The sequence below is a fragment of the Strix uralensis genome, chromosome 9 (assembly GCF_047716275.1).
Source record: "Strix uralensis isolate ZFMK-TIS-50842 chromosome 9, bStrUra1, whole genome shotgun sequence".
Taxonomy (NCBI): Eukaryota; Metazoa; Chordata; class Aves; order Strigiformes; family Strigidae; genus Strix; species Strix uralensis.
Window position 1 is genome coordinate 8,996,558 of NC_133980.1, and position 576,716 is coordinate 9,573,273.

The 576,716-nt window shown below is 39.1% G+C and overlaps 12 protein-coding genes and 3 long non-coding RNA genes across 37 annotated transcripts; 8 read left to right on the forward strand and 7 right to left on the reverse strand.

The window, feature by feature from the left end:
* Window positions 1-16,608: 16,608 nt before the first annotated feature.
* On the reverse strand, window positions 16,609-31,240 carry ZMAT3 (zinc finger matrin-type 3). 3 transcript variants are annotated; one of them, XM_074878531.1, is made up of 8 exons: window positions 31,110-31,240; window positions 30,674-30,765; window positions 27,718-27,842; window positions 26,763-27,088; window positions 25,083-25,202; window positions 23,140-23,306; window positions 22,928-23,028; window positions 16,609-21,915 (listed from the first exon to the last, which is right to left on the reverse strand). In XM_074878531.1, the coding sequence occupies exons 4-8, from the start codon at window positions 27,030-27,032 to the stop codon at window positions 21,704-21,706; spliced, it is 870 nt and encodes a 289-aa protein (XP_074734632.1). In that variant the 5' UTR covers window positions 27,033-27,088; window positions 27,718-27,842; window positions 30,674-30,765; window positions 31,110-31,240; the 3' UTR covers window positions 16,609-21,703. The 3 variants fall into 3 exon arrangements, with proteins under 3 accessions (XP_074734632.1, XP_074734631.1, XP_074734633.1); XM_074878530.1 differs by lacking the exon at window positions 27,718-27,842; XM_074878532.1 differs by lacking the exons at window positions 27,718-27,842; window positions 30,674-30,765.
* Window positions 31,241-33,342: 2,102 nt separating this feature from the next.
* Window positions 33,343-80,570, forward strand: PIK3CA (phosphatidylinositol-4,5-bisphosphate 3-kinase catalytic subunit alpha). 8 transcript variants are annotated; one of them, XR_012630116.1, is made up of 22 exons: window positions 33,343-33,495; window positions 50,919-51,332; window positions 52,842-53,051; window positions 53,719-53,969; window positions 55,605-55,850; window positions 56,721-56,806; window positions 58,670-58,775; window positions 59,866-60,018; window positions 60,118-60,252; window positions 63,984-64,108; window positions 64,492-64,573; window positions 64,966-65,130; window positions 65,689-65,792; window positions 66,926-67,097; window positions 67,420-67,526; window positions 68,025-68,146; window positions 68,686-68,764; window positions 71,137-71,307; window positions 71,874-71,991; window positions 72,151-72,302; window positions 73,499-74,604; window positions 74,729-80,570. XR_012630116.1 is itself a non-coding variant. In XM_074878539.1 (22 exons), exons 3-22 carry the CDS (start codon window positions 50,981-50,983, stop codon window positions 73,767-73,769), a joined length of 3,207 nt encoding a protein of 1,068 aa, XP_074734640.1. In that variant the 5' UTR covers window positions 33,345-33,495; window positions 33,821-33,999; window positions 50,919-50,980; the 3' UTR covers window positions 73,770-80,570. The 8 variants fall into 8 exon arrangements, 7 of the variants coding, with proteins under 7 accessions (XP_074734635.1, XP_074734640.1, XP_074734636.1 ...); XM_074878539.1 differs by adding an exon at window positions 33,821-33,999 and having other exon boundaries at window positions 33,345-33,495; window positions 73,499-80,570; XM_074878534.1 differs by having other exon boundaries at window positions 73,499-80,570.
* Window positions 60,910-84,340, reverse strand: LOC141947430 (uncharacterized). Its single transcript, XR_012630117.1, has 4 exons — window positions 84,143-84,340; window positions 66,811-66,927; window positions 63,574-63,652; window positions 60,910-63,006 (listed from the first exon to the last, which is right to left on the reverse strand). It is a non-coding gene; the product is annotated as an uncharacterized LOC141947430 (long non-coding RNA).
* ZNF639 (zinc finger protein 639) lies at window positions 80,677-88,930 on the forward strand. 4 transcript variants are annotated; one of them, XM_074878541.1, is made up of 6 exons: window positions 80,677-83,618; window positions 85,175-85,278; window positions 85,683-85,750; window positions 86,308-86,415; window positions 87,286-87,429; window positions 87,695-88,930. In XM_074878541.1, exons 3-6 carry the CDS (start codon window positions 85,693-85,695, stop codon window positions 88,840-88,842), a joined length of 1,458 nt encoding a protein of 485 aa, XP_074734642.1. In that variant the 5' UTR covers window positions 80,677-83,618; window positions 85,175-85,278; window positions 85,683-85,692; the 3' UTR covers window positions 88,843-88,930. The 4 variants fall into 4 exon arrangements, with proteins under 4 accessions (XP_074734642.1, XP_074734646.1, XP_074734643.1 ...); XM_074878545.1 differs by having other exon boundaries at window positions 87,286-87,423; XM_074878542.1 differs by lacking the exon at window positions 80,677-83,618 and adding an exon at window positions 83,798-83,887.
* Window positions 88,931-92,418: 3,488 nt separating this feature from the next.
* On the forward strand, window positions 92,419-118,350 carry MFN1 (mitofusin 1). 6 transcript variants are annotated; one of them, XM_074878546.1, is made up of 18 exons: window positions 92,419-92,537; window positions 93,077-93,198; window positions 94,036-94,171; window positions 97,012-97,174; window positions 97,808-97,932; window positions 99,561-99,669; window positions 102,819-102,926; window positions 103,657-103,810; window positions 103,940-104,007; window positions 108,677-108,798; window positions 110,336-110,462; window positions 110,742-110,846; window positions 111,835-111,937; window positions 112,863-113,092; window positions 113,606-113,761; window positions 114,282-114,478; window positions 115,737-115,871; window positions 116,701-118,350. In XM_074878546.1, the coding sequence occupies exons 2-18, from the start codon at window positions 93,084-93,086 to the stop codon at window positions 116,768-116,770; spliced, it is 2,223 nt and encodes a 740-aa protein (XP_074734647.1). In that variant the 5' UTR covers window positions 92,419-92,537; window positions 93,077-93,083; the 3' UTR covers window positions 116,771-118,350. The 6 variants fall into 6 exon arrangements, with proteins under 6 accessions (XP_074734647.1, XP_074734648.1, XP_074734652.1 ...); XM_074878547.1 differs by lacking the exon at window positions 92,419-92,537 and adding an exon at window positions 92,734-92,907; XM_074878551.1 differs by lacking the exon at window positions 92,419-92,537 and adding an exon at window positions 95,150-95,295 and having other exon boundaries at window positions 93,076-93,198; window positions 93,356-94,171.
* A 539-nt stretch (window positions 118,351-118,889) lies between these two features.
* Window positions 118,890-151,453, reverse strand: GNB4 (G protein subunit beta 4). The gene is made up of 10 exons (XM_074878553.1): window positions 151,347-151,453; window positions 134,304-134,403; window positions 129,938-129,976; window positions 129,099-129,205; window positions 128,161-128,224; window positions 127,168-127,330; window positions 126,902-126,968; window positions 126,545-126,746; window positions 125,094-125,310; window positions 118,890-123,844 (listed from the first exon to the last, which is right to left on the reverse strand). Exons 2-10 carry the CDS (start codon window positions 134,358-134,360, stop codon window positions 123,738-123,740), a joined length of 1,023 nt encoding a protein of 340 aa, XP_074734654.1. The 5' UTR covers window positions 134,361-134,403; window positions 151,347-151,453; the 3' UTR covers window positions 118,890-123,737.
* Window positions 151,454-162,146: 10,693 nt separating this feature from the next.
* Window positions 162,147-198,062, reverse strand: LOC141947433 (uncharacterized). The gene is made up of 3 exons (XR_012630118.1): window positions 198,027-198,062; window positions 195,941-196,101; window positions 162,147-162,476 (listed from the first exon to the last, which is right to left on the reverse strand). It is a non-coding gene; the product is annotated as an uncharacterized LOC141947433 (long non-coding RNA).
* Window positions 198,063-198,228: 166 nt separating this feature from the next.
* ACTL6A (actin like 6A) lies at window positions 198,229-208,287 on the forward strand. Of its 2 annotated transcripts, XM_074878554.1 has the most exons (14): window positions 198,230-198,420; window positions 199,373-199,449; window positions 199,642-199,816; window positions 200,172-200,272; window positions 201,575-201,672; window positions 202,374-202,468; window positions 202,705-202,811; window positions 202,897-202,986; window positions 203,170-203,231; window positions 203,555-203,669; window positions 204,027-204,107; window positions 205,078-205,173; window positions 206,285-206,371; window positions 206,973-208,287. In XM_074878554.1, exons 1-14 carry the CDS (start codon window positions 198,396-198,398, stop codon window positions 207,051-207,053), a joined length of 1,290 nt encoding a protein of 429 aa, XP_074734655.1. In that variant the 5' UTR covers window positions 198,230-198,395; the 3' UTR covers window positions 207,054-208,287. The 2 variants fall into 2 exon arrangements, with proteins under 2 accessions (XP_074734656.1, XP_074734655.1); XM_074878555.1 differs by lacking the exon at window positions 199,373-199,449 and having other exon boundaries at window positions 198,229-198,420.
* Window positions 208,288-209,516: 1,229 nt separating this feature from the next.
* On the reverse strand, window positions 209,517-216,474 carry MRPL47 (mitochondrial ribosomal protein L47). The gene is made up of 7 exons (XM_074878556.1): window positions 216,352-216,474; window positions 214,812-214,957; window positions 214,176-214,236; window positions 213,551-213,647; window positions 211,784-211,914; window positions 210,270-210,365; window positions 209,517-209,829 (listed from the first exon to the last, which is right to left on the reverse strand). The coding sequence occupies exons 1-7, from the start codon at window positions 216,450-216,452 to the stop codon at window positions 209,712-209,714; spliced, it is 750 nt and encodes a 249-aa protein (XP_074734657.1). The 5' UTR covers window positions 216,453-216,474; the 3' UTR covers window positions 209,517-209,711.
* A 103-nt stretch (window positions 216,475-216,577) lies between these two features.
* NDUFB5 (NADH:ubiquinone oxidoreductase subunit B5) lies at window positions 216,578-221,793 on the forward strand. The gene is made up of 6 exons (XM_074878557.1): window positions 216,578-216,730; window positions 217,475-217,563; window positions 218,485-218,551; window positions 219,325-219,386; window positions 220,581-220,687; window positions 221,560-221,793. Exons 1-6 carry the CDS (start codon window positions 216,616-216,618, stop codon window positions 221,678-221,680), a joined length of 561 nt encoding a protein of 186 aa, XP_074734658.1. The 5' UTR covers window positions 216,578-216,615; the 3' UTR covers window positions 221,681-221,793.
* A 3,821-nt stretch (window positions 221,794-225,614) lies between these two features.
* USP13 (ubiquitin specific peptidase 13) lies at window positions 225,615-282,280 on the forward strand. The gene is made up of 21 exons (XM_074878561.1): window positions 225,615-225,965; window positions 237,164-237,289; window positions 241,433-241,493; window positions 250,451-250,572; window positions 250,992-251,134; window positions 251,332-251,516; window positions 255,928-256,022; window positions 257,648-257,835; window positions 259,452-259,523; window positions 259,789-259,882; window positions 264,456-264,581; window positions 265,905-266,058; window positions 267,802-267,976; window positions 270,067-270,155; window positions 270,530-270,652; window positions 272,824-272,850; window positions 273,595-273,738; window positions 274,735-274,901; window positions 275,442-275,604; window positions 277,248-277,332; window positions 278,193-282,280. Exons 1-21 carry the CDS (start codon window positions 225,813-225,815, stop codon window positions 278,284-278,286), a joined length of 2,586 nt encoding a protein of 861 aa, XP_074734662.1. The 5' UTR covers window positions 225,615-225,812; the 3' UTR covers window positions 278,287-282,280.
* Window positions 282,281-284,548: 2,268 nt separating this feature from the next.
* PEX5L (peroxisomal biogenesis factor 5 like) lies at window positions 284,549-401,507 on the reverse strand. 4 transcript variants are annotated; one of them, XM_074878570.1, is made up of 16 exons: window positions 401,096-401,507; window positions 331,847-331,912; window positions 329,995-330,099; window positions 328,504-328,542; window positions 314,556-314,667; window positions 312,523-312,732; window positions 311,258-311,384; window positions 309,993-310,089; window positions 303,789-303,884; window positions 297,984-298,100; window positions 296,903-297,046; window positions 295,972-296,042; window positions 294,575-294,772; window positions 292,689-292,854; window positions 292,157-292,314; window positions 284,549-291,421 (listed from the first exon to the last, which is right to left on the reverse strand). In XM_074878570.1, the coding sequence occupies exons 1-16, from the start codon at window positions 401,114-401,116 to the stop codon at window positions 291,217-291,219; spliced, it is 1,932 nt and encodes a 643-aa protein (XP_074734671.1). In that variant the 5' UTR covers window positions 401,117-401,507; the 3' UTR covers window positions 284,549-291,216. The 4 variants fall into 4 exon arrangements, with proteins under 4 accessions (XP_074734671.1, XP_074734672.1, XP_074734673.1 ...); XM_074878571.1 differs by lacking the exon at window positions 328,504-328,542; XM_074878572.1 differs by lacking the exon at window positions 312,523-312,732.
* Window positions 401,508-508,635: 107,128 nt separating this feature from the next.
* On the forward strand, window positions 508,636-518,101 carry TTC14 (tetratricopeptide repeat domain 14). Of its 2 annotated transcripts, XM_074878558.1 has the most exons (12): window positions 508,637-508,854; window positions 508,941-509,062; window positions 509,313-509,512; window positions 509,903-509,987; window positions 510,077-510,206; window positions 510,809-510,961; window positions 511,620-511,691; window positions 512,944-513,063; window positions 513,146-513,268; window positions 513,959-514,076; window positions 516,076-516,185; window positions 516,659-518,101. In XM_074878558.1, exons 1-12 carry the CDS (start codon window positions 508,691-508,693, stop codon window positions 517,623-517,625), a joined length of 2,364 nt encoding a protein of 787 aa, XP_074734659.1. In that variant the 5' UTR covers window positions 508,637-508,690; the 3' UTR covers window positions 517,626-518,101. The 2 variants fall into 2 exon arrangements, with proteins under 2 accessions (XP_074734660.1, XP_074734659.1); XM_074878559.1 differs by lacking the exons at window positions 516,076-516,185; window positions 516,659-518,101 and adding an exon at window positions 514,209-515,698 and having other exon boundaries at window positions 508,636-508,854.
* A 901-nt stretch (window positions 518,102-519,002) lies between these two features.
* CCDC39 (coiled-coil domain 39 molecular ruler complex subunit) lies at window positions 519,003-542,241 on the reverse strand. The gene is made up of 20 exons (XM_074878181.1): window positions 542,131-542,241; window positions 541,523-541,642; window positions 540,235-540,381; window positions 539,027-539,185; window positions 538,002-538,094; window positions 537,788-537,916; window positions 535,897-536,088; window positions 534,121-534,224; window positions 533,650-533,782; window positions 530,210-530,404; window positions 529,322-529,486; window positions 527,874-528,011; window positions 526,345-526,553; window positions 524,963-525,086; window positions 523,565-523,724; window positions 521,939-522,045; window positions 520,486-520,626; window positions 520,163-520,342; window positions 519,840-519,928; window positions 519,003-519,227 (listed from the first exon to the last, which is right to left on the reverse strand). The coding sequence occupies exons 1-20, from the start codon at window positions 542,239-542,241 to the stop codon at window positions 519,065-519,067; spliced, it is 2,859 nt and encodes a 952-aa protein (XP_074734282.1). The 3' UTR covers window positions 519,003-519,064.
* On the forward strand, window positions 534,778-545,574 carry LOC141947232 (uncharacterized). The gene is made up of 3 exons (XR_012630056.1): window positions 534,778-534,863; window positions 541,285-541,608; window positions 545,519-545,574. It is a non-coding gene; the product is annotated as an uncharacterized LOC141947232 (long non-coding RNA).
* The last annotated feature ends 31,142 nt before the right edge of the window (window positions 545,575-576,716 follow it).

Sequence of the window (576,716 nt, forward strand, 5' to 3'; positions counted from 1 at the left end):
AGAAGTTTCTACTCCTTAAGGCACAGGGGTATTTACAGACTTGGAGGGACTTTAGTGGGGAGTGGGGGGAAATCACAAAGCTGAAGCTCATCATTGTAAGTGAAGGATGACAGCTTTTTTTATTGTTGTCAATTGGGGGGTGGGGATGTCTGTGAACGTCCTTATTGCCTGTATTGCAGTATCAGTTCCAGATGCTGTATTCCCCACCAGTATGACCAATATATATTTGGTATAGCTGAATTGGGAAGATTGGCCAGCCCAGTCCAGCCTGTGGTCACCAGACCCTGCTGAGCATGCCTGCAACACCCTGATTTTGATACATTCACTAAGTTTTGAGGCCTCTGTGGGCCCAGCAGACCTAGTCATTGAAGTGCTGGTTCAAGTCCTGAGGCAACAAACTCAATAAGGGTCCTGGGAGCAGAATAATCCACTTGGTCTCTCTTGCTTAAATATTTTGCTTTGATTAGGCAAAGAAAAGAGGCCCCAACAGTTTCCACAGCATCTGTCACAACAGCACTGGGCAACATGTCTGTTGTTGTTCAAGATCTAAGCATGAGTCAACAGCGCTCTGGGAGGTGGGGTGGTTAGCAGCAGAAAGCAGAAGGCTCTGCCAGCTTCTTTTTATCCATTTTAAGGACTATCTTGGCTCAACCATAGTTATTAGCTAGCAGAGTGGATGGTTTTCATCGTTAGGCAGCTGTAAGCAGGTGGTTGTGCTCACCTGGAAATGAGATAAGGCACGAAATGCGTGTTTCTGGCGTTTATATGAAGCTGCTCATTTCCCTGTACGTACCACAAGTGTGGCTTCTTGTAAAGGGCTGTGCTATATGAAGGTGCAGAACAACTGTACACTGAGATAATGATTTTCTATGGGTGGTAGGCTATCTCTCTAAGACAAGGGAGGAAAATAGCGAAAGTACTCAACAGAGTCTTTGCTTGTAGTGAGCCTGACATTATCACATGTCTGTGTACAGAGTGAATGGAAAATGTCATGTAAATGCAAAAGCACCTGTATATTCACTTCATCCAGTTTCAAATGATGACACATGAACCAGATGCAGGCAAGAACAGCAGTGTGCTTTGCAGAGACTGGCTCTTCTGAAAATGCTTTCATTTTTTTCAAAGAAAGTCACAAATAACTCCAGTTTGAATAGATATTTGGAGAGAATATTTTGCTTCATTTTTTGAGATTTTCTTGACTAGAAACACCCCCCCCACCACCCCAGTATTTAAAAAAAAAACAAACCACCACTTAACTTTGATATAGCATTTTTCATTCTCATTTTTTGGTGTTAGGGAGGAAATCAGAAGAAAACCACAAAGCAGCAAATGATTTCCCAAGATGATTTGCAAACCTGACAGAAAAGCTAAATTTATAACTCAGACCACTCAAGTCCCTGTCTATGTGAAAGTCAGCTGTCCACAATATAAAGCATGTAACTAATTAAACATTTTTCCTCAGCTGTTTTAAATGAAGTTATAATTATTTTTTTAGTAAGAAGTGCCTTATATCTGTTAGGTAAAACTGTCTCTGGGGTAGGTGAGGACAGATATCTCAGATTAATTATCAGCCAACTCACAGATTAATGTGAGAAAGTGTCTACACTAGCCTTAAAAATGTGAGTACTTTACATTAATTGGCAGTCAATTAAATTGTGGTAAAAAGTGCCCAGAGTGGACACACTCAGAGGAAAAGAATTCACTCTGCGTGCTGTATATGTTAATTTAAAATCACTGTAACAGTCATTTCAAAGCTAAGTGTTTCCCAGTGTGACCAAGGATTAATCTTCATTTGCATTCTAAGGGGGATAAATATATTGCTGTAAAACAAAGCCATTTTTCAGTTTTCCAGGCTAAAAAAATAAAAATACTTATGACCTTTTTGTCAGAATATGTATCACAATTTTGGTTTTTAAGTGACCACTCTTTGAAATTCTCCTCTGGAGACTCCCCCCCAGACCTTGCAATGTAATTGGCTAACCCTGTTCAGGTGAGGGTTTCCCCTCTCCCACCCCTTTCCTGCGAAAGGCGGGCATATTACCCAAGGTTAGAGAGGAAACTTCTTCTCTTCAATGAGATTGCTACTGCTCCTGAGCACTGAGCACCAAGATTTCATTTTTCTCATCTTGCTCAGAAAATTGAAAAGCTCAGCAGATAAAAAGTGTGAAATAAGAATTAACAGCCAAAGAAGGAACTGTATATATTTTATTGCAAGAACTTTCATTGGGACATTAAGGGTATTTGCTTCACTGCAAATTGTTATTATGTATGGATTATATATGGATTTCTTTTAGACCCTTTTCTTCATACTTTACCTCAAAAAAAGACAAGTGTTAACAATGCTCCCAGCTATTAGGGAATCACTTCATGGTGTCTGAAATTAATGTAAATTGAAATCAGCACTTCAGGTACTGAAGTGAAGTTTTGAAGTTTTCTATGATGTGAAGCAAAGAAAGAGCTGAAAAAGCACGAAGATACTCATCAAAACAGTCCATTTTATCTGTACAGCTTTTCTATTTTCAAAAGGCAGCAGAGGTAAGATTATCACAGCAGTTAAGAGAAGAAACTGAAGTTTCATTGAGCTGGCACATCTAGATAAATTAAACCCAGTTGTGAGATGTAAATGAATAAAGAAGACAGCAGAGAGCTGGAGATGGCAGCAGGGGCTGTTCCCCCTTCTGCCCCCAAATCCCCACCTCCTGCTTCAGTCCTGGCTCAATGTCCAGGTGAAGTGGTGCCTGGGCACCATGCTAGTATTTTGTGGCAGTTGATGTTCTCCATCCTGTGGAAAAAGTCCTGGTTCTGTCAGTATTTACTGATGTTGTCCACACTGGACAGTGCTGGGGTGACTGGGGCTTGTCCTTCAATGTGCAGCAAAGAGGTTAATAAGTAAGAATGAGGGTCCTCTCCAGGACCAACACAGGCACCCTCCATCTCCTTTAGATACTTCTGTCTCTAAATTAATGCTAATAGTTTCATTCTGGTCCAAAGTCGCGTGTCTTACCTCCATGGACCAGCTGCTGGCAGTCCCTGAAGATCCTCTAGCCATGTGGCACTAGCTGCACTCCTTCTTCCAGATGTTTACTGCATCCAAACAAAATATATAGATTAAAAAGTAACTTTTTCACATGGACAACTGCTGTTCTTGCGAGGAGGGTCTCTCACTGACTTAGATAAGGGAAAGGGAGAGAGAGGGCGAAGTATGAAGGTGTGGGATCCAAGTGGAAATAGACCTCGTTCCCACATTAATCTAGGGGACCCAGAGCAAAGCACAGGTTTTTTCTGCCTTGGTTTCCCATGTACAGAATTAATTCAAATGTACCACGTGTCTGTGAAACACCATAGTCTAAAAAAAGTTTACGTAGTGTAAACGTAACATAGGTTCTGGAGTCAGAGAAAAATAGGTGGCAGCCTGAGTTTTCACAGATAAAACCAGACATTTGCAGAGGATAATCTGTTAGATTGGGAAGGGATATTATGAGAAAATTGCCAGTGCTAGGCAATATTCAATTCTAAGGCATATGAGGTTTATAACAGCTCCATGTGCTTTGGTTTAGATCATTTAGTCTGTTTTGCTAGTAAATATCACCATGTGCTGATAAGCTAAATTTCAGTAAACCTTGGTACAGTCAGCAGGGAGCCAGGTCTGTTCTGTGGTTTAACTTCATCAAAACACATTCTTTCTTTCCTTTTTTCTTTTTTTTTTTAATATTTTGACTGAAGTACTGCAAATACTTCTGATCTCAATCTGAATAAATAATCTTACACAGCAAACACAAGCTGCAGTCCCCGGTACCTGCATTGCACCGTCCTGCGTCCCACTTGTCGGGTACTTTGGAGGAGTCATGATGACACATCAATCATTGCAAACTCCCTTTGTAACTCCTCAACATCTACATCAATTCCTTGATGTAATGCGCTCGGAGCAGAGTAAACCCGGTGCTATTACGCACCAGCTTTCCAAGCTGCAGTATCCGAGCCAGTTATCATTCACTGCCTTGTGCTGTAATTGGCCTTAGAAACCTGCACGACTTAATTTCTGGGCCCCAGCCCAGCTCTTGGTGAAAGTTCACTGCATGCCAAGGTCACTACAGCCCTCGGCGATCCAGCACAGAGGAAAAAGGAGGAAAGGCTCCATTTTCTGTGAATACAATTAAATTTCTGACACTTTCAAGTTATTCATTGGATTGGAACTGGGCAATTAAACCAGCTGTGATGGGTCCGTTTTTTCAGCAGAGCCTCCTCCTCCTCCTCCTCCAGCAGCATTTCAGAGAGCCTGTGATCATCACTGGATGCAACCCAAATCCCTGGGGTCTGGCTCTTGCTCAGGATCCCACCCGGCCTCTGCAGACCTGGATCACCTTGAAGAATTCAAACAAACAACAGAGCATGGCCATGCTGCACCTAATTGATAGTAATGTTAAGAGACTGATCGTTATTTCAATGATAATTAAGGAAGGTAGTTATTGACTTTAATGGGAAACAGACCAGGCTCTTGCACATCTACTAAATAATGAGAAAGTACTGAGGGTGCTGTCAGTGCTGGGGAAATAATCACAATAATAATGTGCTGAGAAAAATGCAGCTTCCTCTTGGTAAACCTTTAACAGCAGCGAGACCTGCACTAAAGGAGAAAGGACTTTCTGTTCACAGTCCCAGGAGGTTAACTAGTTTCTTTCTGTATAATTTACTGTTGTTATAATAGCACTTACAAACCCCAGTAAATGACAAATATGGATTTGTTAGGAGGCCACCTACCACTAAATTATATGGGTAACTGGCACTTTTAAGATGTTCACGTAAAATGCCATTCTCCCCCCACTTGCAGCACCCAAAATTCTTTACTATTAGTAAAAAATTCTTTACTTTTAGTAGCTTTAGTGTGAGCTGGGATCAGGCCTCCGCTGATAGTACTACCTAATGCTTCAACACCCAGCAAAATAAAAAGGAAAAGACTGAGCTTCCATGAAGTGAAAGCATAGGGTTCCCTTTTCCTCCCATCTCTTGGGGGGATAGGGACCACCATGGCAGGTGCTGTGCAAATATAATATAAAAGAAGGTCACAGCCCGGTGAACTTGGACTCAACACGGGACATGAAACTACTATTAGATGTAGCAAAAAAAGAAGAAAGAGGGAAGCAAGTGAAAAGAGTATGAATATGTATTTATTCACAGAACCCATGTACAGATATAGAGACATGATTTTGGGACAGTTCAACCCAAGCACCAGCCAGCCCAATGGCTTGGCAGCGCTCCTCCCTTGATGAGAGGAGCAGAGTGATGAGAGATGGAAGAGCAGTGTCTCTCCCTCGGAAACTAGTTTTGTAATTTGGGGCTGGAGGCAGCCAGCATGTTGACGAGGATGTAATGTGCAGAGCAGCTCACTGGTCCTGGGAGGGGCATCACCACCCCTCTCTGCTCTGGGTGGGCTGAACACATGGGTCTGCAGCACGTATTTCTGACAGCATGGGAAGTTTGTTCTCTTTAAGCATGGTTGAGAGCATTCACAGTCAGTATGTGGTCCTTGATTTCAGGAAGTGTAGAGAGAATGTTATTTGACAGTGATATCTGGAATTAAGTATTGGGTTTACAAATATCCTTTCCCAAAATTTAATGCCTTAAGATTTCTCTTGACTGTCATTTTTACTTCTATCGATTCATCTTTGATCTATTGCTCCCTTTCTTAATAGCAGAAGGGAAGGGGAGGAGGAAAGGGGTGTTCAAATTCCACTCTATCAAGGTCCTCACAATGTAGTAAGAGCTCAAAAATCCATAAAATTTGCCATAATCTTTCAGCTGCAAAATCAACATCACATGCCAAGTATTACCACAACAATAAAAACTTCTCCATCTTTATTGCCACAGAGCATATTGATTCATTACAATGTTTCCCCGGAACGTTTGTATTTATGCACATGACTCTGTGAACATTGACCAGATAGGGTGGAAAATCTCCAAGCCACCTCTTTGGCTGAATTAGATTTTTAAGCTGAATCATTGAGACTATACTTCAATTTTCAACGGCATTTTTATAATAGCGGCTTTGGCTTATTAACAGAGCATAGTGAAACCAGCTTGTTGTTTTTCTCCTCCTTTTCTTCACTCTGTTATACCAAGGGACATTTATTACTTTTTGATAGAAGATGCACACCCCTCCCTTATGAGAGGGGCACTGAAGCAGAACAAGATGGCTCCTGCCTTTGTGAACCGTCTCCAGAGTAACTGGGGAAGGGCAGGAATTGGCGTGTAATCATTCAATAAAGCAACAAAATACAGGACTGAAGGAAAAAAGCTTAGATTAAATAATTCTTCGATGTCGCTTATGTCTTCATCTATTTCTCAAAAGGCATTATGTGCAAAGAAGAAAATGGTATTACTTTTTGTATTAAAAGAAAAGATGAATCCTCTAACAGTTGGAACTAATATCAAGGTCCAAGGTTTCACAGCTGGCTGTAAAAGAGACAGAAAAAAAGTCACACAGAGCAGAAGTTGTTCACATTTTGGGGAAGATCCACGTTCAGCCCCTCAGTCTGTGACTTCCTCCTATCTCTAACTAGTAGTTGGAAATCAAAGCTCTCCCTTTAAAGCCTTCAAACTTAATTCTTGTTTTCCTGAGCCCTAAACAGCCAGTCAGGCATTTTCAGGATATGCAAGGAGGGCAGTGTGAGCTTGCTGCCATGTAGCCAAACTCCAAAAACCCAATACAACCTTTGTAAGGATGATGACAGGGTTCTTCTGGGTGTCTAGAGCATCTCATCAGGCCAGCAGCAATCTCGTGGCACCTCTACAAAGGTGGCAAAGAGGCAGGTTGCGTGCCAAGGGTGCAGCCCACCAGCACAGTGCGTGCCGGGGGCTGGCCATCTGCTCCATGGTGCAGAGGACACCTTCCACAGCCCATGGGGACCCAGGAACCTGGCAGGGTCTCCAAGCACCTCTGTGAGCCTTGGAGGAAGCCTGGGGTGAAAGGCAGCTCTGGAGCAAGGCATGAGTAGGTCCACTGCTGATATCAAATCGCTTTTCCAAAGCTCTGCAATTTTTGGGATGCTCACTCAGGAGTATGGGTGGATTAAAGACTGAGGTGGCTCCTCCCTACGAATCATTCTTCTCCCACATGTCCTAGAGGCTGCCTGGCCTCCACCTCCATCCCTTGCATCACTGATACCTGAATAACCACGTGAAGCAGCACCGAATTGTTGGTACCAGTTTGTCCTAATGAATTAGACTATAAAGCACAGTGAACCAGAAGCTGTTTCATGTGCGGTTTGGCTGTTTCTGCTCCAGAGGTGGCAACCTAGGTACAAACTGCTGCAGCCATCTGCGCTTAATCCACCTGCATACCAGTCAGCTTTTCTGGGAAAAGCCTGGATGCAAGCCTGCCAGTCCAGGACATTATGACTAATCATGAGAGGGGAAATAGAGGGAACGGCACGCATGAGGGGTATGAGTAGTATGGTCTCCAGAGCAAGAGGAATTAATTGCTTGCATCCTAATTCTTTGCAAGGTGTGGAAGTCAATGTGAGGGAAGGATGCCCACGTCTTGCAGAATGAAGGTGCGTAAAGCCAGGGTCACCTTTCACAGCAAAACTTCATAGAAATTAGATGACAGCCCATCCGTGCTAAGAGTTTCTCCACATCAGAGGTTTTGAATTGCATCAGGATAATTCCAGCATCTGTAATTAGCACTTCCATTAAATTCTCGTTGCTCTCATATTAATTTCAGGAGTTTGGAACTGTCAGAAGTGTTATTAAGGGATGCTATCCTTGTCAGGAGCTGCAAATAAAAGTTGAGCTCCTGATTAAAAGTTTAGGGCAGCCCTTATTATTTTCTGCATCAGAAGAGTAGTCTTTTTGGGTTACCCTTTCAGTCAGTACTATTTCATTACAGCAGGTCTGTTTCTGCCTCAGAGCTATTTTAAAAAAAAAGACAACTTGCTTTTCACATGCTCCTCATTGAAGCCAAATACAAAAATTTCCATTTGTTTTCAGATCCAGAAAGGCACGGTGATGCTGGGAAGGTGCTGGAAGGTGTGACTGTTGAGTTTGCCAAATTACCTACCACCTGGACCAGCAAAGGCACTGGGAGGTGTAAGTCCCACAGGGCCTTTTTTGACTTCAGCAGCTATCTGCACCATCTCTCTTGCTTGCCACTTTGCTCTGCTAGCAGAGGTAGCACCAGCCAGGACCCCCCCGCCCCCGCTCCATCCAGGTGTGGTTTAGTCCCGCAGGGAATGGGGATTAACTGTCCCCCTCATTAAGAACTGCATACAGGGATATATGTTTCCATGTGAACCAGTATGACTATTTTGGCTTTAAAAATATACCCAGGTTCCTGACTCTGGATCTAGCCCTGCCCCCAGCACAGCCCCAGCCATGGGGACCAGGGGATTGTTAGTTTTGGACAAGGAGCAGGCATCATGTGGCAAATCACTTAGGGGAAATTTCTTTTGCAAAAACTGGTCACCTTGTACTACAAGGCTACACTGCCTACATGCAGTCTGCACACACTGAAAAATATGTATACAGGTTTAGACAAGGAGTCAGGGTGGTGCTGCTGCCTGAGTGTGGCGGCTCTGTGGCTAAAATCAGGGCTCAGGGCTGCTCACCAGAGCAGCTACATGGTTTTCAGCTAATTTCCCAGTAAATAAAAATTTGGATGGACTTAACCTCATGCTAAACTCCTGTCAAACTTGTGTAATTGTTTTCATTGGAAACTGAGCTTGAAAAATTAAGAAGCTTGAAAAAATGCCTTAGTTTGGATTATAAAGATTTCACACCCGAAGGATGTTTTGTTTTGGAATTTATGCATTCGTTGTTAAATACAAACTGAAAACATCTTTCAATTAAAAAAAATACAATCAGAGGGTTGAATAACATTTTACTAAATTTGATTTTTCCATATTTTTCTATGCATAAAAAGTGACAATTCACAGCAATTTTTTTTTCCTGTTTGGGCAGTAAACAAAGAAACTGGCTATTCCTCCAGTGAGCTGCCGAATGCTTTTTATTCTGTCTGATGCTGAACACCTCTGAAGACTGAGTTCTTTATTCCCTTGGTTACTTTTTAATTACATTGCAATAAAATTGCAAGGAATCTAATTTTGCCAGATGAAGCCCAGGGACTCTGTGGAAGGTGATGGGGGTCCAGCTATTTTATACACTAATTACAGTAGCATGAGCCCTGGAATACTGTGCTATTTTATTCATTCATGAAAAAAAAAAAAAAAAAAAGCGCCATTTCGTCTAGATCTGAGTGACTGCTATTTCATTCTCAAAAATAGTCAATGCACTCACTCTTCATTTCTCAAAAAACAGCTGCCCTCTTCTGTTTCCAGGAGATATTACCACTTTTCAAAATCCTAGTGGGTGCGCTGTTGAAATCAAAATAAAATACCGTCACTTCGTCTGCCTCAAAACAACAAACCAGTATCAATAAAGCACTGCCACCTTCTTAAAACCTCTGAAAATGGGGCAATATTAAATAAGAGCCTGAAATATAGGTCTAAGGAGGGAGTTGTTTGGGATTTCTAAAAATATGTCTGCAGTGCCATCAGGAGGTGTGATCACGGCATAGGAAAGCTTGCCTGAGCTGAGGCTGAGCCTGCTTGGTTAGGCAGTACAGCCATCAGGACAGACTGACACCGCTGCATGGGTGTGGGCACAGGCATCCCGCACACATCTTTCAAGGGACAACTGCATCTTGATAGCTCCAGGCACCTGTGACAGCCACCACAAGGTACGGCCACCTCTGCAACCACCCCTCCGGCTGCAGCCAGGACTTCAGAGCCTTGACCTGGCTGAAGACTGATGGGATTTCTGCATCCAGAAGGCTCAAACACATGAAAATTTGTAGTCTTCCAAGGGGCTAAAAATACTTTTGAAAATTTCACTCTTGATTTTTTGGTAGCCAATTAGGAAGCCACAGCCTGAATCTGCAATGAGTGTGAGGCTGGTTGTTGCTTCCCAAGCAGCACATCACAGCCCACAGCAAAGCTGCTGGACCAACAGGTAGGTGGGAAAAATGGAGACCGGGGAGGTGGACATCAACTAATATGAGTTATTTTGGAATGATGAATTACTGTGACCCATTTCCTCCAAAACTGGCTGCAGTTCTGTATTGTTCTCGATTTTTCAGTTACTAAAGCCATTCCTCCAGGGAATAAAGTTGAAACACTTGTTAGAGCATTTCAGGAGAGTGATTTGTGATCTCACAACATGATTGCTCACTTGTATCCTCTGCCCCATAAAATGCATCAGAAAAATGCCTGAACTACCCAGTAAAAGCCCTTAGAAGGATCAAGTGCATCACTGCATTTACATGAACACTCAGCACAGTCAGATTTGCCATTCTTGTATTATACCTTGTATATTACTTATATCCTTATGAAATAGCAATGAATCCAGTCGCTCACACTTGCTCTTTCCCCAGAGTGACAGACAAGATTCCCCTGAGACGGAGAAACATCACAGCTTCACCAAGGTCCTATTAAAGAAAAAGCAGCGGCTCAAATAGGTGAAGACAGAGCAAAGAGCTGCTCCCCATTCACTGCTCCAGATGAAGGCTGGGCAGGAGGATGCTGATTAAAACTGGCCTCTTGCTGTGTACGTGGAAATATTTTCCAAGTAATAGAGCCTTCCTGGACTCAGGGCACCTGGCTTTGCACATGTGCTGCAATAAACAAGACTGCCCCCCCCCCCCCCCAATACTACATTTCATCACCAGTTTAACTTCATAACAAGAACCTCCACTGCAGTTGGTGATGTGGGTTTGAAAAAGGCAATAACATAAAGGTAGAAAAAAAGAGGAATGAAGCCAGGTGAATATATCCCTCCTCAGCTGGGCTCTGGACCAGCACAGCCCTAGCATCTCACAGCTCCTGTTTTGCTTTTCCTTCCACAGGCTTTCCATGTGCACCACTTGACTTTCTACATTTCCCTGCGTGTTCAGCAAAAGATTTCCATGCTTTGAGGGAGTAAAAGTGAAACTATTTGGAAACAGCCTCAAAGCACACAAAGCAGATGAAGAGCTAACACACATTTAGCCCTTCAAAGGCTTAATTTCTGCAAGGTGACAGTTTGCTTTGGTCATAGAGCAACTTCACAGAAGCAAAACACTCCAGCCATGATTTTTCCACAGTGCTGTAGGTGGCACCAGCTGTATTGGGTTGAAGGCAGCACTTCCAACATAGATAAGTCATTTCTAATAAACAGAAATTGGAAAAGCCTCCAGCATCAAAACAATATTAAAGATAGAATCCTTCTGGGAAAGACACGTGGTGTTTGTCTGGTAAAATTGCTGCCAGCCATCCAACACTATAATTGTAGAACATTAAGTTTTATCCCAAATGCCAAACGTAAGTGATGCTCCTGTGTGATGTGACACAGCTTCATTTCCTTCTAGAGGATATCTAGACCAACTTCAGCAGCACCTGCTGAGCACAGGGTGACCTCAGCCAGTCTCCAGGAAGACATTCAAATATTCATAATTTGACTGTGGCACTGCCGTATCGAGATGATGGGTTTCTATATGAAACATGTAGCTTGAGACTGATAACCAGTGCTGCACCCTAGGGTGGGGGTCCAAGGGACTGCAGTCTTTAATTTTGATGTAGGCAGTTAGGCCACCCCAGCTCTGTGCAGGGAGTTGTCCTGGATAACTCCAGCCTAGGCTCAAAGGCTACAACCGCAGCCACTGCAGTTGCACAACCACAGGCTAATAACTCTCCTTGTAGGGGTAAATTTTGTAAAAGACTAACTCACTTGGGTTTTAAGCCTTGTTTTCAAAGAAGACTTGCAATCAGATTTACAAAAACGCTACAGCAATTGAAAATGTCTGCCGAGATCTATGAAAACACCCAAGCAGATTAAGGTGCCAAATGTTTTTAAATGCTACCCATGCCCTATGCCAGTGTTGAGTCCAAGGGTTGGCAGGATCACTCAAGGCAACTTCAAATTTTCTGTTTCTTTGTTTCTGTTTTCATTTCTTCCACCTATTATGACTTTTCCCTCTGGGACATGTACCTTATATTCTCTTTTAAAGTATTACAGCCTATGATCTGGACCCAAGGTGTATCTTTGGGTCCTGCTATTTTAGGGAAGCATGTCCTGATTTGGAAGAGCTGTGCTGTATTCACTGTGGGAATATTATGTTGTATGCCAATGACAATAAACGCTGGCTGGCATTTTGTAACCTCAAAGCTCTCATGAACCATTTCAGAGAGCTTGGCTGCTCATCCGTTTACCATGCAGTTTGTTAAGAGGGCAGCCTGACAGTCACAGCAACACAGCTTCACTTTCTCACAATAGCCTTAGGACACCCTTTCTTAAATCAAGACAACCAATGCCTTTGAAGTTAGTGAGAGGAGAAGGCAATGCTGGCTTTGTTACTGCAATCAGAAATGCAAGTATGCATGATAATTGTCAAGACTGTTGCCATATAATTAGCATATACAGTCTGTACCCAAATTAAGAAGAACTCCCTTGGAAGCTTATTATGTGCTAATATATACCCAGTGCATATATACATATAGCTGTGGTCTGATCCATCCTTGCATTTCTTAGCAGCTGTGAGCAGCTGTGTGAAGATCAATGCTAATCTAGGTTAACAATGTGTCTTCAGAAATCTGCCCTGCGTATTAGACACGAGGCAATGCATGAAAGAACTCCGGGCTGAGGTAACCATCTCTCTCTCTCTCAAAACCTGTTAAGAGGAGTGATATTGCTCCACGTGTCCACATCCACCTTGAACTTCTAGTGCCTCTCTTCGTGCTTTGTTCACACGCAGCCTCCAACGCTTCCTTCAAAGCTTCAGGTACGTGGCTACATCTTACGTTTTAACAATTGTTGTCCTGTCTTCTGTGCTGATATCAGGCTAACACTCAGCACACCCTAACCACAGGGGCTTAACCCAGCCCTGCTGCATTTTGCCTTTGTGGGAAGAGAGTGCAAGGGAAGGCACAGCCTGTTCGGCCGTGCGTAACGATCCCTGAGCCTTCTGCATCCTGCCTGTTGTCTGGGACTGCAGCAGATCAGCCTCAAGGGTCGGCTAGTACAAACGGTCAGCGGCACATCTTAGATTTTATCAGACATTATTTCAAGGGTATAATTATAAATATGGCAGCTGAACATCCAGCATGTGTCTTGGGACTGTGGGATCAGCAAAAGACAGACTGGTATTATCCGCTGCTCCCTCCCATTTCTACCTCCTCAGTTTTGTGTGCCTGGGGTCACTGCAACCTTGAAGCATCTGTCTTATTTTTATTTATATTCTTCTGTTACCACTTTTCTTTGTACTTTTCAATAACATTCATTAGAAATTACTTAGGTTTTGCATAATAAAAATCTGTGCTTCACACAAGTAAACAAACCCTAAATCAAAGTCATTAAACAAACATTATAAAAGCTCTCCTGTTAATTACATTCCTGTGACTGTGTGACAAGGTAAACCAAAGATAGACTAGTCAAAAACGGACCTTCAAAGACATAGTCACTGAGACCAGTCATATGAGGCATGAGAAGCATCCAGCTCTCGTGCCTGCGTACCTTGGTGCCAGCTACCAGACAGACCAGCAGAATGCACAGCCCCCCATAAGCCCACCTGACATAAATAAATGCAATATCCTGAAGATGAATTGCATTGTTCCTCTATCTGAATTTGGACCTGCTAATCGAAATATGCTCTGAGTATCACTGTTACACAGGTAGCAGGTGCTCACCACCTTTTACAAACAGAAGCTACTTGCCTAAGATTCCCACATATTTGGTAGTTTGGCCATTTCCTAACTAAGCCCGAAATGCTGCTGCCAAGATACCGCAAACAGTATTAGAGGTACCTACAATAAGGAGCTACTGCAAAATTATCCAATATAAATAGTGGATAATACCAAGGAGGAAGAGTCCTTACAGAGACTGCTTCACATGCATGCACACACACAGATGGCAGGTCAAAGCAGAGGAGGATGAATCCCTCAAGGCTGCTGAGACTACAGCCAGCCCTGCCTCACACAGGAGCTTCCACTCTTTGCTGAAGCAATCCCCACCCATACAAGTTCACACAGAGCAAAAATGAGCCATTGTCATAAATGACATCTCAGTTAGCTCCCAAACTCTCTAGTCAGTGGCAATCAAAGATTTCTGGCATTGTGCTGTTGTTTTTACAAGTCTCGTAAGTCTGAAGTATTCTTTACAGACTCTCCAAAATACCAGGTGTTAACCCATACGTCATCATCTCTTCTGGTGCATGGGGATCTTGCCATTTGACTTTTCACAGGTTTAATACCTACATTTCATCTTTTAAAACCCAGGGCAATACACAGGCTCATGTAGTGTTTCTCACACTGTTGGTCTTACTGCATTTAGTTCATAGTCTGGCTTCTCCAGGTAAATACTGCATTCCTGCACAAAATTCACAGACACACCAAATTTAGTTTGTCATGCAACCGTGTTCATTTCTTCTTATAACCCTACACCTTGTTCTTTCATACACCTCTTTGTACCTTGATCTTGAGAAACAAGCCTTAGATTAATACTTTTTTAACATCTTTTATATGTACAGCAAACACCTGTCAAAGACACTCTCTAGTCTCAGATAATACACTGCGGATAATCTTCCTATCTCTCTTTACACTTGTGTAATTCCACCGACTTTAAATACATCTGCTCTTGTTTCACGCAGGTAGAGAGGTGAAGCAAGCCCAGTGGAACAAGGCCAATTGCAAGTGTGTTGTTCACTGAAGGATTAGGCCAATGAATTCTAGGTATTATCTGTTACAGCAGCTCATTACTACTCCAAAACAGACAAGCAGCATTCAATCCAAATGCTTCAGGAGAACTAGAAGGAATAAAGAGAATTTATGTGAAGTGGACATAAATGAATACAGAAGAGCCTCCAGAACCTGCACTTTGCAAACACTCACCCTCTACAATCCTCCTAAAAGCTGTTGTTTTTTCCACCTCTCCACTAAGATTTAATGGCAGAAGCAATATTGAGAGATCTCTGCCAAGCTTCATTAGTTTTAAACCATGTGCTAGAGTCCATTTCCTAAAGCACTGTAAAGCCATTATATAAACAATGAAAAATCCAAAGATTATTAATCAAATTGTTTTTAAGATCCAGACATTTTCATCAGCCTGTGAACAGGGAGGCTGAATGGAGATGTGGCAGGGTCAGCAGCCTGGTATTTAAAGGCTTGGGTTCAGTCTTCCTTTTCAGCCATAGACTTTCTGGGCAAATCACATATTTTCTTCCCAAACTTTACTTCCTCAGCTGTAAAATGTTGCAAGACAATTAAGTAAGATCCTTAGACACCAGGGTAACTGGAGAAACAGAAGGAGGGCTATTTATGCTTTCAAATCATACAATTAGTCTTAGATTTTCATCTATCTTTTATACTATTTTATTTGCTGCCTAATTTAACAAATGCCTGTGACTCTGAATTAGGTTGCCCAGGTATCTGCGTGTTGCTATGGTTTGGCTGTACCAAATTGCTATAGAATTAATATAGAAAATACAATTACCACATGTAAATGTTAAAAAGGCAACGCTTTAACATCTGATAACAAGGACACCTCTGTAGAGGTTTGCTCCTCTCTGGTTCCTAGGATGACTGAAAGTAACATAGTCTGCATGGACATAAGACAGCGAAGGGCTTGGGTGAGATTTAACATTAAGCTACAAGTTTTTATGACTCTATTTACTATAATGAGAACACATAAAGCCTCCTGCATTTCACTGTTAGCACTGAAGTCACCTAAGCACTGAGGCAGCTCTCAGCCCAACAAAATGGTAAATCAGGATAATTCCACCATGGTGTCACTATTCTCTATAATGGTCCAATGCCTTGAATAACAGAGGACAGGGGAGTGCAGGGACACATTCCTGTTCACGGTTGCTTATGCACTCAGAGCTGTGCCTCAGCAGCAGTCACACATCCCGAATGTTTGACGTGTGCCACCAGGACACTGCCCTCGAGGTCAGCAGCTCACCGCGTTAACAGCATGGCTGCAGCACCAAGGAAGGGCAACGTTTTTCTCTTACCTGAATTGAACACAGCAAACCCCAATTTTCTGATTCCAAGGCTCCAGTTCACAATGCCCTTTCTGTTTGGAAAGTCATTTACGGTGCATAAACATATGCTCTTCTGGAGCCGTCAAGTAATGAAAGAGGTAAACAGCACACTGGCAAAAAATGTGCAAGTGTGAGTATCAGGCTCAGCTTGTCCCCACCTTTTTTAGAGTTGAAAGTCAGTCCGTGGTTCAGCCTGGGGCTGTTGCAGAGCTTGTGATGTCTACGCCAGGGGAAAGCACAGTCAGGAACAGAGCCCTTGCCCGTACCTTCTGGTTCCCATCCTGTCAGGTGCTGAGTACTCCCAACACCTCCTGAAGCCAAGACAGCTCAGAGGGAGAATTCAGCTGGCTTTCCATAATAGTTGAAAGTACACTGACCCCCCTCCAGAGTAACAAATTGTACACTGGACTATACTCCTTTATCAGTGTAATAAAACATATTACTCATGTAGTCGTACTCAATGCTAGGCTAAAATCAATTCAGTCATGCATAGTCCAGCCATATCATGAGCAGCAGCAATACCAAACACTAAGGCTGTACAATGATAAGAGCAAGATGATTTATTATATACTGAAGAAGAAAAATAGAAAAAGAAAAAAATAATAATTTCATCAACCATTCCCTCATGGGGGTCAGAACAATATAAAGAAAATAAGGACAAACGTACAAAACCAACCTGACAAGAAGGCTCTAGATGAAACACATTCAAAGCACTTGCAAATGATGTTGCTGGACACATGCAGAAGAAAATTAAATCAAATAATTTTTTCCCTGCAAAACACAAGACTGAAAAACTGATTTTCTTTTTAAAAATCCAGTCCTGCCTTTACCCACAGAAATTTGAGATAAAAAGATACAGTTTTAGTTGTGATACATCTTTTTAAAGGAGAGATTCCCAGAACTAGTTTGATGACATTTATTTGAAAGTGGATTTTATTTTCACTTCCAACTTTATGCAGATGGCAGAGAAGCCAGCCCAGCTCAAAACAACAGGAGCTTAGCCACTAACTTCAAAGAAACCAGGTCCATACTTCTCCATTATCTGTTAATCCTTTGGCAACCATGGCATTTGTTTTTCAATAATCGGCAACAGATGTCCATCTCATCCAGAGCATCCTTGTATAATGGTTGTAAAATTTAAAAAAAAAACCCAAACAAACACAAAACAAAACACACATATATAAGAAAACATCAGCAGTATGAAATTCCTGAAGGGTTTCAAGGCTTGATCCTACTCAACTAAAGTCAACGTACTTCAAACTATTTTAGCCAGAGCAGGACCAAATCCTTACAGAACCAGATACACATTCCTCAAAAGGCAAAACCTTATGAGTGTTGTAACCCAAACATAGGAGTAAAAGACAAATTTTTGCAATGTACCTTGCCTGGTCCTAGCCAACATAATATATTTAGCTAGGGTATTTCATTTACTCCTGACTTGGGCAAGATTCCCATTGGTTATGGTATTACTTAAGTAACACAGCAAAAGGACATCATGCATTAGTAAGCTAAAATATGAATCCATGCCTACGGCAATAGCTTTCCCTTCTAATGCCCTATAATGGGCATCTAGAAAAGAGGCAAGAAGCTTTACAGAAAAAAATCTGCATTTTGTTACATTGATGACCATCCTAAGCAACTCCACAGAAGTTTTCAGGGTTCCTTTTGATGTACATGAAGAAAGCAAAAAGTCAAAAATAGACCAATGTTAGGCAAGATTATAACACATTTACTCATTAGCGCAGAATGCAAAATAACAGCTGATGCTTAATACAAACAAAATTGTATCATTTTCATACTCCTCACAAATACATGGATTCCACATAGTTTACTTCCTTGCCTTTAAAGAAATGCTTAAATGTAGTATGAACTTCATGTGTCTCTAAAAATATCACCTCAAGTTACCAAAGGAACTATTAGAGGGAAGAAAAAAAATAATTAGAAAAGGACATTTTAAAGCAAGTTGCAAGGAAATCCCCATTTGGTATGGCATGAAAAGAAACGAAGATCTACTGGTTGGATTTGGGGGTTTTTGGGGGTTTGGGGTACGTTTTGTTGTTTGGGTTCCTTTCTTTGCCTCAAGGGAAAGAAAACAACACATATGTGGGAGGGAAAACATTTTCACAAATAGAATAAATACCTGTTCTGATCCAAAAGCAAAGTGCGATGTAGAGTTCTTTATTTAAACAAAACCAACCTACAGAATAATGCCTTAAATATTAACAAATCAATTAGTGGTTAGCACAGTAAAATAAATATGAACACATTGATTTATATTTTGTTTCTAGCAGCAAAGGTCATTAACCTACTGGCCAATGTGACAGCTTCACAGAAGTCCTGTTTCTTGGGTTTGGTACTTCATTTAACATGAGAGAAAGGTTCATTGGGTCTGGAAAATGGTACTACAGCTGTACTGTATTCTCCCTGGCCCATCTATGTCAAATAGCTTTTGGCCAGGACATGTTTTCAGTATGTGTTTTGAACACTGATTTGGAGAACAGCTTTCACAAAAAAAAGATCAGGATCCACAGTTTCTCGTGCTGACAAGTATGAGTTTGGATTGGCCTGAACCCTAATGATATTAGTGAGGTGGAGTGTTTACTCTTTGCAGTCAACGATTTTCTATGCTGGAGGGAGAGTGGGAAAATCACAAACTGTTAAGCAATGCTGAAGAGAGAGAGGAAAGCTTTGGTCACTTGTAGGGAAGTGCCACAACAGAGCACTGGGGCAAAGCAAGTCTCAGCTGCTTCTCCCAGCAAGAAATATCTTTCCTCCCCTGTAGGAAACCTGTCCTACTCTTGTCGCTTGTGTCCCACTGTCTGGTTTATACCTGCAACCCACCACTTTGAAGTTCTGAGGATGGTAACATTCACTTGTTGTACTCCCCTGAACAAAACAGAGCAGATACAGACCTCCCTGTTCAGGGCAGACTCAAGCCATTCCTCAAAACCAGACAGCCCCACGCAGAGAGGAACCCGCAAGAACAGCCCCCGGCACCTCCCTCCCTAACACACTAGCACACTGGTGTGCTGTAGCACGCTTGCACCAGCTGTTACCAGGAGGCAACAGCACATGGAGCAGAGTTTTGACACCTCCAGCAGTCACTGGAAATGCCAAATGAGGAGCAGATCGCTGGGCTGGGAGCAGGAGCAACAACCAAAGCAAAAGCAGTGAACAGTTGATTTTTGGGACACATGAAAGCAGACTAAAATGCCTTCTTGGCCCCAGCAATAAGCTAGAAAACACCAGTACTTACAGCTCCTCCAGCTCATATTTCACAATGTGTTGTTTTTCTGCTACTAATTGCAGCCTGTGGGAAATGCCACACTTTAATTTACAGCAAGAGAGATGTTTAACCGTAATGCAGGGACCATTCTGGTGAAGCACATTGTGGTAAGGCTCATCCAACTCCCTCTGTCCCTGCACATTGGTGTCAGACTAGCAAAACAAAAGACAAAACACAAAGAGAAAACCAGAGCCCTTCTTTGACTGCAAAAGGTAAGGGGAAAAGGCTGCCAAGAGATTTTTGCAAGGGGAATGTTCTTCAAGGCTGCACAGAGGGTGAGCCAGGGGCAGGAAAACACAGAAGAAACACACTTACAGGCTGTCAAAACTGCTCAGTTAGTGCTTTGCAACCTGGGCACCTGTCCTACTCTCTAACCTGCTCCAGTGCACAAACCCTGCTTAAGTGGGCTTTGCATGAAGGAGGGAAGGGAATCCCATTCAAGAGGATATCCATTGCTCTGCCTGTATCTGCAGGGCAAGGATCGGCATGGAATGATGTGGAGAGTTGCTTTCGACTACTGTGCAAGAGCTCACCTTTCCTGAATTTAGGAAGGTTTCATTACGGTTGTATAGCTACCTGATGCTCAGGTAGCTAAAGATAACAATACTCAATTTCTGAGAAGCAGCCAAGTGCAACAAACCTTTCCGAGGTGGACTAGAAAGTTGAATAAAAACTATCTGGATTTTTTGTTAGTTTACTCATTTTTCATTTTTTAAGGCAAGCAGAAAGTCCTTCTGGAATGCAAGAGGCAGGATCAGAATGGCAAAAAAAGGGGATGGGGGAGCTACCTTCAACATTATGCACTAGGTAAAATTTATCCCTGGTAAAATGCTACTGAAACCAATGGAGCTGCATCTAATTCAACGTACTGCCTAAAAAGGAGTGAGAGACAAGCCATGATGCTTCCTTTACCCCCTTTCTGCACCTGCCACTGAAGTCAATGAAGCTATACCAGCGTACAGCTGTAGCAGCACAGTGGCAAATCAGGTCCAACGGAGGTTACAAGTGTTTTAGAAACACTGTGAACTGTATTCCAATCACAGCTCCTCACATCTACCCAAATGTGCAGAAGAATAAATGTCAGCCCTACTTCTGCTCTTTAGCCCCTTTCCACTTTTGTAAGGAAAACCAAAACAGATACACACCCTTCGGGTTCATCTACACTTACAAAGTTGCTTAACAAGTTTCACAAATATTTCTGCATGGCCAAAAAGCTGTTACTCAGTCATCGCTGCCGACATTTACATTGTACCTAACTGGATTTTTAATGGTCCCTAAAACAGTGAAGTTCACATCAAGGAATGGAATTAAAACCCATCCTGAGATGGGAACAGAAAGAGGGGAAAAAACTCATCCAATATTGGTAGCTCTAGTTCAAAGGAGCATTTCAGCTCTCCTCTATAACACCCACCGGGCTTTGTCCAGGGAATGGCATGGAAGTGGGACACACTGCTATCAGCTCCCCAAGGTCCAGGCAGCCCTGCTCTCTCAGAGCAATAGAGCTGCAGGCCAGAGACCAACACTTACTCTCTTCTACATCAGTATGCAAAGAAATTACAGCTGACAGCTCCTTCCAACCTATTCTCAACCCTACTCAGTCTAAGGCAGAATCAGAGCAGAGCACATCTCATCTGAGCAGGTCTGCTTTCCAATTCACTTCATTAAGCCCCTCAGACTCTCTTCAGGGAGATGAGCTACACCCATGGTGCATTAAGGTGCCCAGCCAACAACACTGAGAATCTTTTTTCATTGTTAGCTGGTAGAAGAGAATATTTCTGAATACACAAGACCCTCCAAGAAGGAGATGTATGCACAGCCATTCTACAAGGATGTGGAAAGAACCTACTCTGGGCCACAAGCAGCAATTTGTGGACAAGCACACCACCAAATTCACACATTTGCAGGCCCCATTCCTGCCCCACTTCTACAAGCTGCCCAGAGATTCAGCCTGCTGTAGGGAGGCATTCTGGAGCACTGCTCTGTGGCGTGCAAAGAGGGGAGTGGGCTTTGCACATGGTCCACCTGTGTGGTAGAACCACTGAAGTTCCCAGCACTTCTTGGGATTTGCATATTCATGCAGAAGGCTGAGGAGAAGACAGTCCTCCCCGCCACTCAATACAATGAAGAGCCTTAGATAATTAGCAAACAAACATCAAAAACACTTCATGTCCTGCATAGCGTCATCCTGCCAACTATGATAGAAAAAAAATCTAACCATACCATTAAGGTTGCAGGTGTTACATGTATAGCTCGAGAGCATACTCCTATCAAATGGAGCACAAAGCAGGGCATGTGGCAAACAGCAGGCGAGAGACAAGCTGCTCTATTTGCAAACTACTACCAAGGGTGGTGCGTCATTGTACATAGCCTAGGTTCTCCATCTCATTCCTATATCGCTGTTCGGACACCTTGCTTTTATGCTGTTTGCTTTCTAAGTGCTGTCTGAACTCCATCTCCTCGCTGGCCCCGGCGTTGCACATGGAGCAGTAGAACTGGCCACTGGGGGTGACGCACATGGCCAGATCCCGAGGAATCCTCTGGCGTGAGCGGGGATTGAAGTAGGGACCTGAGGAGTCAACAGAAAAGCCTGTTTTATCTGTAAGAAAGAAAAGCTTAAGGCAGCTCAGTGACAACTTCTAATTCTGATGAATGATTAAAAAGCAGCCAAAGTTTAGCTTCTTTAACTGATTAGAGTCTGAACCTTATTTTCCCACATGACTTCTCTGCTGACATCCAGATTTACAGAGGTGTAGCACACAGGGGAGCAGTACTTGCTGGTATTTTCTAAAACAATAGAGTGGGCTTAGTGTCCCAGTCTTATTAAGAGTCAACAGGGCTTTGAAAATTAGGAGTCTAACCATTTAAAGTGATGAATCAATTCTTTTTTTGTCTTAACTTTCCAATTCCAGAATTAGAACAGTCTTTTGATTAGAATAAGCTGCCTCAGTTTAAAATTATCACAAAATTATATTTAATAGAACTTTAAAGATCTATCTTTTCCACATGACAGTGGTTAGAATGACACAGTTAAACCAAGCTTCACCAGGAATCAGGGTTTCAGCTAATATATGCTCATAACACAACTTAAAAATGAAAAAAGAGAAACAGATGTTGGGCTGGACACTATAAAATGCATTTTAAATCATAGTAAAGATACGAAGTTAGTATCTAACACCTGAGGAAGGACTCTAGGAACAGATGGTCTTAGAGGGAGGCTAACATGCTCTCTCATTCCGGTCATGGAAGTGCAAGTACAGGTTGATGTGCTACAGTAGGAGTCAAAGCACCTGGCCACTTGCCAAGAAAATAAAGCAGGAATACTGTCACCACTTAAAGCAGCCTTAGAGACAGACAGATGGTAAATTAAGTTACAAACTGAGAAACCGAACTAACAAGCGGGCTGACAAAACAAAGCAACTTTAGCAGCTGGGAAAAACATGCAGACACAAAGGATCAGCAGAGCTAGGACCAGCTTCTTTCACAACCTGTCTCTGCTAAAACAGACCTCAAACAGAAGAAAAACAAGTCTGTTTATTATTATTATTCCAACTATAGAACAGATGCAAGCTCCCAGTTACCTGTGTTGTTTTGAACTGTATACATATTTCTTCTGTTCTGCATCATCTTATATTCATTCCCTTCTTTCCTTGTCCTTCGTTTGCCTAGTTCTGATGCATCCCTGAAGATTAAACAAATATGAACAGCTGCAATTCATAGTTTTCCAAGAAAAAGGCTGCCAGAGACACTGCCACATGCTTTCAGCCTGAGCATGAAGTTGAACAATACCTACGAGAATGAGTTATTCTGTGCTTCTGCAAGACGCAGCCGTTTGGCATGATTTTTCCCTTGGTAGTGAGCCTGTGCCACAGCTGGAGAACTAAACGAGGCATCACAAAGCTTGCAGTAATCATTCTCTGTGGCCAAGATCACTCGGCCACCTGGTTTACTGGATCCCATCTAGCAGCAAAGGGAGAGACAGCATGTGAAACAGAAGGAGGTTAAATCGTTGAAATATTTGAATCACAGGGAGTGAGACCAGCGTCACTTTCATCAGGCAACAAGGGAGCTGGAATTAGTGTATATGGATTAGGACACTCTCAAGTGCTCCCCAAACTGTTCTTACAAGAACTTTATTTTCCCTGCCTCAGCCTCCAAGAGAATCTGCAAATTCCTCAAGATCTAGGCAACCCCCCGGCCTCAGAGGAAAGCAATCTGAAGAAACACTCTGTACCACTGCAATAGCTACAGAGGCTTGTTTACTTCACAGCAATGATTTAACTTCTCTACTCCTGACTGCTGGGAGCTGATGAACAGTGACTTTCACACTGAGGAAGACCCACCAAAAGGTAAAGGTGCTCCTCTCTCCTATTTACAGAGCACCTAATCTCTCCACAGTACCCTGTTCCTACACAGCTCCCTGACCATGCTAAGAGATAAAAAAACAATAGCAGAGCTGCCAAACCTCTGATCCTTGCCCTTCAGGTAGGAGGACACCTGGATCAAGACTTCAAAGGAAGGACCCAGCCTCACATGAGTAGCTCCTGCCATATGAAGGATACCTTGCCTGTTTAGTCAGACTACACGCTGATCAGGGCACCAACCATGTCTCCTCAGTGTGTATTATCCAGAGAAAAGTGCTTTGTAAACAGTGCAGCAGCAGTGATTCATACAGCCATGTCACTGCGGCACTTGTAGAGTTTCTTTCACATCTCCTTTGACACTGCTCAAGCTTATAAATGCACACACACAGTTCTGACTTCTATGTTACAACATGAATCCTCACATGGCCCCAGAGTGGTCTTTTTATTGTCATGGATCATTTTGTCCATTAAAAAACCGCAACAGATACCCTAGCAGGCACAGCACCCACGTTCCACTACCTAGCACCAGACCCCATGCCCTCTCGATTCAGTTCTGTCAGCCACAAAGTTATTTTACATGGGACTGAGTCTCCCTCTGCCGGCTCCGACAGCAGGTATGACAGTTTGCCACTTACGGCAAATGCTCTTTGCTTTTCTATAGACAACAGAGGCTTATGCTTTTTGGAAATGACAGGCGCAGCTTCGATCCCTGCAGCCCAGCTGTGGCTCCCTGCACAGTCACATGCAAAAGCCAGGCTAGCTGTTAAGTCCCATGACAATCAGAAGTGATGAATTCTAGAAGAAGAAAGCAAAAATCATCTCTTTTGCCTCTAACGTGCCCGAGACAGAATTAATCTGGATCACTGAGGGAACAATCCATTCATCCTACACACAGGAATGAGCACTTCAAAAGGAGCAACAAAAGAGGAATTAGCCAACAGCCCTGGGCAATGGGTGTAGGAGCACCTAAGCACTTTTTCCATGTAGGCTTCCCTCACACAATGGAGGGATGATTGTGCAGAGCAGATGCCACACCCTCGCGTCCAAATCCAGCTCCAACAATGCTGTTTTATACCTGCCCTTAAATAACCATAATCAGCAGCACATCGGACTTACCTAGGAATCAAAGTATTTGCCATGCAGAAATAGAACATTTCAAGTCCAATATTCTGCTGCAAGGGCAGATCAGTATCTGTGCCTTCAAAGGAAAGCAAACAGCTCCCAACAGGCCATTTCCACCATCCTGTGCCATCACAAGGAAAATTCTTTCCCAACTCCTGCAGCAATCCTCAAAGTGTGAGATCTAGTTATCCTTATTGGGGGTTAGGTGACAAGTAAGCGCCATGATCTCAGTCACCTTCCCATGCCTTACCTGAGCTGGAAGGGAGACAACCTGAGGTGGGGCAGGCTCAACCGAATTACTCATTCTGGTAGGTGCTGGACAGCTATTGGCAGCATAGTAATTTCGGAGTTTCTTACTGTGGTTTTTACCCTGGAAAGAGAACCCAAATTAATCACTGTCCTAATTTTATACTGAAAGAACAAGGATCCAGCAACAGAAATGAGAAAGGGGCCGTGAAGACAGCACCTCAGGTAAAGGAGCTGTCACTCAGAAAATAACAGCTCTGGACTTGATTGATGCTGACATCCCCCCTTTCTCTAAAATGCTCATCACCTAGCATGATTGGCCCTCATTTTCAATTGATCTTCTCAAATCAGTAAGTTTACAATTAGTTCCTCAATCTGTTTCCATTTCACTTAAAACTAGTATTTTGTACTTTTAAACACAAAACTTTTACTGCTTTGCATAGCTTTTTGATAAGCCTGAAAACACACACACACTTCTTTTCATGAGGTTGCAAGCATGAGCTAAAACATTACTTTGAATCTAAAAAACCCTGCTTCATATTTTATATTCTCTTGGAAAACATGCTATAGTTCTTTTTGGTGTTTTGAAAACCTGAAAGAGCTAGGTAAGAGTATGTATATGCACTGTGGATATATAGTAAGACATATGCATAAATGCAAGTTAGGTATTATAAATGCACTTCTGTCTCCTCACGGCAGAAATACTGCCGAAATCAGACGTTGAAGCGTAACACTAATTCAACCTTCCCCTTTACTGCCATGATACCACTTTTTCAGGGCCAACAGCAAATCTGGGCCTGATGTCCTGCAGATATGGACAAACACTCTTCTGGATTTGCTGGTGGCAAAAGTGACTATCTCCACATCTCACACAAATATAACACTAGTAAGATAGGGTACTAGTAAAACAGGGCAACATAAGACTACAACATATTTGATCTCTCAGCAAAGAATCATATGCAAATAGTCAACCTATTTCAGACAAGTCAACCAGACCAGCTTGAACAAAATTAATTTGGTCTGAGTCGGCCCAGCTGATGCAGTCCAAAGCAGATGGTAAGTTTGCATAAAATGGCCCCACCAGCAGATGAGGAAGGAGGCAGTGGTGAGCACATGACAGCAGCTCCCTTTCCTAAGTGCAGTTGGATCCAGCAAAAAACATCTGTCCAGACCTTACAAAATCACAACTGTGGAACGGGAAGTTCTATGTTATTGGATGAGTGTACAGGTGGAAAACAGATCACATCAAACAAAGGAAAATTATGAGTGTCTGCCTCTTCACCCATGTCATCTCGGTATTACTTCTCTGTCCCGGTGGACAAAGTTTTCAAAACATGCCCCAGTGATGACACCTTAAATGAAAGCACTGCAGCATGTCTGGATGAACAGCAAATTCAAGCAGGGTGAAGATATGTCTACAGAGCAGTTCTAGCCACAGCTTCCAGTCCATTAGATGGTGTAGAGGTAGCTTCAGATGAGCTAATTCAAATGCTGCTGCTGGGGTATAACGACCTCAAGAAAACATTCAGAACTCCCTTGAGAAGCTAAGTTAGTCCTGGTGCATTGGCCCACACTTAGCTCTGTGCTCCCACGCTCCTGGCAGTGCAGGCACTGGCATGGGTATGTCTACACAAGCTGCAGACGCAGCAGCCCTGAAAGCTGTGCCTCCTGCTACTCTCCTTACCTGGTAATGAGCCTGGGCTTGCTGTGCTGAATTCAGAGTGACATTGCAAAGCTTACAGCACAGAGGCTTACATAGTTCTTCCAGCATAGGGTCCTGCTCCACCACCTTTGCAAGCTCTTCTTCTTGTGTGTGATGAAAGGAAGGCCCCAGTCCGAGAGATTTTGGTGGGGACAGTGGTGAGCTGGCTCTTGGCCTTGTAGCCACTGACATAGGAAGAGATGAAGGCTTCTCAGAATGAGGAAGAAGTCCTGCTTGCTGTAGAAGAATCATTGGCCAGGAAGACTGTGAGCATGCTACTTCTGAAGGATGAGGAGTCTTCTTCAGATCTAGACCAGAGACACACAAATGCTGAAATAAGCAGCACTAACAGCAACACTGACAATCCAGGGCACAACTTCTGTAAGTTCTTTGCCTCTACTTTATGCCTTTTCACAAAGCCAAGCAGGATGAAGTCAGTTTATAACACTTTACCCCATAGGAACAGCAGCATCCCAGACAGCCAGGGCCAGATTAAAAGATACGAACATAAGAAGTGGAATGAAGTCTGAAATGGAGTTGTTAGTATCCCATGGCACCCTCCTGGACAGGTGAGGATTCCTAACCACTCATAGTACCTGCCCCACAGCACGCCTGCCCCACTGCTCCACGACACAGAACACGCATGGCACATAGAGCTGTGTTAATGGGAATGGGAGGGGTACAACCGTTAGCCCCATCCTCTTCTGACAGCCTAAGAACAAGCTCACACTCCAAGACCTAAACAAATATTACAAAGTATTACCGCTACTGATGACTTAAAAAGAACCCAAACACTTTTTATATATAGGTAGATATAATATACACACACACACGGACAAATAAATCCCTCAAATGTTCATAAGGACCTTCCTGAGGAAAGGAACTTTTCTCAAATAAATCAACAAAAAGCAAAGAGTGAGAACCAATGTGAGCACACCTTGTTGTAAGCAGTCAGCTCCCAAGGGTTCTCTTCCATGGTCTTGTTGAATGACCTTGAGCTATTTCTCATGTTTCCTTTACTAATTACAACTGATGCAACACTTAAAGCTGTTTCTTCTTCTTCTGCAAAATGGAGAACTTATCCTGTATTAACCTTTATTCAATTATTTCTCAGTTAATTCAAGTTTTTAGAACTAACCCTAGATTTCCAGCATGGGGTTCCAAGAGGCTTATTTAATTAAAGTTTATAAATCACATCTAAAGCCCGGGATGAATATTCCTAGAATAATGCAGAGCTGTGATATTATGAATCAAGGCTACTGTTGTTAATTTCTTATTAGCTTCTTATCATGACAAATCCTGTTCATTGCTGCACTGGGATTGAAACAAGCATTATCTTGGCCTTTGCAGATCACTTCCAGCTAAGGCTGCATTGGTAGCAACCATGTTTATGCTATGGGCTTTGTTCGTTTGCGTAAGCAAATAGTGAGCCACATCGACATTTTAAAATAACACTTCTGGAAAATTAAGGAAAGGTAAATTAAACACCACATAGGAACTTTGTTCCTAGGTCACTTTTGAAAACAGAACTTGACTTCAAAGGCATTTAGGAACCTGGAGAAGCAGATAGCGTTTATCTGAGATAACTTCTGGGATTTTCAACCTGCTAAAATTAGCAGGAGATAAATACCTTGCTACATTCAAGCTCTGGAAAATCCCAGCTGATGCCTGCATTTTTAGGTACTGTATTACCTTTGAAAGTCTCACCCCAGAGAGGTCTATGATCTTTTAGGAAAAATAAAAAATAATTAGAAAAAAAAAAAAAAAAGAAAATCAGTGGGACTAAAGCGCTCAAGTGACACAAGCATTTCTGGAATGTTTACCTCTAAAACCAGACTTTCAAATAATACAAGATTGGAGACAGCTCAGTTATTACTAGTAACTAAAGCTAAGGAAAAAAAAGAAAAGAAAAAAAAAGCAGCATGCATTGCCTTGGGGGCAAGTTTTTAAGACAGTAATAGAGCCACCAGGAGTTTTCATGTTTTTAAATGACCCTCCACCACCAAGGCTCTGTGAAATTCCAGGAGAACTAACACGGTGTCACCATAAAAACAAAATCAAAACCAGTATCATGAAAACTAACTGAAACGAGATAAAATGGAATCTACCACAAAGAAAGATGAGGAAACACATGAACGGCATGGCACAAATCATCCATCAGCAGTGTAAATTCTGTAGTGTTACCTCACTTCTCTCCAACTTTCAGCATACGTGTTCCTGGTTAAACAGAACCATGGAAAAAGATTTTGCTATCTTTAGTTTCCTCAAGTAGTGCTCTGTAGACAGTCTAATGAATTTCAGTGGGGTTACAGATGGAACAACTTCGTATCCATGATGGTTAAATATATCATAACGCATACCTATCAAGGCAGTTTAAATTCACTATGCAAGCAGTTAAGTATGCCATCCACTTTCACCACCACAACAGGCCTTTTACTTTAAAATGGGAGTAAATTATAGCTAAATTCTTCACAGAGCAATATAAAGAGATTTACAGTAAATGGCAGTCGGGATCTATTTACTTAATTTTGCATGAGTGCTTGTTGTATCAAGTCTTCCACACGCAACTGTCATGGATGGGATCTGTCATATACAAGATAGGACACAGTGCTCACAGGTTCTGCATTCACACGGGAAAAGGTATAACATAATATTCTTAGAAAATCTTTAATTGTAAGGTCTTTTACTGTTTCTAAAAGTAAACAGTAGTCTGAACATAAACTTAAGGCCGCATGGGCAATTTTAAAATTAGAACTTCTCAAGCTGGCATATGCAACACTGATTTTCTTCTGGTGGTGATCTTTCATCATTGAAATTGATCAAATTACACTGCTTTCTTTCTTACAGATATTATTTAAAAGAAAAAAAAAAAGAATCTCTCAACTTCAGCTTATTTACATGTCCCTTTAACCTTCCAGTGCTGGTTGCTACAAATACCCTGTCCAGGAGAAGGTAACAGGACATCTTTGACGACTTCTTTCCCTTCACATGAGAAGCTGCAAAATCTTTACACTACAAACAGCAAAGGAATGAGGAATCTCCGTCACCAAGGACCTGTAACAGTATGGCCCATAGCAGGGTAAGGACCTGCATCTCTCCAGGGTGAGCTGAAGAGACATTCTGCCTCAAGACAGCATCTCTCAGATCTCAGCCATGCCACCTTCTACATGCCGTATGGGCTAGGACATACTTCCACTCTGTGCCAGTTGTCCTCAGGTGGATGCAAGGGAGCCAGGCATGCAGCGTTCCTCACCGCTCGCAGGTTGGGGCATCCTAAGGGCAGCACTGAAGGAAGAGACACAGCCTCCATGCCTCGAGTACCACAGCCTGGTATACCCAGGCACTGCTGGTGGCACAGACAAGAGGGAGCAACTCCCCCCAGCTGTCAACAGCATGGTTCTGGGAAAGGAGCTGGTGTGGCCTCAAATCTGAGCACCATTTGATGGGGAAGGCACATACACAATGTGACCTTCCTTGGCCATAAGTGCAAACCTCAGTGAGAAATCTATGTGCTACATGTTCCCTCCAGAACTGTTTTTTAAATGCAGTTGAGGCAACTAGTAACAGTGACAGAAATCTATACAAATGATGAACAAGGTGTGGGCTTTGTTTTTCTTTCCAAAACAGGAAGCATTTCTTCTCAAATCCACTTGTAATCTCAAAACATTGACATCACTTAACCTAACTTTGCCAGAAAGTTTACCTTTGTCCATAGCCTAGGCCCCCCAGAACCCACCCTGAAAGGCAGGGTCATTTTATAACACTGCAGGGATTGAAGACAACACACTAAAACATGCATCATACAGAATTCCACCTTAAGATGCAGGGCCCACTAACCCTCTGCTGCTGCATATTTGGTAACCGAGAAACTGAGGGCATTTATTATCTCTTACATCAAGGGGGTATCAGAAACCACGATGTCAGTCCTCACATCCTAGCAGACATTTCTGCAAAGTTGCATGCCTTGCAGTCTTGGTGATGGAGTCTAAGAAAAACAAACAAACAAACAACAAAAACAACTGGTACCTACTACGTTGGAATAACTGCAACCTGAACAAGAATTCAAGGCACCGATACAATTTTGGAAACGCAGAAATAAAAGCAGCATAAAGGAGAGGCAGATACAGACACCCGCACCGCTGAAGTACCTTAAGCACCCCTGAACACGGCAAAAAAATTACAAACACACCCCCCCCCCCGGTAATACCATAACGAGGGGCAAAGCCTGCCCCCACCCCCACCAAACACCTGGTGCCGCCCCCACCCACCGGGGCCGGGGCCGCGTCCCCACCGCGCCCACCCCCCAGCAAGCACTCCCGCGGCACCTACCGCGGCCAGCGGGGGCTGCGAGCAACAGACCCGGCCCCCCCCCGAGCCGCTGCCGCTGCTGTCCCCCCTCACAACTTCGGCCGGTGCCCGAGGCCGCGGGAGGGCCGGAGCCGGCAGGCACAGCCGGGACCAGCTGCAGGAAGTGACCGCAGCGCGGCGCGGCGGGGCGGGGCCTGCGGCGGGGCGGGGGCCCGGGGGCGGGGCCTGCGGCGGGGCGGGGCCTGGGGGCGGGGCCTGCGGCGGCAGCGCGGCGCGGGGCATCCCGGGGCAGCGGGCGCCGGTGTCAGAGCCCGCCGGTCCCTCAGTAGCACTGCTGGGAGGATTTACTGCCCCGTGCCTCGCCGTTTACCGCCTGGAAGAGCGCTCCCGTGAAACCAGCGACTGCCCCGCTCGCGTTACAGCCCTGCAGCGCTTGCAGTGGGGATTTGAGCTTACCGGTGACCCAGGCACACCGCCGGCCACTCCCGTTTTTCCCTCCGGTCCCAGCTAGCTGCTGGCTCTTCAGATCTGGCTTCTGAAATAATCTCACAGAAACGTGCAGTCACTGAAACACGCTTTTTGGCGTTGCAGGCTAAAACATTGTTGAAAAGTTGCTCCAGATGTTGAACCGCTCAGTGAAATCCCAAGTTGTTGTTTTACACAAGGTCATATAATTTATTTTTTGCTTCTCTGGCACCTTCTGTTTTTGACAGCAGAAATTGCAATTAACCTGTATTTGCATATATAAACATCTCCAGTTTATTCCTGCTGTTCACAGCCAAAGTGAGTTAATTACTCCTCAAGCCACCAAGGACAGCAGTGCAGGCCTCGCCTTATGGTTGGGCCGCTCTGTTTCAAAGCATATAGAGCTTCTGTTGATTTTCTCCCATTTTGTTGGAACAAGAAAGCACTGAGGTCACAACAAGCTGACACTATCACCACGACTCCATGGTAGCGATCAGCCAACCCACCTGGGAGTCCATCAGTTAGCCCCACTCATTACTGATTTTTGTGAGATCTTAAAAAAAAATCCCGTTTATCAGATACATCGCTGCAGGTCAGAATCACAAACCGCGGTGACGTGTAGCAGAAGCAGCAAATGGGCAGTTTACAGCCAGGTGTGTTAACGGGAACCACTGCTGCTGCGTGTTTGCTGGGGCTCGTTTTGCCATGACCTGCGAGGTCGGTGCCACCTGCGGCAGCTCGGCCCCGCCCCGCCTGGGGTTCGGTCCGGTGCTGGGCCCTGGGGCAGCGTTTCAAGGATGTGAATTCACTGACTGATGCCCCCACGGTGTTCACACCTGGCTCCAAAACTTGCTTTATGCCGTCTGTCCTGTTGAGAGGGTAAATATCCCTTTAAAAACAGTGATTAACCAAGAAGCCTTCCTGATTAATGCCCCAGGTTATCCCTGTCACCTCCGTCCTGTCACCACTTCAAGAGGATCCTTGATCCTCGCTTGTTGTGTCCTGTTGGCTCTCACCAAGCTAAATTAGCCCAGACCCCTCATTTCAGACCCTGAAACCCCAAACACCAGGGATTGTACATTTAAAATGTTCTATCTCTTCATTAATTTGTGTATTTACTTGGTAGGCCGCTCTTTTAACAAAATACTGGATTCATGTACAGTGACTCGATCCCAGCAGCAGCTCAAATGTTAAAGAAAACTTTAATGATTGGTGATCCAGTGGGGAGAAGGGCCAAGAGCGCCCTGGACTCGGTCAGACCCCTTGTCCTGCGTGTGCCGTGGCTGCGGACACCGAGGAGGGTTAACGGGTTTATGGTGATAAACGGGACAGAGGCACCGTCCGTCGGGCCCGCGCCGCGGCGCGGCCTGCACCCCCCGCCCGCCTGGGGTAGGACGGGCCCGTTATTCTTCCGACCCCTCGCTGGCGGTCCGGTGGCCTCGTGGACCCCGGCGCTGTCCCCGCGGGCCCCGCACGCCTCGCGCTAAGTCGGCGGCAGGACACCGAAGCGGCGGCTCCGCGGGAGCGGCCCCGGGCTGACGGGACGGCGCGGTGACGTCACACCGCGCCCCTCCGCCGGCGCGCCCCGTGCAGCCCCCGACGCCTCCACCCTCCCCCTCCTCCCGCGCGCCGCGGTTCCACTTCCGGCGGGCGGCGCCATCCCCATCCGGGGTCAGGGCCCCGCTCCCTTCCTGTTATTGCCCGGGCGGGAGGCGGCTCCGGCAGCGCTGTGGGGGTTGTGGACGCTGCTTCCGCCAGCGCCCGGGGAGGGGCGGGGGGGGGGGGGGAGGGGAGCGGAACGGTTGCCTGCCGAGGGGGTGCGGTGGTGGCTGTGGGGCGGCTCAAGGAGTTGCGAGCGCTGCGGGGCGCTGCCCGGCCCTGCCCTGCCCGTCGGGGCGGCGGCTGCGGGCCGGCTCGCAGGAGGGGAGGCCGCGCCTGTGAGGTGAGTGAGGCGAGGGTCGGTGCTGGGGCCGCCTGGCTCTCCCGCGGAACGGTAGCGCTCTCTGGGGCGTCCCGCGGCGGTGGTCGGGGGCTTCCCGGCACTCCGGGCGGGCGGTGGCGGGGAGGGGCGCCGCTTTCTCTAGACTGTGGGGCGTCTGGTTCGCCTTCAGCAGCCGGAGGGGGAAGCACGACCCTCGGGTGGTTGAGGGGGGGGTCGGAGCGCGGCTGCGTCCTCCCGGAGGAGCGCTGCGGTGGGGCTTCCCTCGGCTGGGAGAGCTCCAAGGCGTTCCTCCGCCAGATCCTGGTTTGTGGGTCTCTCCTCGTAGGGACGTGACCTGGGAGAAGGAAAAACCGTAGGGGCTTGTCGCTTTCGAGTGTGGCTCCCCCCACGCCCGACATATGGCTGTTTTGTATGAAGATGTTTCAGAAGTTCTTGCAATGGAGTGTGTGTAGGCTCACGGTTGGGCCAGTTAATGATACTGGGAACAGAGCCTCTTCAGACTGGGTGTGCGTATGAATTGGTGGCGTACAAATCTCCTGTTTCCAGCTGCAGTCCACTTGCAGTAGCCGTGTCACATCAATGCTACCTGTAAAAACGTCTTATTTCATGCTATCCAGAGATCTCTTTTTATTGATGTTATTTAAGAAACTGCTGTTTCTTACCAGTACTTGTGTATTTTTTAGTAGACCGAATGTTAACAAAACTTCTATCAAACTGATACAAGCTGCACGTTTGTTGTTCTTGGGGGGTTTTGCTGCTGTTTTTAGCATTCCTGAAATTATTAATGTATCAGACCTCTTATTTTTGTTACTAATACTCCTATGTCTCTGTCATCTTCTTCCTCTGTAACTCTTTCCTTGTTGACTTTAAAGATGTGATTGAACAGAAGTTACTTTATAAACAGTGCATCTTCAAGCACAAGGAAAGCATATGTTTAAAATAGACAGTATGCTTGGGTTAATTGACAGCTTTGCTTGAGTTAATTTTGCAGTTATGAGCGTTCTGCAGCAGACTTGTAAAGGAGTGGTAAACTAGATGCTGAATCTGGATTTTGTAGTACTTGAAAGAAGGAATCTGGACTCTGTTCTGTTAGTTACTTGTACCCTCACATCCCTGCCTTGAGCTTTAGCAGGCTTTCAAATTCATCACATTGGTTAAAGTTAGAAACTTTCTCATCACGATCTGAATCATTCTTTTATTTCTTCCACCTCACAATTAATTTTCAGGGATGTTCTCATAGTTGTGCTTCAGCTGATTCCATGCTGCAATTCTATAATGCAGTAATAATCAAAGTCTATCTCTTGTGTGTAAAGATGGTTAGTTCCTAGGAGTATTTCACTACTCAAGATGATGGGGTTTAATGGTTTGTCTACTGTGGGGCACTGATTGGATAAGCTTTTCTGAAGTAAAACCCCGTGTGAACTTAAAGTTTCACAATAAATAACTTTATTCTCAAACAATAACATTGGCAAACTTTTCCATAATGGTTAGTTGAAAGCATATTTTAGCCAGTGTTGTCACATTGACAAACCACACATCAACCAAGCTTGTAGTGCTCACAGAGGAATTTATGAAGCCGCACAATTCCTTATGTGATCCATGAAACATTCTGCTTTTTTCATTAAGACAATAAATACAGCAACTTCAGAGCTGCAGTTGAAATTTGACTGGAACAGATGCCCTGCATTTCATAGGTGTTAACTCGATGCCATTCTTAGCAACCTGGAAACAGTGTTTTCGTATTTTTTCAGAGCACACTAAGCCCAGCCTACAAATCCATGCTAAGGCGTTTTAGTTGTTTGACTGCTTCAAATTGTCCTTCTGTGTTAATAGCAAATTTGTTTTGCTTCTTGTTGTATGTAATTTACTTTCATGCATAATGACATTGAGCGTTTTGTTTTTCTGGAGTATTCTTTGGGAAAGGTGGTGTAACTGAGCTGTTTACAAAGCAGCTGTGCTTTACTGGAAGTCATAAAGTAGTTAAATACTTAGTTAACTGTTTCTCTGACAATCAGGCTATTACTGCTTTCTGGAAGCAAGTAGGGGCTACTCCTTCCTGGATAACTCACTTTTTTAAAGTTGCTGGAAGCTTTAGAATAGAAATGTCTGCAACAATTACCGTCATGCCATCTCACAAGACCGAGTATGTCATGAGAGCTTTCCAGTTGTTGGAAGAAAATAACACCTTTAAAAAGTGTTATTGCGTGAAGAATGGACTTCCTGATGACAGTTGTTCCTCAGATTCAAATGTGTAGCATGCTTTTTAATGGCTTGGTCATGGGTAATAGCTTTGAACAACCTTTTTAATTCAGAAAGAAATTGAAGTTTTTTATAAATGGCTAGACAACAAGCCTAAGGCTGACATTTCATATGCAAAAACTGATTTCTTAAAAATGATGTACATGAAATGTCAATTCATTATGTAGTCTTCTAGACTTATGGTGCAGATGCTCTGCGTACCAGGAATACCTGGTTATCTGAACACCTTGCAAATACCAGTCACTTCCAAATAGGAGACTGTTGTTATTGCTTTTCTTGCCTGTTTTGGGGGAAAGAAAACTGGGATGATGATACATTAATTGCAAATCATTCAAGAAATACTAGGATCTCTTAGATGGGTATTATATGTATGTTTGCCTAGTTGTGTACATTAATGAAGGTTAACAAAGGCTGTAGTTAATAGGGCATTTGAAAAATGTGGTATTTGGGTGAGGGGAAGCTAAAATTTTTTTAAACTTTGATACTGCTGAGGAAACTGATTTTTATGATTTATAACTGGAGCAGGAATACTGCAAAATTAGTCTTTCCAGTTTAATCTCAAAATACCTTTGTAAAACTAAATTTTGTCTTAATACTTACTGTTCTGTAATTACTGAAAAATGTGTGAGATCTAGTAAATCTCCCAGATGAGGAAAAATGGGCCATATGTGCATTTTTTGTGTGTGTGATTGAGTTGGAGGGGGAGCATTAGGGAAAGAATAAGAGTTTGTCCTTTGGCTGACTGAAGAAACAGACTTGTGGCTTGTGGTGTAAGCTAAGGTAGGGTTTGTTGGGGTTTTTGCAGCTTTTTATGCATTGCATTCTATGCTTGTGGGAGTTTTGTCTCATCCTTTTAAAAAGCCAGACATCCAGCTGCTCCAAGTGATGATGCCTGTCTGATACTGTAGCTATGGCTAGAAGAGGCCACAAAAATATTTATGCTAAAACTGGATGGGAATTTTCTTTTGCCCTTTAAGTTGAATGTGTCATGGCAAAGAATTCTGTTACAAGTTTCTCTTTGTAGTATCCTAATCCAAATGTGAGCAGTGGAGAGAGAAAATGGATTTGTTTCTCTTGATATTTATTTGGACACCAAACATATGTGAGTTGTTTTCAGTACAGGGTTGGTCCAGATAACCTCCAGTGGTTCCCTCTAACTGAATTTATTCTATAAATCTATTTCTGAATGGCTAATGGGAGTGTTAAGTGAACCAGAAATAGTACTCTGAACTATTAACTGTTTTTTTTCCTGCACCACTGCCATAGTATTAACTTGAAAAAAACAACAACTACGAACAAAAAAACCTAACCAAAAAAGAAACCCCACAAAATCAAACCCAACTGGGGGGTAGAGAGAATTAAACTGTTTTGAAAAAATAAAAAGTTGTTTTTATAAATCCTGTAAGTTAACTTGTGGTCAAAGGGAAATGCAGCAGACAGTATAGTTTATGTAGTTCTGAATCTGTCTTAGTCTAAGCAGTACTTAATGGTTTTGCAGCCAGTATGTTTGCTTTTATATAGCATGCATTTACACTTCAATTCTAGAAAAGTATTTTTCTAGATGCAGATTTTTGTGAAAGGCAGTTTGAGAAGCCTGTGTATTTCAAACAAGAAATGTGAGAGACAGTGGACATCATCGCTTGTTCTCTATTAAGAGCATTCTTTTCTTAAAGCCAGTAAAGTGGAGAATAAAAGCCCTTTGTCAATTATGGCTGCTAAGTACACTCCCTGGGAATGTTTATAGTCTGTTTTTGAAAAACTGTACTCAAATACCCAAACTCTAGAAATATAAAAATGAAATTCAAGGAAGCCAGCTTACCTTTATGAAATTGAAGGGGGGAGAATGATGGAGTACTGTTGAAGCTTTTGCCTCTCTGGCATGTTGCTAACTTGCAGCAATAGAAATAAATGACTACTTCAGTCTAGTTTAGGAACAGTTGGGCTAAACATAGAACTGGAGGTTCAGCCATCTCTTGTTTCATGCCCCGTTGCTTTTTACCAATAGAAGGTTAGATGTACCTCAAAGAGATTGGGTTTTGTTTGGTGTTTTTTTTGTCTAGCATTAACGTATTTCCTTAAATTAACTGATCATTGTGGATTTTTATGTAGGATAACTTTGGCCATTTTGCTTACAGCTTCTGCTTAATGAAAAGCTTGCAAATTAGCTTTTGAGCATTGTAACCACAAAGCATATTTGTCGAATACAGGAGACTTATTGAATTGACTAAGACTTACTGTAAAGCTCCCTGAAATTTTGAGACAGCTGAGTCACATTTGCTGTACATTATGACCTTCTTCTAAGGCAAAGATATGTAGAGAAAAATCCCTTGGGTGTTTTCTCTTGAAGTCCAAACAAAAAAGAAAACTGGAAGGTTGCCCCTTAGATTGAACATGTCAAAAAACTTACTGTTTTTGCTATTTCCATACTTCTTAGTCCATCTTTTGCCATTACTTAATGTGGCAGTTAGTGGTGATGAATGACTCTTGCCCAATGTGTTCCAAGACTTCCTAATTTTTAACTCTTGCTGTTAACTTGGGTAACAGTCCTTCCAGAAATGGATTTTCTGCTGAGATTGCATTTGTTGTCTTGGAAAAGTGTCTTAAACTATTATCTGTTTAGCTGTGGGTATTACAGAGGATGCTGAATCTGTGAGCAAAAATTTACTCCTTGTTGGAACCTTATTCCTTCTTTTAGCTATTAGCAGTCAACAAGTTCTTGAACATCCTCAAAAACCAAGAAACCTTGAACATTACTGACAAGAAAATATTCAAGATTCAGCATTTCATCTGAGAGTAATCAACCATAAGTAGAAATACTTGCCTGTTCTGTGATCTGAATCTAATAGAACAAAATTTTCTGTACCTTGGGAGTTTGACATCTGACTTAATAGAAAAGTGAGGTGACTGATCTTTGCAAAGGTGTAGGCAAGCTAAGCACTGAACACTTGAAAATACAAGTACAAAAAAAAAGTAAGAATGAGCAGAGGGTAAAGAATGGCTTTCCAAGGAAGCAGATTGGAGATGAACTGTTCTTTCTCAAACTCAACAAATATGCTTTGTGTGATGTGGTATGTTATTATCCAACTTCAGTGTTTGTGCCATTTAGTTACTTTTCATTAAAGCTGGAAAACACTAACTTGACTCTTGACTACAGGCATAGTGTAAAAGATTAATGTTAGCACTGTGAACTTAATAGTGCTAACATAAGGAGAAGTTTCTCGGTAGAGCTAGCTTCCTTTGGGAAAAGGGAAGTAAAAACTTCCACTCCAATTACTCTAAAATATGCTTGTTGTGGTCATTAAACTGCTTAGATTATAAAACATACCACTTACTCTTCATTTTTGTATTTATGTTTCCAGCTCTTAAGAGAATAATCAGCAAATGTTGTGGCTAGATTATAAAAGTGGAAGTCATACTAATAAAACTGAAAATTGCTCTTCTGTCTTCTGAAAAGTTTATATGGATGTTGAGCAACCAGTTCCACTTACCAGTTTATCAAGGCAGTCTCCACTGGTGGGAGGAAGGTGATTAATATATTGTATTTTATCTGCTTGCAATTTCATGCTGTCACCTCTGAAATCTCCTTCAATTTCGATGTTAAGTACTGTAGAAGAGCACTTGTCCCAAGAAAACCTCTAGTGTCTAAGTGAAAGAGCTAATTTTCAAGCAACATCTAGACATCTTGAATAGCCTTGATTGTGGCCGTATAATTGAGGATGTGTCCGAACAGGGTGCCTGTGAGTACCACTTTTAGACTAGCAAGTTCGTTATACAAAGATTGATTTATAATAAGCTATGTTTGTGTTGCAGTGTAAAATAGTAATGTGTGAAATTGAAATGCTGTCATTGTAGATGATAAAAGTTAACCAGTTATGTGAATTTTTTGTAAGTAGTTGCTAGCTAAAATGCTTAAAGTTGATTTTAACATTTTAATAGAGAAGGTAAAGTTTAACTGTGTTTCTCATGTTTAATTGTTTACCAGGGTTGTGGTTAGCAAAATTCTAATAACTAGTCTTCCTCTTCAAGTTTCTCTGAAATGGAGGATAAAGCACTGATGTCGTTATCACTGCTCAGCAGCACTCCCTTGATCTTAGATACCTCCAACTTGGAATGTTTTGACATGTAGGGGAAGATGGCATAACTACCACCAAGAGATAAAAGGATGAAAACGGAAGCCAACAAGCAACAAAACAGCAGAGTTGATACATGAAGAAAAGGATAGTAAAACCTATTCCTGACTGTGGAAACTCTCCTTAAATGTGTTGTCAAATTACTTTGCAATCCGGCTCTTCAACTCTTTTATCGCCACTTTTCCAAGCCTTTCATTGTACATCAGCAGATAGGATAGTATCAGAAGCAACTTCAAGGTTATAAGAGAAACGTAACCATTATTATGGCTTCTAATCTCTTGCTGTCCTGGTATGTGAGCAGGTTATTTATTTCAACAACAACAAAGATTATTTGCGATAGTCACCCTTCCCTAATTGGTGTTTTTTATGGGTTGAAATTAAATCCAAAACACTTAGGTTTTTGTGTTTTTTCTGTTCTATCCCAGGGTTAAATTTCACCAGGCTGAAAACTGCGTGCAGTCTTTTTGAATATACACACCTACAAAAACATTAACGAAATGTTTCCAAAGAATGATGTATTAAAGATACTTCCTTGTTTGTGCAGATGTGTACAGTTCTCTTAATAGCAATGGCTGACTACTGCCAGCACCTTTTTGGCTTTTTTAAAAAAAGTTTTACTTTTTAACACATCCCTTACAGAGTTCTGAGTGTAGTAGTAGGCAGCATGTGCCTTAGTCTCAAAGTATTTCATCTGGATGTGAAAGTCACTTACCAAGCTGGGAAATTGAGAAATCTTTAAACTATTATGGAGATGTTGCTGGTATTCACTGTTCAAATATCTATGAGCTTATGTCACTTTCTTCTTTGGAAAGTTCATGTTAATTGCAATCACTATCTATTTAGGCAAATATTAGCCATTTCTTTTGGATGTAGTAAACACAAACTGCTGGTACCCTGACCTTGTTAGAAAAACAATTTGGGTAACAGCTTGAAGTATAGGAAAGAGATGCACTAACTACAAGCTTAATATCTCAGTAGCCCCGTGCTTGAAATCATGCTTTCATGTTTGCACAGTATAGGGTTTGCAAAGCAGATGCTTCTAACAGATATGTACAGAAATGATAAACATTTGATTAAACATGCTGAAGAACCATTTGTCACAGTTTAGCATGGCTGTTTTTATACTTCAGGCTGAAGCATGCAGGACCTAATGACATACATAGTCACAATGAATCATGTTTGTTTGCACTTCTTGAGCACAAATGCCAATATGTTAGTGTCTCAAGAATCATGAATGTTGCTTTGGCATTCAACCTGTAAATGCAGAGAAAAGTCCTATTCAGAGTCAACAGCTAGAAGAATAAACCTAAACTCCTTAAGGTTTTGGAGAAACTTTGGTTTCTTTGTGACATATAAACCAGTCAAATACACTTACAAAATCAGTAATTCAGTCAACAGTATTGTTTCACGTAGAAGGCTCAGTTTTCTGATGCGCTTAGGTGCTGTATGCCAAACTAATCTGTGACCTTTAGGGAGATGAAGCCTGGGGGGAGCACACAGTGGTACTAAACGCCTTGCTGCTGAATAGTATCACACTGTCCCTCTCACACACTTGGTGTGGGGGGTAGGCAGGACAGGCTTGGTCTGCTGCTGGAGTAAATAAAGGTCTGTTGATAATGTTTTATGGAAAACTGTTGGTGCTTATCTTTCAGCAGGGTTATCATCTACTGCTAAATAAATATTTAGTTAATCACCATTGACTCTGTATCACAAACAGGCCTACTAGGGAGTAGTACTTCATTATTTCTGACTCTTGAAAAGCCATGGTATTTTCCTGTTGTGATTATAGCTTGTGTAGAGGTAGGCAGCTACTACTACAGGGCAGGGTTTGCAAGGAACTGGATTTGTTTCCCTGCTGTCTTGTTCCATGTGTCTTTGTATAGGACAATTTGCGAAGAACTGTATTAATTTCAGCTGTTTATAGGACAAGAGTATTTAGTTGCAGAATTGAAATTTTTCATGATGGTGACTGTGCCTTTGTGTTAATTCTGCCACAAACTTCCTTCTCTCAATAAACGGTTTTAAAGAGGGAGTTAAGAAATACCTCAATGGAGAATGTATTGTTTTGTTTTTTGAGTTTAGGAGCTTAAACAAAAAAACCTACTTCCATGCTTTTGCTGAGGCATGTGGTTCCTTTCAAATGCTCTATCAAAAGTGAAGTTGCAGCCCATCCTCTGTTTGCCAGTAAATAAAAGATAATGATTTTTGCTAATGGAATTCAGTAAGTCCATGCGGACTAAACCCATAGTTCTATAAATGCTGTTTGGCTACAGAAGTCAGTTAAGATAGAATAAATGGAAAACTAACTTATATTCAGACTATGAAACAAACTGCCATCTTCCAGTTTGCTGTTCTGTGCTTAGTATTAGAAATCTGCAAAGTTGCAGTATTGCTATCCACTGCCACTCAAATTATTTTTTACACATTAGTTGCTTTCAGGGTCTGGAGTAATTTAGTGCAGAATAAACCCTTTATCTCAATTTAAAGTTGCTGTCTGACTCCATCCTAAGAAATATTATGTGGGAAGTACACAATATGCTCTAAGTCAGTCTGAGTTTGATGTCTTTTTCGGCTACTTCTTAGTAAAGGAAGGGCTCACAGAGGGGATCTTCAGAGTAAAGATGGATATAAATTAATAAACAGAAGTGGGCCAAATTTTCTTTGGAACACATGTTTCTTTCTGTGCCTTCCATCCAGAGAAGCTGCTCAGGTGGATGTTGTCAATTGAACCCTCTGGATATGTTGTTTGTGGTAGAGAGGGAAGTGTAGTGGTGTGAGGACTGGCAGTACCTCCAGTGTCTTATTTCAGATCTTTCCCTGCCCTTCTAGGTATGGACAGTGGGAGAGGAAATCTTTCCTCTTTGTCAATGCAACTGGAGGTTTGTCTTGCTGCAGCAGGGAGTTCTAAAAGCCAAGGTGATGTGTCTGGGGGAGATCAGCACCAGGAAGGGCCCAGTATCTGAGTTACAGCTCTGCTACACAGCTGCTCATGTTAGGTGAAGATTCAGACTAGACCGGAGTGGAGAACACCTGGATTCACTCTGCTCCGGTTCCTTGTCCTTGTCTGTGTGCCAGCGCTTCCTGTTTTTAAAGATCATGTTTACTGTCTGGGTTCCAAATATCCCAGGAAGGTGGGAGGATGGGAAGAAACATGGGAAGAAAAGTAAACAGCACTATTTAAGGTGGAGTTTTATATTTTTATATATATATTTTTAGCATTTATTACCTATCTAGTTTGATGAATGATGTTCTAGAGTAATCGTTTGTTTACATCAGTTTGCACTAATTTCCAAAAGCAGAACACTTCTGCATGTGAAAACTAACATTGAAACCCTTAGTATTTGTAGCAAGGAGCAGAATAGGGATTGTGGTGTGCTTTTACTTCATGTTCTTTCTGATGTTTACATAAAAAATGTTTGTCACCCACATAAAATAGACTATTAAAGAAAAATATGTAAACAGAGAAAAAACTTACTTCTATTGGTACAAAATGGCATGTTGCTCTGATTTTGTTGCTGAACTTTAAGGCTTTTGATTTAAAGAGCTTGAAGGAATTTGAGTGCTGCTCACTGAGCTTCAGAGTGCACACCTAGCTCTGGAGGAACAGCTCCAACCAGTACAGAGCCAGATGGGAGAGTAATTCTCCTCCTGCTACATAGCTGACCAAGCTAATGGTTGAAATAATGAGTAAGCAGATATGTGAAGTGTAAAGAGAAGATGCGCTGTTTTTCTAATTTTTTATTGTGCTTTATGACTACTAGTTTTCTATAAATAACAAAATCCTTTCCTTTGAGGTAAAGCTAGAAATGGAATTACTGAATGATTTCAGACTAAAAAGGAAGATTTAATTCCAGGCTTTCCTTTGTTTAACAAAGAGGAAAAAAATCTGCCTTTAACTGGAAGAAAATGTTCTAGGACAGAGATTCTGCTCTTGGTATGTCATGGGATCCCTAGGGAAAAAGCACAATCATAGTGGGAGTTGTAGAGGTCACCAGCAACTTTCAAATGTTTCTTTCTCGTGATCCTGTTTTCATGGCTCCTAGATAGTGAAGCTAGAAACGATATGCCTGCATGGATGGGGGAGGGTGAGCAAGGGGATTTGAAAATAAGAATTTCCAAAGGTCTTTTGGTTTTCTTGGGGGGGGGGGGGGGAAGACTTCAGCAATAGTAAGTATTTTTAAACTGTTCATCTTGTTTTCGTTTCAGCTGTTTGATATTTTTTCAGTTACAGTTAACATACATATGTATTACCTCTTGGGCAATACTTTATAGTGTGTTAGGTTGTTTTTTTCAGGATGACCTCACCATTGATTTTATTCCTTGTATCTGAAAGTCACTACAACCAGAATCCAACAATATTATATTCTGAAACAAAATAAAAATCTGCATGTAAGATAACTTTAAAGAGCTTTGAAATGTAGTCAACCCATGTTCTCATATCTAACTAAACTGCAACCTCTTTTCACTAATTTCCAGTGAGATTTTACATGCCCAGGAAAGAATGATCTTGTATTTCTATTGTACTGTAATTCTACAGATGCTACCAATAACATTAGGGTTTTTTAGCTCTGTAGAACAAGGCAAAGGTATTCAGCACTGTTGTTTGCAGGGAAGAAGTAGGTAACTACAAATAAAATTGGTAGTGTTTGGAAATACTTGCCTGTTTCAGAAGGAAGCTAAATGTTAGGAAGATGTGTTTTCCACAGTGTTAAATCTTTCTGTTTGTTTCCCTTGAGCTGCTGTTTGTGATCAGATAAGGAATTCTGCGTATTTGCCTCTTTCTGTGAAATAATGATGAAAGTAATACGTAAGAAATAAGAAGGCATAACTGCAATACAACAGTTTCCTGCTTTCTATTCTAAACAAAGCAGTATTTCTTTCTACTGTTTAAATCTGTGTGTAATAATGTTTTCATAGAGGACAGTTTCAGACATCTTTGTACTAGTCTTCCTGGGTTTTGGAAAAATGCCAGCTTGGCAAGCAGGAAGAACAAAAGGACAGTACTGAAAATATCTAGTCTGGGGCAGTCTTAACGCAGCAGGTTTGGACAGCAGCAAAATTAGACAGGCAACTCTGCCTAGTTTTCTTCATGGTGAGTTTTTGGAGTGCCTGATGTGTCTGAAGAGGAGACTAAAACATTTGATCTTTAGAAAAGTTGAAATGTCTTGCATTCTGAAAAGTGTTACTCTTGCCCCAGGGATTTTTTTATTCCCCTCCAATTTTTGTTTTGGGAATTCCACAGAGGTTTAAAATAGCTTGTTTGGGGACATACCTGTAGTTGATACTTCTGTCAGTTTGACAGGGGATTGGGAAAATCATACAAATTACACACGAGTGCACAGTAAATCAATCTATAAATATAGTTGGATTGTTTAATGACTGGAAGACTCTTTTCATAAGGCAATGCGAAGAGTCTAGAGGAAAATACTACCTGGAGAAGAAATCAAATCTAGACACAAACCCTAATGAGTAGCTCTTTGATAGCAAAGATACTGCAAATTATTATAAAACATTGCTACGTCCTGTCTATGAAAGCAATGTAATGGGATTTGTCTTGTGACTGGAAAAACTAATGGACTTCAATTAAAGTGTAGTAGTTTACTGAATGACTAATTCAGTTTCAAGTATGGACTGATAAAATTGCATTGAGTGTTTAGTCTATGCTTTTGAATTGATTTTGAAACACTAGCTGATGTTTACAGCAATGCAAAATTATTCAGTTCTCGGTCATTGAAATGTGTTCCTCTTTGCATAAACATCCCATACTTTATGCATTTAATACAGTATTACAGCACAGTACACTTCTGCTTCTTGCTTCCTTCTATACTTGCTGGTTGGTACATCATAGATGGAAGAATTGCTTTCTTGCAGAGCCTGAAGAGTAACTGTAGGTGGTCGTGCTGATGACAACCTTAACAAGTCTCTTGAGGTGAAAAAAATTTTTTTCCCCTCTAGAATGACCCACAGACTTGCACCATGGGTCTTCACCTGTTTTCCAAGACATATGGAAAAGACATATAGGTGGAGCTCCTCTGTTTGGAGAACATGCCCACAGATAACTTACAAAACAGGGAAAAACACCTTATCAGTTAACTGTGGGGTTTTTTTGTTTTATATCTCTCTCTCTCTCTCAATTGCCAAATATTGATAGCTATGTGGAGCTGGTATAATGTTTGTGAGTAATCTCTAGACAGTGAAAATCAATTCAGTTAATCTAATCTGTAAACAGATAATCTGTAAAAATGAGTGTTCTCTTAACAAGGAAGGGTTCTCCATGCTTTCTGATAGAAGAGCTCATGAAAAGTCATTTCTTGTTTGCTTGTTTTTGTAATGTAGATTTTGTCTGTACTGAAGGGTAACAGTCCTTCCTTTTAGCAAGACACATAAAACTTAGATCAGTAACACTCCTGTTTGAGATTCTTCTGGCAAAATGTTAACGTACAAAAACCACTTACAGTGTTAAAAATACTGCCAGGGTGTCCTGCTGAGCTGTAGATGCACAGGGCTTTTATGTGTAAAAGTGTGGTGAAAACAGCTGCAGAGGCCTCAGATGTAGCCTCACATGTCTTTAGGGGAAAATATATGTGGGTTTTTGACTCAAGTTAATTTGTCTCAAGCTTAGCTTGCTTAAATTATGAACATAGGAAGTACTTCTTTGGGTACTAACGTTAGGAACCAATATTAACTCTCCTGCAGTACAATTCTTACTGAATTTCCCCCACTGAGCTCCATTCCTCAAGGGGGAAGACTTCCTTTCAGAAGAAGTAGCAGCAAACTTTATGATGGTTTTACGTAAATCTTGTCAGAATTAACATATTTGTACGTCTTCAAGAAGGCGTTAGGAAAATAATTGTAGGCTGTAACTTGTAATAAAATATTCAATAGACTGAAATTGAGTTAGCCATGCTGCTTTATGTAGTTCTGCACAGTTCAGTGCTGTGAGGTGATAAAACTGTCAGTTTACCAAAACCAAGTTTTCTAAACTTGGAATCTCTTATTCTAAATAAGGGATTATATCAGCTGTATCAGACTATAGCTGATTTCTGTCCTATGAGAAAATAGATTATATATATTAGCAAGTAGGAATCATTATTTGGGAAGGTATGTTGTTTAACTTCCTTCTTTCTTCCTCCATGGGTATTTACTTTTTTTGAATGCAGTTTCAAAATTTGATCACTTATAGTCTGGGTGCTCAGCAAGGTTAGTGATGGAGAATGTGCTGAATGGATCAGGAAGGCTGTAATGAGTTGAAAAGGATACAATTTGATTGGCTGGTGTCGTTGAGTTTGGCCTTTGTGACCATCTGTTGTATCCCAAAGCTTTTGGCAGGGGAAAAAGTTTAAGGTGTTTTTGGAAGGTCAGGGATTGCAGGTGTGATGTAGTGTTCATTTGAAGTGTTTGCTTGTACCCTTAGTTGCATTTAAATAACATCTCTCTAGAATTCTCTTAAAATTATAGTCCTTTTACTGTCGAAGAACATAATTGATTCTATTTATTCCAGGCAGCGTTCCAGATTTGAAAGTGTACACAGAAACACAAGCTGCCAACTATACTTCAAAACTGTTTCTGTTTATATTTCTGCTTTCCAAATCCAAACCCTGGAGGCGTGCTTACATGTGCAAGTAAAATGAATATGCACACAGAATGACTATGCGCCCTGTTCCAGCACATGTCTGTATCCCAGTTTAAAACAAAAGCTGCTGTTTTCGTGCAGTTGCTCTAAAAAGAGTGTAGACTTTGGGGTGTCCCTTTTGGACTGTTTGCAAGTCTTTAAAGAAATGGTATTGAGCTGTCTTTTAACACTTTAAATTTTTAAAAAGCCATGGTTGACATCTATTTTGAGAAGATACTTGTCTAAAAGGATTTAATGTGTACGTGTGTCCCCCAGCCCTGCCTCTGTTTCTTTGTTAGCAGTTATTGGTGGGGAGGGAGGAAAAACTTGCAGTGGAATCAACCACAATTCTTGAAGGTGAACTAGCTCCACACTGTTGCAGTCATGCTCACTCCCCTGTGTAGACCCTGATGTTCATCTGACTCCATGGTAGTCTTGATAAGGCAGGTAGAACAGCAGAAACTAACCCAAGAAACACCTCGGGCAGGGAGAAGACAGGCTCTTAAAACCATCAGTTCAGAGGAGCCTCAACAGTATTGTGGAACTGAACTTAAAAGACTGCTGGTATAAACTCAGTCTGTGTTGTGAATATTTAATTGGATTGTGGTCCCTCTATATTATCATTGTTTGTATGTGTGGATAGAAAAGTTCTTATGACTGCATGTTCTTGTTTTGATTTTTTTATGTTGGTATATGCCTTAATAGTAATGTGTTTCAGCCTATGCTTGTAATTAAGAAACATAAATAAGCATGTGATTCACTGGGATGGAGAGGGAGTCTTGTTCATGCTTTGCCTGATCAAAAAGATGCTATTTAACCTTTTGTGTATTTCTTTTCATCTGTAAACTGAGGATAGTTACTGGTAATTCAGAATTCTCCAAGTTACTCTAAACGGTGTTATTTGGGTTCATTTGTAATGTTTTGTAATTGCTGAGCTTTCCGAGTTTGGCTCTTTAAATGCACTGTGAGTGTGATCAGAACTTTCCATTTCAGCATCTGCTCACTGAGACTATTACAACAATGAGGAAAATAAAATAGCTTCTTTAAGCTCTTCTTAAAAAAGTCAGTTGCAAAGCCCTTCTAAATATGCATGAGGTGTTAGTGGAAAAGCATTTTTCTAAACCTGCAGTGGCACTTCAGTACTTTTGTTGATATTTTTAAAACCCCAAACTACAACTACAAAGGAGGGTTTAAAAAAGACAACCCTATTGCTACTCAGAGTTGCTTAGGAAGCTGTGGATTTGCAAAAACATCATTTTCATTCTAATGCTTCTTTTTAAGATCTGAAGTGTGGTAAAAGCAGGTACTGGATGTACTTGGAAGAAAACGTTTCAGAAAATAAGTACCAAGGCATAGAAGTGCAGAAATGAGGATCATGGTTTTATTTTTTTACATATATCATTTAAAATATATTTATAATTCTGTGTATATTTTAATACACATAATATATATTTATATATAAATATATATTTTTAAAAATTGCTGAGCAAAGGGCAAGCATAGCATTCATTGTGTTTCCATGGTGAGAGCTTTCAGAAAGCTGCTGAAACAGAAGAGATGTGAAGCTGTTGGTTTGGGTTTTTCTATTCTTTCTGCTACTAAGGAAAGAAACTTAAGGTAGAGGGGCAGTCCTAAGAAGGTTCTTGACTTAAAAGGTGACTAAGAATGGCTTTAGAATAGTAGCCTGGTAGTTGTCCTAGCCCTGCGCTTTCAGGACTCTTGGTTAATGGCCCAGTGGACAACGGACTGCTCTAGATGTCTGTTGATACTGCCCACTCTCATAATGTATGTGCTGAAGTTAATGAAATTGTGGGCTAAGTGTAAGTAATGCACTGTTAGAGATTTGCATAATGTATGGTGGCCTTTGAGGTAACCTACTATTCTGCAATGAAAGCTTAGGTCTATGGTATGTAGTTCAGTGAAAATGCTTTGCTGCTCAGTGACAGTTAGAAACCCAATTTATTAGGAAAGCGATAAAAAATATTATGTCACTATGAAGACGTGTGCTCAGTTTGGACCTTGCATGTGGTGTGCAAATATGGCTGTTCCCCTTCTACCTTGTGAAAAGGATATGGTAAAGGTGGAAGAGATACAGAGAAGGTGACGTGGATTAAAAATACAGAATTACTTTTGGGCAGAGGACTAAATAATCTGGGACTATTATGGAAAAGGAGGGATGACTTGGTGGATCCCTAAGACTGAGCAATGAATGCAAAGATAAGGAACTTTGTTTCATTACAAGAAGTCTGGGATATCGGGTGAAAGTAGCAGGCTTCAGAGCAAAGAAAAGCAAATATTTTGTAACACGGAATGTTCTTCACTCTTGTCATAGGATGCGAACAGTTTGTGCGTGAAAACTTCCTGGACAAACTCAGTAGTTCTTGATGGATTTCTTTCATAAATATGTAAAGATTGCTTCTGGTTTAGGAGATTAAAAATAGGTAGCGATTGCAAGAGTTTATTGATGAAAAATCCGTGCATGTCTGCCTAGTTCTTATGTTCTTTCTTTGGCATCTGTTCTTGGACACTGGGCTGTAAGACATCTCTACTCTGTCCAGATACATTTTATTTTTTTTCTTGTACCTGCTCTTAGCTGGCATAAGGCAGTGCTGCTAGAAGGTCAGACATGTGTTCCCTTCCTTTCCTTTGGCTTGGCAGAGGCGTTCATGTGGCTGCCAGAGGGAACTGGAACAGGGATTTGATCTGAAATAAAACAAGCCCAACTAAAAAGTATTAATGGAGCTCAGTTCTTCTGTCTCATTCATGAAAAAAGGGTTTGTTGCTGGTGTAAGAGGCTTATACTGATCTAAAAAAAGCTAAGGCCATGTTTTGTGTGTACATGGATTCTTAAAATCAGGTTTAGAGGTTTTACTAAATACTTGCAACTATTATGTTAGTGGTGGTTGAATACTTAAAAGGTTTGGGGTGAGAAAAAGTTTTAAAAAAAAAAAAAGATGGAAGCATTGGTTTGACTAAACTGAGCAGAGCTGATGGTTTGTATCTCATCCAAATGATGATAAATGTTTCTCTTTCCAAATTAAAAATGTGAAGAGCTGGGTTTGAGATTTGCTTTAAAATTGCTGTAATAATAATTTGAATATTAGATATTTTCATCCCTCATGCTATTTAAATGTTCTAATAATAAAATATAAACTTCAGGTAAAAAAAATCGTCTATTTTTTAAGACTGTAGGCGTATTGGCATTTCTTTCCAAACTAATGTGATTCTGTATTAAGTGTTTTATTTGAGTAGATACTTACACCAAATACAAGTTCCTTAGACATCAGTTTTATAAAGTTCATGTGAAATATAGCCATGAATATTCATCTGTAATTATAAGCGGTATTTGAATGATTTTATCTGAAATTCCTTGTGATGTTCTTATTTTAAATTTAATATTTAAATTTTTGATTTTTACTTAGGTTTGCTCGCACAAATCACTGCTTGAAAAACTTCCAGTACAAAGCTATCTAAAGACTTAAAAATGCCTCCACGGCCATCATCTGGTGAACTATGGGGCATCCACTTGATGCCACCGAGGATCCTTGTGGAGTGTCTTCTCCCAAATGGAATGATAGTGACTCTAGAATGCCTCCGTGAGGCTACTTTACTAACTATTAAACATGAACTCTTTAAAGAAGCGAGAAAATACCCTCTCTATCAGCTCCTTCAAGATGAATCTTCTTACATTTTTGTAAGTGTTACACAAGAAGCAGAAAGAGAAGAATTTTTTGATGAAACACGGAGACTTTGTGACCTGCGACTATTTCAGCCTTTTCTAAAAGTCATTGAACCAGTAGGTAACAGAGAAGAAAAGATTCTTAATAGAGAAATAGGTGAGATTATCTTTATTTAAACATAGCTAATCTGTTTAACTGGCTTCTCTTCAAAATACAAAATAGAGAGTTGCGATGGATTGTTTGCTACCTGTACCTGTCAAAGTTTGCATTTCGTAACTGTCAGGTGTTGCATCAAATGTCCAAAGATGTTGATCATTCATAAACTGTGACTTAAGCTTCTTTTTGCTGTTATGTTTCATTCACAGGTAAAGTGTTTGCTTTGTACGTATTTATGTGGGTTAGAGGGTATTTTTTGCTGTCTACTATTAACAGGATTTCATATTATTACAGAGCAAAGTGTGTTCTGTTGTTTGGGAACTCAGTCTTAATTTGTCTTGAAGTTTACAGAACTGTAAATTATGGATTTAATTACAAATCTTAAATCACATTCACTCTAGAAGATGTTTTAATACTGCTCTGTCTTTCTTAGGAAGTAAAATTTCAGAAAGGAGGTGGTTTGACCCCCCCCCCTTTCCTAGAAAAAGAGCATGGAGGGTGGAGGGAAACAAAACTACCTGCATTTGGAGGGGCAGAGGGGAGACAAATTGTAATGTTTTGAATCATCTCTGGAGTAACGTATAATTCTCCAATATCCATTGAGAAAGCACAGGGAGACTAGTGTATATTTCAGCATCTAGGTTAAGTATCTAAATTCAGGCAGTACAAGCACACCTACTCTCGTTGCTAACGAATGTACATTGCAGTGGTAGAGACTCGTCAACTGGAAGTACTTGTTCTGGGGTGCTCCTAATTGTTAAATTATTTAATTGTTATGAGTGCATCATTGGTAAACTACTACTGTTTTGTAAAGCTTAACCTGTTTAAGACTTGGGAGAACAGTGGTTAGCTAATCATGCAACAGGACAATTGAAAGTTTTCACTTGAACATTCATGCATAAATAATTATTTATGCAAGTAATCTCATTAAAGTAAATGGAATTACATCTGAGACAGAGGACCTGAGAGAAATGGACTCTTACGATGCGCTCTATGCCAAAGAACTAAGTTCAATATCTCTTGCGAGTGCTTGTCACATTTTTAAATAGTGTAGTTCATCGGAAGAATTGAATAGCTGTCATTCAGTTATAAGCAAAGTTGATTATGTCCGTGATAGCTACCAACAATCCTGCCAGGGTTTTAGAAAAAATCGGACATCAGAGCTCCTCTGGTACACTTAGGAGACTTTGTGCTAACTTCAAAGGAAGTTTATTACTGGTCCTTTTCCTCCAGGAGGAGTGTTAGCTGTGAGTGGTGATTTAAGGCTTCCAGGATCTTCAGTGAATGTACACCTGTCTTAACCTTTTTTGTAACTGCTGAGCGCACTTAAGAACTGAGTTGTTCTTGAATGAAATAAAACAATTGCATATACAAGTAGAAACCAGTAGTTAACACACATATTTTAGCTTGTGTTTTGCTTAAAGCGTTCTTTTTCTGTCACTAATACAAGGAGTCGTTAGCTTTAATGATCAGTTACAATTATTTCCTCATGCTTCTTCACTGCTGTAGGTTTTGCTATTGGCATGCCTGTCTGTGAATTTGACATGGTTAAGGATCCCGAAGTACAAGACTTCAGAAGAAATATTCTTAATGTTTGTAAAGAAGCAGTGGATCTTCGAGATGCCAACGCACCACATAGTAGAGCATTATATGTCTGTCCTCCAAATGTAGAGTCTTCACCTGAGCTACCCAAACACATATACAATAAACTAGATAAAGGTAAGATAAATATTTACAATAGAAACATAATTTTTTTTCAGTGATTGAAATCAGAGTACAGCTGGTGACTTAGGGAAATCACTGTTTTATGTGCTGTATTTAGCAATAGCTTACACCTTAAGTTATTCAGAATAACTTTCTTGATAGAGTGTAGATTCAAAAGGAAGACAACAACACTTAAAATTACATATTTTGCAATAACTAAATCTTGAAATATAACTTGGTAAATAGAGGTGATTTTTATTTTTAACAGGCAGAAGCAGCTTGTTGGCTTTGCATTTTTCCTTGACATTCATAAATCTGGAATTAAATGTTGCTGAATCACTTGAGTTATCTTGCAGTCCTCAAATATGAAAGTTACTGCTGTTTTCCTGAAGGCTAAATAAATAAATAAATTCACTTTAGAAAATACTCTTAATGTCAAGGGGTAAAAGTTTTACACTAGAGTCAAAAATAAACCGAGCACAGGTATTTCCACGTAAAATTTACAAACCCTCTGTCAGTTTAGGCTATGAATCTTGTCTACATCTTCTTTCAGTAGTACACAGTGTCTGTGTGGTGGCGCAGGGAGTGGGAGTTGTTTGTTGGGGTTTTTTTGGATTTGTGTTTTTTGTTTTGAAATTGTGTTGAAAATGGTAGGCCTAACATTACTTTACATTTATTCTAGGGCAAATTATAGTGGTGATATGGGTAATAGTCTCGCCAAACAATGATAAGCAGAAATACACCTTAAAAATCAATCATGACTGTGTGCCTGAGCAAGTTATTGCTGAAGCAATTAGGAAGAAAACGCGAAGTATGTTGCTGTCATCTGAACAACTTAAACTTTGTGTCTTGGAGTACCAGGGCAAATACATTTTAAAAGTGTGTGGCTGTGATGAATACTTGCTAGAAAAATATCCACTGAGCCAGTATAAGGTGAGTAACATAATGGGTTTATTTTGCAATACACTAAAATAATCCAAATTTTTGAGGGAGAAAAGTGATCAATTTTATGACTGGCTTGCTTTTTCATTACATTAATCCAGAACATAGGAAGTAAAAGTGTATGTGTCTTTAAACTAATGGGCTAATGCATGTGTGTAGTGTGCATATTTGCAGTCTGTGCTTCAGAAGAGAGGGGAGGAGAAAAGATAACTTAAACTAGAATTTATATCACTAGTGTAATTTTTCTTCTGTGAGTGAAGTAGTTTGCCTCTAACACCAGTGATATATCAGTGGTAGGTACTTTCAGAAATATCCTAGATTTCTGATGGCAAGAGGTGAGTTATGCTTGAATGGGGTTGATGTAATACAAAAGGAAATTCAATCAGATGTTAAATTGAGGCAACCCTTGCTACTATGAATCTTGTCCCTTCCCCCTTTAGGGGTGGAAAAAATCTAAACAAACTCCTTGTTTTCCTGTTATTTACATCTTTAAATTTTTTGATCTTATTAAAGGAGTGATAAACTTCCAGCACTACATAAACCATTGTTAAATCTTCCTTGTGGCTGGCTGTCCTTCATTGACTGCATTTTGTTAGTGCTGTGAGGCAGAACTGCTGACAGCAGAGCATCTGAACAGCCCTCTCTGGAGCAGACAACAATGTTACCCTGTAGATTTCCTGACAGACTGCTGCTGCTTCCTCTTTGAGGAATGTATTGTTGCAATAAACAGCTTCCATTCCTTCATTTAAAATGGTGGTTGATCTGCTCTCCAGAGCAGTGGAGGAGAGAAGGGGGCTGGGGCATCCTGAGTAATGGGAAAAGCAGCTCTGCTCTATGGGAGCTGTGGAACAAGTGCAGGCATACATGAATAATTTTGCACAGTCATCTTGAGATCAAACACTAGACCTATTTGATCTAGCGTGGTTTCTTCAGAAGTATCTGCTATGCCTTTACTGTGTCACAAAAGAGCTTCCTAATTACACTCCAGGGCTGGACCTGTCTTAACAGTACCACAAAATACAATGCGTTGCTAGACTAAAGGCTCTCAGCGCTCAGTCCTGAATGGACACCATAGTCTTACAGCTAGAGTCTGTCAGGATCAGTGCTGAGCGTAAGGTAATAAGCACAACCGAACCCAAAATGAGTGTGTCTGCCATTTGTCTTGTGCTCTCTGCCTGTGACTAGGAGTATCAGTCTCACCTGTGCTAGGTCGGCAGAGCAGACTAGTTAAGCAACATGCTATGCAAAAGCAGCTCAACTGCTTCCAGGAACTGCTCTAATCTGGAAGCAGTCTGTGTTGTTTGTGCTGCGCTGCCCTGGAGCCAAGGAGCACTATAAGAAACCTGACTTGTCATTTTGTCAGTTCTGTTCTCTATCTCCAGTTCAACCTTCCACTGTTCTAGACGTTATTCATCTCTCAAAATCTGTATGAAGCACTACTGTGCGATCCTACCCAACAACATATTTATACCACTGAAGGAACTATAAACACTAAAGGGTGTACATACAGGAACAATGATAAGCTCTTTAAATACACTTTTATATTTTCCTGAATTTTTTTAGGTACAGATTACCAAGAGCATGCACCTTGAAAGCATACTGAATTTTGGTTTTGTTTTCTTGCAGTATATAAGAAGCTGTATAATGCTTGGTCGCATGCCCAATCTGATGCTGATGGCTAAGGAAAGCTTATATACCCAGCTACCACTGGACACCTTTACAATGCCATCTTATTCCAGACGTATCTCTACAGCCACACCCTACATGAATGGAGAGGCTACAGCCAAATCCCTCTGGACTATAAATAGTGCTCTCAGAATAAGGATCCTCTGTGCAACCTATGTAAATGTGAACATCAGGGACATAGACAAGGTAAGGCAAATGCTGTATGGCATTGTATATGGTTTTCAGCCACTCATTGTTTCCCTCCTGAGTTTTCTGTTCTGTGTTTACACTGGAAAAGAGGTGTTACTTAACATATTAGAAAACTAAACCACTTTGTTATTTAAAGTTAAGCATTCAATTCTAAAAAATGCAGCCATTTTTTAGCATCTGAAAACTTTTGTGTACTACTTAAAAAGCATGAGTTGTGGTATTTAGCTAAATATTCTACCTGATAGGAGCAGAACTCAGTTTGTATAGCTCACTTCAGCTGAGAGTGTAATGGATAGAAGAACAAAACCCATGTTACTTACATTCTAAATAATGATTATGTCTAAGAATGTATTACAGTAGTTGGGAATACTTTTGATGAGGCGATGCTGGATAGTGCGCTGCTATCTTCAATTTTAAAAAGGGAGGTATGGGAAGATCAAGGAGAAAAGGCAAGTAGGGTTCAGTCCCATTGAAGTCATACTACAAGCTTGGCACTCTAACTTCCTCAGAATTTGTTTGGTCTCTTCTTTCACTATAGGCACAGGAGGAATTAAAAATAAATTCTAGGTGTTTTTAGAGCTCATTTCAAGTTTACTATCGTATTTTTAAGAACTGGTTTTGCAATTAATGAGGAAAAAGACCAAAGCATTTTTTCTGGAAGGGTATGCTTATATATACCTTGCTTCACACCTTGCAGAGCATGAATGATTTTGGGTTGGGAGGTGCTGGGGCTGTTTGGTTTTCAGTTTTGTGTTTTACTTGATGGAAATTAGTGGGTAATATGTTGTAGTCATATGTTGATAGCAGTGAAAAAAATGGTTTATAGTAACGTTTCAAAGATAGTACTAATATTAACATTGTTTTCAGATCTATGTTAGAACAGGTATCTACCATGGAGGGGAACCTTTGTGTGATAATGTGAATACTCAAAGGGTGCCTTGTTCTAATCCCAGGTAAGCTGAGTACTTGAATGTCTATAGAGAACCTGACTTCCAGGGCATCATAAATGATAGCTCTGAAGGAGTAAAGGCTTGACTTGGCCATTATTCAGGTGGAGCTCCTTGCTGGGAATTCCCTGCCTTAAGTTTTGCAAGAATGTTTTTACCTAACCCTATATTTATAAATAGAATTAATTTAATTCAACGGTAAGTATTTTGTCTCATTGCATATAATAGTATATTTTCTTTACTGAACAGATTTGTTTTACACAAGCATTTGCAGTTGCCTCTGAAACTGCAATATAATTACTCATTAATACTGTGAAATCAGCATAGCTCTGGGTGGCTGATCTCTGTTTTTGACTGTGGATCAATAGCAGGTATTCCAGTTGCAGGTTCAGATTTCACCTTCAGCATGAGGCAATGTGATTGTATAGGGTGTACTAAAGCAGAAGCACTGCGTGTGGGGAGATAGGTATCATTTGCTAACATGGAAGTCACTGCCAGCTCTGGGCTGATTATTTTCAGGAAATTTCACCTACCATGAATATTATCTGGAAAAATAAATCACATGAACTTAAAAGTGCCATTAGTGTGCAAAAAGAAGCTTTATATGAGCATATATAAACATATTGAGAAAAGATATCTGAAAGATGTTGAATTTCTGCTTGTAACATTGACTAATGAGGAGGTGTGAAATTTCAGCATCTGCTGGGATAAGATGTAAAGTATGTGTTCAGATTTAATTCTTGACTTGCGTCTTCTATCTGACTTCATATTTTTGAAAGTTTAAAAAAATATAAATACTTTTGTACATTTTTCTATTAATATGATTAAGTGTTATAATTAGAGGGCCTAATAATCAGTTACTGAAGAATAGCCTCTCCCTCTGAGTTTCCCCAAAGATAGCTATACTTGAACTGATAGTTTAAGTTTTAGATAGAAAATCTTGGAAAGGTGGTGATGGATGTGACTTGAAAACATGGATATAATCACACAAATCTGCATTATATGAAATGAACACATAAGAAAAGTGAATTAAAGTTTATCTGCCAGTTTCTTTCTTCGTAGAGAAGGGCTTGGACAGTTACTTCTTTGTAAAGCTCTGCTTTTAGTAGCTACAGACATGATGAAAAATTAATGCTGTCCTTGGAAACGGTTGCTTCTTCCAGCTGAGAAAATTCAGCACAGCAATCCGCTTAGGAAAATAAACTGTATTCAGAAGTTCCTCTTCAAAAGCACAGTTCTGCCAATTGAGAGATAAAGGAGATAAAGCCTACTTAGAGAAGTTCAAGAAAACAAAATGTGTATTCCTGTAGAACCAATCTGTGCTCTTATTACTGTCAGGAATATTGTATTTGATTGCTATGTTATATTTGTGTTATTCCCATCTTGCAGTTACCTTTTTTTTTTCTAGCAGTTCAAATTTAGTTGAGTTCTGAAAGCTAGGCCACATTTTTTTTCCCACTTGCTTTTTTTTTTTTCCCCTGAAGTGAAAAATATTTCACAAGCTAAACCTTACACATACGCAAATCCATTATCTTTAGGTTATACTTACACTGACAGTTGCAGTCAGTAGGTTTGCAAGAGTGAAAGTGAGTGAACTTGTTACTCGGTTTGCAGGAATTGAACCCAGCATGACTTTTTAAATGGCGCTGGTGCTGGAAGGCTAATTGGGGAAGTTTCCATTCCCAAAAGGAGTAGACATGGTCAAATGTATGTAGGAGGACCCTTTTTCAGTAAGAAGGTGTACTCTTTATGCACATACACAGTTTAGGTGGGAATATAACAGATGCTTTTTAGTATTAGTAGTTCATTGATTGCAGTTGTCTCCATGCTCTTTTAACCTAGTTTTATTCTGCTTTTTAAATCTCGCAGATGGAATGAATGGCTATCATATGATATGTACATTCCTGATCTTCCACGTGCTGCTCGGCTCTGCCTTTCTATCTGTTCTGTTAAAGGCCGAAAGGGTGCTAAAGAGGTAAAATACTTCATGGCTTTAATACACTAACAAACAAAAGCTACTTAAGTCAAGTTTAGGAAGATGTTTGGTAAATGCTGTCCTGGCAATGAGTCTTAGTGCAATTTTTGATTTGAATCTGATTAAAATAAGGGTTTTTCTTTTCTTGTATCTAATTCAGATTACCTTTTTTTTAGTCAGAAATTAAGCAACATGGAAAAGTTTAGCCATTCAATGTTGTAAATAGTGTCTATACTGTAGTGCCAGACACAAAGATCAGTGTCAGTCTTCTGAGGTGCAAGTGCTTTTAAATTCAAGTTTCTAAACCCATAAGTAACTTACCTATTTATTAAAAAAAGTAATATTTATACTTGAGTTTAGAGCTGATTTTTTTTTTAAAGTAAAGAAATCTTATGCTGTTTTAGCATTTGATGCAAGATCCTAAATAGCCATTTTTAAGAATCTTCATATGGCCATCTAATTCTAGCCACCAGCATCATTAAATTCTGGGTTTGGGTGTGCGTCATAGGTGCTATATATTACTTTGTCTACAACCAGGTTTATGACTCACAGAATCATAGAGTGGTTTGGGTTGGAAGGGACCTTCTAAAGATAATCTAGTTTCAACCGCCCTGCCATGGGCAGGGACACCTTCCACTAGACCAGGTTGCTCAAAGCCCCATCCAGCCTGGCCTTGAACCCTTCCAGGGAGGGGGCAGCCACAGCTTCTCTGGGCAACTTGTGCCAGTGTCTCACCAGCCTCACAGTAAAAAAAAAAATAACTTGTTCAATCTAAACCCATTCTCTTTCAGTTTAAAACTGTTCACCTTTGTCCTGTCACTACAGGCCTTGATAAACTTTCTCTTCACCAGCTTGAGTTATTTTGATGTGGGGAAAATATTAGCATGTGTTTGTAAGTGTTTTGATACCATTCTGCAAAATGACTGCCATGACAGTCATTCATAGAAAAATACGGTGCAGCTTCCACAACCTGCTTTCAGCTAATCTGGGGATGTAACAGCTTGCTCTGGGGTGAAAATGTTATTTCTCCTGGCTCACTCTGCAGTAATTAATAGATGACACTGAAAAATCATCTTTTAATCTCTTTAAGGAGCACTGCCCATTGGCCTGGGGAAATATAAACATGTTTGATTACACAGACACTCTTGTATCTGGGAAAATGGCTTTGAATCTTTGGGCAGTGCCTCATGGGCTGGAGGATTTGTTGAATCCTATTGGTGTTACTGGATCAAATCCAAATAAGGTAAGTATTTGTATGCCAGTTTCATCTTTAGGAGTGCATTTTCAAAATATGCTGTGTTACAATTCAACAGAGAAAGTAATTTAAATTCCCTTTATATAGGAAACTCCATGTTTGGAGCTGGAATTTGATTGGTTTAGCAATCCTGTAAAGTTTCCAGATATGACAGTCATTGAAGAACATGCCAATTGGACTATATCACGTGAACTGGGGTTTAACTACAGCTATGCGGGGCTGGTAAGACGAACTCCCCTTTCAAGATTAACTTCTAAAATACAAAAGTATAATTTGTTTTACTCAGTATATTTGTGATAAAACTTTTTTCGTGTATCCTGATTTATTGTGAAAGGAAGAAATCCATTTTTTGTTTTGTTTTTAGCCAAGTGAGTAATATATTCTCATTTCTTTATATTACCAGTAAACTGACCAACCAGAACACTTTAAAGAGAAACTGTCTTACTGTGCAAACTGTTAGGGTCTTTTTGGTGTTTTTTATATTGCTAATTCAGATGTCTAAACTACTTAGTTTAACTTGTCAAAAGTTGTAATTCTCCTTCCATGATACTCTTCTATTTTGTTGCAGTTTTATGTCTACAGGTGTCTTTCATAACCTAAAGGTGCTTATAACTCTTTACTGGCTATTTAATGGGCTAGTTATGACCATAAGTGCAGGGAATTCTAAAGTAATTGATTGGCATACACTTGAGTGTGGTCCTTATCTCCTCTCTTCCATGAAGAAAATCTCTGTGTTGACAGTTGAGTTTTTGGTGAGGTTTGGAGCTCTCTTAAAAGCACATTTTGGATGATTAAAAGGAGAAGAAAAGAAAAGCAGTAAAGCTGAAAATGCTACGTGTTTAAAGACAAGGCTGTGAAATTAGTTGGTGTGTTTTACACTTTCTTCTGGAGGCTAGTTCAAAGACTTGAAGGTTTCCCCAAGAGAGCTTTGTGGTCTGTGTGAAGAAGAGTCTCAGGGTGGAAGGTTTCGCTGTGCCAAAAAATGTGTAGGTGTTAGCAAGCTTCCAGTTTGGTAATTCTGGTGATATTTATAACAGTGCCACCTCAACATATCTTGAAGAAAGGGTTGTAGGCATTTGATTTCTCTCGATACTCTGCAAGAAGTCCATCGTAGAGTGGTGTATCTGTTTATGATATGTATTGTGACTGAGCAGTGCTGCAGGGTTCTTAAGTGTTTTAAGGACAGCTGACTTCTTGGTAAATAAACATTCCTTTGCTATGACACAAGCCATTACCTGGGCGCTTATGTCCTCAACTTGTTTTGTTCCATCTGTAGGTGAAAATAAAGTGGTGAGGATAGTAAGCTCTTACTTCACTGATGAAGTAATGACCAACTTAAACTTCACAATTTAAAAAAAAAAAAATCTGAGGTAAAATAAAGTCTCAAATTATCGTCTTTTTTGTGATAATCCTTACAATACCATAGGAGGAGGTCATAGTGGTTAAATACGGAGACAGCCTATTTACATCAATGACTTAAGTCGACAGGGAAACAAACTGTGTATCACTGCTTTGGTCTCTCTCATTATTCATGCCGCTTTTCTTTCAACTCTCCTTGTTGTCTGCTAAAATCCTCTTATTACTGATCCTTTCCTAAATCATATTTCATTAAATAAATTAAATTACAAGTTTGAACATCACTATTATCTCTTAGCACTGTATTTGTGTCCTTTATGTTTTAATGTGTGGTATCTTGAGACCTGAAGCCAAACTTTCGATATTCAGGTACTGTGCATATTTATAGCTGTTTGTAATATTAACTATATTTAGGGAGTCAAAAGGCAATGTGTTGTTACTCATTCAAAAATCAGATACTAGATTACTGTGTAGCATTGGCCATATCTGAAAGAGGTAAAAAATGCTTGTCTGAAATGGTCAAAATCAGCAAAGCAGTCACTGAGGTATGATTTCTAATGTCTTTGTTATGATGCAAAGAGCATAACTTTTTTTGTTTAACTTTGAAATGCATTACACTGCATTTAAAATCAATACATACTAATAAGAGATCACTTACAGGTCCATTACTATCTCGAATATGAACAAATTTTCAAATATTAAATCTAATTTACTGTCCCACAATTCATAGAATTTCAAGTTTTTGGTGTTGATGCAACAGGATAAATGCATTTTCCTTCTGGGCTTGACCTAAACTATGATCTTTCTGACCCACTATGCAGGTACATTTTATACTTTTTTGACTTTCACGTATTCTTTAGGATGACTCTTTTGGAATCAAGATGAATATGTACAATTTAATCACTTGTTCAGTATCAACTATTTGATCTTATGTAGGGTGATTATAAAGTCATTTATCCATTAACTCCTTTACAGAATGACTCTGGCTTTGCTACTTGCACTGTATCCGTTCCCATAATATTTAAGAATGTGTTCTGGAAATTTTCCTGTGCCACATAAAGAGTAGTCCTGAATAATTTCTCCCCACACTTAAGTCCAGTCCATGTGCTTCAGAATGGTAATAAAAAAAAAAAATGTTGGTATGCTAAGATCTCGCACTATCACTAACAGGGCAAGGTACTAAAAATCCTGTGAATTGGTTGATTCATACCTTAATATTGGTAGATGTAAGCTTGAAGGCCAGAATACTCTTGTCCCATGTAGTAATAATGAACCTCACATGAGAACACATAATTTATTTAATTAAAGGTAAATGTAGAGAACTTCCAGTCTAAAGTAGATATCATGTGATATAACCTGACAACTGTTTCGATATTTGTACGTATTCTTAGAAATAACACCACTTCACCTTTTAAAGGGTGCCTTGATCTCCTACCTGGAAATTTCAGATTGTTCTTCAGCTTTTTTTTTTTAAGCTAGATGCATTTATGTGAAACACATGTAGGTACTTCTGTTTCAAGTACTAGTTCAACCAGTTGAAAATTTCCGTCAACAAAACTGTCAGACAAGCTCAGTTCGTTCTTGCTTATTATCTTGTTTAATGTGCTCAGTAGAAATTGCCTAGGGAAAGAGCAGAACAAGAGGTTCTACAGTTTAAACAATTCAAACCTGGAAAGGTTGATTTTCCTCTTTTGTAGTAGTAGGTATCGTACAGGTGTGAAAAATGTGAGTTCACTGTAAAAACACTGTTCAACTCTTCTAGAATTTTTGGGATAGCTTCATCTTAAGTGTCAAACTTGTTTATTACAGTTGTATTTTATACTAAAGGCAATAATATAAGCTGCTTAAGACTTCTCTTTTTTGCAGTGCAATTTATTCTGTAGTCGAAACCTCAAACTGCATTTCATATGTTGCTTTGTGAAAAACACATTAACTAAGAAATGGAAACTATAGGAGAACAATTGAACTTGGCACATGAGCTGTGAAAAATCAAGCAGTAGTAGTTTCAATACCTCTGTCATTGGTCTAAGCTGGTTCTCATAAATGAAGTCTTAGGTAAAATTAATTTCAGTGTGTACCAGTTCTGTCTTCTGTGCTCTCTGGGGAATATCTTATACTAATTCTAGATAATGTTTTCCAGTCTTCCTGTCACTCAGGCTTTCCTACAGTGTTCTACCTCTTACTTACCTAGGTTCATCCCCCATATTCTGCTTCTTCAGTTTTGATTCTTTTTCACTCCTTTCAGCAGCTCCCAGCAATCTCTAAACTGGAGACAGAAATGACCGGTTTAATTTTGTACTGTATTATATTGTTCATCAGATGTCAACTGCTACTGTTTCACCACACAGCTGATCTAGTTGAAATGTACCTCTTCTTGTCCCAGTAGTGACTAAAAGCAGTTATAGAAATCAAAGGCCTTGTCTTTCATCTCTATATTTTTAAATTCGAAGTCCTCAGTTATAACAAAAGAAAGCAAGATAGTATTTGCATGACATAAGCTATAGGTGTTGCTATGCTGTTAAAATGCTTCACTTCATGTATGTTCTATGACAACAAGGGAATGTATGAAGGGTTAATGGACCACTTTCTCTCTGCAGAGTAACAGAATAGCTAGAGATAATGAATTAAGAGAAAGTGACAAGGAGCAACTTCGAGCCATATGTACACGAGATCCTTTGTCTGAAATCACTGAGCAAGAGAAGGACTTCCTTTGGAGCCACAGGTATTTAAAAACAAAAACCAAATCAAAGAACCTTGTCACAGTCAAGCTTCACCCCATTCACTTCAAATTTGTCATGATTGTCTTGGGTTTTGCTTCCTTTTCTTTATTCTGTGTTGTTGGAGTTAGTGTTTTAGAAAAGGCTTTTAAGCATCTGCATTGTATGTCTTGGTGCATAAGCCCGTGGAGAGAAGTTGTTGAATTTAGTTTACGTTTCCTCCATGACTGCAGTATTACCTTCATGCATGGATCCTGACACCACCTTATGGTATTGATCAGATTCTGCTGACAAAGGAAGAAAAAGGTGCAAGACTGAGGGAACATAATAGATGGTTATCAAAGCAAAAATTATGTTTTGTACATACAACTTTTTTTTTCTTTTGCAGACACTATTGTGTGAATACTCCAGAAATTCTGCCCAAATTACTTTTATCTGTTAAATGGAATTCTAGAGATGAAGTGGCCCAGGTAACATAGTACTGAATTGATTTTTAAGTATCGAAGAAGCTTTAAAATATGCTATTTCAAAGAAACTTCTGGAAGTTAAAAATGTGTTATGTGTGCATGATACATTGAATGAAAACTTAGATGATCAAATTGCTGCTATAATTGACTTGTTAGGTTGTTGATTTGTCAATTACAGTTAAATATGAGGTTTTGTTTTCATTCTTTTTATAGTGGATAAAATAACAAAGTCAGCTGGCAACTAATACCAAATTGTTTGTTGAGAGAGGACTGACGAGTAAACAGCTTCTACTCAGATACAGTTTGTGTCTGTCTGATGATACCTTCTAACAGCTGTGTATTACAACTTCTTAATCAATGGCAATGTGTGATGTGCTTGGACTTCTTGTCCACAGATGTACTGTTTGGTAAAAGATTGGCCTCCAATCAAGCCAGAGCAAGCAATGGAGCTTTTGGACTGTAATTATCCAGATCCAATGGTGCGAGCTTTTGCAGTTCGGTGTCTAGAGAAGTACTTGACAGATGACAAACTGTCTCAGTACTTAATCCAGCTAGTACAGGTATATAGCATATTTTGGTATACTTATGTCTTGTGTATATTTGATCATAGAGGGTTAAAGTACATCAAAAGTTAACATGATGTGAAAAAGAGGTCATCAAAAGTATCTGTTTGCATTGCAGATTATTTGGTAGGAGGAGATGAAACATAGTTCATGTTCTGTAGTGCTGTGGTTTTGCTTGTTGATATTAAATGCCAAAATTTTGCAGAGATGCAAAACTGTTCTACCAACTGGAACAGGCAGCTATTTCAGCTGTCCTAACATATGGGGAAAGGATAAGCAGAAGCATCTTCTCAAAATTTTGAGCAAGTTGAGGCTAAAATATTTGGTAACATTAAAGGAAGCATCAGATGGTAAGTTCCTGAAATAGAGGCAGCCAAAGCACTGTTAGCAGATATTGTTCAAATCCTAACACATGCAAGTATTAATACCGAGATCAGTCATTCTACAAAATTTAATGTAAAACATAGATTGCTTTTTATTTAACTGCCTTTAATCTGTATATTGTTCATAGAAATAACTGCAGCTGATATTTTTTTTCTCTTTATCCTTAACTAGGTTCTGAAATATGAACAGTATTTAGATAATCAGCTTGTGAGATTTTTACTCAAGAAGGCACTGACCAATCAAAGGATAGGACATTTCTTCTTTTGGCATTTAAAGTAAGCTTAATATCATGTTAAGGGGTGGTGGGATTTCTATTAGCTGTAAACAATTAGTTGTTTTTAAGGCATGGCACACTAAATGTCCTTTTTACAGAAAATATTACCACTTGAAATCTTGTTCTATATTGTTTAAGAGTTTGAATGCATAGTTTAGTAATAAGTCATCCCTTGCAGTTTCAAAAACTAGCTAATAATACTTGATGATTATTCTAAAAGCAGGGCAGTCTAAGGAAGTCTCCCATATTGTTAGCTGTTTACAACTTTCACAGATTTCTGCTGTTTGAACGTTATTTTGTATGCCAGATCCCCCCACCAGTCTTTCTTCCAGAAAATTTTTACAAATGGTTGAGACCTAAAGAAAGCAACCCAATTTGACCAGATAAGGCTTTGAAAAATAACTGTTCATACAGGTTTATTAACATCTTTATAGAGCTTGATGATAACCAAAATATCTCAGTGGTCTTTTTTACTAAGTATAACATGGGCTTTTGTAATTCCTGGTGTTGAGGAGGCTGAGCATAAATCGGCCGACAGCATACTGGAGTGTAGCTAGGTCGTTCCTATAAATGCTGTTCTAAGATAGTATGATCAGACACAGAAATAGGATCAAGGAGTCTTTTGTTGTGCTTTCAGTTTTCTACTTTCCTTGGTAAACATCAGGCATAAGAGATTAACTTGTTTGAGGGGATGTATTTTATGACTCTGTGAAGACTGAGAGTAGGTAAGAACAAGGAAACTAGAGGGGCCACAGCCTGGGATTGGCTAAATGAGACAAGGAGAAAATGAAACGGGTTAGCTTGACTCCCAGCAAAGGAATCTGGAACTTGAATTGAAAGCTTGAGGTTTACTATAGAGTTTCTGGAAGCATGGATTTTTGAATAAAGGCCAAGGGGTAGAAAAGGACAGGATGGAGCAAGAAGGAATGGAGAGAAAAGCCTATAAACCCTGTGCTGAATTAGTTGCAAAGTCCAGTCAATCTGAGATGAGTTTTGGGAGGTCAATACAAGTTATTTACCTGAAAAGAGGGATCCATAAGCAGCCTTCAGGAAGATGGTAAAGGTGTAGCTTCATTTTTGGCACCTCTGTGTAGTCTTGTCTTTAAGCTATAACTGTTCTTCCTCTCTGTGTAGGTCTGAAATGCACAATAAAACTGTAAGTCAGAGGTTTGGTTTACTTCTGGAGTCCTATTGTCGAGCGTGTGGAATGTACCTAAAGCATCTGAGCAGGCAGGTGGAAGCTATGGAGAAGTTAATTAACCTCACAGATATTCTCAAGCAGGAAAAAAAAGATGAGACCCAGAAGGTATTATAAGCTGTCCACATACCAAAACTGTTGCTGTTGAGTCACAGGAATTACTTAGAACTGTGTTTAATTTTATTAACTAGAAAAGTATTAATGCTAACTTCAGTAGAAGCTGTAATATTTTGTGTGCGTTGCCATTGTCTGCCTCTTAAGGCAACAGAACTAACATTAAGGGTTTCAAGTTGTGTAATATGTGACTAAGCGGAGTTGGCTATGTTGGAACTGTGTAAAACCATGCTTTAAAACCAAAGCTAAAATCTGATACTTGCTTTTAGTTACATGTAACTAGTGTTCTCAAAACCTGAATGTGATTATTTATCAGGTACAGATGAAGTTTCTTGTTGAACAAATGAGACGGCCAGATTTTATGGATGCTTTACAAGGTTTTATCTCTCCTCTTAATCCTGCGCATCAACTGGGAAATCTTCGGTATCGTTTTCAGTTTTGAAGTTTGTCTGGATATTTAAGCAATGCTTAGTAATGTTAACAATGTTAAGATTAAATGTTAACATACTAAATGTTAGTATCTTCAAAGATACATGAATAAAATCTGTAGAAGAGTAATTCATAAAGAGTGAAGTAGTTTCTATGTACGGTTTAACAAATTAGGGACCAACATGACAGCTGTTCCTTTAAGGTGACAGGAACTGCAGTCCCTTTTCCATTTGTAAGGAACACACCCTGCCAAAGGAAAATTTACAATATAGCCATCTTTTCTGTTGTGCTTAGCAAATGGTTAACATTACACTTATTAATTTAAATTTGGAGCTGAAAGTAAAAGTGGTTGATTGTTGGTTACCCATGCATCTTTAATTTGATACTAGTTCAAAGAGTTTGAATAAAACAGGGAAAGCTGAGTAGCATTATAGAAACATGGTGTGAGAATCAAATTATGCCTATTTCATAGAAACCTTATCTCTTTTATAGGCTTGAGGAGTGCAGGATAATGTCATCTGCAAAAAGACCCCTGTGGTTGAACTGGGAAAACCCAGATATTATGTCTGAATTGTTATTTCAGAACAATGAGATAATCTTTAAAAATGGAGACGGTAAGGAAAAATAAGTGTAATACAAAAGCTATGTATCTCTTTATTTTCCGAACCAACTGTTCAGTATTTTTTTCAAGGTATTTAAAATACATATATTGAAAAAACCTTAAAAAGACATCTGAGTAAAGCAATTTTCTTTTCCAGAAAAATTAAGCATGCACAAACATTTATCTCAGTCACGTACAAATTTTGTAAGTTCCAAGATGCTCAGTCCGTTGAGGTGGAACATGATACCATCTAATTCTTCGGGTGTTTTCCTTGAAAATGTCTTTAAGATATTATAGATGTGTAATCTGTAATTCCATTGTCATGGTTTTAGTATATATTTTTAAACAGCTCTGAAATCACCACCACAAATTTATATTCATTGTCAACTACTTAAAATATGCTTTTCTCTATTGAGAGAACAAAACATACACTAAACGATGCAAGCCTCATTTCCTTTAGACATACTTTTTTTGGGGAAAAAATAAAATAAGATGTAACAAAGTGTTCTGGTGTTATGAAATTTGCAATCTTTATGTATTTGACTATTCCAGACTTGCGTCAGGACATGCTGACACTTCAGATAATTAGAATTATGGAAAACATCTGGCAAAATCAGGGTCTTGATCTTCGGTAAGCATTAGAGGTCATTCTCAAGCAATACTGTTCTTAATGGGTTTTGCATTGGTTTGTTGCCAGAGATTGCTTCTGTTCTCCCAAGGGTAATAAAATGAAATGCTATAAATAGGCCTGTTTGTACATGTTAGAGTGACTTTTTTTTTCTTAATTTATTTTTTTAATAGCCTTCAGTTAGCTAAACTACTAGCTTCTGTAAAGATAAGATTGTATTTGAAAAATACTTCAGTCTCATTCAAGTGGGTATGAGGGATCTACATACCAGGAATGGCTACAAGAGCTAACACACAGTAGCCACGCTACCAATGGCGTCTGTAGGATTTGCTTTGAACAAGTTGCCAAACTTGCAGCCCTGTTGAGCCATGACTCTTTGTAGTTGGTATCTTCATTTCAGTACACAAAGTAGGTATTACCCAGTCTGATGTGCATGCAGCTTCTCCACCTCTGAATAGTCTGTGGGGTACAGTAGTTTCTGTGGAATGCCATTCAGTATAAACTGTTCTGCTTCTGGAAGACTGATGGTAGACAGGTTGCGCTTCCAAATACGTGTTTGCTGTACGGTAGATTTTTAGGTTGTGGTGTAACAGAGCTGTCTCTGCACTGTCAAACCAAGTATGTTCTTTGCACGCCCAGTTCTCACTTCCTCATCACCTAGACAAAAGGACCTATTGGTCTACATTTCCCATGCACCTGGGCAACTATTTTGTTTCTAGTACTGTGATGAGTGACAGAATTATGGCTTTGTCCAAGAAGTTACACTTCACAGTGCTCATGTCTTCCAAGAGTAGCCAGCTATGGAAATCTGCAAAAACATGTCCTCTCCCGCATCTTGCCACCATTCTCTTAAAGATGCAGCACGGAGCTTGAGAAGTTGAATAGGTATGGTGTAAGTGATAGGCTGATTTTTTTTAATCAAAACAACTCCCAGCTGTCCATCTGCTGTACTGAAAGACTGAAATGAGCATGCAAGATGAGGCAGCTGATGGACTCTGAATCTTGACCAAGGTACAGATTACACTAGTGGACAAAAAGAAAATCTCTCAAGGCTCTAGAAATTGCAACTTGTCTGACTAAGGCCCCTAAACTGCATGTGTCTATGGTACAGAAAGTCTAACACTCCAAAATTCATGCCACATCCCTAAGAAAATAGATGGATTTCACTGTTTCATTTTAACCTTCAAATTAGACTTTTATCTAACAATGCAAGTGTAGACAGATACAAATACACTTCTAGTACCTGCAAATAAAGCATTCTTAATCCAAAGAGAAGCCCACCTCCTCAGCAGCACCAGCAGTCAGCTCTGCCACTGGCTACACATTGCAGTGGTGTTCCACAGGTTCTTAGATTGCTTTTTTCTGTTTTTTTTACCATGGCATCACAGAAAAACTCTTGATACTCCACTGTTCCTAGAAGGCTGTTTTTACTCTATAGGTGTGACACTTTCACTCCAAAAAGGAAACTTTGGGAGAGAAAAGGTCTGCTTTTAGGTACATGACCCCCTTTCCCAAATCTCTTAACAGAGGATGTTAAACATGGTAATGGCCATGTTTCTTTCAGTCTTTAAATAAAAGATTGGTTTTGACTTGGTTTTCTCAGATAAAGTGTTTTGAATATAACAAGAAGTATAGACTTTGGGGGAGGGCAAGGAAAGAGACTGGTGAAAGGAAAGGGGAGCAGAAGAATTAATTTTGTCCACTTGTAAAGAGAAAAATGGGCTACTGAGATTATCCTTTGAGTTTCACTTACAGATTACAAAAAGCAATTTATGATGTTCTTTTTAAAGAGTCCATGAATAAACACCTGTTTACAGTTAGTCCATTTAACATCTGGATAAATTGTAATGTTGCTGACTGTAGATTCCAGTTACAATTTTGTAATATGTTCAGGTACTATTTGGAAACCAGTTTTGAAGGTCCCGTGCTGGTTTTATATACAAAGTGTTACGTGCTACTTGTTTACGGTAACCCATGAAATCCTAACATCGTTTTCTGAATGCTTAGATTCTGTCTCTAGAACTTCACTTTGAATGTAGTTGAATAGATCTTGTTAAATCATGCTTAAGAGTTTTTCCAGTGTATTCTCCAAGGCCTCCAAGAACATGTTAGTAAAACTTTGCCTTAACCTTTTGTCCCGATACAAAATTGAAGAATGACATTGGTGGATACAGTGCCTGGCATGTTACTGTACTAGTATCTGGTGTGTTTTTTCCACAAGACTAATGATTATACACCTATAAAACATTAAAACAGATTTTCATATCCTAACGAAACAGATGACATCTGATAAGGGTTATCAAACATGCTTGTTGCTTGCTGTCTTAAAACTTAACTCTGTAAAAACAAAACCAAATCAACTCTTCATCTTACAGGATGTTGCCTTATGGTTGTTTGTCTATTGGTGACTGTGTGGGACTCATCGAGGTAGTGAGGAGCTCTCATACGATCATGCAGATTCAGTGTAAAGGAGGCTTAAAAGGAGCATTGCAGTTCAACAGCCATACGTTGCATCAGTGGCTCAAGGACAAGAACAAAGGAGAAATGTGAGACTTCCTGTTGTTTGTTTTGCTTGTTCATGTTCTCTTTTTGATGGAGACTTCAAGAGAACTAAAGTTTATCAAGTGGGAAACTATATCCCATCTGTTTTGGTGGTTTTGTTGTGTGTTTTTTTTTTTTTCTTTTCTCCTGCCCTTGTTTGCCTAGTATTGCTGCTTGTAGCTCTTCTAATGAGTTTGGGTGGTTGGTTGTGTGACTTCTCAACAGCAAAGTGTAAGTTGGAGGTATAACTGAAGATATGGCTTAAGTCTGTATTTTAACAGTAGCTCATCAAAATGAAAACTGCCGAACTTCAAAAGAGGGACAGTCACTTTAATAGATGGTTTACTGTTCCATGATTTAACTGCAGGTACTACTGTTTTCAGAGTATGCTGAATTTCTTCCTTACTTTAATAAAGTGATAAAGTTGAGGAACTCTGCTTCACTGAGAGGAGATAGTAGAAGTTGGGCCTTCCTTAATGGGGAGGGGAAAAAAACAGAAAAAGAAGAAAATCTACACTTTCATATTATTAGAATATCTGGAGGAAATTGTCTCCTTTTTTGTTTTCAATAGGTATGATGCAGCTATTGACTTGTTCACACGTTCTTGTGCTGGCTACTGTGTTGCTACCTTTATACTGGGCATTGGTGATCGCCACAATAGTAACATCATGGTAAAAGACGATGGACAAGTAAGATATGTTTTTCTAAAACTGTCATCTCTCACCTTGATACGAGTTTGTTTTAAAAAAAAAAAAATCCATCTGAAGTATAAGTAAATTATCAGTTATACTGTAACATCATTTAAACAAGGAATTACTAATCTTAAAATACCTTTCTGTCTTTCCAAGCTGTTTCACATTGACTTTGGGCACTTCCTCGATCACAAGAAGAAAAAATTTGGTTATAAAAGAGAGCGTGTGCCATTTGTCTTAACACAAGACTTTTTAATAGTGATTAGTAAAGGAGCCCAAGAATGTACCAAAACAAGGGAGTTTGAAAGGTGAGCCTTTTTTTAAGCATTTAACTTACAGAGTATCTTGTACCTGAAATGCACTTTACTACTGGTGACCTTTAATAATCAGACCTTTTAACTGAAAAGTAGTGTTTTAATTGGCTTGCAGTGGGTATGTTTTAATTCTTTAGTTGAAGATCAGCCATCCATTTGTAAATCAGTAGGGGATCTTAGCACTTACATGGCCTTCAGTTCATGAAACCTCGCTTTAGCTTTGCAGGGTCAGCACACGTGCGAATAAAGATAAATTTTTAAACATCTGATTTTTTTTTTTAATTTAATACTTAAAGTCCTCTTGGGATTGCATAACTGCAAAACTGGAGAGTTCTTAAATGTCAAACTGAGATTTCTTAAATGTCAGGTGTAATGCACATTCAGAGCCTTGCTGGTCACTCAGCAATGCTTAGCTCTCCTATAGCTGCTGTGATATAAGCTCTTCAGTTGGCCTGTGTAGCTTGTGACACTCTGCAGAACCTGCTAAGAAAGGAGAACTTTAAAATAGTAATAAATAAAAAAAACCTTGTTGCTGTAGTCATTCTTAGTATCTGTTTTTCCAGAGATTCAGTCTTTGAGAGGTTTCAATTTTAATCCTAATTTCATTATGTTGGGGGGAGAACAGATTTTAAGTTAGTGTTGTCTGAATGCTGTTGTGGAGCTTTTTCGAATATTTTTTTTCTTAACCTGACTTAAATGACTGATTTCAGCATAAACAGACACTTCTCACCCAATGTTGTGATATAGCAAATGCCCTTGTCTTCCATGCATTCACCAGAGTATCTAAGGAGCAACAGCTACTGCCATCATAAAACTACAGGAGAGAAGTGCATCTCTGATAACCAGGAAAGCACTGTTTGCAGCAGTATATCAGGAAATGTGCTTTGAAATCTGAAATGTCAGTAGCAATGACTAAAATGGCTCTGAACTGTCATAAACTTGTGCTGAATGCTTGCATGAATTGCAAATGAGGTTTTAAGGCTAGAAAGCCTGTCTTCAGTTTGGCTATTGTGTTAGTCTGACCACTACTAATTCTTACAGAAATTAAGATGAGTATATTTTATCAGCAACACTATGGTGTTCTTATTAGACTAAGACTGTCTACTTTTTAGTAGAAAACTGTTTTGGAGGTGAAGTAATGTGCATCTAATAAGGACATATGTTGAGGTTTTTCTCCCTCTCTCTTCCAGGTTTCAGGAGATGTGTTATAAGGCTTATCTAGCAATTCGGCAGCATGCCAATCTCTTCATAAATCTGTTCTCCATGATGCTTGGCTCAGGAATGCCAGAACTGCAGTCCTTTGACGATATTGCATACATTCGAAAGACCCTTGCATTGGACAAAACCGAGCAGGAAGCTCTTGAGTACTTCATGAAGCAAATGAATGATGCTCACCATGGTGGCTGGACAACAAAAATGGACTGGATCTTCCACACAATAAAGCAACATGCTTTGAACTGAAATGAAAGCAAAGAAAACAAGAACTGATGGCCCGCTTTGTGGGTACTGCACTGTTAATACCTGTTAGCAGCAAAGACTGGTTGCATAGGAATTGCACAAACCACGAACAACATTAGAATTTATGGCAAGAAAAGAGATGAACTGTTCAGACAACTGTTGAAAAATGTAAAACAGGGTTTCAGATAGCACTACAATTGTACACTTCAAAAATTAAGCTTTAGTATGATGTGTGACTTCATGTTATGCCTTAAGCCCAAAAAGGTGAACTTGGAAGAATGTTTCCTTTTTTCATTTGATAGGATAAATTAGAAGGAAAAAGAAAATAGTGCTAGCATGAACATAGAGTCCATCACACATTACCTTAGATCTGGTACAGCAGGTAGAGACTATGCTGGATTGAGAAGAGTGGAAAGAGAATTCAAGTGATAGCAAGTATTTAAAAGCAGCATAGTTTGAAGGGAAGGAGTTTTAAGCTCAAAGATCAAAAAACAATAGTGAGAGGACAGTGCCTTTTAAATGTGTTCAGAGGCATTAACACTTATGGGGTTTAGATGACCCTTTGATTTCTGGGTCTGTCATCTGCACAGTTTCTGAAAGCAGTAGGAAATAGGCCCATTCAGTATGGTGTTTCTTCTGCTCAGTATTTCTAGGGGTGCAATTCATACTGTCACAAAGAAACTCCCCATCATCCCCAAAAACTGACTAACCTGGAAATTGAATGGTCAGAATTGGGTTTAGTGCAACAGAGAGTTGTAGTGTTCATCTTAGGTTTGCTTTAATCTAACTTGAACTGAATAGATTTTTTTCATACATGTTTTCCAGTACCTAAAGAAAGGTGAGTTATTAAAATTATTGAAAGATTATTTTTTTATAAAGGCTATTTATATAATAGGAACTATTATTAATATATATTCTTTATTTACATGATTTGTCCAATATTCACTCTTTTAATTTTGCAGCCCAGTTCTATCTGTCCAAGACTCCCGTTTCCATTAACGTCACTGAAGGTGACCAGATATACTCCTAGGACCAAATTCAGCCCTGGTGAAAGAGGACACAAGTACCATTGAAGTAGTGGCAGATACACCCACTAATGCCAGAGGTGAACTTGGCCTAAGTCTCTTCAAAAATTTTTGGGCATCGCTCTTCACATTACTGAAGTGATATGCTGGCTATTCAAGGAACGTACATTTAAACCCTCAGTCTTTGGGTCCACCATTTCTCCTCTTTCTTCCTCATTTGGAAGTGGTTGTTTAATCCAGTAACAGACACATCAGAAATAGCAATTTAGATTTTCAACATGATCAATAATAAGCAGTTCAACATACAGCAGATACCTTGGCTAGCTCAAAGCATGTGGAGTTACCAAACATTTTATAGCTTTGTCTGTTTTGTGTGTGTGTGTAATATGTATTTGTAAATCTAGTTGTTGTCCTCTAACACAATTACAATGTGTGCAATCAATTAAATTGGCACCACTTTTTGAAACTGTTCGGAGTACCAAGGATTTCAGATTGCCCTTATGCACAACTTCAGGTAGGACTGTTTTTCTAATTATTAAACAGGTTTCTTTAATCAGTGAAGCCCATGATTCTGTGGGTGATGTTCACCCTAACATTTTAAACTCGCTAGATTGGCAGCACTTGGAGTGAATTCCAAAGGTTTGGGGCTTTCGGGGGTTCAGCTTATTCACTTGCAAACACGCACCAAGGTGCCACTCAGAAAGTGCAATACCACATGTAATATAAAATATGCTGACAGCTGGTGTTAGATTAGAATATAAGTATATAAATAAACTGTACTTTGTGCAGGCTGTACTGATGAGGTAATGAGTGGTTGGCTTTGTTTAGCAAATTGTAATATATTTAAAAATGTGCAATCAATTACATTATGAAAGACTTTGGGGATTGTAAAGCCAGGACTTTGGTCTTTCAAGACACTTTCATAGTCAAGATCCTGCAGTTGATTACTGCATGTGTGGATACTTGATCTTGTGGCGGGAAACCTGTTTTTGTGAAGACTACAGAAGTTCCAAGAATAGTATGGGGAATGTGAAGTTTTATTTCCTTAGTTCTACTAAATATTTTGGAGTAGTCAAATAGACTTCCCCTTACTCTCTTCATTGACTGTTACATATTCCTTTTTGTTCATATGAATATTTTAACTCCTGCTAACCTTGGTCATACTTTCCAGAGCAAAATTACCTTTGTATGTATTACTTTGCAGTCAACACACTCTAATGGTTTAGCGCTCTTAAAACTTGGCTTAGTTTCAACTTAAATTTAGTTCACAAAATCTGAAACCCTGTTGGCTGTAACTCTTTATTTAACTGAGTAAAACCGTTGCACAAATGCCACATTAGGTGCTATATTATCCTTACTTATCTGGTATTGAAACAATGCTTTACCTCGTTTATCTAAGATGGTCAGCCTTTTCCAGCCTGGATGAAAAGATCAACTCAAATTTGTTGGATGTTATGAGCCCAACTTCTTTTGTACTTTGCCCCTTCCTAGCCATTTACTTCTGTAAATATGAATATAAATGTCTTTCAGTTCAAGCATACAGTGTTCTGCACCCTTTTTGTACAAACAGAAAGGTATGAGGAATCAGGCTCTGTTTCCAGAAGTTACTGCAACTAAATGCTGTGCACAGCTGTAGAAGTTATTATGAATATCAAATAATAAAAGAAAGGAAACTTCATAGTGATACAGACATAATACAATTTGGGATAATTACAGCCTTTAAATAAAACTTTTAAAAAGTAGGAGAAGCTCATGGGCTTTAAGCAGTTGTTCTTACTATAACCAGGATGGGCATTTGAAAAACATTGTGCCAGTGTTTCAGGAAAAAAAATCCTTTTTTCAGCTTCAGAGTGTTCAACCCTAATTAGCTTATCCTGTTATGCCAGTTTTGTGCTGATGTAACTTCACTGGAGATAGTGGAGGTATTTACTTAGGTTGGTGTAAATGAGTGGATGTCACCTGTTCTCAGTATCAGAAATAAGATCTGCTTACAGACTCTGAAAGCACGTGTAACTGAGCTCTGGATTTTTACAGAGATTGCTTGGAATTTGGAGATTCAAAAATGTTCCCTTTATTCTGAGAATCAGTTGCATAAAACACTAAGTAGCTTACTTTGAGCTTGAATTGAATCCGAACACCTTGTTCCTGCAATACGTTGTAGTAGGACTACCAGAGCAAGGAGCCCAGGATTGGGCCATGTTTTATTACAAAGCATTAGAAAATGGTGATTTAGTGAAATATAAATTTAAAAACAGTAACTTTTTCAACTGTGAAACTGTTTGATTTTGACAGAACAGGATGCTGCTGATTAGTTCTTATTAAAAAATGTATTCCTAAAGGTAGCAGAAAAAGCGCCTGTACTGACACATATGCACACTTCTCTGTTCTGAAAGGGTGCATTAGTAGTTTTTTCATAGATGAAACAGACTTTCAGTATAATTTTTAAAGTAAGAAAAATTTAAATAAAACCAAAACTGTTAGTGGTTTGGTATCTTGTGGAGAGGATATAAACCTGCATATTAAGGGCAATATAGAAAATACCAAGCTTGTAGAGAACTTTGTATGTGATGATCCTGCTGTTGATGGTTTGGAGGGTTGTTTTTGTCTTTTTTTCCAACTTTTCCTTTTTATGTAAAATAATAAATGCCCTTCAGTGGTCGGTAGCCCATGTTTGTTGACAACTTGAAGGTATTTTCTTTGCTTTGTCATTTTATAACTGGCATGTTCCAACATCTGTTCTTAATAATAATTGTGAATTTCTCCTGTTTTGCATGTCTGTACAGGTTGCAGACCTGGGCTGGACCCATTCAAAAAACAAATATCAAAAAAGCCACTTGAAATTACTATTTTGTTGATGTCTTTGACATCTTGAAAATGATTCAAGTTAATGAAAATGGTGTGGTATTACAGAAAGAATTGTAACTTGCTGCTTCTAAGACTTTTTTAAAAAAAAACTTCTTTCTCTTGTTTTAGTTTTACTTGAATCGAAAAAGAACCACACATGTTTTTTTAAATACTATATAGCTGTGGATGTTGTTGCAGATTGTTGAATCCCAGTTTAATTTTGCAATACATGTTTCATACAAATAATGAATTTGTATCTTTTTTTTGTGCTGAAAGTTGTCTCAGTTTAGGTAAGGCTCTATCTGTCCAAAATGATGTGTAGCTCACCACCCCTGCAGCTGATGTGGGCTTTCTGGGTTGTTTTTTTGGTTTATTTTTTACATCTGTGTTAATAAAGGGAAGCCAACTGGAAACGGGATATAGGCGTTCTGTATCTCCATACACTAACCAAATCTGTAGGTTCTGGTCTTTGAGAAATTCTGATTTCACTTTATCCTGATATAACACTGACTTCATCAGAATCACTGGATTCACAACAGCCTATGAAATCAGAATTAGACTATATATATATTAAAGTTCCAGATTACTTACATGATTCAGCAGGAGATGTTCTCTTAATGAGAAGAATGCTTACTAGCAGCCCAGTTAAACACTTGACAATTTTACTTTGAAATAATCTTTATTAACTAGTCTTTTTAGCTCTCTGATTCGTAACTATTATAATCTTGTCTATAGTTCCTTTCATTCTTGAGACTTCCAGGATTTTTATTGCTTACTAGCTTAAATGTTTCTTCTTCCTACACCTTATAAAGACTTGTTGAATCCACTCTCAAGAAAAATAGTTGTTCTTAATTTACAGTACAATATTCTTGACTTATGAGCTTTATGGGATAGACTCTTCAAAGTATGAGGTCTTACTGTCTTGGCACTCCTGACTCTAAACCAGAGGTGTATCTCTCTGCCCCCATCTCTTCCTCTCCAACACCCCTCTCCAACACCCTCATAAGAGCAACATAAAATATTTGTAAGAGGAGATCAATTGAAGCAATGTTGTGCCTGTACTTTGAAGCTAGCATCTCCACTGGTTTGTATAAATGTGTCTTATGGCTAAGTGTCCTTACTGTCACTTCTGTATGTGATGCAATATTCCTTTGGCATAAAAAAGGCTAAAAATACACTATCTTGACTCTTTCTGAAGAGTGCCAGATCCCCGGTAGCTATTAAACTGGCTTAGGAACCATTTAGTTCAATGTAACTGCATCAGTTTTGTTAGGAACCTGTTCCAGTAATAAAATTAATCACAGTTAAATCTGACTTAATTGTGCTGCTGAAGTTACAGAAAGCCTAATTCAAGCAGAAGCTGTTTCTCTTAAGAACCTTATGTCTGTTGTAGTTTAGTTAATCATTGAGAGCCAAAACATGGATATTCATAGCTGCAATCTCATTCTGCCTTGTTTCTTTGGTTTAACTACTTTTAACCTATTTCCAGGTTTTATTGTTCTATATTCTGGATCATCAACTGCCCCAGGCTGTCCAGAGTTGTCTTACTGTTTCATTTGGGGCAGGGGAAAGAAAGGAAAAGGTGAGGAGATGAATCCTCTTCTTGTCTTACAGCTGCTGTGGTCCAAATTCTTCATTTTCTCTTGTGAAGATAAATGTGTAATTCATCATCTGGGAGTATCATCCTTTCCTCTCGCACCTCTGCAAGTTTTAACTGTAAATATCCACATATGCTATCAAAATCCACTTCCCTGGTAGAGAAAAGGATTTAAAGTATGTATGTCTGCAGTCTGATGTCCTGGATTCTCAGGCTTGAAATTTTGAAAGTATTGTCACTGCAACTGGCACCACAACTGCAAGAATTTTCACAGAATCATTGAGGTTGGCAGAAACCTTTGCAGATCATCTAGTCCAGCCACCCTGTTTGAAGCAAGGTCAGCTAGATCAGGTTGCCCAGGACACCATCCAGTGGGTTTAGAGTCTGTCCAAGAAAGAAGAGTCCACAGAAGAAGTTTTTTCTTAATGTTTATATGAAATTTCTTCTATTTCATTGCCTAATGGCCTTTCACTGGGCAGCACTGAGAAAAGCCTTGCGTGTTGGCTTTACTCCTCTCCGTCAGGTATTTATATACATTGACAGGATACCCCTTGAGCTTTCTCTTCACCAGGCTGAACAGTCCCAGCTCTCAGCCTCCTCTCCTATCCATCATCTCCATTGCCCTTTGCTGGACCTGTTCCAGTATGTCCATGTCTGGCTTGTACTGGGGAGCCCAGCACTGGACCCAGCACTCCAGGTGTGGCCTCACCAGTGCTGAGCAGAGGGGCAGGATGAACGCTCACCTCCTTTGACCTGCTGGCAATGCTCTTCCGAAGGCAGGCCTTAGGATCCTTTTGGCATTTTGGATAAATAGAGCCCAGGAGGGTGTATTCTCTTGATGCTGGTATGTAACTTTGAAGCTGGTAGCAGTTACATGTCTGCATCAAAAGGGGAGTATGAACACCCACCAGTGCTTGAAATATCTCTTAGAAATGAGACTTTTTTGAAATAACCACTACTGGGGGGTTAGGGGGGGAGGGACTGTTGCCATGTGTATGTCATTCTGTGATAAAGGTCCTGTGGTAAAATAGTTAGCAAGACATTTTTAGTAATAATGGGCCAAAAAAAGTATTTAAGATGCAGCAAGATGCATGTGTTGTCATACTGAGAATAGTCTTGCAGTACTTTTAAACAAAAAACAAACAAACCCCCCCCAAAAAAACCCACAACCCCTTTTTTCCCTTTCTGCTGTGCTATTCAAGTTAACAAACGTTTGGCCTATGATACTTATTGTAGTTCATGTTCATGGGAAACTGTAATAAGTCTGCTTTTTATTTATCTTCGCGGTCTGTATCACATGCTGTTTATTAAAACTACTTTTGTTTGGTTTTTATCACACTTGGAGTGTTAATGTATATACTAACAACTAAATTAAAATAATTTGGTTGGTACACTTGTGAATTCCGAAGTGAGAATTTAAGGAATCATCAGTCTTGGAGGTATGACTTGGTGTTGCAGCTCTGATTTCAAAAAAGGCTAGAAGAAAGGGGATAGAAATGGTGTACATCAGTTAATTTGGAGGGGAACAGGAAATAGGATTTGCATTATTTATGGATGGGAAGTCCTAGGTGCACATGGCATTTGTTCTTGTACACATTGATCCTCAAAATAAGTAACTTATTTTAGATGTGGGATGTAAAAGTTGTGATAGGAGAGCAGTTACTACTGGAGTGTTTCAGCTGGATGGTTTTAAAGCCCCTGCTAAATCAAATCTGTTTTCTTTTTGAAAAATATCTTTCAGGCTTTCATTACTGAAACTATATTTTTAAAAAACAAACTAGGTTGTATTTTTATATGCAATACTAATTTTGAAAGAGTGAGAAACATCTGGGAAATTACGGGCACGTATAAGAGCATGGATCTGCAATGGAATTGCTTCTGTGGACATGTTGGTCTACTTTGGACTTCAGTTGCTAACAGGTATTGTGGCAGGGATTTGAGCTCTCTTGCTGAGAATTTCACTTTTTTTGAGGGATCGGGGAAGTGTCAGTGTTTGATCAGGTCACTTCTACACATTTTTGTCCCCAATAAGCTTTAAACTTTGTACGCTGCTCAGTTCTGTTTCAGATCACCACTGCCTGGCTTTGAAAAGGGCTGTTCCAGCAGGTGCTCAGTCTGCACTGGATCAAAGTCTGTAATAAAAGGTGGACTTCGTTATTCTTACATTTATTTTGAAGCTCAAGCTGAGCTCTAGTCTGGAGAGACTGAATCAAAGTATGGCTAGTGATTTTGAAGTAGCTAGTTCAGTAACCTGAACTAACAGATTAAACTTCTGTTTATTATAGTGTGAGTTTTTCTAGTAACTATGAAATTGGTATGAGTGGTTACTACTTTGTTTTAAATGCACAGGATGGTTCAGGGAAAGGGGATCATCAGTTCTTGTTCAAATGCAAGTTTTAGACTTTACTGCCATTACCATGGTGGTAGTTCTAAGTCTTGATCCCTAAAGCATCAAAAAATTATGGAAAACTTGCAAAATGATGCTGGTGAAACAGAAGAATGATTTGCAATGTGGGTAGTTTGCTTTAGCACAGCAATCTCAATGAGCCTTCCTGATTTTATGCTCGGAAATCAGTCTGGTGCCCCACCTGCATTGCAGAGACTTGATCCAAAGTCTGAATCCATGCAACAAGAGAGCAAGAAAAGTGATGCTAGACAAAATACCTCAGATAACCTCCTATATGTCCTTTTACACATGAATTACCTTTAGTAAAGGTTATTATCATGAGCTACGCTTACTGCTTTCATTGAAGAAAAGGTTTACTCCATTCTTATTTTGGTAAGAATACATCCCAGCTAATTGAAATGAGCATCATCTGTGTTGCCCATTTAAACAGTAAGGTGAATATCACGTAGGCTTTTCTGTATTTCCAGTTGGAATGGGTTCTGAGTGATTAAAACCAGACCTGGAGCTGTCTGAACATCCCAAGCACATGGTGGTTTAGAAAATGAGACTCATTTAGACTTTTGTGTCTAAAGCTTTGATATCACTGTTTGATGCCCATGACTTTGAACTGGATCTATGGCTTCAAAGAGGATCCTCCTCAGATGTTTTTCTTTTGCTCAGTCTTTTTATCTGACGTAGGTGTTGTTGGGTGGTGTTGCTTTGTGAGGAGAAGAAATCAATCAAAAGGTACAGAATATGCATTGTGCTTTGGTTAGCCTGAGTTCATCTTGCCAAGCAGGACTGAATTCAAAGCAAAGGGTTGGTTTTGGGGTTTTTTCCTTTTCCCATGGCAAATTACGGATTTTAAGTTCTCATTACTGCCCTCCGCTGGGAACCGGGGAAAGTGCTTTTTTGGAATATTTACATGGAAAACATTTTGGTGAATAGAGGGAGAAACGTGCGCATCCACCCATTTGGGTGGCTATAGCCAGTTCATGAGAACTTTAACAGAAGCTGTCCTGGAGACACCTGAGCTCGTATGGCAAGGGTAAACAGCAGAGAACAAACTGAACTGGGATGGCAGGATGTTGTTCAATTGGTAATTCCAACTCAGGAGAGAAGAGATACATGGTGCATATTTAATTTCTGAAGGCTCAGCAGGCGTTCAAAAGGATAGTTTTACTTATATTCATGCTGCTTACCATCAAAACTTCTGTGTGATCATATGATGAAGCTCTTTCTATGTTGCTCTAACCAAATCACATCACCCTAAAGACATGTTTCTAACTTTCAGGACAAAGGCTAAAGGTAGGATTTGATAAACACAGTAAATCCAATCTCAACTTCCAGCTAAGAATAAAAGTGAGGCCAGAAGCAGGTATAATATTTTTTTTTTTTTTTTACTAATCAGTGGAGCAACAACACTAGGAATGTTGTGGATTCTCTGCTAATTGAAAGCTGGATCTTAAAATTAGCTAACTTCAGGCTAAGCTAGAGCAGAATAGCTCAATAAATGAAAAGCTTGGTTAAAATTCCGTGATCTGTTTTAAGTCATGAAACTAAGTGACTGTAATGGTCTCCCTTGTGTCTTAAAAATAAGTTACTTATTTTGCAAAATAGCAAAATGCTGTTTGAAATATTCTGCTTTGTGGAGAAATAGAACTTACTGCTATATCCTGTGGCATAAAAAAAAAAAAAAGTAAAGATGAAGTGAGCAAAAGGGGGGGTTCTCTTGTGGTTATAAACTCAGAAGATTTTGGAAAGGGGAAAGTTCCCTATTTTAGTTTTGCAACCCTTTATAGTGATTCTCCTATACAGCAGATTTCAGCAACAGCTTCTACATTGATACAAAAAGCAAACTGGTGCTTTATGAGGTTCAGCCTCTGACATCAACGTCTCTTGTGTAAAACAGGAACATTTACATGGCGATGGCACCCACGCTCCCTCTCTCACAGGAGAGTCCGTGCTACCTGACGCTTTACAAGCCCTGGACGAATCCTGTATGTGAAAATGTGCTGGTAAACTTCCCCGAGCATTGAGTTTGCCGCGGTGGGATGTACAAACTAAAAGACAAATGAAAGCTTTATTTTGCCACCTCTACACCCCCCACCCCCCCCCCCCCGGTTGCTATGGCGACGGGCGGGGGTCAGGAGGCGCGGCCGCGGCCGCCAGGGGGCGCCCGGCCGCCCGCCGCCGCCCCACCCCTTCCCCCGCGGGGAGCGCCGGGTCCGGAGGCGGCCGCGGCCCGTCGCGGGGCGCGGAGCGGAAGGTGAGTCCCGGCGGCCAGACGGGAGGGGAGCGGCCGCCGGCGTCGCCCGCAGCCCCGGGGCGCCCCGTCGCTCCGCCGGCGCCCGCCTCCCTCCAGCCTCTTACCCCGCCGGGCGCGGCCCGCGTGCCGCTGACCGTCGCCCCCCACCTCGCCCCCCGCCCCGGCGCCATTTGAAGCGCGAACCCGCCGCCCTGAGGCGAGGGGCCCGCCCGCCGCCCCGCGTCCCCCCCGCGAAGGGAGCGAGGAGTGACTCACGCTCGGGCCGGCGCCGTCTGCCCGCGCTGAGGCGGGGCCGGGCCTGCGGCGCTCCCCGCTGGCGGCTCCGGGCCGGGCCCTCTCCCCGCCGCCGGAGCGTGGACGCGGCCTCGCCCGTGCCCCCGGCTCCGCGCCTCGCCGCCGCCCGCGGCTTCCCCGCCGCTGCCTCCGGGGCGGGGGGGCGGAGCGGTGCGGCGCGTTGCCGCGCTCCCCTCGCGGTTCCCGGCTGCGGCCCCCGGCTCCGGTATCCGCGCAGGCCGCGGCCGGTCCTGCGGGGGCTCTGGGGGGCCGGGGATCTCGATTTTTTAGGGCCTTTATGAGCCTTTCCCATAACCGCGCCGAACAGCTGGGACAGATGTACCGGGGAAAGCCGCTGGAGAAGAGTAACAGACCTTACTGTCCCCTGGGCCGGGTTGTGGGGAAAAGGGGTTAAACGCATGAACTGCGATAAAACTTGCTATTTCAGTAAAATGTAGGTTCTTCCCTTGCAATCAGAAAAAGTGATGAGAGTAGTTGATATTTCTAGACCATGATATCATGTTAAACTGTTTTTTTCGTATTCTCCCCTTAAGATAAAACTTCAATTCATACAAATTACTCTGTCTCATGAGAATAGCGCTTACTTGATGAGGGGCCTTTTTTTTCCCTGCTCTCATCTCTAGTGGATGGCATTGGCTTCAGAAGACCCTGGGCCCATTAAGTGCTCTAGTGTTACAGTAAACCCCCTCAGGCTCCGTGTTTGCAGCCCTTTCTTCAAAACTGGCTGGGCCCATATATAGCACAAGTATTTTCGGTGTCATCTCTAATATTTTTCTGCTGTCAGGAGCTGCCAAGTGCAGCAAAAGCCAACTAACCTGGGACAAAAGGAGAATAAATAATGCATCTGCCTTATTTGATACTCTAAACCAAGATTAGTATAAACTTTTAATGTTGTTGTCTAACTTCAGTTTTCATAGTTTCATTCTTTGTAATATCTGATTGTTTATTTTGTGATGAAGTTTTAAAGTGTTTTAAAATGCTGTCACTCTGTAGATGAAAATCTTCTCAAGCTGATGTATTCACTACGTTTAGAAGCTGTACAGCCATCAGCTTCTTAGCTGCTCTGTTTGCTGATACTGAAGACTCTAGGATTTTTGGTAAGAGAACATGACTTTTGTTAGTATTTTCAACATTAAAGCTTTATCTGAAGGACTCTGCTTCCGAATATCTGGCCTCTGACAAAATTCAACAGGGTACCGGAGAACTGCCTCCTAGGTTACACTGAGTACTTGAGTGCTGGGAGTCCTGACCCGTCTGTCTTTATAGTGAACCTTTTGGTCCAAGGCAGGAATACAAAACTAGATTTCAGTACTTACACACATTTATTGTGCTCTTAACTGTAACAAAATGGGCTGGGGGACAAGAAAGGGGAGTAGGAAGAAACCTCTTGTTTAATGTGCAGGTTTTCAGAATGTCTGTATTGTTTCATAAAATCATGAAAGATAAAACTAAATACAATCAAATCTAATTCTTGATTGTTTTCACTTTACAATTAATTTAGACTATTCAAAATGAATGAACATCCTAAAAAGAGGAAAAGGAAGACTCTACATCCTTCTCGATATTCAGGTCAGTCTAGCGCTTGAGTTACAGTTTATTTTTTCTCAGAATAAGTACTTTATGAGAGGGGACCACATGTGCTAATACATGGAAAATCAGTAACACAAAGAGTGGGATAACAAGTCTTGGTCTGAATGTATTGAGTACCCACACTACGTGCTCCGTTGTTAAGGCACTTTCCGTCAATGCATGTGAATGATTTTGTTCTGTACTCCCTGCAAATTGGGAAACTTGCTGAAGCTACAAAATGAAGATGATTCTACTAACACACAAGGGGAGAGATTTTGTAAAAGCTGGGATGGGAGTCTCTAGAAGTGTTCAGTGCTGAATAGTGTTCCTGTCACTGTCTTCAGTGGGAGCAGAGTTTGATAATGACTGTATCTGATACTGCAGACATCAGGAGAGCAGCTGAAGGCTGTAAATCACAACAGGAATGTTATCAGGCCAGCACAGAATTCTCACAACACAAGAAGTAAAAATGTGTCCAGTGAAGAGGATTTTGGTGAACATGAAATGCGTATGTAGCTACATCAATGTGCTAATGTCAAAACTTTTTTTTTTTTTAGATTCTTCAGGTGCAAGCAAATATATAGACAACAGTGGAATTTTTTCTGACCACTGCTATAGCGTCTGTTCTATGAAACAGCCAGATACAAAGTTTTCTGAAAACAGAGGTAAGAGTACATTCTGGGGTCCTGTTCTGCAGTTCTTTACTCAGTGTATCATGCTCCTATTCATAGAAGTAAATAGAATACAAAATATCTAGTGGGTGACTTCTGAGCATCATTGTGATCTGATATGCCTTAGACTGGTGGAAGGTTGTTTAATCATTATAATTGCAATAGAATTTTCAAAGTAAAAAATGATGACGGCAAAAAGATCCTTTAATTTTACAGCATTTACAATGATGATTAGACTTCTCTATCTAAATATCCGCTAGATAGGTGACATAAAGCTGATGTAAATGTTAAAGAGTTCAGCTGGAATTCACCAGCAATTGCACTGAACTGTACTTGTACTTGTGGAAAACAAAATGCCTTTTTATACAATATCCACTAGTGGATGTAAAGCTTAGCAGAGCAAATGTGAGGATGGATTTTTATTATATTTATTTTTCTTTTCACTAATAAATCAACCAGGAAGTCTCTAGAAGTCTTAAAAACTATTATATTTTAAAATGTGACGTCCAGAAATAGTTATTTAAGAATATTTTTTAAAAATTATGTCTTTCAAATGTGAAGTTTCATTTAAGGATTTAAAGGTTCTTTTTCCAGTATAATCAACTGACTATTTTTTGCTGAAATTTTAAAGACAGAGTTGCCACCTTTTGAATTCTTTTGTTATCTTCTGTATGTATGGAAATAATTTGAGGTTTTTATTGTTACTTTCTTTAATGTAGGCTATGATGCTATTAGTATATAAAGAGAAAAACTATGCAACTAGAATAAGTAAATACTAAATAAGATTTATGGTTAAATTAGAGAATCATGATGTTGCTAGTATGGACAAATGATGACAAGAAAATCCTTCTTTTATCTTTGCAGGTAGATTCCACAGTCCTGCGCAGAGCCTAGACACAGATGATGATGGGAGTCCAGTGCATGCTGGGACTTCTCACTGGAGTGGGTCCCATTCAAACGTTGTGGGGTTGCACTATACAGACCCTAAAAAGAAGGATAAAGGTAAAGGTCAGTGAGTATTTGCAGCTTAGGTGCTGGGAAGCTGGAGAGCACAGCTGCTGGCTTTTAATGTAATGTTTTTGCTTTGACAGAAGAGGTAAAGGATTTATAGTTTATGTTATTTGTGTATTGCTTAAAACATAGTCTGGCTGGGGAAAAAGAACTGCTTTTTGCATTTGTAAGATGCTACAACTAACGGAAAAGTTAAATATGGACCCAGGTGTTTTGCAGGGTTTTTTAACCTTTTGCTGTTATTATCTATTTCCTCCTGCAGATAAAGGTACTAATAATGGAATGTGCAGAGACTTATGCGATTCACCTATATTCAGTGACAGCCCTACAGAAGAAGAGAAACCTCTAGATATTCAAACTGTAGAAATTTCTACAACAGAAGTGAATGCTGTAGAAGTTCACGATATAGAAACACAGACTGTGTCACCTGAGAAGCTAGAAGCTGAGGACCTAGAGGAAATCCCTCTGGAAACCTGTAAAATCTTTGAGAAGAACCAGGCTTTGAATATCACAGCTCAACAGAAATGGCCTTTGCTGAGAGCCAACAGCAGTGGCTTATACAAGTGTGAGCTCTGTGAGTTTAATAGCAAGTACTTTTCTGATCTAAAGCAGCACATGATCCTGAAGCATAAGACATGTACAGACACTCATGTCTGTAAAGTTTGTAAAGAAAGCTTCTCCAGCAAAGTGCAGCTCATTGAACATGTAAAGCTACATGAGGAGGACCCCTACATCTGTAAATACTGCGATTACAAAACAGTGATATTTGAGAATCTGAGTCAGCACATAGCAGACACTCACTTCAATGACCACCTTTACTGGTGCGAGCAGTGTGATATGCAGTTCTCCTCGAGCAGCGAGTTGTACCTGCACTTCCAGGAACACAGCTGTGATGAGCAGTATTTGTGTCAGTTCTGTGAGCATGAAACAAATGATCCAGAAGATCTGCATAGCCATGTGGTGAACGAACACGCGTGTCGGCTGATCGAGTTAAGCGACAGCTATAACAACAAGGAGCGTGGGCAGTACAGTCTCATAAACAAAATCAGTTTTGACAAATGCAAAAACTTCTTTGTGTGCCAAGTGTGTGGCTTTAGGAGCAGGCTGCATACAAATGTCAACAGGCACGTAGCTATTGAACATACCAAAATATTCCCTCATGTTTGTGATGACTGTGGGAAGGGCTTTTCAGGTATGTTGGAATATTGCAAGCATTTAAGCTCTCATTTATCTGAAGGGATTTATTTGTGTCAGTACTGTGAATATTCAACAGGACAGATTGAAGACCTTAAAACTCACTTGGATTTCAGGCATTCAGCAGATTTGCCTCATAAATGTACTGATTGTTTAATGAGGTTTGGAAATGAAAAAGATCTTTTAAGTCATCTTCAGATACATGAGACAGCGTGATTACTTTCTTCCTCTGTAATCAATTTGTTAGAACTGGAATTAATTTCCAGTCACTGAAATGTGATATTAAATACATTTTTAACAGCAATTGTACAATTCTAATGTTTTCATCTTTGTATCAGCAAAGCATGTATAACAACTTGGTGTTGTGAATTTCCTTACCTAGGGATTTCAGTAGGAATAATCACATTTACAGTGTGATGGATCAGTTTGGGGGGAGGGACACTGGGAGTAGTTGCATGTTGTGATAGCAGTTCTGTTGGTCATCCTGCACTTTCACATCTCATGTACAAGACCAGCTCTCTCGAGTTTAAAAAGGGTCAAAGAGAAAGAAAGCCAACATGTCCCATGCCTAAGCAACACCATACCGATCTCAGTTGAGTATCCAGCTCATGTTACCCTCTGTGGCAGCAAGTCATTGTGCTGATGTTTAGCAAATTGCACCAGCCTGACGAAGATAAGGGTGTTCCAGAAATTCCCAGGCATGGACATCTCCCAATTCACATACCAGCCTGCATTTCCCACCTCATGCCCTTGATAAGCTTTTAGAATTGTTCCTGTTTTTCTCTTGGGGTACCTATCTGACCTCATAATTCACTTTGTTCACAACTCCTGTCTATGGGACTATCCAACAACCATCTCTTCCACACATTCACTACAGACCTCCCACATTGTTTTTGTCTATCTTTTATTTACCTTCAATTCCTAGCTTTTAATGCACCAAGGGGACACACATTGCTTGTGTGTAGATTGGGTCATGTTTTAAGGAGTAATTGTAAGGGAATTTGCAAAGTGATCCAGCTGAGAATGTACAAAGTGTGATTTTCTTATCTAAAATCCTGATTTAGCTCTCACTGAAATGATGTATGTCACCAACCTCATTTAAAGTGAGCCTCTATTAGTCTCATTATAATTATGTATAATTAGCTTTCCACTGCTAGTAATTTGAGGACTGTTATTTTAATTCTGTTAATTTTAAACTTCTCCTATATACTGGCTTAAAACACTGGCACAGTACAAGAATGGTACTAACTTTAATGACTTCTAAATGATTTCACACATCTGTTCAGATTAGATAATGCTGTCCTGCCATTATAATCATTAGAAGTTAATTTTTACAGTTCATTCCGTAGCTGTATTTCTGAGTGGATAGTTGGACAGATAAAAATAAGGGTGAGGTCATTTAGGTTGTGCTAGTTATCAGGGTGAAATTGCGCATAAATTAGTGGTGGAGTTCACATTTCTTGCTGCATTGATTGTAAATTTGTAATGTAAGATTGTCTAATGCAAGCTTTGTATAGTACTAATTAATGTACAATACATTTCTTGATTAGTGAGATTTGGTGTTACCAGCTTCAAGGCATGCAAGGGTCTTTGCATTTGATTTTTAAAGCAAAGGATAAAAGTTGGCTGAATATAGTCAGTTTATGGAAGTTCCAATTTCTAGAGAAGTATTTCTGGGAAGTCTGCTATGACCCAGCGTATATTTCTTTGTAGGAGACGAGGCCATTTTTGTAATTTTGAAATGCTGATTTACTACTAAACATTCCGTGTAGTCATTGAAAAGGATAACCTGATGGTGTCCTGACTGTATTTTATTAGTCCTTTGTATGGAGAATGACAATGTCTGTGGTAGAATTGCTAATTTCCTATTTTGAACACACTCATCCTGGCTGGCTTAAAATGGTAGCAATAATATAGTTAACAAAGCAATAATAAGAATTACTTTATATATGGAAAGTTAATATGGGTATAACAGAGGGGGGGAATGCTGGTTCTCTTAAGACCCTGCTCTTGGTGACAACACACAAGTGGAATGGCACAGTTGAGCTCTGGAGAGAAAGCCACTCCAGGGCACAGTGACCAGAAGTGGAAAAAATACTTTTTTTTTTTTTTTTTTTTTAAAAAAAGGAGGGCTTAAGAAGTGTGTGTGTTTGTATAGACCAGCATTGTGTCCTGTACAGGAAAGGTGGTCTCTTGTAAAAGCACAGAGCCCTGTGATACGAAAGCTTGCTTGTTGACTCCTGAATAACTCCATGTCTGTCTTTGAGTTGTGGTATTTCTAATCTCTAAACTGGGAATTAAAAGAATACCCCACAGGGATGTTACAAAGCCAAATCGTTCCTAGATAAAACGCACCCCAGGGTGTATAATTAGGAAATATATTCAAATTTGTCCTAGGTTAGATTTTATAAATAAAGGACTAATGTTAATATTTTCTTTTTAATATCTATCAGAAAGTAAATGGAGATGTACAGGAGTAGCTCGTCTCATTTTACCTTAGCAGGAATACAAGTAGGGTATCGACTTCCACATGATCAGTGTGCTAAAACAAGAAAGATACCCTAGTAGAAGAAAAAATAGGTAATGAGTGGAATCTGTCTAGAAGGTGGAAGGCTGAAAGGCATGACTGTACATGCCAAGGACAGTATGTTGTTCCCATCAAAGGGAAGACAAGAGTTTGGTTTATTTATGTGAAGCGTGTAAGCAGAAGGTCAGTGCTCTGACATTGCTGCACCAGGGTGAACTGAGAGCATGTGCATGGAGCTGGTCTGATACTGCCAGAGACTTCGGTCATTAACGCTATAGCTTGAGCGATTCATCTCCCTCTCAAATGAGGGAAGTTAACTGTAGTAATCAGAAGTATGCCAGTATTTTTTTTTTCTTCTGAAACAGTGTATCAAATTCAGTTGTTACCTGCAAGGTTCATCTACTTCAGGAACAGCGTTTGAACTAGAAATTACACAAAATCCTGAGATTGTCTTTGGAAGTATTTTGTATTTGGAAGTAATTTGTAGTTGATTCTTTGCTTTTCAGCCTTTTGAGTCTAGATTAGATGTGTATCGTGTATTTTAGCTTCATGGATCATGTTTCTTACTGAACAAACTAACATTTTTATATAAAAGATTCTGTTGACTTCAGAACAAAATCTAAATCCCACCAGTTATTGCAAGAACTTAAAATACAGCAAATTAGTAATTCTCAAATAATGTGTTCTCTATAACGCTTATTCTTTTTTGTTGTGGTGGTTCTCATTTTCTTATGCTCTTGTATCAAATGTAGAGATTATCAGTGCTTTTTAACTCTTGAAAGTACTTAGCACTTGTCATTTTAGCTGGCTTTGATTAAACTATGGTGCTGACAGTACACAGGCATCCAAGGTCATGCTTCGTTGTCTTTGTTTTAGATCTCGTGAAACAGCTGAAGGGCTCAGAGGCCGAGTTTATCATTCCAGGTGCAGCGGGATAGCCGCCTTCCACCTCCCGGGGCCTGCAGCCGCCCGCTGCCCTCCGCAGTGCGCCCTCCACAAAGCCCGCCGGGCCCCGGCAGAGCTACTGCGAGCCGTCCTTGGGCCACCTCCAGCTCCCCTTCCCGGGGCCGAGGGGCAGCAGGCCGGGACACGGAGGGATTGCCCGTCTCGGTCCGGGCCCGCCTCCATTTCACGAGCAGCCGCTCCTCCTCTGCCCTCGCTGAAGATGGCGGCCGCCACGCCCCCTTGGGCCCTCAGTAAAAATGGCGGCCGCTCCCCCGCGCGCCCCCCCCCCCCCTTGGCGGGTCCCGGAGCGGGGTGAGGAGCGGCGGAAGCGGAAGTGATGTCCGCCCCCGTCCCGGCGGGCCAGGAGGCGGCGGCGGCAGGGAGGGCCCCGCCAGCGGCGCGGCGGTTGCCGAGTAACGGCGGAGCGAGCCAGGGCTTCGTAAGTGACCGGGGGCGGGCAGGGCCGCGGGCCGCCCGCTGCCTCTACGGCCGGAGCCCTCGCCCCGCCCAGGGGCACCGCGCAGGGCCGCACCGGCCCCGGCTCCTCGCCGTCCCCTCAGCGGCGGGCGGTCGCCGCGGTACCTCCCCCGTGTGGCGGCGGGGACAGGGCCGGCCGGGGCGAGGCGCGGGGCTGCCCTCGCTGGGACAGCGCTGACCTCCAGGCGGTGGGGAGGCTGTGAGCGGCGTTTGATGAGGTGAAAGCCTCGGATTTCGGGGACAGACCGCACCAAATCGGTTTAAACCTGTCCCCGTGCCTCGTGAGCTGCTGTCGGGCATGTGGTGAGGGGAAGAGATAAGAGTTTGTTACGGTAATAAAACCAGTGTAAACTCAGCCTACTGACATTCATTGTGGTTGAGGGTTTTGTTTTGGGGTGGGTTTTTGTTTGTTTGTTTTTTAAACGACTGAGGTGTATGACTTTTCATGTAGATGGGTGTTCCAAGTGGTTTTTGGTCAATTTTATGTAACTTTCATTGCAGTTGTATAATGGCAGAAGCTACCGTCTCTCCACTGAAGCACTTTGTGCTGGCTAAAAAGACAATTACAGCCATCTTTGACCAGCTGCTGGACTATGTCACTGAAGGAGCAAGTTTTGTGGAAGGTTAGCTTTCATCTTAAACACAAGGGCCTTGTCCATTGCTTTGAGTGCTTTACAGCAGTGCAACGTATGTTACGGTACATGTCAGTGTGTTCTTTGTGTAAAAATACACCTTCAGAAATAGTCACATTTTTCATTTGACATTGATTTTTTTTTTCAGCTTAGGCTAGCAGGAATGCCTAGGATGGTAACAGGAAAAGCTGATTGCATCACTTGGTTTGGTAACCTGCCCTCCTTTCCACAAGGGTGAAAGCTTAACCACTCCAGCATTTATAGTCCTGTTGCAGTTTCTTTTGCATGGAAGAAAGGACAAACAGGTTCTCCCATTATTCAGTGTGAAAGTAGATCAACATGATGTAAATGCAAAGAACCACTGGTTACACCCTCAGAAGTTTTAACAACGTGGAGGCGCGTGTGTTGCCACACAGAGTTGGTTGCTCATCACCCCAGTGAGCTCTGCAGGGAGAAGACAGCCCAGCCTAACTGGTGTATCCATGAGAGATCCCGGCTTTCCTTTCTGAAGGAAGTGGGTGTTGCAGAGAGTGGGGCGGATCAGCACAGCACGCTGTGCTCACAGGCTTATGGAATCCAGCAGCTGGATTGCTGATTAATCTGAAGTGTTTTATGTCATGATTTTACAAGTGCTTGTGTCAGAGCTGTCAAATGACAAGGGTTAATATCAGTATCTGTAGTGGGATTTTGTTTGTTTTTTCTTACCACTGTATAATTAAAATTTACACAGATCTTTGTTAGCATGTGAAGTACTGATAATCTGTATCTTGTATCCTGGAGCACGTACCTTGCATGTGATTGCTTTTGTTATTCTTTTTCTATGTGTAGCGACATACAGGAACCCAGAGCTTGAACATGTAGCAACAGAAGATGAACTAGCAAAAATACAGGCATATAAAAATAAGTTAGCAGTCATCGGTGAGGTGCTTTCACGGAGACACATGAAAGTGGCATTTTTTGGCAGGTAATGAATGGAATTACCAGAACTTAATTTGATCTTTTTTCTTCTCTCTTGCAGGGCTTAGTGTCTGTATTTCTAATTTAAATGCACTGGAATTAGTGATTCATCATAAAATTACTGTTTGAAATATAATACATAAAGCTATGTTTGCTCTTACCTAATTGATGCTCAATATTTCTTTGATGCTGTCTTGCTTTGTGACTGTAGATTAATCATGCATGTCTTGTTACATGTTTTTCACTGATAAACTTTGTAAAATAATTATGCTGTATAGGTCCATTATTTGATCTTGGAAGGTCTGAGTTTGTTGTCATCTTCTCCAGAATGGTTTTTCTTTTTTTAATGTGGTGGTTTTGTTTGTTTAATATCTTTGTTTTACTGGACTTATTGTTGAGAACTTCTGTGTTTGATCACAACTACTGAAAAACTAAACTTTGAGCCGTTTATGTTTCTGTATATAAGCAGCTGAAGGAAAACAGACCATTAGAGACGGTTGCCTTGTTGGTTGTACCATTAGTTGGATAGATCTGTGTGATGATTATAAGGGGTAACAGCAACAGTGTACTGTATGGCTTACAGATCAATCTGAATGAAGTTATGAAATTCTGCTTTCCTGAATCACTAATTAGGAAAAGTTCTAGTTCACAGTCTTTGGTGGTATTACTGCAGAGCAAGTGTCAAACCTTTTGTATATTTAAATAACATTTCCAAAGTTATGGTGATTTTAATTCACTTCTGTTCTTAAAAAAAAAAAAAAAAGTAATATTTTCAGTGTTAGAATATTTTTAACTTTAGTCAACTTGGGATCATCTCAGCTATATTTTTTTATTTTTGCAGCAAGAAAAAAAGGGACTTAAAAAGAAAGGTATTGCACCTGAAATGCGTTACTATGTAAGAAATATTCTAAAGAGGTGCTGTCGGGTGTATAGACCCAAAGGTTTTATGTGTTCCTGTTTGTATATATAGTGTTTTGCATTTCAGTCTCAAGTTGTCAGTGAGAAATTTTGACTGGTTCTTACCCCTTGCAATAAACGTCTGCATGCCAAACATTGTGCCATTCTGTTCCTATGAAATTTGGAGGGTGTAGAGAGATGATGGAAAATCAGCCTTGCCTAATGTGAAGTCAGGTATAAAATAGTGAAGTCCTATTAAAAGACTACAGTTCCAGTGCTTTCAAATGCTTTTATGTGCCTGGTTAGTTTGGTGTCTGTTAGTCCACTTTGCTTCGGGAAGATTTATTTTTCTGTGCTTAAATTTAAGCTCGTGGTCACATATTTTTTCTGGAGTATGAATTCCATGTTTTAGTTCTAAAAATTATGTAATAATATTGGAAAAAATGTGTGTAACAGTGGTCTTACCTTCATTTTCCTAACAATAGTTCAGCTAGTTAAAAACAAAAAAAGGATCTGGGATAAAGAAGTTAGTTATATCTCAGCCTTGATGTTTCACAGAGTTAAAAGTTGAATACACTTACAAGCTGTGATGTGTGATACAAGTTGCTTTTGCAAAGGGCAGAAGTTCAGAGCAGGAGAAAGATAATTTAACTCTCCCTCTGACATTTTGAATAAATGTGTGAACTGTTGTACAGTGAGCACTGAACTTTTTCTAGAAGTAGCAGCTCAAAAATGATTTTACGGTCTATGTAACTTCATGCTGTTGTGTAATAGTTAAACCTCAAATATTTATGGGTGAGGGGTAGAGGGTTAGTGCAAAGTAGGACATTAGTCAGAACTTCCAAGTTCTTGCAGAATCTTGAGTTGGTGACCAGTTCCTTTTAATCAACAGCTACATTTTCCTTACAAAATAAGGACAAGATTAAGTTCCATTATTAAAACCAGCATTTGCGCTGTAAGGATTGTGCACAATAAATAAATTTGAGTTTTTTCTTTGCACATTGTTTAACATTTTACTGTAGAAGTCTTCATTCAGATGAGATTATAATCCATTAAATTGTTCTGAGCTTTCATTGCTGGCTGTGTTGAGAATTCCCAGAGAGCAATGCTTTGAAATGTATCAGAAGGCAGTAGTACAGCGATGCTCTTCTGCACCTCATCTCATGCCTAGAAGACTCTATCAGAAGCAGCAGTTCCTTTCTGACTGACAACAATCAGATGTGTCTCCAAAGACAGGTTAAGTTGCTGAGGTGGTAATTTCATGAACATTTTAAGCAGTCACCACTGATTGCCACCATAGAGGGTAGTTCTTCCCTGTCCCTGTCATGCAGCATTCTTCTCAAGTCCTCCATCCCTGGAATTCCTTTAGCTTTGCTGAGAGCAGGAATGTGGAATTGTTGTCAGAACATAATTTTGCCAAAAATGTTACCTGTATTTTCAGTCATTTCTGTGGGAATGCTAGGGCTGGCACAGAGAGGAGGGTGGGCTGTCCTCTTGTGTAGGACAGCGTGCTGAGATTTAGCAATTGCTTTCAGTTGATCTAAGGCATCTTTTTATGCTAGATGCTTTTTCTGGTGTAGCAAAGTTGAGCCAATATCTCTTACAAATTCCTTACACGGATTGCGGTATACCAGATAAAACACATGTACCCGTACAGGTTGGGCTTGTTGAGCTAGTATGTGCTGTGCAAATGAAAATTGGCTTTCTTGGTTGGATAGGCAATGTTGATACCAAGAAAGATTTTTGGAACTGCTATTCAGGTAAACTTTTCCTGCACTCCCTATTGTTTTCTGGCAAGCTGTACTGAACTGTCACTTGAAACTGTCACTTGAAACAGCTTGCAGTATGTGGGTCTGATGCAATTAAATGGGGGCGCATTCAGTTCAAGACAAAGATGTGTTTAATGTTGCTGTATTGTGCTCAAAGTGCTTTTGTTTTCTACCCCTCTAGAACGAGCAGTGGGAAAAGTTCGGTCATTAATGCGATGCTGTGGGATAAGGTACTTCCTAGTGGGATTGGCCATACAACTAACTGCTTTCTCAGTGTGGAAGGGACAGATGGAGATAAGGCTTATCTTATGACAGAAGGATCAGATGAAAAGAAGAGTGTCAAGGTACATTTTTTAAATGATTAACGCTACTTTTACAGTAACAATTTCTCAAAAGATCTGTCTTTCAAAAATGATTTCAAGTCTAACAATAAGACTAACTCATTCTGCATTTTTAAGTTCTTAGGAGGGAACAACTAACAAAACTGAAGTGCTATGCTTCATAGTTTTTCTTGGCTGTTTCAGAAAAACAACTACTGTGTGTCTCATTGTAGCATAGCATATGTTGAGTGATTTATTTTTATAGGACTGAGAGTAAGTTCTGTCACTTGTTAAGGATTTGGAATGTGCCTTATGGTACTTAGCTTATTTAACTGCTCACATTGACGTGTTAAACCTCTGAGGCAAATTCATGGCGATGCTCAGTATCATGCACTCTGGCACCATAGAGGATACCACTTTGTGGCTCCAAAGAAACTCCTGTCTGAGTTTCAAGGCACAACTTTCTTTAGATGATGGTGAATCTAAGACCTTAAAAAAAAATTTAAAATTGCAAATATTCACCAGAAGGAAGTATGAACTCTGTTACATTGTTCAAGATAGATCCTGTCCAAGTTTGCTTGAGAACTGAATTAGACTGGTTTACAGACTTGTTTGTGGTGCATTTTCATGTTTGTGTTCTCCTTACGTGCTCTATAGACAGTCAATCAGCTTGCTCATGCACTTCACATGGATAAAGATTTGAAAGCTGGCTGTCTCGTCCATGTCTTTTGGCCCAAGTCAAAGTGTGCCCTGCTGAGAGATGATTTGGTTTTAGTGGACAGGTATGTTTCCTGTTTTAGTAAATGTTTTCTTAAATAAGTTAGCCATTAAAACGCTTAGAAAAGAGACTGGTTTTCTGATTGATTGTGTTTTGGTCGTTAGGTTGAAAAATTCTTGAAAGGCTACTTTTTTTTTTTCCTTTTGAGAATACAGAGGTTGTTCTTTTGTATATACTGCTGCTTGTCATCACCCCACTGATTTTGTTCTTGTAACAGTTGGAACAGACAAGTCTCTTGTGATTGAGCTGAATAAGGGACTAGCTTTTGGCCTTTAAAAGAAACAGTATGGAAGTGTGAGTAGGGTTGTTGCAGCAACAACCTTTTGCCCATCTCCTGTCTTTTAACGCTTCAGGCTGATTATGTGAAGTGTAAGCAATCTGGACTTCATTTTTAAAAGCTTCTGATAAGAGTTGCAGTGCCTACATATCAAAGCAAGGGTGACCTCAAAATGTAATTGTGACTGTTGGCTGTGTGCGCCTATGTGTTGGGCTTGCATTTCCTACAGTTCGTTTATTTAAAGAATTCTGAAAGCTGTTGCTTTGTATATGTCAAATGCCTGTATTCCTGGCCACTGAGGTATGATCTGGTAACATTTTTTCAAACTGTTAGGTGATCTATACCTAATGTGTGAATCAATATAGATTGAATTTGAGAGTAATTCACTCACTTACAAGTGAATTTGTAAGTATTTCTTCATATCCAACAAAATAACACCCAGAGTGTGTTCTGATAAACTGTAGTGCTTTTTGTTGCATCTCTAATCTTGCACCTTTGAAATCCCTGGGAGTTTGTCATTATTTTCTTGGGTGCAAACTCGGGTCCTGTGTTAGTCAGCCCAGCTGGCACAGGGAGCTGGGTGGTTCAATGCACTGCTGGACTTCTGAGCTTATGCAGTTGTGCTGTCTCCTTGGGGATGTGTGCGTTGCACAAGTGTGCTGGAAGCCCAGAAGGGATCCTTGCATAGATATGATCTAAGGCATGATTTGATCTGCACAGTCTCGGTTGCTAAAGGTGAAATGTAAAGGGAAAAGAAAACAGCCTGGATTCTGAGAGAACAGGTACTTGAGAAAATAATCTTTTTGTTGTTAAATAGAGAAAATTTGAACCAGCCAGAACTGAGGTTGGAAGCATGACCTAATGCTCATATTCCACTTATTTTTAAAATCCTGTCAGCACTATGGTTTTAACTTCATTTTTGTTTCTTATTAAATCTATGCACAGCTTGTATAGCATATCACTTTAAAGTAGGCCCTTGTTAATGAAAAAATATTCTATGAACAACTGACCTTTTTTGATTAAAACTTGGGATACAGGGAGGGGGGCCATTCTGTGATAGTGCCTGGATTTCTGACCTACTACCTGTCACTTTTCTTGGCAATTATGATCTGCGTGCTTATTCATTAGAAATCGCATTTTGGAATGAGTAGATGGTCCAGTGAGCAAGTGATTGATAAATGCTAAATGGTAATTAGCTTTTGCCTTAAGCTTGAGTTAGGCATCAGCCTAAACATATAAAGCTTTATGTCTTCTTACAAGGCCCTTAGGCAATCCCACTCTATTTTTATCAGTATATAAAAATCAAATGCTCCTTTGCTGTGTAAATACGAGTTTGTGATTTTTATTCTCAACAGCCCTGGCACGGATGTCACTACAGAACTGGACAGCTGGATTGACAAATTCTGCTTAGATGCTGACGTGTTTGTCTTGGTTGCCAATTCTGAATCAACTCTCATGAACACGGTATGATGTGCAATGATTTTGCGTTACTTCTTCATTTAAATATTCAGCGGTTCCATAACTGAAATGGCTTCTCTTAGACCTTTACTGAAGCTCCCATGAATCACTGCATTTAGATCTTGTGAAGAGGATTTGGGGGTGGAAGTCAAGCCATGTATATCCCTTGCTAGGGAAAGGAGAACCAAATTTCTTACCAACTTTGCTTACTCTGACTTGAGCATCACATTTGTCCTTTCTATCTCAGTTTCTTTTTTGATAAATGGATGATGTAGTGCTTGTCTTGCTTTGCAGCTTGTCGATATTTGTCAGGTGAAGACACTTGTGTTATCAAAAAATTAAATTACGGAATATTTCATATCTAGAAGTTCAGTAAAATACACAAAGTAGGTGAAGGAAGTTGAAGTCTTGTTCCTCGTGTGTTCTTGTCTCAGAAGAGGGTGAATTCCCTTGATACACCTTGTGTTGAGGACAAGTGCTACAGGTTCCCCTCGTTGGACTGTGTTTCTCCTGAAGAAGATGCTAGCCATAAGCATTCATGTTGCGTGGTTCTGTGCAACATAGGGACCCGAAGATGTTTTAACACCTTTATTCTATAAAGCCTTGTTTCAAGAGAGAGAAGACTTCTGTATACCTTGCAGCCTAAATATTGTATGACTTGTAGGAGGAGAGCATGCAAGGTGGCCAAAGGTGCTGTTGTGATACTCAAAACACAAGACCAGAGAGTTGCTTTAATTTTGTAGTGATCTTCAGTTCTGACTAACTGTTGTGAATGCAGGCAATATCAATATAAGGTTTCTAAGTTATTGAAAGTGCGGCTGCCAGAATGTAGTACAATGCTACTGAGAAATCTCTTGAAGACTTTTATTAAGCCTACCACAGACAAATAAAATGCTCTGATTGTTCTGAGCATAGTTCTGACGTGCAATGTCTGAACTTTCTAATTACTGAGGCAATTTTTAATACAATAAAGAACTGAATGTACAAAGACAGTATTTTCTTGCATTCTAGCAAATAGTTTGGTAGAAATCTAAGAACAAAAAATGAGTTTAAAAACATTACATTCCATCTTCTGAGCCAAATCCACAAAGACTCAAATACAAGAGAGATGTGATTTAAAAGGGGAAAAAAAGAAAATTCTGACAACATCCAAGGCAAAGAAAGTATTTGGCACAACTATGGCTTTATCCATCATCTTACATGAGGGACACTTTGGCTTTTAGTGTGAAGGGAGTCTGGAAGTTGTTTATGTGTATACTGTGGTTGATTTGAGGTTTTTTTAGTAAAAGAAAGAAGGAAAAAAGATTGGTTTTCAGTGAACATCTCATTACTGTATAGAAACATGTAAACCATAGGGACCTGTGTGCCATATTTCATTTTGGTGTAATGAAGTAACAGTGAAAAGGCCAAATTTTATTTGGTTCTCTCATTTGCTCAGGAAAATGAACCATTAAATACAATCTGACTGAGATAATAAATATGCAGGGAAGATGAATAGGCTGTATGTCTACTGGAAGTTTCTGTTAATTTTGCATTTGTCTGATCCTAAACACCCAGTAACGGAAGTACTATTCTGTTTTTTATGTGATTTTTGGCCAGTCTTTGTTCCTCTTCGGGCATGGCTGAAAGCTGCTAAACAGAAATAGGTTAGTCTTGCAGTTTGCTTCAAGCATTAAAGTCTTGCTGAGGTTTTTTGGTTGCCATGCCTATAAATCCTCACTTAATACCGAGAACCTTTTAATTAATAGAATCTGGAAATCACTGGTGTCCAGGGTGTATATTGGAGGGAAAGGAAGTAGATCTTAGTTGTGATTGAGGCTTTGGCTCAGTAAACAGCTCTCTTTCTCCTTTTTAATTTTTTAAGCCTGGTAGACACAAATGAAGTTGCCTTTAACAACTATGTAACTGCTCTAAAGCATTTGTATTTTACTTTACATTTTGGCCGATGGTAATTTCTTTCTTCATCTACACAAATTTATCCTTCAGGTAAAGCATATGATAACTATGTTCTCATCCTCCTTAGGCATTATTTTTACCTCTTACCATAACAGGTTTGAGAATACTTGGCAGCTGCTACACAACCACAGATTTTTTGCATAAACGTGATTTTTCTAATATTCCCTCATAAATTCTCTTCAGACAAAGTTCTTATTTCTGCAACAGTGATCTCATTTACATATGCTTACTCCCCAGCTGCTGGAGACTAACGTATCTCCAGTGGTGTGTCCAGAATATGTGCTGGTGTCTTGCTGCCGATTCAAAAAGCTTATGGCAGCACAGAGATCTCTTTTGTTTCAGCTGTGCTGAGTGGGGATTCACTCCATCACGACTTACCCATTATGACTATGACAACAGCAATGATGGGTGGTAGGTACGGGCAAGGGACCTAAATACTTTTTCAGGTACACGCATGTCTTATTTTTAAAATCAGAACATTCAGCAATGACTTTTTTCCCATGGCTCAAGCCATACATCCTCATACAGGAAATGTAACTTGTCCGTAGTTCAAGCTGACATGGTCTAGTTGAAGAGTACGGTTAGAGGATGTTTTCCTGGATATAGAAACCAGATTTGGCAGGGTGAACAGGAGCATCTTGGTAGTTCAGAGAAGGAAATCTTCAGAATTTTAGCCAGGCGTCTTACTTCAAAAACTAAATGAGCAGATACAGCCATGTCTTGTGTGGTTTTTTTTTTCCCTTCCTCTCTTCCCCAGCAATATTTTGAGTGTCACACAATTGCAAATAAATTTAACAGAGGGCTAGAAGTATCAAAGGAGATGAAGTTTTGTGATAGAGTGAAAGAAGGAAAAAAAAAAAAAGACAGTGAATGATGTAGATTTATAGAAAAATAAACTTTATTTTCCAGTGTCTTCTAAACTATTTGGTTTGGAAGTTTTCTGAATTTGTATTTGTACCTATTTTTAGAGAAGCTTGCAGTATTTTTGACTTTTAGCATAGGCATCAGTTTTAAGACATTTGATGACTTTTGAACTATCACGAGCCTTTTTTGTGTTGGATATCTGTGGTTTTTAATGCTAATGAATTATTTTTAATAAACTTTTTAAAAGCTGGATTAACTTCAGAATCTGTTACAGAACAATGTGTGACTCTGGTTTGAATGTCAGGGGAGTTTTCTGTTTGTGCTTTAATTTTTAGGAAAAACATTTTTTCCATAAAGTGAACGAACGACTTTCCAAGCCAAACATCTTCATCTTGAATAATAGATGGGACGCCTCCGCATCAGAACCAGAATATATGGAAGATGTGAGTGACTTGATGGCTCTTATTTGAGTTGCTTTTTTTTATAATACACATATATATATATATATATGTAAAAAGAAGGGGCCTTCGCATGCATAAAAGTGTGCTAAATTGCCTAGGTAATACAGTTATTAATATGAAAATACCAGCTTTGTCGTCTTAATAAAAGAATAAGTTACTTGGCCAGAAAATTGAAATAACTTACTCCTTGTTCAGAGCAACCTGCAATTCAAACTACAATATATGCAGGCTGGTAGTGCAATGGGAGGCTTGTTTAGAATGGTTTTTCTCCACAGTTAAGCTTGTTTGAGATCTTTGTATTACCTTTTATTTGTGTAATGGTAATGCAGCTGGAGGGTACAGATGATACATGTATACATGCATAGAGTAGCTGGCGAAGTACAGTGTTAGATGGTAACAGTTCAGTGTGCTCCAGATCTTTCCAACAGCAACTAGCTTGCAGTGATACTTATTTCTTTGTATATGGGGAATGAAGTGGTTACCCCAGTAACTGACTGAGATCTCTGACTGACGTAAATACAGACAGTTACAGTAGAAGGTATTGTTGCTTCCAGGGCTGTTTAAAAGGGTAAAAGCAGCTGCTGCATCAGTAGCATTCGAAGGCATCTGCTATCTAAGGGGTTGTTCAGCATCTGTTTCTGACTCTGATGTTCTGATTTGATGACAGCTCAATTTTTGCCTTTTTCTCATGAGCTTTCTACTTTTTCCTTAGGTGCGTAGGCAGCACATGGAGCGCTGTCTGACTTTTCTAGTTGATGAGCTCAAAGTTATTGATCCTGTAGAAGCGAGGAATCGCATCTTTTTTGTTTCAGCAAAAGAAGTTCTGAGTGCCAGGAGACAGAAGGCCCAAGGAATGCCAGAGGGTGGTGTGTAGGAATTCTTGCTTTTCCTTAACTACAGAAAAATACCGTAAAACCTGATAAACAAAAATATTTAAGATACAGTCACTGCTGTGAGGTACTGCACTCTCCCTTATGGTGTGTTATCTTTCACAGGTGGAGCACTTGCTGAAGGATTTCAAACAAGATTCCAGGAATTTCAACATTTTGAGCAGATATTTGAGGTATTTATGATGGGCTTTTTAGATTGCTTGTTTTTTAATGCAAAGGTAGCTTTTGCTTATGCTTAGCTTAATTTTACTGAACGTTACCCACGTTAGCAAGTGGAGGAGGTTAAGGTATTCAGACCATCTGACAGCTTTGCCTTATCTGTGGGTTCTGTTCATCTCTTCTCACCTTGAATAGCCAGTAGTTGTTGGGAAGAAGTATTGTTCAGTGAGGGAAAGGACCAAAACTCTTAGCTCATGTTTTGAGATTTCAGTACCAATACAGTCCGTATAGAAAGAGATGATGCTCATAAAGGTGTGTGTCACAACCATGAGCTAATGAAATGTTTGCTGTATAGTAAGCCTTATTTTGTTCTGAAGTTGTATTTTGTAATTAATCATTGTAATTCAAGACACAAATAGTAAGAAATTCTGTTTCACTGATGTAAATCTAAATATTTACTTGGATTTTTAAAGCCAGAGTTTTGAAATTATCACCATTATCTACCTCTTAGCTCTGATACTCTGAATATTAACACTGTTCTTGCATCTTTGTTGCTGTACAGAATCCATCCTTCAACTTCAGGTTAGCTGTATTGATAATTGGAGTTTGCAGTTTCTTCAGAAGTAGGACTGGCTAGACAGTCGAGCGATTTCTTTGTGATAGGATCCATTTGTCTTGCTGAATTTGATACCTTTAATTAAAGCCATTCTTGGATATCTTAAGGAGGCATCTTGGGTATGCCTCGACGGTTTTGTGTGGTACGTATTGGCATATCTCATGCAGCATGAGCCTGAAAGGTACGACTGTAGTTTGTATACACCAAATGCTCAAGATGGCTCTTGCATGCCTGAACCAGTAATTCCTTGTTCAGTATATTTTTGAAAAAGCAAACTGCCTCTGAAAAGTATTTCTTCTCGCATTACAACAAATCCATTTGACCTTAGCAAAACCAGGTTATGTAATGATGTGTGTATATCAAAAAGGTGTTAAAATAATAGCTTGATTCAGCCTTGCATAAGAAAGAAAATGTCAGACTAAAGTTTAAATTTAATCGTTAGCCACACTCTTATGATAGATGACTGAATTGTTGAAATGATTGGTTCAGAATACCGGCAGGGCCTGAGTCCATGAGGCGTGAAATTTCTTGCTTGTGTCACTAGTTGTAGCCAAACATGCATTTTTGTTTGTAATTTTTGTCCTTAGAATTATAGTAGCAAACTTTCAACCAGTAGGAAAGAAAGTGGAAATTAAACTTCTAAATCAGTTACCGTTCTTTCACATATTTTGCCATGTGCTATACCCAAAGCTTTTTTGACAAAATCTCTTAGAGTTACAGTTAAGCACTCAACACTTAAGATATTTCAAGATTTAGGTGGATGTATGACTTACTAAATGATGGGATGATATGAGTGCTCAGCCCATCTGTAAATCAGATGTCACGGTCTCAGGTTGGCCACCAAAATGAGAAGCATCCATCACAAGGTCACAACCATGACAAGTTTCTGTGATAGTGCTGTATGGCCTTAAAACAACTTTTTTCTTCTTTCACGTTATCTGTTTCATTTGCTGCCCACCTTCCAACTCCAGCAGTGAGAGTGGATTCTGTAATGTTTTTCCCTGCTCAGCCATGTTTTGTCCTGAAATCATAATGATGAATGGCTTTGAATAGGAGTGTGATCACATCACTTAAAGAGCACAACATGTGCTAAATTAAGATTGCCAAAGCAATTTAAATTTTGAGTGTCTGATGTTGCAGCCTCTTTCACAGTCAGGTGTGTTATAATGGCATTTTATTTGCTTTTAAAGCAAGGCTGATACTTAAATGGTTCACCAGATCTGAAATCTTCAGACCCAATACTCAGATTACTGTCACTTGAGCTGATAAAGTAGCTGACACCAGCATACTATTGTCAGCAGTTATTTTTACCAGCACTAGGCTATACCAGCTCATATATTAATGAAGAATATTGTCCAGCAGGTAGAATCCTCTGTGTTCAGTCTGGGAATGAAATCCTACTTTATCTACTTGATACTGTGCTTTATGCACTGCTAGACCAAATTCAGGTGCTGTATAGTGTGAGCACAGCCTAAGTACTTCTGGCTAAAGTGCTTTGCGTTTACTCTGTTTCCTGATAGAGGAGCTGCAAGTCCCAAGACTCTTGGATTACACTCCAGTCTGTGGAAAGGAAGGGACAAGAGCACAGATGCTTCTGTCTGTCCTCGTCAAACACTGACCCCTTCCCTGCTTCTGTCTGTCTGTCTTGCCTTTAGCTCCTTGTCCCTGTTCAGGTGCCCTGCTCAGACTTCCCAAACATCTCTCATGCTGTTTTGTCCAGTTCACATCTCTAAGCTATCTCATCACCTCACTTACAAACCTGTCCACACATTCCGTGTTCCCACAGGCTATATCTGCTGGTTTTGTTCCTCCTGGATTCTCTCACCCTGCTTTTGTCTTCACTAAAATTAGACGGCTTCTTCCTCTTTTCCATGTCGGCTGAGAAGAGGAACTGTTACTTCTCCAGTACTTCTACATTCCTGATTTTAGTATCACTTCCCTGATGGGAAAGCCTGTTCATCCCAGAACTGATATGAGCTCAGTATAACTAGAATCTTAAAAAAATCTAGAAACAACCCATCGGTGCTAGTTTGTTGTGATATGGAAAAAATTTGGACTCTTTTTGAAAGGTTTGTAACTACATTTATGTAGGCTTTTGTGTGAGGGCAAAAGGCATTCCAAAAATAGATATAACATGTTTTTCTGCAAAGCACAGGGTGGTTTAAGTTGCTGAAAGAAAAACTGGTCCAGGTGTTACTAGAAACACTTGTAAGCAGTGGTGAAATTAAGATTTTAGAAATTCATGTAGTAGCTTTGAAAAGTGATGCTACTATGTATGTCAGCTGTATTACAACAAAGGAAAAAACATATGCAGTCTTAAAGGAAAGGGTTGAATCAATTTTGAATTTTTATATTGTGGAATAACAGAAAGTAGTCTGTGTATCAAAACAGAGGAGAAGCACATGCACAGTGTGCTGTGTGCAGTAGTCCTTGGTGGGTATTCTGCATACAAACAAACCCCGCTGTTCCTCAGGTTATAGTGTTTCCCAAGTTTCTTCACAAAACTGGGTGACAGAAACGGTGTGGGGAGGAGTGGAGAAGGGAGGCAGGGCAGAATAGTAATTCTGACTGTAAATTGGAGTGAATACCAGAGCCTGAATTAGTACAGTACTGCAGAGTCCTTCCCTAACACTGCACGGGAATGTAATAAGCTGTGCACTTAGAGACTATCTCACTATACTGGAAGTGAGCTGGAAGGTAACTGGGTTTGGTTACTGTGTTGAAATGTATCTTTTCTCTTTGTTTCCATAAATACTTACAGACTAACAGCAAAACTGCTGCTGTCCCCCTCGTTCCCAGTCGTTTAACTAACCTTTGTGTTTTTCCTAGTGCTCTAACTTGGATTTTCTGATTGTGTTGTGAGTGACTGTCATCCTTTTATCTACCACATACTAATGCTGGGAAGACTCTCTCCTCTGTGTCTAGTCTAGCTCTTACAATGTGCTGATATTTATGAAACGCTGGCCTTTCATTGCTGATTTCTAGATCTGCTTCATCGAGGAACAGGGACTATATTTTACCCATTTTATTTATTTTGTTTTGATCTATTATTTTTAGATAGCTGAAATTTGTTATTGCAGCATATGCTAAGGTCATAGGCAGGTCTTTTAAAAGCAACCTAAACCTGTTTGTGCTATGAAAGGTGCACCCATGGATTGAGAACAATTTAAAACCCCCATAGATCTGGTATAAGGACACTAGCTGCTTGCTTTCTTCCCCTCAAACACAGGCGTTGCTACTTTGTGGTGACTTAGCACAGGTTGAATTCTGACAGCATTTAATTGGCTACATAACTCAGGATGTGCACTTGCTTGAAAAAAAGTCAAAGTCTTAAGTTGTGGCTTACCACAATTGGTTTGCTTTTGCCCAAATTGAACATCTGTGTATCTCTTCAGTCAGTGGCATGTAGTTTCTGAATCGCTGTACAATATTCAAGATTGAAGATTGATTAGAAATTGTATCTATAGAGCATTCCCTACTCATTCATTTAACGCTTCAGCAATCTGCAAATAACATAGTATTTTAAGGAATACTTAAAACTGTTTTTTTAATCCTGTAAGATAATCCTTGTTTCTTATTCCTATTGTATATTTTGTTCCTGAATGGTCAGTATTGACACGAGCATGTCAAATTTTATTGACAGAACTGCTTCTCAAAACTAAGAATACGTATTGCAACAAAGAAAACTCAAGCGGGCAATATTGCCAGCATTCGTGTTAGACATTTATAATTGCAAAGAGATAGTTTGGAAAATTCTCTATAAAGAGCTAGATTTATCTTACGTATTCATCTGAGTTTTCTTTTTTCTTTACACTATTGATTTATTTTAAAAGAATAAAAACCTATGCACATTACTGTGAATGAACCTGAAGGTACAGATTTGCTGCTATAGACTCATTTGAGATTTCAGTTCTGTTGTCTTTTAATTTCTATATACTTTCTCCTTTTTTATTTCTCATTGGTTTAAGTTCATGGTAAAATTAGCAGCATGTGCTTTCTGACAGTGAAATTCCTGAATGTGTTGGCACGGAATTGCAGTAATGTGTTGTGGCTTGGGCCCCTCGCAGGAGTGTATCTCGCAGTCAGCCGTGAAAACCAAGTTTGAACAGCACACTATCAGAGCTAAACAGATAATAGATACTGTGAAAAACATAATGGACGCCATAAACGTAGCAGCAGCAGAGAAAAGGTAGGTTGGTTGGAGGGCTGGTTGGCTTTGGTTTATCCAGATCCTCTGAGGAGCCATTTTTATGCTGGTGATTTTTTTGCTGGTCGTTATGGACTTTAAAATTCACTTTTCTCGCTTGGTAAGATACAGAGAATTTTTCTGGTGTGTCACTTTTACTATTGTTCACTTGCACTGCTCAGTCTTGTCCTTGGTCTGTGACTTCTGTATAGGGATCTTGGTTTACTTTGTTATTCTTCATTACTGACTTACAGTTACAAAGGCAGTCTGTGGGTTTTCAAAACTTTTTTCAAAAATATTTGAAATTTTAAGTTTTTCTAGCTGTGTCGAGCATTTCAGAGGTGATGTTTGGTCCTGCTTTACTTAAGTTTTTTTTGTTAACAGTAACACTGAGAAAATAAATGGGAGGATGCAGACACTTTAATTTGTAAGTGGTTAGAATACGGTAAGGGAAGAGCCCAAGTTAACAGAGGCTTGGCCTCTGGCCCTTTCCAAACTGGTTCCTTAAATATCTTTATTCTCTCTTTGCTCATGTAATCCTTTTAGTGCTAATGATAGTAGCTCATCTACTCTGATAGTACCATATGCTCTTTGAGGTTTGCATATGTATGGTTTTTTCCTCGCTCCTGTTACCTCTTGTCTCTCTTGTACATGGTGAACTTGCTGTCATGTTTAATCCTTTCCATCCGTCTCCTTTCTGTGTCTGTTAATAGTGTGTCTTTATGTTTCAACAGACTCCACTGTACCTGTCAAACACACTCATCTTCCTGAATATATCAGCTTTTACAGGCTGGGTGTTTACATACTAACTTGTCTCACGTTGTCAGATCCTATGAAAACATGCTGTGAAATGTTTGAAAATATTACAATATTCTGCTTTTTTCTGTCAATCGACCTGCCAAAACCTGTGTAGTGACCCCTCTTAATCTGAATTGCTATTTGATGTTTCTGCTGGCCCTTCAAGATAGAACTGCTTTAGAATTTAAGCAATTTTTACTTAAATGATAGGTCAGGGACTTCTGAAGAGAGTTGTTTGTGACAAGGCTGGTTTCTGCCGCCTCCCCTTTGCTTTGCAGGGTCGTCAAACCCTTGTCGCTGTTAAGGAATAGTTGAGTGGTGCTGGTGAGCAGCAGTGGGACAGTTTGATCAGATTTATCCTTTTCCTTTTTGTTTTTATTTTTAAATGAGGATAGACTTAAGTATTAAAGGCCCCTGATTCCCCGCACCTTTTTTAGTTGTAATTATGTACAGTGGTAACAAGTCCAACTCCAAATGCTGTTTTTGTAAATACACCAAAGCCCAGTAATTTGAGTTATGTTCGACCAGTGCAGCCTTTAAGTGCTCCTGTAAATTTAATATCTGTGTTGTGGTCATTCTGAAGCAGTGCCTCTGCTTTCTTCAGCCAGTGTTGGATTCTTTTTGGCTTCTTTTTGGCTGCTCAGTAAACCCTTGGCTAGGTGGTCCATGCCTGGTTACAGGGCTTGTTTCATTACTGGGAGAATACCTGCTGGTGATGGTGATTTCCTTTCTGCTACGTTAGAGTCCATTCAATGGAAGAACGAGAAGATCAGAGGGATAGACTGGACTTTGTTCGAAATCAGCTGAACATTTTGACAGAAGATACTAAGGAAAAAATCAAACGTGTTACTGAGGAAGTAGAAAATAAAGTAAGTGATGGCAGCGTGAAACATCTCCCAGGTTTCAAGTGTTGTCCCTTCTGTAAGGCAGCTCCTTTAGGTGCCCACAACTCTTAGGAAGCATGTTTGAAATGTCTGGTATGTTCCTTTTCCAATATAAAAAAAAAAAAAAAAAGAAAAAAAATTGAAATGGCAATCCTTCCTATCAGGAATTGAATCATTTATTGTAACAGTTACCGCACTAGTCTGTTTTCACTCTGGCTGGAAAAGGTAGGAGAAACATTTTATATATTTACCACATTCTTCCAGGTCTCCTCTGCCATGACTGATGAGATTTGCCGACTTTCAGTTTTAGTTGATGAATTTTATTCAGATTTTCACCCTTCTCCTCAAGTATTGAAGCTGTATAAGACAGTAAGTTTTCTTGTATGGTTTGAAGCCACACTGTTTGTCTTTCCTTTAATTTCTACTTCTGTATTTTCATAATTTGCATACCATTTTATGTGACACTTTGTTTAAGCGTTGCAGGATTTTTGCTTTCTGATGTATGCATATCTTTGTTTACCTAAAACTGCAAAAGGCTGAAAATATTTTCTGCGTTGTTTTTGGAAGGAAATTAATTTTTGTTTCAACTGTCTTGTTACTAGAGTGGTTACTGAAACTTCTAATTTGCTGACAATCCTGATTTGTAGTCTTTGCTTCTGGTAAATAAAGACCTTACATAAACAATTTTCACTACTCCTAAAATAAAATAGATCCAAAAATAAAACTAGCTTGCAAGTACCCCACACTTTATGGTGGGGTTTTTTGGTTTTTTTTTTTGTTTTTTTAAAGAAAGAAGGCAGTTTTTATTAAACTTCTACAACTTGCTCCTCTAACTTAGTATTTAGAAGGAGCATACACCTGTAAGTGTTTGCCTCTTACGCTCCAACTTTGCTCCCACCTGTTTAACGGCCTCGCTGATCAGCTGGGAGCGCTGCATTGTCAGGACAATCTAAGCTGTCCTGGCTCTGCAAAATGTCCGGAGCAGAGCGCTGTGGGAGTTGATGGGATCAGTTTATCTTTGGGCAGAGCAGCGAAATTGGCTCCCATCAAATGACGACGGTAAAGGCTTTGCAGGGCAGGATGGTAGTGGTATGCTTTTCAGTGTCACGTTTATTAAAATTGCAGACTTGTCCGTATGCCTTTTAATGATCACAGTCCTAGAGAAATCTCTCCTGTGTCACTTTAATTAGGTTTTCAGTCGCAGTATGCAATTTAGAAGCATGGTATTTCCATGGTAACATTCTTTTTTTCCCATTGTAAATAACAATGCTTAGTGTTTAACATCTCTCTGCTCTGTATAATGTAATTGATTAGCTAAATATAAATTGATGAGCATACATTCTTTATAAAACTTCAGGAACTGAACAAACATATAGAAGATGGTTTGGGAAAGAACTTGGCTGATCGTTGCTCCAGTGAAGTCAATCAGTCGATGCATCAGTCGCAGCAGGAGATGATTGGTAAGATGAGGAAAGAGGAATGTTAAGACTTCTTGTTTAGAGAAAAACCATTTAAGGAAACTCACTTTTAAAAGAATTTTCTTTCTGATGGTGATTTAACATTAAAATGATAAAGGAGAAGCCATCCTAGATCAAGACTGAGTGTCTGTTCAGCTTAGTAGCCTGTCTCTGATATTAACTAGTAACAGATGCTTGGGGAGAGGAGTAATGAACCAGGGTAAATATAGTTGATCCATCCTCAATTTAGGGACTTCGGAGCCAAGATACTGCATCTGGATTAATGGCTTAAGCAAGTAGTAATGGAGCTGTCCTCTGGGAACTTGTCTAATCCTTTTATAAACCCATTTAAATGTTTGGCTTCCACAACAGATACATGAAATACACTAATTATTAGATAATGTTTCTGCAGTATAATCCTCTCCCTAGGTCCCTCCAGATTCTGATTCTTTTTTTTTAATAAGTAGTAACTGTATTGCATACCCATATCTCTCTGCTGATCTGTTTCTGGTAATAAAGGATTCAGAGCAAGATCATGCATTTATGTGAAGCCTTCTGTCATCTTATGCAATAATATTGCCTTTTCTATATGGCACCACAGAGCTGCTGGATAAACAAGTTTTTCTTAGTCTGTTCTTATCTTTTGACCATTGATAGAAGTCTTTCAGTTGATTTGACCATTTTTTCCAGTGGTGCTTTCTCTAAGAGTTGATTTTTGCATGACTGTTTTCTTTTATCAGAGCAATAAATTGCCTGCCCTGCTGTGATTAATACCGATAAAATGCTGACTGGTTTTGCAAATAAATAAATAGGTCGGTTTAGATTCCTTTTAGTTCACGAAGCTGCTCAGCAGTGCAAGGATCTACTTGTGAATACGCTCTAAAGCTTTTAATGTTAACTCATCTTTACTATTCTGTTTTATTTCTAGAGAATCTGAAACCATTGTTGCCTTCTGGTGCTCAGAATCAGCTCCACTTGCTAATTCCATGCAGGAGGTTTGACCTTAGCTATGATCTAAACTGTCATAGTCTGTGTGCAGATTTTCAGGAGGATATCATGTTCCACTTTTCCTTGGGATGGACTTCACTTGTAAACCGTTTCTTGGGTCCTAAACAAGCTCAGAGAGTACTATTGGGACTAGCAGATCCAAATGTACAAGTAAGTGAAATAAGTGCTTGAGAGATTAGGCTGGTATTTTAAGTGCCTTGTTTTACTTTGAGGAGAATATATTGGTTTTTTTACTGTATTTGCCTCTGCTATTTACATGCTTGCTGCTACTTTCCCCTAGTCCCTTTGTGTGATATATTTTTGGTGAGGGTCATTTTTATTCGATTATATTCAGGGTTAGAATGAAACAAAAAAACCTTTCCTAAACTTTCTGCAGCTGTTACCTGAGTTTTGTTTTCCTTTGGATTGAACCCTTTGGGTAACCTTTTAATTTGTAACTTTTGGGTCCTTAATGCAGAGCCAGTCCTACGTAGAACCCTTACTCTAACCCAGTCCCCAGTTGGGCAAGGAACTGTCAAAACTCCACTGCATTGTTCAGATTTCTGTCCTGAAGAGTTTCCTTTAAGTAAATCAAACCCTGAATATATGAAAATAAAATAAAACCAGTCTGCTGTGTAGTTCCTTAATGCTTTTTACTCAGGCTGCCGTATTCGACTCTTCTAGATCCCTCGTCCTTTAGCTACCACCCCGTCAGCTGCCAGCCTTCCTGCCATAACTCCAGAGAACGTATCGCACGATGACTTTATGGTTCCTTTGGTAATGAGTTTAGCTTCACTGACATCACGGACCTCCATGAGCATCATCGTTGTTGGCGGAGTGGCAAGTAGCATTAGCAACATTCACTAGACTAGAAACGATGGCAAAGATTAAGCTGGTCTTTCCTGTTTGGAATGCAACATGGAGCATGTGATGGGTTTAGTAACACTGGGCTGGATGAGTGCGTGTAGTACACTGGATACCTGCAGTTTGCAGTGAGAAAATTAGTCTAACTACTCTGAGGATAGTTGGACATATTCTCTATGCCGTATGTCAGTGTTCAGTTTCTGAATTAAAGGATGATTTGGTGGTGCCTCATTCAGTTTGGATTTAGTGGGAGCTTTGCTTTCTCCTTCCTCCTTCATGAAAAAGCAGTGAGGCTTCTGTAACCTGCACATTCTCCATACCACTGTGGTTACCAGCTCATGGGAATGTAGCTGTATTGCTCTGCAATAACAATATGGAAATAATACATTTTTTTAAATTAATCCAGTGAAAGGCCATGAAGATGATTAAAAACATGGGTGGAACTAGACTTTATTCTGGAGGACAACTTAAGCTAATGAAGAATCCTCTTTTTCAGATTTGGAGAACAGTAGGCTGGAAACTCATCTCTCTTTCCTTAAGTATGTATGGCTTGTTATATCTTTATGAGAGACTGACTTGGACCACTAAAGCGAAAGAGAGAGCCTTTAAACAGCAGTTTGTAAACTATGCTACTGAAAAGCTGCAGATGATAGTCAATCTTACGAGTGCTAATTGCAGCCATCAGGTGCAACAGTAAGTATCCAGTAAGAGTAAATCCTGTCAGTGGGGTGCTGTGGTGTCCTGGGAGTGGGGACTGGCTGCACATGATCTGGAAAGGTGGCTGTAGTGCCCCTTGGCACTGTTATGAGGGAGTTTTAAAAGAGTTTGAAATTACCACCTGTAAAGGTCAGTAGGTCTCTGTGTGTACGTGCGAGAGTTAGTCTTAAGATGTCGACTGTCCACCACCTCACGATGAACTTGGCTCAGTTGTAGCAGAGGCTGAACCGGGCTGCTCGCAGATTGGCACTGCAGTGGTGAGCCTTTGTTTGCCTCCAGCTGTGGTACGGGCTCTAAGCAGCCAGTCCTGGCTCTTCTGCACTGCAGAAGTGGAACTTAAGAGCCTTTATGAATTGTTCCTTTTTTTTTTTTTTTTTTTTTTTTTTGTGTTACCTAAATATTTTTCCACCTGTCTCTGCAAATTAGTGTCTGCATGATTGTCTCCTTCAGCCTCTCCTGCTGAAATAGTTTGTTTCGATTAAATGATTAATTCAGAAAATTAGGCCTACTAAATGAGACCTCTGACCACCAGGGTGCAGAACACCTCTCCCTTGTAGCCTAGGGAATACTTCACTAATACAGAGTTCAGATTCAGCAGAGGAAAGCGAATCATCCCCGTGTCCAGCAGATGTGTGTGTCTGTGGTGATATGGAGGAGCTGGACTCAGACCAGGGCTCCAGTGGGGCAAAGTGAAGAGGAGAGGAGACGTTCTCCCTCCCACAGGGCAGCCTGGTTACTGCCCCAGGGTGGTAACTGTTTTTTTTTTTTTTTTTCTTTGTGTAAGGAGAAGTCTTGGAACTCATTTGGGAGCGCATGGCTGAGGAGGCACGTAGGATCGGGTGCCTCGGCAATCTGGGGTGCTCCGCACCCTGCAGAGCACTTGTGTTCCCCACGAGCAGGGCGCTGGCAGGGGGTGCTGCACAGGGGCACTTCATTGCTCCAGCACGTCCCCATCTCAGACATACCTGTCGATGCTCAGTGAAAAATTGCTAGATGTGATGTTGGCATAGACTGAGGTGCATTTTGTACGTTTAAGGATTCTTTTTTTTAAATTAAAAAAAATACATAATTCTCCTGCTTTCTACTATTCTGTAATCCCCTAACAGCTGGACACTTTGATTGCTGTGTTCTACTGCACACTGCAATGCCAGGGGATTTTTTTTTTTTTTCTTAATTTCTTTTTTTGTAGCACAGACTTCTGTAAATTGTGATTACAAACTTGTTTTCCCCTTAGGGAAATGGCTACTACCTTTGCTCGGCTCTGTCAGCAGGTGGATATTACCCAGAAAAACCTGGAACAAGAAATTGCTAGGCTTTCCAAAGAAATAGATCAGCTGGAGAACATACAGAGCAGCTCCAAGCAGCTGAGGTAGGTCTGGGTGAGACTGACCATGAGCAAATTCAGGGATCTTGGTGCTTGCTGTTACTGTCAGGTTGAAACGAGGGAGGCACGGGTGCAGAATGGTACGCAGCGATACCTATTTTCTTTACTTGTAACAACAGCTCTGGTTAAGTTAAATAAATGTATGCTTCTACCTAAGTGAACGAGCAAAGCTCCAAAAATATTCTTTCTTAGATTGTCTTTCCCTTTGTCTGTATGGTGTGGGAGAGCTTTCTCCAGAATATTCGTCTTGTGTAGGTAAAAGAGGGTGGCAGCTTCCCCAAGAACCCTCCCCACAGGACACGAGAGCAGCTGTGCTGTGTTGAGTCATTCCGTGCGATAGTGTTTTACTACCAGTAGTAGGTGTTCACAGAAACCTCCAGCATTGGGGGTTTAGGGGATGTCAGAGCAGCCTCAGGCTTCCTTTCCAGTTCTCCCCCTGCCAGGAGCCTGCCCTGGCTGTGAGCTGCTGCTTGGCCCCGTGCCCCGAGACCACACTGGGGTGAGGGTGGAGCCCCGCCAAACACCTCCCTGGAATTGCAGACCCTCTCCCAGGTTAAACGTTGCAAGGAAAGGGCAGAACCGGGGAAGAGCCCGCAGGGACCTGGCGCAGCCTCTGGGGCAAAGGAAACGTGGGGCCGAGGGCGGCAGCAGCCTTCCGCTGCCCGCTCAGGTGCTGAGGCTCAGACAGAGCCCGTGGTCAGGTTTTCTGGGCACTGGGGGCTTCAGGAATAGAGATTAAACACCGATGTTGATTCTACCTTCTTTGTGATGTTACTGCATTGAAGTAAATCCATTGCTTTTGTTTGTTTTACAGAAATAAAGCCATTCACCTTGAGAATGAACTAGATCGCTTTACAAAACATTTTCTTCAAAAGAGTAAATAAAGCATCATTGGTAACTTTCCCGGTGATCCTTTGTAGGACAAAGTAGAAATTTTACAGGTGACACTTCTCCTTTGTGGAGTCACATGAAATGATTTATATTTTAAATGTTACTTTGATTACACTTGTTAATTACTGTAAAACTTGGACTCTAGTGGTGAACCAAACTGAAGAGCTGTGGTACTCTTGAGTGTTACATTTGTTTTTCAGATTTTGGGTTAAAAATCTTTAAACACTAAATTTCTCTGGGCACTTGATAATAAAAACCCAAATCCTTATCAGTTTTTGTTAGTATTTAGCAGCGGCAAGTCTCGCTTCCTGGCATCCAGGAGTTTAGGCAGGGAGAGAGAACTTTTCAGTCACAGTCACCACTGTCTCCTGCTTTCAGTTGCTCGGGAATTAGCCGGGGCTGGAGGATGCTGCTTGTTCTTGGGTGTGTTTGTGTTTAATGAAGGGAAGTACAAACTGCAGCATGGGGCAAGGACTCAACTTGTTTTGAAAGCAAGTGAAATTGGGATGGGCAACAGTTCCTGTTCCTCAAACGGAAGTGAAAGATGGTGAACTGCAGAGCCTTCACTAATGAAATGCAGTAGGCTCTAGTTTCCCTTCTGGCTACTGCATTTAGCCAAGATGGCATTGATTTAAGTAAAAATAAACCTATTTCAACAGGCTTGTCAGATTTTTTGCAATTGGTTAAGTGGTGAAATGGTCATTTGCCCATGAGAGCACTGCTGGAACCCATGTCCGGGGCAGCTGCAGGTGTGTCACTGGCACCAGGCAAAGGAGAAATTGCTGGGCAGATGGTCTTGGCTCAGTTTTTGCACGTTGAGTGGGAAAGCTCAGGGTGTGGGGCTTGACCGTGAGCAACTACTGGATTCAGAGCGCAGGGAGAGGCTGGTTTGACAGTTTGTACTCGTGCAATATCCCGAGCAGTCCCTCGGTCCTGCTGTAGACCAGGTTTCTTCTAGGCGAGACTTAAGGCTGGTGAGTTGTAGTTGATCTGTGCTCGCCTCTGGCAGTGTGAGGCCTCTTTTTAAAAAAATGTTCTTGCTGTTGCCATCTGCAATCATTTAACAAACACCTACTTTTTTCTAACTAGACTTTTTAAAAATAACTTATTTTAAAAAAGAAAGCCTTTTCAAACTATTTATATATTTTTATGGAAGTGTTAACATGACTAAATGAAATACTCAACTTTACAACTACACTGTAAGGATTTGCTATTTTCCAGTAAATAAGGGCTATCTTAAAAGGAAATAAATGTAAAATCTAATGCTAGAGGCAGTTAATTATTTGAAGACAAGGAACAGCTTTCACCACGCTGTATTTTGGTGTTTGTTTCTGACTGTGCTAGCATGAGCATGGCTCTCTTGGAACTTTATCAGCAGGCTGCACCAGGAGTCTCAAGGTTTTTGAGGGAAAATGAAATACAAAAACTGCGTAACAGCCCGGTCGCCTTGTGTAGGAGGTTATGGATGTGTATTAATGCTCTTTGTCTGGAGCATTTTTATGGATGTTGTATCAAGATGAAACTTTACATGCATGTGTTCTACAGTTATTTATTAAAAAATCTACTCCCCCTTTGCTCTAGTAAGTTATTTGGCAGCTGTATCAGAGGTGAGGACCTACACCCTGGCACTCACCTGCGGTGCACACCCAGTGTAGGACTGAACTGCTGAGGGTGAGGTAAAAAGGTGCTTCTGCTGCAGAGGAGCCAGCTGTGCCCTCCATACAGCAGCACTGATCAGTTAAATGTGCTGGAGAAAATAATGAATGCTACAGACTTAACAAAAGGAAGGAGGTGTGGGTGTGTGCCCCTTAAGGGAAGGGGGTCTGATGCCACAGATGGAGGATCACTCTAACCCCTCCCGTGTCCAGTCAGGGCTGGGTGAACTCCAGTGAACCGGTGTTAACATACCTCCCCTCTTTCGCAGGGAGAAACGCCCAGACATTTCCTTGGGAGAAGGGAAAAAAACCACCTCAGTTTAGTGGTGTTCACACTCCACCTTCCCTTCACTGCGACAAGGGAAGCAGAGGCAAGAATCGAGTGCTGCAGGTAGGGTGGCCTGAGCTCCTGCAAGGGCTAGTACAGCTCTGAGAAACACTCACCCCTGAGACAGTCTGGTTAAAAGCACTTGTTTATTGGTTACAATATCAACTCATGGCAACATCTTTCACTGAGCCACTGTACAAATACAAAGAAAAAGATCCATCGTGGAAAAAAAAAAAGCTATAAACAGAGTTCATAGCAAGTGATTTTTTTTTTCACAGGGAAGTCTTTTTACAACAGCACTGTTAAAGAACAAATGGCACAAGTCCCTGGTTTTTTTAATAGCTTAAATAAAAGCTTTAAGACTGTTTCTGAATACATACACAATCCAAAGGCAGTGCAGAATCACTTCATAATTGGTAACATTACTGAAGTTTTCCAAAGTAGTCAGCAACAAGTAAAAAAAAAAAAAAAAAAAACCTGGCTGATGAGAAATGCTGGGAACTAAAGGCAAATTAAAACCAAGCATGTTTAGAAGCATTTTGTTTTGGACTCCTTTGGATGTAATATGTACTACAAGTGTTCAGATGCTTTCATTTTAAAAAAAAGGAGAAAAACACAAATAGAGCACCATTGTGTAAGTTAAACAAAGGCTTGAAATATCTAAGACTATTCCACCGAAGTCCATATTAGTTAAAACCTAAACATACTGTGTGGTATAAGAATGTCAGGCACATGTAATCTGTTATCAGTTATATCAATTAGTAACACTGTTCACACATTTACCATAACAACACTGCATTAACATTCTGCATGTATTTTACATAACCAGCAATTGGATAAAAAGGCTTGTGGTGCCTCTGAAGTGTAGGAAGTAGTTTCACCAGCATGCATGCCAGATTACTGGATACAAAGTGCACCATCAACCCATGCTTAATTACTTTTACAGGAAATGCTATCTCAAAAATCAGTCATTCTGCTACACAACCATTTATACCAACTAGTTGAATTAGCCAAAACTCTCACCAACATCTTAAAGCACAGCACTAAACCTAGTGGAGGTGACAGTGTCCTCAACGAGGAAAGACTAAGCACTCTTGGAATGTTTTCACAATGTTTTCATTCCACCTTAAAGTAATGTGAACTTCATTGTGGGACAAGCGGTTACACTAACTGAATTAAAGAGTTAACTATTTCCAACCCATGCATTACAGTAAGCACACTAGGACCAGCTGTTACATCAATTCAGCTTTGCCAAGTCAAGGTCAGGCCCTCTCCTTCGGCAGGGGGAAAAGCCTATTTAATCCATGTTCCACTTCTAATGGTATATATTGTTGTCAATACATTCAACTATCAGTTCTGCCAGATACTGCGACGTACCTGCCATTGGGCAAGGCAGAGGATAGTGATGTTTGGAAGAAGAAAGGTCTGGAGACAGATGGAAACAGGCCCACATGACTGGAATAAGCAAGTATACATCAGCACGAGGCCGCGCAGCAGCTTTTTGTGGTTCCCAGAATCTCAACCAGCATCTCTACCAATAAGCGGGTGTCCGAGTCTACACAGGAACAAGCCCAAGGCAGGCCCTTGGCCTGGTTAGTATTTACTATTGCAAAGTTAAATCCACATCAGAAAATGCTGAAAAAAACCTGTACCTGAATAAAATAAATCTTGTTACACAGAGCACATAGTTCCACTTCCCCAGCCATGACTGACTGTCTCTAGGAGGGGCTGGGAAGGAGTTACCATGCCACCGTTTTGGCACGGTGTTCGGTTACTCCACTTCTGTAATTACACAAAAGTTACTTGAAATTCAGATAAGGACATAGTTTGGCAACAAACTTTTCAGGAGGGGTTGAGCTGTACCCACTAGTGCTGCAAAGCGTGCTGTGTGGTGAGTGAGTCTGCTGTCACAGCACACAGAAATCACACAAGCTGCATACCTGAGCCTACATTAACCTATAGGCACACACCCCTGTCTCTGAGATTCAAAGCTGGGAATAAAGCCTTTTAAGTAACACCTCATTTTATTACCTCCCTTGTATTAGGAGGAGTTTGAGCTTTTACCATTAAAACTGCATCCATTTCAGCAAGGGCATCAACCTTGAAATGTCACTGATGGCCGTTTAAAAAAGGAAATACCACAGCCGGTGCAGGTTCAGTATTTGGCCTCACATAATAACAATGTGTTACATTAAATCTGTAGGCTTTAAAAAAAAATATATCCGGGACAGTAAAGAGCAAACGTCACCTTGGCAGGATCTATCACAAGCTTTCTGCAAGTTCCCGAGAAGCATCAGCTATTGTTTCCCCAGTTGTGCTCGGGCTTCTTCCAGGGTTCCTTGTGCGCTGACACAAAAGGAGCCGCCTCCGGACCTGCAGCACTACAGACACTGGTTAACCGAATCACAAGTGCTGGCAGATATTTGTATGATGCTTCTGGAAACCTCATTAGCAAGTAGTTGGCATTCCTTATTATTTATTTTAAAAGCAGCTGAATCCAACAGACAATTGCCCACCAAACAATGGTAGTGAAATTATTTGCAGTAATATGTGTATGAGAGCCATTACTGTGTTTACAGTCTACCTGAACTTTTAAGAAAAGTTATATACATTTGTAAAATTGTTTTTGGAGTTTCGCAAGTAGAAACTAGTTTTAATACCAGAATGTAAAAATGGCACCTGTCTTCGCAAAGGTATTGATTAGGAAATCGATTCAAAACACCTCTATGGAAAAAAAATTTTTAGAAAAAGAATATTTTCTTAAAATTCCTTAGTAACAAATTTCCAGAATGATTCACTCAAGGCAGCTGTGAGTTAAAAAAAAAATAATAATCAAGTGCACCACTAAAAAATAAACCAAGTCTGCAAGATCCCAAAGAGCTGCTCACTTAAGAGAGTAACAAGAATTCCGTAATAGTTCTGTTAATGCAGACAGATCATAAAGCAAAGCACTGAGGAATTCCTGTGACATACACTATAGTGTGATTTTGGTCCTACACCACAGTCTGCTGTTAGTAAATGTATACTTCTCCAGCACAAGATGCGCCTTTTTCTTCTTTTAAAAGTGAATTTACTGTGATTGGTATGTTTACTGGCACCTTCACCATTATAGACATGGCAAGTTTACAGGCACAGTCTGGAAGTACTGGAATTTAGGATTACAAGTGTCAGAAACTTGACAAATAGTCGCCTCAGCCACAGATCTGGTTTGGTATATTACAAGATACCGGGCACTTATATTTTCTCCCTGACCCAGAGATACCCAGACTCCCGTAACTTCAGATGAGGGCAGATTAACATTGTCTTCCAACCTGATGATTGAAGATTCACGTATCTTTAAAATAAGCCACTTAAGAGAAGCCAATAGACTTAATTCCCCTTTCCAAAAGCGCCACAGACGTTCAGATTCCCAAGAGAACATCCATTGCAAGCGCAGGCATGCTGCCAGGCACCAGAAAGTTAAGCGATCTTCCCAAGTCGTTTCAGATGGGCATCAGTCACTTCATTTTCTTCTATCTACACTCAACTGTACTTGATCGGAACCTATCATTTATAAGCAACTGACATCAAAGTCGGAATAAAATCAGGATTAGGAGAGGAAATGGCTATTTACAGTGTCAGAGCTGCAGAACAATTAGCATCTACTAAGCCACCATGGTACAGACCTCTGTGACCACAGGAGAACAAGCAAGTCGCTAAGTTTATATAGTATGGAGTTTGAAAGGGTCACACAGGTAAGTAAGGTTATTTGGTTCATTGTAAGTTACACAATTCCTTTTATAATTCACACTGCACATAACTGACAACAAGCGCTTTTGGTTGTGGTATGCTTTGGCAACCCCCTAATTTGGAGGGGGATTACAGGCGATTAACTGCACATTTAAATCTTTAAGATTTTAAGCAAAATCCTCCTGAATTTCTCCGTTGTGGTAATTGAGCAAGCTTTGCAAATACACTGCTTTCTGCGCGCTGAGCATCATGCCAAATCATTCTGTTAGTGCAAATCAGCTCGAGTTTGTGATGGGCCAAAACTACCTCATTTAGTCGAGAGCTGAATTGTCAAAAGGAAAAGCACTCAGCCACTTAACGACAGCAATGCAGGTCACTTGGCTTCCATACCCAAGGACTGCGTGGAATAACTGATGCGAAAAGCTGCAGTAAGGAAGCTAATACTTCTGGAACCGGATTATTTTTTAAATTTTATTTTTTAAGTATTTTTGCTGTTGTTACAAGTCTGCCTGGCATTAACTCCTTGGTGTTTGGAGGCCATGACTGCCAATGGATGAACCAGGAACCACTGGCTTGAAGGAAGAACCCCATGATTAAAAATAGGCAAGCAGGTCAAGAAGTGAGTGAATAAGGCGGTAGGTATTAACTGGGAGTCTCCAGGGCCTTTAAAAAAAAATTCAAATGCCTTCCATTATAAAAACACATACATACCATTGGCTTCACTTTATCTACAGTAAATTCACAAAAACATTTAAAACAGCAATCTAGTTCATCCACTACAAAACTCAGAAGTGACATCTCGGGTTAAAAGCAAAGCTATAAATGTAGTTCCTTAAAAAATGCAAACATATTTCTTTACATACAGACAAATGTTACATGATTGGCTGCTATAATGTGTATATTCTGTTATGTACAAAAAAAAGTACAGGATTAGCAGACTGAGCACAAGCAAAAACCCTTCAAGGACAATCTAACCAAACCACCAAAAACAAAAAGACTGGCTCTTAGTTTGTCGGTCACCATGATTATGTGTGCTGGCCCCTTTTAAAAAGTCAGTGATTTCTTCCCCCCTCCCCTATTTCTTCACTTGATTTTTTTTCTAGTTTACAGAAAGCCTTTTTGTGTAATAATCAGTGAATAGAAAAACTTCACCTGCAAATACAAGGTAGAAATGTTATTTCACAGCTATAGGCTGCAGCATTGATCTCTCCAGATCTCAAATGGAGAATGTACATGTTTGGCTCCCAGTTAATTCCAGATTCTGAGAAAACTGTCCCAAGACCCTGTAGCTACAGCCATGCCGTCATCAGTAACGCCTAAACAGCTGACACGGTTGTCATGGCCAGCAAGGACACCTGGAAGAGAAGAAGCAATGGAAGTTAATATCCACGGGATGTCAAGGACTTCAGCTGTTACTCTGCTCTTCCAGGTAAGTCTTCAGATTTGCTAAAAAAAGAGGTAATGCAAGATCTAATCATCCTTTTTGTCTTTACCTGACGAACTATATACATCACAACGGCCGTATCAAGAAACTCAGCGAGATTTTAAAAAATACATACACACAATACTGCCTCCATTTTTCTCTCTGCCCTTACGATTTCTCCTTCTTTCTGCCCCAAAGACCTCCTCATCCCTAATCAGGCTCTCTACTGGTTTTTTTCCCCTGTTTTAAGCAATGCTGTCCACAATTTCAGCCCTCAACTACTTCCAAAATCAGATGTGATGTCTTCTGACAATGCCCTGGATACAGGAACTACCTTGAGTTTCCCATGTTTTGCAAACCCTAGGGATTAAAAATGCCCCGTGTATTGTGCCAGACTATTAGAAAAGCAGCCCTGTACCCTGCCTCTTCCCGCTTCGTTTTTGGTTTACTTCTACCCATTCTTGCACTTGTCTGCTCTTCCAAGGTGCCACATCCAGGTCTATTAAAACTCAGCCTGGCCACATCCCTTAAAGAGAAGGATGTATTTTCAGTCTGAACAGCAGAATCAAGGCTCAGAACTGAACCAGGGCTCATCATTTAAATTACTCTACAAAGTGAGAAAGACTTAGCTATGCTATAAACGCACTGCCAATCCTGACAGAAGGGACTAATTCAAGGGCTAAAGGTGTCCACTTCCCCTCCCTCCCAACAGCAGGAAATCATGGTCCTCAAAGCAGAAAGACTACTGTAACTTATTACTTTCTGAATTACTTCCTCTGATGGACGCAAAAGTCAATGCACATGGATAGTTTTGTATTACTTAATTTCATACACTTCAGTGAAATAATTTTCCATAGACGTAACATAATTTTGGAGGCTGTTTTTTAGCCTCAAGAGCTGGTGTCTTCCAGCACAGATATATAATGGCCAATACCCAAGAACAGGAGTATGTCACTGACTGGAGCGTTTACTCCACACATTACAGATGAAACTAATGCAACGTACACCTGGAAGGTATAACCAAATGCAATAAAAGGATGCCATTCCAAAAGAAAACAGCCTTAAAAGGAAGCAAGCAGATCCCCTAACATCAGCAAGAGCATTGGCAATGAACTGGCTCTGCGTTTTGCATAATTTTGAATATCCATCTTCTGCTAAGGAAACGGAAAACTTCAGCTCACCCGCTCTCTCCCCTTTCAGAGTATCCCACACGTTGCAGTTGAAGTCATCATAACCTGCTAGCAAGAGGCGACCGCTTTTTGAGAAGGCTACAGAAGTGATCCCGCAGATGATATTGTCGTGCGAATACATCATTAATTCCTGATCTGCACGTAGGTCAAAGAGTCGGCAAGTGGCATCATCAGATCCAGTGGCAAATGCATGTCCATTAGGGAAAAACTGAAAGTTTTAATGAAGAGACAGGAGTTTGAGACTAGAAAAACACATTGTTCATGCATTATTTTACAAACATCAGAGGACTATTTTGCTAGGGTGACCAGACAAAGGCAGAATGATTTATTTTTTTAAAAAAAATCTGCATGTTAAAAAACTGCATATATAGAGCTATGCAGTGAAACACTTCTAGAATAGTATTGGTAACACCTGAATGACTGGAATTTTACCCAGACAGTTCCTGCATGAGGTATAACAGGAGCCAAAGGGGATGCAACTAACTCCTACAAAATGAAGCAAAACGCAGTTAGGTGCCTCCTGGCAGTGGGCCAGGAAGACCTGGGTGAAGCGGTACACAATGTTCCATCCTCAGCTGGGCAGCCAGGTTGGCTCAGCCAAGATAGAAGATTGCAAGCAAGCAATTCAATTTCCAAAAAATATACTCCAAATCAGTCATTCTTACAACAGCCATACTGATTGAAATGGGAATGAAAAGAGCTCAACACATCTCAGGATTCAGGTCTAAGTATAGGAACTGCATTTTTCTACTGGTCACGCTTTTGGTATTTTCTCAGCCTTAATAATTTTTCATGTTTATCAAAAACAGATGCAGCTTAGGCTTAGATTTCATTCCCTATTTATCAGAGCTTGTATCTTGCAGATCAGAACATAGTGTTACTATGACAGAGAGGAAATATAATCCAGTTTATAAATATTACAAAATGATTCCAGGGATGAATATTCAACATAACTACTGATTTTAACTTTGCCTTCCAGAATATTTCTCTGAAAGCTCTTTTCAACAGAAAATATCAAGTACACTTTCATTCAACAAAAAACTTTAAGATGATGATGCTTGGCTATTTTGCTCCCTCACTGTGTATCACATTTATCTACAATTTTCAGTTTTTAACATATTGCCACACTGCAAAAATCTTCCCTACTCCATTCTCTGCTTCTTAAAAAACTAAGGTCTCAGTTACCGAACAAAAGCATAGCTGAAACTATTCCAAGAGCACTTCCAAAGCATCGTAGATAACGATAATTATAATTCAGTTATAAACTAGATCGTAAGTTATTAAACAACCTTCTTTGTTACATACAATTTAAGATTCTCGACCCTAACAAAGTAATTGATTTTAAATCAAGGTAACCCAGCAGACTATATAACTGAATTCATGCAACTATAGCTTTTATCCTCCCCCTTTCCTCCCAAGTGGAAATATAAATGATCACTTACACAAACTGCATTAATATCTGACACATGCCCTGTGAACGACTGCCTGCACATTCCATCTCGAATATCCCAAAGCTTTGAGGAGGCATCACAGGCACCCGAAACAAAAGTCCTCATATCTGGACTTAGAGAGAGACTCATCACATCGCCAGTATGCCCAGTGAATGTGGTGGTCTGCTGACCAGTTTCAATATCCCACAAAGCGCTGCAGATAAAGTGACAACATTAACATAATGTATATAGTTATTTGACAGTTCAAAATTTAAATACAAAATTAAGGCACTGGAAAGGAAAAAAAAAAAAAAAAAAAAAAAAAGGGGGGGGAAAAAGCCCCCAGGCCAACAGAACTCAAAAACTCACCAAGTGGTGTCTCCTGAGCTAGTGACGATTTGGTTGTCATCTAGAAAGCGACAACAGGACAAGTATCCTAAAAACAAAACAGTTATGTTAGTTTCAGACCCAGGAGTAATAACTGAACTTTAAAATCCAAGAGCAGTGATTAAAGTTCTCCCACAGCTAGTCTGTAACCAACAAAACTATTTCAGAGTTCACAACACACCTCAAAGTGAGATTGTTTCATTTGGTGCAATAAAAAAAAACGAAGCTGAAGCAAGAACATGGCTGACCTGTGTGCCCTGGCAACTCTCGGCTCACTCTCACATTGCCCTCTCTGGTTTTTAAGTTGTATATGGAACAGATGTTGTCCAATCCACCACAGGCAACGTAGTTTCCAGACGGTGCGTATGCGCAAGTCATCACCCAGGAGGATCTCAAAGGAATGGCGTGCATCTTCAGAAAGACAGAGCTCATGAATGCTACGTCACACATCAGCTTTCCTTTGTCACTGAGGTCATTCAGATCAGTTAATGAATTATAGCATATTAAACACACCAAGTAGACTGTGTATCATAAGTTTCAGTATTTTGATTTTACAAGATATTAGAACCCATTTCATATTTATACATACATACTAGGATGAAAAATACCAGTAGTCTCTGGGGTAGATATACAGAACTTCAGTACAACGTTATTTAATAGCAAAGCTCTTCTAAACTCAAACATTTACAACATTTGTTTATTCTACTTAGATTTCTTTGTTCAATTATTCTACATCTCTGAACTATAGGTTATAAAATGCGATGGTTGTATCCATGGAGACTGGACAGTTTACAGAGGCAGATCACCACTCTACATTCTACTTAAGCTTTTCTCATTTAACAGCTTTTCTTTTTTTCCTCCTCCTTCCTCTGCCTTCAAAAGTAAAGCACTCTTGTAAATTCTGAGGTTGTATATTTCTACAGTTTAAAACCAAATTAGTTTCAGAAGCAACACCACACAGGCATAAAGCAATAGCTACAAGCTACTGCACTAGCAATTTAGAGTGAAAACATTACGTATTACCTAGAACTATTGCTTCTGAGGCACAATCTACAACATATCACTAGTAATCAGCTAGTCAAGAAAGAAAAAAAAAAAAAAAAAAGAAAGATTACGTCTGATTTAGAAAAAGAACTGCTTCTTTTCATTTTTGCCTTGCAACCATAGAAAAAATAGACACAAGCCCCCTCAAACACACAAGTTATGCATGAATTACTGATACGGATTATAAATAACTCTACCTTATTTGTTGTATAACTATCCCAAATAATTAATTTTCCATCTTGAGAAGCACTGACTAGTAGCCTAAATATAAACAGAAAATATGTTAATATAAAATAAACAAAAAAAATCTCAAAATAGACATACATCATGTATGATTACCAAGAGATTCAGAAATTTCATCATTTTTTTATTACTCTCTTTTTCTTTGGGGGGCGGGAATGATTTGCTGGAAAAAAATCTGCTAAGATCTACGTATTACCTGATCAAAGAAACACGTTTTATGAACCCTTTCCACAGCTCCTTTTATTTCTCATACATTAGTATTTTAACTACATAGCTACACAAAAATAAACAAGAAACTTAGAGGAAAATACATCTTATTTTGAGAGCAGATTCTAGATGTATTTCCTTCTGGACATGACAGAGAATAGACCATGAGGCACTGTTAACATCTGACTGTCAGTTCCTCTAAAGGCAACATAACAAAACTCCTTTCTAGAAGCTGAGTACCTTTTCCCACTATGTAGAAAAGGGTCTTTTTTTCAACAACATCAAGTTTGGTCATAGTGTTTTTAAATTTCTGTTATCACAGAAGTTACATAATTATTCAACATCTTGGAAAATACCATATCCATCATTCCAAAAATATGCCTCAATACATACCCATCTCTGCTTAAACAGACTCAAAAAACTTAGTTAAAACTAAAAGAAGGAAAAGACAAAACATCTGTGGGGAGAACAGGCAAAGTACCTCTCCTTTCAATCAAGACTCCTCTATTACCACTATGCAATCTTCACTGGTTCTAAGGTGAACTATATCTGAAGACAAAAAAACCCACCACAGTCGTGGTCTGTGATCCCTCTGCAAGGGCACCAACACCATACCTTAGGGCTCCCAAGACCTGGTATAAGATCTGAAGTAAACAATCTGGTTTTAAGGATCACTTGTACAAACCTGGAGTCAGATCCCCAGTGCATAGCATAGATTTTGGCTAAGTGACCTCTAAGCGTACGCCTTGTTCGCATCTGAATTCGACCCACTGAGTCCAGACTTGTTGTGATCTAAAAATAAATAAAACAAGCCCCTGAGATACTGAGAACTATTTTTAATATACAAGATAATTAAATGCATTTGAACTTTGATAGAAAATAATCTATTTTGGCATGCAACATTAAAAAAAAAGGGATACTAGTGTACAACCCAGGATTAGGCCCATGCACACTGTGAAAAACAGATTTTACAGAAAATACACTAACATGCTTCACAATGGCTTCACCTGAAACTTCAGAAAGTTTTTTAAAAACAATATTCTGTAATACTGAGGTTATTTCAGATTATCAAATCTGAAAATTTTCAATTAAAACCAGTGGAAGAAATCCGCCAATATTTACTGCACTGTTACTTTTTAAAGCATGACAGTACTTTAAATGCAAAATACTTTTGATTCCAAAATACAGCTAGAAGACATTTATTTAAATCTTTCTAAATAGACTAAACACAATAAACACGGTCTATTTAAAAGGCAAACTGGAAGCAGGATCCATTAAGATAGTAGGGTTTTTGTCTGGTTGGGATTTTTTGCTGCTTTATTTGTTTGAGTTGTTTTGGTGAGGTTGTTCTGTTTTATTTTAAATAATTGTATAAATACACAGTATCTTTCCAAAGGCTTCTTTCACTTTATTCTTTCACTTACTAAACAGTAACATGTTACAGTCCTAAATTACAGGGATTTTTTAAAATATATATATATATATATATCAAGTAGGAGTCTATACAGAGAATCACGAACATACCTGAGCAAGAGTTGTGTCACTGCATGCTTTCCTTGCATCCTGAAACAAAAGAATGGAACAATTTGAACCTAAAAGGCAACACTGAGCATCAACTGAGAGAAAGTGTCTAAAGGAAAAAATAATTCTTAAGCTAGATTTCACCATGCTCAAAAAGCCGCAATCCAGCAACAACTTACATGCCGATATGCCTTCTGGCACCCCAATAGTTTTATTATCCAAGGAGGAATCTAACGCACTGGCACACAAGCTGGGGGTAGTGGAGGAACAGGGACTTAAGAAGGGCCATGATCCAGCATCCTCCGAGTCTCCCTTTCTACAGAATATGTGATTCAGAGGCATTTGGAGCATTCTGACATCCCAGCGCCTGCTCTCTCCCCTGTATTCCTTCCCTGGTGTGGATGTGCTTGCTCAGGGTGTGCTGAGCACCAAGGGAAGAACTGATCCACCTGAAAAAACCACTACATAATATACATGATTAGCAAGCTTTGTACTACATGAGGCTCTTGCATTAACCCCCCTGCCACCTGCAGGTGTGACACTGTTAGTTATGAGAGGCAGGATGAAAATTAACAGGCAGGATCTGGAGAGCAGGACAGACAGCAGGCTCACCAAAGCTTAAGCTGCTGATGCACTTCATACAAAATGAAGGAAAAAAATAGTCAACTGACACTCTCATTTATTTCATGGAATGGATGGTGCTCAGCTCTCCATACAGATACTCTCGACTCTTCATTTCAGACTCTATGGGCATATGACTTACTTTCTGCATATTATTCAACCCTACCTAGAAAACAGACTTCACTTCTGTTTGTATAATCAGAGTAACAGACTGGACACCTGACGCAGGCGAGCACCATTGAGCCTAGTCTGCCACACTCTGATTTTGCAAAACCTGGTTTCAGTTACAATTGCGATTACACTGCACTCCTGCAACTCAGGCTCCCGTCTACGAAAGACAAAAATAGGCACACAGTCAGCAACCCCTGCTGAGAAGCATGGTTTAAAATAATTGGCTTAAAATTAGACAGGAACTCCATAGCACAAGTTAAGGATAAAACTATCAACAGCAGTACTGAAGGATCAGCCACAAGACCCTCTCTAACTCCCTGCAATTTCTCCAGATACCTTCCAACTTCTGTAACCAATGGAGCAGGCATCCCACAAATGACTGATGGCCTTCTTCACCACTAATTTGTGTGTCCCCCTGCCCCAAGAAAGCGTTCAATCTGTACACTAATGGCTATGTCCTCTTTGAGAGGAGGAACGGAAACATTTACTCACACATTTTGGAACTGCATCAACGCATTCAGACTAGGATCTTAAAATTTTTCAATCTCTTCCTTGAGAGTTACTTGACATTGCAACTTTAACAATTTTTTAGTGCCTGTTTATTTTGACCACCCTTTATAGCTTTCCTCCCAGAAAGCAAGCCTGAGAGTGGATTAAGTCATCTCAACTTATTTTTAAAATGTCTGAACTGTAGAAATATTTACAAAATGTTGACGTCTGGAATCAGGAGGGGTTTAAAATACCAGGGCAGCAAATCCCTTAGCACTCAGGACTTACTTCATCCACAGGAAGAAACACACTGAATTTTAAACAATTGTTTAGCTTAGCTGAAACACTTGAAGATGTTCAACATAAAATGTATTCTGAATGCAATCTGAATGAATCAAAGCAATTTTTCTCAAAGAAAGTGCTATTAGCAAAACCTATACTTGAGGCTAATACTTGCCATATGATTGGCAAAGTTGAAGGAAAAGCAAAGTTTCAACAGGCTATTCTAATTCTCACATTTTAACTGTCATTTTTACATATGCATCATCGTAACAGAATCATTATGTCATAATGTGTAAGAGTTCCTCTACAGAATTGTAGTTTTTTCTCAGTTCATGCAGTAGACGTTGCAGAATTTGTGAGAAAAAACAGATCAATATGCAGTCCCCACAGTTTCCTAGCATACACATGTAAGATTTAATTTTTTCCCCCAAAACTATATACGTATTTTTTAAAATATAGTGTCTTATTTGCTCAAAATGTCATTCAATTTCAAAGGACACTGTGCCAAGTATGCAACACTTTCGAAAATAACATCCTGAATTTCAATTCTCAAAGTGAGGACACGCATCACGCGGGAGCTTTATTACAGACAGAAATAGGAATTAAATTTAACCACAAAGCCATCCTGCTATCATTCACTGATGTTTCAAACTTCTTGCACTAAAAATTAATGCAGTCTTATTTCATCCCTCCATCAAGTCTGTGTACAGAACAGAGCTACAGCTGTAGTAACTGCATGGGGAGGCAAAGGTACTCACTTTACCTAGATATAGTAAAAAAAACATCACTCGACATTTCTAAAACATTTCAGGTTAAAAAAGATCTATTTGGAAACTGACAGCTACACATCACAGTTTGCTTGAGGAAGTTGCTAGTTACAATCTTACTTTTAATTCACTTAGTACAAAGTTGTTTTTTCATTATGAAATTGTTAGAGAAAGTATCAGGCAAAAAACAAAGAGTTGTAAATAACTGAGATAGCACACTGCTAGCTATATATAAAACATCAAATGTTGTTTGCAACCTCACCTCTTTTTAGGAGTACATCAAAAATAGTTCCTGAAAATTACCAGCCCGCTAGATATTCTAGACACTTAAAAACCCTTATCTTTGTTATACCCTATACCTATTCTCCTACCCATCCCAAACAAAAGATCTATTCAGAATGAAAACTGTGTAATGATTTAATAAGATAATATTCACCTATACAAATACTAAGCTGAATTATTTGGTGAGAAAGTTTCTTGAAAAATCATTAAGTCATCAGGAGCATTTTCTAATTGCATATTAACCTGAAGTTAAAATTAAGCATAAGATATTCAACCCTGCACTCGGATCCAAAGAGGCAAAGACTAATTGCCAATACTGAGCCAGAAGACTCCAGCAGCAACAGCCATAGTTAGTCAGCTACATCTGTGCAGATCCAGTTTCAAGTTTGGGTGACAGAGTTACAACAGAAATATTAAATTGACCTAAACCCACAAAATGTGCTTATACAAAGAGCCAATCAGATTTTCATGCTCTGAAATTAAGAAAAGCAAGCATTTCTGCAACACAATCTAGCTCTCTTACTCGCCTATTATCTCCTTCTTCACAGAACCATTTTGCATAAAATCAGACTGATTGATTACTAAGACTGAATTAAAGACTCACTGGCTCACCCCAACTTAATGTAATAAGAAAAATCTTTACAGGCAGAGGAAGAACAGAAAAATACCTTTTATCTGTGCAATGCCATAATAAAGCCTAAATTTACAAAAAAAAATTTAAACTAAGATTTATTTGCATTCCTCTACAGAACGGCTAGAAGGGGTACCCAGTGCCCCAACTGACCCCTTGCTTGTCTTTCATCAGTTTATCAAGCGAAAACAAAGCGACTCAGAACTCTCCTTGAATGACACCAAATGAGGAGCAATGAAAGCAACATTTGCCCCCAACACATGAAGTGTGATCACCTCATGGCTGATACCGACAAGCAGCCTAACGCCCGCTGCACTAAGCACAAGACTGCCACAAAACAACTGCTGCCAGCAGATGTTACGCTAAAAAAGTGTGCATGCAACATATTCTAAGAAACCTGTAGAGCATTCCCATACAAATCAGGTTTATGGATGCTTCTTGCTTAGAAAAAGGAAATTTTGATGAAGAATAAACAGAATTTGAAGATCCTTATTAAGCTTTGTACTTCTTTCTTTACTGAAAACTGCATCACTGAAATGTACAGGCATGTTGCAACAGATTCCTGGTAAACTGGTTTGGGGCATGACAGCTCATACTTGGTTTATTTTCAATGAGTAATTTCAACAACAAATTAGCACATATGGGGGGATCCATGTTTTCAAAAAAATAAATTCAACAGGAAGCAAAGAAATAGGGCTTGTAGAAATGACATCCACCCCTGGAAGGTTTTCTCTTACACTGCGTGCTTATCAAGAGTGGCAGCACAGAAGTCACTTTTAGCCCAGAAACAAGCTTTTCTAATACCTTTAACCCCAACTTGTTGTGCCTGGGTTCTAGAAGTTTGCTGTTCCATTTTTAAAAATCCAAAGTAAGACAGACACACATATACCCCTAGTAACAAAAGACAGGAAACTTCAAGAGGAAATAAAATATTTTGTTCAAGAAATATTACAAATGCATTACATTATACCAATGTCTTACTTTTCTGATTTTTAAACAAATACTCTTGAAAATATTTTAAGCTCCGTACAACCTAAACAGGAGCAAGTATTAGATGTGATCTTTACACTTTATTCCTTTAAAGGAGGAACTTTACTGTGAAAAATAAGCAATTAGCAATTCTTACTCTGATTTGATTTCGCAGTTGCTCTGCCTCCTGCCGTAACTGTTCCAGCTCACTCATCTTCTTCAGTCTCTATTTCTCACACTCCACTGGTGAAGAAAACCTGCCAATGAGATGGAAGAAAAATAAGTTTCTGTATCACTTTCTCCTCTTTAAAAAAAGAAGACAAAACCCCCATGAACCTATATATATTTATTCTGCCTTTAGAAAGGCTTCCAAATAGATACTCCCTTTAGTATACTGTCCAATAAATTTGGCAAGACCCAAGTTATTTCAATTCCTGAATTGCCATGAAAAGCAGAGTTAATTTAAGTCTATTTTGAATATTGAAGCAACTGTCAACAGAACCACCCACTGTACTTTCGTGAATGCATTTGTAGCGCCACTCTTCACAGCCACCCGGAAACCTCTGTCAGTCTTCACCCCAAGATGGCAACAGAGAGCAAAGACTGCAGTGGTCGCCTTAAACATTTACCTTTGAGCTCAACAGTGCTATGACACAAGAACCTTCGGACATGACATCCAAGCCGGCTTTTGTTTTAACTAAAGATGAAAATTTTGAATCCTAGACTACAGCTGAAATGGCAGGTTTTCTGCAATTTTTTTCCCATATTTTCCTTGGGCAAGGCCCGAAGATCTTTTCATTTCAAAAGCACCCAGACAGTGAGAAGGGAGAGTAAAGACAGAACCATCTCTAAAAGGATCCTCATGCTGGTACAGCCCACAGCAGTTCTCACCTAAACAAGGACTCAAAGCAACCTTAATAAAAAGATCAATAAACAGTAAGACCACATGCAAGCACACTTTCAGGTTAGTAATTTTTTTCAATCAGATTTTGCATCTGATTTTATCAGTGTGTTGAAGTTTCCTCAGATCAGTTTTCCTCTTTATCCCCAGTACAGCAGCCATACACCACTACACAGACCTCTTAAGTCTATTCACATACACTAGACTTCAATATCCTTGCAGTGGAAGTAAAATAAGCTAGTAGCTAGCGCACGAACAAGCCAGGTACTTGTTTGTATTTTTCTCATGATAGAAAGAGATAGAAAGGTGACAAACATACACAAATTGGATCATCTCCCAATCAAAATACATCCTAATCGGTAAGAGCAGAGTGGCAACTTAGAAGGTTTAACTAGTATTTTCAGCCATACATAAGTAAACTATGAAGTTCACACCTTTCCTGTCCTTAAACCCACGCTGTTCAACTACAAAGACATTGTAATTCATACATGACTACTCTAGAAGACTACTTTATTTACTATCATCTCCCTATTTCAGAAGCCCAGACTACTTAATATCGCTTAATGCACAGCAAGCATAAAATGTAAGTCATCAACACTAATGTCCGACTTAAAAAAATCAAACATTAAAAACATCACTTTAGCATGCAGGCTAATCACATGCCTTATAGTCTATCGAGTTTAATTACAACCTTAATACATTTGATTGGAATACCAGACCTCTATGAAATAAAGCCCCACTTTCAGTTCCAACGGGGTCAAATTATCCTTTTCAGCATGTTTTTCCTTTTTTTGTTCTAGAACCTACACAAAGGTAACACAGACAAACCAATGGAGTCAAAGGTCTAAAGCAAGACAGCCACGATGCCTGCCAACGTTTCAGTAGTCCTGCGTGCTATTTTTAACAAAAGATAAAGATTCCTAACAGAGAAGTTGATGTATCTCTAATTTTCTGAGAAGTCAGCTTCTGCCCTGTGATGTGCCACACACTTCAGTGCTCTGTAAACAGTAACTTCCAACACAGAATAATTCACCATAAAGAAAATGACATTACTATTCAACTGGAAGCATGCATGGCTGCTCACAAATAGCTAAAGTTAGGACATTTTTTTACTGATAGGTAAAACTGTGAGCATATTAGAAAATTAGCTGTAGCATTGCACTGCACTCAAAGACCATCAATGCCCATTCTGTACTTCAACCGTAAAGTCAGTGTTAATGACCTTAATGTCATTCGTATCAGTACTGTTCCTTGTTAATGCCATTTCTGTACCGAGCTGCACCAGCAGCTAAACAGCTGTTAAGCTTAACAGTTTAAATCATGTTATACCTATACAAGTTCCTACATGGACAAAATCCAGCTTCAGAAGCCTTCTCACCCACCCACCTTTAGCTTAAAAATAAATTCCTAAGCAAATTCAAGGACATTGATCTTTCACACTTTTTCGAAATAATTTTTTTTTTTTGTAGTTGAGAAGTCCTAGCAACATCAGTATTTTCTAAATTTGCAAGGTCATTAGCATTACTGTTCAGCAGAAATGTATCAGTGGTTCAAGGTCAAGCTATACCTCAATGAATATAATGGCCTCCAAGCCAGTACACATTTCTACGAAGTCTAGATTAATTTTAGAACTGGATTATTCTAGCTTTAAGCATTAAAGTTCCTTTCCAGCACGCAGCAGCTGAACAGCAAACTCTGAGATATTCTTAAGCTATACATAAACAGCGGGATACTACAGTAAACAAACTAAGTGCACAGTTTAACTATTAAATTGAAGTGTATCCAACACTGTTGTACTGGCTGGCTGCAGGTCCCAATGCAACTGCTCGTGTGTTCAGACTGATCATCCACCATAAAGTATTTAGCAGAACAGTGAGCAAGATGCTTCCACTTGGGATTTTTACATTTTTTAAAGCACTATTTCGAGGTGCCCACAGAAAATTACAGAAATTGAGGGGGTGTGGAGGAAGCTCTCAGATTCACACTAACTCTGCAAAGTAGCATCTCTAACCTCTTGTCAAACTACTGTGTGAACACCTTACTGATGCCATACTCATGACAGCAACGCAGGAACATAAGCACGTGCTTGGAACTTGCACACGTGGACACATCTGTATCTGTTTTAATGCTTCTGATGTTACAGTGATATGGTTAAAGAGAAGAAAAGAGAGGAAGCCATAGTCAAGATGTTGTTATGTGTGTAGACCATTATCCAGACTAGATTTATTTGCTGTAACATTGGTTTTAAGCGTATCAGTGAGGTGAGCAGTGAAGCACAGCGAGAACACAGAACTGAGATGCCTGGCAGCAATGGCAAAGGAGAGGCTGCATCCTGTAAGCCAGCTCTCAGTGCACAGAAGCAGGTCATCAGTACAACCCTGAAGTGCGCTATTTCCCAATGCTCCCAATCATCAGATAAAAAACAACTTGTTTTTTATCAGATTAAATGCTGGGACTGCTTTTGCAGGGTTTGCAAAGAACAGAAGTGATCTCTGTATTGCAAATTTTTCCTCATACAACAAATTACTGAAAACCTCAGTGGATTCAACTCCAACTTGCACCAGGTTACAAAGGACACATCCCCTCCAGGAAGATCAAAATACTACAGCCAGGAAGGAGCGCTGCTCCACAGCCTGGAAAATTCCTTCTTTTGAACATGAACTTCCCCGGGAGCCTAGCTGTATTGTACTCAGCTGTGCACACAGCAAAGCCATCAGCTCTGCACCTCTATGGGCAGAGAGTTAGGATTCCCCCTGCCATCTCAGGAGACTGAAGGTAACGTAATGTCTGCCTCCCTGACTTACTAATATTTTTAGTAAATGTTTAGTCAGAGAAAAATATTCTGAGTTACCTTAGATGCAGAATACTAGAGGTATCTGCTTTTCAACATTCACAGGCAGAAACCCTGATGAAGAAGCCAGATGCTTCTCTTCAAATGCAATTCATGATGTGCATGATGTACTATGAATAATATCATCTGCTACAGCAGAGAGACCTTGAGGGGATGAGCAACAGGAAGGGGAAGAACTTCTTAATACCATTGGTAGCCAGGGGGTGTACCACTGCATGATACCCAAGTGATTAGGAAATGGGGTCAAGGACATGAGATGCTTCCCATCAGAAGCAGCAATACAGGGAGCTCGTTGTGAGCAGTAACTATTGTGTAACCAAGGCGGCACATCTTTGCCCTCATAAAAGCAATGTCATTTGTAGGCTGAACTGTACCTCACTGCAATTTTTCCTCAGCAGACTTGTACAAGTGAATTTACTGATACTAAAATAAAGTGCATCCCGAGGCAAAATAATTAACTAAGTCAGATTCCACAGCGTATCTAGCATCAGGAAAGCCACTGGCAGGCTTGAGTGCTCCACAGACAAATTACCCCTTACACTATTCCTGATTCAGTAGCAGCACCATTTGCTAAGAGTTTAATTCTTCATGATACGGGCAGGCAGTGACAAATTACCATGGGTTCTTGTCTCAAAAAGTACTTTCTCTGCAACCTGTGGACTCAAACATTGTGGCTGGGAAAACACCCTTTTCTCTGCAAAAGCTGACTCCAAATGCACTTGAGGACACACTGTAAGAAGATTCACTGAGCCCAGGACCTGTGAGACACTGGCGGGTGGCAGGGCAGGACAGAGAGCCTACACGAGCCGGGATGCAGGGAGTTCATCAGACAGGGACCCGCTGACCCCACCGCACGGAGAGGGAGGCTGGCGCAGAGGCCGAGAGCCGACGCAGCTCTGGAAAGCCAGGAAATGGGCTGATACTTGGCAGATTACTCAAAGCAGAATAGTCAGGCACGTAGTGATAGGAACCTTTAGTTCTGTAAAGCAGAGCTATTTCTGTCTCAGAGAAGACTGCAGTTTACAAACTAAGATCCTAATTAATTTGGTTTCTTAAAAAAAAAAAAAAAAAGCAGCATTTTCACTTGCCTCAGCAAGCTTATCTTATTCCCGTGTAAAATCATCATAATAGACAGGAGGGGGAAAAAAAAAAAACCACAAAACCTAGAGAAGGGTAAATACACCCCTCGCCACAACAAAGCATTCCTATTTTCGTGCCAAATATATAGAGATTAAAGGGACTGCAGAAAGAACAATCTGTCTCACTGGATTCTTAAGAGCTATTGACTAAAGAATTATTTAGGTAAGAATTTTATTTTGTATCAAAAAATCAGTCCTTTAGAATTGAAATAAGTGCTTACCTATACATACCAACCTCAGTTTTTCAACCCATGCAGTAAGATCTCACAAGTCATCAACACACAGCAGCAGAAAGTAAGAGAGGAGGTTTCACATAGCTTTCATGTGATCATCCCTACTAGTGATCACACAGGTGGCTAAACATAAGGAATGCTAACTATAGTGCTTTACTAATTATAGGAAGAAGACAGCAAGAAATACTCCAGATCTCTCTCAAGGGAGCTATACTGGTAACTCACACACACATTCAGGCTCCAGTCCACAAAACCTTTATATGCTGAAGTCACTTGTGTAAAGTTACCTGCTTTGTCTTTGGTAACTGCTGACAATGCACGCAGGCTTTGATGTCTCAACAGTGGTGGACTGGGGTTCTGGCTTGGAAGTGGAGCTCTGGCACCATACACAGACTAATACTTTATATATTCACGATGTGCCAAAGAAGATTTTGATAAAACATTTCCTCATTTAGTGACACTAATAAACTTCGGCTGCTTTACCCGCTCATTTATGTCTCTCCAAAGCCATGAATAGAGAAGGAAAACATAGAAAGGTTTTATTTCTTACAGCCTGAAGGGAATGGATTTGACATATTCAAGAATGGTGCAAAATCTATAAGCTTTGACATAGTGAACAAAGCCTTACATAAAGTGAAATCTGCCAACAGCCATTTAAAATAAATGCATTAATGCATGTAGTTACATACCTTCATATATAAAAAGTATTTTAGTTGGAATTTTACGTAATATATTTACTACGGTAGAGCTGTTTGAGGACCACACACACACACTGGGCTCTCCATTGAAGAAAATCAAACATTTAATGCCTTTTTTTACTGTACCTTGGCCCTATGTTGTCTCTCCTCTGTCTCTCAAAGAGACCTTACCAGCTATTCAAGAGACCTTACCAGCTATTCATTTTCCCAAGAATTCTTAGTTCTGATTTGTAGCTGTATTGCATCACTAAACACAGACAACAAAGCAGGGAGCTTTTATATTGGTCAACTAATACTTAAATACAAGCAGAGAGAGGCGTAGTTGAAATAACAGTGTATAAGGGCTGTAATTGTGTCACTGGGTACCTTGCTCTTTCCTTCTCCCTCTCCTCTCAAACCTCTTCAGTGCATCTCCTTCCCTTCTGTATCTTTAACGTACACTTGAGGGGTGCATTAGTTGCAGAACATCTTAGACATTTCAGTAAAGAAAGAGTAATAGTTTAGTTTTAAAAGAAGGTTACCATTTAGGAAATAACCTTGGAAATCCTAACTGAATCTTTTCCTTAAGATTTTTAAATTTTCATTTTGTATGATGGAATTAATTGTCACTCTTAATTTCCAAGCCCCCAAGCACATGTAAAGGAGAGTTGTCCCATATTCAGGGCCTCTGGTCTCCCCAAGAAGAAAACAGGAAGCAGCCTGGGTGTGACCTCGCTCGCTGAGGTCAGCGCTATTGTTGCACTTCTGCACATTTTGGAAGTGTTTTAAAGTGATATGCCTCCATTATAGCTTTGGTACAAAAACAGGAAATAATCAACCAACGCCTCTCAAGAGGAAGGGTATTAGCAGAACTTATTTAAACACCCATTTCTCTAACAGATACCACCCCCAATTTTAAGGAACCGATTAATGTATATACTCAAAATCACATATACAGCTGGAAAGGAGAGGTCACAAAGGAGACCCACAAGAAAACAACAAATCAGTGGGACATAAAAGTAGTCTTGTCACTTCGTGTGCCAACATGCCCCATGCAGTTACATCACGAATACAACCCCACCCACGAACTGTGTGGCAGAAGCAGTTTCAAGCCAACAATATTGCTCCTTCCTTCCTCCGCCAAAACACCTCGTACCCCTACACATCATAAAGAACAGAAGTTTGTGCCATTTTATACACACAGAGCTACTTCGCTTGTGATTTTAATATAACTTTGAAATAAACCCTGCTACAAAAATGTCTGTATTTACCGCAGTAACTACTTGGAGTTATTAACAGAAGTAATTTGAGTCAGACAAATATAAACATCTGTCTTCACCTTCAGACTTCAGCACTCTAAATATCAACCTTTGGTGTTTTTCACTAACAGAGGAGAGCAGAGGAAGCAGCAGCTTGAAGGCGTCTTGCAGTAGTGTTGCTGGGTTTAGAAGTCAATGCCATTTTACCAGCGCTGCCGACACTGCGCATGCACAGCTTGCAAATGAGAGAGCAAACCCGCACGGTGATCAGCCTTAACAGATCACGATACATCTCTGCGTTTGATGACTGGTTTGATTATGGTTTCCATGGAAGACAAATAGACCAACAAATACTGACCTTGTTAACAGCTGTCACAAAATAGACAAAGGAAATCACAGTGCAGAAATTAGAGTGAAATAATTCTTAAGTTTACTACTGAAAAATGATCAGTGACTTTAGACTTTTACCCTTCTTTAGACAATAAGCTGATGGTTCACTAGACTGCTGTCTTAAGCTCTGAGATATGAGAGTTTATTTCTAAAACCCAACTTAAAGTCTAAGCCAAGTACATTCATAAAACATGTACAGAAAGCCCCTACTCTTCCTTGCCCACACACACGAGATTCTAGAAAAAACTCAAGAAATTCAGTGTTAAGCATAAGGCTGAGAAAAGCACAGGAAGGAAGGAATATTTAAAAGTCATGAATATTTCACAGTCCAAAAGAGCGATTTTTCCAAAAGTAACATTCTTGCATCTTATATTCATAATGTTTGTTTCCAGGTCAAAATGTTTTGGTACGTAAGCACAGATTTATTTTTATCACACTCCCGGCAAACAGAACTTCATGTGAAATTCAAATTATGTTGTCTTTAGTGACTATAATAATGATTCTCCAGTGAAAATTTGGTTCACTGACCACAGACCACTCCATCACTGAACAAATTATTACTGGTTTTGCAATTCAAAATGTGTAAGAAGCGGTAAGAAAGATCTCAATGAAGCAAAAAGATATTACCCTAAGTAACAACACAGAGATGGTTCCAGTCCAATTTCTTCCTTGGGGACAGACAGGTGGACACACACACAGGGTGAGCTGACGTACTACATTATTTGCCTCTTCAACTACCCAGCTATACCCAGAAGCTATTCTAACAAGTTTTGCTATGAAAAGTGTACTGTAGAGTGACAATTCAAAGTCATTTTTAAAGACCACTTACATTTAAATCCATCTCTAAACAAGTTTGATTTTGGATTTAAGGGGCTAGTACATTGATATTTACTGAGGTGGCATAGCACCCTTGCATCTTGTAGCACCAGTGTTATGCATACAAAATCTGGTCTGGCACCTACATGCACAAAAGATTACTTAGCAGCCTCCTGTTTTCTGAGAGCATGCAGACTGCACAGTATGCATAAAAGGCACCAAGTACACAGAAAATTTTAGGTTTAAAGTCAGTGGAGAAGATACGCATTAAGAGAAAAGTGCGTTGATTCAACTACGATGACTATTCACTTGACTGAAATAATTTCTGGCTGAGAGTTTTTGAAAGTGGAGCATTCTGAAGACACTTCAGGAGCAGAAAGCCCAGCAGTACCAGTTACACATACACATTGTATCCTTTCAAATGTATCACACCAGCTTGGGGAAAAAAAAAAAAAAGCATTTGATCTATACATAGTCTTTAGCACCCTTCCCTCCTCCTCACCATTCAGCACCACACACATACTCCCTTGGTACCAAAGTTACAGCGAGGCATTATGCAGTTCACATAATTATGCAGCTGTAACATTTAGCATACAGCTGTACTCTTTCATAAGAAAAGAAGGGAATATAAACATTTGCTTTTTTATACTGATTATCCAAAGATCAGATAAAACTATTGCCCTCAGGTCTAATTTTAATTTAGCTTTTGGTTCACAATAGATTTCTGGTCAATTATTTGTAATTGAAAGCCATAAAAATTAAGTTCTCTTCCAGACTAGAGTTCAGGCTACTTTAGTAGGTTTTTCTAAGTTTTTTTTTTTGAGATGCACATTATCATAGGCCTCACTTTACAGAAAGCCACTGAATGATTAGAAATCCCATACCAGAAAGTGAAAACCCTAAGTACTGTTTTTCACCCCTACTAATACAAGTATGGGATTAAGAGTACACAGGCTATGTACTTCAGCTAAGACTTGTGATGAGATTGATATATCTAACCTATACTCTTTTGAACTGCTTTTGATGTTTCTCATGCAGTATCGCCTGCTTTCAAATGGTCCCTTATTAAAAAAGAAACTAGACCAAATATTTAAGGAAGCCGTCATGTTAAAGCAGTATGTATCACTGGGCTTCTATCCTCACACTTGCAGGGTTCTCAAAATAAAGGCTGTCTTTATAGTAGGAGTATTTTTAACATACTGATTATATCTGGCACAAAACTTTTAGGCAAGATAAAAACCTTTCTTATAAAAACCCTATCCAGATAAAGCTGGCATTATTTAAAAGGAACATGTAAATTAAACTTGTGATTCATTATTTTTCACGCCTTTAGAATGCATTAAAATCCAAATGTAATTGTAGAGTTCATAGCCCAAAAAGAAAAAAAATAAAATATTCAGGTCACATAAACATACAGAATAGAGTAGCCAAAAGTCAGAAATTACCCACCTGCCTACTGGAATGAAAACGCCCTAGATGAAGTCTCCAACAGAAGAGGATAGAAGAGAAACAAAATGCTGAAGTAGTACAATATTTCCACCAGAAGCAGTCTTCCCCGAAGTGTCACTTTTTTTTCTTAATACAAGAACTTTTCTGTGAAAGTGTGACACTCACTAGGTTATAAATAGCAGAACTCCACTGTGGAGACAAAGCCTAAGGTTATAAACAGGAATGTATTTGCCAGGCACCGTGGCCACAAGAGAGCCCACGGCTCCACAACCTGCTTTGCTGGAGGTTATCTTTCCAATCCACTGAAAATTCTGTTCTTGTAAATACTGCCTAAGTATCTCAAAGTGAGCTGGGTCAACAGCAGCCTCTGCTTCTAGCCTTCACGAAAGAGCAGATGCTGTTCTAAGTCTTTTGGTTTTAACGTTTGGGATACACATACTACCATTTTGGAGTTTTTATCAGCAGTCATGACTGAAAGATGAGTAAAAATGGCTATATATTCTTAAACTTCTGCTTCCAGAAGCTAAGCACAAACCAAAACAGTATCTGACTCAAGGAAAAGGCAAACATTAGCCATTCCAATGAAACTCTCAAGCAATTTAACTGTCTGCTTAGGATGTTGGCCTTTCAGCTGTCGTCTTGTTTATTACTATAAAGGTCTACAATTCAGGGCCACAAGGTTTCTGTAGAGATTGAGGACAGAAAATTGCTCAAGTTTCTGAAACACCACCACTAGGAAAAGTCAATTTTCTTTTCTTTGTTTCATCCCTTTTCTAAGAGCTTATCTGGCTTTTCATGCCCATCTATTTGCATCGATAACAAACTATAATAGATGAGAGGAAAAAAAAAAATGCCTTAATGACTTCCTGTCTTCAGCTACCTGACCTTCCCAATTAGCTGCTTTTTCCTGAAGTGTGGAGAACAGCAACTAAGTGCTGGCATTGTTACATACTCTTTTAGAGTGCTTTTATTTTGGACTTTTATTACATTTTTATCCTGCTCTATGGAAAAAAAAAAAAAAAAAAAAATCTACCTCACTCTTTTGGGCTGCTTCTAAAACAAAAGAGGAGTTTTCCCCCTTTCTGTTGCGTTAACTTGGAAATTAAGTGTGTGTCTGTAGCACCCAAAACAATAGTTTTACTTCCTGACCACCTCATTCTCCATACTTTGGATCTGCAGAAGTTTCTTGCCCCCCAAGTGTCAGTCAGCAAGATTAAAAATAGGCATTTAATGTCCTATAAAATGATGCAACACTTCCCTGTGGACCACTGCTCTTCTCCCCTAAGATTGTTAGGAGCACCCAACATCCCTGCTATGTCCTTCCTACTGTTCCAATCAAAGGAAAATGGTACTAACGTCACTATTAGTTTCTTGAAATTCTAGGGGATCTGGACTTAATGTCTTCTTGGAAACTTTGCTGTACTGAACTCTGCTTATTTTACCAAGTGTTGAGACTGCTACAAAACCGGATCAGCTCTTCTACTTCCTTTCCTCCCCATCACCACTGTGCACATGTAAATGAAAGGACTCTGGTTTGCATTCTCACATAGCAACACAAGATAAATACATTTGCTTAAACCCAATTTATAATTAATTAATTTGTTGCCAATTTATAAATTTTTTTCGGGGAAAAAGCTTTTATGTAACCAGCCTACCTAAAACCCAATATACAACAGAATTATTAATTTTTTAGTACTCTGACATTACATTGCACTGTCAAAATCTTTAAGTCAAATCACCAAAACTGATCAAAGTCACCAGATATACTGAGGCTCTAAATTTACACTGTGTTAAATCAGATTCTGACAAGCGTAGCATCTATATATGCAATCTGAATCTTTCAGCTCAGTAACAACTAAGCTCAATTTAAATCAAGAATCTAAAGGAAGGAAAATATCTTCCTTTTCCAAACTAGGGATAAAATTGGTTTATGTGAACAATCACTTAAAGCAATCAGTCATGACAGAAAGGGTCACCAGAAAAATACTCCGATCAAATATTTCTTTTAATCAGATCAATTTTAAATACCACGTGTTTTAACAATAGCTCATAAATAAGCATCTTTAATGCTAGACTTTAAATGTGTACAAATATGGCATAAATTGCATTTTATTATATAAATAGAAAATGACACAAGTGCAATTTATGTTAGAAATAATTACTACAGTAAAAGAATATATAGGGCAGCAAAAATTTATACAAAAATTAACCAAACAAGAATCAAATCATCAAGTTATCCTGAAACTGCTTGGGTGCTCTGTGCTAGACTAGATGCTGACCACCTGAAATAATAACTGCACTATGAAAACAAATTGAACAGGTCCAAGAATATTGCGAGGAGGTTATTTGTTCATGTCAAAGACACCAAAGCCAGTCATCAAGAGCAGATCCAAGGTCTTCAATCTCATTTAAGAAACACAATCCATCCCAGGATTGATTTAATGATTTTATTTTGTTCCTCTCCCTCCCATTTGAAAATTAAAATCTCGTAATTTTAATCTTAGCATTACTCAGCTCTTTTAATGTTTCAAAACAGTAGCAATCATAATGACTCAAACACTTGGCTTATGTTGAAAATCCATATGATTAATATTTGTCTGAGATCTAACATAAGAAGGAGGGAAAAGCTACAGTTTCTGCAAACTGGCAACCCTATTTTGCCTCCAAATAACAATTTTTATGTAATAGGTGGAAGCTGAAAGTGCCTTTTGCTCTACATTACAGTCAGGCACTTCTATGCTTTCCCTTCCTTTCCAGTTTAAGTCATTTCAGAAGGCAACAGACTGCAAGAGTTATAGTAATTGAACCAGAATTTGTTTTACTGCATGTCAGCATTTCACATGCTTTTGGAAGCCGAGACATCTTAAAGGAAGTGAAACTGTCTTCACTGCATAGCACAACTATTTGCTAGGCAATGTCCCTCTGTATTTAAGTCTAGTTTTTATAAGCCTTCAGCTCAGTTCTCATTATGGTTATTTCCCCACACTAACTACAGCAATTCATAATAATCAGAACATCGAACATCACTGACTGCATCCAAACTGACATCCATTCAAAACATTGAGAACTTCACTTCTTGGTCTTTTGTTTCAGGCTCTCTGCAAAGATGGACTGTTTCATTGTTCACACGATGCTGAACACATTAACACAATCCTAAACCGTACAGATTTTTAAAAATTAAAGCTGCAGTTTTGTATAGCACTGCCTCGTTATCTAGAAAGCTCTATGAAGCTCTCTGCCCTAGTATCAGATATCAAACCACAACCTTAAGAGAACAGCATACGTTCATGTTTTTCACGATCATTTGCTTTAGTTCTGCTTAGCATCTTTCACATAAATTCTATTACAAAACACTGGGTTGCAAAACACAGAGGTTTCATACAAGAACAGAACAATAACAACTAAATTTAATTACACACTTCAGAAGATGAAATAAGTGACAGGTCTGCATCCAATTAGAGGAGAGAAAAATTTTGGTGGAACTTGAAAAATATTTTCTTGATTACCAATACTGTGCATACTTTCTAAACAGCAAGTTCCAGGCACTTGGGAATTGCATTAATCTGAGCATTGATATTCTCAGACAGTATTAAGTACAAAACACAATCACTGCATTATCAGTGTCCCTAAGTATTTACATTCCATGAGCAAGCATCATATATCAAGCTTAGAGATTCTGAATTTCCTACTAGTTTGATAAGACCTTTAAAAGTGACTCTTAAGATAAAAACCAATAAAACAAATGACTCTGTCTTCAGTGACACAGCAGTCTTAATTTATGACTGGCACAGAAGACAGGAACTGAGGAAGATATACAATGCACTGCATATTGTGGGTTTTTAAATTTTTTTTTTATTTCTTACTTCATCTTCAAAATCTTATATTGACAATTTTTGTGGCATTTTTTAAAAGCATAATGGTCTAGGCGAGAACTATGGACAGTTCTGTATTCAAAAATATTTTTACAAGGTTTTCTCATCAGGTTTTTGAGTCCCAGGTTTTTCTTTAGAAACTGTTTGGAAAATAAAATACTTGTACAAATTAAACACTAGATACATTAGTACTCAACTAGGTAACAAAGATATAGTTGAAACTTTCATTATCCAACATAAATACAACAGATGACATTTGTAGCCATCTTCTACTTAAGATTTAAATGACCTGAACAGTCTATCAAGACCAACTTTCAAGCACTTGGGAAGGGGTTAAACAGGAGATAGAGCATCAGTTATTTGCTGTACCACTTTAACAATACAGAATGCAGAAAGAGACATCCCTGTAACCTGAAACTCAAATTTTTAATGATTAACAGACAAAAGGTATTATTATAGCCTTGTTTCTCAACATATGAAATATGTATAACTCATCTACATTATCCACTGTAAAAACTACTAATTTTAAATAATACATAATTAAATATTGACTTTATTTTGCCATATGAGACACACAGTGAGACGCATCCAAGTATTTATGATCTCCCTCTTTTTTCTAGCCCCCTTCTTCCAAGATACAAACAGTCTGTTCTTTAGAAGCACAAATTAACTTCACCACAGGTATGGTGCTTAAGAATCACAAACAAACATTGCAAAAACCCACTGAAGATTCCCAACCCATTAAAAGTCTGTCAGGATTATAAGGGTTTGTCATGTGGTTTGTTTCATTTTGATTTGTTGATATAGTCATTATTACTGTTAACATTACTTCAGACTTTCCCCAACTTTAACCAGCAATTACATCTACTATATCTGTCACTTAATTGTCAGATTAGTGACCATCTTTTACATCAGTTCCAATACTTCTAGTAGAAGTCAGAGAGCAACTTCAGGTTTTCCTCTGCACACTCTAATGACTGACATCCCCCAATATTCCCACCACTCCCCACAAGAACTACCAAAAGATCTCTGGAACCTCTATTTATACTTAGGGAAGTATATGAAATTCTGGAAAGCACATCAAATGCTCTTGTGGTTTACTCTGTAGGTGAAGCACTGCAATCCCTACAAACCAGAATGAGCTTGCGCTGACAACTGGCAAAAGAGGAAAAGCACCCAGCTGCCAGCGGGGAACTGCTTCTCACCGAGCAATCGCTCTGATCTCTCAGTTCAGATTCTCAGTAAAAAACGGGCTAAGCATTTTTCAAAGCAGAGACCAAACTCGAACACAGAACTCCATTGAATACATAAAACCCACCAGACTCAGAAAACTCCAGTTTTAACCTCTTCCAATGACCTTAAGGTGGGGTTTAGAGGTTGGTTACCTGTTTCCTCTCTCTAGACCATTTTGCCACTCTTTTCCTTCCTTTCCTAACACTCTCTACCTAGCAGAGAAGAGTTACTATTCTGTTATTTCAGAAACTGATTATATATAATGAAATTAAACTCTAAGCAATCTTTTCCTCAACTCATACTAAGCTTTGAGACTTACCGTGCTCCTACCTCAGAACTGAAAACCAGCCTGGAAAATCATACTACAATAATTGGCCTAATAAGAAGACAACGTGTCTATTCCCGAACTGTATAATTAACAGGAGGGAACAGATCAGAGGCTTATTTTGCATTAGTTCAGATAATATTACAACATAAACTAAACTAGTTGTCTACCAGATGCAAGCAATTTGGATGCTTTTTACAATTTCCAACGGAGACCAAACTAAAAATTAAAGAAGCTGATCACCTCAGAAATAAGTGCAAATAAATAAAAAAAAGCAGATTTGGAAAAAAAAATCTGGATGTGGAAACCAGCAATACCTACGAAGTATGCCACAAAAATCATCTAATGACTTAGCACTTTTCCTAAAGACGGGGAGTACCTTCAGATTTACCCTTGTCACAACACTCACGCAACGCACGCGAGTCACAGCCCCTTGCCACAAGGCGAATGACGGAATGCTGAAAACCTGGCAAGTTCTAGATAGGTATAGAAAAAAAAGAGAGAAGAAAGGGAAGAGTTTCCCTACATATTCCATAAACCTGGAAACTGCCTGCCGCTGCCACCTGTACGGCCTTTTAAATCCAAATTGCTGGGCTAGTTGACCCTGTTGGGACGGCAGGAGCATTTCGAAGCCCCCATACACAGGTCAGTGTGCCACCTGCGCTGCTGATCCCAGTCTTTTCAGCGCCAAGTCTGTCCTTGACGACCCCCAGCAACAAGAAGGTACTTCCCAAGCGGGAAGGGGTACCTCAGCCCCGAGACCATCTCCCTGCGACCTACACCGACGGCTGCTCCCACAGCCCGCACAGCGGGGTGGGGGGTCCCGCCGGCTCCCTTCGGCAGAGCGCGGCGGGCTCGGGGCCGCCGACGCCCCCCCCCCCCCAGGCGGCTGAAGCCACTCGCCCCGTTTCTCGCCCCCCAGCCTGGGGAAACGAGCCTCCCCCTCCCTTCCGCCCCCCTCCCCAGGCCGCGGCGCCGCGGAGGCCTAGCCCTGCCCCGACACCACCCTTCCCCGCGGAAGCTGGGCGCGGCGCCGCGGCATGCCCGCGCTCCGGGGCGGCGAAGGCGGAGGGCTGCGGGTGGGGGGAGAACGGGACGGGAAGCAGGAGATGCCGCCCACCCCCGCCGGGCCCGGCCGCTCCCGGCGGACCCCGGCGCCCGCAACCCCGAGGCGGGACCGCGCCCCTCACCCGCCTGCCGCCTCAGGGCGGCGCCCTGACGGACCCCCTCTGCCCGCGGCCGGCACCCGACGGGAAGCGCAGCCCCTGCAGCGGGGCTTTACCTGCTGGCGGGGTCACAGCGGCGCTGCCGGCCAGGCTGGGGCCGCTGCTGGCGGCGACGCCCGCGGCCGCCTCAGCGCTCAACCCCCGCTGCGGCTGGGTTCTCCCCGCCGAGCGCCGCCCCCTCCCCCCGGCGCTGCGGCGCGGTGGTGCCGCCCATGCTCCCCCCTTCCCCCCCCCCCCCCCCCCCCTACCCCGCCCGCGGGATGGGGCCGCCCGCGAGGGGCGGGGCGGGGGCCGGCGGGCGCGGGGCGGCTGCGGCGCTCGCGGGCGGCCCCCGCCGGGCTCTGCGGGGGCGGCGGCGGAGGGGACGCCGGGGCTTCCCGCCGGCGCGGCCCCGCGGCCCTCCCCGCGCTGAGGGGCGGCGGTGGGGGCGAGCCCGCCCCCAGGCGCCGCGGCCCGAGCAGCCGCTGGAACCTTCCGCCCGGCCCCGAGCGGCCGCCGCCCTCCCGCCGTCCCTCTCCTCCGCCCCGCTTGCGGTCGAGCGCGGCGCGGGGGCGGCCGGCGCCGCCGCCGCCGGACCAGGAAGTGAGGCCCGCGGCCCCCCGCGGCCCGGCCCCGCCGCCGCGCCCCGCCCGGCCGAGGCTCCCCCACGCCGAGGCACGGAGGGGACACCGCCGGCCGCCCCCCGGGACCGGCCGCCGCCCTCAGGCGGCCCCGCCGAGCCCCGGGGAGGACGGGCAGAGCCGCCCGCTGGCCAGGCTTCCATCCCCCGCCGGCGGGGGCCCGGCTCTGCCGGCATCCTCCGGCCCGCCGCGGCCCGGGCGGGAAATACCTGCCGGCTCGCCGCCGCCGGGTAACGGTCCGCACGGGTGTCACCGAGCCGCCGCCTCCATGGCGCTCGGTCGCGGCGGGAGGAGCTCCTCCCCCTCCCGCATGGACCCAGCCAACGTGACGGGCCGTTGCCATGGCTGCGCAGCGCTGACGTCAGAGCGCTTAAAGAGACAGCGCCCCGAAGCTCCCGGCGCCGAGGCCTGCCCAGCCCGCCGCGGCCTGGCGAGGCGAGGCCGGGGTCCGTCGGCCGCGTTCGGGGCGGGGGAGCCGCGGCGCCCGTGTGAGGGCCCCAGAGCCTGGCGGCACCGCGGGGAGGAGCCGAGCGCCGCAGGGCCCGCGGCGGGGCTGAGGGCCGGCAGCGGTCCCGCCCGCTGTCAGGACGCCCGCGGGGCGGGGGGGGGGGTGTCAGAGGAACGGCCGGCGAAGCACAGGGCACCCCGCGGGGTGGCGGGTCGGTGCCCGCGCCCGGGGCGGCGGCCGGCGCGCTGGTGTCCGCCGAAGCGTTAGCGCAGCTGCGGCCACGCCGCCTCCACGCGGAGCCAAGGGGAGCGGGCGTTTGCCGCGCAGCCTTTAACCTCCCCCCGGCACCCAACCGGGGCGGCTGCTGCTCAGCGGGCCCCCAGCACTTGATGGCCGCGTTGCCTTGTTCTGTTGGAGTGGCCCCGGCCTGGCCGGGGCTGCAGGGACCTGTGGAGCCGCCCATGGGTGTTGGGAAGCGACACCAGGTGAGGCCCCAAACTCTGCGTGTGCAGCTGCCTTCTCGTGAGCTGCCCAGGGCTCTGCGGACCCGAGTGATGGAAGCCCTCTCGCCCTCGGCACCCAGAGGGTTGCTGTGTTTCCCATTGATTAGTAGCAAGAAATAACCGAACTTTGCAGTAACAAGGTAGAAGGGATGTTGCACGGATACTCAAATCTCGTTTATTCCTCACAAAGCTCCAATCCCACATCCCTTAATGGCACACATCCTTACACGGGCAGAAAGACCGTCAGAGACTGACTGCCAAGGGTGTATCGGTGTATCCACATCCTGTGCTCAAATTACAATCAAACTGACAAACAATCACAGCCAAGGTGAAAACTAAGAATATACAGAATAGCTAATTTGTGGGATGCTCTGGACACACCTTCTCTGAGTCTTGCTTGCTCCACTGCCCTTGATGCGGCAGGGACACCTCTGTAGAAGCCAACATAAGGCAGCCCTGGTCAGGACTCCAACACTAAAGATGGGACACCTGCATCATCCATCTTCTCAGCATGGGTCTGACACACCATCAGCACCACAAAGTCTCGAGATTTTTGTAAAATATTTTACATGAGTATCATAACTACCATGGGTAAAGCAATCTTTGAGCTATTAGTGTATTACTGATAAATGGCTCAGTGTTAATAGTAGTACATACTGGAACATACAGTACATACTGTAATGAAGCAGCTCATTGCTTACCTTAAATCAGTTTTAGAAAACATTTATGCACTTCCCTTAACTGACTCAAACCTATTATCTTAATAGCTTTGTCCTGGTTGCAAAGCCTACGTTGTGCTTTCCCGCACTGCATTACATCTGTCCTCTGTTTATCCAAAGGACAGATGTCATTCAGCAATATGTTTACTTTGCATTTAATGAGTGATCACATAGCAAAAATCAACAAGGAATGGGTTTGATTTTGTTGGATCATACTTGAAGAGGAAAAAAACTTTCTCAGAGTCACTATATCACTGTATAAGTCACTTAACTTTTCATAGAAGGGAGAAATTGGCACAAGGATAGTTCTCCCTTAAACTATGCTTATTCCCTCATATTTTTCTTAATTCAATCCTCAGAACTCCTGAGTAGTGATTACTGATAAGATATGGTCCCAGAATGAGCACATCATTTCTCATCTTCTGTTTTGAAACAGCTCTGGAAAATAACAGGCAGTAAGCAAAGCCCCAGAAAAGTTCAGATGGTATTTAGGTAGTTACATATTATGAAATTATCAGTCTTTGTCCTTCCAGTGGAGCAAATTAAAACATTTTATAAAAATGACATAATTAATCCTCATGACTCATTTGGGAGATGGGGAAGTTTCTTCAGTTGCAGACTGGGAAAATGAAACACACAGGACATGGTTCTCAGCAGGGGAATTCATCTTGCAGGAGTGGCATTGCTGCAGCTGTGGTGGTCCAAGGCTAACAGCAAAGCAAAGGTTGCAGGGAGGAATATCTTTTCTTAGATCTACCAATACAAATAAAAGAAATTGCCTCTCTTTATATAACTCATTTCACCCATTGTGTAGTCTGTTTAGTCATTTATTATATGAATAAGTTATGACTTCCTAATGAAACAGAAATCCTCAGTCCTGATACTGGTGATATTTTACAACTAGTTGTTACCCAGTTCTGCTTCTGATCATTGGTTTCATATGCCAAGCCCTACTCTGCAAAATCAGAGCTACCCCAAATGGAGCTATTCTCAAGCCAGTTCCACAATATGTTTCCTATTATTTTAGAATTTTTATTAAGGAATCAATTCGTCCTGCAGTGAAAGAGAAATGTTGAGATACAGTGCCAGGTGAGTTTTTAAAATCAGTATCTAGATCAGCTTCTCTAACATGTTCTCTTTGAATTATGAGTTGCTACAGCCAACACAGCAACTTTGGTTTCTGATAGATTAAACGCTACTGAAGGTCCCCAGCACTTGGATTCCTGCCCGATGAGTCTGAAACATCTCCAGGGGGAAGGTAGAGGACAGGAACCTGTTTGGAGATTGTGCTGATTCAGCTGTAACTGAAAACCTCAGCCAAGATAGCTCCAGCAGCACCCTAAACACCCTTTTGATGGAAATCTTGTGAAACACTGCATGTTAAAACAGCAAAGGGTACTAGGAAGCAATGAGACATTTTCTAAAAAACCCCAGTCTTGGCAGGGCCTGAGACCAAAAGGCATAAAGATGGACAGGCACACGTATAATCTAAATGGCTAAAAATACCACTAAAGTCAATGCATGTCTTTTCCTGGTTCCAGAGAAATGCAGAGTTCATTATCAGCCTGGTACTTTCCATGTTCCAGAAAACCCCCACGTTTCATCAGTCCATTATCTAATTCCTTCCCAAAACACTTCAGGATATACACAAAGTAATCATATTCGTTGAGGAGACAAGTTAAAGCAAAAAAACAACCCAGATAACAAAGAGACAAAGATCCAGAGGGAATCCCCTTCACTGTTGTGACTCAATCACACCACCCTTTTGACTGACTTCAGGAAAACAAGAAAAAAATTTCTCATTCAAACTTCAGAATTAAGTTATTGAAGTAGCAATCCACTTTCTTGACACCTCTATGATGGCAACGCAGGTTTCCTTTCATCATTGTTCTTTTCATTGGCTAAATCAGGCCACTCCTACAGTAGGTACACTTTCCTTTTGCTTTGTCCTCATTCTTTGTTTATGGCTGACAGCACTTCTGCTACTGCAATCCATGCAGCTATGCAGGTGGGATATGCTAATCTACGTCTTTTTCTCCTTACATTTCCATCCTTTTCGTCAGATCTAGGAATTAAAATGGTGATTAACCCCTTACTAATGAGTGAGCAATCTCACATCAGTCTTTATTCAAGCCTTAAAAAGAGCCAGAGACTTAAAAGTTCACTTAATTTGCTGATACACGTCAATTATTCTCTTAAGCAAGATTACATGTATTATCTTTATATTCTATTTACACGATGGAAAAACACGTCCACCTTCAGATATCCTTTCCTTGATTCACTCCAACATAGGAAAGCAAATATTTTACTCTTTACCTTCAATCTCCTGGTTTTATTCTTACTGAAGTCTAACATTCATTCATTTCAAGAACCCTCCACTTGCTCTGTCGCACAACTGAAGCATGTCAGATCATCTTTTGTCATTCTGTCAGTGGCTCTGTTTACATATGGGTGACCTTTCACAGCACCCAGGAGCGGTGAACTCTCAGCACACCAGCTGATGCTCTACATGAAATGCATCTAAGGTGGCAGTTTAGTAACGTGTCTCTCTGGAAGTCCAAGAAGGAATGCATATGGCGAACGCACTAGCTGCTTACCACCAGCTCTTGTCTTTGGATCACTGTTTAATTGGGCAGGCAGAGTATCCTTGCTGTGTTTTACTAGTGTCCTCGTGCTACCGAGAAACTGTGAACTTCAGTTTCTAGGGCTGACAATCCAGCATGATTCAGTTCCTTTTATATCCACATGCGTATTCTCTAATATTTAATTCCAGTTAAAAAATCAAGGAAAAAGAATGTAAGGAGAAACAGTAATAATATTTTTCTTATTATTTAGGAGACTGAAGAAACAGTGGATGTCAGAGAGCACATCTAGTTTTTGAGGTCCAGTAAAATAACTAACTGATCAAGCTACACAGTTGGATCCCTGCACAGCTACAGTTTTGAGTCTAGATTCCTGACTCCAGAGTGAGCCAGGTGACTCATCCTTTAAAGAGAACTGAACGCTATTTAAGTAGAAGAAAGGGGAGTGGATATACATGCATAGATGCTTTATGTATGGCCTATATGTATGCATGAATTTATGAATAATATATATTACTATTTCTTTCAGACAAAATGATGGATACTCATGGAACCACTGAAAGTGCTCATCATAAAAGAACAGCAACAAAAATCAAACAGGCTGAAAAAGCCATTTGAGGTATACTGTTCCCTTCCAAGACCAGTTGCAACACTGAGGGATCAGTAGCAGGGTTCAGTGCTTACTGTAATCTGCAAGGTGTTTCACCGATGTTTAAAATCACTAAGTGAGGCAAAAGGCAATGCTCATCTTAATCACTGTGCAGAAAGCACGTTCTCTGATGCCGCAGTCCAACCCACTTGTAATAATGGCATGTGAGGGCTGAGAAAACTCTACAGCATGTTTTGGAAATTCTTTTGATTTCTTCTGGAGGGGGAGAGGACTAAGCAAGCAGAGGAAGGGGAATCTGTATTTAAAACCTACACAGAAAAATTTAGGAGTCTGCCTACAAATCCCAGACTCAAGGGATGAAGCCTCACATCAGCTGTAACTCTCTGGCAGCAGCTCTGCTTGAAATGGCCAGGGAGAAGGCTCCTTTCTACCAAGGGTGTGGGTGTGGAATTGTAATAGACGCTTCCATAAACTGCTGTCTGCTCAAATGTCATGATGTTGGCTTTCTGCCCCATTTCAGCTGCAGAGAACAGCAGATGGGAGGGGCAGAAACAATGAAGATCCCTTTTTAACTCTCAGTTTGAAAAATCTCCCAACCCTTTTCAGCCAAATAGCTCTTCTCCTAACTATTATGAATGTATTTTCTAGATCCTGCTTTGGAAATTACAATTACTTTACCTAATCCTAAACCCCAAGAATTTTACAGTGTGTGTAACAGGGAGCAAACAAGCACTAGTTAGCTGCACATATAACAGCAAGTGATGACTTTTTGTGAGTTTTCTGTTACTTCTTGTACAGATGAAGAGCATAATGTATATTAAAGTTGTGTTCCAGGTATAAAGTGGAATGAGTGGAGACAAAAGGCAAAATGTGAGTAGTCATGAACGGAACTTAACAAAGCATTCAGTAACTGACATGGGTAGTAAAAGAGTGTGGAATTAGGAAGAAAGTATTAAAGAAATATTATTTTGTTCAGTCTGTTCAGAGATTGGCCCTTTTATGGAACAAGACAGGAAACCTACTAAGAAGCATGATCAGGTGCATTAATTAGCTTTAGAAATTCTTACAAATATAAGCTGGTTTCCAATCACAACAAAATCTAACTACTTACCACATTTTTAATGAAAGATTCTTGCATTCCACTGCTACTCAATATCTTAGAAAACAATAGGCATAATATTTTTTAATGTATGTATTCACACAGTGCCACCAACAAATGAAGGCATTTACACAGCCAAACCCCTCTGTACATAACCACAAACCTGTCCCATCGAACACAGGTCAACATTGCTAATTGCAGACCGCAGAACACCAAGTTATCAGGTGTGTCACACTGGCAAACACTTTGGTGAAGATCAGTAAATGAACTAAGGATTTAACTCAGTGAGTTGCAGTTGCATTATGGTAAAGATGGCAAAGATGGCTACTTATTCCTCAGTTTTGGAATCTAAGCTAACCTCCAGGTGAAGTGAAGCAAGAAATCTTCACCACAGTCAAGTGTTGCATATTAGACTAATTACAGATATATTTCACCTTCTTCTGAACTTTGGGTCTGAGCTTGCACTGAGTTGTCAGGAATATTACTCAAGCTTGCAATTTTTAAGTTTGGCCATTTAACTTACAGAATTTTTGATACCTGAAGAGTTTTATGGCCATGAATGAGGAAATCTGACACAAGAGGCTGGGTTTCCAGGGCTACAGAGAGACAGAGACCATTTTTAGTAAGCTTTTCAGCATACTGCTGCTGCTGCTGGCTCTTAACCTGCATCTGCATCGACATTGTTGCTATGACCCCAGCCATTCCTGAGGGAAAAGGGTTTCAGTTACAGTGAATTAATGATACTGGAAATGGCACTGTGGCCTAGGCAGAGAAACTACACTATTTCTATTGTTACCTGCAACAGTTTTATAAGACTGTAAGTAATATAAAATTATACAGCAACTGTGCTGTGCCCTGTTGGTGGACACTTTATCCAAATTAAATCGGGGGGGAGGAAACAGAGAGAACACTGAAGTTTAAGGAGAGAGCAGTACATACTCTCTGCAGTGCCAGTTCAGATCTGTACTATAACTATGTTTCATTAGTTACTAGGATTTGCTACTTGCATATCACATCTGTTAAATGGTCTGAAGAATCTAGAACGTTTGGATTTTTTACAGTTTGAAGGCTAAGATGTCTATAGTGGTTTGGATGTGTACATCGATGATGACTCAACATTTAGACCTATTTCAGGAAAGGAAAATGAAGAACAGAGGCTTACAGGCTTAATCAACCCGTATATACTTTAAGGAGCACATGGAATAAAATACTTGGTTTCATATGTGTTTTCCTTCAGAAAATCGCACTAGTAGATGCACAGTTCTTTTTTGTCAAAGATTTTAAACTGTTCTTCAACCATGAGTCTCTTTCTGTAGGAAAGTAAGGCAGAGAGTGGTGTAAACAGCTTGCCAAGCAACCAGTGGCAGAGCCAACATCAAAATTCAGATTGCCTGCCCACCTGCCTTCCTTCTACCCTTATTGCCGAGGAAGTTACCCAACATGAGAGCTTTTCAGATGGAAGAACAAATGAGCAAACAAGAGAGTGACATTAAATATAAGCAAAGTGAAAATGACCAGTACAAGAGTCCAAATAAGCAATATGCAAAAAAGAAACAGCAAAAACATTATAAAATAAAATTAGAGATTACAATAAAGACATCATTTCCATTTTAACGCATGACTGCTAATGGTGTGTTAATGATTTTCCTCATATACACAGGGCTGTGGTCCAAAACTCTGAATGAAACCATTCATGCCCTTCCGTGTATCTTTTACCAGAAGATATCAGTGCTCCTTAGCCAAGGTACTCCTTATTTTTGTTCATTTTGCTTGCCTGTTTTTACTGTGTGTCATTTCAATGGTGGGGAAAGCATCAGCTTGACAGCTTCGCAGGCTAATGTTCTCTCTTTGCAGAGAAGGGAAGGATGTGCGGCAGCGGGGGAAGCTTGCTGCAGCAGCGCTCAGCTGCATGCCTCAGCTCAGCTCTGCCCCGAATGAACCCGCTGGCACAGCTCCGTCCCCCTTTGCTTGCGAGAGAGTCAGTTAGGGACAGCGGCAATACTGGTTTCTGTGATGCTTTTTCTGCTAGAAACTGGACTTGGGCACAGTTCATTCACATCATCCATCAGAGTGTGTTAACATGGTAACAGTTTCTAGTCACTAATGACCTGGGCTGGATTTGACTGGGCAACAGGCCATAAACAAGAAAGTCTCCATAAACCATTACCAGCTCCTGTGAACCATTGAAACCTCTGTAACGCTAGCAAAAAGAGAGGAACTTTTTAAAATAAAGCTTCTCACAACTGACAGAGAAGCAGTCGCCCCCGCACACACCTTATTCACTCACTGTACTGAACTGGCATTCCTTCAAGAGCTGGGAAGGGCCCAGAGCTGCTGATTCAAAGACATTTGAAATACAAACTCAAAAATTGAAGGTTTTTGTTCCTTTCTGGCTTCCTGCTTCTTTCCTTGACCTGCTCTGCCTGCCCATGCTGAATGTCAATCAACAGAGCACCTTTGCAAAGAAGTCCTGAATATTTTGGCAAACACATTAACAAGCATGTGAAAAAACCCAAGGTTTCCACTACTCCAAAGAATAAAAGGCTGGTTTAGAGTGGTGGAGCTGAGCAACAGACAAGGACAAACGGTCAGGAATCGATAAAGTTACACAATCTTGTCTAACCTGTAGCAGACACAGAGGTCTTTTTCAGAAGAGATTATCCTCATAGTGCATCCACAGTTTATTTTCAGAGACATTTGCTTACATCAAATACCCCTGGAAAAATTCCCGTAAGGAAATTGCCAGAATCAGTTGCTATCTGCACTCGCAGAGAATTGCATCTTATGTCAAAGTGGTTGTGATCAACCCAAAGCATTTCTCAAAAGAGGCAGTTGCATTTTTACTCAAGTCTCTGCCAGGTTATAATTGACAGCTATGCTATATTCAGTGCCATCTTGGAATGAGTAACAGCTCAGAAGTTTATTATGAATTTCTTATGAACCCGTAGCTAGGACCAGCCTAAGTGAGCAAACAGAAAAAACTGATCTGAATTCAACAAATTCAAGTCTCACTCTTTGATGGTCTGATGAAACTGGATCATCTTGATCTTTTGTAACTACTGAATAGCTGGGAATCTGTTTCTTTTCAGCCTGTCAGTTTGACAGCTACACTTAAAAAAGGAGCTGTTTTCCTGATGATTACCATATGAAGCTCTAAGTGACTAGGCATTTCATCTTTCCATTTTAGCAAGCAAATGTTGTATTTACCCTGTTTAATAACATTTTCAAGGTCAATATAACAGGATATTCCTTACGATTGTTTAAATCGTTAACATTTTGAATCTTAAAAATAAATACAGTGGTTATAAGATGGCTGGCCAAATTCTGCAGCTACATTGATTAAAATCCTAAACAATTCCATTCACTTCATCATGAATTTCAATTCATTGCAGTTTCAAGCACCTGTAACAGGGAAGAGAATTTACCTTTTTTTTTTGTATTGCTAAAACAGAAAGAGAAAACAAGAGTGCTCAGTAGTGTTAATATGAACCCTAACATTGTCTCCATTGGGATGAAGCATACTGTAATGAAAAGATATTTAATCTTTTAAGGCTAAATCATGTTCAACTATCCCTGTTAGGCAGGGTAGGCCTCTCAGAACAAGTATGAGAAGAGGTTTGGCTGTTCTTTGGATTTCTTCAAGTTTCCTGCTAGATCCCACCAGGATCTAGCAACAGGAAACTGAGGAGTTCAGCAGCAGACCTGGCACAATAACCTCATTGATCTCTCAATTATTTCTGCTAAAAGAAAGAAAACCAAAGATAGCAAAAGGAATTGAAGAGTCAAGATATGCTGTCTTGTGTGTGCATTGTAGAAATTATTAGCTAAAGTAGAGGGAAAGAACATCATATGGGATAACGTCCCTGCATGATTATCTTCAGACTACTCTGATTAGTGACAAATAGTAGAGAGCTGGAGATCTATACAAATGTTGTTAGACCAAGGGTTGTAATGTGATTTAGTGACATGGCTACAGTGATAGCTGGTTCCCTTGACACAGCAAAACATATGGTGTTTTAGCACTGTTGGTCCAGTACTGTGCTAAAAAGCAAGCATCCAACATAAATGTGTGTCTGTACAAGTAGGCAAGCAGGGGTTGATCCCTATTTGCACCACTGCATATTAAACCGATGACTTAAATTGGCATAAGGAGAGTCAAGTCCTAAGACAAAACTTACTTCAAAACACTGCAACAGTGCAATGCAGTTTGATCTTTCCAGCACACAAAATAAAGATTAATTCCTTTTCCCACTGTTCCCCTTCCTGTTTTTCTTTCATCCCCTTTCACCTTGCTTCGTCTTCGACTCTCGCAGGCCAGGCTATTACTGGCTTCTCTAGGTGGCACCTGCTGGGGGATGCTTTCTGCAGCGGCAGCGCACAGCAGCTTCTGCTGCACTGTTTTGTTTCGGGGGATCACCAGTCACAGTCATACTGGCTGGGCTCCAGCTGGCCATGCTAGTTCTCAAATTGCTTTTTCTGGCTATTGGGCAGTCCTCATCCCATAATAGGGTAATTTTTAACTCTCCTCTCAAGGGAAGTAGCGAGAAATAAACTTTCCTTGGGATAATGAGGGATAGTGCTGCTTGCAACCCCATAGAAGTTTTGTGGTTGTTTTTGTGATCTTAATTATACCCTGGTTAATTTAACCCAGTGGTGTCTGTGATATGGCAGCATCTCATCTACTTCAGGGCATCATAGCAGGAGAGCCAGAAAAAAGTCTGTAGGAAATTGCCCCAGTCCTTTTCTACTCTTCAGCCAATTAAGAATGACTGGAGGATAAGAGTCTGGGTATGTTCAGTGCAGCAACCTAAACGCATTCATAAGCAAATGGGTTTTTGTTACTAAATGATACAGTTTTATGAATAACTGAATCTTAATATAATTATTTCCAACCAATTTCCATCCATCAACAAAAATCAACACAAAAAGACATCCTTAGTGAGTATATAGGACAGAATGAAGTTAACTGTTTGAAATCTTGGTTGCCAAATTCATATTGGTGATGGTTCTTTATAGACTAATAGCAGCTGATCTCTTTTTTAGCATTTTACAGTATGTCAGTCGTCATCAATCTACAAAGCATATGAATACAATTTTCTGTTTTACAACCTTGATTTAATTTCATTTGTAAATGTTAGGAAACAAATGTAGCAATGTCACGCAACTGATGAGCAAGGCCCTGCAACACACTGCACAAAAACACATTCCCTCTAACTTCTATCCATCTTCTGGAGGACATAATGCAGTTACTGTTCGCCTTCTTTCATGGTCATATTGTTCATACCAGTGGGAGGATGCTTCCTCATGACATATGACTGGCAAAACATCAGTGTGCATTTAAAACAGATACTCTGCAACAGTCTTCAGACACTCTGCATCTAAGGAGAGATGAATGGAATGAAAATATTCTCAGCCTAAGATAGAAAAGGGCAGAGATGCTTCATAGGCTTCAGCATTTCCTTGAAGGCCTTCATGACATAAATAGTAAATTATGTACCTGATATGCTTGAACTCATTGACAAAGCAAGGAACCAAGTCCTCTGCACTAGTTTCGAGTGATCATTTAACAAAACACTATTTCTGTGATCATTTTGTTTTTCTACAATATTTGTAAATTTGCATAGGAAAGAGAGAGCTTATACACAGAAGACGGTACTGTGCTTTCTGTTTATTCTGGACACAAAATAATACCCAGAGCTTCCTCTAAAAGCCTGCTGAGAACGTAGACTAAAAGAAAGCCTCCAAGAGGAAGTACTGAGAAGTAAATAGGCACTGCAGGCAACGCTGCCGAGACTCACTACAGAAAGTTAGTCAGTGTGTCAGAGTTTTGGTTAGTACCCTGAATGCAAGCCTGGGAGACAGAAATTGCCATATAATTCTTTCTGCAACATATAATTACATTCTTAACCTCTTTGTCTTTTTTTCCTTTTTGATAAAGAGGAAATAATTCATTTCCAGGAATATAAGTGGCTTTAATTCACTTGGATCAAGCCTCTTTTTTTTTTTTTTCCCTTTTTTTTTTTTTTCCCCTCTGATTCAGTGCCTGACTCAGAACCATCATTCTTACTGCTTCTGTCAGACTATTCCACATTTCCCAGTGGTTTTCACTACTGCAGTTTGGAAGCACTCTTTGTTCTTATAGTCCCAGTGCCTACTAAGGCTTTTCTTTTCATGTTCTTTGACATTTATTCCCTAGGAGCTGGATCCTTGTGTCCTTACATGTGAGCCAAATCTCCCAATGAATTTGCAAACATGCAGGATCAGCAACTTAAAACAGTTTATTTGTTCTTCAGGCTTCTCTATGTTCACAGGAAAAAGGACGCCTATAGGCAAACACTGCATCACTAGGTTTCATCTTCACAAAAAGGAAGCTTAGAGAGGAAGGAAGGCACAAGAGTGCGAAGTTAACGATTAAAAAACAAAACCCAACCTTCTCAAGTTTTTTCCTGAGAGGCTGGTCATTACGGATGCAGTTACAGGACACTGAACTTACATGTTTCTTGAAATACATCAAAAGACACCTTCACTGAGTTGGCACAGTGTCAGCAGTAATAGCTGATTCCAGCGTGTTGTCAGAATAATATATATCTTTGGATATATTTCTGAGATATCGTTCAACTTGGATATCTATACTACATTTACATTTAGGAACCTGATTTCTAAGTGGCCTGACACCTCAGGCTGGAAAACACTGCCTGCTCCTATTTACTTCAGCTTTGGTATCTGCGTCACAAAATGCTGGCCTGGCGGGTTAGAAAATGTAATGTATTCAATTTATGTCCTACATAAAAGTTGAGATCAGCATCAACGACTAGTTCCAATCTGCAGCTTTAATTCAAACAAACAGCGCTGCTGACAACACTGTTTCTGTGGATAAGGACTCTGTCCCACAAGCTTACATATTAGACAATCTTCAAATTTCACTTTAATGCAGATATCCCTCTTCTGATGTCAGAAATTTTATGGCAAGTAGTCTTGGTGATAAGCCAAGATTTGACACGATCTAACTATCTAATCATGTTAAAATCCAGGGTGAGACAGTGCCATTAGTATCTTTTTATGCAGTAGAATGAAAACCTTTTCTTGTTCTCCATCTGCTGTGCACATATAGGACAGAGCTATAGACTCATATATTTTCCAAGCAGAGAGATTATTCTAATCTTTTAGTCTGACATTTTATAGCAACAGTCAACCGTATTCCCTTAGTAGTTCCTACATCAGATCCTTTAACTTGTCTATGTTAATTTGGATTACACATGTGTAGTCTTATACAAACCTTCAATTTACTGTGCATGTGAAATATCCCATGTTTCTTGTCTAGATATGCTGATGTTTAATGACCCACACTAATAGACACATATGCCTCATTTCCAGTCTGAATCTATCTGGATTCAGCTTCCTGCTATTGGATCTAAATACATTGCAGGCATATATTTTGTTGAACTGTCCATCATTTCAGCATGATGTAGCTTGGGATATGTAAAACTGATAAATATGTACTTCCATGGTGTTTTACAAATACTTTTACCCTAATTTTATTATTTAGGTCCACCATCCTTAGATTTTCTACAAAAATCAGGTAGATCCATTCACAGCCATTTACACAGTTCAGTTTTCTACATTGCTTCTATTTAAACTGAGATAATTTCCATACACAGCAGGTCCATTTGCACACAAAAAGCATACCACAAGGGTTTGAACGATCAGCTGAAGTCAGACCTAAGGCTCAGGTTACCTCTTGCTGAGAGTATTTTGTATGCATCTTTATTTAACCTTGAAAACAGAACATGCAAGATAGTGCCATCACCTACAGATGATGCCGTAAGTGTATGCCACATCAGCACTACTTCGCCAGCATTCCAGCAGGAAATTATATTTTGTAGAGGATATTTTACTCTGTTGGCATTATAATCAGTGTCAAGGCCATCAGTGAAAGCGTCAAGCAGACAGAAAGTCTGCCAGACCTCAGTTGTTTGTGCTACTGCATGTGCCCTTATCCCTGATGGTATCCCCAAACCAAGAGAGAATAATCTTTTTATGAATAAATTACTTTAAATTCAGATAAATGCGTGCTAGAGCAGTAAGATGCTCTGGAATATTGAAACAGCTTGTGAATGGAAAAATCATTCTCTAGTACAAAATAAGGGCGTTGCTGCATTGTCTGGCAACATTCAGCCTTCTGGGGGATACAGCAAGGAAAATTTAATGCAGCAGGAAATCTTTCTAAACAAGAAGTTGGCCACCTGCTAAAAATTCTATGCATTTTATGCTGTAAAAGCTTCCCTGTATTTCTATTTCTTATTATCATTCTCTTTCATATGCTACTCCTTCAGGTAGTTTCAGGGAGTCACTTAAAAATAGTCCTCCTCCTAAAAAAAATAAATCTCACAAACCCATGTAAAGAGGAAAAATTCTTCAATAAGGTTTTTTTATTATATTACATTTTGCCCCTCTGGCCGTCACCACTGAATATAGAAATTCTTCAATTCTTCCATCTTTTTTTTTGTGTGTGTGCCTGTTTTGCAGACTAAAGAAAATGACTGTAAATGAGTTTGCATCCAAAACACCACACTAGCAAATAAAAGGACAGGATATTATACCATTAAAAATAAGATTCAGTACAATGGTAAAAATTTTGTGACTGACAGAGGAGCACCTTTTGAGTCATAAATTCTTATTTTTAAAGGACAAAAGGGACTATCGCAATCACTGTCTGAATTCCTACATAAAAGAGACAATGTAATTTCACACAATAATTCCTACGTCAGTGCCCTGACTTCTGATCTGCAAGAAAAACTCCTACTTTACATGTTACACGCCACAAGCAAAAGACCCAGGGATTCTTCAGCTTTATCCATGACAATTATCAAACAGATTTTCAAAAAGCATTATCAGCAACAAGGCAGAATCAAATTCTGGCTCTAAACAATCTCGAACACAGATGAATCAGCACAAGGAAATAATGATAGGATGGGAATATCTTTTAGAGACATAATCTTTTACAGGATGAACACAGGGTAAAATCAAACTATTTTATACTTCACAAAGTTCCTGTAATTTGATCTTGGACAATGGATAAATACTGTAATGGATCTGTTGCTTCATTAGCAGGCGCTCTGATAACCAGCAGTACAACATCCATCAAGCTCTTCATTCCCTCTAGGGAAGGCTGCTGCAAGTGGTTGACAGAGACGTGAGTCAGGCTCTGTAGGATCAGCAGACTTGGGGTTTTAGCTTGTGCCCTGGCTACAAAGAGGAGACCAGGCAGTTTGGGGCCAGGGTGCAAAAGCTGGAGGGAGAACAGGTGGTTCTCCTTCATAAGGGGGCCAGTGCTAGTTACAAGCAATTTCTGATGGTTTTGAATCACCATGAAGCTGTGGTAGCTGACTCTGAATGGGTGAGGAAAAGATTGTACTTCAGCCAAGGGAGTTTCAAGCCCATGGGTTAGCATTTGTAACTTGGAATGAGAATTTGCAGTGGTGTTTGTCTGGAAGAGACACAGCTTCATATTTCTACCCCTGCCTGCCCTTAGACGGTAAGTTAAGAACTGTAGAAAAGACTGTTATGAGTAGCTCAGGTTAGAAAATCTTCTAACAGCACGGATAAGCCTAGTTAAACATTTCTGTCCATGGCCTAATTAGGATAAAAAACCCAGGATGAGATTTTCAAAGGTTGTGAGACACCCAGTCCTATGTTAATCTTAACTTTCATGTTATATTGATTCTGTATTTATACGTGTTTTCTTTATTAGATCAGCTTTAATTTGGAGCAGCTTAGTTAAAACACCACACTTAGTGGAACACCTTGCTAGTATCACAGAAACATTAAACAGAAGTCTACACTACAAAACTGGAATTAAGTTAAAGCCTGAAAATGTGACCTCTGTCTTAGCTTGTAGATCTAAGGCCTAAAGGTCTTAAGTGGTGTCAAAAGAACTTGCTCCGAATAGCCCCAAAACACACGCTGAGCAAGATTCTCTCCTGAACTTGGAGACTGGAGGCACCATTTACGCCTGCATATAGTTTTTACTGTACATTATTTCTTAACCTTTCAGCACTTCATTTTACAATATGAATATTGCTTTGTGGTTTATTTTTTAATAGAACAGTGATTATACTGGCAGTAACACTGACATCATTCTCGTGCTGTGAATCCCATAGTTACATTAAGAACTGCAAAACACAGATTACTCAGATCAGACAACCTAACCAGTGGGAAATAAACACCAAAAGCTTACTTACCATGACAGTTTTGGAATTGCACCAGGGATGAACTTGTCTCTGTGGGCTCTCCCAGCTCACGAGTCCTAAAGCATCATCTGCAACATCTGCCAGGATTGCAGTCCGATATTGTTGCCTTTGTATTTAAATAAAAAGCCCCTCAGCTGAGCTCTATCTCTTTACCTTCCCATTCACTAGTGGTTTAAACAGACATTTGATTTTTCTATTCTGTGTTTGCCTGTAACTATTTTTAGCAGCTAATAACTGACACCCTGGGGAGCATGATGTCATACACTTCGCACTTACGGAGCTCTCGAAAGTCAAAACCAGACAGCAGCAGCTGTCATCATGGTGAGCTGGCTCATTAGGCAAGGGTAAGGCAGTGACACCACCAGAGCCGAGTTCAAAAGACCAAACAAGAGGAACTTCAGTAAGATCTCAAATAAAAAATAGTTCTTTCTTTTATAAGTAATCTGGAGCCAGGATTTGAAAAATGGTATGCATTTTTTAAGGCTGCTGAATACTTTTCACAGTCCTAATAAAAATACAGTCTTACTGGCAATCCTCTTGTCAGTGTTGCATGCAAGAGTTTTGTGGACTTTTGGAATTAACACCAGTCAACTATCCACATCAGAAAAGAAAACTACTGAACAGGCAGCAGTTGGCAGCTTTGTTAGCAATCTCAGCAGAGAGGCTAAGGACTAAGTGATCATGGACACTGAACCTATCCATTTATCAATTCTTGCTCCCAGTATATTTCATGATTCATCGCCCCAGAAACCTTCATTTGGTTGGGTATATGAGGCATTTCTAATTTCCCTTCAAAAGATGGAGTTTCATTCCCCTGCTCATCCTGTATCTCTTCTTTGCACCTCTCACAGTTTAGTTTCATTTGCCTGAAAATAGCTAAACACAACTATAGAAATACTCAAAAGGAGTTAACACTCCTTGTAAGATGGTACCAATATCTCCTTCTCTCTGTTAAAAAACTCTCACCTTCCAGGATTGCATTATCTTTTCTACCATAATTACATTCCATTGTCCAATTGTATTTATCCTTCCACCAATAAGTACACTCAGATTTGTTTCCACTTCTGTTACTTGCAGTTCATAAACCCCCAGGTTACAGATGGAAGTTAATATTGAACCCAAAGTGTATGGCTTTGTACATATGCTACTTACTTATATGACATTACCAGCAAGCTAGTAAAAAAGTTTTGAACAACCTAGTCTTCCTCAGCCTTGGCAGTACCTCCCAACTTTGTCTTATCTAGGAATTTCACCTCAACGCACCAGTAAATATGTTAAATCCAACCGGTCCCAAGACTAACCCCAGAGAAACACCACTAATAATGTTTCTCCAGTCTTGTTACTTTGCCTTGAATATTACTTTTAGTCAGCACTTCAGCCAGCTCACAATTCTCATTTTCACCACCATAATTTCCAAATTCAAGAACAATTTCCTATGGGATATCAGTTACTAGAATCTAAGTGGATGAAGCTCACTTTTACCACTCCTAAAAAAATCAATTACCATATTGAAAAATATTAAGTACTACCTTTGATAAAACAATGTTGTAATTCATTCCAAAATAGGTCCACACTTGTTATTTTCCTATCGCACGAAAAAAACAACAAACAAAAAAAACCCCAACAAAGAACCCCAACAAAACAAAACAAAAAACCAGACTCACTACAAACCCCACATTACTGCAGTTCCTTCAGCAATCTGGAAACTATCTGCATCACCTAAATCTGTCTTACCAGTAAGCTTTGCTTCCATGCCAGCAGCTGTAATTTCTAGTGCATCATCATAATTTGCATGATAGAATTATCACCACTCTCATCAGCTATACTGATAACTGAGGCTAAACATTCATTTCATATGTGGGTCACAGCTACCAAACTGTTAATCTGTATCCTAGCCTTTGTATGAGGCCTCCCACCTCCTTATTTGACACTGAATATATATTTTATATACAGCACAATACACCTTGTTTTGTATGTGCCCACAAGTTGTAACAGTTGCTTATGCAAATGACAAGTATCAATGCAGCGATCTAACCAGAAATACCAATTACTGAAGAAATTGTGTGTGATATTTTCATTTAGGAATACCCCCTTATTCAGTTTTCCTTTTTCTTCCTAAATGCACTCGACACCTTGAGAACCTGGAATCTCATGCACACAGCTGAAAAGGATGTGAAACATTTTTTTCTCCATGAACAATTAAACACTTAGAATTTACCTTGGATTTTGTTAATTCTTAACTATCAGACAGTAATCTCCTGAGGCAAGAATCTAAACAAGGATGTTCTAAATCTCCTTAGCATGTTGGGTGCACAGTCTCTCAAAGCCCAAGATGAAAAGGTCCCTTTCAAGTATCAAAGATGATGTCCCCTAGAGAATCATGCTGTGCTTCTTTTGCCCATTCCTTTGAAAGGCTTTATCAGGAAACCTCCTGTTATCAGTCACATGAAAAACACCAACTAGTCCCCAAAGCTGAGCTGACGTCAAAGAGGGACACTTAAAGGGTCTGTCTAAACGCAGCTGAAAGGCTTGTTATAAGCCACAGTGTAGGAGCACCCACATCAGACAAGTACAGAGGAATTGCTGGCACCAGAAATAACAGGATGACACAGTAGTAGGCCTAAGGATGTGGAAGCATGCTGCTCACCAAGAGTTTTGCCTAGAGAACATATTTTAACTATGATTGCTTATTCTCTCCTCACAGTCAAAAAGTACATTAAAAAAAAAAAAAAAAAAAAGACTTAAAAGAATAGTAAAGCTTACCAATGGTGCAGTGAGTAGATTTGTGTGTGTGTGTATTTTCTTTGGCATTAGAAGAGTTTAGCACCAACACAGATATAGGTTGCGGGCATTTTAAAGGCTTGGATTAATTCATTGTTTGTGAATACACATCAGGGAAACGGAAATTCTCTCTCCACAAAACATGCATCCATGAACAGTGTTAGTGTATTTTTCCATTGAATTCATGACATTTCTCAACCACAGGGTTGAGGATATTTTGTGTCTCTATGTATAACTTTCCAAAGTCATTTATTACAGTAGTTATATTTAGAAGTTAAAGTCTACTTGCTAGAATTGTAAAATGCATTTCCCTTTAGCTGTCTTTTCTACCTCTTTGCTCATTTTTTTACAAATGTTTGAATGGTTTACTGAACCAGTCTTGCTTTATACACTTAAACCATTTCTTCATTTGTCCTTGTGCTCTTCCCTTGAGATTTTCTTTTAGTCCCTTTTTTTTTTAACACAAATTTACCCTTATTTACATATACAAGAAAATAATACTCAGATTCCTAAATAAAAAATTGGCTTCATTGTTTTGTCATCTCCAAGACTGAATTATCATACTGTATATATGTTTCCTTACTCTATTCCTAATTTTTCAGTTTTGGGGGAATATACCCACTATGATTTTGCTATTCCATGCTAAGTATGAGGGATTTCACTTTCTAATTTTTTGGCTGAGGACAACTCTGTTCAGTGTTTCTAATATTTATTTTAACTGAAATTGTTTCTCTCTCCTCTGTATTAGGGAGTACTGTAGGACCACAGATGGTCTGGTTAATCAACTGACCTTACAACCAAAACTGACAATGAAAAAGGACCTGTTCACACAAGACCTAAACATCAAATCAAACAAAATTACAGAAAATAATTAAAATATTCCTATTTCATCCTTCAGCGAATGTGAAATTGTTCCTTAACATATATTATATAATATATATGCCCAGTAAGTGGCATTTCACTAAGCCATTTTAGAGAGTCAGTCTAACAACAAGGTTTCAGAATGGTTTTGTGGCATGCAGCACACAAAATTCCTTTTCAGATTCCTGCCATAACTCCTAAATCTCATACTGCTCATATAGTGGTAAAAACTCTAACCAATAAGTCTGTCCTTAATTCTGTCATAGCACCAACCTGAAATTTGTAACATCGTTTTTGAGGCAAACTGCCATTTTTTTCTTCTGCAGCAGTATCATAGAATCATAGAATACCAGGTTGAAAGGGACCTCAAGGAGCACCTGGTCTAACCTTTCTTGGCAAAAGCATGGTCTAGACAAAATGGCCCAGTCCCCTGTCCAGCTGAATCTTAAGTGTCCAATGTTGGGGAATCAACCACTTCCCTGGGGAGATTGTTCCAGTGGCTGATTGTTCTCATTGTGAAAAATCCTTCCCTTGTGTCCAACAGGAACCTCCCCAGGAGTAACTTGTATCCATTAACCTTCATCTTTTCCATGGGACTCCTTGTGAAAAGGGAGCCTCCATCTTCTTTGTAGCCACCCTTTAAACACTAGAACATTAGTGATGAGGTCTCCCCTAAGCCTTCTTTTCTCAAGGCTGGACAAACCCAATTCTCTCAGCCTTTCCTCACCTGTCAGGTTTCCCAGTCCTTTGATCATCTTTGTGGCCCTTCTCTGGAGACTCTCCAGCCTGTCCACATCTCTTTTGTATAGCAGGGAACAAATCTGAACACAGTATTCTGGGTGTGGCCTGACAAGTGCTGATCAGAGGGGGATAATCACTTCTTTATCTCTGCTGGGGATGCCCTTGCTGATGCAGCCCAGCACCCCGTTGGCTTGCTTTGCCGCTGCAGCACACTGGTCGCTCCTATTGAGCTTGTTGCCCACCAGGACCCCCAGAACCCTTTCCACAGAGCTGCTCCCCATCTAGGTAGATTCCAGCCTGTTCTGCATTCCTGGATGATGTTTTTCCAGGTGCAAGACCTCATACTTGTCCTTGTTGAACTTCATAAGATTCTTATTAGTCCGCTCTTCCAGCCTATCCAGGTCTTCCTGCAGAGTGGCTCTCCCTTCTGAAGTGTCCACTTCCCCACTCAGTTTGGTATCATCAGCAAACTTCACCAGGGTACACCTGATCCCATTATCCAAATCACTCAGGAAGATACTAAACAGCGCTGGGCCCAATATCGACACCTGGGGGACCCCCACTTGTGACAGGTTGCCAGTTGGAAAAGAGCTATTTCCCAGCACCCTCTGGGTATGGCCTGTCAGCCAGTTCCTCACCCACCACACAGACCACTTGTCTAGACTGTAACGCCTCACTTTCTCCAGGAGAAGGCTGTGGGAAACTGTATTGAAAGCCTTGGAGAAATCTAGGTAGACAATGTCCACCACTCGCCCCACACCAACTGAGCAGGTTACTTTGTCGTAGAAGGTGAGCAGTTTCCTCAAGCACAACTTGCCCTTGGTGAATCCGTGCTGGCTTTTCCCAATCATGTGCTGCATTTGACTTGTGATAGCCCCCAGGAGGATTCGTTCCATAACTTTCCCAGGGACTGAAGTAAGACTGATGGCTCTATCATTTCCTGGATCCTCCTTTAAGCCCTTCTTGTAGATGGGGCTGACGTTAGCCTTCCTCCAGTCTTCTGGGATGTCCCACAAACTCCCCAATGTCTCAAAGATTATGAAGAACAGCCTCACAACAATGTCAGCCAGCTCTCAACACCTTCGGGTGGATAACATCAGGGCTCACTGATTTGTAGGGGTCAAGCTCCTGTAATAAGTCACACACTAACTCTTCCTTCACTGACAGTGGATCTGCGTTTGCATCGACCTGGATTTTTGTTCCCAAGGTCTGGGGCCCAACAGTGCTGGTAAAGGCAGAGGTGAAGAAAGTGATGAGAACGTCTGCCTTTTCAGTGGTGCTGGTGACTAATTCACCTCTCCTGTTTAACAGTGGGCTAGTATTTTCCTTCTGTTTCTGCTTGTTGTTTACATACCCTTTCTTGTAGTTTTTGACATCTCTGGCCAATTTCAGTTTGAGCTGAGCTTTTGCTTCTCTCTAACTGCATCTCTGCACACCCTGGCAATGCCCTTGTAGTTCTCAACATGTATTTGTTTTTCCACCTCTGGTGCACCTCTCTTCTGCTTTAAAGCAGACTCAGAAGCCTGCAGTTAAGTCAAGGGGGTGTCTTGCTCCGCCTACTTCCCTTACCTTTAAAGGGGATGAACTGGTTTTGTGCTCCCAGGAGAGCATTCTTGAAAAACTCCCAGCACTCACTAGCTCCTTTATCCTCCATGAAAGCTTCCCAAGGAATCCCTCCCAGCTGAAGTTTGCTCTTCTAAAATCTAAAACCTTTGTCTTGGTACTGACCTTCAGCATGCTCAGCAGGATCCCAAACTCCACAATATTGTGAGCACCACAGCCAAGGCTATCACTAACCAAGATACTACAAAGCAGGTTTTCTTGGTTTGTGAGTAGCAAGTCCAGCAGTGCCTCATTCCTGGTTGGCACATCTAACATTTTTATGAGGAAGCAGTCCTTTACGTATTCCAGAAACTTGACAGATGATGCATGAGTAAATGTCTGTGTAGTTGAAGTCACCCATAAGAACCAGGTTCTGTTGAACCGAAGCTTAAGTGACCCAAATATTACTTCATCGGCTTTATTGTCTTGGTTTGGAGGTTGGTAGCAGATGCCTACTGTAAGAACCACCATGGAGATGACCCCTCTGATCTTGACCCAGAGACATTCAATAGAGCTTCCACAATCGCTGTAATTGACTTCTATACATTCAAGGTTCTCCTTAACATAGAGTGCGACGACTCCTCCTCTTCTTCCCTGCCTGTCTTTACAAAACAGCCTATAGCCATCCATCACAATTTTCCATGTCAGTTGTCCCACCACGTCTCAGTTATTCCTAAGATATCATAACTTTCTGACTGGGCATGGAGCTCCAGTTCCTCCTGTTTGTTCCCCGGGCTGTGTGCATTGGTATACAGACACTTGAGGTGGTTGGTCTTCTGGTTCTCATCTTGGGAGGCAGCTAAGGAACATTTGTCACTGCTCTGGTTGACCTGACTTATTTCCCAGTTGGTTGCAGTGGCATGAGCATTGCCACTTTGGACACCGCTCCCTGAGTCCTTCAGTTTAAAGCCCGCCTCACCAAGTTGGCCAGCCTGCTGCCAAAGATTCCCTTGCTTCTTCTAGACAGGTGGATCCCATCCCTCCCTACCAGGCTATAATCATCGAAGAATGTCCCATTGTCATAAAACCCAAAACCCTCACAGCAGTACCAGCCATGAAGCCAGAAGTTGATTTGCATTATACATCTATTTCTGGCTGCACCCTTTCCTCTAACTGGTAAAATGAAAGAAAAAATAACTTGGGCACCAATACTTTTCACTTGCACCTCCAGGGCTTTGTAGCCTGATTCTGCCCAGGTTCTGGCTCGCCGTGTCATTCATGCCCACATGAAAGAGTAGCAATGGATAGTAGTCTGTGCTCTTGACAAGTTGTGGCACTCTCTCAGCAACAGCTCAGACGTTAGCTCCCGGAAGGCAGCATATCTCTCGTGACTCCCTCTCGGGCTGGCAGATGGGCACCTCAGTGCCCCTTAACAGAGAGTCATCCGCTACAAGCACTCATTTAGTTTTGCAGTATCCACTATGTGCTGCTGGTACAGTTTCTCCTTACAGACCTTGTTTGTAGGTGTCTACAGCTGTTAAAGCTTCATATCTGTTTTTTGTTGCAATGCTGGAGGGTGGCGATTAAAGCAGAGTCCTGCTTTTGTGGGTCACCAGGGTCTAAAGTGGCTCATTCTCTGTGGTGTCTGCCACAGGAGCATGGTTCTGAAACCACTTATCTCAATCTCAGCCCCTCTGATACTGCACAGTCTTTTAACTGTTTCCCGCAACTTGGCCACCTGATGCAACAGATCACCAACCTGTGCACATCTTTTGCAGGTACTTACCTTTTCTCCAGGAGAAGGGTCTGGGCACTTGTTGCAACCCACTGTCTGTACTGAAGTCTCCTTCCTTACCAGTTCCATCTGGGTGGAAGCACCAGACATTTCAGGGGCTTCCTCTGTAGAAACACTGGTTTTAATTCTGAGGTGAGTGTCCACCATAATGGCAGAGACTAGAGCACTTCCCTGGGCTGTGGGCCTACAAGCAGGTTGCACAGCCCTCCTCACACAAACTGCTGTGCAGACCAGTGCACCCTCTAGATCCCTGTTTGCACGCCCTGTTCGCAGCACTCCCTAGGGCCCTTCAAATCTCCCACGGCTGCTCCTGGCAAGGCCCAAGCCACATCAGCCTCTCGTGAGAGCTGCCAGCTCCTGGAGGGGCTCTGCTCTGCCTCAGCATCCCTGGCTCCGGGAACCCCCCATACCCTCGATCGAGCGCCCAGCCACAGGACTTGCCGGTGATGCGGCTGCGTGCCTCGCAACTGAGTATCTACACTGTCAACCTGATTTTAAATATTGCACATACTTCCTGGTGACATTATCAGCTGAATTTGATCTTCTCTGTATAAGGGGCCACTTAATAGGAGGAGGAAGTATCTTCTTACTACTTTATTTAGGTATGGTGAATGCTTATGTAAGAACTGGTGATGAATGTCAGCCAAAAGGAAGAAATCCTTTCTTGCACCATGAAACATATTAATGTAATTGTCCGCCTGCTTCATTTAGGTTAAAAATAGTTTTAAATTAATATTATGTTAAATCAAAGCAGGCTTTTTTTATGCAGATATATAAAGGAAAAAAAGCTGGTGCTTATATTTTTAAGTCTCAGTTGCAGCAGTAAAACATACAGTGAGTATCAGGATCAAATCATAGCATCTGTCTGTAAAGATTTGTTGGTATAGAGCTGTCACCCACATGGCTTCTTGTCTTGTATTAAACAAGACAAGTGCAACAGAAAAACATGAAAAGCATTAATAGTGCTGCAAGTCAGATACAAAGGACAGAGAATTCAACAGATCTTCTGAAGCTAGGCCTTGGATGTAAAATTTTCAGTAACGTCATTTGAAAAAAAGCATTTTAACCAAAAATAAAAATTTTAATCCTTTTTGAGTTAAAAAATGTTCATCCATTTTAATGAAAAGCCAGATTTTACTTATATTCCTTTTCAAGTAAATACTGCTTTTCTATTAAATCAGGTATGGCACAAAAACTATTGCTCTTGTTTTGATTATGAACTTTTCTCTGTTTTTTCAGAGATCTTATAACAGCACAATTTATGATTTTGCCAGGGACTTTTATGAAAGCCAATCCTGAGTAGAGAATAACCTCCCATCTCTAGGTAGGAACACAGAAGAGTCCTTGAGTCTGTCTGACTTTAGATTCGGTTACAAATGCAGTGCACAGATATAAGGTACGCTCTTCCACTGACTTTCTTCGTCTTTCAGACAAACTACTCAGCCTCTGCACATAAGACCTGAATGTCATATAAAGAACAGAAAGAGAAGACTGAGGGGAAAATGAACGTTTCCCAAGATGGCTGCATACAAGGAAAGAACATTATCAATATTAGGTTTGTAGTCCTCAGTACAAAGTTGCCTTTGCAATGACCCTACATGGACCGGGTTTTTACCACTGCTTAAGTTTAACACCTAAGCCAGGGGCTTAAGGTAGGCTGTTAGTTTACGTAAGTCTCTGTCATGGTTTAACCCCAGGCAACTAAGCACCACCCAGCCGCTTGCTCACTCCCCCACATGGGATGGGGGAGAGAATCTGAAGGGTAAAAGTGAGAAAACTCATGGGTTAAGATAAAGACAGTTTAACAGGTAAAGCAACACAAGGAATTCATTCACTGCTTCCCATCAGCAGGCAGGTGCTCAGCCATCTCCAGGAAAGCCACGCTCCATCACGTGTTACTTGGGAAGACAAACACCATCACTCTGAACGTCTCCTCCTTCCTCTTCTTCCCTCAGTTTTATATGCTAAGCATGACGCCATATGGTCTGGGATGTCCCTTTGGTCTGTTGGGCTCAGCTGTCCCAGCTGTGCCCCCTCCCAGCTGCTTGTGCACCCCCAATCCCCTTGCTGGTGGTGTGGGGTGAGGAGCAGAAAAGGCCTTGACTGTGTAAGCTCTGCTCGGCAATAAAAACATCTCTGTATTATCAAAACTGTTTTCAGCACAAATCCAAAACAGCCCCATACTAGGTACTGTGAAGAAAATTAACTCTATCCCAGCCAAAACCAGCAGAGTCTCCTACATCATCAGTGAAGAGTGTCAGGCTCCTCTAGAGGTGCTTCAGAGCAGAGGCCGTACTTGTAGATTCTGAATTACTTTCTGAAAGAACATCCTCTGCAGTTAATCTCTCAAAAGCACAGGAAAATTTGTCTTCCTCATTTAGGCACCTATGTTAGGCATGTAAGGCTAGGCAATAGGAACTGCCTTACACATCTCTTTCCCTGTGTTTCTGCACTCCATTTCTATTACCTTCACAAATTTTGCTGAAGCTAGAAGTAGCAGATGTTATCAGTGCACTAACTGGTTCAACCACGCTCTTTCCTGCTCTGATACTTCTGGTTGTTTGCATGTCTAAACAGCATCTCAGACTCTGATCCCCTCTAGGGAGCATGTGCTCTTAAATTTTACTATTTTTAGTACCTCATCTATGACCATCTTCAAGACGAAAGATGTCCCTATCTACATAACATGGGATGATGCCTACGTATGTTAGTGAACTGCATACATACTGATGGGTGAAAATCCCTATACAGGCATAGCATATTGTATTTTTATAATTATATACACAGTATGATTGTTAGTGTCTCCTGTATTTCACCTGAATATCAATGTATTTACTTCTTGTAATTTGTCACACTTGGATAAAATCAATTTCCCATTTCTGAGAAGACAGCATACCGATTAATAAAAACTCCACTCTACCGCATGTCCTCCCTCCTGTGCTTTGTGGGCATGGAAAACACTGATACTTTTTCTTTGATGAGTGAAAAAATTCTATAACAATAAGTGACACAGAAGAGAAGGCTTAAACTTTTTGAAGCGAAAAATTATAATAAAATTCTTATGGAAGAGCCAGTACATGAAACATTCCCTGCCAATGGAAACAGTCTACACAGACTATATAGATAGACAGCAAAGAGTGCAATGGCTGTTCTGGGATCAGACAGAGGTACAAGTCAGGAGGCTCCAGCAGCTTGGTTCCATCTCTCTCAGAGACCCTACTGGACACACCGGATCTGGATCCAGCCTGCAGCTTACACTATGGACCACTACCAAGTCTTTTAAAAGTGACCCAGTCACAGTCGCTGGTAGCTCAGAGGAGGAAAGGCAGAGGCAAACCAGGCTCGCTTTGTTACGGAGCAGATGTCAGTATCTCTCAGGGAGGTCACAGAGATGTAAATGGCTGTAGAAAATATTCCCAGCTCCACAGCAGTCACTTTAAAATGGGAAACATGGAATCCGTCACGCTAAGGATTTATAAAAGGGTAAAGACACAGAACATACAACTGAGTACCATATATTCAGGAATCCATATCTCAGTCCCTCTGGAGCAAAGCAAAGAATTTGCACACTACTGAGCAGGTCTTAGGGGGCTGCTCATGAAACCCTGGAGGTATTCTATCCAGCCATCCTCTTATGTAGGAATTTCTGTTATTTTTCGCAGAGTAGTACCTCATGTTTCTGGGATGCAAATCCAGCTGGACATATAGGTAGGAATTTTGTAGGAAACCATAAAGTAAGAAAACCTGAACCCCAGTATTGTTTGCTTCATTTTTTAAAATTTCTTCTCTGGATTATATCATCACCATCTGAAACACTACTAGAAATTCAAGTGCAAGCCATGATGAAGTTGGTTTCAGATGCACCGATGAAAATATAAATATTGCTTTGATTTGATAGATGGGGAGAAAATAAGACCTGGACCTGGGTTACAAGATCTGGGTCTGTTCCTAGGTCTGTTACCAAGTTGCTCATTGATCTTAGATACTCACTTCCTTTTTCTGTGCTCCCATTTCTGTAAAATAAGGCCATGATATTGACCTTCATTATAAAACACTTTGAGAGCTGTGGATGAAAACTACTAAATAAGAACTAATTATTATCATTAGGTTGGATCCAGAACCAAAAGTCATCAGTTTTCTAGTTCAGCCTTACTTGTGACTATAATTATAATCTCATCAGAAGAGTTTGGCCTAAAATGGCAGAAATCTCCTAAGGATAATTCAGAGTATTTTAGTGCTGTTCTATTAGAAACCCTAGCTTTACTTGAAAGTCAAGTCTTAAAGTTTGGCCTTACCTAAGCCTCATCGTCTGTGTGTCACCATAGTTCTTCATAGCTGTATTTTGTTATTTAACAGTTAGAATGCCTGAAAATAGAATTACTATTTGCTCTCAAAACAGTTGTTTTCCTCTTTACTACAAACTGAATGAAAACAAAGCAGATAAAAATGGACAGTTATAATTTCGAGCTGATTAGATTTTATAAAGCCATTCAGAAAAATTATTTAAAGTATATTCTGTGTTTCTGTAAGACCAAAATCATCACCCTCAATTCCATAAGACTTCAGCTTTTTCTTGACAACCCCACTGCTCCTTTTGGATGGTTTTTAGTCTTTTTAAAAATCTCTTTAATAGGCAAACTGAATCCTGCCTCCTGACAGCATACCACACACCTAAAACAAGAAAGTATGTGTGCTGAATGTTTCTTTTGCTACAAGCTTTAGATCAAGCCTTTGATGAGACAAAACACATTCCCTTTCTAAAGCTGAAACATTTCAGCAAATATTGGTGCAATACATCTGCTTTACTATAGAGAAAATCCTTTTTAAGAAAGGGCTCTGGATTCACATTCCCAGTCCAAACTGTGCATCACTGTCTGAATTTCCTAGTCTGACAGCACTACTAAAATGCATCCCAGAGACTAAATCCAGCCTTAATTCAGGTTTGTCTGGCCAGCAGAGAATGAAGGAAATCCCACAGCAGAGCCTAACGGCTCTAACAGCTTCTATGCTAATTCCCATACTCCCTCCACATAGAAAGTAGCTGGGGAAAGGAGCATGCCTCAAAAAAAAAATGTTTAAGAGGAAGATGAAAGAATCCCCATCCAAAATGGGCAATTCAGGAGTAGTCCAGCTCTAGACGATGTTTCTTTTTAACCTCCATTGAACATTAATGATTATAACTCCAAATTTCTAACTTGTTTTATGATGCTCTTACTACATTACATCATGCTATCCTGTGTATAAAAACAATTGAATGAAAGTCTCTAATTTTAGCTGTCATAAGTTAAAGAATAAATGGCAGCAGAAGCTTTCACTTATAATTGCAGGATTTTAGGTAGCTACCAGAAAAGTTGTGTTTTCAGTATATGAACAAATGCTCAACCATTTAAGCAAAATTTCAGAAACTGAGAGAAGCTGTGTGCGCTTAAGAGTTAATGGTGAAGGTGTCACTATGCTCAGAAATAGAGCTGACTTTTCCATGTCACATTCAGCTTATTAATAACCCAATTATTTCTGTCACAATGGCACATGTCTCTCTCTGCTTTTTGTTATTGTTATGCAACTAGAATAGCTTTCAGAATTACTTTTGGCTGAGCTTGAACAGGTAAACTATAAAATTCAGCTAGAATTGAGTTTTATGCTGAAATGCTATTGCAATTCAATAGATGAATGTTGAGTGACATAGAGTATGCAATTATGCAAGAAGACTGTTTGCAACAAGCCATCTTGGAAGTACTTCCATTTGTGAGAGGATTTTTTTCATATTCTGAATGTGAATACATTAAAAAGCCTGTAATCAGTTAATAGAGTCAAATCTGCAATTCTTAATTCTGAATATCTTCTGTAACGAGATGAGCTTCTCCATTCTTGTGATTAACTTACAAACAAAGCCAAATACAAGAAGCTGGTTCAGAAAAAAAATCAATGCAAGGAATCACTGCCAGTTTTCTCATAAATATTTCTCCCTTAGAAACCATTGAAATTTACACTCTCTTTATCATGTGCTGTATAGGGCTATATGCAACTACAGCACTTCCTACATAAAATAATACAGATCTGGGTAAGATCTTGCATAAATGGGTATAAAAATTATATGCAACCTCCTGGCAAATTGCCAAAGTAGCCCTTATGCTTACAAAACAGTGCATCAATCTAGTCTAATCCCTGTGTTTACACATGTATAACAATATTGCTGCAAAGCTGCTTTGTTTAGCTGTGTATTTTCATGACCTTGAAGCTCAGGATAATGTATTTTTTATTCTATTCAGTTTCTTCACACAAGGATATCTACAATCATTATAAAAATTCTCCAGTCGGAGGAGTGGGGAAAAAAAAAAAAGGGACTTCAACTGCTCAGTTTCTAAATTAAGCTACATCTGAAGTTAAAAATAGCCCTTCCGCCTGAAGATGCTATGCTGCCTGAATTTAAATAGCCTGTTTCTTTCCCTGACAGATAACATTTATTGTGCTCTCTGCTGCTGCAGAAAAATGCCTTCTCTAAGGAGGCTACCTTTTTTTTAAGTCCAATTTCACTTCACCTAAGACAACAGAATTACACAGAGTCAGTGTTACAGCCAGGATGTGTATCAATTTTCCCACAGATACAGTTCTCAAATTTTACTAAGTAGACCTAAAAATATGCATGTGTATGTGTATGAGTTTTCCTAGTTCTTTTTTCAGATTTTTCTGGGAAGATCTATAGTAAGAATGTATTGCATGAAATCCATCAGATTTCTACAACACATGTCCTAAAAGAGCTCGTGCCCATTCCTACCAACCGTTTTTGCTTTCATTTACTTCTATAGACACGTATTTTTAGATGTTTCATTGCTGATTCTAGATAAAAAGTAGTATTAAATGCAATTACACACACTATAAGTGAAATTATTTACTCACTGTTTTTCCCCAAAGCACTGAATGGAAACGAGTAGAAGCTGTATTCTGTTTCTGTCTGGGCCTGACACAGCACCAGCATAAGGATATCTATCTTATCCATATTCCTACTGTGATCAGAGGCTGAGTGGTCGCAATTAAGTTATGCAAGGCCTTTTTGTGCTATTCATGTAGAGTAACTCAGGCATTGGCTTTATACTGCATGCAGATTAGAAAGGTAAACATTCCTTTAAGCATCCAGCCCCTCCTCGTCAAAGCAGGTTAGATCCTTTTGTTAAAATTTCTAGTGCTCCAACCAGCGTAGTTTTAAAGTTTCAAGCACTGTATCCATGCTTGCCCCTGGGAAACTGTTAATTTTCCTCAATATTCATGCTAAATTTACTGTGCCTTAATTTCATCGTTTTATGAGAATTAAAATTAATCAGATTCACATCTACATTTTAAGCAAGAAAATAAGAAAGGCATACTTCTAATGTGCAAAAATGAAACTTGAATCTTGCTATATTGAGACAACCCTACTTTCCCCTTCTTTGTTAAATTGCACATTTTATATGAGCACTCCCAAAGGAATAGCACAGAAAGACTCAGGAATAAGTAAATGAAAGATGAGATGGATATAAGTACTCTTACCCCCAAGCAAGACTTTCACATTGCAGTCAATTTATGGACTAAAAGCCTGAAAGATGCCTGAAAGCTTTATAAGCATCAATAATATTTGCAATGATGTAAGCCAAAGGCAATGATCTAAGGTCTGCAGTCCCTAATTGAATAAAACACCCATTGAAGTCAATAGGAATTGCACTCAGTTAAGCTGTACAGTATTTCAGGTCTAAAGCATTTTACATAATGTTACTTCCATAGCACCTACAAAGCAGTGTTATTTGTACAGGGCAATGTTCGCCAAACACAAGCCACTGTCAAAGGAGACAGGACTGGAACACCTGCATGGAGTTCAGTTGTGCAGTTTCGGTTGAAGCAAACTGCAGTCATCAGTCAACACCACATTAAGTTAACCGAAGCTATAGTCTCAGGTGTTAAACACTCACCAATAAACAGGTATGTGTGTGGCAGAGTCCTATCATGTTACAGGACAGTTTATACAGGGTAACCTGTGTCAGGACTGATAAGGCTCTGGGACTTCAGCAATTGTTAAGAGTCCTAAGCTGCTCCTCAGCTTTATTACCAAGCATGTGAAATGAGAGCCACGTGCATTGCCACCGAGGAATCGGAGAGGAATGAGAGTCAGTCTGCAGCACTGGCACTGCAGATGGTTTGGTATCACTTCTGCTTCTGGGGAAGACAGGATCAGGGGCGCCAGAAGCCGTTCGCACTGTGCTGTGTCAGAGAGCTTCACAAAAGCATATAATAATGCATGTAATGAGTCTCCAGCATCACATTTGTGAGGCCTGGAGAATGTTTCTCTTTCCAAATGCGAACTACTGAGTCATCCTGTTCATGTGAGACAGACTGTATTCTCTTCCCAGAGAGCTCCTTTGAATCACTATTACCACCAGATAACAGATGTTGCTCTCCAGGAAAGTTTTTCATACAAGCTCTTAGAATCATACGGATTATTTCAACTTGACCTTGTAATTACAATAGAAAAACAAGATGAACAGGGGGATCTCAGAGGCCTGAGAATTGTAGTGCTTCGCATATTTAAGTAACTAGGCCCTGAACAACGTGACTACTCAAAACACTACACAAAGAATAACAGGTAATATCCATAGTCTTATAAGGTAAATATTACTTATTCCCAGTTTACATACAGGAAAAAGCAAGCCCTGAAGTGTTTAACAGACTTGTCCAACATCATACAGTAAATATGTAACAACTCAGGAATAAGTGACCCAAAGTTCAAAAACAACTATGTCTCTGAAACTTAGAGCCTACAGATGTGCAATGAAACTGAAGTTAAATAACTTGAAAACAGGACTAAAAGTATACATTGGAAGTTTTTATTAAAACTTTTTAAAATGCCCATCTTCTGATGACCACTTCTGTTTTAAACCACAAGACACCTTCTGGTTACTTGTTCAAAGTGAACCTTAGCATGCACTTTAAAAGAGATGCTGAGAAGTACTGTAATACATACTAAATTTCAATCTTTCCTAACTATGCATACTTCTGGTCAAGTAACAGTCACTTTCCTTCTGCATGCCTTTATTGTGTTCCTGGAGTGCTGCTTTGGATGATAAAGCACATTTTCACCACTCTTTTTCAAAAATGCCAGTAACTGGCAATTTAAAAATCAGACATTTATATTGTAACTATTCCTGTGCTTTCTGGTGCCACTTTAACTAAGTTCATGCAATTAAATTATTTCTCTAATGCCCTGAATACACGCATTTCATGATTTCACATCAGAGTTTTGGAGTCATGTCACCAGATCCCAGAAGTAATAGAGCCATGCTTATTCATAGCAGTGGACAGTCAGGCCCAGGTAATGCAATAACAGCTTGGATTCCAAACAGCAGCAACAAAATACAGAACCACAGGGCTTTGGTTAGCTAAAAATGAATTAGTAAATTTTTCGTCAGGCAGTCTCATTAATCGCTACAGTCTGAATTAAAAACTATCCATCCCAGCTTAACACCCCAAACCCTGCATACCAGCTTCATTGAGATGCTCCAGGCGCCCTGTCTCTTCCTAGCCTGCTCCCTGGAGCTACTACTTGGTTAGTTTATTGCCCTCCCAGTACAGCACCGCTAAACCTACTTAGTTTCACCTAACCTTACAGCTTTCCTTCATTACTCCCAGTCTGTTTGCCTCCTGATTTCTCAGACTTGTTGCTGCAGAATTGCCTATCTCCTGCATCGCTCCTCAGAGCCACAAATACCTTGCCCTAACTGTTGACAGACATTATACTGTGAACTCACAATGCAGACTTCATCCCCTTCTTCTCCTTTCAGCTTCTACCTCTCTGTCCCACTGTCTGGAAGTAAATGCTGTTCTCTGCATAATACAGTCACAGAGCATTTTCAAGTTGAAGAGAGAAGGACAAGCAGATAAAGAGAAAAAAGGTGAACAGAAAGACAAAGACTGAGGCTTGCTACCCACTATCTTCTCCATAAAGGTTTACCTCTGAATCTCATTTGAAAATCTACTTTACTAATTAACATGCCTTATCTAGTTGTCATCATGGTATTCTTTGTGTCATGAGACACCACCTAAAATAATACAAAATATTTTTTTTGTGGTTTTTCTTCCCAGATTACTAAAAATGGTGGAATTATATGGAATGCTGATAAACTAAGAACATTAGATAAATTTTCTTTGAGCTTACTGTTTTTTCGTTTCCTCCAGTGTAAGCATTTAACTATTATTTGTATCTTAAACTGCTTAAAAGTGATATCCAGAAAAGAAATGTCAAAAAACCAGTAGCAATTTTTAGGAAGAGGAAACAGGTCTACTTTCTGAACAAACACACTTTCTCAACAGCCTGAAGAAAAGATCGTTTTCACCTCAGACTAAAATTGTCTCTCTCAATTCTCTTCTCATATATACAGACTCATTGCTGTGCTCCAGTTGTTTTGATAATGCAAAGTTATCATAAACACATCTGAATACATAGCAACATCTAAAATTTAGCAACTGGAATTTCTGATGTTAAATTAAATGCCCCAAATGTATATTTCTACTGGGGAAAAGTGTGAGTCAAACTCACACTCCGTATGCATTTGCAATAAACAGGAAACAGAGTGAAATAAATGTATGTGCTTTATTCTGGTTAATATATGTTGTGCCCATCACAACATGTAAGATTGCCAGGATGTGAAGCACATGCATAGATGCAAATATATTAAGCAGCAAACAGTAATTTCGATGAGACAGATACTATTTTGAACTTCAATACCTTAGCAATTCTACAGAAAAACAATACAACAACCTCATCAATTGTCCCTTTCTCCCAGGAAACTGGCACACAAACAGGGGACTGTACCAATAAACATGTTCTTGACTCAAAATAATTCCTATGTAGTTCATTTAAAACAACAACAAAAAAACCCACCCCAAACCAACCATTTCAATCAAATGTGTCATAACCCAGATTACATGTAAATACTTCATAGAAACTTCTGAGGTCATTGGGAACTTCTGAATGGATTTTTTGGCCCTCACATGCAAAAGAACAAAATTTGGGCCCATTCTGCAAGGCACTTATCACCACCAGCTTCCACTGATAGGATCAGTTCCAGAAAAAAAATTCTGTAGTCTGGAGGCTCTATTTTCTTATTGCCCACAGGGGAGCAAAGAGTTAGCCTATGAGCCTGCAAGTATCTATTTAATAGACAAAATTTAAAACCAACAGGAGTTCAACATCTTCAACATCTCATAGGACAGGGCTCAACTCTGCATGTTCAGTTTCCAGTTGATGTGGCCTATTATATACATACAGTACAATGAAGACTATTCAGAACTTCCCATTTGCCTTAGAGGCAACCACAGTTAATGCTCTGTAATCTGCATTACAACACACTGTGGGTATTTTTGTTTTTAATTAATTCTTCTGAAAATATTTTTGGGATGAGTGGATGTATATGGTGAATGTAGTGGTGAGAAAGGCTGCAGGATTCATAATTACAAAGAGAAGAAAATCCTGACCTTTTGCATATGCAGCACTACTAAGATTTCATTGTTCAAATTAGCAAAACCTCTCTGCTATTACTAACTTTCAAGGTCAGCTACACGTATAGCAAAAAGAATTGGTAATGATGTTCAACATTTTGAAAAATCCAGACAGAGCTGTTAATAAAATAGAAAAGAAAAATCCTCACTTACCTCAATAGTTGTAAGCTGTTATTTCATACTCTGTAAACTTTCACTCCCTACTAACTAAACAAAAGTTCTGCAATCTTGATGCTAGAATAGCTCTCAAATACATACTGCAGAATACCAAAAAAGAGAAAGCCTATGTTGTCCTTACTAGCAGGCATCTCTCCAGGGATGATTGGTCATTACCCTGGCAACCCTCACAAATGGCAAATGACGTAAAGAGAGTGGGAAAAAAGCCACTGAGAGCAGAAAGCACTATATGCATTATAGATAGTTCTGAGAATCCACGCTCATATATGCATTAAATGGCTTCAGAGGAACACAAGGGACCTTCCATTTTGCAGAGATGCCTGCCGAGGTGAATAAGAAACTTTCTAATTTTTTTCTTAATCAAAGCATTGGGAGCATCTTTAAGTCTTTAATTGAAGCAAATTGGTTTCTGATGATTTAAATAATTCAGGCACTGGTTTTATTCTCTTTTTTCCAATTCTGTTAAAATTTCCTATTAAAATAGCTCACAGAGGTATTCAGACAAGAGTGGATGTATTTTTCGTTATTCCTTTTCACTTTATTTATTGTTACATAAAGTTACTTATTGTTATATTTATTCACATTAGCTCTCATACCCTCATTTTTCCCTAACAATGCATTTGTACAAATTGTACAAGCATTCTTGTGTTTAAGTCATTAGAAATAAACACTTTAGCAGTTGTATTTAGTGTTACTGACAACTACACTCTGCCTAAAGAGGACATGATTTGCCAAACATCAGAGAACAAATTAAAAAGCATTTTGTTATTTTTGCACAGCATGATCACAGTGAATTTGACCACATTGTGATGTGTACATCACAAAGCTAGAGAAATCTGGGTGTGGTTAATTCTTCCACAATTAGATGGAAAAAAATCTCAAGTAAGATAAAAAGGAAATCTGCTTCGAGATTCTTTAGCACCTGCACCACTCATCTTTACACGATTAAGTAAAACTGAAGGAATTCTGGGTATGAAACCCAAGAAAAGCATCTTCCACCCCTGCTTGCGTATGTTACCAATTACAATTCAGGATCAGGCATCCTTTTACCTGCTCTTCTTTGGACCTCAGGATTTCTGGATTCCTAAATGCACATAAGCCAGCTTTCAAAGAGCACACTGGAAAGCATTAGCACTCAGATCATTTTATAACCTAAAGGCAAGGGCACAATTCTCAGAGATGAAATAAGAACAACTGAGGAAGTAAGTGAATAGAGGTAGCTGCTCTAACCACTTAGCTATTATGTAAAAGTTGGATGGGAATGGCTCTACCATGACAACTGAGTTTTGTGCTGAACTCCTGATGAAAACATGTTAGATGTATTTGAACTCTGCCACACTTCAAACCTGAAATGAAACAGAAGTAACCAGCAGCTGCAACTAAGATATTTCTGTACCTAGCTGCCTAAATTCAATTAGTTAAAACTTTCTGGAGTAAAATTTATCACCCTTGAAGTTTAGATGCATTCAAATTTAGGTGTCCTTGAAGAAGATAGATAGGCTTTAGAAGCCCAGCTTGTCCATACAAGAATAAAGGCAAGAAACTTTGCCAACACCTAAGTTAAAAAATTACATCCAGGTACTTCAAGAGCAAACGAACTATAAAGGTAGGAAGAATCAGCATATTAACCACAGCGTACACATTTCTACCAAAGAAATCCCGTTAAAAATATGATTTTCTAAGTGTAACAGAATAAAGACTCTGAACTGAGAATTGTACAGAGTTCTGAACTGAGAACTGTCCAGAGAAGTACATGATACTTCATCAAATAACGGAGTTGATGAAAAAGAAGAATCTTTTATCTGAACAGTTGCCCTGGAATAGCAAGATTTCCTTACGGACATAACAACATGCAAAGCCCTCCATTGCAGGGTATGGCAAAGGCATGACATTGCTGCACTGCTGCTCTGCACCTGGAAACAGCCTCCTGACACCGAGTTAGCCTCACCCGCTGGCTGCTCTTGGTCAGACTGGAGATTTGACTGAATCTTGTCTGGCTCCACAATCTGGAAGCAGAGTAACAAGAGAGAAGACGAGTATCTTCACTCGTTCTTTTTCTATTTGTTTCCAGTCAGAGTGTTAGACAGATACAGAACCACCATCCACCTGAGAGAAAATGTAACTAGATCAGCAGCAGGGCCCCTGATGGTCCTCATGACTAAGGCAGTGAGCTGAGACTTAAGGAGACCCAAGCTATTTAACAGCTATGCTACTAGCTTGTTGGATGAGTTCTCACAAAATGTTTCCCCAGCTGTACAATGTGAATAAGGATTCCAATTCCTTTAAAAAGGGTTTTCAGTGCTATCACCAAAGGGGCTTCATATAAGAAAGGGCTCCATTTTTATTATTTTCAAAATTTACTATCCTCCTGCAATCAGGAAGAAGGTAGTACACTTGTATCATGACAATTTCCCAAAAAGGATGAACGAGCCATTGCAAATGACTGAATTTTATGACAAAACAAGTAATAAACAGAAAGGATACTCAAAAGATAATGCTCCATTCAGTGTACTTTATTTATTTGCCGAGGACACCTCATTTTTAATTATTTAAACTCTGGCTACATCATACTAGCAAATGTTCTGCTGGGTTATAATTGACAGAAATATCTTGATCTGAGCGAAGTAAAAACCTCAGTATAACATTACCTCTGATGTTACATTTTTCCTGACAGAAGGACTATTTTGTTTAGAAACCAGACGGCAAAGTTCACCAACATGTAGATGGCCAATGCATGCTCTACACTTCCCATTAATATTCTCTTTGATGGTCCAAATCTAAGCTTCTCATTTTTTCTACAGTTAACCTTTGCAGAAATTTAGATCCAACTACAAGCTTTCTACCTACCTTCCACTCATTACAACAACTGAACAAAAATCTTATCATCAGTGTTCCCAGACTTGCTTTTTTAAGAACAAATGTCGTCTGTCATGGACATACTTTGTATGAAATGTTATTAGATGTAAGACCAACAAGTATTTTTAAAAATACAAAAACTTTCTGCGTTTTTGCAAACAGATGGTCTTAACAAAACCTTCATCTTTTTTTATCATATCCAACCCTACCAACTTGCTTTTGTCTCAGCATGTGAGATTGACTCATGTGAATGTTCTGGGGACAAATCCAGTCAATGAATGGGGAGAAGGGGAAGACACTGGTGCAGAGCTGCAGCCAGGGAATAAGGCTTCTAACGGAGTCTTAGGAAGAGGCACAATGACAGAATCTTACAGCCGTTTCGTGACATTGTGTCACCCATGCTGCTGAGTCTAACATATGTAGTGCCTGATGGAAAACTGGGTTGCCAATCCTTAAAGAATCCTTTCCACACACTAAGAAAATTTGCCAATACTTTAGAAAATTGAATTAAAAATTGGTCAGTGTATTAAAAAAAAGATTGGAGATGCAAATCATCCAGTAAATTATTACTGATTTTAAGTGGTTCATCCCAGGAAAGGATCAGCTCACTCAAGTCAGTGAGAGTTAAAAAGTCTTCAGCACTTCTCTGGACCAACCATTTAAGTGCTTGTGAAATGCATCATGTTGCAGAATCCAGCCACTTAAACATGCCTGTAGTCGCTTGGCATAAAGGACAATCACACAGGGCCTTCTCCATACTTTCCAAGTTCTGTCCTTCGTCTTAAGCGTGTCTACTCCAATCTGGTTTTTAGCTGGAGAAAATGAGCTCAAGTTTTAGCAGGCCCAATGCACTATACGTCAGAGTTACAGGAAATAAAAAACCCTATCAAAACATATTATTTCTATAAAGGCCCTTACACTGTCATGTCATGTAAACATCAGAAAGGGGTGAATGATGATTTTTGTTTCCTAAGCTATGAATATGATTCTGAACAATACACTGTTGAGTAAGCAAAACCACTTTTTCTTTCTCTGCCCTTCTAGAGGACAGACATGTGCCTTGCCAGATGATGCCAAACCCATTATTTGTGTCCTTGCGCTTCTCCATTAGCGATATTGCAGCTAGACTAGCTGATGTCAAGGATGTCCATGTTGAAAGATAACAACATTCCTTAGATGCAGAAACTATAGGCTTTCAGCATTCTCTGGCTTTCCCGTGATTTGGCTTTGACTGGGAACATTATTACAGAGAAATTCAGTGAGATAAACTAAGGAATAGAAAGTACAAACATTCAGAAAATGCAAACATCTGAATATGAACACACTGCTGTTAGTATCCTTTAATACTCAATTTTAATCAAATTCATAGACACAGTCAGCCCTTGGATGCACAGATGCATCCACAATCAGCAATTCGTTACTCTCACTTCATCTTTTTTCCCATTCCAGCGTTAGTTGTCTAGCACATCGGTCTCTCCTGACCCCATAAAACACATGACAAAATATTCCAATAATCACCTTAACTAGGGAATCCTGGGGCAGGAAAACTGAAGTAGTTCTGACAGGAGAGGACAGTGGCAAGTCCAACCATTCCAACACAAGACAAGGCAAGGTCATACAGGCCACCAGTGGTGGTGACAACACTTGCAGTCTCTGCTGATTTACTTTCCAAGCCGGTAGTTCAGATTAACCATCAGTTACCAAGCCAACCAAACAATGCTTCTGGTAGGTGACACAACCTCAGGATACATACAGCACTAAAATTTCTAGTAAGCAACATAGATCTTAAGTGCCTAGGACTGGTTATCCCTGCACTTGCACCAGCGAGCATGAAAGCACTAGTATACACAGAGAAACTGTGTTTACAACTTTGTTTAAGACAGATCTAAACAAGCCATTGAAAAGAAGCAGCTTCTGAGAAATGTAGCTTAAAAGGTCTGGTTTCCTCCAGTTGTGTTTCATGTTTGGATTCTTTTGTGTGATTCAAAAAGCAAAAATTTCTGATCAAAGCTCTAACTAGGATAAAGATATTCATGCAGTCTGTGTTCTAGACAGGTTAGCTATTGTCAACTAATATAACATAGCTTACGCTGCAACTTTATCATCTGTGGAAGCAATCAAAACGGTAGCATAAAATCAGCTTCCTAAAAGCACTAGTTTAAAAATACTTGGGACTTGCTCACATTAGTTCTGCCCTTCCACAAGCATCCCACAGTGCTAGACAGTTTCTATCTCTATCTTTCTTGATTGTTCAAAGAAAACAAGTATCATGACTGATAATAAAATTCTTCCCCTAAAAGCCCTCTATAGCTAAAAGGTTCAAGAAATTAATAAATACAAAACACCAAGACTGTCATGGAGTGGTGCTCTTACATGCCTTTTATGTCCTGAGAGAAAGAACATCCCTGACCACCCTTCCGGCCAGTATTCCCTATGCCATAGCTAATTTTCAAATAGAAGAGTAAATAATGAAGACTACCCACACACGTAAGCTGACATATCAGGACTCAAGGAAAGCTCATCATCTGCAGATCTTGTCAAGTTCTGCACTGTACCACATCTTTTCCTGACAACACTTGGAAACACTGATTCCTCTCAGTTTCACTTGCAGGGAAGATGTCTTGGGCCTGATGCAGCTCTTGGCTACAATTCTGCTGCACTGAAATAAAAGACACTGTCCCAGTGTAAAAGTGGTGAGAGAGAAGAATCAGACTCCAAGATAACCACATGTGGAAGAAAAAAGGGATTACAAATTTGCATGTGATATAAAAATCAGAATTCTTATAATAGTTATTAAAAATGCCATCAACTTATCTGTTACAGCAATGATCAAATTATGCAAAGATCTTATCTACCACCTCAAGGACTTTTTAAAATGGAGCATACCAATACAGATGTGTGCTGATGCCGTAATTTAGCAGCTGATACTTTCAAACAGTAGCAGCATGACTGTTCTACAATACAGATTTTCTGTGGATAAATATTTAGATAAAGCACTGCAATCCTAAGCTTCCCCATATAAATCAGTGTCTCCTGAATCAAAGCACACCCTTTTCTGCATCAGACTTCTTGCTGCAGTGCAATTGCATTGCTCTACATACTCATTTTGGATGATAAAGTACATACTTGTCATACTAATGACCTGAATGAATTTGGGAAAAAAGTGACAAATGCTTTGCAAAGATGCCCATCCAGCAAATACACTATTATTCTTCCTCACTACCATTTAATGAAGTTTATAACAATCTCTTTTTTTGTGAGACAATAATATATAAATCTCAAAAATCAAGCCAATACCTTGTTTTTTGAAACTCAGCAGAAATAATGCTACTCTAGTTCATAATCCAAAACCTGCTACATTGATGTCGATTGCCAGTGCCTCTGCCTCCAGCTTTACCTGTGCCCTCTCCTGGTGGTGGAACAAACATTGCACAGAATAGACATGGTTACACCAAAACCTCCCCTCACAACAAACATTTCCAGATGTGAAGTGAAAACAGCTTTCTGAAGTAAAACAGGCCAAGATTCCAAGCCTAATGGGGTTCCAAAAAGGTAACACAAAAAGTGTCACGACTTCTAGAAGATCATTGATTAGCACACCCTTACAGCTCTACTCCCAAGACTGCCTTGTTGCACCCAATAAAGAATGTGTAGGCAGAAATAGGGACTGGGGGCTCTTCTCTCTCAGAGGAGTAGGTTAAACAGCAGGCTCTCCATTTGGATTCCTTACCTCTGGCTGCTCAGAACCATGATTCTTAACTGCATGGTATCACAGTTTGAAACTGCTAGTGAGGCAACACAGCACTCTCCTGGAAAGTTGACAGTAGGAATTTGAACCTTGTGAGGCCAAAGACAAGAGCATCTGACCAAGGAACAGGAGATCTGTACTCCATGCTACCTGCTCTGCTGTTATAGCCAAATTTCCATTCTAGTAGTGGGAAGCACAGGGGATCAAAATGCCCCATAAAATGGTAAGGCTCAGCTGACACAAAGATCTTCTGCTTATCAGGCTAAGCTGGCTTCTGAACTGTAAGTAGCTTTGTTTCTACAGATGAGAGCCAGGTCAGGTTTGGCCCAGCTGCCAAGCAAATAAGCCCTGCAAGAATCCAGAGTGACTACAGACCAAGCACTACGCCTGAAACAGTAAATTCTGCCAGATCTGAGCCAAATGAGACATATGTACCCAAGAGACATTTGAGAAGCACAATACAGGCACATTTAAGTTCTGGCCAGGGCTGGCTTAGCCCAGCAGACCTATTACCTCAGAATCAGTTCCAGGCAAATGTTGCAGTACCACCTTCACACCTAATCTGTCTCTGGGAATTCATAATATGCCTGAGCTAAACAAGGAAAGTGGTCCAGAGTCCTCTGATTTGGTTTCACAGGGACCACTTACAGTTCAGAACAATAAAGCAGCACTATTATCTGGGTTTCTGCCCCATTCTCCAGTATATCCTAGCCACTATTATTCCAGCCAGTCAGCTGGAATCTCGGCATGCATTCTTTCCCCCCCCCCTTCTCCAAAAACTAGTCAGGCAATCTATAGGGGACAGAAAGTTGACTGTATATTAACAGCAAGCACCATCACCTCTTCCTTACATCATGTTCTAAAGTAAGAGTGAGTCATGGGTCTTTTATGAAAGGACAAGTTAAACACACCAGCTCCAAAAGAAGATTCTGGAATATATAACCCCGCAACTGCCTTGGTGGAGTCACAGACAGATGTCAGACATATCTACTCTCCTCACCATTTTCAAACACTAAGCCCAAACATCCTGTGCAGTGGTTATGCTGTCACAAATCCAGGTTTAAGGTGTCTGTCTTTAGTACATTTTATATGAAACATAATTCAGTGCTTGGATTCCAGTCTGAGGTAAGAACCTAAAGGTCAGGTATGGCAATGGTGAGGCCCCTTAGTGAGGTTTAGCATTTAGTTTGTGTTCTAGCTCTTTCTCTGCAGAAGAAGGATGATAGCATATTTATACTCACAGCATCCCTGTAAGGCAGGGCAGTATTAAAATTTACAAAGTACCCAAGTACTTTAGCAAAGAAAGTAGAAAGTTGAGAGATCATACAGAGTTCTTGAGTGAATGAATATTAGTGGTTATTTTGCTTTTTCATCTACAGATGCTTTTAAAGTTCACATAAACATTTAAGACCTCTTCTGAAAATAAGAAAAATAAAACCTTTAACATGTATTTTGCAATCAAGAAACAGGGAGGAACACAGACATTATGAATAACCCATTGTCAGGGCCAGTCTGCTCCACATCTCAAAGCTGGCACTGCAGCCTGGGAGCCTGACTGGCAGTTGTATGGCACTGCTCAAAAGCAATGGGCCAACAGCCACCCAATGGGGAAGTACAGCTTGTTGAGAAACAAAAAAATCATTCTGTTCAGTTTCAGCCTGACATATGCATCACTTTCTACATTGTTTTATATTACCAAAAAGTTGAATACACTTGCTTGAAACAATTCCATCTTAATGAACTTTCAAAAACCTCAAAGCACTATCAGGAAGCTTCAGATTCTCCAGACTGTTACTGATTAAATGAACTTCTGCTTACCAGTAAGCATCATCATTTGGTGTCTTGCTTCATGCCCCACTTTTAAAAAGATTTTTCTGTTTATTCTTGTGGACAATTTATGTTAGTATCTGGCTCTAGAGTTATTATATACAATGTCACATATGGTAAATCATTCCCATGAAAAGCACATGGTTTGCATTATACCTACACTTGCAACTCCTGACGAGACACTGTGGCCATTTGTATCAACACGGGAACCTAGATAAAATACATTAATTGTTTCTATCTGCTTGGATTTTATAATCCCTCCCTCTGAGGAAACTAAGCAAAAATACTTAAAAAACCTCAAAAGTATTTAGGTACGTTATGGACAGTGGTGGCAAAACTCTAGATTTCACCTGCTCTTATGCAAACATAGGATGACGTGCAGGAATTCACTGAAATAATCCTAGATTTGTGTCTCTTTAAGCGAGGCTGGACTGCTGAAAAAAGATGCCTGGAGTCTATTTCTCTTCTGCATTGAACCCTGTAGGGTTATCCACACTGCTGTAAAGCAAAGTCACTGTAAAATGTTATCAAACCACAGCGATGTTCTACATATTTTCCACACATGTAAATGCCTATAAAAGAGCAAGGCATAGAAAAGTAAGACCTAGACAGTTGTCAGTCTGAATTTCCTTCCCCATATCCTCCAGGCTTCTTGAGGATTACACAGATTTGGCTTTATTTCCTTATGCTAGTCAAATCCTGCAACTTCTAGATATCAGCATGATTTCCAGTGCACATTACCTTGCAGTTCTTACTATCAGTCCCGATCAACCACTGGAGCAGTAAAGATGAGTCAAGCACAGGCACGCCCTCTCTCCATGCCTCACACAGCCACAAGCCTCTTTACCCCAGCACACATTTTCTGATGGCATCACCGGGAATTCTTCTGTGTTGAAGAAATACTGAAGAAAGATAAAACAGCAGAAAGCTGTGTTTGTTTCTGTCTTGCAGATCAATCATAAGCAGCTCTTATGCAGAGAGCAGGATCTGGTTTAAAGTGTCAATTATCATATGAATACAATGAACCATTACTACAAAATAAAGTACAAGCTGGAGCTAAATGAAGATCCTCTAGCACTGTAATTCCAAGTTTTCTGAACTGCTTTTCCCATCTGCAATTAATTCTTCCTCTGCAAACAACTCTACCTTGAGTATTAGTGCCACATACTGGAAATCATGATAACACATTAACTGTAAAAGATTTCATAACACAAAATCAAGGTGCACTGACTTTATGAGGTAGTTAATGAAACAGCAATATTTATATTTATCTTCCTAATGCTAGCAACTGTATTTCAAAGTTGTATTATTATAACTTATGTAAAAGTTCAGATTTCTTAATTGCACAACTAAATTATAAAGTTTGCTCATTAAAGAGAGAATCAAACTGTGTGTCAAATTAAATTCCTTACCCTTGAGAGTTCAATCACCTCCTGATATTCTCATAATTGTGCTTAAAAAATCCCACCCAACTGACTGTCCCTTACTGTTGGGTTTTACTATTTTTCCTATGTTTTGATTCAGGATGAGACTTAAAGGGGGACTGCTGGTCAGCAGCCTAACATTAACTGCAGCATCTTGGGAGCTGTAATCCACACACATTTAGGCTGCTTTTCTCCTTCACTAGCATAAAGTTTGCTGAAATTTGTAATAACCTGCTCTATTCACAATGACTTTACAAACCTCCTGAATAAAACTACTGGGTACACCAAATGTAGATTTTATCTCTCTTCTTACCTCACTGATTAAATTCAGTGTAAGTAAGGAAATATGACTGAAACTTAAGTCACAACTTAGAAAAAAACAAAGCTTTGTAGGAAGTTCTGAACTCCCTATCAAATATGACAAAGCAAGACACATAACAGTAGTTGTTGTCTTATGGTGAAGATATAAGAAACGCTTTTTTATTATTTACAGTCCAATAATTAATTGCTATTAAGTTCACTCATTATGCTATGTAACACTTTACAGGTAAACATAAGGGTAATAAATAAATATCATTCTAATATGATGACTAAGTCTGATCACTTGGAGATCCTTACTGCAGTATTACAGAAATAAGCTCTACATCTTACATGAACTTGAAAAGAACAGTCATGATTATAGTAGAGCACACACAAAACACCCCACCAAACCAGCTCCTCATCCCCTCCAAAAAAAACCTCATATAGGAATTCAAAAAGGGGTACACCAGGAATGCTTGCACTTTAAGCCAATTCCCCTACTCTCCAGTTAGATTTTAGTCTTCTCTAATATTAACTGCTGGTTATACCTGAGGTCTCTTTCATTTCTTTTAATTCCTACAACTTCATAGTTTCCCCCCTCTGGTTGTTCTGGCTGAACACTAAGTTTTGCCGAGAACTCTGATGCCAAACAGGCAATCAGAAATCCTAATTACAAGTTCAACTGTTAAACTGGCAGCTGAGCTGGCAAATCAGAACTGCCCAACTATCCAGGTAAGACAGCCTCAGGGATCAGGGTCTGAGGCGCAAAGGAGTGCCCCATGTGAGAAAGGAACAACACAAAGTTGGGGTAGCAAAATACACTTTAAACCCATTTTATTCTCAGTGGAAGAGCCCAAAAGAGCAGTGACAGTAACAGAGGAATGACTCGGGCAGGGCTCAGCTGCTATAACCGTTACTCCTTTCCACAGCCGGCCCAGCTCCCCCAGAGGCTCCCTACTCACTCCACCCCTCCGTATCCCCTCACGCAACAGCGAGCACACCCCACAAGCCCTCAGGACTCCCAAACCACCTTTCCCCACTCCACCGAGCCCAACAACCGCCCCCTCAACCCTCCCCACCTCACCCGCCCTCCCAGGCCTCACCAGCCCGCGCCTCACACCTCCCCGCCTCGCCACTCTCCTCACACCACCGCTCCCGCACGCTGCACCTACGCTTGCTGGCTCGTCCGCCCTCCCTCTCCTTCCTGCCTCAGGATTGGCTGTCCGCGGTATGGCCCCGCCTCCCGCCGGTCGCGATTGGCCTTTGCGCGCGAGCGGCGGTTCGGCGGGGTGCCGCGCGGTGGGCGGGCGAGCGGCAGCGGCGCTGCTATTGGCGGGAAGACGGCGGCCTGCATGTTAGGCTGAGTCGCCGGCGGAGCAGAGGGGCCGAAGGTGCTATTGTTGCCGGATCGCCGAGCAGAGGAGCCGGCGGATACCGGGGCCGGGCAGCGCGGCGCGGGCCCAGCGGCAGCCATGAGTGGCGGCGTGTATGGCGGAGGTGAGTCCGGCGCCGCCTCGCTTGCCCGTCCTCCCCTCCCCCGCCCCGTGACCGTTGAGCCCAGCGCTGTCCCGTGAGGCGGCGCGTGCGAGTCTCCTCCGGGCGCTTCCCGCCTCCTCGCCGCTCCCTCAGGCCCCGAGCGCGGCGCGCCGCGGCCCGGCGCTCCCACAGCCCCGTGGCAGAGCCGGAGCCTTCCAGGTCCCCCCGTTTCTTCGGCGCGGGGTGGCAGCATGCGTGAGGGAGAGGAGGCGGCTGCAGGCCTTGTTTATGCCCCTCCCGGCGTCGCTTCGCTGAGATGCTTCCCCCGGACACCGGCCAAGCCGTGGCCTTGGGCTGAATTAACGCTGCTTGGGTGCAGGGTGGCCTGAGAAGACTCCGCGCTTTGGAAACTGGGGTGTAGTTTCTTCCCAGAGCACTTCTGCACAGCCTTCCGTGAGGACTAAAGTCCAGGTGTTTTGTTTCAGACTTCGGTTTTCTTGAGGGTGTGCAGAGCACCTCAGTGAGGATCGGGGCCCGCAGGGATGAGGGCGCTTCGTGGTGTGACAGCCTTCACTTACAGAATAGGTGTTTTCAGGCCTGCCTTTCTAATTCTGATCGCTCCCGGGAGGTTTGGGCTCACTTGGATTTTCGTGACCGTTAATTAAAAATTAGCACTTTTTGAAAGCTTTGTCTTGTTGTCTATTTAGATGCAACTGTGTTCTCCCTGTTCTGTTAAAATTTCCCTTTTACTTATGCCGAAGGAAGGTGTTACAATGTCCCACGTAAAGCTTATTTGCAGTCTAGTTCTGCAGTAACCGGAGTTCTGAATAGAGAAGTTTCTCCCTGCCTTGAAAAGGATGCCTTGACTTGCTTTGCTTCTTTCGCAAGTAAAACAGATAGTGGGTAGGGAAAGGTCAGGGTTGTCTTAGAGTGTCATAACCATTCACTGCCTCTTTATTAACAATCTTTTCAGATGAAGTTGGGGCTCTTGTTTTTGACATTGGCTCGTATACAGTGAGAGCAGGCTATGCAGGAGAGGACTGTCCAAAGGTGAGAATCTGTATGACTCGATGGAAGTGCAGCATGAATTTATGCCTTGGGCCTTGTTTGTTAGTTACAAGTTTTCAGAATATACTGGTTTTTGTTCTGAATGTATTGTATAAGAAAAGCTCTGAATTTATGAACAAAAAAACACCCAAACCATTAATAATTCTCATATACTGCTTACTTTTTGCCTTACAGGTTGATTTTCCAACAGCCATTGGTGTGGTACTAGAAAGGGACAATGGCAGCACTCTGATGGAGATTGATGGTGACAAAGGCAAACAGGGGGGCCCGACTTACTACATAGACACCAACGCCCTCAGAGTTCCCAGGGAAAATATGGAGGCCATTTCACCTTTAAAAAATGGAATGAGTATGGCGCCTTTTTCTACCTGTTTTTAAAATAGCATCGCTAGGCTGCAAAAAGTAATAGCTTTTATGTAAACAGAGGCTATGTATGGCAACAGAAGCCACAAGAACAAAAAATTTATAAATTGCATGAAGTATAGTTGGTTTACAGTGTTAGTGGACTTTCAGCATAATTCTTGAAATGTTATGATCATGATGATTACAGAGGAAGAGAATTCTGCAGAGGAGGTGTATGTCTGCTGAGGATAGCTTTTGACTAAAGCGCTCTACACAAAAAAAGCATTGGAAAACTTTAACGTATTTATGAAATGGAACAAAACTTAGAAGTAACTAATCTGCTCGCTTCAATGTTGTTTCAGTTGAAGACTGGGATAGTTTTCAGGCAATTTTGGATCACACTTATAAGATGCATATTAAATCTGAAGCAAGTTTGCATCCTGTCCTTATGTCCGAAGCACCAGTGAGTAAAAGCAGCTTTGCATTTTGATAAGTCTTAACTGTGTCTTCTTGTTGACTCTACAAACATTGGTTGTGGACAAGTCTGACACTGGCTTGTAGGTTATGAGTGTTAAAACTTAGCTACAGAAATAACAATTCTAAAATACTTTGCCAGGTTCTAGAAAGTAATCTGTTTAAGAAAAAGTCTAAAAAAGAAAACAATTTGAAATAGTTTGCATGAGTTGTATTAGAAAGTATTTACAATGTGCTATTGTTTTTCACTTTTCAAAAAGAAGTCAAAATTAAAAAAAAAAATCTCACTTTACTGCCTAGAATAAAAACAAAGATGTTTGGATGTCTTATTGTGTATTAAGTTACACTTAATAAAATGCCATTGAAAATCTGTCACTTCATTCAGCCTTACAATTAATATTACGTGACAGAGGATAATGTTTATAATGCAGAAGTTTTCTTTTTTTCTCACTTCATTTCTGTAAATGGCCCTGTAAGGTAAGTGAAGTGGGTGAATACAAATTGCTGGGAAAATACATGGACAAGGTTTCTGTCATTTAATAATGCCCGGCATTTGAAGGGCAGACCTTAAAGTTAGAATAGAAAAGGTAGATATGCCATACAAAAGTTATGCCATTCTTTAAAAAAATCTCACGAAAAGGATTTTATTTTTCATTATTCTCTTGTGTTGAATTGTAGCTTGTGGAGTATGGATAAATTCGCAATGGTTGTTTCATGTTTGATGGCTCAGTGTGTGTCTGAATAGAGGTTCCCATTAACATTCTCCTTGCAGAACTAATCTTACTTTAATGTATTGGCTCAGAAAAAACATTTTCAGTAATGTGTAGAATATTTGATACATATCCTGGCTTAATTGCAATTACAGTAGGACTGTAGGAAGATACCTTGGAAACAGGAAAATCTGGGTTTATTTTTCTTTTAACTAGGCAAGTTATTTCTTGTATCTTTCCCCTTGTAAAATGGGCATGTTACTTGTTGTAGAGTTCTCTGAGAGACTGATACTGGAAGAGCTGTAGAAATACAAAGAAATCTCTATTGTAACAGTAAAAGTGTATATCACTTTTCATTCTGTGTGATAGATGAGCGTTAGTGTATTGTAGTAGAATTGGAAGTTTCTAAAGAAGTAAATTACTAGAAATCTATCTCTACAGAACTTTTATATGATTTTAAACTGTGGCTATAATAATTCTAACTACTTCTTTATTATGTCAGTGTTCTTAGTGTGCTCTAATGATAAACATATCTTTCTTTTGGTCACTTATTTGTGACTTGGTTTATTTTTTTCTTCTAGTGGAATACTAGAGCAAAGCGTGAAAAACTGACTGAATTGATGTTTGAACACTACAACATCCCTGCTTTTTTCTTGTGTAAAACCGCTGTTCTAACAGCGTATCCTTTGGAATGTTTCACTGCCTTTCCCCACACCCAGGAAATTACAGTAAACTTATTCCAGGCAATTCCTAATACAACAGCATGTCTAACTTTTCTTCTTTCAAATTAATTTTTTAGGAGGAAGTAAAAAAAACTCCATTTCTGAAGCTTAGAGCTCAGTTTTGAAGTTCTCCCGATCTGACTGTTTTCCTTGGAGATGATGGTTTGTTTTTTTTGGGGAGGTGGTGGGGGTGTTTTTTTTCTGTTTTTATTTTTTTTTCCCATTGTGTATCATGGGTAAGAATATTACAGACCTGAAATGGTGTTGTCCAGGCTACTAGGTAGAGTAATTAGAGCTTGAAGTTACCATAGCCTTAAGATGAATATTTGTAATGATTTTAAACTAATAACATGTTTTCAATTTCAGAGTCTAAATGAGTTGGATGTACTGAGAGCTTGCTGCATAGTATTGACGTGAAGTCCCACCTTTCTACATCCAAAGCTCAAGTTAGTTCACAGATAGAAGTGAAATGCTGTTCTCTCTATGAGGTTGTGCGCTTCATGGAAAGACAATACGTGCTGGGAAACCGCAAATCCTTTTGTAGAGCCAAGGAATAGAACATCTGTGTCCTCATTCCTAGCTATGCTCTAATTGTATGGCAACGTTTTTTTTTTTCTAAAGTGAAAATTACAGTGTTTTCCTTAATCATTTTGGCTAGTTTTGCTAATGGGAGATCTACAGGTCTCATTTTGGATAGTGGAGCAACACACACCACTGCTATTCCAGTGCATGATGGATATGTACTTCAGCAAGGTAAAAATTTTCATGGGTAAGAGCATTGTAGTATCAAGGTCAAGTTAGCTTGCTTTCTGCTTTCTCAGTTTTGTTATTGTTTCTAAATCTGTGTATCCCCTTAAATATAGAAAAAAAAAAACAACCCACTAACAGCATTCACTGACAAATAGTTTGTTGGGAGACTTTATTTGTGATTTCAGTGTTTTCCAGGTTGGTGGGTTTTTTTTGGTTTTGGTTCTCTTTTTGTCTTCTAGGTATTGTAAAATCGCCACTTGCAGGAGACTTTATTACTATGCAGTGCCGAGAATTGTTTCAGGAAATGAACATAGAGATAATTCCTCCATACATGATTGCTTCAAAGGTGGGAAAATAACTTTATTTAGTAAGTATTTGTTTGGGGAGAGGCTTAAATGGTTAACCAATGGTTGTGTTTCCTACAATCTCAGGAAGCAGTTCGTGAGGGGTCACCAGCAAATTGGAAGCGAAAAGAGAAGTTACCCCAGGTCACTAGGTCTTGGCACAACTACATGTGTAATGTAAGTAGGTAATTTCCTGCACTCTCAAACTCCCCTAGGCGTCCCATAAAGTTTTTTTTGCAAGTATATCAGGTTTTCCTCTTGAAGAACTAGAAAAATCTTTAAAAAGTCAGTATCAGTTCTATAAATTCTGTAAGTTTGAAGACTGAAATTCTTATAACCATATTATTCTTAATTCCATAGTGTGTCATTCAGGACTTCCAAGCTTCTGTCCTCCAAGTATCAGATTCAACCTATGATGAACAGTACGTCACTGTTTTCCTTCTTGTAAAATTAATTATCAGTTGTGCATGGGATGCTTAGCCTGCTCATTGTTGTTGACTGGTTTTATTACAGAAGTTTTTTAGATAAAAACTGTTTATTTCTGAAAGTAGAAATACAGTGTACATCCAGGTGACAGGTTTTTTTATTTACTATTCCAAGATGCATGAGATCATAATAATTGTTATCAAAAGTGCAAGTCATACCAATCACAATATTCCCATTGAAACCCTAGTTTATAATGCCACTTAGATAAGATCCTGTTCACACAGCACTTTAATATGTCCCTTTCTGACTGATGCTCCAGGGTAGCAGCACAAATGCCAACAGTTCATTACGAGTTCCCCAACGGCTATAACTGTGACTTTGGTGCTGAGCGTCTAAAAATTCCTGAGGGATTGTTTGACCCTTCTAATGTAAAGGTAAAACAACTATGATATGTGGTAATTGGAAGGCTTTAAATGCCTAGATTATCATGTCTGCCTTCTGTATGATGTTCTTAATTTCATGATTTGTATGTGTGTATTTACACTGTGTGGTTCTTTCATGTGTGGTAGAATTTGCCTGTGTTGTATTAGTGTTGGGGAAATGAAGAGTGAAATGTAGTTCAAAATGGGTGGTGATGAGCTGAATGGGAAAATCGGAATTTTTTTTTTTTCTTTCCCTAAAAATTGCTTAGCTCCCTCTCTAGTAATACTTGTCAATTCAGCTCATTTGGGGCTTTTATATGCCTTGCTCTTTTGAAGCGATGATGTGTAGATTACTAATTTTAATTCTAGGGTTTATCTGGTAACACGATGTTGGGTGTGAGCCACGTTGTCACAACAAGCGTTGGAATGTGTGATATAGACATCAGGCCGGTAAGTGTTAGTCAGACACGTATTATTTTAAGGCACAGATATTTTTGTGCTGATATATTTTTTTTGGGGACTAGAACACTGTTGATGAAGAAATGTGGATTTCCTAGGATAATCATAAACACACTAGAATAATTCTCCAAATATTACATATTTGTATATAGGAATATGTAGAGTTACTCTCTGTGTTACACAAGGCTAAATCTGGATTTTTTTCCTTTTACTCAGTATTTCTACTTATATTTCAACAGCTAGAGTCCAGATTTTGTGGCTAGCACTGCATAATGTGCATTGGATTGGCTTCAGATAAGCATTTCATGTTTGTAACTTTCTTTTTTTTTGTTTTATCTTCAGATTTTTGGGTGTGGCAGATAAACATAATCATATAGAACTTTTGTAGAGAGTGGAAGGAAGAAAAGAGGTTTTAAGGGAAAACTTTCTTTTTAAAATTATGTTCTAACTTTCTCAGGTGTCAATTTGAAAATATTCTAGGTTTGATACAGACTACATGGGGGTTGTTTCAAAAATGTTTCCTCTGAACAGGCATGTTGGGTGGTCTTAGAAGGCCAGGCCATGGTTTATGTTCACCAACTGCAGCATTAGTGAGATTGAAAACTGTTGCAGTGCTGTGGGGTTTTCCTTTGTGGTTGGAACATCCAACTGTAAGAAAATGAACAGTTCGGATAAGGGAGATATCTGTAGGTGTAGGGTTCTCTATAGTAGAAAATGCTCTGTGAAATCACTTAGAATCATTATTGACATAGCTTCTGTCTTCCTTGTATAGTTTAGTATTAAGCTGTCATGAAATATTTTTCAAGTGATTAAAAAATTAATTGGATTGGAAGAGGTAATATTGTTGGCATGAAGTGATGTCTTACTGCTGTTGATTATATGTACTTGTGTGCCATTCCTCTCTTCTGTGAAACAGTTGTTTTGAGTTGTTAATATTGTAGGTTGCTTATTCTCTTTTTAGGGCCTCTATGGCAGCGTGATTGTTGCAGGAGGAAACACTCTGATACAGAGTTTCACAGACAGATTGAACAGAGAGCTGTCTCAGAAAACTCCACCGGTAAAGCAACTCTTTAAATGACTGCATTGAGTTATCATTTTGCTCTTCTGCCACATAAATACACAAACATGTATCGTAGCTTTGACTTTGTCAGGAACCCAACAGCTCAAGAGATTTCTGTGAGGTAAGAAATCTCCTTCTTTAAAGAAAAGAAAGAGGTCTTGGAAAGTTCTTAAATGAAATGAATTCCAGCAGAGATTATAACTGCTTTCTGAATATTTTACTTCTCCGTTCCTGCTTTCAGATTGTGATTCTAAGTTCTGTAATTGTCCCTAAGCAACAGTAGCTATTTCCCTTGATGGCTTCTCTTCTTAAGTGTTGCTGACTAATTTGAGGCACATTCAGTTATTCTGGCTAAAGTCTTGTCACTTTGTCATGGGAATTTTTCTTCCTGGATTCTACAGACAACTCCTGGATTCTACAGACAACTCAACCTACTCATAGATAAAACCTGGTGATCTAACGTACTTTTTTCTTTAAAATAATTTGTTGTCAAACAAAGTATTAAAACCTTACACCTGTGTTCTTGAGAGCACATGCAGCTTATGATATTTCTGGAATATTCATATTCAATTAAAAAAGTGCTACTTGTAGCAACTCTGCAATCATAAATGTTACGAGAAACTGAGAAAGGTAGTTACTCGCTGCTTCTTATAAGAGCTGAGGAGGAACCCATTGAAATGCAAAGATTTTATTGCTACAAGGCATTTGAAAACAAAAGGAATGAACAGGTCCAAAAAGGCCTAGATGAATTAAGTTCAGCAACGTTAGATATTTTAGTCCCAGTGCACATTTTAAGTAGCCCAGTGTTAGAGATGACAATATATACCATGAGTATTATTGCTCTCTACTTGCCCTATTTCTAGCCTTAAACATGTGGAGCTGCTCCCTGTTGGGAGACAAGATAAAAGCCACACATGTTCTGTTCCATGATGACTGTTCTTGAATTCCAAGTGCAGGGCAGATGAGCATTATTGGAAGTTTAAGAAAATCGACCTTTTCCACCTGCATGTTGGTGTATACACCAAGTTCTTTGTGCTGTCCTTTTGTCCCTAAAGGTCATCAGCCTACACTTTGATTGTTCTTTCATTTTGCCTCCCTTTCAATTCAGAGCATGCGCCTGAAGTTGATAGCGAACAACACAACAGTGGAGCGGAGGTTCAGCTCGTGGATTGGTGGTTCAATTTTGGCTTCTTTGGTTAGTAAACCTGTGTTGCTATGCTAAGCAGCACTGTCCACCCGAAAATCTAATTCTGCATAAGGGCATTGCAGAGTTTGTGCCGCTGTAGGAATCGTGATCTTGTCTATCCTTGTGGTAAGGTGAAGAGAATCTATTTAAAAAATGAGACCTGAGGGTTTCCAATTAAAAAATAACTTGCCACATACTCCCATTTTTAATGGCAAGGTGCAGACTTGAAATAAGACATCTAGAAATGATGTGTATAGTACACCATGAAAGTAGCAAAGCTGTTTCTGCATCATATTCCTGAGTTGAATTCTACAAGTTACTGTGTACTGAAATGGTTTGTGGGGATTAAAGTAGAGGTATGGGAAAGGGAGACCGAAATCAGCTTTCAGTACTGCAACTTCCAGTCTTTAGTTTAATCGCTAGCAATATAAAACTCAAAGGAAAAGATGCTTAAGCAGGTCAAGTCCTCTTACCTCATTTAATGTAAAGACTTGCTTGTTTTCCCTCCTAGGAAAAGATAATTATGTTTCACTTAACCTTCATTTGTTTTCTGATTATTTTTTTATTGTGTGTTTTGTTGGTGTGGTTTGTTTTTTTTTTTTTTTTGTAGGGTACTTTTCAACAGATGTGGATTTCTAAACAAGAATACGAAGAAGGAGGGAAACAGTGTGTAGAAAGAAAATGTCCTTAAACCTCTTACTGTGAAAACTGCTGCCTGCTCAGTGCTCCTTCTGTTTTATAGCTTTAGCATACTCAGGAATGGGATGGACTCTTTTTGTAGAAAGTTTATATTGGATTTTTTGCATAATTCAAGTTCCATTTTAACAAACCTTAGAAATGTTGAGAGACCTAATAGGTACTATCATAGAAAAAGGATGTTTACATCCCTCGTAAAGCAATAATTCATGTAACAAGCATTTTATAATTTTGTATAAATATCTATTTTCTCTAGTATCTTTTCCTGGGAACAGCTTTACAGGTTAGCTAGTAGATAGAGGCCTAACCTTGCAAATGCCCATGCAAATTTATTAAAAACCTCTTGTCTACTTTCACATATTAGTCTTCCTTGCTGGTACTTTGGCCTTAAATTGCTCTTACTTGTCTCTGAAAAAATAAAATTTTTTTTTTATATTTGAGCAACTTTGTGAGTACTTGCAGAGAAAGTTACTGTTCTGTTTTACAGATGGAAAGTTTGTAATCTACTATAGGTGACTCCATTCACTGTAAACTTTTACTGTCTCATGAAAGTGTTACATTCCATGTGGTGAATGTTACGTTAAGCACTGGTTTGCTAATTTTCTATTATGGAGCAATTTCATTTCAGTAAACAATCAGTGCTTTCCACCTGATTTCTGAGAATGTATGTAATGCCTTTGTGATGTAGGTGAGAAGCAAAACTTGTTCAAGCCAGGGAAGTTAAAGCAAAAGAATTGTCTCTAAGACGAGGAGAACGGTCATAGAAGACCTCAGGCTGTGGTTGACATCTTGGCAGGGAGCTGTAACTCCGAGGAGCAGTCACTGCTTGTTTATTGCTGGTATAACTCCCTCCGCTGACTCAGAGCAGGGTCAGTAAGTGCCTGCGTTTTGCATGGGGAGTGTGCACTCAGGGGCAGAGGAAGTAGGATGATTTTTTTTTTTTTTTCTTGAGCAGGAACTGGCTGTCAGGATGCAGCTCTATGTTGCTGTTAAACTTATTTTAATTTAAAACCGTGTGATGTTCTGTATTGGGACACAATGGAGTTTTGCTCCTGATCTTAAAAGCTGTGGAAAACCAAATAGCATTTAACTGATTTTAAAAAAAAATAATGTAAACAGTACTGCTACATTTTTCGTATCCTAAAAGATCTTGTGGGTAAATAATGATGAGGCCTCTAGTTGAAAACAGTTTCACATTACCTCCAAACAATAAAGTAATTTATCAAAACAGCCTGCTTTTGTCTTATCATGATAACCATTAGCTGCTCTTGAGACCAAGTTGCCTGATGCATGTTTCCGAAGCTCTCGGCAAACTGTATTCCTCTCACAAAATAAGGCAACAGCTACAGTAGCTGATACATCACCCACTCAGGTTGTCATACTGGAAGAAAAAAGGCTAGTTTGCATTCAGGTAGAATGTGGAATGTCACCTGAACTTGTCTCTTAGCACGCCACAATGAGTAACGCTGCATAAAGTTACTGTGGCATCAGTGACTGGACAGCTTGGAGCTAGAAGTGAAGATGTAAAGTAGGCTTTTTTGGGGTTTTCTTCATGAATTGATGATTCTGCCTTTTAAGCTTTCCTTCTGAGGCACGTGCTTAGGTTTTGACTTTTACAGTCAGAATTACTGCCATTGTACTATATCTGTGGATGTTCTAGCACCATATGGAGAACAAAACACTTTCTGGGGCTTTCTCACCCCTGTAAAGAGTTTCTGTTTAAGAAGGGGGTATTTTGTGTGATGCAGAGGAGTAACTAAAGGTCAGGATGATGGAGATGGTAGATATGTCTGTCTCCTACAGTTTTGATTCCCCTGGAGTTTCCAGTGTCTTAATCAGATTATACCGCATAGCACCCTTGCTTCCTCAAAAACTAGTGTTTGACTTCATTCTAAATTTCTACACAACCTCATGTAAAGGTTAAAAGCTTTCATGAAGTAGGTGTTTACCATCTGAGAACAGCAGCAGTACCCTTCTGCTTCAGTTTCATAAAAGACTATTACCAGTCTTCCTTCAAACATTTTGCACACTGCAAAAAACATTGCGCAAATGTTTCAATTTGTCATAGGCATCTAGAAATCTAGGTATAAAAACTACACTGTTAAAAGTTCACAGGCTAAATATTTCATACTTTCTAACAAGCCAGACTTAAGGCAGGAAAAAAGTTCCTTGTAGCAGACTGAAGAGCATATTTTTCCATTCTTTATGCAGAAAGCACATGTAATTTAAGTGACACACCTGTAACTGGGATGATCAGGGAACAAAGACTAGTATGTGAGTTTCAGAGGCTCTCAGGTTTCTGACTGGTTTTAATGCATATTTGTTAAACTAAACCAGGTAAATATTATCCTTACACTATGCTTTCAGCAGGCAGTCAGTCGGTGCTTTTCACTGTTAACACCATAGCTGGTTAATATGTAATTTTTCAAATGTTTTTAAAAAATACTGTTAGGATTAATTTGAGTTACACATCAAAGCTACTTTTTAATTCCAGACCACAAGTTTAATTTAGGTCAAATGTGGGATTAAAAAAAGAAAAAAAAAAATGGAGACTCTCAGGAATGCTCAGTCGAGTTGTTTGCTGGTTTCAGAACTTGTTTCGTGTTCCAGACAAAGATAATCAACCAACTGTTTGCAGTGCTCTCCCAGCATGTTACCGGCTCTGAGATTTTACAGCAAGGTGAGGGAACTTCCTTTCCAAGAGCTTCTGCTTCTTCCTCTCTAGATTTTGCCTTCTCGCCCTTTTACGTAAAAATTTTTCACGTCTGAGCCTGAAATAAAGAAGTCAGTGTGGTCAATTTCCAGATAGCTTGTAACAACCTTAGTGAGCTCACCCACCCAATCAAGTAGAGGCTCCCAGTGATTAAACTTCAGTATTAATTTGCTTTTGATAAAAAAGCCTGCAAAGCCAATTATTTTTTTCTTCTGCTTTTGAATTCTACAGAAATTCAACCTCTGGCAAGATCTTAGGTAGTCTGCATGTAAAGTTACTTTTACAGTGCAACTTCATAGGTAACCAAGTCTCCTAATAACTTCAGATCGAAACAGCAAAAACAAACAGAACAAGCCGTAATTTTAAAAAACCTTATTTTCAGTCTGCTAGCTGTAAAAACAACAAAATTACTACTATTTTTTTCTGTGCAAAGGGGAATAAGGAGGACTGAGGAACAGATCAGAAAATAACTTACTATGTCAAAACAAATGTTTTTACCTGATGAAGCGATCCACATGAGGTAAGTAATAGAATTTCCTCTTTTTGTATTTTTTGTTCAAGTACCATGGTATTGGCCATTCCTTATATGTGTACCTGTTAAAGACAGATAAAAATGATTACAGAAAGTACACTTTTTGTCTTCATTCCTGGATTCTACCAGTTACACCTGGTTACAGTACAGTGATAAAGTGGTCTGACCAGAGATCACAGAGGTTGTACGTGGGTATATACCTTCTGTTGCTGGTTTGGTTTGTAACTACATCTCATGTAGTTCAGCGTCTTTCTGTGGAGTGGTCTTACTTTAAAAACAGATGTTTGAAGAGAGGGCCCAGTACAGACAGTGATTCTTTGCATTTATATTTCAAAGTTACTCCTTCATAAGAAAACTTTGAAAAGCTGATGTGAACAAACCATGAAGAGAGTTTTGTTTCTACTACCATTTTCTTTGAAATGCCAGTGTTGGAGTGTCACGTCAAGTGCAAGTCTGCCTGAACATAAGTCTTTCCCTCTAAACATAGGCTCTATTATTTCTGTTTGGGGTTTCTCTTGCATATGGGCTGCACAGATGGCTTGTGCAGCCTCACCTACAGACTCCAGTGCATCCAGATTGTGTCAGACCTACTACTATGTGCATTGCAGAGTTCCTTTTCATGTTGTCTGCCCCTTCCCTCTGCTTTAACTGGGGACTGCACTTCCAACTATATGGGCAAAACCCTTCTCTGCAGACAGCGTTTCCAAGCAGAAAGATCTACAGAAGCCTTATCCCTAGAGATGTAAATGTAGTGGTTAGTGCATTTAGTACTCTATTTATATTTCATGGGTAAGCAACAAATGGATAACAACTGAAAATTCACCATTATTACAATGTGTGACCTTCTGTTATCTACACTATTACTGCAGAGCTGATTAGTGTAATTAGTGCTTCCAATGCCAATATGATGAGGGTAAAATACTGGTTAATGAAACAGCAGGTCCCACCAGATCCTTCAGCATCATCACCTGAAGTTACAGATTATTGAAAGTATCTGGACAATAAATAATTCTAAAGGTAGATGCTCCTAAGTTAAATATCTGCCAAGACTCTTAGGAAATTCCAACAGATGTTTATGTGGTCTCATGCAATACTTTGGGTGGCTGTCCCCCAATATGGGGATTTTGCATTATAACTATGTAAGTCCAGAAGGTTCAACTTGAACAGTATTCCCCAGTTCATTCCTGAGTTACAGAATAGCTATAGTAACACATCCTCTGAGTACAGGAATCATATTAGTTACACGGAACTAATTTTGTTATAATTAACAGTAGAGTTTACCATTGAATTATTTAGTAACAATTATAACCACATTAAAAAAACCCCACCCAAACTCAAGAGGCACCTGAATGCTGACCAGAAAACATGTTTCCTTCTATACAGAATATGCATCCTTTTTTGATTAGATAAGGATTTTCTGGTAAAGAGACATACCACAAGAAAAATTCACACGTATGAAAAAAAGTTCTCTTTTCCATACCAGTAGGTGCGTCCTAAGAAGTCATGTCTCCACTCGCCAGGTACTGGTTTTTCATGGCCGGTTTGTAAAAGTCTCAAAGCAATTTCCCTTTCTCTGACAACTAAGTCTATATTTTTCATAGACTTTTCTACCTGGAAATAGGAAATAGTTTCAGGATGGGCCAACAAAACATAACACTGACAATTTAAAAGATCTCAAATTAAGATCTAAGGCAAAACTTAAAGGAAAAGCAAAAGTAAAACACACTAGGAAATCATGAGTAATCTCACAGGTATGGACTGAGTGAAACAGCTGAATTAGCCCTGTGTACTAGAACAGTAAAGAATGGGTGCTCTAAAAACCAAACTTAGAAGCAGAACAGATATGAAATAACTGACGGTCTGATATTTCATTAAAGACTAGCTGGCTAATACATAAAGTCAGATCTAATGCTGAAGCATAGAAAGCAAATAGAAGATATGCTCTATGTATTTCTGTCCAACGGTTTGTACTGGCTGTTTGTTATCCTAGTTTTCACTTTGGAGTCTGGTCACAGCTCAGTAATGCCTGTTGGCTGATTAGAAAGCTGCCTTGACTCAACTACAACACTTGAGATGAAGGTTTTTAATTAGGTCTGTCTCATAATATTACTCATAACATACGCATTACATATGGCAACATGTTAAACACTCTGTGAAGCTGCTAGAGCTAATTTTAATATGCAATTGTTGTATTTTGTCTCAGTGCAATCACAGTATTTAACTGGTCCTTGACTTTTACTTTTCTTGGGCTTCAGCCAAAACCAAACAGGCAATTAGTAAGATTTGACTTTTGAAGTGTTGGGGCCACTTACTTAAGTTCCCTCCCAAAACAAGTTCTACTGTGATTGTAATGGCTGGATATGGATGCGTAAATTGGACTAAGAAGGAAATACTGTTCAGAATGGGAATCACAAAATACAGTTGAGAAACCATATTAGGATAAATTAGAACAAGATATACTAGGAGATCCAGAGGACAGTCTTATATTGGATCTTCCCTAATTTATAACTACAGTGATGAAATGACAAGAGTAGGAGACCAAATAAATCCATGTCTGACACAAAAGAGATCATAATGCAGATGCAGATATATGTGATGGCAAATAATAGTTAATTATTAACCATACAAAGAAACTCAGCTTAACAATGTAAAGGTCAAGACTTTTCCCAAATTAATTTGGATAAATAGAGGGATATCTGAGAATCTCTCTCATGTTAAACAGCTAGATTATTTAACTGGCCAATGAAAGTGTAGATTTTAATCTGAGAGACATAAGCATAGAGATGGCAGTTGATTTATAAGTAAATGAAGTTTTCAATGGTAAAGATACTGAGGAAAGAATTTAATAAATTAGTGGCAGAATTGCAATAATGCAAAAGGAGGGAATGACAAAAGTGAGAACAACAAAGAGCCAAAGGGCAGCACAAGTTTGGAGAAGACAATGTCAGGGAAGTAGCTAAAACAAGTTTGTGGAGAGTAAAGATAGAGATAATGTTGCAGTTTTACCAGGAAGTTTCTAGAAATTCTCTAGTGCAGTTTCAGGGCATGAAGATGGCAAAATATTTCTTAACACTGTATAACAGGTGGAAAGGCCTTTTTCCCACTATGTTGCTTGAGGACAGTGTTTGTGCTTATACTAAAATCAGGGAAATAATTTTAAAAATGGTCTTTAACAAGTTTACAAACACTTCACCTTTCACTCAGCAGTTTTACTTAGTTGTATTTTTAGTTAGTATGAAAAAGTTACCTTTTCTAATCGTTCTGGACTTGGCATAGGCCTGACTTGTCGTTTCGATTCTTGCTCTAAAGTTAAAAGCATGTTTTTTTCCTTCAGTAGGACATACCTAGATCAGAAAGCATAGTACTTCAAAAATAATTTCTGGATGCATTAGAAATTATTCACTCACTACCCTGCTGTACAGAGCACAGTTGTTCAACCTATAATCCCATATCCTATACCTGCTAGCTTCATATAAAGAAGCAAAAAGATACTGACCAACTGGAGAAAGCCCAGTAGAGGTGGGGAAAGTACTAGTTTATCCCTGGCACAGGTTGTCTAGAGCAGTGATACAATCTCCAGCCCCATCAGAGGTCACTTACTTAACAACCAAGTCCATCAAGGCTCAAACTCAGCCTCTCCACACCAAACCTGAACCCTCTGTACTGGACACAACTATCACACAAGCACCTGCACTACAGCTTTCATATTCTGGGAAGTATCAGAACTTGGGCTGTTCCAAGCCCAAAGCAGGCTTACGCATGCAGAGCTGTATGGCAGACTAAATTTACTGGCTAATAAGTTCACCAGCCACATTTAAATAAAACACGCAGGGCTGCTTTGAAAGAAGAGAAGCCACTTCACTAAAACTTACCAAAGTTTGTGCAGGTCTTCACTACTCTTGCCCCTTAACTGCTTTATATTCCATGCATCCCCTGTAAAAAACAAAAACAAACAAACAAAAACTTTAATAGAACAAAGTTCTCTTACTCTGAAAAAAAAAAAGTGCTTCTATTAGCAGGCTCAGCTCATTCAACAGAACAAGGATCACTTTTTTAAAAAAATACTACCTCTTGGAAAGCTATCCTTGTGGATATTCAGCTTTGCTTTGAATATACAAATATATTAAAAAGGCAACAGCATGTACTGTTTATTTGTGTTTGTAAAAGGCTGGGAACAGGGAAAGCTGTAAGATGAATCTTACATTGAAATGTTTTTCTTCCATGGTACTGTATATTTCATCAAAGAACATATCTTCTGTGATACACTCAAGAGCAAAGCAGAGAATTTACATCAAAATATTTTGCTGCATAATAGCTACTCGCTTTCATAAACACAGAAAAAATAAAATTAACAGGCAAAAAATGTGCAAGTATATGTATGTACATACATATATTTAAAAAGTTTTACATAGCTATGAATACTTACTATCATGCAAAAGAATAGGTCAGATTTCAGTTGAGCACAAGTGGCTCAAAGATCACTACCAGAAATGCTAAATATAACTCACCAGACTTTACTGTTTTTTCTCCCCAGTTTCCTGGATCATCAAAAAACTCCTCCAGACCTTTCCGGGACAAAGTAGTGTGCAGAAGCTTTAACTGATGAAGGGGCTCAACTTTTGCTAGGTTCTTGTGGAATAGGTTCAGCGTCAATCTGCATAAAAATTAAAGGGAGAAATATATATGATAGGAAAAATAATATTCAGCTAAATGAGGATGTTTCTTTAATTCATAAAGGGCCAGGTCCCACAGACAGATGAATACCACAGTCTAGGGGGAAGGGGCACAGGTTCAGTTCCTTCATAAAAATGTAATCTCAGTGTTGTTTTCTACCTCTTGTCTCATCTAATTATAATTTATTTATACTCAGAGATAAACAACAATTTGAAAATAAAAAGAAAGAAGAAGTTTGAGCTACACTGTACAAAAATACATCCTCCTATGCTGACTTTAACTAAATGTCAAAAGCAGTAAACACACAGTATAAGCACAAAAAGACCCAGGCTGGAATCATAGACTGGTTTGGGTTGGAAGGGACCTTCAAGATCACCCAGTCCCAATCCCCCTGCCATGGGCAGGGACACCTTCCACTAGACCAGGTTGCCCAAAGCCCCATCCAACCTGGGCTTGAACCCTTCCAGGGAGGGGGCAGCCACAGCTTCTCTGGGCAACCTGTGCCAGGGCCTGACCACCCTCACAGGGAAGAATTTCTTCCTTATGTCTAATCTAAATCTCTCAGTTTAAAACCATTATCCCTCATCCTATCCCTACACCCCCTGATAAAGAGCCCCTCCCCAGCTTTCCTGTAGTCCCCTTTAAGTACTGGAAGGCTGCTCTAAGGTCTCCCTGGAGCCTTCTCTTCTCCAGGCTGAACAACACCAACTCTCTCAGCCTGTCCTCACAGGGGAGGTGCTCCAGCCCCCTGATCATCTTTGTGGCCTCCTCTGGACCCACTCCAGCAGGTCCATGTCCTTCTGATGTTGGTGCCCCCAGAGCTGGACACAGCACTGCAGGGGGGGTCTCAGGAGAGCGGAGCAGAGGGGGAGAATCCCCTCCCTCAACCTGCTGGTCATACTTTTCTTGATGCAGCCCAGGACACGGCTGGCTTTCTGGACTGTGAGTGCACATTGCTGGCTCGTAGTTTTCCATCCACTAACACCCCCAACTCCTTCTCCACAGGGGTGCTCTCAATTCACTCATCATCCAGCCTGTGTTTGTGCTTGGGATTGACCCGACCCATGTGCAGGACCTTGCACTTGGTCGTGTTGTTTCATCAGGTTTGTACAGAAAGCATAACGACTGCAAAACTGGGCAACGCTTCATACTACGCTTACACAACGCCCTACAATATAAGCCCCTCTGCACCCCTCAGCCGAGGTTTCAGAAGCCAGGACACCCGCACAGCCTGCCTCCTCCCGCCAGCGCCGAACGCGAAGGCCGCGAAAGGCGACTCTCCTTCCTCCCGGGAACCGCGCTACGGCCCGCAACACGCCGCATTCCCGCCCCAACCGACTCCTGAGCCTCAGTCTCCCCCGCCCCCGTGCCTACCCAGGGAGGCCAACAGCCACCGAGCCCGGCCGCGCTCCTGACAGCCGCAGCACTCCCGTGAAGCGCCGGCACAGAGCGGCCATCGCCACGGCGGCCGCCATGACCCCCACCGCCCTTCCCACAATGCCTAGCGCCGCGGACGGCGTCCGCGAGGTCGCCGGAAGGAGAGTGAAGACTTTGCCCTTTTTCAAGATGGCGGCTGTCTAGCTTCACCCTGCCGCGGAGAGTGGCGCCACCGGCCCCGCCCCCGTGCCAGTTCCAGCTATGGCAGCCATGAGCCTGCTGCTCCGGGCAGCGGCTCTCTGGGGAGCTCGGCGGGCGGCGAGCGATACTCGCCTCTCCTGGCTCGCCGGGGTCGCCCGCCTCCCCGGCACCGTCGGTAGGGCCTGGGCGGCGGGAATGAGGAGGGGGGCCTGCCGGGGGCGAGGTGACCTTGGGGAACGGAGGAGAGGTGCTCTCCTGAGGGAGAAGGGCGCGGGAGGCCGCGGGGCCGCCGCCTCAGGGAGGTTCGCCCGCCGCGGGCGGTGCCGGGCGGAGGTCGCGTCTCGGCGGCACCGCGGGCCGGGGGCCTCCGTCTCGGCTCCCCGGGTGAGGGCGGGCGCTGGAATCGGGCCCTTCCCCGCTGCCATGGCGCTGGGGCAGGAACACGGAGCCGGGCGGCGGTGGTTTTCCTTGGCTGGGCAGGGGTAGGAAATGCGTTCAACATGCAGGAAAACCCCTCGGAGGGTGGAACGTGTATCTGCGTTCGTCTGAGAAATCACAGTTCTTGGGTAGAATATGGGTCAAAATTGGCAGGAGGCCAAACTTCCCAACACACTGACTGTGAATTTACTTGGCCCTATATAATGACATTCAGTGATTATTATTATTATTTTTTTTTGTTGGGACTTACAGGTAGAAATAGATCTATGTCTAAAGTTAGAAGAAAAGTAGGTTCATTCTAGCAAAATAGGAAATTAGTTCAGGTAGGCTTTTAGGAACATTGATATCTTCTGGAAAACCAGCTTGTAACTACTCAGCTACTACTGTACACTTTCTTTTTTTTTTCACAAGTATTGTTGACCTTATCCTGGCACAATTACCAAAGGGAGAAAAAAACATAATACTTTGGTTCAATTTTCAGCTCCTGTACGACATAGCAGCAGCGATGGGAAGAGAATGTTTATTATCAAGGCAACAAGTTTTTATGATACTCGATTTCTGAACTTGTTGGTGAGTTAAAAGCAAATTTATTACATTCAGCATAACACATCCCTTGCAAAGGGTGTAAGCGTGTCTAAAATACAATTTTCTATATTGTTTATATGACATCTGAAATATTGGTGGCACTATTCACATAAATGAGAATTTTCTGTCCTTGTCCTAAATAATTTTTTGTGTCTATGTTGTAAAATCAGGGCCAGATGAAGTAAAAAGATTGGCTAAATGGCAAAGATGGTGGTAGGTACTTAAATTAATGCTGTAGTAGCATTCTTAAATTATGTGTATTATTATATGCATAACCTACAAATGCTTTCTGGATCCTTCTTTTTAAAAATGTATTAGGTTACTCTTCTGCAGGGTTTGCCTTCAGTTTCCTAAACCACTAATACCAGAGATGAGACTTAGGAAGCCTGACCTGAGTTCGACCCCCAAAAAGCTAGGTTTTGGATAAAGCTTATTATGACAGGTAACAGCCAACTTGATACAACTCCCTTCGTGTGATCAGGCTACCTTTATCTGTCTTCCCCAGTTCCCCAAGCCAGCAGTGGTTGTATTGGTGTTGGATTATATTGCATTGGTGTTAGCGCCTTGTTACAGTTAAATGCGGAAGCCGGTCACCGCAAGATGCTGAGACAGCATTCAGGGAGAGCACTACTGTCTGCTTCTACACAGACTGACCTCCCTGGGAGACTGAAAGCTGAACTAAATAGGCTCATGGACTGACACCGCATTGCTGTTTCTATATTCTAGTTTGTTAATTAACTCATTTTAAGCAGCAATATGTCTTTACATACAACATCCCTATCTAGCCTGTGAATGCAAATCTAAGAATTATTGGCTGTTACATCACTTTCAGACTGACCTCATCTAAATTTTGTCAGTCTTCTGAGTTTCCCATACTGTTTCTTTTTCTTTTTATCCCCTATACAGAGATTCTATATATTTCTGACGGCAATACCAGCGGCTCTATTCATAACATATGTCAATATCTTCATTGGTGAGTGCTCTGTCATGACTAAGCTCAGTACACAGTCAAAATTATTAAATGGAAACTAAGCATGCTGGACAGAAAAGAGATCTTTTAAGGCTTGCTCTTTGGAGGACCATGGAATTAGGCCTAACAGTTACGGTAATATTATACAAGTACATAGAAGATGTTTCTAGTAATTTTATTTATCTGTAGTTGTTGCTTTTTTTTAAAGCTTTCCACATTTTTAAAAATGGAAAAATTCCATCTTTTGACAGTCTTTCAAACATCAGTGAGGCTTAGTGAACAGTTCTTCTGTATTCACATGAGGAGCCCATATTACCTTGTTTTACATACTTCTTTAAGAAGGCTACATACACTGTAACTCATTTTGATCTAGCAAAAAAGCCAAACCTCTGCTTGACAATACATATTTTAAATCTACTACTGTAATAATATGGAATTAATTTAAAAGAGAAATTAGGAAAAATCCGTGCTTTCAGCTCATATACTTTAAAGGGCATTTCTGTGGACCTCATCTTAGTTATTTCTTCTGCATAGCTGCTAATTTCGCCCTTTTGTTGTGTGTCTTAAAGTCTGTGAGCTAGATACATGCCGTGTGAAGTGTCTGGGAAAATTGCAAGTCTGATTCTTCTGAATAGAGCTCAGCTTGAGGGATTAAGTACTCTTCATGTGAAATAATGGTCTTTTCCTAATGTGAAAGGCAGAATATAAGGTACTTTAAAAAAAAGCAACAAACCCCAAACTTGAATTAAATGTTCCTCCCCTCCTTTCTTTGTCAGGTGAAGCTGAACTTGCAGAGATTCCCGAAGGTTATACTCCGGACTACTGGGAATACTACAAAGTGAGTGTAGCATGTAAAAGGGTGGCATGTTATGGGCAGCTTTCCTCTGGATGATACTTTTGAGAGCAAAATGTGTGGAGTATGATAATGAGGATGGCCATATCCCAGCCATTGGGTGTTGTCAGTGTAGTAGAACTCGAATTGTGCAATTACGATTTTGGTAAACTTGCTTTTTCAGCTTTATGGGACATGCGTGTTGCTGTAGGAAATCTTTTTATTGTCACAAGTAGATGCAAACGATCTGTAAATGTATGCAAGTCAACTGCTGAAGCTATATGCCAAAAATTCTTTTATAATATTCCTAAATAGTAAGAACAGTCTTATGTTGCCCAGAAGCTGTGGCTGCCCCCCTCCCTGGAAGGGTTCAAGGCCAGGTTGGGCGGGGCTTGGAGCAACCTGGTCTGGTGGAAGGTGTCCCTGCCCATGGCAGGGGGGTTGGGACTGGATGATCTTGGGTCCCTTCCAACCCAAACCATTCTCTGATTCTCTTTATTCTTAGCATGCTGTTTTTGTCTTTGTTTCTTGCTTTGGAACAACAGTATTTTAAGATACTGGAGTTTAAAGTGACATTACTTTGGTTTGTTCTCTAGCGTTGTTTCAAAGTCCCAACATCACACATGCTTTTGTATCTAGAACTGAAGATTTTTGTAGTCAGAAACTGAAGCTTATGCTTTTTTCATTTCATTCTATTTTCTTAAAATTACTGCCTGGCTTCTTGCTGCAAGCACTTTTGTGTTTTTGATAGGAAATAGTTGAATTCAGCAATACTATTGACTGTTTCAACTCACTTAGACTTTTGTTCCTAGTGAAATGACCTCTATGTGGAAGCAAAACTTTAAAATGTTACTGATTATGGTAAGAGGTTTGGAGTCCATTTCTGTGATTACAGTGGCAGTTTAAGGAACTTTACTTCAACAGAAAATAAATCACGTCTTCTGTCAACTTTTAATTTTGCTACAGAATAGTCATTTGCGGTTATCTTGCCGTTAAAAATGGCAAAAGAAATAGAGCTTTTTAGGGTTCTGATCTTAGAAATAGTTGAGCGTGTTTTTAACTTTTCTATTATGGTTTGAATAGCAACACCCATAGTGTTGATGACCTATTTTCAGGACTGGGAACATGCAAAATGATTTAGTTATGATGACAGTTCTGCTTGGAAATTGCATGAATAACCTCTGCTTTTACATTTGCCAGCACCCTATAAGTCGCTGGATAGCTCGTTACTTACTTGACCCCCCTGAAAAGGAGTATGAGAAAGAGATGGCTTTGCTTGATGTTGAAGCGAAGAAAACTCAACTGAGGTATGTTATATAGTTGAGGGTTCTAAAATACTGATGCATACTGTAGTTGACTCTCTTATTTTGCTTAACATACTGAGTTGGGTGCTGACATAACGTGGTTATTCATGTATCACTTGACCCCAAGTGCTTGCTGCACTGGCTGGTGGCAAAGTGGAAGTTAGGGTACCTGCAGTCCCTGCCTTCTCAGTACTAAGATTGCCAGGACTGGAATGATCCAAGGGCAGTCTTGTAAAACAACAGTTTCTCTTCAAAACAGTTCACGTTTATAAAGGCATAACTCTGTCTTCCTGAGTCAGGAAATGGACAGCTCTTTTTGCCTCTACTAATGCTCACAGCTTAATTGAGTAGCTAAATGACCGTTCACAGGACTGATCAAGTTCCTTGTTGCCGTTGAAAATGTTGTGGGCAGCAACGACATTGTTGTATTGACTTTATTCTGTACTCAGAGTAAACTGTGGCAGCAGAAGAAAATCTGAGTTCCACAAACTGCTGCTATTGGGACGAAGAGAGCATAGCTCCTTCTACCATCACATTTACTTCTGATTTTCTTGCTCCTATTCATTTTTAGTTGAAAGCTGTATTAAAGCTGCCTAGCTCCTTACTAGGCAAGAACCTGTGACAGAACTGCAAGTATTTTTATTACACTTGTGAGATGACTTGCTCAAAAAAATTGAAATAGAAGGATGTAATAGCTTGTTTTAGTCGAATCCTTTATATTTGGGTATTACCTGTGTTTCAGTAGCATTTATAAACCACAGATGCTAAACTCGTTGCTGTTGTCAGTAATGCCCTGATGTTAAACATCAATGTATGTATGATCAAAACCAATAAACTTCATGTTGAATGTGTCTGTTGCTCTTTTTTTTTTTAAGGCTGATGCAGTTGGAGGCACGCAGACTGATGAGACAGAGGGGAGATGGACCCTGGTATCATTATGAAACACCTGATAAAAATCTTGTTGACAATTCTGTGAAATCCACACCTGACAATTAAACAATTTAAAGACAGTATGCATGGTCTTAAATGCATACAGACAAATTGTAACTGAGCTATGTAATATACATCCTGCTGTTCACTGATGGAAATTAATAAAAATAAACAATGTTTGTGTTGATTCCAATAATTTGAAAGAAACTGTGTGGCAGTTCAGCTCATAGAGCTGTTAAAGTTGTTAATCAGGGAAAATGCCTTATGTCAGTTGCCAACAATTACTCCTTTTCTCCAGAACATCAATGCAGAATGGGCTTTGTGACCTGATATGTGAAACAAGTTGGTAATATTGGTCTTCATTGTGTGATTTCTAGTATTGAAAGTTTTAAATTAAAGGTACAGGAAACTGTAAGGCTTTTTTCTTTCACAATGCCTTGTGTCAAATACTTTGTGGAAGATGAACTAAGTGAGAAAAATACCTTCAGATCTTTGGAATATGAGGATGATATCTGCCATTTTGGACAAATTCTTTCTCATTACTTGTAGTCAAACTCATCTTTCACTATTTTTCCCAACTTGCATATTGTTCAACATCTATCATTTTCTCTGCATTATCTCTAAAGTTTCTCTCTTTAGATACCTGTTAATAGTCTTCATCCCTGATAGTGTCAGCCATGCTGCTCTTCCTTTATTAGTTTTGTCAACAGTTTAAAACTTTTTTCTTCTTGTGTATGCATATTTATGCTTGTCTGCTCTTTCATTTTCTCCAGTCTCACCTCCTATATAGTCTGTGTCTGTAAGACTTCTTAAACAGACTCAAAAAACCAAAAAAAACCCAAATGAAAATAACTCAAAGATGACCGTGTGCATCCTTCTGAACTGGACAATTCTCTGCATACATCATGCAAAAAGTATCTCTGCAGTATCTTTCTCCGTTGCTCTGGGGGGTTTTGTTTGGTTGTTTTTTTAATGGTTTGTTTTTAAATGAGGTTTAAAAGCATAAAAGGTACTTTTGCTATGATACATCCTTCCTATTCTAGATGGTAATAGATCTAAGATGGAGCTACATACTCTTCACTGATGAAAGCAGTCAGTGCTCAGTAATGTTAGTACTTCAGAAAGCTCAGTGAGGGGTACCTACCATTGTCACATAATTTTCAAGGTTTATGTATCCAGTGACATGGGAATCACATGCCATGTAGTTGTGGGGAGGATAGTCTTTAAAATTAACAAGGGTTTGGTTTTATTACCTTTATGTGTTTTCAGAAGGCAGAATTAAGACAAGTGCTTGCCTAGACCTACGACTTACCTACACTGTCAGATGTAGGAGTAGAAAGCAAAGGAAAGGCTCTTAAACATTACAAAGTGAGTGGTGCATATAAATTCACGTTTCAGTGATTTTTAGGGGATTTTATAAGCCTAAGTCTTTTGTGTACTCTTGAAAATACCCCCATAGGCTAAAGTCTATGCTCCATCGTGTAAAATTTCTCATGAGAAGGAAGAACCTCAGTGAACAAACACTAAACTAAGTATTTCCCCAGTAACTGCTGTATATCTAACATTTTTGGTAATAAATTCAAGTTACTGATACTGTTAGAGTTTTCTACTTCCTGTAATAGGTTGAGTAAGACAAACAAGGGAAAAATTGGAAACTGCTTATTGGAGGTTGTTATGAGAAGCTTGCTAGATGACTGAAGAGCAAGGATCAAGCCAGGGAGAATGGTATAGGTTAACATGAGGAAATGGGGTTTCCGGGTCATCTTATCACTGCTAGGTGAACAGATACCATCTTCTGCTGTGTGATTACACAACTTTTAGTACATAAAAATGTAAGTCTTGACAGCAAAATCTCAAGATGAAAACTTCAAACTTTATACTCCCAATGCATTTAGTGTAGAGAGGTCACATAAGCGATTTTGGAGATGAAAAGGGTAAACCTTTCTGGTAACCTTTAGGATAACTCAAAGGCTTCTTTTCCAGGGTGAACTGGAATTAAAAAAGCAAAGCAAAAGAGTTTATACAAAAACTCAAGCAGAAATGTCCCATGCAACCATTATTAACCAAGAACAAATTAAGAAATACATAAGGTGAATAAGGCAAGTTGCATCTGAGGACACCCACACACATACCTGCCATGCATTTTCAGAGCTGTACAGCTGTTTTTCTACTCTACTTTTGACAACTACGTAGGGAATGTCGAGGGTACTCTATCTAACGGATAACTGCCACTAGAGGGATGTGTTTCCTCAGGTTCTGCCGGCCGTGGTACTCCTCTGGTTTTAAATGCCTCAAGAGAGTGATGGAAAGCGCCTCTTACAGCTTGTGACCCTAACCTGTCTGCCCATATTCAAAATTCCCATTTTCTTAAGGAAAGCAGCCCAAGTCCTTTAGTAACCCCTGACCATCTTGGGGTTTCAAGATGTTAAAACACATTTTTTTTTTCTTTACATTAAGCAACATTGCACATATTTTAAGCAAAGACCACCTCGTTTGCTGTTTCCTGGCACTGCCAAATATTAGAAAGACTCTGATTGACTTTGTATCAGTGTTTTGACTTGTCCTTTTTGTTTGAGTCAATCTTTCAGGTTAGCTGGCCTGTAAGTCTTATTATGGCTCTCATTGTTTATAAATGCTGAGTTAATCACATGAGACGCCATTAAAAAAGCACAAAGTCTTCTCAGGTAAAATAAATCTGTCTGGTGACCCTGTATTAATTTGTGTTTTTCATCCAGCATCCAACAATGCTCACAAGTCTTTGATGTAATGTCTGTTCTTGAGTAAGTCTAAGGCCATTTCACTGACATCATATTCTGCCCTCAATATTTCACATTGTTCCCAACACTGGATTTTTTGCTAGAAAAAATGCTGAGGACAGACTGCACTGGTCTGCTCACTCACAGCCTGTTTCTTTGTAGCTGGATACAAACTTATTTTTCAACTCTGTTGTTAATTGAGATTTTACCAGAACCACCTTTAAAAACTTTCATTTTTGAGGTAAAAGGTGGTTCTAGCAAAGGTCGCATCACCTGCTTGGATGTGACCAATGAATCATTGGATATAATGTGGACTACGGGTGGAAGGCTATACATCTAATTATACATCTTCATTTTAAATGGATCAGTCATTTCTTTAATCCTGCTGCTGTCAGCATCTGCAATATTTTTGGGTATTGCTTGAGAAAAATACTATTTCAGTAATTTTTTCCAACAAAGTTACTTCACCCTGTAGCTCTTTCCCATAACAGTATTCTTTCGAAGTGAAAAACAAAGAGAAACAGCAAACGCCACGAAAGGTCATTTTAAGCTAAAGGTACTGTCCCTCGAGACAGGAAATCTGGGTTTGGCTCCTGGCGCCGTCCCAGGCCGGGCAGCAGCACCCCAACAGCTCGCCCCCCCGCGCCGGCCCTTCCCGCTCGCCCCGGCCGCTGCCAACGGCCGAGGCGGGGGCCACAGACCCGCTCCTGTTAGGCAACGGGGCGGGGGCACTGTCCCGCCGCTCAGGGCCTTCATTGCTAAATCCTTGCAGTTAGGAATGAATATATATATATATGGTATTTAATTGCTTAAAAAGTAAATAAAATAGCCTGTAGCAGCGTGTTACTGGTCAAAGGGAAACCTGCTCCGACCCCCACAGAGAGACCACGAGACGCACTCTCCACCCTCCCCTCACGGAAACGCAGGTTTCTCTGGTAAAACGCGTGAAGGAGCGTGCGCGGCCCTTCTCCCGCCCTTCCTGCAAGCCCACCCCGGCGGGGGGGGCGGCGGCCCCTCCGGCTGCCCCCGGGCTCGGCGGCGGCGGGGGGGGGGGCGAGGGCGCGGGCGGGCCGGCCGCCGCCGCCTAACGGTCGCCCGCGGCACGCGCGCGGGGCGGGAATCACCCCCGGGGAGCGGACCCGCGGCCGCCCCGCCGGCACCTCCCTGGGGTGGAGGTAGCTGGGGGCCGCTGGGCACGGCCCGCCCCCGCCGCGCTGCCCCTCCCTCCCGCCCTCGCCGGGACCCCCGAGTGCCGTCGCCGCAGCTGGTGCCGCTCCCGCTGCCATTGGATTAAAAATAGCATCTTCCCACCCCCTCACCTCCCCTCCCTCGGGCCCGGCTCCCGCCGCCGCGCCCTGCCCCGGGCCCGGCTGCCCTCCGCCTCCACCGCCCTCGCGTTGCCCGCTCGCCGTCGCCCGCCCGGTCGGAGGGAGGGAGGCAGCATGCAGCGGGCCGCGCTCTTCAGCGGCGGCGATGCGCAGATGGCCGCCGGGGACCTGGGCGAGCTGCTCGTCCCCTACATGCCCACGATCCGGGTGCCCAAGTCAGGGGACCGGGTCTACAAGACGGAGTGTGCCTTCTCCTACGACTCGCCTGTGAGTGCAGCGAAGCCGCCCCCCGGCTGCCTCCGCTCCCCCTCCCCGCCGCGGGGCCCCGACCTGCCCTCAGCCGGCGCCCTGCGGAAAACCCGCCCCTCTGCGGCCCCTTCCCCGCTGCACCCTCCGCTCCGAGGGCAGCCCCTCGCCCTCTCCCCGGGCCGCTGCCCCCCCCCCCCAGGCTTCAAAATCTTCCCCTGTGCCAGCCCGCCTGCTTCCACCTGCCGTGGCTTCCTCCGCAGCCAGATTTCCCCTCGTCCGTGCCCCCCCCGCCCCACTCCCCGCCCGGGCTGCGGTGCCTCCCCCGACACGCATGGGGGTCGCGGCGGGGTGGGGGCCCTGCCCTGTGCCCCCCGCCCTGCGCGGTCTGCGGCGGCCGCGGCTGCTCACGGCAGATCGCTGCCGGCCCGGACGCAATAGCGGTGTTCGCTCGTTCGCTTATTTATTTTTCTCCTTAGGGCGGTCTGAAGTGGTTGCTTAGACACGGGGATTTTGCGGGTTTTGGGAAACTTTCCTGCCTGCTGGGAAATGGGCTCAGGCTGTCCGAGGTCTGCCCGCTCCCCCCGGGAGCCCTTGTTTTTACTTTCACACTGAGGCAGTAGAAAGGGGCAGTAGCTGGTCTTCTCGTTTGTATATTTTGGCTGGCAGATGCCAATCGTTTTGCGTTCCCACTGCCTCGGTGCTCATTCTCCTCTTTAAAATCTTAAGAGATTTGTGCGAAGTAAAGGCTCAACCTGAAAATCAGTGTGATAGTCCTCCTGAAATGCTTTCTCTCACAGGGTTTCAGCCTCGTCACTGGATTTCCACAAATTTGTAGTATTTCCCTACTAGCTTGTTTAGTTTGCTGTTAAATGAATGTTTGATGTACAGTAAACTTTCTGTGATGGTATAGCTGTCTTGAAAAACATCCACAAGTTCTATAGATTGCATGTGTTCAGTGGCAGATTTGGGGCCTAACTCATTTGTCACCTTGCTGATAATACTGGAAACCTTCACAAATAGTAACGATCAATGGTTTGTAAGAAACGGGTGCTTAGAAATCATGCTTTTTAAATGGAGCTGAAATTTTATTAGCAGTTGCTTCTCTACATGAAGCTGAGGTTTCCCAGAGGTGATTGAGCACTATATATTGATGATAAAGTCAATGGCAGCAATCAAAAGGAAGCTCAGCGTTTACATTACAGACTATTCAATGAAAGATAGGTTTCAGACAGATTTTCGAATCCTTTGTCCCCCTCTTTGATAATTCCTTCTAATACAGAAAATCAAAAATGGTTTTAAAGGTGACTCAGCTGTCTGGTGTTCATCATGTCTTGTTGAACAGAGGTTATTTTTACCCACCCTCTTCAGATCTCAAGTGTCACCCAGCAGCCCTGACTGTACTGGGAGGCGGTCTGATTAAAACTGCCAAATCAGACTCTACTGCAGAGGTGCTAATTGCATTATACACTTAAGAAGGTTTTGGGGGGGAAAAAATGTACCACAATCTTTCCTTCAATTTTCTGCTCTGTTGAACACATGGCTGATGTTTTTAGTAACACTTTTGCGCTGCTTCTACGTGATGGTTTATAAAAACTTTCTGTTAACAAGTAGGAAGGGATATTAAGTACTGCTATAGATTAAAAAAAGCCCTATCACCACCGCCACTACCACTCCTCAAGTAAGCACAGCAAAAGCTGTGTTTAGCAAAACAGTATGTTTAAACAAAACAAAACATTTGAGCAAAACTGAAATTAACTTAACAGCAACTATGTATAAAAGTAGGAAGAGGAGGTGGAATCACCATCTGTGGGTTTTTTTCTGTTGTTTTTTTCCAAAAACATTTAATCCTTTTATTGGGAAGAAATTTCAGATTTTGGAGAATGTTGGCCTCCGTTGTTAAAGCTTTTTGTTTAAATTGCATTATAGGCATTCATTGGGCAAAAGCCTTGGTTGAACCTATGCAGTACCAGTAAAAATAAAACTAGTTGGAGTTTCTGTCGTTTTCCATGGCTTTTCAGCCCATACCACTCCTCAGTTTAGCTGGGCAAAAGACTTGTCTCAGATTTTTTTATTCCCATATAATCTAGCAGATACTTGGATATTGTTTCTAGGATGACAGTTCTAAAGGGTGAATGTGTGCTTTCTTGGGTAAAACACTGTCATTTACAAACTGAAAATAGTAAAGCTGTTTTTACAGTCTTTTGTTCATAAGGAAAGTGAAGGGATACAGACAGCTTGTTGCCTTGGCTAAAGGGAGATGTTTGCCTCTGTGTGCTTTGTATTAGGTTGGTTTAGTGACTTATTTTCTTAGGTTAGCTATGTATAATTTAAGCAAGCCTCTTCCTATTGAGGTATCTGCCTCTTTTTGAAAGAAGATAACACAATTTGTGTGTTTGTTATATATTAAAGCAAATGATCAGTGTTAAAAAAACATGCTCTTGGTTTTATTCTCCATGGTAAAATTCCAGATTACATTTTTGATGGGGGAGGTGTTTTCTTTTGTAAGCTTACTTCTCAGTATTTCCTCACATCTTCTCATTTTGCCATTTTAAATATACTCCTTGTTACAGTTTAACTTCAGCATGTCTCTGTTTGGAGTCAATGCAAGATGTTTTGTTCTGTGACTTTTCTTCAGATCTTATTTAAGTAGTTTCTTTCATTAAGACTGTAAGACTGTCTCTCAGGCTTTACCTTTCTTTTTTTTTTTTTCTTCTCCAAAGAAGTGAATTTCTTCACGGAGAAGTGACTTTCCTGAGTGTTTGTCTGTATCTTTTAAGGTGACATACCCAGTCACACAGCAGCTCTATACTCAAGTTTCTTTAGCTATGCTCAGTGTATATTATTACTTTATGTGTAAGAAAGTGTTATGATCTTTAAAATACACTAAAAACCATCAGACCTGTGACTGTTAGGGTACAAAGTATTATTATGATTATCGAGAAAGATGCTGCAGCAATTTTGAGAAGGACCAGCAAGGGTGGGATGGTCGAAACCAGAGCTGTTCGTTCTAGGGAGTGCCAAAGAAAATGAGGTACTGGGTGTGAGTGGCTCCATCTTTTACTTCCAATGGTACAAAGCTTAGTGTGGCTGTGAGACCTGGCTTTTGCAGACCTGTTTGTCACTCTGTCAGTTGTGTCCTCTTGTCCGGATTTGAGTGGTGTAGTGTCAGCTTCACTGGTTGCTCCCTTTCCATGAGTTTTAAAATCTTACTTCCTCGGATGAAGATCTGAGAACAATGGCACCTTTGTGCTACAGAGAGAGTCATTACTTGAGAGATTTCAGAAGTGTGAGCTAGGAGAGGTACAAGTGAATATTCAGTGTATTTTTTTCATGTGGATTAACCATAACATGATCATCTTGTCAGAAAGGTAGTATTGTTAGAAAGACCACTAAACAGATGAGAAATTTGTGTCCTTACATTTGGCCTGTTTGGAACAGAACATACTAGGGTTAGTTTCCAGGAAAGAGGGCGGAAATAGGAGGCAAATACCTGTGCACTTAAGAGCCCTAGGACACTTTTTAGTTTGGTTGTCTCATAAGATTAGAAAATATGCCTTTTGATGACTTAATTTTTAATGACTTTTCTGGGTTTTTGGTGGCTTCTAGAAAAACCGTGGTTCTCTGATGAGGGCACCTGCTCCAGTTAGCCAGGGATTCTTTCTACAGGAACGGAGGGAAGGCAGGCTGCCTGCGAAACACAGGCACGGCCTAGTTTGAGTATCTCTCCCTCTAGTGACTGGCCCAGCAGCTACAGTAGCCTACCGCTTCCCTACTATTTGACTGGGGAAGTCCTGTACATCTCATTTTTCAGGTCTGACGTGCAGTCGTCCCTCCTGGTGATTGTTTTTCTCTATCTGTGCTGTTGCCATGTAGGTGTCTTCTCTCCTGTTTTGTTCACTGTGACCTCTCTTCCTCTTTTGGCAGATGAGCCTGACTTTGTGTTTAGTAGAATGCAGGAGGCAAAAAGGTGGCATTGTGTAATCTTTTATCTTATTGTTTCTGTAGAAGTGTAGTACTCAGCTGGAAATTCCACGTTTTAATGGGATCCTTGTCTCAAAGACCTGTGATCATTTTAGACCAGATGCATCCAAGGGAGAGGCAAAAGGGATACAAACTGGAGTATAAGAAAGGCTTACACCCGGGCTCTGCGTGTTGTAGATGGATGTGCTCTGAAACCTTCCCCACAAAAGGCATTGGTTGCAACCACAGCACAGGTCACAAGTCCGATGCAGCGACCGGACCAAGCAGTCTGGTTCTGTAGATTGCAGGACTGTGTTTGTTTGAGCAGCTTAAAGTTTGGCTTCATTCTGCTGGAAAACCTTGCTGCTGACAACAGCTTCCTTTGTGAATCTTGCTGACTTCATTTTTGTGGCTCAGGGACTCTGTAATGGTTATGTTAGGACAATTCCCAAAGGCTAAACTGTGCTGATGCTCTGCTGTTCATTAGACAGTACAGTTGAGACTGAAATCCTTGAGAGTTTGGAGTGTGTTATGGATATCAGTGATTATGCTGCATAAAACTTTTTAGAAATAAGCACCTCCTACCTGGTTGTTCCTTCAGTCAATATTCCTTGAAGAAAATTAGAAAGTCACTGGGGCCACTGTCAGGGAGGGGTTGGCTGGTGTCTTGTTTCTATTGATGGGACAGAAGCAGCACTGAGGAAACAAATAAGAGGACTGAATACACCAAGACAAATCAAATACTCCAGACAAAGGATTTTGGCCTAGCTGCAAAATGACCTCCAAGTTATTGAGGCAGGTAATTTCTTGGTGGTGGGCGATCACCTGAAAACTCAGAGCAGTGTTGTACTGTTGCATCACAGGGAGATATCAAAAGTGTTTGACGGGCGAGTGTTTTGCTGCCTGGGACTGCGCCAGGACACTAAGGTTAACTAAATCATCTTTCAAAGCTGGAGAATGGTAAAATCAGTAAGGGTTGTGCCTGCAGCAGGTCACAAATGAGAAATAACTATGCAGTTTTGGAGAACAACCAGTGTGTAGGTGCATTGTGCATTTCTGTGGGTTTGATCTAAATTTAGATCTTACTAGCCTTTCTTTCCCTCTGTATCCATGACTGACCAAACTTTAGTTATCCTGTTATCCAGAATGATGATGGGCTGGAATATTTTGGGTAGCAGAGAGACTTTGATTGTAAGGTACCTGGAGTGCTAAAGGAAAAATACAGAGATGCAGATGAACGCGTAACACTGGAGCTCTGCTGAATCTCTGTGGAACCATTAGGTTTCCTCTCAACATTTCTCCCCAGATTTTCTGTTCTGGAAGCACAACACTGTCTTAGTGACCAACAGAATTGTACAGCTAGGACTCTGCACGAAGGAAAAATCATCAAGCTCTCTCTAAATCTAAGTGCCACAGCACTGCTTGAGCTGCGGGACTGGGCCTGAGCTAGAAAGTAAACCGTAATGGATCAGAGACACCTCTAACAGTGGTCCATGCGGTCTGCACCTGGATAATCTGACCCCAAACATTGTTGATTGGTAGATGGAAGTTCTGTATTCCTGGTTGCAGGTTAGCAGTACTCATGACCTATGTTAGGTTTGCCATTGTACCTGCTCACTTACTGTGAAGCCTTGATCCTGCCTGTGAATGTGACTTGTACAAGATAACTGCTTCGGAATTATGTAGGCCCTTGCTGGAGTCCGTCTAAGACTTATGCACAGGAGTGAGCAGTCGATCCATCTTTTGGAATGGTGGTTTGTTTTCATTTTAGTGGCTGACTGGCCCACATGGCTTTTTTCTTCCCGGGAGATATAAATTTTGTACTGGATTGGCCTTGTCCATGTGCCCATCTGGAAGCTGCAGCGGAGATACCAGACATCTTTGTTAAGCAACTGTGAAATAATCTGTTTGTTGGGAAATATCCAGTGCCATCCCTAGTAGTTGGCATTTAGCCCAGAACATGGAGAATTTTAAACCTTTCAAAACTGCAATATATTTGGTGTTATAACTTTATCTGGTTGTCCACATAACATCAGAACCCCTGAGTCCTGATATGTCTTTTATTTCAGTGACATCTACTTCCTTCAAGCTGTTCAGTATTTTACATGTTGCTGTCACAAAGTGTGATAAAATAGTAAATAGTAACTTTGATATTTGTTTCTCTTTTTTTTTTTTAAGGGAGGGTGGGGGAAGATTTTCTTTTGTACTTGAAGCTAACAGTCTAGTTGTTGGAAGCCCTGTACTTTATTTCCTACTGCCAGATAATTTGCCCTTTCTCTGCCCAACCCAGCTCTTTTTTCCCCATTTCTCTTCTGTTTCACCACTCCCAGAAGTACATGGCTCCTCTTCACTTCTTGTGTATATTTTCACATCAATGCTTGTGTAAGTCTGTGTCATTACATTCCTTTTTCTGATTCTGTTGCATCTCCCTCTCCTCCTCTTTACCAGATGACAAATTTTACCCTCTTATTATTCCTTTTCTGCTTTCCTTTTGTCACTATTGCTTTCTTGTCACCTTTGGGTGACAGAGGACAGTTGTCTAAAAAGCAGACTTATGCCAGTGTTCATACCCCATGTTCCTTTTGAACATGACTAGATATATTCCTGGCCTTTGGCACACATTTTTTTGATTGATTCCCACCCCTCTTCTCTCCCCCCGCCAAGGAAGTTACCATATTTATTGCGGTAGAAACTTGAAAGTGAACTTTTTTGTTTTGCTGGAGCCATCTCTATGTGCCATTGTGTTCAGTTGGTTGGTTGTGGTTTGCTTTGGGTTTTTTTTCCCTGTTTCAATGTAAGTAGTACTGGTGCATGACAAACACAGGCTTTCTTTTTATTCCTTGTTGTGAATTATTATGTATTGTTGAGATTAATATTAAGTGCTAAAACGTGTGTTACTCTTTTTAAGCCTGTCCTGCAATAAAATATATGTCATTTAGGTACACTGTTGTGGGATTCGATGCAATATGTGTATGTTAGCGATGGTCCTGTTACTTTTCCAAATATATTAAAGATTGGATTGTAGTTTACAAGAGCCTTGTGACCACAGCCAGATTAATTATGGTGATTCTTGGTGAACAGGCACTCTGAATAGAGCCTGTAACAGTTCTGTATGGTTGTGGTTTTTATAGGGAAACACTCTAATGGAAACTATGGCAGAAGGCACAGAGGAACCAGTGACCCTCCGTCTTAACTGGCACTTTTTACTTTTATGTGATAGGATGAGCAAACTTTTCCTTCTTTATATTTGAGTATGGAGACTAGTGAAGACTCAAGGTGCCACTTTACTCTCTTCTCTGATCCCTATGTAAGCAAGTTGTACCATTGTTCTAGTAGACCTAAAGCAAACACCTGTAGACAAGTCTGTAAGTGTTTGCCATGTTAGTGGATCACCACAGGAATGGTGTTTTCATAAATTCATTATTGTCTGAGCCACTTCAGGAGCTGAAATTAAACCCTAGATTTCACTGAGGGGTCTAAATGGTTCAGGGGTTTGGTAAGGGTATACAGGTCATTAGTACAAATCCTGATCAGGTTAGTAGTGTTTGAAAGCTATTAGTGTCAGGTGCCATGAGCATGTATGAAGTGAGGTCGTGATCTTTTGTGTTTCCTTGTGGACTGATGTTTGTGTTTGCCAGACCCCTCATCCACCCTCTTCCTTGCTCTGTTTTTCAGGCCTAAGAGGGAGTAACTCTGTTGCATTTTAGCTCTCTTTCACTGTGGATTCCCTGTCCCTTTCCTTCCTCATCTTACTTCTGCAAAACATGAATTATTATGTAAATAAGTAAGAAAAGGAGCTTTTTTTTTTAATACTTTTCTCCCTAGTATGGACCGTGTGTGTCTCATCAGTAAAGCACCTGGCATACTGTGACCATCTTAGCATCAAAGAACAGGAAGAAATACAGTGAAGAGCAATCACTTTTCATTATGCTTAGATGGTAAGAATACCAGTCTACTCTCGAGTGACCTGGGTAGTGATCAAGGCCTGAGCAAGTACAAGCTTCTGCCCCCACAGTGTCTTTTAGATTGGAGTAATAAGGGTAAGCAATGTTTATACATTACTTTATCCAAACGTCACACTACATGCCCACTACATGCTGAGGCAAAAGTGAGGGGAAAAAAACAGCTAAAATTCCTGGTTTTGTCTCTTAGAACAAGCTATATTTTTCTGGTGTAAAATAGTGTCTTCACTACTTCAGATAGGTTGCCTTCCACCAGCATAAACTTTCACACATATCTAAAATGAATGATTACAAAGATTTACGTGTCACAACCTATGTAAAATATTGTTCCTTCCAGAACTGGTTGTGTGCTCAGTAGAATTAAATTCATCAGCACAAAGCCTGTCTTGGATCACAGTCAAGTGTTCTTTGAGCATCAAACAGGGGCTTAATCCTTTTTACAGCTTTCTGCAAAGGTGACTTCTTCACACGTGCCCCTGTTTTGCTGTGACCTTTTAGGCTGTTGAACAGTCTCTCCACTTCTTTCAAAGTTGCATGAAAGAATAGTCTGCCTGTGTTCTCCAGGAGAAATAACTGTTTTGTTAGTAACCACAACCGATTTACTCAGATTCTACATTTAGCTCATATACTGAAAGTGTCAGATTGTTGTCATAGGCCGCTTATCAGAAGCGATTCAGTGGCCTCTTGGATTCCCTCCAGAAAAAGAGAGAATGGTGTCCAAGAAAACAAAATTGTAAACAAAGTTTCTGGGACCCTAGAGTGACAACACTATATTTTTATTTAGGCTGGGTACTTCTGGGATTCTCTTATAGAGGACACATCCATGACTTCCTCATGGGAGGAGATAATGCAAAAGGATTTGAAATACAGGATAGAAGAGCAGACAGCAAAGGTATAATGGGCCTTAAAGTAGATAAACCTGTGAAAGAGTAGTGGAAATTAAAACAAAGGTAATACATTTTAAATACAACTGTATTTCATGAATATTTTGAATACCAGATTTGGAGTTTTCTTTTAACCACTTTATTACTTGTGAGCACAATTACAGATATCTGCCCTGTTCTCAAGGCTGTGAATATTTCAGATTCAAAGGAGCTGTGTTATTTTTTTTAAAATAGAATCTCGGATAGCGGTTATGGGGATCAGAAATAACATGGCTAAATACTATTTCCTCTGCAGCGATAATCATTGTGATATCTAGATGCTGAAAGAATGACTTCATGGTATATGTTAAGTGTGAGTGGCAGATAGTCTGAACCCTTCAGGTTGCATATGTGAATCTGGGAATGCTCAATGCGATTTTTTTGTCCTTTGAAGGTTAGGTAAAACAACAGCTGTATAGTTTATTACATGTTCATCTTTCAGCTAACTCTGAAAAGCTGAAGCTTGTATGTGTTGGTTCCCATTAAGAAAAGTGGAAGAGACAGATATTTTTCTAAAATCTTGGGGTAAAACGTCATTTTCTGCTTCTGTCTTCGTGTTCTGTTCCTCAGCTCCATGGCTTTGCCGGCCACTGTGGAAGTACGGGTATTTGTTGGTGTCTGAGGCAGTTCTTCAGTTCTGGCTTTGGTTGTAGTGATACAAATAAGCATGTTTGAAACAGTAGCATACAGGTATGGATGAGGGCTGTAGGTAAGCTGGAAGTTTAGATTCCTTCAAGTCCTACAGAAATACTCAGTGCCAGTCTTTGAAACAGGCTGGGGAGAATTAGCTGGGTTTCAAGTGGCACATTCAAGCCTGGTTTTGAGGCAGTGGTGGGAGGGGAGAGACTTGTCAGACCCTAGCTGGTCTGTGCCAGGTACCAAATGAGTAACTGCCCAACGCTATTAGCCCTTCAGCTTCCTTTTCTGGAAGAGAATAAGGTGTATTAATCTGGTGCTGGCTAGGAAAGTATTGGACATCAGCTATGATCTCTGTCAGACTTGACCTCTGCTGCTTGTTCCAGTCCACGGGACTCGACAGAGCCTAACTCGTGCCATGGCTGGTGTGGTGGGATGGGCAGCTTTGTGCTCGCTCTGAGAGAGGGGCCTGGCTGGGCTCAGAGGTGGAGCGGAGGCTCCTGCCTGGCAGAGCCCTGGAGAGAGGTAGGCCATGCAGGAGAGAACTTCTTATTATACTGGACTGAATATGTTTCAGGTGTGGCACCACATCAGGTGGTATCCTGTCAAAGCAATTGTTGCTATAACAATCCTCAGTACATGATTATGCACATATATGTACATAATGTGACTTGTTTCTGGATAGAATGACTACTTTTTTTTTTTTAATTTCCTTCTAAGGTGCCTATGGATGAGTTTAGTTCATGTGGTTCTTTGGGAAATTTAACATGAGATGTTCTGTACTATCCAATAGCACAAACACGTTCACAATAGAAGGAAAGTCACAGTGCTGCTGAAAGGCTCAATCTTTGTTATGCACCACCTATTCAAAACAATACATGCTAGAGAGGGCTTAAAAAATCAATCCAACACCAATGAACCAGATGACTGAAAGTCCTCCTGGCAGTCTGAATGATGTAGGAGATATCTGGGAGCAGTCTCAAAATGGAACAAGATCCTGATAACAACCAGCATCAACACCTAGCTTTTGGGGGAGCAAAACATGATAGGACTCCTGCCAAGTTACAAAATGTCAGTATTTGTGATCAGTACCAGGAATATGTATCTTTATATTTCCTTTGTAGTGCCCTCATCTCCAAGCACTCTAACTGCATGAATAGAGAGAATCCCTGATAGATACTGAAGAATGTTCACAAAATATTTATCAATTTTCTTGTTAGCCAGTTCTAAGAGCTGTAAGATCACTTGAGGTCTGTTTTTCTCAGACAAGATTGTGATCAGTAGTAGAAGTTGTGGCTGAATCCCTGGACCATCAGCTCTGCTGCTCTTCTGATTTGGAATGTTGTTCTTGCAATGAAATGGCCAAAAAAAAATAAACCTATTTCAAACAAGCATATATGCTCCATTATTTCTATGCTTTAAAAATATCTGCACGTACAAACCTCTGTGGATTGGGCACTCAAGCAGAATTTTTAAGACTAACTTCTAGACCTCCAATTTGGACACTCACTAATCTATAGTTGTTAAGTAACCCATTTCAATGAGTTTCTATAGGCTGTGATGTGATGTGATGTGGAAGCTTCTTAGCAAATTGATAATGTAAACACCATAATGTGCTATGAAAGCCATGTTTTAAGTGCTTGTCTGCAATTCTTTGTTTTTTTTCTGCTTGATGAGTCTTTTCTGTCCTGTTCAGTTCCTTCTGTGCTGTAACTATTTGTGTCATTCTTTTTAGGATTCAGAAGGAGGTCTCTATGTGTGCATGAACACGTTTCTGGGATTTGGAAGGGAACACATTGAAAGGCATTACCGGAAAACAGGACAGTGTGTATATTTGCATCTGAAACAGCATGTGATAGAGGTGAGACTTCTGACTTCCCAACTAACTACCCCAGCAGTTCTTGGGTCTCTTGTGCTCATTTAGGTAACACATTTCAGACAGACCAAAACTTGAATGACAGAAATGAACATGTTCAGATTTGGGGCTAGATATCAAGTTCAGGTGCTTGGATCCCAACCAATCCTATAGCTTCAGTTCTGAGACGAATCAAAATCCCTAAAACGTCAGATCTTAAAGGCAACTTGTTGCCTGGGTTCCACTGATCTTTTTCACTGCATGCTTCTGTGTAATTCACACATAATTGTCTGTGTATTACGTGCATACTGTAGGTAACTAAATACTTTTCTGAAACCTGCCTTTGAAGTGTAGAATTACTGGTTTTGGCTCAGATTTGGCTAGAAGCTTCCGAGATTTTTTTTTTTTTTTTTTTCATATATGCGGTTTCATCTCAGGGTGACAGGACTTCTTTTCACCTCGAGATTTCTGTACAATTAAATCATGAGCCTTAATCCTGACCTGGCCTGGGTTCTAAAGCTTAGCTTAAATTAATGCCGGATTCTAGAGCCATACACTGCCCTCATTCAGCCTTACACCCCTCCACGCATGGACGTATATGTACAAACTTCATGTTCACTGTTCTTCCATAATATTGCTGCGTATCAACAGTAATTTATAACCTGTGCTTCATAAACATCTGTTGGTGTGTGGTTTGTCTGGCATCTTTAAAGGGCTGTTAATGACTTCTGACCCAAACTATGTGGAAGGCACTGGGTTTGCTTATAGCTCACTCTCCCATAAGCTCTCTCTTTTGGCAAGTTAGAGGGCCTAAAATAGCTGCTTGGAGTGGGATAGAATGCTTCACGTTTCTCATTATACAGCAATGTTTCTCCTGGGTGATGAAGGCCCTGATTTATGTAAAGTGCCGTGACCACTTATTTTATTTCCAGTAGATGACTATTCATATTTTATCAGAATTATAGTGAGGTCGATTGCATGTCTCCCAGGCTGAAATTGTTAATGATGTTTCTTATACTTTAGAATTTAGTCTTTCCTTGTAAGGGTGATAGCAACAGTTTCCTTCACACTGTTAACTTTTTGGAGAGCCTAGTCTAGTTTTAGCAACAGTTCATCTGAGTGAATTTAACACTCCTGAAAGATGATATCTAGGACTAGAGACAGGTGGGCAGAAATCCTGTCAGCTTTCCTTGTATATAACTTTCTTCCAGCATGTGACCTGGGAATTTTCAATATTAAGGTAAACCGGGGTTAAAATGAGGCTTCAAATTCCTTTTCTGGATAAAGATTAGGCAGAGGAACTCCAAAATGGAAAAACAAGTATACCAACTGTTGTTTGGTGTTGCGCACCCCTTAACTGAACTAGTTCAGTATTTCCTATTTTTCTTCTTGTGACTCATAATGTAGCAGAGGCATCAATGTTTGAAGGTGGTGATGCACTGGTGCACTGGGTCATGTGGTAGGAATCCATGTTTGCCTGTACAGTACAGGTGAAGATTGTGTCATCTAAGATGGCTCATAGATAGAATTCCTCATACATTAGCTGGGGATTTTGTTTACCATGACTGTTCACTTCTTATGTGCTATCTGTGTTTTCCTTTGAGCAATGTGAAGCATCAGGCATTCACTGGAACAGTTTTATGAAGCGTCTGGCACACGCTGCATTGTGGTTTTGTTTTTTTAAGACAAGCTTTTGATGGTGTAGGATACAGTAAAGCCAAAGGCATTGGATATGCTATCTTAAGATTCTTTTAGCGAGGCTGCTATTCTTGCCTGTGGTTCCCTTGGCGTCATCCTTGCAGAATGCACTGCATTGCTGCAGAAATCCCTGTTTGCTTCTGAAGGTGTTTGGAATAAATATCAGTCATGTATCTTGTCACAACTGAATTAGAAAATAAGGGTCAGATCTTCATCCTTTGGTTTAAGTAGAGCTAGAGTATCTGCCAGTGGCAGACCAGCACCAGAGGCATCTGCTGATTCACCAGAAATGTGTTCAAGTGCAAGTTATGGAGCACCCTCTGGTAAAATTCTTAGCTAAAGGAAGAAAATCTATTCTTTCTTTTTCCCAGAACTTCACTCTTCAGAATTTTTAAATCCACCACTTTCCTGTAGTGTATGACTTGTATACAACTGTCTGGGTAGTATTCAGCCCTGGGCAGAGCTTTAGCTTGGTGCTAGAGTGATAGCTCAGCCCTGTTGAAAACTCTGGGCAGAGACCCATGAAATTTCCTACAGTGATGGGTTCCTGGATATTATTTAGTGATGGTGCTGCTGTTGAAAAAATGTGGCAGTGGTGCAGTTAAAGAGAACTCAGAATAGGCTACACCGACACCTTGTACGAGAAGCATCACAAACAGAATTTAATGCCACTAGTGATGCATTGTGTGGATTCCCATTTGCTGGGTGTGTCACATCTGTTAGAAGCCAAAATTGTTCTGTGAATGGGGAATGTTTTTAGTGATTTCTGACAGGAGGAGAAACAAGGCAAAAAACATGTCAGGTACGGGGTTTTTCAGTAGTATTGGGCATCTGCAACTCTAGTTCGGATGTATTCAGCAGTTTGGAAAATCAAGCCGAAATATTTAATGTCAGTCTGGCAGTCATAAACATTCTATGGGAACTCTTCAGCTTTGAAATCTCTAGTCTTAATGGCTTTCACAATACCCCACTTGGTGACATCAGAATTCAATTGGAGCTTCCTAGTATTGGAAACAACATTTTTTTAGTTTTGAAGCTGTAATCCTTGGAGTATGTGTAATTTATTCATAATATATTTGTAATTGGGTTATGTTGTATCTTGCTGCTTTTTTTAAAAATAGATTTGGATTCTTGACTACTTCCTCTCCACTTCTTAAATTCTAGTAGTATTAAGGAAAAAAATGTTCTGCTTGTTATTTTCACTTCACTGAGGAATTTTTTTTTTTTTTTTAAATGTTGGAGTTGCAACCCTGACTCTCCCTTTCCCTAGGGCTTGTATATATGGGTAATAGGTTCTGTTCTTGAGTGCAGCCAAGGAGTGTTAGTTAGCATCTGCTCTAAGAATGGAAAGCTTTCCTATGATGTGTAAGACCTCACTGATGATTCAAGCAGTCTGCTTTGGCCAAAGCTTTATTTACATGGTGAAGGGAACCACCCAAAATATGTGACCCTTTCAGCTATGAAGGAGCAGAGGCAAACATGAACTTTCCCTAGGCTGACAGGTTCTTGGCTGGTTTCTCTCCACCTGTTGTATCCCAATATTACTATTAAAAAAAAGTTGCCTAAGAACCTCGCCAGTTACACTAACATTATACACTACCTAATGCATCATGTTGGCAATACAGCTGCAGAGGCTTATTTGATTTAATTTGATTTAATTTAATGATGCCTGTTAATAAACAGCTTAAGAAGCAAGTGCATTGACTTTTGCATTTCCTCAACTACTAGCATTTTCCCTAGTACTCTGAGGTATTTTGAACTGGGAAAATAGGTCTTGAAACTGAATATCACTTGGAAGTTACTGTCCTCTGCTGTGGAGTTTAGATTAAAAAATAAAATCCCCTGTAAAAAATTGCTTGGGTGTTGTCAGATTTCCTTAATATTTTCTAATATTAAGAAAGTGTGGTGGTAACTTGGATTGATCTTAGTGGCAGCAGCCATGGATCCTGACGGAAAGGGCGTTTTTTTCTGTCTAGAAGAAAATTAGCTGAACTAATAGATCACAGCAAAGTGGTCATACTGGAATTAGTTATGAAAGATTGAATGTTTTATGCAGATAATAGCCTTTCCCTCTCTTAATTCCACTTTAGTCATTAAGAAATACTGTAGGGGATCTAGTGGTGAGAGGTCTGAGTGATGCTGGATGTCCCAGTTCCATTGATAGAACAGCAATCGCCCGCAGTGACCATGAGACATGCTCTGCTTAATTGCTAACAGAGCAAAGTATGAAGGATTCAGATGGTGACTTTCTCACTCCATGAGCGTAGTAAGCAATGATGAGTTAAGTCCCATTGTCAGAGGTGAATGAAGAGGATTTACATTCTTGCTCAGGAAGGACTGTGATTTGATAGAAGGACCATGAACAGATGTGTCAGAAATGGCATGGGGCTATTGCTGATGTACTGTTGTCTTGCTGGATGTTTTTTTAATTGTTTCTTTCTCTCTTTCCAGAAGGTACCAGGGGCATCTGGTGGAGCTTTACCAAAAAGGAGGAATGCTAAGCTATTTTTAGGTATTGTGAACAGCTGCTTTCACGCAGTCCTTTTCTGACCCTGTCTGCATGTGTACTTGGGTTCTGTCCACCATTGTGTCTGCCTTTGGGGTTCCTTGTGGGTTTTCTTTTTCTGTTGGGTTATTTTTTTTTAACTTTTGGTGCTAGTTTTTAGAGTTGGTCCAGACAAATAAGTAGTTCTTAGCAATTTTGGTGCATATTGAGAGATACGTGTATGTATACATGAAACATTTTAATCTAAAGTAGGCTCTCAACTGTTCTCAAACGGCTTAGGGTTTGATAGTCATTTTTTGACTAATTCTGTCCCTTCTCTCTGTGATTTCCACAAAGCACCCTTTTATTAAAATGTTTATCTATGCTTAATGTCTAGATATAATAGGGCTTCAGTGTGGCACTATTCTACTCAGCAGCTGGTCATAGGAAGGGTTGTTACCATTTCAAAGTTGTTACACAGGTAAATGCTCTTAAGTGATGTCATTGGTTCAGATTACCCAGAAAACCTGAGGGCCTCATAAATACAGATGAGGGGAACGTGATGTAAAGCCTATATGCTTCCTCCTCTCATCACTTGTGGTATTTCTCTGATTCATCTATTATTTATCCTCTCTGTATTAATAGAAAATAGTGAATTTTTCTTCTGATAATGAAGAGGTTAAGTGTTTTCTTTACAATTGCCAGCTCCTGTGGCTAAAGGGAAACAATAGCATGGCCTCCCTTTGGAATTGCTTTGATCTGTGGGATGTGTCCCTAAGAGGCCTTTGCAGATTGTGATCGATTAAATTGTTGTTAATGTCTGGAGTAAGTTTTGCAAGGAGGGCTTAGAGAGGAAAAAAGTCTTAAGATGAGTCATAAAGAAATAAAACTTCTTTTGTAGGAGGAGGCTTAAGTTGCAGATGTTGGTCTAAATGGCATTTACTGTCAGTTTATGTTGAAAATAATGTTTGTCACTGGATGCTTATGATTGGTTCAGGATCAAAGCTGGCTGCAATGCAGCAATGGTTGTACAGTGTTAACAATGTGGGTGTAAACAAGAAATACAAAAGTATGGTCAACTTCTATTCTTGCTGATCTTCTGCATATATTTTGAGGCTCCCATCCCTGTGGTATGCTGGCACACAGTGTACGTGGCATAGTCTCCCTGATGTGCCATGTTGGAGTCCTCAAATTCCATCCTTGCACATGAGCATTTTGGAACTGCTGCACCAGATCTACTCAGTAGGAACAAGTGTGCTGGTCCCAGGGAGCTTCTGAAGGCGGTGCAGAGTCACTGGGGTGTATTTAGCACATGGAACTATCACCATTTAATCCAGCATTTCTGGAATCTAATGCATTTTTGAAAATGTATTTCATCTGGTCTGTTCTACTGCAGTCCTCTTTGCAGCTCCTGCTGGCTGGGAGTAAAGTGGTATCAACACCCACGTCCACCCCAACCCTCGCTGCTCTGATTCTTGAAATAGTAATTCCATGTGTTCAAATGCTTTGTATCAATTTCTTTGGCTCAGCAGATTTTATTATTTTTTGGCCATGCTTAGAGTAAAGAACAAAGAATGATTCCTGTCCTTGTTCATAGCTGAGGAAATGAAAGCTCAGAGAGGTCAGCTGATTCAATAATTTTTCATGCAGCAGAGATGATTAGCAAAATTTGGCATTTTATCTCTTAATCCAACATCATCTTTATTGGTTTGGAGCTGCTGGACTCTATTCTATGTCTTTCTCATTGGGCACCTTGGGCACCTATGGTAGAGGTTTGCACCAAACTGGCCATTATTAGCCCATATATGCAGCCTGCCATTTAGGGTTTACCCTGTCAGACAAGAGTAGACAATAATCAATGGGTAACTAACATGGCTATGTTTCTAGGTGTCATTGAATAATTCCCTGAAGGCCCAGAGATTTAAGCTTTGTGTACAAAGCCAATTCAGTTTGGGTATTTGTTACATTACTTCTTATAATCCTCTTTGATGTAAAGCTATTAGAGATACTAAACCCTTTTCAATCTCCTTAGTATTAGGAAAACATGTTTTGGATGCTCACTGATTACTTCCTAGCACTGCTGCTATCCAGCAAATGCAGAAGAAACACAGACTGGTTGGGTCAGTCAGCTGGAAACTTTAGCTTTCCCTAAACATTAAAAGATCCATAGCAAAGTGTGTGTGTGCGTGGGCACGTGTGTATTAGGTTTGGGGCTCGTTTTATTTTGATTTTCTTTTGGAGAAGGCTGGAGGGTGTTGGCTGTGTTCTATGTAATCAGGAAGCATAATAACATTGTGCACTGAAATGTATGAAGTGTCTTTAATCTAGGTTGTTTAGATATTGCTCAGCAGTGTGGATATGGTAACTTCAGCTCAGACTGTGCAAGCTTTCAGGGAATTTGGGGTGACATTTAAAGCAGACTATCTGCATCACAATGCATGGAATAGTATCCTCATTGCATTGTTATTTAGGCTAGCAAGTTTGAAGATACTTTGTGCTTGTCAATATGCATGGCTATTGCACAAAGAAGTTTTAGATCCAGGCTGTAAAATTGAAAGAAGTTAATTGATGGGGCAAGATGGTAGCTCCCCATGACTTCACAAGGCTGTCAGATAAGAAACCACTGCATTGTTGCCTTCGGTATGCAACCTCTTGTTTAAATCAGCCACAGTGTGGTAAATGTGGTACCAGTTTTGGAAAAAAAAGACAGGACCAGGAAAAGTATCATCACTAAATTTAATTTTCATATTAGCCCACCTGGAAGAAAAAATGGATCAGTATTGATAGAAAGTGGTATAAATATGACAGAACAGAAAAGAACCACTGTGAGTTTTCCAAAGTGAAGTAGTGGTTCTCCCAGAATACTCTGGGACTATGTAGTAGTCCCCCTATGTATTTAGTGACTATGTGAATAAGATCAGTTTGATTAACAGGAGGTGCTATGATCTTCCTTACAAGATCCTGGTCAGAAGGTAGTAGAATAAGAGGGAAGACCCTTGTATTGAAGGGATTTGAGGCCCAGTTCTTACAGCAGTTACCAGCAGAGTCCCCCTGGACCTGTTACTCCCAGGAGTTATCAGCAGAGTCCTTCATAATGTTCTAATTATGAAGAATTAATGCGATCATAAATGGTCTGGAAAGGGATTGAAAAATGAGGAAATAGAGTTTTCTGGTTGATTTCAAATTATCTAAGAGATTAAGTCTAAACGTCTTTTTTAATGTGTTACTGAGTAACTAAACAATAGACGAAGTAGATGTTGAAAAATGCAAAGACGACAAGGGAAGTGCTTTACCTGTGCATGCATAGTGATGTGGTCTAAATTAGCTGTTACTGTTCAGAAAGGTAGTTCTGAGAGAGGTGGTGTGAATGGTTCTCTGAAAATGTCAGATCAGTTGTCAGCAGCAGTGAAAGAGTCAAATGGAACATCAGGAGTAGAGCAACTTTTTATATTTTGTTCTCTATTATTTTGCTTTATAAATAAGAAGTGAAACTCTTTTGAACAGAGAAAACACAGCTGCATGCATTATCTTCCCCTGTCTCTCTCTCTCTCTCCAAAGCCAACCAGACAAACACACCCACATCCACCCCACCCCCAGCAAACAAAAACCCCAGATGGATATCTGGAAGCTAGGAGGTATGCACTGAGAGAGGAATGGCTGCATTTTTTCCTTGTTCTGGTACCTTCTTCCTGGGCATCTGTTGGTCCATGGACTGTTTAACCTGGACTCTAGGCTAAACAGAGTGGTGGTCATAAAACTTGTCCGTAGACAGATGTCCTCTTCCAGATCAGTTACCACAGCAGTATCTGCCAGTGCAGTGTGAGCTCTGCTTTGAGCAAAGTCAGGGCTAACTTAGACCATCAATTAAAAGTGTTTTGAAGTACTCATATGAACAGCTCTGTCAGCAGATCTGTGAGGATGGTAATTGCTGGTGAGAAGAGTGTCAGTGAGGAGCAGTATCCGTGACAGCTGGTCTCGGAGAAGGCTTTGGAAAGGAAGAGAAAACTTCCACTTAGAGTCTGAGAGAACGTGTAAACTTGCTGAGCTTTTCCTGGATGGCACCTGCCTGCCTACAGCAGTGAATGCAGTTATGGCTACCATTTCCAAGTGTAAAGACCATTCGTAAGAGTGGCCGTACTGGATTTGACCACAGCTCCACTTAGCTCTCCTAGATCTTACAGCAGCCAGTAGTAGAACCCTGTTGTCGGTAAGGATGTTTGTGTTTGGTAAGCTTCTGAAGAGGACTTTTACCAGGAGTGGTTTAAGTTTATATTTGTGTAAGTAACCACATACAGAGTATATATCAATGAATGGAAAGTTGTGATTTAAGAGGATTTGAGTGTTTCCTGTCAATATTTTCAAATTTTAGCCTAGTAAAGTTGTTCATACTCACCAGCGGTAGCAGTGGAACTGATTAGACCATGAGTTGAACCTGTTGCTTTCTGGCTTTGCCACCTAAGCTTGAGCTGAGTGTAGAATGGTGAGCAGATACTTTACACAAAAAGTCTTAATAGTTTGCTGGTTTAGGTAGAACTGTGGAAATTAGGCTAGATTAACAAAGGCTAGTGCTGATAGCAAAATAGTTAAGAATTTGAATTTTGGTGGTTTAGCTTTGCTTGTTTAACACATGACTGTACCAGAAATCCAAGGGGTGAGGTCTATAGCTAGCAATAAGAACAGCATACAACTGCTTTGGAGATAGAGTAAGCAATTTGAATGTTATCTTACAAGTAGTGAACGAGCCAAATGATACTAGTAGAAAGGTTTGCTTTTCCTTTTGCCACAAAGAACTTTATGACTGTAAAGTGAATCTTTTTTAAAATTCTTTTTTATAGCTGATCTGCTGATGTCAATTTCAGATGTGCCTGAAGACAAATGAACTGAATAGCTTACAGTTTGCAAAGTGCCACTGCTGCAATTCACTATTATTTAGAGGCTTCAGGAAGAAATTATTTGATTTAAAGGCTCAGTCCTTCACTTCCAAGTCAATACAAATTTGTCCATTGCTTTCAGTGAGAGCAGAATCAAGTCCAGATTCCTAAACTGTCTTTCTAGGGTTTCAAAATTACTTTTAGGCTCACTAGCCAACATCCTCATTCAATTTTCATGTTTGTATTCCCTTTCAAACGCACACAGACACATCCATATGCACAGGAAATCCTGTTTGGGGGTCCTGCCTGGAGTCTCCTTATGCCACTATTATTAGTGCAATCAGTTGGTAAGTTATCTAAATCTGATCTGGGCACGTCCACTCCTTTTCTTGCCCTCTGGTGGGTTGGTTTACAGTACTCTGTCTTCCACTTGCAGCTGCTGTTTTCAGTCAGTTCAGCAGCAATGCATTTCTCACTGTCACTAAAGTGATGCCTGTGAGCTGGAGTAAATTTACTCTACTGACCATTTGCCCAAAATAACTACGTCAGTTGAGCCTCTGTTTTAATACGTCTGTTATTTTGCTTTGCCTGTTGTCCTGACCTCCCAACACAACACTTATGACTTATGAACACTTTGTTTTAGTGACCACAGTGTTTAATTGGGGCTCTGAGGAGGCACCATAAAGCTGTTAGTCCACTAGAAGGGGGACAATGTCACATGGAGATTCACAATCAAGCTGTCAGCTCTTTAAAAAGATTACAAACTGGTTGGTTAAAAAGATTACAAACTGGTTGGTTGTAAACTGTTTTTTTGCCCAGAGATTCTTCTACTCAGAGTGCATCTTGAAAGAACATCCGTGTCCAGGAAACAGCTTTGTATGAAGTATAGTGCTTGAAAGTTCATATTTTTATGAATTATAAGTGAATTATTTACAGTAATTTTTAATCAAATATGCTCCATTTGCAAGTCAATTTCCCTCGGCTCCACTTTCCTATAGTTATTCTTCTCTCAAATTCTGAACTAGTTTTAAAATCCAAGTCCAAAACTGCATGCAGACTGCACATGATGCCCAGTGGCTACAGGGTCAACCTCTGCCCTCATTTAGTGTGGGCTTCATGGCCTTCTAAAGTAATAGTCGTCTGTTTTTATTATATCTACGCTCATGCTTTCTTAGCCATGTTGGCCCTTGCACAGGCATGGAAAAAATAATGCAGGTAGAACTTCTTACTGAACTTAGCAACTATGGCTCTCAGCACATACAAGCCAAGATTTAAAAATACGAGTAGTGATTTTGGGGGTTTCAACTGGATGTCAAGTGGCCTGTCTGACAGTCAACAAAAGGGATTAATTTATATGGGGTATTAATTTATATGGGGTATATAAGTATATATGTATCAAGGGGTTTCAGTCAGTGACCTTAGAAGTCCTTTCCACTCTTATGTACTGGATCTGAACCCCGAGAAACTGCCTTCAGAGTCCTAATTGCCGAAAAGCACTGGTAGTCGTTTTAATTCCTATTCAGAGGGAGTAGGGGTGTGGAGTGGAAGTGTACCAGCTTTTACGTGGTCACCTTCAAATGTGGAATTGCCAGTTAAATCGTCATGTTTTTTTTTCCTGGAACTGTTATGAAGCTGTGTGTATCTTTCTTTAAAATAAGAAGTGTGATGCTGCCATATCAACGTGTCAGACATCCAGAATGCCATGCTGACAGGCCATCATTTTCTGCTTTTCTGGTAACGTGAATGGTATGAAGCCTGAGAAGGTAAAAAGGAACTTTCCTTCTCTACCCATTGCCCACAAAAGGCTGATGCTCCTATGTGTGTGAAGTCCTTAGATGGCAGCAGATGATTGCTAATAGAATACTCAGTCTTTCATCCCTGGATCACTAGTTCAAGTGCAGGTCAGGTCAGTAGCAGTAAAGCCACTACTATCTGGCTGTTGTTGTCATCTGGCTTGTGAGATAAGCTGAAGTGCGTGTCTCAATTTTGAACCCAGGCAACCATATAATTGCTGTTTTCATATAGCAGATTGTAAATACTATAAACTTAATGTCAGTATCATAAGAAAATGAAAATACCAGCAGGTCTTCCACATGTCTGCAGATAACGGTGGCTGAGGTGAGCTGTCCTCAGGTTCCCTCTGGTGGCTGAGCAAAATATGTGACTTCAGGCCCTGGAAGAGGCATTTGCAGCCTTTAAACCATGTAGTAGAGTTTTTATCCTCTCTGAGGAACCTCTGTCATATTTAAGAGATGATCAGTACTTTTGGTTTTATTATGTTGGCCACCATCAAATTTCTGGGCATTAAGTGAAGATTTTCTGTGATTCATTGCTGTATGTATCATCAGAGTGGAGATACTCAGTTTCTTTGCTTCATAGAGCACAAGAGCTTACTGTTGCAGACTGCATCTGTTGAGATTCACTCCTTTATCAAAACACAGGATTGTAATACAAGCTGGGAAAGAAGCCTGGAGTAAAGTGAGGTCGCTGGTTATTTCTATTATGCTGCAGTAAGGGAAGGGATCGTTATGAATTAATATTTTCTTTAGAAATGTCATGCTTTCAGTATAAGAAAAAGTTCTTGCTTGTGTGTCTATATTCAGCTGATGAAAAGGGGCTTTTGTTGTTGCTGCTGAGAAAGAGGTCATGCTGCTGGAAGTCACTGACAGTGGGTGTTGTCACCCCTCAGGACTGGCTGGTGCAGCAGGTGAGCCAAGAATTGAATGGAAACTGGATTATGTTCCTCTCAAGAGGTAGTTTTTCCAGGTCAAGTTAAAATATCTTTTGATGCTTGTTTTGTCGCTTAGGATGTTCAGGCAGTTACTGCCCACTGGGTAAATAGAGAGCTTAGTTTTCTGAACCTGGCCTCTGTCATCCTCACCTCTCCCCCAGATATACATTTGAGATTTCAGGCATTCCCAGGGTGCAGTGGTTGCTGCCAATGCTTGTTTAGTATTGAGTGACTCATTAAGCATATGCATGTACTTGGAGTGAAAATAAGAGGCAGCTTTAGCTACTGCTAATGCATCTTCTTTCTTGCTTGAACCTTATTCTGTAAGTGACTGTCTGGTACCTGGGAATACAGGAGATCCAGCATCTCCAGATGGGAGAAGGATCCAGAAGATCCCATCCTTGCCCAGGCTGTGCTTGCAGTTGAATCTTGTGAAATGTCTTGACACAACATACACGTTTGGTCTCAACTTTTTCAGTTGTCCTAGAAAGAACTGAGCAAGATTTTAACTCAGTCTTGTCACTATGGGATAATTAAGTTTTTCATGGATCTAGATCTAGATCTAGATGTAGACTAGCCATGTAGTTACTTAGGCTTTGCCTGGCTTCTCTCTGGGTCCACTTGTTTCTGGACACTCATTTTAACTGATGTTTCTTGATCAAGGCTCATATTTAAGCAAAAATGTCATCCTTACACTGGAGTAAGAGTGTATGCAAACACTATGGAAGGCTTGATCTTCAAAGGAAAGCTGTATTAGTTAATAAGTTAGTTTCACTGGTCACAGAGTGGAGTTAGCAAGAGAGGGATAATGCTGGTGTAACTGTACTTGCTGTACTAACTTTCCTTTCGTGGGAGGAAAGGCCACAGGTTCGAGATGAATGGAAGCCATAGCATGATTCAGCCAGGTCTGTGATCTGGAAAATATGGGGGTTGAAACAGCCGTGCATTACTCCTGCTCTACTGTTTCAGTGTTGGTAGTGTGACCTGGTCTCCATATTGTATAGCATTCCAAGATCCTGGGTAAAAGACACAGCAATATTGCATCCTGATTTTTGTCCAAAATGAGCAGAATTTTGTTAGCTGCTTCCCAGAATGTGATGTCTGCAACAGTGCACTGCTTGCAGGGGGGCCAAATCAACTGCAGCTGTGACTGGGGAGGAGATTAAGATGAAGATTTTGGTCCTCAGAACATCCTCTTTCAGGATGGTCAGATTTCAGTTTAGATCAGGATTTTACAAACATCTCTAGCCAGAAGAAACTCCTGACAGTGTCAACTTGCAGGCTGGTGCCAGGCAAGCAATGCTTCATGGTGGTAACCCTGCCACAATTTAGGAACCTTTATTTTGGGACAATCTCCTAACATTCCCCATCTTGTTTTCCAGATCTAGAGACGAACAGTGATCTCAACAGTGATGACTTTGAATATGAAGATGAAGCAAAACTTGTTATATTTCCTGATCACTATGAAATCTCATTACCCAATATAGAAGAGTTACCTGCACTGGTCAGTGAATGTGTGCAAGTGGTGATAGGAATTGTTTCCTGTTTCAGTTTTTATCAAGCTGGTGCTTGGTTTTCTTATGTGTGGTGGTTTTTTTTACATAAAGATCTTTCTTAACCAGCTATAATAGAGAATCAGTAATTTTGAAAGTCTGATTTGTCTTTGGTTCTTGGATTTTCTTTTACCTTCTCTATTCCCTCCCTTATTATAATGCCAGCTTGTCCCCAAGGAAGCTCACATAGTACAGGTGCTTACTCTCCTACTAAAATAATAACTGCAATCTAGAAAATTACATACATATTTAAGTATATAAATAGTCTTACTGATGTCCAGTTCTCTACGTTGTTAGCAATGGGCTGAATGCCAAGTTCTGTCCAGTCACTGAATTGTTAGGTTTTGATTGACATATGTTTGTCTTCCAGGTGACGATAGCTTGTGATGCGCTTCTCAGTGCAAAATCACCCTACAGGAAGCAAGAGCCTGACTCCTGGGAAGAAGAGCTACAGGCATCTAAACATGCCAAAGCACTTGTACAGTTAGACAATGGTGTTAGAATTCCCCCCAGGTGAGGCTAATAAGGTTTGCTCATTGTAGGCTCTCTAATACAGTCCAGGGTAGCAGAACTAAAGCCAGCAACTCGGCCAACAGTTCTGTTGCATGACTCCAGGCTGGGTGTGTGTGTTTGGTTTGACCTACCTTAGAAATACAGGACTGGTTCCTGCCTTACTTATTTCTGTTGTTTTCTCCCGTTTTCTCTTGCAGCGGTTGGAAATGCTCAAAATGTGACCTGCGAGAGAATCTGTGGCTAAACCTGACAGATGGTTCTGTGCTGTGTGGAAAGTGGTTCTTTGATGGCAGTGGGGGGAACGGGCATGCAATGGAGCACTACAAGGAGACGGGTTATCCCCTGGCAGTGAAGCTGGGAACCATCACTCCTGATGGAGCAGGTCAGCCACCTGTCAGGTTCTGAGATGTGCTACCTGTTGTGCCTAAGACTAACAGTGTATATCCATTACCAAGTGAGTTTGTGCTTCTAGTGCAAATGTTTGGGTGTGATACAGGAAGAAAACCCTGTGAGTCTGTGAATCTTGATCGGGGTTGGAGGGAATGGCACACACTCCGTTTGGAGAAGGCCCTTACCTTTTTTATCTGCTCTTCTCCTGTTTTATATTTGGTGTAAATAGTTTTTTGGCTTTGTATAATAGTAGATTTATAATAGAAGAATGATATTATTTTGAAACAGCAGAATCTGGAGAAACAGTATTTTTCAGTTTGCTAGGGCAAATTGTTCAATCTTATGTAACATAGAAACAATAACAGGGTAATGATTTCTAAAGTCAGAAAAGTCCGTTCTTAACAGTAGGGGGTTTTAAAATCATACTGGAAACTGTGCTATTTTTCCATATTGTTTTGGTAGTATTGTGTTAAGTTTAGCAAATGCTCGTCTTCGTGGGGCTGCTGTGATGCTTATTTGTAAAATGCCTGATGATCATGGGCGGGGGGAGGGAAGCTATAGATCTATCCTTGTTTGCATATTCTCAGAGTGTGACATTCTGCAGTGTTGCTGTGGAGAGGATATTGGTGTGTAAGGATTAGATGAAATAAAAATACGAGAAGCTGAAAAAGTCATAAACAAGGAGATCCTTTGCTGTAGCTGTACAGAGAAAAAATGGAAGAACACATAGTATGATTATATTGTGGTTTTAGTGCTTATGACCATATGGATGAAAAATAGCTGTTTAGAGTAGCCTGTTTTATTAACAGAACAAAACGATTGAGAGGTTTTCGTTTTTAAGTCCTATCCAGTGTCAGGGAAAGGAGACTATAGTCAGATTCAACCAGCTGTGCCACAGAGACGTTGAGCAAAATTCATTCTTTTCTTTCCCAAAGAGAATATTGTTTCCTTGCATGAGCCTGGTCTTGGATGATTTCTGTCTGAATCTCTGTTACTGAAGGTGTTTAGGATTTGCCCAGCTGTGGGTTTCAACTGCATCTACAAAATAACAGAATATTCTTTAGTGGTTTTTCTTTTTTTTTTTTTTTTCTTTCTCATTTTTAGCAGCAGTACTTGTTTCCTTATGGCTGCTGTCCTTCTGCCTCCCACTGATTAGCTGCTTCCTCTCTTAGTGGCCTTTGGCATAACAAAGGACAGTCTGTCATCCTTCCCTCCGAATGAAGGGCACCAGCTGTTCTCCACAGACCTTTGTTCTTCTGGATGATGTTTACTTGGTTTCCCTATAGAAAATACTTCCCCAGTCCTTCTTGTTTCCTTTTCAGTAATTATTCTCTCTCTGATCTGTATTGCAGTGGTAGTCATAACCTCTTGATAGGGCTGGATGACAGATGAGCTTCAGGAAAGAGGCTCCGTGGCTGATTGTGACGCAAAGGCTGTCTGGTTTCTGCTTCCCTGGGCTGGAGGTGAAGAGGTGATGGAAGAGGACTAATAAGTGTTAGTGCCTCTGCTGACATAACTTATTCCTTTTTCACACTCGTAAGAAGGAGAAAGAGGTGGTGCCAGTATTCCACTTACACTTACCCTATGTGTACACAGAGGGAGCAGCGGAGAAAAGATTCTCGTTGAGAAATCTGTGTTGTATACATTATGAAAGATTTCTGGGCCATTAGCCCCATTTTGTAATGTTCTGTGAACAAACAGATCTGGGATCAGGGTGGAAATTGAACCAAACTTCTGTCTTCTGCTCTTGGATCTTGGACAGGATGCATGAGAGAGTCAGAAAAGTTTGCTTCAATAGGTTGAGTACTACTCAGCAGTCTGTGCTACCTGCTGCCTCTCTCGACAATGCCATTAGATTTCATTTCAAGTCATTGTGAGGTTGTGTGTTTGAAACTGGTTTGAGGAATGGATTGGGGGTTTGGCAGTGGGAAGCCCTATCTGAGAGGTACTTGAGTGATTTGCTTTGTGGATGCCAATCTTGGCAATTGTCAGATACTTCCTTTGGGAGATCCTGAGCTACTTGTTTCTTCAGGAACAGCGTTGCTGTTGCCCGTTATCCTTTAAGTAGGAAGGAGTGATGTCTACACAGCCAGAACAGGTGTAGAGCTGTGGGAGAAAAGGAGGTACAGGTAGCAGTCATTTTTCTTTTCTTATCGTAATAATGATTATTCTCTGTTTAATAATATTCTGTGTTGTCTGTCTTGGATTTTTCTTGGTTCTTTTTGGGTTTTTTTCCCTCTTACATTGCTTCCTTTTTCCCCTTTCCTACTCTAATGATACCAGCTTCTGTGTGTCACGTTTGCTGACTTGTCTATGTTCCTTATCTACCAGAGTCCATATGACAAGCACTACAGACCTGTGTTTGGGGGCTCTCATCTTCTTCCTTAAATTTGCTGCTCTTTGATTTCTTTTTTTTTTTTTTTTTGAAATAAGTGAATTCTGTCTCTCTCACATGAATTTAAGTTGGCTACACAGCAGAAAGTACTAAAGTATATGACACAAGCTGGGCTTGAGCAAAGGATTAATGTGTTTTATGTTCTATTTCTGCTGCTCTGGGTCAGTAGTCCCAGATGGCTGCTCTGTCTTCAGTTGCCAGAGCTGAGGAAAAACAAAATCAAAGCTTCCACATTGAAAGTAGTCATCCAAGCTCAGTTGATGTGTAATCTCACTCCATTAGGTGTTTGAACTTTTCAGGATCTTTTGGCTGCACTGTGACCTCACCAGAAGACTATGGGAATGCTGTGATCTCTTGTGTGTATGAACAGTCATGTCTTCTGGGCGTGATTGGTACCACACAGGGGAATTCCAGCAGATGGGCAGCTACAGCCACATGCATGCCAGAGGGGTCATCAGGACCAGTGTTAATTCTGATGGCTAATGTAAAGTCTGATGGCTAATCAGCAGCTGGCAGCACAACTCAAAAACACAATTCCCTGGCTTGAGAGAGTTAATACTTTTCATAGGGCTGGTAAATTTTAAAAGTTGTATTACATCTTTGAGTTCTTGGCTAACCTTCAACCTATCATTTCAGTGTGGGTTTGGTACCAGCAGACTTCAATGAGACTGCCTTTTTGTTAGAGTCTTATCTAGGGGATGGGCTGAGTCAGAGCCAGGGTCTGCAGTTGTCAGGAGAGGGCAAGGTAAGGAACTTTCAGAAGTGGTATTTGTGCTGTGAACAACCTTCGTCTGGGTTCATGCTATCTTCTCCTGAGTTTGTTTCATCTTTCTCCTGGCTAAGTTTTCTCTGTCAACCTAGATCTGCTAATACGGGGTGAGGTCATTGTAAGAAACTTCGCTAGGCATGAAGGAAACTTGGCTGAGAGAAGTGCAGGCAGACTGGCAGAGGGATTCTGGATTTTGGTATGAGTAGAGACCAAAGCAGGGAAGTAGTCATGCACTACAGAGGAAGAGGCCAGAGACAAGAAAAGATGGAAGACCTATTCAAGTCTTATTAGTGCATGTCTTATCATTCATGTCCTTTTATGATGCTTGCAGCTTTCTAGTTATTTGCTCAAGTAGGCAAAAACTGCTCTGGACTCAGCTTCATTACAGGGCGTGGTTGGTAAACACTAAAACTGAGTTTTTCCTCTCTCAACCATTTTGTGCTTCGGTTGAATTTATTAAACTCAGTTTCCTAAAGAAAATATCATCACTAGACGTAGTGCTTCCCTCCACAGTTTGAACTTTACCCGGACAAAATGCTTATGGGCTTTTACTTAGGGCCATAAGGACCTATCATACAGCTAGAACTGAAATCTAGATCTCCCATACGTGACCTCAGTCACAAAATCAGCCTTTCTCCCTAGCCACAAGATTAATCTTCGAAGTCCAATCCAATGGTGTCCAATCTAATAAACACCTCTTTATTTCTAATAAAAAATTTCTCAGTTCTCCTTGTATGTCTGTGGGAAAAGGGCAGACGTGGATTCCTTAAACTACACTAGAAATCAAAATATTGTTGGCAGTAGTCAGTTGGCCCCATATGTGTCTGCCTGTATCTAGTAGCTCCACAAAAATTCAGGATCTCTTGTTGCCATGTTTAAAATGTGGACTGGCCACGTATCTGCAAATTTTTCTTGCCCTATTCCTTGTTTTCCCTACAAATTTATTATTTTTGGGGGAAAAATACTATGATCACTATAAATATTCTTAGGTTTTAATACTGTGAGGGCATGTAATTTCTTTTGAGGAGAGTAGATGAGGTAATTGTGTTTAGAACATTTAAAATACTTACTGAGCCATATGGATGTCTATGCATTTTTCTGCTGGTTGTAACCAAACTTGGAGAATACGATTAAGGCATCTTGTGTAGGCAATCCTGTCCTGAGAATGCAGTGTTGGTAAACAAAGAGAAGGGATAACATTTGATACGACAGCTCATTGGTTTCTCTCTGCTTTTGTAGATGTCTATTCCTTTGATGAAGAGGAGCCAGTTTTAGATCCACATATAGCAAAACACTTGGCACACTTTGGAATTGATATGCTGCAGATGCAAGTGGTAGGAAATCCATCTTTTATTTAGTTTGTTGTTTACTTGTTGTTTGTCTAGTTGGGGGTGGGAGAGAAACAGGAGGAGAATGATGCTTGTAGCTTATATTTGTGTGATTCCTTCAGACTGTTATGATAGTATTTAGTTTTGTAAAGTTCAGCCAGGCAATTCGTGTTTTATTTTCTGAGGTCCAAGATGAGTGAATCATTACTCTCAAATCCAAAAGTTGCCTTCCGAAAGAGTTCCTTTGTGGTGTTTTGTTTACATGTTTCACTTCTCGTGTGTTACGTACCATTTTCCTTCAAGATGAAAAACTCATTCAGTTAGAGAAGACTATCTAGAATATCTAATTACAGTGAGCGAAGGAAAGGCTATTGCATGTGTAAACAGATACAAATCTTAAGCAAAAGTAAGCTAAGCAATGGATAAGTAAAAAAGTTGTTGAAAGGATCTGTATGTAATGTTACAAATTTCAGTTTAGGTCTTGTTCATAAATACATTACAAAATGAAAAATTACATTCTCTCAAGTCTAGAAAACAGTGTGGTCTATGGCATGGTACACTAGAAAGGGATTGGGGCAAAAAGGGTCCTGTTCCTGAACATGTTGTGGGTTTGTATTAGTAGAGAAGTCCTTTTAATATTTTTATATCTTAGTGGATGTTGATTCCAGTTCTGTTTAAGTGATCTAAGAAGTCTGAATGGGATATGGTTATAACGGCAGGTGGGGGTTTTTCTCACTCAAGCCTAGTATCACTACCTGAGAACCTGAACATGAAAACTGTTAAAAATTAACATACCTGATACTGGTTTAGTGTATTTCCTTGTCCAAGTGCAGAGAAAACTAATAATAACTCTAAAATTATAGAGAAGAGTTAAACTGTAGTTTCAAAGGCCTTCATGGTACTAATGATATTTTTGGTGCACTAATTTCCTTGCCAGTATCATGAATAGAAAGTCTGTTTTATCCAGCAGTCTTTCTGGAAAACCTGTTTTACTCAGCAACCTTGAAAGCTTAGTCTCAGCTGTTGCAAAGGTTTTGCCTCCAGTCTTCAGACCGGTCTGTAAAAATCTTAGTGTGGTGATGGAGGAGGGCTAGTAGCAGTAAATGACACTGTAGTCATCTGTACCTGCAAGCTGTGAACAGTCAACGTACCTGCAAGTGGAAAGCTGAGCTGTAAAGGGGAGAAACATCAGCATCAAAAATTTTGGCTTTTCCCATCTTAAAGAAGGGAAGAGTTCTTGGATCTGCAGCTTTTCATGTCATTTGTTTGCTAGGACCAGCTCCTGCAGCAGCTATTCCTGGCCATTACAAATGGAATATGAAACCTGAAAAAATGCAGTGTTTTGATGCTGAGGCTTGAGGTCACAGCCTTGAGAGATGTGAAGCTCCCAGCTGGGATTGAGGTCATAACTAGGAACACTCAAAGTGCCAGTGGTCTGTGGTAAAGAGCTAAGATATATGTTGCAAGATGCTAACCTTCTGATCTTCTCCCCTACATGCAGGATTTACCTCCCTTTCCCATTGGTTTGGATCTTATTTTCTAGAGTATAGATCACAAAGTTGGTGATGATGATGGCAGCAGCATCATTGTTGCAGAAGTTAAACATTAAAAAAAAATCTTGTTGCTTGCAGACAGAGAATGGGCTAAGAGATAATGATATAAAACCAAGAGTGTCTGAATGGGAAGTGATTCAGGAAGCTGGTGTGAAACTCAAGCCCATGTATGGCCCAGGATACACAGGCATGAAGAACCTGGGAAATAGCTGCTACCTCAATGCTGTCATGCAAGCCATCTTCAGCATCCCAGAGTTCCAGCGAGCGTAAGTAGCTTCAGACTAGTTCTTGTCACTAGCTGCTGCTGCATTCTTCAATCTCTTGTTTCTCTAAGAAAGGTGGTATTTTAATTTTTGTCTCACCTGCAAACAGGTCTCTTTCAGTCAGTTCACTGGCTGCTTAGAGGATTTAGTGATTGTATTGTTCTCCTCTGGAAAACCCAATCTGCCTTTGAAATCAGAACTTACTTAACTTCAGTGGTGGGAAGTCATATGCCACCTTATAAAATTCATTGCTTGGTCTCTGCTTTTTATACACATATGTGCATATCTCTATTTATCTCAGTATCATCAATATCACATTAGATTTCTTTGTACTGACCTGTGCCTTTGTATAGCTGTAGGAATCATTCTATTGCTCCAGTGTCATTTGTGCAAAAGACTGTACTGGTACAAACATATTAATATTGATCCATGCTAGTGAAAAGCAATGCACCTTTTGCATGCATGGCTAAGAAGAGGGGAAACTATCAGAGGAATTTTTTAATTAAAATTCTATTTTAAAAAAAAAATCTTATTTCATTAAAAGGGTAGTTGGGCATATTCTTCCACTGAATAATTAAGAGAGTGAAAGGACAAAAGTATGACAGAAGAACATGAAATATTCTTGACTGACCAAAACTGAACACATCAAGGAGAGGAGCCTTTTTATAAAGGACAGTCTGTGGTTTGCAATAAAATTCAGAGTGCTCTTTCATTCCACAGCAGTAGCAGTGTGTGTGCTGGAAGTAAGGCGTTTGGATTTTGGACGGCCTCCCAGGTTTTCATGTAGCAGTTGCCTTCTGGAGAAGAAGAGGGAGAAAACTTGTGTTTGTTTGCTTTGTTAGCCATATGGAGTACAGTCTGTAGATTCATTAAGTGCCAGCTTTTCTACCTCCATTTTTGAAAAATATCAAAACGGACTTTAGTAAGGGAGATTGTTTTCCACAGCATGGTCCATGGAGTTCTGAAGCACTTACTATCAACAAAGTAGTGGGGATGTTTGATGAAAGAGGGACCAGGCAGAAATTAGATGTGTTCTTTCAACATGGCCATACCTACCTAGCCTGTTTTTTCTTGTGCTCAAGGAAAGCAGTGCTCATGTACTGTGCTACTAAATGCTTCACTTTCCAACAAACTGGCTAGAACAATCTGTACGTCAGTGTTTATTGTCAGGAGTTAGCCTTTGTTTCTCTGAAGAAACTCAATAGAAACATTCTTTTTACATGTTTTGGTCCTGATACAAATTTGGAATTTATTTGGTGATGTTGGTTAGGAGTAGCAAGTACATTGGTTCTCAGTCCAGCTCTATGATTTAGAGTATCCTGCATCTATTTCAAGATCAAGTAATAGAATTTAAATTCCAGATGAATACCACCACCATATTCTTTATAGCTAGAAGCTTCTAAGTAAAACTTAAATGTCTGTTTCCTAATTTCTCTACTATTATTTTTCCATGAGAGAAGCACACACTGGGTATAGATTAAGTCATTGTTATGATGCAAAATCTGCCTTGTTAGCACAGAGGAAGCCTGCTGATGTATCACGGCTGATATCTGTTGGGGTATCCTTGAGTAAATCTAGCTGCAATATTTGAGTGTTTCCTCTTTTTTCTTGCTGCCCAGGTATGTGGGAAACCTTCCACGAATATTTGACTACTCCCCTCTTGATCCAACACAAGATTTCAACACTCAGATGTAAGTGACACTTCTTAATGATTTACTTGGTCAAGTTAAATCGAGTCTAAATAACTTAATGGCAGGGCAAAAGAACACCGGTGCATGGGCTGGAAAGTGGGATATGGCACAAGGTAGAATGGGAAGATTTGCGTCCTAAGTTGCAGCTGATGGTGTTTCATCAGGGGGTCAAAGACAGTAAACTTTTTGCTTGGAATAAAAATTTTCTCTTCTTTTCTGTGTTTCTCACATGTTTGTTTCCACCCCGCCACTTTCTTCCCTACAGGGCTAAACTGGGACACGGCCTCCTTTCAGGCCAGTACTCTAAGCCACCCATGAAATCTGAGCTTATTGAGCAGGTGATGAAAGAAGAACACAAGGTATTTGACTGAGTTTGTGCAGCCTGGTAACTAGGTAAAAGTGATATCCTGAGAAAAGGGAACAGGTGCTGGGCATTGAAGAACACGTGTGGATCCAGCATGGGATGCTTAGCAAGGTGGAATGTGCAGGATTCTAGTCAGGAGTATATTAGTCAGGGGCTATTTGTGCAAAGCATTAAAGCAACCATTGGTTCTGCTAATAAAGTATTCTGCTGCTCCAGTGATGAGTGCAAAAGTTCATAGAACTTGCAACTTATGTTTATCTTCTCTGAGGAACAAAAAAAAAAAAAGTTATCTAGGGAGTCCTGAGTATTTGGAAGCAAACTTCTAAACCCTCTTTAAATTTCAGAAAAGTATAAAGAGCTAAAGAATTGTTTCCAGGAAGTGTCTGACAATATTCCACCTGATTTCAGAAGAAGCTGTCTAGGTAATACAAGATTAAACGATGCTGGAGGCTTTCATGTAGATGAAGAAGGGGCTGTGCAGAGCTGTCTTCACTGGGCCTTTATTCAAGTATTTGACAGTACAGAAATCATGTGGAAGCATGTCCGTGCCAGTGGGATCTATCCTGGAAACACAGCAGTATATATGGCTTTGGATATAAATTGAAACTCTAATTGCTCAGCAACCTGGGGAGAACAATATCTATATCATGATTTATAATAATTCACAATAGAAAAAACCCCTTGGAATCAGCTTTCTCAGAAAAGGCAATTTCAGAACAAAGGTATACTGAGGGGCAAATACTGTAAGCTAACATGCTAGACACAAATGAGAGAGGAATTAGAGGATGAAATAATATTTTTCCCCATGTTTATATAATACAGAATTTTATTTCTCTGTCATAGTGTTATCAGTGAGAGACAGTCCTTTTATTTTTACTGTAATTTGCAGTAAATTTGCAGCAAAACAGATACTTAGCTCACAATACCTAGCTAGTATCTAGCTTCGAGATCTCCAGTATTGGTTCTGTAATCTTCATATTGCCTTTGTGTTGTTCTTCTGCAATATCAAAGTTGCTTGTTTGTCTTAACACTGCAAAAATTGTTAAGGCATGTGTTGGCATTGTAACATCCATAGACCTGTGTCTTCATCTGTCTGTGCTTTTTCCTCATCCAACATTCACTCTCACAATCATCAGAAAGCCTCTTTATATTCTTTGTCCAACAGTCTTTTGATTTTAGCAGTGAGGATGATTTTTGACGAAGGTCTCACTGATCTATTTGTATTAACAAGGTTAATGGGCACTGCCCGATTCGCTGGTTTACCTTTTTACCTGTTCTTGATTGATTTTGTGAAGAAAAGCTCTCAGTAGCTTATTGGTGAGATGGAAGAGTTTTCTTCTCATTTTGTAAGTTGGTTTAAGTTTCCATCAGCTTTTGGAGAGTGAGAAGATTAGTTTAGATTTTGCCTTTCTGCTGCTGCTTTTGTAATATCCTTTGTTTTCTCTAGAGTTATCCAATTAACAATTGTCTTAAGCAAAATATTAGTTGTTGGGACAATGTTATCTACTCAAGCGAATCTGTTATTTTAGGTTTGTTTTACTATTCAAACCATCTACCTTGAAACATCTTGTTTAGAGTGATGCTGGGAAAACTGGACCTAGAATATCTTTGTGTCCCTGCCAGCCTCTGTTATTGTGACCCTGAGCAGCATGTGGAGTCAAACCACAGACTCCACAAATGGGTGTTAAGAATTGAAAGGTCAACTAATAACCAATACTGAAAATACTATCTGTAGAAAAGAGCTGTCTTTATGGGGGAAGGATCTCTGATATCAAGTTGTAGTTTTATACACAGTGGAAGCCATGTGTGCTTCTGTCACAGAAGCATAGTGATAGTTTCCATGGAAATACATATTTTCCTCTACCTTCATCTATCAATTATTGATATAGGAACTTCTGCTTCTGAAATGAGAATGCCAAGGAGATTTTGGACAAAGATAGAGCATCTGGTACAGAGTAGTTTGCATGATCTGAAAGTCCTATGTCTCGCAAGTAATTGCTTTCTACAGTAGCTATTCATTGTTTTGGAACAACAAATGAATCCTGCTTGTTTCCTTTAAGTAAAGTTTAAAACTTATCAGTGTATCACTGTGACTAAGGAACACTGGAATAGATTTCAGCAGACTCCTCACATTAAATTACGTATACTGACTGACCTGCTTTCTTAAATGCATACAGGATATGAATTAAGAATAATGTGCTGGAAGTTCAGGGACTTCTCTGAACCCTTCAAATAAAGCTACACCTCCACGTTCAGCCCAGCAGCCACTACTAACAATGAGATATTGAGAACTTTTTAGTGACAGATGGTATAAAAATTGTCAGGGACTAGTAGCCATCTGCTGGCATTTAACAATATTTGTGGTGTTCATCAGTTCAGTTTAATAAAGTTGGTAGTTGCATGCATGAGATGACTTCCTTATCAAGCAATTCATAGCATGCCTTAGAATTTGAAACAGCTTTCACTGCTTTTGTTCGTTGTTGTACTGAAGATTTATTTAGAAGAAAAAAAATCAGGTATAGCTATTTCTTCCATTCCCTCACTCTAGGCATACAAATCTATGTTTTGTCAGTTTGGGGGTGCTTTTTTTTGTTTGGTGGCTTACCCCTGGTTCCCTCCGCCCCACTAATACTGTATACTATACACACAGATAGTATTTTGTCATCCAGAGAATTGTACTGACATTTATAATAAATATAATTGCATGGGATTTTAGGCCTTCAGTGTTTTCAACTGCTTCTGTTTTGTGTCTATAAAGTAATTTTTTCATTTTATTTTTATTCTTTTACTTTTTTTCCCCCTCCTACATGCAAAGTAGTTCTCTAGCTTTCTTGGTCTTTGGAATTCATCCAGAGTTTTGGGGAGTTGTTGCCTGTAAAAGCATTCATATGAGATCTGCAGTGGTCCAGCACAGTCTATATTTAGCTAAACTCTTTTGCAACTGTTGATGGGTAAAGTATGCTAGGTATTCTATAAATATTCATGGTACTGTGGAGCTAAAGTTTTTCACCACAGGGGTTTAGTCTGGAAATGGCAGCAGTTTTCTTGGGCCCACTTTAAAACCAGGCTGAAAGCCTAAAGGGTCATCAGCTAGGACTTGGGTTTTGGTTTAGAGCTTTGCCATTTCTTCTGTTATTTTTCTTGTCCTTGAGGTGAAAGAGGTTTAGAAGGCAATATCTGATCATCTTCTATAGACTGTCACACATGGCATGTTTCTCTTCTGCCAGATCAAATGGCTGAGTAAAAAGTGTATAGGTAGCAACAGGGCTTGATTTCAAACTCATTGCATTATACATCAGGGCAAATGTGCCACTTTGCCATATTCTTGCTTTTGACACAGAAAGATGCCTGGTATATAGTAATTTGAGCTGTTTTATGCATTTCTCTCCCCAGTCCTAACTTTGAAAGGCAGCTGAGGACACTGAAGTGATATATAGCCCAAGATTCAGAAATCCCTAGAACATCTCTTTGTTCAAGCAATACTGAGACTCTGTCTCTTTACAAGAGCCTTTAAAGAGCATCTTAGCCTAATGTGGTTGCTGATGTACTGCCAGCTGTTGAAAAAGCATTAAAATTGAGAATCTGCTTCTGGTTTCAATGAGTCTAGGAATACCTTACTCTGAAACCAAGAATAAAATTTTGATCTTTTAGTCCGTGTTTTATGTGCCTTCCATTTCATGCTGCTTTTCCTGTGTCTATATTGGTATAATAGCACAACTCTAGTAAAGAATGAGATTGGCTCAGTTTTTAACAGCTTCTGACATATCCTAAAGGCTACAATTTTGCCTGGATTGTCTTGAAAATTATTTGGTCTCATGGAGGATGAGAGCAAATCTGAGAAAAAGATTCCAACCCTTTCAAAATTGTTGTTTAAAAGGCGTAAGAGTGTTGTCTTGAGGATGCAATTTGGGTTGGTTGGGAAGTCTTCTTAAAGTGGTATAGAGGGTGAGAAAGTCAAAACTAGGACTCTCTTGGAAGCTAGAGATTTCCTAAGTTAGGGTAGTTTGCTATTGATGAAACTGAGTGGCTAAAGGCAGTATGTTACAATCCTTCAACATGGCCAACACCTGCAAATTGCAAATTCATGTCTGTTCTTAACAACCCATCTGGGAATGCATGCTGCACACATTAGTTGTTCTCTGCTTGATTCTGTAGAGATCTCTGGAAAGGTTTTGTCCTGAGGAAAGCTGCTAGCTGATATACCAAAGTGCTTCAATGCCCACATACTTTTCAGCAGAACAGGGTTCTGAAAGGAATACCAAATGTTAGGAAACAGTGTAGGCTTTTAGCCTTTCTGAAAACTAATAACTTTTAGCAAACCTTCAGTAATTTTCTTTTAACTTGCAAATGCCATAGAAAAATCAGATACAGTGAATGCTGTAGGAGCTATGTCATAAAACATTTTCTAAAACCCCCAAATTTTTATTGAAAACCAGATGAAACTGAAACTGTCATTTCTTTAGTGGCAGAAATGGGCCATAGATAGATCTAGTGGAGTGACTTTGGGATATTTGGTCCAGGAATGAATAAAAATCCTTCCTTAAAAGGTTTCTCTTTCTTTTATTTAGCCTCAACACAATGGAATATCTCCCCGAATGTTTAAGGCTTTTATAAGTAAAGGCCACCCAGAATTTTCCTCTAATAGACAACAAGACGCACAGGAATTTTTCCTACATCTTATAAATCTAGTAGAGGTGAGAAAATCTGAATTACTGCTTCTTTTCCTTGGTTATATTAGACAATGAGGGCAGAGCTGCTGTATGAGTGGCTCTTTTTTTATTATAATCTTTTTAGCCTTGGATATGTAGAAAGTAGCATTAATTAAAGTGTATTTTGGTTTAGAAACATTGGTTTCTTTGATTCTTCCTTCTCTTTACTTCAGACTCTTGCATGACCATACACAGGACCAGTGCTGCTGATAACTGCAAGAGATATAGAGAGGTCATGCATCACTGTGCAGGCTATAAGATTGATAAACATATGTGACTGTCCTTTTAAATTTCAGTTAGTTTTATGATTACATGCTATCTGTCTGTTTACCATATTGTACTCTGTCTTGGAATATAAATGAATTGGGTGTTATGATTATTATTATTATTATTCCAAATTTATATCATCGTTGGGAGCAAACTAATTACCGTGTCCAGTTCTTTTACAAACCCCAGCTGTATGTCATTGAATCATTATGGGAGGAAGAACTCCCCTGCTGAAAGCAAATATTCAACGGACAAATAGTCACTTTCTGTATAAGATGTTCCACTGAGTTCCAGCTCAATGCTGTGTGTAAAAGAATCAGTACTGTGAATTTTAATGCTGCCTTTCTGAAAAGGAAATTTACAAATACCTGCAGTTTTGATTTAAAGTATTTCTTTCTTGTCCATCCTTCCTCCCTCTTTTTCCCATTTTTGTCAAGATTGAGGGTGTTTATTCATGTGTTGTAGTCTAGATAAAGTTATTCACATTCGAATGCATTATGTTCCACATCCCAAAATGCATGTACTGATTATAGGGTGGTTAGAAGACGTTTTTCTGTTTTTTGCCTGATAATAGATATTAACATGAACAATAAAGAGGAGACATGTTATTTGTATGACATTCTCATCTGGATAATGAACTACAAGTTGCTTGTTCTGTTTCAGTGCAGATTCGGAGTGGTAGGAGCAATTCTATTTGCTGAAAGGATGCTCCGTGTTATTTACCTGAGCTTTCTATGTTTATTGTAACCTGCCACCTTCCTACCTTCTTCTGTTCACCTTGACTCAGTCAGATTCATTAGGTACATCCTCTGCAAGTTGTTATGTGTAGAAAGATACTGTTGTGTATGCAGACATTGTGGACTTCAGTGGGATTCTCTGTGGGTGCGAGAGTTCTGCGTGCAACAAGACGCAAGCTGAGCTGCCAGATCTGGGTGCAAGATTGGTGTCTTTGTGCTTGCCATAAAACAACCAGAAGCCTTTGGGTTCTCTGGTCATTTTAATGATTATCACTTAAATGATTGGATCTAATATTCCTTCCAGAGGAACCCTGTAGGTTCAGAGAACCCTAGTGATGTTTTCCGGTTCCTGGTGGAAGAACGCACACAATGCTGCCAGTCCAGAAAGGTCCGCTACACAGAGAGGGTGGACTATATCATGCAGTTACCTGTTGCCATGGAGGCAGCAACAAACAAAGGTAAAGAAAGAAACTGGTCTGTTGACTGACCTTCTGGTGACTCTCTCAATCATGAGGGATTTGAAGTTCTCACCCCCATACAGTCTCTTTATATAATAGAATAGTTCAAGGCCATGTGGCAAATCAAACCAATAAACTGATCAGGGGAAAGTTACTTGGTTTGGTTTTCTTTAAAGGAGATTTTAAACACGCATTAGTTGTGGCTTTACTGTCCCTGCTTATACTTTTAGGGAAGAAAGATTCTACCTGGATACTCTTGGCAAGTTTTCAGACAGATTTATTCTCAGACTGTGAGCCCACCGTTAAGTGTCACCACTCAGCAATATATCACCAAGAATGGTAGCGGTTTGTATGATAAAGATGCCAGAGATTTGTGATTTAAAACCTTAACCTGAATTTGACCCAGGGATGTGCCACACCACTTGTAGTACAATTTATTTATCCTTGGTTTTTGTGTGTGTGCGCATCTGTGTGCCCAAAGATCTCCATTAGGATTGGATTTCCTTTGTCCTGGGCACTGAACCAGTATATAAAAACTTCTTAATCCTAAGAAAGGAATTGACCATACTAGCTAATTAATATCTTGTAAAAACACACTCACAAAAAATAAATAATAAAAAGAAACCGACCAAAAAACCAAATCAGCTTTGTGTTCATTAGCAGCAGATTATAAGATCTAACACGATAGTAGAGAATAGGGGTATAAGTTTGTAGTCTATAAAGCCAAAATACACAATTTGGATATCCTGGGATTTAGGAGAGGAGGGAAGGAGGGTGAAGTGGTGGACCTTGATTTAATATACAGGACTGGTTTTTTCACGCCTGTGAGCTGCCTGAGAAAGCATACTTGTTTTTAAAGGAGAAAATGGTTGAGGAGGCTAGAAGACTTGGAAGGAGGAGTGGGAGGTACTGACAAATCTTGGCTGCCCCTGCAATCAATGGTGAAGAGTCTTACAGACTAACATAATAAATGTATGCTTGTGGTGGAAGTGAAGGAGACATCACAGGAACACTAGAAGGGGGATGAGCCTCTGGTTTCCTACATAATCTCAAATTTTAAAATACTTTAAAGCCAGAAGGAAATATTCTGATTATTTGATCAGATCCTTTGAAATAGCACAGGACAGAGAATTCCACCTACTGCTTTTCACCTAGCCCACAACTCCTTGAACTGGTCAATGTATTTTTAAAAGACCATTTTGACTTGAAAATTTAAGTTTTGGAGAACTTTGCATTCTTTGTTCATCAGTTTCAGACATGATTCTATTGCTTATAAAAGACATGTTATTTCCAGGTAATGGTTCAGGAGATATATTTATGAATTTACCATATGGTCAGGACTCTTTCTATGTCATACATAATCCTGTCCTGTCTAGAAGGTCAGATGACAGAGATAGACAGCAATAATTTTCCAAGTCAGATTGAGCTGATAAAGTGAGTAGCTGGTGTTACTATTAACAGAGGATTCTGTCTGTCACGACAAGGTTTTAATTGCCTGTTGCCCAATATTTCCAGTTCTGTGTTTTCACCATGAACAGAAACCTTCAGAAAAGAGTTATGATTGTAAGCGTAGCTCCTGTCCCCAATGCAGACAAAAAGATTTGATGTCTAGTTAAAGACATGTAAAAGTTTTATTGATAAGTAAGTTTTTGCATTTCTAAAACTTGCAAAAATAAGACTGGTGAGGGACATCATAAACACAACGATGTTCATTTAGCTTTTAGTGTCATGTGTATTTCTCAGATGAATTAATTGCCTATGAATTGAAGAGGCGAGAAGCAGAAGCTGCAAGGAGACCTCCACCAGAGCTTGTCCGTGCGAAGATCCCATTTAGTGCATGTCTGCAGGCCTTTTCTGAACCAAACAATGTAGAGGATTTCTGGAGCAGTGCCCTTCAAGCAAAATCTGCAGGAGTTAAGTAAGCATGTGTCTGGCTGCCTATTAAAAACCTATCTGGTAGTGCTCTGTGCTTGGTACCTGGGCATGATGCAGAGAGAAATAGACAAAGGCATAGTGGATTCTGGCCTTGTATTAGTGTTGGGGCTCATAAATGTAATGTGCAGATCAAGCCTGACTGGAGTTGTGATGACCAGTTGAGCGGGAAATAAATTGGTCTCAACTGTCAAACTCCAAGAGGTGGTGCAGTCTGGTTGTTAAGAGCTTCAGCTTTAAATGCTTGTAGCTTAATTGTCTGCCCACATTTTAAAGTCGGATCTTATGTATCAGCTAGCGATGGAGCTCTCTTTTGTGTGGTAGGAGATACAGTCTGGATCTCTGTGCTTAGTCTCTTGATGTCTTCCATTGACTAAAAACACTGAAGGACGTTGTGTGGCAACAAAACAGGGTGAAGCAAATGAAGGTTGTGTTTCTTGTGAGAAAGTTCTTTAGATGGATGGAAATTTTTGCATTTTTAAAGTGCTATGTTGAAAACTGTTTTTATTGTATTACTATGTTTTATTTATTGTTTGTGTTTGGATTTCAATGCATCATCTTTGTATGCTACAGTGTTTGGTTGCATCTGTTAAGTTTACTGTTGCTTACATGGGGCCATGGTACAAGATGGACATATAAAACAAGGAACCAGTCTTGTGTGTTTATAATCAGGTAGATAAAAGAACCAAGAACATCTTGGTCTTAAAAAAGCATTAAGAAGACATAGGACGGCAAGTAGAGATCAGTGCAGTTTTCAGGGGCTGTATTTCTTGCTGAGAACAAGAGTTGGTTTCTTATCTGGTTCCGTTTTTATGTCAGCAGCCAGGAATGGTTGAAAATTGGGCTCTGCAACTGGTTTTCTGTGCCTAGGTGCTTTCTATTTTTAGATTGCTTAACACATCAATGACTCATTGCTGTCTTAGCATACGGTTTCACTGACACTGTATTGAAAATTGGGAGACAAGTGCACATGGTGGAGAAAAATGCAGCAGAAGTCTAAAGGTTTTTTGTATTAACTGAACATGTTGCAAGAACATCCTAGTCCTTAAATAGATCCAGGGTTAATCTGTAATTTACCTGTTCTTCATCCCTTAGGTTTTCAAAAGCATTGAAAGATGAAGAATAATTTGCTATTTAAAATTCAAAAGTGTCATGCCACAGATGATAAAGTTACTAAAATTGCAAGGTGGTGCTAACAAGAACTTAGAAAGTAGTTATTTATAGTATGGTAGGAAGGCCTTATATTTGTGATGCATTTACTGTATTTTACCCAGAGTTAGGTGAATTAGAAGAAAGGATGGTGTGTGTATATGGAGGATAAATGGAAGGATGCAGGAGATTAAATGTGGGAAAATGGGAGCAAAGAGAAGGAGAATGGTGGTACATATAATGTTACATTGGGCTCAAGATTAAACTTTCTCTTTTCACTAAGTGGGCAAATATCAGGGATCCCATTAAACTCAAGAGTCATCCTCTATTTTGATAACTATTGTAGTAGCTCAATAAGAATATCATGTAGGTTTTTTGTATAGCACTTTCACGTGAAAAAATACAAATGACATCTTTTTTATCTTTGCTTAATGAAATGCTTTATCAGCATATTTATCAGTTGGACTGATACATCATGGACAATGCTACTGTTACTAGAAAGGGACTGAATAAAAGACAGATTTAATTGTTACTCTATTCTGTCCAAGATACGTTTTAAGCCCATGTCCTGATGTTATAGCCAATATGTAATTAAAATTTATTTCCTGACATTCAACTTCAGGACAACTTGAGTTAAGCAAGTTTTATATTACTTGTAGTTGTTTTCTATAATCTTCCTACAAGATGAATTATTTGCAAGGGTTTGGGCTGACATTCAGGGAGGGTACGAATGTACAGAAAGCTACTACCGTACTTCTCCACTGTACTTGAAAATTTTTTGGTGAGATTTATGTTTCTAAAATCCGTCACTATTGATCTCTCTCAGGCTTAAAGTTACTCATCTCAGTGTGCATGAGGTACTGTCATCTGTGCTGCTTGTGATTTTGTCACTTTGTTTCAATGAATTGTATTTCTTGTGCTTCCCAGGACTTCTCGTTTTGCTTCATTTCCTGAGTACTTAGTGGTGCAGATAAAGAAGTTCACATTTGGCCTTGATTGGATACCCAAAAAGCTTGGTATGTGCCTTTTATATTTACCCTTTTCTCATTCTATCCAAGATAATCTATAAGGTGTACAGACTTTGGTCTATAATGAGGACCTGGCTTGAGTCTCAAGTTTATACTGTGAAGATCCTAATTGAATCTTCTTTCCCTTCATGACAAATTAAACCAACCCATCAGGTCTGTGGAGTTAAAATATAGTTTCATATAGTCAGACTCGAAGTTAAATTGTGCTTTGCTGTTGAAATTTCTTGAATAACTGTTTTCAGGAGGAGAATCCTGTCTGTTTGTACCTTGAGTACCAGAGTCCCCTCTCTGAAGGGGATAGGTTGCACCATGGGGTCATTTTGCTGGATTCATAAGCTTAGCCTGTTTCTCCACTTTTGTAGATGTTTCTGTAGACATGCCAGATTTCCTAGATATCAGCCACCTTCGGGCCAAGGGTCTTCAGCCAGGAGAAGAGGAACTTCCAGACATTGCTCCTCCCATTGTCATTCCCGATGACCCAAAAGGTATTTACTGTCATAGTCTCTCGTGATTCTCTCTTGTATTCCCTTTTCCCTCCAGCACATACTGATTCTCTTTAATTTTCACCTTTTGGAGCTATGACCAAAAAAGCAGCTCTGTGTTTCTGTAATTGAAGATTGTTACAACACCCCACAGCCTTTCCTTCCTCCCTACTAGACAACCCAGTTCTTCCAGCTTTTCTGCTTTGATGTTTTCAGGATTTATGATTGATGCTGTTTCTCTGAACTCTCTTCAAATAATTAATATTTTTATGAAATTTCTGTGCCCAAAGGTAGACATCATATTTTGTGAAATAGAATATTTCACTTGCTTTACTGGCTCTAGTCTCATACTTACCCTGCTGTGCGGTGCTCGCCTCTTTTGCAATAGTATAGTGCTGCTCAGTGGAGCACCTTGTACTGCATTATGATCTCTTCATCCTGATCAGCAGAGTGGTTCCATACCTTCCATGTGCATGGACGATTATCCTTACTTAAGGATGAAGTCCTTGTTGTTCATCCTTATTGAATGTTGATTGGTATCTAGGACTTAAGTGGATAGAGGTGTGTGAAGACCTACATTTATGAAAATCAGCTACATGCAGAGAGCATCTTCTGTTCATTCATTGACCTTCAGTGCATGTTCATAACTCCCTTTCAGTAAAGTCCCTGTGCATTTCCCAGCGCCTGGTGCTAAGGATTTGGTCTCAGACCTCTACACTGAGTCTCATGACAGGTGTCAGAAGTGGGGTGAAGCATTAATCCACTCATGTCTTACATTTGCATAACAGGTGTTACTAAACTGCTCTTATCTTTTCAGCACTTTTGTACTAAATTTTGTACTAAAACCTGGTGATAAAGTAGTCTGGGTGGTACTGTAGCGAAGTCAATCTCTTGGTTCTTGTGTACTGCCTTGTGTACAGTACATGGTCTGTCCTGGTCAGAAAGAATTTTAAAATCTCTTGGTTACTGTGATTATTTGCTGTAGGATTTTAGTGTTGCAGTTCTGAGCAGATGGTCTTCTGTTCAGTCACAGACTTTACTTGGATAACTTGAAACACTTTGGTTCAAGTTGGAACAACAAACACACCATGTCTGCAAAACTGATTCATTCACAGTACAACACCTTGTAATACACAAAGGACTAGAATTTAAGAAAACAGCTTTCCAGGCATAGATTAAGATTCAAAATCTTACTCATTTTTAAATTACAAGAATTGTTAGGTTGCAGTAGGCCCTAGCAGCTGTGCATGCATGCGTAGTTCACTTCTCTGGGTGTATGTGGGCTGTACAGCCCATTAAAAAAAGGCTCTGTCTCAGGGAGCTGATGGCAAACTGCTGACTAAAATATTTGTAGAGCAGAAAGAAAGAGGAGTGATTAACATGCTATGCTGCTTTTTTTTCTTAAATACTGTTTCTTTTACACTAAAGTTAAGAAACAAGAATATTAGAATATCCTCCTTCCTCATTCTCTGGGTTTCTCTGTAGAATGAAATGGTTTATAGCAAGTAAAATCATGTTTTTATAGTGTGATTTTAGACCCAGGTTGTTGCAATTTCCTCCAGATGACTTAAGTTTGGGTGCCTCGGTAGTTGAAAGGAAACCAGTAACGCAACTACTCTCATGACATGATCGCCCCATTTGCTTGAATATTTATAATAGTGATGGTATAATATCAAGCTGTATGTATGTTAAAGGAAGCTAGTACCTGAAACTGTGTGTCAGAGCAAAGGCTATGGCAAAATTCAGTTCTCTAAAGGTTTTAATTTTGTCCCATATCTGTAGGTTCCTTACAAAGGTCTATTCTTTTTTTATCCCCCTGTTCAATGGACTGACCTAGTTTTAACATAAATGCATGGGTGGTGGTACCTTATTTATAACAAAACAAATTCTTGCTTAAGTTGCTTTAGGTCAGCTATCAGCTATATTTACAACTGGTTTATAGTACCAGTGACACTTTGCTCTGAGCTGAGTTAGAGAAATTACTGGGCAGAAACATCCCTGGTCTAATTCACGGCAAAAACATCAGGGGTGTAAGGATGAACATGCCCTGCCTGTGTGAGGTCAAATGTTTCTATGACTTGAAAAATATGGAATCATTTTTCCCATATGAATCTTACTACTTAGCCTTCATATAAGTCCTTTTCCCTGTTTTTTTTTCCTTTCTTAATTTTCAGATCGTATGACGAACCATTTAATGGAGTGTACGTATCACACTTGTTTGAGACTGGTATTTTAGCTGCTTAAAAATTTGTCATGCTTTTGCTCAGCTAATGTCTTGTCTTCATAGAGACGCATGAAGTATTGCCCTGCATGCTTCTAAATAACAGCTGATTTTTGTACTTGTTCAGCATTTACTTCCATGTGTGCAGGACTCTCTAAGAATCTGTAGTAGCATCGGTGTAGCCAGAATATGAGCTGCTCCTCTATCTGCTGCTCATCAGCAGGATCTTGCAGTTCTGGGGGTCACAGCTGCTTGATCCTAGCTCCCTCTGGACCCTGATCTCAGCTGAAGCTGTTGGACCCTGTCATCCAGGGATGAAATTTCCCTGGAGGCTGCTAGATCCAGCATCTGTTGCTTCTCTCACCTGCAAGATCCTGCCTTTAAGAGAGGTGATTGCTTTTGGCTGCCATTTCTAGCTAAGCTCAGCACCTGATTTCTTCACCCCCTGAAATCCAGTGGTGAGTTTTTTTAATAAAGTCCTGTAGGAATTCATCAGGGTTTAAAGATCTATGTAGATTCCTGTGACAAAGGATTACCAGTAAGTCCATAACAAGTACTATAATGCTTTATACAAGGCTGTTTCCTAATGGATGTGGGTTTGTTGTGGTACTAAAACAAATGCAAGTGATATGTATTGTAACATTTGTCATCATGAATAACAATAAGAAATACTATACAATGGATGAAATGAGACTTTTATATTTTAGAAGGTCCTTTCTTGTAGCTCTAGATATTGATGAGTCTTCAGTTATGCAGCTGGCGGAGATGGGTTTTCCTTTGGAAGCATGTCGGAAAGCTGTGTACTATACAGGCAACCTGGGTGCTGAAGTTGCTTTCAACTGGATCATTGCACACATGGAAGAACCAGGTCAGTGATTGGAAGGTGTAAGTTAAACTCAACTCCTGGTTGTGTATGTTGGCAGTCAGTAGAAATTTTATAATGTGTGACAGAGAAACAACAGCCCCTTCCCCAGCCCAGGAAACCTGGAGGTGTGAGTGAATTTTCCTAAGCTGCTCCTGGGATATGCAGATCTTGACCATTTTGTGGCATCCTCGGCCTAGAAGAAGACAACAAACCTAAGCTACAGCAGAAGTACACTCTCCTGTCCTCACTGATGGTGTGGGCCAGCTCTCTGTTTTCCACCCTTTGGCTAGGTCCGTGCTGCTAAGGGGAAAGCTGACTTGTGATCAAGTGTAAGTACAAAGAATCCTGTGGTCCGGATGCTTTTCTTCCATATCGGCCTTCTCTAGCTCAGCCTAGAGCATTCATGCCGTACTTAGAACTTGGGCTATCTACTGCTGGACAGGGCTGCTAGATGTTCTCCACTTCCTGTGTTTCATCCATGCAAAGTTTGGACTCATGATTCAGCATGGAGTGTATCTGAGCACTCCCTTGCCAGGAAACTCCAGATTTGGTTGAGTTTACACTTCACTGTGGGCTTTTGTGTTGCTTGTGTAAATGGGAATGAGTTTCACTTGGGCTTAACTGACATATTTCGGCTATGGAATCAGTTCATTTTACATCTATATGTGTATCAGCTGGGTTGTCTAGTATTCTGGTGATATCATTGCTTCCATACCAATCTTTGCTGCTTTCCTGCAGTTGTTTCACTTCTGTGATGTGCCACATTGTTCCAGCCTGCTCAGTATGAGTTTGTCCACCTAGGTATTTTGTAATGTGCACATTCATTTTGTTGTTTTTAAGGCTTTCTGCACATCTGAGTCCCAACTAGGCCAGTGAAATGAACTTATGTTGATTTCAGGACTGCTTTTGAGGTCCTGTTTGTTGCTTGTTTGTGTTTGTTACTGACTTTCCAGTTCAGTGGAACAAAAGAACCAACTGATGAATGTTTGTTTGTCCCAGACTTCGCTGAGCCCTTGGTCATACCTGCATTTGGAGAAGTTGCTTCCAGTGGAGCAGCTGCGTTTGGAGCTGTTGGGCTAGATAACCAACCTCCCGAAGAGATGGTTGCAATTATCATTTCCATGGGCTTCCAAAGGAATCTAGCAATTCGAGCGCTGAAGGCAACAGTGAGTTCCATGGTTTATTGGTAGCGCTTGGGTTTTGTTTCAAATTACGTGCTTTGTATGTGTGCACACTCAGATGCCTTTGAAACATGCGTATAAAAATCCAGTAAGTGGATGATGCACAGAGAACTATTCTGGCAAAGTGTGGGATGCCTGACTTGTCTGGGTTAGAGTGGGGAAAGGCACGTGAATGTTAAAGTGTGGAGGAAAGTGAGGAAAACCTTATCTTTTTTTACCATCTGTTGAGAAACAACCTGGTTGCCTAAAGACTATGCATCTTCAAGATGAGAACCCGGGGGCCACGGGGATTAGTTGTGGGAGGGTTTCTTTTCTATCTGTCAAGCTTCTCCAGAGTGCTTGTTGAATACTATTTTCTGTGGAGGTAGAGTATGTATCTTACAAGTTTTAAGTGCTGTCAAACATGATCCTTACTCTGTTCAAAGACAGGTGATTGGTAGCATGATGCTAGGTTTGGGGTTTTTTTAGATATTAAATGCTAATAGCATGTATTAAAGGTTGCTTTTTTGCTTGTTTGACTTGCAGAACAATAATTTGGAGCGTGCACTAGAATGGATCTTCAGCCACCCTGAACTTGGGGAAGAAAGTGAGCCTGCTTTGGACATGATGGATATGGAGAACAATGCTAATGCCAATATCCTTGCAGAGACAGGGTCAGAGGGACCCAGGGTCAAAGATGGGTCTGGAAGTAAGTTCACCTTCAGCTTAGAACTGGCTATCATGTTGTTGTGTCACACCTACGCCATTCATAGAGCCCCTTTCTGTTTTGAAAGTAGTTATTGGGGTTTTCTGGATGTGATCCAGACAATTTACTTCCAATCTTGCTTCTTGGGGCTGAGTCCAGCTCTGTGGGGCTGCTAAGTTCTGTGGGCTGTCTTTGCTCAGAAAACTCTTTCCCTGGACTCACTGAATAGCCTGAGTCCAAGTTTCTTGTTGCCACAGTGTATAAGTCTCTTCTGGCCTAGCTTTAGTTTTTGTTTTGCTGCTGCAAGATAAAAAGACAAAGAAAAGCTAGAATGTTTAAATCTTTGGAGCCTGAGCATCCTAAAGATAACGCTGCTGCTACAGACCACCTGAGTTTCTGTCCTCCTGTGGTCTGATGGGAGATTTGATAATCCCTTCAACCAAGTTCCTTATTCTAAATATGGCAGGTATAGTTGGTATCCTGCATGTACTGCTTTGCTATTTTCTTTTGTCTTTTTCTTTGAGATCCTCAGTCATACTACTGCTAAATAAACCACAAGATGGGGCTAATGTACAGCAGTCAAAGTTGTGAAGTAGGCAAAGAACCTATTTTAAGTGTAAAAGCACTAGAGTACAAAAGCTCAGTGGTGGTTCTAACAGAATAATATCGCATAACGTTTTTTGAAGGGTCTTTCGTGACCAATTCTAATAACTGTAGTATGTTGTAAACTTGTACCTCTGATCTTGACTGTAATGGTCTTAGAAAAAAAATTAATGGCCAATTTGACTTTTGTTTCTGTGGTTGCTGTTATTATATAAGAACATTCATTTCTTTGTTTCTAACACTATAAAGACCAATCTTAAGTCTCTAGGAGACATGGGAAACATTGATTATCGTTAGGTTAAAAAAAAAAAAGATTTGGAATAATTATTTTTTGTGGTACTTAGCCTTTATAGACTGAGACCATTTACTGAGTGCCTGAAATCCTGATAACCAACATGATACTGTAAAATGGCTCCAGAAAGCCCTCTCCACCAAAATCCAGGCCCCTGTCCTTATGCAATATCCTGAAAGAAGGTACCCTTTTACTTTTGGTGGTAATTTGGGTGAATGGCATGAATGGGTGGGGAGCAAGAACCAATGCTGAGTCCTCCAGAGACATTAAGCACAAAAATTGTCCTCGTATTAAAGGAAGAGGTTTCTTTCCTGTCCTCTCTTTTATGGGCTGCTGAAATTTAAACTTCTCATTTTTATTTGATTTATAGGGGATCTGTGATCACACTCAGACATAGATAATTTGTGTGCAGAATGAACTCCTTATCTGGCACTTTCTGTGGTGCTCTCTGTGAACTGGGAGTGAATCTGCAGTTTTCCCTTTCCTAGTAGGGGCTGTGATCACAGCCCTGCTGTATGAGCACAGATCTATGTGGGTTTGATTTGGATAGGTTTGATGTTCGACAGTGAATCTGACTGCTAGTTAAAGCGAGAATAATGCTGTAGTCTTAACAGAAACTGTGTTTGGGGATGCAGAGTCTGAGTTAGGAGTGCTTAGCTGCTTCTCATGTATTAGAAAGAAAGTTTCCCTGGAGTCATATTGCTATGTTAGCAGTAAAAGACTTATGGTCCCATTTGTATTTCTTGAACAGAATACGAGCTGTTTGGGTTCATCAGCCACATGGGAACATCCACAATGAGTGGCCACTATGTTTGTCATCTCAAAAAAGAAGGAAGGTGAGTGGAATTGGGAGAGATACAAAGATGAGCAAATGTTTTCTTTGAAGTATGCATCTGTACAGAGCAGAGTGTGTGTTCATGGCAGACAAAATGTGTATGTTGTTACCATGTATACATTTCCCACTGAAGAAATTAAGACTGTTAATAGACTGTAGATGTGATGAGCCAGTTCTAATACTGCTGAGGGCTATGCTGAAACATGCCATCGGCTCTCCTGTGCTTGCTGTTTAAAATCTCTTTGTTTTGGGGCATCAGTTCTGTATCTGAGCTTCCCACAACTTCCTTTAATTCCCCATCAGTAGAAACCCATCAAACTAGCAAACTATTGCTAGTACTGCAGTACTGATCTTGGCTGTGATTTTGATATGCTCCTGTTATTTGGCATTGGGACTGATTTTTTTCCTTCATTTGAACTGTAACTACACATTCCTCTGCATGCATTAGACTAGATATTAGGAAGCATTTCTTTACAGAATGGGTTGTTAGGTGTTGGAATGGGCTGCCCAGGGAGGTGGTGGAGTCCCCATTCCTGGAGGGGTTTAAGAGTAGAGTTGACATAGCACTGAGGGATATGGTGTAGTTGGGAACTGTCAGTGTTAGGTCAATGGTTGGACTGGATGATCTTCAAGGTCTTTTCCAACCTAGATGATTCTGTGATGTCCCTCTTCTTTTTCTTCACCAGTCATCTTTAACTTCACCAGTAAACCTGCTTCAGCTCTTCCTCTGATCTTTTGTTCTTGTTGCAATGCCTAATTTTAGATTTTAAGATCTCTGAATTTTGGGTCTGAGAAGTCCCTGATAAACTTGTGATGATTTTTTATACACGTGGAATGTAATCAATCTTGTTTTCATTTCAGATGGGTGATCTACAATGACCTTAGAGTCTGTGCCTCAGAACGACCTCCCAAAGACCTGGGCTACATTTATTTTTACCACAGGATACCAAGTTAGGCCTCAAATCTATTACCTGGCCTTAAGAAGCCATAAGCCTTTTTAACCTGCCCAAAAAAGCATACAATAAAAATGAAAATCTAAAACCAACAAAAGACCCCTAACCCTTGGACTGCCAAAAAGCAAAGGAAAACATGGGTTATTTATAGTTTATTTAAAAACAGTCATTTGATGCCACCTTAAGTGTTAGAGGGAAAATTTCTTTTAGGTGATGTATAGTACATTGTTTTAAATTTATACACTTTAAAGGATACCTTAAGACCATGCAGATTACTGGTGGAGTTTGCAGCTAGTATATGGAGAAAACAGAAGTTTCAGAGTTGAGCAAAAGTAGCCCAGTCCAGCCCAGCTCCTGCCTGTACTGTCCATGCATCTGTTGAAGACCACAAAGAAATGTTTGCATCTTTGGTAACTGGGAGCCAGTGTTTTCAACCAGAGTCCAGACCCTTAGAGAAATCATATTGCATATAAAGTTGGAGGGAGGGGGTATGTGAGTGTTCTTCAAAGCAGAATGTCATATCTGAGAGATTATTTTCGGTACAGTGAGAAAAGTTATATCTGTTGGAATTCAGGCTTACAGTATTTTGGTTTGCCTTTTTGATGCATAAACCTAAGAAACTTAACTGAGATGGAAGCAATCTCCTGTCAGTGCCCTGTACGTTTTCTGCCAAAGAGAAATAGCAGATTTTATTTTTGCAGACATAGGTTTCTTCATCTTCTCTTGAATGTTTTGCAAGTTCTTCCAACAGATTCAGGATTACAGATAGCTAAAAGAAGCAGACTTTCTGAATATGAAATTAAACACATACCCTCAGGAAAGGCAAGGCTATTAAGGCTATTATTTAAATTTTATTTTCTTATGAAGGACATAAAGAAGGGGTTATTGTCCCATTATATTTATTTCAGGGAAATCTGCATCTAGACCACTCACATTCCAGCTGAACTCCCTGAGCAAGTACTCACAGTGCAATTCTGCTTTCTACCAAAGATTGCTTAAGTATTTTGTTCCATCCAAGAGTGGGGGGAATTGCTTAGTAAAATCGCTGATTTATTGATTTGCTCCTCTCTCCTCTCTTTAAAAAAAAAAAAAACAAAAAAAAAAAAAACAAAACCAAAAACCAAACAACAAACCAACAACAGAAACAAAACAACAAAACCACCCACCTTGAAATTATGTTTCAGCTTTCTTAAAACATGCAAACGCACCAATAATCTGATCTCTTCAACAGACGCCTTCTAAAAGGGGTTTTATATCTATGGCAGGGATGAAGGGGTGGATAGGCAGAGGCTGGCCTTTCCTGTCTTTTTGGGGTTTGGGTGTTGAGTTTGTGTCACAGGCAAGAATATATATGTGGGTTTTTAAATTGTATTTGTAAACACTAATTTTAGAAAAAATACAATGGTGAGTGTGAAACCTTTCATGATTCCAAGAAAACCCCAAAGGTTCACAGTGTTGGCCACTGCAGAGAGGCGCTTGCTGGAGTTGCCTCATATAATCTTACTGAGCCCTCAAAATAAATTGGAACAGTCAAAAAAAAAAAAAAAAAATCCTCCTTACAGAGTGCAAGAGAGGCAGGGAGGTGTAATTACATTTTCTCTGCAGTCAGTGCCTGAAAGTTTAATAGCAAAATTCAGGCAGCTACACACTACAGAAGAGAACCCACATTAAAAATCTGGTTGAGTAGGGCATTTTATTTTTTCCAGCATTTGGGGAAAAAATAGTTCTCCCTCTGGTCATATAGCCTCATGCAGAGCCAAAAAACACTGTTGTTTTGTTTTGTTTTTTTAAATCAGTTTTTGATTTTAAGAGATTGAGAGAAATTCTAGTGCAATAATTCTGTAGAGTGTAAATGGTGCCTAATTGCTGGGAAAGCTTCCTGCCCTTAGTGCTCTTATTGACACAAAAGAACGGCATCCTAGCACATTAGTAAGTGGCTCCTGTGAGATCCAGCTGCCTTGTAATTATTGAGCCACCAGTTCTGGACAAAATAAAAGCTGCCAGTAATTGTTTTCCTTCTTCCAGGTTGTGTATTTCACCAGAAAATGCCAGATTTAAAAATGGGATCAGCAAATTATGCAGTGATACATCTTCTATTTAAAGTGAAAGAACAAAACTTCCATATAACTATGTTGATGCTTTTTCATTCTGGCAGTAAAAAAAGAACAAAAGGCCTCTCTTAAATTTTCTTTTTCTTTTTTGTTTTTAATTTTTCTGAATGCCCAGTTATATTTTAAAGAAGTTCAACACAACAGCTTCCCTCTTGGCTCATGAACTTAAAGGGCTATTTAAAAACTAAAAAGATCTGGTGGCCACTGCCTTTTTATTTAGAAACCTTGGGTAAATAAAGGCCAGCAGACTAGTTAGTCCCCGTGTTCATTATTAAACTGGAAACATGGCTGGTCTGGTAGGATTAAGGATGGAGCTTGGAAACCATTTGTCTGGTACATCTAGAACTGGTATGGCCATGGTACTGATTGATCTCAGTTAATAGGAGGCATGCTTAGAAAGCTGGTGGGTGGTAAACTGGAAATGGTAAATGAAAGGGGAGAGCCGTTTGCTGACTGTGATAGGTGAGCTGTGGCAGCTCGGCTTCTGAAATTCTTTTCAGTTCATCACTCTTGTGTACTGCCTGCCTAAACTACCAAGTGGGTCAGAAGTGCAGGGAGCAGTTTAGGGGAAAAGCTTATGGATCTTCTAAAGTTTAGCACCTGAAAATATGTTAAAAGTTCTTCAGCTGTTTGAGGAATTATTTTATTATCTCACTAAGTAGTAGCTTCCCTCCTTTTTCAGATGGCCAGTTGTCATCTCACTTTTGCGATGAGATATGTGTGAAGAACATCATGAATCTGGAGGAGCAGGATGTAAACTCCTGACACTTCAGCCTAATGTGGGGGAGAGGAGTTTGTTTCATTTCGTTGTTTTTTTAAACGTCAGCATGCAGAAGCCACACTCAAACAGACTGTACTGAATAGATGACTAATTCATCAGGCTTTGCCTGATAAAATTTGTATGCACTGATTTGTGCTGGGCCAGGCCTCAGTGCACAAACTGGGCAGTGGCTGATGGGGAAACTCCATGTGTCTGGGGGTTAGGTGTGCTGAGAGCTTCTTGACAAAAAAGGATGGAGGAAGAAAATCACTGTGAGCTGTTTGAGACAATCTAACCTGACAATTATGGGAAGCCAGGACTTGGCAGCAAATAATGCTTTTATTTCTTGAACTGGTTTTTACTTTTTCATGTGATACATTTAGGATAGGAGAGGGGAAGGAAGAAAAACTCAACAACTTTTCCTTGTTTTCCTTTTCATCTCTCATTCCTAGCAGCGTGCTGGATCCAGTAGACCCCTCATTCTGAGTCACAATCTCCAGTCTCCAGAACACATGTAGACACAAACTATTATTTAATCTTCCTAGATAAAATACAATTAGGATAAAAATTTAATTTATTCAAAGCTATGGTTTTAAAACAAGTCTAGGTGTTTCTGGACTACTATCACTTGTAATTCTACTGTGTTCAGTGGCACTACTTCTGACTGACTTTGGTGTATCTGAAACCAACATCAGTCCAGTTTGATTCAGGCAGCCTCCACTGGGTCGTAGCACACACTCTGAATACAGATGCAACCAGAGCTTGTTAGATTGTTTTAGAAGCATCTCCAATTCATTCCTTTTGTTCTCCATCCTGGCAGCAGCCATTTTTCTTTGCTGTTTTCATGCATTGAAAGACTATGCAAAATATCCAACTGGACATAACTTTTTATTCTTTTCCCATTGCCCTTCCTACCTTAATGGCTGAGATCAGCTTCTGATTTCTATTCACTCTTCAGTGGTTTTACTGTTGTATCTTGGAAGTGTCTGTACTGGTTTACTTTGCACCATTCAGAGTTGTTTGCTTGAAGCACTGTTAACATTTTGGAGAGTAATTGTCTGAGATGAGAAAGGTTGTGAATGACACTGGTGTAACTGTTTTAAATTAAAAAGAAATGTTCTCACATCTTGTGACTGTGTGGATTCTTGCTTCTTTCTTTCCTGTCTGAATTGAAGAGGAATAGACTGAGTATGTTTTGATGCTGCCTCTTTCTTACGCTTTGTGGTCATGTTTGGTGTTTTACTTAGAACACCTGCACAAGGAACAAAGAGGTTTGTGAGAGTCTTGATTTCTTGTGACTCATGGCACTTCCATGGATTGGAAAAAAAAAATAAATCCCCAAACCCTGAGTGTATATAAAATGTGACAAAAATAGAAAATAGGATTTTAATTAAGATTGATTTTTTTTGTTTTTAACTTTTAAGGCAGTTGACATTCTTTGAACACAAGAGTTGGCAATGTTCATGGGGAAGAATGTTGTCATTTCACCCCCAAATTCCTGCTTTATCTTGATCTGTAATTCCTCATATTTACTTACAAATTTCACCTGCTGCTCAGTAAAGGAGAGGTCTTTTTTCCTCATGTGTAAGGACTTTACATAGCAGTGTGACCATTGGGAGTATTTGGTAGATGCAAGAATAGACCAAAGAAGATGGAGGGGTGGCTACCCTTTCATCTTTTTATAGGATCATGGGACCAGGAACTGGAGGAGAGGTAAGAGGTAAACCTACTGGGCTATAAGCTATACTACGTGACATGGAAGCAGTGTTGACTTATAAGAAAGGTAAAGATGGTTCAGCTCCCAAAGTTCAAATTTAATGATCTGGTTTAGTTTCTTTTCTATCACAGATGTCCTTTGTGACTGTGGCAAGTCACACCACACTGTTCACATTGCTTGTAGCAACTGGAAGAGGTGGGAGATCGTGGCTCCTCGTGCAAGCTAAAGGGCTCTGTTCAGCCTTTATGTAAGAATTTCCCGTATAGGATTTGTACATGCTAGCTTTTGTGGACTGCTTGTGGAGGGCAGTATTGGATAACTGACACCACCACCCCTGGTCTCTGTTCCCCCTCACTAAAATGGGAAGTGACACCTCTCTGTCCCTCAGGTGTGCCACAAGCATAACATGAATAAGGGAGTCACTGACAGCTGTGGTGAAAGACAAATGCCATAAAAATACTGAAGACAGATAGTGCATGACTGACAGCTGGTGTGGAGTAGGTGATTATATTTTCAGACTTCTTTACCAGTGTCCTTCTCAGTGACTTTCTGAGCAGTTTTGTATGTAGGATTTGGCACTAATGCTTTTTTTTCCCAAACACTGTCTTTGCCTTCAGGACTGCAGCGCTGTCTTCCTGGTCTGTGTTCACTACAGAGCACATAACTGATGGGCATTCCTGCTGCTGCTTTGTTGGTACATTGGAGCAGCAAGAACTAAACTAACCTTAACATCTCCTGGAAAAACACACCAGTGTCCAGAGCACCCATTGCATCCTAAGCATTAGTGTGTTTCTAGTTTCTGTTCCCTTTTCTTGTTTGGTGGAATGTTCTGGTTAAAGCCATAGACAGTTGGCTTTTCTGACAGAGCTTTCCTTCTACAGGCAAACTGGCTGTATGTTCTGGGTTCTCTTTTCTGGAGCAACCCACGCGTCCATTGAAAGTGTCTTCAGATCCATGCCAGTGTTGACCTGCTCTGCCAATAGCCCCCTGCTGTAACTGTCACAGCCTTCTTGCTGGTTGTCATCTTTTCTGTCCGCAGCTGTGTACGGGAGTTTTATGTCCCACTTATGTTAGTATCCCATAGCAAAAGTGTAAAGATGATGTCATTGCTACTCTGTTACCTCTTTCACCTCATCACATGAAAGCAAGCCAAAACTGAAAAACACCAATAGCCAACTCCCACTATGGCTTATGGGAAGTTGCTTGAGTTAACGATTTCAATCACTGAAAGTTAGCTTTGTTTTTTTCAGAAAGATTGTCTTGTAATATTATTATTTCTGTTTTAATTTTGAGGTGTGCAGTTGCATGATCTTCAGGAAAAATTCTGATCTACTTTTTTTCCCTTTTCCCTCATACAGAGTGAATGCACAAAATCCTTTGGGCCAGACCTCAGCTAGTACAAATTCCAGATGTAAGTATAATTGATCAATATGTTGAAATAAAAATAAATTATAAAAATAACTCTACCTCAGAGTAACAATGAATTTATGAAAAATGGTAATGAAAAAAGCATCTTGTGGACTTAATTTTTAAGCAGAGGAGCATGTTCACATTGTAAACAATAGAAGACCTCATTAAAAAAATTCCTTTATTTCAATTGGAGAAGTAGGTCCCTCCTTTCAGTTCATGTAATTATAGTCAAGACCATTTTCAAATTGAAAAGAGATTTTGAAATATTTGAAGCCACAGACAAAGTTTATTTTTAAAACATATTTAAAAATCGCACAGTTATAAATACAGGTAAATAAATACAATTTAATATGTGGAAAAGAACCCAAGGAAGGCATGCTTCCATTACAGTACAAAAATACTACATTAAATGTGGTGCTCTGCAAATAGTCTTCTGTGACCTTAATCAATTTAGCACATCCAATATGCACATCATTCATTTTTGAGGAAATAGATTATTTTAAATAGCAGTGCAAGGAAACATCAAATTAAAGCATCAATAAACTACAGGTCTGTGTTTAATAGTATACACAGCTGATAATGCACTAAGTATACAGAGGCAAAGTTACCTGTAGTAAGAAACTAAATTTTTACTCTGTATGTACTTACACTCAGATTCTCAATCTGGGTCAATATGAACCTTTGTAACGGAATGTAAACATTCAGGTGTAGGGCTGAACTCCCACCTCCACATCCACCGCCCACCTCTCTGCAAAGCCTTGCACCTACACTTAACTATCAACACAAAAAGTTAAGTGGGCAATGTAAGTCTTTGCAGCAGCAGGGCTCTTCAGATGGCTCAGGCGAAAGTATCTGCCAACCCTATAATCTCTTCTTTCCTGTATGTTGGCTTAAAAATAAAGCCAAAAAAACTGAGGCAAGATTGCAAAGGTTTTCAAACAGTTTACAGCATATAGAAGAAGCCACACAGAATGCCTCTCTAAACTATATAGTTTTATTTTACTTGATATGTTATACTCTGATATATAAAATATATTTATAAATGTTTTTTCTGAATTTACAATAGATTAGTGATATTAAAAAGGCTATTTAAATTAAAGTTTTAGCCAATGTTGATGGCATTCTGTAAATGTGGAAGGGGAAAAAAGATCAAAGCACATTAAGTCTTGACCATGCAAGCTTGCTCAGTGGGCTGTCACATGTGCAAGCATTTGCAAAGTTACAGCTTATTTTTAGGAAAATTTAGATTCCTTCTGTCTCTTTCCCATGCCTAATACCTATTACTTTGTGGGCTGAGGCTCTGAAACTTTCTGTGGATTCTGTGACCTGCTTATTTTTCATTTTGCCTAGATTTGTTCAAAGTGTCAGTGATCTCTTCATGCATGGCACTCCTTTTCTCTGATTTATTTCACCTGTCCAAAACCAGTAGAACTATAATGAAGGAATCTGATTTCTAGCCTAGATGAGGTTTGAATAGTAGACAATACTGTATTGCATACCCACCATTTTTTCTCAAAACATGCAGTGCATTTTGTCTATCACTTTTATCTGTGAATACTCAGGTTTTTATAAGCATTTATTACATAAATTCGCTGTACAGACTGCTAAGCTGACAACACTGGTGACCAGAAATCTCAGGTTTTCAACTGTGCAGGTTATTTATGCAAAGTAAAGAATATGCCTCATTTTGCAGATGCATGTTTGGGCAAAAGAGATCTACAACCAATTTATGCTTCACTCTAATTCTCACTGGCTCCATCAGGGAATGATTTAGCCTCCGGCTTTGCCTCTGTGGCTGCCAGTAATTGTATCAGTTATTATTTCTGTCATGGTGGCTTTTGTGTTAGGGAGGCCCATGCTCTTTGGACGTTCCTAGGATCGCCTGGCTGAGCTGTTGGTGTTGCCAGGGTCCTCTTCATTTGACAGACAGGCCCAGGCTTTCTAAATTGGCTCATTAGCTCTTCGTGCTTAACATGATGTTCTGAGCTTTCAGCTGAGTTAAGTGTCTGCAGCTGAAATCAGTGGATGCAGCAGATACTCAGATCCTGCGAAGTTTTACATCTGCATATTTCAAACAGGACAGTCATACACGGAGCAGCCTTCAGAGCTAAGTATGGTGTAGACTGGTAAGGTGTAATGGTAAGTAAGTGTAGACTGAGACAATAGTTGTTTCACTGGCTCTGGGAATCTTTTTCTTTGGTTTGGTGATATGTGGTTTATACTAGAGAAGAAAATGTTAAAATCCAAGCACCCAGCTTCACTGTCAAAGCTGTGCACATTTCATTTTTTAATTCTTAAGAGGATACTAAAATGTCTACAAAAGCTGTTAGTACAGATGTCTATCATTAATTAAACAATTGAAGCAAACATGAAATTCACAACAAAGTGATTTCTAAGGATGGGATTTGAAAAGGGCTCTGCATTTGGTCTAACCTGTTTCAAATAACATGATCAACTGTTTTGAGTTTGGCAGATGCAAAGTACTTTTAAAATATCCCATAGAAGATACCAATCAACAGTTTAAAAATACCCTATGTGTGGGCCTTCTGCATGCATTCTGTAAACATGTACTCAAGTAGCATTACTGCATGCTTTGTGTTAATGCTTCACTGTGGTTATTTGTTAATGTAGCTGCATGCAATACTGGCATGTGAGGTTTTGTGTCATTTGAACCTCCCCCTCAATATTTTTACAACTGCAGTGATTTATCAGATCATAAGAAAATACCATTAGATGTGGATATGCATATGTGTTTACTTAAACGTCAAATCAATTCTTCAACCTGACATAAGCCAGTCTATTGCCACAAGGTTTCTAGAGTCATTACAGTTTAAAGAGGTCGGCAAGAAATGAGCCTATTGCTCTCATCACAAAGCCTCACTATAAATAATCACTTTGATTTCAGGGCCTGTTCAGCAGCATGTGCAGCAGTGTCAGAGGCCAGCCCTCGTCTGGTAACTGAATCCATGCACATCAGCTGATCATGCAAAGTGCTGAGCATGCCTGTGAAGACTACAGACTTTCAGTGTTCAGCAGCTTGATGGATCAGACTTAGAGGTCATAATATTCATAAAGCTTCGCAGAGGAGAGGGACAGTCACAAGCTGGGGTTAGGAAAACATTTTTTAATTGCATGAAATAGAAAATAGAAAAAAGACTCAAAAATTTGGAATCAATTACCTGGCAGTGAAAAATCACCTCTGGAGAGAGGGGAGTAACAAGAAGGGGAAACAGGGGTGGTGAGATGATGATAAACCGTTGCAGCACTCCAATTTGGCATCACTCCATATATGCTGTACAGTTGTTATCCAGAAATGTCTCCAAGTCCCTTCTCTGCTGAAATTGCTAGTGTCTCTGTGAAACTGCTTCCTTACTTAGACCTGAGGAACCCTGCGTTTGTGTGTTACCTTTCAATTTGCACGAGTGGTGACCTCAGCCATGCAGTCTGTGAGACACGGGTACTCCCCTGCTCTTGGGTAGTGCCATCACATGGTGGCTGTTACTTGCCCATCTTCCTTCCTTGCACCCCTGGGCAAGCCAGGGATGGCAGGAGGTTTTGACTTGGTCGAGCTCACAGGGAGCACTGAGAACAGGACCCAGATTTCTTGTCTCTCACTCTCAGGCTCAATCTGCTACTGCTCAACAGCCGCCTTATTTATCCTACCTCATGCTTGGTTAGAAGTATGAGTAGATGAAGTTCCTCCTCAGGGTGTTAATATGCTGCAGCCTCCTCACATGTTTCCTCTTGCTGTTTCAGGCAAATATACATGCTTGCCACTGAATATTTAAGAAACACCATGAGGAGGTCAGATCAAAGCTGTATCTAATCCTGTCTTCTGCACTGACAGTGCTTGGCAGTGGGAGCTAAAGGAGGATGATAAAATCAAGGATATTGAGGAAGTCCCCAGAAGTACCAAGAGCTGCTGAGCCCGACCTAGTTAGAGTGAGGTGAGCTCAGCCACCAGCCGCTGTCCCACACGCACTAGGCCAGAACTGGTGTCTAGCACAAGGAGATGTGTCACTGTCCCCTATAAGTCTGTCTGCTTTAGTCCTTCCCTTGTGCAGTGTCTCGGTCAGTGGTACGTGGTTACCTGGCCATAGGCTGTGTCTGAACCCGCAGAGAGCAGCTGGGGTAATCTCCAAGAGTGCGCACAACCTCTTGGGGTTGGCTTTGCAGCCCGTGTCCCGTATGAGCGGAACCGCAGTGCTTGTGATGAACTGGGGGGGCCCTTGGGAGGTAGAGTTCAGCCCCAGTGGTTTGTCTCTAGGTTTACACAGACAACTTTTCTCGTACCAATCGCATGGGGGTGGACCGGTATCAGCAGATGACTGCAGTTTTGACCAGTGCATCCCAGGATAAATCTAAAGCTACCTACTTACTCTGTTCTTTTTTGGGGAGGCTAGGAGTTGCATTAGGTTTTCCTAACAGAATTGCTGTGTTACTCGTCCACATGCTAGAGAAGAAGAGATTTAGTGAACTGCCATCACTGTCAAATGCCCTTCTGACTCTGAGAAGTCAAGCAGTTCAGGTTTTTTTATTGGAAAGGTATAAAAATAAAGCTCCTGAACAGCTAATTCCTCTGGATAAGTACTGATTATCCTACACCACAGCACAGAGGATATTCTAGAAGAACTTGTGTGATGGCAGGGCATCAAGCAAAATCTAAGCACATATGCCTTTGCTTTACAGCCTCTTCTCAAAGCTGCCTCCCCTCTCTTTTATCACTTTCCAGATTCAATTGCACTGCACCTTCTGCTCTGCCTTATCAATAAAGAGCTGTCATCACACATCGCTGTCACAGCAAAAGAGCAAACTGTTGTCAGCAGATATGCATACAGCAGCCCACTTAGCTAAAATGACATTCACAGTCAGTCCTTGAAAACCAATCCTTAGAGAAAGTTGCAGGAATCAGTTATGAAACGCTTGATAGATAAATAGGAATATATATGTAAACAATGAATTAATAAAGCATTATTAAAAAAATTCCTGTAGCTGTTTCAGCATCCCTATTCTGTGGGAGAGAGTGAGGGGTAAGCCTTTTATTTTTTTAATGAGAATTGATTATTTTTATTTAACAAACTATAGTTAGTGATTAGATGCGGTGATTATACTGTCTTACATGGAATTTTCCTTTAAGTGGTTGCTCAAAATAACAGACAGCTGCAAGAAACTTTAGGTTTGTACTAGTGAAACTGTCCAATTCCCATAGAACTTCTTTCTCTGTGATCTGTGCAGTTGGATTTTTCTTTTTCTTCCAGCTGATTGAGCTGGATTTTTCTTTTAATGCTGTTTATAGGAAATGTGCTATTTGTTCTACTTTAACACATTTCAGTAGCTACCTTGCACATTGAATTCCTGACCACAGTAGCTACCTAATTACACTTTTTAACTTCCACTATTTAGGAAAAATATTAAAAATGTGAGCAACTGAAAATTACCTCCTTAAAAATTTCTATTCCTGTCTTTGATTGACACATTCACCTTGGGCTAAATATGTTTGACTGTAGCTAAATCAATCCATTCATCATGTGTCAGGGTACTGTCCCCAGTACTGTTCTCCATTCATCCAATCAGGGAAAATTAAGATGGTGTGTATATATATATCTAAATTTTTAAGCAGCTACAAATACTAATGTTATCTAAGGATTTAGTCTGCTCTCATGGAGGTCGCTGGGACTTTTGCTACTGCTTGCCATAACAGCAGGATCAAATCTTAATCTTAGTTCTACAAACATTGCATAGACCAATTTTTTTCAGGGAAAATTTTCCCTTGAGCATGGTCTGCAGGCATTAACTCCTATGAAAACTTTTATTTATTTGCAATAAAGATCTGTGGCTTAGTATGTTCTGAAATGACATAATTCACATAAAACATGTATGTGCATGCACATGCATGTATGTAGTACCTGATGGATGCATAATAGAATAATCTTTCTAACAGATATTGCAGTTTATACGGTATTTGCATTTTTTAAACAGAAGAATATTGAAAACCCTCTCATCACATTTCAGGAAATTATATTTGGTCCTTTATACCAACAAGGCTATCCTGTACATTCTGTTGGTAGTAACTAAAATAGAAGCATAGCACTATTTTACAAAAAGAAAGATTAAAGTGCATAAGTACATAGATAGGTGCAGACCCTGCTATGAACTCCTCTGAAGCAGACATACTCTGTCCAAGATCAGGGATAGCTGGTTTAAACAGCAACAATTCTAGTGCAAATTACCACTTTTGCTGGCAACACTTGGCCTTTCCATATGTACATGGCCTAATCCCATAGACCTCTGTGTACAATGTTCCTCTTAACATTGCACATGGTTTACAACTCGATGAGCCTGCAGAATTGGGCCCAAATTAATCAAGGTACCTTTGGAAGCAAAAATTTTCTTGACTGCCAACTAATAAAAATATTCAAACAAAATACATCCATTTTACATGCATCTATTTTCAGAGATACGTTAAAAATGGACCTTGAGAAGACTTCAACAAAGAAACCAAAGGACAGGGAATCCACGTTGTAGGGCAAATGGATGTCAACATAGTGCAGTGAGCTACTAAGCAGGTTCCTTGGATGCATTGCTTGCCATTCTAATGTGCAATAACAATTATCTAGGTTTGTTCTTAATATATTTTTCTTTGTATAGCTGTGTATATATAGAGAGATATAGCTTGCATGGGATGAAGATTCTTCAGAAATGGCTACTTCATATAGTTCAGGGCTTTGTCAGATTAGTTGCAGCTCATTTCAGTCCTTTGAATTTATTTACAATATTTTGTGCTTTTGAACTTTTCCTTTTTGAATAATGTCCGAGAGAATTCCCCTACTGATCTACAGCCATGATCTTTTGGAAAATGTGGTCAATTTGCTATGAGTAACAAAAGAGTTCTCTGTTTCCTAATACAATTTAATCAATTTGTGGATACTTTTTATTACGGCTCTAGATTAAAGGCCCTTAACAGAATGTCTAGATCACCTACATTGGCAGCTTGAAATAGTTCTGGCTGGTCCATCATAGACAGAGCAATTCGAAGTGCTGCCCAAATATTGCCTGATAGAGCAGGATGGGGAACCTGTTGTTGATTCCTGCTCTTTCTTTGCAAACTGAGAGCAGTGAGAAAATTGCTGACAGCCTCTCTGTAGGGGAGAAGAAAAAAGAAACAAGCAATATAATTTGCTTAACAGCTAGAGTAAAACTTTCTAAAGTTCTATGCTAGACTCCAGTATATTATTTTATAATGCAGTTCATTGGTCTCTTTGTGTTATTCTTGCTTGATTTTTCTTTAAACAAGTGGATGTGGCTTGTAGTAATGCAGAGCTCAGTCTATTCATACATCTGGGGATACTGTCTTCATTGCTGTGTAGCTCCCCTTCATCTTAACTGTGTTAAGCTGACAGTTGGGACCCTGGAATATCACCCTTGATTCCTGAAGGATGTATCAAAAGTGTTTTTGACAGCATTAGCTACTTGAAGCAGTTTAATTGGTTTCCCTTCCAAAGACAGGCTCTTGTATTTTCTTTTAGAAAAGCTTGTAAGCACAGGACTAAGTTTAAGTGTGAGAACAATTCCACTGATTATAATAAGAGTACTTGCACTTAGAGCTAAAAAGTTGCTTAAGCAGCTTGCTGAATGAGGGATTTATTTTCTTTTGATAGACGTTCAGTAGTTCTGTTGTGCATAATTTGTGGAATAAGAAAAGTGTCATTGCTTTGTTATACTTTGTAAAAAATAGTGACAAAATTTTACAATAGCTGAGATTATGTAGCTATGTTCTGATTTTTTTTTTTCTTAAATAGCTCGAGCTAGAAAATGAATTTTCACTTGGTAGTTATGATCCCTGACTTTTTTGTATACAAATTTTTGTAACTTACCTGTACGCCCCTAGGTTTATGCAGCTTATCCCCAAGTTGTATCTGGACCTAATGAAGCCAGGTTGTATTTCTAAAGCACGTGTGTAGGCCTCAACAGCTTCTTCACTTCGATCCCCATTTGCCAAGGTTGCCCCAAGACGGTTCCATAATGTATAGTCCTGGTGAGAAAGTGAGTTTTCTACTGTAGATGTCAAAAAGGGACATAATAGTTCATTTTTTTTCTTGAAAAGTAAGGAAGACTGCAGAAAATAACAGTATTGTATCTTCTCTTAATTGACACAAAATGTGAGGTTCTGACTCAAGATTACAGACAATTTTATATAACTCATACAACTAATCAGCACACAGCTAGAAATTGGACATGTATAAATCTGCTTCTAAAAGGGACTGTCTTGTAATTAACATTTCTATTTCAGGTATTAAAATTTTAATGGCTGAAGTGACATCTCATTAATATTAGCCTGATCAAGAGGGGAGAAAGAAAATGGTCTGTAAAGCTAAATTCTTAAAAATGTGAAAGCATAAAATGTACCTCTGGCCGAACAGTTAAAGCAGCACTAAATGCATCTATTGCTCTGTTAAATTCTCCATTCAGGTGGAAAAGAACTCCAAGTCCTGTCTGCAAGTCAGGGTCTATCATATCACCATTCTGGTGAGCAGCTTCCAAGTACAAATCCTTTACTTCTTCAAGTAATGAGCTAGACAAGGGTGAAAAATAACATAAAGTTCCATCTTATAGTCCTTTACAAATATTGCAATATTGATTGCATAGCTAGAAATCAAAATCCCTGTAGTGGATGTACCAGAAGTGATATACTCCTAAATTTGAAAATAAGCTTCTTCAAATTCATCATGGCAAAGATCTACTTCCAGGTGCTGTTGTAAACTCATGCCTGGAATAAAAAAGTTCACCTGCATAAAGAGAGCAAGTCCTTTGAGGAGCAGTTGAGGGAACTGCAGTTGTTTAGCCTGGAGAAAAGGAGGCTGAGGGGAGACCTTATCACTCTCTACAACTACCTGAAAGGAGGTTGTAGTGAGGTGGGTGTTGGTCTCTTCTCCCAAGTAACAAGTGATAGAACTAGAGGAAATGGCCTCAAGTTGTGCCAGGGGAGGTTTAGATTGGATGTTAGGAAGTTCTTCACTGAAAGTGTTGTCAAGCATTGGAACAGGCTGCCCAGGGAAGCGACTGAGTCACCATCCCTAGAGGTATTTGAAAGACGTGTAGATGTGGTGCTTAGGGACATGGTTTAGTGGTGGGATTGGCAGTGCTAGGTTAACAGTTGGACTCGATAACCTTAAAGGTCTTTTCCAACCCAAATTGTTCTATGATTCTATGAAGTCAAAGTGCAGCTATGAACCCAAGTGAGATAACATGAAGGCTTATTAAATTGGATGAGTTTCTCAGACATAAGAGTTCTTTACTGGCAAAAATAGTCACTCTTAAGAGGCACAGATCAAGTTACTAGCTAAGATCTCTGACAAAAGATACCAAAATTTAAGATTCTGTACCCGCTGTAGGCTTCATAAAACCTTTGCACTGACAACACCAGATGTCAGCAGGATGAGGCCAAAGTAGCATAACACACTTAGCAATTAAGTAGAACTTGCATATTTTATTTTTTCTTGTACTAAATTATCTTGTCAACCCAGGGCTTGTTAGTGCTAAGGGTAAAACATGAGGCCTGTCTTCAAAATGACAAGCAGTGAGATAGCATTTGAGTTCTATAAATCATGTTTGTGCCTTTAATGACTTTATCACACATCTCGCAATTCAGAGATGCTTTATCAACCTCATGAAATCATGACAAAGGGCTGCCAACTCATGATTTTTTTTTTGTTATTTAAAATGGCTGCTAGATCCCATTACAGTATGCTAAGCTGGAGTCAGATAAAATGACTACACTGTCTCTTTGGTTAGAACCAGAATGGCTCTTAAACAAGTAGATGCTGTCGCCCAATATTTTTAGTGAACTGAAGCCATGTCCCACTGCAAAATGGCTATCATTCCTGGACTCGAGTGGCTTGGCTGGGATATAGGAAATATGATGAACAATAGGAAGAACACACATGTAGAGCAGGATACAGGCTTGGTATTGATTTGGAAGCAGCTGAAGAATGAGGATGGGGGCTGTGGGAATACAGAGGCAGCAGATAGGGTCAGAGGAAAGTGATGGGAGTTGAGAGGAAGCATCTCTTTTTAGCTGTGGTGTGTGTTTGTTTGTTTTTAACTTCCAGGGATGGCATAAGATATAGCCTTCAGTCACTAAACCAAATGTCCTGTGTTAGCTTCCCAGTCCTGCCACTAAACACTTTGAGTCTTCCATCACAGGGAACAGGCTGGACTTCTACAGAGTAAGGGAGCACAGTATGCACCATCATTTCTAGAATTTCCACCACTGGGATTTACACTGCATTTACCTTTCATCTGATGTCTTAGACATTCTCCTGGCAAGTGCTGGGGACCCTTTTTTGCTTTTCACTATATACTTGTATTTTGGATTTTGCTTTATCCAGTTTCTTAGAGCTTGATAGGCTTCTTGTTGATGGCCAGTGTTAGTATAACTTACAGCCAGGGCCATCAGAGCTTTTAAGTTGTTTGGCTGTAGTTCCAAGCACCTAGGCAGAAAATAAAAATATATTGAGGTATTTTTTTTAGCCAAACACAAATCTTGAATTCTTCCAAAATAATCTGTGTAAAAAAATCACTCCCACAAGTGACATCTACCCAATGATACTTGTAAAGAAGGGACTTTGTCTTATTTTACTGTGATAAGTGCATTATGCATATGTATACACACACATATACATACACGTTGCTGTGCATACACACATATGTACATAAACGTACGCATACAAGTTTTGTTTTCATCCTTCTAGTTATGACTAAATGTGGGTAGATTCATTTTTATAGTATCTGTCTAGTAAACAAAGAGAAGTTTTGTGTAAATTCAAGCAAAATGTTTAATATGGTTTGCAGCTATAAAAAAGTATTTTGAAAACAAAATTTCTTCCATCACTATGAATTTTCTCAGCCATCCTGAATTCTCAGTTTTTCTTTGATAAAGCTGAAGCCAATCAACTCAATTAGTCTTTCTATGGTTATATACTATTAACTGAAACCAGAATCTAGTCTACCTTGTGAACATCACTGTTGCTTGTTTCAAAGCTGTGGGGATGAGCAAGCCTTGGATTTCTATCCAGGTAAGCTAATAAGTTACATATAAATAAGTTAGAGTTTCCTTAGCTGAAATGACTTGATGGTTAACATTGCTAATGCAATTGAATATGGAGAGGGTACTTGTTTCAAATGGAAACATGAAAACCCACTACAGATAGATAATAATAATGCTGATATTTTGGAACTGACATTTTACATACAATCATACCGTGATCTTCACATCTCTGTCAACCTAAAAATGTTGTCAGTTTAGTATTCAGCAGCTGAGGGGAGCTTGTTCCAATTAAGAAAATCTCTTTAGTAAAGAACAGACTACAGAAAATATGCCAAGTAGCTAGAATATCAAAAAGGCACTTTATTTACATTATGCCTCATTCATGTGCATCAAGCCATGTAGCTTTTCTTTTGTACAACTATGTAAATTACTAGATTAAATATTGAACTTATTTAGTAAAACAGAAATATTAATCACTAGTCATCCCTCTGAAGTCACTGGGAAGATTTCCATATCTATGTCAATGCTTTACTTAGTTGAATAAATGCTTCATGTTACAAGGTAAGTATGGCGTTAAATATACCTGGGCCGCCATTACCTAATACTCATCAGACCCTTTATTTAGCAATTATCTTCATCTACCTTTGGAGGGCGACAATGGCTGCCTGCTCATTTTCATTCTCTGCCTGTGTTATGCCCAGGAACTGCCAGGCCTGCAAAAATAATCAATCATTGTGTTATTTTCTTATATATACCCAACTGCAAGCAGAGTTACAACTAATATCACTGTTAGGCAGCGGGGTGAATAAAAATAGCACATCTGTCCTGCACTAACTACAGTTTCTTCTATGGTGTGCATACCAACAGTACATATCAATGCAGTTTTGAGTATCTTTGGGCCTGATAATATTTATATCAATGAATCCAAAGGTATTCTGTTGGTGCATGATCACATGGTGATTTCTTAAATATGAGTTACTGTACATTTTAAATATTGCTAGAATTTTATGGAAAACAGTAAAGAAGAACTATTAAGTTGTACAGGTTTAAGGGATTCTAGATGATCTGGGGATTCTCTCTGCATTTCAAAATACTGCTGCTTAATTTAATGTAGCAATAGAATCAAAGAGACCTAAATACTTACACTGTAAATATTTTTCATGTTTCACAGAAAATAGACTTTAAATATATAGTCATTGAAAACATTAATATTACCAAAATTGATATAACTTTAAAAAATTTGTCAACATTCTTGTTAAATCAAAAATATTCTTCTTTTCAGTAGCAGTGTTTAAAAAATGCTTTGAAAACATCAGGAAAAGAAGGAAAGGTTTGAAATATTGTTTCTCTCGAATGCTTTTAGATGACAACTTGGAAATGCTATAATTTCAAAAATAGATTCTCATTTTACGAAGAGCTCACCTTTATCTATTTCAAGGCATATACTATTCCAAAACCATGTTCAATCAGTCAGTCATGACTAGCAAAGGTTTGGGCCCTGAAATCATTCCATCATTGCATGCTAAAGGGATTCCCCTTTTCCTTTATCAGTGAAAGGCACATGAGTGAATACCTCTGCATCGTTGGGTTCTTGTAGAATGGCAGCCTCCAGGTATAAGATTGTAACTGGCAGGTCACCTTCTTTCATTTTTTTCAGTCCTTCCTCGAAAGCACCAGGCCAGTCTTTGAAGGGATTGTCAGTATGGAAATAATAACCCTGGAGAAGAGAGATAACAGACCCATGATGAAGCACGGTTGTAAGGAATGGCAACTCTATAAAATTAAATGTCTCACTATTTTCCAACTGGATGTAAACATCCTTTGTTCTATGAAAGCAGTATGAGCTCCCCCAGGAAATTTCAATGACAAAATGTGTAAAAGAGTCAGCATCACTGGACGCTTATGTTTCTTCTTGCTTTATTTTTACTTTAGCCCTGAAATTATACTTACTGGTACTCATGTTGGGCTCTCCTGCTCCCATCCAAGATAACAGCAACAACTCCCACTGACTGCAGTAACAGCAGAACTGAACCTAGCGTGAGCCCAGTACATCCAATTGGGTGGGAAAGAGCACACATCAGGCAGATGACTCCCTGCAGTGCTTGTAACCTGATGTGTGTTCAGTTAATACCCTGAAATCTTCAATTAACCTTCAAAATACAGAACAGTGATGCAAGCAAGTTTATTTTAGAGTTTCTTTAAATTTTGCCTTTTCCTCTTCCTGCCACTGCAGTGTAAAGGATGCATGCTAATATGAGCTGCATAATATAAATCAAATTAAAACATGCAATGGAGGGAATGAAGAAGAGAGACAGGATCTCTATCATTTCTATTCACAACAGTGTTTGAATGTGCCAGCCCAGATTTTTTTATTTGGTTCTCTTCCATAAGCACCCATCTTCAAAAGTGCCCATAATCCAGCAATTTGCTTCGTGATCCTTTCAGCTGAATTCAGGCAGTGTGCAAGTCTAAATGTATTCTCTCTATGGGAAGGTCTTGTAAATCTACCCTGCTCACAGACACTTAAAGAGGATGAGCTCTTTTGGTAAAATTAGTTTCCGTGTCCAGAGTTTTCTTGGGTTCCCTTGAATATCTGAGGCTCATCACAAAAGTTTCACAGGAAGGATGTACTGTATTAAAAAACTTTGTGTTACCTTCTCGATGGTTGAGATGGTGACTTGCCCTGGTACTTCCTGGTTCTCTGAAATCCAGTTTCTGCGAGCCATTTCTTCCCATTCTGCTTGCATTTTATCCCAAAACTCTGTGTCTGACTAGAAGAAAAATGAAAAAAGGGAAGAAAATTAACAACAAAACTTCAAAATAAAATGGTAAGCTTTTAATTTCTTTCTACTAGTGGTCTGAGTCTGGCTGTTTTGCTGAGCAGTATTAATTCTATTAATAAACATACTGAGTGAAATACTACAGCTCATATTTGGAATTCCATATAATTAAATTTCATCTCTTATATTGGAATGCATTTCATCAACAGAAAACTTTATCTCAGAGGCCGTGTATGTTCTATTTGAAGCAGGATTTGCAGCAGCTTACACTGCATCTTATTGGTGCTAACAGCAAATTATTACATAAAATTTGAAAGAAATGAATACTGCTAGTCCCTGGCCAAAGAAAGAGAGAAAAAATCAACTAAGCATACATGCTAAAGAATAACAATAGATAAAACAGTTTAAAAGAGAACAAGCATCCTACTTTGCTATATTCAGCATCATTTTCAACTGTGTAAAAGAGTAATGGCAAAGCTTAGACAGAGGGTGTTTGCACAAGAGCATTAATACAAATGGGGCTTTTTGACCTAGTGGAGAAATTAACATTGTATCATATACCGTGCTGGTGAGAGGGATCTAGAAGAGATTATAAAACTGTACAGTAAGATTAACATTCAGCTCAAAGACAAGAGGAAAAATGCATGTACAAGAGAAACGATGAAACAAGAATGAGATTTCGGATGTGTAACGACCAGAATGGGGGAACCACTGTGGCTACTAGAAAATGACGCCAAGAAACAGAAATAAGATGAAAAAAAGCAAAGAGGGGAGAATCCAAGATAAGGTGCTATTTTTTTCAGCCTCCACACATTAGTCATAAGCCTGAAAAGCAGTTCCATAGCAGGATATGTGCTCAGCACTACGAGCCTTTGCAAAGCTCTCCAGTTCCTACAAGTTCATGGCCAGAACTTCAGTGAACTGACACTACTGAGGGCACGGTTTCTCAGCTTATTTATGTCAAAGATAACAGCACAAATAATGCTATTGAGGTTTAGACAGAACTATTTGGGAGTGAGGTGCTAATCAAAATTAATTGAAGGTACTATAAACTGGTCCAGATAGTTTTGTCTGAATCTTCATTACAAGACTGACTACTTTGCTACTGCTCCACAGCCAGGCATGATTTGCAGAAATGGAACTTAATCTGTGATTGTATGACTTGCTACAACCCCCCTTAGGTACTTGGAAAAAAGAGAGCACAAACTATTATGATATCTAGAATAAGTCAGCAATGAGAACATTTGAGACTAGGTGTGAAGGAGTGGCACTGGCTAGCATTAGGGGTGGCTGCTGTAAATCATAAGGCTCTTTACAAATGGCAAGGTGCATTCCCTTTCGAGAAATCTAACAGGCATTGCCCTTTGGCTCTTACTGTAGCATGTGCCTCCTTCCAGGAGACTTTCTTCCAGGAGACTTGGAATTGTCTGAATTATGCAATTATTGGGTCTGTGAGGGTACCTGCTTTGTTCCTCTTTGGACTAGGAAACAAATATGAAGCATTCACTGCTGGAGAGGAGATTTCACTCTTTGTGATAGAAGTGAACAGAACTTGACAACTCTTATACAACAACTTTCAAGGTTTCAAAATTTGCTTTTATTCCAAATTTGAGGAAATACAGTCTTTTAAATAGTTGTGAGATTGTGGTGAAATGTCCGTGTAGGCTTTGAAAAGGTTAGGCTAATGAATCGGATCACTCCCTCTCTTACTCTTATCAGCCATGACCAAAGGCACTTGAATCCCTTAAGCTATCCTGTTCAACAGATGTCTCTACTTGCTGTTTTGCATTCGGTGCAAATCTGCACTGCATTGAAGAAAAAATTACTTTACCATATTTTTACTAGCAGTAATTTTGAGATTCAGGATGAGGTAAAGGAGTGGAAATTTCCCTTTCCTACAGATTAATATTAATAAAACTACTGAAAAATAGTTAGTAATGCCCTTTTAAACAGATTAATTTATAGAACTAACTAGATACAGATACATATATGTTGTTTATATTAGAATTTTTGCTTGTAGTTTTCCCACAAAAATCCCTTATGAATCAATGGTTTGGAAACATATCAAATCACATTTCTGCAGATCATAAGCAAGCGTATAAGTGGTTTTAGGTCTTAAGTTCAAATTCTGATGCTTAATTACATATTTATATTTCACACAGAAGTTCACCATGTGCATATGCCACTTAAAAAGCAAATGAATTGCTATGCATTCAGGTAGCCATGCTTAATGTCTATCTGTGGTGAGCAAAGGTGGAGGAAAAATGTATGGAGGAGAAGACCTGCTTTGCTATAACGCCTCTCAACTCATCACATGCTACTTGGACACAGGGCAGGACCCAACTGTTATTTTGAAACTGTAAGCAAAGATTTTCTTGTTTGGGCCAAATGGGCTTAAGCCCCAGGTACAGCTTTCGAAGTACATCCAGCATGTGAGGTTTCTAAAACTGGTGTGGCAAAGCTGCGCTGAGCAACTGGATCATGCACAATTATGGCACCTGATAAAATGCTATAATATTGCCGTGACAAATAACAATTTGAGCAGTTTAATGTCCTTGAAAAGGACCGTAAATATTACAGTCTTTGTTAAAGGCCCAAGTCTATTTCAGCTGTCATTGGTAGCAATTTTTTCATTGATTTCAGTGGCAGGAGGGTTAAATTAATATTGACTGTTTCTGAAAATCTGGCTTTGGATCAAGACTCCTAGATTTAATTTTAACTCTATTTGCGATGTGACTGGTGCCAATTACCTCATTTCAATTTTTTTGCTACCTTAATGCTGGTGAATTATTTTGGACATACCAAAAGTTTTCAGACAGTTGAAACACATTTAACACGTTCTCAGATCATCTGCAGCAGTTAAGTGGAATGACAACCAGGAAAAATGTTCATACCATCTGACTACTTCCAAGCAGAATATTCTGCATTTTGTCAAAGAGGCTATTTTTACTCTTAGTATTTAAAAATATGCTGAAGCAGTTAAACAAATGGGAGGCAAAATATTTCCAGGCTCTTTACTTCCTATGATACAGTGACAGGGGGTGGGGTGGGGGGTGTACTTTCTGAATATTCCTGGCTAATTTCTAAACTTACCAATTTTTGTAACTTTTAGAATAGAATTTTGCCTGTCCTGTACTGCCAAAAATTAATTTGAAATGTTCCTTCTTGACCAATGCATAAGAAAGAAAGTTTCTGTGGTTGTTCTTTCTCTGAATTACTGCATCAGCATACTCTTCAATGTGAAGGACACAGTAAGTTAAATTTATGTGCTAATGACATTAGATTTCCTTAGCTGATATCTTCTCAAAACAAAATTTGAAATACACCTTTTTGGTAAAGTTTAGAGACAAAAAATGTATATCAAGGCAAAGATTCCCTTTGTAATTTGAGAGAGTACCAAATAAAATGCATCTGAATGACTCAAGCTCCTACATCCCAAACGAAAATGTGGTTTAGGCAGTCTTAGGCACATCCAAAAGGGATGTCAAAATAGTGAGACAGGAATACCATAGGTACAGAAAGGATTCTAACTGATATTCATAGGAAACACAAAGCTGATAATTCTGGACTATGTTTTCCTAGGCTAGAATAAATTAATCCCATCTTCCTACTATTGCCACATAATTTAGCTGTAATATGTTCTGATGCTTCATAACAGTGTATTATACAGCAGATGGCTCATGTGACATTGTGTTGTAAATAAAAAATTGCTGAGAAGGACAGCTCAAAATTTCTTTTGTGTAACCTCACAAAACAGTGTGGCATCTGCAGTTTAATCTCTACATCAGGGAAACATGGAATAAGAAAATATAAAAACTGCTTTTTTTCCATCTCTGAGACATTTCTCAGTTGGAACTTTTTGCACTTTCTTGGTTTCATTTTTATTTATTCTAACTCATTACCAATAGGATGGTGGATGATAAACCAAACATTTTAACAGAATATAGGTACAGGAAGGATCTGAAGCCCCATGCTAGCATTTTAAAAATTCAAAAGTACCAATTTTGCGTAAAACACAGCTAATAATTAGAAAGATTACATTAAAATATATCTGGTGTGGCATTTGGAAATCATGAAGACTTTTGGCTATTTGTACTTCCCTCATGTATAGCAAAGGGATGAGGCAAAAATCAAATCCAGTTTCCAGAATGACAGAAAAGGTAGTGAAGTCTGCAAGCACCTAATCACTGCAAGTGAATCTGGACCCTCTCTAGTAAAAAAACTAATTTACCTCTTTATTCTTAAAAAATTCCCCAATGGTATAGACATCTTTAAGCTTTCTTAAGAAAGAATTACCTCACAGATCTTCATTAATCTCAAAGCCTGACATCTTAAAACCATTCCCAAAGCTCTAAAGTGAATACTGGGTGGAGGATAAAGTTTGGTATCTTCATTTACTGAATTGTTAATTAATTCCTTTCAAACTAGGCCACAAAAAAACTGAGATTTTTGATCAGTTTTCTGGCTAATCTTACCACTTGGAGCTTTCCCAGCTGAAGAATATTACAGAAACATCCAAAACCTAAAAAATGAATTTTTGAACTGTATCTATTCTCCGCTTAAGAAAGCACTAATCTTTCTAAGATGGGCTGCAATTTATTTCAATCACTCTAGCTTTCTTACCACTTCATTTTAACTAGGATGAAAATTCAACTCTTTTCATATGCAAATGGAAATAACTGCTCTATAAGGTCTTGAAGAATCCTTTCCTTTACATTTTAACTACCTGGTCCAAGTTTCTATTTTAAGCAGAAAGAATAACTTAAAACTGCCAGCTACACAGTTAGGGAAACATTTAATTAGATGCTTTTTAATAGCTGTTTTTGAGACTCTATTAAAGCATTTTAACCACCTGTCTTTGTTGCCTTAGAATGACCTTTTAATATGTAGGGGTTTTTTTTACAATATATTCTCCTCCTTACTTTAGTCTGTAAAGTAATTCATCACAATTCTTGTGATCTGTTGTTGGCCTCAACTCATTTTTCTTTCTGCTGAATGTCTGGGAACTCCCCATCACACATCGTTTCTGGCAGTTGCAAGAGTACTGACACCATTTGCTTAACCACTAACTGTAATGCAGAGATATTCATCAGATTCCCTGTGTCACAACCACAGATTACAACCCAGCATGTCCCACCTTAAAGATCAGTCTGCAGTGCAGTCAGGAACATCGAGAGCATTTTAAGCAGTGGCAATTTGAAAGCAAGTCTCTCCTTTCCTGCCAGGACCAAATGTGTATGATGTGTGACATCAAAAAATCTATTGTGCGTCACCATCAGTTGTTTATAAAGGTTCTATTTGATCTGGAAAAAACAATGCACTCAGAAAATACAAGAAAAGTGCATTCGGTGTATAGTTTATGAAACAGCTAACTTACTGATTGTGTCCATTTTAGCCTTGTATGCTGAGACAAGAAGTTTTTTGTGTGCAATAAGATCCTAAGAAACCATGGTAGAAACCATGCACTTACCTTAGCATATCATGAAAAAACCCTACAAATCAAATTAATTTCTTAAATAAGAAATTCTGTTTCTAGCTAGAAGGCAGCATATGATTAACTCCAGGAAACTAATCTTTTCTCTGCTTTAAGTTCCAACTTTCTCCTATACTTGTGCTGCAAGATGAATAATAAATTCATAGAATATTATCTGAAAATGAAAACAATAAATGAAGTAATACCTCAACAGCTGCCTTTGCTCTTTCAAATTCCTCCTCCAAGGAGTGATTTCTGGAGAGAAGAGGCCCTCCCCAACGCTGCTCCTTAGTTGATCGTGCCTAAAAAATAAAAGAATAAATCAGAAAGGCATGATATACACTCTGCCACATTTTTGAGTTATTTCCTTAATTGTCTAGAGCCCAAATAGCCTTTTTCTTGGGCAAAACTAGTTGTGTCCCTGCATGAATTCTGCTGAATTCTTTTACGCTGTAGCAGAGATCATTCCTCATGGGACGCAGAGTAATTTATCTCTTCTAGACTTTTCACTCAAAATGTGTGAAAGATGAAAGAGATGTCCAAGAAAAGACAATGTAAGAGTTGGGCTATAAAGGGAAGAGCTGACTATTTCGTATAAGACTTTTAACTTCTCCTGTATTATGACTGTGGCAATGCATTCCACCCACTGTGCTCCAGGAAGAAAACATCTCATTTTCTCTATACATTTTGTGTTTTTCTTTTAGGTTCTGTTTTGGGATCACATTGGAGAGCCAGGTTTGCTATGGATTTCCCTGAAAGGATGAATACTTCTTAAAATCAGCAGCTCTCTCTTCTGTGCCTTACTATCAGTCAATCCCATTGGAAGTACATAACAAGTTTCTGCCTGTTCTTTTATTTAAAACATTTATTTTATTCTTTTTTTTTTTGCACAAAAGGCACAGTACAAAACCAAACAGTATTCAGTGATGGCATAGAAAAGCACAAAGTGGCCTAATCTTGCTAAACAGAGCTCTGACTGCTAATCCCTTCCCTCGTGTTTGTCAGAGGTTAAACTCATTAGCCATTTGCCTGACCATGGTCCCAATTGCATTAATTTACGTGATTATATTTCTGATGACTGTACTTGTAATATTCAATCGCAATGAGAGCCACATTGCTAAAAGACTAATTTGGCTCACTTCAGACTCATTGGGCTGTATCTGCAAGTGTTGAAATGTGCACTGCTGGGATGAAACATCCAAAACGTTCCTGGGGTTTCATATAAGTAAAGGGCAATGCATGGTTGAACATGTACGTCTGTGTGTATACACACACAGTTTTTTACCTAGAAAGATGGCATTCGTTTGTCAATCTAGCCCTAAAGTTTCTGGTTTGTTCCTGAGTCCTTGGTGTCTCAGGTAGAGACTGATAAGTGAAATATATATTGGGTGGATGATAGACATACGGTTAGAGAAGAGTGATACAGCAGTTTCTGTGAGAAGCACATGGTGGTGGGGGCACTGTGTGCATTCTCCTGTGTTGGCTTTTGGACCTTGCTGCAAGTGACAGGAAGCACAGAGCGTGAGGAGAGGTCGACTCTGAGGATCTATTTCTGCTTTCACATCTACTACCTCTGGTCCATGTTGTTTGGAAAATATTTTTTTTCTTTGGTAAGATCAGGAAGAGATTGTCACGGAAAACATACCAAAACCTAATCCTATACACAAAATAGTTATTTTACTGATTAATAGAATTAAGGGCAGAAGAAATAACTGGTGTGTCTATATCATGTGACAGTACTTGCCACTCAGCATCCGCAGGATGAAACTGATGTTCCACAGAGAATAAATTGAGGTTGTCTGAAATATATGTCTTTGAGGAAGGTGCTTGGATTTAATTTAGAGTTATCAAGAGACCTTAATTTTATCACTTTGTTTGCAAGTTTGTTTAATTGCCCTCCTTCTTTCTCTTATTAATTTAAATTTCAGTTTCCAACTATCACTTCTTACTCTTTTTCCAATAGTTTAAAGCACTTTTTAGTACCCCTGATTTTCTCTGTGGAAAGGTACTGATGACTTTAATCAGGTTTTAATTGTGTTTTAAATGATATACAGAGATTGAGATCTTAAATTATCTCATTATGAGACATTTTATTCAGATTTCAACCTTTTTTGTTTCTCTTTTACTCTCCCTCGTTATTTTTTTATAGCTTTATTTTTTCATAGCCATACAGACAACCAAAGTGAACTCTATGTTCTAGTACCTGTCTTGCCATTTCTCTGTACAGAAATCAGGTGATCTTCTATCTCCCACTAATTATGCCTGCTTCTGCACACTTCTCTTGCCACAGTACTGCACAGGGAGCACTCATGTTGACATCCTCGTACACTCTGAGCCATGGATTCTTTTCAAACTGCCTTCCAGTGTAGTGTTGTAAGTAGAGCCTGCATTCTCGTTCTGAAATGTATGACTTTTCAAGTGACTGTATTGGATTATGTATTTATACAGATGTCTTTGTCATCAGCTCATTTTTATGACTCCCTTATTTACATTTTTTTCCCATTGCACTGTTGCACGATATGCAAACTTTATCAGGAATGGTTTGCATATTTATTTTCTGATCAATAATATTGAAGATCATGGTTTCTCTTTGGAATCACAGAAGAACCCCCATGTGATTATAATTCCTAGTAAATAAATACTGTTCTTGAGATCTTACGTTAGTTTTAATCTGTTTAACAGCTGCTTTATTCATATTGTGTGGTGCTAATTTTAAAATCAGAATACGGTATATTAATTCAAACATCTTGCAGAATATCAAACAGCAACATTTATCAACCCGACCTGTAATGTGATCAGGGAATTAAATTTGGTTTCCTTGACATAAAACTCTGTTGATAGATATTAATTATGTTCCTACCCTTTTCATTATTTACAAGTTGGCTCTTGCAAACTGATTACTTCCGCTTTTTAATCTTTTGTTTCCAGTGACTGCAATTTCCTTAGGTCAAGGATAATACTGTAAATCATATAATGTTCAGACTGAGTAGTAGCGCAGAAGGGGCAGGGAGCTTGTTGGGGCAATAGAGATGTGAGGGGGAAGAGGACAAGCACAGAAGTCCCCTCCTTTGCCATATGTCAGAGTATACATATTGTCCCCACATAATCCCCACAGAAATGTACTTTCTCGTCCATTAAATGCACAGCCAGAGGGAAAAAAAGAAGTAATTATCAAAACCCACATAAGCTGCATTTACATATAGACAATGCAGAGTCATATTCTGAGTGGTGGTACCCAGAAATGAAAGACCCCACATGTAACAAACATGCTGCCTTTCGCTAGTACAGGAAGAGAGGGGATGGGAATGGAGTGCCAGCGCTGGAGAGCTTCACTTCTGCAGCTGGTGATGGGGTGGGACTCTGCAGCTGTCTCCCTGAGGGGATCCCAGGGTGGGGTATGGGTCAGGGTGGAATGGGTATGTCTGAGGCATGGACGCTCTGCGTACGCTGTGGGTTGATATGCTCACCACTCTACAGCGGAGGTGCTGTAGCTGATCACTGGCTGCTGTCTTCAGGGACAAAATCTTCCATTCCATTACACTTGTAGTCTGCTTATGTGCTGTTGGACCTTAACTGTTGGTGAGAGGCTTAAATTATAGTCTTAACTTGTGAGCAGGTCTTCAAATAATGACCTAAATCTGTCCCTTGTAACTCTTCATTTCGTTAGAGTAACTGGCACATCCAAAGAGAGCTAGGACCATTAGTCTTACTGTAGCTATTTGGGAGAAGTGGGGAATAAATTTTGCATTCTAAATATCATTGCCCCAAACTGCAGATTTCTAAGGTTTCTAGGCTTTGTGCTATATCTTTGTCTAAGAGTGCTGACATGTTAGAATTAGGTACAGTCAGGGTTTTTGTGTATGCATTCTGGGTGAGCAATAAAATACCTAAATTGCCCAGGGAGGCATTTAGAGACTTAAAACATGAGCAGACTTTATGCATATACAATTGAACATATTATCTCCCTCTGCAGTTTGTAATTATAAGAGAGAAAAATAAACCTTCAAAAAACCCCAAACACTGTAGGATATCTTGGTACTAATAAAAGCCTAACAAGGAACTTTCCAGAATGGCAGATAAAAGAAAGAACAAAGATACTTTGTGCCAATGCAGTTTAAAAGTTAATAATAGGTAACGTATGATGTGAGTAGAATACTGAGAAGCAAGACGGCCACATCCAATGACAGCCACCATGCTATTGCCCATTCCAGCCTTCAAACACGTTTCTTATTAATTCAAAGCTTGCCTTTGTGATTTTGTATTGGCATAATTGCTGGTAAACACAAGATTTAGTTAAGAAGATTGCATAATTTTAATGAAAATATGCCCTAGTTACTTAGTATTTCACTTTGAGGAACTAAATCTAACACGTCAAAGATGAGTGATGAAGGTGATTGTCTGAGAAACTGCTGATGGAAAACTGCAGCAAGTTTGACAAGATGAAATCTTTAGGGTATGGCAGAATCTGTTGCATATGCAAAGGTTACCCTTAAATGAGATAGACAAGATCTACAGAGGACAAAGCATGGAAAACATATGCTTTGATAAAAGCTCTAACATGATTTCTTTTACAAGCAGATTAAGAACTCAGTCAAGACAGATGAGCCTGTTTGTTGGGAACTAACAACTTTGGCAGTCCAAGTATAAGCAGGATGAAGCAGGCAGTGAATAAAAATACTAAATTTCTAAGTAAACTACCTAGAACAAGAATGCAATCTCACTTTAGGTCATTTCTTTGCACTAATTACCAATTTAACAACATTTCATGACCTGAGTGGATCAAAAATTTGAAAAAAAAAAAAAGCAGCTTATGATAAAACAAAACAAAACATGAAATATACCAGAACAACGATAAGAATTTTATGCTTTGCTTCTTTTTCAAGTCGGCTGATTCAACTTCACAGTTTTTTATTTTGAAATACCAGTCATTTTACAAAATAGTATGGAGCCTCAACTGACTGAACTTATACTGAATTTAAAATGTGGATTTTTGCTTCTGCAGTTATTCTAGTGGAAAATAAACAGGAAATAGACCATATCAAGTAGAGATGTTATATACTAAATTTGTAACTGCTTTTACAGAAAGCCACAGCACTTAAATTCTGTGACTGTCTACTTGATTTACATACATCTAGGTTGAGCACAGACTTTCTGGCATTTAGATCTATTAGGCTGAGGAACAGCCTCCTAAAAAGGGGTTAGAGGTACTTAAAGATAAGCTGGACAAAGCATGTGAAAACACACTGTCCATCTCAAGTGGATGATGCTATGCAATAGATCTTTTCCATTACTAAGATGTATAAATCTATTGCACAGAAAGGAAAGATACCGTGCATTACAACTAGTGTTATGCTTTCCAAAGGGGAAAAAAATTCCTGTTTGTAATGTAGAGGTGACAGGCAAGTAAAGGAGACTTTTTTTTCCTAACCAAAACATGGGAATGGATCCTCATAATTGGGTTCTTTTTCTGTGTTCTGCAAAACCTGGTGCATAATCTCAGGAAAGACATTTGGCATTTTAGTGTCTCATTTTTCCATTTTCAAATAAGGCTATTATTTTCCATTCATTTCCCGATTTTCCATTTGACAGAAAGGTTTTGAAGTCCAGGCGTAAAAACAGCTGTGGAAGAGGTGAAAATTATTTTCAACTAAAAGTTAATCCACCAAAGAACTTTCTCTTCCATCTGCTAGTGGCATTGGCTGAACTTGAAATCTTTCAGTTAAAAAATAAGCAGGAAAGAAGGTGTATAAGCAACCTGACCTATGTGAATGCATATGTAAATGTATGTTTGTACATATATATGCATACATACATATCTAAACCCATACAACTCTAAGTAATCATTTCCACAAGGCCCTGATATGACAGTGGAATTGGGCAAATCTATTGGGCAATCTTCAGCCCAGAGCCCTCTGTATTAGAGTTCCTTTCCAGCAGGAAAAAGTCCTTTGACCACACTGCTCTTCCACCTGTGGAGATAAACTGCTAATGAACGTTGGTCTAATGATTCCTTCCTGTATTCTTTTGCCATTTCCCAATTCTGGGGATTCCTGGTTGACTAAGAGACCTTAAGAATAGTTATATTACAGGGAGAGGGAACCATTAGAAGTCCAAATTCCAGAACTGAAGAAAGGGTAAAAAGATGATGTTGTAAATTGTAGTTTCTCTCTGTACAGGAAGGTCACAGTTCACTGCAGTATTAAACTCTGAATGTTTGAGATGCTGACATAGTTAAGTTAGTTTCGTTACATATTAATGTGGAAGCTGTGTGAAGGTTCGGCTGTATGAATCTTTTAACTGATGATCCTGAAAATATCCCTTAAGTAGTTTTTCCAGAATGTGAACGGTTAGCCAGTGGGACAATTCCTACTTGCCTTTTTATCATTAATAAATCTACCAAATCCTCTTACCTGTGTTGCAGGTGCCAGTTCTAATTCTGACGTTGAATCAGAGTCCAAGGCACTCTTGACGTTAGTCAGCTCCGACTGTGATCTGTTTTCTGTGGACCTAGAAATAATGCATTTACATACTCATCACTGCACACTAAGTCATGCTGCCTTTTGTCTTTCAGGTTCATAAGCATGTACTGATTAATTGGGTTATTTCTTTTAACTGAATTGTTTAACTTGCAGTTATCAAAAGTGCTTGGACCCTTCTCAGTGTTCCCACTCTTATGCTTTTCAGTTGCATGAAGACAATAGTTAATGCAACAGAACAGTCAGGCCTGACTCACCTGGAGAGCCCTGGGTATACATTGGCATGAAACTAGTATAATGGAAAGAAGATTTTGCCTCTACCACTATGTTTCTATTTCATAGCCAGGCAAAATGAGGTTAGGCAATGACACAAGACTGGACCTGCAGGCAGTGTCTAGGAACCAACCACCACATTACAGGACTTCACCTTGGCATATGTGCATTTTTGTGCCACAACATCCTAATAGTCTTTCTTCCTAGAAAATGAAACCCTGTAGACCAAAATCAAGTTAACTGAGCAAAACTTGTGTAAAGCTCTAAGTCAATGAAGCACCCAGATAAAGGGCTGGTTAAGATAAAGGATAAGCATCATTTGGTCAGAAGACTGCTTCTACTGTATGAAAATGCTAATTATGGTCATGCATAATGTAGTGAATGAATGTTGCTTACATATCAGGAAGGCAGCAGAATTAATCTACATGAACTGTTCCCAAAGGCAAAGTCCAATTCTTCCCCCTTTACATCCCCTGCAATTTTAGTTGAACTGCGTGAAAGAGGTAGTACTTGGCTTGGGTATTTTATTTTGCCTCTTCCAGTTATACCCAGAAATTCTGCCCTCCTGGTAGCAAAACTAAAATACACTGGATATCCAGTGACTGTCAAATCACTGCCAAGTATCCTTTTTTACTCATTTTACTCACATGTTTGTAGTTGGTTTTGGATCACTGCATGCCTCTCTAGAATTCTCACCACCATTTATTTAGTAATTTCACCCGCTACTTTTCACAACATTAAAAATTGCTAGCAAAATGTCATTTTATAGTGTACTTGCTTATGATATATTGTCCAAAATGTCTGCTTGAACGCTTTTAATGTAATCATAACAGATTAAATAATATGACTTGTCATCAAGCAAGAATTTCTGTGAATTAAGAAAGCTGGACTAGAAATATTTTTGTAAGGAAAGCACAAAGTTGTACCATAAAAGCTCTTTTGATGGAGCTCTAGATGATGATGATGTTCGCTCTGTAGAAGGGTGGACCTTGCTACTCCTCTCTCCATGAAAACTGACATCATCCCATTTCTCTAGCTGTGTCTGAATATCAACTGAAAAATAAGAAAAGAAAATATGAATCTTTTAAAGAAACTACTGCGGAAAATTTTATCTCTTCTGTTAAATGTATATTATAGAGAAAATGGCGCCACCAAAGACTATATTTTAGTTAAGGTCCAGTACCCAGAATTGTTGTACCCCTTTCTAGCTGATATTGTATGAAAATATTTGGGAATTAACAACATTTTTCTGAATCTATGAGCATTCATAGTCAGAATGTCAGTGGAACTCTTGATTTAAAATCAGTGATTTGTATGTAATTTAGATCTCTTGATACAATTATACTATTTGATAGTTTTGGATATTTTAAATTTCCTAATTGTAGTTAAATTGTAAAAATAAAGCTTCTTTTAGTGACTACCATTTAAAAATGACTGTGTAGGCAACTAGTATTACTCAGTCATATGTCGGACTTGCTTTGCAAAAATCAGATGTTCAGCTCCTGTTTGAAGATAAAGTTCTCTAAAAGAATTTCTGTGTGATGCATGGAAAATTTGCTACCTTGGTATAAATTACATTTACCTTGCAAATTTCTCAGTTGCACTGCAAGTAATTTATTTTGGATGTAACTAAATTAAATTCACCTTTTCCAAAGCTCATCTACAGATCATGCTTGGCAGGATATTGAGTTGTGTTTAGGATTTTTTTTCAATCTATATAAATATAGCTCTTTTGTCAAGAATGGATTTTTTTTTCTCTCGTATGCATAGATAAAGCACTAGTTAAAAATATTATGTATATTTCTGACATCTGCAGTTCTGAAAAGGACATCCAGGATGGGCTGCCTCTGATTTATGTCCTTTACCAACTTCTCTTGACACCCCTATAGATTTTTCTACTATTTTACTCAACCTGACTAAATTATTTTTTGAAAGAATCCTTTCAAAACTTTATTTGCACATTTAGTGACAACTTAATAGGTATAATGGCAAAGGGAAAGGCAAAACGTGTTCACAGTCTTTCAAGTTTAAAGTGTCTCAAGTAGTTTATAATGTGGAACAAAGGTTACACTCCCTGCTAAAATGTGGTGCAACAAAAATTCTGGTGTTGCTGGTTATTTTGTGATAGCAGGAAGGAAAAACTTGTGCTAAGCAAGGCTATGTAGCTCTGATAAAATAGCTACACTCTTACCTAAATCTAGTGAAGACTTGTCTGATACTCTGACAGTCTGGACTTTCTGCTCAGTATCCACACTGATAAGGTCAGAATTGTCTGTCTTCTTTCTGTGGGCTGTAGCTTTTAAGCCTTCACTCCTTGATGGATTCTCTGATTTCTTTGCTTTGTTTTGGGTTTGTAAGACAGGTTCACTAAGATCCAAGAGATCCAGACCTGTTGATAATACTTAGAGACAAAATGTTAGAATTCAATGTTGGTTTAATTCAAATAGCTCACTTTTAAAAATTTGTTTTAATTGGAAAAAAAAATTACTTATGTGTTTGAATTTGATGAGAGTAGATGTATATTCCCTGTCTAAAGATAATGACCAGCATATTCAGATTTGATTAGGGATTTCAGGTACCTAACTGGATGCAGTTTTTAAAAGCTTGATTTGCATAAAAGGCGTTTCCTCTGAAAATCTTAAAGACATCTTAAGTCTTATGGCTGTGGCATTATGATTTTCTTATGTTGTGAGGGTTCCCTGTTCAATTGAGCTTTTAGATAAGATTTGGTTTAATCTTATGATTTATCCAGCATTGGTAACAGCTGCTTAGGGCACTACTGTTGTGCCACATGCCATTACGGAAAAAGCTGAAGAGTAGACAGCTGCTTGGGTGGACTTCTTGGGTCACAAAGGAATAATATGGTATGTTTAGTAATGGTTTCTACTGTTGTTACTATTTGTCTTTTGGGAGATAAATATTGAATATAATTCTAAATTCTACTGCTATTAAGGTCTATATCAGTATAGAAGACATGGTCAGTCTCAGTTCTTCACCTAAAAGTTGCTTAAAGAGTAACATTTAAAATTCTTTGGCACATAAAAGATAGAAATCTATTTATCATTGTTTTATATGGCAGGTGTTTTTTACAGATCAATTTGTATTATCTCTTGCAGTGCTTTATCTGTGTTCTTGGTAAATCACTGAATTTCATCAATCTTCATAGAATAATAAATTTTTATTTTGTTGTTAAATACATCTAATTAACACCCACCCCCCAGCCCAAATCTGATAGATATTCAAGGTAGATACAGGATCTACAGATACTTACTTTTTTACAACAAACACCACTCTTAAACAACCTGAAATATTTCTATTCATCCCTGTAATACCTTTAGTCATTTATAAAAGGAAAAAGTATTATTTACAATTGTTATTTAATTCAGTGTTCCAGTTTTTGTTACTAGAACTTGCATATTGCTTTAGACACATATTAATTAGATGTGAAGATAATCACCCAGCTGTCAGTTATTCATTTAATAATTTGCATGTATATAGTTTTTAATGAAATGGCTTCTAACAAGCCAAGTCATTTTATGAGATAGCAATAGAACATAGTGCTATGCCGATTTTATTGTGTCTTGGTTGGTCTGCTCAACTGCTTTGATTACTTTTGCTCAAATACCAAATAGGAGGAGGCCAATTTCTAAAAACACTTCCAAAGGACAATATACCTCAAATATAATTCAATATAATTCATAAGGCTTTCAGGATTCACTCTTAAATTTTATTATCTGCTCTACTATCTCATTGCAACACAAAGGAGCTAAGAAATGTGTTAGATCCTTTCACTAATAAAGTGTCTGAACTCAGCCTGGATATCCCATCTAAATTTTTATTAAAGAAAATGTTTCTAGTGTAAGGAACAGGTTTGGTTAAAACCAGACTAAATGTGGCTTTCCCATAGGTTAAAATTTTGCAAAAACGAAGATTGAGAATTGGTCAAATTGATATGTACTTCCTGTTGAACTTAAACAAGTTCCCTTTAATTCAGCCCCAGAGATCTGCTAGAATACATGTGATATGAATCACATCAGATTTGCCCTCAAATGTAACGAATTAAGTTTTTTCTACTAATAATAGATCAGGGAATTATAATTTAATACCAGCTTGTAATTTTGTGCAAATAGTAACAAATCAAGAAATCACTTGACAAAAAAACATAATTAAGATAAAACTAAAATTATTTCTCTCTAGTGAGGGATAGTAAAGAATTTTGTTTACCTGCAGTATTTGATGTTACAGGCCTTGCAACAGCTTCTGGTTTAGTTTCACAGAGAAAGTCATCAATGGAGGGGCTCAGAAGGGGTCTGCTTTCTTGTTGCTCATTCACCAGCTAGCAACAAAAAAACCCAGGGTCACAGAGGGTTGTTGGGATGCAGAATTTAAAGAAATAAAACATATTCTCACAATGTTATGTGCTTTATTTTTGACTGTGAGAGAGTAAGATATTGCAATTAGAAGATGTACAAATAGCTGTGGGCTTAAAATAAAAACCTTTAGTCAGTCTTCTGGGGCAAAATTATATTCTAGTTTTACAAATTGCACAAAAATAAAGCAGCAAGGTGATTTTCCCATAGCAATTATTGCATACTATTGCTTATAGGGCTAAAGTATACAAGGCCTGATGTAACTCCCTTCAAATCAATGGAGTGAAGTTGGCCTTCTCTATCACCAGGAGACTAAGCAGGGATTTTTAAGTATTTGGAAGTGGTCTTTTTTTCACAATTAACATGCATCCCCACAGAACTTCCCCAATACCATTTATCTAGCAAATATGCATTAGCCCATTAAACAATAACCTGCTGAGACAGAAAACACTTCTCTGCAATACAGAGACATACGAATGACAGTGGATGGAGCCTGGTGCATGTATGAACTTCCTGCATGAGTTTTGACTGTGTGAAGACTCATAAAACAGTTTTAATTTATGAGCGGTTTTCCCTTTTTATTGTAATTGCCTGAATGCATTTGTTTTCTGCTACCTAAAAGAAATCTCTGTATTACAGGCTATTTCATGAATTAGGGATTAAAAAGACAAAACAGTAAAACAGTCTCAGAGATGAGTCTTCTCTCTGCAATCTATCTTTGGAGGATCAAGACCTATGCTGAGCTGGGTGGATGTCTGATAGTGTGGCCTGCGTTTACTTTATCTTTAATAATGTGAAAACATGTTTTCCCTCTCTGTTGCTTTCATCTGGAGCTATTTCAGCTTTACTTTTATCCTCTCTGCTCTTCTCTCTATTCTGTACTTGCTCTTTTTCCATTGTTGAATTTTCAAGATTTTCTCTCATATATATTTGAACTTTTAAATTTAGGATGCTAACATGGACTAAAACTGGAAAAAAAGGTATTTACTCAACCTCATTTTATATTTGTTAATTGCTGGCATTTACCTACTCCAGTAGAAGGATTGCCTCTAAAGTTGTTACAGCAAACCAGCTTAGATTCACTGTTGTTCAGTACTTGATTTCTGTATTACAACGTTGCAAGAAAATACTGGAGCTATTGAAATTAAAAGTCCATTATTTTGACGTATCAAACATTTACTCTGGTACCTAACACTGACTGACTGTATAATATGTGCACTTCTTCATTTGCCCAGGACCTCACAGTTTTGCACTGAAATACCAATTTACATGAGTAATAATGGAAGACAGATGAGTGATTGCCTGCCCAACTGTGTGTAGCAGAACATGCAAATGTGGGCACTTAATTTAGAAATCTGGCAGTGATACTGTCCCAAACTCTAATTCTGCATATGCTAAAGACCAGACTGCAGATGCCCCTTACAGGTGACTTATGTGGTTTTTTAACTCTCTGAATTGATTGTCCAGGTTGCTGTCTCATTCAATGCACAGAAGTTGCTTAATTTGGTAAATCTCAACACTTGATTGGAAATTTATACCAGATACACCTCTCTGATTTCCATTAAAGATGCCTCTACAGTACCCATGTTATCTCCAGGTCTATACTTATACCTAATGCTGATATTTAAGACTTAAGAGGACCTTATTTTTCTGTTTGTGATTTGGTGACAGTCCTTACTTATTTCTACTGGGGATAAAATGAAAGTGGATGTTTAGTTAATTCTTGTCCAAATTACTTTTATTTTTTTAAAAGTTTCTTTATGATTAAATCCATATATCAGCAAAAATTGCTTGAATACTTTTTTCTTTTTACAGTTACATGTCCCATTCTAGGAACTAGCATTAGTAACAGCTGCTGTTGCAGCTGTTATATATACTGTTAATATACTAACAAGTTGCATATTTGGGTGAACATAGCATCCAGCAGAAATATTGCCAAAGTCTCTGGATCAACTGGATCTTCAGTGATCTATTCTGTGATATAATAACAGCATAAAGAAAAGTCCTACACCATTTGGAGGGCGAGTCCTGTTTCCAGCTGGGATAGAATTAATTTTTCTTAGTAGCTAGAATAGTGCTGTTTTGGATCCAGTATGGGATTCGGTATGAGAAGAATGCTGATAATACACCGATGTTTTCAGTTGTTGCCAAGAGATCAAGGTCTCTCCAATTACCCAGGTCCTGCCCATGCACAGGTATACAAGAAGCTGGGAGGGAGGATGGCCAGAGCACCAGACCCAAATTAGCCAAGGGAATATTCCATATCATGCAATGTCATGCTCAGTATATAACGGAAAGGTGGCTGGGAAGGAGGGGGCTTCTCTCTCTTGCTTCCAGGATTGTGATTGGGGTATCTTGGTATTTCAGGATCGCTAGCTGGGTATCGGTCGGTGGATGGTGAACAATCTCATTGTGCATTACCTGTTGGTACTTTCTATTATTGATATTGTTTTATTTTATTTAAATTATTAAACTGTTTTTATCTCAACCTACGAGTCTCCCTTTACCCCTCCAATTCTCTACTCCATCCCTGGGTGGGGGAGGATGAGCAAGCAGCTGTGTGGTGTTTGACTGCCAGCTGGGTTTAATACATGACAGGAGAACAGGAGGGAAGAAAGAAGTTCTATAGGAATCACTGTAAATGTAAAAACTTCCTAGGAAATATTCTGTTTCTGTATCTGTAAGAGTGTATCAATAGAATACATTATCACATAAGATCTGGATGCTTACCAAGTTTCCCATTACAGTCCATTGAAACTTTCTTTAATAGGAAAGAATGGGGGAAGGAGGGAATGAAGAAGGACTATGAGAACCAAGACAGGCAAGATCACTCCCTGGAGCAAATGAAAAATAGAAAATCTGAGAACCAACTTGAAATGCAATTTATTGCCCAAACCTGTTGCAGGGGTAAGAGGATAAACTCTGGGAAGACCAGCAATAATGTTAAGAATCGGAGTCATGGAGGGGAAGGAGACTAGAATCAACAAAGGTCTAAATTTCTCCAAGGTTCAACTGAAGTATGAAGTAGCAGATATCTGGCAAATATTTTTTCTTTTCAAAGGTGGTTATAATGTTTCTAGAAATTTCTTTATTATGTTGTTTATATAAGGAAGGCCTGCTGAGCAACAGGCCCTTGTTAGTTTGATACCAGCAGTGTATTGTTCAAAGTCCCTTGATAAAATTCTACCATCAAAGTGAAAGAAGATTGGTGGTAATATCCACTTCATCAATTTTGCCAGCAAACACCAAGATTTAATTTTTACTAAGTTGTGTCTTCTTTCTGCTGCATTTGCAGCATTTTTGTTTAATTAGAAAACAAAGAGGTTCCTCTTCTCTGACTCTCTTACTTTGTGAATAGATACACTGAATTCATCAGAGATGGGCCACCCAAATGATCAGAGGAATAAAGAACACATTTTACAGGGAGACTAAAAGGGTTTGACTTGCTTAGTCTAACAAAATGAGGATTGAGTAGGAATATAATTATTCTCATGTATACATAAAGGGAGAGTGGTTAGATAACATTGGAGGAGGAAAGTTATTTCAGCTATAGAGAAAGTCTGGCACGACAACAAAGAGATCTAAACCAGCCATGAATACATCTGGTCTGGGAATTAAACGAATCTTTCTAACTATCACAGCAGTGAAATGTATGAACAGTATTATTTTTAGGGTAGGGGGACAAAAAGCCTACCTATTTAAAATGGCTTTTGACAAGCTTTCTACATGGCTGTTCATGATGTGATTGCTTTTGAGAAGTGGACTGTGGTCCAGAGGATCCCTCCTAGTCCTGTGTTCTATGCTCCCATGAATAAGGACTGGAAGCTGTAGGAGTGTCTTACTAAAAGGGTTGTTCCTGGGAAAAATAATCTGCTTTCAACTGAAATATCTGGGTCAAAACAGATAGCAAATACATGATCAAGTCTACTAATTCCCAATAAATACAAACTACATATGTATATCAATAGAACATACTAGAAAAATATGTTTTTGACATGAAGCAGACATTTCATGACAAATCAAACCTTAACAGGTTAAAGGGTGCTGTGAGCTGATATTTTTGCTGTAGGTAAGCGGGCAGTGGGATAGGTTTCTGACATTACTGTGTATGCAATGCCACTTGCTAAGCCCTCGGTCTCACACTTCGAATTTCATTTTGCTGCCTCATATATTGTACCAAATTTATTCCTAGTTTAACTCTGCTCAAGTTATTAGAGTTATATCAGGCATGAATTTGGAGTAGTGCTATAAAACATTCATGAGATGAAAACTATTATCTATATTAAAGTAATAATTTATGGTTCTCAAGCACCTTTCAGGGTGAATATCACAGAATGCTTTAAAACATTCATGAATCAAGCCTGGCACCACCACAGAGCTGAGAAGTATTATCTCTACATTGCAGATGAGAGAAGCAAACTGAAATTAAGAAAGGCACCCAACATCGCCCGGTGCTGGAGGAAGCAGCGCTGGGAGCAGGAGCCAGGCGGCTGGCAATGCACCGCCGCACAGTATTTGTGTGTGCAATATTTGTACACATGCCAAGCAGTATAGACAGAGCCTGAGAAACTGTTGATTTATGAGTACTAATTTAGCCTGTGAGTGCCATAAATTCTCATAATGTCTCTAAGAACTTAATTTTTCTTTATAAAATTCATTTTAATTAAAGAAAAAGCCCACACACTCCTTTAACTGAAAGATAGCTAAAATCGGTGGAGGGTGATATTCCCTACTACTAATACATCTGAAGAGACTCATCCATAGTATAAAATACTCCTTCTAAATTCAGATTAATTTTTTGTGACTGACTTCTGTGTTGAACAGCACAGCAGAAAATGGTGTTTTTTCTCACCCCAGTACTGCCATTGGAATTTTTTGTTCCAAAAAGCGTATATGTGGGATTTTTTGGTGCTTTGGGAGAGATACCTGGAGAGTCAAAAGCATCATCTGATAGCTGATACCAGCACCAGCTGATACCAGGCCATGGCTGCCATATTTCCCCTCAGCACAGGCTGGACAGTCCTACAGCCCAGGGCACTGAGGGAAATCACCTGTCTCCATTTCCTGTGCCCTGTGGCCCACCCCATCCCCAGCTGTCTGCACTGATTCAGCTGATGTCATTTATTAACTGCAGCTGCCTTTGCTGCTGAATTTTTATTTTCCCAGGGCTCTGTTTTGGCTAGGGCTTGTCATACAGTTTCCAGAGCTGCTGTGAGATCAAGAGGAGGTCACAGCAGTAGCTTATGGCAGTTCCTTCTCTGGGTGATCCTCAAGCCTGAAGGGTAGGTGGGAGCCCAATGAATGGTCCCAGTTTGGGGTCAAAAGTATCAAACTCTGGGCAGGCCTGGGTGTGCTGGGGCAGGAGGGGAGGCATTGCTGTGGAAGAGGTGCAATACTAGCCCCCTGAAAGGGAGCAGGGGCCATTGTGAGGGGTTTCTTCCTTCTAGTCACTATCCAGCCTGGCTATAGCTTCCCTCAGTCACCTACCTAGCATCTCTTTTTCTGCCCTGCAGTCACCCCTAAATCCTCCCAGGCCTTATCTTCTCCCTTTGCCCCCACAGAAGCTCCTTGCCTGGTAAAACACCTTCCTGGAGCCTTGGCCCTGGGCCTCTCCTCAGGCCTGGTGCTGTGCTAGGGAGCCTGTGTGGGGCACAGCAAGCACCCAGCTGCTATCATGGTGGCAGCTCAGCTGTCCTGTAAAAACTTGTTTTCTGCTTATCTTTGGGGCCTTTGTCTTATGGTTTTAATGCAGGTGTCTCTTGCGATGCTGGTTTCAGTGGTGGGGTTTCACTATGCTAGAAACAATGTGAAATTATGTATGCATACAGTAACTGCTATGGCTTTGGTTTTGCTTTGTTTTCAGTCTACATCTTATGTTGTAGTAAGAGAGTTATGAAATACCTAGGGAGTAGTCTGATTTAAAATTAAAAAAAACCAAAACAAGGGTGGGCAGTTAACAGGAGTCTGTTGTGAAAAGTTGCCACAGAGCAGCTTCGTCTGACCTTAAGGCAGAGGGAGCTGGACCAGATCTGGTGCTCAGGGGAACAGCTGAGAGGACCAACTTCTTACCTAGTGTCACATTTACAGTTGATAATGTTCATCTGCACAACCTGCCCTGCTCGTGGCTACAAGTGCTTTGTCTGTTCTCTTCCTAGAGTGCTGGATTTATGCTGTGGGAGTGCTGGAGCACACCGAGGTTGTCGGCAAGGTATGGTCCTGATATCCCATTTTATACAGTCTCTTACTGCATTCCTGATTTGATCTGTTTGCAGTGCACAATGCATGTTGTCTTGTTTCTTTTTTTAATGTTAGTAGGGCATAATACTAGTCTTTAAGATAAATTATTTGGAACCTAAACTGAGGGGTTCCAGTCAGGCATAGGCAGCTAATTAACACCTATGTTTTGAGCACATAGTGAACTAGTTCTCTTAAATTAAGTGCCTAAATTCCCTCCATGTTGAACAGGGAGAGATAAATGCCTAGAAAAAGCAACTCCAGAGGGAGATCCTGCCCAATTTAGGCTGTTCCTTAGGAGGCTCTCAAAGGCACCTAGCTTTCCCACTGGCTATATATGGAATTTATTTTAGAAGGACTGGTTCAAGAGGCACCTAAAATTTAGATACTAGTTACCTAAATTAGTTAGATGGGATTCTACCCATTTTTTCACCTGAGGCTGTTTGAATTACTCAAGGTGCTAATTTAGGAAGCCCCAAACTACTAATGGGTAATCCCCTGTGCAGTTCATCAGCAAAGCTGCTCCTGGGCACTTACACCTTTTGCTGTACTGACCACTCAGTGTGCTGGTGATGCTGATTGCATCAGTGAAATGATCTGACCTAGAAAGCTCAGGGAGTGGTAATGAACATGTAGTAATGAGCATTGGAGAAATCAGGAACCTTTTAACTCGGTTTTTCTATTGGGGAAATTGTCTTTTTGAACTTTGAGCAACTTGCCTGCTTGGGTGAGACTGGACAAATAGGTGAACGGGTTAGATTAATTTGAGTAGTTTGTAAGAGTTATACTGCTCTTTTAATTTAACCAGAGGCATCTAAGGCATCAACTAATGTCAATCACTAATTATTTGTATGATGCATAGCAATGGTTTCTTGGTAGATGAGTTCTCTGCACACATCTGGCACATGGTAATCTTTGGTGGCACTCACTAGGATAAGAGGAAACGAGTGAATTAATTTCTACTAACTAGCTACTTCTAAAATCTGATAAATGGGAACCACAAATAGAAATTGAGGTTATTGTTCTCTAGAGCATAACTGGAAATACTGGCCTGACAGTTGTGTCTGTAGATCATTATCTTGGAAGGATAAGAACAGGGAGAGCTTTTTTTCTGCTTGCTGATGAAGGTTTGGAAAGGGAACTCCTGACAAAATCACTAGTCTTACGCTAAAAGCTCAAATTGTATGAGTTACATCTTTTTTCACCTGCTTTTCAAGCACGTTTATAAATATTTCACAATCAAAATTACCACTTCACACACTTTATTTCCTATTGTATAGTAAGTGTGATCATTACTTTTTACTTTTTGCATCATCCTTGTGCCAAGGTGCTGTTATTTTTTTATCTGTCACTCTAGTGTGAATTTATGTCCCAACAAAACTGACATGCCAGCCAAATATTTGGTTTTCACAAGAACAGAGAAATTCACAGGGTGAACAGTATAACTGACTTCTACCTAATGTGAATTGTGGGAGCTCTAAAACCGAGACAAACTCATTTCACCCTCCTGCAAAGAGCACTTTGGTGTTGCTGCCTCCCTGAAGACTAGTCTTGCTCAGCAGGTGATAACCGGTACTCTGTTGCTAAGTAGTAGGAAATGTGTGGAGTAGCCTGGGAATCAGCGGTGACAGTACCTTACCTGAAATCACACAAGCCAAGTGACCCCCTGGGGCTTAAAGCAAACAACTGACAGAGGGCTTGTGTCAGGTCAGAGGAGCTGTGGGAGGATTACTACAGACGCTGTATTGGATATTTAAATTCACATGCCAGCTGTGTTTAAAACCTATGCTTGATGTCTAAATTGGTAGATGACAACATGCTTATGTTGTATCTTCATTAACAGCAGTTGCATTGCTTGGTGATAACTCTTGCTGCGATCGCTGTGTCACAGTAGCATCCTATCTGTGTCTGTAAGTCCTGACCTATACAAATTATGGTGTATTGTTGCAAGGTAGAACTAAATATCTCACAGTTCACCATCTCCTTCCCTCTGTTTCTCTTGGTCTTGCTGAAGGAAACTAAGCATTGGAATTGTAGTTGTATTTGGCTATTGCATTTTGGCCTCATGCCAACAAAGCACTTAAGCATGTCCTGCAAAACTCAAGGTTAAGCATGTGCTTAACAGTCTTACTGGATCAGAGCCATGGGAGAAGGGGAGGAAAATTGCTATTGTCATATTTGGACTGTGACTGACAATTTGGCCTTTACTATTCTTGTAAAAATGTGATTTATTGTAAATCTGTCTGTTGCATTAATATCTGCATGCTCCATGCACTTTTTAAGTGAAGGAAGCTGTTTACTAAAACAGCGTGCCTCCCTTTCCTGGGTGTTAGAAGTTTTTATTTTTTTATGTTCCCTCACTTGGCTATGCACTGTCTCTGTGGTGTTACCCTGTGATCCGTGTTTTAGCCTCTCCCCTTCCCCATATCACTATCTGAACTGGAGAATACTATGGTGATCAAAGACAAAATTAGCTCATCGTCATACATGCTTAGAGATCCTTGAAGTGATATAGTCAGTAAGAAATCACATAATGTTCCTTTAAATTATTTCTGTAATGTTAGTTTATGAAAGTACCTAGTCTGCACTCCTAAAATGGCCTTCTAGTTGATGGAGGGACTGATGGATCTGGCAGGTTAGCTAAGTAAATGCAGGCTGTGAAAAGTCTTGTAGATCAGGAAGGCTGCAGAATCCAAAGTTAGCTGTTGAGAAAGCCCTGAAGAAACCTATACTGTGGGAGGAGGCACAAGTGTCATGACAGTATCTACAGGGAACAAATGGTAACTCATGATGCTAGATTCTGGCTTCTGTATCATTCATTGAAATTACTTTTTGTGTGGCAACTCCAGCTGAAGAGGCAGTCTGACTTGGAGACCTACAGATCTCAAATAAGGTGCAGAGGACAGAAACCAGAGGAGTCCTGTTTCCTCACATTGCAGGGATTACAGTTGTGCTCTTGCAGCATCTGTGGGGGCAACTATGATGTTTACTTTCAGCTAATGAAAAACATTAAATAAATTTATAATATTTTGTAAGCAAAGGAGGCTGCCAGTATATGGAACTGAGCTGCATGTATAAATTCTCTGTGAACTACTGGTGATCCATAGGTAAGTTTAAGAGTTTCAGCAGTAGTGGAATGTATACAGCCTCATGCACTACTCTGAGTATGGTACATAACCAAATGTCAATTTAGATGTAAGATGCACAACTGCTGCTTTTTAAAGACCAAATCTTCATGCTATACCAGCATCAAGACTATAAAGATGAAGATGAGAGAATTAACAATACTGAGTAGATCATGACTTATCACAGAATTTTTGTAAAGCTTATGCCATTCCTACTGATCTTCAACTGTGTTGAAAATGCCCTTTGTTCATTTCCCATGCAACAAAATCCATCTTTTATTGTACCCTTGCTGTGTCTTTCCATATAGGCTGTAATTACTTTGAAATCACACAGATTTTTCTTGTCCTTTCTGTGGATTTTTCTTTTAAAAAGTTCTGTAGCACAAAGAGTTCTGTAGCGTATCTAGAATAAGGCTGTAGTTTTGGATGCATTCCTATGGGCAGTCATAGGAACCAAGTCATAATTTCTTTTTAAATTATACAGTCTTTCTCTGTAGGGATCTGTCGTGGTGTGTGTGTGTTTGCTTTGAAATGTATTTACATATTGAAAAGCTTGAAACTAAAGCTGTTTGAATTTTGGACTTGCAATTCAGTAGAACAGTTTCACTGTACAAATAGCAATTGAGTATAGAACAACTGCAGTATATGGCTTGCAACTCTTTAACAGAACAGTATATATCATTACTTGGAGTATTCATGAATGAAGAACCACCAAATTTCTGAAAATTATTTCATATTCATAAACAATATTAAAAAAAAGGATTAAACTGGCATAGCAAAAGATGTTTGTCCAAATGTTTCTATGCTTATGGAATGGTAAGGCATTTTAAAATGTATGAAACAGTATAGTTAATTTTTTATTTTATGAAAAAATTACACCATCAATTCCCATGGTAATTTCAAATTAAAACTGTTATGTCATGGAAAAATGTATTTAATTTATGTGACAGAGAAATCTGTATAATTTTAGGCAAGCAGCCAATTTTGACTTTTAAGCATATTGTCAAGGCAACTTTATTATACTCATGAGAATATTTCTGCTGAAATTATGCATACTGCCCTAAAAGCAATAATAGTGTTGAGCAATATTTAACTTGGAGGTAAAGAACCAATTAATATTTGCCCTGCTAAGCATGTATGTATGCATTTTGTATTTTCTTTTTTACTACTCTTGTATTTACCCTGTTTTAATAAGTAGGATAAACTACTCAAACTTTTATAATAAATTAAATGAGACAGACTTGAGATATGTGGAAAATACTGCTAATGAATTTATCATGAATCCTTTAAAAGAATATAAAAACATGATCTCTGGTCTAGTCCTCCTAAGATCAGTGAGGAAATTGCCACTGTTCTCAGAGGGCAGATTGGAATGTACAGTGAATTATTGTAGTCCAAAATTAATTATTGTCATTATCTAAAAATGGCATGATTTTTGCCTTTTTTATGTTAATGTATATCAATTAGTTAAAATGGAGTTAACTCTGGTTTAGATTGGAATAAAAAAGAATAGAAGGTAATTACATTCACTTTAATTTCCCGCCATTTTGTTGTAATGTTATTTAGTAAACATTTATGGAGTGGACTGTAAGTCAGTGCAAGTCTAATGATAAGAAGCTTAGAATGAATGATTGATTCAAATGGGGTTGTTAACTTTTATATGGAAAACTGATTATGCAATCAAATTCATGTAGTGAGTCTTTGATACACACAACAGAAAATCTATTAACATGGGGAGCTAGCTGAATATTAGCTATCTTTGCTCTGTTTCCTTTATAAAATTGAATGGCAGCATTTGAAAGATCTCCTATCAGAGTTTAAAAAAAACCCCAACCAACCAAAATCCCTCAAAAACACAGAACAAAACAAAAAGCCCAACCAACAAAGAAAAGCAAAACCCAACCAAGCAAGCAAGCAAGGCCCCCCACCCCCCCCCAAAAAAAAAAACCCATGCTAAAAAACCCAAACACCAAACCAGTGGAATTTAGACAGTGGGTTTCAGTATTTTACTCATAAGCCCTTGAGCAAGTATAAATGTGCTTGGATCAACTAGTGTCATGCAAATGAAGTTAACTTTTAAAAAAGAAAAATTGTACTCCTAGTCTGAATACTAATACCTCACAGAGAGACTATAAAAAGAGTCTTAAGCATCTGGTGGAGTTAACTCGGGTGTAGTCATGAAACATATATTTTTTTTTGATAACTTGTGTGTTGTAGCTTGCATTTTTTCATGGGATAGGATGAATTTCAGCATATTTCTTATAATGTAATTTCAACTTTTCAAATGTCGCCTTTCCGGTTCAAATTCTAAGACCTATGTTCTGCAGGTTAACTTCCTAAATTATAAGCAGTCAATATCAAAACTGTACTCCTGAGCAATGTCTGTGTAGTTCATGTAAATTCTAAGTAGGCAGCTCCAGCATTTTTCAGTTACAAAGAGAAGTGGGGATAGCTTTCAATATACACTTTGCATTTCTTTTTCCTACTGGTGAATTTTTCATGGACTTCCATTTCTGTTCCATGTAATATGAGAGTGTATTTACCATAGGAACATCTTGGACATGAGTCACTTCCTGCAGATCTTATTTCTTTCTATTATCTTTATAGGGATCCTACCATCACTAGCTTTCCAATTTATTGTCTCTAATGAAGAATCTGAATTAGGTGTGATGAATCTGGGACAAATAACTCTTGTGACACTGTGAGATTTGTTTGTTTAAAATCAGACTGGCAAGGCATTTAAGCATGCACTTTTTTTTTACTATTCAATAAAGCAGTTAATCATATTTTAAAGTATAAGTGTGGATTGAAGTACTTTATTGAATCAGATCCTTTGAAGTTCACTGACCTGTAGTAAATTGGGAATTTCATAGCTGACTCTATAATTAAACTTTGACTCCAGGGAATATTTATGTTTAAATTTCTCATTAGAAAGTAATTCTGAAGTGAGCTTTTCTTCTCCTGACAAATGCAAAGAAGATGTGAAAATGTTAAGCAAAAATTTTTTAATTCAAATCAAACTTTTATGCACAATTTTTTTCATTTATTTTGCTGCTTCAATTAGAAGTATATTGGTTCATAGCTTAACTTCCAGTTAATCTTTGAGCCTTCAGCAAACTTTCACTTTTTCTAGGTTCTATTCATATAAAATTACCTCTTTTAATTTGTTCCAGTCATTTCTGAATTATCTTTAAAAGGATAAAGGGAGACAGCAACATGGTTTAGAGTTATGTTCTACAAAATCCCATTAGTATTGAAAGCTCACTCTGTTGGTGCTTGAAACATTAGATTTGGTGACTATCAAATGCTTTCTCACACCAATAAAGTGACTTTCATTGAAAGTAATTGAGACAGAATCACAAAAAATAGATACTGAAAGGCCTATACAATTACCAAGAATACCCCTCTGCTTATTGTAGTATACTGATTACTGCCAGAATGATGGTCAAGATTCCCAGTTGCCATATATTGGCATAGCCCCACTGGAGTCTGCAGGACTCTCTTGGTTCCTGTAATTTGAAGATTTACCTCTAGATCTGATGATATAAAATAATCTGTGAATTGGAAACTTCATTAAAATTTAATTCACAGTATTTATGTCAATAAATAAGTGTCATATTTTACAAGCAGGGCTTTGCTAGGAGCATAACAATAAAATGTGAACATTTATCTGACTTGCTCTGTGTTGGATATGTTTTAACATTTTCCAGAGGAAGACAGCAAGGAGACATCTCTTAAAATATAAATTCAGGGGCCTCTGTATATTATCACTAACTATTTCTCTCAAAACGAGGATTTTGTCTCTTCTCTGTGTATTAGATTCCACTTATGCTTCCTCTGGAGTCTGCTTCCACAGTCAGACATGATTAATCCTCCATTCATCAAGGATTTTGAAAATGGGAGATTAAAAAGAGTGTAATTTTTTTTTTAAACTTTTAGTCAGTACTCCTCTATCTGGGCTTCATCCTTGCATTCTACTTGCAGCTTTCTTGCTTAGTTAGTTGTAGGGATGGAGCCGCAGAGATACCCAATGTCAATAATTACTTCCTGAGATATACACGTGCCCATACTGGGTTTGGTGGTGGTGATAACTTTGGAAAGACCAGGCTTTATTCTCATGACCCAATTTAATCTGGCTTGGGAAGTTTGCAGCTGGTTTGGAACCTGCGTGTTTCACCCCGTGAGCAGCAACCACATCCATCTGTTTCATCATGTAAAGAGCAGAGACAAACACTTCGGTGATGGTCAGATGTATATCACAAAATAGCAGTGCGTTATTCTGAATGAATGGTCTGAACCAGAGGTTTACACGGACACACTAGAAACAGCATCTCAAAACAACATTACAGCCAGACAATTAGGATACAGATGAGGTATGCAATATGGTCGTATAACTGCACATCACACATACATGATGCAGAGATGGCTATGGAAAATACTCACTTTTTCACTTGATTCTGTTTCCTTTTGGCTTCTGCACCCCTTTGGTGCATAGCAGGGAAGTAGGTATTTGTGTTTAGTGGAAGAAATTACACTGACTAACAGACACAAGCATTTTACTCATAAATTTATATCATAGACTATTGCTGAGTAGACTGACAGACAACCACTACAAATGGTGCATCAAACACTTAATGAACCCAGGCTGAACTCCTGCCCCTGTTGAAGCCAGTGGAAGATTTACTTTTTTGGGGGATGGGTGGGTAGAAGATGCAGCATTTTATGTTGGTTTCTAATTGTCTAATTCTAATCACTTAGAAAATTAGAAATGATGCCTTAAAGGGAGCATCCTTTTCCTTTGTGCAATTACTTCATAGACATTAGAGTTCAGCACAAGCAAACTATGGTATTCAACGGGGGCTGAGGAGGAGATGGCCAGAGCTGATTTCCACAGTAGATGATGATATTTGTATAATGTGTATTAGTGCAGCGCATCTGTGATGCTCTAAGAGAAGTATGTGCTAGCCTTGTGTAATTCTTAAATACAGTAGCTGTTATCCTAAAACATGAAGGAAGAAAACGGGATTGTGGATTCTGTTGAAGGCACTCACATAAGAACAACTATGTGGTGAGATTACTTCCATTAAACCTCCTGATGAGTAGGAACAACTTGCGTGTACTAAATATTAACAGTAAACTAAATGTACTTGCTTGGGGAACAAATTCATGAGTGCGAGTGACAGGAGGCAATAAAATCCACTCTTGTAGCGAGATGGAAGTGCTGTGTTTTACAGTGGCATTGTCGCTCTCTTCAAGAAACTAATGAAACCACCTAAGGCTTGATGACTACTCCAAGGTGTAAGGTTTAGTGTGATGATGTTATGTCCTTCCTTTGACTGAAGTTGTGGAAATGAAAGCCATGAGGTGCATAGAATAACATATTGACCTGGACCAGGAGTAGAATCCCGGTGAGAGCTTAGGAATGGGATCTGAGATACTGAAAATGACATTACTGTGAAGTGGTTGCTTCTTGTTTTATATATGCATTGAATATGAATATTTTATATATGCATTGCAAATGAGTATTTGTGGCATGAATACTGATAGCATGAATTATAACTGAAACTTTAAATTGGTTTTAAATAACTTTCTGGTAACTGGCATATACTGTATTTTCTGCAGATCCCTTTATCTGGGGGATAAATGCATTTTTGTTTAAATTTTCATGTCAAAGCATCTAAAACCCCAAGCGATTACATAATTTACCCCACGCTAATTTTCCCGGTGTCAGTGAGGAAACACGATGATGTAGGCGTGAGCAGCCCTGGCAGATGGGTTGGGCCAGCACCCCTAAAACCAAATGGCCTGAGGGGCAGCTGAGGGCCGGGTGCGGCTCCCCCCGGGCATCGCGTGGGGCTGGGGCAGCTCCCGCGTGGCCTGGCTGATGACTCGCGCGGTGTCCGTGGCCTCCTCAGGGCCCCGCGCTCCGCCCACCTGTGATGTCATAGTAAGGAGGGGCTTTTCTTCTGCAGACTCCTCCCTCGGAATCTCCTTCATCACCATGGCAACAGCCTTATCTGCCGCCCTAGAGCCTTTCCCCTACAACAGCGAAATCAACAATGGCGCGAGTCAGCAGCGAGCCTGGCAACAACCACCTCCCAAAAACACACCCCAGAACCATCCAGTCATTAAACTGACGGCGTTTACGGCTGGAAGCAAAGCTTGGTTGAAAGTAGAATACACAAACACCCTTTAAAAATAATAATACAAAAATTATCTGCGAACCTGTTAACAACGTGGTTGGGGTCTAGCTGTAGACTTGTGACTCGTTAGAGTTGCCCCAATGAAGTCAACAGGAATATGGCACCGCCTTGCTGGGGCAAGACTGCCTGGAAATACTCCAGTGGAAACAAAGATTTGGACCTTCCGCAGGATAGCACCTCCACAGCAGTAAGGTCTGGGGGATCAGCCCCTTGATTTCATTTTAATTACCCCAAAGTTTATATCCAAAATACCTGGGTTTTGCTTAAAAAATAGCATCAAGCTGATTTTGCAAATGAAGCACAGTTCCTTGTAGTTCACTGAGGCAAACTCTCCCTGAAATTTGAATGCATAAACTGTAGGGCTGGGCCTGCAGTGTTTATAGCTCTAGTAACATTTTAAAAAGCAATTTACATCATATAAACAGTTTTTGCAAACAAGATATGGAGCCAAATTCTGCTATCGTAGGTATTGCTACAGTTCTCCTCAAAATGGTCATTGTTGTTGAACTTACTGTAAGGATTTTTTTAAAACTTCACTTTTCTTAAAATTAGCTTAATATATTGTAAATAATCAAGACAAAGTTAGAATATTCTAACATAATTTAATATTTTAGTCAAACAAAAAATTGCACTAAAACCATGTGCAATACTTTCTTTGAAACCACACTCTTTACTTAAAAAGGGTATTTATCTTATTGAATTCACATGGATTTCTGTATTTTGATCTCTCATAGTCTTGCAAGTGACAGAGAAAGTCTGAGCGTACACATAAAGCATAGCAGCAGAACTGTGTTATGCTAGTGACCCTGGGCATGTCCTTACTATTATATTTTAAAAGGTCCCAGTGATTTCTGTGGAAGTTTTAGCTGGGCGAAGACTGCAGGATCTGGCTCCATAAAAGCAGTATTTTACACTAGACTTAAATATTTTTAAATACTTAAAAGTCTATTAACAGAAGGGGTTCTCTACCACATCATATACTAGAATCTCACTAGTACTGTATTCTGTGTCCAGTAAAAACCCACTATTGCTTATACTGAACTACAGGTTGTTTGAGAAACATTTCATCGATTGGAGGTAAAAACATTACATACTATTGCGGTCTTTGAACAGATTTTATTAATCGTCAGGTCAGTCTAAGGTTAGCTTGCTTGTGCAACACATCACAGTTACCCTACAGAGAGTTCTTTGCATGCTGCAAGAAATTCTCAGAGCAGAAGTGTCATAAATGATAAGCATGCTGGATTTGTGATGCCTTTGATATCCAAAGAACTGCAAAGTCATTGTAAAATTAAATATATTTAATTCAATGAGAATTACTTCTAATTGGTAAGCATATCAAAGGTTCTTGACCAATTATGTATTACTCTGTTCATGATTCATATGACATATTCCAGGTCTATGAAGCTTGTTTCTAGTATGACGCATGGAGCTATCGTTAGCTAGCACTAATAACATGCTATTTGATCTTTATAAAATGTAGTCCTTTTGTGCTGAGTGCTAGAACAAAATAGTTTATCGGCTAGAAAGGATGCATTGGAAAGCATGCAGTGCTTTTTATTTCTTGCAGAGTAAAAACCCACCAAAGCAAAGGTCAGGTCACTTTTTTGAAGACAGAGCCACTTTTTCTTCAAGGTTTCACCTACTGCCTGAAAAGAGTCATGATACTCGTATTAGTGCCTGCTGTTAACCTTTCATAAACATAACTCTGCAAAACCCTGGGAGTGGTTGATACCATATATAAAATCTGTCTCATCAGTTTAAAGTGGCTATAGCACAATGTAGAATAGTAACCTGATGATGCCTCTGTGCTATTTTTTTATGAGCAGACTTTGTATGTTTGCTAGTCAAAGCAACTGGTTTGATACTACTGTTTTTATTAGGTCTTTCTTTTAGCTTTTCTAAAAGACTGTGTAAGTTGGGCTGATTTACTTCTGGATGCTCAGCCTATGGTATGAAAAACATTATTCTGAAACTAGAAGTTCATAGGCACTTCCCTGGATAGCAAAGAGAAAGGCACTGCAGTGAAATAGCTTAAATTGTCAGAGAAGGACACAGGTGACCAAGTCATTGGAAAATCCAGGCTTTTATTCTGGTGACTAGAAATGGATTTTGTTTTCCAAGGTAAGGTATGTAAGCTTGAAAATTTTGGTCTCTGTATTCAGTGTAGTGAATGCTATATATTCAGTGCTTGCCTATGAAGTGATTAGGCAGAAGAGTTAAGAGGGATAAAAACAGTTTTTCTATGACCAGGACAACCTTGTTACCATTGTGAACTGCAGCTGAAATTATAATCTCTAGCACATTTACTACAATAACCATTGAAGGATGATGATTTTTTTTTTAAAAAAAAGTGCCATTTACTTGGCCTCCTTCAATATTAAGCGTTGTTTCTTAGCGTTTTGGCTTGCTCTATGTATTTATCTGTTACAGTAGCTTATTGCTCAAACCCTGTAATTCTGTAACAGCTAATTTTACACTTGCTAGGTCTTTAAAATGAAGTTTGTTGATAGTGCAGATTTGAAAGGTAAGTTATTTTCTCATGTAAGAACCAGTTTAATAATTTAGTAAATTAACATTCCCTATTTGTCTGTAATATATAGATGGAAACAAATGTGATGCAGAGCGTGACAACCTATGTACAAATCAAGACGAACTGATGAAGGAAAAATATATTATTTGTTTTCATGGAACATATTGCTTAAGAGAAACTGAGAAACATGCCAGTATTTCTTTATTTGATACACTTAAAATGGAACAGTTCTGTTAGGTGATGTCTCTAGAGCAAAATAAGGAGTAGAGTTCAGAGTATTCCCACGATGCTAAATATTTATAATAGAATTGGGTTCAAAACTTAATAATGGTTTCGCTAGGTTTATCCTTTGGGATCAGATAATAGATAATAATAGACATTTCCAAAGGAGTATGCTGATTTGGCAGGATTTTGTAAGGAAATACTTTGGTTTTTTGCAGCTGGTGTTTCTGAATAGTTTCAAATTGAATTTTGTACAAGTCATACTATTTAGATGTGGTACTTAAAAGTGAGTATTTAATTAAGCTACTGTAAGAGCATATTAATGTAAATTTCTAGGACAGGGTTTTTTGGGGGTTTTGGGGGTTTCTTTGTTTGTTTGTTTTTAAATCAGTGATGCATATACCTTTGTAACAGTGCACATGTATGATAAAGCTTTTCTTCTTTAAATACATGGGACCAACAGATCACATTAAGTCATGATGGGCGTATCAGAATTAATACATGGTCATACTTGAAACATTACTGCTTGGTGACATACTATATAATTCTCTAATTCTTTTCTTCATTACAGTTATTTGCAAATTTGTTCTTGTATATGAAAAGCCAATGTCCAGTGCTTTGTAAATATTCAACTTTTTGTATTTAAATTGTAATTATTAATTACAGAGGTTCTTTATCATCTATCTAAATATATAACATAATTAGAAGTTCATTTTTGACAAATATTTAAGGTACTTGAGTTGCAAATTCACCTTTCAGGAATATTTATACCACTTATTCTTGTGAGAAGGTGAACAGAAGGAAATTGAGTGATCAGATTCTTTTATTCTTTTTTTTTTTAAATATGTATACATGGAGAAAGAAATTCTGCCTTTATATAAACCTGTGCTGTTCCATTTACTTTCCAAAGGTCTTGCCAAGCTGTTTCAGCTTTACTTGACACACCACAATGCATCGCTATTCACTGAGCTATTGGAAATCATCTCAACATGGGCATGTTTAAATTTAAGCTTTAGTAAAACAGTTTTAAGAGAGCTTCCCTTGTAAAGAAATTTCATAGAAAAAAGTGATATGCAGACAACACTAGTACATGTATGATGTTTACTGATTTCATGTGGCACCTCTGCTTTCTAGCTGAGGAGAAACAGAATAACAACTTGCTGTATTTATGAATATAATGCTAAAAAAGTGACCAGCTATCCTGAACTTTTCACATTGGGCTACTGAATTGAAGTGTGTTTAAAAACAAAACAACAAAAAAACCCAAGTACTTTTCAGTCCAGAATATCTTGAAGTACTGGTCTGCTCTTTTAATAGCTTTAATAGGCTGGAGAGGGGTTTTATAAAGTAAACTTTGAAAGATTATAGTAGCTGTAGTCCTTCTATGTTAGGAGAAAGAACAGATAGAGCTACTGTATGTTTTGAACTTGGGATGCTTGGCTGCTGTCCAGATCCGCAGGCAGCTGATATGTTAGACTTACAGTACCAATTAAGCAGCCTATTCAAAATGGCTTTATGCACCACAAATCTCTGTGTTTTGTGCAATTTAAAAATAAAAATGAACAAACTTGTCTTTGCTGTTTAAAATTATGCAGTGCTAACAATTTTACCTCTCAAAATGAGCACACACAGCTATGCAGTGATACCATGAGAGTTCTAGTGTCCACAGTACAACTGTGAGCTCTTGATTTCGCATAGGATCTGTGTTTATTACTTTGTATTTTTCCCTTCTCAGGCTTTTCAGTTCATGTTTTTTGCCATATGTCTTTTCATCATCTATGCTTTTCTACCATTTTCTAGTGGCAGTGTATCTTGCATCTTACGTATCATTAAAAATAATGAGAAGCCATATGGCGAGGCAGTTTATGAACCAATGCAAGTTGGATATTTAAACAGAAAATTCTGTTTCATCAAAGCTCTTGGTAGTTTTTTATTATGAGCTTAACAATGGAGGTATAGATCTAAGGTAAGTGGGAACATAATTCCTTTAGGCAGTGCTCAGTTGACTGTGGTGTGGAGAAATGTGAACAAGCTATACGCCCTGAACTGGAAACAGTATTGTCAAGGTAGACCAGCTTTCGGGGCCTGAGCTCATATTTCCATATTATACTTGCATCCTTTGGAATCTCTTATCAGCTTTCTGCTAGTGATGGTCCAACATTTCTTGACTTGTGACCTTTAGTAGCTCATTCTTATGAGATTATGATGAAATACAGGTAGTGCTGGCTACAGAGCAGGAATCAGTTACAGGAAGTATTGAGTAAGAAGTAACTTACAGTAAAGCAGCTAAAGCCATATTGGCTGGGTTCAAAGTGTACTACCCATCTTCCATTCCTTTTTTTCATTCTTATGTTGATGGAATAACAGATTTCATTATTAATATGGGAAGACTTTTCCTTTACTGCATACAAGAAAATTGGCAAAGAAAGAGATAATAGCTGATAAAAGATGACTGGCACAAACATTCCCATTTACCTTCACTGGGTTGTGTCTTATGTCCATTTAAATGTCAATACTGTGATTAAATTGCATTCCAGTTTGAGAAGTATTTGCATTGAAATGGCATTGTTAGGTTTTCTGTTTATTGACCATCAGTAATTGTTGCCTTATGTGTGCTCCCTTTAGAAGTTGTCTCATTCTGATGCCTACAGATTCATTCTGAAAGCCAAGTGGGACTGCTACCAAAGCATCTCCCGTGAAAGCTCTGCAAGACCCATTTTGCTCTCAAGAACTTATGCAAAGTTATTGTACTTAATGCATCTGAACACATATTATGACTGGAAATTAATAAACAATTCTGTCAAAGCTAACTCATTCTCTATAAACTAGTATGATTCCTGCAGGCTAATAGGAGGAAGATGCAGTGAAACTAGGTGGTCATCTTCTCTTAAGTCAAAAAGTTTTATTTGGGATATACATAGGGAATGTATCTCTTGATCAAGGTAACACTTTCTAGTGTTGGAACAATAATGTTGACCTAACTAAATAGTAAATCCATCCTGAAATACAGAGCTAGGTTGGTAAGAAGAGCATGTCAGGGGCCAAACTAACTACTTCAAGGTTGTTTAATGTTCTGGTCCTTTTATGAATGAGTTATATAACATAGCTGCTTGTGATAGGAGGCTTGGATGAGATGTTTTGCAGTCCTTTCTTTCTATGTAAGCATCATGTTTTAATAAGGCCATTGTGAATATGTAGAAATTTATCACTTATTTGACTGACTTGATAATTTGGAACTGCATTATCAAAGGGGCAAGTCTTTTGACTGCACAATGGTATTTGACTTCAAAAATTTCAGGAAATAGCTGTAGAATTTCATTCATCTCCTTAGTCAAGGAACATTATGAAATCATTGGATTTAGCAACTGCAATTTCAAATTTGTTTGATAGTCTTCAGCAGATAATTAATACTAAAGTATTTTCTCTCAATTTGGGTTCATTTTATGTTGACTTCAGTATCATGAGCTTCAATCATAACATACACATAATAACAGAATTAGTTTATTACTATGATAATATACTGAATTAGAATAAAGCATTCCTCTAGTACTAGTTCAAGTGAAATTCAAGAAGCTCGGATCACTTTCAAATAAACAGACTGGTGACTAATGGTCCGTTGCTGCGGTGCATGTTTACTGCACACATGGCGTGTAGACTATGTATTTTGCTCGCTCATTTCCTCCCAGCACATAACGTATTGTTCTGTAAAGTGGTAGGGGTTCCTCACTTCTGAAAGCTGCTACACAATATTTAATGGTTTTATTTCATGAAATAGTCAGAGAACTCAGACTAACAATCTGTGGCAAACATAGTAAGATTGAAGGCTATACAGTAAGTCTGACTTGCTACTTTGATACATATAATACTGATGAAACAAGTTCTCCTGATATGACTTCCAGTTTTGTGCGCTTCTTCGCATGTTATCTTTAGCGGAGTTTCCCAGGATGCGGTTCATGTTGGATGAAGGGCTACAGCAGTGGCAGACACTAGTGATAAAGTTAGGAGCACAGAGAGCTCCTGGAGCAGATGTTTGGCAGACAGGATCTTCTGTGATGTGTGTGTGTAATGTAGAGCTCACTTTCATGGCACAGGACTGAAGATAATATAAATCCAATGACATTTATTCACATATACGAACAGTTGGGCATTACAGTTTATCTGTTTTCAAGTGATAATTTCAATTCTACTTCCTAATAAAATGTGCGTGTGCTGGAACTGTGGTAGTTTGTCAAAAATTCACATCAGTGAGAAAGCAGTGAAATCTGTGCCTTAAACCATTTGGTGCACGTACATTCTGTTTAATAATTAGCAATGTTTCAGCATACAAAAGCTGGGCAGGAGATCATTTTGAATAATCTTTCATGTCTTCAGGTGGGAGATGGGAATGCTCTAACAAATTTTCTTTATTTCTCTGCTGGCTCACAAATCCAGATATTTCAGCTGACACAGTGGTCAGTGGACCATGAAGTCTGAAGGGAAGAGTTTTGAGAAATCCATAAGCTTTCTTATCAGCATATAGAAGTATGCCCTCTTCCACATGTTCTTCTTGATATGCCTTAAGAATTAAAGATGTATGTAGATATGAAGCACTGGACTATCATTTACGCACACACACCTACCCACCCCCTTTTAGGTAAGTTTAGTTAATTTCCTGAGCAATTTGAGGGCTACAAGTTTGATCATCGGTAAGAATTGTTGAGAATTTTGACTTCAGACAGTAAAGATTTCAGCATTTGATTTTAAAACTGTATCTAAGAATGATTTAGTTATTAAACATTTTCTCTTTAAAAGTCTAGAAATTGTTATTTTTTTGGGTAGAAAGTGAAATTATATTTCATTTCTTTTACACCCTTCCCCAGACACAGAGGATGCTAATCCAGAATGATGAGTAAACCATTTAAAACAGCTGAAATCAATTTGGATTATAAGTAATCTGTGGCCATATAGAACTTTTGTATTAGTGCTAATGCTGTTCAAGATGTAATGCCACAGTGTGACTAGTCACAGAATTGATGGCAAATTGAGTAAACAGGACAGTTAAATATATATATGTAGCTTGTGCTTTTTTAAAAAGAATTGTTAGAAAAAGCAATGAAAATAAACTGAGAGGTGGTATTTTTTATGCGGAAAAATCACAGGCTTATCAAAGAGCAGGAATACAGAATAGTCTTTGTAGGAAATTCAGAATATAGACCATTGTTCTGAGCTAACTGATGATTACAAGACAACTGTTTCTGAGCCTGTCATATAAAATGTTTTATAGGTGTAATGGTAGGGTAACCCTCAGTGAAATTAATAGATGTTTTTATTTAACCCCAAGACAATGGCTTGAGCTACAAAGCTTGAGACAAGCATTTAACTTCTTGCATGCTTGTCACAAATGTTTATAGATGTTGTGAATCTTGATTTTGATGGGTTTACTCAGATCTGCTTTTCTGTTATCTCTGCCTTTAACTATGTTGCTGTTAGAGGCTTCTGTACTCTCAGGTGTGGTGTCCTGAGAGTCAAAACATTAATTTATTGATATTAATATAGCAAAGGCAGTGTTAACCAGAGCAAAGTGTGGAGAGTCATGGCATAACTTAAATATTCCTGTTTATTTAAAAAACAACCAACAGATCTAGCTGTTCCCAGAAACAGCCTTGTGTTGTGCCTTAACCATTATGCTTGATATCACTTGTGTTCCTCAATAAAAAAAATGCACATAGATGTGGCAACATAGAGGTATTTTGGCCTCACATAAAAGGCGATGTCCAAGTACCTAGTAGCAGTCTGTCTCCAGTCTCAGACTCCAGCTTTTGCAGAGAAAAAAGTGGATGATCTCTGGGGAGAGATCAGTCTGTGGGTTGGTTCTCTCTCTTATTACTACTTTGCTTGGGACCAATGAGACTGAAAAGTGTATGACAATAATTTTATGTATGCATAAAAGACAGCTAGAAGTATAACTGTGCCTGGAATATGATGCAAGTTCTTCTAAAAAAGCAAGTGGTGCAGATTCTGATATTAAAATTGTATAATCTGTGCTCTCTCTGCCTGGAACACAAAAGAAATGTGTATTTTTTTTTTTTCTGGTGTTTGCAAGCTTGAGTACTTTGTTCTTCTTGTTCCAGATATTATGAAACCATTCACTTCACAGTTGTACGCCTGTGTAGCCAAAAAAGGAATTAGATCCCATTAGCCCAATCTCCTTGGTTGTGGATACTTTCTCTAGATTGGGCAGAGACTCATCAGGCATTTAGAATGAGAAGAAGAGGCTTTTAGAATGAGAAGAGAGGCAAAGAAACAAACATAATTGAAAAGAAAAAAAATGAAATCTTATAGAGCTAAAAGAAGGCTCTGCATACATACTAATTTGATCATATCCTACAGTTACAATTCTCTGAGAGTCTTAAGATCATTTAAGTCCTGAAACTGTGGTTTTCTGCACAGAAAAGAACTGGCACATCTGTACAGAATATAACAGAAATTTTTATCAGAAATGTTTGATGGACAGATAGTGGTTGTCTGTTGTTTCCTCTGACTTTTACATTACTGGATTAAAAGAGTCTATGTTGCTTATTGTCACTGTAAGGATGGTTTTACTCTTCTTTTGAAAGCCTTTATGGAAGGTGGTATTACTCGGGAAAGGTGAAACTATATTGAATAAGGGCAACTGTTCAGATGCCCTGTTATTTCAGAGTCAGATAAAATTCTGCATACTGTTTTGAATAATATGTATTCAGATAAATGAATTGGTATATGTCTCTTGCTAGGTGCTTAATTTCAGAACCATTTTAAACTTGTATTACTTCTAAAATGACTGTTCTCTTGATTGTTCTGATGTTGTTTACAAATGAAGACAGCTTGGATACAGAAGATTATTTTTAATGTATCCTCATCAGTATTAACTCTTATTAAAGATTAGGATGAAAATCTCGGGATTTGAGTTCTATTAATCTGGGGTAAACATTACATGATCAAAATCCATGCCTTCAGTTTAATTCTTTCATATAGATTCTTTTGTGATTTGTGTATAATAATTACAGGAAGAGATTTAATTCTGTTTAGGGCTTTTGTTTTCCTTTGGCTCTTTTGTTAAATGTCTCACTCAAATGCTGTGCAAAAAGAATGGAAATTTTCCTTGACATGCTAAAATATATTTAATCTTGATATCTGTGATTCTACTACGTAAAAGGGTAGAAGGATGGTGAGGCAGAGAATGAATGGAACAAAAAAAAGTAAAAAAGGGTAGATGGAGGGTTATGATCTGGATTTGTTTTAAAGCAGATTGTTGTCACTTTCTCATCAGGCCTGCGATTAGACCTGTATATATTAAATAATGAAAACATATCCTACAAGATGACAGGTTTGAAAACAACAGATCAGGATAGTTTAAGATTGAAAAATAATTTTAGGACTTATTTTCTTGACCTTTTTGAGTTTTCTCCAGCCACCATTCTTAATGCTGCAGGATAGATTTAGTACTTTCTGTAATACAAACATTTGATTCTCACCATAATACAAACCTTTAATACCCTTGAATTTATTATGTTATTTTTCTGCTACAACATTAAGATTTGAGTCCTTTCTATAGTGAATGGAGACTAAAGTAGAGTTGACTACTGAAGTAGAGCTCTTCAGTAATAAAGGGGCTTTATGCTGTATCCTTGACCCAAAATTCATTCTGTCTTGTGCTGTGTGTTCTTGGTAACAAAGGTTTTTGAATCTTAGTGTACTTACTTGCTAGAATAAAACTATATTTTTAACACAGTATAGTAGAATATGTTTACCCCCTTATTTTTATTCCCTAAAAATAGCAGGTTGCCATTCATCAGACAATAGCAATAGTACATGAGGCAGTGGAATAAGTGTGACTGCAGAATATCGTCATGTCCCTGACCTGGAGATGGTCTCTGCACACAGGTTTGGCTTTGGAGTGATCTCATCTTAAGTACTGAAACATGTTAATGCCACAAAAGCAGCATTAACAGCGTTGTCGAAGCCCATTTAGAGAGGATTATGCTACTGTCCCTTCATTTAGCCCCTTGTTTATCACACAGTTTGTAAACCTTCAGGACGCAAGTTCTTAAAATTGACATATTATGAGTGTGCTCTTAAAAGATATTCCTAATTCTTTGATGTGTACTATTAGTGTGGAGAATGGACTTTCCTACTCTAATACTGCAAAAATTTTGTAATTACAAAAATGAAAAAATGTATGTGCACTAGTAAATAATTACTTCTAGCCCTAATCAGAAGTTCAGCTGTCTTGGACAATTAAAAGCTCATTCTTCTATATTTACTGCTTAGGATAATTTTTTAGCATAATGGGCCACATCAGTTACGTTTCTATAAATCTGCTCTTTTGCATATATTTGCAAGTATTCTGTATTCTTTTTAACTTCAGTGAATTTAATGTCATTTTACATCAATGACAGTGATTTGGCCTGTTCTACAAGGAGCTGAAAGCAATATCTTTATTTCTAACAGCCAGCACATCACTGGTATGAGATACGCTCTGTACTGTTCTGTTTAAACAGGCATTCACCCTCTCCTATATCAAGTTACTGTAATGCGATCAAAAGTGCTATTTTTCCTAAGTTTATTTTTTACCTCCTTAATTTTGTATACTTATAAAGTAACAAGCATCTATTAAAGAAAAAAAGAAAAATATGTACTCAGTTTACATATGCTTTTAAAAGACATGCTTTAACATTATATAATAATAACATTTTGCAGTCCACATATGCTTAGGTTGTCAGGTTCCTCATTAGAGAAGCAAGGTCTCTATTTTTTTTTCTGTAATTCAACAGTATTTCCAAGTTCAGTTATTTACTATCAGTTGGGGATGTCTGCAAATATGCAGTATAACTAAAAAGGTGGTGAGTCCACATTTTTATAGCAACTATTTAAACCAGCTTGGTTTGCCTGGTAGGGTAGTAATTTTGTTTAATAAAAACTCTGTGAGTACCTACAGCATGATATCTATGATGGGATAGTAAAAAGAAGCTGTCAATGACAAATGCCTCTTACAGAGACATTCCTGATTCTCAAAACATCTTAATTAAGATTTTATATGCAAAGAATTGTTAAATCATAAATTATGCTTGCTGTGAAGCTTCTTTAGCACTTACTTTTTTGGGATGTAAATGATACTGCTGTATTTCAAAATTGGCTTCTGGTACATAGAAAATCCCTTGGATGTAATGTTGCACAAATTAGTGGACTCTGCCTCTTCAGCTGGGATGTCAAATCTAATGCCAGTCTGTCTGATGTAGTTAAAGCTAAGCTAAATCTTCCCTGTAGTTCAGGGCATAGTAACCTAATGCTGTGGAGGTTAAGTTGCTTGACAATAGCATGACAGCTATTGTCAGAAATATTTCTCCTCAGAGGTTCTATAAAAAAACCTAATCTGTATTAATCACAAGAGCACATTCATTTAGCACGGACTGTTCTTGAACATCAAAACAAATCCTGATTGAGTGAAAGAGCAGGGATGAGTTAACCACTTTCTGAATTGCTTGCAGACAGCCTCAATAAATGTGCTTATTATCAGAGAATTAACAAGCTGGTATCTGAGGGAAAGGGGTGCAGCAGCTTGGTTGTGTTTGCCATTTGTACTGAGGAATAGACAGGGATGTAACCGACACACATGTGGAGGGGAGTACAGGTATTTCTGGCACCCCAGCATGGGTGAGTTAGGTGTTAGACCTGGGTGTAGAGGATAAGTGGTGGAGTTTCAAATATATGTGTCTATATGTATCTTGACTTTGCTTTCTACTCACTGAGAAGAGCAACTGAGCCACCACAGGAAAAAAATATTAGTTTGCTGTTGGTATAGTCCAGCAGTAATTCACTATATTGTCTCCTGGTGGATTTAACGAAGAGAGTAGAGTGGCCTTAGCTTTTCTAGTGGCAATGCTCTGACTGTCTGAAATAGGTCTATCAGGCAGAACTCTGAATTTATTCACTGAAACACACTGCTGCTCCTTTTCACTCTGAAAAACTTGCAAATAAGGAAGCCTCAATCCTAACTTGACTCTTTCCAATTAAGCTTCAGACGCTTCATGTTAATGAAACCCCAGTGAAATGATGTGAAAGATGGCATCGTCAACTCAGATCGATAAAAATTACTTGAATAAATATGCAGGCATATGCTTAGACTGGCAAGGACTGGAAGATTTTTTCAGCCCAGATAGCATGAGCATAATTGAGGAAAAAAGAAGCTGTCGCAGATGGTGATAGCAGTGAGAGGCACAGTGATATGTGCTTCAGCCCCAAGTTTGCTACAGGGGAGTCACTGAGGTAGGATAACATACCAGAGCAACTGCCAAAATCTCGGGCTCTAAGAAACATGCTTATTAACTAATTAAACTTGTGTATTTGTAAAGAGAGTGAACCAAATCATTCCTTCCTATGGAGAGATGTTCATGAGTAGAAAAGTGAACTGAGAAATGTGTGTGTTGGTCCCAAGGGATCAGCGCCACCGAGCATCTGGCAGAGATGAGGGAATGAGGATTTCCAGGAGTGAGGCAGCCTGTGGTCTTGGCATACTGTAGCTACTGCCTGGTCAGGGTAAGGAAGAATTGCCTATAATTATGTAAGATGCCTGGTAGAATCAGAAAATACTGGTGCTTTCCTGTAAAGGAGGGTGTTACCTGGGCCACATACGAGCAGCCTTGCTTGAAACCCTGCCAAGTTGTGGTTGATCTATAAAGGTTGAACTAAGAGTGTACACAGGATGGCCAGGATTTTCTTTTTCCCCCTTCTGTTCACACTGTAACATAAAGTGCCCTTGGAGTCATTAGCAGCTAATAAAAAATTCAAGCAGCTGATTCATGGTCAGTGAAGTGGAAAGGATAGCTTGGAGCTATTTCCACACACTCCTTTCTGAATTGCACTGTCCTCTCATCAACTGTACTTGAGTTTTTCACCTATTTTGTCTTATTTCATTAATAGAATAAGTTGCTTTGGTCAGTAACAGTGCCAATGACTGAAGACGTTTTGGCTAAGGTAGATCAAGAACTTGTTCTTATTTCCTAGTACATGAAAAAACATCTCCTTTCAAATGTTACTGTGTTATCCTGAAAGTGTTGAAAAAAAATCCCTATTTCTTTCATGCCCCTGTGCTCTCACACATAGAGGAATAACTCCCTCTCTGCCTGCTGAGTCTGTTGCTATTTTTTCCAAAGGAGTGGTTTTTTTGGTGTTGGCATTTGTCAAATGCTGACCTTTGATTTCTTTATTGCCTGTGACAACATAGTTTAAGTTTTACTCCGCAAGAGCGAGAACTCAACAATATTATTAACTGTGTATTATTTCTGCATAGGGGCTTTTAAAATTTATTTTTACACTATGTAAGCATCCTGACAATATCAGAGGCTGTGAGACTCTCCAAGATCTGCTTGCAAATGTAAAAATATGCATGTTAGTTTCCATATAGCTGGAAATAAATTTTTAATAAAAATGAGACATTGTTTTCTGTGCAAAACTGAGCTTTTTGAGAGTAAATGTAGATCAGAGACGCATGCAGTGAATACAAGCAAGTGCTTGTATTTTGTGCTGCATTTTGAAATTTCAGTCTCAAGTTCTTTATTTGTGAATCAAAGGCTATGTGCACAATTACCAAGTGTGACTTGTTTATGACTATTTCAATTTAGCTGTTTGTCTAAGGAGAAGTATTACAGATATCACCAGATCAGCAAATTCTAGATTACTTTCAATTGTTACAAATCCTACAGAAACTAAGAAAAGGAGGACTTATTTTGCAAGGTTTTGTAGTAAGGTGGTTATGTACCTTTAAGAAAGTAGCTTTAAATTTCTGGGCTGTGTGAGACCATGTGATGTAATTCCTAGTAATTCATAGCTTTTAAGGTTATAATATCCTATGCACTCCCTTAGCTGACCTGACATATAACTGATATCACAAAATTTCTTTGTTTTGTACATCACTTGTGTCTCAGGGAATATCCTCAAATATATTATTATAATGAAAAAAAGTAAATTCATGGAATTTGTAATGTGCTGCTTGTGAAGCTCTCTAGTGCTGCTCTTAAGTGAGAGGAGCGTGTTTGTTGACAACCTGACCTCTCAGTTCAGAGAAAAAGCAAGCTCAGATTGAGAATCTGACTTGCTTCCTACTCCTGCCTCATGAGGTGCATCCACAAAAACCATTCTGCTATTCACGTCATCATGTCTGTGCCTCAGTTTTCCAGTGGGAGTAGCTGGTGCAGAATACTCCCACAGGCAGTGACTTCAGCAGCCTGTTCAAGTGGCATTACTTGATCTGGAGAGGAATGTTTTGTTTTTGGAAAGCTGCTACCTTTCTTCCCCTGAGTCCACACTTCAGGTCGGGGTGGTACTGTGCAGAGAGGATTTCATTAATCTTCATTTCTGTTCTGCATCTCCCTTCAGTGGCCTTGGGATTCTCTGCTGGCCTTCCTCTTTTTTTGCTGCTACTTTATTACTCTTTGTAGTATAGCTCAAAAGATAGCAGGGAGCCTGCTATCACAATGGTGTTCTATTGTATGAAATGGTTGAATTTCACATAATCACTTGCTATCTGTTTCCAGTTTTGATTTCTATAAACCCTCCTAGGAAATAATCTATAAAATAGTAATGAAGGCTAGGTTTTGGCCCTTAATTTTACTTTAAAAATATCAACACCTGAAATTCATCCTCTGAGAATTACATGTTCAGGGAGTCAGAAACACTGTTACAGAACTAAAATTCAGTATTGCTGTTTCACTTTTTGACTAACAGGAGGTTTGTCCTGCTGTATGTTCCCCACTATTCTGTGTGTTATACTAAATATCATACCTAGAAACAATAGGAAGTGTTCATATAGAAGGATGTGAAATATTCTCTAATGAAACTGCTGAGTTAGAATTACACTGTGGACCAACAAAGCACAGCTGTGGCTTCCTAGGAATGCGTATTATATTGCAGTGGTTAATGTACAATGTTGACATTTCTCCTAACTTGTTTATACATTGATTTAATATCATTATTTAGAAAAAGATAAGTGAATGGTCTGGAATACTGAGCACCTCACAAGATGATCTGAATAAAGTAATGTCCAAAGAAAGATGTAGCAGGAGAACTGCTAGGACCTCTGCTCAGTTAGCACCAGCAGCAGTGTATGTGCTATGCGTATACCCTTGTAAATGTTCTGTTTGTATCCAGATTACATCTGCCTCTCTGGTGTGTGAGTAGTGGTCTTCATTGGCTGACTGGAAAAATCACAATGAAAAAACTCATGTTGTTTGAACTGCAACTAAGTGACTATTAATTCAATTCAAATTTATGAAAATATTTAATTTTGAATTATATTGAATGTTTTATTAATCCAAGTCTTCTATACAGTTACTGAGGTGACAGAAGAAAATACAGGTCAGAAGGAAATCAGAAGCTGAATATCAGAGACTGATATCTCCAATATTTTTCACTGAAGACTGGCACCAAAAGACTGGGGATGCTAATAACCCTATGGATGATACAAGGCTTGAAGGCATCATTAATACAGAGACTTATCAAAATAATAGAACCAAGACGAAAGGTCCATCTAATAACAAGGAACTTCTGTTGTCATAATTTTTAAACAACCAGTAAGAAAAAACACCAGTCAGTCACAGGACTACTGCAACCTAGTAATATTATGCAGCTATGAACTGTTCATACGTATTTCGGTTTAAGACAGGAAATGTTTCTATTGTACAAATGCTTCTAGGTCCTCATCTAAATACCATAGTAGTCACATTTGAGAAAGGTTGATTGAAATTAAAAGACGCACAAAAGAGCCAGTCAGGGAGATGAAAGCTTTCATTTTAAGAAAATAAAATTTTAAAAGTCTTTAGCAGAATAGAAGATGGGTAGTGAGTAGACTTAGGTTGGAAATGAAAAGTTTATGAAGCTGTCTAAAAAGTAATGGGGAAAAAATTAATTTTAAGATGGATCTCTGCATACAGAAAGGACAGTGGCCTATTGTAAGGGACTGGACATTCATATGAATCCATGTTCCTGGTTTTCTTAGCTGTATTTTTGACAAAAGTGCATGTTAGCTTTGAATAGAATGTCATTTCAAAATTAAGATCCAAAATCCTCAACAAATTTTCAAACTAACAAGCTGATTTCTTATTTATGTGGTAAATATACCACACTGACTCTTTTTTTTTTTTTTAGTGAATGACTTACTGGCTAAGAAATTCTGTCCCAGCTTGAGTGCTGTGTTTTTGTTTTCTCTCAGTAGGATACTTGCATGTTACATTAAGGAATCTATAAAAAGATTCTCTTACTGATTTCTATGACATAATTTTGATGTTAAAACTAAGATGGAAATTTGCTTTATGGCATATATGAATCATGTGACAGAACTTTTTTTGACAAACTAATACAACAGCTGTCATGGATTGACTGTATTTGTGTCTTGGTAAAGTTCACCGGAGCAGGTAATGCATGCTGAGAGATTACCTATTTCTTGAATGCAGTGCTGACATTTCTAGTACTATCTCCTTTTTATAAAACCTGAACAGAGGAGTAACTAAGCTACATCAGCCTCTTGGGGAGAGAAGATATTTTTTTATTGAGAAAGCAAATGTTATATTATTCCTCAGGCCCCAGCCCATGATTCAGGTATGCAAGTTATGAAACAGTCTTTTGTGCTGAGGTATACCTGAATTCATAGTGTTAATGAATAGAGGTCTCTGAAAACAAGATGGCTGCACAGGCTTAAGCCTATCCAAACTTTTACTTTTATTGCACATTCATTTGATGTATACTGCAGAAATCACCAGCCAGTCAGTCCATATGTGCCAAATTGTCCCTGAAAAAAATCTATGTTCAGTGAATGTTTATAAAAATTGCATGCAACTCTCAGTCACATTGGTCGATCCCTCTCAGTGAAAAGAAATGTGGACATTTAAACCCAACTTTATATATGTTCAATCAAGAGGACTTTTTTGTTTTGCTGGGGTTTTTTTACAATGCCCCTTTAGATCTTGCTGCGTTAGACATCTCTTTTCTTTGTTGGTCTTGCAAGTTCCATGGATGAATTCCAAAGGAAAAAAAAAAAATCTTCTTTCTCAATTGTTCATTTGATCAGAACTACCTAATGTTAGCAGCAAGTGGAATAAAAACAGCAGGACTAGAAGGATGTAAAGGAATTTCTGAATTTTATGGCAAGGCTCAGCACCTGACAGGAAACCTTTGCAATGCAGTTGTCATCTCTATAGTAGATCAGAACGACTTCTGAGAGTTTGATGTTTTTCTCCCTGGGGTCCTGGTGGGTGGGTGGATGTAAGGAAGCACTTCTATAAAGGAGTATTAACTTCTTAAAAGTTGTTCAGAATTGTGAACCAAGGCTAGAGGCCATATAGCAGCATACTGGCTAAGAGGATACAGTGTGAAAGAAATTGAAAGAACTGAGGGAATGTGGCACAAAGGGTAATGAATAAGCACAGCTGTCCCTCACTACTTTAAAGAGAAAATACTTTTCCGTAGTCCAGTTTCCTTAAATTAGTTTTGACATTAATGTGAAATCAAAATGAGACTGTACTTAAACTTCTTGCAGTAATAATGTCAGTAGTCTTTTATTACTTTCATATATAAAACTGTTGAAATAAGAATGAAGAGCAACAAAAATCACAGGTGTGTTTTCTCCCATCTAGGTTGCTAGGAATGTATGCTGTAAAATAAGCTATTGAAAAATAATACCATTTTTTGCTCAAAGAAATCCAGAACAGTTGTTAGCTTTTGTACTATAAAACTATCAATTATTAAAATGGCTAGAAGGCAGTTTAAAATATTACAAATACTCCTATTATAAGGTTTTATACTGCTGCCCATCCATGTTGGTATTGCTATATTACGAGCCCACGAGAACATGAATACAGCGTGTTCTGTAAGTATTTCTGAAAGCCAAACTGTTGGCAGCTCATAGCAGGAATAGGTAGTTTTGCATATCCTCTCCAATTTTATTAAGGTCTGAGTAATGCAATTATAAAACCAGAAACTATATCCTGGATTCTAGTTGTAGCTATATGTGACACTTGTACTAAGATAAAAGCTTGTCTAACAATCTATTTTAATGTGTATAAAGACTAAATCTCACACATTTAAATACTAAATGTAATGCCCTATCTGTAGTTAGGGATGTGACACAGGCTAGCATTTTTTATCTGCCCTTAGAGCATTAAACTGGTGGAATTTAGGCAGTGGTTATGGCCTGACTCTGTAAGATGTTAAATGCTCACAATCCTATTGCTTTCTCCAGCTATAAGGGGTACTCAGTAAATCCTGTAAGCAGGAATTACATTTAGCAAAATAAGTTCTCCTTCTCTTGTAATCAGTTGAGTTCCTGAATTAGTGGAAGCATTCAGAATCCATTAAAAATAAACACTGAAAATCAGCCTAAAATTTATGTTCAGTCAGCACAAAACCATGTCTGATTTGAAATTTCTAACTTTAGGCTAAGCTTGGTTCCAAGTGGCAAATGAAGTTCATAATTGTATTGTATGAATGATAGGGGAATATGGTTATGAAACATCTTGAATATTTAGAAATGGAGTGACTAAATCAGTGGACAGGGGAAGAGTTATGGACATCATCTATCTGGACTTCTACAAGGCCTTTGACACAGTCCCCCACAACATCCTTCTCTCTAAGTTGGAGAGATATGGATTTGATGGGTGGTCTGTGCAGTGGATGAGGAATTGGCTGGATGGTCGCATCCAGAGGGTAGTGATCAATGGCTCAATGTCCAGATGGAGATCAGTGGCAAATGATGCCCCTCAGGGATCTGTATTGGGACCAGTACTGTTTAGTATCTTCATCAGTGATGTAGACAGTGGGATCGAGTGCACCCTCAACAAGTTTGCCGACAACACCAAGCTGTGTGGTGCGGTCGACATGCTGGAGGGAAGGGATCCATCCAGAGGGACCTGGACAGGCTGGAGAGGTGGCCCTGCATGAACCTCATGAAGTTCAGCAAGGCCAAGTGCAAGGTCCTGCACAGGGGTCAGGGCAACCTCTGATATCAATACAGGCTGGGGGATGAAGGGATTAGGAGCAGCCCTGCCAAGAAGGACTTGGGGGTACTCATGGATGAAAAGCTGGACATGAGCTGACAGTGTGTGCTTACAGCCCAGAGGAGGCCAACTGTATCCTGGACTGCATCAAGAGAAGTGTGGCCAGCTGGTGGAGGGAGGCAATTCTGCTCCTCTGCTCGGGTCCCACCTGGAGTGCTGTGTCCAGCTCTGGAGGCATCAGCACAATGAAGACATGGACTTGCTCGAGCAGCTTCAGAGAAGGGCCACAAAAATTATCAGAGGGATGGAACACCTCTCTTATGAAGACAGGCTGAGAGTCGGCGTCGTTCAGCCTAGAGAAGAGAAGGCTCCAAGGAGACCTTATTTTGCAGCCTTTCAATACTTAATGGGGGTTTATAAGAAAGATAGGGACAGACTTTTTAGGAGGGCCTGTTGCAATAGGACAAGGGGTAATGGTTTTAAACTAAAAGAGGGTAGATTGAGACTGGATGTAAGGAAGAAATTTTTTACAATGAGGGTGGTGAAACACTGGAACAGGTTGCCCAGAAAGGGAGCAGATGCCCCATCCCTGGAAATATTCAAGATCAGGTTGGACAAGGCTATGAGCAACCTGATCTAGATGAAGATGTCCCTGCTCATTGCAGGGGGATTGGACTAGATGACCTTTAAAGGTCCCTTCCAACGCAAAATATTCTATGGTTCTATGAAATGGAAGAGCATGGAGATAGCCTCAGTCAGTGTGCACACCTGCAGGCAAGCCACAGAACTCCTGGGTGGTAACTACTCCTTATCATTTGTTCTTTGCACAGATTTAAAAAAATAAAATTGACAAAGTTCACAATCTTATCAGTTTCACCACATCTCCCTGTTCCAAATACTGTCAGGGATTAAGTGTTCTTATAGAGAAATACTGATTTCAGGACAATAGAGACAGCTGTTGAGGTGAAAAGTGCTGAGGTCAGAAGAAGAGAGAACACAGATAACGAAAAATGTCAGAAGTAAAGAGAAGAAAAAGACTGATGAGATCATCTGCCCTCATGAAGTATGCCACGGGATGAGCTCAGCCAAGGGTTTATAAAAGGCAAAGGTGTTAGACATGATGAAGTGAGATTATAAAAATATACCATACATTGAAAGTTTCTCTGTTTATACACTCACGTATCTGTAGCACTGAATTTTTTTAGAACATGTTTGTGATTAAAGGCTCAGAGGTAAAAAAAACAGTTCTCCTGTGGACTTTGACAGTCTCATCTTTCCAGAGAGTCTGCCACAGAACTTGTAGCACAGCGAGCTTGAAAAGCATGGGAGCAATCAAGAGCTCCAGCAGGTGAAGCCTGGGAACTGTAGCTGTGTTATAAGTAATTCATTGTGGCAGTGTGCTTCCACTATTACTTGCATTTATAGGTAATGATTAACATCTTCTGTGGATTTCAGAAGACCTCCACTCAAGTTAAGTGTCTCATGGCCGTTGTGAAATACAAATACCAGCACAGCATGTTGATCTAACTGTACCATCTTACACTTGCAACTTGTCCTATGTACTTAGTTTGAGGGAAGGTGAAATAGAGCTGGCTGGCTTTGGAGTTATTACATGTGTAGCTGGCATCACTGCCTCCGTTTCCCTGGTATGATTTGTTTTGTAATAATGTATTTTTAATTAATAATTCTATTAAAGTGTGCAGGTAATTGACATATGCTTGTGCAATTTATATTTTATCTCCCAGTCTTTGTGTTATCTTTTGTAGTCTGTTTTGTATTTTTTCTAATTGTTTCGCTGGGTCTTCAGGGAGGTAAATCTCGTATGTTCGATAATCTTATGAGACATATGCAACAATATAAAGTCATGCTACAACAGGACCAAGTTCCCTAGACCTTTTCACGAGGGAGGAAGGATGGCAGAACCATCCAAGAATTGTAATGCTTAAAAGTGTCTTTGCAAGTTTTCCTATCAGCTCATTTTCAATAGAAGCTTTGCTGTGATTTGCTAAAGGTCAAAACCATCTTGTGTCCAGTCTTTGGCAGTTTCTGGACTACAAATGAACCAGGACTTCCCGTTGAGATATAAAGTTCAAATTGGTAGTAAACAGTGAAAACTTGATGGTCTTAAACATCAGAAGTATATTGTACAAATATGACCTGCAGTAATCCTATAGCCCTGCATCTCCATGCACTGAGTGGTTAGAAAATACTGTCTTCAGCTGCTGACTGTAAAAGGCACTGTATTCCGAGGCATAACATTTTTCTGCAGGGATACATTAGCTGAATTTTTATATATATCCTGTTAAGAAGTTATAATCTAGACAATTAAGCTTTTAAACATCTGTGATCTGCCTTGTATAATGAACTTCTTCTACTGCTTAAATTAGTGAAAAGACTCAGTGAAGTGAGATGTAATTTTTTTAGAGTGAAATTTTTTCAAAAGATGAGTTAGGAAGAAGATTTAACAACTGCAGAAACATGAATATGGGAGTTTAAAAGCTTCTAACTATTGGATGGTTGTATTTCAACAACATGTGCTCATTTGCAATTAATCACGCTCTCCATCACGCTTTCCTAAATGTACACAAGGATGTAAATAGGTATGAAGATTTCCATTAAGTAGTCAAAATTTTGCAGGATTTGTTCTGCACGCTATTTTACCCATTGCATATGTAAAATAACAAATAGTGACAAGTTGCACAGAGCACTCAACCTTTCTTTTTGAGACTAAAGGTCTATCATATAATCAAACATATAAGTAAAACTTCCGGTAAAATTGTAAAATTCCAGTAAAAACTGGAATTAAATTATTAACCTCTAGAGTACTAAATTAGCCTTAAAAGTAGCCTGTGGAGTTTTACTCTATGCAATCCTCCTCTCTGCTCTGTGTGCAGTCTGGCAGTGGTAAGTGTACTGTGACTGGGAGCAGCTGTTCATGATGGTATCTAGCAGCTGAAAAAACCCTGAAGGAGAATACCAAAAACCTGAAGTTTTAAAATCTACTCTAGGAACTTTTCTCCCTCTTTCCCCTAGAGGACAAATTATTGACAAAGATTAAAGTTACTGTTGGAGGAAAAACCCTAATGAATTAAAATGTAAAGAGTTTATTGTTTTTTCCTATTTATGTCTATGCAAATTCTGAAACTAACTGGGTGCCTTGGCACATCATATCCTGTGGCTCTCCAGCCTTACATATGTTATAAATTCAGCATGTTCTTTCTAAAAGACTCAGGTGTGAAGGGATGTCTCCTGGGAATCTGTTACACCTGGAGGGCCAGGTGCCTTGTTCCTCCTAATTCTGTCTTGCTAATTTTTAATATGCCCTTCTTGGAGCTAGTAGCTCTCATGTGTCTGATACATCTTTGACAGGAAAATGTACTTGTATTTTTGTTGCAGTATCATAGAATATCAGGTTGAAAGGGACCTCAAGGAGCACCTGGTCTAACCTTTCTTGGCAAAAGCATGGTCTAGACAAAATGGCCCAGTCCCCTGTCCAGCTGAATCTTAAAAGTGTCCAATGTTTGGGGAATCAACCACTTCCCTGGGGAGATAGTTCCAGTGGCTGATTGCTCTCATTATGAAAAATCTTCCCCTTGTGTCCAACAGGAACCTCCCCAGGAGTAACTTGTATCCATTAACCTTCATCTTTTCCATGGGACTCCTTGTGAAAAGGGAGCCTCCATCTTCTTTGTAGCCACCCTTTAAACACTAGAACATTAGTGATGAGGTCTCCCCTAAGCCTTCTTTTCTCAAGGCTGGACAAACCCAATTCTCTCAGCCTTTCCTCACATGTCAGGTTTCCCAGTCCTTTGATCATCTTTGTGGCCCTTCTCTGGAGACTCTCCAGCCTGTCCACATCTCTTTTGTATAGCAGGGAACAAATCTGAACACAGTATTCTGGGTGTGGCCTGATAAGTGCTGATCAGAGGGGGATAATCACTTCTTTATCTCTGCTGGGGATGCCCTTGCTGATGCAGCCCAGCACCCCGTTGGCTTGCTTTGCCGCTGCAGCACACTGGTCGCTCCTATTGAGCTTGTTGCCCACTAGGCCCCTTTCCACAGAGCTGCTCCCCATCTGGGTAGATCCCAGCCTGTGCTGCACTCCTGGATGATGTTTTTCCAGGTGCAAGACCTCATACTTGTCCTTGTTGAACTTCATAAGATTCTTGTTAGCCCACTCTTCCAGCCTATCCAGGTCTTCCTGCAGAGTGGCTCTCCCTTCTGAAGTGTCCACTTCCCCACTCAGTTTGGTATCATCAGCAAACTTCACCAGGGTACACCTGATCTCGTCATCCAGATCACTTAGGAAGATATTACACAGTATCTTTTAAATCAGTTTGAGGTATATATGATCCTATATCCTCCTTTTGGCAAATGTAGGTGGACTTCTGCATTCATATAGAGCCAGGACAGGGGCCCAGCTGTTGATAGAAACATTGAAGTCAGAGTTTCTCATAGCTGTGTGCAGCCCCTGTGTTTATGAGTCATGCTGAAAGACAATTCTTTGCTGTTACCAGGCAATCTCACCAGCTGCCCGGTATGGATTTTGGGTACAGCTGTAGCCTTGTCTTCTTTATACCCTTCCTGGAGGAGCTGAGTTAGGAATGCTCCAGATACTGATGCGAGCAAGACGAGTACAAGTAATCTATTTCTTTTTACTGTGCTCCTGTCTAAACGCACTTTATGTAACTGTTATCTGCCTGCTAATGCTGTGATTCAGGCTTTGTGTTAAATGGAGGAAGTAAAGGCTACCACAGCATGGTGCTGAAATTGAGTCATTGGAAGTGCTACTTACAAGGCACTAGTGGCGTGTCTAACTTCCTCAAGAGCTTTCTCCAAAGGACTTATTAAATCTGCTTTGCCATAGAAAGAGCTTTTGTCCCTGGATGCATCTAAAGAGTTTCATCTTTTTCGAAATGTTGTACTTGGCAAGCATCTGCAGAAAATGCAGCTTAAAAGGTGGCCCAGACAGCTCTAACGGGTGCAGCTTTCCACAGGGTTCCCTCTGAAATTGTTTATAACCAATTTTATGACTATTGCTGATGGTGTAATAGCTATGGTTTGTAGGCACAAATAACAAAAACTATTTGCAGTTAACTCAAATGCTACAATCTGATCCTAACCTCTATTTTTAATCTGGTTTACTTTATTTGCACTAGAAGGAATGGATTATCTGGACTGTACCTGACATTTGATCTTTAAATTATGCTTATTGGGTTCATAGCATTTAATTAAAAATGTGGCAGGGTATATTCATAGCTATAGTAAAATTTTCTCAGTAAATGATGGAGTTATGGGTTTTTCAAATCCAGCTTGTCCATCACTTTGTATTTTGACTTTGCCATATTGCTGTCATTAAAATAATTTTAAAATAGTATTTTTTTATAAATACTAATAAAATCTGCAGGCAGCATCAGAAAGCCTGTTGATCCTCTTGTCAGTGGGTCCCACAATACTGGCTGATTAAAATTTTCTTTTTATGTGAGGGAATTTATTTCAGGGGAAGCACTCCAAACTTAAAGATCTAACTTGAGAGTTTTAATTAAATGTCTTTTGCGTTTGGCTGCTGCTGTCTGCGTGTGTAAGAGTGGGATGACAGAGCTTCTTGGTTACTTTAGTGTGCTACGGTGTCACTGAATGAAGCTTCCTCTTTGCCTTTCGCAAGAAGGAAGACAAAGTAAAATGCTTGTTCTTTTATTATAACTGTTCATTCCTTCTGTCTGTGGGATACTTGGAACATAGATCATATGTGAGGCAGGAAACCATTTGTATTTGGGAACACTCTTAATGTTTATCATGGGGGCCTGAATGCATTTCCCAGTTAAAGCCTATGATTAGGTCAGTCACTGGGTATTAAAGGAATTAAGGTTGTCAATTCTGTTTGCACTTGATATAAGTTCAATTAATTTCTGTGTCCTATGAAGAACAGTATAGTCTGAGACTGTATAAGATTATCTTCTGCAGATTTATAGATTCTTTTTTATTATTTAAAAAACCCTACTTTGGTGGGGCAAAGGGGTTTGCATCAGATGATCTCCAGAGGCTTATTCCAAACTACATTATGATATGATTCTATTCTCTTATCCTGAATTTAATTTTTACTCCCTTTTAAGAAAAAAGGTTTAAAATTTTAATAGCTGACCTGAGGAGAGGGAGCACAGAGCATTTTGCCTGTGAATCATGCAATACTTAGGTAAGAATGGAGGGACTGTTTATGAAGTTGTCCGAGGTTCTTGTTCTGTAGATGCCATCTGGCAAATTACTTTCTTACAAATGGTGGGAATATTTCATCTCCAGTATGTCATATAAAGCATGTACTCTCTCATAATCCTGAAAATATGAACTGCACCAAACTCGGTCCTGACTCAGGGAAAGACAGCTGTGAAGGAATGTGAATGAGCTGGGAATATGAAAACACTCAAATTGATAGAGTGAGTAATTAGGTATCTGAAAGGGAAGAGTATGAGAACCCATCCCTCTTACTGAACTCAAATGCGAAAACCGAGTCCATTCAGCATGGGGAGGTGCAAGCCCTGGCAGACTGCCACACTTGCCCCTCTTCTTGCTCCCCCCCCCCCTGCTCTGGTCAGGGGCCTTTTGGTCTGGAGCAGGAAGAGGGTCCCCCAGTAACAAGGCAGTGGCCTCAAGGAATGCTCTAATTGCTGATAACTTTGCTCTTTGATCTGCTCCTGTTTCCGTGTCTGTCACTTTGATTAATTTTTGTAAGGATGTTTTCCAGAGTCAAGGCTGATCATCTAAGATTAGCCTGGGTCAAAGAAACAAAAGTCTCTGAAACATTTAGAGATGGATACATATGAGCAATCCTCTTGTGCAGAGAAGACAGTGGCTCATTAGGGCACTTCCAGTAGAAGGAAATGTTACATTCTGTGTTTATTATTCAAGGCAATCATTTTTAAAATTATAAACTATTTGTTTCAGTATTAGGAGGAAGTCACTCTGTTTAATAACTGGCTTACACCAACATTCCCATCAAAAGAGGGTATATCACCCTCTGTTCTCTAACGGGTAAAAAATGTTAGAATAATGAGGAGTGTACATGGGACTTTTTTGCTGGAAAGGTACTCACTGATGAAAATGTAAATGCCTGACCTTTAGATTTCTGTTGGGAGTTTTGAATGTGTAGCTTTGTTTTGAAAAGAGAAATTCTTACATGATTTGTGATGGAGTTGATGGACAGTATGTCTCTAAACACTAAAGCATGACATCTGGCAGCAGAAATACGGTGGTTTCTGAAGAAATACATATTGCTACTATGTTATTTCAGAAGAAATGACTGTAAATTTTATTGGTCCCTCTCCAATAATTTCACTTTACTGGCCTTTCAAAAGCTCTATAAAAGCTTCAGTTGTTATCCACCCTTCAGAAAAGTATAAAAGTGCAGGTAAACTCTGAATTCTTCCTGTAATACAACTGAACCCTGCAGAGTTGCTAAATACATTCAGGAGGATGATCCTACCGAAGATTATTGTCTCCTAGGTAATAACAATCATCTTCATTTTCATGCTTCTAGAAAATTCTTGGTACCTTACAGAATCATTGAACTAAGAAATTAATTTCTATTACTTGTATGAGAACAAAAATGTCTCCAGACTGTTTTCAAGTAGCACTTGGAGTACTGATGTCTACATGAACATGATTTTTCACATGTAAAATTCTAACAAGAAAAATAGCCACATGCTTCCACTTCTTTATTTTCATGTCTTCCTGTGTTGTAGTTGATTTAGACTGTAAATTCTTGGTGCACATCATTCAGCATAAGTCATCACTTGAATACTCTGACAGGTCCAAGCTCACTGAATTTTCTTGCTATTATATGAAGTGAATCAGTTCCTGTGTACCTGAAGCAGACAGGCTCTGTCTCCTGAACATCATGTTCTTACCAATCATATTAACTGTGATAGAGGCACTGGCTCCTATTTCCATCCTTGCTTGAAATCCACGATTAAGTATAATCTAAAACTAACCAGTTTTCAATGTTAGGCTGCAAATTTAGACAGTATTTTTACTTAGTAGTGTGTCACCCATATAAGCATTGAACTAAAATCTTCAAAAGAAAGACAGCATGCTTGAAAAGTTAACAACTTGGAGTGTAAACCTTTTTTTCCAGTGAGTATTTGATGTAAATAATGAATCATATACTACTTTATGAAAGGCACCAGAGATGGCCTGAGTATTCAGTCCCTTATTGTTGAGAAATCACACGTGAACAGTCCTTCATTCTCAGTTGTAGGCTCTTTATTCAGAATTATTGAATGGATTCTCATGTAAACATATTTCAGTCTACTGAGGGATTACAGACATGTTTTCAGTACTCAGATTCTGTGTGATTTGTTACTTTCTGGATGTGGTATTGGCGCTCTCTTTCTCGGTTGGATGAATATAACTCTAGTAAAGACTTGAGAAATAATCAGAGCTAAAAGCATTTTTTAAAAGCTGATAGAGGAAGACTGGCTGAGTAAGGGATCTTTACGTGTTCTATTCTGGGTTTCTTGAGCTGAACCTTGCTAGAGGCATTGTTACAAGGAGAAAATATCCTGTATAATATTTGATGTGGTGAAACTTAAAGCGTATGTATTTGTATGCGTTTCTATGTCAGGACCTAAGCCTCAGGCATTGTGGACATTTCTTCAAGCCCTTTTTGTTAAATCCATTAAGCATTACCCTTTGCAGTGCTCTGTTTTTCATCACCAAAGTTTGTAAGCTAAAGGTGATAATACGTGAAGGAGAAAAGAGTTTGCCAAGCAAATAAACTTAACTCCATGGATATAACTCTCATATGTCAGAGATACGCCATTGTTCTGGTGTTGTCTATGCTCAGACACTTTGGGTATGGATGTTACCTTATTTTGTCTTGGGAGAAAATACAGGGAATAGGGAAAAGATAGTTAACAGGATAAGATATGGTTGATGATCTTGCCAAAGGTTGGAGAAAGAGATGCACTACCATGTGCTTGATGAAATCTATAATTTACTGAGAGAAGCGATTTCTCCTCAGTTTTATATACTATTAATCTCTCCTTCAGTTTGGCTACTTAGTAACTTTTTGAAACAATTTGCTTACTAATTTGCTCAATGCAAATTTCTACTGAGCTTTCAATTTTTTTCTTTCCTAAATTGGTGCTGAGGATAGCTGTATTTAAAAGGTAAGTAGGTCTGAGACAAGGTACAACTGTTTGCATATGAACACATGGACTCTTTTAATTAAAAAAAGACCATGCCTTTTTCCATTTCTAAGGGTCTTTTTTCACCTGCTTGTAATATTCTTGAGTATTTGTCATTGTCCAAGCTGTAGTAGACTGACATTTTGGCAGAGTTGTATATTTTGGGCCTATGATCAGCCATTTCCTTGAAGACTTTCAGGATTATTATTGTGCCTATATCCAGGCTGTGCAGAATTCTTCTAAAAACACTCGTACTGGAAATCAGATATAGACACTTTTTTAAGAAACTTATAAGCAACTAATAAATGTTTAAATTGAATTCTTTATACATTTTTCCTATTGAAGTTGCTGAACTTTACTCTTATAAACCTATTGTAAAGGAATTGCTATATTTATTACTGAAATGTAGCAGACTCTGAAATGCAATTTGGGTTATGAATTGCATTACAATACAAGTGTTACTAAGTGGATCAGCATTCAAGCAATTTGTAGCAGTTTATTAGCAAACTTTTCAGTCTTATTCCTTTGAAATCTTTTAGGCAGAAGTTTTTGAGTTCCAGATGCATTAAAATTTTGAGAGTTTTGAGAAAATGTATGGACAATTCTGCTGGTTTGAATATGAGTGTTGATTGACCACACATGCAGCTTTTAGGTGTGTGTTTTCATTTGCATATGTAATGTTAAAAGCAGTCATGCTTTGGAAGGCAAAATGAGAGCTATTTAACCTAAGTAATAAAATGTTGCACCATCCCCTTGAAAATGACAAAATTGTCTGTAATAGCCTTAGGAGTTTGCAGATGCTTCATTTGAAGTTCTTTATTACCTTCTGCTTTTGTAGACTTTTTATATTCTTTCTGTTTTTCTACTGAGAAAATCATGTTATTCCAAGACTTGTCATCTTACTGAAGACAGCATATATTATGTGATTTGAGATAGAACTGGAAATTGTGTTGCCCAAGACGCAGAGACCATTTTCTGAGAAATTTATCAGTGATAGGGCATGCTGTTTTCAAAGATAAACCTCAGGAAACCTTCCTACAGCAGACCCATATGATTCCACTTCAGAAATGTAGCCACCAAGCAAATGAGCAAATAAGATTGTTACAGAAAGCTTTAGATAAAAGGTGTTGACTAAATATGATATATTGCATTACTTTATTTTACAGATTTGAATGATGTTTTTAATTTTGTTTGTGCGTTTGATGTAGTATCACTCTTATATTTTTGAGTAAAATAAGATAATCCCCAGTGAGATTTTTATTGCTTCTAAAGATGTTATAGGAGTGAGGTTATTTTTGTCATCACCCTTCTGTTATTTGTGGTTGTTGTTGCAGTATCTGAATGCTTCACAAACATTTATCTTTGCATACCCTTACCAAATCTGTCTTGACCCTAACAAAGACAGCACCGACCCTGCCTGTTTCAGGGCATGAGTGCTGGTACTGGAAGTCATCCTACCTGTGCACTGTGAATCCTGCAACTTGCATTTTTTAATGGTCTAGGCTGTGCTATGTAACACCTTCTCTGGAATCTGGAGTGGCCTGTTAAGACATGAATTTCTGACTTGAGAGTATAGCCAAGAGGCAAGGAGATCTTGCACAAAGAGATCAAGACAAAATTTAAGTCTTTAGCAGCCTGGAATGATTCAATGCCTAGTTGCATTTTTGAAGCATCTGTATTGACCAAAGCCCTCAGAATACTCAGCATTATTTAGCGTACTGCAAAACATTTGTACCTTATGTTACTTCTTCAAGATTGATTTATTATTTTTTAAAAGTTATTTTATTTTTTCTTATTGTGCACTTGGTAGATTTATGTTTCATATTGGACATCAGGGTCAAAATCATTGGTTGTTACTAGCTGTAGTAACTTCACCAGCAACACTGTGCAATTTATACCCCTTTTGAGACTGTATTTTCATACTGACAGGTAAATTCACAAGGCAGGGATAGATCTTTTGACACTTTGTGCATTGCCATTTCTGCTGGAGGAGGAAATATATAGTATCCCAGAAATGGCTGTGGAGTGCTGTTTAAAATACTTGAAGCTTTGACTGTCTTTGAACTTGTAGCCATGCTTTAGTATCTAGAAACAGTAAAACAACAAATTACTATATAAATACTTTCTTCCTTGCAAGTGCAAAAGGAAATCTCTTTTATACTGTGTCTGAGCATATCCCAAATCATTTTAAGCTACTGATTGATTTTCTCTTGCTTCCTGCAGGCTCTTTGGTTTAATAGAATAGTTTGAGCAGTGGAATGCAGAGTGACTGATTTTATCCTGTGATTAATCTCATATATGACAGTTGAGGGATACTTTTGCCTTTTGTTTTTCATATTTTTTCACAAAAATCTTTCATTTACTCATAAATGTCATAATATTCATAGCTGTCTCATAAATGACTACACAGTTGACTGGGTGTTGTTTCTAATATTCCTTCTTCCACAGTGTGGTAAAGCCAGTTAATCCACTGATGATTACAGGTAGCTGCTTTTATGAGTGTTTGTGAAATAATTAAATCGTCAGCTGTTCCTCTATCTAGTGACAGCTATTGACAGTAATCCATTTGAAGTGCACATCTTTAATGCTATTCTCACAAAGATCTGAAGAGATAAGGATGTGCATGCCCTGTTTTGCAGGTAGAGACTCAAGAACAGAATGACTGATTTGCTAAGGATCACATAAGTGCATGGCAGAGCAGGGGTTTGAGTATTTTTTTTCCCGTTCATAAGCTTCCTTACTAATCGATGGATTGTTCTTTCTCTCCTGGGTGGGAAGCGTGGGTACTATTTTTGAATCTTTTTCACTTGTAGACCCTTGTACGTTTCGAGTGGAGGTACGAACCTTAGCAGAGGGAATTTAGGCCTAGCAACTGTGACATTGCTTTTGTTAATTGCATTTCTCAGTCTCCCTAGATATTATCCATGAATTTTTCTTAGTTTTCCCTGTCTGTGGGCCACAGGTGGAAAACCATTGGTGTGAGCTAAGGTTTACTGGATAAAGCAACAATATGCAGTAGACATAAAAAAAAATGGTGGTATTTTTTCTGTTTTGTATTTTACTACTGCTATGTGGATGGCTCTATAGTCACTTGGACGTTCTGGATCGGATTTTGACCCTGACTCATTTGTGCCTTTTCAATAAATGGTTACTTAAACCTTAGCCTTTACTACCCTTACAGTAAAATTTAATCCCTTTATACAGTTTGTTATCTAAATTTGACCACTGCTATGTGGCAAGAAATGAGATGAGGTCTTCTCCTGTAAATTGTCTATCTTTGAGAGTAACTAACTGCCAGCTGATCAGAAACCACACTGCTTCCTGTAACTTCGCACTTACTCATCTTTGCAGAATCATCCCACTGAAAACTGGTGGTAGAGTTTTGGGTACTTTTAATTAGTGATAGAAAAACTATCTTAGGATCTACTTAGATTGCATAAGCTGGAGGTGTGCAACAGTCGCCTGTCTTGAACACAAGAATTTCCACTAATTCACTTCTTTAAAGTCTGTCCTTCAGTTACTTTCCCTCTGTACTGTCTCAGATGTCTTGTTTGGTCTGGACTTCCTAGCTGGAACCATACCAGCTCACCACCAAGCAAGTGAAAAACAAAGCAAATGTCTCCTGCTTTGCTGCCCACCTTCTTCTGATTGCTCCTGCTGTCAGCCTCCTACTCCGGCTTGTAGTAGACTTGTGAACCAGACATAAATGTTGGTATGAAGAACATGAGGCAGAAGAGGAGAGTTGGAGAAAATTAGCAGCAAGGAGGAGTCCTGAGATAAAGTACAAACATTATTTCATGTCCTTTATTTGTAATGAGAATAGATGTATATGTTCCTTCTGCATAACTTTCATTTATCTTCAGCCGTGCTACCACAACATAATTCTGAAAGGAATGATGCTTAAATCAACGTGATTAGGTTCATCTCCTGGCTCAGCTACAAATTTTTTGTGAAACTGCCCAGATTCCTATTGTTTCAATTTGTTACCTCTAAGAGGACAGTGATGACTGATTCCCTGTTTACAAAGTAAGAATGAAAATTTCAAGTGTGACAATTTTTTTTGGAGCTGGAGTTTCATTTAAAACATGAATCCTGTTACATTTCTGCCAAGTTTTTGGTTGCCAAAAGATGCAGCTAGGTGTCCAGTGGTATTATATACGTACTTTTGACAAATTTACCTAAAGTCTTTGAGCATGGGACTGGGTTTTTTTTTTCTTTATCTGTGGGGAATATGGTTCTGAACCCTCCGTGAACTGTGCATTGAAATTACCCCTCAAAATCCCAGATTTTATTGTGATTAGCAGGTCAAAATCTTAATATATTCTCATGCCTATTTTGAAACTGTGCATGTTAGCACTCAAGAATTTAAATTTCTATTTTGCATGTACAGTGCTAGCATATTTGTGCGTAAACTGTGGTAGACACGTAGAGCTCAATGTGTAAGTGTGACCTCTGAGGTCTTCTGCTTTTGCATCTTGCAGAATATTTCCCTCTGTTGGAATATTTAATCCAGTTATGCTTGCAAAGTGAACTGAGAGGCTCAGATGGAAGGTGAAACAAAGGTACAAAGTATTATAGTTACATGACGTTTATGCTCAAGCTAAAGGCTTCTGAACAAAGAACCCAAGGGATATTTTTTATGACAAAAGTAACATTTCATTCTAGGTTTTTTGCAAATCTTAAACATTTCATATCTGAACATTTTGCAGGCTTTGCTGTTATAATTGCATCTGCAGATGATGAAAAGAAACAACTTTTCCTGTTGAGACTATCATAAACAGATGCTGAATTCACAGTAGATTACAATACACTGAGTCTTTGCAGTTTTTCCCAAAGAGGACAAGAAATTGCTGAGACTACACATTATTATGTTGGAGAAAGCATAGCAGGAATACATATTTTCCACAATTGTGGAGTTTATTTTCCGAAGCCAGCTGAAGTCTACATACTGAAATATATCCATTCTGCTAAAAAAAAAAAACCAAACAAAAAAACAACAAACAAAAAACCCCAAAACAATACACTAACCTTTCTAATTTACATTATTTTTCAGCTAAATGGTTGTTACGTGAATTCTCTTAACGTGTATATTGCAAACTTTGGTCATACAGGATTGTCCATGAGGACTTAGGTTGGTGAAGTGATTCCACTGAAACTGAGAGAATAGTTTGGCCACAAAAGAGAAAATGTGCATATTTCCAATCCTAATTAAAGCTGTCTATTGACCTCAAATTGGTGCAGAAGACCTTGACTCAGATGTCTTTTCCATTCACATTAAGACTGGATATTGATTTCAGCAAAGTACTAGAGAAGAATAAAAAAGGCAGTCCTAAAGGAGATGTCTGCTGTACACATGCATATGTTTGCAGCTGGTTAGGACTTCAAGCAGGGTAGAAGCTGGAAGCGCTGGATCTTGGTTGCAGGAGCAGGGTCAGAAAAGCATAGACTGAAGCTGAAAGTCAGTAAGTAGGTAATTATGAGAAGATACTTTAAAGGCCGAAAAATGTTTAAAAAAAAAATATTCAAAAGTCATACCAACTTGTCTGTGCTCAGCCTGTATTAATAGAAACTCTGTGTGTGAAGTTATGAGGACAAAGTTGTTCTGTGTATTAAATACAAATCTGAACATTCATGCTTCCTATATTACAATAATCTGATACATCTTTCCACAGCATGGTAATTTGTGTTTATTAGCATTCCTGTCCCCTTCAACAAGGAGTGCCTCACTTTATGTATCTATCACAGGAAAGAAATGAGAATTTAAAAGAATTTAAAAGAATTTTCTAGATTAAAGCCCAGTATAAATTAGCATGGTCAAAGAAACCAGAAGTCACCTGCTTCTTGCAGCTTTCAATAAGAAGCCAATCCTTCTTTGGAATGCAGATTTGGTAACAGCTAATTAGTTTATGTAGCTAATTTTTTGCACAGTCTTTCATGTTATGAAGATAAACTAAGCAGGATGAATAGGAAAAAACATCTACAGCACACTAATAACAATCAATGCTCAGACATTTCTCTGGCTTAATGTGCATTGAGATGTCTTTCAAAGCCAAATACTGTTTGAACAGCTGAGAGAAGCCGCAGAAAAGTCTAGAATAGTGATTCACATCTGACTACTTTTGATTTAAGTGAGAAGGGCTGCTTACTCTAAGACACCTTCCCGTGTTGGAATTTGGGGTTAGGAGAGACCAAAGGAAAAAAATGAACCCGGGCAATTCTGGGGACAGAAGAAGTAACCTGATTAATCTTTCCTGTGGTGTAACAGCAAGAATGAAATAGGGTGCTGTAGCTGTATTCACCTATATGGAGGCAATTTTCAACTGAGGGAGATGTGGACATGGAAAAGCTCATCTTATAGTGAAAAAGATCAGAAGAGATTTTTTTAGCTCACTGTTACTTAGATTTATGTGGCACCAGTTAGGTTTTAATCCATATTCTCATTATAAAAATATTTTGTTGCTTTCGCAACTCTCTTCAGTCACTGAATTTCAAGATATTTGCACCTTTGTTTTTAAAAGAAAATAAGTTCTATTTTTTCAGTGTTACCCATAGTTCCAAGTGCAGTCAAATCAACTTAAACGTGACTGATCTTTTTTTTTTAAAAAAAAGTCTTTCTTATATATACTTTAGCATTCTAGGAGTATGTGTATGGGTATTTTCAACCTGAGGAGTTTATACTCTCGAATTCTTGAACTTGTGCTACTTGCAGGTCTATGCCTTTTGAAAATTTACTCTCTGATGAGAAAATTTCATGTTTAGATTCAGTGTTGTCCTAGTGTGGCGCTGAAAGTCAAGAATTTCTGAATCCTTTAGAAAATGTGAGTCAATCCATTAAAAATAATGAGGTAGTAAAAATAAAATTGGTGATTGTTTTACTTGCTTTCTGGCTTGTTAAATGTTTAAAATTTAAAGTTTCTCTCAACAACTGTAAAACCCAGAAACGTTTTTCTGAAATAAAAAGAGCTTTAGATATAATCCTGTGGCTCTAGGGGCTAGCTGTTTAAAAAAGAACAGAATGAGACTGAAAAACAAATTGGTGAAAATGGAAAATGGCGCAATTAGAAAGAAACGTATGGAAGAAAGCTCTTTTTTGTGGTACACAGTTGCTTGGATTGAAGTCAACTGGAATTCGTTTTATGTGGTTATTTTGTTTATTAAGTCAGGAGAATGTGTGCAGGAAAGGGGCAACTTATGCAGATTATATGACCAAGTAAGTGACAGTTGTGTGTAACAACTTGCATTCAACTTATGTTTTATTAAATGTTGTCAATAGCTCAGTGAATGGCAGAGCATCCATTTTAACATAATTAAATTCTCACTCATTTGCATCTTGGAGCTGTTCTCTTGATAATAAGCTGTTCTGCAGACATGACATCATCTATTGAAACTGTTTGGAACATGGCACAATTATTAATATATTATCACTAAATTGATATTGAATGGTTTTCCAAGTCATAAAATGAGGGACTGGATTATTTCACAATAGAAAGGATGTAAAATAGTTAATTACTTGGACTGAATTGCCTAAGTGATTTTATTCTGCACTTTGTATGTTAAACACTGACAAATGAGGGCAATTAATACTGTAGTAAAGTTCAGAGTATACAACAGATAGCACATAGTGCCAAGGGAGGTTATCTCCTTCTCCCTGGTACAGCTGGATTTCACAGTTAGTCTAAGGTACTAGTGCTTACCTCTTACCATTTCAAGCCTAGACTCCAAGAATATATATGTTACCATGTTTTTATTGTTTCTGTACTTGTCCATATGTTTCGTATGTGTCATATGTCAGGTGACATATGCTGCTTGTGCTAGAAAGTTCCAGACTTCTTTTATTATTAATTGAAGGTAAAAATCTCCCATCCTTGAGCAGAAGTGAAGAATAAGCCCAGGAGGACTCTGAGTGCTTGCGAGATCTTCTCCCCTGTTACATGGCTTTACAGCAAGATGGTCCATTCCCCTTACCACTTTACATAGTCTCTAAAATTGAGTCAATGGATTGGTTATTTTTTAAATTTGTTTAATATCAATTATATATTGTATACACGTCCTCTTCTATGCACTGCCTTTCTCTTGCTGTGATTTCCTTTAGGTAGGCAGATTTTAGAGGCACATAAACTCTAAATTTAATTTGCCTAATCAAACGCTATCTTGTCCAAAGAGCTTCCAAATGAAATAAAAGCTCTTTGTTTTGGAGGTTTTATTGGTGGGGGAAGGAGGTCCTTACATTAAAATTAATTATCTTGTAGCTTCTCAACCACCTAGTTTTGCTTCTGGACATCTCCATCTTGATAGTACTGAACTGTCTCATAGTGCATCTATAAGATTCATGAAATAAGTATTCTTGTGCATATTTTGCCTGCTTGGTTTAATTGGGCAGACCTTCTCAGAGCATGTCAAGTCCACATAGCCATAGCATCCTTCTCTTTCACCCAGTAATGCCATGGTTACAATAATCATCCTGTGTCCTGTTCTTTCTGTTTCACAAAATCATTTAAGTTTCCTCACCCCATCAGAGTGCATGCAAAACTACAGGATATCCTGGGATCGCTGGAAGCCATTCTTGCTACTTTTTTATTGAAGCAATTCTAATTTGTGTGGAATAAATATTTTTCAGTGAGCTGGAGAAAGCCTATGTTTATCAATACAGAGAAAGCCTAGTGATGGGAAAAACCGAGGGGGAATAGCCTGAGTTTCAGACCTTTGCTCTACTGAACATTTCATTATTTATTTTCAAATGATGAGCAAAAGAAAGCCTAAAACTCAGGTGACTACTTTGCCGTTGGGCTATATCCAAGTTTGCTTTTATCCCTTTTCTGACTGTTGCTATGAATATTTAATCAATTCCATGCACAGTGGAGCAAATTCAGCAGGAAGGAATGAAAATGCCGTTAATATAGCAGATTGTCCTACATCTGTTGGTTTGGGGACACCTTGAAGATGGCAGATGTTGTTTTGGATTTGCAGACAGACTCTAGAATGGGATACCTCTCCTCTGGAGCCTGAGTAAGGGCTGCATGCTGGAGAGGGCACTGCTGTTCCTCCATTTTCTGTATTTTGGGAAGGGGGGACTTAGGCCCTCACTTAATGGCAAAGTGTTGGGTATCAGATTCCTGGTAAAGGGTCTAATGAAGTGGTTTCTATAGCCCAGAAATAAGCCAAATCAGCCTTTTCTGAGCATTGGATTTCTTAAGCAGCTCCTGCTCCAGCTACTAATGATTGTGAATGCCAACTTCAGGCACGCACTCACCTCACGTGCCTGGGCCCCAGCTTGAGCTATAGATTTCAGGAGACGATGCAATACTACTGAGTTAGATGATGACCTGTTCAGCACCGTGGTGCCTCTGTGCTTCTGCTGCCTTAACCAGGTGTTTGATGGAAAGATAAGAACCTTAGTGAGCAAGAGTTTTGCACAGATTTCATCTCTTCTCTCTGTATTTCAGCTTAAAGCATTTTTTTTTTATATCCACAACAATTTTCAGAATATTCACAATAATAAAATGGTTGCTCAAATGATAAAAATTACTGCCAATAGTACATGGAAAAGATGATCTGTGTTTTTAATGATGCAATTTGAAAAGCATATGTCAAAACAGAAATGAACCAACTTACTGAAGAAGATCATGTCAGCTAGGTTAGCAAAGCACAGTACTGTAGGATGAAAGGCAGTGAATAAAGAGCTGTGACTTGGTCTTCCTTTGTTAAGCAGCACTTTACATGACCTTCTCCAGTACTTGAGCTGCAAAGCCACAGTAACACTTGCAGGTACAGTAAAGAACTATTTTGGTCCTGTTTGACAGATGGGATAATTCAAAGAAAAGTACAAAAGCAGAGAAGAGATAGAAATATCCTTTATTTCTTTTAGCTCACAGGCAAACTTTAATCCCTATACCATTAATCCCAGTACGTGTACAACAGTAAGGGTAGAGAAGAGCTGAAAAAGTGCCCATATCCATTTCTGATACCGTTTTATAGTAATCCGAGATAGGACCAGACCTATCTGAGCTGAGTGAACCTCTCTATTCCAATCTAGAGGCAATGTTGTTTTTTCCTTAGTAGCCTCTAGAGGCACTTTGAAATACACTGCCTTCTCCCTCAGTGTTTTAGGCAGTGTCTTATTACAAGGTGATAAATAACTTGTCTGTGGTTTCTGCAGCTCACTAATACCAGAGATAGGAATAAAACCAGCCAGAACTTTCCTCCCTATTCATTTTCTGCTTAATGAATATTAAATAGAAATATTTTCTATGAATGAACATTGATAGAAGATGAAGCCTGGACAGGATGGAAAGAAAAATAGAGAGAACAGTGTCATCCTCTGTACACATTCCTCCCATGTAGTCTTACAGATGTCAGCTTTGATGCCTCACTGGATCATTTCTTCTTCCAACTGCATCATTTTCTTTTCTGCAGCTTTGTGTGCTTAGGATGATCTTTCTGAGATAGGTTGCAAAGCCTCTAGCCTTTCGATGTCTAAATGCTGCTTTCATAGCCCTGTTCTCAGGAAGTTTTCTAGCAACGGAGTCAGAAAGAATTAAAAGAAAGCAAAGTCTTGTACTTGATGCAGATAAGTAAAAGCATTGTCCTGGTGCAATAATCAGTGCTGCACTTGTTTGCTGTAGTTCATCTGATAAATGCCTGGTTCTTCAGGATTTTCACATTTAATTAGCTGTAAATTAATTAGGATAATTTTGACTGACACTGCTGACTTTTTCTACGATAAAGAAATTGTGTATTTTATATTTTGCTGTGGAAAAATCTAACTGTAAGCTATCAGTGGCATTGCCAAGAATCACCACAGAGGCTGGTCTCCACTTACTAATGGGATTACTGTCTGATATTTTCTCTACTCTTATTAAGTCTTTCTTACACATCTCAGCATTCAGGCAGTCTGCCTTTATTTCTCTCCTGACCATTTCCCTACGGGCCTTAGCAGTTTCTAGTCTTGTTTGGTTCCCTTGCCTTCTCTTCATTATTAGTGCAAGTTCTCTGTTGTTGTTAGACCTTTAAATAGTGAAGCTACACGATGGCCTTTTATTCACTGCACTTCATATCTCAGTTTGTCACAGTCGCACTAGCAATCTGTAGTTGGATATCTCTCACATTCTGTTTTCATAGTCTTTTTCTAACAGGAACCTGGAGATGAACAAGACTGTGTAAAAACTATGATATTTCACCATTTCTTTCATGTGTCCAGTAAGTGTGGAACACTACTGACAATAGCATCTTTCCTGTTGTACAGAAACTTTAGAATAACTATTGCTTTTGTAAGAGTTAAGATCAGCAGCAACCGCGAGAGCCAGGTTTCTGAGCAGTGATGAGCGTGGGAGGGGAAGGAAGAGGGGGTTAGAAGAAATTCTGTCCTTTTTTCCCCCCATAATTTTGTCCAAGACATTTCATTTGTCTTCATGTGGAAGTCTGAAATTTCAGATTAAATAAAGAAACCTTCAACATACCCCTCTTCTTACTCAGTTCCACAGTTATTTCATAATAGCATTGTCATCAATATAATAAGATTAAAGTGAAATTGCCTGTATTGAGTTAGATTTTGCTGAAGAAGGCACCCTGTGCCCAAAAGCATGCTTGCTTTTTCAAGCTGTATCAGCTAATCTAATAAAAGATACCATTTTTACAAGACTCTTCACTTACGCCTATTCCTCATATCCTCCTAAATCAATAAATAAAGGGAATCTAAAAATAAACTGGGCTGTTTTTGTGGAAGGTTCCCAAGCATACCATGCAAAACACCTTAAGAATCTGGCTATGTATCTGTTCAGCAGTATTTCTCCTGGGAGACAACTGCTAGGAAGAAAATTAAGTGAGAGATGAAGACCTGAAATTTTTTTTTTTAGTATGTAACTTTTCTCATTTTGCATAAAACTTATGTACAGACGTTGAATCCTAGATCTATGCAAAGTGGCATGGTAAATTGTTTACTTCTCAGTGGTTCCTTTCGTAAGAACACAACTGCTTAGAACGGCACAATTTCATACACCACCTGATAGTGCAGATGTATTTCCTTCTTATATGGTTGATTTGAACTGGATGCTTTTTGGTATTGCTGTAAATAAATGAAATAGTGGCAGGTAAAGAGATTAGAAGCACATTTCTTTAGTGTATGCTGGAGGGTTTGAAGCAAATGTCTCTTAATGATGTACTGACTAAACCATATTCCTGCAGTTAGTAAGGCACCATTCCTTTGAATTTGTGAATACGATGTAATGAAAATATTCATATTTATCTAACCTTTCGCCTCCTCATCTGAAGATGTAGGATTCTGAGATGTGGTTATAATCTTAAAAATGCAAGACTCCCTTGCAGCAAAGTAACTTATTACGGCTGGTTCTAACGGTTCGTATGGAAAAGAAATAATCAGCTCATTTCTTCCCCCCGCCCCCTCCCCCCCCCCTTCACCTAATCAGCTTCTTAACTTAAGTGGAACCTTCTAAGGGAATGTCAGAAGTGATAGCAGTCATTGAAATGGTTTGTCTCCCACTGTTGATTTAGTTTCCATTATTTGAAATCAAAGTACTTCTATGGTACCATAGTAAACATGAGACCAGCATGGTACTGAGATTGCTCTTAATTGCCAGGAACTGTGAAGTACTTCATAGAACTGAGGCCTGAAATTTCTTTGGGAACATACATTGCCTTGTGAAGCAAGAGAGATGCTCATCCAATGACCTTGTCAGATATTTGGCAAAATAATCTGTTGGGAGATTTTTTTGAGCCTCCCTAGTATATTGTTATTATAGGTTGTCCTGTTATCCAGAGATTTTGTGTTGATTGTGAGATACAGAGTACTGTCCTTACATGTAGTGTTCCAGATTCTGAAATTCTTACTTTTTCTTCGCTAGTTGGTACTTAAGAACTTGCATTTTATAGGAGTTACAACTTGAGTGTAGGTAGTTAAGATTTAAATGAACAAACAAGGACTTTTTCTGATTTTTATTCTGCATTGACCATTGAAGTCACTTGATAAGTACGAGTTTAGAGATATACCTTCTTTTATCCTTCAGAAAGATACTGAAACAGTTTCCCTGAATAACACTCCAACTAAAAGACAAAAGCCTCTTACAAAACAACCTGCTTCAGGAAGTTGTTTGTGCATTTTTTTCCTTGCACATGTTCTGAGATAATTAAACCACTCTGAGGAGGCAGGTTATCACCTCCCCACATGAAGAGTAGTCTTACGTTTTTAATCTTCCTTGCCTGTGTGAAAAGCAGGCAACCTGGAGGAAGAACAACATGCCTGTACTAGTGTCAGAACCAATCATTTACATTAGTGTTTGAAGACTGATCTACATTTTCAGTCTTCTCTGTTAGGATTCAGACTTCTGTGAAGTAGAATGAGCTCACGGGGGGAAAACGTAAGTTGAGATGGTGTCAACTGAACCTTTTCTTCTTTTAAATTTACCTAGGTGTACAGTAGGATGAGAACCTTTCCCTAAAAAAAATATATATCTAAGAGAAAAAGAGTACTTAATATGCATATTGCAATTAAAATTCTAGCTCTCTCCCAGTTTCTCTGGGAGAGAGAATTTGGAACCCTCTGGAAAACGTTCCTCTACATATCAAATATTAAATTGATGCAAATCAAGCTTATACTGAGTTATACAATGTTATACAAATCTGATAAACTCCTCTGTGAGAGCTTTCAGTGATATTGCTCTCAGATTGTCCTTAACTTCATTATAAATGATGGTAAATAAAGTGCTGTCCTGGGTTGCACCCAGTGTCTCCAGACACTAGGACATGACAGTAAAAGAAATGCTTACAATCTATTCTTGATGATAATGATAAGCTACACAAATCAATGGAGTTGTAGAGAATTTTGACTGATTCCAGATTTGAATCTGACCTATAATAAGCAGCTGGACTGAAGTCTGAGGCCAGTGTACTTTACCTCTCTGTTTTGTGTCAAATCTGCCAGGTTAAGAAGCAAAAATCTGTGCTTGCCTTTTCTTCCCTGGCACATGACCTGGAAACCCATTGTGTTGTGAAATACATATAGGCACAATGTGTGGAGGGGAAAGCTTGAAGGATCAGTGCCTATACTCAAATAACTCATTCCTCTGTTCCCTATTATTTTAATCCAACAAGCATGAGGAAAAAGGAAAAAGATGGAGCATGGGTAGCGACTGTAGGGCAAGTCAGGAAGAGACCCTGTGCTACTAAAGCATTAGTCCTCATTTGTGTTATTAGCAGCAATGATTCAGTGGTCAGATATCAGAGTTCTCAATTTACCTTCTGTTCTGCTCATTCCTCTGTGATTAGCACTTGTGAAGCAACTCACCACCCTTTGCTGCACATTCAAAATATAATGTTCCCATTTAACCAGCAAGGCATATGGAGTTCTTTGCATAAACACTGTTAGGTGCTTGTACGTACTTACAAGGCAGTAATATGACTGCAGTTGTTATCCAATTAAACAGACAGAACATGACAAGAATAATAAAATCAATGTAATAACTCCAACGGAGAAGGTGTTAGTTAAACATTATCTATATCCTAAATACTTTTAAAATTTCAAGAGTTAAGGGGATTTTAATTTTATGCTTATTTTATTTTATGAGTTAGAATGGTAAGGTGTAAGTCAGATACCACTGCTACAGTTTGCAAATACCAATGAAGTCCTGTAATCAAGATTATGCAAAATAAGTTCTGATCAAAGTGAATTTTCTTTCTTTTATCTTTCTTTTTTGCTTTCCCAAAAGTGAGTTCTGATCAAAACCAAATGATCAAATAACAGATTTTGATCCATTCCTGTGGCATAGGCTGATACTAATTATGCTATCTGTGATGTTTATGTAAGAGTGGGGCTTCACAGTGGAAATAGTTGTGTAAGGGCTAGGTGGATTAACAATGTGGCATCTGGGATTTTTTTATTGCTGTGCCAAGCAGAACAATTTGGAAGGCTATTGGGTTTGTACTGGGTTTCCCATTTAGAAATCTACCAGTTAATTGTGCTGGAGAGGAAACTGTAATTGAGAAACTTCAGTTAGGTGATTGCGTTTGGATATATCGAGACAACCTTCCTTAACGGGACTGGGGAGAACACAAAGGGGAAGGACGACCCTTTGTTTTTTCTTGTCTCCTGTAAAACAGTACATCTGAACTGGTCTGCATACTTTTGATCAGCAGAAAAATCCTGAGCTTAGCTTGTAGCACCCGCCTGTTTCAAACAGTCTGTATGTGCCCATAGTGCTGCTGCACAGCAGTGCTCCCTGTAATGAACCATCCAAATTCCTTTTTGGTGCGCAAAGTTTGCTCTATTTGTAGGACTACACAACTGTTCGTGTCCCAGTATTGGACTCGCTCCTTGGGACCTCAAGCGGATCACTGATTCTGAAACCCAGTATCTGGAGCACTACATGCCAGTCAAGACAGTAACAAGAATGGTGTCCCCTTGGGTTCATGCAGGCTTTTGAAAATATCACTCATGGGGCTCTCAAGCAGCTGTATAATGAAGCTGGTATTATGACCAAAGTAGATACAAGTGTTCCTTTATGTATTGAGGACCTTTTTTAGCCTCCTAGGAGGTAAGCTGCCTTTGCACAGATTGTCTCTTAGACGTGGTCCAGCACAATATCATGAAGAGTTTGCATAAATATTAAATAAGAAGCAAAATGATCTGTAGTAAATGGCTGTTTGATGGGAACAAAGTCTCAATTTGATGGATTTTCTGGTTTGCAATGACAGATCTGATGTCATGATCCATGCTAGAGTAGTTATATTATTTCATGCTGCTGGCACTGAAAGAACCCAAGCACTTCCATCAGTAGGGAAGAGAGTTTGGCAGGAATAGCTTTGAGAGTAGTGATGCTCCCTACAATGTTAAATTAGATTGGACCCCTTCACCAGCTGTTTTTGTTGTTTGTCTGTCTGTTTTTAAAAGACTGGGTTGATGTCAGGAGATGTAGTCCTGCAAGGAAGTAATCTCAAAGTGTTTGTTCATAACAGGACTTGGGCACAGAAAGGATAAGCTAATGCTGACTAGTAAGAATAAGTGTCTTTAGTTGACTGGTATAATTTATGCAGATATTGAGACATACAATCACTCTTTACAAACTTAGTCTGTTACAGATACACTTTTTGTGAACATTCATTGTCTTAAATCTCCAATGTTCACATAGTATCAGTGCCTTGCAGATGAGAATTACACAGGGAATAAACCCTCACTGAATCCTGGTCTTAAGAAAAGGTATGTCAAACAAATTCTTAGTTGCAAATCTGCAACAAGCATTAGATTGCCTATGATTTTTTTCAGAAAGCATCATTTAATTTTTTGACAAAAGAAACTGCTGAGAATGGCTAAGACAGCAAAATGTACATATCACATGGAGACATCAGCACAGTCTATCTGCCCATTGCTGACTGCTCATTTTCAGATAATTCTGCATATTTTTGCATAGTGGTCATGCTATACTTTCTATTAAAGCATTTTCAACTTGGAGATTTTAAAGCAAAATACCTTCTCTCTCTCGGCTATGACAAGCTTCTTCCTAAGCCATTATTACCATGTGGTTAGTGCTGGGTTATACAATTAGGAAAAACTAATTAGACAAAGCAGGTAACAGTGCTGAAAATGCACCAATCGTGCATTTGAAGTGCTGCATACTGTTTAACTGTGAATGCACTGAGGAATGCAGTAGCTTGTCTGTCTCAATTGCTTTGCTTTCTGAAAGATGTATTCTGAACACAGTCTCTTGGACTTGACTGAGGAATCAGAGTCATATTTGGTTTGCATTACTGGAGACCAGACTAGATGATCACAGTCATCTCTTTCACAGTTAAAAGCTACGTGTGCCATGTTGTTGGAATCAGTCCATACAAAACCAGCATGTGAAGTCTGCGTTTCTGCTGAGAGCAGAAGAACGATTTGAAGTAGGAAGAGAGAGGTGTGAGTATCTGGACCCAAAGGTGATTCCTCTTGTGGAGTACATGCTGTTTGGACTTACCCTGCAGTGGAGGAAATTGAGGGTTCCTTAGTACCTCTGGTTACACCTGTACTAAGACGTTAAATATACCTAGGTCCATTCCTCATTGCTGAACCTAACTGATATAGAACAACCGGTATCCATACTACCAAACTCCTACCCTCCGTACAACCGGGCTGCCCCTGGAAGTGGCCACTGTCCTCTGCCACCACCTGAATCATGCCTGGGAATTGTTTGGAAGATTGCAAGTTAACACAGGCCAAAAGCATGTCAGAGACCATTATGACAGTCTAACAGTAGAGACTATTACAGTCCAGTGCCCAGAACTTTCCCTGACCTTTTACTAGAATAAATGTAACCTGTAGGGTAGCAGCATTTAGCTTAATTTCTCAGACTTTGTGCTTGGGATAGGTTGCCTGTGGGTTGTTAGCAATGTAGGAGGAGTTATTTTAAAAAGAAGCCATATTTTGAAAAACGAAACTTGAAAGCTCTTTGAGGCTGCTGTAATATTACTGCTTCCTAGATGTGAGGAGTAGAAAAAAGCTGACTGACTTGCTGCTTCCTCTGCTCACAGCTCAGGATTATTCTCCATGACTTTTTGTGTGTGTGTGAAACACTTTTAAAGCAGACAGATAACTTATTTCATAAATATTTCTGGTATAATTGCATAGTGGAGCATCAGAATGAAGAGATGTCAATGTTAAGATTTGCAATATAAAATGTTCATTTGATTAAAATTGCTGACTGAAAATTGATCTGTGTTCTAGTTGTGCTCTAAAAGCATGAATTTGTGTCAGACAAATTGTTGTTGCTTCATGGGGGACTGCAGGAGCAGTTTTTTCTGTTGATCAGCCTCATACACATATGGCATGGGCGTACTGGAATTGCAAATGCCGTGTTTTCTTCAGGCACTGACTCTTGGAAAAGGGAAGGAACTGAATGAAGAAAAAAGGTGGCACTGAGTGGGATTCTGAAGTCAACAGACAGCTATTCATATAACCCAGCATTAGGCACTTGTCTTAACTGCTTCAGTAAGGGGGAGAGCCTGCATCTTCTCTCCAAGTGAGCCTGCTGATTTCAAAGGCACCTGGGGAGCTAACTTAGATACTGAAAGTTAGGTATATAAATTCTGCTTTGTTTTAACTTCCAACCTGCCATGGACAATAGAAAAGTGACTTCCTTCTTTACATTTTTACCATTTACAAGACAGAGATAAAACTACCACCCCAATTTCCAATTACATTCTGGAAATAAGTCAGAATTGTTTAAGATACTATACTGATATGTAAGAAAGACAGTAGGTACAACACTTGTCTCTGCTGCAACCTCCGTGTGGTTGGGTGACTGCGTATCAGCCTCTAACCAGAGCTGGGTTCCCACTTCTGCTATTCACCCCTTACTCCAGGGAGTATTCTGAGGCAGAGCTCTGACCACTGTTACACTTGCACTTCTCTGCCTGCATATGAATGACATGGTATGTCTATTTAGTGTGTATTTGTCACTTTTTTTCTAAGTCATAATGGGGATACTGGTAAAAATGGAAGAATTAAAGGCACTGAAAACTCATATTTTTAACATACCCACAGAACAAACAACCAGTGAGGGCTTTCTTCTCATTATCTAAGTGCCCAAGTCCCAGAATAACTTGGAGAGACCGCATTAGTGTATGCAGGTTATCTCTCTATAAGTCTATTGACTACAGTGAAGTTTTGCAATAATTTTCTTATTAGTTAGAATCTAGATTGAGACTCCCCATGTGACTTTTAGAAGACACTAAATCTTATGCAACTTAGTTTTTCTTGCACATGTGCTTGGAAAGTGAGCAGGCTTTTGCAGTTTGCTGATGGGTGCCTGCAAGTCTGAGAGAAATAGAGTTGGATAGAGGGATTCCCTTTGCAGCCTTCTCAAGCTAATGTCTCACCCCAACTTTCATTTTGTTTTTCTCTCTCAGTATCTCATTGCTCACTACCGCCAGCCAGCAAAACATGCTGAAGCTCAATAAGATGAAGTAGCTAGGTCATACTGCAGAAAGTGCTGATGTGAGCTGTTTCTTAACACATTGAGCTGTTTTCCCACACAACCCTGTGGATGTGCTGAAACAATAAATTTTTCTTACTGTATGTATAGATGTTCTTCTTGGACTTAGGCTATGGATGTACAGAATAATTTTGAATGGTGCAGGATTTTGTATTTCCTGTTCTATGCCTCAAAATAAGTAACTTCCTATATTATAACAGTTAACAATTCCCACTACTTCAAGATCCAGATTATATCAAACAAAAACCTGATACGAAGCAGTCTGAAACTTCACTGTACATTAAAATGCTATGGTATTTAAATGCAATACTAAAGGGATTACATATTTACAATAGAACAGTGATGGACAAAATGTGTGATGGCACGTCTGAAGGGTTTTCTGAGCATGATTCTACACTGACCATGTAATTTAGGGCTTTGTCTTGATCTCATTTTCATATGTATGCATTAAATGGAGTGGTTAAACCTGTCATGATGGAAAGACTCCTAATAAGAAAAAAATGTGTTTAGAACAGTGAATGAGGCAGGTAATTTCTGCATTTTTTCTAGGTTTGGAAGGCAGGAATGGAGTTGAAAGTTAATTCTCAGATGAAAGGCTTCGTGATAGGCCAGAAAAGCATTGTAAATGATGAGCTAAAAATGAGGAAATTGGGAAATGCTGATAGAAATTTCATTTGCAGTTATGTGGAATCTCATCTTAACTTTAATTACAAACATATGAAAAAAATATCTGTTTTGCATATTACAAGAGGATAGCCCCTTTTTCCCCTGTATGCATCTTGGGAAGCTAGTGTGTTTTCCACCTTAGTTTAGAACACCTTATTTGTGAATACTTACTCCAGTACCATTTCGTGTTTCACATTTATTTTCATCTAAGGATCTAGAAGAACATGAAAATCATCAGTGAATTTAACCACATGATAGATCTCTGTAAGGTAGGTTGGTACTGCCCCTCAGGTATTTTTATAGAGAGAGAAACTGAGGCACAGAGAACCTCAGAAACCAGAAGACTCTATTTATAGGCACAGTGAACCATGTGTCCAGTAATATCTTTCAGAGTGCTGGCACTTTTCAAATACCTTGGAATCCTAATAAAAGGTCTTTGGTATGTGCAGGGCTGACACCATACCAATAAATATTGGTGGGAAATGTTTATTGTTGATTTGCTAACACTGTGGTCTGTATGGGCTGATTTCCAGCACGGCACTAAGGTTCATATTCAAGACAGAGGGGTTAATAAGAAAATATTAAAGTCCATAAACACAGAGCAAGAATTTTTAGAATTCCTTTGGAGATGATACTCTGGTGCTTACAGGCAGTTTTTCATTAATGTCATATATCTCTTTTAATTTTATTTTTCTGGTTATGTATATAAGAATACACATATAAATAAAATCTTGTTTTGCCAAAATGCATTTAGAATTTTAGTGATTAGATCTGATGAAGACACAGCTATTGATTTTCTGGGGACAAGAGCGTTCTTATTATGTAGAGGTTACAGTTCTACCAATTTTCACAATATCACAAAATATTTTTTCATTAAAAGTCTGGTAGGAAGGCAGAATGGAAATTTTTTTGCAGTCTCTTTCTGTGACCTTCTAAATGATTCTGTCTAATCCTGCATTTCTCTTCCTGAAGTACTAGTTATACAAGTTGCCTATTTAGAAAAGTTTAGTTCTTTTTTTCTTGTATATACAAATGATCTAAAACTCATATGGAATCAGATTTTAGTTGATTTGTATAGTTCATTCTTAAATCTACCATCTAAGAGTAGTAGTCACATAGTTAAAACCAGCTTATTCAAGTAAATATGGGTGTAGAGCTGGGTATGTTCAAAAGTATACTGTTTGGAAAAGGTCCCTCATAACCTTGCACAAATAGCTTTATTTCCCACAAGGCTCTCATTATCTTCTGCAGTAATTGGGCCATAAATGATAGTTTTACAGAAAAACTTGAAATACATTTCATATTTTAGATAAAGCACTAAAGTGTTCAAGATGCTTGAACTTCAGATTGCTGTACTGATAAAGTATATACAGCTTTATTTTAAGAGGTTACAGAATGGTACAGCCTCTGCAGCATGAATTGCAGCAGTTGTGGCCTTGCCCGCTCATTGTCATGGACTCAGATGTGCAGATCGATGCTGACTACCAGAAAATTCCCACAACTGTGTATTGACAAAAAGAATTTACTGTTAGGTGCTTACATACTTTTAAAAATGGTTGTCTTTTGGCATCTGCCCATTGTATTTTTTTTTAGTGCTTAGAGCATAAAATATACACGATCCACAATTTCAAGTCAAAAGATAAAAGATGTGGTCTCATGGTAGGATGTTCAAGCTATTTTCTTGGAGCCATTGGAAGTTTGTTGTTTCTTTCTGCTGTATTGCCGCTGTTTGATGTATTGGTAAGTCTTAGGCACTAAATTAACTTCAGCTCATCATCACTCTTCATGCAGAAAGCACTTTGAATGCTATTTTTTGTGGGAGGTGATGGAGTGAAAGGGGAGTAAAAGTAATTAAAAGAACATGTACCATTACTCAGTAAAGTCATCTCCTTTATCAAAAGTATGACTGCAGCTTCTTCACTTGTATGCACCCATATGAAGTTAGCTTTAATTGAGTTATGTGGGGTAGTATGGCAGAATCCTGAAAGTCTGACATACGGGGGAATCGCAAGTACCTCAAATGCTGTCTGTGCTATTAATGTATTACATTCAGCTTCTGTGAAAACTCTTCAGTATAACTTGGTATGTTAGATTGTCAGAATGGTATTTATGCAATACTGATGGATGGTGTTTGGGAGATAGGCCTCAGTTAAGCAAGACTCTTAGCACTCTGTAGTTATTGCTAAAGTTTTCAATTACTTTATCTTTTAGTAATTCAATTTCCGATAGTTTTAACTGTAATTTAACCCTAAATGTAACAAAGTAAGCTTTAAAAAAAAAAAAAAAGAGATGTCTTGCCCTAGGAATTTCCAGCTAACAACTGACACTGTTCTCTACATGGCACTGCTGCCAGGGAACTACTCACCATCACCTACAGTTGCAGTCCCCAGCTGTAAACAGTTACAACACAGGACAAAGACTTACACCTATGCTGTTTGTTCATTAGAATGTTAGATGAGGAAGAGCTGTACTGCCAAAACAAGGTTAAGTGTCCATCTCCACACGTTGGGTATAACTGGCCAGGCTCTGGTAGTGCAGGGGTGGCTGCGGTGGGAGGAGGCCAGGGGCTGCCCTGTGCTGGTCACAGCCGGTCCCAGCCGGCTCCCCAGCGGTGCCGCCAACAGCTGAACCAATCAGGGGAGTATCTGGCCCTGCTGAACCAATCAGAGGTGTCTGTGGCGCCTCTGGGGAACCGCCTTTAAGAAAGGGCGGGAAACGCTGTGTGAGAAGCAACATGGAGGCCAGGGCTGTCAGGATTTCCTCTGTTAGCTTCCAAACAATGGCTCGATGGGCACAGAAGAAACAATACATCTTTTGCCAAGCACTTAAGGAACCCAGGTGACTTTTAAATCAGCTAAATGTGACACTGATGCCCCATCCCAATGAACCCAATTTGTCCTGCCAGTTAACTGCCCTGCTAGTCTGGGGCTTCACTGCTGGTGTTCCCAGCTGAAGGGATCCAAGTAGATTTGCATGCACACAGTGTGGTAGAACGATGTGTCTTCATTAAGGCTTATTTGAATAGCTTTGTTTTGAGTAAATACAGCTGCAAGGGAAAGGTACAGGCACATAATCTTGTCAGTGAATTATTAAGGATCAACTTTTGCTGCTGGATAAATACAATTAAAGTACTTGAGAGAAAAAAATTATTGGTCAAAACGTTAGAAATTCAAGGTAAGGAGCTGTTTTAGCTTAAGTAAGGCTGACAGCATCCAGGTAGAGATTCATTGGACTACGTGAGGTCTGCTGAGACTGTTCTAAATAAAACAAGTAGGCTTTGCGTCATAAACAAGTTGATTCAACTACTGAGTCCCTACAGAGGGATTTTTTGTTTGTATTGTCATGAGGGAGTAGTGAAAACATCCCTTCAATCCTAATCCAGCATTAAAAAATATATGGTAGGTGTGTTTTGGATTGAATTAATGATACTGGATAAATTATGTGAAAGAAATTAAATATCATACTGTCCAAAATATATAAGGTTCTATAATTTAATATTTCCTAACTGACTAGTTCAGGTAAATGTTCAAACATTTAGTAATGCATTTTGCAGGCAAGGTCACTCCACTTCTGTTCTACTTGCACACAGTACATTTCCAAATCAGGGCACTTCATTTTGGTATTAGTTGCAGAGAAATGACTACTATACGTTAATAGATGGGGAGAAGGGAATTAATACAAGAAATTAGTGTATTCATGGAGTTAACAGGACAGAAATGAATCCAGTGAATCTAATTGGAAAGCATGGGATAGTTAGTGTTGTAAGTTCTGGTAGTATTGGCTTGGTTAGCATAAATGATAAGCAGTGGGGGTGGGTTGTATTGCATGTAATATTTCTCCTTTCCACTGAACAGGGAAATAAGAGGTTAGTAGTCGAGTCAACACATTTGCTTTTCTGACTGATGTTTATTGTTACTTTGATCTACCAGCTCAATGCAATTTCCCCTTTCAGCTTTCCTATGGTCTTTTCTTGACTTTTAGCATTCTCTTGATGAGAGGATTGGCTCCAGGTATGGTCTGCTTAGTGTCTTTAAATATTGATTCTCCTTCCCAAATCAGGACATATGCTAACCTATTTCTTTTACTGACAAGTTCAAACTCCTTTGTCTTTTGCTTCCATTCTGAGTGTGGGTAAAAATGGTTCTTCCACTTCTTGCAACTGGTTGAACAACCTTGTTTCTTTTCCATGTATAAGGAAGAGAGGAGTTCCTTATCTGTAGCCTTGTCCAGATTATCATTGGAATTGTTTTCAGGCTTAGAGACTGTTACTCCCTATTCTGTTAATTGGACTGTAAAAAACTCTCGTTGCCAGGAACTTTCTCAGAAAATTCTAAAGGTAGACTATATTTTGCTTACTATAACATACAGGAATACACAGTCCTTACATACACATGCAAATAGATTTTAAGTTCACACAACAAAGCAGCCTTCCTGTTTCTTGACCCAGCTGTTTTCTAAAAGTTGATCACAATTTCCTCCCACAACACTCGAGGTGAAATCCTGATTCCTCCAAAAGCAATGGAAACTTTTACACTGTAAAATCATTTTGTGCCATATATAGCAAAAGGCTGCTGCTGCCTTGAGAGTTGTTCCTCTAACTCCTCCAACTGCCCCTTTTGTCCACTATAAGTGAACTGAAATGCTGTGTTGGGAACAAGAAGATAGAGACTTTTAACTGATGCTTTCATGTCCTTATTTACACAGGTCCTGAGTTAGCTGCACCCTCCATGCCTATAAATATAATTTCAAGCCTTCTCATTATAATTCAGCTTACCTAAGAATTCTAAAAATATTATCTGCTTTATTATATTCTTGTAAGGTAGTTTCTAATGTATTCTCTGTGTGTATGAAAGAAATGTAATATATTGCTAATACTCACTAAGAATACTTTGAACAGTCTGGAGAACCACTGCTGGAATATCTTCAGCAAGTGATAGTAGATTTCCCATCACTTTAAGTCTTTAAACTATGTGTTTTTCCAGAGCATACGCTGTTCTCATTCAAACTATGATCTTTAAGTTCAAATAAGCGTGTCAAATAAGTGTGTGAAGTTCATCAGGCTGTGTTATGTTACAGTTCATATGAGATGACAATAAATGGATCCTTCTAGCCTCAAAATCTGTCAATGTATTAGAACACTTTTTTGTAACTTCAAGTGTGGTCCAAATGTCAAAAATGTTTGCTAGTTTTACTATTACTTGTGCACTCAGTGTATGTTTATTTACAATGTATATCTCAATCCTAGCTCATGAATCTTGTCATTGGTACAATGTCATCGTTCAAGTGGGACCTTTTGCCTGGTTTTGTCTGTAGTTACAGAACACTTGTGTATAGATGAAAACTTAAACTTGTTAAAATTTTTGGATGATCAGCTTCATTTTTCACATTACCATGAGGCTGAGGTTCTAGAGTAACTAGTATTTTCCCATTTCCCTTACAGCTGTTGTTAAATAGGATCAGAACTTAATTCAGGCCTCTTCTGTGTTTTGTCCTTTCTCCTTTAGGATCAGCCATGTGGAAATTCATCAAATAAAATATCTTGCTTGCAGCAGTGCAATAACTTTCAATAAAAAGGAAAATATTGAAGTAACTTTACTAAATGACTAGAATTGTTCAGATGAATTACAAATGATATCTAAATGAGATTTTAGAAGAGACTGTCTAGACCTACCAAAAAAGAATGCATTAAGTGAAGCTCTACCATGCTGCTAAGGAGAACAGTAATTCTTTCACTTTTCTACATGTAAAACGATTCACTTAAAGAAATGCCTTTCATGAGGATGAATGGTGTGAAAAGGAGAATATTAAGAAATTATTTTTTTGTAACAAGCAGAAGTTTCAAGTGAGAGAAATATGTGTTTGCTCTAGAGAATAAACCACAAGAAGTAAACAGGAAGTGGTGACTGAGGGCTGGTTTATGGCACCCTTACTCCAAGAAAAATCTTACTCCGTTAGCAGCACCATTAAATCCAGCAGGTTTACTCTTAGTAAAAGCTCATATTACGTTCTTATAAATTGTTACAGTCTGATGCTACAGGAATATAGTTTATAAGACAGAAATGGAATGTTTCCCCATGCCTGCTCATCTGTACATTCACAATGCATCAGAAATACCTTTTTTTTAAAGATCTGTATCTCTTCTTGGATATGAGGTTTTTATACAGAATTCACACAACATCCTGTGTCTCTGATGTTTTGCACGGTTTTGTTTCTATCACTCCCCAACTATTACTGTCTTTGCGTACGATTTCTTTACATAGATTCAAGCACCGACGTGGTCAAAAGGTTAATACGTTGCTGGGAAGGAGGAAAGGGTTCCCAAAAGCATATGAGCCTCCCTAAGGGCTTCATAGCAGCCATGATACCTATATTCCTTTTAGATGGTAATATTTGGCAATAGACTTGCATGCTGAAATTATTAGATATGCAATTTACATTCCCCTAGTTTGCTATCAAAGCCTCCCTGTTCTGAAACAATTTACTGCTCTGCGCTAGAAGATCCAGATTTCACTGCTCAGCCTCTGAGTGTCTGGAAATGACTCTCTTTTCTCAAAGGTGGGAAATCATTCTGATTTCTGTACCTTATAGTCTCTTCTGCGAGCTGGCTCTTTCTGACTGCCTTTTGCAATTAGTCTCTTTACCACAAAATACAAAATCCTCTTAACATTTTTTCCCCAAAACTTACCTTGCAGTATTTTGGTAGCATGATATTATCTTGTACTGGACCTTCTTCCCTGGAGCCTGGCATCACAGTCCAAACGAGGTCATTAATCTAAAAAAGTGTAGTGGTCTCATCCTAGTCTTTGTTACGGAGGTCTGCGAATTCACGTCGCAGAAACAATACCTCGCTCAGTCCAGTTCCAGTGTGCTCTGCAGACTCTGCTTGAGAGAAAGGCTCAGGGCTTCAGTAGCGGTGTTGCTAATGGTCAGGACTGTACAGCTTGAGCAGTGCTGTGTCAGTATCAGGAAGCTTTTACTGTGCCTGGGTTCCTGTCAGTGCTACTAATTCAATCACTTACATATGCAATAAATTCACATGAAAAATTAACAAATACCTAGCCAGCTGCAGTGCCCTCTATTCTTTCCTTTTTTCTAAAAAAAATCCCATGTAGCTGTTTCTTAAAATGATTGGGTTTAATGGGTTTTGGATGTTTTCAGCATGTTCTGTGTTTCAGTGTTCGGTGAAAAAAATTTTTCTTTTTTTGCTGAATACCTTCTCAATATTAATCCATTTCATTATGTTATTTAACTGTTATTTCTAATATCTTGCATCAGGTTCTCTTCTAATTACATCTGTATCATCCCTTGAACTAAAAGGGTCTCTGCAGATGTCAGAGGGGGGTATAGCTCAGCAACTTGCAGTGATCTGTTCCATTCAACGCCAGATCGATCTGATTTTATTCTATTTTCCGTGTCTAAGATCCATGACAGGTAATTTTTGATGTGATCATTAGTAGTAATAGCCCTGAAGGCAGCGCAACATATAGAGGGAATAGGACTCAGGACTCCTTCCTCCTCCTAAACAAGAATCCCTAGGGAATTGAGATCCAAGTATCTTAGCTTTCCGTATTAACTTTTTTGAGAGGTTGGTGATCTTCCCTGGAGAACTGATCTGAGATTCTACAAGCAGTAGCCTACAGTTCATGTAGTTTAATGACAAAGAACTGCGTTCAAAACTGAAAACTACTTAAAGCAAAAGCTATGGTCCTTAACAGCAGGTTTTGTTGTCTTTCTTAGCATAGCTTAAGAAATGAGGATGGCAGTGAATGTATATATCTTCCTCTACCCATGGGGCAGACCTAGATTTATACCAGTCATGAAGTTGCAGTCTCTTTCTGTAGAGACAGAATGTTAAAGCAGCTGGTGACCACAGTGGTATTTAGGACACCTTTGGCACATTCTTTCTCCTGTAGAAGTGCTCTACTAGCTGTCTCATAGCTATGGTCACTGGCTGGCTCACTCACAGCTGCTTTTTGACACTGTAACAAAGTCACATGGCCAAGGATGTGCTCCAGGTAACATAAAGGTGCTAATCTTAAATTCCAGTGTTCACAAAAGTGTTTCATCTGAATTTAGTTATGGAGACTAAATTATCTTAATTGTCTAGAAAATGCCTCTTTCTAAGGCCTTTAATTCTTTCATCAGGTATCAGTCTTTGAGACATTATCTCATGATCATCTTCAAAATTTCAGGTTGATATTGGTGTTAATTACTGTGTTAGGAACCCTTTAATGCTCCAAGTGATGTGCTCTGTTTCTAACAGTACACCCACTTTATGGCCCTTTTCTCAGAATTATTCAAACTGGTTCTACTGCTTTGAATAAACTCTTTCACTTCATACCTTTTCACATCTTGGTATCTTGAAAAGCCAATTTGAAAATGTATCAGTACGGGAGTTGGTTTTTTTGCATCCCACTGCTCAGCATCAGTCTGTTCCTTGTCCTCTTATAATTATCATATTATGTTATGAGCCTTAGAAAACCACCCTGAAACCAAATCATCTTGTTTTAGAAAAATACTAAGTGCACTACATTGTTATTCTTCTGCATTATATGTAAAAAATGGAGAAACCCAAGTAATCTTTCACTGTAAACGACAGGTAACCAAGACTTTCTAAGGGAAGTAAGCAATACTGCCTTGTTCATGAAGACCATATAATTCGCTAGTGTACCCCAGTGCAGCAAACTGGTTTGTGGAAATCAAGACTGGGCTCACAGTGTTATTCCATTTATTGTATTTCTTTTATTACCTTACAGATTTTGAGTATACAACATTAATGAAGTAATGCATTGAATGAATTGCATTACAGTTGATTAGCCAGACATAGACTGGACCACTGTGGTGCAAAAAATTTATTCTAGTTTCATAGAACCAACAGATAAAATCACAGGGGATACCCTACACTATCTGCTAAAACGTGTTCGATCAGCCCCACTCTTAAAACCCTGATCCCTTGCTCAGGTACTGAGCCTGGTTCAGAATGAGATTTTTTCTTCTCTCTTACTTCTGGGGCTGGGGTTTGACCATGCTGTCCTGCCCTCACCTCCGTGGTGTGACTTCTGTGCCCGGTGCTGTGTGCTGTTACTGGGCAGGACACTCCTGACTGGACTTTGCTTCAGAGTTCCTTTGTTACTTTTAGTTCTCCTTATCCACATATGGTTCTCTGTTATTGTAGTACTCATTTGCTTCTCTTCTCTTACATGAATCATTGTTCTATCCCTGTCTTACCAGCCATGTCCCAGAATTGGCCAGGCTTCCATGTTCTGAAGACAGCCCTCTTGTATTTTGGGTTCTGTTATCTGTATGTATCTTCCAACTCTCCTACCAATTCAGTTATGTGAAGGGCACTGAATCCTGTAGCATGCTGTTACACTGTAATTTGTGTGAAATCTGGCAAAAAGCTTGGATTCAAATCTAAAGGTTATTTTTAAGATGACTTTTCATTTTATCAGAATAAAAAATGAGGAATTAGAAACAAAAGTGGTCTCCGTAAGTGCACGAACATGTGCTTCTATCTGTTTTAATACATCTGGATAACACCCTGTGAGGATGGAAGTGTTTTTATTCCCATCTTACTGATGGAGAACAGAGGCCCATAGATAACATGTGCCTTGTCTAAGTTCATGTAGAAAATCTGTGGCAATGGCAAGGCAGGAACTTAACCCCAGATCCCTCTGTAGTACTGCCACAACCATCAGAGGTTACTTCATTATACTTGTGGATCCAGAAAGTTATTGGACAGAACTTGCATTTAAATAAAAATACAGTCACTTTGGGGTTGATCCCAGTGTAAATGATTTGTAACCAGCAGATAAGATCCTGTGCCGTTCCAGTGAAGGACCTAAGACCTGGCACATGTGCACTTGAGAGAATTTAATCTTTGCTGGGGAAACAGACTTCAGTGGCTGTAACTGTCCTACCAGTACCTCTCTCACGTACTGAACTGTCAGGTAGGGAAGGCCCTTTGTTCCCACGCACACCTAGCTGATTATGCTACATCTTTGAACCTCTCTCTTTCTCCCCAGATCTGAGCCAAGTCTTGCCTTTTTCAAATCCAGTCAATAAACAACAGTTTCACAAAAATTGCATAGTAGATTAAGTGCTTTTCTCATCTAACCCATTGGATGAAATGATCTAATAATAATGGAACCCACCTTTCTTATAGACAGAGTAGATCATATTTAAAACCCTTCAAATTGTACATTAGGTATTTTAATCCTTCAACGGTTTCTGCAGAAAGTAACGTACCACATACAAATGGAGTGTAAACAGGTACAAACCCCCAAAGTAGAATTTAGCCTACTTCTATACTAGTTATTTCTCTGTGTTCACAGAATGAAGTTGTCCGTTTTAAGACAAGGAGCAATGCTTCCTACTGTGAAAGATTCTAAACAAAATTCTGATTGCACTGAAATTAATGGTATCTTTGTCATTGATTTTACTAGAACCAGGATTTCAGGTTTTCACCAGATGGGGAGTAGATGAACATAGAGTAGCATCTTTTTACAATTAATCTTGCAGTATGTGAGTACATGGTGCCATGATCCTCTGCCAGTAATAAGTATTACTAAGGTGACACAGGACAGAAATCCGCAATTAATTTCCTATTTTGAAATAATGTTTCTCATATTTAATTTAATTGAGGAGAAACAAATGACAGGTGTAGATGAACTCTTAAGCAGTGATTCTATTGTTTTTCAAGAAGTGTTGGTCATAAAGAATAAAAAAAAGCTCCACAAAAAAATATAGAGGCATAATTGTCTCTGACTAGTAAACTTAAGAGTATTCTGTAAAGTATTAACAGGTCTTTGATAGGTGTGTGTTTAATTGTCAGTTGAAGTGGGAATGATAGTCCAGCCATCAAACATAAACCAGCATGTGTTATATAAATGTCATAGTGAAAAAACTAACAGTGCTAAGCTTCCACTTGTAGATGAGTGTAACTATGTTTCTTTTGCACTCCTTGCTGACCACTGTCCAAAAGATTATGCAGTTGAAGCAACTACTTGTCTGCTGAAATGCTAGGTAGGATTTTAATTTTTAAAACTGATGATCTAGCAAAAAAGACTAGAAATCAAAGAACACCTGTCAGCAGTGATATAGCTAAAGCACCAGGCAGGCATTCAACTCATCATAGTTGAAAAAAAAAAAATGTTGATTGTTTATTGTGTGTTAGCATAAGCCAAGCATTCTATTTCCTTGTGAATAGAGCTGTATAAATGTCAGTAAAAACCTTACTATTGCCACGTTTTCCATGTGCAATTTGCCAGCCAACTGCAGTTGCCGAGTGGGCACACTATGTACATACATTTTAGCCAACTGACGAAATTTGTCTTGATATATGTAGTCTTTCCGGTCTGTGTCTACCATGTCTGATTGGCCACTTCAGCAATGCAATCCTTCTGCTCCCTAATTCTGCAAATGATACTTATACAGGATGGAATTTGAGCAAGTTTGTGTGCAAGAAGGAAAAGCAAATACTCATTTGGAAATTCACATGATGGTACTTTGCTTGGTGCTTAGCAAATACACGGAATATATATACAACAACCTGAATGTACAGTTTTTTCTGTGATGATTAATGAGTCTGAGTTAAATATGTGGAATTTTATTTGAAATTTTATTTCTGATATTTGTCAGTGGCTACTTGAGAAGAATAGAAAAGTAATAAAATTTCACTGCTGAAGCCACTACTCAGTAGTGGCTTCAGCAGTGAACTTTTATTACTTTTTGACATCTATAAAACACTTTGGAAATAAGCATTCATTTTTTTGTGTACCGTCAAGAAAGAGTACTTAATTCATCAAATGACCAACCTATTTCCTTCCTCAGTAAATTTAGCAATATGGTTTTGCATATCTTTGACTAGCCATTATCCAGTGATCTCACCTATTTGGAAACTCTTTGCTGGCATGACTCCTGAATTTCTGAAATACGAGTAGCAGAGTGATGCTCAGTAAACTGCAGTGCAGCAACTGCTAGCAGCCAAGAGCCGCAAGGCTGTAATAATGTTATCAAGTTGTGATGGACTGTTCATGGACATCTGTCTGCCTGGTACATTGAGGGGTGCAAATCATAGCTATCATGATCTGAGATGGGACAGGAACCCAGGCAATCAGACCCTGAAGTAGTTTTATGAGCCTGAATTAACCCAGAAATAATTTTCTGACAGTCTACTGGAAGGGACATAGGACTGACTATAAGACATGGTTTTATGATCCTTTGAAAGATAACAGTCCAAGTGAGTTCAGTAGTTTTTCCTGACTAGGACTGCAAAACAGAGCACTGAGTTCTCTTATTTAAGAGCATATACTCTAAATAAGGACCACTGCATTTATTTTCGGAGCTCAGGAGAGACAAGTGAGCTGGTGGTAGTATGGAGAAAACGCTGTATCCTGGCTCTGCTGAGGTCAGGGAAAATATCCCTGCTGGTTCTGATGGGTTCTAGTTTAGATCCTCATGCACACACACTTCAGTTGTTATTAAAATAAATTTAAGCTTACTGTTACCCAATGTTAACACAGCTGGTGATTCCAAACCCTCAGTGCCTGCTTGTGGGAACACAAGATGGGGAAAAGCTTCAAGTGTTTCTAGCATGAACCATTGAGTTTAGCTGTATGGGGAAAATACTTTTCCTCTGATTATTAAGGTTTTGTATGTAGCAAAACTATCAGTTCAGCTGAGTGGGAGACTCGATAAGGAAGCTGGCAGAGAGGGTATCCAAACTGTAGAGCTCAGCTCCAAGAGTAGCCAAAATGATGCTCTGGACTAGGCAATGGGAGGAGAAGTAAGACTAATTTGTCACTGCCTGTATGGTGCTCTTGGTAGGAGGTTATTGAAGCTGTGAAGACAATCAAGCCCTCCCCAGCCACAGGAAGACTTCTTAAAGTTGAGAGTTTTTGTCTTACTGAACGAGAGTCAGGGTTTGTTTCTGCAAAGTCAGAGAAATTTCAGAAGACAAGGAGGGTGTTGTTGCTGGGTTACTGAGGTTCAGTCTTCTGCTCTCACAGGCAGCATGTCATACAAAATCTTTCATAATTTGACTGCATTTCTTCTTTAAAGTAATTAGGTTTTTTGCCTCCACTATTCCACTTGGAAGACTATTGGAAATCTTGATTGCTCTAATGATCAGAAATGTTTTTCTAATTTCCAACCTAAATTTTTTCACAGCCGGTTAATATCCATTTGTTCCCATGCCAGTTTTGTCCTTAGCTAATTTAGGTTTTTCCCTATCTTCTGTTTATCTCCTTGAGGCACTTACATGCTATGATTATACTTCTGCTGAGCCGTCATTTTGCTCAATAAAATAAGCCAAAAATCTTTTGGTCTCTTCTCATAAGACAGACTTCCTCTTCTCCTTGATCATCCTTCTTTGGACTTGTGTCCATGCCTCTCTTCTTGACCAGATCTGTACAAGATTCTCAATTGAAAATCTGTTAGTGGCACTGTAAACTGGCATTGATATTTTCCTGGCTGTTCTGGAAAAAATTCTAAAACTAGAACTGCATCTGTCTTTTTTTATGGATATATCATATTGATGGCTTGTAGTCATCTTATATGTGCAAGTCTTTCTTAATCACTTCTAAATGATAGCTTACAGCTTAGGGTAGACGTTTTTTGTTATTCATGTTCAACAGCATATTGTGCTGTTAAATTTAATCGTGTTTGTATTGTTGAAGTTCACACAGTTCCCTCTGTATAGTGACCTGAAACTCATCAGTACTGATGATGTTTCCCAATACCGATGATGTTTCCCAGCAATGAGTAATCCACAAATGTTGTCAACATCTTGTTTCTAGTATGTTTATGGATGAAACATCAGACATCAGTTCCAACAGTCATCCACTGAGACCTTCCCTATTAAACTTTCCTCAATTTGACAGTCCTTCCCTTAATGCTTTGTTTTCCATTTCCCCATGAATGAGTTTCTTGCCCTCCTTACAGATTTTCTACTATTCCTTACTTTCTCCAGCTTCACTAATAATTTATTTTGTGGCACCATAACAAATGCTTACCGAAGATCACATAGATCAAGTCACTTACATCTCTCTTGCCTAAAACCCCAGTTATGATAACAGAAAATGCTGTCAAGTTAGCCTGATATTATCTTCTCTTGATAAATGCAATTAGCATTTTTTCCATTTTTCTGTGTATATTTATTTGTTTAATTTTCCATAAAGTCTGTCCCCTAAAACCTTGCAGATTATGGATAGCCATGTGGGTATCTGGGGTGTTGTCTTACCATTTTTCCCACCTTATCTTGACATATTTTCTACTGTCCTGTTATATAACACCATGTCCGGATTCATAACTAAACAAATATGTGCTACCAAGTCTTCAATTTCATATACCAATTCCGTCAGCAGTTTGGGATAGAGATTATATTGTGTACCTCTGCATGAGCTTTTGCTTCACACATTTGTAATAATTGCAGGATTCACACCCTCATAATCATTTTGGGTTTGCACCGTAAATTAGGTTATCCGTAATATGAATGCCGCTTTGAGTATGTTTTGCTCCCCCCCCCCCCCCCCCACCTTCTTAAACGTGTAACAGAAAAACTTTCAGCAGCTGTTTTAATATACTTTCAAGATCTAAATAAGCTTTACTTTAGGCAACTTGTACTTTCTCCTTCTGCCTTTGAGGAGCACTTCACCTGCATTCCTTGTGTGTTCTTGGTTTAATCTTAACATTTTAGCAATTGAAAATATTAGTTCCGAAGCTTCTTACAAAATTTTCCCCCACTTTCTTGGGATCCAGGTTTCTAATGAGACCAAGACCTTTGGTTTTCTGTCGTTGCTGAACAGCACATGGTCTTTTATTGTGAGTGCTCCGGGGATAAATGTTCTTTCACTGTTTCCATGTAGTGTCCAGCTGTTTTTTAAATTCAGATTCCTTTGTTTTGTTGCACAGGTTCAGGCAAGCCTATGCATCCTTTCCAGTTTTATATATATTGCCACATTGTGTATACTACCTGGATTAAGTACAGTGGTAATACTAACAATATTTTCTATTTTTCAGAACAGTGATAGCACTTCCTTCCTAGTTTCTGGTCTTTTGCCTTATTTTTCTCTGTTGTGCATCATCATTTTCCTCCTTTCTTTTATCTATCATTCTTCCTTGCATTCCTTTTTCAAAGCCTTCTTAAAACTGTCCTGGTTCTTGGAAGGACTGTTAGATGGCAAATAGCGAAAGATGAAAGATCTCGCCTACATCTGAAGCCTGTAACTGGAAAATTATCTTCCTTGTTAAACTTCAGTGAATGGCAGTAGAAATAACTTGTCACTTTGAGACACATGTCAAGCTACACTTGTTATTATTTCATTAATCACTTCTATGACATTTCTGTCATTACTTCCATGACAATAGTGTCCAAGGCCTTAGTGAAGCTAAGGCCATCCTTCTACTTTACATAAATAATATTAATCTGCTCTTCTGTGTAAAATACCAGGTACTGACTTCTTTTCAGATCTTCCTATTAGGGGATACTCCCTTGGATTTTAAAAAGCTCTGACAGATTACTGTTGCATTAAAATTTGATGTTTCCTCTCAGTTTTACATAATACTCAAAAAGCTTCTATTTATTACAGTCTTTGCTTATTCCTACATTAGTATTAGCAAACTTGACCTTAGTAAATTCTATGAAGATGAACTCTAATGTTCAGTGTTCCTTATTGAGAAACAGATCTCTATATTCCAGGGTAGGCTTAAATAGGCAAGTATTATCTCTCAATTGACTTTTACTGAACAGTAAGAGTTCCTGAACCTTCTTCTTGACACACGTACCAGTTAGAAAATGTTGAATTAGAAAATTCAATTTATAACAGCTCTTCTGCCCCTACTCAGGACATGCTGTATTCTCTACATTGCAACTTTGGAACCTGACTGGTGACATTAGGAAAACAGGGGATTAACATGAAAAAGGCTTGGAAGCCAATTATTTGGCTCTTATTTACATCAGCATAATTTCCACTTACATTCATTCATGTAAAGATAGATACAGCTAGATCTAATGCTGGTAAGGCAAATTTTGGTTTGTTTCTTCAGCTTTTGAAAACTAGTCTATAAGCCAAATGATTGATCTAAGGAAACAAAAATACAAAGAAAAATTTGACTGGTCCTAAAATAAATGCATGCCAAAATCATTCTGAAGTTGTCAAATGTCAGTGGATAAGAGTATTTGAATTCCTTTTATGTATCTCATAAAAGAAAACAAAGTCTTAATGTAATCAAGAAAGATTGTCTAATTCATTGCACAGTACTTATCGCATACGCTTTCGTTATTACACTGACAGATTCTAAACGCATAGCTGTTATTTTGTGTGCTAATTGAAAAATGCTGTCCAAAGATGTTTGTATTCATGTAATTTGTATTATATTCAACATCCATATTAGGACAAGAGGTGTTTTAAGGAACTGATATGAAATTAACAGCGGCAAGTTACCAGCCCATAGTAGACTGCTCTAAGACAGGTGAACAGGAAGCAGTAGAGTGTTCCCATATTTTACAGAGAAAGTCAGAAAGAGTGTAGTGTGGTTATTTTTCTCCAGGGATCGCCAAAATAGATAAGCATGTGAGAAAACAGAGTTCATGGACACTGGTCTACCCTATAAACATGTTGTAGTGACTGTAGGCAAAAAGCCAGGTTGCTCTTTTAAAGCCAGCTACTTTCCTTTTCTTGGTGGTCCCCTATTGTCTCCTAATCTAGACTTAGTTTGTGAGCAGTGAGCTCTGCTGGCAGAAAAGTCCTCAGCCATCAATTCATGGCAGTGAACTGCACTGTGGAACATTTTTGCCTTGTGACCAAGTGCTGCTGAGAGGTGACCCAGACCCCATTGCACGTAGCTTGCAGTCATGACATGAGTGAGCTTGGCTGCATAAATGAAACTGCAGTGACAATAGTGGTAGATTTTTAAAAAATACAGCCTGATTTCTTGAGTAAACAGTGCCTCTTTTGTGAAAGCTATATACTGGATTTAGACTAACGTATTTATATAAATAAATGACAGTGCTAGGGACTGTTGTTTTTCTATGTTTTGAATGAATTTAATTCCAGAATAGAGGGATGGATCCTTATTTAGTTAGTAAGAGTTCCTCTTAATTTGCATCCAGCAAAAATACACTGTGTGCCAAGAGTCTCTGAGTCTTTGCAAGATTTTCTGCTAGGTTCTTGTAAAACTGCCTAACAGCTTCAAGGAATGCTCCTCTATACTGGCATTGCAAATACTCTCAGTTTGTACAGTTTCAGTATGTGTTTCATCCAAAAGCAGTATATCACCTACTTTCTTTGAATGAACTTCTTTCAGCGAAAGTGAGCTCATTATTTTTAGCTTGTTTCATTTATAAGCAGTTCAAAACTTGAAAAGCTGCTAGTAAATAACTCAAATATCAAGATGAAATGGAAAACATACTATCATAAGCACTGCCCTAGTATTGTGAGTCCTTTTAGAAAAGGCTTGTAATAATGAAAAATTATCAGTTTATCATAATAGAATTTCAGCTAGGAATTATGATTCATCAACATCGCTAGAGATCAGTTAGCATTCCAGCTATCTGCCCAGGTTTTTAGAATTTTGTAGGTTAAGGTTATTAAGTTTATGTTGATCTTAACAGCTGAACAAAGATTCAGTTTAGCACTGAATTCAATTTTATGTTGTGCATATTCTTAGTGGGATGTTTTATTCACGTACAAAATGCACAGCTGAGAGATTAGGGGGTTTTTATTCATAATTGATCAATAGCTTAGGTTTTATTTATTTTACGTGGCAGTGCAACCAACACTGTTACAGTATTTTGAATAGGTTACCAAATAAGCAAAGATGGGACTTGCATCTGCAGCTAATCTTGACACGGTTCTGCTTCACTTCCCCTAGTGAGTGTCTTAAGTGTTGGGAAATCAGTACAAAAATGTTTTTTGTAACTTCTAAAACATTTAGTAAAACTTTTCAGGCCCAGTAAAACATGTGAAGCCCTCGAGGTTTCATCTCGCAAGAATTTGCATGTGTACATACCTATTTTTCTGTAGACCCACTACAATCATATAGGTATGTGTTTGATGATTGAAATGTTACTGAAATATGAATGATTAATATGGATCATTTCATGTAAATATGAAATGCCAATGGTGGAATGTTAAATATATTTAATAATACAGAACACTACACAACAATTATGGGCATGAATTTGATTGCCTATGCAATTAAAAGGTTGGGAGACTATCTATCTGATCTGAAACTTGGCCAAGGCTTCATGACTAACAAGCCTGTTCTTGCACAAAAGTGCCAGAGGAACTGTGATAGCCATGAGTGGTCAAGATTTCTGCTTTGTCTAAATTAAGCCATCTCAAAACATAACAATGCCATACATAAAATCCCATGCCAACATTTGGCAAAGCACTTCTTCTGTTCAAGCATTTGTACTGGAGAAAGCTGACTATATACAGCATCAAGGCAAACAGTTTTGAAAGCATTTATTTTTAATTTCCTGGGAAGCCAAATGTTGCTGAAAATCCCATTCTATTATTATAATTTATCCTCCATCCATTTATAGAACTCTCGTAAAAGTCAATGGAGGGACTGGTACCAGGTATATAATATACTGCAAAAACTTTAAAACATCTTATTGTTGGTTGTTAAAATGATAGACATTTTAGAACAGTGACTGTGGGATGAACTCAGTTTATGTTCTGCTTCCATCTGGTCTGCTACTGTTTCCTTGAAGATGGAAAACAGCACACATTTGATTGCACACATTGTCCTAAGAGAGAAATACTCTCTCTTTCACCTGTACTGTTTAGCATTTAGACTCAGCTCTTTTTCCATATCTGCGTAATCTCAGGGTGTGCTCCTGTAACCATCAGGTTTTATCCTGTTGGAGCCTAAATTTACTGACTTCTTAAATAACTCACGTTGTATGTTTGTAAGCAAATAGTCTGTGCATCACACCTGAAGTTCTCTTTCTCATGCAAAAGCCTTACCTTAAAGGCTCAGGCTTCAGGAGGTAGCTACGTGCCTTAGAACCTATGCCAGTCCCTGTTATGTTTTCGACAATTACTGTGTAAATGGAACAGGTTGGTAGAAACAGCTAAATCAAATGCTTAGGCTTATTATGACAGCAAAGTAGCTTTGAAAGAGCTCCCGTGGTACTGCATCCTGTTTCTGTTAGTGGTGCTGGCTCTGTGGAAGGCCGCTTTGCTTTTTTCCTAGTATTTTACGTGAAAGTGTGCAGTGCACAGGTAATGCAAAAGCTAGCCCTAGAGAAAGGTACCTGGAAATGTAAAGTGGTTTGAACCAGTAATTTACCTTCTTTTTAGATTTTTTTTTTTTTTCCCCCGTCTTTGGAATTTTAGTTTAGGACCTCTCTAGTATTTCTGTGTTGTGAGGATTTATTTATAAATCAGTAAGAGGGAAATCTAAACCTAGGTCTTCAGAATAAACTAAGTGATTTTCTGGGATTCAGAAAAAAACTCCAAAACTAATCTGTGCTATAAACTAAAAATTAAGAAGAGATACCCATATTATGGACTGATGTAGTAAAGTATTTTAAGTGCTTGTTGGACTTCAGCAGTGCTTAAATGCAAAGCAGATTTCACCTACACTTGCAGAATTTATTGAGCTTAGTCAGAAATTCCCCACTGAAGCTGATAATGCTCGATGCCTATTCAAGATGGGTAAATTCTCAATCTCTGCAATTATGCTTACTGCATTGTTACAGTCATTAATGTTCTCACCTTTCAGAAGTCTTCCAAGAATTAGCTGAGTTACAGCAGGTTATTAGTAAAACATTGGCTCTGTAAACATCTTTTAAAGTAACTGGACTAAGGAATTATTTCTGCAGATTTTAATTTTACATCTGAGAACAAAACATTAGGAAAAAGGGAAATGATGACTGGCATATTACCATAACTTCAGAGGAGCTTTTGCCATATTAGAGTGTAGGATCAGACATTACATATTAGCACATCATTTTGCATTTGGATGTATAAGTTAAATGCTTATGTACCCAGGTAGGGTCCAGCAAAACATTCCAATTTCACTTTAAGAAGTGATAGTTCTGTGAGTGCTCAGTGTCTTTAAAAACAAGATTGGTTTTGTTTAGAAGTCCAGGTACTAATTTAGGTGCCTGACTTAATTCACTCAAGTTTGGATGGCTTTATGGTTCACCTTATTTTAGATTGGCAGGTAATTGCAAATAGTTTTCCCTAAGTTAGTAGAAGTCTTACCAGAAGTCTTGGAGATAGTAAGAAAGGACCCATCATGCTTAGACTGTGCCAATGTTTTTGTTAGCATGTGGTTTGATACTATATTTGTATGGTAACTTTGATAGTTTGTGTTCCAACGTGCTTTAATAAACATTACAGTTAGATCATTTCATTGCAAAGAAACTAGCTCTTTATTGTCTTTGTCTGACTCACTTAAAGGCTCTAATTAAGGCTATAGTAAATGTAAAAATCTCTCCTAATGCTTTTTTAGGTGTTATCTGAAGAACACTAATGCTTCCTGTTAGGACAGAAATATGTTTAAAAGTTTGGTTGATGGACTCAGGTGGGTTTTTATTTTTAACAATGACAAGTGTATTGAATATTAATAGTATTTTTAATTCAGCAAACTTTTAAGATAATTTGGTTAGAATTTCACTACATTTGAGCTAGAAAAATAAAAATATTTTGAAAGAAAAATATTTAAAGGACATCAGTCACAACATATTTATATGTTTTAACCTGATTTTTCTATTGCAAATTTGATTTCAATCTTCTAATGACTCAGAAAATTTACAGTGTTGCCAGACACCTCAATATTCCATTACATTTTCTTATAAATAGTGTTGTACATTTGTTGAAACCTTTCAATATATTACTCATCGCAAAGAACTTCTAGTTTGTTAAGGATATAAATACTTATTTGCCAAGGTCCGATTCAGTATCATTAGTTACAGGATTGTTTTTGTGCTACCATAAAACAACACATACTTTAACCTTATTATCAGAAATAAATAGTAAGATATATACTCCTTCCATTGATTACATTTCTTATTAAAACCTGTTTGCTCTCCTATCACGAGCAATATTATGACACGTTATTTATCGTTGTTGAGATCAGGTAACACAAACATGAAAGAGTAACTGCTATCATTCAGTTCTGGAAAGCAGAGAGTGCTGAATCAGAGTCCTCACTTAACTCACATATATTGTACACAACCCTGTGTTTGACATTGGCTTAAGTTTAATGTCCCTGATGACCATTCAGCAGATATTTAAATGCTGTGCAGAATCACACCAAACAGAAGTGGTCAGCTTACACTTACTAAAACTGCAGTTTCTCTGTAAACAGCCTTCATACTAACGACACTACGTGCAAGGCTGGTGCCACTGTACGTGATTGATCATTCCTGACAATGAACACAAAGACAGATTGGGTCCAAAAGCAAAGAAATTAATTTGGGGGATCAGTGCAAACCTCTACTCCACTTTGGCATTTCCTTCTCCTTCAAAACAGACTTAGCTTTCCAATGAAGAGCCATGTGAAGGAGAGCGGGAGTCAAGGTTAAAGTCATCACGTCCAAGGCACTAGTATGTTTTTATTGGGGAGAGGCATTTTCTGCTACGCCGGATCAATAGGATCATGAGACAAGATCTCTGCCTAAAACGTTGAAGTCACTTAGACATGTGTTTGAATTCATTCTACAAAGTCATTCTGGGGCTTAGCAAAATCAATCCTCATCCCATGTTGGGAGGGAAGAATAGAAATCCATCACCTTTAAACACAACACACTGTGCGAATCGATGGCTTTAGTGTGGCATGAAATCTTTGCAGATTTTGCAAAGCAAGTGCTCTGTCTTTTCCCTTATTGTTTGCCCTTCACTTGACATACAGGAAGAGATGCATCAAGCGGATGGCAGGAGACATGTGTCACTTAAAGCATGCCCTAACAATGTTTGCCCTGGAATGCTCTCTTGAATCTGTTTGAACAAGCAGGCATAATAAATGAAAAAATATACACGAAACTTCACCTAGTTCGGAAGTTGACAGCGCCCCTTTTCCGTCCTCCCCCTTGAGCAGCGCCAGCCCCGGGCACGCTCTTCCCCTCGGCCCCGAGTTGGAGTGCCACGCTCATATTGCACCAGTTCACTTGTTGCACGGTGCCAAGGTGGCATCTCCCCTCCGCGCAACCCACAGAAACTTCACAGAATCGCATTCCGGCAGAGCCCGTCCGAGGGTGCTGCTCTCCAGCCTGCTCCCAGCCTCTTACCTGCATGTGTCCCTGGTACATTCTGCTCGGTCTGGTTCGGTGCCCCTCAGGCCGACAGGCTGGGTGTACGCTGGGGGGGGGCACGTCTCCTGTGCACTCGACTACAAGAAAGGGGGGGGGAAGAAAAAAAAAAAAAAGCCTATCCCTGAAAGAGCTATTTTTTTTTTTTGCAAAAGATTCAGTTTGTCCTGGCAGCTCCTTTACTGCTTTCCGTAACCCGGTGATGCGGGCTGCTCTCTTCCCTCCTCTCCTTCCCTCTCTGCCTCTCTTCCCCTCTCTCTCCCTTTTTAATGCGGCGCTGCAAACTGCCAAGGAGCTGTTCCTCGCGGGGTGCCGGGGGGAGGCGGGCCGGACCCGGGCGGCGGCGGCTGCGGGGCCGCCGGGCGGGGAGCGCCGCGGGGCGGAGCGGGGCCGCCCGCTCCCGGGCCTCGCCCGCCGCGCCTCGTCCCGCTGCCAGCCGGCCCGGCCTGCCCGCCCCGCCGCCCTGGCCCCGGCGGCCCTCCCCCGCCTCCCGGAGGCAGCCCCGGCCTCCCTCCCTCCCTCCTTCTCTCCTCCCTCTCTCCCTCCCTCCTTCCTTCTCTCCTCCCTCCCTCCCTCCCTCCGCAGAGGGAGCGCACGGCATCCGGGGAACGCGCGGAGCCCCGCGGAGCGCCGCGGCCACCGGGCGGAGCCCCGCCAGTGTCCCGGGGGAAACGGCGCTCCCCCGGCCCCACCACCCCGCCAGGAGCTGGCGGCTTCCACTGCAGAAATTTAAAAAAAAAAAGGAAAAAAAATAGTAAGCATAACGACAAAAAAAAATCGGGAGTGTCCCGGAGCCAGAACACGGTAAAACCTGGATGTGGCACACGGAGCCTCCCGGATGGCCGCGAGTTTTGCCGCCTCGCGTGGAGGGAGAGAGGAGGCGCGCAGGGAGAGGGACCCGAGTGCGGGCGCATCCCAGGGAACGGCTGGCTCCAAACGCGGGCTCGGCTGCGCCCCGCTCACGGCCCTTCCCCACCGCCGCTGCAGCGCGGAGAGGGCTGCCCCTGCTGCCTGCAGCGCTGAGAAAGTTTGGCGTTGCAGAACGAGAGGGCTGTACGGGCTGCGGTCGTAATTGAACGGAATTTTAGTAATAAGCTTGGGCCAGGCCCGACCTTATGCTCTGCAAACGAAGAGCAAACGTGATCTGTCCTTATTCACAGAAAACATCAGGAGACTCTTGGTAGCATTGCTTGGTAGTGTTTTCAAACACCAAAGATACTGTAACATAGAAAAAAATCTGGCAGTAGCCTGTATGTGCAAAATTCTGACCTTGTAAACTGGCATAACAGGCCTGCTACATCCTGCAAGCAACACCTGCATCGTCTAGGATCCAGCTTTTCTCTCCTCTCCTCCACCTCAAACCTTAAATTTCTAATCTGCTAAAAAGAGCAGCTGCTTCAATTTCATTGCAAATATCTGCCTCACCCAGTGTATCTATATTCAGTAGCACAGAAAACATCCAGTGCCTGGAATTTGCTAGATCGCATAATTTCTTGGCTCTGTGCTCTCAAGTCTTACTATTAAACGACACAAAACTTTATGATGCTTTTGAAGGACCAGAGCAATCCAACCTTAAGCGTGTTCCTGTACTAGAGCAATGCAAAACAGATTTCATATTCGTGAAACCAGCACATTTGTATCATCACAGCTCTCATTTCAGCTGACTAAATATGCTTTTCAAAGTGTTCCTATTCACCTAAAAAAATGGGGGTTTGCAGAACATGAGTTCATAAAGTTGTCAGTGATGGCACAAGCAAAATCTAGTCAATTATTTTTTTTTTTTTGCTTAAGCTTGAGAGTTTTATCTCTTAGATAGCAAAAGTGACAGTTCTCTTACATCCAATATGTATCCAGCTCACTGAGATTTTCAGAACAGCCTTGGAGTTTAGCCATGTATTGGTGATAAAAGGAAACAAGAAATTAATATTTTTTTGTCTAAATCCCTTAAGCTGCTTTGAAAACGTCAATTAAGAGCTGATGAGCTTAAAATACTTCTTTGGGATTGTCCATACGTGTTAGACATGTCTTACTGTAAAACTTCACTGTAATAAAAAGGTGACACCACTTACATAGACAAAAATATCAGATTTGAATTATTGTGGTTTAACTTAAAATATAGAATACAGAGTACAGAGTTTTCAGATATAAATATCTGTCTGCCTTTGTGATCAATGTAGAAGAAAGTTTAGGTCTAGTTGAAAAAAAAGCAAGTCCTATTTAAACTTGGAGCTTTAGCATCTGCTGTTTGTCGCACAGAGATGTATTAGACTCTTAAGCTTTCAGTAATCTTGAAGGTGCATTTTTTTACTCTGGCTACAGGCTACAGTAGATCCAGATTATCCTTTCCTGAGTTAGTGTGTGAGTTTTCTACTATTAGCTGAATGTTTTTAAGGTATGTGAAAATTTCTTTTTTCTTGTTGTTTTAAGTACAGGGCTCTTATTTTTCTCAGGGGGAAGCTGGGGTAAATTTATGAACACCAGTGTGTACTAACATCAATTTTTTCTAAATATAAGTACATGCATCATAATTTAAATTTTTCCTAGAGGGTATGAAAAAAAGTACATTTATAGTAGAAGAATTGTTAATTCAGGAACGATTATTCATGCCATGTTATTTGTGGGTGAGGGAAAAACATTAGCAGAATTTGGCAAGATCCAAATGCTACATACGAGATTTTATAGTATAGTGTGCGTTGGAATAGGCGTTTTTCTTAATGCACCAGAAGCAGGTGCATTCATTTTGCAATTTGTTGATGCAGTGACATACTGGTGCCACATTTTGGCAGGATCTGACAGATCCAGTAAAGCCAGAGAGATCCAGCTTTTACCTTTTTCCTTAGCAGGGGGCTAAATCACTTGGCACAGATCAGTAAGAAGGCTGGCAAAGCAGCAGTTGGTGCAGTGGAGAGATGGAGGGAGATGTATGCATAGATGGATGGATGGCAGTGGTTCCTTCTTAAGGAGCTGTTCTTTAAATACCTTTCAGTGCAAGCCATGATCACACGCACACACAGTGCTGTGCTTCCACAAGTGTAAACTCTGCCTTTGCTCTAGCTCTTCGCTAGAAGAAGCTTCAGCGAGATTGTTTCTCTCTCTGTGTAGTTCTAATCTGGAATCAATGTGTGATATATATTGCTCAGTTATAGTACAATTTCAAAAATACGATTGTGGGTGGGACAAAAAGCCTTAATGTGCAATTCTGTAATGTGAATATAAATATAAGGGCAAGTTCTTTACAGCTTAGAAAAAGGTGAGTGCCAGGACCCATGCTGTTTGTGACTCTGCTCTATTTGTGAATGCCAAGGTCTGTTTTGTTACAGGGCGTATTTAACCGCACAAGGTTCACTTGCCTAAAATGATTTAAAAACATTTTCTGTTGTGACCCATTTTGGTCTGTCTGTGTGGCTGCATGACTATTTGAACCAGTGATGTCTGTGTGCTATGAGCTCTCTAAGCTTTGTTGTTTGTTATGGCAAAAATGGGGAAAATCATGGTAGAAAATATGAAAGTCATGTTTGTTAAGAAGAGTCACCATATGGCTCAACAGATTTTAATTAATATTAAATTGCCAGGGGAAGTTTTGAAAAAATGTCAAATAAAAATCCATTATTTTACAAATAAATGCTCAGAATTTGTTTTCAAATACATTTCTGGGTCAGTTAGGACTATTAGGAACCCCAGAGAGTAATGGGAGTGCAGGGGCATTTTCAGAAATATAAAGTGCATAAGGTGGTTTTGGAGAATCTGGCAGCTACCTAGTTACTGTCAAAAACCTGACATTTAACTCCCACTGGGAGGTGGTAGATATTTCATTCCTTTGGGCCTTATTGATATTTATGTCATCCTGCAAATTTAACAAGTAGTTTTAAATCACTGACTCTGAAACTGCACAAGACAACACATATAGACTCCAAGTTAACAAGAGGTATTGTAATATTCTTCATTAGCAAAGTGATTTGAATGACAAAGTCAAGAAACTTCATGGCAAGGACAAATCATGATTTTTATTAGGGAAATCATGCAATGATAAACAGACCTGCAGATTCCAAGTCAGAAAAGTGAATATAAGACTCAGTGAAACATGTAAAGTGCTCTTCTTCATAGGGACACTTTTCTGAAGGTGGGCAATAGGTAACTTGAAGAAAATTGAATTTTCATAGGTGTAAGTTGTGTGCAACAGTGTTCAATGGAAGAGTTTTGAATGGAAACTGAGGGTGATGATTAGTGGCATCAGAAGCATTGGTTGCCTGTGATGTGCTGTACTCCTGCAGCCTCAGAAACAAGACTTGGAAGGAGTACTTTGGGGAACTCGGACCTCTGCAACCAGGCAGGTGGTTGTATCTGTCACTCTACTGTGCTTCTCAGACCTCTCTGAATCTCGGGGTTTCTCATGTATGACAACAGATTGTGTTACCAGCATCCAACAATAGCATGTGTTTGGTCATAAAGACACAGATTTTCTGCTTTGTTCCATAGTAGATTAATGTTCTGGTGCATGTACCTTATATAAAACATCAGTCTATTAGCTCAAGTAACCATGGAGATAATAAGTAATTTGCATACATGGAAACTCTGGGTTCATTTAGGCCTAATGCCTGCATTTTATTAAGAAACAGATCTTTACAAACATTAATATAATAAATATTTTCATGAATAATGTTTTATGCTAACTGAAAATAATTGGCCTAATTTGCGAAAACATGGAGCTGATTAAAACTTAACCACCAAAAATAACCTAGCTTATTCTTAGACTCAAGTGAGGTGCAAAAACTGTGAAAATTAAATTCAGTTATTAACGTATTAATAGTCTTAAATCTTATAACATAGAATTAAGAATTTATAATGTTGTTAGTTCTGACAGATTCTAATTACATTTTATACTTTGTTTTCTAGTTGCAGTTGTAAGGTATGAATGGTACAACCACACATGAGTGAAAGTGCTAATTATATTATGTGTATTCACACGTTGCTCTTATATGCTAACGTGACTTATATGTGTTTAGGGAATGCATGTAACGGAGGTGTTTGAGGTGCTTTACATACTTTAATGAATAATAAATTTGAGCAACACACAATTCTAAATTAATTTTAAAAAGCTAAAAGTTTTACTAATGATGCATATAAAACATTTAATTAACAAGACTCAATGTAGAAACCACCACTCACAGTAACAAATAGCAATTAGATTGTAAATAGCCTGAGTAGAATACTAACAGGGTAATTCTTTGTTATGTTGGAGTCACATCAGTTTTGTTCACCTGTAACTCTGCATCTGTCGGTAAATACCAGCCTAGAACTTGTCAACAGAAGGAAGAAAAATACCACATTATTCCAGATTATAACCAGCGTAGTTGCAAACTCCCCAGTACTATTTCAGTTGAAGCTTCCATGATTGTTACCCTAAGTGACGTATAGCGTGCCGGTTGTTACCTCAATTTTATGTATCGGGTAAGTGCCGTGAGTGGGCAGAGTGGGCAGCTGTCCCGCTGCGTCACTGTTAGCACTGGCTTCCACGTTGTACAGGCAGTGGTGTGTGATGGAGCAAGGTTACTGCTACTACATGGCCTGGTGCCACTCCTGCCTCTATCTGAAACAAGCGCTGGGGAGAAATTGTAACTTCCTTGGGAAAAATGAGTTCCATGTGGGCTTTTCACATACACTTGTATTGAGTTCAGCAGCAGCTAGTGGTGGAAAATGGGGCCTGTTTGTGGGAGGATACAATTCATGGTTATCCATTAATGTATCATCCACATCAACTCATTAGAACAGGAAATGGCCTTTTAGTAGATCTGTCCTGCCTTTATCCTGTGAGGTTGTGTTTGTTAGCACCATAGCTACTGTTGTTTGCACAGCCATATATTCAATTTCCTAGCAGAAGAGATTGTTTTTGATGTGTAGTTACACTGTTCTCCACACAGAAATGCCTTGAACAAAAAGACTGTCTAATATTCTGTCTAATCAAATCTTCTGTCTATTTAGACAAAGGAGGAGAAAGTGTGTCTCTCTGCTTTCCCCAGGCACCTGATTGTAGATTCCAAGAAAACTACATTTCAATGGCCAAATGCCCAAATTTTCCTGAATTTGGACCTTGGCATGGTTCTGCTGAAGTAAACACAAACTTTCCACTGACTCCATTGAAACGGAGTGCATGGATAAATGCCTCATCTGCGTAAGCATTGTTGACTTGTAAACCAACCATTACTCATTTATGAAGTAGAAGAAAGTTTTATGGAAGATTTAGAATCTCCAAGTGAACACCTGTACTGCAGTCACTATGTTTGCAGTGTAGCATAAATGTATTAGGGTTGATTCTGCAACTTCTTATTGAAAGTCTCAAAATACGGAAAGTCTACAACCCTCAGGATAACCAGCTCTGGTGCTTAATTATGCTACTATTTGAAAGTTTTTGCTATTGACCTTACTGAAATATTCATTGCTGAAATTTATGCTCTTTTTCTTTTTGCTTTAGCCAAAATTGATTGTGGAGGAGGAGGTATTCCCTTTCCCTTTGTAGCTGCTTTGTACACATTTTAAGAAAATTATTGCATTTCCCTCAATTTTCTCTTTTCTAGAGTAAGCAATCCCAGTTCCTTAAACCTTGTCACATAGGTTGGGTTTTGTAGATCTTGATCATCTTATTACTTTCCTTAGACTGGTTTACTTCAGTAATGTTTAAAGCTGGATAAGTATTCTAGTCTACTCTTGTTGAGTAGTCCAGAAAAATTTCTTCATGTGTATTACACACAGTATTTCTCTTTATCCATCCCCCCATACAGTGGTGGAACACCATGATGCTGTTGAGTCATGTTCAGGTTGTGATCTACTGTTACCTTTGGTGATATTCCTTAATCATTTACTTACCCACTGTGTTTTTTTGTGGTTGATTAGTCGTACCTAACTGTAGAATTTTGCCACTGTACTTGTTGACTTGTATCCTACTTGTTCAAAACCATTTCCCCACTTAATCTAGATGTTTTTAAATTCAGATTGCATCATTGTTTTATTCTCACAAGCTTTTTCAACTTCATGTTGCCTGCAAATTTAACAAATATGCTTTTTGTTCCTTTAGTCAAATCGTTAATCAAAAAGCTGAATTATATGCTGTTCTATGGAATGCCACTTGAGAAACCCCTCTAGTTTGACAGTGAATCATCAATAACTGTTTTCTGAGTAGAGTTAAGCAGCCATCTAACAGCGATTTTTCTAGACCATTTTCCCCCAGCTGTTTATGACAATATCAGAAAGTTCTTACTAAAAATATCTAGTCTTGTTTGCTTGTCTGTAATGCCTGTTACCCTATTGCACAGAGAAAACAGTGTGCACTGCTGGTTACTCATCTCCTTATTGTCTTCTAGATACTTAAATTGTTTGATTAATTGTTATAGTATTTCTGCTGTAATTAGAGGTAAGATTTCTGGCCTTTCTTTCCCCTATTTTTAATGCTAAGTACTATTTTTGTACCTGTTACAAGTTCTATTTAATGCTTCTGAGACTGCTTCAGTCTACACTCAGAGTATCTGAGGGTGAATTTGAACAGGTGTAGTTATTCTGAAAACAACTAACTTGCCTAGATACTTCCAAGCCTGTATTTTCCCATCACTGGTGGTGGGTCTGTTAGACTTCTGATCACAGCTTAGGTAATTTAAATCAAGTTTTTTCAGATACCAGTAATATTTTAACAGCATTTAGCTCTCTGGGGCTTCCAAAACATGTTTTAGAAGCTGCATAAATATGCAGGCATTTAGCTGCTCCAAGTTCCTGATGTCTGTGGCCAGATGGGTGCCAATATCCAAGCTGGCTTTGGTTTAAACTAGCCTTGGTATGTCTGCACTACATTGCCATTACGTCAGTGAGTGCAGTGTAAGCACATCAATTTACCTTGAATTTAAGAAAAATTACTTATATAGAATACTTGCTTACAGAGTTAATGAAAATCTGGTTTAAATGGTTTAATATTGCTAAAAATGTTTGCGTAGTACCAGTACTTAAAACATACTAGACCTCCAATGAGAGGATGATTTGCAAGGATTTTTTTCCTGATCATTTTTTCTTGAGTACAAAAATGCTTTACAGATCTCAAAGTGAAAATATTTGCTCTTTAATTAGATTTTATCCACTTGTGATTGCTGATAATATAGATGACATATTCCTCTTACCATATTAACTGCTTCACTATTTGTTGTACTTGACAAACCTTGAGAAATTATTGGATTCAGTGAAGCATCCATTTAGAGTGACTCCACAGTTACATAAGGGATTTCCTGTCAGTGAAAGGTTTAATGTCATATAAATTCTGGGTAGCCAGCATGAAAAAGATACAAGAATACTTTGTACCTCAGATCCTATTTAATACAAAAGAAAGGACTTTTACTGAATTATGAATATTCTTAATCACTGGAGAGGACTGCGATACAGAGGACTTTAAAAAGTCAAATACCTAGCTCTTATGAATTGTTTCTAAACTACTGATCTCAAAGCATTTGGGGAGTAAGTGCTGTTATCTGCATTTTGTACAGGTAGACATAGGGATTGGGAAATTTCATCACTAATTGTGGAGATTGTTATACAGCTACTGTTCAAGTTAAGACATTTTATGATCAGCAGTTCCAATAACATTCATCAGGGAGTATTCAAGGAACCGCTTAAGAATGTCTCTGGACTGTTAATGTTGTTTTTTATTAATTGATACAGCACTGGGAAGGCAAATACTGTGCCAGAATTTTAAATGGGATGGCTTAGTAATTACAGGCCTTTCAGACTGGTGCCAATCCCTGGCAAGATAATGGAAGACTGATATGGGACATTATTAGCAAAGTAATAATCAGGAATAATGTAATTTATGGCAGTTCTCATAGGTTTATGGAAAATACATCTTGTCAGACTAACTCAATAGCTTTCTTAGATATATGAGGTTTGGTCAATGAATGTTGTAGTGCTGATGTAATGGACTTTCTTAGGGCATTTGTCATGGTACCACACAACCTTTGATTAAGAAATGAGAATAATGCAAATTCAACTGGGCAACACATTAAAAGGATCTAAAACTGCTTATCTGGTAGTCTTAATATGCAAAGTGGGAATCATTATCTAATAGCATCCCTTAAGAATTGTTGGGTCATGCTCTGTTTACCATTTCATTTAATGACCAGAAAAATATTAAAAAATAATTAATGGTAAATTTATGTAGATAGAATAAAGTTTGGGACTTTGGAAATAAAGTTAGCTTATGAAGTGATCCATAAATCATATATGCTTCAGTTAAACTGAAGGTAAACCCATATACATATCTCTATATTTGGTTTTGATATATATTTTTTTCATATATATGAACAAATAATTTAGCTTACATTTGCGAGATAAATGATTCTATCCAGAGAGGTAATGACTGAAAAGTGTTTTGGAGATCATGATAGATAATTGGCTGAATGTAGGATTTTGCTGTCACACAATAGCCAAAGGCCTAAAGGTGGCCTAAAGAGAAACTTCAAACAGGAATCATGAAGTTACGCTACTTCTGTGTCAGTAGTGATGTGATAACTTCCTAAATATCTGAGCGCATGTGAATATTTAGATTCATGTATCAAAAAGGAAAAGAGTTGGTGAAGGCTTAGAGATTGGTTAATGGATTGGACATTCTGTGCAGCAAGGTACTCAAGGGCTTGAGCCTATTTAGTTTAAGCAAAGATAATTTGTCCCAGCCTGTATCTATATAAGGCACAGAGTACGATACTGGAAAACTTTTCAACATAGTTATAAAAAAGTAAAATGATGGAAAGTTGGATGTAAGGCAAGTAAGACTTTAGGTGTACATTTTTATAATAAAGGTAATAAACCGCTGAAATTGTTTTTAAAGGATCATTGTGGATTCTTTGCTTGGAGTTTTTAAAATCAAGATTCCTTGTTTTTTTTCTGAAAAAATATGTTCTGCTTCAAGTAGGAGTTGACTTAGACTGGACCTATAGTTGTGCTACAGGAACAAAAAAATGATCATTGTAATTACTGGTTTTGTAATCTCTAAACTGATTTTCTCAAGACTACATTGTTGGACACCGGCAGAAGTTAGGATAGGACCTGCTTTTAGTGATTCCCAAGCTATGGTGTTATCCTTTATACCATACAACCTCCTACTAAATAAGAGAAAGGCTGGGATTTCTTAAGTACATGTTTCTTTACACATGCACTTGTGTGTGAATCCTGCTTTCGTGCTCAGTGTGGGAGGTTAAAGGAAGCTTTTTTCCCATCTGTCCACCTTGCCCAGAAGTGGTTATACAGCTGTACAGCTGTTGTCTGAGTGCAGCAGTATTGAAAGCCTACACGTGGCCAATCTGAACCTCAGTCCCTTTCCTCTAGACAGTTGATGTCACTCCAGGAGGGCTCTTCTGGGAAGCCAGAGCTAATGTCCCACATATACCCCATATCAAATGGAGAATGTGCTTTTCTCACTGCCCTTAGAGCCATCAAACCTTTTTCATTACAGCTTTTGGCCTTCCTATACTGACCTGGCTTCCAAAGTCGTTACTTTTTTCTGCTGATTAGGAAGTTCACGTTTCAGGCAATTTTTCATAATACGTTCTCAGTTTCAACCTGTAAGATTATTTGTTATTACTGATGATTCCTTCTTTTTTTTTTTTTTTTTTTTTTTTCCTGAAACATCTGTGTGAGTTAAAAAGCTCCTGTCACACACAGATCAGGAATTGGTTGCTGATATACAGAAAATGCATACCACTGAAAAGGGAGCACATAAGGAAAGACTGTTCTGAGACATGACTTAGTGGGATCCTGAACATGTGTCTGCCCCACCAGCTCAGTAGGCCAAATCCTTATGTCTTTGCTCAGATGCCTGAATATGAGAGCTGCTCTTAAATTTTTCAGTCCAACTGGGCCAGTCCCTAAGTCATTGGTTATTCTTTATGCTTGATGTAGTGTCATGTGGAGAGTCAGCACAACAATCTCTATTTTACAGTATTTCACAGCAAAAAAGGCAACCCTGCAGAGAAGTATGTACATCACCTAGTTGATAAGAGAACGGATCCCTATTTGGTTCCAGCACAGGCTGGTGAGGGGAGCCATGATGGACACCTGCCAAGGAAAAAGCTGTAGGTTCATCTTTCCTCCAGCTCTCATAGAAATGGCTAGACATGATTAATAGCAAGGAAGTAACTTTTAAATAGTGAGACTTCTTAAATGTGGGACTCGGCATGTAAGACGAGTCTGCCTCAAACAAATTCTGCTGAATCTTTCCTTTTGGCTTTTCTGTCATTCACAAATAACCTGTGTTTCAGGTTCATGATTTAATGGTTTTGAGTGCATTCTTAACAGAGGTATTCGTTTTGACTGGAGAGAGGGGGAAAATGCATCTTATCTTTTCTTCAGTTAGTAGCAAAATAACTATCTAAAATTTTGGGATGTGTTGATGGTAACAGAGGCAAAAGTGATTGACATAGAATGAAAAATTCACTGTAGATTTTAAAGTTCTTTAAAGAATCCACATCCTGTGATCTAGAATATCAGTAGCGATCATTGGTTTAACAGGCTGAGATAGGACAAGAATAATCAATTATGTCTTATACCTTTGTGAGAAATGTCTGTTTTCACACCTGTGAAACAAGTGATTAAAGTTCATGGCTGATCTCCGAAGTCTGTCTTTTGATAAACTGATTCTTTGAAAACTGGCTTCAGTGTCAGGTAAACCCAGTTTATTTTAGGATTTCTTTCATCTCCATATGATATATAAAATATTTTTACTTCGGACCAGTTAACTAACTCTGTCCCTATTGCCCAAAACAGAATAAAAACCTCACTGGATTCAGAAGAGGTGATTTTCAAAGCAAACATGAGTGATACAGTAACACAAGCCTCACAGAAAGACACGGGATTTGCGCTCAGCGATATCTTCGTGCTTTTGCAAATCTCATCCAAAAAAATGAGCCTACTCATTACAAACAACTATATAAAAGTGATTCTGTAGTGTTGTGCAACTGAGCAAAGCATAAAAATAAAGCTTTAAAGGACATTTCAAAAAGTCTTATTCCTAACTGTTGTTACATTGCAAGTTTTCATTATTCCCTTTTTGTTCACGTTTAAGGAGAATTCTTGATTCTCTGTAATGATGTCTTTGCATAATTTTTAAAAAGAAACACTTCCTCATTTTGTTAGGGAATGTATCTAGTCATGTAAACACAGGACTTAGACCAAGATTTTATATCATCTAATCTTGTCCTAGCACTGTTTCTCTTTAAAATTATCACTAACACAGTCTCCCTAGTTCTGTTTCCTCAGTTGTAAACTGGGACAGAGGTGTGTGCATGTAATTAGGTGCACATGTGCCAGGGCCAGTAGAGAGTGATAAAGGCTGCTACTAATGATTCATCTTAATGGGGGATTTCAGATTCAGAATGTAGCAAGAGCAGATGTGATTAGAAAAAAAAAAGCAATGGGTAACAGTCAGACATAAAACCACAGAGGTATAAATACAAACAAATCATTGTGTTACACTTTTATCATGATAGACAACCTTTCACTACTACAGTACATACACAGCAATAAAAGATGCAGAATCCTGAGGCAGATCCTCAGCAGGGATAAATTCTCATACCTCCATGACAACAGAGTTGTGATAATTTATACCTGACAAGTCCTGCTCTTTACTGAACAACTCCACCTCTTTTGAGGTGAAATTCATGTTTTTGCAGAGGGGTATTTACCTCCTCTGTTGTAGGCTTAGTAAGTAAATCCTACATGAAGGGCTTAGAAGGCAAATAGGTCTTGTGCTGCTTTGCTGCATTGGAGTATTTCACCTGCTGTGTTGTGGCAATGTTAAGATGAATGATTTGGCCTCCAAAGAGTTCCTAATAGGAAAGACTTTTCTAACTAATGTGAAAGTCAGCTGGAGTCCCTTGAGATGCTATGATTAAGATACAGCACATGCTGAAACTTTTCTCCAGAAAGTGCCAGTGATTAAGATACCATGTATAGTAGACATATGCATGTGCTTAGATATGAGGTAGAATACAGGTAGCATGTGAGGTCCCTGTTTCATGAGACAAGGAGGAAGATGCAGTACGTGCTGGGAGATTTAGTTAGAGAAGTTCATGGCAAAATAATTAACTTGGAAAGTGCTTGGCTGATGAGGAGCAAAAATGTTGCTGACGTTTGGAAGCTGGAGGGCATGTAGAGAATTTGTACTTTGGCAAAAAATCTACTTGATAGGTCCAAGGAGGAGGCAACAGCTTGATTTTTTTAAGGCATTCCTCTTTACTCACTTGATTTGGATTATTGCATACCATCCTGCTTTGCTCTGTAACCAAACGCATAGATGAGAAGACACGTTGGAGAAAAGTTTGGGTCCTATCCTCTCCGTACCTTGGAAGCTCTCAAAACTCTTGTCCTTCTCTGAAGTGTGGAGTGATTTCCAACTGAATCTGCGTTATTGCTCATCTGCTGTTTCCATTTGCTAGGGAAACCTTGCTTAGTTGCATCTGCTCCTTGTGACACACAGGGTGTCTCTTTCTGATGTGCTGTAAATCCTTCCAACAGCTGATTCTGGGATGCTGATGTTCTAGTCTGGGTGCCTCTTCATAAATCAAAGCAAGCAAATTGCTGCTTAAGAACTGTTTATGCAAACTTTGGTTCAAAAACTGAGTGGTGTTTCTGTTAAGGATTCAGAAAATGCACTTAGACTGTAATATTGAAGACTTTGCTTCAGTGATGGATAAAGAGACTTTAATATGTACAATTAAAGCTTTGCAATTCTTTTCATGGTAACAGATTTTGCTATCACCCTAGAAGAGCTGTGAAGTGAGTTAATAGTGATCAAAATATCTGCTGTACCTGGATCTCAGTTTTCTTACATTACTGGCATGTTAGCTCTGCTGTCTTGTCTAAATTCCAATTTAAACAATTCCGTCCTGCCCACCTTATTTCTGGCTCCTTTCTATGCACTCAGCACTTCCATTGGCTCCCCTACTTATCCTTTATTTTTGCTCTAACTCTTGAGCAGTTATTGTGAGCTGTCAAGCTATGAAGCTGTAGTCGTGATTCCTATGTATAATCTATAAGTTAATTTTCAAAGCACTTTCTTAGGACAAAATGCAACATACGAGTTACTCAGTACAGCTGTGTAATTTCAGATGTAAATATGAAGAACTAAGGCCAGCTAAGCCAGCTGTTTTTGGGAGCTATATTGGCGCCATGCATTCAGTATGCTTTTATGTGTTTCAATTGCAGTAAATAAAATGTGTTCAGACTTTAAAAAAAAAATTACAGTTTAAAAACACCTGTAATCTCTCCAAAGTGTGAACTACAGTTCTGCAGAGGTCTCACTCTTCAGCTAATTAGTATAGCAACAATTCTTTCAATTTCTGTAACATTTTTCACCTAAGCACTGCAAAACATTTTCTAAGTTTTAATGAACTTAGCCTTGAAATATCATGATAATATGGGTTATCATCATCATCATTTGACAGAGGAATGTACCGAATCTCAAAGTTAAATGACTCGGAGAGGAAACTTTGAAGTACTGACAACTCCAACTTTGAAGTCATCTTCTCTCTGAAATGTAAGATCATTTGTCATTTAAGTAAAACAATGTTCTCAAAATATGATTTGCAATTTTTGAAGGGAGTCAGAAGAGTTTTTATATTAGCCCAGAAATACCTAAACATCTTAGGTATGGCTGATGCCCAGTTTCTTCAGGTGAAGAAGTGAGTAATCACTTCCTGCAATCAGTAATTACAACCAATTCTGACTTGGCCGCCCTGTAGGAACTGAGCTCTTACTAGAAATAAAAGATGATTATCTGTTTCCTGGTTACTGTGAACACATGAGCAGAGATAGGTTAAATCCAGATTGTTACCTCCCAAGGCCTTTTTTTTCCTTTTTTTTTTTTTGTACTTAGATTAGTATAATGGGTTCCTGATCTATAACTAAGTCTCCTAAGCTAGAGAGAAATGTTTCTGGTTTTGTCATGCCTACAAATACAAAGCCTAAGGACTGGCAGAAGAAATACAGAATCACAGAGTCACGGAATCACAGAATCACCTAGGTTGGAAAAGACCTTGAAGATCATCTAGTCCAACCATTAACCTAACACTGACTGTTCTCAACTACACCATATCTCTAAGCGCTTATACACCTAATACACCTTACGTCAAACCAAAGTTACTTGTCTCGGTTTAATCAAGAACCTAACAGATGATTAACAGACCTGAATTTAGCTTCAGGTTCAATTGCATTTATTCCTCCACCAGCTTGTATTTCCCTCACCATTTTAAATCTTAGCTGCAAAGTGAAGAATAGAATTGAGAAGGGACTATATCCTGTACTTTCTGTATTTCCAGAACAGGACTTTTCCTCCAACCTTGCTGTGCAGCCTTGGACTTCCTCCGTAGCCAAGACACTATCGCAAAGTTAATTTCTTCTCATAGCTGAACTCCTCTTTCTTTTTTTGTCCATATTTCAGCTTTATTCATTGTACTAGCATGCTGCAAAAAATTCACATCTTCAAGTGATTCTGCTACAGGGTGCCACAATGCACTGCTGCAGTTACAAAGCAAAGCTGACACTGAGATACATATGGTCTTTGTTGGAGAATAATAGGGCAAATACAATAATGTAGTTATGTAAGTCAGTGTTGTGGCCTCATGTAGTCCTGTGCAACTTAACAACTGATATGAAGTGATCATGAGGATCATGACTGGCTGTTTTGGAAAGATTAATTCTTTCTTTAGAAAGAAAGAAGGGCACAATTGCATGATATCTGGAAATAAATGGTTTATAGAGGGAGACTGGGAACTTCCCTTTCCCTCATGCTAGTAGCACTTGCATGCTTTATAAACTAGAAACTCCCCTCTCTCAGAAGGCCCATTATGTGCCCAAATTTGTTCATAACTTGTATTAGCTTTAACGTTAACTGCTATGTCAGACCTGAAGAAAGGTTTGCATACCTGAAAGCCCCTCTAGGTTTTACAGCTATTCTAGTTGGTCTGATAAAAAAGCTAGCTCTGCTCATCGTGGCTGTAACAGTATTTAACATGAATCACTTTGTTTGTCTGTTTTAATGTTGAGAACTTCAAGCACATTATATTTCTCAGCAGTGTAACTCCTCTGAGAAGTTACAAAATTCAAGGTTATTGAAAACCTGAAATACTTAGACAAAGAACAAGGCCATTTAGAAACCTGGTAATGGTTTTCATTTCTCTTGTCACAGGATGAACATCAACTAATGTAAAAAGAATGATGAAAAACCAAAGTTTGATTCTGCATCTTAGTGACTTTTTCAGGCATTTCATTGGCATATCAGAGAATAGCAAAAAAAGCTATTGAATGGAATTTAATGAGATGTCTCTGGCACTCAGACATGGATTGAATGAACAGGTTACATTTATAGATCTATAAGTTGTATTTATAGACCTATAATTCCTTTAAACCAGATATCCAGTGTGTGCTGGTGAATTTCAGGAGGAGCAAAAGAAATTAGACATCATGCTCTGCAATACAGCTTTGTGTCGTAGTGTCTTTTCAAATTCTTCATCTATTCAGATTTCAGTGAACAGCTATAAGGACAGATCAGCATCTAAACACACGTTACAGGTGTGTACCAAATTGTGAGGTAAACATCAGCTCCACTGTGCTGAAATAATGGAATGGAAATCATGGAAAGGAAATGGATTGGGGCTTTGCAGTAACAATGAGGCCTCAGTGTTGTCTTGGGCTTATCTGGCCAGCAGTCAACTGGGATGGTCTGATAGCGTTTCTACTGGTCATTCTGTGATGTAACATTCAAGAAGGTTTCAAAGCAGAAGAGTCCACATCCTTTTGGTCATAAGCTTTCTGGTCAGGGACCTGGAACATTTGCTGTTTTGTGAAGAATGAGGAACACGTGGCACTTTGTAAATAATAAATGATAAAAATAAAACATGAGTAACCATGCTGTAAAAAGAGAACAGGAAATGCATGGAGAAATGTCAGCTGTAGGACCAGGATTACCTAATGAGCTGTAATTCATTATTTGTCATTCAGTTTTAGAGTTTTAACTGCTAAAGGAAGGGCTGCTACAAAATTAGTTTAAAAAAAAAAAGGGAGGGGGTACAAACACTTAAGTAGGATTTGTCAAAAACCAGAAACAATTAGAGAGAAGGGAATGAGAAAAATACAAAACCTGACAAAGTACAGTTTGAAGAAAAGAACAAAGTTTGAGTTCTGTCTACTTACTATCATAAAATTAATGAATTTGTGAGATGTGAAAGTACATATGCTCTGTGATGATGTTATGCATAGTACTGAGTGTCACTATCATAAAACTTTTGTTCTTTTTACTGTTGAAATGCATTTCACTGATTCAGTGCATTTACTAAACATTTTTCCACAGAGTAAAAAGTTGTTTTGAGCTGTTAATGAAAATTCCCATCATGATTTTAGTTTGGTGATCCAAGGGTGACATGGGGACAAGAAAGAGATGTAAATATGTTTAGTTCAAATGTTTTTTTATAAATCTTATTTGTAATTTTGTTTTCTATCATTTTACAAACTAAGAAATGAACTTTACAAAATATTCTCTGACAGGTCAGTCTTACGTGACAGCAGAATCATGAGACATTTGTAGATGCTAAAAAGATGTATTCAGAATGAAGTCATACAAGTCAGGAATTTTAATTCAAAAAAGTCTTATTTCAAAAATAAAACCATTTTTGTGTTCTGAGCATTTTTTCTTTTTTCTTCACAAAGACCAAAGTTCCCTGTGGAACTGGCATCTTTTATTGCAACTTCAAAATGAAATTCAGAGATGCCTATCCTGTAAATATTTCATGTAACCTAAGGATGGACCTGATCCTGCCCTTGTATACCAAATACACTACTTACTTCTTTGAGTAGTCACATTAACCACTTTGTTCTCCCCCTGCTACTGTATAACACTGTAGGTAATAAATATTTTCAGGATCCATATTATAATACTGTCATGAGAAAAATAATCTCTTCACTATAGCAAATTCAGCTTGTTCTTCCAAGTCCAGCTCTGAGTTCCAGCCTATGAGTGGTCTCAGGGAGCACAGAGCTGCAGAGACACCACTGTGGTTGGCTTTCATGTGTCACTCCTGTGTCTCCACTCTTTATTTCTCTGTATTTTAGCAAAATAAGACACCAGCTCTTAACAGTATGAATTTGGCTGCCTACTTTGTCAGTAACATCTAATCTATCTGTTTTCATTATCTCAAGCAATCTCCACATGCATCCTTTTATTTATAATTTTCTGCACCAGAAAGAAACTTTTAGCAGTGCACATTTTATTATTCTGCTACATCCAGCTGGCACTTCATATATTTATCTTCAAAGGCTGGTGACACATGAATTCCATGTATAGCAGGATGTCATCTCTGGGTGTGTATCTATATATATGTACATAAAAAGAGGAGAGAAGGGGTAAAGGAAAGAAGAGAGAGTGAGTGATTGGCACTGGAAATAATTATATTTTTTGTGACAAACTTTAGCACATTATTTATAGGCAAATCTACCCTATTAAATCTTGACGGGGGGATATGTCAGCAGCATTTCCAATAATTTTTTGGTACACAAAGTGATCCATACTGCAGATACCCCATAGCATCTGATGATTTTGAAGGCATGTAACAATGGAGTGATGCTGTTTTTCCTGTACAAGTTCCCTGTGCAAGTTTTAGAACAATAGCTTTAAGAATATTGCTAGCAAATTCACTGTATTTCTTTCCTCATACAAGACCATACTAATGATAGAGAACAGCTTTGTTCCATGAAAAGTACTTCCAGGTAATGGCTTTACTCATAGTGACAGGCAGTTGCAATGATCCAGAAATAATTTTCAGCAGTGTAAAATTTTTTGCAACAATTAGCAGGAGTCTGCAGAACTCTTCGCTGAGGGTTAGAAGAAAAAGTAGAGCTGACTAATGGAGCAATGCGTAAGAAGTAATAACAAGGTCATCTACATATAGAGAACTAGGAAAGGGTGTTCGACATTCTTTTAGCAGAGCAGCATTTTAGAGAGGAGTCAGATATTTTTCCATCAGATCATCTCTAATATTCCAGAGCAAAAGTTTTCTTTTCTTGCTGCCTTTGAAAAATTCGATTATGGGAGACACGTAGAGATGTCACTGTCTTCCACCTGAAGTTGGGAACATGTGCAAGACCCTTGGCAGCTGCTGCCATCTGACAGGAGGGTGCTTGAGTACAGTTTTCTTCAGTATGTGATGGCTACTGTTAGAGATGAGCAGTGTCATACAGTGAAATGGGCCTGTAAAGGGATGTGATTGATTTGCAGATGGGTCCTCACAAACTGTTTTTCCTGTTTTATCTTAACCATATAACACAGAGCCAGGATACTGCTCTTCTCACTGTTGGGAAAGCTGGCAGGAGAAGCCCTAAAAGTTTAAATAGAACGTCGCTTTGGACTGTTGGAAAGTTGCAGGGAGCTGTCTGGATGTGCTGGGGAATCGTAGAAGGCTTCATTAGCAAGAAGCACTATGACAGCCATTTCAGTCATAGGCAAGCTTGCTCTTTATACCTTACAGCCCCAGAGCTGATACCTAAAATAGCTGTTTGCATATTCCAGGCAGAAAGTACATTTGAATTGGGTGATGAGGTGAGGGGCTGTCTTGTTTGTCTGTTTCTCTGATTTTGTGCTGCAGAGGGCTGAGTTCGGGTAGGCACATGGCTATAGCTCAGTGGCCCAGTCCCCAGCTTGCCATGGTAGGGTCATAATTGGCCTGCTAAGGAAAGGACTAAAAATTAGGGGGAAAAAACAGATTAAATCAAAATGGTAAGTGGCTTTGGTACAGTTCTAGCCAAAAGACAAAAAATTAATTATGTGGAAGCTTACTGGAGTTCTTACATTACTCTCTTTCTTACAGCGCAGGAGCACAGAAATCAGATATGAAGTAGATGTTAAATTAGTGAAGATAAAAGCCAATAGTTTTAGTTGATCTAATTTTCTATTGCATAGTACAGCAAATCTTTCTTTTGGGTACTTCTTTTGAAGGTGAACAGGGGAAGTGGAATGAGATGTCGCCTCAAGGTTTCTGAAATGTCAAACCTTGAAGAGTGGGTATACAGTCCTCTAAGATGTACAACGGTGTAGAGGTACTTTCTAAAAGCAAATGCCAGAAGATGTTTGTGAATGTAAAGTAAAAAGGGTTTTGTTAAGTAACTAAAAGTTAGACAATTGTTCAAACTAAAGCAGACTAAAATTGCAGAAGAGTGAATGTAATTAATGGGAAGATCCTGCTCTGTGATATAAGTAAAAAACAAATCTAAGCGCTATACCTTTTTTTCCAAGCAAATAGAACAATGAGAGATAAAAGAAGAGTTCAACCATGAAAGCTAGGAAAAAGTCATGAACCAGAGTGAAAAACAGGATCATGTAAGGAAACACGAGAGAGCACAGCTGAAAAGTGATCATAAGTAAATAGAGCTAATAGTATAATGGCTCTGAACGAAACAAGATCTGGAAAGAGACTAAGTCTGGATCACATCAGTGTGAAAATTCCAGTAGGTTTCGTAGTCCTTTGCTCTGTGAAGGATGTGAATAACATAATAACAAAGATGTTACTTTAAATTATTAAGTTCCTAAATGCAAGTTTGTTTTCTAATCTACCTCAGTGTTTACTTGTTTCTGCAGAAGCACCCAAGTTCAAACCATCCTATGTCATAAGCAAGACATTCAAGCAAGTGCAAATGTTATTGTTATCAATATTAATCCAATATTGTGACTCTGAAAATGATACACTAGATGTTTTAGCAAAGGGACCAAGGAACATTGTAGGGCTAATTATGGAATAACTTGATCAAGGCAAGTCCACTCCTAATCAACTCTGTTAGAGATAGACTAAGGCCCTGAGTTATATGGGTTTATAGAATTAGCTTTTCAAGCCAGGAGGCATGAGAAATCAGACATCCTGTTTAAGACAGGCTAGAGAACCTCATTTAATAATTCCTGCATGAAGCCTACAACTATTTAAATATAAACATATATGATTAAAGCCAGACAGTTATGATTTGAAAATGACAGGAGGAAGAAGCAGCCAACTGCAATTTTTGACTTACAAGATTACTGTGAGCCACCAGTCTGATGCAGTCATGAAACAACGTAAATAGCAATCTGAGGTGTATGTCAGGCAAGAAATTTCCAGTGGAACTGTGAAAGAACGTTTCAATGTCGTTTAATAAGGCATTAGATTTTATTTGGAAAATTATGAATAATTCTCATCACTCAGGTTAAAAAAAGATGATTTCAAGGCAATAGACATCTTTGTTTTTAAGAGGAAGCCAAAGGAATAGAGCTTGTGAAATAAAAATAAAGTTAACTTCTGCTGTGGTTCTAACTGAAGCTGCTCTGGAGTGCTGTTTATCTTGGTGTTGCTGCATGAAAGCACCTTGAAAGAACTGCCCTCTACTAAACTCAGTGGCATTACCAGCCAAGCCATAAAACACCATATACAGAGATGTCAGCTACATACATTTTGCTACTATGTTTTCAAGTTTATTGTATGTCACTGGTTATAATTACTGCTCCCTTCTAAATTTCTGCTTTACCTTCAACTCTTTATTTCATGTAATCAGTCCTTAAATAAATGCAATTTACTTCGTTATTTTTTCACACAAGTGAATTGCACAAAATAGGTTCACACACAGTCCAGAACATGCAATAGCTATGGATAAGGAGGCAGCACTGGCAGGGCTTCAAAACTGCTCAATACTTAGTAGTTCCTTTTTGTGACAAAAACAACATGGTATGTGGATTTGAGGACTTTTAAAAAGCCTAAATTCTTCTGAATGAAGACAAAGTTTGAAAAACTGCAGCAAGTCCCTTAAACTTTCCAATTCTTAGTTTCCTTGTCAATTAAATGGAGTTAAAATTTATGACATTTTCTGGCTCCAGTGGGCCTTCACTTATACTCAGGATTAGACAGATTCTGAACGAGACCCAATTATTAATGTTTCAAGAGAAGAAATAATTGCCAAGTATTATTTATTTAATTTCTCTACAGTATTTATAGATGTTATTTTTTGTAAATCTGAATCAGAATCTCTTTTCATCTAGAAAAGCTATGCAGGAGACAGAAGTAATGACATACCGCACACACATACCTTAATGTATGCAAATTATTGTGTTTTTAGAAATTACACACAGCAACTGCAATCTTACAAAAACCTGTAAATTAAAATGAAAGAAAATTACTTTAAAACTTCCTTGTTCATTGAGCATTTACCTTTCTGCCAGAAAAGAAAATAGAGTAGAAAGAAACTCAGAGAAGCCTGAGGCATCAGCAGAACTTCTTATTATAACAAATGCTCCAACTACTTATGAGATGCTACTTCTGAAAATCAATGAATAGGGACACAGTATCTTTTAAGAAGACTGCAACACTTAATATTAAGTTTTCTTATCTTCCTAAGGACCAAATCCTGGCTCTTGGTAAAATCACTGAGTTTCCTTAATGCCTCTAATGAGAGCATGATCAAACCTCAAGAGCCTAATTTGAAAACGTATTAGCTTTTTGAACGTTACCAAGAACAAGTTCAAATTAGCTGCATTGCACTGTGGAATAAAAATCTGCACTTGCATTTGTTTCTTTGTATCTGTGAATGCTGTATGTATAAAGGAATATTCTATTCTATTAAAAAATCATATGATGTTTTAAGTGAGTACTAGTGCAAAAAGGTAACACATCTTGAACATCAAGAGGAACTGGTTAGGCAATCAGTTAAGCTCTCTGTTGGCATCTTATAGCTTTTTGTCATTTTTTAGCAGGCAAATGTGCCACAGTGCAGTTTATTGTTTCTTTTACATAAAATAACCATTCTTAGAAGCTGTGCTTTTGATGTGATGCATCTCAAGTTTATGGGAGGAGGATGTGTGTCTGGATTCTGTTCTTAGAGATTCTGTGTTTAAGCATGGATAAAATAACCTGAAGTGCTACCAAATTCAAAGAACTAACTTCATATAGTTGTATATATATGACAATAAACTAATTAATTGCTTTGTATTCAGGGGGCTGTTTGAATTCCTCTTTGATGAGAAAGCTCACCTGGCTTGGACACAGACGGGCTTGACAGACTGACAGTTCCTTGATTGCACGGGCATTGGTGCATGGCTATTCTTTCTCCGTGGAGTAGTTTGCCTGTTTAATTCCTGTGATCCTACAAGGACACTACAAACAGTGCTATACAGTGCTCAGAATCGAGCCAAGGATTGCTTTTCTTCCAGCAAATTGTGAGGAGCTAATTAAAAAAGCAGTTGTCAGTGATGTCTAGATATTTAGTCTTGACATCACATCTATCATAAACATGTTCTATGTTTAGATAGTGTTTCCTGCTCTCACAGCCTTTCAGCATGTTACAGTCTATCACCACTGTAGTCAGGTGAATAGTATTACAGTCTTAGTGCTGTACTTTTCCCATTTGACCTTGAAATTTCAATCCACAGGGATTCTGTCTTACTTTTTGACACGGTTAACTTTACACTCTCATCTGAAACTGAGTTTTCTTTAATGTATAGTACAAATCTTTCTTCTACTTGGTTTTCCTTTATAGTTTACTGAGTTTACAGTATCCCACTAATTCTCTTCAAGAAGTTTGTCATGTGTCTTTTGTGTCAATATTTTCATTTAAAGCTAGGCATTCTAGTTTCTGTAATTTTCTGTTAATTTTTTGTCAAATGTTTTCTATGCCATATTTGAAAGACGCAGTGTTCCCGTGACTTCATCCCAGAAGATGGAACAACCCAAACCAGATGTTCTTTTGCTCCAGCTTTCTATAATACACTGGTTTAAAAAGTCTTCTGTCACCAGTAGCCTGTTCCCATCTTGTTTAGGTGAAACATTTTTTAGATCTCAAAATGAAGAACCAGTTCAAGTGAGCTGTGTAGTTATGATCTTCTTAAGAAATGAGCTATTTACTGACAGTATTCTAGGCTAAGGTATGTGATGACTCCTTTGGAGAAGTGCATTATGCACTTTTGTTAAGATTAAATATACTGAACTTTGAGAATTAATTGGAAAAAACTTTTCGGTGAAGACAGTGTTGCTTGCAGCCATGGAGGAGTCATACAGATATTTCTTTGTGTGAGCTGTTGGAGAGTCAGGGCTTCTGTTTCATGTTCACTTCACATGTGCCTGGTGTTATATAAGCAAGATCTATTTTAAAAAGCCTACCTCATTTTAATATGCAGTATGACATAGGAGAAATACAGAATGATTAAAGGGGGATCACTGTTTTGTAAACAAGTTGTGAGTATCATTACAGCCTTTGCAGCAATTAAAAGGTTATATTGCTATACAGACATGTAGGAAGGATACTGTTACCTAAGGAGAAACAGATTAGTGCTTTCACTCTGTCAGTCTGTGTATTTCCTCTGTTACTGGATCTGTACATAACTAATTGGAATATGAACTGATTTTTCATGCTTTCACTCTGTTTTATAGCTGTTAAAGGATTGCTGTGGATGAGTGCACACTGCAGTTCAGGGGTCTAGGCAAAAAAATTGCTCCTGCTGTCTTGGCTTAAGGACCATGAAATGGGCATGGATGTAGGTAGTTGGTTAGTTTGCATGCATACAAATGCAAGTCAAACCCGACTATTTTATGCATCTTCCTTTGTCCTCAGAGAGGCTTTTTGTCATTTGTAACTTCCTCCTGGGATATGTCCCACCTGCATTTCCTTATACCTAACCATGTACACTGCAGCAAAGATGTCCAGGAAAGGATGGGAATCTTAACAAATGCTGAATAGCCATAAGCGTTCCAAGAACTTTCTCTGTGGGGAAATCCAGCAGATTTTTAGGATTGATTTCTTTCACCAGAGCAACATCCACATCCTGTTGTGCATTTCTGAAGCTGAATATCAGAATACCTAAATCGGGCTGAACTGCTGCAGCCAGTAGATGTGTATGCAGAGGAACACAGTGTGCATTATCACTAACGGCAGGATGCATTACAATCTGGCTAGTGACCCAGATGTATACAATAACTATTTACCCGTGTACAATATGCTTGTTTCTAGTAGCTTAGTAACCAATGGAAATCAGAGATCAGAAACTGTCACTTTGAAGGAGCAGAGAGTAATTTAAATCCACCTGAGGCTGGTTCACAGGGACTATGTGCTTCCACTCCTTAAGCAAGGTAATACCCAGTACACTAAACCGAAATGCCACATTACTGTTCGTGTCAGTGGGAATTATGTATCCAGTAATGAGAAGTCAGTGTTACAAACATGACTCTTCAGTGTGGGCTTTTTTTTTTTTTTTTTACTTCATTTTGTATCCATGGACAAAGTTAAAATTTCTGCGTGAGTTTCAAAAGCAGGGAAATAATATCCAGCACCAAAGGCCTCATGCTAGGAGTCAGGAAATTGAAGTTCCATTCCCAGCTCTGTCACTGATTTGCTGCTGTGTGATCTTGGAGAAGACATTCAGCATGAGATGCAAGTGAGCGCATTCATCTGAAACAGTGATCCTGACTCCCAGTAAAGACTGAACTAGTACAGTCACTGGAGCTTTCACCCTAAAGTACATGTTTGAATCCTACTTATTTCTCACAGTGATAAAAGGGTAGCTTAGCATTACTCTAAAGCTATGTGAGAGAGTCATATCTCTCGGCTCACAGAAAGTATATGACATTCCCACAACATGTATGATCAATGTCAGGTGATGATCTGCTGAGTTAGGTAGTTCACACATTTTGAATCTGACATATTTCTAGCTCCGCTGTCTGCATTGAAGACATCAATATATGTGGCAAAATTGCTGCAAATTATTAACAATATTCATGAATATCTGATAACTGTTAGGAAACATCTAGCTCTGATCTCAGCAATTCAGTTAATGATAAGTGGTGCAAATAAGGGGATGGGTAGGCTGCAATGGGGAGGAAAAAGCAACATTGACTGACTCAGGGCAGAAATAATTTATGCTGCTGTTGCTGCCAAAGGCATTCTGTCATCAAACCCAGACTCAGACCTACGACTGGCCTTAGATTTCTGTGCTTCAGTTTGTCATGTTTAAATGGAGATTATTTTACTTTCCTGTATCAGAGAGTAGCTGGGTGATGAATAAAGACTGTAAGGTGTTGTCTGGTGGCAAATGATTACCATACTTAACACAAATACTGTTATTCATTGCTACAGTTCTGTTTAACAGCTGAGTGTGTGTGTGAGATAGCTATTTCTCATGCTTTTACCTCAGTAGAATCTGGATGGCCTTAGTGATGAACAGTATTTACCTTTTGTCATAATTAAAATAATTATTTTTTTTCCTGTGAAAGAATGAACAGCAACTTCTAAATCAAATAAGCAGCTACATGAGTAATATTCTGATGTTCTGCAATTACTGGCAAGTTGCAGAGAGAACATGGGTAGGAATACACATGGAAACACAGCAGGAGCGGTTGTTTCAACTTGCCGAGGTTGTACTGCTGCCCAAAGCATAACCACAGCCTCACCACCAGTTCTGAAAAAACAGCAAGACCTTTCAGTTTAAACAAAAAAAGGAGCTCTGGAAAATCTTTTCATTAGAAGAAAATATCTTTTATGGGCCTGAGCTCTTTAAAGGCAGCTTGGAAACTCTAGTTTTCCATTAACATTCACAGAAATTGGGTGCCTCAAATTTTAGGGCAGCTTTGATTGTCTCAACCATAAACCTAATCCATACACTTAGTCATTTTAGCTTCCTCTCCTGTTGCTTTGCATTAGTGAAACCCATTGTGGGGAGCAGTCTTCTGAAAATAACTCTTTGCAACAACCATCAGTGAACATTAGTTTTATTCTTCATGTCATTGGATCTTACCCAAATCATTCATAAAGGGCTGCCCGCTATCAGTTGTTTAGCTCAGTAGTCCTTAGTGCTCTCCTGTCACTGGGTGCCAAGAGGCACTGGACTGTCAAAGCTAATATATGCTCCATTACACATCATGAGAAATAAGAGAGTAATAATATTGCAGTGAGGAAATTGAAGTACAGAGATTAAGTGGAGTCAGTCTGGGCACTCTTCATGCTATTAATTACTATTTCAGTATTAGTAGCAGAGTTTTTGTCATTCCTAGATACCCCAGACAAGAACAGGACGTATTATGATGAGGTGTTGTAAGTGGTCTATGTCTTACTTGTTTAGAGTTCAAGATAAATGGAGAGCAGATGGGGAAAGGAAGTATTGACTCCATTTTAGAGGGGAACCAAGGCACAAAGTTTAAAGTAGATGCCCAAGATCACACAGGAACTTTGTGGGAGAATCAGAAGTGGAGTTCACACATGCTTAGGCTCCAAGTTGCACTTTAAGACCGTTCTTTTTTGATATGACAGATGTAGAGCCTTATCACCATATCACATGGACACCACATCCTCGCTCAGGTATTTCATTCCTTGAGGCTTTTCTGCCCCTCCTGTCCATGGACACTGGGAGAACAGGATTTCTAAAGAACCTGTGGAGCAAACTGGGTCATCTGAATGCTGTGTCCATTTTGATTTTCATTATTCTGTGTCAAAACTCTTCTGGGGTCAACTTGTTTCCTGAAAAAGAATACAAAAGCATGGTGTGTCTGTATTTTGGATGCATGCTGAATACTTATGTCTAGATCATAGTAGTATGTATTGGGCAGGTTAAAAGCTGCCAATCAGCTTTTGGTGATTGTATAGAAGGGTATGAAAAAGGCAAGGAAAGTGGCAGAGGACTTTGAACATCAAACTTGAGGACATAAGTGTATATACAGCATCCGTCCAGAACATGTTTGTGACAAGAACACTAATTGATTAAATCAAATGACTTTTCAAAAGGAAAAAGAACACTGAAGTCTTGATTTCTCACTGCCTGACCAGTGCTGTAACATATTTCATCTGTAAAAATTTTTACTGGTGTTACAGAAATAGTTACTTTGCTTTATTGTGATGTAATCCTTGGACACTTACATTCTTTATCATCAAGGGCATTAAGTAGTCAATTTTATTAATGCACAATAGATGGAACCTGCCACCAAATTTAAATAGTTATGCTTTGCACTCATTTTGTCTAGTTATAAATGGCTAAAGAAGATCTATGGCAACAGAGAATCACAGATCAGATTTTTACGTTATTGAATATGAACGCATTGTGAAAACAACTTCCAAACTGATTAGAAAATGAGTGCAATATGATTGGTAATCTTCTATGAGTGTCTGTGATTTCAGAATACAGTTCTCAAATTGCTGGCATCCCCACTTGTTTGGGGGAAAATTGCTTCAAAAAATAGGAACTCTGATTCAAGGCTCAAGTCTTCCACAGATTCATCTGTTCTGATTGTGTGTCTTGTATCAGTGAAATCCACTGTGGCACAGCTTGTCCCATAAGGTCTGTATAATGAGAATAAGGAAAGTTTCCACAGTCTCATCATTTCCCAAATTTATAGGGACTTTACCAGTTGTGTGGCATATGAATATTCAGGTCTCTTCCCCAATGTGTCAGAATATGCTATGAATAATTTATAGCTTTATACTGAAGTCTTGTCCTTTCAGCTTTGGAAATGTATGCATCAACACTGACTTCTCTATTTCCTGGTATTGAAACTGTATCCTAAATATCCTTTGTTCTAAATTACCAGCTTAAATGAGGAGGCCTGGGACACCAATATATGCATGTACTTGGTGATGTTATAACAGTGGGTGTTAAAAGGGAATTTAATACCATGTGTAAGTTGTTATCTACAAAACCAGAATCCTTCTATGCTTGGTCTCTGCAGCAAAGACTAGCAAAGCTGTAATTTATCTAACACACTGAAACCTGGCTCTAAAACACATTAAGCTACATGTGAAATATTGTTGCTTTCTAGATGAAGCTCCAGCATTTGATTCTCTCCCATCAGATATGAACTGGATTGTCTTATCACATCTTTTTTTATTTCTGGAAATGTGTTTCTGTTTCATACATAGAAATTCTTGTCTCAAGATAGTACTGATTTTTTAAGAAGCTTATTAAAGTGTGAGGTATTTGTACACTTGTATGTCTGAAAATAGATTGGTGCCATACTTTATGATTAAGCTTTAATTATAATACGCAACTGGAAGACTAAGATTCTAGTAAGGTGCTGCTCAGATTAGTCTTGACCTTTCTTGTTAGTCCTAGAAAATATATGGGTTGTACCATATTTTACTCTTCATTTAATTTTGAAGTTAATGATGTTCCATTTCAGAAGAATTTGTGATAGACTTGTTTACAAGGAAAAATAGTTTTTAGGAGAGAACTAGAAGAATGGCCCAGGAGTTTTCTTCCTTTAATAATTGTAAAAAGCATTGTTACAATAACTTCCAGTATACATAAATTACCTGAGCATCTGTGGGCCTCTTTTTTTATGTGGTTAGCCCACCTTCAGTTTCAGTTGCAATATTGTATTTAACAGCGTAGTGCTTTATTTTCTGTTCATAGAGAAACCTGATAGACATTTCTGGGATCACAGTTTTATTCTGATATTAGAAAACAACAAAAGCATCTCCACATGCTAGTGAATGTTTCTTTAGTTGAAGCTCCAAACACTGATGTCAAGTGGTTCAAAGACAGTCTATTTTCATTTAAAAAAGAAGTTGAATGAGGATTAAGCCTTCATGGTATCATTCAGAACATTGAGAGTGTGAACACAGTCTAACCTGAAGGCTCAGAACCCACAAGTTAATTGATTAAAATTAGAGCTGTAATTTTTTTATCTTGTTGTTCTTGGGATGTGGCTCAGTTTACGTGGTTAAGGATTTCTGAGCTGTTGTAGCATTAAATGGCTCTGCAGCGTACATAGATGCTACACAGGGACATGTAGCAACTCTACGTGGGTTGGTACATGGAAGGAGGCAGCAGTGTGGCAATGGCCAAGCCAACCCATCTGGATTTCATACACAGAAATGAAGCTTAACAACACTTCACACAGGGAGTGCATTTAGTCCCAGATCAGAGTACATGAAGGAGAAAGCTGAACACAGTGAGGACATGCTAGGCTTTTACAGACAGGTTGTTCCCCTGGGGGTGTTACTGAAACTGGGAGAGACCATGATGCAGCTGGAGCCTTCAGGAAGGATTTCTGTTGGTGTTGCGGGACTTTATCCCTCTGAGCATGGGCTGCAGTGGGAAGCAGACCCTAAGCAACTGGCTGTGGTTCTTGGAGGAGATATAGCTCTAGCTGCCAAATGCTGCTGTGGAAACTAAGGGTTGAACCTGATCAAGTTCTCTGACTTCCCTGTTCTTCTCCTCTATCCCACTGAGCGGCTTATTCAGATGGAGAAGCCAGGAAGGGCAGGGTAAATGTGCCTCAGCCACACATCTTGGCTTGGGCATAAGAACAGAGGAAGCTGCAGGAGGAGGGAGATACATGATCTTGGAGGTTTTGGAACAATTTTACCAGAACTGAGAAAGGAGCACAAGGCTTGTGTGGGAAAGCTCTGACACATATCCAAACGGAGATGTTTGGAGGATCACAGCAGTTTCCTTTGGATTTACCCACAGAATCTGAAGATTGGCTTTCTGTTTCCTTCCATGTGCATGTTCTATTTTTATCTTTCTGCTCTCTGCTTAGGAACTTTATTCTGCTATATACTCCCCCCTCTCCCTGATTCTCCTCAGGTTTGCAGTTTATCTGAAGTGCTGAATTAGGATGAAAATGCTACAGTATAATTTATAGTTATGAAACTCCTGCAGGTATGGGGGTCTCAGTGGTCTGCACAGGATAAATAACAGTTTGGTGAAGAGGGGGAAACCACTGTTTAATCTCTGATGTGAGGAAACTATTGCAGTTTGTCTTGTGTATTATCCAATCTGAAGCCCTGCAAAAATATAAAGGAAACATAAATGAGAATTCTGTACTTAATGGATTTGTTCATTATTGTTTCCAAATTGATTATTTGCTCTCCAGTTGAGACTGTATTTCATTCACTGGAATAACATACATCTGACAAAGAAAGAAAATTGAGAATACCTGCACAGATAAGTTTTCTCTATATTGTTACACAAAAATACCTTGCTCCACTACCTATAAGATTGTTCTGAGGCAGGTGTTACCTGTCTATCTGAGTGAGGAGAGAAAAATGAAACACTTATTACATGCCTAAATGTTCACTTTCCTTCCATTTTATGCACTAAATGAGGTAATTTAGGTTAAAAACTCTGTAAATGAGAGGTCATATCCAATGAAAAAAGGTTTCCCTGTGTGAGATTTTCTGTGGGCTGAAGATCAGTTTGCCAGTTCTCAGCTGCGTGTTTTTGAGAAGGATCAGAACTGCCATCTTTTGCAACCCATAACATTTACAGTGACTGTGCTTGTCTGCCTCATGGCTGTGGGAGGTACACCGTTGGCAGTGGTAACCGACAGCAGGGGCTGAGAGCATCTGCAGGAGGGGAGGCAAAACTGGCATGCAACAGTCTGCTTCAAGCCAACTCGTACCAATGGGGAAAGACTGCTCGGTGTCAGATTCAAACCATAGGAGGCAGTGCCTTCCCTTAGGACCCTTCCTTACTAACCTATTTACATGATGCTCAAATACAGAACTTCTGCCCTCAGACTACTTTCCAGAAGGCTAGGTGCTTAATAGATATTTCATTAACTAATATCTAATCTCATATTCTAGTCTCTGTAGTTACCAAAACAAACACATTTTGAGACAAGGTTGTTTACTTAAATCTTTATAATATTGACCGTGTGTGAATAAAAAAAGACAAAATCTCTAAAGAAGTTATTTATCTGCAGAATTTTAGTTTCAAATTCCAGTATCTTAGAGATACTGGCATTTTCTGAAACAATTATATTTATGCTTTTAATAGAGACAGGTGATCTGTGTAACCTGAATCTCAGCCAGGAGCCAGTGGATTCTGTTATGAAGAAGAATCTTTTTCGCTTCACTTGAGTAAGAGCATCAAACATTTTCTGATGTGGTGGATCACAACAGCAGAACAGTTTCTCTCTCTTTTTGCTTCATCTGCTACAAGATGTGTTTAAGAGAGAGAAGGCAGGGTAAGGAGAGAGCATAGAAGGTGAATGAATACACTTAGTTCAGAAAGTAGATTTGAAACTTCAACAAGAGCATGACCAGGCCAAAAGCTCTTGAATGAAATGTATGAGTGGGTAGATTTGCAACCGGAACAAGTTGTCACAGGTCAATCTTCATTTCAGTAGGTCTGAAATGAAATGAAATCCCAGTTGGGGTACTAGCCCTAGAAATTTCACTTCCCTTAAGTTTCTATAACAGCAGGTGTCTCTGCATTGGTCCAATATGATCTGAAACCCAACAGAACTAATTTATACTCTTATGTCACGTAAAAAGAATGTTTATTTCCCTTATGTCTCCCACGGGCATATATCTCACTAAAAACCTTTAGATTTGTCTGCACCCAATGAGTAAAATTTGGCTTTTTGTTGGATGTTGGTACAACTGGAGTCATTCAGCGTTCTGCTGGTGTAGCTGAAAGCAAAATACATCTGTCTGACTTGTTGGTCCCCTACAGGTCTCCTTGTACTAGCAGGAAATAAGTGAAATGAAGGCAAATAAGCCCGTCTGACAAATTAATGATAGATGCCATCCGTACTTGAGAACCAAACCTAAAGCTCTCACTCTCTTCACTGCTGATGTCTTTAATGTGGTAGTTAGACAGATGGAAAGATCATTGTGCAGGTTTTATTTAAGAGGTTCATGCCATGGTAGTTTTTCTGCCAAGGGTAATCAGTTGCATTAAGGAATTTGCCAGAAAGAACAAATTTGTCTTATTTATAGTTAGCTAAGTTCTAATTATTTCTCCTAAATGGGCAGTCAGATAATAATGTGTAAACATAAAGCAGTCATAGAACTGCAATTACTACACAGTGGATAGCTTCCCCCAAGCTGTATAATATTTTGAAGCTTTACTGTGTCACAATAAAACCACTTAAATTGAGCAGACCACAAACCTGTCTAAGTTTTTAATCATACATTTCTCCCTGTCATGTAAAGAAATGGTGGGTTCCTTTTCCACACTAACAATTACCTCAGGCACCTTGTGTCTTGGGAAATGGATCACCAGTGCACAGATCTGGTACTAATAAATGTGAAAACAAACCCTAAATTGTATGTTTGGCTCTTGATAGGATTAATATACAAAAGCACAAGCAAATCATAATACCAGAAAAGATATTTCTGATTAAAGAAAGCTGGCTAAAACACCTCATTTACTTAGTGAGCCAAGCTCTTAGTGTAGTTTTGTAGAAAATATTACATTGGAAGATTGCTGAACACTTGAAAAACTGATCTCAGTTGTAATTGATTTCTCCTAACACCTGGTCTCAATGGTTAGAACGGTGACAGTCCGTGCTGCGATCAGCTCGATGACTCTGCATTGCCTATGTGCTCTCTCGCTGTTGCTAGAAATGGGCAGAGCTCTCTGTCTTTTCTGGATTTCACATGAATGGAATGAAAAGTATGTCACTAATCTTTTGCAGTAGGTTTCAGTGGTAGAAGATTAACTTAAAAGAGTTAAAAACATGGTTATTGGGGCTGCCTAAAAAAAGTGTGCATGAATACAGCAGAGGTACCTTCACCAGAGGGCCTGCTACCACAGCAACTCTTTTTTTCCCGATGTGCAAAGGACCAAGGAAGGTGGCAGCAATTGGAGCATATCTAAGGATTGCGTAGTGGTCAGACAAATGGAGGAAGAGGATCTCAGGCTGCTCGTGGTTGGAGATGTATGAGAGCCACCCTCTGTGTTCCTTCAGCAGTTGCTTACAGCCTGCTCTTTCCAGAGCCTCAGGTAGAAATATAGCTACAGGTGGAGCTGCGAAGCCCTTTTTGTTGTTCACCAGCTTTCAGGTACTTCAGTGTCATCCTCACCAAATGCAGACTCACAAAACAGACTTCTTTCATTGCCTTTCCAGTGCAGTGAAATTACCATTATGAAGGCTCTTGAAAGTAAACTTCTTTTAGTCCTCGGAACTGAGAAAAAGTGACAGTTGCATGCATTTGAATTCCTGACATAAGAGGTGGAAAGGATGCAAATGGTAAAACCTTATTAATATCAATACAATCATTAATACTGTAATAATGACATAAATAAGCCTCTTCAAAGGATTTAGGGCAGGTATCTGGAAAAACATTCTGACATCTACCTTTGATGAGAGCTTCAAGGCAAATAATAAATGAGCAAATGAAACTTTCTTTAGAAAGTTGTGTTTTCAAACATGTCTAAATAACATCTCCAGTTCCTGATAGCAGTGTGCTAAAAGCAAAAGAAGATCATTAAAAATAGAGAAGGTACTTCCAGATTAATAGGTCTGGCTACAAAAATCCTAAAGTTTCTCTTGAGAATTTCCATCAGCTAAATTAAACTAGCTTAATTTACAGTGAATTAACATCAAACTAATTTCAAAAACAGTGAAAACTAAAAATAAAAACCAGAAGAATGTAATTCCTTGTACTCTGTTCCTTGCAAATTCTGTCCCCAAAATGTTTTTGCAAATTAAATTAAATGATTGACTGGTTAGAGGCACAAAGAGAATATATAAGTGAAACGAAAATAAATACATTGAATTTGATGAAGCCATGGTTGTACACAAAATATTTAAGTATGCTCTGAAAGAAATCCTGAGTTAGGTATAAAGGAAAGATGTCTTATATGTCTTGAGTTACAGAAAGGGGAAACAACTCTTGTCAATAATAGCTAGATTCTGCAATGATTTAAAACAGGATATCCCTACTAGGAAATGCAGAGTACAGTGTTGCAGTGATTCAAGCTATGCTGCACAAAGTATTTACTGTAGCTTTAGGCAGACTCTCAGACATGTCCAAATAATAATAATAACCAGAGGACAGCCCAGGAATAGCCTTAAAACTACTTTCATTTCCTCCCTGTTGAGCTTTGAGAGGCTGCACTGTTTCAATTTCTGAAACCTGAGAAAGAATTCAGGGAAGACCAGGCCAGGCGATATTTTAATCACTAGCTGGAGGGCTCTAACATGCCACTTGCCAGAGGCATTTATTAAAAAACTAGTTATGAATGTAGAAGATGGTATTTACAAGAGATGAAGGGATGTCATGGTTTGAGTCATTGCTGCTTTAAAAATATATCAGATTCAGACTGAAGCAGCCCATGAACTAATTACTTTGGTAATGATGTTGTAAAAATGAACAGGAAGTTAATTATGGAGACAGTCAAATTCAAAAGGGTCAGAATAGGAAAAGGGCCACGTGAAAATGCAAATCCATTTAGGTTGAAAAATCAACTAAGGAAATCAAATTATTCTTGAGCCAATGCCATATTTTAAGTACATGAGGAACTTGATTGCAAGGGAATTACCTCGGCATGTAAAATCAGGTATGTGGCTAAGTATCTGCCTGAGTCAGGTCTTGTAGAAATACAGTGCAGTAAGATAATCTTCAAAGTATTTAGACTTCAGCTGGTAGAACAAAAGATGTTTAGTGGAGTTGACTGTGCTAACAGAAGGTGAAAGGTTTTCAGAAGAGGGGTATTCCAAAGTTGTTATTACAAAATTTAATCCTGAGCCTTTTATTTGTATTCCATCAAATCTTTCATTGGAGGCAAAGGATGTGGCTGCTCTGTAAGAACAGTAGAATCAAGTTTTTGGGTTGAGCTGATCATGAGACTGTGAGAGAAAATGTTTCCTCTATGTCATCTTAGCTCTGTCTCCAGTCAACAGATGTTATTCTCCTGCTTTGGAAATTGTTATCCACATAACAGAATATGTTCTTATCTTAGTTCTGCTCCTGTGGTTTCAGACTCATCCTGCTGGAATCACAGGAGTAAATTAGACCTATATACACATACATTTTAAAAAAAAAAAAAAAAAACAAACAGTTGATATGCTGAGTAAAATCCTTGCTCCATTAAAATTACATAGAATTTTGCCAGTACTTTTAATTGGATCAGGATACTTTCCCATGTAACTTCTGTAGAACTGTGTGGAATACCCAGATGATCCAAGTTTCTTTACAGTGTGGAACTGAAAGCCAAATACTTCAGCCATATCAGGACTACAAAAATGTATTCTCCTTACTAAAAAGTTATTTCCCATTTTATTGATTGCTCTCTTATAGTACAGAGAGCTTTGTTTTATTCCCATATATCAGATGGGTTTATTTGCAATTTGGGTTCATGTAGTTCTAGACCCTTGAGCATCCCTGTGAATGATTGCATTCATTAGCATGGGAGCTATATATTTCCTGGAAGCAACTTTTGCAAGAAAGATTAACCAGTTAGGAAGAATTTTGTTATTTTTCCCCCTTTTATGAACTTTCATTTTATGAACAAGGTATTCAGATATTTCTGAAAAATTGGAAACAATCTACCCCTTAAGATACCAAATGTCAATTAATTAAATTCAGTTAAAACACTGATTTATGTTCTGAAAGTGAGTCATTTCTCATTTAGCTACAGAATACTTCAGTTTCCCCTTCAGAGGGGTAGAAATAGTTTACAGTAAATATTATCCTCTTTAAACTTTTTTACTGATAGCATGCCTTGAATGCTAGGACTGTGCAGTTATTTAATCCATTTTCTAAATGAGGTCTATCTTGTAGACATATCTGTACAATGTACATCATAAAAATACTAAACTCAGTGAAAGATTACACAGCATATAAAATACAGTAGCCTTGTTATGGTTGACATTGAATTTGCAGTCAGCCAAAACGTTATTAACTGTCTAAAACTCTTGGACATGGTGCTGATTAAAAGCTAATGAAAGGAATGAAATTTGAAGAATTATTTGATTATCTCATATCAGTTTTGATAGATTATTTTCCTGCAGAATTTAAAATTTAGGAAAAAAATCCTAAATCTGAGCTGTGAAATAGTCCTTTCCTTCATCTAACATTTTTTCTTATAATTAATAAGAAACAGGCAACCAAACCTCAAAATCTTTCATTTTCATTTGTAATCCAGTCATACCTTCCTCGTCTTCTGTCCCTAGCTATTTTCTCTCTGTTATGTTTTTTTGGTGGTTTGGTTTTGTTTTTTTCTTTTTGTCTCCAGGATGTTCTTATCTTCATTTTGTTTGTTTATTAAAATCCCTGCTTAAGGCAGGGAATATTGTTTAGCATCACTGTGTACTAACCCAATCTCCTCAAATACTGTCTGCTGCAATCTGAGATGTTATGCAGGAGGGACTGAAATTCCTACATTTCAAAGGAGTGGATCACTTTGAGTAGCTGTTTTTCTCTTTTCAGAGGTTCCTCTGATCTTTTTTCTTTGGGATATGAGAACATCCCATTCTATAGTACTTCCTTCCACACCCCTGCTGACATAGGGGGTGCTGTCCTTGCTTATAGAAGATTGAATGCAAAGCTATCTATTTAGTTTGGGGAGACAACACTTACTGTGTACCCATTTATTTCTATTTGTTTTGGTTTGTCTGTGCTGTGATTTTCTGGTACATGTGATAAAGCTCTGATTACTGGATTTGTTCATGGAGAAATATGCAGAGAGGTTGTTTTTCTCATGTGCTCTGACAAGTGTCACCTACAGATATCATAGAATCATAGAATATCTAGAGTTGGAAGGGACCCATAAGGATCCATATACCATAAGAGGATGTATTGTTGTTCATTTATTTCCTGTGTATGATTTCTCGAACAATGCAATTAAAAGTACAACTTCAAAATGTATTGTAGGTTCCTGATAGGAAATTGAAGGCTGTGAATATAAATTTCTAATTGGATTTAAAAACACAGAAGTACTTCATCACTCATTTGAATTCTACCCAGGAAATTAGTGGAGAAAAACTGTTCAGAATCTCTTGTAACATGAACTTTGTGAGTTTGGCACAAATACCTCATTCATAGAAGCTCAGTGATAGTAGATCCTCCTGCTCGTTGACTTCAGCAGAGATGTCAGATGGGCACGGAGGGTGAATCCATGTGCCATTCCTGGAGGTGAGGTAACCTGCAGTGGTCTTCAGGCCACAGCATACCTTTATGAGTGAAGTGCTGCATCGCTGTGTCTTTGGTGTGTGGCAGGCTCCTGGCTGGCAGTTGGGATCTCACACAAACTGCATCCAGACACACACTTTGCAGACAGGACACAAAGACAGTAAAGGACTGAGCTTGAAACTGCTGTAGGTAGAGAGCCCAGATCTCTCCTTACCATCTATTTTTCTTTCTTTAAATCATGCTGGTTAGATTTTCATGCTGATGAGTAAGATAACTGAAAACTTCATTAACTTGTAAGAACAGAAAATCACACCAGATTGTTTAACTCAATTAATCAGAAGTAACTCTTGCAACAGATTGAAGAGTATTAGAACAAAAAAGGGTGTCCCCCCTGCATGTATCTTCCTGCAGTGCAATGTGCAGATGGTCATCTCTAAATCTCAAATCTTCGACTGTCAGAGAATCCAAAATGACTCAGGAAGACCCAAGTTTACCAGTCACTGTAATCAGTGTATGGCGGCTGCCAAGGTCAAGCCCATGAGTACAACAGCTCTTCCCAAGCCCTGGCAGAGGGGCCTAAGAACTGGGTGACAGCCCTCCTCAGTGCTGTGCTCTGGACTTTACAGCATTTGCAAAAAGTTACTTTATGCAATAACCAAGGTTTTCAGCATTTCTCAAGGAATTTATTTCACCCAGCTGAATTCTTGGGGATTTCTCTTACTCTCTTCCTTCCTCCTTCCTCGGCTCTCAGAATCCAAAATCAGCTCCAAAGAGGGAAAGCAGACCTCTGCATGACATAGCTGAGTATTTTCCCTTTCTTTCAGACTTTCACTAAAAGCTCATCAGCAAATATAAAAATATTTTTCTTTAGTTATGGGTGTGTATCAAAGGACTTCATCGGTAACTGTGCAGCCTGTGCACATTGGTGGATTTTGTCATATTCCAGCATACAAGGAAGTTGAGTGTTAACTGTTTTCACCAAAGAGACGAAGGCATTCTGTGCACTAAGAGTGCTTGGCTTTTCTGTGCCTTGGTCAGGTGCTGTGAGGATATTTCACAAAAGAAAGAGGGATACATAACAGGGAAAAACCTTGTGCTGTTTAGATATGACAATTCACACACACCAGGTGAGATCTTGTTTCTCTTCTTCCCTGGCATTTGTGGCAGCAGCTCTGAATGAGAATTCCTACAATCTGATGCAGAAACACTTTGCTGGGGAAATGGGTGCTGTAGTCTCTGTTTAAATTTAGTATTAGGGCTGCATGCCCTTGGTTGCCCCTCTGGCAGTTGTTGAGGCTTAGCCGATTGATCTCTCAGCTGGTGAGCAGGTATCTATAGAGATAGAGATTGATCGCTGTAAAGCTGGTCACGTTTATGTCCTAGGTAAATAAGCAGCTTAATTCAGGTTTTAGGAGGTATGTATGAATGAAGCTGGGGTCTGTGTCACTGCAGCCTCCTGCAATCAGTTATGATGTACAGAGAGTGAATTTCTTACCTCTCTTTTTATCTCTAGGATTTTGACATATCTTGGAAAACAAGGCATTTTAATCTGGTCATAGAGAATTTTTCTTTTTAGTTTAGCTTTCTATGTAGCCCCTCCTTTTTTTCTTCTCCTTGCCCCGCCTTCTTCCCTAAGTGCTGTTAGTGTGTATGAATGTGAGTGAATGAGAGGACATGACAGAGATGACAGGTAATTAAATAACTGATGTCTTTCCCCTCCCCTCCCTTCCCCTCTGTCCTCTCTTCTCCAAACATTTTCTAAAACGGAGTTAATGTGATAACGTACATTTATTTTCTCATCCTGCCTAATCACTGGAGCCTGTGTGCGTGAATTTTCTTGTTTTGGTGTACCAATTTTCTTGTATTCTGTATATCAGTGCTACAGAAGGCAACACTAGACCAATACATCATTCCTGTGAGCAGAGAGGACTGGGGTCAGTCAGTGCCTTGACATTGATATACTGTGCTTTTAAGGGTAGACCTATGAGTCCTGGTGTATATTAAACTAATTCGCCTTTAGTATAATTTCAGTCTCAGTTTCTTTTTTATAATATGTGTCTGTGATCAGTGACCATCAGAGTGGGGAAGAAATGAAAAATCCTTGGAATGAAGCTGCGTTTTCTTTGAATTTATCACAGTGAACTGCTTTCAAAAGAGAGCAAAAGAGGAGGGAAATACAGCTGCAGATGATAACAAAGGAAATCAGATTTGTTTAAACATAGCTGGAAACAATGCTAGAGATGAAGACAATGCTTTGAAATAATTTTTATGGTCAAAGTCAGTAGCTGAATAAGAACTTCCCAAACAAATTCAATTTTCTCTTGGGCTGATGTGCTTTGTGCGCTAACTTTTGGGAACATTTGCAATACGTCTGGATACCGATACAATTGTTAATAGTGTTGTTGCCTTCTACTTCTTCTGTTGTCAAAAAAAATTATGTTGTTCTCATAGTAGCCTGATAAAGTAAAGACTCTCCACTTGTCTTCAAAGTTCCTTTTCTAACCAGCCATATCAAATTTCTCTCTTTAGATTGATATTGCATTTTTTTTTCTGCATGGATCTTCATAGTCCTGATCTTATGGGTTATTTGCTTATAGTCATTGTGGCTACTCCCTTTGCAGTGCAAGGGAGAGAGACCCATGTTCTTACATGGGCTGAAATTTTCTTTTTGTGAACCAAAATATTTTTTTCTTTACACACCATGGTAGTGTTTTGTCTTGGTGAAAAAAACAAAAAAAGTTCAAATTTTGATTGCTTTTTATTTGAATTGCAAATACTGAATGTCTAAAATTTCAGTAAACTGACTGGGAAATATGGAAAAAGCAAAGGTAAAATTGTATATTTTATTTTAAATCTCAAAATGTTGTAATTCCAAATAAGTTTGTGTGCTAGTAACATAACCAGTTCTCAGTACAAACCTGGGTCCGGTGGGTGTGGAAGTATCTCATACCCGACAGTGCTGAACTGTGTTTGCAAAAGGACTCCCAGGACTCAGTTACTGATTTTGTAGATCTTTTCTTGTTAGGGAATAGACCAGAAGTGGATGCTGCCCAGGTAAATGGAAGAGGATCTGTGTGACTGTGGTCATTTCTGTATGTCATGGTTTGAGCTCAGAGGGCAACTGAGCACCACGTAGCCACTCACTCCCCCCTTTCCCCCTAGTGCTGGGAAGGAGATAATAAAGCAAAAGGCTTAAGAATCAAGGTAAGGACAAAGAGGGATGATTCACCCATTATGATCACAGGCAAAAGACAGACTTGTTAGGGGAAGAAAAAAGAACATAAATTTAGTTCAGATACTAACAAGAACAACACTTAACTGACAGAGTAGGACAGTGAGAAATGTTACCACATCTTAAAAACACCTTCCCCCTACCCTTCCCCTCTTCCTGGGCTCAGCTTTACTCCCGATATCTCTACCTCTTCCCCACCAGTGGTGCAGAGGGCAGGGACTGGGGGGGTGCAGTCAGTCCTGCCGCTTCTTTCTCCTTGGGGTGGGGAACTCCTCACATTCTTCCTTTTTCCAGGGTGGTTCCCCTCTCAGGAAACAGTCCTCCACAAACTTTCTACACTGTGAGTCCTTCCACCAGGCTGCAGCTCTTCCTGAGCTGGTGCAGCATGGGTGACCCCCACGTATTGCAGTCCTCCCAGAGCTGAACTACAACAGCAGGGGCTTATTCCCACAGAGTCCTGGCCTTCTTTGGGTGCAGTCACCTGCTCTGGTGTGGGGTCCTCCGCAGACTGCAGGTGGGCATCTGCTCCACCAGCGACCTCCCTGGATGGCAGGGGGGTGGCCCTGCCCTCTCACCATGGTCTGCAGGGGAGTCTCTGCTCTGGTGCACCTTCCTCCCCCCTCCTCTTCCTCCTTTCTTCCATTGACCTCAGTGTTTGCAGAGGTGCCCTCCTTGCAACTCCTTCTCATAACTCTAACTCCCAGATTCCCCTTCTTAAATATGTTATGGCAAAGGCACAGCTAATTGGCCCAGCCTTGGTGCAAAGGCAGGTCTGACTTGGAGCTGGGGGAGCTTCAGGAAGCTTCTCACAGGGGGCCACTGCTGTAGCCCCCTCCCACACTACCAAAAACCCCCTCCACACACACAAACCCAGCACAGGTATCCTCTGTACCATAGGCTAAGGAGTTTGTCCTCATTGGATAATCCTAGTGAGGAAGAATTAAATTCTGTTAAGGCTTCCAGTAAATCTTTTTGTAAAACAAACCACTGATATATCATTTGGATGACAGTAGAAGGTACGTAGCTTGATGAACCAGTGTCAGGTTGGAATTTATGGATTCCTCATTTCTAGTGCCAGCTGTGATATTAAGAGAAAGCATAATCTTGGTCAGATACCTTGGTTTCCTTTGTCTCAGTCTCCCAGTTTGTAAGTTATAAAGCTTTCACATTTACTCTAATGGAGTCTTTATGCAAAGGGAAATAAGTAGAGTGAAGAGGAAGAAAGAAGCTCAGTTGCTTATATTGCAATGTTTTACAGATGAGGCTAGACAGTAATGTGTTATCTGAAAGGCTTTTATTCCTTGCTACCTTAGAGACAATTGAGCTTTAACACATGCATAGCTGATCTTGACAGCATGTCTCTTTATCTATTAAGTATCATTTACACTGCAGGCTGGCTGAGAAGAACTATATTCAGGGGACTGCAATTTCATTGCCAGAGCATTGATCAAAAGGGTTTTCTTTTAATGCAAACAGACAAGATACAGAGTATATATGAATGCAAAATGTAGATCTAGAAGAGTGAAGGACTTCTGTTAGAAGATAAATTTATTTCATTAATGAAGTGGTGAGAGATTTTTGAATTCTACTTTGTACAACTTCCAATGAGACAGCACAGTAACCAGGCACTTCTAATGTGTATGGGATCTGGGTATGTCAACGAATCATTAAAAAATCATAGGCATTTGGCACTGAATTATTTGACTACAGTGACAAGCCATTAAGCACCAGTCCTGCAAAGAATCACTTGTATATTTTTCCTCCCAAAGAAGGGCCCCTTAGAGGGAAAAGGTGCTTTTTCCAGTCCTGATATTAGAGCTGGTTCTAGGGAGAGCTGGGCTTGGCTCCTGTCTCGGCCATAAACTGTGTATGATTTAAGCAAATCATTTCTATTCCCTGTACTTCAGCCTACTATTAAATAAAAAAAAATAGTATGACCTTACCCTTTTCTGCATTTGGGGGAATAACTGTCTTCATGTGTTTGCAGTGTTGAGCACAACAGGGTCCCGGGTTTGGGTGGTGCCTACAGGGACTACAATGAAAAAAATGAAAAAAAATGTAGTAATAGTAATAAAATGCAAACTTTCATAATTTGTACCGTGAAGTTTCCTGAAATAACAAAACATTATTTTGTCTGAGAAAGTTCTTTGTAATTGGATGTAATTGCCTGCAAGGACTATTAGCTCACGTGCTTTCTAGAACATTAAAATCTGAGCTGCTTTTTCTACTCTTTAGGGTGAGAGTGTTTCAGTGCTTTATTAGTCATCATGAAGGAGAATATACTTTAGTCTGCATTAGAGTCAAAGTCTGTATTGCTGTTGTAGTCAGGAGATTTTTAATCACTGCCTTACTAATTTGTTTTAATAAAATTATTAGTTTACATTACTGTGAAACTTCCTTAATTACTTACTATAATCATTACAGCAAATATTGCCAGCTTGTGCTACTCATTAGGAAAAATAGCTCCTATTCAATGTAATCCAGGGTGATACTTTCACCAGACCCTTGTTTCTATGTTAAAATTATGAGACATATGGGCCTTAAATGCTCAGGTAGAGAAGACTCCACGGGGGGATATTGCACAGGTAGCAGGGAGGACATGGCAAAGATGCTTTGGGGTGCTTGAGGTGCACAAGGATGCAACTTATGTCAGTGGTGACTTGTAATGGCACAGCCAAAGTGCTGTGGCAATCAGAGAAATATTGTGGTCCCTGAAGCAGCAAGGAGAGACTGACATTACATGACATATATATCATAACTGCTCTTCACCCCCATTTATTGGGCTTATGAGACTGGTTGCCTCTGTGTTTCAGCAAGAAGTGCTTGTAGAGGTAGTCTTGACAATAGTAGATGCATGGGAGCAGCACACCATTTGAATTTACCTAATCCCCTCCTGAGTAGGAATAACTAGCCAAGGGATCACTCTGCAAACAGAACTGTACTGCTTCCAGTGCTAGAACAAATTGATTCAGAGCTGTCTTGCATCACAGAGTGTGGGCACATCTTTGGAAAACCAGCACAGAATCTTTCCATGTCATTTAACAAGTGTTCTTGCTATTTAAAGGTGCCAGATATGGTCTCCAAAAGTTGTAATTTTTTTTTTTCCAACAGCAGAAAATTTTTCTGCCACTTCTGTATAAGGACAGGATGTTGTAGTTCCCTCTAATATTCATTCCTCAGCTCAGGCTGCTGGATAGTGTCAGCGGGTAAGACAAGGACATCAGATGACTGAGAACTGGATGGAAGCCACCAGCTCATGACAAATACACCATCAGATGGCTTTGAAATTTGGCACTTTGTCAAGTCAGGACAGAGCTGATCTTGTGTGCTATGCCATGTCATAATATCAAGTCACTGAGCTACTTAGTTTAAAAACTTCTATGGGTTACTGTCCTTGTCCATTCTTTGATGCTGATTCTCTGTCTAATATCTTGTCACTGATATTGCATACTTAATTACTATTTAATGTAGCTTATAAGTTTATGTCATCTTTTTCTGTTTTCCAGACATCTCCCAAATAGCTGAGGGATGTTGCCTTCATATATACCTTTCTGAAATTCAGGTTTAAAAGGCAGAAGCCATGACAGAGAAATTAACTTATCTATCTGAACTCTGAGTGGTGAGAGGCTTCACTTCTTTTGATGTTTTTGTTATACTAGGAAATCAAATCCTTAAATCAGAACACCTTATTTATCTCACAAAATTAGATTGGTTTCAGCACAACCCTGTAAGGAACATCTGTGGCTACACACAATATGCCATTAGTGTAACAACTAAATGAAGGGACTGTAGATGGTATTTAATTTGAGAGATGCCTGTGGTGCAGTTATATTTTTTTCTAGTGCTAAATATAATAAAGAAAAAGTATGTGATTGTTTCAAGTACACGATATACTTAACTCTTCTTTTTTGCTGTAGTATCTGTAAAGCCCAAACAAGAGAAATTATTCTGTGAAGGTTAGATAGCTTCTTGTATTTGTGTTACCTGTGTACATCTGAGCATTTCCTCCTTGGGAATATTTGAATCTCATTTAAAAATAAAATTATTTGAATTTGAGCTGGTTCAAGTCCTCCACAAACGCCCAGTAGTGAATCTATTTTAGATCTCTTTCTGAAGTACAGATGATCTTACTTGAGATGCTGAGGTAGTGCAAGAGATTTCATCTCTTTCTCTTTTGTCTAGTAAGAAACACAACAGGGGAGATTATCACAAGTTGATTATCTAATCCCTTACAGCAGTTTGTTAAAAGGGGCATTGCTAGGACTCATATCTAGTAATTTCTAAAGGGTATCATCAGAGAATGCTCTTCAATATTCCGTGGTTAGGGAAGTGATCTGAAACCCAAGGGACTCAAGCATTTGCATTGACTAAAGTCCTTGGACTTCTGTGACTGTTTCAGAGGCAATACAGGAGAAGCAGACAGATAATTTAGGGACAGCCTATTACTATATTAAAGGAATACACAAAGATTTCAAGTTTTATGGGATGCAATAACCAGTTAAAAGAAACATGGAAAGCAGAAAAGAAGAAAATATCAAGAATCCTTTATTCATTATATGGTGGGTGGGTGGCTGTCTCACATACTTTGTGGGATGACTGGGAATACTTAAGTGAAGATGAAAAATAGATGTTCTGGTGTCATTAAAAATTACTGGAAGTGGTCCTCCCAGGAGCCAATTGGGAAAGATGGGAGCATAGGGAGAAACACATTTAACTGTGCTCACTTTAAAGTGATAGTGGAATTAAATGGACGGGGTTGAACTTTGGTGAGAGTTTCTGTCAAGAATACTGAAGCCAATTTGTAAAAATTGAGGTCAAGGAGCTTTGGTTACATCTTACACATGAGTGAATAGAAAATTTGATACTGTAACTTGCTAAACCAAATGGATTAAGTAATATATATCTATAAACTGGTGACTCAATTGGTGGCTTGAAAAAGATAGATGACGTTTTAGGAAATTCACTTTAAAGTGCATCTACAATTGAAACTAAGCAGTAAAATACAGAACAAGAGGGGATAATAACCTTGTAAACTACGCTACTGAAAGTTCACTGTGATTGTTGGAAACTGGACCATAAAATGACTGAAAATAGGCACCATATTCTTTCAGCTTCAGACATCAGCAGCTACTGAGCCCTTCCTAGGCAAAGAATATTGTCAGGAATCTGTGATTAAAATCAACTACTGCCTAGGCAGCTTACCATATGGAGGAGGGAAAATCTTTCATTCTCTCAACTTGTGCATCTCATTTTTGAGTTGTGAAATACTCAGCCAATCCACTGTGTTCAGTAACTCCAGCTGCTTCCATAGGGTTCTGTTTTCAGAGTTAATTATCTTATTTATCAATAATATATTCATCTAAATTTTAAACCAACCCATTTTAGGGGGATGTAGAGAAACTGGGGGGGAGAATGTATGTTATCTTCCTTTTTTAATCTAAAGAGGTCATCATTTTTTCAAGATTCTGATAGGTTGGTCCTGAAAACTTAGAAAGTGCCACTTTTCTGGCAATGTGTATTGTTTCAGTCATTCTGGCAGTGACAGTGTGCAGACCCAAATCCAGCACTATCATCCCTACGCTGATGTTGGTGGAATGATAATGTGGAGAATTCAGACAAAGGCTCTTACTATTGTGGTGACCCTTTTTAAGCTAAAATTTGAAACCAGCCTTTTGGGATAATGAATTTCAGTCAAGAATATCCCCTGTTATTTCCCAAAAGGGCTATGTGAAATACATATGAGCAGTCTGACTGTGTACCCTCTGTTTTAGTTTCTGTGTATATGTTTATAATAAGATTCCACATAGTATTGCAGCAGAGAGTAGTAACTATTCATAACCTGCAGAAAGAAAATACTGGGATATGAACAGTTTGAGAATAGATGGATCCAATAGGAAGGAAGGGTTTGACAGGTTATTTATATATAAATTTTCATGAGTTGCCACAAAACCTAGTTCTGCTTTTGAAATGCAACAAATTGAACGTATAAAGTACCTGCTCCCTGATGACCATCATATGTTTACATGGGTTTCTTAGTCTGTTTCTGATAGCTATTTTGCTTAGTTTATGTATACTTTTGGCTACATTTGATTCCTTTGCCTTATTGCATTGCATTATTTTTATTAAATATATTTATTAGAATAAATTTAAAAGCTACAGCTGAGACTGGAGCCTCAAGGTATACAAATGTATAGATAAAACCGTGTGAGAAAAAATAAAGGTGGGAATGGACAAATAACTGATTATGGTCCAATATTGAGTGGGACAGCTGAGCCTGGAGGCCTCCTCCATCCCAGTCCTGTGAGGGCTTCCATATCCCCCAGTGTTCCTTTAAGATCCCAGTTGTCAGAAGTAGAAATTGTCACAGTTCTAAGGACTGAATGGAGTTCAGTCAAATACCTGCTATATATTTCAAGTATATTCGGATATATTGTCAAAGCCTTTTTTTTACATTCTTCTGAAGTATCAATAAATTGTCTTAACTTTGTATCCAATGTCATCTGCGCCTTTTTAAAAAGTTTTTTGATGAAGAATAAAAAAGTTTGCACTGGTGAATTTGCAAAAATCTTTTACTTACAACACCTGCTATGCTTTATTTTCTATAGATCAGTCAGTTAAGCCTTTCATATTTGGAAGGTTCAATCCACATGAAAGTGGAGAGAACATACAGATCATATAAAACAAACTTGTATCACACATTTACATCATCCTGATGAATTGCTTCACAATAGTTCCCAGTATGATTTCCACAAAATATATTTTCTAGAAGTTTTTTTTAAATGTAGCTATCTTCTCAAGTCTGGGGAAGATAACTAACATTATACCTGTTATTTATGGTCAATCTTCTCTTCCTTGACTTTTCTGAATTGAATTCAGACCAACTTTGGGGATTTCAGGTGTTCATAAGTACTGGTAACCACAATGCTTGTTAATTGCATAACGAGTTACAGAGATTTTCTGAAATTGGAAAGTACTGCTTCCTGACATCCGAATAGTTAGGTTGATAAGTATGTGTCTGTTTATAGAAATGCTGCATTTAAATTACAATCCTAAATCCAATTCTCTAACTGGCTTTTCCTATTAGACACTCCTTGTGAATGATTTGAAACTGAGAGTTGGTCTTCTCGGGTACTGTATCTGCTAGTGATGTTGTTTAAATCATCCTACATGGCATAGATTGATTTTAGTTGACTTAACGTGAAACCATAGAACTATGATCTGAATATCCACCTCTTTGTTTTCAGCATTTAAAGTTGAAACTCACTGAATACTTTCTAGTTCCTACCACCTTCAGGTCTATCAGGGCTGAAACCTTGACATCAGTGCTAGTAAGCCCTTTTTCCACAGGCTTTTTGGGTTTTTTAATCTCCTTTCTTAAAAGCACCTGGGGACTTAGGACCACATTCCCCAATAGAAAACTATAAGGCTTCTGTCTGACGTTTGGCTTCAAGTCCATCTCTGCTGATCTTTGAAGCTCTCTGTTAGTGAAGCTGAAGGTGGATTGTCACCAGCAAAGGTACTCCCTGGGTAGTATTCTGGAGCTTGGTGCTCACTGACATGGATTTTATTCACTGAGGTAGCTGAGAAACAAGCAGGATTATGAGCAGAGTAGAAAGGAATGGCTCAAATGAACAAAGTGCTTTGTCATGTAAGAGCTGTACTCAGCCATGAGCCTTTACACTTCTCTTCCATGTAAGTGACTAAGGAACAGTAGGGAGCCCCATTACTTCACTATATGTGGGCTACTTTATCTTCATAAATGGGAAGGGGGCCAATACCAGATTGCTATTCTCCTGCTATGCAGGAGGGCAAGACGTGGGCAAGCAAGCATGTGAAAAATACTGAGTCTTGATGTTATTTTTCATCCTTCTATGTAGATTTATTTGCCAAAGTTTCTGTATTTCTTTCACTGAGCCACAGCAAAAAAAAAAAAAAAGGAAAGCAAGCTGCTAGGGAAAGAGCCAAACCTCTTTTTCACTAAAAGTAGGGAATAACTGAGATAGATAATGAGATCATACTTTGATTCTTTATTTGCTCAAGCTGTATTTCACTAATCTGTTAATATTTATTTATAATACTTGCCTGTTAGTAAAAAGCCTGATGTGTTAATCAAAGTAACTTTATGGACAGTAGTTTCAGTTTAGAGTGTGCACAGCCAGCTGCGTTGAAAGTACAGATTGCCTTGCAGCAATTGTTCTTGAAAAATATTTCCAATTTTTGTTACCAAGAACAAACAAGCTTTTATGCACTAATGGTGTAATATGAACTAGTCTGAGTTAAGAGCACCACTCAAGAAAAAAGCAGATCCTGATAGCACTGTATTTTAAAAAAGATACTTTCCTTCCACTGTCAAAATTAATTCCCCCTAGTTTTATACTTTTATTACACGTTATCTACCAGCTGAGAGACTATCAGTGTTCTGCTCAATTCACCTTTATCTAGGCCAAACTTCTTATATTCAATTGTATCCTATATTAATAAATGCTGGTAATAGATATGTGGATTGCATGAACGGGCTGTTTATAAACCTCAGTCAATTTCCAATTAAAACATTTAATCTTCAGAATGCACAGCCAGCTAGCTTTCAAAAGATATAGACATAAGAAATGAGGGTTTAATACTTTTAAATTCTCATATCTTTTCTTGAGTGGCTACTTGTTCTTTGTGGTTACAAAAGCTCTTGAAAAAAAATGGAGCTTTCTGTCAGCAAAAGAATTTTCAATGTAAAAGACAGTAGCGGAATACAAGGAAAGAGAAAACAAGTTGACTATAGGGAGAGAATGGCACGTTTTAGTCAGTAGGTCAGCTATTTGTGGCTGTAAATCAGATGTATTTACTTTGTTGACCAAATGACACATTCCCATTTATTGTGTGTGTATGGTATGATGGTAATGCTGCTGCAGGTGAACGAGTTGGGCTCTATTCTGAATCCCTAATATCAAGCATGAAATAATCCACCTGGATTATTAACACATCATTTGAGTTTACAATGTAGGGAGTTAGGTTTTAGTTTGCATGTTAACAGTAACTTCACTTAGCCTTTGAGATACTATAAATATGCCACATATTAAGGATGACAGTGGTATATTGTATAACAAAGATCTTTTCTCAGTGTGAATTTCAGGTAATAAAGCTGAACACTGCAGTTCAGTGTGACACATTTCAGACTTGGAGTGCTGTCACATAAAGTTGACCAAGTCTGTCTGCTAAAGCAGCTGTATTGCCAGCAGACTTGTTCTGGCTTGTACCATCCCAGCACAAGAGTTCCTGTCACAGACTTTCTGTTTGGGGGTTGACTTTGGGCACACTTTAGTGCCCCATCTTTCACAAATGAGCAGGATTCTCATATATTTTAATTTTGTTGTTTGCATTCATCAGCAGCCTGTATTAGGTTTATGAAGCATATATCATCCAGTGTGGCTAAGTCGCTCAGAGAAGTAGCTCCAGCTATTGCAATTCACAGGACACCCAACCAAGGTGAAGTGTCAGTTTAGAGATGGAGCGTTGGCTTAGTAACTTAATTTTAAAATACAGAGTTTTTTTAAGCTTTCCTTACAAAAGCAAATTGGAGTCTAAATGAATTTCTCTACTTTTCCGGGAGCTTGAGGCTACTCTGGGTGACTTCTATGTTTAAATGGCCCTAGTCAGCACAGTAGCAGGTTACTGTGATTGAAAACTGGGCAATTATCAGTTTCCCCAAGCAAGAAATTCTATATACCCAGCAAATCCGTCTAACTTGATTAGGAAAGCTGGAGTGAAGGCATTTTGCCTTTCTTTACCTGGGGGCTAGGTGCTTCTAAATGTTCTTTCTAAATTCTGCTTAAAGTGTCTTTCACTTCAACCTGCCAACTTCTCCCTGTCCCAGTCAAGCAGTGCTACCCTCTCCCTTCTGCCTCCTCACAGCAAGAACACATGAAGTGTACTAAGTATGCCAAAAATTTTTCAACAATTCTCTCATGAAGGCTTTTCTTGCTTTCCTGTTCATTGTTTGTTTTGAAGTTTTTTGGTGTGATGTATAGAATTTAAGGTCCTAATACTGGAGCTGATTCTGTGTAGGAGTAAACCTGTGCCCATTTACAGCCCCAGTGACTCCAAGGGATGGAGTGCCAGGGAAAGGGTGGGTGACAGGACCTTGAGTAAATCACGGTCCTGAGATCATATAAAATATATACAGACTCCCAATTACCTAAATATTATAGTAGAAGATAATAAACCAGTTATTAATTCTGTAAACAGACAGGGATTAGATATCATGGGTGAGACAGATTTAATATAGAGCTTGAAAATGAGTTAGACTCCCTGACGCCCTGTCCTTTCAGTCTTGCTCTGAAGGTCAAAACCTGTCAGCAACAGAAGCTAAAAATCGTGTTGGACAGTCTTTGAGCATCTCGGAGTACATCATGCGTTCTGCCCACCACTTCAGGGGTACATTGTGGACAGACCCTTCCTCGGCCGGTTCCAGGGTGTGTGGGATTTGCTGTAATCCGCTGTGCTTGGAGGGTGGATGACTTCCTCTGTCACTAGCAGGTTCAGCCTGGCCTAGGGTGCAACAGCACAGACAAGGTACAGGCTCAGCTGCACCTTCTCAATGGTGTGGGTGCTGCGCACTTTTGGTTAAACTTCGAACAAAGAGATTATGCAATTGTGCCCTTTGTCAAAGGGTTCCCTGGAGCCAGTGAGGGGGAAGGATGTCATTCTCAAGCACTGATATTACCATGTTACTAAAAAGGAAGGGAATAAGTACAACTGTCTCCTAGGTGTGGGATCTCATAACCTGTTTGGATCCAGCAGTGCATTGCTCCTACAGAACAATGATTCCAGCCTTCAAGGTCTGGTTATTACTTCCATTATGTGTTTTATCTATTGTAAATTCTTTTGGCTCAACCAAGTTTTAGCCCACTTCACAGAAAATGGTAAGGGATCAAACGTTCATATCTGGGTGCTCATTCTGGAGATTTTCCTGGGTACATTAACTTATCTTTTGCTCATGGAGGATGCTGAAAAACATTAAAAGTCATGAAGATACTGTTAACAGGCATCACTGGTTTACAATTAATTGTAACTCTTGAGAATTTATCAGTTTTAGTCTGGAAGCTTGTTCTACTGTGTACCCTAACATAGTACTGGGCAGCTCTACTTTGAGCTAGTTAAAATCTTTAGTAATGGCAGGAAGGCACTCTGTGTTTGTGTTAAGCAGATGCCATTTGGATAGTATCTTTTTCTGATGTTTGGCTTAAATTTATTGGGTGAATATGCACCCTTAGAGTGTCAGAACCCTTGGACGGTTAAAGCACTTTTGCACTATCTTAAAGAATGATTAACAATACTTTAGTCATCAGGTAACTCCAAGAAACCTCATGCTGAGTTTCCACGTGTGCAAAGAACATAAATTGACTCTTTTTTTTTTTTTTAAGACAAATGAAAAGCAAACAGTTGAAATAAAATTAAATTGCCATTCAGCCTGCAAGCTCACAGGAACTTTTAGTGGTTACAGTTAATATGAATGTACATTTTTTGGTTCAGTCATTATTTTTAACAGTTGAGCCTATCTAATCATTAGCTGGATCATGAAGTCAATTCCTTTCATGTATTCAGTAACTCATCTTGTCTAAATTGTTTCAGTTCCTCAGAGATAGTTTTTGAATATGCATGATATATTTCAGTGTAATAACTAGGAAGTCATTTTATGTTGCATCTCATTATCAAAATAAAGTATCAAAACAGGCTTCCTTTCCTTTAGAGGAAGCTCTTCAATTAGCTCTGGAGAATACTTCACCTTCAGTTCCCTCACACACATTAATACGTATTCCTGAATATTTGATCTTAAATACTAGACTAGATTCACTTTAATCGCATTGCATATAATTTACTTTTCCTCTTCAAGGATCCTAAAAGACTAGATGAGTTTGGGGCTGAGTTCTAAGTAGAGTATAAACCAAAGCTTGAATCAAATAATTTGTTCTGTGCTTTGGCACAATGTTTATGGGATGGACTTCTTAGCGCTCTCTTTCAGTGAGTAACATGGAGCAAGGCTACCAAGAGCAGCTGGCTGCTCAGGTTGCTCCTTCCCATAGAGCAGGATTTAGAGGTACAATAAGTATCAGTGGTAGAGCCCTCAATCTGGTGCTACTTCTACAACACATGTAAGAGAGAGTGCAGAACTTGCTCCACAGTTGTTTGTTGTACCACATCAATATATGGCCTATAAAAAAATTGTATTTATATGGCTCCAAAATATGAGTCACATTATAAACAAGTATATCCTTGCATACCATCTGGGATGACTTCATTCTCTGCAGCAGCAGAACACAGCAATTGCTGAGGTGTGCACTGTGATACCACATGACAGTTTAGGACAGGAAACAACTGCATGTTCAAAACTAGAGGGAAAAGCTATAGAGGTAGTATATGGTGCTTTGGTCAGGACATAGTTACTTTGTCTTTTGAGCTTTTAGGACTATATAGTCCTATGTGTAAATGGCCATTATAACTACTGGTTTTTTTGTTTGATTGGGGTTTTTTAATGCTTTCCCAGAAGGCTCTATTTTCATATGGATAGAGATTCTTATATGGATGGAGAATCCCTGGACTCAGGGTATGTGTCCCAGGAATGACTGAAAGAGAAGCATGAATCTGCTAAAGCCCAGCATTTGTGCTTACAATACCTAGTCTGTCTTTGAAATGCCTTGAGTAAATACTGATTTAGTATGAGGTTTACACTGTCTTTTTGCCATGAAGGTCATGGGAACCATGAATTTGAAGAAAACTCGGCATTTTTGTAGTACACCCCACTGCTTACCTAGAGGCAGGCCATTTTGGATTATAGGAATAAAGTGCAAGTAGGATTGCTGGCCTGAAAGATGAATGGTTTCCCTACCACTGCAACATATAACAGTCATGAAGCAGTCTTGTAGATAGGGAAATCTGCTCAGTAAAGCTGTTGTTTAGTAGTTATAATCATATTCGACACACTTTCCCTTCATTTGCCCTCATGTAATTTATTGGAAACGTTCATATTGAAATCAAAGCCTTCCTGCAAAAAGAATCAGATGAAAATACAAGAGATGATACTGTGTTTACAGTATACTCAATCATTCAAGGGAAAAGAAGGATTATATGTCTGGCTTAAAATTCTGACCTGACTTACAGCAAAAAATGCATGTTTATAACCCTCAGCTGTGATAATATCTTTAAATACACCACACAAATATTTTTACTGCATTTTGTACACATCTTGTGAAAAATGGATGTGGAGTTCACTGAGACTTATGTACTGAGGGTTGTTATCAAAAGTCAGTAAAATACAGAGGTGGTGGTGTAGGAAAAAAGATGTGAGTGATGTAAAAGGAAACAAATAACATCTTGGTGGGACATGACCTGGACAGAGCAATCATTCTTACTCCTCAAGTAATTTTGATTTCTCTGTGGAGCTGCTTTATAATAAATGTTCTTTGTTTATGGTATATTTATGCCTGCAAAAAAATAAATAGAAGTAGACACGTCCTTCATCAAGTATCCCAGCATGCAGGCCAGTAATTATTCTTATATAAATTGTATTGTATGTATTATAAAGCTCCCATGCAGTGCCAAACACTGAAGGGCTGCTAACATGTTCAGCAAGCACAAGTTAGGAAAAAATAAGTCTTTTGAGTGGGGCTAAAGAAAAAAAATACCTTTGACTTTCCAACTCGTCTGTACTGATAAGTGGACTTGAGGTTTGATGCTGTCATACTTGCAGAAAGTGTAGATGTAACAGGAAGGATCTCTTCTCTTCATCCTTCCACCCTTGCATTGCCTGAGGAAATGCTCAGGTCCTGTGCTGGAGGGCTGGGAGAGATATCCATGGGAAAGTTCCTCGGAAGGTTTGGATCAGTCCTCATCATTTGTATGTAAACCTGTAGAAGCTGCTTCGCTTCCAGGCACTTCGGACCAGGCGTCACAGTTTGATTCCTGATCCCTAGAATCCCTTTATCCAAACCCCACAAGTGTTGTGTAGCTCCGAGCTTAGCTCCTGTGAATAGACATTTCTGTCACGCTACTCAAGCTTTAACTACATAATCTCTGAACGTAGAGTGAACTAACATCTGTTGCATGAAGCAGATTACAAGTTACAAATATTTCCTCTTTGCATTAACTTGTTTTGATTGAAATACCAAAGCTTTAAGCAGCAGTTGTTACTTTTTTCACAAGTCCATTTAGGGAATCTGTGGCCTGGTTGACCCAGCAGCAGAACAGTTGATACTGTGAAGTTTCTATTACTAAAAGAAGATAAGCTCACCACCAGTAATATTGTCTGTAACTTGAAAGAGGAACATGTATTTCTGGTTTTAAAAAAAAAAAGCTTCTCAGTCAAAACTTGATCAAAGCACCTCTTTATTATAGGTATTTTTGAGAAAATCTAGATACCAGACAGACTGACAAGTTTGACATGTGCGAGTAGTAGGTCAAGGTTACTTGATCAGAATTCAGTAAAAAACCCAAACATTACTTTTCATTTACATCCTCTTCTAACAAGCAGGATTTCAGCTTTATGCAAGCAATAAGGAGAAAATGGGCCATTTCTGTACTGGGATCTGAACTTAACAAGTGCCAGGTTCAAACTCAGTAGTCTCTGCCTTGTTTGTCTCCTACTGAACAGTTTCATTTTAATTGATCCATAGCATAAACAGTTATAGTACTGATATGGTTCCTGACTTAGAATTTAAATTCTCAGGACTCTGTATCTCTCCTGATATTTGGTAGTTTTATTAAAACTGTGGCTTTTGTAATCCAGTGGTTATGTAGGCAAGCCAGCTTTTCCTGTATTGCAGTTTGAAAATGTGGCTGGTGTACATCTAAAATATCAGAGACACACTAAAAAATGTAAATACATTATTTGTGGGGGAAAGATTCACACTTTTAAATAAATCTCATGATTTTTTTAAGGCCTGACTCACAATTTTAATGCTAGTGTTGGCAATATTGCTGGTTTTCTCCAGATGGTTCTTTCTGAAAGGAAAAGACTCACAGTACCCTGTGGGACACTTATCTTGAAATTCAAACAGCAATGTAGATATGTAAAAGAAAGAAGATGAAAAAGAAGAGAATGCACAAATCCAACAATCTGGGGACAGATGTTTAAAGCTGGATTATATCTTGTTTTGTCTACTCAGGGATGTTCAATAACATTAACCCAAATGAATTTGGATTTGAAATGTATTAGTGAAACCATATTAAATAATTTCATGTACATGCAGTCAGAATTTAAATGGCCTCAATTTGCTTTAGTTTAATTCACTTTTAAATGAATTAATGAAACCAAGTTCTGCTACCTTTATTTCTGAGTGAAAGTCCATCCATTTAGTAGAACTGATCTACAAAGTTTGCATTAAACTGACACCTTTTGGATAACTGAGAGCAGCTGTGAGGAGAAGGACTTGGAAGTGTTGGTTGACAAGAAGGTCAATATGATCTGGCAATGTGTGCTCGCAGCCCAGAAAGCCAACTGTGTCCTGGGCTGCATCAAGAGAAGTATGGCCAGAAGGTCGAGGGAGGGGATTCTCCCCCTCTACTCTGCTCTCATGAGACACCCCCCCCCCCTGCAGTGCTGTGTCCAGCTCTGGGGGCACCAACATCAGAAGGACAAGGACCTGCTGGAGTGAGTCCAGAGAAGGTCACAAAGATGATCAGGGGACTGGAGCACCTCCCCTGTGAGGACAGGCTGAGAGAGTTGGGGTTGTTCAGCCTGGAGAAGAGAAGGCTCCAGGGAGATCTTCTAGCAGCTTTCCAGTACTTAAAGGGGCTACAGGAAAGCTGTGGAGGGACTCTTTATCAGGGGGTGTAGGGATAGGACGAGGGGTAACGGTTTTAAACTGAAAGATTTAGATTAGATATAAGGAAGAGGGTTCCTTCCTTCCCTGTGAGGGTGGTGAGGCCCTGGCACAGGTTGCCCAGAGAAGCTGTGGCTGCCCCCTCCCTGGAAGGGTTCAAGGCCAGGCTGGATGGGGCTTTGAGCAATCTGGTCTAGTGGAAGGTGTCCCTGCCCATGGCAGGGGGGTTGGAACTAGATTATCTTTAAGGTCCCTTCCAACCCAAACCATTCTGTGATTCTGTGAATTCAGCTTCTTTTCCTGAGTGTCCTTGACATATCTGGGAGATAGCAAAGGGCCAGCAAAGGGATGGACTGTCAGATTCAGTGAGATTCTTTCTTCGTTGTGCTTACCTCTAGATTTTTCAGATTTCTAATATACCCTGTGGAACACGCTGTCTTCCTCCCCTGATGAAGTCAGTGAAAACTGGTCTGAATTATATATATTGCAGATGATGTATTTGTGCTTCTTTAAGCAGATGTGCATGAAGACCCAGCTGAGGTTGTTGTGTTGTTCCACCATGTGAGTGTGGAGCTGCCAGCAAAGGGCACCTTCCATTCTCAAGTTCCCTGCATTGCATAAACGTGGGAAGAGAAGATGGACAGAAAGTATATCAGCCAGTACCTATGCCAATTTTCTGCATCTGAAATCGAGGTGGCAATTATTAATACAAGCAACAGTGAAACAGGGCAAACTGGGTAGAAATCATATATAGGCATTTTTCTACCAAATTAATACTAGCACACAGCATTGAGCTAATGTGGGCTTTCTGCTTTCATGCTGCCTGCTGAAAGACAGGTGGTACCTGACCCATATGAAGTTGGAGTGCCACAGACAAGTAATGCCAGCTCCAACATAGACCCTGCCAATGCAACAGTAGCTAGACAATTTTTTTTCAACTAATTTTAAAAGGCAGTAAGAGGTTATACCATATTCACTGTTTTTCATGTGCTGATAGTGTTACTGATTTACTGTTAGGGAGTCTGAAGGTGGATTTATATATTGTGAAATCTGAAAAAGGTCTGAATGAGACACCACAATGATCCTTGCTTGGTGTTTTCAAAATGGAAAGCCTGTAAAATGAGTCTCTGTCTTTAAAATAGCATGTGGTTATATGAGAGTTGGATTTAATGATCCAGGATATCCTTTTCAATCCTGCCACACATTTCAGTTTGGGGGGTTTCTCCATTCTCTATGCTGCATTCTTTCACTTTGTGCAATCAGTTGAAGACTTGTTGAGTTATGGAATAGAAGATGTTGCCCATTACTTTAAATATTTGCAATGACTGCTGTGCTCTCTTTCAATTTTAAGAAGCACACTTTTCATATCACAGGTATCATTTTCTAAATCAGTATCTAGCATTTCAGTGATACAGATCTTTAACAGATAACTTTGATTTTAATAAAGATGATGTTAAAGGGAAGCAGATTTTGAGTGTCTGTGGTGGCTTTGAACTGAAAAATGCTGCTGAAGATCAGGAGAATCACATAGATCTCACTAGCATCTAGATCCACCTTTCAGTTGCACCGTAGAGACAGTAGACTCTTGGAAATATTTTAGGAATCTAAAATGATTTATAACAAAAGTAGATCCCTATATGTATGTATCCAGACAAAAAGGTAGATTCATTTAATTATGCTCCCTCTGGTAACATATGGAACATTTAAAATCACCCAGTTTTCACAGCAAAACATTTTCTATCTTCCTCAGCATGTAACTGGAAAGCAGAATACTACATAGAACCTTCAAATCTGGTTGTGGGAGGGTCTGAAGTTGAATACAGATTAGTCCTTGGGATACAAGCCTTCCAGTCCTTAATACCAAGACAGATTTTCTTATAACTGCTTTCCCATTTGCCACATACGATGCCAATAAGTGTGACACAGATCAAAAGTGTGATTTGATCCTCATTGGAAACTACTTAGACAAAATATAATTAGAAAGCAACCAGTATAATTTACCTACCATTTGAAATGATTATTTATGTATTTTCAGTGTAAATTGTATTTTGGACTAGCAGTTCTCACTTACATGTTCATTTGCTCTTATTCACTATGAAGAATATATGGAACACTTGAGCGTTTCCCAACAAGCCCAGATGAATAGCTGTGAGCTATATATACTTCTGCAGGCGTGGGGTTGGGGTTGTGGCATTTTCACTAGTGATTAAATGTCTTCCAAACCTATTCATGCTGCAGAGCTATAAATGATGGATTTTTCACATTAATGAAAGGAGCCCTTGGAGCCCTCTGGAGTGCACAGTTCTATTTTTACATTTCACTATCGGAGAATGAGGAAAGATAGGCCAATGTGTTTCTTTTTTTAAAATGGCAGGAACAGAAATTCGGTCTGTTCTGGCCATCATTCAAGTGCCAACATTGTTAACCATTGTTGGGCACAAATTCAGAGCTCATACTCATTACATCATTTCATCAGGAGGATTTTTTTCACTTATTTTGAGCTCATTAGCAGACCTGACCTAAAAATAAACATACACAGGAAATCTGAAACTGCTCCAGTATGAAAGCGAGGTGGTATATGATCTTAGAATGGTTATAATTTCGAAATCAAGCTTGAAAGTCCCCAAGAAATGGTGGTGTGGCTTATTCTGTTGCTGTTTGTTCTGTATTGTTATCTGTATCTTGGCATTTGTGAGTACAGAAAGGGGAGAAGTTTTAGTCCCCTGTGTTCGCTTTTCAGGGAGGGTTCTGTCATTCTCTGGATATCCTGAAAAAAAAACTTTTGACTAAAACAGAACAGAAAAACATCTGCCATCCTTTAAGTGACTATTATAAAAAAGAAATTAAGAACAAGAGCCTCAATTCATAGGTCATCTTTACTGATCGCTCGGAAATGAAAAGGGAACATATAATTTCAACTTCACCCAATCTGTCTGTAAAAGTGTGTGTAGCTGTACTTGCACAAGTAGTACTCTCTCATCCAGAACTGATAAGGCAGCAGAAGTAATAGATCTTAGACAACAAAACTGCAGTAATTTATTCTTTTAGCCTAGTATTGCAACAGGTTTATTAGTATTCTGTTTTTGTGAGTAGCAGAGCTAGAACTGCATAAAAATAAAAGCTAGATTCATGCCACTGAGACAGATTTGACTTCCAGCAACTGGCATTTAGGATAAACAGTGTGAGAGGTCATCAAGTTTCAGTTCTCTGTAAGCAGGAAGAAATTGTATTGAAAATGGAATCCTAAAAGGGTTTGCTAATTTTCAGCTTCCTTGAGAAAAGAGAATGGGATCTCTGAGTGAAGCTACCTATGTGTTCCTGTAAGATCAGACATATAATCTTACAAGCACCTCAGCATGAGGCTTTTTCTCAGAATACAATATTCAGTTGTTGTTGGACGGGTTCTCTTAAAATGGTTTCAGGCATGTATAAATGAGAAGTGAACAATGGTAATAAGTAACTGCATGCAGGAAAGAGGCTGCATCCTCAAAGCCTTTGGGAATGGTTTAAAATGTGTTGATTTCTTTACTACTTGTTTTCTGGCTTTGGTGAAAGTATTTTAAAATGTGAGGGGCAAAAACCAAAGCAATGTGCAATAAATAAAAAACCAAGGAGAGAAATCAAACCATTAAAGTAGCAGAAAGCATGTGGCCCAGTGCTATCAGAGACTGCATCATCCTCAGCAAATGGCCAAGTGACATCCCTTGGAAGGAACAGAGGTCAGGCTCTCTGGAGAAATCATTATGTTAATCACCAATACAAGGCAGTTTAAGAAATTGAAAAGATTCATATCTGAAGCCTATTTAAAGATTTAATATATTGTCTATAGTACCTTAAATCAGCACCAGGGAAGAACAGAGAGAATGGAGGACCATAGCTGTTCCAAAGCAGTTTTCATCTTGAAAGAGCTCATTACAGTTGCTTTAAAAATTGCTCATCTTTGATGTTCTACAATGCCATAACTTGGGTAGGTGATAGACTGAACTACAAACAGTGTTTTTGATAACTGTGCTAAATCTAAATTGCTATTTTAATCAACTGTAACACTTAGATTTTTCAGCTGATAAAAATGTGTGCATAAGACACATTGCTGGTGTAAGTGCAGTGGTATTTGAAATCAATAGAAACTGAGCAAAATTATGTTCCTCTTTGCTTTTCTTCTTAGGTTTCTATGGAAACCTTCTTGGAGGTGGTCTGAGGAAAAGAAATGTTAAAATAGAACAATAAAATGTGTTATTTATATATGCAAAGTAAATATCCTTCCTGCATTTTTTATGGAGGTAAAAATGTGATTTCATCATTTAATATTCTCCCTTGACAGACAAATTAACTATGACCCAGTCTCCTTAGGGTTTACTTTTCTGCATTTGGCCAGCATGTTTGAGAGAGGAAAAGCAGTCCTCATCTATGCTGAGCATCTATTATTTATTTGCTGTATCTTTCTAAACTATCTTTATTTTTTTAACCAACAGCCTTTACAACTTGTACCATGAAAAGAATGTCTAAAAAGTTATATTGAAATTGCAACTCCGTTAAGATCTTCATGAACATATTTCTTCAGAGTTTTAGCCAGAAGAATATAAAATTCAAACCTATATTGATACATCACTATAAATAAATATTAATAACAAGTAGTTAGAAGATATTGTGTACATGTATTTTTTTAATGAATTATTGCTGTATAGAATGAATTTTCAGTTACCCTAAAAGAACTACATATGCCAGGTGTGACTACTCTGATATCTGGCACTGTTCTGCTACATGTATCGGGTTTGTATTTTGGTGTACAATTTGTTGATTGTGTTCTCATTGGTCTGGTTACCTGCCTTTGAAGGCTGGCTGTTAAATCTGAACACACACTCTAGCCTGTTCAGTAGATACACAGCGACTGTCATGAACAGTATTACTCCGAGGAGACATCTGGGGCAGTACGGAACCCTACATCAGGTTTAATCCCATGGTGGAAACTAGCTTTCCAAGAAAGGTGTTCAGACATGCCATGGCCACTGCACAATTCCTGTGTACACAGCTCCTGCTTTGTTTCTTCTCCTTCCAGCTTTGGAAAATCTCTCTTGGGGTCTGCTAATAGGGCTGTTCACTCACTATTAGGTTATCTTCCTTTTCTCTCATGTGTTCTCCTGTCTGGGTCCATTAATATGTAATCATGGGGAGTTTTAACTCTCACTGTGGTGGAAGTGTGTGTGCTTTCTTAGGCTCTTCTCAGAAGTTCAGTGCAGAAAGTAATAGGGAGTCTCTTCTAGCTTTCTCTTCTATGCACGACAACAATTTAAGATTATAGTTTGGGGTTTTTTTCCTAGAAACCTAAGGAACTGTGTTAAAAATTTTTGAGCCCCATCTAATGAATCTTTCCTGTTCAGTATTTGCTGGTATATACTGACATCTCATTTCTTGTGCACTACAGTACCAGGTACCAGATGAAACTGGATGACATTAAGCAAATAGTTTGCTCATGAAAAGAATATATTTTTAGTATAATTAAAGTTATGATTTAATATAATTCCTGATAACAGAGGAAGGGAATTATTTTCTGGAGAATAATTAAAATGTTTTGTTCTGCTATTTTCAAAATATAGGATTTCAGTTTCTTTCAAGCCTTTTGATTTGAAGCTTAGCTTGCTTTCTTTTTCTAGAAAAGACTACTTACAGAGCTCAGGGTCTCTAAAATGATGCAGCCCCTGTCTTAACCCTTTATACACTCAACCCTGCCACAGTACAAGAACAGCGTGCAAGGGAGAGCAGAGAGCAACAATTCCGAGCCCAGAGGAGTCCAGGCTCAGCTTTTCTCTGCCAGTTCCATACCTCTGTGTACAGACATTTTCCTGCCAAGTCTGGATCTTTCATCTCCCTGCTCCCTACTGTCTCTATTGCCTTCATCTATTTTGTAAGATAGATGAAACACTTGTTCTGTGCTGGCTAGCACAGCAGTAGCTGCATTCCCGAAACTCTTCTGTCTTCTTTCCTTTCTGTTTCCTTTCTCTCTGTTACCATTTCCTCACCTTCACTAGTTTAAGTCTTCTAGCTTCATTACTATGTGCAGTCCTTGCCCCTTTCAAAAAAAAATTTGTCAGTGCTCTCTACTCTTTACATAATATTCTTCAGGAAAGATGGGGTTAATTTTTTCTCATGAAAAAGCAGTAAAACTGAGGTCTCCAATGTGCTGCCTGTGGCCATGCTCAAGGCTGAAGCCAGTTTGAATTTGTGGTATTATAGCACTAGACAGATAAACAGAATCCAGCCCCTTACTTTCCATTTGCAAAAAAGTAATCCCACAGAGCTGCGATAACTAGTGACAGGAGGTATAAAAGCTTTAATGCTGCATTTGCAAAATTCTCAGAATGCCAGAGGCCTTTGCCAATAAATGTCGGAGGGGTTGAAGCAGAAATTGGTCTCAAAATCATTGCTAATCATTTCCATAAACGATTTCTAAATGAAAATGGTGCAACTATACCATAGAACAGATAGCATGATGTTATGATTTGGAGTTTGTGTAAAGAAGAAATTACACTTCTGGGGTCTCACACAGTGCAGTGGAGTTGTCCTTTGTCCCTCGGTGCCTTGCTTCGTGGTTGCCATCTCCTGTAGCTCCTTCATTGACTGACAAGTGCTTCAATGTCCATCCTCCTCCCTGACCCCCCAGCTGGTCATCTGATTGATGGGTATTGCCACTAGAAAGGCTGTGGACTGCTATGGCCTATGCCAATGTGTTCTTCACCCTCTATGATAGCCCAGTGGTTTTGGAGTTAAATGGCTTGGATGATATTTCTGATACCTTAAGCACAAAAAATCAGGTGGTCTGCATGAAGGGTGCATACAAATCTGTGCTATAGAAAGGTTTCTTTTACAAAACGGCTCCTGATTGAACTGCCAAATCACACTCACAGAGTGATGTCCTGCCCATGGGTGCATATGCTTGCATCCCGCATATATTTTTACAGACCCTAGGACATACCTATTCAGGAACTGGAAATTCTGTGAGTGATAGGTTTTGATGTTCAAAAATGTAGTCTAAAATAACTGAAACAAGCACTTTAAGAACATTTTGAAGAAGCTGGAGGAAGCAGAGATCCTATCTGGACAGAGAAAAGGGAGAAGAGAAGAAAAGGACAGGGACCCATGTGCTGAAAATGGGAAAGGAAAAGGAATTAGTGGCTCTTAAGGGGCAAGGTGATGGATGGAAAGCCATACTACTGGTACAGAGCCTAGACTGAGGATGTCAGTGGTGGTATCAGTCAGTTGCTTTGGAAACATGACCCATCAGAGAGGCATGGTATAGCTATGCCTCCTTAGAGCAGCATTTCTTTCTACTCAACCCAAGTTATAGAAATACCTAGAAGGCTAAGAGTGCTGTAGCCCTCTGATTCCATCCCCCAGTGAAGTCTGCTTTGAGTTGTGTTGGGGAATGGTGGGGGTGTGCACGATCCCTCCGTCAGCCCTACCTCTGTGATGCTCCCTGATTTAGGATAATTTGTCTCACCCTACTCTATCTTCTCAGTTTCCCTCTCCCAAGTCTCTTTGCTGTGATGCTTAGGTTGAAATTGGTCAGAATAATGGTCTTGGACTACATCTGGACTTCAACTTCACTGTTGCCATGACTCCTTCATTTATACTTCTGATGGAGATTATTGCTGTATCTTGAAGACTGTCCTTTTCAGTTATTCTGTAAATTATTTTTTTTTAATCATTATATAACCTGACTGTAAGATTGCCTAAGGAATTTGTTCAGATACCAGTTAATCATATTGAAACTCAAAATGGCTGATAAATGCACTAAATGCAAAAAAGCTACCAAATATACAAAGCCAATTAAAATTTGCCAACTTAGGATGCATTGACAGTGAAAAATGGAAGCTGTATGGAAATCCAGCAAGTGCATTTATTAGTGGTTTCAAAATGCTTGAAAACCTTTTCACAATGATTAAAAAACCCCATTGTACAGCTTATTCAGTTGCCTCTTGAAAGCTAATGACTAAAATCCTTAGTCAAGGCTTTTTTTTTTTTTTCCTTGGATGCCTTTCTGTATCCAGGTCTCCAGGTGCAGAGATGACCTGCCACACAGGTCTCCCTTGCACTGTGCAGAATATGGAAAAGTTCCCTGTGCTCAAAATTTAAAACCATGTAAGCATTTCCTGGGGTCCACATCCAGAGCCTGTCTGCCTATAGGGCTGTGAGGAGCAGAACACGTAGCGAGCGTAGAAGAGCATAGGGTTTAAATTTAAGGTAGTTTATATGTCTCAGTTTAAATATTTGAGTATTTAAGATTAGACAGAATTTGAACGAGGAACTTTGGGAGCAGAAGCAGGTAAGGAGACACTGTGTTTTAATAATGCCAAGGGTACCCTGGAAAGAGAATGCACTTCTAGGTTATCTCTTCTTTCCTGTCATTCTGGGTAGTATGTCCCCAAGGCAGACATGCTCCAGCGATACTACTTATCAGAGCCACAGCAGAAGATCTCAGTGAAGGGGTGGCAGGGATAACTTTACCTTTTATCTTTAGTTGGTAAAACTTTTCTATGTGAATTGAAGACATAGATGTGCTCTTGCAGTGTTCGTTGGATTAGGAAGATGAATCAGTGAGGAAGGACAGGTTTTTCTCATGGGACTTGATCTGTACACATCCTACCTTGTATCATCATGGGAAATAAGACAGGCTCATTTACTGAGCCTTGTTCTTCAATAGACATGCACTAGAGGCATGTCAGGACTTTTTTGAAAATTAGGAAGAGCTCCAGCCTGGGTCATTGACTTCAGAAAGGGGTTTGCTGATAAAAGACTTTACAGCCAGATGCATATTTTCTCTATGTCTACTGTGTTTGGTTTATATCAGCACAAATATATTTTTTTAAAAATCAAGAGGCCTACATACTGATACAATCAAGTTGTAGCAAGAATAAACAGATAATGAGGGAGGCAAACTGTTCAAATGTAGCCACAAACTGCAGTTGCATCACATGCCCTGAAAGCTGAAACCAGTGTCTATCTCTTAATAAGTCTGTGTGCTGGAGCATCTCCAAAAGGTGCATTCCTCTGCTAGACCTGAGGCACTGCAGAGGTGGAGGTGGCACAAATAATCATTAAAAAATTTGTGAGAAACCTTAAGCGCTAACATAACACTTCTGTCTTCACAGCACTAAGCAATCAATGAATTGTTGGCTCTTCAAACAGTCCTGCAAGGTAAGCCCTTGCTGTGCTCTGCCCTAGGGAAATACTGCAAATGTCATGTGATGCCCTTTCAGGCAAACCAGTTTTGTGCTTTAGAATGATTTTTGAGGCATGATAAAAGTCTGGCAGTGTCTATACAAAAAGATGACTTCATCCAAGGGCAGGGCAATCCATCTGTGCCTTCCAGCACTGCAAACACTGATTTTTATGTTTCATATTGTGTGCATGTTCTCTTGTATCTTCTTAAAGTTTGTGCTTTCTGAGAACCTTTGAACATTGTACAATCAGTAACTACACTGATAATACTCTAGGTTCTGCATAAAGAGATAATTTAGGAGAACTCTCATATTTGTGCCATATTAGTACAATTTCTCCTAAATTAAGTGAACATCATGAAGCTGCAACCATAAATATTATGTTAATTGTTAATCCACGTTTTTCAACAATGCTTATATTTCTGTCATGGTTTAACCAATTCCAATAGTTTGGGTCAGCTGTCCTGGCCATGCTCCCTCCCAGCTCCTTGTGCACCTGCTCACTGGCAGAGCATGGGAAAATGAAAAATCCTTAACTTAGGAGAAGTGCTACTTAGCAACAATTAAAACATCAGTGAGTTATCAACATCATTCTCACAATGAATCCAAAACACAGCACTGTACCAGCTACTAGGAAGAAAATTACCTCTTATCCCAGCTGAAACCAGGACAATTTCTTATGCTCCATTTTCACAGATATTCTAAGAAATTATTTCCCTGACAGAAGCAGCAAGTATAAAACAAATATTGAAAGGGACTCTGCAGAATGTAAGTTTTAAATTGATAAAATACAGCACCAAACCCCTAGTTTAGAATGTCATTAATTAGAATACAAACATCTATTTTGCATGACTGGAATTTCCAATAAATTCACATCAGACTTTGAATATTGAACATCTCCCAAGAAAGTGCAGTTGCAAATCAAGAATTATTTGTGAAAGTTGCCTGGGGAATGTTCAAGAAGCTAACAATCTCTTCTAAAATAATTTGCAATTATAAAGAAGCATAATACATCATTTAAACCACCACAGTAAATTATTTGTAATGTTCTATTTTAGTTGTAGACTCTATCTATGAATCAATTTCTGAAAAAGTCATTATAATTCGTGGAAAATGTGTATATGCATTTGCAAAAGCTAGTTGAAAATAGTCACTTGTATGCCTATCCGCAGTGGTCTGAGCTTGTAGACAAATTATACTAGTAAAATGGCTACAGTCGTTTTTGGAAGTGTAAGGGCCTGGAAGATGCTGGTACAGCAACTGGAGAGACATGAAACACAGAGACATGAAAGCAGTGGTAATTTCCCCCATGCCCCCTTTTTTTTGGCTAGGTCCTTTGACCAGCTGCAAAAATTTTTGTTGGCTATTGAGTTGCTATGGGTTCACTCCACCTGACAAATGACTCTGCTGCAGATGGCGAACCTGGCTACAGGGCACCTGTACATGCCCAGAGCGGTGCAAAGTACCCAAACCCAGGGAGACGTGCAGTCTGAATTGTGTGTGTATTCTGCAAATATCATCTGTGCGAAGAAGTTGTGAGAACTTATAAAAAGGATGCCTAGTTTCATTCTTTTTCTTCTGGTTTTGGCTCTACAGCTCTTTGACACTGACTAACCAATATTTAATTGTGTGACATTAAGACAATGTGTCTAAAACTTGTATTTTGCCCCATGCATCAAGTAAACCATGCAATAGTATAGACAAAGAAAAAAGTCTTTTGCTGTGAATTATCTGTTGTTTCCTTATAAAAGCTTCTGTTCAGAGCCAGAGGAACTATCCAAAATCATATCGAGCAGAGCTGGAAAGAGTCTTACAGTCTATTCTAAAAGCTGTAGAAATATATTTCTGCTCATTTTAAAAATAGTGGGAATATTTCAGCATGCCATGACTGACTCCTCTTTTAGCACAAAAAGGCAGTAATGGAACATTGCAGTGTTATTCTAACATGCCAGCTATCTCATTTGCTGCACAGTCAAAAGCTGGTTTTGAAAGTAATTAGAATGAATATACAGCCAAGATTTTAAGTGTTAAGTAAAACAGCATTTTAAATTCAAGTATCTTGCTGCATAGGCAAAGACATCAGCCTATAAGGATTGGACAAGTTTCTGGTCTTGGGAGCCCATAAAGTTTTTCCTGTTTAGACAGAAAAGTTTAGAATCAATGGTAGAAACTATTGAAGAGATTATTAATTTTTAGCTGCCCATTTTTTATATTTTGTAATGTGTCTAAATGATCCATTCTCTTACTTAACATTCCTTTGCCACAAGAAGAAATAGTCAAACTAAACTAGTCATTCATCCATTGGCACACTTTCCCCCAGCTGTTCTCCCATTGAATTCCCTTACCTTCTCAATATTAAGTCTTGGTAAGTTGCTCTCAATTTCAAAGCCATTTAAAATAAAGTGTTTAGCTTTGGCCTGATTGTAAACACTGATTTTTACCAGGGAAGTCATGAAAGTCAGTCTCTAGATGAACACTTTGCTGGATATGTTTTGAAATCAGCTTCCTTTAAATTGAGGAGGATCCAGCTCATGTGAGCTCAGCTACAGCAATATGCAGTGTTGCCAACATCAGATGTTGAAAATGTCTGCAGCCATTTGGGAACCCTGAAAATGGCATAAGAATTATGAAATATAAAAATAACAGCTTTGAGGGTTTGGCCTTCTCTTTTTTGAGCTTTGGGTTATTGTTCAGTCAAATCATAAAAACTGGCAGCAGTAGGCATTGCACTTGGAGAGAGTTATTTTTCCAAGTATCTTTTCAAACTTTGTGGATGGAGCTTCAGCCAAATTTGAACAAAAGAAGCAGCTAGGAAGTAGCTGATGTTTAATAGAAGACATAGCAAGTAATTTGTCAGTCAGCAAGATTTTACCTTTTAATATATCTGCTTTGAACAAGTAGGAGAGATTGGCATGCACTCTGCTTACCCCTTGAGGCAGTGTGGGCACAGTCTTTGAACTGAAGTGGATGGTAAAATTCCCAGTTTCAACAGACAAATTCAGCTGCTGAAGTATGTGGTGAGGTAACATATTGGCCAGCTTAATTTTGACACATACACTCGAGATTCAAATAGGCCACAGTACTTCAGCCAAGGCTGGCCCAGGCCAGTGGCTGTGACTACACTTGGGTAGCACATTTTTCTCTCGCTGCAAGCTCTGTCATTGCTCCTGTTCCTCTAATGCAGGTTTCTTTCATCTCTAGCCAGGCAGCTGTCTGAGCAGTTTTGTGGAAGAGAAGGGGTTTCTGTGCTCATGCAAACTGACAGATACAAAGAGAGGAAATAAATGCTGAATGAGAAGGAAAAAGCCCAAAAGACTGAGACAGATGTGGCTGTTCAGAGCTCAGAAGGGAGTCTCTGCTTCTTCAGTTATCTTTAGTATGTCAGACGGGATGCTGTGTGTGGGTGCCATCCAGCTTTTAGCATTATTATCCACTGAGACACAGACTATGACTAAAAGCAGAAACCAAAAAAGTGGTGGAAGAAATGGTCTCTAAAACCCACCTCTTCTCATTCACTATTGCTTTCTTTTCCCAGGTTAGCTTTATAGCCTTTTCAGACAAAAGCATGATGTTTTCTGTGCTCTCTAAGGGAAAAAGGAACACTAAATCCAGTGAACTGAGAATAGAATAGGATGGTTTTCAGGTTTTGCAAATAAAACCCACCATGTGTTATTTGATGAGGGTCATTGGGTTGAATTATTTGTCGTTCATTCATACTTGGCCAACCAAGGACCATTCACTGAACCTGTCTTCAGCTACTGAATGCTCTACATACTATTTATTTAAGTATCTATTTATCTTCCCTGCCACATCAGACTGCCTCCTGTGTGTGCCACAGGTTGTTTTGTCTGTAAAAATTAGCTAAGAGTGAGCCAGTAAACTAATAAATAAGTTATCAGTTTGCACATATAGATGGTAGTTCCTGAATTTTATATAACTTGTTCTGCACTGCAGGTTTCCTTTCCGTGGCTACTTATGCGTATTCTGAAAGGCTGATTCAGAGTCTCCTTCCAGGATCACATAGCACTGGAGGCTTAGTGGTTTTGGCTAGGGTCTGCCAATGATGCTGGGAAGGGCAAGACTTCTGTTCTGGAGTCTGAGGTCTGACTGCAGTCTTGAATAGGAGGTGTGAAAGTCACCTTCCCCTCAAACACTACATCGGTCTTCAGTTCAGCTTAGTGATGGGATTGCTCTTCAGTGACTTGCTTCCTTCCTGTGCATTTTTACTATCTCTCCAGGCCCACCATCCTTCCTTCTCTCCCATTCAGTCCCCTGAGTTCACAGACAATGGGTTTTTTAGAGACAGGGGACCATCAATTCAAACTTACAGATTAAAGGACAAACTTTAATAATGGCTTGGAGGCATTAATAAGCACTAATTCATTAAACGCTGGAAGATAGCAGGAGCAGAGAAATGCTTGATTCAGAGATAAAGTGCCTTAATGCTAATTAGATCTGTTGAGCAATCCAAAAACATGTCACAAATTGGAAAGGACCTTTCCCAATTAGGGAAGAGTTCATTAAAAAGAGACTAAAAGCTAGCAGGAGATAAGAAAGAGCTTGAAGTACACATATATATTTTAACTATGCTTGAAAAGAGAACTGTTCTTGTATCTCAAGGAATTTGCTGATTCTAAAATCTTCTGTATCTAATTCTGAACTGAAACAAGTACTAAGGGGTTTCATTTAGTATCCAGTAAGGCCCTAAACTAGCACATTTTTCCAGGATCTTAGTTCACTCTCTGTCAGTAAAGTATTCAAAATGTGTGCTTAGGATCCATAGATTTAAATAATTATTTATTGCTGGTTCTATTAACAATTGTGTCTGATAATTTCAGTGAGAATTATGAACCTGTCTTAGTTTTTATACATCTTATATTCCTACTTAGGGATGCATTTCTTTCTTGAAAGCCTTCCTTTGCATGGTAATGAAGAATACCGAAAAAAGTTGTTTAAGTCTTCCAGGTATACAATGACTTAAGAAAAAGTGAATGGACATGCCAGATATTGTTTCTAATAGAATAACCCTCTTTTGCAAAATGCTGTCCAAACCATGAATAAAAAGACAGAATGGACCCAGGGAGTTTAAGCATTTATTACAGAGGAAAGATTTACCTATATAGGATGTATACAACAAGTATTTTCTGAAGCTCTCCCTTTGAAAACTTTATTCTGTCTAGCTGTTGAGAAAGCTTACACAAAGATGGCTCAAAGATTTGCAAGAAGAATGTTTAGCTGATGAATCTTTATGTAACTCTCCCCTCCTGTGTCTCTGGCAGGTGTCTTTTTTGTACTATCCACTGACTAGCTTTAATTGCCTTTAGCACTGAGTAACTGTACCAACAGTGAGCTAAACCATGCTGCCAGCAATTAAAAGGAGTTGTTTTTTGGATAGTGTCAATACCTTGATGTTTTTCTGGACTCCCAAAGAGTTCGTGATCTACAGTGAGAGAAATGCTTTTCTGTGCTGTAGTTTCATGTGAAAGGTGGATTCACAGTGCTAACAAATAATAAAGACACAAATTTGCATACACTTACTGTGCATATGAACAACCACAGAACGTGCACGCATGACAGAAATCAGTATGTGAGTACAAACTGTAAGGCAGTGGGGCTTCAATATTGGGATCCTGAGTGGTGGTGTAGTGCGGATCAGTGGAAATGGTCACGGTTGACTAACAGGTGAAAAGATAGAAGAAATCCAGTTCTTTGCCTATTACTGTTTGCCTAGGATTAAAAAAGAAATTACATGCTACATCTACATGTTAATATATGGTGTAATTCTGCAATCCTTCTCTGGCCAGACTCTAACATGAATTCCAAGTAGCTAAGCATCCTTAGTTTTCTAGGGCAAGTGGTGGAAACAGCAAGTTCTTAGCCCTTCTACAAACTGGGGTCTATTAGTTTAACTATAAAAGTTGCCCGAATGGTGGCTTTAGAATCACACCGTTTCACTGTTATCTTGCAGAGTTTAGCAATCTTACCTAATATCAAAACATTAACTGGCACATCTGTGGTTTTGTAGATAAATTCATAACAGCTTCTGGAATACACTTCCTCCTTTTAATTCTTGTACTGCTGTTTTCTATAAAGAGGAACCTTAAAAAAGACCTAGATAATCTTGTGACATTTTCTGATGTGTAGGGTCATCTTACAGATAGTGTCTATACTATTAATGTATCTGCATGTGGTTTATATTTTGGAGTCTTTCAAATTATAGCTTTTGGTCTTAGTAAAATTCTTTTTTTACAAACTTTCAAACTAATAAGGTATGTGTAAGTATGGCTGTCAGCTGGGCTTGTAAGTATATTTCTTCCCTATTATGTCAAAATCAAATATAGAAAGATTATGCATTTTACCCAATATGTAAGAGGAAAATGGAGCTCTGGGACTTCTGTCTTGCTTTCATATTAAAGCTGCTAGTCTAAAGGTCTGTGTAGCAAACAGTCTGCTCCTGCTGCTGGTGATATAAAAAAGTAGCAGTCTCATGTATAGACATAATCATCCTCAAAATGCAGGTATCTCATTTTTTGATTGTACTTACACAGAAATCAGAGCTCAAAATAATAAATTTTGATCAAGCAACATTTTCCCTTCAAACATAACTGTTCCCAAATTAAATTAATTCAATTTTAGACAAATCAATTTATGCTTAGCATAAGGAGGGCTCTTAACTTCAGATTCTCAAAAATCATCTGGAAAGGATAAAGGTTGAGCAATTATTTTTATGACTGGCTGCCCATTCAATTTCTGTTTCTTTAATGGGATTGTTCAGTGAGTATTCTACCAAAAGCACAGAAATTGGTTAAGCTAATTCCACTCTGAAAAAAAGATGAAAACCCATGACATGGTATTTAGCTGCCTCCTTTTTTTACAGGTTTTCCCTAAGCTTTTGTACTGCATTTTAATCTGTATAACTTCAGATAGTTTTGACAGAGGAAGCTCAGCTCTGACTTTCCATTGAGCCATGCTTCAGCAAAACACCTACGCATGTTCTTCAGTCCTATTGCCTTTCATGAATAAGCATGCAGCTAAAGATAAGCTGTTGCTTAAATCTCTGCTTGCCTTTGACATTAAGGGGGACATTTATTAACTTGTTGTATATTGGTTTTGCTTCATTAATATGCAGTGAGTGACAAGGCTTTATAACAAGTAGAGACCTGGATAAATATAATTCATAGGGAAAAGCACAATGTTTTTAGCTGGAATAAAAACCTGCCAAGGATCTCTGGCAATCTATAAAATCACATTTAGCTATCACAACCAGGTTTAAAAAGAAAAAAAAAAAAGGGAAAAAGTAGGAAAGTTCAGAATATCAGAGACTGTCTTCCTACATGCACTTCTTCAGTGGATATGATTTGCCCTTGGCAATTTGTACCCGCACCAGCCTCAGTCTCTCTACATATTTGGCTACATGGCGAAACACGGCAGGGAAATGAAAAATCACCTCCCCACACACATGTTCCCTGTGGATTATTGTACAACTGCAAAAATACCTGTGCTGGCACAAGCAGGTGCAGACGGGGGTTAAAGATGGGGTAAATCCTGCTCAAGCAGCCTTAAGCAATTCTGCTGATTAATGTGAAATGATAGCTTCAGACTTTAAAAGTGCCACAGACATATCAATAAAGCCCTCAGTCAAGGCTAATACACCCTTCTACCTTGGGTATAGAGATGCAAATCATAGTCCAGGGACAGGAAGACTCATAGGCAGACAACAGAAAAGATAAAGACCAATTCATTTCAAATGTATTCAAGTTTACCTAATATACAATCTCGGTGTATAAGAAGTTGATCTGTTTTAAAATGTTAGTGGAGTTTGAATTACAAAATTGCTTGGGATATTTATGGCTTTTTAATTATATTCTACAGGGCTGAATCTTACCTACATAATGTCTGATCCTCTCACAGTGCCTGCACTCATGTGAAGCTGCTTTGGGAATCAACTTCATCATGCTGGGGAATTTCTTTGACTGGGTATTTTTAAGTAAATAAACAACTAAAGTGTTAATGACCTGGAAAAATCTGAGATATTAAATGAGTTTATTAGGCATACAAACTCTGCCACTGTTCAGTAGTACTTCATCTTTCAAAAGATCAGGAAAGATGGAAATGGCTGAGACATATGTCAGGGGTACAAGAGAAGCATGCACTGTGGCAGATTTACTGTAGGGCGAACAGGGCAATAAACAAAGGATGTCTGAATAAAAACCTTCTCTCAAACATTAGCCTGAGAGGGAAAAGTAGCAGAAATTAATGAGTGCTTGAAGTAGGGGGGAAAACTGTGAAACAGCTCTGAGATGAGGATGGGTCTACACAGCAGAAGCTGGAAGCAGAAGCAGCTTTCCTCTGTAGAAACAAATTGTCTCAGTTGCAGCCTGACTCCCCACCTGGGACCTGCTGATCATGGAAACATAGTTTCCAACACAGATTATATTATTTTAGTTCATTTATTACTAGAAAGTATGCTGTGGGGCAGATTTATAAAGATACAGAAGTGCTTAACTCCTGTTGCTAACAAAATGTCTTTGAAAATCAGCCATTGTGTTCTAACCATTTAATTTCTCTTGATTATTGAAATAAGTTACTCCCTACTTAAAATAACTAGTCAATTCATGAAAAGGAAAATTATTTCCTTACTGCATTTTAGTTCCTACTTAATAATAGGCTCTCACTGGCTTTTGAATGTAGGATCAGTGGAGAGTTCAGTGCTTTTTAAGATGTATCTCCCTAACAAAAAGAGGAACAAAGAGAGAGTTCAGTACTTTTTAAGATACATCTCCCTAACAAAAAAAAGGAACAAAGCATGTCCTATCAGAACGGTAACAAGTAAGTCTTAATCTTGAAATCTGAGTGCTGGCTCAGTCTTTACCCCATCACAACTACTTCAGAGGCCTAAATTCTGCTGTGACTGGAGTAGACAGATCTCTTGTCCATCAGGGAAGAGGTGAATCAGAGAGGATGCTCTTAATCCATAAAGAAAGGGGAAACACAGTATACAACTCCAGGCAGTGTCACATTCTACAAAATCTACAAGAATCCTTGGGAAATGCAGACTTATCTCCATGAAAAGTTGAAGTCTGTGCAGACTTGGATAACCCCTGTGGTTTATCCAGCTGGCAGGTTCCTTTGTATCTGTAGTGACAGGGTTTTTCAAGCCACAGATACTTTTTTCATACCAGGAAGGTCTGCAAGTCCTGGGCTGTAAGAAATTGTGTATTCTTTGCCTGCAAGAAAATACAAGAAAGAGTAAGTGCTAGAACTGCTATTTTCTTAATTACCAGCTACATTCACTTGGACTAAATCCTCTAAAAATAGAATTGATTTTATTTAAATTATCACAATAGCTTTATTTAATCTAGAGCAAGTATGAGCAAAGCTTATTTAAAAGCTGACCAATCTTTTTAATTATTCATTGTTCTTTAGTTACTTTGTAATGTGGGAGGAAAAACACTTGAAGTTTTTTTCTTAAAGTGGCTAAATCCATATTCATCTTTAGCTTGGTTTTTACATTGCTTTTGTGAGGGAGGTAGGGAGCCAGTTTAAACTGTGTCAGCATTTGGCTATGAGTGAATTGTAGAAAATTATTTTAATTGATTTTTATGTTTTGAATAATATGTTAACAGGCAATCATTGAATTTTGCTTATGCATATAAACAAACAAAACTCATGGGAATGTGTAATGTTAAATCAGATGTTTTACATTTAGGCTCAAATCGAACTAATAACTTCTAAATCTGCTTTTTTATGCACATGCAAATTTCCATCAAAAGCAGTGCCAGGGACTGCAGGGTTGGCCTACTGGAATATTTTAGGACACTTTTCTATCAAATCTGAGTTCTTAGACCAAATTTTCATTTGAAAGCAGAAATGAGTCCATAGAAGCCAGTGGAATTACACAGTTACAAAACTGATCTCACCCCAGAGATCTTATACAAGCAAAGGGCAGAAGGAAAGCCTGGACTCCAGGCATCCTTTAGATGCCCTTGCTCTGAAAAGAATGGGGAATCTGCTTGGTCTCTGGCATGTATTGATCTGATTTGAAGGTGCAGCAATTTAGTTCTTTACCCCAGGATCCTTGTGGGTCTCAGGAGGTGGAGGAAACATGCAGCACAGTGGAGTTTGGCCATAGCCTATGTCACTGCAAACAGTCCGTTCCAGTTCTCTGCACGCAAAAGAGGAGTCCCTGTGCTGACACTTCAGCAAATTAATCTCCCCTTCTTTATGGCCCTTTTGTTGCCAGAGTACTATTAAGAGACGTTAGTGTAAGGAGAGTTCAGTACTTTGAATTGCAGGCTTCACTTGTAATCTCTACTAGTATCACATATGATGTAAATACTACAGGAAAATTCACGGAAAGATTATGAAGTCTCTGCAGGAGGGGAACATTTAAAAGCTATTAATTGAAAGAATCACCAGGGAGGAAGGAAAAGAGATCAGCATCACTGGAAATGAAAGATATAAAAGATAAACCCTTTCCATCACTGCAGTTCAGCAGCATGCAGGACTTGAAGGCAGATGCTGTGTGATTTATTATTTTTCTGTGTGGATTAGTTCATATACAGTCTTTGTAATATACTGTAACTCTGCAAAACAGATTTGTGCCTTCCCTTCCCTCTTCTTTCTGTTTTACCTCCTATATCTAAACTTCTCTGTGCATTTAGTATTATGACATTAAAAAACTTTTTGCTAGTTAGAGACAGGTGTTATGAAATACTCCTCAACTGTATTGGGAGCCTCTATTAAACAGTCTCTATTAGGTGTCTGTTAAACAGGGAGTATCAGTCATATAATAAGAAAGGGATAAATTTATTTTTGAAGCATAATGTAGCTGTTCAGAAACACTGGCTCTGTTTTCTGCTTTGCCACTCTTGCTTTATAATCCTGGGCAAGTTGCTCCAAATTTCTGGTATCTATATTTCATTTTTATCCCATTTTGGTTTTGTCTACTTAAACTATTTATGAGGATAAAGACTTTTTGCTCTGGTTTTCTGTGTATTTTGCTTTGTGCTCTAAAACCCTGATCTAAAGTTGGGATCTAGGCACTGCTGTAGTTCAGCAATAGTGATAGATAACAGTAGCAATAAGTCAGGATTGAAAAAGACAGTTCCTCTGACAGTTGGCATTTACCGTAATGGTAATACGCAGAAAGCTTTGAAGAAAGTATCTGAATCATGCTGCTGTCATTCGCAAAATCTCTGAGCCTTCTCAAATTGAGAGTGGCATGCATGGCTAGTATTTGGATTGTGAACTCCAAGAAAACTTGAATAAATTTTAAAAGAACCTGCCCTGAGACTTATGAACTTCATAATATTCAGCTCTTGGTAGCAATTGTGTAATCAATGGTAAGGACAGTTTGAGTGTTTTACAAGCATGACATTTGACATGACTAAAATATTTTATCAGTGGCCTCTGTGAGAATTTCTTTAAGCACCGTCATACACTTGATTGCAATGTGAAAAAGGCAGGACAGCAGGAGGCAAAAACTACATCACAGCTTTTACAGGCCAGTAATTCTGGGGCCACAGTCAATTGCAGCTTTGGACTTAACTACTAAAGATACATCCTGAGTCAATGCAGGAAGAATTTTTCTTTCTCAGACTAGATCTGGACAGTTTATCATCAGCAAAGACACCAAGAAACTTTCTGTAAGGAGACAGGTATGGGATTCTGATATCGTAGTGAAGTTAATATACCCAGTATTCATGAAAGCACAGTTTATTTTACAGTCAATAAGGTTTCCATAAAATTTCTTGCAAGGATAGACAAAGCTGGTCCCTTGTGCAATAGGATTTTTTCATAAATTCTCTTGGCAGTTTCGCTTGGATGAACTGTTCCTTTATCTGCCATGCAGTGTTGTGTGCGGCTAGAAGATCTCACCCACAGCTGTATGTATTTCACTGATAAGGGAAGTAGTTGCAGTCACTTATTTCAGTAGAATCTTTGGAGCCTGCCTGAGCTCCAGGTTCTGTGCAGTTGCATTCTGTAGAAATCTATAATAATCAGCTGTCACCCTGGAAATGGGTGGATTCCGATGGAAACTGGAAATCTCACAATAGCAGCATCACCAAGTCTAACCTTCTGAATTAGGATTCCAGAACCAAGGGACTCCAGAGAAACACTGAAAAGTGCCTGCTCCCCAGGTTATTTCTAATGCAGAGATAGCCTGGAATCACAGCCTTCACACCAGCGCCATCTGGGAAGCCTGAGCTTTGCAAGAAGCCACCCAGAAAAATTTTGGGGAAGCCCAGCAGCTTCCAGCAGGTCTCTATTGATATGATGTCTGTCTTGATAAACAGGTATTTTTCAATAAAAAAACCGATTAAAGCATTTTTTATCATCTCTGCCTCTAATGCTGAGCTAGTCCTTATTTTTCAGTGCAGAAGACAGGTGTCAGGGCTGTTCATGTGTTTTCCCTACAGAGCTCAAAAACTAAAATCCATTCCTTACGTGCTATGTTATTCAGTCAGTTGTTCTTCAGAAAATCTGACAAAATCAACCTAATAAATTTTAATTTTCAAATTTTAGGAGTTATGGTTTTACTCTGTTTTCCACTGTGAGTTTGAGATCTTTCTACAGGCTGCATTTATACTTCTGTTGTAAGGCAGTTGCTAAATAGAATCACAGTGGTTAGAGATGGTAAGAATTTACTGAGTCATCCGGTTCAAGCCCTCTGCTAGGTTATATTTGAAAAGTAAAAGAAACAGGCCTTTTACTTAAGGGTCCTCCTAGTTCAAATGATGACAAATTTGCAGGAATTTTAATTTTGTTAAATAGTTTCACCATATAGGAAGCAATATCACTTTTGCTAATGATGGAAAATGAGGTTGGCCATGTAGCCTGTCATGATTTATGATGGAGTGCAGCACACCATAAAGTTCTTCAGCCTTTAATTCCACCAGGACATACGATCTTTACAACCAGAATTTTCAAAAATTAATGAATGTAGCAGTTGAATAAGTGTGAAAAGGAAGCAGAAATTATTTCCTAATGACTTAGTTAAAATGTTTATTTTAATCTTCACAAGGGACCTTGCTTTTCAAAATTAAGACTCCTCGTGGAGAAACCAGCTCTAAAAGGGATTGGTTAAAAGATAAAAAATTATCTATTACATTCCTAACAAAGTGATGAAGCTTTAGAGATACAGGTTTAATCTTTTCTTACTTTGCGGAAGGAATACAATTTGAACTTCATCTAAATGTGGTTTTTCTTCTCTTAACCCTAGCCAAATGTAGCTACACTGCAGTGATTAGATGTTGCCAGTGAACCTGACTCAGATTTCTTCATCATTATTGTAGGTAATGGCAATGCTACAGGCCAGACAGTGACACTTCTGATACCTCTGGGCTGTCTTTATTGCCAATGCAAAACAAATGGCTTAAATTTGGGAAGCAAGTCTGGTGGAAAAGCAAAAATTGGAACAGCAGTCAGCTCTCTGTCCTTCAGCTGTGACTCTTCAGTAAAACTTTGGTTTCGTGACTAGCAGAAACAAGCTGTAATCTGCAAAACCAATGGTAACAAATCTTTGGTGTGCAATGTTAACATTCTTAAATATCTAATTTTAGAGTAGAATGGTATTAATTTATTTTGGTGGCATTTGAATATGAGGGTACTTAGTGATACCTCAAGCAAGCAATGATGAACTTGTGAAAAAGCTAGTTACCTAAGGGGCTGTATGGTGTGCATGTCTTTGGAAATATGCACAAGGAAGGACAAAATAGTTACGCAGAGCCATTCTCTTCTGAAAATGTTGCCAAATGTATAGCTTTCAGAAGAGTACCTCCCCTAAACTAGTGTCTCCAAATATCCCTATTATCCTCCATATAAATCAAGTACAGAAATTAGGATATGTGCAGCCCTCTCGGCTAGGCAGTGCAATATGCTTTACCAAGAAACCAAGACTGACAGAGAGAGAGAGAGTTGTCAAATGATCAGGAAATATGGATGTTTGCCTTTTCTGCTGGGGATTGAAAAAGCCAGAGAGAAGTATGGTCCATTTTTATGGCCTGAATATTCCTCATTATGACAGAGTCCTACCTCTTCATGAAAATGGTGCTGAATCAGGCAAGCCTATGTGCTTTGAAGCAAAAAATATGAGTGTTGTTTCAGGATGGTAAATATTCCATTTCCAATCAAATTCATGTTTCAGTACAAAAGGATCCCAAATGTGCCAGTCACCACAGGACTGAACAGTAGGTTACCATATTTTTGCTGCTGCAGAATTTCACCCTTAAGAAAGGACAGTCAGAGTAAACCCCATAATCTCTTTTTAGATGTACCTTCTCCAGCTCAGGTATATTGTCCTGGATGCCTTCTCTCTCCTTCAAGAGAGGAATAAACCATGGCTCTGAACTGTGTCAGTGGGACAGTGAGTTTTTGTGATAATCCTGTCCATTATCCACTTATCATTACCTCTGCAGGTTCCTACGCTCAAAGCAGAGCTGTATGTTCCTACACTGCTGCACAGCTCCATGTCAGTTTTCTTGGTCTTGCTTTCAAGCTTTGTGGAAATTCTAATGGAAGCTCTAAATCATTTTGCTGTGGAAAGTGAGCCTGCTTTGGCTATTATCTGCAATTAGCATTCACCCTGTTTTAAATGAACATGCTGCTCTGGGCTCCCCCTCTAAACACAACATTTTGCTCATTTCAGGTCTTGATTGTCTTTCTAGTAAATAAGTACCTCGAGAATTGCTCAGCAATACTTGGTATCATAGTTCATCACTCCTCAAGGCTGGGAGTTTATGATACATTTGTACAATATTAATATAAACAATGGCTAATGCAGTTATGCAAATTATTTCCTTTTGTACTGAAGAATAGATTATTAGCATGAATTTAAAATCTGTTAGTTTATGCTTTACACATTGTATTAGCATTTATGTTTATGAAATATGATTGTAAAAGGCTCCCAACCACATTACATTTGCCTTGCACAGCTCTAGGAAGCAGCTTACAAAATGATGGAAAATAAAGCCTACTGAGTTAGATAATGACCCTTTGTAGCTCCATTCTGCCATTCTAGAGACTAAACTTAGCAAAATACTGATGTGTCTGGGAATTTCTTCTTAGTAAGTGGGCCTTTGAGGTGGGAGAGTGACAAAATGGCAGCACATTATTGGCCGCTTTCTAGCTCCTGTCCTTGAAACATGATCAGGGAAATGCCTGTCAGCCACAGCATATCCTTTTCTGCAAGAATATCCTATTGGGGCTGTGCCAGCCCATGATGTACCAGAGCAACCTCTATTAGATGGCTTTGTGCCATGAAACCAGGCCAATCTCTAGCTGAAGACAAAAGTCAGAGTGCAAAAGATTTATGGCCACTTTACCCTAAACTGTACCTGCTTGAGTACAGTTTGGAGTGCAGAGTTGCTATAGGAACCTGGTGAAAGGACCTTTTGTTCAACTGTCATTTTCAAACCCATAACAAATACACTAATTTACATGGGAAAACGGTAACTGGGTTGATAGGCTGTTGCAGTTAATCCCTGTTGGGAGAACACACTGAAATAGATTCAAAAAAGGAAGAATAAGAGGTTGGAGGAGGGGAAGGGGACATTTTTTAACTTAGTTTTTTTTATACATGTTTTCTCTTCTTCAGTGTTTGAACGCAAGATAAATTTAGTTAAACTAAATGGAAAAATTGTAAAGTGAAGAAAAGGTGATTTGGACAGGAAAAGAAAGGCTGTACAGAACATCCTAACTGTGAGCAGTGAGAAGCCACTTTGCTGTGCCTAGGTGCCCTGTGACAGCTCAGGTAACATGGGGTGTCAGAGCAGAGAGGTTGGACTGGGATTGTTAAACTAATTCATCTGCTTTGCATTGGAGCAGTGAAGCAATGCTCATTTGATCCATTTTGCTACTTCACTGTAGTAAAGTCCAATGGAGGGTGAAGCACAAAGCTAGGAGTGGTAACTGCTTCAGAGACCCTAACAAAAATATGTCTCTCTGCCACCATATCACAAGGCGTTTATAATGCCTATTCCCATTTCCACTAAATTCTAACCACTGTAGTCACATCTGCATCTGGGAATTAGGGAATTCAGCATTTTGGTTAGCATCAAACAGGCCTGCTTTGGATTAAAAGTTTACCAAACTGTTTACAGACAAAGGTACAGGAATATCTGTCTGCTCTGTCTTCTGCTGTTTGCACAGGAAATAATACAGGCTTACAGCCATTCCCTAGATATGCAGGTGTTCTCAATGCATAAAAGTATAAAACCTGGTTTTCTGCCTGCCTAGGCAGGCTTCTAAGATGCAGACAAGAGTGAACCAATGAAGAAATATTTAACTGTCAAGGGAAACTCTACCGTTCTGTGCTCATGTCACATTCAGAGAGACAGTTCTTCCACAGAAGGCTTGTTTTAGGAGAAGAGCAGGAAAGTTATTTCTTTTTGAGTGCCCAAATACTTTGGTAGGCTAAACATTAAGGTAGGCTTAGATTAAAACAGTAGTTATGTGGCAAAAAATTATGCAGTTGTCAGGTTATATAGAAAGAAATATATGACTTAGAAGTCTCACTTATTTTCCTTTTTAAACTGAAAGCACACCAGGATCAACAGGCAAAACTCACCATTTTTGCAAATGGCCACAATCCCACAGGCTCAGGCAATACAGTCTTCTACATAATGGCTCTCTGCATTTATGTTATGGTCTACTCATCCCATGGCAAGCATTAACGCAGAAATAGCAGAACCCCTCAGATCCACTCGCTAGCACTTGAAGTGCTGTTTAAAAACATGTCCTCAATCCTCAAGCATATAGCTAAGTCAAATCTGTCTCCTGAGCCAAAATGTCATCCTGAAACCACTACTGTGACTAAGCTGAGGGTGTTATTAGAAGGTATTAAATATTTATTTGGAGATTCTGATGATACTGAGCGTTTTTGCTGTGGAAGCTCCTATCCCAGTGACCGTAAATGAGGAACAGGACTTGGATGAAGCAGATGGCTCAGCAGATGGTGACTTGCTCCTTTTTTAACCAGGCTTTTGTGTAAATGGAGTGTGGCATGGATCTTTGTATGCTTTTTGACTCTGAGAGTGCGTGTATGTGTGCTTTTAGGTTTTAATAAATGTTTAATTATGAAACCATGTGTCATGATGATGGTGATATGGATTTTACTGGCTCTTTAAAGATTTCAGAAGCTCTTGAAAATTTAGTTTGTTCACTGATTTCTGAAACCAACACTATCTTTGTAAAAGGGGTACTTTGGTGTTGATTTTTAATTAAATGAGAGCAGCTGCAATCCATGAGTGTGGGACTGGACAAAACAAGATTTTATTAGTCTTTAATTCTTTTGCTGTTTTCTGATTTTATTTCTCCACCATTAAGCTTAACTTTCCTGACTGTCCACAGTATTAAGATTTCAATGAAACTGAAAGACAAAAGAGCCAAGAGGTAACTGAAAAAGGGTGAGATGTGAGGTTCACTTTGCAAACAGTTCTGTCGAGCTGTCGAAAGTTCAACAGTCCCCAGCACCTACTTACCATTCCTGCGCTGAAGGTAGCAGCCCCTTCAAACCTGCCAGCAGGACTGTCTATGCATGTGCTCCCTAACCCATTTTATCCAAAATTAGATGGATTAGTGAAAAAATGTACTGTTGAACTGTTTCAACTAATGTGCCTCATTTAGACTGATACAGGTTAAGGAAAAGTTACATAAACAACCTCAGCACCAGCAGATCTGAGGCAGCGTAATTTCTACTACAGGAAATTTGATGATTTGCAGTGAGGATAAGACTGAGTGGCAGCATATTGCACAGGCACATCTGGAACTGAAGAGAACGTCCTTTTACTTTCTAAGAGTGGTTAAACCAATACGGTGTCTTTTGTCTCCTTAAAGTTCATATTCCTGTAACTCACCTGTAAATTTGCTTCTAATTTCACATTATTTCATTAGGCCACAGATTGGCCTTCTAGGATCTGGCTTTGTAAGCTAGAATGTAATTGAAGATAGTCCTATTGTACCTCATCTTATGTAAATTCTCCTATCACCTAATATCTGAGTGCCTTGTAACTTTTCATTAGGGAAGGGGACTTTTTAACTTCTTTGGTTTCTTCTTTTGCTCATTATTTTCCCAGGTAGGAGATTGTGTAGGCAGAACGGTGTTTTTGCTGGCAGAGCTCACAGGTTTAGCAGACTGTTTTAAATGACGCCAAAATATATTTTGGTTTCTAAGCCAAAAGACAAGCTACTTGCAGAATTGTCCAGCTTAACTTTGTCTCCTGCCTGAAGTGTTTCTAAGCTGAATATAATGAAGATCTGTTCTAAGAATTCCTAAGGGCTCTTCACACAGACTCTGGAACTGATCCATGGGTTTCCACACTTTAACCAACGCACCGTCTAATATTGATTTCCTTCAGAAGTCAAAGCGATTTGTTTCCCTTCCCTGGAGACTTTGGGTTTTTACCTTTGGCTGCAGTCCTTGAATTAATATGGAAATTGAAAACATTGCTAAGGACTAGTCTCACATGCAAGCAAAACGTGCAGTTGCATGGAGCCAGGTGTCCTATGCACACTCAGACACTCAGATGATTGCTCTGTCTCCTCTGGCAGCTGGACGAATCACGCAACTCTCTGCTCATCTCTCTCTAAGATTCTTTGAGGAGCAAAATAATAAGTGACTTATTACTGATCTCTTTTTTTCCCTTCCTTTTGATAGCTCTTCCTCATGTCACTCTGGAGTAAAGGTCAGCACAGTTCTCTCTGGAAATTTGCTTAGGCTGGTGAGGTAAAAATGAGCTGATTACAAGCCAGAAACTAGCTACATGGAAGGCAGCCATCTCTCCCATCATTAATCCAGAGTCACCTATAGGTGACTGTCTATCAAGCAAAAAGTTTCAGATTTGCAGCTAAAGCCTAATACCTTTCTTCTAATCAGCATTTCTAAGCTGCCAATAAGTATGATCATAACATTGCCTGTGTGAGGTTTTCTTTCATCATTTGGCAGTGTCAAGACAGAGTGGCTCTCACTTGCTTTATACCACGTAGAACTGGAAATGAAATACTGTGGAATCAGATGTCTCAATCAGGGTGTTCTATGTTAGAATTACTTGTGTAAGCCTCAGTATCACAGAGGACTGGGGATCTTGTGCTCCCCTCTTTCTCATCACTGTCTCTGGGTCCGTGCTGTGTGCTGTACATATGTAGATACAATTGAATATAAAGAAATACATAATGTCACAAGAGCAAAGGCACTTGCAGCAGTATAGAGGCCACCAAAGTCATTCTTTTAAATTACATGTGATCTTGTGAATTTGTCATGCCAACGGCGTTGAAACAATTCCTCCCGGACACAAAGACATGAGTGCAGGTGGTGATGTAATCACTTAGGGTCATATCCAGGCTCATTTGAAGGGTAAGGTTCTTCGTGGTGTTAAATGACAATCTGTCCTGAATTTGTCATGCCCATATGTCATCAGTACAAAACTTACAAATCGGTACATCACTTACAAAACACACCTCTCATTTTAGATCCAAGTTTGCATCTGTTCCAAGCAAAACATGTGCCATCTCCCTGTATATTCCTAACAAGTCTATATTAGACAACACATGAGTAAGCTGAAACAGGAAAAAGTCCTTTCTATATTATGGGGAAAATAATCACAAATCACTGTCATTTTTACCTGACTTTACATGAATCTCAGTGGAGAAACTTCTCAAAATACTTCACCATATTTCCATGACATATGAAAGGTTATTGTAGCTCATGTACTATCCCTTAGGAGAAACATATTTTCATATGTTTTCTAGCATGTGATGGTAAACTACATATAATTTGTCTGGAGGGGGGAAATCAGTCAAAAAGGTATAGAAATTTAGTAACCAGTGACATCACAATTGATGCTTCAGTTGTGATTTGTCCATCTGTGTTTCATTGGTCCATCATTCAGGTAAAGGACATCTTTAAAATAGGGATTCAGGCTGAGAGTAATCCATCTCTGGATACTGAGATGCCAGATAGCTGATATGGTTTATGAGAGGTTATAGCTTCAAAGGAATTGATTTATAAATGTTTTCTGTTTCTAAATATGGAGCTGGACATCTAGTATGATTTACAGAAGCATCTGACTGGCTTACATCCTTAATTTTTACTGAGTAACAACCAATGTTTAGGTGATTCTATAAATCTCCCTAGCTGTTTCTCTTCATCTTCAGGCACATAAAACTCTTTGTAAAGGTGAAACAAAAAATTCAGGGCCTAATTTTCAAAATCTCAGATCTCATGTGACATCAATAACAAGATTTCAGAAATTTCTCAGCACCCTGAACCCTTGCAAATTCTGAAAATTCACTATCGTTGTTTGATGTATACTTTTTCAGGAACTTTGAATTTATAATCTGAACAAAAAATAAGTCATATTGCAGAGAAATCTGCAATACAAAAATATAAAAATTTTAACACTAATTTTTAATTTAACACTAACTACTGATTTTCTATATCAGATACACTCACTTTACATTTTAAAATACCTTTTATGAAGTGACAGGTGAGGAAAAAAAAGTCAAATAAGTTTTCATATGTTCTTGCCAAGAACAAAATTTCTGAGGGCCAGACTCTTTAGACTACCTAGACCTGTGCAACCCCAGTGCCTATGGGAGACCCTACAAAGGGAGGTAATGAAAATGTAGTAATTCTGCTGTTGTACAAAGCAGTAACAGAAACAAATTTTCATCCTCTTAGATGCATCAATTCCAGGACGTGTGGGAGAGCAAAAGTTTCCTTTCAGCATTTCAGTGAGCAGCCATATCAGAGAGAAGTCTTGTTGAAGAAGAAGGTGCCATGATTGCTTATCAGAACAAGACTGCTTTAAAGGGTTTAAATAACTGTGCTTTATTCAATATTCAAAACAGATTTGACTTTCCAGATATTTTTCTAAGGGCAGTTTCTGCTGAGCTGGCACTGAAATTCCAAGTTGCAGAACTGAGGAAGTGTTTAAGATCCAGTTATAATGAAAAAAAGAAAGCAAATGATGTCCCATAGAAATCCTGACACTAGTATAAACATGGTGACATTCCAAAGTGCTGCCTTTGTTATTAATGTTCTTATTTTTCCTTGTATTTACATTTTGGTGGTACAAGGTCATGCCATATATTAGCATGACTTTTGGAATTGTTTGCTGACATGAATATTAATATCTTGTAGAGTTCTTTCTCTCCTTCCTTCTCTTTCTCCATTATCCCTGCTTCCTGTTAGCATGTCAAGATGAATCAGAATTAGGCCAAAAGGATGTGAGGTGATAAAACCTGAGATGTGTTATAATAAAAGCAAAAGAACTGTATTGCTGAGCTCCGCTGTGCTTTGAAATATTCTGCCAATTTATTGAGAGTAGATGAAATGTGCTGTGCCAAATTATTGTTTTTCTGAACTTCAGGGCCTTCTAATAGGAGAGATGTTATGAGTTTCTAGTTGTTTTACAAGGCTATAGCTAGAGCTGCAAGCTCCTATTTTTGGATACTTCAGTGATACCGTGAGAGTTTGTGTGATAAGTAAGACTGGGAAGGCAAATTCACATCTTCCCAAATTAGCACCCTCTATGCACCCATTTTTCTGCTCTTTGTCCCATTTTGTGCAAGACCAGCTGCCCTTCCAAGGGTATAAAAGGAGGTGCTATCTATATGTATGCAGTGTTATGTATTGTAGAATCTCTAAGCATCTAAATGGATTTCCTCAGCAAATGCTTTAGAGAGCCTAATAGTATTAGGGTTACAGTTAGGCCTGGAATATATTTTACTAGAAGTTTACTGATTTTCTGATGTTCCTTTGAAACTATCATAAATACTTTCAAACCAGACAATATAATCAGAAAGATTTTTGGGAGAACTTCATAATTCAAGAGAAAATAAGAAAATACGCAGAAAGTAAAAAAATCCTTATCTCTATGTATTCAAACCTCAAGTTTTGACTTTCAAGTCACAGCAATTCAATTTGATTTTAATAAGATTCAAGGATATTTTAAAAATTAGTAAGGACCTAGAATTGGCTTCTTATTGAGATGCCAAGCATGTGAAGATCTGACCTGATCCAAAACAAGATTTCCTAACTCAGAATAAGCCAAATGAAAGTTAAGCTCAATTATACATGAAAATGACTCAAGGAATGTGCAGTTTAAAAAATTTCAATAAATTATGTATGAAATTGAGTCATTCTGCCACGTTGTCACAAATGCAACATGTCAAGGACACCACATTAAAAAAAAATGAGAGTGAATATGGAAAACACAAAATATAATTAACTCCAACTGCTGTTAGACTCACATTTTTCTGCTTGATTAAAATTTAACCCAAATAAGTTAAAAATAATTGAAAAAATCTCCCAGTAATTTGAACCTCTTCCTCAGCTTTGTACACTTGCTGAAGTTTTCTTCCTGTAGTTGTGTTGACTCCAAACAGATAATAGCTCTGAAGGTTCCAGCAGGTAAATATGGTGTTTTCATAAAGGTAGGGAAATGTGAAGAATATACTCTTATCCAGGTAGAGCACAAAACATTCTGGGGGATCCCCAGGCAGAAATAATGGTCGGATGAAAAGAGTAGTCACAATCCCAGCTCTTTCCACACTGCCAATGCAATTTAAGGCAGACAGAATGTGTTCTTCAGATCAGCTCACATGTACAAGTACCTCTTCCCACCCAACCCTGGCTCTTGCAGTAAGATTTAGCTCTAGTTAATTTAAAAGCAGCAAGGGTGATTCCACTCACACCTCTTCTATAGAAAGGCCCAGTCACCTCTCCCTTCTTTCGTTGTCAAGCAGGAGCAGTTTCAGTGATTTATCAGTGCTAGTCACTGGTACATGTGAGAGAAGAAAAGAGGTTTGTGGCAGAAAGAAAACCACCCACAGCTAGGACAAGCTGTAGCCTAATTAAACTTAACTGTCCCCAAGTGCTTTCTTGAGAATAGTTGCTCAAAATTACCTAAACTAATCCACTTTCTTAAAACCCCCTGAGGCTTTGTTTTCCTCTTGTTTATTAGGATTTTACCTTTCTAATACCCATGATTGTGATGATGTTGCTTTTGATTTATGCTGAGGAATCTGCAAGCAGAGTTTGGCCATTAGGCATTAAGACAGAAGTACTCATCTTGAGAGAGCTCTTCAGCCTGAGAAATGTTTTCATCCCTTGCCCACTAACATTAATCCCAGCGCTCTCCATCTGCCAGCAAGTAAGTTGCAAGCTAAACTGTTTATTAAAAGTTTTTGAGAAACACCAAAGTTAGGCACTGAAAACAAAAGTTCACACTGGCTTGAATAGCAGATTCAAGGCTTCAGAGAGAAAATGAATGTTAATGAGAAAATATAATCTTCTATTTATATAACTCCTTTTTATTCTAGAGAACCTCATCAGTTTGGGCTTGACCTTATCTTTCTCCCCATTTGTTCACCACTTACATATTTTCTCTGCAGTGTCTCACAATTAAGGGGACTGTAAAAGCAGAATTAGGCCCTTTATAAGTGAGTATCTATCTAACTAGTTAATCTACCACTTAACAAAAGCCTTTGAGAGGGCAAAAAAGCACTGCAGTGTTGTATAACGACTGTCACAGCCAAGTTCAGTAGAGGAAGAAGAGGAGATCCTAAATGGAAAAGGGAGAATGGTGCACAGATAAAATGAAATTAGAAAAATGTGGTTTGGCTGGGCTGGCATTTCAATATGGGCACATAACAAGAGCTCATTGGAAATCTTCTGGAGGAATATGTTTCCTTTGGAAAATGCTGATAATGTCAAAATGTAAATGTTTGGCCAGACTGTGTACTGTGGCAGCGCCCTCCCCAGAAATCAGGCAAGCAGGGAAACCTGCCTGGACCTGGGCACACTGCCCAAGTGCAGCTGTTGGATCCCATGTCCTGCATTGCCCAGGCCAGAGCTCACCCTTTGCCCAGCTGTTTTTTACCCTGAGTTTTAGGCACAGAACAAATAACCATTCTGCATGCCAGCATACAGAATTATCTATTCTTCCCCTTTTCAAGCCACTAGTAAAAAAACAATTTAGCTTTTTGCAGCAGTGTGGCAGGACTCTAGCCCCCATCTCCACATCATCACCACATACCAATGCATCAAGTGTGCCCCTGTTGTGTAGCCCTAAATGGGTGGGACATATCCTGTGCTACATGCCATGATGCTGGACACATCCCACATGATTCCCCACCTTGTCCCATATGCTCAAAGGACTTCTGTGTTCTTGGGAGCAAAATGGGTTGGCCTGATACTGAGCAACTCCTGAAGAACTGTTGGCCTGCAGAGTCTCACAGAGATGGGCCAGACAGCTGCTTCTCAGTTAATAAAAAGTTGAAGGAAATTTCCCCCCATTTTTCTAAAATTAAAAAAAAAAAAACAAACAGTCTTCACAGGAAATGTTGAAATTTCTGTTTTCATTCTGAAACTGGAATAATATTTTTTTTCAAAAGAAAAAAAAATTCTGCAAGAATTACTGCTTTGGTCTAACACCACAAAACTGGACTTCTCTCTATTTTTCTAATAATGAAGTCTTAAGACTTTCAGTTTTTACAAAAATGTCAGGGACCTTGACCATGTGTTTCTTTTCTTTAGGAATAGATTAGAGTTTTTATGAAGCCTGAGGGATGCATATTCTTTGCCCTTGACCACGTGTTTCATTTCACTGGTATTCCATTAATTTTTCCATGTTTTTAATTAACATACTTCTTTACAGCTTTATTTTTACTGCAGAAATGCAATATGAGTTTAATATGATTAAACTAGTGCAGAAAAACTTAGGTTTCTATTAGTTCAATTTGAGCAGTTTGTTTTTTTCATTTTATGTTACATTGTTAGGAACATTTTAATTTAGTTGGCAACAAGCTACTCTTCTTACTAAAATAATAGGATATGTGAAATATTTTGCATTGATGTAATTACACTGGCAGAAAATCTGGTTTAAATTGTATGAATGCTACTTTCTCATATAATCATCCTATGTGCACCAAAAACTTTAAAGAAACCTACAGAATTCCTTACTTCTGTTTGATCTATCTGTGAACATTTGGCACTGGAAAATAATACAGCCTTAAAAAGGCTATTTAATCTGCTTGGCAGTCAATTTTCTGTTTAGGCAAGTAGTCATATAAAGGCTGTTTTTTCCATTTCAAACTTACCAGCTTTCTGGACCTTTCCTAAGCAATACAAGACATATCTAAGCATTATATTCTGCTCAAAGTGTGGATTTATGCACAGAGGTAATAGTTCTGTTCACAAAAGCAAAGCCTGGGGCAATCTCTATTAACAGTTAGTCTCCAATATTTGCTAAGGACCTTTGATGCAACTCATCATTGTGCTGTTACAGCCATGCTTGGGTGGTTACAGAGTTCAGCAACTGAGAACATAATGGAGAAGGCAAAGTGAAAGCAGTTGTGACCCTAATCGGTTTACAGGCTAGATTCTAGTATTGAACACCTCTGAATCCATTCAGTTTGCACATATATAATGAACACTTTGTAGGAAAAAATGGAGATGAGAGACAGAAAGAGGATAAACACAGACTTATGTATCCAATAAACCAGAGGAGATTATTTTTCTATTTGTCAGCTGAATATAGCTGCATCCCACGAAATTCAATCTCTGCTTAATGTGATTCTCTGCATACTTTGATCAAAACCACAGGAATATACTAAAGAGAACACAATTCCTTCCCTGCACCCCCTGTTATTTTGATCAACTTTGATCTCTGAGGCAGTTGTTACTTGAAAACTTCAAGAAATAGCTATGTAATTAATAGCAAGGGAGACAAAATCTTTAAGATGTAAGAAAGATTTTTTTTTTAACAAAAAGGACTAAAATTTTATCTTTTCAAATCAAACACTAATATTTACTAATTTTATCTAACATACTTAGGACATTAGGTTCCTATACCTAGTTAAGGAGAAGAATTTTCAGTGGCAATACCAGGTGCTCATTTTGAGTGTTTGGGTACTTCAAGAACATGAATTAGATTTTCAGGTTATGAATGGATCTGAATATCAGAAATTTCTCTTTGGAATTCTTTGACACATCAAGCTGTTGCAAAGGCTTTGAAACCTGCTCTTTTCACTGAGATTTCTGACCCACTAGAGGATTTTAGGCAAGTGACTTCACCTCGATGTACCTCAATTTCCCTATCAAGAAATTGAGGATAATTATATTTTTATATATTACTTTGAGACCTAGTGATTGCAAGTGCTGTAAGAGAACAGTACTATTTTTATATGAATTTGCTTTGTGCAGTGCCTCCATCTTAATAATTGGAACAGTTTGGTTTTAATTCAAAGTGATAAGAAGAGACTTAAATGAAACGGAGCACTTTGCAGATATATGAGATACATTTTTTTCATATATAATTCTTTTCTATATGAACAGATACATTTCTTTTGGGATTTATTGTACACAAAGTCTTCCTGAAAAGTTCAGAGCTCTCACCTGCCTTAACTGTGAATTATTGCTCTGTGCAACAGGTCAGACTGTGTGCTGCCCTGAGAAGCATCTAATGATATTCTTAGAAGCTGGTTTTTAACCATTTCAGAGCACCGATAATATTTTTATTATTTTTAAAGATGCAAACTATCCAAAAAAACAGAGATTAAAGTACCGAAGGAAAAATTATATTCTGTGTCTCTAGCAGGCAATAATCTCAGTCAAATTCTAGCTCTGAGCCAGGTAAGATTTACTCCATCCCTCTGCACAGTCAGTGGAGAGGGAATATCTGACTATAATTAGATCCGAGGAGCTGGGCTTCTGTTAAGAGTTTGCTCATGAGCAAGAGAGAGCTGAGCTCTTGTTCGCATCTTTGCCTGCTTTTCACAGCTGGGGAGCCAGCATTAACAAGACTGTTCTGGAGATAAATAGTGCCCTGGTGACACAAGAGGGATCAAGAATAGCAGCAGTAGTGTTGCAGTTTACCCTTCTCAGCCTTAGGTTTCGCTGATCAATCAGCAGAGCCTTGGAGAGCTGGCAGCCAGGTGAGTGTCTGGCTCTTTATCCCTATATGATGAGTTCTCCTCCTCCTCATCTTCGGCATGTTTTAGTTTGGACCTTGCTAGATATGTGATTCAAAGCATGATGCATTAGAGTCCAGGCATAGAAGCATGAGCAATTAATAGTAGATTTATAAATTTCACTGGCTGGTATCTTCATTGTTGTGGCCCACAAAAGGCTGTTCTGAACTCTGGACTCCTTAAGGCACAAAATCAGTGAGTAAAATTGTTTTAAAAATACATGTCTATAGAGCTTTAGGTCCTTGTACTTCTCTCTGGAGTAAAATGCATTAGTTCCCTGGGGAACTGGGAAATTACAACAGCTGTCCTAATTTTTTCAATAAAAGAAAATTTAAAAGCACTCAGGAAGCACTTAGGAAACAGCACTTTGCATTTGATGCTTGATCATGATAAAAATATTTATTCAGTGGAAGAATAACTGTAAGGGAACATTTTAAGGGCATTTATATAGATTTTTTCCACCCAAACTTATGTCAAACATAGGCCTGTCAATCACCTGAAATGCACATTCCAAAAAGTACAATGAAACTATTCTTTGAGAAACAGGAAAGTTCTCAGTTGGATTTATTTTTTTTTTAATATTAGCAGTTTCCATTGTGACACTTGAAAGTTCAGATGTGACATTAATGGTTTGTGAAGATGAACTGGCCAGTGACTCATAAATGTCTCCGGAATTCACTGCTCAGGAAACAGCAGGCGAAGGAAAGCTGCACTCTGTCAAGAGTTGAGCTGTTTGATCTGCTGCCTGGTAAAATGTCCAGGCACTACACCCTGCTCTAACCCATTTCTTATTATTTGTAGTTGAGGCTGGGTTTGAATCAGTCAGCAATTATATATTGTTTTTTCTCTTTGCTACAAATCTAATTAAAATCATACTGGTACAGGATCTATAGTTACGTATTTATTTTCCTTGGAAAAATGTTTGCCTTGGCTGAAGTAGGGGTAACATGGAGGCTACAGTGTGATAAATTTCTGCCCTACTCTGCAATCTAATACCATACTTCTCAGAGTATCTTTTCTCAAATGTTTCTTTTGCTCTAAGCCACAGGCCTCAAATTCAGAGAAGATCTGAAATAACTGCTGGCTGAAAAATGTAGAGATGATACAGATATCCACTGGAACTGGATTTTAGAGATAATGTTAAGGTTATACAGAAAGGAACACCAAATTTTATGTCATTAAGCATGGCTACACTTTCCTGTAAATGTTTTGAAAATGTAATTGTGGACTAATGCATTTGGGCTAAATTCATTGCTGCCCTAAGTGTTGTGACTTCACTAGTGTTTGCTATCACGAAATTGTGACCTTCTTATATCAATATTATCAAAAACTTGTGGAGAGTGATGTAGATTTCAGAATTCATGGAGATTTCAGCACGTTTTGAGGAGGTCCAAGAACACTATAAAATACATTCAGGGGATGGTCACAAGAGATTGCAGACTCCATTCCTTAACAGTACATCCCTTTTCAGCGTATCACTTAAACATATGCTTGGTCCAGAGGCTTACAGGTTACATTGCCATATATCCTGATCTCTCCTGATTTCTTTTGCTTGTATGTGGTGTGATCTGTAGGTTCTCTTGTTACACTTGACCAAAAGAGGTACAATAGCAGAAGAGGTGCCGGCCAGAAGAGAACTTCCCCTGCACAGGTGTGGTGAAGGACACACCTACACCACACAATGAAATTGAGAGCAGTGTAACTTCTTTAACACAATGTTCCTGAACTAATGAGTCTGCCTATGAAGCTGGTGATATTACCTCAGCTTTGGCACCACACCAAAGCAGCTATGTTGCTGTCCAGACCTGAGCAATGTGTGCGCTGTCTGAATGTCCTAGTGCTGGTCAGCAGTAGTGATGGGCTCTCCCCACAGTGCGCCTATTGCCATAGAAAGCTGCCTGCAGGATTTTTGTGTAAAAGGCATAACAAAGTTGAAAGATATATCTTTGATCCGACTGTATAATGATGTGAGATCCTGAATTATGTCACAGCTCAGAGAGCTCATCAAACTGAAGTTGAATTGCCTGTCAGGCCATAAGGCAGGTGTTCCCAAGGGGATGGGGTGGCATGAACCAACCACAGGTATCACCCAGTGTGGTCATGGACTGGGAGCAGCTGCACAGTCCACCAGCATCGTTGCAGCTGCTTCCAGCTCCATGTAAGCCATCAGGGCTTGCCATGCCATGGGCTGGGATTTCTGTGCTGCATCGCTTAGAGGCACAACACAGGAGATCACCGTTCATTTTTCTCCCCTGTGGTTTGGCACAAACAAATAATAGCTGGAACTAAAATGGTTAGTATAGGTTTATTAACTTTGAGGAAAACAAATCATAAAAGGGTAAATCAAAATTAACTGGGTTGAACACAGAGTAATCAATAGGATTATACAAGGGTCACAAAAAGAGAGGACTTTCTTCTATTCTGTGACCTTTTGCGAGGACAAGCTTGAGGAAACACAGGAGACAGAAAAGAACAGATTCTGAGCTCTAGCTAAATAGCAATAGCCAGATGTTTTCCGCAGGTGCTGTAAGCCCTGAACAGTGGGATTTTGCTACATGATGTCTTATTTGTCCAAATCCAAAAAAGGACTTAGACTAAGGCCAGAAAGATGCAGGTGGCTATGGGCTCTGCTTCCAAAAGCTCAATAGCATCTCATTTGCTCTGGCTGGAATGCAGAAGGAAAATTTCTTCTCAACAGACAACTGATCTAGGAATAACTCCCTCAAACAGACTTTCAGGCTTCTTTTGTACTTAGATATTAAACAGAAGTAACTCTATGACTACTGAGACAAATTTTGTTATTAGGAATTTGCAGAAAGTTCTTGAAGATTTCAGTTCACCATCCAGGGCAGTTTATACTATGGTTGCATAGTGTATTATAATAACGTTTAAGGCTGCAAGCTTGCATGAGCTATTGCTACAGACAGCAGTGGCTGAGGTATCTACTACATTACTAGAAACTGACAGAAATAATTTTGAGTATGAAATATAAAATTCTAATCTCTGCAGTGAATCATACTCATTTTCATAAATATAATCTGTGCATATATACACCAAAATTGCAGTTATCTCCATTCCTGGAATATGATTCAATTGATATTATACCTTTTAATGTAAGCCAAACAGTTGTTTATTTCCTAAAGCTAATGCTGACTTAAGACTAACATCAAGATCCATGATAAATGGGCAAATGCTGGGTTAGAATAAGGTGACTAATTGTACAGTAGAGATCACTGGTAGCTCCTGGGAAAATACAGTCACTAATAACCTGGACAAAAAAGTAACTCACATGTTAATGACATCTCCTGACTGTGCTTTGAATGCGCTCTGGATGAGTTATGAAAAAAAAATGATAGAAAGTAACTGGGAATTAATCTGTTTCTTGGAAGTCTTAAAAACTTGATGAAATGCAACAAAAATTGGATTCAACCTGGAAAAATGCCAGCCAATCTATCTCAAGAAAAATAATTCAAGTTGTACATGCTTACTGTGGACAAATCTGGAAAGCAGTCATGTGAAGGACTGAGAAATTGTTGGGAGTGCCTGTGCTCGTGCAATATGAATAAGGACGTAATTGTTCATCTCCATACCACTCTGATAGAATACATGCATTTCTAGGTAGCTCATTACAACAAACAAATTGAAGGTCATTCAGTGTACAGCAGAAATAACTACTGAGGGATTTTTGAATAGACAAAAGAGGGTAGATTGGAATGGATCAATATTTATAAGTTGCTGAAAGGAAGGTTAAGTGATTGAGAATCAAAGAACTTGCCAACAATCTACAAATGGGATAAGCGGCAAGAAGGAAGGGGAATTATTTAGGGTGTTCTGAGGCAGAAGGAAGGAAGAAATTGAAATGTAGGCTGCATACTAGGATAAAAACTCTGATACAGAAATGAACTATACAGTGTAAAATTCTCCCAGGAACTATTTAAACGTCATTGTTTGAAGACTTGGACAAAGTCTTGACTGAATATATTTCAGCGACTAATTTATTTCTCTCAGCATCAGGAGATGACCTTCTCACAAACTCCCATTAACATCAGTGCGTTCTGTATGTGCCCTATGAAGCAGCAGCAGGGACTGGGTCTGGCTGCTAGCGCTTGGCTGGGGTACAGCGAACTCCAAAGGCAGTTCAGACCCATGACAGGACCTGGGATCAGGCCAGCCTCCAAGATGAGTCTGTATAGATCTACATTGAGTGAGTACTCCCAAAAGACTTTTAAACTCAAAGGTCAGGTTGTATTAGAATATAAACTACAGCAACTAACTTATTTTTCTATAGCTAACTCTAAAGTGAACACAAATTTTTAAAATAATGTCTGTCTTTGCTGTTTGTGGAATTTGCAGATTGTGTCCTTCCAGACTTACTTTTTGACAACTCAATGACTTTCTGTTCTGGTCCTTAGGAATTTTCTTCACGGGAGCACTAAGTGCCTCTCTGTCTTTGTTTGGCCTATGGGCAAAACTCCTTACTGTGATTTTCTCATTCTCCTTTAGCCATATTGTGCCAGTGGGACCATCTTCACTAAACAGGCTCAGTTGCTTCCATGGGAAGGAGCAGTCTCCTGATGGGCTAGATGGGTTCATTGAACTCAGACACACTTTTAAGGAATATCTGCAGACTGACAATGCGCAAATCAAACACTTATTGCAACCTCCCACAGTACTCATATCCCACCTGTAGTTCAGACAGGTTCAGACAAAATTAAAAGCCTCTGGACTGTTTGGTAGCATCTATGAAAGTAGCTGCAACCTCAAATCACAGATGATGCAGATAAAAAGTACTAAAAGCTACTGCTGCACCTGGCACTAACAACTCTCTTGGAAGTCACAATTAGGTGTGTCACCTAAAGATGAATCAAAGAGAGATTTCCCACAGGAACCTTTGCAACCCAGTAAGATACTGGTGTGGGGGAAGTCTGCTGATGCTACCATAGCGTATTGATATGATGCCAAGACTAAGTTATACTTTTACATTCACATTATTATTAAATTTAGTGAATAAAAGGCTACGCAATTATATCCCAAGTCATTTGGGGTGACTAGCACGAAGTAGCACAAAAGTACACCACCTTTCCGTGTCTTTTGTGTTCCAGAACAGATAAAGAGACCATTTTTCCTGACAAGATCCTTTTAGTTTTCAAGTGTGTTTTGCCCTGTAGAAACGTCCTCTGGTGTGTTTGTTGGTTCTTCTTTTTAATGTCAATATGGGAGTACAGTGTGTGCCTGGGAGTGAATAATGACTCTAAGATGATTAACATATTATTATTAAACTACAGGATAATCACTATCCTGTCAAAGTGTTAGTGCATGCATTTCATCAGCCCCCATGTGACTGCAGCTCCTGCACTGAACTCCCAGTAGCTTTGATCCTAAGGACAATATTTTTCATGGTCAGCTGCTGAATGTGACCCCTCTGGAACTGCAAACAGCATAAAGAAGGTGGATATAAGTCACCCAAGAAGATAATACTTTTTTGTACCATTTGAAGTAAACCTAAGCTGACTTTTCAGATGGCAACATACTGGTGGGACTGGTAATAGTGAACAAACTGAGGCATAAGAAAGTGTGAACTTCTCAAGAAATACAGCTAATTCTGCTTTTCAGACTGGCTGAGTTGTCACATACGAGGCACCTGCATGATGAAGTGGACCTGTACCACATGCTACAACTGCTTTTGCACTGGTCAAAGTGCAAAGCCTGAGTTTGTGGCAGGGCCGGGAGCGTACCCTTCTGGAGTTTAGGTGGCTAAGTTAAGGGGTTTAGTGGGCTGAGCCCAAGATCAGCTCCTTTTCTGACACGACCTACTGCGAAGAAAACTAGATGTGAGGGCCTGCCCCTCCTTTCCCTTGGGAGTTACTTTTAAGATGAGGGTTTACAATGGCTTTCCCCATGTTACTTTGCAGCCATGTTGCAGCTGTGTCCGGGCCAGGCTCTGACCTCTAAACTTGGACCTGGAGCTGCCTCGTCACTGAGGACTCACTGGGGAATCACTGAGCTGTGTCTGACCCTGACATGCCACTCAACAGCCCAGCTCCTTGGTGGGGTCACTGCTCCCACCAGCCTCCTTGTTGTGCTACCACCCAGCTCAGCTGTGCTTCCACACACAGGTGTACCTGAGTAACTGTTTCCAAGGTCCAGCATGTCGCATAGTCAACAACTGAAGCCAGATTTTCAAGAAATGGTGTATTTTGCCCAAACAGATGAGTGAGACTGAAGGTAGATGGAAATACCCTGTGAAGTGGTATGTTCAAACTACAGTTTACCTGCTGATTGACTTTAATTTCTACCTTCTTGCTGCTGCGTCTTTTCAGCTGAGAGCCACTGTACAAGATAAGAGAACAGTGGCTTTCTCCACTGAAAAATTAATTTGTTTTGGGTTTTGCCACGGAGCCGGCATTTAATCACTAAGATGTGTCATGCTGCTAAGCTGCATGACAGCTTGATGCACCAAAGGATGCTCCCTACTGAAAATGTAAACTATTTATGCTGTATGTTTTTCTACCTAAGGAATACAGAGATTTTCAGTAGTAATGGCTTTCCTTTTCTCCAGCTAAATTACAAAAAAGTGCCTGCATTTCCATTTTGGTATCAGTGAAGCTAAACAGCTCTTGTACTCTTTACTTTACAATGTATTTTTCTTCTCTATGATCATTATTTTAAAGCATGAAGGCAATAGCATGTTTTCCCTGTGAAAAAAAGATTTGTATATCACACTAGCCAAGCTGCTGCTTTTTTCTGCTCTTTCAGGATTCTAACATAGCTCTTAGAGAGACCAAATGACTGTTTCATTTCCCAGCTGTGCGAGATGCAATTTCTGAAGTAGAATACAGAGGATTATGTCCCATTTTAGGTACCAACAGGAACCTACTATTGCTCAGAGTCTGCAATTACAGTATTTTAGACTTCTCGTTATAGCTCGTTATATTTTGATACCTCCATTTGCCTTCACTGAGGATACTATGTATCTTAATCTACTTTTTCCCTATAATTTTCCTGTCCTATAGCCTCCCTTTACTTCTTGTTGGGTTGGGGTTTTTTGCCACAAATGATTTGCAAAGACTCTAGATAGTTTCTGACCACCTGATACTGTAAATTGTGTCTCTGCTGCCCACCCCTGACAAGAAGGCACTGTTAGGGCACTCTGGTTAGGGAAGAATTTTCCTTTTATCTTGGCACTCAATGTCAAAATAACCCTTGCAGTCTATGGAGAAACACTTCTCACATTTTGAAATTTCCAAACCTCTTCTGGATTGCAGGACCCAAATTGCTGTTTGGATGCCATACATTATTTGAATTCACAGATTTTGAAGACAAACTATTCCTTCTATTTTTCAGATGTACTTTGTGATCACTCCTAACACAAGGCAGACCTTTTCAGTTTTAGAGAAGCAAAGCACTAAATTTGCATTATGAGATTAAGAAGGAAGTTAGCGAAGTGAAAGATAAAAAATAACAGAACACTGCATTTAAGGACCTGACAATAATCTATTTCCCTAGCTGTCACTTAAATTTCTCAGAGGCACTTTCTGGCAATGGGGGCTGACAAGACAGTTCAACCACATTGCCTGAAGTGTTACTTTTCAGGACCAGCCTTCTTCTGGATTATTAACCTTCTGTTTAAACTTTTGATAGTGTGTATGCTATCTAGCACTAACCAAGCCTTATAGCATTTTTGAAAGTGCTACATCATTTCCTTCCAACTTCTCGACTTAAGGAAACATTGTATTAGCTTTGACTAACTCTCACTGCCAGTGAAGATACAGATTAGAATTTGACCAGACTGAACTGTGCTTATAAGGATTTTGTTGATGGCTTTTTATAGACAGTATGTTGACATTTTGTACAGATGGAAAAATCTGGATTTCTTTCTCCCACTTACTGTTCTCCTACACATGTACACACAGTCCCTCATGTATATATTTGCCAGTTTTAGGAGGATCAGATCATCACAATTACAAGAGGGGAGTTTTAAACACCAGTGTTTTAAATTTGTATGTTTATTCCGCACAATCAACACAGCACAGAGTTACATCTGTAATTAGTTGCAACAGCAAACAATTCAATTTGCATATGTAAGAACTTAATTTGTGGTACTAATTATCATCCTTTCTTAGGGCAGAATTTGCAAAGGTATTTACATGTCTAACCTACTTCTATGTTTTTTGAAAGCTTCTTAAGCACCATTCTGTGACTTCAGCTGCCAGTACCTTTAAAAACAGAATTAGGTATCAGTGTCATAGAACATGCTACAAAAGAGAGATGAATGGAATGCATAATTTTCATTTCAGCTTGTCTCTGCATTTGATTTGGGACACAATATTAGAGGTTGTTGGGTTTTTTTTTTTAAGAGAGAAATTCTGGCTCTTGCTGAACTTTTGACATGGATCCCTTGCTTCTACTCTAAGTCCGTGATTGTTATCTGCACACATACACATCTTTCTTTCCCAGAAGTATTCCTTTTTCACATTTCAAGCTACCTCCTCTTTTCTTGATTCTGCTTTAGATTTTCATTTGTTTCAGAGCTTCTGTTTCCTGTGATTATGTATTTGAGTTCAACTGCCTTCATAAGACAAGAATCTAGAGAAAATGAACAGATGTATATTACTTACATTTCAACAGCCCCAGCTAAACAGTGTCTGGACTTTGACACTTGATTGCACTGATGTATTGTGATTAATGCTTTCCTAATTGTAGACAGCAGTGCAAGCACAGAAAGCTTAATGACTGATTTCTGACTTTCATGCTTGACCTGAAACCTGTTGAAGTCAATGTGAGCCCTCAAAGTCTCCATCCAAAATCCATAAGAGGGACTAAACTTCCCATTAAAAACAGTGGCAGTTGTTTCTGTCTCAGCCTTTGTAACTTGTTCACTGAGCCAAAAGGCAGATTGGAACACCAGGCAACATATTTTACTTACAGATTTAAAAAGTTTTATGATATAAATTGGAAACCTCTAATAATACATTATAAACCTAAGGGTAATTATGAAGTTCAGAGCAGATATAATTTTTTTTCATGACTTGTTAATTTACTTGCAAATCAGTCCAGCTTTCTGAATTTAACACTGTGAGGAATTCACCAAATGATTAAACAAACAAGTATCACATACATGCATCAGTTTGGCATTTCTCTATTCCATTTGGCCTCTGCTTTGGGTTGTTGAAAACAAACCTTATCTGTCAGGAGACTAATGAATGTCTACACATGAGGGTCACTACTTATGCCTGTTAGTTACTGGAATTACACCATCCACATAATGCTGGAATGAACTTCCCTTTCTATTTGCTAAAGTATTTGTTAATCACTGTATTTCCAGACAATTCTTACTGAGATAAAAATTAGTTGGAAATCATATCACACCAACTCATCTTAGCAACTTTAATGTGAGCTTCACCTGCTTAGGACAAAACTCATTTTTGATACATTTTATTTGTTTTAAATAAAGGTATGCTCATGCATTAAATGGAAGCAAACATAGAGATAATTCATCTGTATTGTGAAGCTGCCAACTGTTTAACTCTTCATGAGTTAATTAAAACAGTTTCAACATTTTTATTTTAGTGTAGTTTAAATAGTGACAAATTTTAAAGAAATTAAGAGGCTGCTAATTAGTTTGTGACAATGCTTACATGCCTGGTTCATTGCGAGCAATTAAGAAAACAACTTCTGATATTTGTTAATTGCTCTTTAGACGGTATTTTTTACACATTCTGCACAAATACGATGTTAGAGCAACTGACCTTGAGATACAAAAATAAGTAGGTTGTTTTACCAGGACTAGAACTCCAACCAGTTTAGATCTTCAAAATACTTTAGAGACTTCTTTGAACATCTTTTGAAAGTTCATATATGTGATGTGACAATTTAGAAAGATGACAATTGCTGGAGAAAGAATTTTACAGTGAAAACATGAATAATGCTCTACTATGGATAAGAGACAATAATTGGGAGTAGTTGGATGCTTAAAGTTAAATATCTCCTTGTAGTGCTTGCAGACTTGAGATAAAGCTTTCTTACTGTATTTTTCTACATGCTAGAAATATAATTTGGGGTTGTAAGAAAATGATCTGCTTTGCTGACTGGAAAGTTGTGATGCTGACTGTAAGTTGCAATGACTTATTCTAAAACTCAGAAACCATGATGAATCTCCCTTGCTATAAAGCAGTAGATGCTATCAATCTATGGAGTGTTAGAAGCTGGAAAATTCATTAAAAACCCACAAAAACCTGTCTGCTCGGCATAACTTCTGCTGAGTCCCTCATGTATCATAAGAATTTGCTCTGTAGGCAGTATTTCTAGATGTGTTGCAAACTGTACAGGTGGGTGTATACATATTGTCTGTGTCATGATTACCACTAAATTGCCTGACTGGTGTTCCTGTCAAATAAGCAAACCTTCATTCATGACAGCCTGGTTTTTCATATTTAGGTTAAAAAAAAAAAAAAATGTCAATACCAGTGTTTCCTTCAGTAACATTTTCAGTCTCACCTGAAACCTTCAAACACTTGTCACTAATCTGCAGGCACAAAATGCTGCACTATGTGCACAAGCAGTAATCCTTACAGCCATATAAAGGCTCAGCAGTGCCACTGCCTGCGGTTTGACAGAAATCGCCACAAGTCAGAGGGGGCTCTCAGTTGATGTTTCTTAACTATTCTTTCTGTTGTATTCCAACAGGGTCTAATTGTTTTTTCCACAGTCCGTCTCTGCATATTACATGCAACCGACTATTCTTTGTCTACACGTTTCCAGAAATCTGAGAAGTGCAAAGGTCCATGACACCATAAGCAGGTGCTCAGCATATCTCCAGGTGAGTCTACGTGTCACTGAAACTGTACTCTGTCTCACAGACCATGCCAAAGTTGGACTTAACAATGACCTCGTTAAAACGGGAAATGCTTGAATGGGCATGGCTTGGGTTGTTCCATCACTCTAAGTCTCGTGTTGTTTTCACACCCCCTCCATCATATTTGGTGATTATGCCTGCAGACATAATGTCTTCCTCAAAGCAGAGCTACTGTCTAGCAATTATTTTGTGCTGAACTTCCCTTCATCACTCTTGAGCTAAAACAGTATCTCGGTGTCAAATCATCTTTGAACAATCCCTTTGCTGCTTTGTAAATTAACAGAAAGTCTGGGCAGCAGGACTGCTTTTGGCAGAATTTGCCAAAAATCTGACAACACAGCTGGAAGTATAGCTCTACATGTTAATTCTCATTATACTATTAGTTTTGTCTTTCTTTGCCCAAAGAACAAATTTAATTGAACATCTCTCTCCCATTTGCAATTGGCTAAAATTTATCTCAAATCCACCTAAACTTTGCAGAAAATAATACTTTGACAGGCATGATCTTGTGGCTCTTGACACAAGAAAATCACATGAAGGAAAGGATTTTGTAAGCTTTACCACTGATATTGGATACTTGGGAACACTTGAAAAGCAGCTTGACCTTGTTGCATTCAAACTGTGCTTACTGGAGTTTGATGAAAATCTGCTTAGTATTTCACATATCCACTTTGAAATTCCATCAGTTTTTGGGTTGTTCAGGGGCCCTATCGCTGTGAGTTTGACCCTGGGTTCAAAGCTAGCTTGGTGTAAATTCATAAGCTTTGTATTGTGGGAGTTACAGGCTGCATGATGGATTTGGGGAGCTGCCTTTTATCGTGCATTGACCTAAACTGTCAGAAAATTTACATCAAACTCACTCAGATATGTCTGGTCCCAGAGTATCTGGAGTGTCCCTCTTTGAGTAGGGTGATGTGTTGGCTTGTATCACTTTTTCCGGCAGAATCAGGACACTTCCTGCCTACCCTGTTTGTTTATTTAGCATATGGGATGAAGCACTATTCGTCCAGGCAGCTCCTAAGTCAATGGAACAGAGGATTAATGACATCGTAGCGTATGGAGCATGCCCCCTCCTCAGGCCTGAGCTCTCTTAAGCTGTATGTATATACCCATGGGTTTATTCCATACTGTTCCATTTAGCATTATCCCTGCCTGAACTGTGGTGATTGCTATTTCCTTTTGGGTAATTGAAGTAAAACAAGCAAAAATGGAAAAGAAAAAAAAAATTACAGCACTGAAAACATGCAGAGATATTTCTGAAAGCGCAAGAGATACCCAGGCAGTGTCCCATGAGAGAAAGGGATAGCAAAGTCTTGCGTGTGCCCCGAGGTGGAACAATGCACAATATGCCATAGTATTGCTTTGCTTCTGAGTTCATTAACCTGAAAAGTAGGAAAGAAAATTACAAGTTCATGCTCACATACCCTGCTCTGGCAAAGATATTTCTGAAGATTAAATTATTTGGAGTATTTTAGTTTATTTGATTAAGACAACTTCAGAATCTGTTGGGCCCAGTTAAAGAAAGGATCACTTTAAATAGGAAGTTAACCCTCATGATCAGAGGCATCTACATTCTCTGTTAATATAAATGACTGAATTTCCTAAAATGCAATTGATTTCTACTCATAGAAAATGTAAGAAGAGTCCATAATTATAGGTGGTTCAGCTTTTGCCATGATTTTTTGCTGGCTAAGTTCAGAAGCCAAAAAACATTTAAAGTATTTATTTATAATGCCTTACTTCTTGTACATATGTGTGTGTATCTGCAGACTGCAGAAATGCTTACACAAGCAGAGTTTGTGCTTCAAACAACTTTTTTTATTGCTAGCTCTTTGTATTTGCTAAGCAACACAAATTTACTCTTCCTCAAAATACCATTCCCCAAATAAAACTGCCATTATTTGCAATTGTGCAGTTCAGGACATTGCACTTGCAGTGTGATTCATCCAGGAAAGAGTCCCTTCCTGCACCAGATCTTTGCAGGTGCAATAACCTTCCCATGTCAATCTGTCTCTAATCAGTCTTAATGTCTAGAAATTTCCATCTAGCGTTCATGGTTTTGTTCCACCATGGTAACTAGAAATCTAAGTACACACCTGGTCTTATATAGATCAGGAAGACTTTAAATCAAAATCCTGACAGCGGTTCAGTACATAGTAAGTGTTATGCCTCCTTTATCTTTTGTTATATTAAAACAGGGGGACATGAAGTGAAAATAAAATATAAATTTGCCCTTCTAGCGTGTTCCCCAAGTCTGCTATACCAGTGATATCCCTGCTGGCTTTGAACTGAGCTTCTGAGACCAGTGTCTTTGATAGGATCCTTGCCCTCTCAGTCATGCTGCTTCCTAGAGGAGTTTGTGTCACTGATCTGCTGACAGCCAGATTGCTATTTTTTCTTCAACATTGTACTGAGGGTAGAAGTGACATTATGCTCTTTGCAGTGGGTTTTCTTTTCCTTTCCTTGTCTCCCCACCTCTTAAAATTAATTATTAAATGCAATGCCAGGGACAAAGTATTCTTGGGGACTGAAAAACTGTGTTGTTTGTAATAGACTTGGATTAACTCCAGCTGGTTTTAAGCACCTTTCTCCATTAGCTACAAGAGGTGATTAGCATGAAGAGCCTCCTGAGTTAAGTGTCTTTTTAGCATTTAAAGATAGTGCTGGTGAACTGAACCACCAAATCCTGCATTAGGCCTATTTTAACAGCTCAGCTACAATCTCAGTGCATTATCTTTTCCTGAGACAATTGCCCATTTTCCCCTTTGTTTCAGAACAGCTATTCTGACAAACAAAGCCAGAACGTGTCTCTCCCCCACACTTCTTGTTTCAGTTGTATGAATTTCTGAAGGGAAGCCTGTCAGAAGGGCAGCTCACAGGAGCAGGTTATGAACATCGTGGTCATTCACTTCAGATGTGAGCCCCTCATCATCCGCAGGGCAAGCTCCAGCCCCACAGCGGTGGCGTCCGTGGTGCTTTTTCCTTTATTCTCTTTGTGGTTATTTACTGCAAACATTTAAGAACTGAGAACTAATCGAGAACTTCTTGAGTGTTGCGTTTCCTCAGACCTGAAGGATCTCTGCCTTCTGAAACAAGTACGCTCCAGTTAAAAGTCCAGAAAAATGCAGTTCGCAGGAAGTACCAAGGCTGCGCCTCCGCGGACCCACACACACCAGTGAGGCAGCGCTCCCTTTTTTCTCTAAAATCTGGATTTGAACCCCACGATCTCCGCGCAAGGCTGCGGCAGGCCGGGGGCGCAGCGCCCTCTCCCGACATGGCCGCCGCGGGAACAGCCGTTCGCTGCCGTGCCGGTGATAATTTACGTAGCCGCCGGCTGTCTGTGTAATTTTTACCTTTTCGGTTTTGTTTTTTATTACTCTCGCAGTACGATGTCAATCCAGGCAGCCACAGCCTGGAGATGGGCCCCGCAGCAGCCCCGGCCCCTCAGAGCGGTCCTCCCGCTCCCCAGGGGGCGCTGCGGCCGCCCGGTGCCCCGCCCCGCCCTCGGCCCCGCCCCCTCGGCGCGGCGCATGCGCGTTGCCCCGTATGGCTGTGTCGGGCCGGAGGCGGGGGGGTCCCGGCGCTGGTTCCTGTTCCGGGGGAGGCGGCGGCGGGATGGACCGGGAGCTGCTGCGTCAGGCGCTGAGCTACCACGGCCCCGCGCTGCTGTCGCTGCTCCGCGCCGAGCAGCATGACAACCCCGACTTCCGCGGGCTGCTGCCGCCGCCGGGGGCTACTCTGGAGCCGCCCCGCGGGGCCCCGCACCCGCCGGCCGCCTGGTGAGGGGCGCCGAGGCGGTGCGGTCGAGGGGAGCGAGCCGTGAGGGGGCCGCGGGGGGTTTCTCACCGGGTTCTCCTTCCCCTAGGAAAGAGAGGGCGAGCATTGACACCGAGATAAAGCGCTTCATTGCCAAAAAAGCTGATCTGCTTTTTGCTCACTCGTGGAAACCCAATGGGCCTCTCTCCGACACGATTGAAGAAAATGAAGGTAAGTCTGCGCACGGGTGAGGCGCGGCTGCTCTGGAAAGGCGTCCCTGTAACGCCTGCTGGGTGCTGTAAGGATACTGCACTTAATTAGCAGTCTTTTTAACAACAGGGTGAACATTTTTGCTATTGCTTTCTATAGGCCCAAACTTCCTGTTAGTACAAATAAATCAGAATTTAACATGCTTTGCTGTCGTGAAGTATTTTAAGTTGTAGCTTGGTTATTTTGTAACTGCGAATGTCTCGTGTTGCAGAGTATTACGCTGTTATGCCTCCCCTGGAACGGTTCATGGAGGTTCCCAGGGAAGAGAGAAGAGAATTATTTTTTCGAGACATCGAACGTGGTGATATCGTGATTGGGAGGATTACTTCTATTCGTGAATTTGGCTTTTTCATGGTGTTGATTTGTCTGGGAAGTGGTGTCATACGGGAGATTTCAGACTTAGAAATCACTGTAAGTTGTAGCTTTGATCAATATTTTATTCTGGATAAGTAGTAACTGTTTAATGTATTAGTTGTGTCTTACATCTCTTAATGAGGTGATATGTGTAAAGGTAAAACTGTACTTTGGGATGGTGGGTGGGGGTCTGAGTTTGTGGACAGCTTATGATGCTGTGCTGGGTCAGCAAACACATCTTTTTATGACCTATACTCAATATTTATTACTTCTGAGTCTAGTTCATAATTTCTGGATGCATAAATTTTTATTTGAACCAAGCCATGCTTTTAACTATCACGGCTCTCATGTGCATTGAGATTAGACTAATCTTCTGGCTTAATCTTGGGGAGGAAAAAAAAACCCTTTTGGTTTTGTTTATGATATTGCTACTTTTTTCTGTTGTAGGCTCTTTGTCCTTTGAGAGATGTGCCTTCTCAAAGCAACCATGGAGATCCTTTATCTTATTATCAAACTGGAGACCTTATTCGAGGCAAGTAGCTGCAAAAGTTGTCAGGAATATGTTTGTCTTGGTTTTGAGACATTTCTGTAATTTTATCTTAACTTTTTTTGCTTCTATAGCTGCCATCAAGGACATTGATCGTTACCATGAGAAGCTCACAGCGTCGCTTTATAGCTCAGCTCTTCCACCCAACCTTTCCAGTACAAAGCTAGGTGTAATTACTTCTGAGGACTTCCCATTGCACTACAGGTGAGAATACTCTATTGGACTGTACTTGTGAGGTGTATTTAGTGTGTCTGGACAGCATCTCTGACAGACTGCTCTGTGAACTTGTGGTGGTTCTGGTTTAATTGGATGATTACATTCTTTCTGTTGTTCATCTCTTAATGTACTTATTTTGGGGTATGTCAGGTATAGACGGTCTTTTAGCATCTTTCCCAAAATGTAATGAAAGCAAAAAGCAGAGTGAGGTATCTGTCACTGTTGGACTGTATGCAAAAAAACCTCAACCCAACAAAAAAAAAACCCAAGAGACAAAAACCTTGGCAGACTGGAATATGACATTCTTAAAATTTTAAAATTACCCTTAGAAGGCAGAAGAACCTAGCTATCTGTAATTTTTATAATGTTTTTGTATGTCCTGGAGATAGCTAGACAGGTGTCAAAATGGGTTTCAAAAGCTCAGTTAGACTAAAGGATATGAGGGTTGTTAAATAGTAGGAAAACATATGCCTGTAAAAGAACAGCTTGTGATCAGTAATAAATATCAATATAGGGACTTTTATTCTAAGTATCAAATTATGTATGGTGTCTGTGAGGTGGTGTTTGTATACATTGGTGCTTTTTTTAAGGCGAAGCATGGAAGTTGCTAATACGGCAGAGACATTTGAAGAGGTTTTGCATCGTTCCCCAGGATTCGCTAATCCATCATTAGTTGAATATTTAGCAGAAAAACTAGGACTAAGTGAATCAAATCCACCGTCTTTGATGAGAAGTCTTCAAATGTAAGTGATTTTTACATTGTGCCTATCCTATAGCTTTGTGGAGATTATTCTAATCCATTGAAATAGACTTGTGAGTGGAAGTCCTAGACCACTTATACTTAAACCTTTTTCATTTTGATTTGCATGACTGCAGCTTACGTGTCCTTAAATATTTAAAAGTGAAGTCCTCTAGAATAAGAAATTTACATTTGAAATTCCATAGCTCTGGATGAGCAAGATGCCCTATCACACAAAATGTTTGATACCAAATACTTTAGAAATGTATTGCTTGGATCTTGTCAATATCTTTGGATTGCAGTGCAGGGTGTTTTAAGTTTTAGTGTTTTCAGTCAGATATTTATTTTAGTAATAGATCTGACCTCTTTAGCAAAACAGGCTCAAACATATGCAGTGCTTGATGTTGTGGGCCCTATATTAGGCCCCAAAGCAGATGTGAATATGGTATATTTTTGTTAAATGTACTGCAGCTGTACTATTTCAGTTCAGCACTTTTAGAATGGGATTGGAAAAACTAGTTTTAGAAGTATGAAAGAACTTTCCTGATTGAGGGAGAGCAGTAAGGCATTGCATAAATCATATTTCAGCTTATTTCAACTACATTGTAGATGTAGACTCAGAAGGCCAACTTCATGTTTTTGTTTGTTTTTTTGCCTTAAAGTAAAAATTTCAGTGAAGAAGATTTTGCCCCTGCATTGAGGAAAAAGCAGTCTGCATCTTGGGCCTTGAAATGGTATGAAATACTTTTCCTTGTCAGAGTTTGTTGTTAGGTTAGATTAGGTTACAAGTTATGTTTCTTAAAAGAAAATACCCATCGAAACAGTTTTTCCACCACATGTGTAGTGGCGTAACCAGGAAGATCGTCTTGAAAGTAACCCTAACTGCCAAGTGGGTACGTGATAGATAAAGTCTCGAGATTCTGTTCCAAAATACGTGTCAGGTTTAAGGAGGAACCTCTTAGAATATTTATAATATGCTGGCCCATTGATGAGAGCAAGATTTGTGATAATACCAAGTGCACAATTTTCCATTTTATAATGGAAATGAATGACCTAACACTGCTTGTCGTGCCATTTAAGCCGCAAACTGTAGATTTAATAAGTGCGCTTGCTGTCTTTGAGAAGTTAAATGTATTTCCCTGGCGGCATTTGGAATAGCGGCTCTGGATAGGTGCTATTGCTTTATGCTATGTTTATTTGGGTATGCTTACAGGGTGGAGGAGGCAGAAGTTAAGAGAGAATTTTCTTCTAAAAATGTAATTTTTTGTGGAAAAACTTCTTTTGACTCTACCAGCGCAAAAAAAACCCATCTGAATGAAGCTTCAGTATTTCTGCTTTTTATGCTAACAAAGCAGTGTTTTTCTTAAAACAACAGTATTTTGTGACTTAGCAACTTTTTCTGCAATTAATCTAGTAATGTTAAATCAAATACAAATTTTAATTTTTAAAAAAAGTCTGTAAAAGTTTTGAAATTCAACTCATAAGTTCTCTACCAATACATTAATGTCTTGGCAAATGTAGAAGAAAGACTCAGTTATTCTTAGGTTTTGTATTTCATATTATTTAAGTTTGAGGTGAACTGGTTTCAGTGTGTACCATCTACCTATCTCACTTCATGTCATTGGTCTAATGGTGATTTTTAGCTTTGAATATAATTAAGCCTGTTCCAGTTTAATGGTGGTAGGTCACACAGAGTTTTGGGCAGAAACGTGCATAAATATTCATTCCAGAAATGAAAAACTGTGTAATGTAGTAGCACCATCTGCAGAAATGCTCGCTAATGCCATAAGATTTTTCTATTAAAGACAATGTATTGTTGTAGTATCACGTCAATATTGCATTAATTTGAAATGCCAGTGTTAAGTACATAACAAGGTCAAGTTTTATTACCTGTCACTTGTTTGGAACCATAACTTCTGAGTAATTAACAGTATAAAATCTGTATAGGCTAACTGTACATAATATTTTCTAAATATTTTTCTCTAGTGTGAAGGCTGGGGTTGATTATTTTAAAGTTGGGCGCCATGTGGAAGCCATGAATGAGTACAACAAGGCTTTGGAAATTGATCCACAGAACGTTGAAGCTTTGGTAGCACGTGGAGCTCTGTAAGTCTGCTTATTTCATTGCTTTTTCTACTTTGTGAAAGAGAACATTACTAAAATCTGTGCAACTTTTCTGTTGTTCTAGGTATGCAACAAAAGGAAGTTTGAACAAAGCCATAGGTGACTTTGAAATTGCTTTAGAAAACTGTCCTACCCATAGAAATGCAAGAAAATACCTCTGTCAGACACTTGTGGAAAGAGGCGGGCAGTAAGTTTTGGGGTTGTGTTTTTGTTTGGTTGCTAACAGTTTTTCCTCATAATATGTTTATAATCCCATTCTAGTTAAGACACAGAATGGCATCTTTCCTTCCTGGTTATGTGTTTTAAAAAAAAAAAAAAAAAAAAATCTTTGTTGGAAATATACCTGCGTGTGCAGTTGGCTTACACTTTCTCCTCCATCCCAGCTAAAATCCTGGCAAAACATTTGAGGCTTAATCCTTGATATCCTTTCACTGGTAGGACACCAGGCTTGCGTAAAGTCTTGTGAAATATTTGAATGTATTCCAGTAAGTTGGGGTTTTTTTTTAAAAGAAAATACTTGTAACAAAATTATGTTCTGTTACTCTACTGATATATTGGTTAACCACTGTAATACAGAATTTTACTTTTGAATATTCATGGAATAGATTTCTTCTAAGTCCTGTGTTAAGAAGAGAGAGAATATTTTTGAAACTGGAATTGAAATTTCAAAGAATAGTAGTACTGATGATGATTAGGAGATAGTATGTCGGAAATACCATTGATTTCTTTGCTGAGGTGGGCTAAGGTGGTAGATGGGGTCTTGGAGGGATGCAGTGGTAGTGTCATAATGCAAATAAGAAAGGTAGTCCTAAAACTAAGGAAAAAACCTGTCAAAATTTTTGGCTTAATTATATATGAACTATCACTTGAATTTTAGATTGGAAGAGGAAGACAAACTACTAAATGCTGAGAATTACTATAAAAAAGCCTTAAGTTTGGATGAGACTTTTCAGGAAGCAGAAGAGGCCTTAACAAAACTCCGTAAGCATATGCAGGTGATTCTTTACTTTCTCTTCATGTAGTGCTCTCAACGACAATAACTGAACATCAAAAATCATATTAAATCTTTTGAACAGGGAGAGTTTAAGTTGATGGTTTGTCTTATTCTCTGCTTCCCTTCTCCACAGTAAATCTTTTACAGTGAGCATTATGGCTGTACCTACCAGAAGAAAGGTACCTTTTGATGACTCCACTTTGAACAGTAAAGAAATGCCAAACAGTGGAGATGGGGAAAGAGCAAAGCCTGATAACTCTGTCAGCTAAAGCAAGGATAAGAATATTCCATCACACAAGCATGATTAACAATGTTGAATTAAAATATTCTCTGAGTATGGACATGCAAATTGTAAACACGTAGGCAAGCCAAATAAACACTGCACACCATCATACTGGCCAGATCCTTGTCATTTGGAGTAATTGCAAAAAGAGTAACACCAGTCAAAGCTAATGCACAGGAGGATCACATGAGAGGGGAAGAAGTAATTTAAAGGAAAACAGCAGGAGGTAGAGGGTGGGTGGGCAGGCAGTTTTGAATATTTTTCTTCTCTGCTGTCTGCTGGTTTTTATCTGTTCTCTTGCACGCAGCATGTTTCCCAGATGAGCCCTGGTGGGTCTCTATGCTAGTCTGAGTTGCCGTCTTCTTTCATTTACCTCCTTTACTTGTGTTGTCTTTCAGAGAAGATCAAAGAGTAAAATAGAGCACTGAGGAGCAGGCTTGTTTTGTTCTATGCCTCTGCATGTAAGGAGGTACATACACTGGGGTAGATGGCCTTAATCAACACTTCTTCAGTTGGTGGAGCCATAATGCTGACAGGTTGTGTTGCAAGAAGGGGGAAGAGGAGATATGACAATCTCTGTAATGAAACTGAACTACATCATAGATAAACCGTTGTCTGGTATTTCAGCACTACGTACATTTGGCTGCTTTAGAAAGAGATGTCAGTCTCAGTTAAAAATGATGAAGAATATTCTCAGCAAGTAGGAGACAAATGTTACTCTCCTTTAGCATCTTCCTGGTATGGGTCATTGAGTTAGCAGATAAAACTCACGATGCTAGCTATTGTTTGTTGGTTTGCATAGCAATTATGCAACTGCAATTAAGGGTTTCCTTTATTGTATCTGTTAAGATAGTTGCTAAGTTTTGAAAACAATAAGCAGACTTTCTGTTCACTCTGAATATGAAGAGATCTGCTCTTTAGGGCTGTAGATGGCAGAAGTCTGGTCTCTAATAGACTTAAGTAGTTCTTAGTAGGATTATTCATCTGGTGAGATGCTCTTCTGCATTTACCTGTATTTTAACACATAAGTCTGATGCTATCACTGTTGTGCTAGAATGGCTGAAGCAACACTTAAGTATGTTTTCCTGTAATACTGATTATGTGTTTTTCTCCAATGCATTTTCTTCTGAATTGGACCGTTGTTGCTGTATGTGACATCTGGTGCTGCTCATCACCAACAAACCCTTGGAACATGATTTCTTACGTAAACTATGCATCAAACTGGTCTGTGAAATTGTTACAAAACGGTTTGTATTCAAACATGGCCAACTTGAATACATTTTAAAATGGGTTCTGCCATGTTTTACTTGTAAACTACAATAATGATACTTTCCCTCAAACCTTTCTCTCTTTTTTTCTTTTTTTTTTTCCCCCTTCTTTTCTTCATGTTGGTAATACTGTGGGTTTTTTGCATATTCTATCTATACCTTTTGGGGTCCACGCTTCACGGTGTGCTGGATCACGGGTACCACTGCAATGGCTGGTCAAACATATTTTTAATGGAATAAAAACTGCAATATGGACCTTAATTTAAACCTGATTATCACAATGGCGAATGCCAAACTCCTGAACAATATTAATTCTTGATCTGGGAATCCTGGTAAAACATCCCTGGTGTAATTATACATTTGAATGGGGTTGGGGACATGGGGAAAAATACCTGTGTTAACACTTCTGATGTAATTTAATTTTTTTATGATGCTTGGGTTCAAAAAAGAAATCTTTGGAAATGAGGGAGAAACAAGCTGCCAAAGAAGAGAGACAGAAGGAAAAGAAAATAGAAACAAGTGCAGAAAAATTGCGTAAGCTCTTAAAAGAAGAAAAAAGGTAACTTTGTTATATTCGGTATACTGATTATGTGGCAATAAGAGCAGATAAGACTATGAACAATCCACTTCCAAACGGATTGTCCAGCAGTAAGCTAGGTAGAACTTACACCTAGGTAAGCTGCTTTTCCTCCAGAATCTTTTTGTGGGCAGTGTCCTTTAGTGCATATAACCTTTAATGGAGATATACGTGGAAGAGGAGTTTAAAAAAGTACTTTGCAATGTGAAGTATTTGCAGAGTGTAATGCCATATTAAACTGGGAGAGATGCTTTTTACAACAGACTGTTCAGTGGGTTTAATCTTAATTTTTTGATAAAGAAATGACATTTGAAATTGTCTTGCCAGGTCAGGCTCAGTTTCTGTTCATGCCTTACAGTTCAGTCTCAGCCAAACTGGGGAGTACAGATTTGCTTTCTACATATAATTTTTGCCTGATACTGAAGATTATCTCACAGGTTAATTACATTTTTTAGGTTGAAGAAGAAAAGGAAGGTATCAACTTCCTCCTCCTCCTCCTCCTCCTCTTCCTCATCAAGTGATTCTTCATCAGATGTATCAATTTCTTCCTCCTCCTCTTCCTCTGATCACAAGAAACATAAGAAAAAGCATCGGAATAGATCAGAGTCTGCCCACAGCTCCAAAAAATGCTCATCTAGAGCTTCTTCCCATTATAAAGATCAGATTAGGAAAGAGGAGTGGTATTCACCTCCAGCTGATACCTCTGCTTCCTTTCTTAACCAAAATTTTGAAGTGGAAAAACTGCTGGAAAGGCAGGACAGCTTAGTGTATCCAAAAACAGAGGTAAAAGAGAAAGACAGACACTGTTCTTTTTCGAGGACTTCAGGTGATGATGAAGACACTTTTGGAGGTAGGTCTGAAGATTCAAGAGATTCTTACAGTAGCTCCAGAACTCTGCCAAGTAGTAGCAAAAGTGAAAAATATGGTAAAACAGATAGATTTTTCTCCAGTTGGAGGGGTTCTTCAGGTTCATATCATAAGTCAGATGATAAACCCAGGATGCATTATTTTAGGAAATTAGAAAGGGATGCAGAGGGGAGAAAAGAGCAGTTTAAAAAACATGGCTCAGGTCAAGACAGGTATGACAGGTATTACATGTCTCCAGCAGGGTCTGACTATTCTGGCAAGTCAGTGGGAAAGTACAGATCGTGTTCTAGCACCTGCTTACGTGAAGGTGATAAAAGTTACGATAGTGATAGGCATGTGTTAAGTCATCATAAAAATGAAAGCGAGTATAAGAGTAGGAAAAGAAGTTATGAGGAGACTAATAAAACCGAGGAACCAGATGAGGAAATGTCTGTAAATGGTACAGCAGAAACTGAAAGTGGCACTAAAAGAAACCTGCCTCAGAACTTGGTTAACATATTTAATCAGATAGCTGAGTTTGAGAGGGAAAAAGGAAATAAGCAGAAGAAACAGTAAAGTACCTAAGAAACACTATTCTGATGAGTGTAGTTAAATGAACTTTTATCTGAGTATCTCTTGAGGAAATGCATATGAAGAGTGATAGAAAGGCAGAATTTGTTCTGTCTTGTAGAATGTCAGAGTTTTTAGATTGTATGTTGGAAAGAGATGCAAGGATATCTTACATGAAATATCAGTAGTTATTTAAAATCTAAGTTTCCTGTGCTCTTTAATTTGGGATGTTCCTGTACAATATTCTGCGTCTGATGGGTTGAAACCCTTTGATACCCCTGTAGTTAGCTGTAACTCACATCAAATATGCACTTTAACAACAGCTGGTTTTGGTTTGTTTTTTCTCATCCCCTGAGGTACTATTGACTGTTGATATTTTTGTATCACATTTCCAGCTATAGAAAGAGGATAACAGTGAAAGTCATGTGCCATCAATGTATATAGCTCATTTGATCATTAAATTTTCTTAAATTTTTTCTTAATTTTGTGTCTTGATTTTTGTCAATGTTGCTGGGATGTTTCATACTGGTGCCATGGTTATGTATGCTCCTTAAGGGAATGGAATCCTCCAGTGTCTATGAAGGCAGGTGTATTCCATTTTTAAATGCGTCAAACACATTGTCTAAGAAATGTAAAAAAAAAACCCAGCTGAAGTAGAAGAGAGTTTTAAGTGTTTATTGTCTGGGTAAGTTCAAGTGTGGGCCTGTTTCTTGTTTGGGGTTTTTTTTTGTTAGGCATTTGCTTTACAAGTAGCTTGAAGGCAGTGGTTTCATTGCTGTGGAAAAAGTTATTTACAATGAGATCTCCAAAGATGGTTGGCAGAACACACCAAGGAGCTAATACCTGGCAGACTGCACCATAACAGTTGTATTTCAGCTGCAAGTTTTCCAAGTAATTCAACAGACATAGGTCAGTTACAAAAAAAAAAAGGTACTGTGTAATTTTGAATAGAAAAAGTACAGTTTTACTGACTTTAATCATATACTGTCATCTTTCAATTAAGATATGATCTGAGATGACTATTTGATTAATAGTCAAGGTTGAGCTTGAAATGAAGCATGCATTTTCTTTCCTGGGTTGTTGCAATGTAATCTAAAACTATTTTGACAGCAGTGAAGATACCAGTTTACGAAAATTAATGGCTTTAACATAATTCTCCTTTTCAGTATAGGAGAAGTGAATTAATGGCTTCTGAAGGGTTTTGTGGATCTTTAGTTCTCCAACAGCAAAATGAGGAAGTAATCTAAAGGTTAATTTATTTTATTATATAAAACATGCTTAATATTTCTCCTAGACAATTTATTACATACTGCAGAAGAAAGTTAAAACATACATTTCTGATGGAGATTAATGCTAAGATTGCCAATATACCTTAATAAATACGTTACAGATTAATCAATTGAGAAGTCTTAACTAGTGTAAAGCTTTAGCTTTCAAAAGATTACTTAAGACCTTTCTTTGCATTTGGAAATAGCGGAGGTGCTAGCTCTGCTGGGTGGCTGTGGACCCACAGCAGCTGCTTCTGCAGGAGTGTTGATAGGCAAGCTCAGATCTATGACTTTGAGTGATAAAGTCTGACTGGAGCCTGAACTTGTGCTTCTGGAGGATCTGAAATACAAAAGTCATTCATCAGTGTGCAGAAATCCCTGAATCCAAAATAGAGCTTCTAATGGTGGCTTACAATAAAGCCACCCAGCAGCAGTGTTTATTCTAGGTAAGATCCCCGACAATGATCCTCACAGACACTACCACTAATCGCTTAAGTAACCTGTGGGAATGTTGGGTCATAACAGATTCAGCATGTTACATGCACAGTTACTTGAATAATATGTTGACCAGGGGAAAAAAGTATCAGTAAAAGCATATGTGTCTGTCTTCCCTATTTAATTAGGAAAGGGAGCTCACACAACCCAGTGCAAAATGTGGCTGGAGCTCAAACTTGTGCTTTTATAATGTAAAACCACTTTTTAATTACAGCACAGTTAGCAAAAGTAAATGTAATTGCTCTGTAATTACTATTTTAAATTGATGGATGCTGAAGTAAACTGTGTATGAGAAAAATCTAGTAAACTTAGAGATGGGACATTATAGAGTGTTCAGGAAGTGGAGACAAGATAGAGGAGACCTTGAGGAGTGAGCAATTCTGTCATTTAGGGACTAATTTTGCTGTTTTAAACTTTAACTTAAAAAAAAAACCAAAACCACATTGCTACCACTTACCTGGTAGAAGCTAGTGAGTGTTGTGTTGATGATGATCGAGAACTTTGACTATCACCAGCAGAATTAATTGCAGGAAGCTCTAAATTGGACTAGAAAATTCAAAAAGGAAAAAAAAAGTTGACATAATGGTTGCATAATAGGACTGGGTATATCAGGAGGGTTTATAATCCTTTGTATCTGAAGAGATGTTGAAAGTATATGAACTTCCTGTTTTACCGTAAGTGTAGTTTATTGTTGAATTCAGGAGTTGCCCTTGAAATACACTCATCAGTAGACCAGAGCTATCAATCAAGATTTTGGTGGCAATTAACTGGAAAGCTCACCTGGTGAAAGTACATTTGAAAGGGTGTAGTTAAATCAGGATTTGCTTCTAGAACATCAGCTAGCAATTTGTCGATGGTTCTGTTGAAGTTTTTCAAGTCACGAAGATCAATGTCTCTTTCTTCCTGTGTTTCTGTTTTAGTTTTCTTCAGAGACTGAATTTCTCTGGATAGTCTGGAACACTTTTAACAAATATTTTTAAAGCACTACTGTTAAGAAAATGCAATGCTTTTTCAGAAACCTGCCAAGTTTGAATTCTGTGGTTTTAACCATACTACTGTCTATTACTATAAAGTTAGAAGTTGTCATTAATGAATATACAAACCTGTTTGATAACCCTTTCTAGTTTGGGCTTCTGGTCTTCTATGTCTTTGTTCAGCTGCAAAATAAGAGCTTGTTTTTCCTTCTTTTGCTCTTGGAAGAGGGCCTCCTGCTTCAGTACTATATCAAAATTTTTTTCCATGCTCTGCAAATTCATTTGAACAGCAGTTTTAGTTTATAAAGCAGTTCTCATACCCTTTCACTTTTTGTATTACTGTGTGGAAGTATCTTATTGCTACTGCTTGTTTCTAAATGTAGCTCAAACAATTAATACTAATGATAACTCGAAAGTTTCTGCCTGTCAGACTGTTTAGTGGCTAAATACCTGGATAAAGAGACTGCCAGATAATTTACATACCTTAAAAAAATATTACTTCAAAGGTACAATTAATGAAGTTATAAGTATGTATTTTCAGATGTGCCTCTGAGCAGTGTCTACAAACAATCTGACACAGTATCAACTTACTGGTGCCAGCTATCCCAAGAAAAATAACATTGTTTCCCCTGGGAAGAGACCTGTACCTTTGACTGGAACGAACCCTATCAGCTCCCTTAAGTGTGGCTCTGGTTTTGTTTTTAAAAAAAAGTTAGGAAAGGGTATGCTTTAACACTTCATTATATCCTAGGACTTACTCCCTGATGAAGATATGTCCCTTGTGGATTTCAGAGATGTTATTTCTTAAGGTGCATGTCCTGTGGTGGTAGAATAAGCAGTAGGAATATTTGACATGTAGGCAGTGACTCAGGGCTTAGAATAATCATGTGGGATATAATAAGATCCCTTTGGTTTCTTCTGCTTAAGAAAATTTTAACTAAAATGTCACAATTCAGAGTTAAGTGTTGTTCTTTCTTAAGGGCCAAGTGGGCTTTTTGATAATGAGGGGAACCACAAGTCAGTCCTTGATGTGGAACCTGAACACAAGCTATGCTTCACCTGCATTTACAGCTCAGCCTGCTAAATTACATCAGCTAGCTTTCTTTAGTTAAATTAATACTGCTTAAACTGAAGTTTAATGCTAGTAAAAGAGAATATGTTATCCTATAAAAATCCTGGGACCTAGATGCCAGAGGACACAAGCTGTGTGGATTTCAATTTCTGCAGTGCTGGACAGGATGATACAATATAGTGGTGTATGCTACACAAAAATACAACTGCTTTCTTGGATGCCAGACCAGGGTCTCTCAGTGTGCATCTGGGATTGTGAAACTTCTAGCTGTATGTGACTAAAAAGCCTAGTTTCATTGTGATTCAAGAAAATTCAAATAAGCACTTAATTTTTGAAAGGAGAGGTAGAGCATTCTCAAAAATTGTATCCATTCATACAAAGCATAGGGTATAAAAGAGAACCGGCAAAAATTTGTCCTAGAATTTCCTGTTTTCAATAGGATGGTTTGTGTGGATTTAGCTACATGCTGCAGCCTTGTCTGTTTGATTAGAGCTTTTGCTTGTATTTTACCTGGAGATTTTCCTGAAGTTCCCTGATCTGTCGTCTTTTGTATCTGTATTTCTCATCAGCAGCCCTTTTCTCCTCCTCTAGTTTCAATTTTTCCTCATATTCCTCACCTGTGGTCTCAAACAAGGAGGCAGCATTAATGCTGGACAAGCAATGTATACGACTCAATTTTCACCTTAAAATAAGTTGAGCTTTAAAGTAACTGCATCACAGAGTACTACTATCTTAGTGCTGGGAGTATTATAGAGACCTCAAGGTTTAAGGGTTATTTTAAATACTCCACTACTAATTCCAGATCACTGTAAAAAAGCAACTGGCTTCATTAGAATGATTTAAGAGCTACTGCTCTCAGAGCCAGCAGAGGGCACAAATGTTAAATAATCAAATATTTTCTAGAATTAAGTTTATGTTATTTCTCATGGTGTTGCTTTTTATAAGCTCAACAAAGAAAGTTCTACTGAAGGAGACCAAGCTTAGGAAGTCTAAGTGGCAAAAGAAACCACAAATGCAGATATTTTCCAGAATTCTGAGGAATTTCCAATATCCAAAAGCTTGTAGTTAGGTAGTCCATATTTTTAAATCTTCTGACATTACACTGAAATGGTGCAGTTCTACTCTTCCTCATCATTTTCCCAAATGACAGGTTACTACTTTTTTCTTCCCCTTCCATGTGAAAATCAGAGATGACGGTGTAGCTAAGGGATTGGTCTTCATCACTAGAGTACATATACCTAAGCTGCCGGTGCAGTTGCTCTGGGTACAGTTTTGTGCTCAAGCTGGCTCAGTTTACCACAAGAAAGTAACAGTGGCACAGGTTGTCCTGCTTCTGTAATTTGAATTAGTAGCTGTGTGTGATGCAGCACTACTAAGAAAGTATTGCTTTTTGTGCAGAGTTTTATCCACTAGACCTGTTGTCCTGGTTTCAGCTGGGACAGTTATTTTACTCCTAGTAGCTGGTACGGTGCTGTTTTGGATTCAGTGTGAGAATAATGTTGATAACACACTGATGTTTTTAGCTGTTGATAAGTAGCGCTTATCCAAAGTTTTTAGGATTTTTCGTTTCCCATGCTCTGCCAAGGAGCAGGTGCACAAAGAGTTGGGAGGGAACAGGGCCAGGACAGCTGACCCGAACTACCCAAAGGGATATTCTATTAATTATTAAACTGTTCTTATCTCAACCCACAAGCCCACTGGGAGGGGGGGAGAAGTGAGCGAGCAGCTGGGTGGTGTTTAGCTGCTGGTTGGGGTTAAACCATAACACCTATGTACTTTAGTGGGCACCCCTCCCTCCCAGTAACGACTTTTTTTTCCCCCCAGTAATTGTTTTTATGCTTTGCCTCTTCTGAGTATTCCTATTTATGATTACTCACAAAATTTTTATAGGCTTAGAGATTTTTACATAAATCAGATGGAGGAATGTAAATATTATTTAAGTGCACCTTACTGCACTTTCTTCTGTGCTTATTTTGCTGAACTATTCACAGTAGCATGTGAATTACACTCTGTTTTGCTACTATCAGTTTAGTCTCTGATTCATTTTTTTGTGCCATGGAATTTCCCCACTATATACCTGAGTTATACTCTCCATCCATAACTCACGCAGCAAATAGCAATTTCTATTTTACGTACTTGTCTCAGTGACTTCCTTGAAAGAGTTTCGGTAATTGCTGTTGCAGTTATTAAGTACACACAAAGTGTTTTCCAGAGCTACAATTTCTTTTTCAGCCTTGCAGATCTTTGTGTCTAAAGCATCCCCTTCGCGTTGAAGTGCTTCCTTTTCCTGTGCAGCCTGAAAATAAAGCTGATATTTTAGGTGATTGTACCTATACTGCAAATATGAGGACAATTATACAGGAAAAAAAAATCTGCAGTATTTAGGGGTTAAAATCCTAGGTAGCTATGGGGCTTGTCTGTGTTGTCAGGCTTGAGCTGAGATTTGAATAACTAGAAGAAACAGTAGTTTACGGTACTGGAAGTTCTTTGAGGGAGTTCATGTGCATTTCACTGTAGGTATCTCTCCTTACAAACCACACTGTGTACAAAGCAGTTCCCAGGCTTTGCACTGCTGATGTGAACTACAGCATATGCTTCACACCTGTTTCTTTTACCCACAAAATCCAGGTAAGACTTGAGATTGTACATTATATAAACCCACTGAGTATTAAAAGTCATCTAGTTCGTCTGGGAATTACTCACATCTGATCAGTGAGATTTAAGAAACACAGCCACCTGGCGAAGGGAAGTGTTTTCTGTAGCCCCTCAGAAAACCTGATAGGGTGAAAAATCTCCATAGTTGTAGAGGGTATACACCCACAGTGACCACAGGGGTTTTACTAAGGGTCTTCTGCTGTGCTGGATCTCACAGTAGCACAAATACCATCATTAAGAAGTCTTACACTTAGGAATGAGAAAAAGATGGACTTGAGAGCCAAGATCACAGCTAGAAGCATTTTGCTTTAGGAAGAAATCAGAGAATTTGTGGAGATCAAAAATAATAGATTCTTGTTCCAGAATCAGGGTACTGCATCATGGACAAAGACTGTTTTGGTTTTTTTTTTTTTACTTTTTTTTCCCCCAATGAAAAGCTAAAGTATGCATGGGTGATTGATAAGTAAAAGGGGAAAGTTGACATTCTTCAAGGTATAAACGCATTATCATAAAATAAATACCTAAAACCAACTCTGAAGGGTAGAAGAATTTAAGATCATGTGAGACTCTGATAAACTTGTTTTCAGTTTATAGTGGATTACCACATGACCAGTACTACTTGTGTCTTTATAAAGCAATGAGCCCTGAAGTGAAAATTTTCCAGCTGCTCAAAATTAAGGCTCCACTGCTGTTAGGACTGACACAGATATTCATGTGAAATTGCTGTATCATTTAAATAACCAACAGTGTCAGATAATGTAAAACAATTAGACTGAAAGTAAGCAGTAGGCAGGGATGTTGTCTTAGTTATTCAAATAGAGCCCAGGGAAATCTATAGCTTAAATACTTGAATTATAATGAATTATGTTAATAAAATACCTTAATTACATAGTAGGTATGAGTTTTGTCCTCTTCTCCTTCGGGTGGCATCATGACAACAGTAAGAATTTCGTATCTGCATCTCAGTTTATCAATTTTACTTAGGCGATCTTGAAATTCAGCACTGATTTATTTTGGGAAAAAATAAATGGGTTGAGAAAGTGTTTGTCTGGTAGTGTTCTGTGGGCAGTTCTTGCTATAGCAGTTTAGATGACTGGTGTTATTCCGGCAGCCTGCCCACGTACCAGGAGGCAGGCAGGGCAGCCGTTCTGCTGCTGCTGGTTTTTGTGGCTTTCTGTGTTCTCCCAGCCAGAGTCATCCATTTTTCTGGTTACCTACACTTCTTCTGCAGTTCTAAACTGATTCAAATTTATTTCACATTCCAGATCACTGCATTGTGAGAGGCTGTGCCACAGTCCTCCCCCAAAATTCTTAAAAGTTTGGCATTTAAATCCTACAGCTGCACAAGCTGCCCCCTGCTGATATTACCTTAATATTGCCGCTACTCGATGAGCGTAAGCAACAGTAGGCAACAACCCCAAATCAAATTACATGGAAGTATCAATTAGCTGTGTAATTATCAAAGGAAAAAAGCCACACAGTCTGCACTCTCGGTGAGCAGTTAAGCTTCAGTCACACTAAATCACTCTAATTTCCTATTGTGTGGGGTGTGGTTAGCAGAGGAGGGAATAAAAAGCCTGCCAGATTTCAGCAGTTCAGCTGCTGAAGAGCTGATTTTTGGCTGGATATAGATACTGGGATTTCAGAGCTAAAACTGTCCCAGATACTTTCTACTGATTATTAAAGAAGGGAAAAGTTATTTCACACATGGTTGCTTTATAAAGGGGTACATATGTAATTCAGAAGATTAAATTTTGTTATATAGGACACATAATGGAGAGCTCATTTGTTAAAAAAAAAAAAAACAAACAAGCATGAGTCAAAGAAATTACAGTTTTATCAAGCAGTTGGGAGTAAACCCTCTTTAAAAGCAACTTTTCTGTTTTAAATATTTTGTCATACCTCCAGATAACAATTTCACATTTCCTGATTATTTTGAGAAATGCAGGCTCACACACATGACATTTACTCTACAAAGATGTCTGCAGCTGAGGTTTCCTCTCAGTACTGTAGAGGATCTTCACTAACAGTATGAACAGTAATCTCTCGATCACCAAGGGGTTAAAGCTGTAGGCTGTATTTCAGAGAAGGGATCTCTTGCTAGCTTCAACTGTCTCAGTACAGAACTCTGAGGAAAATTCATTTCATCTTCAATTTCTCTAATTGTTGAAATTGGGTAAAATGCTTCTATTTTGCAGTAAGCCCCCATATAAAATGTACTCAGTAAAAGTTACAAGTTTAATTTCTATAAGAATATTTACCTTATGCGTTGCCGTTCCTGATCCACAAGTCTTATCTGGGAATCCAGCATTGCCTTATGAATCTTAATTTCCTCAGTTCTTTCTGCTATGGCTTTCTTTAACTCCAATTTTTGTTTTTCCAGTGTTAGAACTTTCTCTGTCTTACTGCACAGAGTATCGTGAAGACGGTTCAGTTCTAGTTTTAAGAGATTATCTTCGACCATCATCTCCTAATAAATGCCAAAAAGGTCTCAAAATAAGAAAGCTTTTTTAATTAAGATTATTTATAACAGTTAATAAGGTAATTTTTTTTATAACGCATCCATCACCTTATCTTTATTTTATATACAACCGTAAGACTCATTTTGCTCTGCATTTAAAATGTTCCAAGTTTCTCATTTGCTAACAGTTGGTGAGTGCAATAGGGGTAGTTTCCTGAATGGTTTTACACAAATTCATCAGACTTTCTAATTCAGACTGAGTTATGTGTTGTTAGACTTTTCCATCTACAACTTACTTTCAGTTCAGGTGGTTTCAAAGAAATTAAATAGACCTTACGAGGAACTTTCTGAAGCAGTTAATATCTCACTTGAACCATTATAGCTGTCTCGGAATATGTTCTAGATTCTTTAAGTCTACAAGTCCTGTCATTATATGAGCAAATTTATAGATACCAAAGTTTATGAAAAGCAGCAAGTGGTGAACTTCATTAGCATGCAAACACTTTGAATCATTTTTTAAAAATCTCTTATGGATCCCAAGCTCTATACCATTTTTTCTCTGAGTTGTTTTATGTCATCGGCTTCTTTCTTCTGTTCCCTTGAGTTTCATCCCAAAAGAAAAGTTCCAGGTTGAGAGAGTTTTCATTGAGGAGCAAGTGCACCAGTTAAGTCGATAGCAAAACTCTTTCCCCTATATTGTTCTACTATTTTAGTGCGTCCTTTGGGAAGGCTAGAGCTTACTGTGGGAAAAAATATGCAATAATTAGAGGATTGGGAACAGTTTTTTTCCTTTTATCAAAATATGGGGAGAAGGACCTCCATTTTATTTCTAATTCCTTAAACTGGAATATAGATAGATCCAAACCATCTGCTGGAAAAAATCTTGCAATTTAATAACAAAACTGAGCCAAACTCATTAGTTGGCATCACAGAGTGTGAATAAAAATTCAGTGCTAGGTAAAGATGTCCTTGAACAGTAAATACATTTTCTATTTTAAAGGCACTTGTTTCTCAGAAAAAACCCAACACTGGCCAGGTGGCTATTGCAGTATAAGTATTGTGATTAAATTGATAACCCAAACAAACTTTGCTGTATACAGAGGAGAAGCAACACTTTCACTAGTAAGGTAATAGTGATGAAAATTATTTCAAAGTTTGGGAAGAAAGGTGTAAGTCAAGAAACTACAAAGATGATTCTGATGGATATAACGATGTAGCACTGTGGGAGGCAGACAACAGCCTTCAGATCAAGTCATAAGTTTATGTGTTTTAAAAAAACAAACAAACAAAGATGTCCTGTATTAGTAGAGTTGCAGAATAATACTGTACCTGCTTAATGGCTTTAGCTTTTTTTAACTCCTGATCTGATCTCTCGTTGAAAAGATTTAGTTCATTTATCTTGATCATCATACCACTTGTTTCTTCTCCTGTCTTATCCATTGCTCTCTTGATGAAATGAACATCACTCTGTTTCCAAATAAGTTTAATTTATTTCAGTGAATGTATGTCGCAACAAAAGCTACCAGTTAATTTTAAATGAGATATTTTTAAGTCTTGGAACCAGGAACCATCATCGTCTTGTGTCCATATGCTTCTCTGCAAACGGTGCCTACAGCATTGCAGTCCTCATGCAGAGTGCTGTTGCAATATTAACGTTATTGCTTGTTTTATTTGGAGTGTAGTAATTGTTATTTATACAATATAGATCTTTCAGCCAATAGGGCAATTCTAATATAATTGTATCTTTTGGTCTAGACAAAAAAATGTCCTGGTGTGTCTGACCATGACTTTGATATTCATAGTTCGTCTTCATAAAACCATCTGTCTTTGATAATACTTCAGAGTATGAAAAAATTCCTGGAGGTGTGTTTCAATGTTTGATTATACTTATTGCTCAAATTTTGCCTCTCTTCAAAATTGAAGTGTGGGCAACAGTTGCCCAACATTAAATCTTGTTATTGCATGGGTCTCCAGTTAAAGGGAGCAGTTTCTTCCCCTCACTAAATTGATCAATTTTTTTCTTAACTATCACTTTGAGAAACCAGTTGTGATGCTTTATTAAAAAATCTTTTGACTTTGTATGGTTTCTCTTTGAAAAGGGGTTTCTAGAAGTGCTAAAATATAGCTGAATATTAAACAAATACCTTTCTTAAAAAAAGAAATTATAAATTGGCTACGGAATAACTGACTGGTTCATATCTACAAGAAAGGTAAGTGCATTTTTAGAGAATTAATGATGGTCACTGGATAGTGGAGAACCAGAGAACAATCATGTATATGCAGAATTCTCACATGGGAATAAAGACAGAAAAATAGGATTTCTGAATTACGTATCAGGATAGGGTCAACTAACTCCAATACTTTCCCTTCAATTCAGTAATGTTACTCTGTACAATTTCAAATGCAAATGTACTTATTTTATGAAAAATATCAAAATAGTAGCATCACAGAATAACATTCTCCTATTTCAGCATGGTCCTAACGATAAACTCTGACATTAGCAAGCAGTCAGTCACATCTTTAAATGAAGTGTGAGCTTGCTTTTCCAACGTTTCAGTGCTTGTCTTCATGCTAAGGTGTCTCAGTTGTGCAGTAAAGACCTATTTTTCTGGAAGGTATAGGGAACATAAGAACTTTTCCACAGGGGTTACATAAAGTTCAGATATCTTTTAATCTTCTAATCTAAGACCAAGTTATTAATTAGTAAAACCTAATCTACTTAATTCACTGAGGTTTCTAGGTGTTACACAGTAAACCTGATGTTTTAAGGAAGTTACCTGAAGTTTCTTGTGCTGTGCATGTAAAACATCATATGTATTTTTCTTTTCTTCTAAAGTTTTCTTAAGTTCAGCAACTTTTGCTTCCAAAACTTGTTTTTCATCTGCATTAACCTCCCCTTCTAACCGTGACAGCCGTCTCTGTACTTGCTGAATATAAAAATCCTGTTAAAATAATTTTTAGAAGAATTAATAGTCTGAGATAAGCAATTACAGCTTTCCTGGAAAACTAAAACACTGGATATAAACTTGGATATAAATGTTGGCTTTAGGACAGTCACCCAATTAAGCTATTGTTTTTATAATAATTTATGGCTTATAGACCTCATTAGCAAAATATTCTCAGATGACTGATGTGCAGTGATGGTTCAGGGGTAATCTTCTAAAAGAGTAACAAAGCATACTCAGCACAGCCTGCTGTAGGGAGGCTTACAGTGGAGTTGCCATCTTGCTGTTACCAGTGGATGCTGATATAAAAGAACAAATTTTCAAAGTGGTGCATAGGAAATGTGCACAAAATCCAATTAGTAAATAACAGGATTTTGGCATGTACCTCTTGTATTGCTTTAAAAATTTACCCTGAGGTGTCTGTGGTTCAGAGGGATCAAAGTAAAGAACTGATTTGAGAAATTAGTGGGAAAAGCAGCAGATCCAAAAAATAATGAAATACACAAGTGCATAATGTAGCTGATACTATAGCAAGTTTCAGTTATTTCAATTTTATCCATATATCTAGAGACAGAAATAAATGCAGACTTCAAATTGTACTGCATGGCATTTCCAAAATGGTAAGATGTTGACAAAGGTCACAGAACTCAAGCAATTTACTCTCATTAGACCCAAGAAACATAGTGTCAATCATAGTATGAAAGTATGTTAATGTTTTACCTGGTTATATAGTAATTCTTGTTGTTTTAATACATCTGCATCAAGTCTGTGAAGTTGACTCTTAAGATTTTTAAGTGATGTTCTACTTCCCTCAATTTCCGCTAGAACACACTTCTCCTTATCCTTCTGCACCTTTAACTCTTGAGTCTTCTTGAAAAGCAGTTCTTTTAACTCATTCGTTTCTGTTTCTTTTTCCTGGTGACAAATCATTAAGAAGTAATTAATCACATCAGAAGGAATTTCTGAGGAATTACTTGCTTTTATTAACCATATACAGGAAGATTAAAAAATTTCAATGCTATATCCATTCATACAAACATGGAATTTCACAGGTCTTCAAAATGGTTGGCAAGAAAAGTCTTTGACTTAAAGAGAAAGTAATCTTTTTCTTTTTTTTGACTTGGATCCTGCTCTACTATTACATGACCTTTTTATTCCATTATGGGAATGCTACTCTTTTCAGCCTTTCAGAATTCCTGTCATCCTTTCAAAAAAACCCTCTGTATTGCTTCCAGTATATGTGAATATTTGGAGAAATATAATAGAAGGTGGTTTATTAAAACTTGTAACTCTGTGTGTATGCAATGTACATATGTGTGTTTATATTAAGTTGAAATAATTTTGTTTGAAAAATTAATTATACATTTTAAAATCACGTTCTTCTTCTCAGAGATAAATTGCCATTAGCACCTAAATCAGTGCAGGAAATGAGGTTTTAGTAGGGTCTGTTATAGTAAGACAGTGCTGAACATTTCAGGTTATCTGAAATGTACTGAAAACGACAAAATGGAGATTGTGTTCTTTTTATAACCCTACCAAGGAAAACAACTTTATTCTTTCACTCCCTTCTTCCACCCCTGCACCCGAATAACCAAAAGACCTTCCAGAGCTCAGGCTTTGCTAGTTTCCTGTAAGGTACATCTCTAAAACGAGTGATGTGGCATCACAATCCTGTTCTGAAACACTCATTTACATTTAGCTCAAGCCTGGGACAGAGTTTGAAGATGCACATTTAAATTAGTATTGCAAAACACCTTAGAATTCACTTTTCTACGTTGATTAAAAATGTGCTTATTCTTGGTTTTATATGTATACATTGTGAAATTTTCTTGTGAACCATCTTGCTGGCTTTAATAACAGTGAAAGATCACGCCTTCTCTAAGAGTTCATAATCACATTCTACCAAACAGAATTTTTTTGTAGTTGAACTTGCTGTAAATGCAATTCCAAATCTAAAACTCAGGAAGTGAAAAACAGATGTAAGTTTAATATGAGATCGTCATGGCCTGTAGCATTTTACACTGCTGTCAGTGGGCTTTGGATCATGCCTGAACAAAGGAATTTAATTTCAGAAGTAAACTCTTTTTATGCATGTGCCCAAGTCTGAGCTGTATTTCTGAAGCTAATGACAATGAATTCATCCACTAAAAGTGGGTCACGATTTGACCTTCATTTCGTAGTCTTTCTTGCATATCTAAATTAGTTTATTTCATAAAATTGTTTTTCTCCCTTTAAGTGAGGTTGTTAATAGAGATAAGATATTCAATAAGCTTCACTGTGCAACAGTGTTTTGCCACAGATTGAAGAGGGAGAAGTATCACAGAACTGAAGCGCAAAATGGTGACATTTCATCCACATTGTTCCTGTAAATATCTCTTCACAGTAAATTAATAGATGCAGCAAATAGCCCTGTGTGTCTAATGGTGATGGAAAGCACGCTTCTGACTAATACATTACAGACATTGTTCAAGAACAGTTCATCCTAGTTAAAATATTAGCCTGAAGCTGTCGAGCTGCCAAGCTCAATGTCATTTTAGGTTATCCGCCACAGATGCAAGTAGAGAAACCCTGCTAATGGTTTAGCCACCCTGATAACAGTCTTAAGGAGAAGCAAATAAGGTTTTCATTTTAATGAAATGTTTTATCATTACAACTTGTTTTCAAATTATCTGAAAAAGTAAAACAGTAAGTAAGGCCTGTAATTTAAGAAACATTCTGTAAAGGAAAGACATCCACCTCTCTAGTTTCTGTATGTATATTTAAAATGTACAGTTAATGCCTGTGGAGTTAAGAAGTTTGAAAAATAACACTCAATCTACTGCAAGGGATTATTTCACATCCATGCTATGGGAAACACAAATAGGAAAAAAAGAGTATACAGTGGTATGCACAGATACAGCTTTGTTGTCACTTGTATGGGAACACCTGCTGTCACATTAATTTAACCTGGTCATGCTACAGTAAAGAAAGCTTCAGCATATCCAATACTCAATTGTCCAGCATAATGTAAAAAAATATTTGTATCAAGTTCAGTCAGAAGCTAAGTAGTAAAATGCTTTAAAAGAGTTAGTAGCAAAATGACAAAACAGTAGAAATGTTTTCTGAAATGTGGGAAAGTTCAGGTGATTGCATGACAACATTGCATTTATTCCAAAGCCCTTTGCAGTTCATCTGATGATAATGAATTGGGATATTTTTATTCCTATACTGAATTTGTAGCATAAGAAGTGGGTTTTGAATTCTAAAAAAAGTATTATTAGACATGTTAAAAAAAGTCACCATATTACAGCTTGTACGTGCCACTTCCCAGATCAAAATCTTTATCATCGTGAAAATGAAATCTAAAGTGAGACAGTAATTATTTATTAGTCCACAGAAAGGTAGATGTATCAGAGTATCATGTAGTAGAATTAAAATAATGAAGAGGAGACTAGGCCAGCTAAATCTGATTAAAAGACTTCAAAATCTGTTTTAATCCCAGTTTGCCAAAATCATAGCTCTTTAGAGGTTTATAAATTTTGGTGGTGTTTTACTAAAGCCAAGTGTTCAGTGGTAATCTTACTGAAAAGTCATTTTGACAAGATTCTCACTCTTTAGCAACTTCATTGATGGGAAACCGGTAGAAGCTCAAGGACCCTCACTCCTCAGCAGCCCGTGAAACAGAATGTTTAGAGACAGCTCCCAAAAGGCTAAGCAAAATACAAGATTTTCAAATTTTTCAGTGTTGTAACAAAGCAGAAGCAAAACATTGCTACATTTTTATAAAAAAGCCTTGTCACATTCCAGTAAATAACTTGTACTTCAAGCAAGCCAGGAAGTTGTAAGTAGCTTTTAGCTGATGTCAGAGGTAAATGCCCCGTTCAGCACACTGAGGCAGACAGGATACTGGTTTTCTATCTGATCTGTACAATGGCAGTCCCAGTATCCTATGTTAATATATGGGGACACCATCTTCTGAATTACTAGGACCGCTTGTTTTGCTTGAGTTTTCCCAACATAGATACTGATGTATCTATATGCATCTTACTTCATTGTGTGATGAAATAGCTACATGTCATATTAATACTTACATTCCATTTTAATCCATAAATGTTTGTTCTAGATAGAGTTTGCAAATTCAAATGAATCCTTGTTTGCAGAAACCATGAAAAACATTTTACCTTGACAATTTTTTCTTCTTCCTTTAGTATTTCTTCCATCCTCAAAGCTTTGTCCTCTGAACTAAGTGTCTCCTCAGTCACAAGCTTCAGCTTATTGGAAAGACTTGCATTTTTTTCATTAAGAAAGCTTAATCTAAACAAAATTACATGATTTAACAAGTTAAACGTATGTTGCATATACAACACTGCCAAACCCAAGCAGCATACCTTACTGAGCAGTTGCCTAATAAAGCAGGCTGAATTTGAACGTATGATAACCCAGACCCTAACTCATTTTTTCACACCCTTTAAAAACAAGGATTACCAGGAATATTTCCTAAATTGCCCCATGCCAGAAACTATTCAGGACGTGAAGTAACAAGAAGGTTGGAGGCTTTAATCGTCAACATTGTTTAAGGTTCTTTGCTAGCTCAAGGATTTGATTATATTACTAATCCTTACAAATGATAGTTTTAAAGCTCTGTTTCTTACCTGGCTTGTTTTTTCTGAATTTCTCTCTTCAGATTGGTTACTTGTGTTCTCAAAGACTCCAGATCAGAAGCAGTTCTGTCCACAGTGGATTTCAAAGCATCCAGCTAATAAATTACAAAATGGAGCAATCAAGCTCTTATTTACTTTGGTATATGTCAGGATATTTAAAATTGTAAGGGACCTATTTTTTGGAAAGTATTCCGTTTCTTTTTAACAATGTTTTCCAAATGAGAAGTGCTGCAAATTCTGAGGTGCTGTAAATCAGCAAGCTAGTAAACTCAATAGACTAATTTAGATAATCTGAACACTGGGACAAAATACTTAAGAACACAGAATGAATTATGAAGGTGCGGTGGGCTGCAATTCTTGTCTAACAGCATCTGTATAAATGGAACCATGGTTTTATAGAGCACAGCTGACTGATGCGGTTCTTTGTGAACATGGATACCTTTACATATCTAATAAATATTTCTAATTCAAACTTTGTTGGGTACATAAAATGATCTGGATTAAGATAATGGAACACCGTGAAAAAAATACACATTTAATTTGGTAAAAAATACATGACAGCATGCACTCATTAAACAGGATAGGAATACTTTATAATCCGTAGCTCATTAGTGTTCACAGTATCACTTAACAGTGTAATTGTCTTCTCTTTCACAGATGAAGAAACCTGATCAAGGGTATATAGAGCAGGTCTGTACCAGAATGAGAAACTGTGAGGTCACAACAGTTGAACTGTAAGTCTGTTTCTTTCCTTGTTTCTCACTTGCATGCCACAGATGTTCTAACTCCTAACAATGGGAGATTGTTCCTATTATCACATTATGTAGTATTAATTATTTAAAACTTCAAGCAAGAGTCTCACAGTTTAGAGATGAAAACCTACCAATTCTGTGAACCCTCAAGTTTGCATGAATTATAGGGTAATCTAATAGCCTACACCTTGTTTGAGCTACCTACAGTTTAATAAGGGTATCAGTTTATGAACCACCTGCTACAGAAAAACTATCCAAAGTTAAGGCAACAGCAGATGCAGGTTGTTGGTGTTTTTCCTTACATTGCCAAGCTTGCTGAGTAGCCCAGTGTCACCATTTTCTTGTTAAAATTTACACAATACAAGTGTATTCCTTCTCAGTAGAGCCATGAGACTTGAATTATCTCTTAGAAATACTTCTACAGGCATTTAAGTAATTCAGCAGTGCAGCTCATTCCTAGCTTTAAGTGCAGATTAAATATAAGTAACAGAGTAAGTATGGACAGCATTATGCGTGGCTTGTTCACAGGGCAGCCCTATCCTACTGCCTCTTGATTAGAAAGCCATGTGAAAGTGTTGGGGTTTTTTTCCCCAAGAACTGTAATCAGGTTAAAAGGGTCATCAGCACTCACTTCTGAGAGCACGTGATAGAAATTGTTTGAAATCTGGAAGAGATTTCTCTCATCTTTATACAATACTGCTGTCTATGTATGCTAAAGGCAAGACACGCCTCCTTCTGAAGCATCTAATAGTATTCCACCATTTAAGAGAAAACTCATCCATTTTATACCAACACAACAGAGAATACAAACTAATCTCTTCACCACTATCAATGACAGGATTAAATTGAGGGTTCAGATCCCAGTAATCATGAGTAGACTGAGAAGAGCAGACATTTTGTTGAATTATTAAGAGTCTAGTATAAAACCAGAGAAAAGCAAATGCTATTCCTGTCCTTCCTCCATCTAGTCATAAGTTATAGTTTGTCCCTTTCTGAGCTGTTTGGTCATCCTTACCTCATCCTGCAGCTGAACTCTGTAAGTATCCTGAGCCTGATACTCATTTCGGAGGCTGGTAGCTTCCCGTTCAGCAGAAGAAATTTTCCTTTCATATTCCGTATTATTAAGAGTTTCATTTACCAAAAAGGAAGTCTTCTCTTTCAGCACAATTTCTTTCTTTCTAATCTCCTGTTTTATCTCTGTTATTAGCTAACAGGATAAAAACATTTTAGATTTGCTTGCATTAGTTAAGATGTTGTTAGATTAATAAAGGGTACAACCAGAAGACAGACTTGCTATTAAGACTACTCTTTACATGAGACAGCCTAGTTATCACATTATTCTTAAATTACTTTATTCCACTAATACATCACAACACCAAATACCACAATTGTTTTGGACTGGAAACTTCCAAAATATTCCAATAATGTCAAAAAAACATGACACTATAAAGTTGTATGAATTAAAATAAATTTTTGATTGACTGAACAGGGGAAAAAAAAAAGCTATGAGAACAAAACTTCAGATTGACTTGAAATGAAGGAAATGCAAGAGGAAAATTGCCAACAGTAGTGGTGCTTACTTTAGCTGACAGATTTATAGCTACTGAGTGAAAATTGTGTATTTTGAAAGGTTAAGTAAAATATTAGCTACTGGGAAAATTATACTGTAGTTCTAATGTAAAAAAAAAAAAAAAAATCTGTTTACAAAAGCATCAGTAGGACTATTCCATGGACTACTAATATATGGAAAGTTGGCCAGAGCTGGGGTTTTTTTGGTCATTGTTGGGGTTTCTTTAATATCTGTTTGTTGTTGTTATTTGCAGGAATGTTCTGACCTGAAATACTTTGAAATCCAAAATATTTCAGCTAAATTAGACCATTATATTTTCTGTTTGGTAATATTTCTTCTGGTTTGTCATTTTCTATTATTACCTGTTTAAACCATGTTTCTGCTCAGGGTCAACCTAATATCCACATGTGCAACATAACAAAGCTGATATATTTTCAGCAGGAAATACCAGCAGAGCTAAGGATTTAGGCAGACCCTTCTTGTACATGCAATTATTCTTCCCCCCCTTCAAAAAAGCCATTGTTACTTTGGAATCCACATATATACATTTTTTCTCTACACCGATCCTTCAAGCTTTTTCTGGTGCATCTGTCCTATTGCCCTGCAGAAGTTTTCTGAGGAGTTCACCTTTCTCCTGACAAAGCCAGGATAAAATATATTTTATTTGTACCTCTTGCCATTGTACCATCTGTGCATAAGACACTGACAAAACCAATGAACACTATACATTTTAGAAATTAATACTAACTCATAATGCCCAACAGGATAAGAGTGCTGTTGCTTCTCCCCATTTGCAGAATGTACTTAAGGAACAAGTTTTAACCTTATTGTGATTATTTATCATAATTCTGACATAAATGTTAGTCATGCATTTGTTCACAGAGGTAGTAATATTAATTCCTTCAATAACAAATATTCTGTTTTCTTTTTTATATTGCATCTCAGACACAGAATCCCCTCCTTGCAGTTGACTGTCCTTACACTCTAAGAAACAATACCCCATTTTGTTGCTTCTTAAATTCTTAGAACACAGAAAAGAAGATACTGAAACTGGCATGCTCTGCATTTTCCAACAACCTTAAGATTGAAAATTAAACCCTGCATAGTATCAAGCAGAGCACCATTACTTACACTGAGAGATACTGCTTTAAATTCTGACTCATTTCAGTAATATCTGAACTTTGAAACACCTTAATAAAATAGAAGTAAACACAAAGAGGACAGTGAACATCTGAAAGACCCAATCACTCTATATGCGACTGGCAAAGTTCCTATCAATATCATAGATACAAAAGTAGGCTGATACACTGATATGAATCAGTTACAACAGTTTTACCAAAGCACAATGATCAATCTGTTGATCTCTTTTCTGCATCTGTTGTATTGCATTCTCCCACTGCCTGATGACTTCTTGCCTCTCCTCATGAACTCTACGAAAATCTTCAGCTGTCTTGTCAAGCTCTATCTGTTTAAAAGAAAGCACCCCCATGATTTCTGATTTTTAAAAATCCATATATAACAAGGTATCTTCAAGAACCTTAAGCACAAACCTGAGCTGTTATAGTTTCTGTAAGCTCATGATCAAGAGCTCTGCGCTTCTGATTTGCTTGCATAGTCAACTTTTCTACTTGAAGGGTTAATGCCTAAAATGAAAGGATATGAAAATATAATGTATTTGAAAGCAAATATATGATGTCTTATAAATTCTTAAAGCTCTGCTACAATTAGGGGTGGAATTACTGAGGCATCAATTTTATTGTGGATTAGAAAACAACTGAGAATCTTGCCTCCCAGATTTTGGGTCATACAAGAGGCCATAATCTTTCATCAGCCCTTGGGACCAGACTGAAGCTAGGCCAAAGTAACCTTCCACCATGTATAATTGTGTACGTGGTGTCCTCAGCATCAGCTATTTCACTTCACTCTTCTCACTACGCTGTGTAACTTGCTAATGTAAATTATATCACTGAGATGTGTAAGCTGAAGTTTTTGCGTTAAGTATTTAATGAGTAAAAATCAATTTCTTCTCCCTGTATTTAAAGGTTCAAAAGCATATTAACCAGAGATGTTTATCTCTAAATGAATATTATACTTGAGAACTAAACCAAAGTCTTCTGAGCTTGTGATGGAGTGTTTATACCATTTTTCATTATTCTAGGCAGCTTCACTGAAATAGCCATACTTTGTTTCCAGTAATATTAACAAATTCAGTTCTAATGGGAAAATCTACACTATTTGTCCATATCTGGCATGCATGTTCATTAAACTCCTCTGTTTTCTAGGCTTTATTATCTGTTTGTGCACTTTCTCAGAAAAATTCAGACTTAAATTTTACCCAGATGAACAAATTAATGTCTTCAATTATGCCTTTCACCTTTTGTAAAACTTGTTCTCTCTGACCTTCAGAATGAGCCTCATATGGAATTGCACTATTATGCTAAGTGGAAAACAGTTTAAAAGCGCCGTTGTACAAAATCTTGTCTCAGTCTTACCTGACCTGATAACAAAACAAAATCTTCAAATGCTAAAATGATTCTCTCTTTTGTTTCTGAAAATTGGTGTCATCACTACTTACTCCTAGTTTCCCTTCATCTTGTTGTGCATACTTCTGGATTGCAATAGCATCATTATCTTTACGATTTGATTCCTTTATCCAGCTTTCCAGAACTTCCCCATCACAGTTCATCTGTCGTTTTAAGTTTTCCAACTTCTTAGTGGTTTTATTTATAATATTCTAATAAAATTAGAGATAAATTAAAGGGTGAATATTTAATGTCTAACATTTTCTTTGAATAGTAATTGAAACAACTAGTTCAAGCTACTGTAACAAGTTTACACACATCTTGTCAACAGAATTGCTAGTTTTCATTTTTGTTATTTGTGTATCATACTTGAGGAATGCTAACACACATCCTGGTCTTAAAGAAGAAACAAGACAGTGAGTGGCCACAAAACTATAATGCAAATAATTTTAAAAAGAAAAGTCAGCCTCTGGCGAGATATACCTGAATGTGGGATATTTATTCTACACAATAAACTGATCTGAGGTATCACAGGGTAAAGTTTCTCCCTCATACACTAAGGTCCAGTTCTTAGACCCTTATCCTGCATAGCGATTTACAAATGGCCCTATGTGACTGTGAAGTGACCCTGACACAAATATGAGAGAATCTGGATCCAGCTGAATAGCAAGGATAGCTTCATCCTGCTACCCAGTCTGAGAGACTGGAGATTACACACAGGCATAATGAAAAGAAAGAGAGCAAATTAAAAAATAAACAAACATAATTTAAGTTATTCACAGACAGACAGTTCCATTAAACAGACAAACACCTGTAATTAGATAGCATTAAATTACTACTTTTTTTTTTTAAACGTAAAGCAAGTTTTTGATGTCAAAATCATGCCCCAAGTTTATTTCATGGGCGAAGATTTGCCACTGACAATTTAATTTTTAAACCATAAAGAAAATACCTGTGAGAATTAACAAGATAGTGATATGGACATGTGGCTGTGTATCTGGCATTAAGAACATTAAGAACTGAAGTATTTTAATATCTAGTTAACATTTTCTAAGTCTTGACCAGTCTATGCAAGGAGATCCTCAGTCATTTTACTTGCCTACACAGGGAAAAGCATATCCAGATCATTTATTATAGTTTACAAGTTTTAATTATAATTAGCTATTCTTGACATACCATTTTTTCTGCAAGTGAAAGTGAGCACAAGTCATAAAATCTAACTGCAGTATGTGTGTTCTCTTACAAAAATTTTAAGCCTTACTTCTTGACTGTTTTTCTTTTCTCTTAAGGAAACTATCTCATCTTCCAGTCGTTTAATCTCACTTTTGAGATGTCCAAGTTCTCTCTCTGCGAGGGCTTTAAAGTGTTGTTCAGTTTCAATTTCATTTTCTCTGGCTTTGTAAAGAGACTAGAGAATAATACAGTTCAGCATTTTACAATAAACAAAAGGCATATGTCAACAAAAACCCCTTTTTTTACATACAACCAAATCCCAAGTCAGAGATGGTATGATTTTGTCACATAAATACTGGAATTTTCAGAGAAACTTTATTGTTTGGATTTTAGTATCTCAAATATATGTATTCTAATATATATACACACATCCACTGTATTGTATCAGATATTCACATTTATAGCCCTAAAAACTCAATTCAAAGATTTTCACCCAAGATTCAGAATCTTAATCTTTCAACATCAAAATCTTAGTCTCTTGGTCACCAGCAGCTTTATGTCAAAGTTCAGGAGGCAGAGCAAAAGAAATAATTCTATTGTTTCGTGCTGAGACAGACCACCACCAGGCTGGCCCATAGCAGTATCTCTATATTCTAATCTTTCTGACAAAAGTTGTTTAACAGTTTGGGTTTTTTTATCTTGTATAATAAGAAATCTACTACTTACTAGGATCTTCTCCTAAATAGAGAATAGTACATGATGTCTCCTTCATGTGCAAATTAAAACTTGAATCTAGCCCCCCAAAATTAAAAAGTTCTTCAGCAGGGAAGTTTCTTAAGACTTTTTCACAGAGGATATTTTACCTGGAAGGCGTGCAGCTTTGACTCAGGACTCTTTTAGAAGTGTTAAACCACCCATTTTGGCCAATTAACTCTGAGTATAAGCGAAGACTTACCCCTTAACCACCTCACTTCATTTTTCAAGTCCATGAATTAACTCCTTACAACTAACTCTTGACCATTATAAAGATTATAAATTTGTTTTTCCCTTACACCGATGACCGATTTTTTTCTTATCATCTATAAAAGTCTCCATTCATAAAGAATTCTAAAATACATCCTTCTTGTCTTTCTTGTAGGTACAGTCTGTTGTTGATCTTGGATTGTCTTTTTCGTCTTGGATGGTCTTTTTAATGACCATCAAATCATACCACCAAGCTACACGGTTTAACTTTTGTTTCCTGTGGAAGTCCTGGAATAAAGTCCTGACAAATCTCTTAACAAAGCTGGCAAAATATCTGGGGATACCAGCCACAGAAGGATACCCAGGTTACGCATCTGCCCGATAACATGGATCTGCTGGTGGCAGCGATTTACCTGAGTGAAGCCCAACTCCTGTCTTACGTTTTTCAAATGAGATGTCATTGCTTCTGTACGCTCTTCAAAGTTGGTCAACTCATTTTGTAGGTTTACTTTTTCTTTTTGCATCTTCTGCAGCTATTTAAGAATTAGAATTGTCAAGTAACTATTTTTAGTTGAGCACTTATTTCCTGCAACTACTTAAAAAATATAGGCATTGCAATTACTAATTAGAAAACGTCAGAAGCACGCACTACGTTCCTCCCGAGCAGTGAAATGAGCGATTGCAGAAGAAAATCCCGAGCTCTGCGGAGGGAAGGGGCAGCCTCCCGCTTGGCGAACGGCCCCGCCGCGGAGCGAGGGGCGGCGGGAGGCCCGGGGCGGCCCCCGCCGGCAGAGGGGACGGGCAGGGAGGGCCCCGCTCCCCGCTTCCCCCCGCGGAACTCAAGGGTTTTTCCTCCCTCTCTCCCCGGGCGCCCCGCGCCCTGAGGCGGGCGGGGAGGGGCAGGGCGGCGGCCCCCTCGGAGCTGAGGGGCCGGCCCGATGGCTCCGCGCCCCGGGCGGGGGAGCCCTCCAGGGGGGGGAGGCGGATCCCTCTCCCTCCCCAGCCGCAGCCCCGCGCTCACTTCGTCCTCCAGTGCCTTGTTCTCCGCGTTGGCCACGGGCACGGCGTAGCCATCGTCCCAGCGGAGCTCGGCCAGCACTGAGGCGGTGGAGCGGCTGCCCACGCTGTCCATGGCGGCAGGCAAAGCGGAACGGCGGCAAGGCCGGGCGTCGCCGGTGGCCTTAGCAACGGCGAGCCCGCGGCGACCGACCGACCGGGGCGTGGCTGAGGTGGGAGCCGCCTCCCGGCCGGCCCGTCGCGGCCCGGCCCTTCCCGCCCGTTGGCGGCCTCACCCCGGGAGGGGCCGCGGCCTGGCGTGACCTGGGGACATTGAATTTGGACATTTCTGGTCTCGGTGCCTACGTGAACTCATACGTAGGGCGGCTGTTAGCTCTGGGGTTACTCGACCTTGCCCGCAGTGGCCTGTAACGGTGCTGAAGAGAAGGCATCGGGCCCAGTGCCAGGCTGGTATCCTCGAGGCCACGGCTCAGTGACCTCCCTGCCAGCCCTGCCCGAGTCACAGCTGCGTCCGCTCTGGGGTCCGAGCCGCAGGGTAGCTCACCTGCTGCCGATAACACCTAACGGCAGATTTCTGACAGGGCACGTGGTTCGCATCCTGTTTCTGAACAGGCCTCTGGCCTTACCCCCCAACGACTGACAGCTGGGTTTCTGGAGCCAAAGATTGCATTCAGGTGACCACAAACACTAATGCTCTATCCTTTATAAACTTGGCTGTTACCTTTTTGAACCCACCTGTACTTCTGGGTTGCAAATCATCCTCTGCCATTTTGTTCCATCATTCATAGATGGAGAAAGGCACCCTAGTCTTGGCAGGAAGTGTAGTCTTACTGCAGAAACCCTCTGTGGTGATTATTTGCCCTGGTTGTCTGGTTAAAACATCTGAAAAGATATTAAAGGAATCAAAGCATGATTAAAAAGTGCCTGAACAAAACAGCGATAAGCACTGACAAATGGTTGGGAGGTGGTTTGGAGGAGCAAGGAATTTTCACAGGTTTGTTATAAAACATGGGCCTCTGTCATAGTAGCAACACTGACCATAGCAGGAGACATTGATCTTGCTAGATCCCTGCGTGTGTTATGGAATAACATTTTCAGAGAACAAAAGACTCCTGAAGAATGGTGAAAGTCAGGCCTGATGAGGATACACCAAAAGGGGTACTTGCAGTATTGCACAGACTATTGCTGGTCTTCAATTGTTGGTCACTTCACTGATCGTCCCCCTGAGAAAAGTCTCAAGTTAAAAGTATTGAAAAAAAAAAGAACAGTATGAGAAGGCAACCTAGTTTCTTAAAAATAGAGGAATGGTACAGGGCTGAATAATATTTTTGAAGAAGCAAGCTTGGCAGTCCTGCTAACCATCAGGAAAATGTAGCTCGAGACAGTAATTGGCAGCAAGCAGCCTCCTGTCACCTTCCTGTTTGCCCTCTGTGCTGTATGAAGTTGTGATGGCCAAAGTCCTCTCTTTTGATGTCCTTGCATACACTTTTACAGCATGTAGCTCAGTGATTATGTCCATCTGATTGTGAGAATGATGTGCAGAGCACAGTTTGTGTCTTCCAGAGGAAGGTGGAATGATTTGACCTACATTACCAGAGTGGACAAGGCAAAGATGGTCATCTGCAGGAGAGTAAAAGATAGCTGAGATATGTGGCCATTAAGAAGAATGATAATTTCTATAGGCAGAAAAATCAGGCTTTGTAAGGTATATGTATTCTTGATTCTAGTATATGTGGAGGAGACTTCTAGAAGATTGACGTGTAGACAGCTGGCTTTTCAAAATGAATTCTTAGGACCAGCAGCTCTCGGCATTGATCAGTGCAGAGGAGATGCATTGGTGTGATAACAAAGCAGAAGCTTCAGCTGTTTGGAAGGTGTCAGGTGAAAGGGCTGCCTGCTAAGTACTGTGCTTTTTGACCCACTGGAGGGTAGCGTGCCAAGAGCTAGGTATTGCAGAGTGCAGTTAGGTGACCTGCCTGAATGAAAAGGTTGAATTCCAAAGACACTACAAGCTACTAGAAAGACTGCAGAGACTACAGTGGCACATCACTGTGTACATATTAGGGGCCCCTTCCTTTCCTACCCAAAATGAGAACCTCCTTTTACTCACTGTTTGTGAAAAATAAATGCAACTCGCCTTGCAGGGATTTTAAATTAACATCTGTAATGCAATGTGGCATTGCAGTGATGAGCACCTGATAATCTCATGTTATCCCAGCAGAGCTTGTGTGTTAAATAACATTTGAGACCAGATCGTGCCTGAGAAGAAGAAAGCAAATTATTAGATAGCTGTTTGTTATTAGGTGAACGCTCAGTCCTATTCACTAAGACGGGCATACACTGGAAAAATGGTAATTTATAATCATGTACCATAATGCATACATGCAAGAAACCAAACTAAATCAATCTTGATGCAGTTATTTAAAACATGTACTGAACTTTTGAATTTTTGTAATCATAAGTGTTCTGTTCGTATGTTTTTGTGAGTACAGTATTTATACATAGTGCTTGAAAAGTATAAAGTGTTGTATGACTAAAGAGTATTATTTCACAATTTTCATGGAAATTCTACACCGCTTGGTTTCTCTTGCCTGATCCTGACTAAACAAATCTCCATGATATGCTTTTGTTTGTATGGCTTTTCCCTTCTCTGCCTGTGCTAATATATTCTGTAAATGCATAAACGTTTGACAGACATGCTAATCCAGCAGATGGTGCTGCATGTCTGTGTATTTCAGGGGGTTTTTTGGGGTTTTTTTTAAGAACAGCAGTTATCGACTCCTCAGTTAAAAGGGAAAATATAATTCCTATTCTTAAAAATATATATATACACACAGAAGAGCTTTTTTCTAAATTATGTGTGTTATTTTTAAAGCTGTTAGAGAAACAAAAGTAATTGTAACATGATAAACTATTTTCCTCTGTTAACATCCTTTTGGATTGAATTTTCAATTACGTAGACCACTGTGCCCATTTGTTCAAATTACATAAATGTAAAATCACTGTTTCTGGCCTTTAAAGGACTTATGGCTCCTCTTGTGCCTGTTTAAAAAAAAAAATTCAGTTTTTGTTTGTTTGTTTATGCCCAAGCTCTTTAAATTATTATCTGTGTGAAAATAAAGATTTCAATTATGATTTGCTTTCTAACAAATGATACTTTTGTTATCTAAAATACAGGAAAACATTTTTTTCCTGACGGTATGTCTAAGCCATTTACTGAAAAAAAGACTCATTTAAAGGGTTATTTCATTATTTATAACTAACCCAGTGTAGCCAGTTAGTGTCATTTAATCACTGTTTATAATAAATTTCCCATGTGAACCTTTTCCTCTGTAAGTCGCAGGGTGTTTGATAATGGGATGTAATGGGACACATTGTATCTTTTCTTTCAGATGGGTGCACTAAGACTGCCAACACAATGGAAGAAGCAAAAATGGGAAGAGAGATTGAGGGGACTGCACGAGTGAGTATGAAATCAGAACATGCAGGAAGTCTGAAGGATGAGAATCTGGCATGATAATGACTTATGTATTGACTAAAAATCTGATGTCTTTATTGAAACCTGGATCTCCTGACTTAGATAGGAGAAACACAGTTGCATAAAAAGGAAAATTGCTCATAATCCAAGTCTGATGTGTTATCAGTTACATATAGTCTATTGCTAACCAGTGAATGTAAATTGACACCAATTTTAATACATTGGTTTTAGGAAAAAAAGACAAATATAAGACAAAATCTCATCCTTCTTAAGTTTAAGGAAGTTTAGATTTGTCACCAATAGGTTCTTTTTGGCCCATTCTGTACTTTTTGCATAGTTGTGCTGGTAAACGCTGTGACTTTTGCTGGTACAGTGCTGTGGGCATGGGCTTTTGTGTGGTGGATATGGGTGCAGAGGAGAAAAAAACAGCCTTTTGCTGCAATATTGAGTTGAAAAATTACTGTAAACCATACCAACATAGGGTAATTTATTTTACTTGCACAACCTGAGTTTCCACTAAGAGACTGTGAGGGTAGCTGTAACAACAAATCCCTTTAAGCAGAGACAAAAGCTTATTTTATGTCAGTGGCGAAGGGTCTGTACAGCCCCTTTGAGCGTCACCCAAGAGAGGGCACTGCAGCCAGCAGTCTGAATGGTGCCCAGTGGGCTAGGATGTACGTTTTCAAAACACTGTTCAGAAAATGTTCATGTAAAACCATTACTAGGTTTTATTTAATAACCTCCTAACCCCCTCTCTCTCTCCTCCTCCTCCCCTGTGTTCCTCTAATGCCTTTTACAGCTCTTGCTGCACAGCATGAAGCCTTAGAGCTGTATTCATCAATGACTCACACCCTTGCTTAGGGGCCAATTTTCATGGAAGCTATACAGGAAAATCTTGAAATGCACCTATCTCATGCAGGGCACAAGATGATTTCTCTATTCATTACTATTCCAAAAGGACTTGTTGTCCTTTGGAAATGTTCAGATATTACTTACATTTGTGTGTGCATACATATGTGTGCAGAGCTAACTTGCCTTTAGATTTGAGTGTTCTAAAAATAAAAATGTATTGTTATTATCATTGACACTAGTCAGCTGAAAGGTAACTAAGGACCTGCTTACACTGAGTGGAAGCAGGCAAATGCAAAAGAAAAAGCAGCACTGTGCTTTAGATGAGCAAATCCTACAGACTCAAGCACAAAACTTCTTAGAAATCACCCTTTTGTTTGATGCTATGATTAGCAGCCTTCTGAGGAATTTGGGAGTAAAGCCAAGGACTTACTCTGAGAAACCAAACTGCACTTTTGCCTCCAGAAGTTATTCGTGTAGGTCAAGGTTATAGTACATTTCTAAGACACTAGAAGAAAACGTGCTCCTTTCCCTTAAGACATCATGTGTTAACCCAAACTTTTAACTTTGTGGGGGAGAGGGAGATCAAATCATAGAAATTATTAGCCAAAATGACCTTTCTGTTTAAAACCCATCTGACAGGAAGGGTGTCTTTACTGCAAAATTGCCAGTCACAGAGTAATTACATTCTGAGGGGTTGCTAATTATAACCAAAATTACTTTAAACAGTTTTGGGGAAGAGACTGAGACTTACTGCTTAGCATAAAGCAGTTTTATTTACGCATGCACAAAGTAGCTTGCATCCCTACAGGATTGAACTGATTGCAATATTTTACTGTAAGTTGTTGTAAAAATTGTGTCATGCAATGATGAATCAGAACTGGTAGGAAAAAAGAGGGTAAAATATACTTTTGCTTTTAATAACTTAGACACTTCAAACTGTAATTCTAAAAATAGCATTTTCCTTCTCTTTGTTTCTCAAACAGAATGGAAAAATCTCTTTCTGCAGATCAGGCCTACCCAGTGACATTAATTTCTACCTTTAGTCTGCTCAGGTGAGTTCCTCAAGAATGTGTTAAAGATCAGATTTGTTTTTTCCCTATTCATGGATATTGTTTTGCCTAAGTGAGTTTTGTTAACATCACTTTTTGCTTTGCAGATTGGTTTTTTCCATGTTAAGAAGGGCTAAAAGAGAGCATTGTCTTACAAGAGTGTGTAGAATTACCAAGCTCCACACATATGTTACACATAACAGGAAGATTCATGCCCCTATCAGATCCAAAAGATAGGCAGTGAGTCCTAGAAAGGCAATAGCATGGTCCTTGTTTTTGAAGATGACAAAACAGAGGCACAAAGAGGTTAAGCGACTTGCCTCATGTTGCCCAGAATACAAAGTAGGAGATGAGAATTTTTTACTTGCATTTTATTTTCAGACCCAACTTTAACACCTATATGAAAGCAATTGCTATTTTGTTTACACAGGGTAGCCTGTATCCATTTCTTCCCTCCTAAAGTCCATTTGTGCTGTAGAGAATATATAGGGATTGTGAATGTTCTCCTAAGTAGCATTCCACAGTTGAACTAATTGCCAGGCCAAGCGAGAGACCACAGTAAATGGGTGAATAATTTGATCCAAGATGGATTTGTACTCTACCAACACAGCCTGAAATCTTCTAATGCTTTTGGATTTGACTGTGAGCTGTTCATTGTTGTTTGAGCCTGTTCTTTTCTATTACCATATTTTCTCTGGATATCGTTTCTGTATACCTTATCTTTGTATAAAAGGCCACATCTTTACCATATTTCCAGGGAGTAGTCAGTAGAAGCATACAAAATTTACTGCTGTAGACCAAAATATGACAGATAAAGGTAGTGCATTACAAAGTTCTTGCCCTCAATCATGCAGAAGGCTCTCTATGCTTCTGTGAGCAGTGGTACGTATGTGGCTACACTGTAATGGGAGAAGGGTTAACAGTAAACCAGGACATTTTCTGCAGCAAAAGGAGATGGAATCTTCTCTAAGCAATTACCTTTTATGTAATAAACAATGTCAGTGGTCAATAGAGGGAGTTTTCTTACCCTAACTCCCTTCCATTTAACTGAAAATAGAAATGCTATTAGTTTGACTAGCAGGTTGGTGTATCGTGAAGCCTGGCCATACATGGTTGCATGTGGAATTTAACTGGCAGCAGAAGTGTTACTACAGTAGCCTTTGTCTATCCTTTCCTTTAATAAAATACAATAAACAAATAAAATGCATGCTAGAGCTTCAGTGGTGTTAGGTGCTTTTGGCAGACGTGTCTATCGATATACTGCAGTCTCTTTAGAATACAGGGTACCTTGCTTTTTATTACAGATTCTATTTGCATCATGAAATTGTGAGTAGCTTCTCCTTTACTTTTAGCTTCTATTGACTCTTGAAATCCAGCTCTAACTACTAATGGATACTTTGCAAAATTCATTTTGGTAAAGGACACACATAACTTGTTATCATTAGATATCTACTGGCCATACAATTAGCTTGTGCTTTGAATAACCCTTGAAGGAGGGGAAGGTTTGATAAGAGAGAAATGCCAAAAGCCGTGATAGATGCTTAAGGTAATGAAGAATTTAAAGTTTGCAACAGCATATCTGTCTTTCTACGTACAAGCTTTGACTTTCAATGAGTGTGATTTTCCTCATGGATATGGTGAGATTTTTGGTACAGTGACCACACAGCTGATTATTCCATAGCTGAATAGCCCCCAGCTCAGTTACAGGATACAGAGCCAAGGCCAGAGCTTCAAGGCAACACACTTATAGTTTTCTCTGTGTTACATATAAACATCACCTCTGTCTACCGTTCTTTCTAGTGGAGTGCCACTACTGTGATCTCTTTCCTGACCATCAATTTTCTTGTGTCTTCTTTTTCACTTCAGAAATACATTTACTTGAAGAAGAGTTGCACTCAAAAAAGAAAAATTGGGCGCAAAATTCAAGATAAAGAGTTAGTCCTACTTAATATTTTGAAAGGTTATATGCCAAAGCAATGGAAATTGCAAATGGATTCTTTTTATTTTTTTAATATTGTTTTTATATTTATTTTTTATGGCTTTCTTTATGAACAGTGTACTGGTAAAACAAGGGCAGTGCCATGGAAGGCCAGTGGCCTTACAGTTACAGGAAGCTAATCAAAGAGAAGAACGTTAGCCTGACCTTAGCCATAGCCATTCCCAGTCTTTTGCTGAAGTCTCAAGTAACTGCGATTTCTTGTGTTCCACACTTGTGTCTATGGATCCTCAGTGCTTGAATCCTTCTGCTTCTGGCTTATAAGATCCTGTGTCTGTAATAAGATTCTTCATTTTCTTCCTCATTTTGGCAGTACTGAGGGAATCAGAACAGTTGTTAATTGTTTATTTCTTAGCAGTTCTGGTTTTTGTGAAAGGAAATTGGCCTTCATCCTACCGGCATACGTGGAGCCAGAGAATGCCCCAGAGTTGTCAAGGCAACAGCTTTTGCTTGGGGAGCTGCAGAAGAGAAAGTGACAGGAATGTCCTCCAGAGAACCAAGGTCTTTTGTTGTATGCCATATAAACATGTGCGTCCTCCCTTTGCTGCAAACAGTATCTATTTACGGGTTAGTGAAAGTAGAAGTTACACAGCGTGCAACATAATGCGATGGAGCTTCTGCTTCTGACAAAAACATTCTAATGTTTACATGGGTATATAATTGCAGGCCCAAACTGCACTTCTCTTCAATGTACTTGTTCTGTTGTGCAAGGTCCTTACATGGCCATGTTAGAATATTGGCATAAATCAAATGTTTTTAGACTTTTGGAAAGGAAAGGGAGTTTGGTTTTCTTTACTACCTAGAACTTTTAGCAAGCAAAACTTTCTACTTAATATTTTTATCACTATTCAGTGCTCCAGAAGAGGGTATCGTTGGTCTAAACTACTAACTGGATGCTTATGGTGATATGTCTTGCCTTCACTGGGAGATTTATTTTTCATGCTGGACAAACTGTGAACCAGATCCTTAGCTAGTATAAAGCACGTAGCTCATCTGAACCAACAGAGCTATGCTAAATTTTACCTGGTGCAGACTGTGGACTGCATGAATTCAACATGGAAAAATGCCATTGGAAGAGTGCTAGAAATGCATATAACCTAGCAAAAGCACTGTCCTTCTCTCACAAGGGCAGGATCCAAGGATTCTTTCCGCATTGTAGTATTTCTGGGATTTCTACTGCCTCAACAGCCAACAGTTAGAAAATCTTACATCTGTATATTATAGTTGGAATACTCAATGCATATTTCTGTGGAGGCATGAAAAATTATACATTTCCCATTAGATATATGATGAGGCTATCAAGAGTTTTACAACATATTTTGTATGGGGAGATCAGGTGGTCCTAGGACTTGTTGCTGTGCTTAGGACTCGGCACAGTGTTACCATCTTCATGCAATAGGTACTTGATATATCTAAAGTGCATATTTGCTGTCATGTTACTGCTATATGTATAGTAAAATACTATATAGGACATAGTATAATCTTGTTTGATATTATGATCCTGTAATTTTCTTTGAAAAGATTAGTCTTGTAAATACCGTAAAGTTATATTAGTAGTTTCAGTAAGCTGTTTAAGATTTACGTGCAGCAGCATTATTTATATTTATAGTCAGTGACCTTGATACCTTGCACTTACAGTTAAGTTGAGATATTTTTCTTTTTCTTTTCTTGGCCTTGGTTAAAAAAATCAAAACTCTTTGATTTTTGATTTATAAAAGAATTTCCTAACTTTGATACACATAGATTTCGGAGCTATTTTAACACTCCCATTTCATGTAGTCATTTATGTCACTGAGGAGTGAGTAAGGAACACCTACAGATACAAAACATTACCTATGAATTAGGCTCTTTGAAGTGCATTTCACTGCAGTATCAGTCATTGCAGAATAAGGTTCTGAGCTTAGGAGTACAGATGGAAATATATACAATCCCTTTAAAGAGTAGAATATTTGAATTCAGGTTGCAACATAGACAGTTGCATGAAATGATCTCTTCTGACATGTCAGCTGAAATATCAGAAATCCTATTTCTAATCCCTTCCATGTAATGTGGCATGGGGACATAGATACATATCAGCCATAAAGAGAAACAGCACAGCCTTTCAGACAGACTCTGCAGGCTGCCTATAATTCAGTCCCCCTTCTCCAGCCTCTCCACCCACTGGTTGAGTCTCTCGTTGCCCTTCCAACACCTAATGTACTCCTGACACAATGGAGGGAGGGCAGGAGCAGCGTGGTGAAAAATTAGACGCTGCAGACAAAAACTCGACAGACTGTCTTTCTCCTAGTGTCACAATATGAACTGGCCAAGTGAAAAATAATGGCCATTATCCCGTCTCACTGAGTGACTTAAATGACTTACAACCACATGCAGAGAAAGTTCTTTGGATTATTTCCATGGGTTTTTTTAATTTAATTTTCATTATAAGATGTACAAGGTAGGTTTTTACAGTTTAAGCAGCTTCATTTTTCTCTGACCCCTGTGTAAGGCAAGGATAATTTCACTGAACTCATTGGAGTAACTTCATTATCAAATGGATGTTGTGAGAGCACTGTCACAGTCCTTAGGCAACTTTTCAGTTGTTGCTTCTCTATGCTCATGATGACCTCCTATTTACATCATCCCTAAGACTGAGATTTCTAGGCGTGCTGGGCATTCAACCAGCACCGTACTTCTGACTTTCTCAAGAAAGATGGCTCCTTATGAATGGTGTCAGTGTTGTAAAGGTCATAACTTGAGTCTACATCCAGGAGTCTCATGCACCCAAGCAGCAATGGGTAACAATCTGGAAAATGTAGGTATTCTAATAAGTACACTGTTATATTTACGACTTTACAGATGCTGTCTTGGGTTCACTGGAATGCTTGTCTTTGACATTCCAGGCTAGTACCTATATCCCAGGATGCTGGCCAGGCCTCTCGTAGCTTTGTTAGAAATCCTGTTTCTGCCTTGAGATACTTTTCCCTCTGAAAGTTTCACTAAGATTGGTAAACTCCTATGAAAAGTTTGAAGAACAGTTTTCTTGAAGTATTCCTAGCAAGATCTTTACAAGATCTGTAGTAAAAGCAACTGTTCTCTGCCTCCATGTCCAGTTACTCCTGCTAATTCAAAAGCATAGCCATGGACTTGAGAAGAGTGGCTGTATGAGCAGAATCAGCCAGAGTCTAAATGTAAGAGGAGAGAAAAGGGACTGAGAGCTGCGTAGTACTGTAACTGTTATATCACATGGGAATTTGAGCCACAAAACCTAGCTATACCCTGTTGTGTGCTACAGCTTCTGTAACCTGACCAGTAAGTCCTTTAATTAATTACAATTGGGGCTATACTTCTGTACATTTACAGAAGCCAGGAGAAGACTCCTTGTACCTATTCAACCAGTTGCTGTTAATGTATACAGCTCTTAAAAAGCACACTTGGAGCAGCCATGAGCATGATGTGCTTTCTGATCTTTTCATCTCCCATCCATGCTAACTGCCCTCTAGAGTGCCTGTAGACAACGCGTTGTGTTTGGAAGGCCTTCCAGCATCCTAAGGCACTGCATGTACTACTTGATATAAGGCTTTCTCTGGGTGTGCCTGAAGCTATGCTTATATGAACAGCATGCCTGGTCTTGAGAGCACATCGAAGTATCACTTGAGAGGCAACAGAAGGTGCTGTTTGTCTTTTATTTATTACTAATGTAGATAAGATACTGTAAATAATGGCAAGTCAAAAGAAAAAATCAGATTGTTACAACTGCTTTCTTCCCTTTGCAGTGGAAACATATTTAGCAATCTCTCCCCATTTATTATTTCTGATGGAAGCAAAATCTTACCACAGAATTAGCCAATATTTCATATATCTGAATCCATGTTCATTCTTCCAGCAACATCCTTCATCTTTTCTCCTTTCCTTCTCTTTTTTGGAATTTGTGGTTAAACAGAGCAAGGTGTTTCCTCAAACTGCATTAAAAACAGTCTTATCTCTTCCTGGTTGATCTTCCAAAAAATGCATACTGTATTTTGTCTGCTGGTATGGAAGTGAAATAAAACCAAAAACCTGCTGCAATGAATATTAAACTATGAAAATTAAGAACTTGAAATCCACTGAAGGAGTTCTGATTTCATATTTAATATGCATTAGAAACATGAATTTAGTTTATAGTAAAATCATATTTTTAATGATTACTTGCAGAAAATGAAATAATAATCTGTGTGCTCTTTTGCCCTTTTTCACCTTTGTTCCAATGTGATAAAATAATATTTTCTGCAGTATGGCACTCCTGTTGATGAAGCCTGATGTACATGGCAATATGACTGAAATTCATTATCAAGAAAATAGTGTAGTGAACTTTGCAGCAAATCATCACAAAGTAATCTTGCTTTTCTCTCTGGCCTTACTCTAAATGTGATTTGCACTCGCGGAAAGAGTACCTTGTGCTGGTTTTGATGTTACATACAAATGGGTTTGCTTTATAAATTTCCATTATGCCTGTTTACATTTGGTAGCAGTATTATTGATTCAAGCTGTACTGATTGGAAAGTAGAAGTCTTTAACACTAAGCCCCTTCAAAGTTTCTCATAAATTTGTGGCATTTTGCCAGCTTTGCTCACAAAACAGCACAGAGCTGTTGGAAAGAAATGCTCCAGCTGCAGGAATAAGTGGAGCCAAAAAGTAATGTCCAAATAGAAATTATCCAGTTCGTGCTCTTGGTTTGATCACCAGATGTTTGTTATGTGACATCAGCATTAGAGAAAAAAAGAGAGGAGAAAGTGGATGGTGTGATGCTCATCTTAAATCTAACACAAGAGCTCACAGCTCAGCAATAGATATACACAAACAGTTACTGGCTTAATCTATTTTGGTTGAGAGATTCCTTGTTTTATCATGATGTGATTACAGCAAACTATGTACCCCTGCGAAGTTTTGGTTTGATTTCTAAATTCTTTAAACTCTGAAAGACTGTGGAAGAAGGGCAAGGTACACTCCAGATTAATAGTATTCATTACTCTGTTTTGATAGGTAATTTGACTCTATCAAGAACCTAACTCTTCTTTGTGTACTGGTTTATAGTGACATTAGTAAATCATAAAGAGTACTATTCTCGGCTCCTAAGGGTTGCAGAATTAGATTCGTATCTTTTCCCTGGTTTTAGCATTGGCATTCATTTGATTTAACTTCCTACAATACAGCGTACTTGAAGGAGCATTTTTCAGCTTCTCTTAGTTATGAATTATTTGAGCCATTTCAAAATGTATAGAATTGAAAGGACACTTTTGAGTTTTCCAATTGTAACCCTTTATCATCTCTGTTAACCATCTCGTATAATGCAAAGCTCCATCTAAAATCTCCTTGTGATTTTTGCTTTCATTAACCTCACAGGATGGCTGGTGCAAACTTCTGCTGCTCTAGGGATTAAAAACTCTCTTGAAGTGTCCATCCCAAACTTATTCAGGATCTGTTTATAGCTACTTACTCCCCTAATAGAAAAATTATATGATGCATGTCGTAGAATTTCTAAGTGAATTCGGATAAATGTCTTAATCTCTATGTTTGATTTATCCCAAAGCAGGAGTCCTCCTCCTCCATCCTCTCCCAACTGGTCACACGTTTGTGTCCCTTGCTACCTCAGGTCCATTCCTTTACTCATCTATGTCAGTACCTTAGTCTGGCAAAAGTATGCTCAGTTTTGAAGGGATAGTTTTATGCTGGAATAGTGAGCTAGAACAGCTCAGCAAGTGGCCTAGGAAGCACACAGAGAGGGGAGGACAGAGGCAGGGCCTGGCAGTTACATTTCTGGTTTAGGTTGCTCTGGAACTATAGCCTCGATTCTAGATTGATAAAGCTATGATAATTTTTTCTTTTCCAACATTTTGTCTGTATTATCTGTTTAGTTTTTAAGCTCTCCAGATCAAGGACTGTGTCTTTTAGTGACTTGCACAGTGCAACCACAGTGGATCCCCACACTCAGATATCAAGGCAGTACTGATACAAGATCACAACAGAAGCAGCATGCTTGTTTTGATTGCCTACCTTCGATCACACTTTTTGTATTGTGCTGCAAATGTATCCAGCTTTACTGAAAACAGATGTTATCTTCTGCTGTTTGCTTTCAGATTTTTTATGATTATTTATGATATAATGTGAATTTTTAATTAGGTGGACTTTGTTTTTTCAGTAATGAGACAGCATAGGTTTCATTAACCATATAAATACCCACTTTTCTTTATAACATGAAGTTTTTTTACTTGTGGACTTTCTTGACCTACTTAGCAGTCCTAACAGCTAATGGTATTGAACCCTTTTTCTCTATTAACCTCTGAACAGGTTTACAATATAGGTTTTTAATGTAAGAGAAGATAATGCCACCTATTAGTTTGGAATCTGGGAAAAAAAAATGTGTGTTTTATGATAGGTGCTTTTATGTGAAACAAAATATTCTTAACATTTTTAACAATTTCTGAATGTACTGTCTCCACCCTTCACCATAGTATTTTGCATATGTCTGGTATTTCTGGGTCTGTTTCTCACAGCAGTGTTGAGAAAATTTCATGCTTTCACATTTTTCAGCTGTAATACTATTTACTTTGAAGAGAACTGAATATCCTCTAGTATTCTGCCAGGTCCCTCTCTAGACTTCCACACTGAGGTAGTTTTATTTGATCCTTTTATGCAAAAGATTAAATTTCCTTGTGTTGTATGGTGAGATACCAGTGCTTATTTTAAGGAAATAATCTTATGGAACATCCTCTGTTCCAAATTATTGTACCCAAATCCAAAATGCCAGGAGCTTTTGTTTCAGTAACAGAACATCCAATTTGCTCTCATGCTTCCAGGGAAAGCCCATTTCCCAATACTTACATATGTTCTCCATCGTCCATTATGGGGCCAACTCCTTAGTTCTTACTTAGAAAAAAAATAAAAGTAATTAAGAATACTACTATTTCAAAGATAAATTGATAAACTTACATTGAGTCGATTGATGGGAAGGAATTGACTGAGGAGTTGTGAATGTTCATTGATTTTAGGGTGTTTAAGTTTGAATTGTGCTTAACACATTTCTTTTGAAACTTTATGCAATTTAGTAATTCTTGACTTTATGAAGGGTTCATTTAACTTACTATATAAATGCTGTAGGTGTTTCAGAGCCTGATCGCACTTCCCATGTTCAGACAAATATCCACTGTCTCCAGTGAGAAATTTTACATTGAAGGAGGTTTCCCCTGTGATAGGAGTTTTGCCTGAAGAGAGGAAGCTGGATCAGTCCCACATGTTGTAGAGACTTAAAATCAGGAATTAATATGCAGTAGAGCTATGACAGTGGCTTTAATTCTACTCACATTAATTTTCACTGTTATTATTAATTAAACCCTGAAAATCAGGGATTTAATGGAAACTCTGACAGACCTTTAATTATAGCATTTCAACAGTCTTATAGTATAGGATGTCCTCTACTAGTGCACAGGACATTCTGTACTTGAGAGGGTATAGAAAGAAGTCATAGTTTTTGGTGTTCTTTATGTTCAGAACATTTTTTAATTCATAACAGGCTTTTGCTCAGTGTTTGCTGCATCCGGGTAAGTTATATAAAGTGAATACTTCAATTGTTGTGTTCAAGAACAATTTGGAAACAGAGTTTTTTAATTTTTTTTAATCAATTGCTTATTATTGTTCAAAATTATCTGTCATTGTTTTAGGAGTATGTATTTCAGTCTATGGATTTCTCACAAGCTCTTTATGTAGCATATTGTGTTAAGTTCACAGATATGTCTACAATTTATATTATTTAGATTGCAAACTTTTGGCAGGAAGGATGACCTTTTTTTTCCTCTGTTTGTCTAACATCTATCATAGTGGGGTCCTGACAGGAATTCCTATGTGGACCCTTAATATAAGCCATAAATTACAGTAATTCATCACAGGTGATTTGTATCACTGTGTCTAAAGCCTTTGCATTATGTGTCTTCCATTAAGGCCTCAAGATGAGCGGCTTAGCCCTTGACTGTGTAGGGTAACAGTTATGTCAAAATGTATAGTGTGATTTACAGATACCGAATTGTCAGAAGGGATAGGAAACTGCAGGGAATAATCAGATATTGTGGATAGCAGTGATCTGTAATATTTAGTACACTGCATTTCAATTTATTCAGGCATACAACCGTATAATATTTTTGTGTGTGAAACTCAGTATTACACCCTACCTGCTAATTTTTACTGTTATATCACAAATTTTGCAACATACACTTTCCATTAAGGAACTTCTGGATTCACATGAATTTATGATAACTGAAGTTGTCATCGAAGGGTGGAGGGGGATGGATGCAGTTTTAACTCTGGAGACTATGAAGGAAGTACAGTCTAAAAGTCTCAAAACCAGAGACAAATTTAAGAGTATTTGTAGCTGTTAACAATATTTATAGCTAGAACAGTGAATGATTTTGGAGAAGCTGAGTAATGAGTTTTTTAAATGTTTTTGATGTTGATAAAAACTGGTGTTTAATCAGTTAGCCACCTTCCTCTTGATCAGATAACAGAACTGTAAGAAATGAGACAAAATGTGTATGTTCTAAAATTAATAGGGAAAGGAATTTGAGGATGTTCCACATTAGATGACTCATTCTGAGATTTCTAAATTTGTATAGTATACAATAATGTTTGGATGTGTATATATGAACCAATTCTAGAAACATTTTAGGCAGTTAAAAAAATACTTTTTGCTAGGAATCTAGCGAGAACTATGTGCAGTGGTTTGCACTTGCACGCATATTCTATCCAAGTAAAAAACATTTTAAGATTCATAACATACTTGCACAAGGTATGTTTGACCCCATTTTTATAGAGCTACGTGTGTAGGAATGTGAATTATTGAATAGAACCAGTCTCTGCATTAGCAACCACTACTGAGCATCAGGAAGCACTCTTAAGAATTAAAAACTTCTGAATTACTTCAGGGATGATAAACACATGAGTCCCTGTGATCAGAAGTTGTTCTCCGAGATCCCAGTCCCAAGCACTCTGGATGGCTTTTCTCACATGATTACCCTGAGCGAGGCAAAAGTTACTGATATGAGTAAAGCTTAAATGGTCACATTTCTTTTTCATCTGCTCACAAAGGTAGACCTACTCTCGTTCTCCTCAGATAGTATTTCTGGTGGCTGTGCATAAAAGTGGCTTAAAACTCAATTTAAGATCTTGAGTGCTGGCCCAGGAGACTACATCACCAGAGGGCAAGCTTGCCAAGTCCAGAAAACCACCAAAGCCGTGGCACGACGCTCTGTACCACCTGCTATAGAGAGAACCCAGTGCTCAGCACCTCCTACTCACTCTGTGTTCACATGAAATTAAGACCCAGAAACAAAATTTACATAAACAAACTATTCAGCTGATTCTCTTTTTCTTTACTCAACTTTATAAAGAACACAGACTTCTAACTTTGGTTCCAGCAGATTGTCAGAGCTCCACAGTTTCTTTGCGTTCTATGTCTAGTTTTACACCTATTGATAATTTTTCATTCTCCTATCTATCCAGAGCCTTCTTTCATGGATGGACATTTGAAATACCTCATTGAGAAACCATTTGTTCTTCACTGGAATTTAAATTTGCTGAGGAGAGCATATGTGAAGCTAGTTTCACATCATACCTCAGTCTAATAGCTACCTGCTGCCTGACTGCTGCCTGCTCCCCTTTCCCTTTGCCAGCTGTATGCTCTCTCTGCTTCTATTACCCCACTCTGTCATTTATTCAGTCCCCTGCTAAACCAGTTAAGGAAGCTCAGCTATCAGAAAACTAACAAAAAAGTGGATGGTTTTCTCCTGGTTTACTTCTGTAAACTGCCTGACTGTGGGAGCTGGCCAGTGGAGGTAGAGGAAGAGCAGGACGGGCCCTCCTTGGTGGCAGGTAGCTGTTAGATTTGTGGAGCTCTAATGTGAAACAACAGCTTGAGAGCTGGCCAGCACTGTATGTGTCTAGTCCCCTCTGAGAATGCAATATGCAATAAAATAATACATATGGCAGATAACAAAAAAATGTGCATTTTATGTAAATTTAGTGAAAAACTCAAAATAATTGCTTCAAGTCATTAGTAAAGCTGCTTTAGCATAAGAACTGCAGAGACTTCTTCTTAGCAGTGCCAGCATTGATTGGCTGGGTTTAGCAAAGTGCTGTGGATGTCAGCTATGGACAAAATTGTTGTTAGCATTAGAAAATTGCCTGCTGTGTGGATGGGCTTAATGCACTATTATATGGTATGGATGCAAATTTAATGGGTTTGAAAATAGAGGGATTGAGCCTGAAACCTGTAGGGCAATGTCCTTGGCCCAAACTAACCCACACTACTTCTAATCAGGAGTCAGTCTACCGAAGTGGAAGGCATTAAACCAGTAGCTGATTAGAATCGAGACCCAGGTATTTATAAGGGAGCTTTGACTGGGCACAGGTGACCACAATGGTTTTTTGATTTTTTTTTATAGTTGTATTTTTTTCAAGGAGCAGAGTAGCTATCAGTTTAAATGCACATGAAATACAAACCCGAAGTGTTATAATGACATTTAGAAATAGCATAACAATACAGACAATATTAAAAGAATGCAATTTGAGAAGGTGTCCTTCCTCACACAGTAATGGGATTGGCACTGATGCTCAGCACATCACAAGCAAGTTTTATCTTAAAAGAGCAAAATAATATCATTAACAGAAAATTAAACTTAAAGTCACCATGAACTATGTACTTAAAAGACCCTCAAGAAATGAAAACCAATTGTCTGTTGGAAAACCAGGAGGTCAAGTAGTCATTGACCAACCAAAAGCTGCACCGATTGCTGAAACGTACAGTACTTTCAAATCCAATTAACTGTTTCAAGCAGACAGTCCTCATTTTCTCTTTCATCAGGAAGGGAAATTTGCAATCATATATTCCAATGAAAGTTAAGTTGTTTTGATCTGATAATTGTCAGATGTATTTATCTTAATTTGTAAGTTTCTAATGCTAAAGCTCCAAGCTGTTCAGATATAACAGAAGTACTGGGAAATGAGGTACAAAATGCTGGAATTCAAATTAACCAATAAATATATTTTAATATATATCAGCAGGACTCTAGAGGATTCCATTAATGTTGAAAAATAGAAAGGATTTAGGTTAATTTGGTAAGAAGGCAGGTCAGAACGTTTACAACAGTGGCATAGAATTGTATAGAGATGCAAAATTTTTCAAGAGAGCAGAATTTTTTCAAAAACGCTGACTCTAGCTGTCACAGCCCTGCCTTGGTTAAATCCAGTGGAGAGATATGAGGACTTTCTAATTTGCTTTCCCTCTATTTTAATAATAGCTGTGCATAAGTAATTTATGAAAGGCCAACCAGGCAGTGGGCAACAGAAAATTAAACTCATTTTATCTGAAAGCAGGTGGATTTCTATATATCATTAGCATGCATAGAATTCTCACAATGTTATTTCTCATACTGATGGAATGTAACCAAATAATATATGAGTTTTTTGCTTATGCACGAGTGAAATTTTTAGATAAAAGTGCCAGCCCCAATGGCAATTTTCTGCAAAACGAAAACTAATTCTGCGAAGCTTCTTATTACTGGGAAGACTCATTTGGCTTGCATTAGAGACTGACATAAGTGACTTTAGGATTTTACTAACAGATTAGATGAGATGTGCTATATGCGGTAATATCATTAGAGAATGTAGCAGCTGAAGCAGAAGAGTTTGTGGCACTTAAGGACACTGGCACAAGTAAATTGTTTTCATTTATGACAAGCTTTTAAATGATTTTTTTTTCTCCTGATGAGAATATGTTTTAGTTTTAGGTATCCCTTGCCCTTCCCCAAGATGAAAAAAAAAGCTTCTGCCTAAATTATTCCTCATGTTATTTCACCCACTATCTATGTAGAAATCTATTCTACATGCCTGCCTTATCACCTGTATCGCCTCTTGAGAGGCTAGATCTTTGTGAAGAAAACAACACTAAAACTAAATAGATGTATTGTCAATGTTATTCTAATCGAAATAACATTTTTAATGTTATTCTTAAAACCACATATTTCTCTACTTGCTGTATTTTCACTGTTCATTAATAGAAATATATTTGGAAACCAAGTGGAGCTTTCCTCTTCTTACCTCATAAAACTCTTAACAGAGTTTTTTCTTTTAATTATGATACCCAAAGGTACACCCTGCATAAGGCCTTTTCCCACTCTTACATCTTGTTTAACAATAAAGGGCATTTGCCACGCAGTATTTTCCTCTGAGGCAAGGAAAATTAATAAAAGACTATGCTAAATCCATATCTCATATAATATTATATCATGTTTTACAATGAAGAAGAGGGAACAGCCCGGTAGTTTGTCTCAAAGTGAAACTTTCCATTTTATTTTCTTTTCTAGTTCAAGAAGCAATAGTCACAGCTACCAGGAGTTAGCAGTAACTACTCCTTTAATGGGTTGTATTAGTTTGTACTGATTCTTTGTCGTTGCCAATATATTTTGTTCACATTTGAATTTCAAAAAAGAGGGAAGATATGACTGTGTTGTTGGAACCAATAACATTGACCCAAGTCATATGACAGAGATAGTAGTCCTTTGTAACCCTGACCCATGTGAGGTGGCTGTGTCCAGCTGTTCTTCAGCTGCTTATTCAGTTTCTTATATCAGCACTCATGTATGTCACACTTACATGACTTTTTTATATTACATTACTTTTTTCTTGGTTTACTCTGATAGCAAAGTTTCTATTGTCCTCCATATTCAGTACTTTTACAGAGCTATCTTGACCACTAAAGTCCCTAAGAAATAGGAAAATAAAATCCTCAGGTAAAATGCATGGGTATAAATGTAGAATGACTATGTTTACTTCAGCGAAGCTAATCCGGGTATATAATGCTCTGCTTAAAAAGCAGAGTTTGACCCAATGTAACCAATATAGAAAACAGGCTCGATATTAAAGAGAACTGTAAGTTCTCAGGTGAAAATGCTGGTCTCGGCCATACTGAGGCAAATGCAGAATGGTTCTGCTGAAGTCAATAGATTTCCTTCAGACTTTGCTCAGGGACAGAGTTTGGCTCTGTTGTGACATGGACTCAGGTAGTGTATTAAATTATAATGATTAGAATTAAAATGGTAACATTCAAGCAGATAGATTGCAAGGCTCTTCACACACTCTGGTTCATAAAGCCCCTCCCGGTTGCAATCACTTGCCACTGTTAGTAAATGTGTAAAAGAGAGAGAAGAAATAACTGAAGAAATATAAAAAATCTGAAACTTCTGTAGCGAGGTGCACAGACATTTTGCCACCATCTGCTGAGATCTGGCTCCTGCTAGCATGGGAGAGCTGAAATAGAAGGACAGGTATATGTTGTCTTTCCAGATCAGCCCTTCTCCATCCTGTGTCACCTTGTACCTACCTCTCTATCAAATGATCTGATCAGTGCTAATGTTTATAGGATGCTAACGCCTGGCATAGAAACTTAGGACAAGACTATCTGGAGCACCTTAGACCACTAAAACCTGTTTTTTACAGTCGCAGATGTGTCACATAGTTCTGATCATAAATGTCTGAAATTCCACCTTAAAGGAAGTTAGGTTCTCTGCCCCCACAATCTCTATTGAAAAGTTGATCCAAGACCTTCTTCCATGAAAATTTTCATGACAAACCAAATGTAACAGCAAGTTTGTTCCTGTGCTGTCTCCTATAGCTTAATTAGCTGATTCTCTCCTTTTGCTATCTTTGTTTTAAATCCAGTACTACTTATGGAAGACCTGCACAGTAGACCTGAAGTTCTGTCCTGCTATTCCATAGTCTGCCCAGATACTTCCCAACTCTTCTGACATTATCCAGTTGTACATTCAAACAAGTAACTCTTACAAAAGCCAGTTCAGCTTCTTCAGTGCTAGGACATGCCTTTTCCTATGCAGTATTTCTGTCTACCTTTGATGCTTAACAGATACATATATGAAGTGCTCTAGCACTTATGGCCTTAACCATAAGACTTCTGTAGGGTAGTACAAAGTATTTAAGTTGATTGTAACAGTGATTAGAGCGTAGACGAAAGACAGAAGTGAGAACAGAGAAAGTAGATAATATGGTGGAAGAACACTAGAATATTTTTTGTTGCAAATGGACTAAAAGGTTGTCTACTTTTTTCTCCATTTTCATCTTATTTTTTGTCATATTTTATTTCCTACTTAGAACATTAAAGTCAAAACAGGCACATGGATATTTCTTTATTTCCCCCCCATTTTCATTTAAATATACAACATTTGAGGGTATTCAACCATCTGCTTTTTATTTGCAGCCAGCAATCAAAAAGTATTTTCACTGTATTATTAAAAACTGAAAATAAATACTATATTTTTAATCTTAAGCATTTTACAAATGGAGGGAGATACTTTGCAGTAAGTGTCAGTAAGTCTAGCTCGAAGTTGCTTGTGTTCACATAGTGCTGAAGGCTAAAAACAGCTTATACAGATTTTATTTGTTTATAGGGCAAATTATAAAATGTTCCACCAAAATAAGTAATGACAATTTTTGTCTACATAAATGTGCATGTAAATGTAATGATGTTTGTTGTCATTTCAACATGACTGCCATTATTGAAATAGAAGAGCCAGTACTAATTCTTGCTGTCATATTTCTTAGAAAATGAAAATAAGGCATTTTAAGAAGCGTCAAGGTTTTCAGTGTTGATCATTCACCTCCTGCATGCTCTTAGAATAACACCCTCAGCAAAACAGACAGACAAAAGCTAACTAGAGCTCTGCTTTCTAATCTCTTTAAGAAACATACATTTGAAGATATTTTCCAACTTCAGAGTGTTCTGAAACTCAGTGAGACCTTAATGAAAAGATGTGAGATTTTGTCTTGTCTTAAAGGTTGTATAACCTGGGCACAGGGTAAAAACCTGAAAAAGTCTGCCTTTGTTCTCATCAGCCAAAGGAAACCCATCTCTTTTTTAGTTTAATACTTAGAGGTTACAAACTGTGCTGTGGTGAGCTCTCATGGTGCCCATCCTCCAGTGAGACTATCCACAGGATAATAATTGATAACAACATTCAGGCCAAAAAACCCTCACCATTGAGTTTATATGTGAATTGAACATAGCAGTGTTTTTTCAAACTCCTTGAAGTGTGAGTCCCTCTCCTCCCCTTCTCTCATTGGTATTTGCATGCTGTCCCCAGGCAGCAGCAGTTCAGCACACACAGGGGAGGGGAGCAACGCTCACTCACTGTCTGCAATTACGTACACATCTGTTCATGCTCTAGAGAAATTCAGTGCTGCTCACTTAAGAAAAACCAAGTGTGTGACAACTGATACTATTTAAAACTTTTCAGAAGTTTAATTTCTGAATTTTGTCATGATTCCTACAGCTGTCACCAGCCACTCAAGTCAGGCTGGTAAGACCTTGCGCTAGCCACTATATAGAGATGCCACCCTCTTTGTGGGAATGTCTTGCTGTGGTCTTTATGGTTTCCTCTGCAGATGGCTACAGCATGATCAGGAATGGAACTGAAAAGTATCATTCCTAGATAATAATGACTATTTTAAGTAGGTTTTATGGCTGAATAGACTTAATAGTTGAGAAGTCTTGAATTCCAATCTTGCCTCTTCCACCAAAGTGGCACATGACCTCCTTTTTGAAGGAATGTCTAATTTTTTGTGCCTAAATAGCCATGCCATTAAAAGGCCTGAATATTCACATGCCTTGAAAATAATTTCAGCTTAAAACTGCAGACATGCAAAGTCTTTGAAACCAGATGCCTCACATGTTCCAGAAAGCAAAAACTTGTTTTGAAACATTTTAATTTCTCCATGCCTCAGTTTCCCCCAGGTGCTAGCAGGATGAGATAGAACCTATGATGTGAGGGTGAGAGGGATACTAATTTATTAATACCTGTGACGTACTTTGAATATGTGAATGGTACTAAGTATTACCATGTGCTTTTCCATTCTGAGGGCTCACAAAGCATTGGGCAATAGGACAGGCAGAAGTCCCTGTACCACACTAGAACACAATTGCAATGACTACATTCTGCAAGGTAGGGGCTGCCTCCTTCCAGTGACTTTCTGGAGCAGCAGAGTGGGGTCAGGGATACATGGCTGTTTCACTCATGGAGTAGAAAGGTGGAAAATGAAAGGCTGAAACTAGGTTCACCTGAATCCAGGAGCTCTGTGCAGGATTCTGCCTAGGTTAATCCAACAGACTTTCTGCTAACTACAAAACACATCTCTAAGAGAGACATACACAAAACCAGCAAGCTAGACAGCACTGTGAGACTATTTGAGGGAAATAACTCTGATATAGGTCCTAGACATAGCTGTGATGATAAAACTGAGGAAAATACTGGAAAACTTTTCTTCTTCCTTTTTAAATTGATTGAATTCCCAGATACTGCTTTAATTATTCATGCTTATGATGCGGTATTTTGTTCAGCAGTTTCTGAGAAGCCAGCACCACGGTATGCTCACTGATTGTTACTGTCATCATAAACTTTCTCACCATCTTTCGTCTTATGTAAATTTAATTCCAAACACACCACTTCATGCTTTATTATCTCACAACAGCAATTGCATTTGGCCCTTTGATTCATCTGTGGAGAATGCATTATGAAGCAAAGCATAAATATCATAAAATGGTTAGTTCATGGGGCTTCTAATTTCAGGAACATCACAAAATGCTAATTCGTAGTCTTCATACTAGCACAAAAAATATATTTCAGTGGATGTCGTGAGGGTAAATCCCTGCTCCCGTCCTTCACTTGGAAAATGCTGCAGCTTAAAGAAACTTAAAAGCTCTAATAAAACTTACAGCAAGCCAACTTGCTGGAGTGTTCATCTACACTTCAGTGTATTCTGAGTGAAAAAAATAAATGTAAAGAGCCTTCAAAATAGTCTAGATGGGAACTAAAGTAATGAAAGAACAGGCCTGCCATATGTTATGGGGTGCAGTTGTTTTCCTGTTGGTGTAGTTCATCTTAAGCAGTGGCGAAGCTGCACCTTCAAGTTCATTTGCTAATTGTAATGGTTCTGAACCATAGCAAAATCAACACGATTTAATTGTGTATGGCTCTAGTAAGAGAAAAGCCAGCCCATTTGGGCTGTCTGTGTGCATTTTCAAGTGGGGAGTGTACAGCACAGGTGGGAAATCTGGACTGGGAGAGAAGAGACTATATTGAGTAGACAAAATATTAAATACACTGCTTACAAACCCCACTCTTTTTAGGATGGAGGAGGCACACAGTGCTTTTTCACTTTATGATACGTATGTGCGAAATCTTCATCCACAGATGTTGCTACATCAATTTGTCCCTATTTTCAAGTATAATTCATCTTGAAGATTCATGGACTAGGCAAATACATAGATTTATTTTGGCTTATCTTTGACACCATAAGTAACAGAAAAAGTTTAGAGAAATTTTCACAACTGTTAGAGGCAAGTGTGGGATGTGCCTGTGTGAAAGAACAAGAGGATTGAGACAGACTGAAAAGCTAGCTAGGCTGTCTCTAGGCAGCTCTAGCTTGCACGACCAGCACTTACACAACAGATCAATAGGTCTTAGTACATTGTTAGAATTGATGAAGCGATCTTTGCAGAAGATAATTTCATTTTCAGCAGTTACCAACCCAAGACACTGAATACTACTTCTCAATTTTCTGACGTATTTGCCTTTAATTCCTTTTTTTCTGTATTTTAACAAATACATTGTGTTATTTGGTGTTCTTTGTATCTTTCCAGCAGCAACGTAAGGTCATTACTGAGATCATAAAAAGCCCTGTACATATTGAACAGCTTAGTGCGAGCTAAGTGAATGTGCTTACTTACAGAAAGACTGAGTTGCTGAGACTCGTGGCTGCTGCCCTACAGTGCTCTGAAAGAGCAACCTTTAGAGCAGCCCCAAATGTGACACACTCCTTATGTCTCCTTTGGTCTAGCCACCTGCCTCGCAAGCTGTGTGTAAGAGCGTGCGGACAGGGTGCTAATAATCTGGGCGTACACAAGAACACGGGAGTGATACACTATGGGGTTGCATTTTGGTTCTGTTTGCCGTTTGTTTCTGTAGATGGTAGGCAATATGGGGCCTAAAGATGGTGCAGAAACAGCAAAGGGCTTGTTAGCTTCTGCTTTTCTTGTCTGTTAATTATAAAGCTTTTCTAAAATCAGAATTAAATAATCTCGTTACACAATAATATTTGTCAGGTATCCTTGTCTCACCTTCCATGTCTGGTAACTAGCACAGCAAGTTCAGCCTGCTGGTGTTTGTAAGGATGTGGCCCTTTCAGAAAAAAAAAATGCAGTTCACCCACTTAATTCTGGTAGTTTAAATCTGAAGTAAGCTGCTCTTAACCATAATTTTCAACAATAAAACCAGCATTGTTTTCTAGCCCATGCTCAGAATTACTTGAGAAGTCATGAAGTTAGAGTATGGGCTGGTGCAAATTCAACCTACTTTTGCTAGGATGCACAGAGATATATTGATTTATGTTAGTGAGAATACAGTTCCTTGTCTCTCAAGACTCTTTATGCAGCAGGACTATTGTATTCATCAGTAGGCATTCTGATAAAAGCATATCTACTCCTGCTATCCTGCAGCCAGTTGTAATTATGTATGTATGGAGGAAAACACTAGCTACTCCATTTTTTTTTTTTTTTTAAGTTGGAAGGATAGCAATTGGAATAGGGAGGAAATGGGTTCCCCACCTAGTATAGGCAGTGCTATTTTTTTAAATTTTGGATCATGCTTGCTTAGGATCAGAACATTTCTTTGTGTAATGTGGCAACCTTGATTTTTATACTGGCTATCAAAACTGTTGAGTTTGTGATTTTATTCTCTGCAAATCATCATCATTATTTACTCTTAGATGAATAATTTAGATATGTTACTTTTATGAAGACTGGAAGGAAAATTGAGTCTGTATCTCCAACACCAGCAGAGAGTTTGTAAATTGTATTATGATGGAGTTTCTGAAATCCGTTCAGTGCTGTAGATTATTTTATATATGAATGAAAAGGAGTAAAGTATATTTATTGCAAGGTGCATTTAAATTTTCAAACCTGTAGGTAAACTTTAACTTCTTAATATTAATAACATTGCATTGGCAGGAAAACAAACTTGCTCACCTTGGTTTTTTATATTTTCTTTAATTTTGGATATTACAAGCAACATAGGCATGGAAAGCCATAATAACCCATGATTTCTAATATTGGGTAAAGCACAAATATAAAATATACTTGAAGCTCAGCTCTAAGTAGATTATAAACATTTAATATAGAATGTTATCATAATATTCAGAGCACCAAATTGCAGACTTCTGTCACCCACTTTCAGGCATGCTTCTGAAGATCATAGTTAATTCTGCTGATTTATGGTAATGCTGTAGCACTATCATATGCAGCATCAGAAACCACTAACAAGCTTAGTATAAGCTTGGACTGAAATGGTTTGAGGTTTAAATTTCTGTAACGATTATAAACTAGAGGGAGTGAAATCCCACTTCAGCAAAAAAATAAAAGTGTCTTGTTACAATTCAATATTGCATCCTCTCTCTCTCCCCCTCTCATTCCAACCCCCCTTACTTTCTCTTCTCTCTTTAGCTTCTCTGAGGAGCCATATTTGAGAAAAGTAATTTTAAATTGTGACTGGCATTTTTAAATTTAAAAATAATCCTTTTTGTATGGTAATGCGCTTTATAATTAGGAGACACAATGTTAGCATTTATTGGAAGTAGAAAAAAAGCTAGGCTGAAAAGTATTAAAATCAACTAGATTTTTTTTGCCTACTTCATTTAAAATGATAGCTATTTATAAAACAAATCTGATGACTTTGCCAACCCTTTCCATAAACATTTTAATAGCATATGTCATATTTGACTGTCTCAGGGATACTACGGACTGCAATTACCATAAAATCTGTTTCAAAACTCACTCTGAACTTAGGGTTAGTATGAAGCTAAGGAAGGTGTGCAAAGAGAAAACATTATGAACCAGAACTTTAAAGGATGTAAATTGCAGTGCTGTTGCTTCACGGTGAAATCAAAGGAACTACGGTAACTTACGATTGTTGAGAATCTACCTTTGCATGGTTCTCTTTACACACTGGGCTCCTCTCTCTCCTGTGCCTTTGTCAGAGCTCTGCTCAGTAGCCATTTTTGGCAAATGGCCGACACTGTACTACAAATAAAGAACTTTAGGAACATTGTCATTGGTTTAGGCAACATATTGCCATCTTCAAACTATAGATTCCCTATTCCCACCAGCCAAAATTGCTTTTTTCTCTCTCTAGCCTTATGACAATGTAAAAACTTGCCAAAGATTTTGAAAGGATTTGAAATGTTTACTTTCTTGACATCAAATATGATAGCAACAATCAAGCATGATATCTGAATATCAAATCTTAAAGAAAGCTTTTTTTAAAAGTTCTCTCAGTTTGGGCAGATAAAAAAGTGATAAACCATCCCCACCGCCCCTCCTGCCCCAATGCTGTCATTCATCAAAGTTAAGGTCAAGCAAAACAATGCAAGGAAAAACAGCTACATTTTTCCTTTTTTGTGAAACTTGTGCTGAATTTGTTTGATTTTGTAGAGTTCTGTTTCTTGTTTCCCATCTATTAGAAAATAAATCATGATGAAGCATCAATGAAAACTTTATTATATTGGGCCAAATTCAGGTATACCTGTTGACTTCAATTAGGACTGTGAAGTTTTTTAAGGCAAGAAAAATATCGCTATCAATTCTTTGTAATTTATTGAAGCTGAGCCACATCTTGTTTACAGTAATCCTAATTGTACCTCCATATTTCCTCTTTCATCCCAGCTGCTTAAAAAATAGGAATCATGACTTAAACAACTAGCACCTTGTCCCAGGTAAGTTCTGTAGAGTTTGTCATCTGAATCCAGCAGCATCAGGACATGGTACAGCAGTTGGTTGTATGGCGATGAATTTTACCTTCATCATGGGGAAATTGGTGCTGCCACCAAACACGTCATATGATCAGTGTCCACACAGAATCATGGGTTCACATCCTTCAGCACATCTCCCATTTAAAGAAGCACATGGAATCCACTGCCTTTCTGTTGAAAAGCTGAGAAAGGGAATCAGCTCTTCTGGGATCTGAACCCGTGTCTCCAAGTTGTTCAGCTGTTTTGCATCTGCTGCCAAGGCTACTGATGTGGCCAATGGTCAAAGCTTTTTACTCTAAAAATGGATCTAACTGGTTCTGTTTCTTTTTCTCCGTCAGTCTAGCAGAGATGTGAAAAGGAAGCCACCAGGTTCTGTAAGATTTGGGAGGGCTCATCATCCGGTGTTGAAATACCGACTCCACATGCTACAGCTTTCTTTTCAGGATGTCACTCTCCCGCCTCTACACTCACCACCAAACAAACATAGAAATCTACTACTGTTCTCCCCATGCACTCCATTTTCTTCCAATCTGAGAGCCATTTGTGTGTATAATTGAAAATTAGCAGTGCAGCTGTTTGAAGAGAGTAATTTATCACAGCACATTGTTCGCTCCTGACACTTTAGACCTGGCTCTAACAAGGCAGTGGTTGCTGGGGGTTGAGCTGCAGAAAGTGATTCGGCTGTAATGCCGCGTTTCCCCTGCTTTGTTGCTAATTGTAGCCTCTTTTTCTCCATTGAATTGGGAGTTGAGTAAAAGAGCTTGTTTGCTCTGTGCGACGAGGCTGCCAGGGCCGCTTGGGCTATTATCACAAGATACTCTTGATCTTTTGAAAAGCAGGAAATAGAATTTTTCTCCAACAGGGAAAGTAATTTGCGATGCGTCCATTAGTTCTTCATTAAAGCAAGATTAAATTGCACGGCAAATCACATCTGTGTTTGGATGATTAAAGGGTGGCATTTTAGAGGCCAAAACTAATTACTAGCCAAAATGAATGGGAGTGAAAAAACAGTCATGTTTTTACATTAGATAGTGTGGCTTGTAATTAGATTCAAGCTAATTCCACTATTTCTTCTCATTTAATGAGATGAGCCTGTCCTCATCTTTTTCTAGGCCATGCTAACAGCCCCAAATGTATAATTTTGATAATACTGAGAGTTTACTTTATTGAAATTTCTTAGCTACCTGCCACAAGTGACTGTTCTGTCTAGTGGTGCTTCATTATACATCAACACAAGCTACTGTGCATGGCCCAAGCAAGCATCTCAAGCAATCTCTGGACATTGATATGTATGTATATTTACATAACTGTGAATTTGTGTGTCTCTATATACACACACATATATAAATATAATGCTCATGATATGTGTATATAATGTTTGTTAAATGAACGCAGGAATGTTTGAAGGAAAGGAAGATAAGTCTTTGCATATCTGGAAAGTACAAATCTCCATAGACATTTTCTTTAATTATGGAGATTTGTGGAGGTAGTTGTTCTTCAGGCATGAGAAGGAGGGGATAAATAGGTGCATCAAGTGCTGAATGATGGAAATAACATTGTTATTTCCTAGATTTTAAAAAATGAGGTTCTTCTAGTTGTTACTAAAGCAATAACTCTCAGTAGATGCTTGAGACTGATAGCTGATTCCAAATGACTTAGTAATTTATTAACTTTAGGATATATTAAATTCCTAAGATCAAAAATTTTTGTTTCTCATAAGGAGATGCTGCCAATGAAATGTGGTGGTATTTCTCCTCTTCTTGAGTTCCTATATTGAGAAAGAAGGAGGCATAAGGGGCCACAAACTGGGCATGAGGCCCAGAGAACAGGTTGTGTCCCTTGCTTCTACTCCATGGGGATCCTCTGGAAAGCAGTAGTTTGGAGGTATGTTACCTGTTCCATAAAATTTCATTGCAGTGACTCCCTGAGACAGACATAGTCACACACCTCCAATGAAACATGCTACTGGGTAGTGTAGAGTGGTAGCTAGAGTGGCGCAGAGGGGAAGGAGAAGTGCAGGCACTACTCTATAGCAATGCCTCTGTTCCTCCAATTTCCAGAGAGGTTACTGGAATTTGGGAGTAAGCCTGTAGCTAATTCTTGAAGACTGGAATACTTCTCGCTTCTGTGCTCCCAGCTCTATACCCAGTAGAGCATTCAGGAAAAAAACTTTGATGAGATCAGGCCCTGAGAGGTCTGTCTAGAACAAACAAACAAAAGAGCATGACAGAAATCTTGCAGTCAGGAAGAAAGACACCACGAAGAATTTGTAATTTAAAGCCTGTTCTGCAAAAGTTTACCGTTACTGGCTGTTGATTCATTTTCATGGGCTCACTATTGGCATTTTAATACCTTTAACATTAAGTGTATAATCTGCCAGTGGCATGGACCTTAGTACCTGCTTTTGAGCATACATTTGATGAATAAGTGCAGTGTGTATTTCCTTTCTCTTCCAATTCCCCAAGTGTTTTCTAGAGATCACCAAAGGGGAATTTGCCTTTGTCTGTATTTGCCCTATCCTTACTATTCCCTAAACATTTGCTGTTGACCACTGTCAGGAGACAGAACTACAGAAGAAACCTTTGATTCAGTCTAGGATGGCAATTCTTATGTTCTCAGCACTCTCTGCTGGACTAGTCACTGCAGGTGCTACAAATACGCCATATGGAGGACCTGTGAAAATGCTATAAACTCATTTATAATGCATATGTGTATGTGGAGTTGTACTTTCATAAAACAAATTCTCATTTCAGCAGTATCAAAGAGTTCCCACTATCAGCAAAATTCTCTTCATCCTCAGTCATTTATTAGGGCATTTTTCACTAACTTTTCTTTCGATGCCTTCTATGAAACTTAGGACAGTCAACATTGTGGTCCATTTGCTGGCTGCATTCTTTTTACTAGATCATTGGTTTATATTCACTATAGCAGATTTCCGTTGAAGACGGTATTGGTAAATAACAGCCATGAAACTGGCTTCTGGCAGAATACCACAGGGGTGATTTAGCTCACATCTGATTAATTTTTAGAGATTTGGGGTTTCAGTGGGATGGGGAGGAGAATTGGAAAAAAAAAAAAGTAAAACTCATGGGTTGAGATAAGAACAGTTTAATGACTAAAATACAATTAAATAAATAATAATAATAATAATAATGAAAATGAATATAGCAAAAAGAGAGGGAGAAAAAACCCAGGAAAAGACAAGTGATGCACAATGCCATTGCTCACTACCTGCTGACCAATGCCCGGCTAGTCCCCAAGCAGTGATCCCCCCCAGCCAACTCCCCCAGTTTATACACTGGACATGAAGTTCTATGGTATGGAATATCCCTTTGGCTAGTTCGGGTCAGCTGTCCTGGCCGTGCTCCCTCCCAGCTCCTTGTGCACCTGCTCACTGGCAGAGCATGGGAAACGAAAAATCCTTAACTTGGGATAAGCGCTACTTAGCAACAGCTAAAACATCAGTGTGTTATCAACATCATTGTCACACTAAATCCAAAACACAGCACAGTACCAGCTACTAGGAAGAAAATTAACTCTATCTCAGCCAAAACCAGGACAGTAATGCAGAAGTTCTAGCAAGGGAAAAGGTAAGCTTCTCAACTGCAAAATTGAAAATACAGTTACAAAGAAGAGAAATCTCCCTTAATCATGGAGTCCTTTCCTACTTCTCACTTAAGAACTTTCAGACAACTTAGCCACAGGGGCTGACTTCATCGTATTTTGCCCCTTGAAAGTACTTTTCAGAGATTACTTTCAGTTGCTTCTCTGAGCTGCTGGTTGTTGCTTTTGTCTCATGGAATTTCCAACATAGTTTTGGGTTTTTAAATTTTATTTTTTTTTTTAAATCTGATAAGAATGTGATTTTAGTGATTCAAGTCTCTGCTATGTACATTTTGTGTTATCTCTGGAGATCGGTTTCTGACTAATAGACATGAAACTTGCAGCTTGGTTTTAAGGATTATTTAATGTCAATGTAATAATCAGGAGTTGCACATGGGACAATTTTAAACAACATTTCAAAGTTATAGTACTCACTCTACATTACATCTTATCAAACTCATAGTCATCTTTCTGCTGTGATTCACATACTATATTAATAAAATAGTTGAAAAGCTTGATATTTTGAGTGATTTGTCTAAACTACTTTTCTCTGTTCTTTATCAGTTTTAGGGACTCATGCCATTGCACCTGCATTTGAATTCTCCTAATTATAGGGAACATTGCTTGCTAAAACAATAAGAGAAATGCATCCATTTATCATTACTTGTAGCTAGAAGAACTATGAGTGACGTTCCTGCAGATATTCTGGCAAGCTAAAAGGCTTCTTACAGCTAATGGGAGTGGCTAAGAATTCATTTGAAGATAGAAGAGTCCTATTTTGTTCTAAAGACAATTTATATTTTCTATACTGGGGAATGTAGATTTCAAAACTTTCTTGAAACCTCTGCTGACCTTGAAAGCTTCCTGCAATAATGGAACTGAAGTCTGCAATAACAAGCCTTAAATTCTGCTTCAAAACCAATTCTATATCCTGTATTTTTGGTTTCCTATTTCTTTAAAAAAGTGTATGCAACCATGGGTCATGTAATTTTCAAAACAGTATACTTAAAACTGAAAGATCTGCAGATTCTGGAGAAGTAAATTTTTTCATCCATAAACAGAGGATCTGTAAAAAGTTACAGTTAGTTCTGAGACCTAAAGAAATAGTAAAAGACCAAATTATCTTCCTTCTCCATATATATATATAAAGGTCAATCATTCAAATTCTCTAGTTGTTTCTGATTGTTTTCCAGAGAATGAAGCGTAACTGTTAAGATGTTAACACCACTACATATCACTGTATGTATACACATATTTTTAATTTTTTCTTTAATATAATTAAAGAAGTCATTACATTTGAGGACCTTATAGTCTAAGAGAGATACAACAGGACTTGACAAAGAAACAAATGACATCTACAGACAAAGAAAGGGAAGATAAATATATGCAAAACTACTAGATCGCTAGATTTTTTAAAAGGATTATCAATTCACACAAACAGTTACCGCACTTCTGATGGGGGGAGATAACCAACAGATTAACTAGTAACAATGACTTCTTAATCATCTTAATTATCCTAAGTATTTGCATGATTATGTCTGTAGGATGGCTAGAAAGTTTGGTCATAGCTCAAGAAATACTGGAGGAAAAAGTGAGTTGTGAAGAGGAATTTCTAAGAAAAGAGGAGTTTTATGGCCTGCAGCAGAAGGAAAGGCTTTCTGGTCAAAGATACCATGAGAGGTAGGAAGAAGGTAGAATAGATTATGACGACAGAAGCTTTAACAAGATAGAAACGAGATTTAGCTGGAAGCAAGGAGGGGGAGCCAGTATCATATGAGTATCCAGTAGTGATTGTTTTCACTCGTATCATAAGTGAAATCTCAGGAATAAAATTTTATTTGAGACAGAATAATTTATCTAAGTCATGATCTTGGCATTTGGTGGAGATACTATAATTTAAAAAGTTGATCAGATCTTTCAGTAACAAATGCTGTACTATGACAAGTAATATTTAGGTCACACTTCTCCTTTGAAGTTTTAATGGCCACTACAATTTTATGTTAGTCACTCACTTATGTTTGAAGTAAGTGTGCAAAGCCTTAGCTGTCTCCATTTGTCTATAACTACTTTAGAAGCTTCTGAAGGCACTGAGCTCATAAAACTGCAGGCTTCAAAGAGCTTATTCAAAGATTCCGTTCTGCTGCTGCCATTTATCAAAGGGGCACTTTTAAAATATATAACTCTTTATAATAAAATGTTTTTTAAAATATAAACCTGGCAGTGGGGATGATTGAAACAAAATCTTCATTGGCTTCAATGGCAGCAAAACTGAGTTCCATAGTTTTAAAGATAATATTTGGATTTCTACAAATAATGTTATAGTCAAGTAAGTTGCTAATACAAGGAGGCAGAATTAATTTTTCTCTCTTATTTGTTCTTTCTCTATCCTAATTTTTTGGAACTTCACCGTGAGTTTAACCTTGAACTTTAAATCAAATTTTAAATATAACCCCATAATACCGAAAAGGATTGTCTCTCCTAAAGAGAATAGAAACGCACTGTTTGTAAGTAGAATTGATCCTATTGGGCGGATGGAAACCTGAAGAGTCAGTAGAATGTTAAAATTAGATTGTAATTTATTAAGAAATAAGACAAGAATTCTTCATTTATCAGTCCCATGATAGATCTTTTGGAGATCTAGTACCTACCTGATGCTAGATAAATCACATGGCATCAAGTTATTTTATATCCCCTTTAAACAAGAATAATAATACTTACCTACATCACATTCATAGTGG

Bases quoted from the DNA above. Each gene is read 5' to 3' on its own strand.
- ZNF639 (XM_074878541.1), top strand. From the start codon at position 85,693: ATGAATGAACATCCTAAAAAGAGGAAAAGGAAGACTCTACATCCTTCT. The intron at 85,751-86,307 runs GTCAGTCTAGCG...TTTTTTTTTTAG, and splicing joins ACATCCTTCTCGATATTCAG to ATTCTTCAGGTGCAAGCAAA. The intron at 86,416-87,285 runs GTAAGAGTACAT...TTATCTTTGCAG, and splicing joins AAAGTTTTCTGAAAACAGAG to GTAGATTCCACAGTCCTGCG.
- TTC14 (XM_074878558.1), top strand. From the start codon at position 508,691: ATGGACCGGGAGCTGCTGCGTCAGGCGCTGAGCTACCACGGCCCCGCG. The intron at 513,269-513,958 runs GTAAGTTTTGGG...CTTGAATTTTAG, and splicing joins CTTGTGGAAAGAGGCGGGCA to ATTGGAAGAGGAAGACAAAC. The intron at 514,077-516,075 runs GTGATTCTTTAC...GGTTCAAAAAAG, and splicing joins AACTCCGTAAGCATATGCAG to AAATCTTTGGAAATGAGGGA.
- MFN1 (XM_074878546.1), top strand. From the start codon at position 93,084: ATGGCAGAAGCTACCGTCTCTCCACTGAAGCACTTTGTGCTGGCTAAA. The intron at 104,008-108,676 runs GTATTTATGATG...GGCCCCTCGCAG, and splicing joins ATTTTGAGCAGATATTTGAG to GAGTGTATCTCGCAGTCAGC. The intron at 115,872-116,700 runs GTAGGTCTGGGT...TTTGTTTTACAG, and splicing joins AGCAGCTCCAAGCAGCTGAG to AAATAAAGCCATTCACCTTG.
- CCDC39 (XM_074878181.1), bottom strand. From the start codon at position 542,241: ATGGACAGCGTGGGCAGCCGCTCCACCGCCTCAGTGCTGGCCGAGCTC. The intron at 530,405-533,649 runs GTAAAATGTTTT...ATTTGTCACCAG, and splicing joins AAGAAGAAAAAATTGTCAAG to GAAAAAGAAACAGAAACGAA. The intron at 528,012-529,321 runs GTAACTTCCTTA...ATTTGGAAACAG, and splicing joins CACAGCACAAGAAACTTCAG to AGTGATGTTCATTTCATCAA.
- ZMAT3 (XM_074878532.1), bottom strand. From the start codon at position 27,032: ATGATTCTTCTACAGCAAGCAGGACTTCTTCCTCATTCTGAGAAGCCT. The intron at 23,029-23,139 runs GTAGGTATTGTT...TTTAATCTTCAG, and splicing joins GCACAGAATAACTCATTCTC to GGATGCATCAGAACTAGGCA. The intron at 21,916-22,927 runs GTAACTGGGAGC...TTGACTCCTCAG, and splicing joins TACAGTTCAAAACAACACAG to GTCCCTACTTCAATCCCCGC.
- NDUFB5 (XM_074878557.1), top strand. From the start codon at position 216,616: ATGGCAGCCATGAGCCTGCTGCTCCGGGCAGCGGCTCTCTGGGGAGCT. The intron at 216,731-217,474 runs GTAGGGCCTGGG...TTCAATTTTCAG, and splicing joins CCGCCTCCCCGGCACCGTCG to CTCCTGTACGACATAGCAGC. The intron at 217,564-218,484 runs GTGAGTTAAAAG...TCCCCTATACAG, and splicing joins CTCGATTTCTGAACTTGTTG to AGATTCTATATATTTCTGAC.
- PIK3CA (XM_074878534.1), top strand. From the start codon at position 50,981: ATGCCTCCACGGCCATCATCTGGTGAACTATGGGGCATCCACTTGATG. The intron at 53,970-55,604 runs GTGAGTAACATA...GTTTTCTTGCAG, and splicing joins ATCCACTGAGCCAGTATAAG to TATATAAGAAGCTGTATAAT. The intron at 60,019-60,117 runs GTAAGTATTTGT...CCCTTTATATAG, and splicing joins CTGGATCAAATCCAAATAAG to GAAACTCCATGTTTGGAGCT.
- ACTL6A (XM_074878554.1), top strand. From the start codon at position 198,396: ATGAGTGGCGGCGTGTATGGCGGAG. The intron at 201,673-202,373 runs GTATCCTTTGGA...CATTTTGGCTAG, and splicing joins AAAACCGCTGTTCTAACAGC to TTTTGCTAATGGGAGATCTA. The intron at 203,232-203,554 runs GTACGTCACTGT...CTGATGCTCCAG, and splicing joins GATTCAACCTATGATGAACA to GGTAGCAGCACAAATGCCAA.
- USP13 (XM_074878561.1), top strand. From the start codon at position 225,813: ATGCAGCGGGCCGCGCTCTTCAGCGGCGGCGATGCGCAGATGGCCGCC. The intron at 272,851-273,594 runs GTACGTATCACA...CCTTTCTTGTAG, and splicing joins GACGAACCATTTAATGGAGT to CTCTAGATATTGATGAGTCT. The intron at 274,902-275,441 runs GTGAGTTCCATG...TTTGACTTGCAG, and splicing joins TTCGAGCGCTGAAGGCAACA to AACAATAATTTGGAGCGTGC.
- MRPL47 (XM_074878556.1), bottom strand. From the start codon at position 216,452: ATGGCGGCCGCCGTGGCGATGGCCGCTCTGTGCCGGCGCTTCACGGGA. The intron at 214,237-214,811 runs GTGAGTTATATT...TGTTTTTTACAG, and splicing joins AGAAAAAACAGTAAAGTCTG to GGGATGCATGGAATATAAAG. The intron at 209,830-210,269 runs GTAAAAACATTT...TCTTTATTTCAG, and splicing joins CATGTGGATCGCTTCATCAG to GCTCAGACGTGAAAAATTTT.
- GNB4 (XM_074878553.1), bottom strand. From the start codon at position 134,360: ATGAGTGAGCTGGAACAGTTACGGCAGGAGGCAGAGCAACTGCGAAAT. The intron at 129,977-134,303 runs GTAAGAATTGCT...CTTTTGTTTCAG, and splicing joins AACTGCGAAATCAAATCAGA to GATGCAAGGAAAGCATGCAG. The intron at 129,206-129,937 runs GTATGTTCGTGA...ATTTATTTTTAG, and splicing joins GTGACACAACTCTTGCTCAG to ATCACAACAAGTCTGGACTC.
- PEX5L (XM_074878570.1), bottom strand. From the start codon at position 401,116: ATGTACCAGGGACACATGCAG. The intron at 292,855-294,574 runs GTAAATGCAGTG...ACCCTTGTCTAG, and splicing joins TCTAAGACATCAGATGAAAG to CTCATTACTTGAAGAAGTAA. The intron at 291,422-292,156 runs GTAAGTTACAAA...TCTCCCCTACAG, and splicing joins ATAAACCTAGGGGCGTACAG to AGAGGCTGTCAGCAATTTTC.